This window comes from Mauremys mutica, chromosome 1 (assembly GCF_020497125.1).
Source record: "Mauremys mutica isolate MM-2020 ecotype Southern chromosome 1, ASM2049712v1, whole genome shotgun sequence".
NCBI classification, from domain to species: domain Eukaryota; kingdom Metazoa; phylum Chordata; order Testudines; family Geoemydidae; genus Mauremys; species Mauremys mutica.
This window is the reverse complement of record NC_059072.1, coordinates 254217231-254621032: the sequence shown is the minus strand read 5'-3', so window position 1 is coordinate 254621032 and position 403802 is coordinate 254217231. Positions and strand designations below refer to the sequence as shown.

The 403802-nt window shown below is 42.7% G+C and overlaps 5 protein-coding genes and 2 long non-coding RNA genes across 8 annotated transcripts; 4 read left to right on the top strand and 3 right to left on the bottom strand.

Annotated features, from left to right (window-relative positions):
* Positions 1-25234: 25234 nt before the first annotated feature.
* Positions 25235-36850, bottom strand: LOC123361908. The gene is made up of 3 exons (XR_006576274.1): positions 36793-36850; positions 31572-31753; positions 25235-25543 (listed from the first exon to the last, which is right to left on the bottom strand). It is a non-coding gene; the product is annotated as an uncharacterized LOC123361908 (long non-coding RNA).
* A 2142-nt stretch (positions 36851-38992) lies between these two features.
* Positions 38993-290772, top strand: MCF2L (MCF.2 cell line derived transforming sequence like). Its single transcript, XM_045007516.1, has 35 exons — positions 38993-39130; positions 55129-55327; positions 183987-184070; positions 195935-196049; positions 236880-236970; positions 247983-248102; positions 249403-249519; positions 250044-250193; positions 251606-251730; positions 256959-257073; positions 257732-257851; positions 258606-258797; positions 259082-259273; positions 260772-260931; positions 261077-261153; positions 261914-261990; positions 264437-264503; positions 265329-265444; positions 267208-267277; positions 271047-271139; positions 271257-271349; positions 273022-273147; positions 274965-275186; positions 275948-276040; positions 277391-277469; positions 277635-277701; positions 278882-278997; positions 280080-280172; positions 281386-281445; positions 281803-281877; positions 285933-286013; positions 287259-287386; positions 288069-288181; positions 288327-288430; positions 288534-290772. Exons 2-35 carry the CDS (start codon positions 55150-55152, stop codon positions 288611-288613), a joined length of 3789 nt encoding a protein of 1262 aa, XP_044863451.1. The 5' UTR covers positions 38993-39130; positions 55129-55149; the 3' UTR covers positions 288614-290772.
* LOC123364963 lies at positions 178187-179182 on the bottom strand. Its single transcript, XR_006577377.1, has 3 exons — positions 178988-179182; positions 178580-178706; positions 178187-178334 (listed from the first exon to the last, which is right to left on the bottom strand). It is a non-coding gene; the product is annotated as an uncharacterized LOC123364963 (long non-coding RNA).
* Positions 290773-311068: 20296 nt separating the features above from the next.
* Positions 311069-324413, top strand: F7 (coagulation factor VII). Of its 2 annotated transcripts, XM_045007467.1 has the most exons (8): positions 311069-311223; positions 314886-315046; positions 315402-315426; positions 315518-315631; positions 317555-317695; positions 321279-321385; positions 322490-322610; positions 323693-324413. In XM_045007467.1, the coding sequence occupies exons 1-8, from the start codon at positions 311121-311123 to the stop codon at positions 324232-324234; spliced, it is 1314 nt and encodes a 437-aa protein (XP_044863402.1). In that variant the 5' UTR covers positions 311069-311120; the 3' UTR covers positions 324235-324413. The 2 variants fall into 2 exon arrangements, with proteins under 2 accessions (XP_044863402.1, XP_044863413.1); XM_045007478.1 differs by lacking the exon at positions 317555-317695.
* Positions 324414-327036: 2623 nt separating this feature from the next.
* F10 (coagulation factor X) lies at positions 327037-349753 on the top strand. The gene is made up of 8 exons (XM_045007459.1): positions 327037-327186; positions 330971-331131; positions 333470-333494; positions 337614-337727; positions 339028-339159; positions 340291-340586; positions 344810-344927; positions 348361-349753. Exons 1-8 carry the CDS (start codon positions 327108-327110, stop codon positions 348906-348908), a joined length of 1473 nt encoding a protein of 490 aa, XP_044863394.1. The 5' UTR covers positions 327037-327107; the 3' UTR covers positions 348909-349753.
* Positions 349754-355723: 5970 nt separating this feature from the next.
* PROZ (protein Z, vitamin K dependent plasma glycoprotein) lies at positions 355724-382494 on the top strand. The gene is made up of 9 exons (XM_045007492.1): positions 355724-355805; positions 364924-365127; positions 367029-367192; positions 368967-368991; positions 370202-370315; positions 374697-374828; positions 376927-377015; positions 380024-380147; positions 380605-382494. Exons 2-9 carry the CDS (start codon positions 365058-365060, stop codon positions 381120-381122), a joined length of 1236 nt encoding a protein of 411 aa, XP_044863427.1. The 5' UTR covers positions 355724-355805; positions 364924-365057; the 3' UTR covers positions 381123-382494.
* Positions 382495-383311: 817 nt separating this feature from the next.
* PCID2 (PCI domain containing 2) lies at positions 383312-403265 on the bottom strand. The gene is made up of 15 exons (XM_045007503.1): positions 403111-403265; positions 402782-402868; positions 400692-400781; positions 397550-397623; positions 396860-396925; positions 396267-396308; positions 395623-395677; positions 392019-392122; positions 389738-389813; positions 389483-389624; positions 387842-387942; positions 386001-386074; positions 385723-385848; positions 385377-385500; positions 383312-384246 (listed from the first exon to the last, which is right to left on the bottom strand). The coding sequence occupies exons 2-15, from the start codon at positions 402815-402817 to the stop codon at positions 384157-384159; spliced, it is 1200 nt and encodes a 399-aa protein (XP_044863438.1). The 5' UTR covers positions 402818-402868; positions 403111-403265; the 3' UTR covers positions 383312-384156.
* Between the last annotated feature and the right edge of the window lie 537 nt (positions 403266-403802).

Genomic DNA, 403802 nt, shown 5'->3' with positions numbered 1-403802 from the left:
AGTGCCATAAACCACTTTGAGAAGAGGATCCTCCCCTACCACGTGCAAAAGTCAGAGCATTCTTCCACTGGTACCAATGGCACCACTGGTAGAACAGGAACCTACCTTTTCATTGGACGTATCTGATGCTCCAGACTAGTCTTCCCCCAGGCCCTCTAGGGAAACAAGCCCCAACAGAACCTATGGGCAGTCTTGGACCATCCTCCTTCTCCAGGTTATGACTACTTAGGGGACTGTTGGTACTCTGTCTTGGGAGCCCCTCTGAATGCTTGATCCTTCCTACTGGCCTTCCTACTGGTCCCTACTGGGACCCAGGGAATGTATATCACAGACAACCCAGATCCGTGCAAGAATTGCACCAACCATCTTCTCCCAGCTGAAACCAGCTATCAGAGTTTGCAGAGAAAAAAGTCAAAGGGGTTCTAAAGAGTGTCATTCTCCTGACTTGATGAGGCAATTGCTCCATCATCTCCTTCCCCCTCTGATGACCATAGGCAATACCAAGAATCATTACAGAAGGTGGCAACCGAGCTCCAGGTAACTCTTGAGGAGGTCCAAGACACACAGCATGGTCTACTGAACATTCAGCAACCCTCTGGCGCTAGTAGGGTGGCCCTCCCAGTCAATGAGGCCATTATGGAACCCATCAGGTCTGTGTCATACCCCTGCCTCCTGTGCCCCTACTGTGAAAAAGGCTGACAAATGTTTTCATGCTGACTAAAGGGCAGAGGTTTTTAGTTACACAAACTGTGCCCAAATCCTTAATGGTGCAATAGCTACAGATGGGTCCAGGATGCAGCACCCCAAGACTGCTCCAACTGACAAGGGAGCTAAATGCCTTGATCTCTTGTGGAGGAAGGCATTGTTATCAGCTAGTCTCCAGTTCACTTTCCTAAATTATTCTAAATATTTGGAATTCAAAGACAAACTTTCCCAGGGAGACATGGCTCAGTTCCAAGCCCTCATTGATGAAGTCAGGTTGATGTCTAAAACATCATTCCAAGCAGCAGTGGACACAGCGGACACTACATCTAGAGCCATTGCCATAGTTGTAGTCACGAGGTGCGAATCATGGCTTCACTCCTCAGGCTCCCTATGTTGGGCTAGATTAGGCCCAGAGGCCCCTTCTGGAGGCCTCAGGATCCTACCATACCCCATCCCAGAAAAGAGGAGTAGAGATGTCCTCCAAGTGGCCTAGAGTGGCTGGGGGGAAGCAGCCACTCAAGCTGCAGGGAGTAGCCAACCAGGGCCCAGGAAGGCCATATAAAAGTAACAGCAGAGCTGGAGACAGTGAGTTGCTGCCTGGAGCTGGAGGACTGTGTTCCTGGCTGGCTGGCTGACTGACTGAAGGAGCAGCAGGACCACGGACAGCTTAGTGAGGGCAGGGACCAGGGCAGTGAAAAATTGCTCCTGGCTGGCTGCTGGGCCTGAACACAGAAGAGCCCTGAGTGAAGGGTGAAGCATCAGTGAAGGCTGGGACCAGTCCGGGCAACTGAAGGCAGTTTTGTTAAAGGGACACAATGATGCATGGCTGCTATTGTTAGGGTCCCTAGGCTAGGATCTGGAGTAATGGACAGACCTGGGTTACCCCCATAGGCCACTGGGAAAGTGCCCTGCAATTGGACAGTGATAAACCCCCAGAAGGGGATCTGAACTACTTAGTGACCCAGCTGGAGAGCTGGGCCCAGAGAGGGCAAAACTGTTGCCTGCAGAAGAAACCCTGATACAGCCTGACACCAGGGCCAGAACTGTTTAAAGATTGCAGGCACACCCAACCCAAAGGAGTGCTTGCAATAAGTGCTTGCCATGCTGTTACAGTTCCCCCCCCCGGGGGGGGTCCAGAATACCATCGAGGAGTTGCCCTTTGATAAATTTAATTTCTTGAGTGAGAAAACCAACAAGTCCCTAGATTCTCTTAAGGATGCTAAGACAACTCTCCACTCAGGCATTTGCACCTTGTCCCAAAGAGAAATCACCACAAGGAAACCTACAGATCCAGCTGTACCCACCAGGCATTTTATCACCAGTGCCCTTATAAAACACCACACAAACAACAAAGGGTTCAAAGACCCACTTTTGCAGCTTCCTCTGCTTCCATGACTGCTGCCAATCCCCACCCGCTGTCCAATGGTTTCTTTGAGGGATGCTCTAGGACCGCATACTGATATTGATGCCATGCCATACTGCCCCCCAAACCTTTGGCTACCTAACCCACTTTGCACACAACTGGAGGGCAATAACTGACAAATGGGTACTAGAGATCATCCACTCTGGTTACACAATCGAGTTTATCTCATCTCCCCACCACAAGCTCCCCTCCCGGCCTCTTCTCAAGGATCACTCTCATAAGGAGATCCTTCATCAGAAGGTGAATTCTCTCTCCTCCAGTGAAGGTCTATTGAGCTAGTTCCATTCCAGCATTAAAGGAAGGGGTTCTACTCCTGCTATTTCACAGCTCCCAAGAAAAATGGAAGATGGAGACCAATTCTTGATCTACACCAACTAAAGATCTTTATTTGCAAATCAAAATTTCTCATCGTAACACTGGCATCAATAATTCCCTCCCTGGAGGAGAGCACATGGTTTGCAGCCCTGGATATGAAAGATACTTGCTTTTATGTGGCTATTCACCACTCTCACAGAAGGTTTTTCAGATTCATGATAGGACAACAGCACTACCAGTTTGGAGTACTCCCATTCAGGATGGCAACAGACCCGGGTTCTTCATGAAAGTGTTCTCTGTATTGGCAGCCCAAATAAGAGGCAATGGCTAAACCATCTTCCTATATCCGGACGACTGGCTACCAATGAGCAAATAAAGCTAATAGGTCCAGTCAGCAGCCCTATTCTTACTCTACCTCTGACATCATTGGGGATTTGTATAAACAGAATTCCACTTTGACTCCCATAAAGACTATAGATTTCATAGGAACAATCTTAGACTCATCCTCAGGAAAGGGCCTACTTCTCTACAGGTAGATTTCAGACTGTGGACATATAGATAAATCAAGTCACCCTCAAACCACAATAAACATCTGTCTTTTCCTCCTAGGCCATATGGCTGCATGTCATACATAACGCTGTTTGCCATGCTCCATCTCCATTGCCTGTAGGCCTAGGTTTGGTCTGTTTACTCATTAGACAAGGAAAACATGAAGCCCACAGAAGGTCAGAGCCTTTCTCATATGGTGGACAAAAATGGACTAGGTGTGAGTGGGAGTTCCCCTTCTTTCAACCATACCCAACACCAACCGTAATTACAGATGAATCCCTCATAGGATGTAAAGCCCATATCAACAGTCATACTGCATATGGTCTCCCTGGGAAGCCAGAATGCATATCAATCTGCTGGAGATGAAGGCAATTCACCTATCCTGTAACACATTCCTCCCCCTCATATGGTTCCAGCACATCCAAATGGTGTCAGACAACATGGCAACAGCTTTTTATATAAACAGGAGGGATCAAGATCTAAGGTAAATTAAGTTTGAGACCCCTGCGATAGCATCTAGGAACCCTAGTCCCAGACCAGGACCCCACTGTGCTACACACTATACTAACACAGAACAAAAAAAAACAGTCTATTAGATGTCTTCACTCACCAGGGGGTTGTGTTGGATACTGTGTAGCCGCTCCAACTCCACACATATAAACACTAACACGCACATATTCTCTCTCTCTCTTTCTTTCTTTAATTCTTATGTGTCCCTCAAGAAGAGACACTGCCTCCTGTAATGCTGCAAAGAATTTATTGAGTGGGGGAATGGAAAGGGAAGAGTAGCCCTCCATGCTGCCTTCACTCACTCACTCTCGCACACACAGCAGCAGGTGCTGGGAAAAGTCCTCAGGAAACTTTCAGGGACAGATCTCTTCCTTACCACCCACAACTCCCTACAGCATAGTTGTAAGTATCAATCCTAGCATATATTTGCTGGGAAGCTCAGGGGTGGAGAAGCCTTTTGTGATGGTAGGGGCTACCTGCCCCAGCTTGGTTCCTCAGTGATTGCAGTCGGACTAGCTTCACACACGTGTGTGTGTGCTGCCACAGAATTTGGGGTGCAATTCAGACCAGTAAGGGGTTGTCACCTCTTATCCTGTAACCTTGAATGCCTCACAGTGCTTTGCTACTGTAGCACCTGCCCTGGGACACTAACAGTCAGCAACAAACATGCAGGTCACACCGAGTGTCTGTATATGACTGCAGCCCTGGTCCAGCAACTATGACCCCAGCAGTCTGCCAGCAACACACCCATCACTCTACTAGCCTTAGTTTTACTACTTGCAGGGTATCCCCAACTCATTCCCAGTCCCAAATTTTCCCAAATGTGCTCTAATGTCTAGTCCTCTCCTGGACAGTTTGTTCCTCAATAGGCACATAAGAACATAAGAAAGGCCGTACCGGGTCAGACCAAAGGTCCATCTAGCCCAGTAACTGTCTACCGACAGTGGCCAATGCCAGGTGCCCCTGAGGGAGTGAACCTAACAGGCAATGATCAAGTGATCTCTTTCCTGCCATCCATCTCCATCCTCTGACGAACAGAGGCTAGGGACACCATTCTTACCCATCCTGACTAATAGCCATTTATGGACTTAGCCACCATGAATTTATCCAGTCCCCTTTTAAACATTGTTATAGTCCTAGCCTTCACAACCTCCTCAGGTAAGGAGTTCCACAAGTTGACTGTGCGCTGCGTGAAGAAGAACTTCCTTTTATTTGTTTTAAACCTGCTGCCTATTAATTTCATTTGGTGACCCCTAGTTCTTGTATTATGGGAATAAGTAAATAACTTTTCCTTATCCACTTTCTCAACATCACTCATGATTTTATATACCTCTATCATGTCCCCCCTTAGTCTTCTCTTTTCCAAACTGAAGAGTCCTAGCCTCTTTAATCTTTCCTCATATGGGACCCTCTCTAAACCCCTAATCATTTTAGTTGCTCTTTTCTGAATCTTTTCTAGTGCTAGAATATCTTTTTTGAGGTGAGGAGACCACATCTGTACACAGTATTCGAGATGTGGGCGTACCATGGATTTATATAAGGGCAATAATATATTCTCAGTCTTATTCTCTATCCCCTTTTTAATGATTCCTAACATCCTGTTTGCTTTTTTGACCGCCTCTGCACACTGCGTGGACATCTTCAGAGAACTATCCACGATAACTCCAAGATCTTTTTCCTGACTCGTTGTAGCTAAATTAGCCCCCATCATGTTGTATGTATAGTTGGGGTTATTTTTTCCAATGTGCATTACTTTACATTTATCCACATTAAATTTCATTTGCCATTTTGTTGCCCAATCACTTAGTTTTGTGAGATTTTTTGAAGTTCTTCACAATCTGCTTTGGTCTTAACTATCTTGAGTAGTTTAGTATCATCTGCAAACTTTGCCACCTCACTGTTTACCCCTTTCTCCAGATCATTTATGAATAAATTGAATAGGATTGGTCCTAGGACTGACCCTTGGGGAACACCACTAGTTACCCCTCTCCATTCTGAGAATTTACCATTAATTCCTACCCTTTGTTCCCTGTCCTTTAACCAGTTCTCAATCCATGAAAGGACCTTTCCTTTTATCCCATGACAGCTTAATTTACGTAAGAGCCTTTGGTGAGGGACCTTGTCAAAGGCTTTCTGGAAATCTAAGTACACTATGTCCACCGGATCCCCCTTGTCCACATGTTTGTTGACCCCTTCAAAGAACTCTAATAGATTAGTAAGACACGATTTCCCTTTACAGAAACCATGTTGACTATTGCTCAAGAGTTTATGTTTTTCTATGTGTCTGACAATTTTATTCTTTACTATTGTTTCAACTAATTTGCCCGGTACCGACGTTAGACTTACCGGTCTGTAATTGCTGGGATCACCCCTAGAGCCCTTTTTAAATATTGGCGTTACATTAGCTAACTTCCAGTCACTGGGTACCGAAGCCGATTTAAAGGACAGGTTACAAACCTTAGTTAATAGTTCCGCAACTTCACATTTGAGTTCTTTCAGAACTCTTGGGTGAATGCCATCTGGTCCCGGTGACTTGTTAATGTTGAGTTTATCAATTAATTCCAAAACCTCCTCTAGTGACACTTCAATCTGTGACAGTTCCTCAGATTTGTCACCTACAAAAGCCAGCTCAGGTTTGGGAATCTCCCTAACATCCTCAGCCGTGAAGACTGAAGCAAAGAATCCATTTAGTTTCTCCGCAATGACTTTATCATCTTTAAGCGCTCCTTTTGAATTTTGATCATCAAGGGGCCCCACTGGTTGTTTAGCAGGCTTCCTGCTTCTGATGTACTTAAAAAACATTTTGTTATTACCTTTGGAGTTTTTGGCTAGCCGTTCTTCAAACTCCTCTTTGGCTTTTCTTATTACACTCTTGCACTTAAGTTGGCAGTGTTTGTGCTCCTTTCTATTTGCCTCACTAGGATTTGACTTCCACTTTTTAAAGGAAGTCTTTTTATCTCTCACTGCTTCTTTTACATGGTTGTTAAGCCACGGTGGCTCTTTTTTAGTTCTTTTACTGTTTTTCTTAATTTGGGGTATACATTGAAGTTGGGCCTCTATTATGGTGTCTTTAAAAAGGGCCCACGCAACTTGCAGGGATTTCACTTTAGTCACTGTACCTTTTAACTTTTGTCTAACTAACCCCCTCATTTTTGTATAGTTCCCCCTTTTGAAATTAAAGGCCACAGTGTTGGGCAGTTGAGATGTTCTTCCCACCACAGGGATGTTGAATGCTATTGTATTATGGTCACTATTTCCAAGCGGTCCTGCTATAGTTACCTCTTGGACCAGCTCCTGCGCTCCACTCAGGATTAAATCTAGAGTCGCCTCTCCCCTTGTGGGTTCCCGTACCAGCTGCTCCATGAAGCAGTCATTTAAAGTATCGAGAAATTTTATCTCTGCATTTCGTCCTGAAGTGAAATGTTCCCAGTCAATATGGGGATAATTGAAATCCCCCACTATTATTGGGTTCTTAATTTTGATAGCCTCTCTAATTTCCCTTAGCATTTCATCATCACTATTACTGTCCTGGTCAGGTGGTCGATAATAGATCCCTACTGTTATATTTTTACTAGAGCATGAAATTTCTATCCATAGAGACTCTATGGAACCTGTGGATTCGCTTAAGATTTTTACTTCATTTGAATCTACACTTTCTTTAACATATAGTGCCCCTCCTCCCCCTGCACGGCCTGTTCTGACCTTCCGATATATTTTGTACCCCGGAATGATTGTGTACATTGATTGCACACAAGTACATCAAAGCTTATTAACGTCACTTGGTTAAATACACCCTTCCATTTAAACAAAGCACTGAGTTAATTTCTAGTAAAAATAAATGTATTAACAATAGGACAATAGGTTAAGTGATGCCAGATAAAAGGAATAAAGTCAGAAAGGGTTGCAACCAAAATGCATCTAATAGTCTAAAACTTAATCTAGCAAGATATAGCCTTTATCCAAGATGATTTATCTCACCAGTCATTCTTCTTCCCAGCCATGACTGACTTTGCATCAGTCTGGACCTTCCACAGAAGTACAAAATGCTGGTTTCCCCTCTCGTTCTAGGTGAAAAATCTTTCCCTAAGCAGGGTTCTGACCTATTTTCAGTTTCCAAAGACTTCAATCCCTCCTTGGTTGAAGGGGACCATCTTTCTCAGCTTGTCTGATGCCAAAGATGGCTTCTGTCTTTGCTCATACCTTCTTAAGTTCAATTACTTTATTCCAAGAGGCAGGATGATCTCATGCTGTTCTTACCTTCCTGTGGACTTCTCATCCCTTTGCTGATTTCTATGTAAATGAGGCTTCCATTGTTTTAGTTTACACCTTGCTTAATCTGACAGGAGGGAACCTGTTTGGCCATAGACTTTAAAACATAATATGATTAAGTATCCATAGTTCATCATATAGTGTTCATACGAACATTTCACAATGATATTAACCACCAGTATGGCATTAACATTCAGAAAACACCACACTCTATACACTTTTATAACACAATAATATTGTATACAATCAGTTGGTTCTATTGCTTATCACTTGAGGTTCAGCCTCCTTGTCTTTTATAGAGCAATAAACCTTTGCAATATATTCTTTGAAAAGTAAAACCTAGACCAAGCTCTTCTCTCCTGCTGGGGCATAGACGCCACGTTGTCTCCTCCCTCACTTGTTGGCTTGATAACTTTGTTTACCTAATATGTAAAAATGGACCTTCATTGTCTTTGCCTGGAGACTGGGCTAGTCAGAGAAAGAAATACACATTCTTTTTTGAGTGCTTGCTCATGTCGAATCCATTCCAGGTGTGCACACGCCCACATGTGTGGTTGTCAGAGCTTTTTACTTAGCAGTATCTGTAGGGCTGGCAGTGGCACCCCCTTGAGTACCGCACTCTTGCACCAGTACATCAGGCACTACTGACCTTACACCCTCGTGGTTCCTTCTTACCATCTGTGGTAGTTAGTTGGAGCACCTTCCCTTGCATTGCAAAGGCTAGCATTTTTTGTCTATTTTCTTTGAGCCTTAGGGCCTTGTAAATAGTTTTGCTCATAGTTGTTAGTGTTAAGTAGTTAAGTGTAGTTAGTAGTTAGCAGTTAGGGTCCCAGCAGGGACTTCTCCCCAGGTGAGGCATGCCCCGCTCTCCTGGGTTTAAGTCTTGCGCAGACTGCAACAGGGCAATGCCTGTACATGACTCCCATAGCAGCTGCTTCAAGTGCTTGGGGGATTGCACATTACAGACAAGTGCCGAATTTGCAAAAACTTCTGGTCCCGCATGCAAAAGGAGCGGGATATTCGGCTTTGGGGTTCTCTTCATGGAGTCTGCCCTGAGCCCGGCCTCCATGCAGCCCCACCAGGACTTACCGAGTGCCTCGGCCTCACTGCGCAGTGTGCCCCGTCACCGGGCTCCGTGTGACACTGTTCCCAGTTGCCAGTGCCCAAAACGACAAAAAACCTGGCACCAAGCAAAAAGGGCCATAAGCCATAGGGCAAAGGACCCACTTTGGGCCGCCCAGCTGCTCCAGAGCCGTGCACTCGCATCCCTCCAGCCAGGGCCACCCAGAGGATTCAGGGGGCCTGGGGCAAAGCAATTTTGGGGGCCCCTTCCATAAAAAAAATTGCAATACTATAGAATACTATATTCTCGTGGGGGCCCGGGGCAAATTGCCCCACTTCCTCCTCCCCCCCCCCCACGGGCGGCTCTGGGAAAAATAAACCTTCTGCATCTTGGCACAAACCCAGTTTTGAGAAAACTTCTTTACAAGGTATCACTGGTTCTCAGCATCAGCTAGTGCTAAAAGGCACTAAAGCTCATTAAAAGGGTTGGACAAATATTTTCCGTCAAAACTTTTTCTGGATTGAAAACTAGGGGTTTTTAAAAAGCAGAAAAAAATCACGGACAATGTCTGCTTTCCTTCAAAATTTGTTGTGGTTTTTTTAATTGAAAAGCTGAAATTAGTCTGCCAAAACCTGAATATGATTTGGGGTTTCAGAAATGTGTGGCCAAATATTTGGTGCTTGCTGTGTGTGTTGGTTTAAAGAAACAATTAAAAAAAACTGCTTAAAAAAAATTCAAAACTTTTGAACCACCTCAGCTTGTGACCAAACACCTAAGCCCATCTAGTCAGAGATTTTTCCAGGTTTCTGATACTCTGCTGGCTTCCTTGACTCATATCTGTCTCCATAACTTTGGGTTCATTTAGCTTAGAACATAAGAACAGCCATACTGGGTCAAACCAAAGGTCCATCCAGCCCAGTATCCTGTCTACCGACAACGGCCAATGCCAAGTGCCCCAGAGGGAGTGAACCTAACAGGTAATGATCAAGTGATCTCTCTCCTGCCATCCATCTCCACCCTCTAACAAACAGAGGCTAGGGACACCATTCCTTACTCATCCTGGCTAATAGCCATTAATGGACTTAACCTCCATGCATTTATCTGTTTCCTAGAGACTGGCTCCATGGATCCCTCACAAACTGGAGACGATTCCTGTGGGTTTGTCTTTAGTATAGCTTATGCACATACTCCACGAACTGAGCATTTGAGCTTGTTCCAGAATCTGTTGTGAAAACTGAAATGCTCAAAATAGCACATGCATGTGAATGGACACAGGGTGCTAAAATTAAATTAAGCCAGGGGTTCTCAAACAGGGGGGTCAGGACCTCTCAGGGAGTCACGAGATTATTACTGGGGGTTGCGAGCTGTCAGCCTCCACCTCAAACCCCGCTTTGCCTCCAGCATTTATAATAGTGTTAAATATATAAAAAAGTGTTTTTAATTTATGGGGGGGGTCATACGCAGAGGTTTGCTACGTGAAAGGGGTCACCAGTATAAAAGTTTGAGAACTGCTGAATTAACCCCTCTGGAGCCTCAGGGAATGTAGGGGAGGGGGGTCTCCTTTGGTAGGGTTGGGAAGGATATTGCTCTTCTCATGTGATCCCTCCCCCAGTGGCTAATTTTAAATGAAGCTACCCTCCCCTGACATGAATCTCCCTATGGCACTGAAATTAAATATAGACTATAATTTGGCATTTGAGAAGTGAAAGGGATGGTAGCCCTAATGGAAAAGTTAACAGCTTGGCTCTTCTGCAAGCCTCAAACTGCTGAATGAGCTTTAGGGTAGGGAAAGCTGTGCCTCCCAAACAGCCTGGCCCTGCCCCCTACCCGACCACCACCCACTTCCTGACCCCTGACTGCCTGCCCCCCTCAGAATCCCCGACCCATCCTGCTCCTTGTCCCCTCACTGTCCCCCAGAAACGTCACCCCCAACCACCACCCTGGGACCCCACCCCTGTCCCCTGACTGCCCCGACCCCTATCCACCCCCACCCCCGCTGAGTCCTGACAGACCCCCCGAACGCCCACGATCCAACCCCCCATTCCCTGTCCCCTGACGGCCCTCCTCACCTCTGCCCCCTCCCTGTGCCCTGAGTGTCCCCGGGACTTCCTGCCCCTTAGCCAATGCCCCCAGCCCTGGCCCCTTACCCCCGGCTCCTCCCTCACCCAGAGCCTCAGCGCATCCAGGAGCATCCCTGAACAGCGGCAGCGTGGCTCCAGCAGGACCCCTGAGCTCCTCCCCGCTCAGAGCCGGGTGGTAAGGGGGTGGGGCTGCGAGTTCCAGGCTGAGCAGAGGAAACTCAGGCCCCGCTGGAGCTCGCAGCCCCGCCCCATTACCACGCGGCTCTGAGCGGGGTGGAGCTCAGGGGCCCCACCGGAGCCACGCTGCAGCTGTTCAGGGACGCTGCTGGATGCACTGAGGCTCCAGGTGAGGGGCGGACACGGGGTCGGGTGGAGCCAGGGAGGGAGACTCAGCCATTCTCGTGGGGGCCCCTGTGGAGCCTGGGGTCTGGAGCAAATTGCCCCACTTGCCCCCCCCCTCTGGGCGGCCCTGCCTCCAGCCAGGGCTCTTAGTCCCATGAAAGGTCCACCACTGACTTCCAGGAGCAGCAGAGGGCCAAAAACCCTGGTGGCACTGACCCCTTCACAGGCTCCTGCAGCACCAAGAGCACAGGCCACCCATGCCACCGACACAGCATGTACCCCAGGAACTGGCAAAGGCTCTCCACGAGGACAAGCCAGCCACTAAGACTCTTCAGGGGACAGTGGAGCACCGCTGATCCTCCAAGACGAAACAGTACTCTCCACCTCTGCGCTGCAAGTCACCGGAGCCGCAGCCCAGATGCTCTGGGGCTCATCCTCAGTCACTGGCACCACATTCCCAGTCACCGCTGTCTCAACGTGGAACTTGTAGAACAAGACACCGGTCTATGTACTACCCATGCCACTTACCCTCCCGTAGATTGTCTTCTAGACGCAGGTCCTGGTCACCCGTATCATGGGAACACTCCCCATCACATCTGTGGTTCCCCCGATACCAGCACCCATCACCTTGCTCCTGGCACCGCTTCCTGATGGCAATGGGCAGCAAGCAGACCCAGGCATCAAAAGCCCCACCGTGGTCATCAGAAGGGGAGTCCTCCAGCATGGAAGCCCAGTTCAGCCCCTAGCCTAATCTGCAACAGTGAGAATGGGCACCCGAGGCTGCATTGACATCAGCACTGACTTGGCAGCACGGCCAGTGGCTGCCACGGTAGCCTTATTGGGGTGCACGGGGAATGCCACTTGTGGCAATGCCCCCTTCTCACCATTCATTGGCTGCCGCCTCAGAGCAGCAACTGACGGCATTGGGCTCCATGCACAAGCCATTGCCCAGTGGTCAAAGCAGAGGGAATGGTGGCCACCCCTAAGCCTCCCCATCCTCATGGGGGAAGATGCCCCGGAACCTCTGCCGGAGGTATAATCATCATCCTCTTCCCCGGATAAGGCGGTTGCAAGACCCTCAAGGGCAAGCCCATGGGACAATTTCAAAGAACATCAGGCTCTGCTGAGTCGGGCAGCTGAGAACTTGGGTCTGGAGGCAGAGGAAATGGATGAACAGACAGACACCTGGTTTAACATCCTGTTAGCCTCCACCCTGACCCGTGTCACACTACCAGCGTCCTTAAGATTGCCAAGCATCTCTGGCAAAACTCCATCCCTCCCACCTCAAAGAGGGCTGAAAAGAAATACTTTGTTCCAGCCAAGGGGTTTGAGTACCTCTATATTCCCCTCCCCCGGGCTCACTGGTGGTCTCTGCAGCAAAGGAAAGAGACAAACGGGCATACCAGTTCGACTCCCAAAAATAAAGGCCAAATGGTTGGATCTGTTTGGGAGAAAAATTTATTCGCCGTGCAGTTCCGGGCGGCGAACCATCAGGCCGTGGTTGAGCTGTTACAACTTTAACTTATGGGACTCCCTCCATAAGTTCAAGGAGTCCCTTCCACAGGGGTTGGCCCAAGAATTTGGCATCTGATGGAGGAGGGCACTGCAGCTGCCAGGTGCTCCCTCCAGACGGTGTGGGACATGGCGGGCTTGGCATCCAGGATGGTCGCAGTGGTGATGAGGCACAGCCCCTGGCTTCAGACTGCAGGTCTCTCCCAGGAAATGCAGATCTCCATCCAAGACCTCCCATTAGATGAGAATGGTCTCTTTTCAGACCAGACTAATGCAATGCTGCATGGGCTGAAAGACAGCAGGGCCACCCTTCGCTTGCTGGGAATGCATTCACCACAGCCTGCGAGGAAGCAGTTCCGGCTGCCCCCGCTGCCTAAGCCTTGTCAGTCTCACCAGGGACCTGCAAAAAGAAGGGACAGAGACCCTAATTTCAGCTGCCATTGCCCTTCTTCCTCCTGCTCACCCAAGCAACCCAGCCCAGAAAAACATTCTGGGACCCAGAAACGCTCATTTTGAGGACTTGGTTGAGAATGACACCCCAGTCACCATCCAGGATCCATCCCCCTCTTTCTTCATCCATCTGCATCCCTTTCATTCAGCCTGGTCCCAATTCACTTTGGACCATTGGATGCTGGACATAGTGTCTCACGGTTACACTCTGCAATTTTGGGCCGCCCCTCCCTCCCGTCCCTCTTCAGGGACCCTTCTCATGAGCAACTCTTGGTTCAGGAGATCAAGAACCTCCTGCAGATGAGGGCAGTGGAAGAAGTCCCATAGGACATATGGGGAAAAGGGTTCTACTCCTGCTATTTCCTAATCTCAAAGGCAAAAGGGGGCCTCAGACCCATTCTGGTCCTCCAACGCCTCAACAAGTCTCTCAAAAAGTTGAAGTTTTGCATGGTCTCCCTGGCCTCCATCATCCCTCCCTGAATTTGGGAGACTCGTATGACACCCTCGATTTGAAGGATGCCTATTTCCACATCGCCACATTCCAAAGTTACAGGCATTTCCTCCAGTTTACAGTGGGCGAATGCAATTTCTAATTCACAGCACTCCCCTTTGGCCTTTCATCAGCTCCAAGGGTTTTTACCAAATGTATGGTCCAGGTGGCCATTTACCTCAGACATTGAGGGGTCCAGGTATTCCAATATCTCGACAACTGGCTCATCTAGGGTAGGTCCTGGAACCAAATTCAGAGAAGCCTTGATCTGGTGCCATGCCATGACCTGCCATGACCTGGGCCTGTTGATAAATGAGAGAAATCCTCCTTAAGGCAGGTCCAGTGCATTGAGTTCATAGGAGTGGTTCTTGACTCCACATGAGCCAGAGCCTTCCTCCTGGAGGCTCATTTTCAGGCCATGTCAGATCTAATCTCCCATGTGAGGAGCTGCCCGCTCACCACGGCTCACATCTGCCTGCAATTGTTCGGCCACGTACGTGGTCAGTGATGCCCGGCTCCACCTCCAGCCTCTGCAAGCGTGGCTGGCATCGGTTTACACCCCCCAACAGACATGATCTAAACTGGGTGATCAGGGTGCCAGATCACATCCTGTCATCCCTGGATTGGTGGTTGGACACTGAGGGTCAGTATTGCAGGGAGTCCCCTTCATGACCTCCCCAGGGGCCCTGATGTACGCCTTCCCGCCAGTGCCACAGAGTCCTAGTGAAAATCAAGCGGGCAGGGTGAGGGTTATCCTGATAACTCCCGAATGGCTTGCCAGCACTGGTTTGGCATGTTGCTCGACCTTCTTCCTGCAAAGTGTCTGAGCTCAGGGCACTTATGTCAGAACCATCTTATACAGTGTTCTACAAGGACAAGCTCTAGTTGCGGCTGCAGTCGGCATTCCTGCCCAAGTTGGTTCCCAGTTTCATGCCAGCCAGGACATTTTCTTCCCTATCTTCTTTCCGAAGCCACATAATTCCGATCAGGAGCGCAGGTTACACGCTCTGGATGTCTGGAGAGTGCTGGCCTTCTATATCAACAGGACACAGCTGTTCCGTAAGTCAACACAACTGTTCATTGCTGTGGCAGACAGGATGAAAGGTCACCCAGTGTCTGTTAAAAGGATTTCATCCTGGATCACAACCTGCATCCGATACGGCTAGGAGCTTGTGCATGTGCCTCCGCCAGGGATAATCAGAGCACACTCGCCTAGAGCGCAAGCATCATCAGTGGCTGCCTTGGCTCAGGTCCAATCCAAGAGATCTGTAGAGCTGCTACCTGGTCGTCTGTCCACACAATTACATCATATTACGCATCAACCCAGCAGGCCTCTGACAATGCTGGCTTTGGCAACGCAGTGCTGCAAGCTGCAGAACTGTGAGCTCCGAGCCCATCTCCATTGGCACTGCCTGTGAGTCAGCTAGAATGGAATCGACACGAGCAAGCACTCAAAGAAGAAAAAGCCTACCTTTTGTAACTGTTGTTCTTTGAGGTGTGTTGCTCATGTCCATTACCTTCCCTCCTGCCACTCTGTCGGAGTTGCCAGCAAGAAGGAACTGAGAGGGCATAGGGTCAGCGGCACTTGATATCCCGTGCTCATGAGCACGGCACTCAAGGGGGCACCACTGCTGACCCTACGGCTACTGCTAAGGCAAAAATATCTGACGACAGCGCACGTGGGTGCACGCACACGAAGAATGAAATGGAATGGAGCTGAGCAACACATTTCAAAGAATAACAGTTACGAAAAGGTAGGTAACTGTTTTTTCCTTTGTCTAAGGCAGACTGTTTGCTTGCCAAACGCATTTTAAGAATATAATTCTAGCACATATTCATAACTTTTTGTACACACCCTGTGCATACATCATATAAGAATATTAATCTGTTAGTTACTAGTTTTCCAATCAGATTTTACATGACACCTTTTAGATGCCGTTTATAACCATAGTGAGTTGGGGTACAATGTGTTGGTCGGGCCAGCTGAAACTCTTTACTTGATAAAAGTGAGCCCCTTACCCTCTAGCTCTGGGATGCTCTTAGGCCTTGTCTACACTACAAGACTATTTCGAATCAACTTAGTTCGAATTTGTGGATTCGACCTTATGAAGTCGAATTTGTGTATCCATACTAAATACACTAATTCGAATTTCTGAGTCCACATTCACGGGGCCAGCGTCGACTTTGGAAGCGGTGCACTGTGGGAAGCTATCCCACAGTTCCCACACTCCCCGCTGCCCATTGGAATGCTGGGTAGAGCCCCCAATGCCTGCTGGGGGGAGAAATGTGTCGAGGGTGGTTTTGGGTAAGTGTCATCATTGAACCGTCAATCACAACCTCCCTCCCTCCCTCCGTGAAAGCGCCTGCGGGCAATCTGTTCGTGCACTTTTCTGGTCAGTGACAGCGCGGACGCCACAGCACTGCAAGCATGGAGCCCGCTGCGATCATCGCCGTTTTCTCCTCCTCGCACTTTATCGTCCACGTCTTCCACAGTCAGCTGCTGAGAAATTGGGCTACTTTTCAATGGTGCTGCAAGCACTGGGGGACCATAGGGGACGTTTTACAAACATCAACGTCGGGTGGCCGGGCAAGGTTCATGATGCGTGTGTTTTCAGGAACTGTGGGCTGCTCAGACGCCTGCAGGAAGGTAGTTTCTTCCCAGACCACGAAATAACTGTTGTGGATGTGCAGATGCCTATAGTCATCCTCGGGGACCCAGCCTGCCCGCTAATGCACTTGCTCATGAAGCCCTATACAGGCGCCTGGGACAGCGACAAGGAACTCTTCAAATACCAGCGAGCAGCGAGCAGCGTGACCTGTGACTGTTCAGTTTCTTTACAGAGAAGCTGAACCTGCCCCTGTTTCTTTACCCACTGACTGTTGACTCTCCTCTTCGGTTACATACCCCATTCACCCCGTTACCCCCACTTCCAGCACACGTGTAAAAATAAAATACATGTCCCATTATTACTTAACAAAGGTTTCTTTATTCATGACTTTTCGTGAAAGCGTTGAAACTGGGACGCAGGCTGTGCTGGGTAGGGTGTGCGGTGATGTAAAGACCGCCTCTAAACTCAAGGAATGACAGGCTCCTGCTCCTAGAGCGGTCCGCAGTGCCGGAAGGCTTCTTTCAACGGAGCCTGCCATCCCTCTTTATGGAATTCTGTGTGCGGGCGGATATGTGACCTTGTGGTGGAGGAGGACGGATACAGATTCCTCAGCTGCGTGACTCAGCGGTCCAGGACAAGGACCGCTGTATAAGATCTGTAACCGCCCTCCCCCGCTGCAAAGTCACATCTCCCCCGCCCACACAGATCCTGGAAACCACCTCCAAAAACCGACCAGGGTGCCTACTGACTGCACCGTGTGTGTGACCCACTGCTGATCCTGCCCCCGTGTCTGTACCCTGGGAAAGGTGACTGTCCTATGCAATTAACCACCCCCTTCCCCACGCCCCCCATTCAAACACAGTCTTCTTTGAAAAAACATAACGGAAACAGTAATTAACAGCAAATCATTTTTATTAATTAAGTAGACAGTTAGGGGATGGGACTGGGATTGGGACTACTATGAGTCTGGAAGTGAAGGACTTCGGCAACTGTAGGGTATGAGAGCTTTTGGGTACTTGAGCACTGTGCTGTGGTGCAGTGACAGTATTCACGTCCCCGGCCGCCCCTCCTCCTGATTATTTTCGGTGAGGGAGGTATGGGACTTTGTGGCGGGGGAGGGCGGTTGCAGATACACTGCAGGGGGGCTCTGTCCTCCTGCGGTCCTGCAGAACATCCACAAAGCGCCTGAGCGTGTCCGTTTGCTCCCTCACTAGTCCAAGCATTGTTTCAGTCGCCTGGTTGTCTTCCTCACGCCACCTCTCCTCCCGTTCGCTGTGTGAGCGCTGGCACAGAGAGACGGTCTCCCTCCACTGGCTCTGCTGGTCCGCCTCTGCTAGGTAGCAGCCCATACGTTCCTCGAACATCTTGTCCCTTGTCTTTTTCTTTCGCCGCCTAATCTTCGCCAGCCTCTGCGAGGGGGATGCTGTGGCAGGTCTGGAGACAGTGGAAGCTGTGAGATGGGAAACAGGGAGTGAATTCCTTGCAAAGATACATTTTTGCGAACAATTAACTGAGTCCAGGCTGTCTCTGTGAATTCTGGGTTGAGACCCCTGTGCCTGCTGGGGCAGAAATCATTTTCGCGGTGGATTCTGGGTAAATGTCGCCAGTCATTCCTTCCTCCGGGAAAGCAACGGCAGACAATCATTTCAAGCCCGTTTTCCCAGAATTGCCCTGGCATACGCCATAGCGTGGCAACCATGGACACTGTTTTGCCTTTTGTGTATGTCACCGTATGTGTACTAGATGCTGCTGACAGAGGCGGGCCAGCAGCGCTACACAGCAGCATGCTTTTGCTTTTGCATGACAGCAGAGATGGTTACCAGCCATATTGTACCATCTACCATACCATAAATTGGTAATAAGATGGTAATAAGATGGGCATGGTTACCTGTCCTTTTGCACTGCCCCATTTGGGGCTGTCATAAGTGCCCCTGGCCGAGCAGCCAGGGGCGCAAAAGCAAAAATTGGGAATGACTCCCTGAGTCAATCCCTCCTTTTTGGTATCTAAAAATAGAATCAGTCCTGCCTAGATTATGGGCAAGTGTACTAGAGAACCACTGTATCATAGAACCAGAGAGCACAGCTGCTCTGTGTCTGATCCTGCATAAATTATGAGCTGTATGCTATTCACAGGGGGTGCTCCTGCAACAACACCACCTGTTCATTCCGTTCTTACCCCAGCCTTCCTGGGCTACCATACCATTGTCCCCCCACTTGTGTGATGAAGTAATAAAGAATGCAGGAATAAGACACAGTGACTTGTTTGTGAGAAATGACTGGAAGGAAGCCTCCAGCTGCAATGATAGTCCAGGCAGGACATTAAGGAGTGTGGATGAAGGAGCCCATCATCCCTCTGCTAGTCCATGGGCAATTGAATCTTTTATTTACAATGAAGGGTGGGGGCTGATGGAGCTCAGCCCCCTGTTGCAATGATGAGGACGGTTACCAGCCATATTGTACCATCAGCCATCAAAAATTAGGGACAGGCGCCCTTGATTGACCTTACTGATACTAGTCGGCATGGTTACCAGCCCTTTTGCACTGCCCTATGTGCCAATAGGCTGATGATGAGGATGGATTTCCATCTTATTGTACCATCAGCCATCCATAGCGTGGGGGGAGCAAGGATGTTGGTGTTGAGTGCTGCACCATCGCGTCTATCTGCAGCATTCAGTAAAGATAGGGTGACATGTAAAAGAGTCAACAGAGGATTGTTTTCACTTCTGGTGGTGGGTGGGGTGTGTGCGCAAATTGCCGAACTATGCCCTGACCCACCGCAGACACTGTGTTTGGCCCTAGAAGCATTTGGAGCTCATCCAAGAATGCAAATACTTTTCGGAGACAGCAGGAACTGTGGGATACCTTGCGTCCTCATTCCCCCCTCCCTCCATGAGCGTCCATTATATTCTTTGGCTTTCCGTTACACTCGTCATGCAGCTGCGTGCTGAGTCTGTGCTATGCCGTCTGTCCGTAGATTTCTTAAAAATACTTTGGACCAGGCGTAAAATTACAGTAATTACCCTAATTAGATGCAGGAGTCTCCGAGCGAGATCACCCTGAGGAGGGTCACTGAAGGAGATAGAGAGCGCATGCTGCGTGAAAGCTAGCACGAACCAGGGCCCGATGCAGCCGTGCTCGGGGAGGCAGTGCTCCCTGAGTTCCTCATGAAAGCCTCGCGCGGAAAACTGTACTACCACGGAGCACCCAATAAGGCAGCTCTCCCCAGGAACCTCCTGCTGATGCTTTTCGATTAACGCAAGGAGAGCTTCGTGGAGATCTCCAAGGATGATTTCTGTTCTATCCCCATATCTAGAGAGCCCTCCTTTTCACAGAGTTAAGATTCCTGTTATATTAAGAATAAAAGTTAACATGGTTACAGCACTTACCGACTGCTCCTTCCCCTGATTCAGGGTCCGGGTTAATGGCCGGGGAGGGTTGTTGGGGGATCTCCGTGACGGTGATGAATAGATCCTGGCTGTCGGGGAAACCAGCGTTGTAAGCGCTCTCACCTGCCTCGTCCTCCACAAACCCTTCCTCATCTTCCCCGTCCGCGAACATCACCGAGGAACTGTCCGTCGACACTGTCCCATCGTCAGAGTCCACGGTCACTGGTGGGGCAGTGGTGGCAGGCTCCGTAGCGTCCGTTTGCCGCTTTGATATTTTGGTAGCCTTGTCTGGGGTCCTTGATTTTCACACGGCGCTGCGTTGCATCCCGCCTGTATCCTCTGTCTCTCATGGCTTTGGAGACCTTCTCGTAGGTCTTTGCATTCCGTGTTTTGGAGCGCAGCTCCGAAAGCAGAGACTCCTCGCCCCTCACTCCGATCAGATCCAAGAGTTCCCGGTCAGTCTATGCTGGGTCCCTCTTTCTATTCACAGATAACATGAACTCCTCTGCTGGAGAGCTCTGCATCGTTGCAGGTGCTGCGGAGCTCGCCCCGATGTCCAGCCAGGACGTCAGATTCAAAGTGCACAGACAGGAAAATGAATTCAAATTTTCCCGGGTCATTTCCTGTGTGGCTGGTCAGAGAATCCAAGCTCGGACTGCTGTCCAGAGCGTCAACAGAGTGGTGCACTGTGGGATAGCTCCCGGAGCTACTAAGTTCGATTAGCATCCACACCTAGCCTAATTCGAGCTAGCCATGTCGAATTTAGCGCTACTCCACCTGTCGAGGTGGAGTACCAAATTCGAACTAAAGAGCCCTCTAGTTCGAATTAAATGGCTTCCTGGTGTGGACGGTTGAGCGGTTAGTTCGAATTAACGCTGCTAAATTCGAATTAAAGTCCTAGTGTAGACCAGGCCTTAGTCACAAAAACCCCTGTTGACAACAGGGGGCACTACTACCCCTGAAATGGATCTTTACTGGCTCCCGGTGGATTACTGTCATACCAGTGAAGAAGGTCCACAGTAATTATCTGCAATACACAGCAGTTTATTGAGGAGGAATTACACAAGCAGTAAACGATTTTGGCTACTCAGTTTAGCAGCATTGCTTCTTCAAGCGTCATTTAAGGAATCCCAACCACGGTAATTTACTTTGCTTGATTCTTATACTCTTTTTTCCTCAAAGGAGTCACATGTCTTAAAAGCATGCCTAGTGGGCGTGTGGTTACTAATTTTTACCTAATTAGTATTTTAGAAGGGGACCTTGGGGTCGTGGTACCGAACGAAGATCACCCCACGTTTACTCACTCAGCAATCATTCACTCTGGCTCTCTGCCTGGTGTCCTTGCTGTAAGGTTGCTAAAACCAAGTTAACCTGTGCTTCATGCTGGAACTTTATACATGTGATATTTACTTTTGCATGGGCCCATATTTGCCGACCAATTGGTTCAATATCGATCCTACACGCAGACTTTGCCAGTTCTTTATCAAATTTGCTTCTGCTTAAAGGGAGCCTGTAGTGCAATCTCTATTCTGAAAAATGTAACTTACAAATGAGAGTTTTTTTGTTACGTAATATGAATAATTTTATCAAGAGTATTGTCAAGCTTATTCAATGTTAGGCCTAAAACTTCCAGAAGCCTCAAAGATCAAGCATAGCAACCAGAGCGAGTGAAGCAAGTTCAAACTAGGAAACATTATAGACTTGTGGTCAGCTTCAAAAAGCAAGCTTTACAGAATTAGATACGGACTTGTGGTCAAGGTGTAAAGCAACCAAGCACTTCTTTAGACTGATTCAAATGTTTTGAGTCTGACACATTAACCACAATTAGGACAATTGGCTGTATTTGGTTAATATAAGCTGTGCACCTGTGCATAGATCATAATTTCAAAGTAAACACAACTACCACAGTGAACATTTGACCTAACCTGATTGGTTGACCTGCTTCAAAATACAGCGGGCAGATGAGAAAAAATGTGTAGAGCCTCAGATGAGTTTGTGTGTGTGTGTCTTGGTCTAAGAGGTCATTCTCTTTGATCGGTCTGACCCACACCCCCTGAACTGAGGAAACTTGAACTACACCAACTATCTGTACCTGACCAGTGCAAAGAATGGTCAACTAAAGAGTAACATATTCTCAGCAGGGTAAGGTTTTGAAGTAAAAAAAAGTCTGGTTACATGCAGTATAAGGTAATGGAGTAAAGAAGTCTGGGTTGCTCGAGCTGATTGGATCTCAAGTTGTATCGGTGCTATTGTGTTAAAAATAGTAGCGTCGAGCCAATTTGATCTCAGGTTATATCAATGCTGCAGTATTAAAAGTAATATTAGAAGCTTAATAATAGTATCAAACTGCTTAGGAATAGTAGTAAGTTGTTAATATATAAGGTCTCTATTTGTGCTTGTGCTTACTGAGGGCAGGGACAGTACATGTTAAGTTAGTAGTCAATAAGTAATAGTAGCTTTGTATGTACTCATGCCTATCATCAGTATAAACTGCCAATGTCAAAGACATGATTTTATAGTAGTAAGTAGCTAATGCATAATATTACCTGGACTTGTGCTTGTTTGCAATATAATTTGTCATTTATATAAATCCTTATTCAATGCTGGTATCTATTTCTCCTTTTCCTATTGTCTGTATTGCATTTATAGCTGTAAGCCATTAAACTCCTTTTTTAAGGAATAATCAGTAGTCTTAGTTTTCTCTTATATGGACACTGCTCAGCCTCATTACAACTGTGTTGGGTGGTGGGAAGGAGCGATCAGCCGGGGCCCCACCGGGGTCTTGACGTATGCCTCCTCCTTCCTTTATCTCTGCACATAACTGTGCTCAAAAACAAAACCATGTAAAACTTCAGAGCCTACAAATCCACTCAGTCCTACTTCTTGTTCAGCCAATCGCTAAAACAAGTTTGTTTACATTTACAAGAAATAATGTTGCCTGCTTCTTATTTACAATGTCACCTGAAAATGAGAACAGGCATTCGCTTGGCACTTTCGTTGCTGACATTGCAAAGTATTTACGTGACAGATATACTAAACATTTGTATGCCCCTTCATGCGTCAGCCACCATTCCAGAGGACATGCTTCCATGTTGGTGGTGGTGATTAAAAAAAATAGTGGGTTAATTAATTTTGTGACTGAACTCCTTGCGGGAGAATTGCATGTCCTCTGCTCTATTTTAACCACATTCTGCCATATGTTTCATGTTATAGTAGTCTCTGATAATGATCCAGCACATGTTGTTCATTTTAAGAACACTTTCACTGCAGATTTGACAAAACACAAAGAAGGTACCAGTGCGAGATTTCTAGAGATAGCTACAGCCTCGACCCAAGGTTTAAGAATCTAAAGTGCCTTCCAAAATCTGATGAGTACGAAATGAATTCAAATTTATTTTATTCAAATTTCCTGAATCGAGTTCATACATTTGATGTTGTGTCCCCACTAAAGCACGTGAATTCAGCGGAGTGCATTCACAGTACCGAGTCTAGTATTAAATGGCGGAGCATTGCACTGTGGTAGCTATCCCACAGTTCCCACAGTCTCTACACCCATTGGAATTGTGGGTTAAGCTCAAAAACATGGGCAAAAACATTCTCATGGGTTTTTCCTCGGTGTGTGCCATCACTTGCTCCTCCCTCCGTGAAAGCTACGGCAGATGCCATGCTGCCAGCAGATGGTGCAGCACAGTGCACTGCCTGTCTGCTGGTATGTTGAATCCACTTTGAATGTTCTCTCCTCTTTCTATCTACTCTTTCCCCACCGTTTCTTGGCCATCGTGAACAGAGCTGCACAGCTTCCGCTGCTTTTTCCATGTTGTCTGTCCTGGGCTTCCATGGAAGCTACAGAAGACAACTCTTTACTGTCTTTTATCAGCCATCTTGAACCGAACAGCTCATTTCGTGCCCTTTTTCAAGGATTACCTGTGTAGATGCCATTGCGTGGCAAACATGGAGCCCGCTCAGATCTCTGCTGCAGTTTTGACCATTGTAAAGACCTCGCACATTATCCAGCAGTATGTGCAGTACCTGCAAAACCGGGTGAGGAAGCGACAACAGTGCAATTACTATACTGATGAGGACATGGACACAGACATTCCTAGATGCATGGCATGTGGCGATTGGGAGATCATGGTGGTATTGGGCCAGGTTCATGCCATGGAACGCTGATTCTGGGTCCAGGAAACAAGCACAGACTGGTGGTTTCGCATAGTGTTGCAGGTCTGGGATGATTCCCAGTGGCTGCGAAACTTTCATATACATAGGGCCACTTTCATGGAATTTTGTGACTTGCTGTCCCCTGCCCTGAAGCGAAAAGACACCAAAATGAGAGAAGCCCTCACCATTGAGAAGTGAGCGGTGATAGCCCTGTGGAAGCTTGCAACGCCCGACAGCTACCGGTCAGTCAGGAATCAGTTTGGAGTGGGCAAATATACTGTAGGGGCTGCTGTGCTGCAAGTAGCCAACACAATCATGGAGCAGCTGCTATCAAGGGTAGTGACTTTGGGAAATGTGCAGACCATTGTGGATGGCTTTAATGCGCTGGGGTTCCCTAACTCCGGCAGGGCGATAGATGGAACATATCCCCACCTTGGCCCCAGCACACTGTGGTGGCCAGTACATAAACTGCAAGGGGTACTTTTCCATGGTGCTGCAAGCACTGGTGGATCACAAGGGACGTTTCACCGACATCAACGTGGGATGGCCGGGAAAGGTGCATGACACTCACATCTCAGGAACTCTGGTCTGTTTGAACAGCTGCAGGAAGGGACTTACTTCCCAGACCAGAAAATTACTGTTGGGGATGTTGAAATGCCTATAGTTATCCTCACGGACCCAGCCTACTCCTTAATGCCATGGCTCATGAAGCCATACACAGGCACCCTGGACAGTAGTAAGGAGCAGTTCAACTATAGGCTGAGCAAGTGCAGAATGGTGGTAGAATGTGCTTTTGGATGTTTGACAGCACCCTGGCGCAGTTTACTGACTCAGTTGTGCTGAGATCTAACTAATACTCCAATTGTAATTGCTGCTTGTTGTGTGCTCCACAATATCTGTGAGAGTAAGGGGGAGACTTTTATGGTGGGGTGGGAGGTTGAGGCAACTCGCCTGGCTGCCAATTTCTCACAGCCAGACAACAGGGTGATTAGAAGAGCGCAGCAGGCTGCACTGTGCATCAGAGAAGCTTCGAAAGCCAGTTTCATGAGCAGCCAAGGTATGGTAGTTGTGTTTGTTTCTCTTGAAGTTACCCACACAAAATTGTTTAAAAAAACCTGTTCTTTATTATTTTATGCACAATGCATTGAGAGAAATTATAAGGTATACTGGGGGGGGGGGGGTTAGGAGGAGGGAAGGACAAGTCCAGAAACCAAATCAAAAGTTCGCATGCCAGCTTTCTCGTGCTTGGGCAATCCTCTGGGGTTGAGTGTGTGGGTCCCCGTAGCCTCCCCCCTTGTCTTCTTGGGCGTCTGGGTGAGGAGGCTATGGAACTTGGAGGAGGGAGGGCGGTTATACAGGGGCTGCAGCGGAAGTCTGTGGTCTTGCTGCCTTTCCCGCATTAGATCCACCATATAGTGGAGCATGTCAATTTGCTCCCCCATGAGCTTGACTATAGCGTCCTGCCTGCTCTCATTGCGCGCCTCCCTCCTCACTTCGTGTTTCTGTAATGCTTTACAGGACTCCACAATTGTTTGCCTCCATGCATTCAGCTGGGCCCTATCAGTGCGGGAGGACTGCATGAGCTCGGCAAACATGTCATCCCGAGTTAGTTTTTTCCACCTTCTAATCTGGACCAGCCTCTTGGATGGAGTAGATAAGGGCCATGTTGAAACATTTGCACCTGTGGGAGGAGAAAAAAGGGAGGGTAGTATTTTAAAAAAAAAAAAAAGATACATTGCAGAGAACAAAGGGGGCACTTTGGTATGAATAAGTCATCACACAGGGCCGAGCAACAGAATTCATCTTGCAGGCAACCCCTAGGGGCATGTGGGGTTCTGCTTCTTCTACATTAATTTCTATGCTTTCAAACTGCTGGGCCCCCTTTCCCACAGCAAGCAATGCCTGGTGGGTTTGCCATATAAAAGGAGGGCCTGAGGGCCCTCTGGGATGATCACTGCACACAAACAATCACAGGTCTGGTCAGGCTCAGAGCAAGGATGAGCCATTTACTCTAAACACAAACAACCCAGTGTGGCTGGGTTCCACTCCTCTTCCCCCCACCGCATGGCTCCGATCAGGCTCTCACCAGAAGTACCTTCTCCAGGATCATGGAACAGGAGCCCGCCTTGGGAGTGAGGGGAGGCTATTGGATCCAGCATTAAGATTAGTTTCTGGCTAGGGGGGGAAAAAAACAGATTCCCCACTTGCCGCCTGTGCACTGTCCTCTTCCTCCAATGTCTCTTCCTCCTCACTCTGTGCAACTCCCCCTTTGCAGGTGTCCATGGACAGTGGTAGGGTAGTGGTGGTGTAACCCCCCATAATTGCATGCAGCTCATGGTAAAAGCTGAATGTATGAGGCTGTGACCCAGAGTGCCTGTTTGCCTCCGTGGCTTTTTGGTACGCTTGCCTGAGCTCCTTGATTTTTGTACGACACTGCTCTGTGTCCCTGGAGTAGCCTCTTTCCGTCATGGTCCTGGAGACTTTAGCATTCGTATTTGCATTCCTTTTTTTGGAATGTAGTTCTGCCATAACACACTCAATCTCCCCAGCATGTGATGAGAGCCAGTACCTCCCGTTCGGACCATGCTGGGGCTTGTCTGCGAATCTGGGACTGCGTGATCTCCTGTGCTGGGGAACTCTGCTGATGATCACCTGTGCTGCTGGTGACCAAACAGGAAATGAAATCCAAAGTTCCCAGGGCTTTTCTTGCCCACCTGGCTAGTGCACTGAAGTTGAGAGTGTTGACCAGAATGGTCACAAGGGAACCTCCTGGGATAGCTCCCGGAGGCCAAATAACATCAAATTGCATCCACAATACCTTTAACCTGGGATTGTGATTGCGATTTAAGCACTACTCCACTTGCCGAGGTGGAGTACAGAAATCGAATTAAAGAGCCCTTTAAATCGAAAAAAGCCATTTGGTCATGTGGACAGGATAATTTTTTTTCCCGAAAAAACTTGGCTAATTCTGAAATAACAGGCTAACGTAGACCAGGCCTGAGAGGGACGAGGTATGGAGAATGCTTTCAGAAGTCTTAAAGCAACACAATGATGCAGAAACTACAGAACCTGAACCACCAAAAGAGGAAATCATGCTTCTGCTGGTGGCATCTGACTCAGATGATAAAAATGAACATGCATTGGTCCACTCTGTTTTGGATCTTTATGGAGTAGAACCCATCATCAGCATGGATGTCTGTCCTCTGGAATGGTGGTTGAAGCATGAAGGGACATAGGAATCTTTAGCGCATCTGGCACGTAAATATCTTATGACACCAGTTACAACAGTGCAATGCGAATGCCTGTTCTCACTTTAAGGTGACATTGTAAACTAGAAGCGGGCAGCATTATCTCCTGCAAATGTAACCGAACTTGTTTGTCTGCGTGATTGGCTGAAGTAGGACCAAGTGGACTTGTAGGTGCTAAAGTAGGGCTGTCGATTAATCACAGTTAATTCATGCGATTAACTAAAAAAAAATAATTGTTATTAAATGCAGTTAACACTGTGAAATAATAGAATACCAATTGAAATGTATTAAATATTTTGGATGTTTTTCTACATTTTCATATATATTGTATTCTGTCTTGTAATTGAAATCAAAGTGTATATTACAAATATTTGCACTGTAAAAAATATTTTTCAATTCACGTCGTTCAAGTACTATAGTGCAATCTCTATCCTGAAACTGCAACTTACAAATGTAGTTTATTACATAACTGCACTCAAAAACAAAACAATGTGAAACTTCAGAACCTACAAATTCACTCAGTCCTACTTCTTGTTCAGCCAATTGCCAAGACACAAAATTTGTTTACATTTACAGGAGATAATACTGCCCTTACCAGAAAGCAAGAACGGGCATTTCAATGGAACTTTTGTAACCAGCATTGCAAGGTATTTATGTTCCAGATATGCTAAACATTCATATGCCCCTTCAAGCTTCAGCCACCATTCCAGAGGACATGCTTTCATGCTGATGACTCTCGCTTAAAAAGAAAAATTGCATTAAATTTGTGACTGAACTCCTTGGAAGATAATTGTATGTCCTCTGCTCTGTTTTACCCACTTTCTGCCATATATTTTATGTTATAGCAGTATCTAATAATGATCCAGCACATCTTGTTCATTTTAAGAACACTTTCACTGCAGATTTGACAAAACACAAAGAAGGTACTAGTGCGAGATTTCTAGAGATAGCTACAGCATTCGACGCAAGGTTTAAGAATCTGAAGTGTCTTCCAAAATCTGAGAGGGATGAGGTGTGAAGCATGCTTTCAGAAGTCTTAAAAGAGCAACACGCCAATGCGGAAACTACAGAACCCAAACTACCAAAAAGGAAAATCAGCCTTCTGCTGATGGCATCTGACTTGGACAATGAAAATGAACATGCGTCTGTCTGCACTGTTTTGTATTGTTATCGAACAGAACCCATCATCAGCATGGACGCGTGTTCTCGGGAATGGTGGTTGAAAAGTGAAGGGACATAGGAATCTTTAGTGTATCTGGCACGTAAATATCTTGCAATGCCAGCTACAACAGTGCCATGAGAACATCTGTTCTCACTTTCAGGTGACATAGTAAATGAGAAGCGGGCAGCATTATCGTCTGCAAATATAAACAACCATATTTGTCTGAGCGATTGGCTGAACAAGAAGTAGGACTGAGTGGACTTGTAGTCTCTAAAGTTTTACATCGTTTTATTTTTGAATGCAGTTTTTGTTGTACATAATTCTACATTTGTAAGTTCAACTTTCATGATAAAGAGATTGCACTACAGTACTTGTATTAGGTGAATTGAAATACACTTTTTTGCTTTTTACAGTGCAAATATTTGTAATCAAATATAAAGTGAGCACTGTACACTTTGCATTCTGTGTTGTAATTGAAATCAATATATTTGAAAATGTAGAAAACATCCAAAAATATTTAAATAAATGGTACTCTATTATTGCTTAACAGTGCAATGAATCACGATTAATTTAATTGCTTGACAGCCCTGAAATATATATGTGCCTATGCACGGGTGTGTATAATATATGCAACACAGAATCATAGAAGATTAGGGTTGGAAGAGACCTCAGGAAGGTCATTTAGTCCAATCCCCTGCTCAAAGCAGGACCAACACCAACTAAATCAACAGTGCATATGCATAGATGTAGTAGTAGCAGGCTGGTTGCAGCTTTCCATCTCCCAGAATAAAGCAAATAACCTCTCAGCATTCAGTTTCTGAAAGTGACAATCCAAACTTAAAGACTTGGAATGAAGTGAGAGCTCTTGGGCCATGCAACTAAACTGATGTTTTACTGCATATCTATTCTGTTTTTTAAATTCATGCCTGTATATTGCTTTTTGTTTGTGAAATGGGTCAGGAAAGGCATTTAATGGTAGTTTTGTTCTTGCAACTAATCAGTTTATTGTAACCCACTGATACATTTGAGTGAATTGTCCATTTGATTCTTCCACTCACCAGTGCACTTTAATACAATCCGATTTGCTATGGTAACGTCTCTTGTTTCATTAGGGACTTGCATGGGCACCAGAGCAGTCTGGTGAAACACCAGGGTCGTCCATCTATAACAAGTTAAATCTTCAACAGCACCCTCTTGATGGAAACTAAATTTACTATAGGCTATTATAGTTTCTCTGATTCATTCAGTCTTGAATTACTCAGCTTTAGAGTAACCCTGAAATCAAGAGCCTCCATTATTAATAGAGAAACTGCAGTTATTTCCAGTGAATTCTTGGGATTCATATTCTGTTTCTTTGTAGCACCCTGTACAGAAGCTCAAAGGCTAATGTTTTCATACCACAGAAAGAAGGATTTCTAGAGTTACTTTGACCCATCAGAGAGCAGTGCATTTATTGTATGGTGCCTTCTAACCCTGTGAGTCATGTTTGTGCAGCATTCTAGTACATTGTTTAATAAAAAGGCAGACTAGTATCATGATGAAATTAAATTTTGTGCACATCTTGCTTAAACATAGAACATTCTAGCCTGAAATCCTTATGAGCAGGATTGTCTGTGAGGTCACTTGTTTTTCCTCTTATTTTGCTGCCTTGTAGTGATTGTAGCTGCTAATGCATCTTTCATCTAGTGCTGCATTATCCAGCTCTCTTTTGCTTGTATTTTGTTATTTTTGATTAAACAATAAAAAGCTGAAAGTAATTTTATGCCACTTTCTAGTAATCATTTTTCTTATAAAATGATATCACTACTCGAAATCAATTCACAACTTCATGAAAAAGAAATTGACAATATTTTAAACTATAACATAGAATCATAGGCATGGGAGAGACCTTGAGAGGTCTTCTGGTCCAGTCTCCTGCACTCAAAGCAGGACAAAGTATTATCTAGACCATTCCTGACAAGTGTTTATCCAACTTGCTCTTAAAAATCTCCAATGACAGAGTCCACAACATCCCTAGGCAATTTATTCCAGTGCTTAACAACCTTGATAGAAAGTTTTTCTTAATGTCTAACCCAAACTTCCCTTGCTGCTACTTAAGCCCCTTGCTTCTTGTCCTATCCTCAGAGGTTAAAGAGAACAATTTTTCTCCCTCTTCCTTGTAACAACTGTTTTCAAAAACTGTTATGTCTTCTCTTCTCCAGACTAAACAAACCAGTTTTTTCAATCTTCCCTCATAGGTCATGTTTTCTAGACCTTTCATCATGTTTGTAGCTCTTCTCTGAGCTTTCTCCAATTGTCCACATCTTTCCTGAAATGTGGCACCCAGAACCGGACACAATACTCCACTTGAGACCTAATCAGTGTGGAGTAGAGCCAAAGAATTACTTTTTCTGTCTTGCTTACAATACTCCTGCCAATACATCACTGTGGACAGTCATTAACATTGACCCTCTCATCCTCAAGTGTTTCAACAAAACAAAAATCTCCTGCACACACCTTGGTGCTTGTTTCATGGAAAAAAAAAAAAAACAAAAACCACACACTTTGATTGTTGCCTTTGTTGCTTAATTTTCCTGTTATTCTTTTCTCCTGTGTACTATGAATTCTCTCTGGTATATTGGCTCTTCACTGGATAATAATTACAAGTTCCAGTAGTGTGATAATGCTCTACAGTTATGGTTGTATGGCAGATGGGCAGTTTCTGGTTTTGGACAGGATGTAAAATAATAAAAATTAGTTCTGCAGAGTTCAGACAAACATATTTCCTATAATTTCACTTGAAAACAAACTTAATATCACAAATTGTAACACCAGTGATGAGAGAATCTGCTTTTTATTCCTATCTTTGTTTTATAGCCTATATGCTATCCATTCATGGCATGTTGGGCTAGCCCTACTGATTTCAGCAAGCATTATTTACATCAGGCTTACCTTTCAACTAGTCAAGTTTCACATGGAATGCAATGACCTAAAACAAGACTTAACAGACACAGATCACACTAACAGAACTTCTTTCCTAGACATCTTAATTGTATAAGCACCTTACTAATATTAACAATTCCAGCATGCTTTACAATGTATGCTTTTGGAATTGTACCACCTGGACAGCTAAAAATACAAATATACTCTTAAAATGTATTATAACATTGTAGACTACACCTCTAGAATATTTTTTTCTTGCTCCTTATCTGTGTAACTGAGCCTTATTTTTTTCAGATGAAGGAATTCTCCAAACTTCTAATATTTAATTGCTCGTTTCCATTTTTGCAGTGTCCTTTTTGTGGACATGTAATACATACCTTGTTTTGGCCCTTTTAAAGTCTACAGAATTGTTGCCATGGACTTCAGTGTTGTCTGGTTTTCTCCATCCTCTTCTTATTGCAGCTTAACAGCATGGTGAGATTTTGACTTCTGTTTCACATGCTGCAGACACGTGCATCGAGATATCGGGCACATCTACGGTGACTTCTATGTCTGTTTACTTGAGAGATCACAGTTAATGCAGAAACCTCCTTGTACAGTTATTTGAAATTGCTTCTTCCAACATGATTTATCTTGCACTTCTCTGTCAAATTTCATCTGCTGTCTTGTTGCCTAATTACATATTTCTTTATTTATAAAGAGATTTATGTTGCACCATTGTCACAGTCTCTGGATACATTTATAATATAAAACAATACTTTCTCCCAAAGGCAGCTATAATCATCAGCCACCGGCTGATTAGCCACCCTCCAGGCTTGAAAACACAGCACTCTAATCCAAATTCCTGAAAATGCGTGGGTAAAGAGGCCAGCATTGCATCAGGCTCTGGTGGCTCAGAGGAAGTTAGTGCTAGAGCTGAGGCCTCCCCACTGGAAATACTGCTGCCTGTCCTCTACCTCAAAGAGAAGGCCTAGCAGCAAGAGTACATCAGCTGCTTTCGAACAGTTGGATGGCAGAATGCATGTAAAGTCTGTACAATAGGTGGGCAAGTCCATCATGGTGTGTTTTTTAGCTTTGTCTGAAGGTTCTCACCCTTATCCTAACTCTTGGTTGCGCTAAATAATTCTGTCTTCTGCAAAAGTCTGACGTCTTGTTCACCAAATTTTCTGTTAATTAATACAGATATTGAACAACTCCTGTCTTAGTAATAGTGCACATCCCAATATTAACCTCTTTCCACATGGAGAATTAGCTATGTGTGACCACACTGTGTTCCTTACCTCTGTTTAGGCTAGTGTTTGAAAGGACTTTACCTCTCACCATGTAGTAATGATATTTAATAATACTGAGTACTTACAATATTTATGTTTAAGAGTAAACAGCTATCAGTTATGATTTTCATAACACTGCACTGAAGTCAATAGGTAAGTATCCTGTTCATGGCCCTATATATTCCATGGCACAATGGGATCAAATTCCATGGCAGCAACCCCTAAAATTTGTGGCAATGTACAATTATGCTACGGCCATGAAATAACCTCCAGTTCTAATCCCAAAGCTCCACACAAACACACACAGCTAGGGCAAATACTCAAAAATACTCAACATAAATGTTGATTGTTTCAGAATGAGTTTGTTACACTCCCTATGCAGCCTGGCTCCATGCCCTGAGTCTCAACTCTCACAATGTAACCAGTTGACCCAATTCAGAATCATCTTCCTCATGCTTTTCAGGCATGAGGAGCTTGTAGCTGGCCAGGGCAGCTCATCTCTCTAACTCCCTTGACCTAGATGGCTCTGCTGGTCCCCAGACTAAAACCAGCATTTATTTCTGGCTCCCCCAGTTTCCTGTTTGCATGTTAGATTATTCCAGTTCAGGCTCCTCAACCACTTGCTGCCTATGTCCAAGGAATGGTGCAGAGAGCATGGATTGTGATCAAATTAACTCCCGGTTGTGGGGAAAATGGGAGAGCAAGAAGCAGCTGTAAACAGGTCTTGGCAAGACAAGGGAAGAGCAAATAAAATGGTGACTGCATGGCTGAAGCAAAATGGTGAATTTAGCAGGTGTAAATTTATATTCTGATTCCTGATGCATAGTGACTCAATTGCTCACTCCTATCCCAGCTCAGGTTCAAGAGCAGCTGCTTTTGTCTTCCAGAACAAGCTTTTTCAAGAAGAAATAATTTGATAGTGAGAGATTGTTTCTGTAAACTATTCCCTGACAGAACATTGAGTCATTTCAGAGTAGGAGAGTGTATGGATAGTCAGGGCCGGCTCCAGAGCCCAGCGGGGCAAGCACCCGTGTGGGGCGGCCCTTTCCCGGGGGGGGCGGCAGGCTGGGCCGGCGGACCTGCCGCAGTCATGCCTGCGGGAGGTCCACCGGAGCCCCGGGACGAGCGGACCTGCCGCAGGCACGACTGCGGAGGGGGCGCTCGTCCCGCGGCTCCAGTGGACCTCCCGCAGGCATGACTGCGGACGGTTCGCTGGTCCCGCGGCTCGGCTGGACCTCCCGCAGGCATGCCTGCGACAGCTCAACCAGAGCCGCCGGACCAGCGGACCCTCCGCAGTCATGCCCGCCGGAGGTCCGCTGCTCCCGCGGCTCGGGGGCGCCTCCTGGGCATGACTGCTTGGGGCAGCCAAATTTGTAGAGCCGCCCCTGTGGATAGTTGTTATGAAAACATCCTGTGCCATTCAAATACTAACACTGGTTCCTGGTGCCCCCTCCAACTAAGGAGTGGAGGGTGCAAAGAATGCCTGTGTAGCTGCTTACTAGCCAGAGAAGCAGCTTGAGTGAACTCATGCTGCCCAGTCATAGATGTTATAATTTTTAGGCTCTGGAGACTTTAGTACATTCTGGAATGCTATTATCAAGAGGTTGGAAATTTTCAACATGAACATGTGATCCAGTAATCAGACATTTAAAACACTATTGGGAAGTGAGTAGGGAATAATAAATCTGGAAGCAGGGCTGGATTAGTGATTTTGCCGCCCCTAGGCCCTGAAATAATCGTCATCCCGCCCACCCCTGACTCCACACTTTCCCCACCCCCATTCCAACCCCTTCCCCAAAGTCCCACCCCAACTCCACCCTCTCCCTGCCCCTATTGGATCCATTCCCCAAATCCTCACCCCAGCCCCACCATTTCCTCCAGCACGCCGTGTTCCCCCTCCTCCCCGAAACAGCTGTTTCACGGTGCAAGCGCTGGGAGGGAGGGGAGAGAAATAGGAGGTAGCAGCACGCTGGCAGAGGAGGCGAGCTGGAGCAGGGGAGCTTCTCCATAGGTGCTCAAATTTGCTGCCCTTGGCCTAGGCAATAATACGCCGCTGTCTGGAAGGCTGCTGGGCAGGAAGACTGATTTTTGATAAGTATGTACTTTCTGAGCTACCCAGACATGGTCGGGGCCCCTCTCCTGACATATTTAGTATGTAGTTTTCAAATATTCGTAAACCAATATGTTCAAGCTTATGAAAGCATATACTTTACTGCAGACTTTCATTTACATTCAGCAGGGTTTGGATCTTTAGAGCTACAGCATCGGCCTCCACCATTTGAACTAACAGAGTAGCTGGTAGTAGTAGAAGGCTATCTTCTCTGTGAACCTGCCACTAGGAGGAATGTAGTCACATTTTCCAGCAGGTTTCATGGATATTTGTGAGACAGCAAATGAATGATGAGACTCCAATGTCTTAACGATTCCCTCCAGAATCTGAAATTTATCTAGTGGTTACAGATTCTGCTGTGCCTGTCCCCCTAGCCTCTCCCGCTCCTATCCCCAGCTCTTGCCCTGCCCCCCACCACCTTCTGCTACCCACCCTTGGCTCCTGCCTGTTCCCTTCTCCAACACCTGTCCAATCCTTTGCCCTGCTCCTATTCCCCACCATTACCTGGCTCCTGCTCCTATTCCCCTCCTGTGCAGCTATCACCACCAATCCCTAGCTCCTACCCCAATCTTGTTTCTTCCCCCCTCTGCTCCTAATCTCTCATCCCCTCAGAATTCCATTTGTCATGTCCTGCATCTCTTCCCTCTCTCAATCTGATTTCTTAATCTCTGCATGTCTGTCACTCGTCAGTGCCTGGGCACTAGCAGGAGGCACTGAGAGCAAAAGATGAAAATCTCCCTGTTCTCAGTTCTGGTGCCTAGTGACATAGCAGCCTCAGTTGCCAGGTGAAGTAATTTCAAGGAAGTTCAGCTGTATGTCCAGGATTGGGCCATGGTCAGTAGCATGAGGATGGTACATGCGCCTTCTGGTTGCATGTAGGAGCTATGAGGGGGGCGGAGCATGCTCAGTGCAGATGGAATCTTCAGAGAACTTAGTTGGCAAACTCCAAGAAGCCTCTGCTGAGCTTGTGCAAACAAATATTTTGGAGGCTTGTAACTTTCCCAAATGTAGTGAATTTTCATGTGGATGGCAAAAGGCTAACACTTGGATAAATACCAAATTTCAAGTCCTTGCTCCAAAGCTGGGAGGCACTAGAACGTCAACAAAAGATGTAGGTAGTAACATGGATAAAAGGTATCTTTCCCTCATCTCACAATACCTAGGGCTAAACTATTTTAGCTGAAAGGCTGAATATTTTAAGGACCTAAGGCAAACATCTGGCATGGAAAATATCAACCTGCACAATTTAAGTTTGGCAAAGTTACAAGCAACTTTAAGAAAGATGGGTATAATAAACCTCAGTTACACAGATTACTCATACCACCTTTCTTAAGGTTCTTTGGATACCAATTGCTTACCCAAATTAAAAGGACACGTGATTTGATTGTATAGAGTTTTATCATCTGCCCCTAACAACAGCAATCAATAGTATAGGATAAAAAAAGGCAAAACAACATTGGATTATGATTGGACTAATATATACTAGAAAAAAAAACTGGTAAACATGATAACCATTCAGCCTTTAAGAATCTCATAACACAACCAAGAAAGAATACACCATTACTATTCAACAATTATCCTGAGAAAAAGTGACCTTGTTTGGAATTTTAACTGAGCCCCTCAGAACAGATCCTCACTTGTGCCAATTAGTTATAAATGCCAGTTATTTAACACAGCAGAGGAAAACACCCAAAGCTAAAGCATAAGGCAGTGTGGTCAATTACTCACGTACCACTTCACCAAAATTGCCTTCTCAATGGATTTATAGTAGTCAACCCTTTTAACATATACACAAATCATATTAGCCCCAGGATATGGTTAACACTCTTAAATATCTAACATGAACTTCTATATTTTATTCACAGATTCTATAGACAGTGCAGTTAATGAGGTTGTCACACTTAATCTTAGTTTATGTCCTTATATACTGTGACAAAATTCCTCCTCTACCTTGATTGGTCCTGCGCTTATCGGCAGATTTGCTCACCTCAGTGATCTTTCCCTCTGGTAGAACCCACAGTCTGGGTCAACTCCTCCTGTGTTGAATCAGGAGTTGGGAGATTTGGGGGAATCCGGGCCCACCCTCTACTCTGGGTTCCAGCCCAGAGCCCTGTGGATCACAACTGTCTATAGTACCTCCTGTAGCTATCATACAGCTGTTACAACTCTCTGGGCTACTTCCCCATGGCCTCCTCCAAACACCTTCTTTATCCTCACCACAGGACCTTCCTCCTGGTGTCTGATAATGCTTGTACGCCTCTGTTCTCTGGTAATACACTCTCAGCTCCTCACATGTGAATCTCACTGACTAACTGGGAGGCATTTAACTAGTTCCAGCCAGCCCTTGATTGGCTTCAGGTGTCCCAATCAATGTAGCTATCCCCACTGCCTTCTAGAAGGATCTTAATTGGCCCCAGGTGTCTTGATTAACCTGGAGCAACTGCCATTTGGTTACCATGGTACTAGGGATTTGTTTAGCCTGGGGCTAACATACCTGTTCCTCACTACTTTACTGTAGCCATCTGGCCTTGCCCCATCACAATACCTAGAACTCAAAATGCAGTATCTAACCCTTAATTTATAATAGACACATGGACAGTTTGTTACAAACCTAGTTAACAATAGTAACTGATTCGGTTTTAAACTTTCTCCATAACAGTCTTGATTGGAACCTGTTACCAAACAACAACACTGACAATCCTTAAAGCACCTACACAAGCATGTACATTTCCTTACTAATTAGGCACCTGATTTCAGGCACTATTCAATTGACTGATCTAGGTTGCCACCCAAGAGAAAGTCTGCATCACCAGAACTTTGATCAGCCATTCAGATGAGTTAATCCTGCAAACACACATTTGCAAGCTATCTAAACTGCTGGAAAAAAAGACAAAGTTACCTATTCACGATAGAATGCGTCTGACAAAGTGAGTATTCACCCACGAAAGCTCATGCTCTAATACATCTGTTAGTCTATAAGCTGCCACAGGACTCTTTGTTGCTTTATTCAAGATAGGTACTTGGTAACACCAACAGCACTTCCAGATTGTCAGCCCAGGACCTCAGTCTTCTCCCTTTGCTTTCTGAAAGTAGAGGACCCAGTGTGCTGAATGAAACAGGTCATTTTATCCCATTCTGCTGAGCAACATAACTTCTTCCTGGAGAAGCTGGTGTATCTAAGACTGACCCATACGCTATTGTAGACTTGAAATGTCCAACCCAAATGATTGTTGTGTCATCTCCCACCATCCAGCCAGAGAATGTGGCATCATTTTTGAATTCTTACAACTGCCTTTTGAAAATTCTAGTCTTTTTGTGTAAAAGACTTGTCTTATACCAGTTTGTGGAAGAGGAGGAACAGGACTGGCAACAGCTCTGATCATGGTATTAGGCAATCTCAGCTATAGGTGGTGCTATCTATAATAAGTAATAGTAACAGAAAACGTCAGCCCCAAGCACACTCTTCAGAAAAGTTATGAGTGATTGAGTTTGGGTTAGAATGGAAAACAAAAACTTATCACCATCCACCTGTCCATTTATTCAGCTATGTAGAGCTAAATCTAAACAAAAATCCAGAAGCCTTTCAACAATTTTAAGTTTTGGCCAGACTTTGAGACAAAAAAACCCAGGAGATTATCTTCTCCCACTGATCATGCCAGGTGAGTCCTGATGGTTCCGTGGTTTCCCTGGAGCATTAGAGTGTTATAACACAGCAGGTGCGGTCACAGGCCCAGCAGCAAAGCAAGGGGAAAGGAAGTTTGCACTGACTTAAGATCTTTTGTGTAAGGAAGGAGAAGCTGCGGCGATTGTCAGCGCAGCGCAGCGTGGGTGGCTGAAGTGGACAGACTACGCTTGCAACCAGGGCGCAGGCTGGGGAGGGGGTGTCCAGGGCTGCGAACAGGAGCCTGGGACCTATTCCCCGCGAGCTCGGTCCGGGCTGGCTGCGTGACCAAAAGCAAGCGGGAGACCTCTCCCCGCCTCAGTCCCCCTCCCCAGGGGTCCGCCCCTCGGCAGTGCTGAGCCTTGGCGGGCAGACGGCAGCTGATGTTCCTTTGTACTGTTCTTATGCCTGTCACCAAGGGAGCCCACCCCCGCGACTGGAGGCGGCTGCGTTACCGGGCTGGCCCAGGTGCGCCAGCTGCTACCCACGGCAAGTGCCTGAGCCACGGGCCGGCTGGAGCGCGCCCACGGCGGGGCGGGCGCGGCAGCTGCGGCGGGGCTCCCGCTCCGGGCTGCTCCCACCCCGGGAACAAAGGAGCGCGGCCGCCGCCGCCGCCACCCCCGCGGCGAGGGGCGGTAGGGGGCGGAGTTGCTGCTCTCGGCAGGGGCCTCCCGGTGCTGCCCCCGCCCACCACGCCCCGCCTGGGCGGGGAGGGGGCGGCCGAGAGCGGCGCTCATTTCCCCTCCCTCCCGCGCCGGGGGCGCCTGCCCGCTGCCGCCTGCGAAGCGCTGACACCAGCCGCGGGCGCAGGGGGACGCGGAGCCGGGCGAGCGGGCGGGGTTGTGCTCGGCGCTCAGCCCCCGGCGGCAGCAGCAGCACTAGCCGCGCTCCTAGGTGAGTGTGCTCGGGGCGCGCCCCCTCCTCGTGCGCCGGACTTGGGGCTGGTCCCTGGGGGGGCAAACAGCGGAGCCCACCCCCCTCTTCCCCCCCTTGTGGCCGCGCAGACCAGCCCGGGGGGTTAAAGCCCCGCCCCTGGCTCCCCTGCGTGGGGCAGGAGCCGCCGCTGCAGGGATGTGCCGGCTCCGGGAGGGCGCACGGGGTGAGAGGCGCGGGCGAGGAGCCGCACCGCACGCCGAGGTCCGGCCCGTTCATTCCCCTGGGAACACGGGAGAAGCCTGCAAGTGCCCAGCCCGGCCCGCGCTGCCCCTTTCGGGGCTAAGGGCGCTCCGCCTGCCCCTGGATGGAGCTGCCCGGTCTGAGCTGTAGCTTGGGGTCAGGGCTGGGACCAGCGCTTCATCTCCGGTCGTGGTGTGGGTTAAAGCAGAAGTGTGGGGATGGTTCCGGGCTGCTAGGAAAAATCTGCTACCCGATTGTCCAACCCCGGGTAAATCTGATCGATATTGCAGGGTGTCCTCTTTTCAGGCTGCATTAGAAATGAGTAAGAGTGCGAGTGCTGGGAAAAAACAAGCCTTGTATTGCTTTTTCCGTAGTTGAAAAGAACAAAGAATTTTTCACACCAAGGGACATTTAGATTAACATATTCAAAAAATCTCCTTCGTGGTGTTGCTAATAATACCTGATATTATTAAATGTGAAATAGATATCTGTTTAGATATAGAGATAGATATGTCACTTTTTTTTTTACTGCTTGTGCTAGCTGTTTGCATTTTATTTTTCACTCAGTTTCAGTTTGGACTTTCAAAATAGATTAGCCAGGCTTCCTTTTGTTTGTAGCCCTTTTCTAATGAGTGTTTCATTCTGGTTTCCATTTAGGAAAAGGGTTATTTACAACCCAAAGACTACAGGGAAAGATGTGTTTAAAAACACCTTTTACTGACATGTTTTTTAAAAAATAGAAACATTTCATCTGTTAGGTGTTGCAAAAGATTTGCAAGTTCTAAACTTTGGGCCTATATAGATCTAACAGTGTCTCTTTTAAGGCCCCAATCCTGTAAGTAATATGTACCTGAATGAAAGTACTGCATTGCTAGTGGGTTCAGTGGAATCAGCATTGCCAACTCTTGCAACATTTGGTTTCTGTCTTAAAGCCCCAGTCCCTGGATTCATTAGGTTCATATGGTTATGTGATGATCTCAGTTTTTATTTATTGTTTAAGTAAATTTCTAGCCCTTATTATTGCAGAGGAAAGGTTGAAAATGTGAACCATTAAGGTAAATAGAACCCAACATTTATTATTTAAACACAATCTCATGGTTTTTAAGTAAATCTCATGAATCTTTTGAATGGTTGGGGCTGACTACTGGGAAGTATTTGAATAGGTAAGATTAATCACATGGCTGTTTGCAGGATCAGGGTATGTATAAAGAATAACTCATGACAGACAAAATACATTGCTAATGTCAAATACTGTAGTAAAAGACAAAACCAGCTACTATTGATTTAATTCACAATTCAGGAACATACTTGAGCACTGGCTTAAATCTTGTTTATTTCAATGGGATTTAACCTCATGTATAACTTTAAGAATATGCTTGTGTTCTTCCTGAATTGGCATGCTTTACTGACTCAAGAATCTACTGTACAAGAACAACTGAGCATCCATAGAACCTTTTTTTATTGACTTCTGTATTTTTGGTGGAAGAAGAAGGGCCCACCTATGCAACACTGAAGGAAGTTGCGTATGTGAGTAGCTGGGGGAGGAGGGGGACCCACAGGAGATACTAGGCTAGGCACAGCCAAACTGTGGCTTGTGAGCTGCATGCATCTTTTACAGTTAAAGTGCAGTTTGTGGAGCCACCTCCCACCTCCTTTCTCCTCCTACTGGGCGGGGGAGAAGAGGGAGGTGGCAGGGCTTGTGGCTTCTGCCCTGTGGGGAGTGTGGTTTCGGGGCTTTAGCCTTGCAGGGGGGCATTAGGGCAGAAGCTCTGTGCCCCAGCAGGTGCCACCCAGCAGCTCTCAAACTTCTGAAGATTGTGTGCAGCTCAGAGGGTCAGTAAGTTTGGCCACCCCATACTATGCTGCAATATTGTAAGCTTATTAATTTGAAATGTTAATTTTCCTAAATGCTTTTAAGTAACTTCTGTAGTTCTATTTTAATGCTGAAAAAATGTTGTCAATTACCATCTGTTACAAGGTAATAGAACCTGCCTATTAAATCTACACAAGTTTCCTAAACAAAGTGTTCAATATCCAGTTACTTAATTGAATTGAAAAAAACAAGCAGATCAGAAATCAGCTAACTGATTTCTTCCTAAAGGAGCAGAGTGCATGTTTTCCTCTGATCCTGCTACAGCAGTTGGATGCTGTTGAATGAACTTTATGCAAGGGAGGTTTCCTGACATTCAAACTTAATTTTTCAAGATAAATAATTCTGATATCTCCACAATAAGTAAAATACCAGTAATAAATCATGCGATATATACATTAACATTAAGGAAAGCAGAATACATTTTACATCAGGGTATTCAATAGGCAGACCACAGGCAAATCCAGACTGCCAGATGGTTTTGAATGGATCACAAAATCTTTTATTTACTTCTTATTATCGTTGTTGTTGTTGTTGTTCTGTTATTTTCTTGGGATTCCACCTCAACCTAGAAATTTGGACTTTGGTGAAAAATAATTGGTTACCCTTGCTCTATGTTCTAAACTGAAGGCAATCTAGTCTGGTTTTTAGGATTCACGTACTTAGCCATTGGTGAGCCTGGGTTAAACAAATCTGTGTATAGAATATTGGCAGCATCCTATTTTGGGTATTATGTTTGTCATATCTTTTACATAAGAATAATGCGCTATTGGTAGAGGTGTTCTTATGACAAATTATAACTCCTATCTGGAGACTTATCAGTGTTTCAGACAAGAGTGTCAACCAACCAACCCACTTGATTTACTTAATTGATCTGCATAGCAAATTCAAATTCTGCAGTATTAACGTTTACTATTTAAAATAAGAAGTAAATTTCTAAGCCTCCTGGTTGTCAAGATAATGTCCAAAATGTGAACCAAGTGTAATCTGATAGTGTTTATCTTCCTGAGTCTACAGACAGTTTTAAAGAGAGACTTGGAGAGGTTTAAACCAATGGTGGGCAACCTGTGGCCTGCCTTCCGCATGTGGCCTGTCAGGGTAATCCACTGACAGGCTGCAAGACAGTTTGTTTACATTGACTGTCTGCAGGCACTGCTGCCCGCAGCTTCCACTGGCCAGAAACGGCAAACCATGGTCACTGGGAGCTGTGGGCGGTCAATGTAAACAAACTGTCTCGTGGTCTGCCAGTGGATTACCCCGAGGGGCCACGTGAGGCCCGCAGGTTGCCCACCACTGGTTTAAACTGTCTTCCTCTTTCATCTCATTGGGGTGTAGACTCTGAAACTTAATGCTATGTAAATATCAGTGCAAACTATTTCATTGCTAATAGATTTTTGTGGGTGAAAGGAGGTAGGAGTGAAGTCTGTGAGGTGGGAATTGGACAGAGTTGCAGAGAATAAAATAGAGGAAGAAAGGAGACCAAGATGGGAAGGGATCAAAAAGGAGGATGGAGAATAAAGAGGAAACAATGGGCCAAAAAAAGCAGCACTCCTAAAGGGGGAAAACTCATTTTCCCAATGAGTGAGGAGGATGTGATGCTTTGGGGGTTCACCCAGATCAGTAAGGGATTATGTCACTACCTACCATGTAACCCTGGCTACTTCTGTGCTGTGCAGCTTTGGCTCAGAACACAATGGCCTCATCTTGATTTTCACAGCCTGGTTACTCCTTGCCGGGTGGCCCCAAAAGCCCTTCCAGACCCAAGTTTCCCCCAGACGGTTTCCCCTGAAGTGTTCAGTCCCTCTCACTGGACTCTCACAGAAGTTATTCAATTTGCTGTCTCCAAAGAGAGACAGAGGCAGGAAGGCGTCAGAGGGAATGGACTGAACAGAGCATTGAGTGATCCATCCCATCATCCACTCCCAGCTGCTGGCAGTCAGTTTTGGAGACTCCTGACACAGAGCATGCATTTGCATCCCTGATCATCTTGGCTAATAGTTGATGGACCTATCCTCCATGAACTTATCTAGTTCTTTTTTTAACCCCGTTATACGTTTGACCTTCACAACATGGCTGGCTAGGAGTTCCATAAGTTGACTGTGCGTTGTATGAAGAAGTACTTCCTTATGTTTGTTTTAAAGCTGCTGATTATTAATTTCATTGGGTGACCCCTGGTTCACGTGTTTATGTGAAAGGGTAAATCGTACTTCCTTATTCACTTTCTCCACATCATTCAAGATTTTTATAGACCTCTATCATATACCCCCTTAGTTGTCTCTTTTCTAAACTGAACAGTCCTGGTCTTTTTACTCTCTCCTCATATGGAAACTGTTCCACACCCTTAACCATTTTTGTTGCTCTTCTCTGTACTTTTTCCAATTCTAATATCTTTTTTTCAGATGGGATAAATAGAATTGTATGCAGTATTCAAGATGTGGGCATACCATGAGTTTATATAGTGGCATTATGAAATTTTCTCTTATCTATCTCTTTCCTAATGGTTCCTAACACCTTGTTTTATTTACATTGGAGATACAGTCAAGCCTGAAAAAAATAAATTCCTTTGTCTAGGACCAGTTGGGCTTATGCACAGTCTGACAAACTCATTTGAGGATCATATTTCCAGCAAATATCTATAATTATTTATACATGGCCCATAGATACATCACATTATAGTATTAATTACCAGTCTGTTACCAGTTTTCCAATGAAATATTATAAGACAACAGTAAGCTAGTCAGGTCAGCTGAGACTCACTGCTACATACCAGGGAGCCCTTGCCCTCTGGCATTGGGGTGCTCTTAGGGTCACAGATGTGTGTGACAATACTGAGGAAATCGTTACTAACTTTAGTTATTATGTAACTAGGTCTTTCTGCAAATCTCCCATTGGCATCAGTGGAAGTTCTGTTTATGGGTTGTGGTTAGCAGGTAGTCCGTAATGTATACCAAAACCCTGAACCATAGTTAAAGATGGAATTTGGCCTTCTCCAAGAAATTAATTTGGTGCCCCTTCTCTAATGTTTTAGGGTGGGTACAAGCAGCATATTCCACTCAGTGTATGCAGGTAACCTTTGTTAATGTTAGGAAATTGCACAGTAAATTCACAACTTAGCACACAACTTTCCTGTGAGGACAAGCCCTAAGTTTTTAAACCAATATATTTATACTGGTATAAACCCCATTTAGGCATATCTATTCCAGTGCAACATCAGGTTTTGTCAATTTAGCTTATGTCTTTTGGGAATGGGTTTAAGTTAAGCTAAAATAAAGTACTCTTATACTGGACTAAGTGTCTTCATGGGCTGGGTGGGGAAATTATACTGGTATAATTGATAAACTTTCCCATAGTTTCTTAAATTTTTAGAATAGTTCTGCATGGCAGGATGCAACATGGTGGAATTCTAGTGTCTGTCAAGGTTTTTCAACATTTCTTAAAGATCTATGCAAGCTAGGTCCATGGAAAGTGAATTTTTTTTGATAGGAGACGGAGGGCATTGAGCAGTGGGGGCACAGCACATTAGGTTTGTTAATAATGCTCTAAAGGTAAGTACAAATATTTGGCATACCCAACAGTTTAATTGGTATATGCCAGTCCAAGTCCAAGCTGCTTCTGTGGCGCACTTGTGTGAGTGCCACAAGACCCACACAGGTTCTACAAGAATGAAAATTAACACAGATCTTGAGGGCAAGCTCTCTCCTTGAGCAGCCACCTCTCATTTACACATTGGTCAAATCTCCTTTTTAACTTAGGGGTCCTGATTTTTTTCCCCTCTGTTGGAGCCATGAAGAAAATATTTCCAAATCTAGGGATCAAGCTTGTGAGGGAGTTAGGGTCAAATTAATGTAAGGCTGCTTGTGAAGTGGGCAACTCATTTACATAAATTCACTGTCACCTGAGCAGTTTTGCATCTCCTACCTGCATGACAATGTTGATCCCTTTTGTGTTTCCCTTGCCTTGTGCTCTAAGCGGACTGTACTTAGTCACATTGTGTGTAGTCAGTTTGTGACTGCGTAAAATGGGTGCATGATTTGACCTCATATTTTCAGTTGTTCACAAGCAAATTATTTTCCTAGCATACGCACTATACAAATGGGTTTCCCTGAGTTCAGAGTGTGCATGTCCATGCTCCTGTGTTGTGGATGTTGCATTAAAAAAAAATTCTTCTCCAGAATTTTGTAATAGTTTGTCAAGTGTCTTAAACTGTCATATTTTGGATTAATTTGCAAAACATGTAATTCACTTGTGGGGCTGTCCTCACTAGGTAGGAGTAGAGACTGAGAGAAATCATTTTAATGTATAAATATTGTCAGTTTTCATACTAAAAAGAGGCAAGGCTACCTGAAAGATGAGAAGATTAGCATGAGAGAAGCTTTTTATTACACACAATTACACTTGATTATCTCAGTTTTACTCGCACTGTAGCTGCGACTGCTCTGAGATTAACTTTCCCTTCTTAAAATCATAATGGGAGGTTGATAATCCTCTACAGGGGATTTTTTTAATAGAAAGTAGAAGTTTATCTTGGAGGACTAGAAATCTCTGTTAGTTAGATTAAAGTGATGATCACAGTAAGCTTCTGAAGGAGAAAAAGCTCTTCAATCTTAAAGTATCCTACACCTTTTAAAATCATTTTAAATATACCTTGGAGATAAAATATGCTCTTGCCCCCCCCCTCCTTAGAGCAAAAAGTAAAATGAATATCCTGAGGAAGAAGGTTGAACTTAAGAAATAAAGCTTGCCAGTAGTTTAATTGGCCTTGTTTTGCTAATAGTTCTAAAGTGCATTACATTCCTTATTGGAATTACATGAAAAAGTCAGTCGTCTATCTGTAGTATGTCATCTGCCTAAATGCAGTATAGTTTCTATATTGTTTTGTGTACAATGCAACCTTCCTAATTGAGAATCATGATTTGTAGACCCATTGTAAGGAAGCAAACAAATATGAATGTGAAGAATATTGCATCATGTGTTCATTAACTTATTTTGACAAGTGTACTTCAGTTTTATTTATAATGCTTCATAGTTTTAAATTACAGTGAATGTACTGGAATATATATATATTGGAATGTTAGTACTGTTAAACCATGTTCCAGCAATGTACTATTAAATCTTTGCTGAAGATTGGGTACAAACTCAAAATTATTTGTGAGAATTACTGGGTTTGTAGGCTCAGAGGGGAATTAGACACATTAATACTTTAAGTGTAAAATGTTGCACTTACTTAGAAATAATGCACAAAATAAATGTTGTCAGTGAAATAGCTCATGCAATATAGATCAGTTCAACATGAAACTGAAGAAATCCAATAGAATGTTGGCTTGTAATAGGAGGGATATTATGGAATAACATAAGTCATCCATCCCCTGTCGCTCATTCCCAGCTTCTGGCAAACAGAGGCTAGGGACACCATTCCTGCCCATCTTGGGTAATAGCCATTGGTGGACCTCTCCTCCATTAATTTATCTAGTTCTTTTTTGAACCTTTTGTAAGCACTATATCCAGATGTACACATACCCTTTTCTTAACCTGTGTACTATATAATTTTTTTAACATTTGCTTTAATAAAGTCACAGCCAATGAAGGTTGATGACAATAGAACATTGAGTTATGTTAACACACTGAAAGACCATTCAGATTTCATGTACCGTCTGGGTAAAACAGACTGGACCAGCTTTGGGTGAGGATTATAATCCTCTTTGGGTGAGGATTATGAACTCTCATGTGTCCTATCCACAGTGTGCAAGTCTTTGAGCACAATCTTCATTAACCCAAGGTGCACATACTCACATTTTCTCTCCTCAAAGCATACTGCATATAACTTTCATATATCATATACCTCCTGCAATAAACACATGTTACATATACCCCCAAAATACTTGCATTCATTGCACTCCTTGCTGCACATCCATTATAAATGCTGCAGGCTGGCTTTCTAGACAATGGGCTTGATTCACACATTTCTTGACACGGAGATGGAGGTGCAATTTGCAGCTATGCCTTCGGGGATGGATTCATCCCCTCAGGTTTGCACTGGGTGGAATGGTTAACCAGACCTCACTGCTAACCCCTGCTGGCTGCAGGGACCCCAGCCCTAGGTTGGGGCTGGTCTAGGCGGGACCCTAGCCAGAGCCATCCCGGTTAAACAATATAATTTTAATCATTTAACCGGTTAACTTTTTTAACCGGTATTTGCATCCCTAGTTTGTACCCTTCTCCTGGGGTTCTGCCAGGGAAAAGCAGCCTTAACTTATGGTTAGGGCTCTACAGGAGCTCTACGAGCAGTAGTGGTGCACTGACTCATTGCGTCTTCTGGAAGCCCTGGCTATGTCTCTTTCCCAGCCAACAGAATCCACTTACAATCTCTAGGTAACCTTGTCAGAAGACATTTATATTCTGATTGACTGATCCGAGAACCAAACTTTTATTGTGTTGCTTCATTGACACATTGACAGATGGTTCCAAATTCTGCCCAGACTTCTCCCATTTGCAACAACATTGAAGTCAATGGGGTTGTTTGCAACAGTAGGCAGTCAGGGCAGCATTTGTATGTAGGAACTCAGAGGGCAGGCAGAACTTTGAGAAGTGGAAACGTTTTCATTCTATTACATTGAGTCACGAAACAAAAATCACATCACAGCTGGCGAGTACTGAGCTGAAAATTAGTTTTTTTCCAAAATGGTAATCTAGTTTTGTGCCACTTTTCTGGGTTTGATTAAATCCCAAGACTGTTATGAACACTACGTGACTGGGGATACTTCAGTATCTTTGGAATGATCCTCATATCTGCCAATGGCACAGTGAATGATGCAGGCACATGATAATGGCTGTAATGTCCCAAAGAAATTGCATGTCCTTTTTCCTCCCTTCTGCCCTTTCTAGTCCACCCCAAATCTCTCTCCAGTGTACACATGACTCTCCATGAACTACGTCCACCTAAACTGTTGAAGCCCACACTTCCATCTCCTTTAGTCCCAGTGTTTATGCTTCCTTCCAATACAACTTCTCTGCCGCCTGAGTCACTGAGCCCATAATCCCCAAATTAAGTTTACATTACTTATTTTATGTTGTTTAAAATAAAATAAATGAACTGGGCAAACAACTTCATTAAGGTGACGTTAAGGTTGTAAATGTGTCTCTCTTTAGAAGTTCCTTTTTTTAAAAAAAGGAAAGGCAAGAAATCCAAAGTGAAGGTTAAACTAATATTTATGAAGTAATTTCTGATCACTGAGGTGTAACCGTGACACTCTGTATCTCGGGGGAACACCCTACACCGCCATGTTGATCCTTATATGATTGTGTGATATCTAATGCAAAGTTTGTCATGTTGTGTGTCTTCAGAAGGCTCATGGTGTACTGAGCATTGTTATAGTAATGTTATAGGTTGTAATTTCATGTATATAGTTATGAGGGTGAAAATGCATCCTTGTAGCTTAAAGCAAGTCCAGGCAAAAACTCTCTAAGAGCAGAAGGGCAATTCACACCTTATCAGGGCATGTATGGGACAAACCCAGCCCAGCCTCACAGGAACAAAGGACATTGGCCTAGGCAGCAACAAACGATCTGTTGGACTCTCCCCCGCACCTTCCTTTGGTCAGTTTGGGATTCATAGTCATAGTCTCTAGGACTGGAAGGGACCTCGAGAGGTCATCGAGTCCAGTCCCCTGCCCTCATGGCAGGACCAAATAGTGTCTAGACCATCCCTGATAGACATTTATCTAACCTACTCTTAAATACCTCCAGAGATGGAGATTCTACAACCTCCCTAGGCAATTTATTCCAGTGTTTAACCACCCTGACAGTTAGGAACTTTTTCCTGATGTCCGACCTAAACCTCCCTTACTGCTGTTTAAGCCCATTGCTTCTTGTTCTATCCTTAGAGGCTAAGATGAACAAGTTTTCTCCCTCCTCCTTATGACACCCTTTTAGATACCTGAAAACTGCTATCATGTCCCCTCTCAGTCTTCTCTTTTGCAAACTAAACAAACCCAGTTCTTTCAGGCTTCCTTCATAGGTCATGTTCTCTAGACCTTTAATCATTCTTGTTGCTCTTCTCTGGACCCTCTCCAATTTCTCCACATCTTTCTTGAAATGCGGTGCCCAGAACTGGACACAATACTCCAGCTGAGGCCTGACGAGCGCAGAGTAGAGCGGAAGAATGACTTCTCGTGTCTTGCTCACAACACACCTGTTAATGCATCCCAGAATCACGTTTGCTTTTTTTCGCAACAGCATCACACTGTTGACTCATATTTAGCTTGTGGTCCACTATAACCCCTAGATCCCTTTCTGCCGTACTCCTTCCTAGATAGTCTCTTCCCATTTTGTATGTGTGAAACTGATTGTTCCTTCCTAAGTGGAGCACTTCGCATTTGTCTTTATTAAACTTCATCCTGTTCACCTCAGACAATTTCTTCAATTTGTCCAGATCATTTTGAATTTTCAATGAGGTAATGCTCACCTGACTCTGAAGGTGGGGGCAAAGCCAAGAGGGAAGAAAGAACATGATAAAAGGGAGAGATGTTTGCCATGCTCTTCCTCTCTCTTCTGCCTAGGGTGACCAAATGTCTTGATTTTATAGGGACAGTCCCGATTTTTGGTCCTTTTTCCTATATAGGCTCCTATTACCCCCCACCCCCATCCTGATTTTTCAAACTTGCTGTCTGGTCACCCTCCATCTGCCTGCATCTGCAGACATCACCACCAAGCAACTGAAGCACTGACCAAAGGGGAGAGCCTGGCTGAAGGGCAACCAGACGCCTGTGGTGAGAAGAATCTAAGTTTGTAAGGACACTGGAAGTGTCAAGATCAGCTTAGAATGTGTTTTGCTTTTGTTTCATTTGACCATATCCGACTTGTTGTGCTTTGACTTATAATCACTTAAAATCTATCTTTGTAGTTAATAAATTCATTCTACCTCAGTGGTTCTCAGACTTTTGTAGTGGTGACCCCTTTTGCACAGCATGCCTCTGAGTGTGACCCCCCCACTTATACATTAAAAACACTTGTTTATATATTTAACACCATTATAAATGTTGGAGGCAAAGTGGGGTTTGGCGTGGACGCTGACAGCTTGTGACCCCCCATGTCAGGGGTCGGCAACCTCTGGCACGCTTCTCGCCAGGGTAAGTGCCCTGGCAGGCTGGGCCAGTTTGTTTACCTGCCGGCAGGTAGGTTTATCGGCAGGTTCGACCAATTGCGGCTCCCACTGGCCACGGTTCGCTGTCCCAGGCCAATGTGAGGGATGTGCTGGCCGCGGCTTCCCGCCGCCCCCATTGGCCTGGGACGGCGAACCGCGGCCAGTGGGAGCTGCGATCGGCCGAACCTGCCGATGCGGCAGGTAAACAAACTGGCCCGGCCCACCCCGCCCGGGTGCTTACATTGGCGAGCCGCATGCCAGAGGTTGCCGACCCCTGCCCCATGTAATAACCTTGCGACTCCCTGAGGGGTCCCAACCCCCAGTTTGAGAACCCCAGTGCCTTTGGTTTGAAGCCTGTCACAGAGTCCCCTTGGGATAACAAGCCTGGTACATATCAATTTTAGTTAAATTGACAAACTCATATAAGCTTGCAGTGTCCATCAGGCATAACTGGATACTGCAAGACGGAGGTTCCTAGGGTTGTGTCTGGGACTGGACATATTGGCTAGTGTCATTCGGTTACACAATCCAACGAGCAGTTTACTTGCCAGAGGCTGCAAGTGAACAGCCCAGGAGTGGGGGGGTTCTCACAACAGAGCAGGGTAAGGCTGGCTCCCAGAGTCTAGGATTGGAGTGACCTAGCAGATCACCGGTCTGGATAACACCAGAGGGGAACATCACAGTAACCCTACTGCATTTCACTTCACTTTTGAGAAGGAAAAACTCTGCTCTGTGATGGTGTCCTCCTCAAAGGATTTTTTTTTAAATTCCTCTTGATTATAAAATTCCAAATATTAGCCAAGAAATGAGGGAGAAATATTTCCTTAAATATACCCTGTGAGATCATCAAGAGAAACAATGAATAGTACCGTATCAACAAATAAAGTACAAAATGCTGTTACACTTTGTAGTATTTATCTTTTGCTAAACTTCCAGCATTATGTTACATAGTTATCTCTGCATGTGTAGTCTCTTGTTTTCATTGTTGCCTGTGATGGTTTGAACACCTGCAGAGTTAAATACAAATTAATTTATCATAATATTCATTTTTGTGTATCTCGCTCTTGTAATGCTGCACACGCTCCAATAGAGGTCTCCTAGAGAGGAACCATTTACTTGTATTCTTTTACCGGTGGGAATGGCTTATTGCTTTTTAAAAATGTATTTATTTCTTGCTCTCGGAGTACAAAGCATATGCAGCTTCCATTAAAGTCAGTGGGTGCTATGGATGCTCAGCACCTTAGAAAATCAGGCACTCTGCTTTTTATTTTAAAAGTAGACTTAAAAATACAACAAAGCCTATAATATTTAGAAAGGAGGCAGGGGTGGGAGAAGGAGAGTTGTCATGTTGGCTGGAAATAAAACTGAGAAAATACAGTTTATAACGGTGTTTAGAGCAGAAAGGCTTCGGTAGGAATGGGAGGGGTGTGGGGGTGTGTGTGTGAGTGAAGTATAGTAATTAACTCTAATTAGATAATACTTAATCCTTCTCAGACTGTTCCTGAAGGATTCATGGTTAAAACATTGCTAGTTTCATTCTTTATTTACAAACAATCCTTTTTATTCCAAGCTACACTTGCTGAGTCAGTTTTCTTTAAATCAGTAAGATTGTCACTTTCACATATAATGCAGATAATCCCTAAGTATACCAGTACTACCATCTATACTCTTGGATAATAATTTTATTCTGAGGCAGTCAAAGTCAGCATTTGGAAATATGGAGAAAGTTAAAGGAAAAGAATCAATGAATATTTTCTTGCTGTAAGTGGAGAGTAGAATATATGGCAATATACCTATCTCATAGAGCTGGAAGGGTCCCCAAAAGGTCATCAAGTCCAGCCCCCTGCCTTCACTAGCAGGACCAAGTACTGATTTTGCCCCAGATCCGTAAGTGGCCCCCTCAAGGATTGAATTCACAACCCTGGGTTTAGCAGGCCAATGCTCAAACCACTGAGCTATCCCTCCCCAGTAATCATCATAGGTCACATCCTTGTCCAGTGCATACTAAATGTGAGTGGAGATGTCATCACATGTCCCTTCTTCCCTCTTGTTCACTTGCCCAGAGTTACTTAGCAAAGCTATTTGGGTCTCCAGCAGCTTTGTTCCCTGTATTTTCTTTGGCCCTATATTGACTTAAATCTGCAAAGGTGTTTATTAGACTGATAGGAAAAGTCTGTCTCAGGTTGCTTCGCTGGTGTAATGTGATGGATGTTGACAACAGGGGGCTTTACTACCCCTGAAATGGATCTTTACTTGCTCCCGGTGGATTACTGTCATACCAGTGGAAAAGGTCCACAGTAATTATCTGCAATACACAGCAGTTTATTGAAAAGGAATTACACAAGTGGTAAAGGGTTATCTTAAGCATATAACTCCTGTGTTAGACATTAAGAGCTATACATTCCTCTTTTCCCCATGCTTATTCCCCTCCACGGTTCCTCACATCTCCTTGTCAATTGCTGGAAATGGGCCATTTTCATTACCACTACAATTTTTTCTCTCCTGCTGATAATAGCTCACCTTAACTGATCACTCTCCTTATAGTGTGCATGGTAACACCCATTGTCTCATGTTCTCTGTGTGTGTGAGAGAGATAATATATATATAAAATACACACACAATCTTCCTACTGTATTTTCCACTGCATGCATCCGATGAAGTGGGCTGTAACCCACGAAAGCTTATGCTCAAATAAATTTGTTAGTCTCTAAGGTGCCACAAGTACTCCTGTTCTTTCACAAACATACACGATCAGGACCTGTGCTAGCCTCCCACACTTCCTGCTTGGCAAACAGAGAAGGTGGTTACCAATTTTATAGACTGCTTCTTTCCTCCTGGTCTGTTTTTCTTAGCCCTCTGGTCTTTCTTGGATTCCCTTCGAATCAAGCCTTGATTGCCTTGAGACCCCTCTGTTCACAGTCTACTCGAGCTCACAGAGCAGAATTTTGGCTACTCTGTCAAGCAGTGTTGCTTCTTCAAGCATCAATTAAGGAATCCCAACTACAGTAATTTACTTTGCTTTATTCTTATACTCTTTTTTTTCCCCTCAAAGGAGTCACATGACTTACAAGTATGCCCAGTGGGGGTGTGGCTACTAATTTTTACCTAATTAGTGTTTTAGAAGGGGGATGGTTCCGAATGCAGATCATCTCACATTTACTCAATCAGTCATTCACTCTGGCTCTCTGCGTGGTGTTCTTGCCGTAAGGTCACTACAACCAGGTCGACCTGTGCTCCATGCTGGAACTTTATGCATGTTATATTTACTTTTGCATGGGCCCATATTTGCTGACCAGTAGGTTCAATATCAATCGTACATGCAGATGTTGCCAGTTCTTTATCAACATTTCTTCTGCTGAAAGAGAACCTGCTCCCAGCATCCTCTGCAGCCATTCAGCCATGTTTAAGTCATGTCAAGTTAAGCTCACACCATTCATTCAGTATGGCCACACCAATCTGGCACCATCCCAACAATGGAGGGGAAACTTCCTCTTGCTAGAGCCTTGTTTCTTTCTAGACTTTCTCAATGAAGAGCTCTGTGGAGGTTGAGTACTTGTCTTTTTTCACTAACGGAATTTGGTCCAATAAAAGGTATTAACTCACCTACCTTGTGTCTCAGATCCTGGGATCAACTCTGCTACAACACTGCGAACAAATAACTTGGCAGTTATAAGTCTGAGGAACTAAGAGATGTCTCCCGCAAAGTTAAAAATCCTATATGAAAGAATATAGCTTTATTCCCCAGTTAATGATGATTTATCTTTGATTTCAAGAACAAGTGACTTTGAGGTCAATACACATTATTTCCACCCATCTATTTCTGTAAATGCACAAACCTGTGTGTCTCTCTCCCATCCATAAACACACAGTTAAAGCTCTCACCTTTTGTATAGAGAATTAACTTTTACATCTCTCCCTGCCCCCCCAGTTCTTCCCTTCCAGGAGTAGGGCAGCCTCAAGAGGCCCATACCCTTTGTTAGAAGCCAAAACAAGTTACTTATATAGCATTTCTTCTTCCCTGCCTTGGTCCTCCTCCCACCACCAAAATGCCCTCAGAGTTAATTTGTTTCCTAACACGTACTTTTCAAATCTGTAACAGTCATTTTACCTTTCCATGTTGCAGGAAATATTTAAATATTTTTATATTGTTTTGCTTTTTGCAAATCTTGTATTCCTGGGCCATTTTCTTTTTATCTAAGCTACCTTGTTCGAGAGATTTTTATATAAGCATTGGTCTCTCACATTGAAAGTACCCCTCTACCCGGATATAACACGAATTTGGATACAACGCGGTAAAGCAGTGCTCGGGGGGGCGGGGGGGCTGCACACTCCAGTGGATCAAAGCAAGTTCAGTATAACGTGGTTTCACCTATAATGCGGTAAGATTTTTTGGCTCCCGAGGACAGTGTTATATCAGGGTAGAAGTGTATATAGAAGTATCTTTGGCTTTCATGCACTTGTTTATAAGGTTGTATATTGTTTTCCATTAGGATGTTACAGTTTGTAGTTAAATTGACTTAATCTGTCTCAAGGCCTCTGGTTCAAGACTCAGTGAAGGGCCTTTTCATACAAGGAAACCTGATGTTACTTTTGGATGAGAGCTAGTTTCACTCATCTGATATCCTGGATACGCACCTGTCCTCTTAAGTATAAAGTAGCTTTGTTCTCTTCCAAAAATCAAAGGTGCTGGTAATGTGTGTAACTATCACTGTTTTTAAACTTACCTTGAATAATGCTAAATGTTTTAATTTGTCTCACTTTTGGCAGAAGTCAACATAAGGCATTTTAATGTCTGTCTATTGGCACTGGAGGGTGATCCTATGTAAGGAAACTGGCAGCTGCAATTGTTTCGTAACAGACAGCCAGTCGAATGAGGGGAAAGAAGAAGATATTGAGCCACAAATTGTGGTATCGGACATCATCCAGCTTGTGCGAGAGAAGCAGCAGGTGCCAGCAATGCACGCAGGTGAGAAAATCTACCAAATGTTGCAAATGTTTCTTGCTGGTGCCAAGCTGTTGAAAGCCTTCATAACATACTATCCAAGTGTTGGCTGGTAGGATGGCATAGCTTAAAAAATTGGCCGCGTTCAGCAAGGATTCTTCTTCAAGGGTTAGTATTTATTTAAAAAAAAAAGTTAATTCTGGAAAGTAGACTGGAAAAAATATCTAGTCTGGGGTTCAGCTTGACTGTCCTATGAGCTGCCACTTTGTTCTCCAAGCAGTCAGTCTGAAAGCTCTTCCTCTCAGCAACTGCTCACAGCATTTCCTTGTCGAGGTCCACAGTAAGCAGGAACCAGTCGATTTGGTTAACTGGTTGCAGCTTTGATTTCCCCCCAAAGGGTAATCACAGGGAACATGCTGAGAACATAGGTGCATTGTACCCCAGTGTGTGATGATGGTCAAACTCTGCCCACACTCGAGTAGTAGACACTCATCTTAATCATACCATGAGAAATATCCCAGGCACTTGCCAATATTCCTCCACTTAACATCCAGTGTTAGAATGCAGCCAACAAATGGCTCACCAAAGCACAGCAAATGCCACACGTACCACTGTTCAGGGATATACCCCACTATTGACTGCATAGCAGAAATCCTATCTGGGCAGAGCTGCCCTCTTTCCATCCAACTAATAACATCATCAGTTCTCAGTGATGGACAGAACAGGAGAGAGCCTCTGCCACTCCAACATCACCACCAGGCTGCATGAATGGCTACCTGGTACTGGGCTCCCACGCCACCTCTGGAGCCAGCTTAACAGGTTCAGGTTGGTGTGGTTCACTGTGCCAAGATCAACCACCATGTCCGGGGCATCCAGAACAGCCCCCTGTGGTTCTGTGGAAGATGTTACATGCATGCTGTCTGGTGGTTCTTTGTGTTGGGCTTCCTGGAGGTCTTCCCAAGCTGAACACTGCTGACTCAGAGGCCATTGACTGGTTCAAGACCACTTAGCTGTTTTGTTTTTGTTTGCCTTGCTTGTCTTTTCCGCACGCAATTGAATTATATGCTGCTCAAGGCAAGTGAGAGACTGAAGTGATATTGACTGTTCACCAGGTAGAGTCCCTGCATCCCTCATCCCACTTCAATTACAGTACTCTGTGTCCACTCTGTAGGGAATGTTGTAGCTAATATCAACCTCTAACAGAGTGAGACTAGGAAAAGACTTTCTCTGACAGGTTATTTTATAATTAGTTTCTTGTACCTTGTTCTGAAGCGTGTGATATATTAAGTTAATTTTAACTTTAAAAGCAACATTTTTTCTTAAAGAAGAGCCTACTATTTTACTTAGAAACCTAGCTTATATGTGCTGCTTGGCTGTAAGGCCTAAAGGATTGTAAACAAACGTTAAGTGTGGGGTGATCAGGCTGGGGCAGGAAAAGAGAAGAGGCAATTAAACTTTTTCTCTACCCACTGTTTTTTGTATTTGTTACTTTTACTAGTCTAGAAGTTTTTATAAATTACTATTAATTTAAAATGTTTAAACGTCAATTTCTAGTAATTTTAAGCAAGAATCTTATGCTAGGTTTGCACAGAATACTTTTGCTTTAAATATCTTGTTAATGTCCTAAATTGAAACACTTCATTGGCTTCAGGCCTGGTGGGTCGGTTTTTGGTTTTTAAACGAGGCTTCAGAGATTTCTAATAGTTCCTGATCCTTTGGACACTGTGGATATCCACAATTGCATATACCTATGTCTGGATATCTCTGCTTGGTGTACTTAAGCCAGTAAGGAAAACTATGTACTGTGCATTCAAGACTATAGTAATTTCAGTTGTTAACTTTGGTTCCAGTGCTGCTCTCAGTGACGTTTAATGCAAAATTCCTACAGACTTCAGTGACAGCAGGACTGGGCCCTTCTTCATCAATATTGTCAGTTCAGTACATTGCAGATTCTTCACTGAGGACTATAGCTATCCCAAGTTTGACATGTGTGTTCCAAACTATTAATCACAGTGCAAAAAAAGCACCTTAAAATTCATAGTTGCAACAAAAATTGTTTTCATTCTAAAAAGTCAAAAGATGTAGGAACGTATTTTCTTGAAACTAGATGGCAGGCACAGCCATTAACTTGATTTTTTTTGGAGGGCGGAAGTTATAAGATTATAAAACTAAGAGCTCAGCATGGAAGTTCCTTCTCCATCATAACTAACAATGTTGCTGGCAACACTAATCAGACCAAAAGAAATTGGATCATTTGTGTTTGTGGCCATTTTTAGTGAGTTTTTATTTTAATAAATTAGCCTCATTGATAATAGAGTTCTATGACTGTTGTCAAGGGATTGCTTAAAGATCAGTTCTAGAAAGAATGACAATTGCATAATACTTTACATATTTAAAACTAACCGTTTTTATATAGTGAGTGGGTTGCGTAGGAGGTGGATGATGGATTAGCAGTTTCAATGCTTGTTCAAATGATTTCTTCAAGACAAATTAACCTCATCCCTTTGAGTTCTGCTTTTAAGAAAAGCAGTGTGAGCATAGCCCATTGAAACTGAACACTCTTTGGTTGGGGACTGGGGGAATAGTGCTATAAAATATTGCTGTGGAGAATAAATTACAGAACTTGTGATGCAGTATTCGCTTTTCTGTGGCCATTTTTTGGTTCTCATAACACATCAGGTTTTTAAATCTCTCATGCAGCCTAGTAATCTGTGATAGATCTCATTAGAGAGCATTCTCACTGCCTTTATTTGTTTAACCATCTGAGGTTAGTGTTTTAACCTCCTGCCTCTCTTTCAAAAGTCAACATCCCTATTGTATTAGGTATTATTTATATTGGAATACCTCCCAGGAGACCCAGTCAGGATTGGGGCCCCATTGCGCTAGGCACTGCACAAATGTAGAGCGAGGGACAACTTCCGCCTCAAAGGGTTTAGAGTCTAGATTAAGATGTGACGTGGGGAAACAGTGGAAAGAATAGAGGGCCAGGGTAACAAGGACAGAAGTGCCACAGGATTCTTTGCTGCAAGGACAGAAGTGTGACGTCACACAGACAAGTTGTGTGTACAACTACTTTGAAGTAGCATCTGTAATACTCCCTCTTTCCTCTGTTGCCTGTAGAGCTGGTTCTGGGGAAAAAAATCATGATTATTTGTCCCTGTTCTTTTTTAGAAGAATTTCAAAGCTTTCAACCGATACTAGTCAACCTGCCTCCTTTCCCTTAGGGCACAATGTCTTTTTAAAATGGCACTGTCTCCTCCCACTGCAGCTCAGCTTGAGTCAAGCTCCTGAGTGCTGTGCTTACAGGTGAGTGTCAACTGCCGCCACCTCCTGCAAATTATGTTCCAGTGTATGCTCATGTAGCAATGGTGTCTTTTGAGCAATGGGCTGATCCAGCTCGCTTCTGTGCCCGCAGGCTTTCTGGAGCCTGGTCTTCCTGCAGTTTTTTTTGTCCCAGTCTCCTCCTATGACTTAGTGAGGTTAAGGTGGCTCTAGAACTTGCAGAAAGGTAAATGTGCTACTATGGCATACTGGTGATAACCATCGTGAAAACAGCAAGTAGGAATGCTGTGGCAAGCAGCATCCAAATGAGGGTGCTACAGACAAAGCTTTTACCAAAGTTAGGACCTAAGGACAGCTCTGCTCGGGGGCTTAAAGAATCAAAACAAGCAAAGATCTGGAACAGAAAATAAAGCTTGAGAAATCCCTCTGGTGCAAAAGTATGCAATAAGATATACTTACCAAACAGAAAATATTTTTAAAATGTAAAACTGAATAAATGGGTTTATTTTCTGTTAGTTTTTATGTGGAAAAATTACAAGAGAACTGCAAGCAGCTGAATGTACGTGTGTATCAGCAATTCCTATAGAAGCACAAAAACTTGTTACAAGAGTAATTAAAAACCAATTTAACCATTGTTGTAAAGCTGTAATTCAGACTCTTGAAATGCTCAGCTGTTACATTCATAAACTCTTTGAAGAATGTTTCTTGGCCTCAACTAAAAATGTTAAATTGCATAGCTTTCTGTGTACAGCAACCAATAGTTTTTCAGCCTTAGATTGCTGAGATTGCTTGCTTTGAGATGTTCTAGCAGGTGTAATTTAATAAATCTGAAACAGATTTTCAGCTAACGTTATATTACCAAACCACTGGTATGTACTCATCTTAATAATAGCCTAATGGAAGTACAAGCCCCCCAAAAAAACATATACCAGTTCTACTAAGCATTTATAAATTCTGCTAAATCCACTTATGCATTGCACTCAAATCATTCACCAGCAGCAGCAGCAAAATCAGGATAAATGTGAGACGTGGTAATGTTTGTTGTTGCTTACTAAATAGTGATCTACAACTGTTTTACCTTATATTATCCAGAATTGACTTCCCTCTCAAAAAGGGATGGGAAGTAATGCATTTGGATTAAATCCATTCTACTTTTGAATGTCCTGAATGTAACAAATTTCCCCCACCACTTAAAAAAAATATATATAGAATTGGAATGCTGAGTGTGCAGGAAAGATAAGTTAGCCAGTCTAGCTAATCCTTTATTTGTTCTTGCACTTTACTGGAGAACATCTCTCAAGAAACTTTCGTGGAACAGGTGCTATTCCCCAAGAAGCTTTACCATACTCGATATTTCATTGGCATTAACCTTGGTTTTATTTGGAAGGCTGCAGGGGACAATCTGAAAGTTTTTTTCAAAGGGCTTATTGCAACAAATACAACTGGCATGTTTACAGAGAAAATATTGATTAAAAACAGTAACCAAAATGGATGACCAAGTTCCTCGTATATAGAAAGAAATGTAAAATTTGTATGTATGTCTCAAAACTGTTGACATTTGTGGCTTGGTTTTATATTAGAAATCACTATGTGATATGGCATAGCAGCAAAAGGATTGTTTTTACCCTGATGAGTAGAAAACTAAGAGTACCATTATATCGGCCTTTAATTTGGCCTTTCACACTCGTTTTAAAAATGTTGGCATATCTTTTATATAACAAAACAGGTTTGTGTGTGGAGCTGTGCAGATAAGCGCTTATAAACCTAGGTACTGTAGATGGAAAATATCCCATTTATATTTATATAAATTTTAAGACTAGAGGCGTGTGCAAATATCTGTGGGTGAAAATATCTCTTCTCCCCCACTCCACTCCATCTGTGTGCCAATGATCTGTCCTTCATCTAGGAGTGGTCGAATTTCATTGGTGAGACTGTATGTATGTACATTGAAAAGTTTGCTAATTTGCATTAATGACTAGAAGACCTACTGTGGATAACTGAATCTGGTAAGTGAACAAGTTTGTAGATTTTGGGCAATGGTGATTGACTAATCTGGCCACTGGCATAACACAGGGCAGAGGGCCTAGCAACTGAGCCCGGTGCAGGGTAGGAGCCACCAGGTAAAGCTGGGGAGAGCCAGGTGCAGAGTTGTGAGGCTCAGGGGAGGGGGGGAGCGCTCTGGATATGGATGCATGGAAGTTGGATCTGACCCAGCATGCTGAGGCATCCCCAGCCCTGCCCCCCGCCCCCAGGTAGTGATTTACCTGTTTGCCAGCTGCTCTGGCTGTCTGCAACAATGCGCCTGTGGTGCTGGGGAGAGGGGCATGGCCTTGTTTGCAGTTTCCCTTTGTTTTCCTGTCAGTCTTTTTTTGTTTTTTCTACGGGGAAGCAAAGAAATCTGTAGTGGTCATGAATTCTGTGCGCATGCATTGATGCAGAATTCCCCCAGGAGTAAGCCATTGGATCTTATTACACCTTTCTGTGTTTAGATTATCAAATTTCAGTTTCCTGTGTAGGTGTTTCTAGACCGTAATCCACTCATCCCTGAACCTTCTCTTTGATAATCTAAATGGATAGGCTCCAGGAGCACAGTTTTTGCTATAAGGCATGTTTTCCAATCCTTTAATCGTTCTCGTGGCTCTTCTCTGAATCCTCTTCAGATTATAACTATACTTCTTGGGTATCAGAACTGCACACCATTTCCCACTAGAAGTTGCACCATTGGGGGTGAAAAAGAGGCAAATAGAACTGTAATGGGGAGCACAAACCCCACACAGGCTGGGAAAAGGTAATTGAACTGCTATGGACTCATTAAGCCCTGTCTTGCTACACCTGCAGTAGGTGTCAGGCTTGGAGGGAGGAGTTTAAGGGGGGATCCCAGCTCAGTTGGGGGCTGGCTGGGAGGGAGAGTAGACTTCCACCTCTCACTCTGTAAGAGGAGCCTGGCAGGAGTCAGGAACTAACTACAGACTGCTGCCTGCCAGAGCATCCATGAAGAAAGGTAGGCTTGACATGGGGCTATTGTTTTGAATTTGCTACCAGCAACTTGTCTTGTGTTGCTGACTGAGTGCTGCAGGTGTTGCCCTGCCTGAAGGGGGTGGCACTTGAATAAACAACTTGTCTTTTTGCACCTGACTGGGGATGCAGCAGTGGTTTGTTGCAAACTCAGGACCAACCCTGTGACAATAACATCTCTCTTTCTACTCCATATTTCCCTGTTTATGCATCCAAGGATCACATTAGCTCTTTTGGCCACAGTGTTGCATTCAGAGCTCATTTTCAGCTGATTATCTACCATGGACCTAAAATCTTTTTCAGTGTCACTGCTTCTCAGGATAGTGTCTCCTACCCTGTAAGCATGGCCTAAATTTTTTGGTCCTAAATTTATGACTTTCTGTATGGCAGGCAGTTCTTGACTTTACGACACTCGACCTACGATGCTTCTGAATTGACACCCTGATTTGACTTATGACAATTGGTTTAGACTTTACGATGCTCGGTCCTGCAGTGGAGTGGATTGCCGTTCCAAGTTGCAACGTTTCGACTTAAGACGCAATTTTCAGGAACCAATTGTGTCGGCAGTCCTCGGACTTCCGTGTATTGAAATGCATGGTAAACTGGGCACAAGCAAACAGTGATCTAGATACTCTGGATCACTATCCTATCCTCTTCATTATTTACTAGTGTCCCAATCTTTGTGTCATCTGCAAACTTCTTCTAGTAGTAATTTCCTCCCTCCCCACTAAGTCATTGATAAAATTGCTAAACAGTGGTAGGGGCAAGAACCGACCCGGATGAATCCCACTAGAAACACAGCTGCTCAACAGTGATTCACTGTTAAATTATCTCAATGTAATTATAATTTTGCTAGTTTTAATCCATTTAATGTTAGCCATATTGATTTTGTATCCTTCTCATTTATTAATCAGGATTTCTTGCAGTACCAAGTGAAATGCGTTACAGAAATCTGTTGCATCAAAACTATTACCTTTATCAACCAAACTTAACGTATTAAAGAAGTTACTTTGGCAAGACCTATTTTCCGTAAACACATGCTGATTGACATTACTTATATTATCCTCCTTTAATTCTGTATTAATTGGGTACCATATCAGCTGTGCTTTGTGTGGCATGTGTGCATGCAAGATCCTATATATGATATATACATACACATTCATCATACACACAATGTACAGGTGGAGTTGGTGGCTTTCTAGAATATTATGAAATGTTACATAGAGTGGTGTGATATATTTATAGTAAATATATAAGTCCTAGTAATATGAAATTCATTCTTGTCCTCTGCTAAATCTTTACTGTGAAGCTGGGTGATAACATTGGGTTTTTCTTGAATTTTAGCAGGTTTGCAGACTAGTGAAATGACAACTAGCAGGTCACATCTGAGTATTTTAGCATCCTTTGGGCATATGAGATGCAGTTTTTAACTTATATTACACTCGTATAGCAAATAGTTATAATTTATGTCCTGAATAATTCATAAAAAATTAAGTTTAAAGGAAAGAATATCCTATTTCCTTAATAGGATGCAGGTTTTTTTCTTTACTAAGATATTCTCATGAAGACGGTGAAGAGAAGTGCCAGTTGGCTGACTGTTAGTGGACTAGATTGTCTTTTGATATGTCTATGAAAGCTCTTTTCAAGTTGGATTGGAAGCATTCTTATTTGTCACTATTTATCTTGAGGAAGGTGGCAACACTTTTATTGAAAGGAGATCACATGACACAATGACGAATTCTAAACTCTGCCACTAAGAGTGGTTTTGTACTGATATGTTTGCAGCGAAGTCTGGTAGCAAAGTAGCCACTTTTAAATCTTAAAGACATAATAAAGAATTGAATCTGGAAATTGGTTACTATTTAAAAAGCTGTTTGTTAAAGTAGGACTACAAATGTCGTTTGTGCATCAGACAGTGATGTGTTGTTACCGACAAAACCCTGTCTTCACAAGATTAAAAATACATTACTTTATTGAACTGTGCAATTTGACAAATGATAAACTTTTATCTGGTAAAAGCTTTGTTCTGCCAAATAGATGTATAGTAGAAGCTTATATCTTCAGTTAGAGATATTGTTAGATTACATTAATAATGCATTTTTAAACCATTGGTTGATTGTGGCTGAGATCTAAGAATTATACATCACTTCTGAACGTATTTTTGTCACACGGCTCAACATTATTCACATTTTTTTTCTCTCTCTCTCATATCTACAGAGCTTGTTTTGTTTGTTTGGTCCCTCCTGCATGGGTATCTCCATCACAGAGGTGCTAAGGCCTTTTTAAAAAAAAACAAAAAACAAAAAAAGAACTTACTATACTTGCTTAAGTCTTGCTGAATAAAAATAGCCTCTTAACTAGCCTGTTCCTTTTTTGGTATCAATTTAGGATGAAATTCACCCTGGTGAAGAGGGCCTCTTCACCAAGATCTTCCACAGTTCATACCACTCAGTCCCTCAGTGTGTGTGTTTTTTTTGCAGATGGATCAGCTATGCATGTATCTGGCTTAAATGTAGGTAAAGTGAATTTCACCCTTAGGAAGGTGCACATATCACCTTTTGTAGTGGAGTATGTGTGATGCTAACTCAGCTTCTAATGAACTTCACATTACCTGTTGGTATACTGAAAGTTAAAGGAAGACATATTGTGTTTTTAAAATCTCCATGCCCAGCTATCAGTTTTAAGGCAATTGCACCTGTATACCTCTTCCATGGTCCACCCAGGGTACCCACTTCTAGATTTCTGGCTCCTTAGCTGTCACTCTCTTGGGCAGAGACTCGCATCTCTCTCCCTCCTGACTGGGTTGTTAAGGCTGCTTAATGTTTTGATTCATGATGCTGTGATATTTCTAGCAAGCCTGTCTGTCTAAACAGGCCAGCGTCTGCACTTTGCTTTCTCTCCAGAGGTTATGAATAGGATAATTGCAGGCAGTTAGGAGTTTCCACACAGGTCTTTCTAAGCAAGCACATTTATTCTTAAGGTGAAAACATTACAGGTCTGTCACATCTTAGGTGCATTTAACTTGCATGATTTCAGCTTTATGCGGTCAGCAAAAACAAGAAGAACAAAAAAAGAACAATTTAAATACTGTTTCCGTAGTGCAGGTGATTCCGCCCGCCATTACACTCAATGTAATTTTGACTATACATGATTTTTGCTTTATGTGCTGACTGTGGAACGTAACTCCAGCGTAAGATGAGACAGACCTGTACAGAGAGAACCACTGAAAACAATAAAAGAATCTACATATGTTAAAAAGCTTCCCAAAGGTCACTCCAGCTCCAACCTTGGGGTCTTGTAGGTGTCAGTCCTTCAAATCTACAACTGGGTTTTTCGCATGGTTACAAGTTCATGACTGTCTTCAGATTCAGAACCAGAACCCAGACTGAGCAGATTGGCAGGTTTCTTCATGTAGCTTGGGCCTTTGAACTCTAACCTCCAGGAACAGGTAATTGGCAGACAGTCCCCCTCATCTCAGCACTTAGCTTCAAAAGGCTTTTTTTGTGTATCTGGAGAGGGGAAGTACCTCCACCTAGGTATTCCCCAGGAAATACACTTTATTCTTATTATCCCAAAAGTCCATTCTTGTCTGGCACAATGTCAGTGTAGTCCTTTGAACTCCCTGGCCTAACATTACATGACCCCCTAGAGAGGTTACATACAATCACAGCCCGCAATAATACATAAACTTTGTATTTAACTGTTACATGCCAGGGTGCTATCCAGACCAGTGGGAGGCTGTGTCACCCCTGCCTCGCAGCCTTGGGTGCATTACAATGCCTTGCTGAAATAGCTTGCACCTGGGATGCTCACAAACAGCCTTCTGGCATGCAAGCTACACCCTGTGTGTTTGTGGGTAACTGCAACCTGCCAGCCACATTTGGGTTACACTTTGGATTTTACCAGCCTGGGTTATACTGCAGGGTGATGCCAATGCATTCAGAGTCCCAGGTTTTCCCTCCCAGAAATGTAAGTCCTATGCTGCACAGCCCTCTCCTGGATGGTCCAAATATACTAAGTCCCATTATTCCTGTAAGTGAATAATACACAATAGTTTGTTCCTCCAAGTGGAGGTACCCAAACACTTCAACTTGAACACACTGGATTAGATAAAACAAGTTTATTAATTACAAAGCGAAATTGAGTACAAGTAATGATCCATAAAAGTCAAAAGTGGTTACAAGAAAAATAAAGATGAAAACATTCTCTAGTGCTTCACTTTTAACAAACTATGTTAAATTAAAGCAGTTTCTCAACCCATGCTTCGAGTAGCATTACTAGCCAAACTCTTCAGGTCAAGACCCTTCCCCCAGAGTCCAATGGCTGTTTCCTTTGTCTTCTCAGGTACAGAGAATGAGATGGGCAGGGAGAGAGAAGGGGTTGTCTTGGGGTGTTTACTCCTCTTTAAAAAAACAAACAAACAAAAACCAAACCTATTTTTTAAAAAAAGTCCCTCTTTGCAAAGCATTTCCAGCTGAGAATCAGGAGACAGGCAGTCTGCTGGAAGGAGGAGACTCCATGCTGTTTCTTTGCCAAGATGCAGCTCTCTTTGCCCTGCCCTCCTTCTTTGCCAAAGAATGGCCACTTTGTAGGCAATGGCCCGTTAGCTTTGTTGACACTTAGCTGGTTATCAGCTTGTCTTTTGTCTTTGGGAAACTGGTTGAACCACTCCCCAGACTTACCTGGAAAACATGCTTCAGTCATGATTTCAGCTTGTGTTTATAACATTACATCTGATGTTGCTATATGTATTTTACCCTGATATTACTGATCAAGTTGTGAGTTTTCAAATGGTATTACTCACATGGTGCACTTTGTACAAAGATTATTACAATAGCGTGTAGGGTGTGAATATGGATGTATTCTGTCACATTAATACAATAAAGTTTTTCAAGGATATTGCGGGAAATTTCCGTATCACACTAGGTACCCCTCGGAAGGATCAGGGCTCCATTGTACTTGGCATTATACAAAGAAGAAAGTCCTGAATTACAGAGCTTGTAATAAGTATGTGTTTTTGCACAGACTCTGTGTGCGCATCAGGCATGCTCTCTTCTATATTCATCATAATATGCTGACAGTCCTTTATTATAGGTACTACTGACACTATTATAAAAAGATTCTACAGTCAGTAGTAAAGTGACAGACTTTATAGATTTTTACAAGTCTGTTCCTTTACTGACTATAGAACTTTTCTGTAATGGTGTCAGTAGTGCCTATAGTTTAAGGAGTTTGTCAGCATGTCCATTATGAGCCAATATTTTCAGAAGTTTATCAGCTAATGTTTTTCTGCTGTTTAGTATAAAATAGTTTAAAATTTTGGAACATTCTTAAAACTCTAGATCCTCAGGGTGAGACATGCTTACTGGCTAATTGGAGCTATGTATTTAATCATATGGAAATAGACCCACCATATGGTTAGTCTGTGTATTGTCTCATTGCTTCAAATAATAAAAAAGGTTGAAATCCTGGTTCCACTGAAGTCAGTGGAACATTTTTTTGACAGGACTTCACCCAGGATGTTTAAACTGTGCAGGTTAAATCACACCTTAAAACAATGGTTTTCGAACTTTTTTTTTCTTCTGGTGACCCATTTGAAGAAAATTGATGCCCATGACCCAATGACACTGGGGATGAAGGGTTTGGGGTGTGCGAGGGGATCAGGGCTGTGGAGTGGGGCTGGGAATGAGGGGTTCAGGGTGCGGGAGGAGGCTCTGGGTAGGGGGTTGGGATGCGGGGGAGGCTCTGGGGTGAGGCCAGGGCTGAGGAGTTTGGGGTTTGGGGGTGGGGCAGGGGATTGGGGCATGGGGTTGGGTGCAGGCTTACGGTGGGTGGCTCCCAGTCAGTGGTGCAGTGGGGGTGCTAAGGCAGGCTTCCTGTGCTGCACCCTGTAAGTGGCCAGCAGCAGGTCTGGCTCCTAGGTGGAGGCAAGTGGCTCTTGCCTGCCACAGGGCTCCGCACACTGCCCCGGCCCCAATAAAACTAATAAATAAAAAATGAAGGTTTCTGGTGCATCAGATGCTCTTAAATGTCATCTGTGCAATTTCTTGTCACTTTTTTTCCCTGAGTGGTAGATCAGCACTTATAAGGGTATGTCTTCACTACCCAGGTAGTGGTCGATCCAGTGGGGATCGATTTTTAAATCAATCCCTGAGCGCACTCCCGTCGACTCCTGTACTCCAGCGCCATGAGAGGCGCAAGCAGAATCAATGGGGGAGTGGCAGCAGTCAACTCACCGCGGTGAAGACACCACAGTAAGGCCATGGCTACACTTGCAAATTTGCAGCGCTGCAGCAGGGTGTGAAAACACACCCTCTCCAGCGCTGCAAATTGCGGCGCTGCAAAGCGCCAGTGTGGTCAAAGCCCCAGCTGTACGTTATTCCCCACAGGGAGGTGGAGTACGGACAGCTCTGGGAGAGCTCTCTCCCAGCGCTGGCGCTTTGACTACACTTAGCACTTCAAAGCGCTGCCGCGGCAGCGCTTTGAAGTGCAAGTGTAGCCATAGCCTAAGTTAATTGAAGTACGTTGACTTCAGCTACGTGAATAACATAGCTGAAGTTGTGTAACTTAGATCTATTCTCCTCTCCCACCCCCCCAGTGTAGACCAGGGCTAAAAGAGGCTAATGAAGGGGAAGGTCCCCCACTATATCTACCTTCTCATTTCAAAGGCAATAGTTTAAAATGCTCTGTCATCACTGATTCAGAAAGGGGGTTAAACATTTCTGGTTTGCTTCAAAGTTGGCCTAGGACAGAATTGATTGAAGGTTATCTGATTACTGTTTGAAATGAGTTCGTTGTCTCGAACTACTTCCTCATCACATAAAAACCATCAGGACAATTGGAGTCCTTGTTAGAAGCATCAGTAGAAAGACAAATACTGAATTGTCTCACTCCTACAGGCAAATTGGGAAGGTCACTGCCTTGGGTGTGGCCAGAGACCTCTGAGCTGTGGGAGCTATTAATCCAGCCACTGTCGCATGTGCTAAAATGTTAAGAAATGCCAGTTTATTTTTTAAAAAATCCTGTTTTATGCCAATTTGTTTAGGCATAAAATTCTCCTTTTTAATCAACTTTAGGTATAGCTTTCCTTAAATTTCTTCATGTTAGAGAAGTAGGTGGTTCTTTTGTTATGTACTGTATAAAATATATATTTTTAAATGTGGAAGGAAAAAAGCAAGTCATTTTCTTGTGTAAACTGGTGTAGCTTTCATGGCAGCAAAAGCTACTATAATTAAGATTGCAGTGCAATTTCTGTTATAACCCTTCACTTTAATTCACTTATCAGTTTCTCAGATATTCACCTTGTGTTCTGAAACTTTTGATGCTTGTTCAGAGCTGAAATAGGAATATTTCTGGAAGCTTTACCAAATCCATGTAGCCACTTGGCCAGATTTTCAAAGGCATTTAGGCACCTAAAGGTGCCTAGTGGGATTGATAAAAGTGTCTAAGCAGGTTGTGCCTGACTCCCATTGATTTTCAAATCTGTAAATCTGGCCCACTGTCTACTTTTAGAAGGCAGAGGAACCCATTCTTACTTGTTCTAAATTTTTATTTTTGTGAATGGATAACGTATAGAACTTTAAAACTTTATACCTCAGATGTGACTCGTCTATAATGACAAATAAGTACATGGTAAGTTTAGGATTTTTGATGTAGTTTATTATAATTAAGTGATTAAAAGTGGTTTATTTGTGTAGATTTTGAGTTTTATTATTGCTTAGGAGTTGAAAGTGTGGTTTTTTTGTAATTTTTTTTAAAACTCATTGAAATACACTTATATAAAATTTGTAATACTAAGGTGACAAACTTGGGCCCTAGTCCTGTATCTATTTGTTGGAGTGTTCCTGTGCAGCATTCCACTAAGTGACATGAGTCAAACTCTCACCACCTAAAGGGAGAGAGAACTATATTATATAAAATGCTATTTTTGTTATGAAAATAGGAAAGAGTTGTGTGGAAAAACTATTTTTATAGTTGAAGATTGATAGTTCCTTTTTTTTCATCCTGTTGGACAAACTCCAGACAAAATGCATCATTACTGAGTTTTGTCTCTTAAAAATATATACTATAGGTTTTTTAGAATTACTTGTAGTTTAAAAAATGGTCATATGTCAAATGTACTTTTTGCTAGAGGAAAATGTTTTTTGTTTTAATTGTTAGAGGTTAAAAGTAGGATATTTAATCTGCAGAGTCATTTAGTGAATTGCATTATTTTTTCAGATCAGTTTCAGATTGGTTTGAACCTATTTGATTATTAGAAAAATTGTGATTCTTTGAAATTAGTTTAAATTGTTCATAATTAAATTACTGTTTTCTTAAAATGCAAGCTAAGCTAATCAGTGAACAGGTTATTCTTCAAAACAGATAAGTTTAGCAATTGCACATGGAAATATATTTCTTATGTGGAGGAGATCCTGCTCATATTACATCTGTTCTTTTGTTGATTAAGTTTAATCCTGTCAAAAGTGTATGACCTGTTTTTGAAGAAGCTCAAATGGTAAGAAGTACTTTCATAAATTACTAAATGCATTGGAAGAAAAAATAATCATTGTAACAACCCTCTTTATGTGTGTGACTTTTAGTCAGGAAGCACCTCAAGGTAGAGTTGTTCCTAGCTATTGCCATGGAGATGGTGATTCATTTCTGCTTTCTCTTGGGACCCTGCACTAATAAAAGATTGGTCCATGCTGAACTGCTGCTGGATGATCCCTAACTCCAGCAATCCAGAGAGTATTGTTGGTGATGTAGGGTGGTGAAGGCACTTCTTTGGTGCTGCCAATGAAGTCTGTGGGAGGTGGAGTGCTGGTCCCTAAAAGACTGAGCAGTTGTGCTGGTAGAGGTTTCCCCAGTCATGCCTCAACAACTGATGTATGATTGGGCTGTGTGTGGAGGTGGTTTGGCCACCTTTGACAGATCTCAGTTTTTACATCTGAAGGATCCAGAGGCAGACTGACCCATCTAATATAAGAAAAGCCATACTAGGTGAGACCAATGGCCTGTCCAGCCCACTGTCCTGTCTTCTGACAGTGACCAATGGCAGGTGCTTCGGAGGGAATGAACAAGTAGTAATCAAGTGATCCATCCTGTTGTCCTTCTGGCAGTCAGAGGCTAGGGACACTCAGAGCATGGGGTTGCATCCCTGACCTCGCTAATACCCATTGATGGACTTAACCTCTGTGAATTTATTTCATTCTTCTTTGAACTCCATGATAGTTTTGGCCTTCACAACACCCCCTGCCAGTGAGTTGCACAGGTTGTGTGAAGAAACACTTTTTTGTTTTAAATCTATTGTCTATTAATTTCATTGGGTGGCCTGGCTCTTGTTTTATGCAACAGAATAAATAACATGTCCTGATTCACTTTCTTCACACCATTCATGATTTTATAGACCTCTGTCATATCCCCTCTTAGTCATCTCTTTTCCAAGCTGAAAAGTCAGACTTTTTTTAATCTCTTTATATGAAAGTTGTTCAACACCCCTAATAATTTTTGTTGCTCTTCTCTGTACCTGTTCCAATTCTAATATATCTTTTGAGATTGGGCCTGGATGTACCATGGATTTATATAGTGGCAATAAGACAGAAAATATCATCTATCCCTTTCCCAATGATTCCTAACATTGTTAGCTTTTTTGACTGCTGCTTCACATTGAACAAATGTTTTTAGAGAACTATTCACAATCACTCCAAGATCTTTCTTAAGTGGTAACCGCCAATTTAGAGTACATCATTTTGAAAGTTTGTCTTTAGTCATCCTTTATAAAGGGCCAGGGGTGACAGATTCTTCCTAAAAGTGGGGGGCCATGAGGCCCTGCCCCCTCTATGGCCCCACCCAGGGGCGGCTCTACATATTCGGCCGCCCTAAGCAGTCAGGCGCGGGAGACGCCCGGGAGCAGCGGACCTCCCGCGGGCATGACTGCGGAGGGTCCGCTGGTCGCGCGGCTGGGCTGGACCTCCCGCAGCTGCGGATGGTTGGCTGGTCCGGCGGCTCCGCTTGAGCTGCCGCAGTCATGCCTGCGGGAGGTCCAGCCGAGCCGCGGGACCAGCGAACCGTCCGCAGTCATGCCCGCGGGAGGTCCACTGGAGCCACGGGAGGAGCGCCCCCTCCGCAGTCATGCCTGCGGCAGGTCCGGTCGTCCCGGGGCTCCGGTGGACCTCCCGCAGGCATGACTGCGGCAGGTCCACCGGCCCAGCCTGCCGCCCCTGCTGGCAAATGCTGCCCCACGCGCGTGCTTGCCGCGCTGGGGTCTAGAGCCGGCCCTGGCCCCACCCCTGCCTTTCCTCCCCTCCCCTCGTTCTCCCTTCCCCCCCCCCCCAGGTCCTGGCCAAGCAGGAAGCTGGAGTCACGCCGGGGAGCTCAGACCTGTTGATCTGAATTTGATGGGTTAGTTCAGGGTTTCTCAAACAGGTGTCGCCGCTTGTGTAGGGAAAGCCCCTGGCAGGCCAGGCCAGTGTGTTTACCTGCCCCGTCTGCAGGTCCGGCCAATTGTGGCTCCCACTGGCTGCGGATTGCTGCTCCGGGCCGCTGGAAGTGGCAGCCAGTAAGTCTCTTGGCCTGCGCCACTTCCAGCAGCTCCCATTGGCCTGGAGCAGTGAGCCGCAGCCAGTAGGAGCTGCGATCGGCCAGTCTTGCATTCAGGGCAGGTAAACACACTGGCCCGGCCCGCATGGGGCTTTCCCTACACAAGTGGCGAACCCTGTTTGAGAACCCCTGGGTTAGTTGTTATGGCTCGCCACTGATCACATCTGACCAGAAGATTTACAGGTTCTTGTCCAATTCAGTCTACAGAGTTCAATAACTCAGAGAGCTCTATATCGGGAGAGGACTCTCAGGGTGCTTGGCAAGAATACATACACTGAGGACAATACCAAATTCATAAAACCTTGATTGAAATGAACATAAAAACAAGGAATGCAATGAAACTTATAACTGCAAAACAGTAAAAATTCCAAAACTGCTGGTGGTAACATTTCTATTAGAAGTACCTTAACCTAACATACTCACACCCTTCCTTGAGGACCCAGTAATAGGAGGTGAAGGACCAGCCTCACTCCTGGCATGCCCGATTACGCGATGGTGCTGGCTTCCCCAGTGGTTAGGAATGTTGAGTAGTTATACTATACTGCACAAGCTGAGCTGATAGAGGATAGAATAGCCTATAGAGTATAGGAGAACTAGAAAACACTCAAAGAAACTGAAGCTTCAGGAGTTAGAAGAGCCTAGAACAGCCCTCTTACATGGTATTTTATAGGATCCTGACCTAAGTAGGTTGGGCCTGAATTACAATATCCAAATTTTATTTCCGTACCCTAAGAAACTTGTGGGTACCCTTCTCCTATAGGTTAGTGGATTATGACACTTACTTTCTAAATATACTAATAAGGATGATCTCACTTCAAAACTGCCAACCTAGGCTCTCTTGGTGCCCTCCAAGTTGTGGTGTATCCTGCGGTTACCAACTGGTTGTAGATGCCAGATAAACCTGTGATGTGATGTGGATAGTTCCTCCCTTTGGTTCCCCAAAGTTCAGGGATTATTCTTATCTGTGCCAAAGGTTGCCAGCTTTTATGCTGACATTCATAACTGATTATACTTTTTGCTATATAGCAGATCTTACAGGCTGGTAGGCATCTTGCATTTCAGCAAATCTTATTAGGAAACATATGCCTCAACCCATCCTAAATTCCAAGGAATTAATACTAATGAAATATAAGAATAAAATGGATTAATTTCAGAAAAAGAAACATTAATTAATTAATACTGCTGGCTGAATTAGTAGGATATAATAGCTAGCAAAATAATCTTATCGGACACACACGCACACACACACACACACACACACAGCAGGTGGAGGGTCTGCAGCTCCGCACAGCTGCCTGCACGGCCCTGGCCTGGGGGTGGGATCTCATGGGTTAGAGATGCAGCCTGGCTCCAGACCACTCTTACCTGGGCCAGGCTCTAGCCTCTGGTCTGGCCAAGGGGTTGGGCCTCAGGGAAGAGGAGGAGTAGGGGGCGGGGCCTATGGTAAGAAGTGGACAGGCTAGGCCCATCCACTTTCAAAAGTGGGAGGGCCATGGTCCCTTGCTTCTCTGCTCTCTTCTCTCCCCCCCCCCCTTTGGTTCCAGCATGCCTCTGAAAAGAATGTAAAGAGCAAGCCTCCAAAAATAATGCCTTTTTTTTTTATGAGAGCTTGTTCATTTTGCACATAGGGAAAGAAACACTCATCTCAGGCATTCTGCTGGCATTGCAAGGGATGTTAAGAGGTATGCTGATAAAGCGGCCTCCTTTGTGTGATCTCATTTTGAACAACATTCCTTGTATTTCATACCAATTTGCTGTTCCTTCTCTTCTATTGTTGAAAAGTATTTTAGAAATAAGGAATTGTGAAAGTGAGGTTATAGAAAGCAGCATTTACACTAAATGAATGCATCCCACCGCTTTTAAATTTCATACTTAAATATTTTCTCTGTCCCTTATTTTGAGGCTTTTTTCATACATTATAGCCCATATTTGAGCTTTGGCACGTGACTCGTTTGTCAGTTCACTTTCTACCCCCTTTAAGCAGTTAGCCCTTAATGGACCTGCACATAGTGGACTTGCTCTCTGAGATGTTTGAGAACCTTTACTTGATATGATGGCCTGTAGTTGAGGCTGTACTTTTTGTATCACTGTCATAAATATAAAGGGAAGGGTAACAACCTTTATGTAGGCAGTAACATAAATCCCTCCTGGCCAGGGGTAGAGACCCCTTTTACCTTTAAGGGGTTAATCAGTTCAATTAACCTAGTTGGCACCTGACCAGAAGATACTTTCAAATCTGGGGGTGGGGGTGGGGGGGAAGGTTTTATTTGTGCTCTCTTTGTTGTTCCTTCTGGATAGAGGGAGAGACCAAGCAGGTAATCCATCTCTTGAAAAGATACCTTGAAATGATCTGTCTAAAATTACAGAAATTGTAAATAAAGGCAAGGAAATGTTAGATTCTTTTGTTTTAGCTTGTGAATTTTCCCTATGCTAAGAAGGTTTATTCCTGTTTTTGTAACTTTGAAGTTGAGCCGAGAGGGGAATCCTCTGTTTTTAAATCTTTAAATCACTGTGTAAAATTACCTTCCATCTCGATTTTACAGAGGTGCTTCTTTTACTTTTTTTCTTTATTATAAAGTTCTTCTTTTAGGAACCTGATTGATTTTAGTGTCCTAAAAATAAAGGGTCTGGTCTGTACTTTTATTAAAGGCAGTTGGTTGGTATATTATTCTTAAACATCCCCAGGGAAAGGGGTGAAGGAGCTTGGAGTTCTTATTTCCCCAAAATATCCCCAAGTGGTCCTTTTCCTGAATCTTTGTCTAAATCACGTGGTGGTGGCAGCAATCCCATCTAAGGACAAGGAAGAGATTTGTGCCTTGGGGAAGTTTTAACCTAAGCTGGTAGAAATAAGCTTAGGGAGTCTTTCATGCGGGTCCCCACATCTGTACCCCAGAGTTCTGAGTGGGGAGGGAATCCTGAGAATCACCCATTTAATTAGCCTAGCTATGGGGAAGTTGAACTGAATAGCTAAAAGGAACAATAGTAAAGCTTTTCATTGCCTACAATGGAGACTGTTCAAATTTTTCTTTTTGTGCAAAGTTTGCAGGTTCTGCTTAAGGACAATATTAAGGACCAATGGGGATAATTCATTGCACTCTTTGCATCTGGATATGAAGGGTCTGGGTGCTTAACCATAATTCCTTCTCATTACTCTGAATGCAAATCTCATAGACCAGCAAATCTATCTTCCTAAAATCTGCACTGAGTTTTTTTTCAGAAATTGAATCCTACTTCTGCTCAGCCAGTAGGTGCTGCTGTTGAATCAATAGGACTGAGGCAGTGTAAGGGTGATAGGTTTTGAAATATTCTGGGAACTTGGATTTAACATAAGGGGGGAGAGAGAGTGAGAGAAGGCATTACTGTAAAACAGCAAATACAGTGTACATAATGTTTCCAGTAAGGTATGAAAACATAGCAGATTGGGGATCTGTTTAAGACATCTGCAAGTATATTTATGGAAATTGAGTTATGAGCTGAATGCCCCAACGGTAAGATTGAGTGGTTGTAGGGGGGAGAGAAAAAATAACTTTAAATTTGCCTTCTTACTGTATGATAGTTTTGCCAAAATTTTAAAATTATATTTACTTGCATCCTAAGAAATTCAAATGTTTCCTCTCTGATGATGACTAACCTATGTAACAACACAACTTTGCAAAAACAGTCCAGGGAGATGACCGATGAATCTAGGAAGCTGAGTAGCACATACTGCCTCCTCAGCTGCCCCAGAACCCGCGTGGCATAAAACAATAAGCAAAAACTTTTCCGTGCAAACCCTGCAACTGGCATCTGGCGTCGGCAGCTCTGCTGGAGCGGGGGCTTAGCTTGCCGGGGGGGAATTATACTTGCTGCCCATAGAGCTGAAGTTTTCAGAGAGCTATCCACACATGTACTTCAAGATCTTTACTGAGTGGTAACAGCTAATTTAGAAGCCATCATTATTTATGTGCAGTTGGGATTATTTTTCCAATGCACATTACTTTGCACTTATCAATGTTGAATTTCATCTGCCATTTTTCATCTCGTCACCCAGTTTTATGATATCCTTTTGTAACTCTTCACAGTCAGCTTCGGATGTAACTATCCTGAATAATTTTGTATCATCTGCAATCTTTGCCACTTCACTGTTTGCTTTCTTTTCCAAATCATTAATGAATATTGAACAGCACAGGTCCCACCACAGATCCTTGAGGGCAGGGCCGGCTTTATGAACTGCAGGGCCTGATTCGAATACCCGGTGGCGGTCCAGGGCTTCGGTGGGGAGTCAGCTCCGGGGCTACTGTGGCACTGAAGGACCCCCTGCTGCCAAAATGCCGCCCAAGACCTGGAGCGGACCTCCCCTCCCCCTGCCGAAATGCTGCTGAAGACCCGCCCCAGGGGCAGGTGGAGGTAAAAATAAAATTAAATAAAAAAAATTAAAAAGGCGCCTAAGGTGCGGGGCCCAATTCCGGGGAATTGGCCTAAAGCTGGCCCTGCTTGGGGGGATCCCACCGTTCACATCTCTCCATTGTGCAGACTGACTCTTTTTATTCCTACCCTTTGCTTCCTATTCCTTAGCCAGTTACTGATCCATGGGAGGACCTTCTCTCTTAACCCATAAGAGCACAGGAGCCACTTCTGTAGCTAGCGATGAAAAGACACCAGTGTCTGTAAATATTATTTACAAATTCTTGTAGACCCTGAATGAAGAATTGTGATAGAACATGCATGTTGATTAATTCAGGTAAGATTTTAATTTTTAATTCCTCCAAAAAATTCCCTTCGATCAACTTTTACCTAAAATAAGAGAATACGTTTTCTAAAAATACCATCCATCACACTGCAAATCACCAAGTTGACATTCTGTATCATAGCCTTTCTTTTTCTTGGCACAATTCACGTCAAAAGAAACAAACTATGCTGCTCCTAATTATAAGGTGTAAAAGTGAAGTGATGAATTTGGTGCTCACGACAATGAAAGGCATGCCTGCCATGTTCTGTTTGCATGATGAGATTCCGTGCTGTGCCTTTAAGGGAGCTTAGCTCAGGGAGAAGGGGAGCTAAGGTGGCTTTATGGCTGGACAGGTCCTGGCACAATTTTGACCGGCCTGGTGGATGTAAGGGTATGTTTATGCTGCAATAATAAACCTGCAGCATGAAGCCTCAGAGCCTGGGCCAGTTGATTTTGGACTCAGGAAGCTCAGGCTGCCTGGCTAAAAATAGCTCTGTAGATGTTTGGGTTCAGGCTGGAGCCCAAGATCTGAGACCCCTCCCCTCCTTGTGGGGTCTCACAGCCTGGGCTCCGGCCTGAGTCTGATGTCTACATTACAGTTTTATAGTCCCATGAGCCTGAATGAGCTGACCTTGGCCAGCAGCCAGGGCGGTGCTGCAGGTCTTTTGTTACAATGTAGCTGTACTCTAAAGTACATCAGTGTCTTTGTGCTGTTCTGTGTCTGCAGCGCTGTCTGGAATCTGCAGAATGCTGCAGCTCTGCCTCTTTCAGGACCCCTACTTCACGATTTGTTAGGGGATCCTTCCAATGCCAGATGGAGTGGCATAAAGGGGCCCTAAAAACACTGCATGCCTTTTACCCAGAGTAATGAAGTCGGAGCGAGGATGAAGATCTCTCCCTCAGTGATTAGGGTAAATGGTGTTTGCAAAAAAAAGTTGCAGAATTCTGTTTTGCAAGAAAGCAAGGATCACACTGCAGAAATGTCTTTCCCTATTGAATGGTAAAGCATCTGCAGCCATTGGTTTCTGTGGAAACCAGTTTTTCTGGGAACGTACTGCACTAAATTGAATTTGTCAGTTTTACTGAACTTGAGATTTGTGTTCTCTGGAGTTTAACATTCCTGCATGGAGCTTCTTACTTCATTTGGCGCTCAAACGCTGTGTATTGTGCTTTTTTTTTTTAAACTTACGAAGTAAATGGTCAAAGGAAGAGATTAGCTAAATGCTTGGCATTTGTGACAAAAAAACAAGACAGGTTGGTAATTATGAAGCTAAAAGTAAGGGGTGTCTTGTTTTTGACTGACTGTTGCAGAAATATATTTTTGACTTAACCGCTAAGTCAAAAGTTGTTTCTGTGTTACAACATAAGTTAATTTTTTCTTTTTAGCAATATTAGTTTAATGTTGCTATTTGTACATAGCTATAGCTGCTTTGCAGAGTTTGGTATTGGAGAGTTGGTGGAAGAGTTATTAATGTGTTTTGTTTCCTAATAAGATTTTGGCAGGAAGTTGGTCTGATTTGTAGTTTGTTCAGATTCATTCAGCATGAACTGCATGCACATGTGCTCTGACAGAATGGTATTTTGGTGTTGGTTGTAATGTAAGTTTGATTTCGCATTTCAAATAATGCTTGTTGCAAAGACTTATTTTGGCTTGGAAATTTGAGATGGGTAATAATTTATAAACACTAAAATATGCTAACTGAGTTAGTGCGGTGTATTTTGCTTGACACTAAAAATATCTCTTGCAGAAGCTAACAAAATGAATAAAAATTGTTTTGAGAAGAGCTTGAAGAGTGAGTAATTGTATTTATGTTTGTATATTCATGTTTTGACTAGAATATTTAATGTAGCTTCATGTGAATTACTGAGTCAGGGATATATGAGGTAAAAGTCAGTTTTGCTAACAGGAAGACAGACACAAATCTGTTTCTCATATGTAATTGGAAAATACTGCACAGTACTGAGAAAAGTATCCTCTCTATAGAAACACTTTCATAGATATGTTGATAAAACATTGGTTACAGCTTGGCAAATATGATGGAGGCAGCTGGTCATAATTTCATAGCAGGGGTTGCATTTTAAAGTAGGCTTAAATGGGGCATGCATTTCTATTCTCTTAAAGGGGGCGATCAGTCAGTGTGAAATGTCACAGACGGTTAGTTTTTGTGCGCTTTGAACTTTTTTTTGTTTTTTCTTTGTAAACTTTTAATAGGAAGCCTTTGAACTTTGGGCTCAGGCCAAAAATTTTCCTTGACCATTCCCCCTTCAATTGTTGACGATAGCTATCTCTCTCGAAGTATTGTCTGTCTACAAAGGACTTGATAGAGTAGTTGAACTGTTGCAATGGGGATGTATGGGGTTTTTTGTTTTGTTTTTTAAATGTTTGGATTTAGGATTTTGGCAGTTAGTCATGTTACAGCTGAAAGGTTGTGTGCTTTGTGGTTGTGTGGGTGAGGGTAGAGGGGAGGGTACACATGAAATCTTTTCCATAAGGAGCTAAACTTTTCTGTCACCTTATCCTATGACAGGGAAGGATTCATGGACAGCTGCTGAGACACTTAAAAAATATATATTCTCCCATTACACTTCTACCCCCAGGACTAGTCTGTCCCCACCTCATCCAATGCCCACTATCAATTAAACATTTTTTAAAAAATCAAATGTAATCGTGAAGCAAATAGTGTTGCTACACACACACATAGCTTACACAAATCCACAAATGTATTGAAAGGCCAGATTAGCAGCACATATCTCTTCCATCCACAAGCGCACACCTTACAGTTACCACAGCTATCATATACTATAGACCCTAGGCCTCAACCGTAACTGTCCCCCAGGAGTGCCAGCCTTCCATCGCCCCCTTTAGCTGCCCTTCTGCAGCCAACCATTTTCCAATCTGCTTTGTCCCAGCACAGCTAACTGCTATACTACTAATGTAGGTGAGGGCAAATGTTCTGGTGTACAGAAGGGTGAAAACTGGGTGGAGTTCCTATGAGGAACAAACTGTTGGAATGGATATCAAAGTATCTGATCTCAGCTTTTAAAACTTTAGTTTAAGATCTTCCTTTCTAGGTTATTTACCTCTTTCCTTTCTAAAGTTTCTCTTTATGCCAGATTTAGAAACAGGTAAGTGGTTTCTGAAGCAGATGCTAATGTACATCTGTACCTAGAGACCAAGCAGGTGACTGTCCTCTTAAATGATTTTATTACCTCAGTACAAATTCTGTGCATTTGGGATCCTGAGTTGTGCTTCCCAGTGCATTAATCCAGCATCATCAAGCCCATCTCTGAATGTTTTGCCTTGATAATCACAACTTTTTTAATGGATTTCACATGTTTGGAATCTCTTGAAAATATCTGCCCATGTTGTATTGTACACATTAACAATATCCAATTCTGAAAATGCTCTAACTCTTCCAAACCTGCAGCAAATTCACAGAGGAGCATGCCCTGTGTCTTGTGTTCTGGTGCAGTAGACAGAAAGCACCCAAGAGAGAATGCATTACCAGATAGAAGCGGACACGTGTCAAGTTTATCATAGCTGTACAATAGTGGCACTTATTATGGATGAGGATGTGCAAAAAGGAGTCTGGGGGCATGCCCTCTGTTTGCCTCCTCCCAATAGTTCTTTTCTCTTTCCCCACACACGGTGGCCCACAATTGGTACAATCACCTGACCTTCATTTTAAAGGATAGCCTTTATTTCATGTATAAGGTAAAGTCAATATAAGAGACATTTTTGCATGACTATTGCCATAAGTCATATGCTGAGATACAAATACATGGTTTGTACCATGAAACATCATGATATATTTTATTTTGTCCTGTATTTTTCATACGGTTCTCTTTCATTTCATTGGCATGTAGATGGTCTTCTGCATATTCTGGTAAATAGTACTTGCAGGGCCGGCTCCAGCTTTTTTGCTGCCCCAAGCGGTGAAGCGGAGGAGGAAAAAAAAATAAAGCTGCGATCAGTGGCACTTCGGTGGCAGCTCTACTGCGCTGCTTCATTCTTCGGCAATTCGGCAGCGGGTCCTTTGCTCCCAGAGGGACTGAGGGACCTGCCGCCGAAGACCTGGATGTGCCGCCCCTTTCCATTGACTGCCCCAAGCATCTGCTTCCTTTGCTGGTGCCTGAAGCCGGCCCTGTGTATTTGATAAGAAAAGGAGCAAAACGAGCACTAGAAATATGCCATTTGGACATGACATAAATCCAGTGTTGTGTTGGAAGAAAATCTTGGTCTAGCGATAAAGTATGAATTGCACCAGAAGAAATGACATGACTATGAACTGTACTCAAAACTCTGGGGTAAATAGTTTAAAAACTAACAAAAATAAATGTCATTTCAACCTATTTAAAACTAGACACCTTGAGAGAAAAAACTCTGTGCTCGCAAACCTTACAAAAAGAACAGAGACAGAGTTTAAATATCTGTTCAAATGGAAAAAGAAGCTCCAGGATTGTGCCCTGGAAATGAAAACTTCAGTGACTTCCATAGATGGATTAAGTCTTGGTGGAAACACACACTGGCAAACTTTGATTACAATTGGACAACTAAGTTCAAAGGAGATTCCTCCACAGATATAGATATTGTTATGCTGTTTACAACAATATGATCTGAGACTGGAATATAGCCCAGGCAACATGTTGTTCATGGCAGCTAGCCTATCACAGACATTGCTCTCTAAGACAGGATCAAGGCAAAGAAAGGGAAAATAAAACAGCAGTGCAGTTAAGTCTTAGTGACAGAGCAATGTTTGTTATGTGATGAAAGAAAATTTGCACCACAAGGTGAATTTGTTGGTGAAAGGAATTAAACCATAATTCCATCTTTCTTAAGATAATAGGTTTTGCGACATGGACAAGGACATAACAGTATAGGGAAAACTATACATGATTCTCAATCAATCATAGTCTTAGCTTAAACAAGAAGATATAGTAATACTACAAGAATAATTCAAAAATTCAGGGGAAGAAAAAGCAAAAAAGCGAAATTCTCTGTTCTTCCAACAGAGTTGTGGCAGCATGGGTAATTTAGAGACCTGCATGCTTATTAATTATGGGGTTGTTTTCAAATTTTCTTGAAGTAGCAACATTACCAGATACCAGCACAAAAACTCTCATTTTATAACCCACGTTTGCAAGACATGGTGTACCATAGTAATTGTTGATAATGGATCACTATTCGAAGATCCATAAGGAATAGCCGACAAATGAGAACTCCAACAGCTCATTTCAAGTTAAGGCTGTCAGCAATCAAATGGATTGACAGTGTGTGGAATTAAAATAGTGAAACATCTCAAAGTCTCTAGGTAGGTGGGGGAAGATCCATACCTATGTTAAAGATTCAAAGCAACACTTTTTTTCAAAAACAGCAAACCTTCAGACTGCTATTTTGAAAGAACTCTGTAACCGTGAAGCCTGTTAAAACTCCCTGGGAGCAACAATCTGATTTTCTACTAAAAATACAAGGCATAAAGTAGTGGTTGAGTATGCCTTATACTAGGGGTAGTCAATTTCCCCCCCCCACCCCACCCCCCGGTCCAAATTTCTTGGTCAAGGTATTGTCAAGGTCCAGACTCCAGAGAAAAAATTTTCACACCACAATAATCAAAAGTTTTCATGGTCCATTCAAAAAGCATCTGGTACAGAATTGGATATTGACTACCGCTGCCTTATACTGCAAAAGAGGAATAAAGACATTTTTTCTTGAAAATCTACAATTATAAAAATAGAGAGAAACTGTAATGTGATGAGCAGTTTCTGTCAGGGGCATTTAGTATACACTAATTTGTAGGAAAGGTCTAGTGGGTTTTTTTTGTTTGTTTGTTTTTTGGCTAGTTGAAAAATGGCTGTTTTCTCCACAAAAAATATCTGTCGAAACAAATTTCATTTCATATGAAAACTTTTACAGATTCTTTGATTTTTTTTAAATTCAGTTAAAATGAATTTTAATTCTGAATTGAACACCTTAATTTTGTTTTGACAAAAAATGGAAAAATTTGAATTTTCTGCAAAAACCATCATTCCCTTAAAGTGATTTTTTTAACCCAAAAGCAAACAAACAAAAAAAACCCCAAACCTTCTCCCTACCTTCCCACTCTGACCACCATACCTATTTGGACCGCATGACCTGGCCACCGGTCCGGGGGGCTCTGCATTTTAATTTAATTTTAAATGAAGCTTCTTAAACATTTTTAAAACCTTATTTACTTTACATACAACAATAGTTTAGTTCTATATTTTAGACTTACAGAAAGAGACCTTCTAAAAATGTTAAAATGTATTACTGACACTCGAAACCTTAAATTAGAGTGAATAAATGAAGACTTGGCACAGCACTTCTGAAAGGTTGCCAACCCCTGATCTAGTCTGTGGATCCAGGGACACATTTGTCCTTGTAAACAGCCGAGGTACTGCCAAAACTAGAATATTGCCATCGCTGTTTATGAATCCGTTTGAAAATAACATCCCAGTTTCTTTTCATAATAAAGCCAAACAGGGCTCAGTGCCAAGAGAATTCAGTTATTCAGAAAAATCAAGGGGGAAAAACCAGTTCCATGAAGGAAGAGCTGGTGGCTAAAGGAGGCTAAAATGGTTAGAAATGTACCAAACCATATTATACCACAAATGTAGTTTAAAATATCTGAAAGCTTATATCTTTCACGTTGTGATCTTTTCCCACCCTAGAGTTAGGAACAAATATTGATGTTGACTAAGATGTGTTTTGGAGCTTGTGTTGTAAAACATGCCACAGGAAGAACAAGGACGGTCCAGTGGTTTAGGCTTTAACGTGGGACACGTGAGATCCAGGTGCCATGTGACCAAAGGCAAGTCAGTTGGTCAATTTATGCCTCAGTTTCCCATCAGTAAAATAGGGATGGCAGTACTTCTTTGTCCTCATGTGGATGTTTTGAGGATAAATATGTTAAAGATCGTGAGACACTCAGATACCATGTTAATGAGAACCATGCAAGTACCTATGATAGGGCTGCTCAAAGTAAATTTCAATCTAGGCTTGAGCCTTTTATGTCTGTGAAAGCGGCTTATGTCTTATGTTTCTTATATAATTTCATAGATTTTTTTTTTAAGGCCAGGTTGAACCACTATGATCATCTACTCTTGACCTCCCGCATAACAAAGAACTTTGCCCAGTAATTTCTGCATCAAACCTATAATTTGTTTAATCTAGAATATATGTTTTAAAAGGAGATTGTCTTGATTTAAAGACTTCAAGTGATGGAGAATCCACTAAGTCCCTAGATAGGTTATTCCATTGGATAATTGTCACTGTTTACAAAGTTGTGCCTTATTTTAATTTATTTGCGTTAAGACAAATGTAAAAAATATCTTATTAATCATAGCTTCGTCCATTGCTGCTGCTACTACTAACAGCAAATATAGGTTTGCCATTACATATTGCAGCTTGATAAGTAGAACTGTTGTTTTTAGATCTGCGGGTCTCTTGTTCATTTTGCAGCAGGATGAATTCCTATCACTTGGCAGTTTATTACGTGTGTGTACAGTGCCTATTGTCACAGTTCAGGCCATTCACTCTCAGGATTCTGGCTCTCCAGCTATCACCTCTCTTGGCGGATGCATGTGTTTCTCCTCCTCCTGAGCAGGGTATTTCCAGGCTTCATAGTTGTCTGTGTTGTGGATTTCCCAGCAAATCAGACTGCCTCAGCAGGCCTGGTTTGCCTTTTTTCAAAGGCTATAAACAATCTAATTGTCTAAAGTTATAAGCTGCTGCACAGCTCTTTCTAAGCAGGCACATTTATTCTTAAGGTAAAAGTATTAGAGAAAACATACTTAAAAGAACCTATACACGTACTAATAAGCTTACCAGAGATTGTCCCAACTCCAACAAGGACTCTAGCAGGTGTCGGTTCTTCAAACACCACCAAGGTTTTTTTCTGTGGTCACAAATTTGTAGCTCAGAACAAGCACCCCATGAGTCTCATGTTCTCCTTCATACCGTTTGGGTCCTTGATTCTTAGAGACCGTCGGTTTCTCTTCAAGGCATAGCTTCAAAATCTTGTGTTCAAGGTGGGGCATCTGTGCATTCCCTTCTCCAGGTATTTTCTAGGAAATCCATTTTACTTGAAAAATTGGTAGTGTTTCAAAGAGTTCCTTGAGGCTCATAACACTTCCCAAGGTTTATATTAGTCAGGTCTCCTCCCTGGAGAATTTACGTACAATCTCTCAAGAATACATCAACATTTGCATTTCAATACAGTGAATTCCTAAAATACTTTAATCTTAATTCAGTAAGTTTTGTCCAAGATATTACAGGAAAATGCCATATCTGTCATCTATCAGTGGGGCCATCAACTCTGATAGTGGTCTTTAGGTGCTGCCACAATATATATATTGAATAATAATGATAATACCTAAACCCTAATTTCTGATTTGAATCCTTTTCATTAAGTCTGATGCAACTTGGTAGTTACTGCAGAAAACATTATCACTTCTAAAGATGGACATAAACTGGAGCACTTGAGTCCAGGCTCCCTTGAACTCTGGGGAAATTAGGTTCTGAATTTGGAGACTTGGACTCTAGTTAGAACATCTCTGTTGTTGTTGTGATTTTTGAAGCTGAATACTTGGTTTAAGTGTGGGAAATACCTGACGTTCTCTCTTGGAAGTAGATAGGTCCTCTTTACAGGCTTCTAAGTGCTGCTACTGCTGACAGATAATGGAGGTGGTTCCTCAGTTCAAGTGGTAGCAGTGCAACTGTTGAGCTTACATTTGAGGATCAGCAAATGTAGGTCCTGCAGGGCTATAACCCATACTTGATCAGTGGCTTTTAAATAAATATTCATTTCTATATGCCAGCATTTCTATCTTTGCATATTTGAAGTTCCTGTAATGTAGGTGCCATACAAAGATCATATATAAAAATAAAATCGATGAGATCTGTCCTTTTGATTTAATTTCTTTTGCACTGGTTCTCTGGGGAATGCTGTGATGAAACAATGTATCTTACAGCATGATATGAAGATAGTGAAGGACTCTTTCTGATTTCCTGGGGGAAAGCATTCCAGAACTTTGGGCCTGTTGTTGATGGCTTTCTGGAGTCTACACCTGAGCTCTTTCAAACAGTGTGCTGGGTAATTGCAGATACCATGGTGGCCCTGGAACAAGAGGTTGTTACTGAGAGAGCATGGGGATATCAAGTGAAGGGCTTGGCAAATCCATATGGGAACTTTGAAGTGGATCTGGTAATACACTGGCTCTCCATACAAGTTGTGACATGCCAGTGAAATATACTCTTCAGCTTGCTCCGTTTAGAGGATGGGCTGCTGTGTTGTGTACCAGCTGCAGTGTCCTTGTGTAGGTTGAGGAAGAGTCAGTTAGACAGTCCAGCCTGGATGAGATTGAAGTGTGAATTACTATGGGTAGGCCATGATACAAGTGGAAGAGGTGGAATTGTCTTGCTAACCAGAGATGAAATCAGAGCCTTATGATGCAGGATCACCGAGTCCAGCAAAACCTGTGGAGAGCAGATGCCCCAAGTTGAGGGTAAGGTGTTGGTGCTTGTTGATTCCTCAAGTTAGAGTGAAGAGAGAAGCAAAACCCTGTATAAAACCACAGAACTTGTCCGTCCCATTGCTTATCTGCTAGTGCTGTAGGGCATGCAACTGTCGCTGTTCTTTCTTCTCTAGCTTTTTGTCAGAGAAATCTTGGTGCTCTGAATGAAGAGCAAGAAATATTGATATTTCCTACATGTTTGCTCAGACAATCCAAATATAAGGATGGGAACATGGGATTGTAGCTACAAATCTTAGATTATGATCTAGGAAATTTGGTTTCTGTTCCCTGCTCTGCCATATTCTTCCCAGGTGATCCGGGGCAAGCCCCCTATGCACTGTACCTCTATTCACTATCTGCAAAAGGAGATGACAGTACTTCCCTACCTCACAGGGATTTTGCTGCCTAAATAAACGAATACTTGTGAGGAATCAAAATACTATGGTGATAGGGGGTCATCTAAGAACCTAGATAAGGTCAGGTATGAGAGAGCTTACCTACAGAGCAGATGGAGGGTGAAATCCTGTCCTTACTAAAGTCAGGGCAAAACTCCCATTGACTTCATTGGGGCCAGGATTTTACCTAAGTTTTTAGATATATTGTGGTTATGATTTTATCCCTATTCACAACTCTTTATTCATGAACAGCTGGGTTCATAATCATAGTACCTTGCGTGACACAAGGTGCCTAGGGTAGCTCACGCTGAAAATGTCAAGGTCAGGGAAGGCTGCAAAAAGGAGAGCCAATTTCCCCCAAAATTGGTGGTTAACACTGAACTAGATTCACCAACCAGCATAAACTGTGCTCCTGATCCCTCACACTCGTTATTTAGAAGCTAAATAAAAAAAAGAAAGGAATCGCACAGCCCCGTTACTGCATTCCAGTCTCAGGCTCCCAATCAGCAAATAGGTCCAATAAAATGAGGAGTTATTTAAAGCTTTATTCACTGATCAAAATGTTCTTCTGAACCTTAGGACCAGCCACATTACCAGATCAATACTAGTTTGGATTTTACCCAAAATACGATGCTGCCAGCCAATCCTTTAGCATCTAAAACCAAAGGTTTATAAGAAAAGAAAAGAATGAGAAGAGAATTGTTACATGGTCAAAACAATCTGGTACATGGATTCTGAAGTCATATGTATCTATCAGGTTATTAATCGTATTGTTGAGTTTGCTGGCTTGTAAAAATCACTCTGGAACACATCCACAGCTTGGATGGGTCATTCAGCCCTTTGTTCAAAGCTTCAGTTTGTAGAGAAATTGCTCCAGAGGTCAGAAGCAGGATCGAAGACAAAATGGAGGTGATACAGCTGCCTTTTTGTATTCTTGGCCATGTGGCTTGTACATCCTTTGTCCCAAACACAAGCTCACAGCACATGGGCATGGAAAATTATTTGGAGTCCCCTGACCATAGGCATGTTGCTACATTATCCTGCTGATTCATAGGCGTAGGCCCTGTCTTCTCTCAAGGGGTTAATTATACAGCTGATTGTGTTTGATGGGCCATCAAGCAGGCTGGATAGTGCTGATGCCAATCTGTGGGGGGGGAGGGGGTGTCACTGAGATGCACAGCACAAGTTTGAGATCTCAGTATAACATACATATGTATAACTCATCATACAAAGATGATACATACATATATACAAGCTTGTCATATTTAGCAAATCATATTTTTTCCACTGATACCTTACATGGCATCTTGTATAAGATTCAATATAATTTTGTAATATTGGTATTGATAATATAAATGGTTACTCATATTCTATACCAGTGGTCCCCAACCTTTTCATCTGGCGGGTGCCAGACGAAGGACCGTGACGCCTCTCACCGCCAAAATGCCCCAGAAATTCGGTGGCATTTTGGTGGATGCTCGACCACTGGCCAGGATGCAGGCACATTTAGATGCCCCTGCGGGCGCCATGGCACCCGCGGGCACCGCGTTTGGGACCTTTGTTCTATACACTGTCGCACCTTACCTCCCACCAAGGAAGAATGGATGTACAATCCCTCTGGGACTGATGCCATGCTGTGAATTACTTGGTAGGGACTGCTAAAAGATCAGTGTCTCGCACCATCAACGTGGATTTCAAGGGCATCTCTGCCACAGTGTATTCTAGGTTCATTAGCTGAAAGTGCTGGAATAGATTGTTTGTTTATTCTTCAGTGGTCTCCCGAAAAAAACCAGTATCTGCCAAGTGACCAAGATGATGTGCTTTTTAAATAAAGGTTGAAGTGTAAAACCTTGGAGGGATCCATATAATACAGCTATAGATGTTCTGATGTACATAATGGTTGCCAAACGTTTTACAGGTTTTCCATGATCTCCCTGAATTCAGGTGAAGGCTTCTTACTAGTAGAAAACTTCAGGGATTCCTGGTTGCACAAGAGTCTGATTTGAAACAGATGTAACTTCTCAAAGGACAAGATATCACTCATTGCCTGGAACCATGTGAAAATTAGGAGGTGGTAACACACCTGCATTTGCGCATGATCTACAGATGTATAAGCAAAGCTATAATTACAAATTGAATTAAATAGTGTCAGAGTGTAACAGGAAAGAACGGTACTAAAGAAAAGTTGATAACACTAATCTATGGCTGACAGGGCTCTTCAAAAAGTACCAATACTACTCAATCTCTATAAACTATGCAAGCTATTGTGCTGCTTCTTGAGTAAGCCAGTGCAGAGCCAGACGGCAAACTAGTTAACTGAACTAAATTGTTTTTTTTTTCCCCTCAGCCCATTTTCAGCTCTAAGGAATAAAACTGCATTATAACGGATGCCGAATCTGTGTTTGTAAACAAAAGTGAACCAAAATACAAAGTAAGTGTAGAAAAAAGCATTGATAGGAAAAACTAATTCTCTTGCTGCTTTGAAACTCCACATAGCTTTAAGAAAAGTCTGTAAACCTGCAGAAATTGGGTCAGATGTAGCCCTCTGATGGCGGATCTCATTAAGATCAGCAATATTTTTTTTATTCCTTGCTTATTAATTTTGTTTTCCCTGAGAGTGTAGGAAATGGGAATGTAGACTAGATAACAATGTTTTCTGTCCACACTTACCAGCTAACAGAGAATGAAGGGCATATACTGCAGCGTACTTCACGTAACTGGCATTTTCTTGTGTAGCACAGCAGTTGGAGATGAATCCCCTTACTCTAATAGTCTTGCGCAGGAGTTGTTGAACCTTTCTTACTAGTGATGATGCATAGATTGGAAAGGATCCAGCTAAGCTCTCATAACCTGGGCTGAGTTTGCAAGGCAGTCTGTTTTTTTAAATAATTTTAAACTTGAAAACAATACATTTGATCTGAAATAATTGAGAATGTGGAATCCCACAATACCACTTTTCAGATTAAGATTTCCTTCAGACCCCAAATTTTGATATACGAGACCCGCTGAAGAATGAGTAAAAATACTACTAAATCAATGTTCTCTACTTGTTTTGCACAAATGGAAACAATTTCACAAGATGCATGGCAGCAGTGGAGAATCAAGCCCATTATGTTTACTGACTCTGCCGAGAGCTAAAAAGTAACTTGTAAGCTGAGGGCAGACAACATAAGAGAGAGCCACTGCTGAAACAGCATGCTCTGCTCCTGTAAATGATTGTGAAATTGTGTACATGTATCTTGCATTTCTTGCTACCCAGGAAATGGCGTAATCTCTAGATGGCCTTCGCTGTTCAGTACAAACTATGATTTCTTATTCCTTTGTATTTTACTAGAAGGAGTCAACAAGTCCATCTGATCTCCTGAAATCTGGAAATCCTCATAGAGAATTTCTTGGACATGGTGTTCCATGGCACATCCTGTTTCAAAACAAAATTCAGATGTTAGCAGACAAGCTGTGTGTATGTTGTGTGCTCTAACTCATGATCTAATAAACTCAGAAACAGAACTGTTACAGAATCATACTATTACTATGGATCTTTTTCCCCTTGCCAGGGTACATTCTTAAATGGATGTCAGATATATGAAATATCTATCGTACAGCAAGCTTTATACACACAGTATTTATAATATAAAAACTTGATAAAGGAAATATAGTTAATCTGTTTAAATAAATAAACCCAAAGCATACATAACAAATTGAGATGTTGTAGGCCTATTGAACTTGGAATTTCTATATGCTGTTAAACTTTGAATAAATTTAATATCTAAATAAGGAAAAAAAATCCATGAGACTGCTGAGAAAGACCTGATACATTGAGGGATATCTCTTCTCAATTCATTTTATTACTCCATGCCCTACTTACCTTTGTTGTATTAACTGATTTGTCAACACAGGGATCTGTGTATTTTCCTGGAAAGGCCAATTTTCTTCTTGCCAGCTACATGGTATTATAGAAATTAAATTTAGCACTTTGCTTGTGCTAAATAAATAAAATAAGCCACTTTACAAAAATGAATGTTTATTCTTTACTTATTATTTTTGAAGCAGAAATTTGAGAACCATTTTTTTAAAAAGTAGTTAAAATAACATGAACATTTTTGAGATACAGCAAAAAAGCTGGACATTCTCACTCTTATGAGAATGATCAGGTCACTGTTCTACATTTTACTGTTTATAGAGGATCACATGAATGGCAATATCTAGGCAGTCGAGTTCAAGGAGGATGCAGTAACAGCTTTAATTCTGGGGTGTTCTTGCTCTATGTATAGTTAAGCCAGATCTTTACCACTTTAATTATTAAAGATCTTATATTTAATATTTCATGGTTTTACATGTGCAAATATTAGAATCTAATAATATTTTGCTCTTGCATAGCACTTTTGATCCATAGATCTCAGACTTTATAAAAAGAAGGTATCATTATTTCCCTTTCCTAGATGGGTAAACTAAGGCATAGGGAGGTGAAGTAACTACCCCCAAGGTGTTGTGTGTCAAAGTATGTCTAGAAACTAGACTAGTACAATGGGGCTGATCCTGGCCCAATGAAAAGCAAAAACTCCCACTGATGTCAATAAAAGCAGGATTGATTTCAGTGGAAAAAATATGGAAATTATTATATTTTTATTTGATTTTTATATACATCCATCCTAAAAAGTTGATACCCAGCTGAGAGGAATGCATTAAGCATGATGTATTAGTTAAAAAATGTGGTATGACAGTCACCTGCTTTTTCTTCAGGAACCAATACACCTATACAGATTTTCTTTAAACTGCAGGCATATGTGTGAATGCGATAAAAAGCAACATAGGTCTGGTAAAGCACATCCTATTATTACAAAGCAAACTTCAATTGAAATGTATCAGAAAAACTGGGAGAAAGTGCTAGTAGGTAATCTAGCATTTCTCATTACCAATGCAGAATTGCTCCCTTCAGTATATTCTCCAGCACTTTTGCCCCAGTTTTAAAAATGTCAGGTGATCAGGCATCTATCGTTTCCCTTGGGAGACCATTTCAGTCGAGTAGATTTCACCGTAAGGACACCTAAAATAGGTGTTCGTAGCCTGAAAAACTTGTTGTGCAATATAAATTGTAATGTTGACTTGACACATGCTAAGGGCCTTATTTTGCATTCCTTGTGCAACCCAAACTCCTATTAGTTTAAGAGAAAAGCTGCCAGAAGCTGGGAGCAGACAACCGGTGATGGGTCTCTTGCCTGTTCAGAAAGAATGAACCTGGCACCTGGCATTGTACACTGTAGAAAGACAGGATACTGGGCTGGATGGACCATTGGTCTGACCCAGTATGGCCATTCTTGTGTTAGGAGTTGTTGCTCTAAGAATGTGAAAAGAGAGAGCTCATGCTAAAATAAATTTGTTAGTCTTTAAGGTGCCACAAGTACTCCTGTTCTTTTTGCAGATACAGACTAACACGGCTGCTACTCTGAAATCTAAGAATGTGCTGTCTCATCCTTATATTTTATAAAGTAAAGTAGTAGCTGCATATGCTCGATATTTTTTTAATAGTAGATTGAATCCCATTATGCACAATCTAGTCTTTTCATAGTTAAGGTTGAAACCATGTTATATTATAAGCGTTAGTTTTAGCTGTTCCGTCCCCAGCCCAATTGCTTTGGTTAGCAACATTGTTTTTGACTGAAAAATGCCAGATTTGCTCCAACTGCTAAAGAGAAATTCTCTGCAAAAATTAAAATAAATAAATAAATGAAAATTGTGGTTTAGAAGACAACAGGCTAATCTCATAATGATCAGAATTGGGGACAATTTCTTACTGATCTAGCTATCATTTCTAAAATAGATCAAAGATAAGACGGACCCAGGGTAATACAGAAGTTTTATTATAAAACCAGTACAGTATACTGTAACTTGAAATGAAATACATTTTTTTCTCTGTCAGGAAAATATAAGTATATAAACAAAATTTTGAGATGTCATTATTGTCTTCTTGTCTGTAGCTCAAAAGTTGCTTATTACTATTCCTTCAAATTTTCCACATAGCTACATCTCCTTTTATAATTATTGTATCTGCTTGTAGTTAATCTTTGAAAATAAGACTTTTTAAAAAAGTATCTAAAGTTTTAGGTCCCTCTACCCTTTAAAGAAATAAGCTTGATTGTAAAACTTCAAACTTTACATATTTTCAATAACATTAAAATCTAGGACATACGTTAATTGTTGTTTCTAAAATACTTATTACGAAATTTGGTTATAATTTGGCACACTGACAGGTATCTTAAGTATCCTTAGGGCTTTATATGCAAAGCAAAGAGAAGTGGAGAAAAAATGTATCTACTGCAGCCTTTATGCAAGTTGATCTTTGTCCAGCTAGCTGGGAGAAAAGAGGCATTGTCCCTTTAAGGGCTCCCTGACAGCAGGTGGGGAGAAAATGCAAAGTGTATGGGGATGGACAGGGTCACTGCATTGCCCTTCCTGTTGACCAGAAGAGTGGAGAGGTATTTATACCCCAGGCAGCCACAAAGAGGCCCTCTTGAGCAGGAGCAGGATTTGGCACACTGACAGGTATCTTACAAAACCCCAGGTCTTTCTAATGCTTATGCAGGGCAAGGAGAAATGAGCCTTGCAAACAATTCCAATGCGTCACAGAGCAGTGAAAAGGCAATAGGAGCTGAAGGAGAGAGGACTGGAAAGAGAGATCAAGCCAGGAACTCCATGAAGATTTTAAGTTCTACACTGGGCCAGTAGTTTTAATAATAATGTATAAAAGTCAATAGACTGAAAAATATGAGTAAAAGTTAAGGTTGCTACTGTGTGTGTGCATATACTGAAGAATGTACAGTTGGGGAGTGGAAAAAGCAGTTGGTTGGAAATGAACAGTTAAGAAAAGGCTAGTAAATATTCAAATACACCATTAGGTCAGCAATCTCTTAAATGTACATATGTGAAATACTGTGCTGCACATTCCAAAAACCACCTAACTCTAGCCCCTTATAGCTACCCATTATCCATTTATTAGGGTTCAGTTACATCATAACTGAATACAGGTTGACTCCTTTCGTCTTCCTGTGGTAAATAAGTAACTTGATTAGACAGGCACTAAAGAAAAGCATCAAATACTTGTGATGGCACAAAGCAGTATAATTGCAATTAATAGGATGAAAGTAAGGAGCGAATTTAGCTGAATATCAGCAAAAGCAAGCATTCTGACAGTGAGATTTATTAGACTGTGGAATAGTCTCCCAAGGGAAGTAGTGGAAGTCATTGCTTGTGACCTTAAAAAGAAGATTGGATACATGCACCAAAAATGAATTTCAGGGAACAACCATATGGAGGTAGTGTAATGGACTAGGTGACTTAGATCTTGTCCATCTCTAATGTCTATGAATCCAGTGCCATAAAGTCAGACATTTTGGATTCCTGAAAATAGAGATGTAGAGGATAAATGGGCTGTTACAAACAGGATTTTAAGAGCTAAGCTCATCCAAACTATCTTGAAAATGGTTCTAATATCATTGGGGATTTTTTAAGCAAACAGAGGACGTCAGGCACAAATGCAAAATAATATTTTTAACTATAGAAGAATGTAAATATATTGTGGAGGCTAGTAAAATTTTATTGCCCTTTTATCTGCAATGAGTGAATTTTCCTATGTAGCAGTTGAATTGGCAAGAGGGTAAAATGAAGACTAATGCTCACTTAAGAAAGAGGATACTGCTTTGTTCAGGTTTGCTGAATTGCTTGTTTAAGCTCATAAGGCTTGCTGTTTCCAAAATGTGCTGTTGCTTCACTGAAGCTCTCCCCAGTGCTTGCTTCAGTCTGTTGTAGAGATGTGTGCTACTGTCTCATCAGTGCTTCACATTAATTTTGACATTTAATAGTGATGCTGCTGACAAACCAGTGCACAGAAGAGAGAAGTTTTAAGTGTTCCTGAGGTAATTAACATTCATGGCTCTGGTTTTGAGCAGCATCCGCCAAGCCTATGCGTTGCAAGGGGGTGGGGGAGTGTGCACTCACACCTCCTTTTGTGCTGATACGGGATCTGTGTGGAGTAATTGAAATGCAGGGCTGTGAAGCACTGCTGTAGTGCAGGGTTTTTTTTCTTTTCTTTTTTTTTTTTAAATTTCTGGAGCAGGGGGAAACATGTTTGCTGTGGATCTCTTTTGTTTTACCAGAGAATATGTTTGAGAACTGAAGAAATGGCCCTAGAAGAATTGGTGCAGAGATTAAATGCGGTTTCCCGGTGCACTGGTAGGAGGAGCTGCTGGTCTGAAATAATGTTTTGTTGATGCTGTCAATGAATTTATAGGTTTTTTTAGTAAATCCCTGTGACTTGAATAGCTTTATGTTCAGCTGTGTTAATGAGAGAGAAAATGTTTGAGTTATTCATATAAGACTAACTTGTGTTTACATTGACACTCATTATTTTTAGTAACATTTCATTGTGTTTAGAAAGGTTTTAGTTATTGGAAATTAATGAAGCCAGGTTTAGAAAGATCTGTTGAATAGGTTCCTATTCTTAGATAACTGCTAGCACAGTCAAATAGTATAAACCAGTCTTGAGTCTTTTGCAGTTCAGACCAAGCTGCAGCCACAGAGTGGGGGGAGCTGTAAAGCAGGCTTTAGAAAGCTGATATGTGAAACGAAAATCTAAGGCACGGCAACCTCTATTTTAGGTAGTTCTAAATTGCACTTCCAGGAGGATGAAGCCATGACTCCATTAGTTATAGCAAATTCAGTGGTGCATCTGAATAGGAATAAAACCTGCAGCAAATATCTGTACGTGGTTTTTAGGGTTATAAAAAGATTAGTATGATTTCTGACAACTGCTTAGTTTTTAAAGGTATCTGAAAATTTAAATATTTAGAGCTGAGTAGCAGCATATAATATTTTGATCTGTGGTTGGCTTGAGGTCCAGGAGAACTTTCATGGGCAATTGTTTATGCAGAAATGTGAACACATTATAGAATCTACAGCATACACCTCTCCATAACAGATGTAATGGTTATTTTGAAAGTGCAGGGAAATATTTTTTACATTCTATGAAAATACTTTTTTTGCTAGGCAGTTGACAGATGTTGCAAGTTTTGCATCTCCTTGTCATCCAAAGTATACTGGTGGGTTCTTGATACAGAAATTTCAAAGTATCATTCCTTGCAAATATTGAAATTTGGAGGATTTATTTTCTTGGGATAAACAACACTCTCTCATTTCCCAAGGAATGAATATAGTATTTTTCATTATTGCATATTGTCCTTTTCACTTTTAATCTGATAGTAGGAGATAATTTTCAAGATGGCTGACACTGTTTTCCAATGAAGAGATTAAATACCAAATTTGAAATATATAGATGAGCTGCATCAATTGTATTGACTAGAGGGAGTGCTAGTTTAAGAGAGAGATAGTTTAATAAGATGAGCACAAAACATTACATTATAAGGAAATGTCACTATACCCATTGTTTTCTACTTGGATTGCTTTTCACATGCCTGTTTCCACCACATATCTTTATCATTTCTCTGTTTGGAAAAACTGGGTTCTCTCTCAAATTCACAGGTATTTCTTTTTTATTGCCTCTCTTGATTTAGTGTGGGGGAGGGGGGGTTGATAAAAACAAAAAGCCTGTGACTTATTTTTGTGTACTAGTCATCTAATAGCATAAGATGCTATGCAGTAACAAAACTGTTAGCTTGAATAATTCCTATACTAAAAATGTTTCTTTCCCTCTCAGCTATGGCTGTACTGTTGTCTAGGGTATGACCAGCTATAAAGCATACCTTACATCAGTGATGCCCAATGTTTACCAATATAGGTAACAGACTTGTGACTTGTATGGGAGGTTTTCCTTCCTGAACTTCTTTGAGTCTGCAGGCTGGGCGTGGGCAGCCTGCACACACTGACAGGCACATCTCCCAACCCTCCAGCTGTGTTCACCCTAACCCACAAGACTACAAGCCCTAGTTTCTCTCACTGGGGCAGGCACTGACTTGTGTTGCTAATAATTATTTATGCAAATATATATATATATATAATCTCAAAATGGGGTGATACATTAATAGAATGACACCTTAATTGTTATATGATTTAGCTGTACTTGTGTGTGCGCACGGGTGCTCTCTTCCCCCTCCCCCACTTCCATTTCTAAAGTGCCAACCATGGTAGTATCTAGGAACAGTCTTAGCAAAAAATACCCCTGCATCCTCTTTTCTGTCTGCCATGAGATTGCATTTGTAGTTAACTTTACTTCAGCTGTAGTACTATTTAAACCAAGTTTTGATTTATTTTTTTCATCCCCTTTTTTATTTTTTCCTTAAGACTGATTTATTGTAGCCTTCTCGAAGGGCTCTGTTGGCCACCTCCTATTTTTTGCATTGTGCTGCTTGAGTAAAGTCAACCACTCACATGACTTCCACTACCACCCTCTATTCACTGACAAACTTCATTACTGCAGAGTTAAGGTTGCACAGTGGTGGCTCATGCCCTTTCAGGAAGTCAACTTCAGTAAAACTCAAACTTCTGTAAACCCGGAAATCTCAAGTTATGGTGCATACCCACGTAACTGTAACTCTGCCCCCTAGAGCTGGAAGTAGTCACCGGAAATTTATCTGCATCCACTGTAGCTACATTCACCATAGTAAGTGCAAGTGTATGGAATGGTGGAGGGATTAGCTGGAGCAGCTTGGAAGAGCTGTAACTGTGATATGAAGCAGTCTGGGGGATGGGGAATGTGAGGCCCTCTGTCTGACCCTTCTGTGTGTGTGATCAAAGGAAAGAGGTGGAAGTGTATCTTGAGAGATCTAGTATACCTTATTTCAGCACTGTTGTGTAGGTTGTGTCAGTAGCAGGGCACAGAGGTCTTCTTTCCCTGGGGATTGTCAGCAGTGATGTTGGTTTAATGAAGGGTAAGTGAAAGTATAGTGTTAGATGGCATCATGTCCCAAAGGGTGAGGGAGTTGTAAAATTTTGCAGATTTGGTGGTCTTTTTGTGGAGTAAGCTAAGGGAACGTCTACACTTCGAGCTGGAGGTGTAATTTCGAGCAAAGGTAGACATATATGCATGCTAGCTTTGGTTGAGGTAACATGGTAAAATTACCAGCGTAGCTGCAGCAGTGCAGGTGGCAGGATTGGTTAGCCACCCCAAGTACAGTCCCACCCAGGACCCTAGGTACTCACTGAGGCGGCTATCCCATCCAGCTGCGTGCACTGCAACAGCTATGCTTCTGTTTTTAGCAAGTTAACTCTGTCAAACCCAACGTGTGCACATTTATCCAAGCTGAAATTTAGACCTTCAGCTCACAGTGTTACATACAATAAGAGTTGCTTGCACCTGTGGGGGTGCCCTGCCAGGCATCCTGACCCTGGAGGCTTCCATGGAGGCCTGGTCTTGACTTGCTGGGAATGCGGCCTGCATATCCCTGTCAATGAAAGTCAAGCAGGGGGAACCACCAGGTGTGAGAAGTGTGTCTGTTGGTGGAAGCAGGCAAGAGAGCTGCAGGAAGAGGTGGTTCGTCTGTGTGGCATGTGGGAGTGCCAGGACTTCATCAACAGGACACACATGGAGACATGCGGGATGGAGGATACTAGCTGACTATAGATAACTACAGCAGCATCAGAAAAGGAAGGAGAACTGTCTGCTTTGCAAGGAGGAAATCAGCTGCTGGTCACCTCAAACAGTAGACAATTCTCCACTCCACACTCAGGTCCCCTGTCCATCAAGGCGAAGAACTGTATGCCGCACTGGCAACAGGTGGTGAGGAGCAGACCCATTAGCTGAGGAGGAGGAGCTATTTGCCCCCATGACTGGGAGTCTGATGGCTGCTGCACCCAAGGGGAGGAGACAGGGTGCTGGTGGTCGGTGACTCCTACTGAGGAGAATGGAGGCATCCATCTGCTAACCTGATGTGATGTCCCAGGTAGTGCACTGCATGCCTGGAGCCTGCATCCAAGATATTACAGAAAGGTTGCCATGGCTCATCCATCCCTATGATCACTACCCCATGCTGCTCACCCCCATGGGCACTAATGGTACTGCTAGGTCTGACCCTGAGCAGATTGGCAGTGACTACGGCCTCTGAGCTCAAGGGTGAAGGGGTCGGGGTGAAAGTTGTGTTCTCATCCAGGCCCCCAGCTGAGGGTCAGGGCCCAGGTAGGGATGTGCTCATCCTGGAGGTGAATGCATGGCTGCACAGAGGGTGTCTATGGGAGTGATTCAGCTTCCTCAACCATGAGATGCTATTCCAGGAAGAATGTCTGCTGGGAAGAAAAGGGGCCCACGAGACCAAGAGGGAAAAGAGCATCTTCATGTACAGACTCGCCAACCTAGTGAAGACAGCTTTAAACTAGGTTCAAATTGGGCAGGTAAATATAAAAAAGGTTACCTTAAGAGAGTGTTCTGGTGATAAAGAGAATATGCATATCAGATAACAGAGAATCAGTAGGAAAGCATAATCTTCAAGCCCTGGGCAAAATGTATAACTTACACTGGCAGCACTCTCTTAAAGGCATCATTTATCTTAAGCTGACAAGCCAAAGGGAGCTAAAAGTAGGAAGAGTTCAGAAGGGACATGCGACATAGTGAGATGGAATAGAGACATACAATTTTGTTGCTGCTGAGTCAGACTGAAGACTTTTCTGTACAAGATTTTCAGGTATCTGAAACAATACATTTAAATGGGAGATTTGAACCTGCTTCATAGAATCTGTCTGACAAGTGTGTGTGTTTCATTTTTAGTTCATGATTTCTTTTCTCTCATCCTACTGTGCCAATAAAATCCGCTTTTAGGACAACTTGGATACTGTTAAGTGGATCAGTCATTGGTGGGTCTTGTGGAGAGTGACTGAACTTAGACTTTGGGAAAGACAGAATCAGCAATGAGTTTTGGCCTGAGTACAAAGTCAGGAGCCAAAGGGTTTTGTGATGTCCAACCCCAAACCGTGTTACCGTATATGGAGGCTGGCACTAGCCAGTGAGAGTATGGAGAGATCCAAATAATCTGAATAATCCAAATCTAGGCCAGAGTGTAATATTTCTAAGGTGCAGGCAGATATTGATAGACCACTTCCTTGCAGAATGTCTTCCTCAAATAATGACAACATTTAATGTAAGAGTAACCACTTTTGAGGATCACCGTTTAACTCTTTTTCTGTCAGTAGCCTGATTTCTTATTTAAATGTTGTACCTGGAGTAAAATAAGATTTGGAGAGTAAAACATGCTAAAATGATTGGTGTCACTGAAGAGCATGTTACCATAGAGCACCTAAACTCAATCACCTTTTAGTCTTTGGGCTTTCAGTGTGCTCCATTTTTGTTGCAGTCACTGTATCTAAAGCACTTCTTGTAGTGAGCCCTGCTTCCACATTTATGACTGACAGTGCAAGTTGGTGCCTTTTTATTCCTCTCCCACCTCTCATCAGCAATTTTTCTCACCCCCCCCCCCCCCAACAACTGTTCATATCCGGATTAATTTAAAGGGAGGATTATTTACAATAGAAATTAGAGAGAGAATCAAACTAAACTGAAATGAAGCAGAGTAATAAACTTGTCTGATTCTAGAAATAACACTCACCAGTTAAATTCTTTGCATTTAAAAACATTACTTACAGCATGTCTATAAACAGCCCTGTCTGACTTCCAGAGTGAGCAAAGTCCCTTATTTTGATTAGTATCTTATCCCAGCCGGTCTCATGTCTATCTGTGTATTACAATCCTTTAACCTATGCCACACCTCTCTTTCACAGGCTGCTTTTCAAATCCAGTTTCAAACCATATTTTGGGTAGTGTAATGCTCTTGCAAAACCTGTTCAGTAGATAACTCCTATCTCTCTTCTTTCTTGGTATTTCTACTGTACTCAGCACTATGGTGCCTGAGCACCCTGCTGCTATGGTGGGAAAGCTATGCCAAAAATAAGGGTCTTGTATCTTGTCAGGAAGACAGCAAGTTTTAGTGATCATTCTTAGCATTCACATGAGGGAGTTCCATAGCCAAGCAGAGGCTCACTCTGCTTCCATTAATCTTGTTGTCATAGTCCTTTTTTCTCTCCTAACTCTCAATGCTTGTGCACCAGGAACCTGGCCAACCATCTTCTGTTAATGTCAGTGCTGAGATTAGCAACCTTGCTAATTCTATCTTGCTACTTAAAATCCACTGACAATTTTTTTCATTTTTCTTTGCAAGAATTATGGGTTTCCATTATTTGTCTGCTCAATCACAGGTTTTAAATTTAAAAAATGTAAACCAACACATAATGATTCCTAAGAGCTTAATATCTGGGCCCATTGAATTGAATGTTCAGTGTTAAGCTTCTTCTCTAGAATCTCCCCATCCTTCCCCCAAATTTATACAGTGCTTGATTTTCACTTTGATTTAGAAGATAATCCTGTCTCTTTCTCTGCCTCAGTAACATTATTTTCTCAATCAGTTTCTTTGAAAACTGTAGACTCTGAGCTGCTCTGAGAACAGACAAGACAGGAAGCAAGGTGGTTATTTTTAAGAACAGCTCCTGTCCTGTGCTGCTGTGGAGGGGAGGGAAGGAAGAGTTGTCTCAATATGATGGGTGAAGGTATCTTTAAATATAGACGGATTTTTTTATTTTATTTTATTTTTTTAAATTGAGCGGTATGTCAGGAAATTAAGAAGGTTGTGTAAGGAATACAGCTCAAAGAAGAACACCATTATTTTCACATCAGGGGAGTGGAAACATTTACCAATTTCTATGTTGTTAATTTTGCACAGTGTGCTTCGCTGATTTACAATTAATTGTATCAGTGAGAGATCCCTTCCTGTTCTTAAGAACTGACGGGACAGGGAACAAACCTTTCCACATCCTCCTCCGATCTAGTATTTGGACACAAGAATGATTATTTTAGGGCTAGACTGATGTATTTAACTTCCTTCTTTATTTTTCTTTTAGTTAGCCATTATAAGGTGCTGATCTAGTGCTGAATTAAATAAACACTCCAGCTGGCATCTGTGACTTTTTTTTTTTTTTTTACGGCCCTGGAAAAATTGTTGCTGGGGGCTTATGTGAGCCCTATGTTGTAGAGCAGAATTCATTTAATCATCATAACTGCAAAGTTTTATGTAGCTCCACGTGCCACGTATTATGCAAGTTACTTAATTAGCTAATTTGCACATTTTGTTAAATGTGACTATGACCACAAACATCAGTATTGAAAACACTGTGGGTTTAGTGGTGGTGAGAGGGTGTTTGAGGCTACATTTCCCGTACAGGGTTTCTCCCAAGAGATAGAAGCTGGTGTGGGGAGGCAGGACCTTTATCCTTGCCCCGCTAAGTTTGGACAAGGATTTGAGGAGAGCCAGAAGCAGCTTGCGGGAGAAATAGCAATAACTAGGGCAGTTTGATGCAGGGGAAGCACAGGTGGCTGCTGAACTACTTCCACAAGTAGTCCCTCATCTCCCCTCTCCCTTCACCCTGCGTTGGGTCATTGATGCTGCCACTATGCCACCACCTTCTCTTGGCTGCTCCATGTGGACAGGAAAGTCAGGGGGAGCGGAGAGCACCGGAGGGGAGGCAGAGAAGGTCTCTGGACTCGTCTGATGCCATATCAACCCCTGCTGGTGATCAGGCAGGACTGCAGCCCAAAACTGACTGCTAGCTGAGTATGTGACATCCATCGTGTGCTGCAGGAATGATATTGGGGCAGCCTGCATGTCATTCTCTCACCAGATGCATGACACTTGGCAGGTCTGTTAAATTAGCCCTATGACCTTTATTAGGGACAAACCCAGAACCTAGAACTCTGAGGGGGAAAAAAAAATGCACGTGGAGTGGGAGGGAGGGAAAAAGACACTCCCTACTGAAGGCAACAGAGCAGCCATGGAGGAATTCCATAGAGACTGCTTCAAGTCAATAGCTGAAGTAGCCTGTGTGGGGCCTTTAAAGTATGTTTGCACCACAACTTGAGCCCAAGGTTTGAACTCAGGCTCAAGCCTAACCCTCCCTTCCCTCTACACACAAATTGCACCAACCCAGGGCTCAAACCCATGGTCCCATGACCCCATGGGGATGGAGAGGCCAAGCCTGAGTCAAGCCAGGTCCCAGGATTCAAGTCCTATTGCTTTTCAGTGTAGACACAGCTCCATTGGACTCATGCTCTGGAAGTCCGCCCAAAGTATCTCTCAATCGTATGGGCCAACTTTTGGACAGTCAAGTTTTGTGGACAGTCAGATTTTCCCCCACTGCACCATCACTTTGCATAAAGAACCCAAAGCTCGCTGTGCTACTGATTTATATTGGAGTATGAGTTAGTAAGGAAAAAGTTGTTAAAAGTGTCAAGGTTTGTTCTGACACCATTACTGCTGAAACAGAAGGCTGTGAACATGATCATTAAATGTATGACTTCCTAATTGAAACAGCTTAGTTTAATCACTACCTTTTTTATTGCTACATAGGGTTAAAAGGATGTTCTCAGGATAAAATCCTATTTTAAAAAATATGAATGTGTCACAAATAACACATTAAATGAATTTTTTAAAAAAATCTTAATTTGCTTTTCACTCTTTGCTTGCTATTAGTTTGCATTTTGTATTTTGTGCAGACTGTAAACTAGGCTGACCTGTTTCTAATTATTTTTGCTTTGATTCTGTCAACGCTAGAGAATATGGGCATTGCCAGCATGGTTGCAATTGCCTAGCATGCTGTTAATGCACCATGTGTCCACATGCTGGTGTTTGCATTTGACTGAAGTGGAAGGAAGTGGTAGGGAGCAAATGACTGAATTCATGGAAGTACTAATAATAAAAGATAATTGTTCTAAAATTAAATGTGCATATGGTACGTGAGAGTGCCGGGACTAGAATTTCCTGAGGCACTAGCTCTTTCTCTATCCCTCTCCCTTCAAAGGGGGTACACAGGAGATGGGGGGTGATAGCTCTCCATCCTCACACCAGCCAGTGGAGTTAATTACCATAGAGAGGACCGCTCACTGCATCCTTTTTTAAGGTTGCACAGCAGGCATGAACTATGTGCTGGGGAGATTTGCAAGGCATTTTAACTAGAGCTGGTCAAAAAATGGAAAAACTTCACATGAAAATGTTTTCCTTTTTATTTTTATTGTCAAAAGAAATTCCAAATTAACATTTTTATTTTTTTATTTTGGACCTGCTGTAATTGTGACCTGAATGCAGATCAGAGCATATGTGGCACAATCCAGCTCATAAATAAATTTTTAGTATAGCAAATGCTTGACTGACTTTACGTATGATATACTACCTGTCTTCCTCAATTTGTTACCTTTCCCCTGCTATGACTGTCCACTATGACCCGGGCACCTCAAGATAGATGTCCCTATTAGGTTAAAAATTTAAATAACCAGGATTTTCAGGCAAAATGAGAAACAAATAAAAAATAATGGTATCATTCCATAAGGGGTAGGACTTTCATAATCACTCACTTGAGACACAATTCTGATCCCACAAAAGTTACTGAGAGTTTCATCATTGATCTCATTGAGAGCAGAGTTACACAAAACTGGAGCACTTGAAAATCCCATGCATTGTGTAATAGTGTGTTGTACATGTCATATTTACTCAGACAACTTATCACTGCTGAGTGCAGTCATCCACAGCATTATGAATATAGGGACTGTGTTTTTATACATAATATATAAAATACACACACAGTGCCAGAATTATGCATGGTACTTTCAAGATGAGCCATACTTGACAGGAAGGAAATTGAAATCTAAATTAGACACAACAAAAGGTGAAAACATCAGACAAGTATGTATGGTCTGGAAATGTAGCATAGTCGTCACATAAAATAAGGTCACGAGCATTTGATTTTACATAATATGCATTGTGATTTTGGTTTTAGGGCTTTATTTTTGTGAGGGTTGGAGATGGAAGGCTTCCTGAGTGAAGTGGGTTTCAAACAGGTATTTGAAAGATAAAAGAGAAATTAAGTGACACGTGGGATTAGGGAGGACTAGGAATTGCAGTGGGCTACAGGGGATTAAATTATAGCAGTACCTGAGTAAGGAGGAGCCAAAGGAACCATAAAAGAAAGGAGGCACGGTGAATGTGTATGTCAAAAGATGAGAGGGGAAGGAGTTTAGGTAGCCCCACTCCACATCTTGGAAGTGGGAAATATGAGGGACATCTGTCTAGAAGCACAGGATGGAGGGTTGGGAGAAGGATAGGGAAAAAAAGAATTTATGATGGTAGGGGAACAAACTGACAAAGGCCAGGTCTAGACTACTGTGGTAAATTGATCTAAGCTATACTACTGCATTATGTGAATAACGCAACTGAAGTTGACGTAGGTAGATCCATTTACCACGGTGTCTACACCGCGCTATGTCGACGGGAGATGCTCTCCCACCGACTTCCCTTATGCTTCTCAGGGAGGTGGAGTACAGAAATAGATGGGAGAGCGCTCTGCCATCGACTTAGTGGGTCTTCACCAGATCTGCTAAATTGATGCCGCTGCATCAATTGCAGTAGCGCTGATTTAGCTCCATAGTGAAGACATGCCCAAAGAAACTGATAAGCTCTTATCCTGTCATCTGCTACCACTGAGAACAGTCTAGATCCATCCTCTTTGGAACCACCTTTCAGGTAGTTGAAAGCAGCTATCAAATCCCCCTCATTCTTCTCTTCTGCAGACTAAACAATCCCAGTTCCCTCAGCCTCTCCTCATAAGTCATGTGCTCCAGCCCCCTAATCATTTTTGTTGCCCTCCGCTGGACTCTCTCCAATTTATCCACATCCTTCTTGTAGTGTGGGGCCCAAAACTGGACACAGTACTCCAAATGAGGCCTCACCAGTGCTGAGTAGAGGGGGATGATCACATCCCTTGATCTGCTGGAAATGCCCCTACTTATACAACCCAAAATGCCATTAGCCTTCTTGGCAACAAGGGCACACTGTTGACTCATATTCAGCTTTTCGTCCACCGTAACCCCTAGGTCCTTTTCTGCAGAACTGCTACCCAGCCATTCGGTCCCTAGTCTGTAGCAGTGCATGGGATTCTTCCGTCCTAAGTGCAGGACTCTGCACTTGTCCTTGTTGAACCTCATCATATTTCTTTTGGCCCAATCCTCTAATTTGTCTAGGTCCCTCTGTATCCTATCTCTACCCTCCAGCGTATCAACCACTCCTCCCAGTTTAGTGTCATCTGCAAACTTGCTAAGGGTGCAGTCCACACCATCCTCCAGATCGTTAATGAAGATATTGAACAAAACCGGCCCCAGCACCGACCCTTGGGGCACTCCACTTGATACCGGCTGCCATCTAGACATGGAACCATTGATCACTACCCGTTGAGCCCGACCATCTAGCCAGTTTTCTATCCACCTTACCGTCCATTCATCCAGCCCAGACTTCTTTAACTTGCTGGCAAGAATACTGTGGGAGACTGTATCAAAAGCTTTGCTAAAATCCAGAAATAGTACATCCACTGCTTTCCCCTCATCCACAGAGCCGGTTATCTCATCATAGAAGGCAATTAGGTTAGTCAGGCATGACTTGCCCTTGGTGAATCCATGCTGACTGTTCCTGATCACTTTCCCCTCCTTTAAGTGGTTCCAAAGATAATGGCCAATGGCTCTGCAATCTCATCCCAACTCACCCTCGGATGCAGCGCATCTGGCCCCATGGACTTGTGCTCGTCTAGCTTTCCTCCTCCCCATACCGTGCTGCAGAGTGCAGCTGTCTGGGAGCTGACCTTGTCTGTGAAGACAGAGGCAAAAAAAGCATTGAGTACACTAGCTTTCTCCACATCCTCTGTCACTAGGTTCCCTCCCTCATTCAGCAAGGGGCCCACACTTTCCTTGACTTTCTTCCTGTTGCTAACATACCTAAAGAAACCCTTCTTGTTACTCCTAACATCTCCGGCTAGCTGCAACTCCAAGTGTGATTTGGCCTTCCTGATTTCACACCTGCATGCCTGAACAATACTTTTATACTCCTCCCTGGTTATTTGTCCAATCTTCCACTTCTTGTAAGCGGTTCTTTTGTGTTTAAGACGAGCAAGGATTTCACTGTTAAGCCAAGCTGGTCGCCTGCCATATTTACTTCTCTTCCTACACATCGGGATGGTTTGTTCCTGCAACCTCAATAAGGTTTCTTTGAAATACAGCCAGCTTCCCTCGACTCCTTTCCCCGTCATGTTATTCTCCCAAGGGACCTTGCCCATCAGTTCCCTGAGGGAGTCAAAGTCTGCTTTTCTGAAGTCCAGGGTCTCTGTTCTACTGTTTTCCCTTTTTCCTTGTGTCAGGATCCTGAACTCGACCATCTCATGGTCACTGCCCCCCAGGTTCCCATCCACTATTGCTTCCTCTACTATTTCTTCCCTGTTTGTGAGCAGCAGGTCAAGAAGAGCTTTTCCCCTAGTTGGTTCCTCCAGCACTTGCACCAGGAGGTTCCTCCAGCACTTGCACCTTATCCTAAGGTGGGGAGGGTACAAGTGGATAAATAGCTTCAGCATTTCATGCTCTTTGTGGTAGTTCCTTTTGGCTCTGTATAAAGCTGAATAAAATAAAGAGTTTGTTGATATTGTCACTGTTGTGTCATGCCCCTTTAGGTTCCTCTTTATGTCCTCATTAGTCTTTCCATGACACCAGTTTGATGAAGATCACGTGGCCTAAAGTGTTCTCTGCCTTGCTCAGGGTTCGAGTTTGGTCTTTCTTTGTCATCTTTAATAAGTCATGAAATAGAATTTTTGTTCCAATATTGCTATGCTATTCATCTTTGTGACACTTTTTTATAAAACTGAATGGAAAATGGCATAAAATAGCACCTTTTTGAAATTGCTCAGTGTGATTTTTTTAGTACAACGTAGAATGGCTGGGTACAATGTGCTTCTGAAAATTTGGCCACTTCATTTAGGTTTGTAAATATGAACTGTGCTTTTTTTGAAAATCTGGGTCTTGCAATCTACTTGTGATAATGTGCTAATGTGATCTACTGAATTTTCTTTAGCTAGCAATTAGTAAATCTAGAGAACTTTGAGGGTGGTGAGGAAGAAACTTGTATTGCATTCAGTCTCCATGGTCTATAATGTTGCCTCTATAATCATAGAATCATAAAAATGTAGTCCAGCCTCCTGCTCTGAGACGAGGCCAAATGAACCTAGACTGCCCCTGACAAGTGTTTTGTCCAATGTGTTCTTAATAACCTCCAATCACGGGGATTTTCCAGCCTCTCTTGGAAGCCTGTTCTAGTACTTAACTATCCTTATAGTTAGTTTTTTCTAATATCTAACCTAAATCTCTTTTGCTGCAGATTAAGCCCATTCCTTCTTGTTCTACCTTTAGTGGACATGGATAACAATTGATCACAGTCCTCTTTATAACAGCATTTAACATACTTGGAGACTGTTATCAGGTCCACCCTCAGTCGTCTTTTCTCAAGACTAATGTTTGCTTTTTTAACTTCTCCTCATATGGCAGGTTTCCTAAACCTTAAATCACTTTTGTTGCTCTCTCCAATTTGTCCACCTCTTTCCTAAAGTGTGGAGCCCAAAACTGGACACAGTATCCAACAGAGGCCTCACTAGTGTCAGGTAGAGTGGGACAGTTACCTCCTATATCTTATTTACAACAGTCCTGTTAATACACCCTAGAATTATATTACCCTTATTTAGCAACTGCATTGCACTGTTGACATATTCAATTTGTAATCCACTACAATGCCTCCCACCCCCATCCTTTTCTGGAGTACTGCTAGTTGTCTAGTTGTTCACCATTTCGTAGCTGGGCATTTGATTTTATTTTTCTTCCAACGTGTAGTACTTTAAATTCAGTAAAGACAAGTTCAGTCTTGAGTCTAACTGGAACTGAGATTGCATGAAAGACTACTATGTCAAAAGATGTACAATTAAAGGAAAGAACAATGTAGATGGTTTGTTTTCTTAAGCACTTGGAGGAGAGGAAGGTGATCAGTAACAGTCAACATGGATTAACCAAGGGAAAGTCGTGCCTGACCAACCTGATTGGCTCTGTGGCTATGGGGAAAGTGGTGGACATGATATATCTCGACTTCAGCAAAGCTTTTGATAGTCTCCCACAGTATTCTTGCCAGCAAGTTAAAAAAGTATGGGCTGGATGAATGGACTATAAGGTGGATAGAAAGCTGGCTAGATTGTTGGGCTCCACGGCTTGATGTCTAGTTGGCAGCCAGTATCAAGCAAAGTACCCCAGGGATCGGATCTGGAGCCAGTTTTGTTCAACATCTTTATTAATGATCTGGATGATGGGATGGATTGCATCCTCAGCAAGTTTGCAAATGACAAGCTGTGGGGAGAGGTAGATACGCTGGAGGGTAGGGATAAGATACAGAGGGACCTAGACAAATTAGAGGACTGGGCCAAAAGAAATCTGATGAGGTTCAACAAGTACAAGTGCAGAGTCCTGTATTTAGGACAGAAGAATCCCATGCGCTGCTACAGACTAGGGACCGACTGGCTAATCGGCAGTTCTGCAGAAAATGACCTGGGGATTACAGTGGACGAGAAGCTGGATATGAGTCAACAATGTGCCCTTGTTGCCAAGAAGGCTAATGGCATATTGGGCTGCATTAGCAGGAGCATTGCCAGCAGATCGAAGGAAGTGATTATTCCCCTGTATGTGGTGAGGCCACATCTGGAGTATTGCGTCCAGTTTTTGGACTCACTACAGAAAGGATGTGGACAAATTGGAGAGAGTTCAGCGGAGGACAACAAAAATGATCAGGGGGCTGGGGCACATGACTTATGAGGTGAGGCTCAGGGAACTGAGCTTGTTTAGTCTACAGAAGAGAAGAGAGGGGGGATTTGATAGCAGCCTTCAACTACCTGAAGGGGGGTTCCAAAGAGGATGGATCTAGACTGTTCTCAGTGGTGATAGATGACAGAACAAGGAGCAATTGTCTCAAATTGCAGTGGGGGAGGTGTAGGTTGGATATTAGGAAAAACTATTTCACTAGGAGGGTGGTGAAGCACTGGAATGGGTTACCTAGGGAAGTGGTGGAATCTCCATACTTAGAGGTTTTTAAGGCCCGTCTTGACAAAGCCCTGCCTGGGATGATTTAGTTGGTTTTGGTCCTGCTGTGAGCAGAGGGTTGGACTAGATGACCTTCTGAGGTCTCTTCCAACCTTGATATTCTAGGATTCTATGAATCCTTCCCATATTTAATTGGCAGGCTGAGTTGTTTGTGTGGTTAACTGGATTTTTTTATGGCTTGTAATGTAGTTTTTATTCTCTATGGAAGCTGTTTAACTCTGTTTCAGAAGAGGCTTTTTATTTTCTTGGTTTACATTAAAACCTATACATTAGTGTTGTGTTGTGTTTTTTGGCTTTTAGAGCCGATCTCATTTTCTTATTGCATTTAATATAGTGATTTTAGACCCAAATATTGCAACAGGCTCCGTGCAAATGGACTTCTGTGCCCACATGAAGCCAGTTGTGAGATCAGGGCCTTAGGCTTCTTTACAGTGCCAATCACTGGAAGGGTCCAATTCAACTCCCATTGAGGTCATTGAGAGTCTGATGATCAACTTTGTGGGGAGTTGGATCAGGTCCTAAGTGCTTCCCTGGTAAAATAAATTTGCAACATGTGGACTTTGAGTTGTCTTGTTTTCTGCCCAACCTTTACGATTGAAGGAGACTCTAATTTTATAAGATAAAAGATGTCACTTTATAAGATATAAAATCCCAATGCAAATTATTTTAAACAAGATTTAACTTTAGTGTTACTGTATAAATTAATAATAGCTTGTGTTTTGTATAGCACCATTTGTCCAGAATCTTCCCAAAGTTCTTTACGTACCTTACACAAATACATAAGGGCAGTGCACTGTTTAACATCTCTGGCAACACTCTAAAGCTGGCAGTGAAGGTGAGTAACTTGATTCATTGAAATTACAGGGAGAATTTAAATGGACAGAATGTGGTTACCTAATTTTGGAATTTGCTAATTTACAGATTTGTACTCAGTGTGTGAGTAAATAGTGGGTCGGTGTAACGAGTAAGCTGCCTACTTTGGGTATTGTGCTTCAGCATCAGTATTCTTATCTGACAATCCTGGAGAATCTTAAATGACCTTGGATAAGGCACATTTGAAATCTTGTCTGAAGGAATACATCTGTGACAAGATGGTGATCCATGAAGACATGGCTGAAAGCTTTTGTACAGTGTTAGTAAATGCTTTATTTTTAGTAAGCACAATTTATTTATTTTTTGTTCTGAGCCAGTAAGTTTCGCCCTCTTCTCACGCAGTGGTGCTATTGTTTACGTCAACAGAGTTTGTACACATTGATACATTATTCCAAACCACAGAGATTTAATGGGAGAGAGAAACCTTGAAAGCATTAACGCCTAAAAAAAAAAAAGGGTATAATTAAGAGTGGACATTAAAGCGTCTAATTTATTAAGTTAGATATAACTTTGAAATTCATTTCAGCAAAAATGATCATTGTGGTTTGAGATAACATGAAGAGGTACCTTGTTATAGAGCATGGTGGTAGTTGTTTCTATGTAACTCTGGTGCAGTCACACCTGCCATAACAATGCCAAAATGCACTGCTGTTCTGTCTGTCTTCTATGTGGGTGCAGGGAAAAGGCTGTCTTTAAACAGTATTCAGAGTACAGTATCCTTCCCACATGTCATTCAGCTATACCAGGTGACAAGTTTCTGAAAGCTTCGGTACATCAGCAGTAAATTAATATTCTTTAAAAGTCTGAATTTGTGAGAGAAATCACAGCAGGGGATCCCAAGCACGATAAAATCTCTTAATGAGAGAGGGATGAACTAATTGTTACTTTTTCCCAGGGTCTTGAGAGAGGCAAGATATTTTCTGTCAAGGTGGTTTATTTACAAGGGGGGCAGATACCTACTCATAGAGCTGGTTAAGAAACTTCAGTTTACCCATATTGTGACAGAATATACAGTTCTTTTAAAAAGAAAAAAAATATGCAATTGGGTCAATTTCACCAGAATTTCATTTTTTTTGAAGAAAACGGGAGTGAAAAGTTGTGACAACACTGAAACATTCCGGAATGAAACATTTTGATTCATTTTGAAACTACTGTACATACTTGTTCATAAGCCGATTTTTTTTAGTAAAAAAAAAAAAGCGAAGCACCAGAGAAGGGGGTCGACTTATGAACGGGTATAGAGAGGGAGAGGTGGGACACAGCCCCTCCCCCCCAACAGAGGGAGCAAGGAGAGGTAACACAGCCAGAAGGGAAGAGTTGGGGCCAGAGTCTCGCCGCTTCTGGCCACTCTGCTCTTCCCCCAGCCTCTGAAGCAGCAGCAGCTCTGGGGCTAGCAGGCTGCAGCTGTGCCGTTCGGCCCCACCTCCCAGAGCAGGCTGTGCCCATGCCACTGGAACACGCTGCAGCGGTGCCACCCGGCCCAGCCTGCTGGAACATGCTGTGGTTGTGCCGCCCAGTCTGGCCCACTGGAGCAGGCTGCAGCTGCGCTGCCCAGCCTGCTGGAGCAGCTCCAGCCAGGTCAGAGACATCCTCCCTTAGCCCTCCCCAGATAAGGTGGGAAGGGATGGGATGGGGAGAGTGCGTGGGTCCCGGGCTAGGCATGGGGTCATGTGGGGGGTGGTCACAGAGGTTACTCCCCTGACTCCCAGCTTCCCCCCACCAGTTGCTGTCCCGGCCTGTCAGGGTAAGCAGCTGGTGCGCCAGGACACTTTGTTTACTTAGGTTTGCCTCCATGCCTATGGATGCTCGAGGTAAACAAACCATCTCGGCCCACCAGCAGCTTATCCTGATGGCCTGGGAGCCAAAGTTTGCTGACCCCTGAATTATAGGGTCGGCTTATGAATGGGTTATAAAAAATTTTCCATTTTTACATATCTATCTTGAGGGGTGGGGGGTTGGCTTATAAACGAATCGGCTTATGATCGAGTATATATGGGTACTTATTTATTTGAATTTATTAAAAATGTGTATTACAATACAAAATAAATAAAAAATCAAAACATTTTAGTTTTGTCACAATTAAATGTATTGATCAAACTAAAACTTTTTTCCCAGAATTTTCTTTCATGGAGAACTTTAAATTTTTTTTTGTTTCTTTAAGTGCTTGCTTGTGTCAATTCCACGTTAGGTGTGTGCATGCTGCGTGCACTGTTTCCAGAGATTTTTCCCTCAATGGTACCTGTCAGGCTGGCTGTAGCGCCCTTTGGTGCTGCATGCATATGCATTGGTATAAGGGGTGCCACTCGCCGCACACTCTGTCAGTTCCTTCTTACCACCCGTGACCGTAGCTGGAACTACTACTCTTCAGCAAGCCTTCTTCTCAGTGGTTTTTGGACTCTGTTTTCATAGTTTAAATATAGTTTAGTGTGTGTGTGTGTGTGTGTGTGTGTGTATAATGTATGTATGTGTGTATATATATAAATAATATTCATATGGAGAGGGATCTCTAACTATTTACATTAACACTATCATTGAGGGGCTCTTTGCCCCCAGGGCCAGGCATGCCCTGGGCCTCAAACCTTGTCTCTCCTGTGGCAAGCCTAAGCCCATGAGTGATCCACACTCCAGTTGTCTGAAGTGTTGGGGAGAAACTCACGTGAGAGACCGGTGCCCGATATTTGTCAGGGCTTTCAACCCCACAGAGAAAAGGACAGCTATAAGACTGAAGGCTGTCCTAATGGAAGCCTCTCTCAGAGCCAAGCTGCTCTGATTCTGCACCGAGCACTTCAGCCTCGGTACAAAGTGCTCCTCCAGCACAGTGCATTTTCCAGCACCGTTCCCCATCTCTAGCGTTGAGGAAGAAGTACAAAAAGCAGCGCACTGACGGAGGGCAGAAGAAGGAGAAACATGGGGAAGGCAGTGGAGTGCAACCCATGCTGGGCCACTCCTCCACCCCCGGTCCCACGGTGGTATTGTCAACTCTGCCCAGAGTGTCAAGTCCAGTACAGAAGACTCTGCCAATGCCTGGAAGAACGATGACACCAGTGGATTGCTGGTACCATCAATCCCAGAGGCCTTTGTAGCAGCCAGGGGCTTATTGACACTTCCACTCCCACCGATTCTGATGGAACAGCCACTGGCTTCAACCACCGTGAGCGGAAGAGTGTGGGGCTCTGAGCACCGGCACTGGGCCTTCTAGGAGCAAGCTGACCATGATGCTATCTTCGATACCGTCTTTGATCCACTGCCTGCACCAAATGGAGGTAGAGAGGGGTACCACTCTACTGTGGTCACCCTGGGAGGACTCTTCATCTGAGTCTGAGGTGGCATCCTACAGCCAGCCTAAGGGCCACCACCGGTACCTGTCCTATGTATGGCTGTACCTCAGTATGGGTCCTCCTTGCACCTGTCCAAGTGGGCAGTGGCCATACTGGAACCTTTGGGGGTTTTCCCCCGGTACCGGGTCCTTCCTCCCTCTGGTCTTGCTCAGTGCCTTCTGAGAGGCGGGCTGCTGCTCCTCCCCACTTGGCACCAGACCCCGACTCTAGTACCAACACCGGTACCAATGTTCAAGATGTGGCGCTCTCGACATTGAGGCTAAGGAAGAGGAAGAAGTCCCTCCTCTGGTACAAGCCTCTTTCTTTTCCTCCCTGTACAAGGACATTTCGGGGCTGAGTAGCTCACTTCCACAGGACGACTTCAGGGTCCATCAGGACCTTCTGAAGCAGCTAGCAGCTAACCTGGGGTTAGAGACTGAGATCCTTAAGGAATCATCCCACCGAGTTGTTAACATTCTGGCTGCAGCAACTCCTTAAGTGGCCTTACCCATTAATGAGGCTGCAGTGGGTTTGGTCAAGGCCCTGTGGCAAACTCCTTCTCTGCCACCCCCACCTCAAAGAGGGTGGAAAAGAAATATGTGCCAGCCAGCAGGTCTAGTCTTCCACCCGCCTCCAGGGTCCCTCATTGTGTCAGTAGCCAACAAGCGGCCCAAACGGATGCTACCCTCCAAACAAAAAGACATGTAAAAACTGGATCTGTCTGGGAGGAAGGTTTATTCAACAGGTAGTCTGAAGCTGCATATCTCAAACCAGCAAGCCCTACTGGGGAGATACAACTACTATCTGTGGGTCTCCTTGTCCAAGTTCAGACTCTCTCTGCCTCAGAACTCGAGACAAGAATTCTCTGCCCTCTTGGTGGAGGGCAAGAACGTGGTTACTAACCTTCTCTATCTGTTGTTGTTTGAGATGTCATGTCCATTACATGACCCACTCTCCAACCCCTCTATTGGAGTTGGCGGGCAAGGAGGAACTGAGAGGGTGTGTGGCTTGCAGGGGCGGCTCCAGACCCCAGCATGCCAAGTGCGTGCTTGGGGCGGCATGCTGCGGGGGGCGCTCTGCCGGTTGCCAGGAAGGCGGCAGGCAGCTCCGGTGGACCTCCCGCAGTCATGCCTATGGAGGGGCCGCTGGTCCCGCGGGTTCGGTGGAGCATCCACAGGCATGTCTGCGGGAGGTCCACCGAACCCGCGGGACCGGCGACCGGCAGAGTGTCCCCCGCGGCATGCCGCCGTGCTTGGGGCAGCGAAATCACTAGAGCCGCCCCTGGTGGCTTGCACTGCCCCTGATACCGGTGCATAAATGCTTTGCACCTGAGAGTGCTAGAGCTGGCCCGACAGATGCTACTGATAGAAAAATTTCCAGCAACGACGCAAGTGGTGCACGCACACCGAACATGGAATGGACATGAGTAACGCTTGAAGAAAAACAGTTACGAAAGGTTAGTAACAGTGGGTTTTTTTTTATTGCTTAGATATGAAATGAAGCCACGTTTTGAAATCCTTCACAAAACAGAACTTCCATCCTCTAGTCATCTCTACACATACCCCTTTATAGTAGTTCCTGAAATGGGGCTTTCTTATGATATAAAAAGAGTAACATGCAATTATTTCAATTTAAAATTTCTACATCACATTATACCATGATTGTTCTACTATTGAAAATATCAAAATCTTTAAGAGCCAATAATATCTTTTGTATTTACTTCACAAATAACTTATTGTACAGTCATTGATATGCACAATTAATTTGCTTTTATTTTAGGTGTTTAAATAACTATTTTATGCTGCTCACCTGCAGAATCTCTGTTGGGTCCAAAATACTACATTCTATCCTAAGAATACAACTTCATCAAGAAGTATTTTAAAGGGATGCTGTCATGTATGTTAAATATAACGTGATTTGTGTTAGTTTACAGTTTGTTAGAAACCATTTTGGATTATCATCCTCATTCTATCTCCCCCACCGCCTTGTTTACAAAAATAAATCAATACATTTCCAAGAGATTGAGGAGAAAAAGCTCAGACCTTGCTCTCGCTGCAAGGTTTTGAATCTGGATTCCAAAAGAAACTACTTCAACAATTTGGGATGTTCAGGTCCAGAGTTCTAGTTTGGGTCAGCCTTTTTAATTTTTTTTTAAATCTTCAAAAAGAACATAAATACTTTGAATTTGCATAGCATCTTCCATCTGATTTACTTTATAGTACTTCTAACCATTAATGAATTAATGCCGCAGTAATTCACACCTTATGTATGTTGATTCTTGGTTGGACATTAGCACAGTTGTGGAATATTTTGGAGCTGTGCTGTTGAGTAATATATCAGTTATCTTTATTAAAATATTAATAATCTGAAAACCAGTTTTATGCCATTTCTGACAGCGCCATTGTTTGTGTTTTAGTCAGATAGAAATTGCATGGATCTGAATTGTGCCCTTAAATTTTTATTGAATTGTGCCCTTAAATTTTTTTTATAAAGGTAAGACAGCACTGTTGCGGGTAAAACTCTGTCAGAACTGTACTAAAATATATGCTTTAGTTCAACCAGAAGTTATGGGCTCAATATAGGAATTACTGGGTGAAATTCTATGACCGGTGTTATGCAGGAGGTCAGACTAGATGATCATAATGGCCCCTTCTGGCCTTAGCATTTATGAAAAGCTTCGATTGTTTATGAAGGCCAGGGAATTGCTAAGAGCTAACATCATGTACATCAGACATGTGGATGTTTAACAGCAAGACATGTAAATTAAAGGGGTTTTGTATCTGGAAAGGTTTAATAGATTTTTGCCATGGAGTTTCTAAAAATAAATGCTACTCTGATGCACTCTACTATAGAGGAGCTCACTTCAGAAGAGAAAGGGGAGCTTGTTCAGATGATCCTTTAATGGAAGTAGGGGTGAAGGCGCTAGATAGCCAACTGATTGTTCATCTTTCAGAATATATACTGTTGCAAATTCCACACAAAGGCCCTTCTGTGAACAGACACTTAGGAGGAAATATTTTTTTAAAGCAAATTTCAAGTTACAAACCAGCGAACTTATATGAAGCAGTATTTTGTTCTATCCCAGAGTTATTTTGTATTTTCAAATAAGAATTCTTAAGTTTCAGATCTGTTTTCTGGTTCTTACAATTAAACCAAAAATAAAGTTATGAGAGAAAAAGCTTGTTGAACTGCATGAATTAAAAAAAAAGACTAGCTTCATAAAGCATTATAAGGGTGTTTGTAAGGTGCTGGATATTGAGTAAGTCTGTTCCCAGCATTTGTCTGCATCATTTGTAGAGGTTCTTTGACTTTGTATGGAAGTTCAACAATTGCCTATTTCCTAAACCTTTGTTTCCAGAAAACTGAAAGAAGAATACGTAATCCTGATGTTTAAGCAAGCTGAATGAAGTTGGTAAATTGGAGAGTGAGAGAGCAGACTTTGCATCTGCTCAGTATTTTATAGCGTTATCCATCCATTACAAATGAACTTTGAATTTACTCCTTTTATCTTTGATAACCTAATCAGCTGCTTGTGCTTGTTAGTACTGAGCACCAGTGACTTGTTCAGCTATGTTTCACTGAGATACTGAATAGAATCTTAATTGACTATAGTAGAAAATTCTTCCAATAGAATTGTAAAATCCCATTACTTTACTTCCAGACAGAATTGTGTTTATAGACTAGTAGTGTTGAAGTTGGCTGTATATCTGCACTATCATAAATGCATTTTTCCGGCTCTTGCTAGTGTATAAGCTAATACACATCTGAAGACCATTTTTGTGTCTTTTGAAGGAGTTTGGCTGCCATGCTTAGAAATTGCTCTGTTTGTGACCAAATTGGTAAATATTTCATGATATTTCTACAGTGTGTATGCAAATAATTTAAATTTTATTTTTCTACTCTTTCCTGTTATATCACTCTAAAGTAAACATGATATAATTTTATTAAATTATTCAGGGAGAAACTGAAACAGCCAAATAGCTAAGGGCCAAAAGTTTCTCTCATCCTTCTCTGTGGATGCACAAAACCCTGAATTCAGCTGGACCATAGTGGTACTGGTACACATGTGAGGCAGACTGCCTCTTCCCACCCCTTCCACTCTACATCTTCTGTCAGCTTAGGGCAGGGGACTCAAACACGCGGCCCGCGAGGTTATTTTCTGCGGCCCGCGAGCTCCTCGTGGCCCCCCCTGTCCTCCCCCTGCATTTACCTAGAGTGGCTCTGGCCTGACGCGCCTGCCTGCCCTGCCCCCGCATTGCTCTGGGAAGCGGCTGGAACCTGGGGGAGGAGGGGCACAAGGGGTGTGTGTGTTGATGTTGCTTCAGGCACTGCCCCCAGCAGCTCCCATTGGCCGCGGTTCCCCATTCCTGACCAATGGGAGATGCTGGAGGCGGTGCCTGAAGCAACAGCAACACCACCACCCCCGTGCCCCATCTCCCCCAGGTTCCATCCGCTTCCCAAAGCGGCGCAGGGGCAGGGCAGGCAGGGAGCCTGCCCTGTCCCCGGTGCACACAGGGCCAGAGCCCACCCCCAAGCCCCTCCTGCAGTCGAACCCCCTGCCCTGAGCCCCTTGCCACACCCTGCACCCCAACCCCCTGCCACACCTCTCCAGCACCCCGACCCACTGCCCTGAGCCCCTTGCCGCACCCTGTACCCTGACCCCCTGCCACACCTCTCCTGCACCCCAACCCACTGCCCTCAACACCCTGCCACACCCCGACCCCCTGCTGTACCCAGCACCCCTTCTGCACCCCGACCCCTGCCCTGAGCCCCCTGCTGTACCCCTCATGCTCCCCCTGGGGGCAGGGAGGGGCAGAGTTGGGGTGGGGATTTTGGGGAAGGGGTTGGAATGGGGGCAGGGAAGGGGTGGGAAGAGGCGGGGCAGGGGTGGGGCCTCATGGAAAGGGAGGAGTGGGGGTGGGGCTGAGGGAGTAGGAGGGAGGTGTTAGTAATGCGGCCCTTGAGCCAATGTACTAGTCCTCATGTGGCCCTCATGGTCATTTGAGTTTGAGACCCCTGTCCTAGTTCAAATGTTTGAAGAGGGGGAAAGACATAATTTGATTGTGGTAGAGGATGCTACTGTAAATCTTTAGAAATGTCCAGTACAGCAGCAGTGTCTGTGTAAACTGATAGTTAAAGAGCTAAAATGGGCCTGAACCAAACCCCCATTTCTTTGTACCTGGATTTTGGAAAAGTTTTTATCTAGATCTGCATTATGCAGACAAATTATCAATAAATCAGCAGTCTTTGATTTTTTTCTGATTGTGTATTAGCCACAAAACTTTTCCCAGCATGATGTTTGTTTGATTGATTGATTGGGATTCACTGTACTGTATGTTGAAAACATACAGTCTGTGTGTGGGCGCAAGCACGCTTATAATTACTGGGTATCTGTCATGGGAATTGCAACTTCGGTGACTTTCCCATTTCCCTTCCCTGCTTGGATACATCTCTCTGGATGGATGAGGAGATCCAGTCTGATTTTGTAACGGGGGCAGGTCAATAGGTGTAGTGCTCTCCAGTTCTATTTTCTGTCTCTAGGGGTATAGAGCAGAGGCATTCAATGCAGTAATGCTCAGAGCTAACGGAGGATCCCCATGGTCACTGTCTCCATTTGTTACAAATGGGAGCAGAGACAGCTGATATGGCCAAGTCTGACTTGGGCTTTCTGATTGCACAATGCGGGGGAGGACTGTATTGCCCATCCCTGCTTCTCACATGATGCTTACGGCACAGCAGGGATGGCTGACACGGCAGTAACTTTGACTCGCAAATGGGAAGCACCACTTATAATATTGGAAAGACAGTCTGGACACAGCAAATGTGGCAACTCCCCTATAAGGCCTGATTTTTGCGGGGAGGGAGATATTTATTGGGATGGACCCTTAGTTTATGAAGATCTTGGGCATGGAGGTTCCCAATTTCATACCATTTGTTTGTAGGCATTACTCATGTGAAGGATCTTACAGTAAAGTGTTCTCTTAGGATGTAGGATAAGATTTTTTTTGTAGGGATTCATATGTTGTGTCCTTCCTTTATTGTTGCTCTCATCTTGCCTGCAAGGCTTCTTGCATAGTGAGGTCATTGTCATTTAATCATCTCCTATGTGCATTCAGTGTGTGTAGTTTATTGGTGTCCTTCAACATCCTTTGACTGGCCATTGTGTATGGACTGAGTAGTACAGCAAATCACTTAAGTGCACTGAACATCTGGGTTCTGAAAATGCCCCGGCACAGTCATAGACAGTGCTTAAACCTGATCTAGTGAATCTCTGAAGAAGCCTCTCTCTAAAAAGTCAAAAATCCAAAGCCAAGAATTAGTGAAAGCACCACTGAATGCAAGAAAAAATTATATAATGTATTCAACTCTGGGAAATCAGTAGTCTCTTTATGTATCCAAAAGCTTGGCACATGACATCGAAGCTGGTTGAAATGTGTTATGTTTGCTTACTGAATTAAAAAAAACAAACCCAAAAAACAGCACATGCAGGCAAATAATCCACTAAGAATAGAATGAGCTGCTCACTTTCTCGAAGAATTGTAACCATGGTAACAGCATCATCATCACTTTTGTGCCAGGCTTTGAGAGATAGAAAGATGGCTATTGATTCCCAACTGTCAGAGCTTTTCATTTTTACACCTTGACTTAATGACAATTCCAGATGATATAAAAAGGCCTAGTCTCTTACTCTGTTCAAATCTGTTTGTGTGAATACCTTTCATTACCTATGTTTTTAAGTGACTATGATAGTTCTCTAACTGATAAGCAGGCTGGAAAAAAAATTCTGATCATGCAGTTTAGAACTAAAGTTTGCTTGTCTGACTAGGAAACTGGTAGACCTCACACTGCAACTCCCTCCTTTAATGTTTCTCACAATTTTGTTTAATTATATATGTTAATTTGCATAAAGACCCTGTTGGAGGCCCACTTGAGTGGTGATTAAAATGAGCAGTTCAGAATGAATTCTGTGTTCATTATATTATGAAAATCTCATCCTTTATTCAAAGTTTTACATAGCCCTTTGTCATTTGTCAATCTTGCATCCCTATAGACATTGTCCAGTGGAAGGAAAACACACAGTGCTGCATTATAACAATGAACTAAGAAATTCTTTTGTCTTCTGACAATTCAGAGATTTTCTTAGGATTTTTTAAAGATCTCTAAGATATTATTTATAACATGACATCTTTATAAGATATTACAAGTAATACTACTTCTGTGAAAATGAAATATAGCTAATATTATACATTTGCAATCAATGTAATACTTGAAAAATATGAAGAATTTCTAAACATATACTTTAATCTAAAACAGTTGTACCTAACAATATGCCAGATAAAACAAGGGGGGAAAAAGAGGATGATTATTAAATGCAGGGAAAGGATTAGGACAGACAGTGGAAGAGGTGTGAATGGAATTCAGGCTCACTTGACTCCTAGGTCAGTGTATATTGTCCTGCCGGTAACCAGAGGGAACATTTTTCTGAAGAAAGCAATGGTAGCAGCAGAAGCATCACTTTTAATACTCCCTGCATTTAGCAGCGAGTCCTGACCTGATTGGAGTAATTCAGCTGACTGAGAGGGAGAAACTAACTCAACTATGTACATAGCCACAAAGCAGCCATCCTCCACTGCATACTTTATTTGTGTAGATTTATACAAACAAAACCTATCCCAGATAAGGTTGCCAGGCATTCACTGCTGACTGGGCCGTTAAAAGTCCAGTTGGCAGTCTGGTGGGGCTAAGGCAGGCTCCCTGCGGCTCCCGTAAGCAGCGGCATGTCCCCAGGGGGACATGCTGCTGCTTTCGGGAGCCACCTGAGGTAAGCACCACCTGGAGCCTGCCCCCGTCCTACACTCCAGCCCCTGTCCCAGCCTTGATCCCCCTCCCACTCTTGAACCCCTTGGTCCCAGCACCCTCCTAATCCCCAGCCCCATCCCAGAGTCTGTACCCCCAGCCGGAGCCCTCAGATCCCCACACCCCAACCCCCCCACCTCAACCTGGAGCCCCCTCCCGTACTCCGAACCCCTCATTTCTGGCCCCACCTTGGAGCCCCCTCCTGCACCCCAACCCCCTGCCTCATCCCGGAGCCCCCACCCACACTCTGAACCCCTCATTTCTGGCCCCACCCCGGAACCCGCACCCCCAGCCCAGAGGCTGTATCCCCTCCCACACCCCTGCCTCAGCCCAGAGCCCCTTCCCATACTCCAAACTCCTCAGCTCCACCCCCAGCTCAGAGCCGCCGCCTGCACCCCCCTTGGACCCCAACCTGCTGAATCATCTTGGTGAAAATGAGGGAGTGAGTGAGGGTGGGGAAGAGTGAGCAACGGGGGAAGGGCAGATGGAGCGAGTCAGGGCAGGGCCTTGGAGGAGGGGCGGGGCAAGGGTGTTCAGTTTTGTGAGAGTAGAAAGTTGGCAACCCTAATCCCAGGCTCTAGGTGCCCCTGCCAACTATTTAAAAGTACAGATCCAACAGCAATCTACAGTATATACACCAATAACTAACTAAATCTTACAGCAAAATAATTCTCTCCCTTCATAGTTATTACCCTCAAGCAGTATCTCTCTCCTGAAACCCCCTCAGATAATGATGGGCTTTGCAGTGACCCTGACGCCCAACAAGTTTAGGCTTTTCAGAATAACTGGGAAATGTGTTCCAAAGTTGCCCTCATGGAGAATGCTTCGCCTCTTTTTAAATGAAGAAAGTGTCAGCTTGAGTTCCCTCACTAATCTCAGTTGTGACAGAACAGTGTGAGGAGAGAGGCAGTATCTTATCAGGTTTTACAAGCTTAGCAACAAAACTTGTGAAAGATGTACTGTGCACCTGTTAAAAGCTTATAACTGGAACCTATTTACTTCAGAACACTCAAAGCCCCTTCTCTCCTGCTGTTTGTGTGTCAAAATTTGGCGTTTTGCACCCATCTTGTCCTGCATAGTGCTGTTTTGGGAGGGTCAGAGAGAGTTGTTAAACAGCCTTATCTAGAGTGGCTTGTGACCAGTGCATCCATTAGCTTGTGTAATAAATAATCTCCTTCAGCCCATCTCATTACCTGTGTGACCAGTACGAACTGCTACCCATGTGCCATCTCCAATCATAGCATTAGCACACAGGTCATAACTTTCTTTTTTTAATCCAATACAATGCTAGAACTGAGAAATTCAGACCTACGATATGAGACAACTTTCAAAAAAGTTTGACAGCCTTTACCTTTAGGTATTATTTTAAGAAACATAAATATTGCCTGGTCTCTCTAGGATACTGTAATCTTTTTATGGCTAGAAGGGAAGATATATGATGGAATTGCATAACTTGTGAAATATTTTGCTTCTGTTTTAAAATGAAATCATTAAACTGATCTTTAGTGATTTTTAGGGCATGGCTAAACAGTAATGTGATTTAAAAAATAAAGTGAAGTGTTTTGAGAGCGGTAACTATTTAAATTCCTGAGAGTGAGGGATTGGCTGCTGGGCTATAGTGCATGTATAAATAGACATGTCAATTTACCTCAGTCCTGAAGGGCTTGTATTCATCTGCTATAACAGTCATGGTCCACCTTCAGGGATAGGCTGTCAGTTAGGACTAAGATTGGACAACTAACCTAATTTTCACATGCAACCTAATTCAGGGTTTGTCTGGTTTTCTAATGAAGTCAGGTGGTGCTTTAATAATATACTTTCTAACCTCCAATATTTACTGGCAATGTATTGGGGATTTGTGATAAATGAAGGGGTGGGGGGTAGCTCCCTTTTACGGACCCACCCAGCCAGTTAGCTATAAAATCCCTCTTAGTAGCTGTTCTCCACTTCCTTTACCTGTAAAGGGTTAAAAAGTCTCCCTGCATAGGTAAAAGGAAGGGAGTGGGCACCTGACCAAAAGAGCCAATGGGAAGGCTAGAACTTTTTAAAATTGGGGAAAAAACTTCCTCATTGTCTGTCTGTGGTGTTCTCTCGGAAAGAAGGGTCAGAACAGTTATGCTGTAAGAGCTTGGGCCAGGTATGAAAAATCATCAAATCATACCTAGAAACTACTCATTAAAAATCCCAGACATGTAAGTAGATCAGGAAATGTCTAGGAAGATGCGATTTGGTTTATCTCTGTTTGTTTATTTAGGGCTCATGGACTCCTCTGTGCTAACCCCAAATGCTTTTCTTTTCTTATAACCCTTAAGCTGGGCCTCAAGAAGGTTATTCTTGATGCTGAATTTTTGTCAGTGGGTTTTTTAAATCTAGCAATAGCCTAAGTTTTTTTTTTTTCAAATATTTTCTTTTTGTTTTTAATAAAATTTACCTTTTAAGAACAGGATTGGATTTTGTGTCTTAAGATTTGTGCACGTTGTTTAATTAGCTGGTGGCAACAGCTGATTTCCTTTGTCTTCTTTCTCAGCTCTTCCCTGGAGGGGGTGGGGGGTGAAAGGGCTTGACGGTACCCCCACAGGAACGAATTCCCAAGTGTGCCTTCCTGGGTTCTCAAAGGGGTTTTTGCACTTGGGTGGTGGCAGCATCTACCCATCCAAGGTCAGAGAAAAGCTGTAACCTTAGGAGTTTAATACAAGCCTGGAGGGCCTCTCTCAACCAATCTTTTTGCCTATGGTATGTGTTCATCTTGTGAGTTTATTTAAAAAAATATATAATATATATATACACACACACAATCACATCATCCTTTGAAAGAGCTATCACACGTATTTATAAAACAAATACAGCATAATGCAAGATAATTTACAGGTTCTATAGATAGCTAGCATACCTCTATTCAGACACCTGAAACAAGTAAAAATACGTAATAGGAATCACTTTACGCTAAATTTCATACATACATGCGATGGAACCAACTTATAATAATAATAATAATAATTCCAGCTGAGATGTTTTTATTTGTATGTTGGTTTTTCAGCAAGATCAATGATCATTTGTGTGCTGTGAGCTAATTAACAGCTTGAGCTTTTTTTAATAAACATCTGCCCTTGTGTTGTACTTTCTCCTCCAGTTCATTGGTTCCTGATCTCATTGATCATGTGCTGCTGTTGAGGGACACACATGGCACCTTAACATTTTTTTTTCAAATATACATGTAAACTGGCGTACACCCTTTAATTTAGAGTGATTGCAAAGCTGTGCTTGCAGCTCTGTCTGCAGAAGCACCTAAGGTGTCCCCCCTGCAGGAGGAGTGGGAAAGGAGATGGACTCATCCATAGAGCAGCAGATCCTTAAGCCCAGCCCACCACCTGTGTGCTGGGAGCTGGAGGGCATATAGGGTATGTATGCCTCCTGTGTGCCTTGCATCCTCTTGTGCACCAGAACTGCACTGATGCTGATACCAGAACTTTCTGCACTCATGGAGGAGGATCATTTTGTGCTACATGTGAACTTTTCAGAGCTACGTAGTTAATACAAGGTTGTAGGAAATAACTTACTCATCAGTGTTGGGAAAATGACATCAGGGATTTCAAGATGTTCAGCAAGATAAGACACCTGTATGCACACAAAGGTGAAGGAAATAATGAGTGTGTCAAACAGCAAATTAATTTCATGAGCTCAAAGGAAAACCGAACTTATTTTACTGGGGGGGTAGAGGAATGCTTGGACAGTCATAAATTCTCAAAGGAAGATTCAATGACAACTTATAAAATGCAAATTAATGGAATGGTAACATTCTTGTGTGCAACCGAAAGTAGAAATTTATTCAAATAAGTGGAAAAATTAAACTTGCTCCATTTCATGATTTTTTTTTTGATTCCACCACTCTGTGCATAGCCATTAAATGTAGTCACAGTGGTGTTCCCCTGTGCATATTACTGTTTACAAAGTAGAAAGAGAGGATCAGGTGCCGTCTAGTTAGTATTGCCAATTAATGTTCAAAGAATATTGCAATCTTTTCAAACTGCTAATTAGCTTGTTGTTGCAGTACGGAGCACAGAAGAAATCCTGTCTGTGTACTTTTTTGTTATAGTAACCCAACAGTAAGGAAAATACTCAGATTTATTTTTTCTGGTGATATGAGGATGGCTGCTGTTTGGGAAATGCTGCATCACACCATCTGTTTCCTTCTGATTGTGAATTGCCATGGACATTGTTGTGATTAATTTCTTTGCTGCTAAGAACAAATTTGAATGCATGAAAGAAAATGAAAAGCTGCTTGTAGCAATGTGATTGTGACTTAATGCTCTGATTTCATTGGGATTGTGGGTCCTTGGTACTTTTGCAGTTTGAGTTATAAAGCTTCATCAAGAAAGGGTACAATCCATCCTTTGTGGCACAGGGTACATAGGAGGTAGGTGGAGAGAACACAAAAGTTTTGCTCCTGCTTAAGTGTAATGATTCCCCACATGGGTCATCAGCAGAATTTGAACCATGAGCCTTCAGCAGCACAGCACAATCCAGCACCATTTGAACTAAGAGTAACTTAATTAGTTGGTAGCAGTAGACAGCTGTTGGTCTCCAGGGAGTCAGATGCTATGGGGGAACATTGACACAGATGGTTTGTCAATGTTCTGCATAAGCATCAGGTGGCTCAGAAGAGTGCTCGGCTAGCACGCACTGGCTAGCATGCACCAGCTAGCACAGAGCCCGAAGACCAGCAGTGGACTGACAGCTATGGGGAATGTCCAGTTGGCTGGCATATACTGTCTGCAGTAAGTGCTAGCTGATCATGCACAGTGCTTCTGCTCAGAAGCTGAGTAGCAAGCTGGAGGTGAACTTGCTCTCCCTAAGTCACCCTGCTGTGTAATTGCATATGACCAGCAGCATCTTACTGCCCCTTCTAAGGGCTAGTCTACACTTACCTGCCGGGTCAACGCGGTGAGTTCGACTTCTCAGAGTTTGAACTATCGCGTCTAATCTGGACGCGATAGTTCGAATTCCCCGCGCGCTCCGGACGACTCCGGTACTCCACCACTGCAAACGGCGGTGGCAGTGGCGGAGTCGACCTTGGAGCTGCGGACTTCGATCCCGCGGCGTCTGGACGGGTAAGTAGTTCGAACTAGGGTACTTCGAGTTCAGCTACGCTATTCACGTAGCTGAACTTGCGTACCCTAGTTCGACCCCCGCCCTTAGTGTAGACCTGCCCTAAGTCATTTACACAAGAAAAGGTGGACCTTTGCCCAAAGTTTAGTTTTTGTATCTGTCACAAAAATTAAATTCCATTCTCACTCGTTTTGCTATTGCTTAGGCATTGAACATCTAATGCAATGCAAATGTCCAAAACAATTGTTTTGTACATATTTAAGCTGATTTTCCCCCACCCCATTTTCTGTTTTTGTGTGTAATGAGTCTTTGGTTGAGAGTAATCAAGCTAGCCCACCAGTTTTGTAATGGCCAAGTATTTTTTGTAGCAAATTTAATAATGAACATGGAAAGGGAATGAAATTTGCATAAAGTATATCAGTGTGTGTGTTTGTTTCTCTTCTTAGTTGTCAGATTTTGCAACTGTCATGTTTATCGGTGTTTTGTTGAAAGTTTAGCATTCCACAGGCCACAACTGTAACAGTTAATCTTTCTCAGCGAGGCAGATTCAGCCTGTCCTTTCTTTTGTGCAGCAAAGATGCAATAGGAACTTTATGCACAGCACTTCACCTGTGGGGCTCCTGATTTCCCTATGCAAGTGGGGGTTTGTCAGCACAAGTAATTTGATATGAATCCTTGCTCTTCTTCTTGACACCCAGCCTCCAGCAGCTCTCAGGGCTCAAACTGTGACTACAGGTGAAAAGTATGTAACCATTAAGAATGCCCTTTTCAACCACCCCTAAGAGTTCCATTGTGTCATAAATTTCACTTAAAATAAAAAACCCTCTGCAATCCTTATCACGAGTGAACAAAATTTTACTGGTCTATTAGTATATATGATAGAATTATAATAACCCCCACCAAGAGCAGAAACAGGTTTGCTGATAGGCTGCCGTTGGAGTGGAATACATGCTAGCTAGGTCCCTTCCACCAACAGAAATTGGTTTTAAAAAATATATATACCTCACCTGCCTTGTATCTCTACAGATATTCTAGGAAGTTAATGATATTCAGCATAATGGGACTTAAAACAAGGATTCTATCTTTAGTTCACTTTAAAAATTTCATAGAGGGATTCCTTTTAAAAAGAGAGCTAGTTGATATGCTGTATCTCAGAATATTTTTTCTAATATATGTATGTGTATAATGGGACTTGAAAAACATACCACAGATTTACCACAATCCCATTTTTCTGTGTGTGTGTATAAAAATAATAAATGGGATTGTGGTAAATCTGTTACCACAATAAGATATAGTTAAACATAAGTCAGTGGAAAGAATTGACTGCCAAGTAAAGCAGTGTTATAAATTTCCTTTCTCCCACATTGAAAGAGATGCGGGAGCGGACAGTGCAGAATTTCCTGGTATGTTTTAAGAAAGCAGGGATCCGTTTCCTTCCTTCCTTCCTTTCCATTGTTAGCTGTTCATTAAAGTCCCAGGAAGTTTCAAGTTTTTCTTTAAGACCTTTCGGCTTGCTTAGTATGAAAACTCACTTTGACTTTGAAAGGCTCAGGTCTGTTCTATGCAGGTTTTCTGTGTGTTGGGGGGATGGAAAGCTCAATCAGACTAGATTGGTGAAAAAGTACACCCTTTCTAGTGTACAGCATTGTATTGGCATCAATATTTTCTTCTGATTTGCTGATATCCTGGCCTCAGGGGGATACAGGCTGGTGCAGATGCGGGCACAGGAAATGTAGTGAGTGTCAGCATTAGATTTCTGCCTGGCTGAGTGCTGATTTGTGAATGCATGAAAAGGACCTCCAAGTGCCCTTCACTGAAAACCTAAGATGTCACTTTGCGACAGTGGAACATTCCTGCACTTCAGCGAAAAGGATGCGAACATAGAGACAGTGTTACTTGGAAATGGAAAAACAACTCTTTGATACTGTGGGACAGTGCATGCTGCGGTAAAGAATTATCTAACTGGATGTGTCTTCTCGACTTCATCAAAAACAGCATGAAGTTGTTTTAAAAAGTTGCAGCTCAATGCAATGCCATGTTGAAAAATAGGTATTTTTGAACACTTTTGCTGTTGGTTTTTCTGCTAGCCTCACCTGCATAAGTGAGAAGAAAAAAATGTATCTGCTGCCACTGAAGATGAGAAAGGTGTGAATGTATTCTGTATAAAGATGTCATATGTTCAGTATTAAGGTGCTAAACGCACTTGAAATTGAAAGAATTTTGTAGCTTCATCTAGAAATTATCTTGGCATTTTCTGTTGGTGAGATACAACTGCAGTAGTTTATTATATCCTATTTGCTTTGGTTTCTGAGGAACAGCATGAACAGTACAAATTATTGACCTGCACCTATTTCTAGTTCTTAAAACCTCTGTCTTTTTCACACCCTCTCCCTTTTATAGCATTTGAATGCCCCCCTCTTCCCCCCCAACTGGGATTACTGGAGGAGAAAAAAGTATTGTGGTGCCATTGGCATAAAAAAAAACTTCTTTTGGACGTGTCATCAGAACACAGGTCTGAAGAATTAACTTTTTCCCTTTGTTGAATAACTTTGAAAATACAAGAATACATCCATGTCTCTACACGGGTTTTTAAGGGACAGACGAGAAGGTCATTACAGGTTAACAACAAGAGTCAGCCAAACCCTTCGCAATGTCTCATCCACAGTACTTCGTTCCCTTCCAAAGAGACACTCGCAAAATAACACACGTCGAGCATGGTCTGGTGAGATGTCTTCATGTTTGGGGTTTTTTCCAGTTAAATATTGTATCTCTTATTGAATAATTGATTTCTAAGCTCCTGGTCCTAAATTATAGTGACATTTTACTAGGTTTTGCATTTTTCTTAAATACTTTAAAAAATGCATTAAAAGTTGGAAGTCAGAGTGAAGAAAAACTTTGTTTTGATAGTCCTTCCAGACTGAACAGAAACAAGTTGAATTGAGACGTGGCAAGTAATCCACTTGTTTAATTGTATTGCTAATACTAGAACCTACTTGTGAAAGAAAATAGGAAAATTTATCCTATGTTTTTATATTCTGCCTATGCCAGTTAAGGAGTATGAAGTGACAAAAGCAGCTGGATGTCTGGTGGTTTTTTTTTTGCTTTTTGTATTGTTTTTAAGAGCTGTAAGTGGTATTTAGGTAACGGTTTTCATAGCTACAGTGATAATTCCTCCATTACTGATGATTTTTCTTAAATATCAGAATACTGAATAGGCATTTTCTAAATTCAGATTATATACATCTGTTAGAATCCAACAGCTGTTCAGAAATTTTGGATTTCTGGTGTATTATATACTATTTATTGAACAGTGTTTAGCCACTTCTCCCCCTCCCCCTTTTTTTCTTACTTTTTAGTATTTACTGGGATTAGTCCATCTCTTAGGAGACGTACAGGAACAAACATATTGGAACATATGTGATTTTGTTTTTTCTTACAGTCCTGAGTGTATTATACAATTGATATCCAGATAACACAGCTTCTTAGTAGGGCTGTTGATTAATTGCAGTTAACTCACGTGATTAACTCAAAAAAAAATTAATCGTGATTAAAAAATTAACAATTAATTGCAATTTTAATTGCATTGTTAGAGAATAGAATACCAATTTAAATTGATTAAATATTTTGGATGTTTTTCTACATTTTCAAATATATTGATTTCAATTACAACACAGAATACAAGGTGTACACTGCTCACTTTATCATTTTTACAGTGCAAATATTTGTAATAAATAGTATAAACAAAAGCAACCATATTTTTCAGTTCACCTCCTGCAAGTACTGTAGTGCAATCTCTTTACCGTGAAAGTGCAACTTACAAATGTAGATTTTTTTTTGGTTACATAACTGCACTCAAAAACAAAACAATGCAAAATTTTAGAGCCTACAAGTCCACTCAGTCCTACTTCTTATTCAGCCAATCACTAAGACAAACAAGTTTGTTTACATTTATGGGAGATAATGCTGCCCACTTCTTATTTACAATGTCATCAGAAAGTGAAAACAGGTGTTCACATGGGAATCTTGTAGCCTGCATTGCAAGATATGTACGTGCCAGATATGCTGAACATTCGTATGCCTACTCATGGTTCAGCCACCATTCCAGAGGACATGCCTCCATGCTGATGATGATCATTACAAAAATAATGCGTTAATTAAATTTGTGACTGAACTCCTTGGGGGAGAATTGTCTTCAGCTCTATTTTACCTGCATTCTGCCATATATTTCATGTTATAGCAGTCTCGGCACATGTTCATTTTAAGAACATTTCACAGCAGATTTAACGGAACATAAAGAAAGTACCAACCTGAGATTTCTAAACCTAGCTACAGCACTTGATCCAAGGCTTAAGAATCTGAAGTGCCTTCCAAAATCTGAGAGGGATGAGTGTGGAGCATGCTTTCAAAAGTCTTAAAAGAGCAACACTTAGATGTGAAAACTACAGAACCCGCACCACCAAAAAAGAATGTGCTGGTTGCATCTCACGCAGATGAAGAAAATGAACTTGTGCCAGTCTGCACTGCTTTGGTTTGCCATCAGCATGGACGCATGTCCTCTGGAATGGTGGTTGCAGCATGAAGGTGTTATACAGACAAAACTACACAGGATCTTTTCAAGGGGCAAGACAAAAATGCCACATTTATTATAACACAATTTGATTTATGACCAATAACCAATACCTACACACACCCATCAGATGTCTGCAGCTGCTGTATAGTTACCAGTCCTGATCATAGCTTCAGTCCGTGGCTTGATTTTACAGCTTGGGTTCGTAGCTTGTGGCGGCTAACTGGCCAGTAAAGCTGGGCACAAGGAAGGGCTGGGTCTGCCCTCCCATGTTGGCAGCAGAACGTTACCCTCCCAAAGTCTTCCATTTCACCCATCCTTTTTGTAGGCTTTAGTTTGAATCCAGAGTCTCTAGGTCTTGCTGTGTCACGCTACTTCTGGGTTCGGTGTGATTGATCACCCGTCAATTGCAGACGTGACTTTCAGCCTCGTACTTGGCTTTGATCTTCCCTCTATTGTACCTTTCGTTCTTTTCTTTTAGGGTGGACTCTTCTTACTTTGTTAGGGCTGTTGTCTGCATCTTCAGCCATTAGTGTTTGAACTCTATTTCATCAGGACAGGCTAGCGCTGGAGCTTGATTCCATCATCCATACGTAGCTCATTCACACATCTAAGCCTCTAATAAAATTACAGCAGAGTTTTGCAAAAATAAAGGTTGCAGCAAGCTTTTACAAAATGGAGTAAGCATTGTAAAATGGAGTTTTGAATTACAATATGGCAAACAGTGAACAGAAGTAGACAAGTGTAATGAATGGCAAACAATGAACAGAAGTTACAATACTGAAATGGTGCCAGTCTCAGGGATTTAAGCAGGAATTGGATTGATGGTGAAACTTACAAGGGCAACTGGCTGAACAGCTATGGCTCTTAACAAGCATTTTAATTGTCAATTAGCCAGTTATTGGGGTAACCGGTTTTATGAATGAATGTTTCATTCATAAAATTTTACGTATGAAGTTACATTAATAAAGTGAACAATTAAACAATTTCATTCATCAGTTCTACAAAAGGACATATTAATCTTTAGCGCATCTGGCATGTAAATATCTTGTGATGCCGGCTACAAAAGTGCCATGAGAACACCTGTTCTCACTTTCAGGTGACGTGAACAAGAAGCGAGCAGTATTATCTCCTGCAGATGTAAACAAACTTATTTGTCTGAGAGATTGGCTGAACAAGAAGTAGAACTAAGTGGACTTGTCGGCTCTGAAGTTTTACATATTTTTGGTACATAATTCTACATTTGTAAGTTCAACTTTCATGATAGAGATTGCACTACAGTACTTGTATTAGGTGATTTGAAAAATACTGTTTCTTTTGTTTTTTACAGTGCAAATATTTGTAATATAAAGCGAGCACTGTACACTTTGTATTCTGTTATAATTGAAATCAATATATTTGAAAATGTAGAAAACATTCAAAAATATTAACAGCGCAATTAATCGCAATTACTTTTTTTTAATCGCTTGATGAAGCCTAAGAAGTAGGGCTATGCCTGATTTGCCTTTAGTACTCATTTTCTTAAAGACCTTCATTGATTGCTTCAGTCATAAAAATACAACTAAAGCCACTAAGAAAAGTTTGTATAGAAGAATAATCTGAATAAGAGAACATATGTTTATTATTCAACCAAATGAAGGGTGGGTTTTTTTTGTTTTTTTTAGTATATGGAACATGCTGAATTTACAAGCTAGCCAGTAAATGACCAAGATTTAACTGTCAAACAGCCCAATTTAGTTCAGATTAAACAAGAGTTGTGTTTACTTGCAATTTACAGCAATATAAGGAAAAGTCTAAAATCTCATTGAACTACATTTTAAACATGTAAGATTGGACAGTTTGGATTAAAAAAACAACCACCTTTCCTCAAATTTAGGTCTTGTCTGTACTTGGGATTCAGCAATCAGTGGTGACAACTAGCATAGCTGCATTGGGACAACCTGAAGCATAGACAGAGAAGCAGCCATTTGCACTGGTCGACCTTCTTCCAGTTTCAAGTAGTTGTAAGCTCTGCTAGTCTAGAAAGCTACACGTTCTAGGATAGTAAAATTGTCTCTTGATTTTAGCTTGTCTGAATCTCAAAGATATTCCTACTATCCCTGAGAGAGATGTTGTAATGTTATATAATCCTCTCTTAGTTACAGAATTCTTTTGTTATATTATGTGCAGGTGTTGTAGTTACAAAACTTGTCAATTTCCCTAATGGAGTGTCCCTCTTCTATCCCACCCAAATTTTGTTGTTGTTCCAAAATGCTTTAGATTTTGTTAGAGCAGTCTTTCTTTTTAAAGTCTTCCATTATTTCCTTTTCTTTTCCTCAATTTACGCTGAGTGTGGAGCAACAATAACTTCTTTGTTAATGGTAGCCGTGTTTGTCTGTATCAGCAAAAACAACGTGGGGTCCTTGTGGCACCTTAGAGACGAACAAATGTATTTGGGCATAAGCTTTAATGGGTTAAAACCCACTTCATCAGATGCATGGAGTGAAAATCAATTTATAGCATATGAAAAGATGGGAGTTGCCTTACCAAAGGGGGGTGGGTGGGTCAGTGCTAACGATTCAATTAAGGTGGAATTGGCCTATTCTCAATAGCTGACAAGAAGGGGTAGAGTCTGTTTTTTAAATCAGGCCCAAATAGTTCCAGTTTGCAAAATAATTCCAGTTCTGCAGTTTCTCATTGGAGTCTGTTTCGCTTATAGACAGCCCCCCAACCTGAAGCAAATACTCACCAGCAACTACACACCACACAACAAAAACACAAACCTAGGAACCAATCCCTGCAACAAACCCTGTTGGCAACTCTGTCCGCATATCTATTCAAGGGACACCATCATAGGACCTAGCCACACCAACAGGGATTCGTTTACCTGCACATCTACCAATGTGATATATGCCATCATTTACCAGCAGTGCCCCTCTGCCATGTACATTGGCCAAACCGGACAGTCTCTATGCAAAAGAATAAATGGACACATTCTTGCAGACATCAAGAATTGTGATGTTCAGAAACCAATAGAGCACAATTCAATCTCGTTGGACACTCCGTAACAGACTGAAGTGGCAATTCTTCAGCAAAAAAACTTCAGAAACAGACTCCACCCCCAGGGGCGGCTCCAGGCATCGGCGCAGCAAGCACGTACCAGGGGTGGCCTGCTGGTAGCTGTGAGGGCGGCAGGCAGGCGGCTTTCGGCAGCACGCCTGTGGGAGGTCTGCCGGTCCCATGGCTTCAGTGGCAATTCGGCGGCGGGGACGCTGATGGCGCAGCACCAGTGGACCTCCCGCAGGCATGCCACTGAATCTGCGTGACCAGCGAACTGCCCGCAGGTGTGCCGCTGAAAGCCGACTGCCTGCTGTGCTTCGGTCAGCAAAAAACATAGAACCGCCCCGTCCATCCCTTTTGTGTCAGCTGTTGAGAATAGGCCACTTCCACCTTAACTGAATTAGCCTTGTTAGCACTGACCCCCCCATTTGGTAAGGCAACTCCCATCTTTTCATGTGCTGTAATATTTATACTGCTTTCTGTGTTTTTTCACTCCATGCATCTGATGAAGTGGGTTTTAGCCCACGAAAGCTTATGCCCAAATACATTTGTTAGTCTCTAAAGTGCCACAAAGACTCCTCGTTGTTTTTCCTTTTTTAATGTTATCTCTATGTATTTTATAAGGTTTTATACCATTGCTCTTTAGTCAAACAAGCCACGTGTATTGTTAAAGGTTCCCATAGCTTTCTAGTAACAGACGTGAATTAGCGTGTTAGCTGCAATTCCAAAGGAAGACATCAGCCATGTATTGTAAAAGGAAAGTCTTGGTTTATGGATTGAGAGAATATCAGTCAAATCATATATATCTTGTAACTATGTCAGGTAACATTCATATTGAACAAATGGGCGCTTGTCAGAGTCATAGTAACAGACTTAACGTGGTTTCAATGAAAACACCATGCCACTGTTTGTGAAATGCAGATGTCTGACAAAGCCTCAGTTGTGTCTTAACAGTAATTGATATCAACTTTTACTTTTCTATCTTGTGGGCCCTAAGTTTTAGAAGTTGGTTAGTTGCTTTCAACCTTTTCTTTGTCACAAAATTAAACCACTCTTTCCATCCCAGAATCCTTTGAGAATTGGGCAGGTATCCACTCACTTTCACTCCCATGTTGGCTACTGGGAATGGGGGAGCTCCACTCTTACTCCATACCCATCGAGGCAAACAGTCCAGAAATCTGGAGACTTTATGCAAGTGATTTATGCCCTAGTTTGTATATTTGACTCCGCATTAGGTTGTTCACATAAATGACAGCAACGGTTCAGCCTCACAGCATCTGAATGTCTCAAACAATCTTCAATTCATTTTCTATTCACATTAATGAAGAAGCAGCTCTTCTGGTCTCCCCCACCCCCTCCCCCGGAAGGGTGGGTCTCTCCCCTAAGCCAAGGTCCTAGCTACTCCCTCCCCTCTGTCAATGGTGGATTGGAAGAGTCATTCCCCTGACCTTGACCATTTTTCCTTCTCCCTCTTGCCTTGGGGGGGTCGCACTACTACTAGGTCGGTCCCCTGGAATGCAGAGACCCAGCCTTGAGTGCCACTCAGCCCTACACACGGCTCTTTTCCAACTGTAGAGCTAGGGCCTAGATCACTGTCCCCAGCCATTGTCTCGGATATACAGAGGTAACAAGTGTTGCCTTGCATAGTACTTCTCTATCTGTAATTCTGATTATGGGTGGGTGATGGCAGCCATCAAAGTGAGGGTTCTGGAGGACTCCAGCCATGGAGATGTGTGGCCTGAAGCAACTCCCCACAGGTCTGTGGCTCTCCCATCTCTGTGGCAAGCATCCCTGGCACACTGACCTGCCTCAACCCCAATATGGGTGACTTCCTCAAGTGGTGCCAGGGGTAGATCAGTCTCCATGGCCCATGCAGTGTTTTCTGAGTCTGGCAATAATGGAAAGCATGGTAGCAAGTTTGTGATGGGGAGCTGGAATGGAGAACCTCAAAACCGCTCTCATATAGGGGCCCCCAAACATCCACTGGATGGGAACAACCATCAGTCTCTAATAAACTTTGCATATATTCAAGCTGACCTACTGGTGAAAGACCATAGCTCAGTAGCAAGGCCTCCAAGCCACTTATTTATTAGTTTATTGATGACGATTGATACAGCAGTGGTGCTTGGAGGCTTCAACCCTATTGTGCTATGCACTGTATAAACACGCAATGAAGGCAGCCTGTGCCCTGACAAGCTTACAGTGAAAGTAAATAAGTGCTAACTTAAGGTATAAATAAGCACTATTGTAATACAAATATTTATTAACAATAGTAATATATTACCTATATTAAAATAACACTACGTTTGCAAGGACAACCACTTAAAAATTAGGAAAGGCCAGAATTTAAGATTGCCCTTTCTGTCTGTGCATATTCATTATACTAGTATTTAATTACATGATTCCTTTTTCTTTCCATCCCTTTGTGGATTGTAAACAGAATTTGGATCCAGGACCTTCAGGCCCACAATACAGACCTCTGCCACTTGAGCTCAAGGAGTATAACCTGTTGATAGCAACAGAAAGCTGTTATAGCCTCTACTTAAACAGGCCACTAGATGGAGATGTGACACATGCATTACACAGGTATTTGCTAGACAGCAATAGAACGTTGGAAATGGACTGTGGCCTAATGTTTGGAAACGGAATAGCCAAATACTTAGATTTGGCAGATTATTTCGGAAAGGCAGCATGCTTCAGATTTGGGTCTGCCAGATCAGAAATCTGGGTTCTATTACCAGCTCTGCTAGAAGTGCCAGAACCGTGCTGCCTTACATGTAAAATAGTGGGACAGTATAGATAACCTTGCTCGATAAGGGTTGGGAAGTGTACAAGAAACATTGACAGCTGTCAATGTATAAAATGAGACCTGAAGAAGAGCTCTGTGTTGCTTACAATCTTGTCTCTTTCACAAACAAGTTAGTCTAACAAAAGATATTACCTCACCCACCTTGTCACTTGAACTCATGGTCACCTGACTTCAGTGCATCTTCTGCAAGAGTACAGGGTATTTTGTGGGTCTCGCTTGCAGACTACCAGCATATGCTCATTCCTGTCAATGCTTAAAATAGTAAACAAAACCCAAACCCAAAATATTTTCCTGAAACAAGTACTAAGACTTCAAGGCTTAAGTCTACTGCCAAATGTCAGATGTTGAGTATATCTACAGTAGGTAAATATCCGGGGTGGAGGTAGAGAATATTATGATTAAAGAGAGAATTGCAAGAAGCAGTGGAATCACTGGAGGAAAATGTTTGAGTAAAGTCATCTTGTCCCTCCTCTTGCATTTACGGAACAAAGTCCAATCAATAATAAAACTTTGTGCATAGCAGGATAGTGTGATCTGAGCATAAGAAGGGAAAAGTGGAGGTTTTTTCCCTTTATGATTTTGCATCATAGAGATGAATGATGTAAGAATTTCTATAGCTGAAATGAAGAGCTATTATTTTTTCTCCGAGTGGTGTTCTTGGTTGGATTCTCTGGCTCAGGGTAAGTCATCTTAACTTTAAAATAAGTCCCTGCTCTTGTAACAGTAAATGTACAGGTTTCAGAGTGGTACAATCTGTTTAGTAGAGCTGTTTGATGTATGTGTCCTGTGTGTGTTGCAGGAAGAATTTTGAGGTAAACAGCATGGTTTATAGAAGCCATAAAAATACATGTTTCAAACAGTCCTTCCTATAGATTTTTCTAGTTCATTCTTTGAATCTTGAAAACACATCTATTTATAGAATGCATTGTTTGAGGAATCTAGACAGCTTATGGTACTGATCAGAGCTTTAAAAATCCGCTCTTCTAGGAAGAGTAGGGACCCTTCCTGGGCAAGTACCATCAAATTCTGCAGGATCTAAACTTTTTCGTTTAAAAAAAAAAAACCCCCACACACAACAGTTTCTAACACTTGTATTTGGAAAAGTCTGGTTAGGTTTCACTGTTGCTATTTAGATTCATGTGGGCAGCAGTAACCCTAACAAGAATCGCAGCTTGAGAAAGCTGAGCAACTGCAGAGGTAGGAGGAATTGGAACTAATCTCTGACGGGGCGGGACCAAAAATAAAGGCTGCAGGAGAGGTAGACCCCTGGCCCCAACCACCCACCCATCTCTGTGGTAGGAGTGGGGGACACTCCTACAGCCCCGTCTCCTGGTGATTGAGTGTGCAGGTCTTCACGTTTATCAGACTTATTAGCCAAAGGCTTCTGCAAAATATGGACACCCCCCTCCCACCCTGAGCAAGGTCCAGGGTCAGCACCCTGATAGAATCCCTCCCTTTCTCAACAGCTGTGAGAAGAGCTGGTGATTTCTTAACTGAGCATTGCTCTTGGACAGTGGAAGATATCTGGACTGGAGGATGTCTTCCCTGTCAATATGAGATTATTAGTGTTTGCTAATGTCCAAGCTGTGAATGGATGCGTGGATTGGTGAGAGGGTAAGCATGTGATGGGAAGGGAGATACTGATGGGGTAAATTTTATTAAAGAGAAGCATAGCGAGAGATGTGAGGACACCAATTTTCTATTTAGTTATACATAACATTCTTTTAATGTAGATTGTAATTCTTAAAGTCAAACACTTTGAAGTCAGGAAATGGTAGAATTTTGATCAATAATATGCTTCAGTTGGACACAATGTATAGTTAACTATTTTACTCATTTTAGTTGATGAGGCATGACTTTGGGGAGGCATGGGGTCGTAGACTTTGTCCTCGGGCTGATGCGTGTCAAGCCCTGGGGCTGCTTTCCTCATCTCCAGGTCACCAGTAGCGAGAAAAAAAAGTTGTTGCCATTTGGGAACTGAGTGTTTACGTAAAATGATGCATCGATCTCAGTCAAGTTCTTAGGAAGTGGATACATAAAACCAGCACCACAACTGGCATCCTTCTGGCAGCTTGGAGGGCTGCCCAGGGTACTGAAAAATTAGGGGCTGGAATCTGAGTGTTTATCTCTAGTTACTCAAATTTTGTCTTGCCAAGGCACTTCTTGACAAATAACCAGCCTTGATTGGAATTTTTTTCCCACTGCTGACGATTCTGTTAAAATTATATGATTCATATACTCCTGTAATCTCCTTTCCTTAATCGGCGAGTAAATTCCAGTTTGAATGGAGAGTTTATAAACTATTTCAGAAAAGTTAAAAGATCTCTAGGTGAACTATGCAAAAGAGATGTCGTAGAATATATGGTAAGTGACTGGGATTGATTTAACACATTATCAGTAGAAACAAGGACTGACCCCTACTTATTTGGAACTGAAGACATTTAAGAGGTTTGTTATATATAAACAGTTACTACGTGAAACTTAATTTCAACTCACAATTAAAATGTTCTTTTACTATAATAGTTATGGTGTTTCATTAATTATTCACAGTGTTGTTTAACTATTCCAAGAGTTTGTAAAATGGTTTGATATTGTCTTTTAAATAATAGAAATCCAGCTTTTAGTGCTGTAGCATTATGTGTGATGTCTAAGTCATGTAACTGTTTTGCAAAGCGTGTATGGCATTTTTTTGTAATTAAGTTGTAACCATTGAAATACTAACCTATGAGGCTGCTATTTCGATCCAGTCTGATGATGATCCATCCAAGAAAACAGATGGATTCAGTGGAGTGCTAGGTCTGATGTTGCTTGTTCACTGAAACTTCTTTACAGTGATGGCTTAATATAATAAGCTGTCATCTAAATGTTTTACTATAGGAAAGTGAAATCAGTTGCCATTTCCAGTGAGAGTTTTCTCTATAGTATAACGTTGAAATGAGGAAGCAGAAATTCATTGTGACCTGTATCTGCATTCGATGTATCAGGCCTTTCTTTATTTTTTAAAAAAAGCCCACAACTAAACACTTTTTAAAACACATTATTTAAAATTAACATTTAACTTAAAATATTTGCTTTTACTACAAACATTTTGAAAATGTTTTGTTGTTCACTTTTCAAATGCAAAATCACACTATATTTATATCTGGGTTTGTCCTGAAATTCTTGAAATTGAAGATAGACACATCCTGTTTGATGAATCTGGATTACTGCACTTTTAAATTCTCATCCTAATGAATGGCAATAATGTACAGTGTCTAAGCTGATATAAGTAATAGGAAATTAGCTTCTTGTACGTTAAGTTACTGAAAAAAATTAGCCTGTATTAGGAAGGGAAATGGAATTGCAGAAAATGACACTTCAGTATCACTCTTATTCAATTACAAGAGAGATGTTTAATTTCTTTAGAATTTAGAGCAAAAGTCACTTGCCAGTAATCTTAGAACAGGGTTTTTTTTTTCCTGTGTCACCAATAAGCGAAATCACTATTTACATTGTGGGCAGGGCTATTCCCAGACCTGGAGTATAATTTTACTGGTACTCTTTATCTCTTTCGTTGTTTTTACATGTTTGCAATCTTTTGTGCTTGTTGCAAGCTGTTTAAGTTATTCTCCCTATCTTAAAGCAGTGTTTGTGTGGTGGCTGTACCTACTTCCTCCTACTATATATACTTGTTATGCATAACAAAACCCCATGTGTTCATGAAATATGTTGTACAGATCTCAAAAGGTTCTCAGGTTCACTATACCCACTGGGCTGGAAACAGCAGTCTTTTTGGTGAGGTTTCTAAAATTTAAACTGGGCCAAATTACCACAAGAACAGCCTGTCTTCTATTTTAGTATTTCTACCTCTGTTCCAAGCCAAAATCAGGAAGTACAGAGCCACAAAACTTTCATCAATTTGTTTGGTTTTTATTAAACGGCATTTTTTTAAGTCCCTAAAAATATTATGCCTTGGACAGTTGTGTATATATTATACACAACTTAAATTTCTTGCTATCTGGTTTTTGGATTGGCTATGGCATGGAGGCTCCATTAGTCTTCTAGGCTGGTTAATTTTTTCTAAAAACAATAGGCAAAGGTCTGTTGTACATAGAGGTGTGTGTGTGTGTGTGTGTGTGTGTAGGAGCGGGGTTGTTTTGAGTTTGTTTTTTAACATCTGTTACCAATAGGGTTGCCAACTTTCTAATGGCACAAAACCAAACACCCCTGCCCCGCCCCTTCTCCGAGGCCCCACGCCCCACTCACTCTGTCACTCACTCTACTCCAACCTACTCATTTGCTCATTTTCAGGGGGCTGGGCCAGGGGGGTTGGAATGCGGGAGGGGGTGAGGGCTCCAGCTGGGGGTGTGGGCTCTGGGGTGAGATCAGGGATGAGCTGTGGTTCCCGCCAGTGGGAACTGGTGTGCGGAGTGGGGGCGGTACGCGGGGTGGAGGCAGCACGCGGAGAATTCCTGGCCGCTCTTATGTCTAGGAGACAAGGGACATGTCGCCGCTTCCGGGGAGCCACGTGGAGCCAGGTAGCGAGCCTGCCAGCCACACGCCAACCACACTTTAAACAGCCTGGTCAGCAGTGCTGACTGGTGCTGCTAGGGTCCCTTTTCAACCGAATGTTCCAGTTGAAAACCAGATGTGACAGGTTGGACCCCCTATCTGGGATGCCATCTGATATATTGTGGTCCCACTGAGCCCACCAGTTCCACCAGCCTGGACTGCCTCACCCTGTCCTTGCTGTGCCAGGCCCTCAAGCCTCCTCTAGCACAAACACACAGGTAAACCATACCCCAGTTACAGACAGACTGAAATCAGCTCTGTGAGGAAGGATTCATCTTGGGGATTTACCCAGCACTCACGTGCACACCTCCTTTGGGGTGTAAACCCAAAATTATAGTGTCTTGCGCAGCGCAAGCTCATAAAAATTGCCCCCCCCTCAATTTGGAGGGAGATACAGCTTTGTGCCCCCCCATATAAATTGTATAAACTGGATTATAGAAAAAGACAAGTTTATTAAGTATAAAAGACAAATCCTAAGTGATTATAAGGGATAGCAAACAGATCAAAGCAGATTACTGAGTAAATAAAAGAAAATATGCAAACTAGGCTTAATACATTAAAGAAACGGGCTACAAATAGTAATTTCTCACCCTAAATGTTTTATGCAGGTTGCAGAGTTTCTTGAAAGTAAACTGCACTGCTTGCAGCTTAAATCTCCTGATGTATACCATTCACAGGCTGACCTTTCTCAGCCTGGGTCCCAGTCCTTCTCCCCAGAGGTGTTTCCAGCAGTTGGTCTGGGCAGGGATTCAGTGAAGAACCTGTGATGTGATTAACACATTCTCCAGCCTTAAATAGAATTTACATGTGGTGGGAATCTTTTGTTTCCCAGTCTGACTTCCCACCCCCCACCCCTTAATGGAAAAACACTGGAAGCCCAAGATGGGGGTCTCGTTCCAGGTGGCATGATCACTTGACCCTGTAGTGTCAAAGCAGCAACCCAAGAAGCTTCTCAGGAAGATGGGAGATTAGTATCTTCAAAGTCTAATTGTTCTTCCTAATGGCTAATTAAGGCTAATTGCCTACTGTTTGGGCATTTCCTAGATGCGAACACTTTTGCAATTGATACAGAGCTTATATTCCTAACTTCAGATACAGCAATGATACATGCATACAAATAGGATAATCGTATTTGGTAAATCATAACCTTTTCAGTGATGTCTCACAAGACCCATCTTGCATCAAATACAACTTAGTTATGCCATATTCATATCATAAACATATTTCCATGAAGAATATGGGTGTGATGTGACATCGGACACTTGGCAACCCTAGTTATCAACCTTTGGTCCCATTGACCACATGGTTTTATTAACTTGTCTGCAGTCCTTAACTGGATGAATGCTGTTGTTGCTTTTGTGCATTTCAGCTCTTTCCTTCTAGAGGGTAATTTTAGGCCAGTGATTATCTGCCTCCAGGAATCTTATAAGTTTTTATTCTCCTCCTCCTCCTTTACAAGTGACTGTGAGATTGTTTTCTTTGATCTGAGGTGTCATCAGCATGCAGTGACATTCATCTCAGTCTAACTTTTTTAATCAGATGTGCATTTGTCTTTTATTTCCTAGTGTTCGGCTGAGATTAGGAGTTGAAGGAAGGTAAAATGACTGAACCTGAGTGCAGAGAAGATGGAAGTGATGGTAGGAAGGCAGTGTCTACACGGCACACTTTACAATGGCATGGCTGTGTGCCGCCAAAGCCATACCATTGTAAGATGTGCTGTGTGTCCACTCTTTATCCCTGGGAGAGCACTCTCCTGGCGACAAAATAAAACCTCCTGCAATGAGGGGCAGTAGCTTCATCGCTGGGAAAGCCTCTCCCACCAACAAAGCGCTATCAACACTGGTGCTTTTGATCACTAAAACTTTTGTCATTCAGGGGGTGTTATTTCACACCCTTGAGCGACAAAAGTGCCAGTGCAGACATAGCCTAAGTTAGTAAAGGAGTCTGGGAAAGACTCTGGTTATGGCTGCCTGAGAAATCACCCCCTGAAGTCTCCACAACAGTTGAGAGACAGACAGACCATGGAAATAAATATCAGAGGACTGGTTGTTGGGCTTGTGCTCTGAAATGGGCATCAGATATTGGTCCAATACAGTCTGTTGACTGTTGCCCCTTTTTGACCCAAGCAGCTAGTCAAACTTCAGGGCCCAAAAGATGTTCCAGATGGAAGCAGAAATTAATGGAGTCTGGTATTTAATTTGATGCAATATTGTTTATTTACAAGGAATGTACAAAATCCTGCCCCTCCGAACACAGGAGGGACCAAGAACAAAAGAAGCAATTTCTCAGCTTACAGCCCAAGTCTCTTTAGCCAACACCAGACCCAAAAGCTCTTTCTAGCTTTCTAGCTTTTCCTGTGGTCACACCGTATTCACAAGCTGCTTCTTGGCTTTTTTGCCCCCACCTCCCTTTGTTCTTCTCTGTTCTTGGTTTCTGTGTGTTCAGTGTATGCACACACACACACACTTTCTGTATGTTCCGTGTGTATGCACACACCTCCACAAAAGCCTCTGTCCATTCAGTCCAAAACTCCTGGGTGCATTCACATAACCCTTTTGTCTTAGGTAGGGTCTTGTGATTAATTTATCCTTACCATTATGTTAATTGAAGGGTGAGTTCACACCTGTCAATCTCTGCAGGTTTTGACTTATCCCATAATAAGGTTTCACCCAACTCATAACTCCTCTTTGAGCACAATGCATGATCCGTCACCTTTATTGATGTTGCCCTTTGTACTTTTAGATGAAAGTTGTAAATATTTTATTTTTATTAAAAATTGTCAGGGTCTTGTGTTCTGTGATTCTACAGCTGCAGAATTAGTCTGCAGATTCTTAGATTTCATGATAAAATAAATACATTTTCTCCTACGATTCCCCATTTTAGCAGAAAATCCAGCTAATGTGCTTACCTATCTTTGTTGGATCCAGGGGTGGATAATGGGAGGTGAGCAGCCAGCAGTGAGGCATCTGTCTTGCTGATGAGGATTTCTAGGGTATATAACTAAGAATTTGAGACTTCCCCAAATATTTCATCCTACAAGGAAGATGCATTTCTTACCCAGTGCAGAAGTGTTAACCACCTCCTTTGTGCCAGAAACTCCAGGAAGACCAAAGCCCCAACTGTCTCCAACCAGCTGCCAAAATCTGCAGGTCCCTCTGCCCCAAACCCCAACAACTTCTATACTGTGCTATTTATGCTTTAGGTCATAGCTAGACTATAAATTCTGTGGGTGCAGAGAATGTTTTTCTATACGTTTTTACAGCACCTAGCACACTAGGGCTCTGACTTTGAGGCCTTTGGGTTTTACCACAGTACAAAAAATATCCACCACATCCCTTAGTAAACTTATCTAATATTCATTGTTAAACATTTACACTTTCTTTTTATTTTTGAATTTGTCACTTCCACTTCCAGTGGTTGGAACTTGTTACGTTTTTTGTCTGCTAGATTAAAGAGCCCTTTAGTATTGGATACCTACTCCATTTGTAGGTATTTATAGGTACATGAGTGATGGAGTATAACAAGAACATTATTCAAGTACTTCCAAGCAACTGGTAATAAATGTTAATATATTAACATTCCCAGTATCACATTTTATTTATACCACATTGGTATTATCTAATAATTCTTCTTTGCCCTTTTTGGTCCCCTACATTTTTTTCTTCTTCAAAGTACATTCATTATTTTGGAAACAATGACATTTGTATTTTAGCTTCCCCTCAGAAGGGAATTCACATACAGTAATATGGGGTTTTAGGAGAAGGCCTAGCTTTTTTGCAATTCCAGCAATTCATAAGCACACTTGGTACAGGAATAGGTACGTTGAACAAGCATCTGATGTTAAAATAAAATTGTAAACATAATATGTTTTGGAGACTCTTCTATATGAATTTAGCTTTAAATATTCTTTTAAATATACTTTGAAAATCTTTTTCACATGATAAAAACCACACTGCAAAGCTTTTTAATGCTTTCTGTATGTTTTAGAATAGATGGTTATTTCAAGATTGGAAAGTAAAATCCTTTAACATTATGTAAGCAAAATCTTAACCTGTTTTCCCTTCAGAAATATAAAGTGATTTCTTACCCGAATCAGACTGGACATAAGAAGCACTTCAAATGCATGGGCTGACTAATGATAAAGGACATTGATCTATTTCATGCAAATATAGTCAGTTCAACTAGATGAAATGTTTGTGTCTTGCTATGAAATCTTGTCATGCTTCACATTAGACAGTTTGTAGGCATAACAGAATGCCTTGTGGCAGAAAACCCGTCAGTTGGAAGAGAATTTAGATCTAGTCATCTTTGTTTAACTCAAGCAGTGAGACAGCACATTTTAGCTTACAAATAACCTAAGGGGTTGCCTTTTTTTTCTGATTTGAATTATAAGGGTGACATTGTCATGCTGAAAACAATTGCTTGTTGCCATCAGAAAGGAGCTGGGCTGTTTGGTCAACTTACACAATGCCTTAATACAGTACTGTAAGTCACTAATTTACTACCTGAACTACTGGAATTTGTCTAAGATATTGGGGTTAAAACTCCATCTCCTGTGAATAGAGCTATGGAATCTTTAATACTCACAAGAGGTCAGAATCTTGGTTTTAAATCTTCTCCATCAGAAGCACCTCTGATAACACAGTACCTATTCATGGCATTCTGGACAAGTGTGATGTAGAACTGACTCATAAAACAAGAACATTATCTGAATCACCAGCACTACTTTCACAGCATCTGGTGATATGTTTGGACGTTTAGGATTTTTTTTTTTAAGAAAGCAGTGGGGTCATGGAGGTGGCATTCAGAAACCCTTTGTTAAAATTCTGCTACCAAATGGAAGGCAGGGTTTAGTGATTTTCTTGCCTAAAGTTCATCTGGTCTTTCTGGATAATACTAAAACATCTGTGCTGAAAATTACTTACCTTGGGGACATAAAAATGATTCTGAAAAGCAATGGATGTTGCTTTCTGGAATTGCAGAATGCATTAACTGGCAGATAACTTTGAAAATATTTCCCTGAGGAGGATACTCCTGAAATCCCCAACATGGCTTTCTGTTGTCTGCCCTCAGTTTCCAATTTCACAGGTTGAACGCTGTAATTTACTATTAATATACTCAGCATATTTTTCAGGAGGCAAGAGCTATAAACATTTCCACTAAAGTGAATGCAATATAAACTTATGTTGCATTGCCTCCCTCCTTGGTTATGAGTGTGTGCATTTTTCCCTATTTAAACAATCAGATTCCCCAATCCATCCCCCTCCCCATGTGAGCATACTCAGATTTTATGCACAGTATTTATCACAAGCTAAGAGAGTGAAGTTTGTGGGAGACCCTTGTTTAAATATTGATGGTACCCTACTGCTTTGAAGTGTCCCATACAAAAAGTGGCCATGGCCAGTCCTGGTTAGTTTGAGGTTTTTTTGGCACAATTCCCCTCCACGCTCCCAAAAACTGTATATTTGTTACTTTTTTATTTATTTTATTTACTTACTAGATTCAAATTATTTGTACTTAGGCTCCCTAGAACAAGAACTTCAAATACAGGCAGACATACTTTATAACATTTTGGTATTGCCACCAGCTAAGCAATTGGGGTAGACTTGTGATTTAAGGCAAATGAAGTAAAATGCATAAAACAAGAACAAAGCACACATGATTTACAGTTTGCCAGATTTTGGCGTACCTCAGGAGTACATTGACTAGGTTGTCTTCTTGGTTACTGGTGTAAATTTAGGATAATTCCATTGAAGGCTGTGACTTCAGTGGGGTTGTCCTAGATTTGAACTTGTTTAACTTAGATCAAAATCTCTGTTGCTTGGCGTTTTAAGGTTCCAGTAGAAGTCTCAGCAGTTGGTTTTACATCCTCTCTTTTGGGGATCTGCCTGAAGATCAGGGTTCTGTAGTAGAATTGAATGCTGATATCCCTCATTACCTGCTAAATGATTATTCCTCCGCTTGTGACTCTTTTTAAATTAGTCACAGCTGGGCTTTCTGAAGCCTAAAGATAGTTGTCGGGAAGTAGATGACAGATTCACACTTCTCTCTGGATAAGCTGAAGAGGGAACAACTACTATTTTTTTTCCACTGCCTTCCCCTCAGGGACAGTAAGAGCTTCTACCTTCTTGAGCTGAGGAAGCACAAGAGACACAAGCTAAATTAATGAAGGCTTTCTCCACAGGAGGAGGAGTTCAGCGTGGACACAGGGCTACAGGAGAATATCTTCAGAATCTTAGAGGGGAAAGAATGGAATGCTCTTGGCCCCTCCCACATCCTCTTCCCCCAGTGCATGTTAAGAGCTCTGTTCTAGGGACTTCTTCATCAGAAACCCTGCAACTTGCCATACAGTTCCTTGGGAAATCACCTTCCCTGAGCTCCAAATAAGTCAAAAGCAGAAAAAACACTCTTGAAGAGACTACTCTGCCACCTTTTTCCTTTCCCAATGTTTCTCTGCTCTACGCTCTCAATGTCACACATTTTGGATCCTGGTTATGCTTTACAAATTAGATACATGCAGGAACAAGGAAATAAAGTGAGCTCAAGAGTGATGGTGGTAGTCAGGTGAACCAGACACTACTGAACATTTTCGAGGGTGGATTTTAGCCAATGACACTATACACCTTCTCTTGGATTTTCACTGTCTGTGAAGGAGAAGACAGGACTTTAGTTATCAAGGTCATGTCTGAGGGATCCAGGCACAGAACTGGAAAGAGTTCAGTTTTACTTATCTTTCTTGAATTAAGAGCTTCCATATTGGAAGGCTGTATGCTAGTGCGAACACTGCCGTGTTTTGAACCCGTGGTTTCAGGGTTTCTTCCATAGATGGCAAAGCCATCCCTTTTGACTTCAATATAAACGTATTCAACCAAAGTAAACAAGCTTCAGCACCATGATGACCATCACCACTGATAGATAGAAAACAAGTCATCTATTCAACTAGGTTCTTTCTTTGGTATGCATCATCAAAGTAAAGGACAACCTTAATATTTTTTTTCAGTTCTAGAGCAAGACTATAACTATACCACTACTCCAGTACCTCATCCCTGATTGGCTTACACAGTCTTTGTCTTACCGCAGATGCAGTAGAAGAAAGTGATTTAAATACATTGTAACTGATCAATGATGCACCCTATAAGTAAGTTTACATCTCTGTGAGCAGAGTTGTAGAAAACAGATTTTGCTGGTGCTGGGTGGAGTCCATGGAACTGAAAAACTTCTGTAAATGACTGGTTTCAGAGTGGTAGCCATGTTAGTTTGTATCAGCAAAAAGAACAGGAGTACTTGTGACACCTTAGAGACTAACAAATGTATTTGGGCATAAGCTTTCGTGGGCTACAGCCCACTTCATCGGATGCATGCAGTGGAAAATACAGTAGGAAGATAGACGCACACACGCACGCGCACACACACAAAATTCTAGACCTAAAAGTTGCAATTCTCCAACAAAAAACTTCAAAAACAGACTCCAATGAGAAACTGCAGAATTGGAAATAATTTGCAAACTGGACACCATTAAATTAGGCTTGAATAAAGACTTGGAGTGGATGGGTCATTACACAAAGTAAAAACTATTTCCCTATGCTAATTTCCCCCCTACTGTTACTCACACCTTCTTGTCAACTGTTGGAAATGGGCCATCCTGATTATCACTACAAAAGTTTTTTCTCTCCTGCTGATAATAGCCCACCTTAATTGGATTAGTCTTGTTATAGTTGGTAGTGGCAACACCCATTTTTTTCATGTTCTGTCTGTGTGTGTGTGTGCGTGTAATCTTCCTACTGTATTTTCCACTGCATGCATCCGATGAAGTGAGTTTTAGCCCATGAAAGCTTATGCCTAAATAAATTGGTTAGTCTCTAAGGTGCCACAAGTACTTCTCATTCTTTTTGTAAATGACTGGTGGTTCAGATGCAAATTCTGGTATAGGCAAGAAGATGCAGTATCTATTAGCGGATTATTTCTTTTACTTTTCTGCTAGCACACTCTAAAGAAATAAAATAAATAGCAAAATAACTCTTCATAGAATTTAATTTTCCCTTTTAATTTTCATTTGAACCTGGGGGGGGAAAAAAAGTAAGCACATTTGTCTTATCTTTCTGAGAGTCTGAAGCCCTGTGATAATGATCATGACACACATAAAATGGAAGAAAAATGTGGTAGTGGTGGGAAACAGAGGATAGAAATAAAATATCCCCCTTTTACTAGCACCAACAAAGCATGTTAGGTTTCTTTCAGTTTGTTTGGGGGTGGGGGGAAACAGTGGGTGGGGAGCCAGAGGCAGGAAAAGATGAGTGCAAATGCTAAAATCTTTGCAGAGTAAACAGGAAGAAAAGAGGCAGAGGGGGCATTTGACGGCTGTCCCGCACTCATATTAGTCACATGCTTATTGTCTCAAATGATGAGCATGTGTCAGAGCACATAGAATTCATTTTGTGACCTTCAACTCATCCTGATTGTGGCAGTCAAAAGTTTTTTGCTTTGCATTATGGAGAAACACAGCAACACAAAACCAATTCATAGAATATCAGGGTTGGAAGGTACCTCAGGTCGTCATCTAATCCAACTCCCTGCTCAAAGCAGGACCAATCCCCAGACAGATTTATGATTCAGTGGACTTTTTGTTGGTGCGGAGGGAGTATTCAATGTCTGAAAAAAGGCAAATTGCCAGTTTTGCTTTATGTACAAAAAGTTTATTACAAATCTATGATCATGAGGTTAGGGGATTTTATGGTGGTTTGCCAAATCTTATTTCCTTCCTCCACCAACCCAACAGATTTGCGTTATATTTCCCCATTGGTAGTAAGTTTACACTAATTACTGCTTAGCTGGACAAGTTGAACTATAAGGATTTTGATGCATATGTGGGAATGTTGTGAAATTAAAGCTTTTGACTAACTAGACTGCTCTTCAGCTGACGTTGTTCTGCTGTCTGAATCACAGCAAGAGTCCCGCCCACTCTGTCACACACAGTGTAAAAGTAAACAGTGTAACAGTGCAAATAGCAGTTCTTAAAGTGGTAAATGTTAGCTTGTGCTTCTGTGAAAAAGCTTTGTCTCCACACTTCTACCTTGGACTGGCCAGGAAATACCACAAGAAAACAAAGAAAAATGTCCTTTGTTTTAGGGTAATTACACGGACTGGCTGCTTTTTCAATCAGGTAAAGGTATATGCTTCCTGTTTGCCTCACGGAGAATAGGCGTGGGACACAGTGACAGCTGCTGTGTATCTTTTGTTATAATGTCCATAAACAATCCAAACGCTTTGCAGGTTTTTTGTATTTTAAATTGTATGCAGCGATCTATATTTGCGGGATTTTATAGCTTATTCAAGTGGTTCTTTACAAAGACGGTGTCTATAAAGAAGAAGAGAGGTAAGTATTGTAGGTGATCTTGTTTTTATTTCTATAGTATAGCTGCCATGAGCAGCATCAGTTTGGTTTCTCCTTATACTAAAGAAATATAGTAACTGAGATGCAAATTGTTTTCCAAAAGCAGAAGAAAGGATTTTAATTAGTTTGTTATACTGGGATTTTCCTTCCAGGGAAGAAACCTGAGCTTTGGCCTCAGAATCTGAAGAGTCCTCCTAAAATCTTCTGGAGGACAGAATTATCCGTGCTCATTTGCCGCTGCTTCCCCGCCCTGCGCTCCCTGGCAATACTGCTCCAAATGAGCCCTCTGCTGGCCTTTTGCTGATTCTGGGCTCCCTCTCCCTCATGTGGGGACTGTGGAACCTACTGAAGCCCTGGAGAGGGAGGGTAGGGCAGGGCAATGGGAGGAATTCAGACATGGCTTTTGAAAACGTTAGCTGGTGCATGGCGAGTTTTGGGGGACCATGTGGGGCTTGTGCTTCCCTTTTCACCCTTGTTTACTGCTGGACTGGTTAGGTGTGTGGTTCTGCCAGCCTCTAGGATTCCAAATCATGAGTCAGGCCCTAAAATTGTTGTTTGGCTTAGGAGAATTGTGGGTTTTTTTTATTTGCCTGCTGGTTTTTGAGCCTTTACTGCTCACGTTTTCAAGCTTTTCTATGCAACTATGAGAGCTAGGAAACATAATCTTTTTTTTATTTTTCTTCTGAGATTCAGCAGGAGATGGGCATTTAAGAAAAACTCCAGATATCATGAGTTTTGTGATTAATGTTGACAACACAGCAGTGACAGTGGTGGGGAATCTTGGACTCTGGGTGCAGGGTTGAGTGGCCTCAGAGCAGGTCCACAGTTGAAAGGAAGCTCCCTGTTCTGGATGCGACTAGCATACCATGGGCAAGGAGCCTAATAAGGCTGGAGAGCTCTGGCGGGGTCCACTACCCACTAAGCGCCAGACTCAGAATTTGGCCCATGATCCCCATCTTACAGATGGCCAGGTAACCGAGGCAGGGAAGTTAATAGGCTGATTTTTCAGGTCCTTTTACCTCCTGACTACATAGTTATTATGTAAACGCTGTGAAGGGTGTAATTTTGCATCCCAAGGAAGGCTCCGTTAGTGAAAGGCTTGTTTCTGATTGATTTGGTTCATTAAAGTGCGGGGGAGGGTGGGTGGAGAGAGGGGAGCTGCAGTTCCTCTGTTTTAACAGATCTCTGTTTTTTACTATTGTTCATGTCAAATAATATGTACATATTTTTGAAATCAACACGTCTTTATTAACCCTCTTACAAAAACAAAACAGGTCAACTGTACTTTCTATGTTAGGTTCCCTCCTGTTACCGTTCTGACCTAAGACCTTTCTCTCTCCCATTTCAGTTTCCATTCAACTTTCTTTCCACTGCAGATCCATATCAAAGCCAAATCTTTTTCTGGTCCCTTTCAATGGCTCCCAACCTGTTGCCACTGTAATAAAGGATACCATCTGTCTCCATTTCATTTGAACTTCTGGCTCCCACTTAAGACATTTGGTGAACCTGCTTCCATTCAGACCTGCCTCCCTCTCATGAAAGTATCCAGTTCCTGCTATCACTTCTTCTCCTGCTCCTTCATGTTAAATGATCTATAGAATCCCACAAGTCTGGCATCCTCTATACTTGGGTGAGAGATGCATGACAGAAGGATGTTGAGCGTAGTAGTGGAGGAAGAATATTTGCTTGATGATGATCTCAAAGGAGTTTGGGCTTGAATCAAAATATTCAAAGTGAAGTAAAGATTTGGATAACCAACTCAGCTTTTGTATGCTTAATCATACTGAACCTGTGAACCTATTAAGCTTCACACATCACTGCTGATAATTTCAGCACAGCCCTAGGAGTCTTCTCATGTGATTTCTTCCACTGGAGTTTCAATGGCCACCTTTGGTAGTAAACATTTCCTTATGCTATTGCTCATAACCATGAAACATCACCCCTCATAGTACAATATATGGACCAAATTAAGTTAGGCGTGTTAAAGGTAGTAGGTTATCAATTTTGCTGCTGGGATGAAATAACTGTGACCAAATGTCACTTGATAACATAACATATACAACCAAATGTTGCATGATAAATTTGGCATGAAGAAATGTTCCATTCTGTGAACTCTATGCAGCCTCACCTCTTAAGTGGAAAATCCCACCGTGAAAATCCTGCAGCAAATAGAGGTAGATCTAGGCCTAATTGTGTATTTTCCTAGGCGTAAATACTTAATAACCTGTTCAGTGGGGGACATAAATAGGATCCTTTGATTCTCTTGATTTAAATTTTAAGCATTTTTTCCTATCTGAAAATTAGAAATGGATTTGGAAATGTACTTAATGAATCTTGAACCAACTATATCTTTTATATCATAAAAGCTAGAGACTGCTTGTGCTTTATTTTGTAGGGGAGGGCCTAGTGGTGTGCAGCATAATCCCTGAAGGTGGCTTTCTTCTTCTGTGAACCTGGAACAGGGAAGTACAGTCTCTAAAATAGTGTCTTGCCTCATTCTTTAGTTATCTGTTAGCAATGATAGAGTTTATGCCTTCTCTTGAGAAACACCGTTTTTACTGCTCTAATCATTTGCAAGGACTTTTTGTTTTTATTCAGAAAAGTATCAATTAACAGTCAAAATATGATGCTTCGTAGCTTCCCCTGCAATGGTAGTATGTCTCATTAGTGGGGTCTAGATTATTGCAGGATTCACCCTACTATTTTAACAGCAATCTTTATATTGTGAAGTGTTGAAATAAGTATTGATAATATCAGCACCATCATTCTCAAAGGCGTAGTGTTATCACTCAAAGATTTATCAAAATTTCTGACTGAATTAAACCTAGGTACAACAAGCAACACTTTCAAACTTCGATGCAGTGAAGGACTTTATTTAGATGTTTAGCTTTAAGCAACCAAGTTTGAAAATTGTTATTGCGGTGTCAAGGTGTGGCAAACAGCTCTCACGGGTTAGCAGATAATTATTTCGACATTGGACTTGTATGTAAAAACTGATTTTCTTAAAGTGCTTTGGGATCCCTTGTAAACCATATAAAATAAATGCAAATTATTATTTAGTGGTATGAAAAAGAATAAATACTTTTTTTTAGTTTTCATTCTTTTAAATACCATCACAGAATATTTAAAATGTTTTAAAACCCCTATTAATTTTGTCCTTTTAAATCAACCATTGCATTCAATTACAGTTTGCAAGAGGTGGCACACTAAATCTTTTCATCACTTTAAGAATCAACCCTATTATATCTCCTCCTGAGACATTCATTGTCAGGAAGGTGTGCCAGAATGTATTTTGCTCATTTTTATACAATCTGACAAGTTTACAATATACTTCCTCAGTGTATTCTATAAATGACTCTGTGGACATATGATGTGTCATGTCAAATCAGGCAATTTAACTAGTCATTATTTTTTTTAACAGGCGCCTTCTTCTGTGTACCCATTGTGGGAGGAAATACATCTTTAACTGTAACATTTTAATATTCAAGTTTCATTAATATTAAGGCCCACATTCTGCAAACAAACACGCTTAACTTTACTCACATAAATAGTCTCGTTGACTTCAATGAGACCACTCACCTGAATGATGTTAAGCAAGTAATTTTTTTGTAGAATTTGGGCAGAAATTAGTATTTTCATGGCTGACCTTGACCCCTGGGGTTGGCTACCTCTGTCAAGCGCTTCTTCAGTGGCTCAAGAACATGAGTACTGACCTCAGCACACACAATTATGAAGCAGGGCACAAACCCGAAATTGGCTGGGAGTTCTATACTTAAATTTCACCAACCAAGTATCGAGAATAAACTCCTCAGACACTGTAGCAGCCTAACCATGGAGTCACAGACAATCCCCTTGGGCACTCTTATCTGTCTTGTCACCTAGGCAAGCTTACCTTTGTGATTGATGGTCCCTTATACCAAAAAACAATGATATTCAGGTTACTCCTAGTCTTCCCCCCCCCAAATTACTTACCCCACATCAATTGCATCTCAGATCTCACACCAAAGACAACGCTTGCAGCCAATCCTATAATAATCTACAGATTTATTAACTAAGATAAGGAACTAAAAGTTATTTACATGGTTAAATCAGGTAAACGTACATACACTTGTATGAGTTAGTATCAAGTTTTAAAAGGTAATAGAAGCTTCTATAATAAGCAAGCTTTATACGTCCTTTAGGGTTAACCCAGGGCAAGCACTGGGGATCTTTTGCTTATGCTTAGTAATCCTTGTCCCTCAGAGCCCAAGCAGCAAAAAAAGATGCAGTTCCTCCTTGTTAGGGCTTTTTATTCCTTTCTCCTTCCTGTTTCCAGTTGCAAAGTCAGCTGTTGGGAGGAATTCAGTTATAAGTTTCCTCTTCGTGGCAGGAGGGGGGAAAAACGGGGGAGGGAAGCAATCCACAAAGCCTTTTGTCTTCTGACGTTCCACAGTGGTTCGTCTGGTATTGATGGGCATCCTTTTGTTAGGCAAGAGATAACATCTCCTGTTGGAAACTTGTATTTAATGCTTCTCTCCTGTCTGGTGATTTACAGCTACAGAGCAAACATTCACATATTTCCTTACAACATGGGACAGAGGTAATATAAGTGAGGTTAATGCATGCAGCAACTTACAAATATTTCATAAAGTCTAAACATGAAACTCATTTTTGTAACTCTAATACCTATTCTAACAACGTTAATACTACAGGTGAGCCTGACTGGTTCCAGCTATGTGTTTGTCAGTATTCAGTTGAGACCTAGGGGCCTTGGCATGAGCTAGCACCTGGTCTGCAAGCATGACAACTTGTTTGGGCTTCTTGTTGGACTACTTTAAAAATAACACAACTTTCTCTCTCCCTTGACAGTCCACACATCTTTATTAAGCCCTTTTTCCCCTTTCTTCAATAGTGTGACTGATGAATTTTGAACCCTTCTCTTTCAGGACATGCTGAGGTGTCGGGGGAGCTTGATTTGGGTTTTGTATCAATCTGATCCTTTTTTTCCTCTGAAGCACACAATCTATGATCCTATGAATAGGAAGCTGAGTCAAAAATAACATTTTAAAAGGCAACTTCTTCTTAGTGCACCCTTACCTCTTGCTCTTGGTTGTCTCCCTCCCACAATAGGATACATATTTCTGTTTTTGTGACAGTGGTTTAGCCCCATCTTTCACTTTACTTCTGCTGTTTTTCCACAGATGTCATTAAAGGCAGTCTGTGTCTTTCCTTCACATAATCTAAAAGGAATGTCATCACTTCTGTATAGTTAAATACATGGTATACGAGGACTCAATTTTCAGCATGCTGTGCAGCAGGTTAGACAGTGGTCCCCAAACTTTTCACATGACCCCCCCCAACCTCTGTCTACACCCACCCGCAGGAGATGGGGCCAGGAGCAGGGTCGTGGCTGTGGTCGGGGGGGTGTGTGTGTGGACAGGAGTAAAGAAGCCAAGGCTGGGGCTGCAGCTGGGTGGGAGTAGTTCTGGGACCAGGAGTGGAGCAGCCACTGGGGGCCAAGGCTGGGGGCAGGGCCTGGAACGGAGCTGAGGTTGGCGGCAGGGCTGGAGCAGAGTGGGGCTGGGTGGTGCTCCCTCCTCACCCCTTGTGAGGGCTGGCCCAGGCCCAGCAATGCCCTCCTGAAGGTTCCTCCATGCCTGCTTGGGGGAGGGGGGTGCCCCACAGTTTGGGGACCACTGGGTTAGATTCTTGACTCCCATAGCTGTTGTTAGTTGTCTAATCAGCCAGATACAGTGCTGAGTTCACTCTAGCTGTTGCATCTGAGTGACTGTGTTGCTAAATAAGAAAAAAATGGCAGCATGTGCCCATGCATATATTTTAAGATTAATAGAATTTCTGATTTCCAAAACACTGTTTTGATATCCTAATAGGGAAGAGGCGTAGCCCTGCCTGGGAACATTTTATACTGCAAAAACTGTAAATAAGGTAATTTTAATTACAATTGCTGTCTGAGGATTGGAATTCAAGGTCTTGATCCAATGTATAAACTAATCTCTACATGCCATTCAGGTGGTATCGGGTGATAATCTGTGGCAATCTGTTAAACTTCAAGAGGGAGTGGGTATGGGCAGCATATGAACTGTTGGCTGGGGGAGACTAGTCCTCGACCCCCGCCCCTTCTGTGCCCCCCTGCTGGATCCCAGAGCCCCCCCACTGCGGCCACGGGCCCCCACCCCAGGCTAGAACCTGGAGCGCTGGAAGGGAGGGCGGCGTGGCCCCAGTCCTCTCAGTCCCAGAGCGCTGGGAGGGAGGGAGGGTGGGCAGGCAATGTGGCCTCAGCCTGAGCCGGGGCCGCAGCACGGGGAGATGCAGAGCAGGAAGCTGGGAGGGCCTGGGGGCGGAGAGTGGGCGGGACCACACCTGTCTGTTTGGGACGGAACAGCCTCCCCAGCCTATGATACCTGCCGCCCATGGCAGTAGGGTCTTATGCTTGAGGCAGAGTACAGAGAGTCAAGAGATCTGGGTTCTGTTTCTGACTTTGCCAAAGATGTATTGTGTGACATAGAACAACTCACTTGAATTTCATTGGTTCAGCTTCCACATTTGTAAAATTGAGATAGTATTTCACAGGTGTGATGTGAAAATTAATTCACTAATGTTTGTAAGATGCTTTGAGCTTTTCAGATGAAAGGCACTATGGAAGTCCAAAGAGTGTTATGTAAGATCTAGAGCAGTTAAAATATTTTCTATGAGGTGGCTGGTTTTTTAGTCTAACTGTAACTTTTTAAAAAAAACTCTTTAGGCTCCAGCCACATTTAGGTTTTTATAGATCCAGGAAGCATAATAGTGAATGCTAAGAATGAAATAGCTGCATTTCTTTAGTTGTTGTTTAGTTACACTCTCAAGCTGTATTTTAATGCAGTGTACTATACCAGCTTGTTTGATATTTATATTTAAGGTATATGTATTGTAATAAATGTTAAGTGGGTTTGAGATTATAAGCATTTCTGCCTTGCTAAAAATGGATGTGTGAAAGGCAGACGAGTAAAACTTTTGCAAGTACACAGTTAAAATATTCCGTGCAATCCATTGGTCACTTGTTTTCTGCTGGTTCTGTATGTATAGAATTGGTTGATAGCCTGCTGAATATATAACTGAACTTTTCCCCATGTGAATGGATTGTTGTGGACAGATATAAGCATCAATCCAATTTGTTTATCCCTGCTGTTCTATTTTCTTGACCTCTCTTGTTGGAAAAGAGCTCTTATAAAAACAAATCGGGGAGGGAACCCAGGAATTTTCATATAGGACATCTAATTACTTCTGCTGCCACTCTCATTTATCTTCTTGCTCTTCATATTAGTGAGTCTGGATTGCGGCTAAATAATCTTGAGACCATTAATTAACAGATAATCTATCCTTCACCAATTACTTTAAAGGCTCAAGTAAAGCAAAACTGCTAATATTAGTGTGTGAAAGGTCATTCAAAAATAATTGGTTATAATTGATTTTCAAAAGATTGCCTTTTGTTTTTAAGGCCTGATGTACGTTTTCACCAGTGTGACTTTGTAAGTAAAATAGGGTTCTTTTTGGAGAAGGGAGCTGTTTGTAGCACATTTGGTGGATTTATACATCTTCATAAGGAACAGATGCTTTATGGATTTACTACAAGGCAAAATATTCTGATCTATTTCAGTCAAAGATGCAAGGGTGAGATTTCCCTACTAAATATGAAATGCCCAGTTAAATTCCAAAGGATTTGCTAATCAGAATGGTCTTTGGGGAAGACAGCTGTCTGTTGGACAATCTATTTCCTTGTGTTGGGAGGAAAAAAAGATCGTTTTACTTGAGAGGTTACCATTTGTTAAATGTAGGGCTCGTAAAGGGAGGTTTTTGACATGCAACATTGAGAGCTTTAATTTTTTTAACACATTCTTGTTCTGACAGTATTTGAACAGGGAATGTGTTCATACTCTTAGTAAATAAACGGAGTGTAATACATGCCAGTTCTTTATACAATAAGACTGAAACTGATAAATAGCCAGTAAACAGCTAACCCTTTGCCAGACCTCTGATCATGTTGAAAGGCACACTTGCTTTGCATGTAATTTGAAGAAAGGTATTGTATCCCGTGGAGCTTGGCTTTGACTGAAAGATGGAATTTTGTGCTTGCTTTGTGTTCTGAAGGCAGGCTTACAGATAAATAGGTCACTGTCTGTGGAACTGCTTTGCACTACATTGATTTGTGGCAATATGACCTTAAGTCTGATCTCTTTGCTGTACAAGGATGTTGCAGAATTGTGGCTCCTTCTGAAGAAAAGCACAGGTGTGTCTAGCTTTATATTTGTTTTCCATTTTTTCCTAGTGACTTAATTGCATTGAAATTATGTCTTACTCAGTAACTTTGGCAAATAACACTATCCTATTGAGGAACATGTCATGGGGTGGAGTGTAAGGGCACAAGAAATTGAACTCTTATGTTTTCAGCATGCATAATATTGTATAAATATACTGTCGGGGGTGGGAAGAGATTATGTATATGTAAATTTGCAATGTATCCTATTTTTATACGTATTACATAGTATATCACACTTATCAACTACATTGCTTTGCAGTTGTTGCAAAAAACCAGTTTTGCTAGAGATACATTTAGTAATTTTTTATAACAATTAGAACCACTGTTATAGCTAGTGGGAAGAGGGTGCTATCTTGGAAAGCTATTCTGCTCTCCTTAGACTACACTGCTTGAGCTGTAATTTTCACTCTGACAAATATATTTATTTTTTTGTACTGATCTCTATGAGAAGCCCTGTGCAATAAGGAGGCGGGGGAGGGAAGACGGTTGCTTTTTCAGGGGGCATTTGTCATTCTAAAACTGTTAGCGTTGGAGGCGCAAACAAAAATAAATTATGTTTTAAATTCCTTAATTAAAGATTTCAACAGAAATCTTGTTTCACTTGGGAGGTAAATAAAACATGGAGATATTATTTGCTATAAATAGTACAGCTGCAGTCCACTGGAAAACTGAAAAGCATGTTTTGTGGAAATAGTGACATCCAAAAATTGCTTCCTTATTCTCCTTCTTCAATTCACGTTTCCAGTTCCGTTTTGTATTATTTGGTGTGCATGATTGTTGTTGAGGAATACCAGAGGAAGGATTGTAACTTGCTGGGATGGCATTTTACATTCCAATGTTGCTGCTTTTCAAACGACATATTTAAATAAAACTGGTATGCGTAAGGGGTGGCTTTTCTGTTTAGAATAACTAATTAAATTATCTGTGTGTGAGCATTCGCTGCACTCTGTGTTCATCAGTAGCCATTCCTATTACTGCACTTGGTATGGAGGAACATACTACAAGGCATGCTGCATGTGAATGAATATAAGGAATAATCAAAGGTAAGGCTAGAAAGATTAGAAGGCTGGGAGGATTAATCATTAGATAAAACTTTTTCAGTATTTGTGTGTTGTGGGGAGGTGTCTATATTTAAGAACATGATGTATATTTAGAATATATTTTATCTTGTAAGATCAGTGAATATTCTAGGTAGAATAAGATCATTTTATGAACCATAGCTATCCAGCCTAGCCATGACAGTGGTGTACGAATTTAAATGCATAGGTCTGAGTTAAGTGCTAAATAATGGTGAGAGTTTCTGCATATCACATCACTGAGCTCCCTCTTTCAGTAAGGTTTTATTAAAGTTGGACAAAATGTAAACACGTTAGCAGGCAGCTTTGACTGGCAACTTCCAGGGCTCAGTTCTGATCTCAAATATGTAGCTACATATTGTGAGCCTGCTCATTATGGGCCAGATCATCCCTCCCTGGGATCCATGTATGATAGGGGCCATTCCAGAGACAGGTGGAAGGAAGGGTCAGCTGTCTTCATGGCACTGTTACCGCCCTCCTCCAGGCCCCATGGGAGGAGTTATAGGGTCCAGGGTCCATGAAGGGGAGGGAATGAAGACGAGGCAAGCTGGGGCAGAAGGAGGAGAGAGTAAAGTAAGTGTGTGTGTGGTGTTTTCCCCTGCTGAGCTTCCCTGGTGGGGGCAGCCTTGGTAGCAAGGCTCCAGTGGAGGGGGCAGAAGGACAAGGGCAAACAGAGCAGAAGGATTGTCTGGAGGATAGGACACTATTTCTGGGCCTCAGGAAAGCTGGGTGTAATTCCCTGCTTTGCCTGCAGCTTTCTTGTGTGGCTTTGGGTAAGTATCTGTCCCTCAGTTTCCTCTCTGTAAAATAGAGCAGTCATAGTTCAGTACTTCAAAGGGGTGTTGAGGACAACAGTAAAGATTGTGAAGTGTTCAGACACTACAATAATGGGGGCCATGATCAGCCCCTTTGATAGGACCACGGGGCAGACTGTCTGGGATTAGAGTTGGTGCCTCCTGCATCTCCCAGGGGAGCCAGGCAGATAATTGGCTATGGGGGAGGGCCCCCTAATGGGACAGTGATCCTTCTGCAGGTTTTCTCCCCAGTGGCAGGGATCTAGGCCACGAGAGCGGCTACATTCCTATGTATTTGAAATCAGTATAAAGCTCTACAAGCTGTAGGTAAGGGCAATGGCAATGGCAAGGGCTAATTTGGAATAAAAATAGGTATGTTCCAGTTACTGATACAGGCTACAGAAAACAAGGAAGGTCACATGTTGGGGAGCAGCGTGCAGGCTGAATCATCCATTTCTGCTGTAGCTCAGCATTTTGAGTGAACTAAGGCCCTTCTCGTAAAGGAAGAAAACAAAACGGAGCCATTTCTCTGTCTTTGAGCGAGAGATTCAGTGGAGTGTGGGGTGGCCTGGTCATGGACAGAGCCCTCCTACTGTAGCTATGTGGGAGGGGCTGCATCCTGCTAAGCCATGAGCTCTTAATGTGAGGACACAACCCCAGACAGTCATGAACAGGCTTCTGAAAGCAATCTATTTATAAGCTTTCTTTAAGAAATATTTTCTGAAGTTACCTGATTGTGGCATTTGAATATTTTCTCTTTCCTTGTTTTTTGGCAATATCAGCTCTTCATTTGTTTTTTTTAATCCTAGGTCTATACCAGACACTTGAGTTGTTTTTGTTGCAGTTGTCATATGAATTTTGTTAATCTTTAAGGCAATTTAAGGCACATGGACCTAGATAACTGAATTTTCTGTATCCTATTATGGATGGATTTTTATATTATTTTTACAGTTTTGCAGGCCAAACACCTATAGTTTAGGTTGCACATGTTTCATATCAGTTGCTTGTATTTATCATAACACTGCTTTTGCATGTTTTTTCTCAACCCAAGAGCATGAGTGGTTTGGTTTCTTTTTTTTGTTTTAATTAGAGTTTAAATGGTTTAGCCATTTTCAGTAAGGAAAGAGAACAGAAAACAAATACATGTTTGCTGTCATAAATGTTTACTTACTTTTTTGAATCTCTAGCACCTGAGCTGGGAGATCGTTGGAATTTGAAATTTGGCAGGGAACTGGTCCCTAGGGAGCAAATGTGTCTTTCGATGATCCAGTGAGTCTAATGATCATATTTAATTACAAATATAGCTCAGACAAAATCCCAAATCTGAACACCCCTTACAACTGAGGAAGTTCAAATCTAAAGTTTGCTGTTACACCTCTTAACTACATTTGATCTATGAAAGGTTCTGCCTGTCATCCATGTAATGTTATCTGGAAAGAAGGGGACTCCTGGAGAAATGAGTTTTTAAATGAGTTTTTCAGGCAGCTCTGAGATGGGCCTTTGGGAGGTTGATGTTGTCATCTTTTGCTCTCTGACACTTTTAAAACTATTTGAGCTGGCTTGCGCAACCTACATGATCTTCTGGGAGCATTTCCTCTTCAAAGTGCGATCCCAATGCAGTGTCTTGGGTGCTCTTTTCTGTGCAGACAGCCAGGAGCCTTTGAAACTTAGGGAATGTCTACACAGCACTTAGACACCCACAGCTGGCATAATATATAATAATAAACTGCTATTGGTTTGTTTTCAAGCTTTGCTCTGTAGGTTTCACACACACACGCTTGGAATACTCAATGAACTTTCTTCCTGTTACATATGGAAGGAAAACTTTGCGTGTTTCCAATTGTGGGTAAAAAGGAGAGTCAGAGAGAACTGAGAAAATCTCTCCCCATTAATTTGCTTTTCACAGTCAGCCCTCAACAAAAATAACTTGGAATCCTTGCTCAGAAGTGTGGAGTTTATGGCTGAAATCCATACAATACAGTGTACCTTCCATACATCATCTTTTTTGTTTTAAGTTTTATAAAAGGTCATATGCCAGATCAGATCAGACACTGAGCAGGTGCTCATTTTGGAACCCTAGAGAGGGGGGAGAAAAGAGAAATCCTTCCATGCCCAACGTGCCAATCCATCTCCAACATGCCCTTTGTGCTGAAGAATAGGGAAAACTTGGAGTGTGTGGGATAGAGCCAGTGTGGTTGGCTACTTCAGCCCCTGGGAATTCTCATACATCAGGGGAATGCTTAGGTGCTCCATTAGAGAAGCTAGACTAGGGATCCTGTATCTGCCCCTCTTTCTTTAACCTATAACAGTTAAAGATGGGCAGTACTTCACAAATGCATTCAGATGGGTCAGGGAGAGCTCATGTATTTAATTGGATTTTCACAGGCTCAGAAACAGGGCTGGCTCTAACTTTTTTGCTGCTCCAAGCGCCAAAAAAAAAAAAGCACCACTCCGCCGAAACAACCCCCTCGAGCGCCACCCTGCCCCGCCAAAACAACCCCCCCGAGCACTGCGCCGCCAAAACAACACCCTGCCCCGAGCACCGCACTGCCCCGCTGAAACAAACAACCCCTGAGCACCGCTTGGCCGAAACAAACAAAACCAAACCTCGAGCGCCGCCCCGCCAAACCAAAAAAAAAAAAAAGCTCCGAGCGCCGCCCCGCCACCCGAAGATTGGCTGCCCCTTACAAAGTGCCGCCCCAAGCATGTGCTTGGTCAGCTGGTGCCTAGAGCTGGCCCTGCTCAGAAATGCCAGAAAAGCTTGCTGTACTAACTATAGCAAAGAAATATTAAGGAATGACTAAAGTTACTTAGTAACTGCTTATCTCTTCTTTCACACATCCAAGCTGCTCTTTATAAATTAATTGGCTATTCAGCTAGACAATTTTTTTTTAAATAATTGGAGATAGGTATATATCTCCTAGAACTGGAAGGGACCTCGAAAGGTCATTGAGTCCAGCCCCCTGCCTTTACTAGCAGGACCAAGTACTGATTTTTTGCCCCAGATCCCTAAGTGGCCCCCTGAAGGATTGAACTCACAACCCTGGGTTTAAGCAGGCCAGTGCTCAAACCACTGAGCTATCCCTCCCCCCATTTATAGTGGTGTTCTTGTAGATAGATGCGTGAAGCACAAGTACCACAAAATATATTGATCAGCAGTGTTGTTTTCATCCATTGATTGAAATTGTCATGCTTGTGAGTGTACAGGGACATATCCTGTGATCAACTTTCACTGAGGTAAATACCCCACATCTGCCTCCCCAAGTAGAATGCAGCAAAAGTTCACACCGGAGCAGTATGTGGTGGTAACCTGAAAATTACCTCAAATTGTAGAGGGGGGGAGAATATTGCATTTTTGCAATTTTGCACTTTGGCTCAATGTATTTTTCTAACCACGTAAGATTCAAAGTTTAAGGCAGACTGCCAGGTGGAGAACCACATGGCTGTGGTGCCAGGGCTTCCAGGCTGCAAGGGAGCCTGAAAGTTCTGGGAGCCCCCAGCTCTGAGACAGGCCTCCTGGTGGACTGTCCGGGAACCAGCGAGCCTGGAAGCATGGGCTCCCCAGCAGCCTGTCAGATGACCTGCCAAAGAGAAGGGGATCCCCAGAGCTGGGAATGATTTTTCCAAATAAACAAACCATCACAATTTTCAAGTAAAACTGAAATTTTCCTGCAGAAAGTGCATTTTCTATTAGAAAATCATTCCAACAGAAAATTGACTTGTTCCAATTATCTGCTGTCACTGATGTACCACGTGTACCTTCTGAGGCCACCTTGATGGTACCTAGGGTGACCAGATGTTCCAATTTTACAGGGACCGTCCCGATATTTGGGTTTTTTAAATATGGGCTCCTATTACCCCCCCAATCGCTATCCCAATATTTCGCACTTGCTATCTGATCACACTAATGGTACCTGATACCATGATACATTGCAGCTGAGATCCTCCTAAGCACCTAACCCAGCCGTTTCCTGGAGGAAGCCAGAGAAGGAATTTTCAGAAATTTTGGAACTTGCTCCCCTAGCTGGTCCTGCAAAGCCTGAGGCTGCCTCTCAGGGCATGCTGCAAGGAATGTGCGTTCCCATTGTTTTTCTTCGGAGGAGCACTGTTGATGGAGGGTGGAAATAATGTTGGGGTGTTAGCTGGACAAGACCATTTTGAACATATTTTTAAACATAATTGTGTAATTCCCTCAAGTTTTAAAGGGAGATGTATTTTTTTAAATCTTGGTAAAAACAACACCCTATCATTTTGATAAGGCTCTTATCCAATTTTCTTAATACAGTAGGTCTCTCCAAATTCAGTAGCTGAGGTACTAAGAATTTTCTTTCCTCTTAATTCTCATTTTAGACTTTAATATTCAGAAAGCAGAAAACTGTATTAACTTTGTTTGAGTCTTAAATCCGACTACAGCCAGTCAGTTAGAAAAGTGTAATATTCCATTCAATCCACAGAGGCCTGTTTGATAAAGTACTAAATCAGACACATTTGGGTCAAGTTCCATTTTTCTCATTTAAGAACTTGCTAATGGAACAATCTTATGTTCAGTCTATCACGCTTTTTCTATGAACATGTTGTTTCTCTTGCTTCTTCAGAAATGTCATATGTGATTGTCATATGCAATTATGAAGACACTCATGTACTTAGAATAATAAGCTGAAATTGCTAAAATTAAAAATGAACATTTCAGAAATGATTTTAATATTCTACACTGTGTGCACATATACCCAATAGTAATTGTTTAAAATATTGTCTATTTCAGAAATGTTCCAGCTTTTATTAACTTTAACTTTAATTTTGTGGTGGCGGTCCTGAGGAATCTGAAGTTATAGTACTGATGTAGATAACCAACTTTGAGATGCACACAATCAGTGCTCCCTCTCCTCCAAACGCTCAAAGAGAATGAATGAATGATTTCTAATCTCTTGATATGCAATTTCTTTTTGCTTCAAACCTGGGTCTTCCATGCATCAGTCTCACTATGCTGGGTCATCGTGAAGGTCTTGAGCACAGGTCTGTCTGCTGCTGACATACTGCAGCTACCGTACACAATAATGTATATGTGATTTAGTTCATGATAGTCTATGAAGTAATCAAAAATCCCTGCTGTCACGTCACATTGGCGATAACGAGCATTACTTGGAACAGCATAGGGAGCATCTGAAGGTGTCATCAAGACAGTGTTGGGATACTTGAGAGCAGAATAAAAACCAGAGTATTGAAGCACGTTATGACCCAAACTGTGATTACTAGACTCTGTATATATGAAAGAACTGGAAATCTTCTGTAAAAAGAAATTCCCTTTTTTCCTCATTTTCTATTTTTTTCTTTCTTTTTTGTTTTGTGTTAAGAAAAAAAAATCTTAAGTGTTTGGGATAGTAGAAGCCATCTTGGATTTCCTCAGTACAGGAAAAAACAATAATTAAAGGAGTTTTGTTTCTGATCTCTAAACTGATGTGTCCTTGTTTCTTAGAGACTTTCCTTAAACTAGACATTGATTAGTGTTTGGACATGTCCACTTGAATGACCTCGTTTTACGTTTGTTCTGAATTACTCAAGAACTTCAGCATGTTCTGCTGGGTGGACATGGGTGAAGTAGTAGAACTGACATGGTTTCTTCTGCCAGGATATTTGGTGTGCTGTTACACTCACTGTATCTTGCAAGTACAGTTAAGTTAAACTGTAGATCCTAAGGAAAAGAGCAACCCTGAATCAAAAAGTGCCTCAAAGGTGCAACGCCCACATGTGCCTGGAGATGAAAGTAGTTAGACAAGGTGAAGCTAATGCTACAGTATCTGGGGCTCAGTATCGCAAAGAAAAATAGTAAAACATAGACAAGCATTTCAAAAATAGTTTTAACACTCATTAAGTGTTTGGATTAGAGGCCCTTAGAGAAGCATTTGGAAGAATCCAAAACCTGAGTTGGCTACTGACACTGTCAAGACATACATGTGAGTGACTGTGTTGCCGGCACAAAGGCCTGAGGCGACAGCAACAGTGGTTCGCTGCCCGGTGTGCTTCGCTTCCAATAAACACACCAAGGTGGAGAAGCAAACAAAGGTTTATTTGAGATCTCAAAGCCCGGTGCTCGGAGGCAGATAAGTCTCAAATCGAGCACACTCCATACAAGCAGCTCTCTCTCTTTATACATGATTTCAGCTAAGCATCTCTATTACCCCCACTGCCCAGTCCCCCCTTCCCCCCCTCTTCTTCCCTCCCTTCTAGTTCCCATATAGCAGATACATTATAAAGTAGCAATTACTCTAAACAAGTTAAATCATACTTGGCAGAAAATACATCATCTCGTTAGTAACTTTTTCCCGACCGGTTATTTTGTTTAACTCCCTCTGTGCTATCCAGGTGCAAGCAGGAATTGCCTTCTGGTATCAGTGCTGCACTGATAACACATTCCATTCTCGCTTACTGACTTGTAAGGTCGATCCGAGTTTAAACATGGGCGCACTGTGGGCAAGCGTAAGGCAACTTTGGTTTATTTAGGCCTAATACAGGGAGGCGTTATTGGCACTGTTGTTTTCCACCCTTCTGTTAATACTGGGCCATGCCTGGTGCCACCAACAACTGGAAATATCAGAACAGTGAGCATCTCACGTGCTGCATTGGGTGCTGCTGTACTGGCACACCGCCATCAACATGCACTTCAGCAAATTGTTTGCAAGAATGATCAGTGCGTAATCGCCATGTACGAAAGATGACCGTCGTCATGCTGTGAACGATTCCTTGCCAAAGCCTCAATTTATGATTTTAATGAAGAACCAGATGGAGATGTTAAAAGGAAAAAAAAATGCCTTGTGCTCATGGTAACAGGAAGCCGTAGTTGGTGTGAGCAGAGCAGGTGGCATAATCTGTATCTGTGCAGTGTCCTTCTATTTTTTTTCCCCTCATTACATGCTTTGCAAGTGCCTGCCCTGGAATGTATTTTTATTGCTGGTACAGTTGTTTCCAGGAATTAAGCCATGTGGTTAACATATAGTGAGAACAAATTAACACAAATTTAAAATGCGCATTTGGTGGGAATTGTTTAAATGATAGCACTGAAACTTAGTGTATCCACACTGACTGCTGAGTCTGTAATGGAAGGGTAACTGTTTGGTTCATTTTAGTTTGTATTCACTTACAGCATTAACCATTTATCTTTAATCTTCATATCTTCCTTGCTTGCGTGGTGTGCTGAAGTTACTGCTGGTGCTGCTCAGCATAACTGCTGGCAGTGCTTTCACTTGAGATGTAGATGAGCCTTCAGAAGGTGTTCCATGATCAGACTCCTCAGTTAACAAAAATATCCCTCTTGTTATAATTGAGCCTACTAGAAGGTTCTGCACCATGCCTGCCATTAATCTCTTTCCACTGCTTAATCACACCAAAACCACTCTATTTTTAATAGAACACTGGTGTCAAGCAATGCAAGATACATTTTGACTGTGTGGTTGTGCATATCTGTGCTTTGAACATGAAAAGTGCTGTGTAAGTGCTAAGTGTGAGGGAGGAAAAAAGTAATGGGGCTCTACTCATGACACCACGTGCTTTCCCCACTCCCTGGATGACTGTTCCCTTTTCCCTTCTTGGGTCAGCTGTGCTCTTTCACAGATGGTTGCTATTTACTTCCCCTTTCACTATTAGCTGTTGACTCTTCTCTCCCCCCCCCCCCACACCCTGAGCCTGCAGCCTACCTTCTTCTCTTTCCTAAGGACTCTCTTCCCGCCCCCTGCCATCAAACACTGGGGACCTCCATAGCTAAAAGCATGAACTGCTACATCTTTAGCTAAAGAGCTGGACTCCTATTTTTTAAAAAACCTAGAAGTATGTGTAAGGGAAGAGCATCTTACAGGTGCATCCTCTGTGCGGATCTGCAGAGGATATGATCCTGTTGAAGCCCCATTTATAAACAATATCCAAACAAATGTGAATAAATTCTAACTGAATTAATATTGATCTTATATGGGTTCAAAATGATCTTGATACATGTATGTTATTTATGGTATTCATTTTAAAAATCTAATTTATCCTTTCACCACCCTCATTGAAATGCAGACATTTCTAAAGGGAAGACTGAATGACTGCACATAGCAATAGCAACAGTATGTCGCAGTTTAAGAAATGAAGTTAATGAGAATTCCATATCCTATTGACAATGGGAACTTAGGTGGCCAGAAGGTAGTTGCTCAAATTAGAACTCATCCAAGATGCAAGGACTAGCACCTGTCGTCTTGAGAAGTGTCATGGAACATTTTAATGACTAAAAGTGGTCATATAAAAGCTGTTCAAGCAATAAAGTGCCTCATATCACAGTGCTCGGGCTTATAAGGGAAGGAATGCCACTTACTGAATTCCCAGTACCGCTTCCTCTAGCAACCTGTTCACTTTCTTTCTGAGTATTGATAGGGCAAGACCTTGATTAGCTTGTACAATTTTACATTACTGCTCCCGGTAGCATGGCAGCGGGCTATTTCAGTCCTTTATAAAGGACATCCTTCCCTCCTGTGATGATGCCCTTAATTGTATACTTCTCAACACTTCAACTGACTAAAGCAGGGATAGGCCCTGCTGCTGGGGGTTGGGAGGTCTGTGAGCTCACCCTGCAGTGGCAGCTCCTGTCCCAGAAGGCTGGCTGGACTTGGCTTCCTGCTCTGGGTGTCGCCACCTGGCCTCTGGCACACAGTTACAGCCCTGCTCAAGTTTGAATGAGTAGTGCCGTGACCCTGTGCATCAGGTTGCAATGCCACTCACTTGTAGTTGGCTCAGCCTCCCTGCATCAGGAGCCAAGTCGCAACGCCCAGAGCAGGGAGCCGAGCCCAGCCAGCCAGCCCTATGGGACATGACCTACTTCAACCACAATGGGATTTGGGGGGTCAAAGCAGGACAGTCCTGTGAACCCTAGACTGTTGGGAGGTATGAAATCGTGATGTTTCTTAATGTGAAGTTAATTAGAAGCTATGTATCAAATAGGCTGATATTCAGGGTAGGTTTAATACCATGGAAGTGGAGTTTCTGTAAAAACATGATTCTATTTAAAAAACTCAGAATGTGAAGATCTGTTTTATTCATCATGGTTCTAAAGAGGAACCTGTTTCTCCTGAATGGGTGGAGAAACATGAGCTGTCTCCTAACAGTAAGCCTCAATCAATTGTCTAGTTTCAAAAATAAGACTTTAAATATTTAAATGATTCAGCTACGTGTCAGATACCTAAAGCTGAATTTGAACTGACAAGGCTATTTATGTTTTCCTTAGTAGCTGGCGTTTAAAGATACTTTTCAGGTATATAACCTGGCTAATTTGATGGAATGTTGAGGAAGATGAAGCATTAGTGTTTTTAAGTTTACATGCCACAGCCTGACTTCAGTGTACTAGAAACAAGCTATTTCTGATGGAGCTGTTTTATATAACTTACAGCTTTCCTTCTCATGGCACTTCATAAATTACTTTCAATGGAAAGAGTCCCATTGTGGGTAAAAATCTTGGGGGATTGGTCACTTACAGTTTCTGATCCAATAACAGAAATGTAGGTTGCAATGGAGCTAGAATTGGGTGAATAATTGATTTGTTGGTTGGATGGCAGTTATGAAAAATGGGGCGGGGAGTGGTTTGTGTTGAACCCAATCCAAAATATTTAGCAGTTTTTGCTGAATAAAAAAAGTTCATTGCAGGTCTCTTCCAGAGCAGGGATTTGAACCTGGGTCTCCCACATCCTCAATGTGTGCTCTAACCACAGGGCTAAATGTTATATTATAAGGGGTTTTGGAGCTGGCAGCATCACCACTCCTCTGGCCATTTGGGAGTGACCAAAACTATTTATGTCAAATGCAAAATTAGCTTTGGGTCAACCAAAACAGCTGTTTGGGTCATCAGATGAAATATTCATCCTAAAAGTTTTGTCCAGCTCTAAACGTATCTTAACATTAATTCTAGAAAAGTTCATTTCTATTGGCCTAGTCAGGCTAGTACTTTAATAGTGAAACAATTCAACATGGTTACAAACAGCACACAAATCAACCAGGATAATGCACTACACGGTCAGGGATTGGAGAGAGAAACTCCTGTTGAATACTGGTTTAATGGTTCAAAACAACTTCTTAACTTGCTTTATTTGTGGAGCTAGCAAATATCAAGACCGCTACAAACAGCATTTCTAAAAAGAGCTACAGTCCATTTCAGTAAACAAGAGCTTTTAGGAGAGAGTTCCCTCGGTGTCTTAACTGGTTAATTGGACCCAGTCCCCCACTTTCGGGGCTACACAAAGAAATTGACTGTTGGTGCTGGGGGAGGCAGAAATGACGACAGAATGGGAAATGAAAGCTTTTCCCACCTTGGGGAGTTAAAGGGAATGCTCTGCAAGTCATTATGTTGAATCAGCAAAGAATCCTGTGGCACCTTATAGACTAACAGACGTTTTACAGCATGAGCTTTTGTGGGTGAATACCCACTTCGTCGGATGCAAGGGTATTCACCCACGAAAGCTCATGCTCTAAAACATCTGTTAGTCTATAAGGTGCCACAGGATTCTTTGCTGCTTTTACAGATCCAGACTAATACGGCTACCCCTCTGATACTTGACATTATGTTGAATGTATAATTACTAGACTGGATGGTGCTTTAATGAAGATTTTCTGTTGAAGACTTTCTTAGTACAATACTGTTTATGTAACTTGGTCCAGAGGGGACACAACAAAATCAAAAGTGGGCTAAGCAACAAAGTTTGTTTGTTTGTTCATTTTTTTTTAAAAGAGGAGAAAAAAAATCAACCCAAAACTATTTACAGTTTCAAGTATCAGCGGGGTAGCCGTGTTAGTCTGGATCTGTAAAAAGCAACAAAGAGTCCTGTGGCACTTTATAGACTAACAGATTATATTATGGAGATAATGTTAGTCTATAAGGTGCCACAGGACTCTGTCGCTATTTACAGTTTGTTTTCAATCATGTTGGACTTGGTTCAGAAGGACCGTAATAGTTTCCAAGAGTTGTACAAAAGAACTTGTCTTTAAATAAAAATAAAGGGAGAAACAGGTTGGCTTTCAACTTCGTATAAAGTAGAATACCACAGCATATTGCAATTGATTCTAAAGAGTCTGATCCCATTCCCATTGATTAAATGGGAATGGGATCTGACCCTAAACAAGGGAAAACAGATTGTGATAGGATTATCTACAGATCCACCTAAATATTATTTTCAGCCTCTCCTCCTTGTTCAGTTGTGTTGTAAGAAGATTTTGCTTTCTCATATTAGAAAGATGAATTCTCTTATCTGCAAAGAATCTGAGCTCGATATGAAAAAGCACAGAGGCCTTTGTACCAATAGATATAAATTCTAATGCAAGCACCATCATTCCTTTCTTCAAATCTTTGTTGTTCTAGCTACTGGTTTTGGCCTTCACAGCATCCCCAGGCAATGAGTTCCACAGGTTGATTGTGCATCGTTGAAGAACTTCCTTTTTGTCTGTGTTTTGTCACAACGATGCCACTCAGGGGTGTGGATTTCTCACACTCTGAGCAATGTCATTAAGCCAACTTTTGATTTTCTAGTGTACACCTGGCCTTAGGCTCCAATTCCCAGATCCTACAGACTTCTGCATAGGGCCTCTGTTCTGGTGCAAGGATCTGCACTGTTGCATGTTCTGTCAGGATTGGTGCTCAAGGCACTCTGTACATATATGCAGCATGGTTTATTTCACCTGAAATATTACTTCTGATTTTAAGAAGAGTTCACTCTGTTTATATGAGAGGACTTTTGGCACTGTTAGGTAATTTGATTCGCCCTCTAAGATGACCTCAGATAAAGATGAAGAGTTTTCCAGACGGAAAGCAGCTGTAAATTGCTAGCCATTAATGGGACCCATGGTCAGGACAAACTGAACAAAAGAGGCATGCTGATGGAGTTGGGAAAAAAAAATGTGAGGAGAGAAACCTTCCCTTGGCAGAGCTTTATCTCCCCAGTCTTTTTCAGTGTACTCGGCCTCTCCAGAGAGGGTTTTGCTTCTTTTCTTTTCTCCCTTATACTGTGGCATGAGAAACAAAATAAAAAGAAAACAGAAATTGATTAGTGGGTGGTCCCTTATCTCCTGGAGACGTACCTTGACCTTTCCAGGTCTCTAACTGATCTGAGGGAAGGGAATTATTTATATATGCAGCTACATTCCCAGAAGACCCTGCCAGAAACCCAGATTACAGTCCTGGCTTCCCTGGAGACAACTCCTGGCCTGCCTTGCTGTGCTGGTCCTCTGTGTGAGGGGGTCAGCTTGAAGAGACACTTTGATCCTCCCCCACAATGGGGTGGGAGTCTTCAACTCCCCCACCTCCCCCCACCGCCTTTGGAATGTTGGTCCCCAGCCCTAGACCAGAGTCAGCAGTATAGACGTTCACACACTGTAAACTGAGACTACATCATCCTTCCCACCCGTGACTGCATCCTCTGTCCCAAAGGCATTGTTAGAATGGCTTGAGAGGGAGTGGCTAGGAGTCCCCCCTCAAACCTTCAAAGGCCAACACACCCCATTATAGGACTTCTGTCAGTGACTGTAGCCCCCTTACTTGTAATAACCAAATGAGGCTTCCCAGACTCTAAGAGAGACACCTGTTTCTAGAATTTCTGGAGTAAAGCCTCTAGTAAAGGGGGGGGAGGGGTAATAGCATTAAGTTCCCTCTCCAGCGTGCACAGTCTAACTAGGTGACCTGTGACAAATAAATGCTTGTTTCTCAGTTGGCTCCAGATTTTTTTTTCCTCTGTAGACATACCCTAAGTTTCATTGAAAGTCAATAGAATTTAGATTCCTAAGTCTCTTGGGTACTTTTGAGAAGTTTTTAAAACATCTTTTAACTTTCTTGGTTTACTTAAAGTCAAAACTTGAATATATTGATCACAGATGGTTTTAATGTCCTCTTTTTAATGATAGGCCTAAACACCTAGGGTCAGATTTCCAAAAGTGCTTAGCACCTGAAGTTGGGGCTCGATTTTCCAAGAGGTCAGATGTTATTTAGGCATCTACTTGAAGTAGTCAGATTTTCAAATGAGCTCAGCATGCAACAGGTCCCATTGTACTCAACATCGGAGTGCAATGGGATCTGTTGGTTGCTTAGCTCATTTGGAACTCTGGTCTCTCCCTCATTAACCCTATCTAGCTTTTTATCAGTATAGGAAAGACAGAGTGGCCAGAAATCCCTCCTGTGATGTAATTCTCCACTTCCTGCTCCCTTTGATAAATTTATCTAAAATTAAGCTTTGCGGGGCATATGTTTTTGAAAAATCAGTGGCCCCTATAAGAAAGGGCTGTGCTATGACAGAAGAGTGCATCCAGCACTTTAATTATATTCAGTCACGTAGTCCGTTTTGTATTTACAGTATTACATTTAGTACCTTTTCAAGTATAGGCTTAGCAGATAAATATCTAGAAATGGGAATCTGATCTTCAGCCCAAGGCTACTCTAAAGCTGATGTTTTTGACGATCTCTATCAACACTTTTTTGTTTTTAGAATTTAAATTTTTTCTAGCTACAATAAATGCATCATGGAAAATCCTCCCTTATTGCTATAAAAATCTGTTAGCTGAACCACAGGTTTTTTGTTTTGTTTTTTTAACATCCCATACCGTTTTAATTGATGTAAAAATAAGACAAAAGATCTGGGACTCCCTTTCAAGGCTAGGGTTGATGCTGTATTTGTGGGGGAAAGTACCTGACCATTTTCCTGTCCTAAGGTGAAATCCTGAACCCATTGATATCTATGGGAGTTTCCAATGACTTCAGTAGATCCAGGTTTTTACCCCAAGCGTTTTGTCATTTTTACTGTGTTTGGTCTCCTGCTGGAATACATTATGGAGCTGAGATTTTGTACTGCTGGGTGAAAACATGGATGTTAATTAATAGCAGCATAATCTGATTCCTACTCTAATATAGCACAGGCTTGATCGTGTTGCCGTACTGAAAACCCGAGGCAGCTTGTGGAGGTAGGATTCTGGCATGTGGCGATATTATTTATTATTTTTTATTATTATTTTGCACTGCTGAATGGCCTCACTTTTGTTACCATGTTAATGCAGCCAGAGGAGCTTCTGATTTTATGGGAACAAAGTGCTGCAACATAGTTTATTTGGAGTGCTTCTGTTGTAAACTGAGCCAATTAGACTGAGCTTTTCAGGTTGTTTTGTCCTAGGGTACTTTTTAAAAGTAATTTTACCACTGTTTGATCCCGACTCTGGGCTGAAGAACTGTGGGACAGGACTATGCTTTCGGATGGCAAGTAGAAATCACACCTCTTTCTATATTTAATATAATAGGTATATCTCCATATATTATATATCTCCTAGAACTGGAAGAGACCCTGAAAAGTCATTGAGTCCAGCCCCCTGCCTTCACTAGCAGGACCAAATACTGATTTTGCCCCAGATCCCTAAGCGGCCCTCTCGAGGATTGAACTCTCAACCCTGGGTTTAGCAGGCCAGTGCTCAAACCACTGAGCTAACCCTTTTCTTTTGCAATGTCACAAATGACATTTTCTATTTTTTATTCTCATAAAATAATTATTCTATAATATCTTCTCTGGTGGTCCTCTGATCTATAAGATACTTTGAACCATTCAGCATAGGTTTCTATTGAGCTTTGCCTTTGCTTTTTACTGCATTTTGGCCTTTGTTCTGGTGGTTCATTGCAGCATTTTCGTGGGAGGGTATGGATGCATCAGGAAGATCTGATATAACAAAACATTTAAAATAACTTCTGTTTACCCATTCAAACAATTGTCTAAACCAGTGGCTCTCAGCCTTTTCCATATTAGGATACCCCTTACATCCATCAATATGGAATGGACAGAGTGGTCATAACCCCACATGTCAAACTTAAAAAAAAAATCATAATTTAGTTTTAGAAATTTTCTGTCTTTTTGACAACTAGTTAGGCTTCTGTTGGTAATTCAGAGAACTGTACTCTAGCACATTTGTACAACATTTGATCGGTTTTTTCTTTATAATTCATTCCACCTGAAGATCTCAATGTGCTTTACAAACATTAATTCTTCTGTACTACTTATGGGTGTTAAGCAGTAGGCAAGTATTACCATCATTTAACAGATGAGGATGCTGCAATATAAAGAGGATGTGTGACCTTGGGAAATTCACAGCACTTATGTAGCAGAGGCAGGAATAGAAACCGAACATGCTGATGCAGTCCTATGATTTAACCGCAAGACCATCCTTCCTCATATGTCATGGTGGTTCTTGATTTCTAAACTGATCGTTTATGATGTTCACTGTTCCTCTTTATTCTGTATTTGGGCACCTGTATTTGTCTGTCTTACCTTTCTTTCTTAAGATGTTGGCCTTCTATTTTAAAGGAACTTTTTTCTTCTTGCTTAATTCGTCACTGAGAATGGCTTCAATATCCACTGTGAGGCTTCTAAATATTGACTTTGAGTTACTAAAAATAACTTTTTATGCCATTTCATCCTTGCCTTACAAATACTGGTCCCAATCCAGCAACTTCTATTCCTGATTATAGTCCTATTGATGTCAATAGGGCTAGTGGCATGAGGATGAACAGAGGTGAAGGATTATGCCTAGAGTAGCTATTCTATCTACAGTTGATAGTTTATGGGCATTTTTCCTTATATCAGACCATCTATTGTAAATTTAAGTTTGACCCTAAATTTAGGCTTCTTTAAATTTAAAGAGAGAAGTTACAATTTTTACTAAGCTTAATATGAATGGAATTTAAAATTTCCTGTGTGCTATGTAACTTGACAGCATCTTTCTAGTGCAAGAGAACCAGAAAAGGAAACTGACTAGATGCAAAATTGAACTTGATTAAAATAAAAATGATAGTATTTTATCTTACTGTCTGACTTCAATTAAATGCAAAGCGTAGCATATATTAAATTTAAAAAAAATTCTTTCTAATAGTCTTAGGTTCGGATTCTGCAAGGCACTTTGTGCAGCTGGGCCTCTATACCCTCACTGACAACCTTGCCAGATTGGGGTCAAAGATGTTTAGTTACTCTCTAAACATGTTTTTAAATTAATTAATCTTGATAGTGTCCCTGTCACTTAGCAGTTTGTCCCATCATTTTAAGCCATATATTCACCACTGTCAGTCTTTGATCTGCTTTCTTCCTTTGTCAACTCTTTCATTCTCATTTACTAACTGCCGTCCACATGTCATCTTTTGAAGTATTGGAGCATTCATTCAATCACATCTTAAGCACTCCAGAAGTGAGAACTCCCTCGTGTTTCCCTCGTATACAAGACAAAGATGAAGGCCAGTTAGGCAGCCTATGCATCATTAGAAGCGTAAACCTCACATAATCTGGAGATGACTTGAGCTAAGATGTACTTCTCCCTCCACCAGCATTTCTGATTTAATTATTCTGCAAACAGAATTTTTCCTCACACCTGTTCTGAAGTATTGAATAATTTACATTCAATGTCATAAATCTATAATGTGATGTAATGAGTTTTGTTGTTACTTCAGATAAAATTAGTCTGAGGCAATTTTGATTACCAGTTATTTGCCTTTGCAGTTTTGATGTTCCCTTTCTTGTTTTCTCCTAGCAACCTTTGCTTTTATAAAGGCCTGGTCTACCATGGGGGGGGGGGGGGGGGAGAATCAATCTAAGTTACGCAACTTCAGCTATGTGAATAACGTAACTGAAGTCAATGTACTTAGATCGACTTACTGTGATGTCTTCACCATGGTGAGTCGACTGCTGCCGCTCCCTCGTCGACTCCGCCTGCGCCTCTTGCGGAGGAGTACAGGAGTCAACTGGAGAGCGCTCGGGGGTCGATTTATCGCATCTAGTCTAGACATGATAAATCGACCCCCGCTGGATCGATCACTGCCTGCTGATCTGGCGGGTATTGTAGACCTATCCAAAGAGTGATATTTTATTACATTCTGAAGTATATTAACACGATAAAGTGCATGCAGGAAATAATTTTGTAAACTAGGTAGTTATACAAATTATGCATTATTGAAAATATGCTATTGTGCATTGAGTATGTTACTTTAGACAATACTTTTTGAAATTTAGGAACAATAGTAAGAAAAAAAGAGAGAGATAGGAAGAAGAGGAGGCGGGAGAAAGAACTACCAGAGTCCAAAGTAACATACCTGAGGTTGTTAACCAGATAACATATTGTGACAAAGTTCTGTCCTTGACTCCGTCGGTCCTGCGTTTCCTGGCGGATTTTGCTAGCCTCAGAGGCTCACTACGACCCTCCACGTAGCCCTTCTCTCTCTAGAGGCAAGGGTCACAGCTTACTGAGCCATTTTCATCATAAGCCAACAAGGGAGGTGAGGAGAAGCAATCCTCCCTCTCCCAGTCTCTGTTGTCTCCCAGTCTCAGTGATTAATCATGGAGGGGAGGGGGGAGCCCGGGCCTGTCCTCTACTCCGGGCTCCAGCCCAGGGACCCTAATATTAGCAGCTGTGGTAGCTGACTTTTTGGAAACAGGATGTGTACAATTCCCTGGGCCACTTCCCGACAGCAGCCCCCACTCAATATCTCCTTCACCGTTACCTCAGGGCCTCCTTCCTTACACCTGATATGGATTTGTACCGCTTCATTCCTCCAACAGCACAGCTCCCTCCTATAGCTCCTGACATCTACACCTCACTGACCAACGGGGAGGCTTTTAACTAGTTCCAGCCAGCCCTTGATTGGCTTCAGATGTCCCAATCAATCTAGCTATCTCCACTGCGTTCTAGAAGAACCTTAATTGGCCCCAGGTGTCTTGATTAACCTGGGGCAACTGCCATTTGGTTACCATGGTACCAGGGATTTGTTTAGCCTGGGGCTAACATACCTGTTCCTCACTACTTTACTGTAGCCATCTGGCCTTGCCCCATCACAGTATATACAGATCAGAATGGAACTAGCTCTACTTATGATGTTCTGTGGAAAATGCCAATATTTCACAGCAGTTTTTTGTTCTGATTTGGAATGAGAACTTGAAATTTTGAAATTTCCGACAGAAAAAAGCATTTCAGAATTTTTGAATTTGGAAAAATCTGATGGTTTTGGTTTGTATTTCCCTCCCACCCGCAAAAAAGGAAATGGAACAGCTGGCTGCCCCAAGTCCAAGGACATCCTCAAGCTGCCCCATAGTCAGCGGGAGTCAGAAGAGTGCCCTGCCATGGAGCAGAAAGTCTAGAAGCCCTGAAAGCCCCATCTTGAGCTTGTGCTTCCAGGGTTGCCAGGCTCCTGGCTGTGAGAGTCCTACTTTGAGCCTCTGCCTTTATGGTATGGCGCCTGGAAGCCTTGGGGTCCCCAATCCTGGAGCATTCAGCATGGTGGGTCTGCTCCAGAGCCATGGACCATGCATATGTTTCCATAAAATGTTTTGGATTGGTTGAATCTGCATTTTCTGACAAAAAAAAATTCCCAACCAGCTTCAATTATGTCTTATTGTGGTATGCATGATTTAAATGATTAATGTATCAATTTGGTGATGAAACTGACCAATTTAATGGTTGTATGCAGTGTTGTTATAGCCGTGTCAGTCCTGGGATATTAGAGAGACAAGTTGGGTGATGTAATGTCTTTTATTGGATCACACCTGAGAGAGAGTTCTGTGTAGCTCAAAAGCTTGTCTCTCTCACCAACAGAAGCTGGTCCAGTAAAAAGATATTTCCTCCTGCACCTTCTTTCTCCAATTTAATGATGTAATCTGTTGATTTATCTGTCTGTTGTCTCTAGGCATGTGTGTTTGCATATATACATATACGTGCACACAAAACAGGTGACATGACAAAGCAGAGAATGAGATTTGTCTCTCTAAATATTTACCTGGACACCAGGATTTACAGTGCTGATGGTCAGAAGAGCAGGCAATAGGAGAAAGCCATGGAGTGATCTATTTCCACAATGTTCCTGTGGAAAGACTTTTTCGAAAAGATATGCAAAATATTTTTAGAAGACCCTCATATATCCTCATCCTCACCCTGTGTGTTCGGAGCGAGGAGGGGGAGGCGGAACAAGCAAGAAACAAGGGATTCATCTGCTGGTTAAGTAGGGTGCAATGGGAAACTGTTTTGAATGTTTTCAGAGTATGTAATTTGGTATAGGTTTAACCAACTAAGGCTCTGATTCACTGATGGGACTCAACATAGGCACTAACGTTTTGGTTGTGGCATCAGTGAAATTAGGCTGTCTTCGATTTTTTCTTAGGCTTCAAAGGCTGTTTGGATACAATGAAGAACGAGCAATCAAACTCCTTTATATAAGGCAAACAAGGGCACTAATAGGATTGTTCACATGTGGGGGCATAAAAATGTTTCCTTGGATTTTATGAAAAATGATACCTTGGATGCTCAATTGCGTGCTGGACTCCTCAATTTGTCAAAAATTGGGCATGCAGAAACTTTTTTATTTTCAATTTTACTAGGAGCTTAAATTTCTGTTTGTTCCTGCACATGTGGGAGACCTTACTGTGTCTGTATATATTTTTGGAAAATGTAGGCTTTGAACCTGTAATTAGATGGGCAAATTGGTTCACCTGTGCCCATCTGTTTGCAGGGCCAGAACCCTAGGTTTTAAAGTATGTGTGACACTGCAGACGGAATCTTCATTATATTTCTGTTGGCCAACAGTAAAAGTTGGACTGGATTTTTCTTCTCTGTGGGAGGGCTGATCATCCAAGACAGATCTTTCAAAAGAAATTAAAGAACGTAATTCAGTTATCTCCTGTACATATCAGACACTTGCATAACAGGAGGCCCCAGAGTTAAATCCTAGTTAACTGTTAAACACATCTTGTGGATTTGAAAGTAAAGTATGCAGAGGTCTTTTAGCTAACTAGAGGTTCGCCTGTTACAGAAAGATCGGTTAAATCGCTGTGACGTTGAAAGAAGTTGTCAGTGCTTCTTCTGTCAAGCTGCCAGAAAGAACAGTAAAGTTCTGTTTCAGAAAATAAGTTGCTACTTATCAGGAAGAAATGAAAATGATAATTCTTTGGCTAGTCTTAAAAATAGCACTTCTCAGAATTCTGCTTGGATGAGATTCATTCAATTAAAAAATATTTCTCTCTCTCTCTCATTTTTAGTCTTCCACAGATTTCAATCAACCTATTGTTGCTGTTTGCCACTTTACTAGTCTTTAGGTTCACTTCTTAAACATTTTTCTTTGGTGGCTGAGATACTTATAATTTTCTACTCCACACAGTGCACTTTTGATCTATTGCCAAGCATGATCCAATTGTAAGAAGTAAATTCCAATGATCTACACAGGGTTTACTTTTCTGAAGAGAAATGACAAAAAATACCTCAAATGCTTAAAAATTTAACCAAATGAAAATGCCAAGTTAGGATTGAAACTCCATCCTTACTTTGATTAATTAATCTAAGTATCAGATATAATTAGAAACATGTGCTTGAATAAGGCAGAAAAGTGCATTTTCGATTAAGTTCTTTAACTTTTCATTATTGCTGTAGGTTTCAAATCTGCAAAAGCATAGAAATTAATTGAAGGTTTTGTTTTTGATCCCTTAGAATATTTTTAAATGTTCTCTTATGTTGCCATCAGTGCTATTTGAGCGCCAGAAACATCCAGGTGGTTAGCACTGAGAATTATAAACAGACAGATGAAGATGAGCCATAGCTGTCAAATTTTAATCCAAAATCCCAAGTGTGTTTGAACTGGGATTTTGGTTTGAACCATTTATGTAGTGATAAAGGTTAGCTGTTAATTTTGATGTAGCTTTACAGTTGATAAAGGTTGAGGATCCTTCAGATCCTTACAAGCCCATTTCTCGTTTCTGCTCATAAATCAAAAGAACGTTTAGAAAATCAGATCACTAAATTACATCAGCGGTTGTCTCTAAAGTTGCACTTAAATACCATCCAATCCACAACAGATGACAGAATAGATGCATACTCAACATGGCTTTTAATTACCAGGCTACCTGCAGGATATATTGCTCTTGTGAAAAATATTTCTCATTGTCCTATAGTGTTGCAGTGGCAGACTACATGCTTTCCTCCATTATTGTTAGCTAAATAGGCCCAAATGTTGTTTACGTGGCAAAAGCATACTCCAGGACTGGAAGCAGAAACATCTGGACAGTCTGAGTATAACTGTTTTTATCCCCGTTCAACTATTCTCTGCTGGCTTAGGGATATCAGGAACCAAACATATGTGTGGACCCTGTCACAGTGAGCATTCAATAACCGCAGGTAGTACTAGACTGGCACTATTCTATTTGATCAGATCTACATTTTAGAATGGATATTGGCTATAATATTCTTCAGGTATTTTAATTGAAAACTCACGGTCTCACATTCTCAGTTCCGTCTGTCAGACTGTCATGTGCTGGCAGTGGTATTTCAATGCATGTTAATGTGAGGGCAAAATGAAATATAAAAGACCAAGTGAGAGTCAGACGCATTAAAAACAAGTGGATGAAACATGGTGGCACGGTGGTCCACAACAAAACAAGAACAATGCAGAGAAATACTTTCATACAATCACAGGAGCAACAATATTTAAATTTTAGATTACCTGAGAGAATGAGACCACAGCTGGAATAAAGAAACCACAAATCTAAAACTGGGACAGTCACACTTCCTTCTCCAACAACCAAATTTTGAAGTTTTAGCTGTCCCAGGTCAAATACTGTGGCGGGAAATTAAATAATTGGTAAAGTTTGGTTATATTTGTCATTAATACCTGCTATCTTAGCTTGATTAAAATCCTGTGCTTCCAGGAATAATTTGATCACTGAAGGTATCAGGAAATATATTCTTCTACGTTTCTTATAGCTCAGTTAACCCAGGTGCATTACCTGTGTGGGAGACTCCTTCCTCTGAAGTATGTCTTACCCATCTGATATGATGTGCCAATAATCGTCCTGCTATTTAGACACCAGACTAGATGGACCAATGGTCTGATTTGGAATAGTAAACCTTATGTTCCTATCATAAAGAATATTCATTGTAAAAACTTTTATTATTCTTAAAAGTATTCGTTCAACTACATTTGGATTTAATAGCTAGTGTAGTGAGTGCAATTCTGAATGTACATGTTGCTTCTTTATGAAAACCTTTAGACATATTGACAAGTCTGGAGATGCCTGCATAATTTTATACAACATTCTGAAAAGGTTACTCTGTGTACATTACAGGAGGGTTTCAGGAAGAGTTGACTGCATATGAATAGCACCATTTTCTGCTTTTTAAAAAAATGATCAGAGCAGGCTGTAATGAAATTTGAGTTTGACCTTCAAGTGCAAATTTACCTCTATCCCATAGTATAATCACATCAAAAAATATTGGACTCAACAGCCATCCTATCCTCCTTACTCTCGGCAGAGCTATGTTACTTGTAATCATTTGTGAATATATTAGTCCTGCTGCATATGGAAAACCAAAGGATTGCTCTTGCCAGAAGACTGAATGACTTTTCCAAACTTGTGACAGGTGTTTCAAAATTTGAATAGCTCTGTATGTCGCTGCCTTGGAACTGAGAGTTTGTATGGACCGTGATTCTCTGTAAAATGACATAGCATTATTTTTTGTTTCAGAAGAAATCATGCATCAGGATATCATTCCCCTCTGTGCTGCAGATATTGAAGACCAGTTAAAGAAGCAATTTGCCTATCTGTCAGGTAAAAATTGGAACGTTCCTACTGAATCTGTTATTCAAATGTGTGGTTTCAGCTGTTTCGATCCACGCTTTCATATAGTCACTGAACACTATTATCAGGGCAGCCATCATTTTGCGATCTGTATTTAGAATGATCATAAAGATGCTATTCTGGAATTTACCAAAAAATGTGTTAAATATGATTGAAACTTGAATTATTTATATAATCTCTAGTAGTGCCAGCTGGGTGGCTTAGTGGGCAGCATCACAGTGCTCTATAGATCTATAGATAAGGAGACCCAGGTCTGAGGCTAACCTCAGATAATCACACATGGGTCAGTAGGAGATAACGTAAAAAACTGAAGGAGAACTTCAGGATTTGGCCTACTGTATAGAGGACTTTGTGAATTGAGACTTGAAAAACTCTGTATTTGATTACTCGAAACCCAGTTACAGAAAGAGCTTTTTAAAAAAAAACCCTAAATATGCATTAGATCAGGGGTCGGCTACCTTTCAGAAGTGCTGTGCTGAATCTTCATTTATTCACTCTAATTTAAGGTTTCACGTGCCAGTAATACATTTAAACATTTTTAGAAGGTCTCTTTCTATAAGTCTATAATACATAACTAAACTATTGTTGTATGTAAAGTAAATAAGGCTTTTATAATGTTTAAGAAGCTTCATTTAAAATTAATTTAAAATGCAGAGCCCCCCCGGACCAGTGGCCAGGACTGGGCAGTGTGCGTGCCACTGAAAATCAGCTTGCATGCCGCCTTCGGCACCCGTGCCATAGGTTGCTTACCCCTGCATTAGATTATGTTGCAAACTTACTCACCTAGGGTGGGTCAAGAAAAAGGAAAAATATGGTTTTTTACCCTTTGACGTGCAGAGAATGTAATGGTAGGTATAAATGTCCCTAAGGGATTACACTGAAAAAAACACCCCATTATTTTCTCTTTACCCCACCCAGCTGTTCCCCGAACAGAGCTAGACTTCTTTTGCTTTCTACCCATTTCTCAAACCACCCACACAAGATTGAAAACTAGCCATTCCTTTCCCTCAAAAAAGGCCAATTCATTCCTAATCCCATCCTGTCCCCAAATCTCCCACTTTGTTATTAGCCAACCATCATGATATTGCTTTCTCAGTGTCCATGAGGGTTCATTCCTAGACATAGCCTTCCTATCCTCCAACTATAAGAACAGACATACTCGATGTTGGAGGGGAAAGTTGGAAGTGAAGGACCCTCTGGTATTTAATGTAAAATTCTCTTGTCATGCGTGAGGTCTGTGATGCTCTAAGGGCTTGTCCTATGCTTAAAACAAAATTACAGTGTCACAGCTATGCCACTGCAGTGGTGCCGCTGTAGCACTTCAGCATAGACAATACCTACGCCGATGGGAGGGGTTCTCCCATTGCTGTAGTTGGTCCATTTCCCCGAGAGGCAGTGGCTAGGATGATGGAAGAATTCTTCCGTCAACTTAGTGCTATCTGTGTTGGGGACTTAGGTCTTCTTAATAACGCCACTCCGGGTGTGGATTTTTCACACCCCTTAGCAACATAGTTAGGGCCCTACCAAATTCACGGTCCATTTTGGTCAATTTCACGGACATAGGATTTTAAAAGTCAATAATTTCATGATTTCAGCTATTTATATCTGAAATTTCATGGTGTTGCAGTTGTAGGTGTCATGACCCAAAAAAGGAGTGGGGGGGGGGTGTCACAAGGGTATCGTAGGGGGAGTTGTGGTACTGCTACCCATACTTCTGTGCTGCTGCTGGCAGCAGTGCTGCCATCAGAGCTTGGATCTTAGCTCTGAAGGCAGCAGCACAGAAGTAAGGGTGGCATGGTATGGTATTGCCCCCACTGCTGATGGTGGGGCACTGCCTTCAAAACTGGGTGCCCGGCCAACAACCGCCGCTCTCTGGCCGCCCAGCTCTGAAGGCAGCACAGAGGTAAGAGTGACAATACTGCGACTCCCCTAAAATAACCTTGCGACCCCCCCTCCCTGCAATTCCCTTTTGGGTCAGGACCCCCAATTTGAGAATCATAGACTATCAGGGTTGGAAGGAACCTAGTCCAACCCCCTTCTCAAAGCAGGACCAATCCCCAGACAGATTTTTGCCCCAATCCCTAAATGGCCCCCTCAAGGATTGAACTCACAACCCTGGGTTTAGCAGACCAATGCTCAAACCACTGAGCTATCCCTCACCCCATGAAATCTGTATAGTATAGGGTAAAAGCACACAAGACCAGATTTCACAGTCCGTGACACGTTTTTCATGGCCATGAATTTGTTAGGGCCGTAAACATATTCATGCTGACCTAATTTTCTAGTGTAGACCAGGCCTAAGTTTCTGTTTTCTAACTAGGGGCAAAAAAGTGCTCATGATCATGTTATATAAGAAAGTCTTACTAGATAACTGCAAGAAGAATTTACTACTTTTCCCCCACTGTGAGTTAAACCCTATTATGAATAGAATAGATGCAAACCAGTTGAATGCAATTTAAGCTTCCTTAGCCCCCCAAGAATCTTTTTCACACAGCCACAAGCATATTCAGCACTCATTATGTCAACAGTGCAGTGGAGCTCAACAAGAGCAGCCATTTCTCATTCCAGTTTATTGAATTCGTACTTAACCCCTCAATCTATTATGAGAAGACATTTTTGTTTTAAAAGCTAGCGCAGCTGTTTAATGAGGGGTTTGTTATCATTATTTACCCTTTTTTGCAGTTTACCATTATAGTGCAATTTGACTTTTTATGCATTTTGTCTATTTTTGCACTCCATATTTATCCTAGTGTTCATATTAAAGTATGTTAATAGTTAACTTTCAGTGCTGTACTATACAGTGTTGCTCTGGGTTCTGGGAACACAAGAGCAGTGTTACATAACTTCAGTGACAGAATATTAAACAGCTTACTCACACTTGCATTGTGACTTTGCTGCTCAGCTGTTTAGGATATTTATTTTTGTCCATGAGAGTGTTGGGGTTTTTTAATACTTGTTTGACCTTGTAATATAAAATAAATTACAATTAATGGAAGTGTATAGATTAAGAATATTTTTATTAAATAATTTCCCTTTAAGAGTTTTTAGGCATGGTGCATTATTTATTGCCTTAGGTAGATACACTTAAAATGTAGCAAAAATAGCAGTGCTGCATATAGTTGAATATGCAGTATTTTCTCTAACAAAAGACATTATTTATTTAGCTTTGTGAAATAGTTGTCTGCATGTAGGACCACAGCAGGTACATGTCAATGAACCTCAGCACAAAGCCCTATCCACTTTGGGCACCCAGGGCCGCCCAGAGGGGGGTGCAAGTGGGGCAATTTGCCCCAGGCCCCGCAGGAGCCCCACGAGCACTGGCCCAGTAGCAGTCCAGGTCTTCGGCAGCATTTCGGCGGCGGGGGGCCTTTCAGTGCTGCTGAAGAGGTGGAGCAACTGAAGGGCCCCCCACCGCCGAAATGCCGCCGTGGACCCTGGCCGCCGCCAGCTGAGTACAAGCACCGCAGCTCCCCTGCTTTGCCCCAGACCCCCAGAATCCTCTGGGTGGCCCTGTGGGCACCTCTTATGGGTAGGAGACCATGGCCTTTTCCAAACCTCTTTTTTTTTTTTTTGTGATCGTGGGTACCTCTGGATCAGTTAACTGTTGTCTTTTTTTCCCTTAAGGGTAACGATTCTTTCATTTCCTGTGGTGGGCAGACAGCATTTCTCTCCCTATGTCAATAGCCCCATCCAAGTTATACTTGAAATTAAACAAAATACTTCATATTTAAGAAATAGAAAAATGAAATAGTAAAACTAAGAAAAGCTTTTAAACGTAACCCTATTTAGTCAGAAGCTATGGAAAATCATGCTAGTACAGACTGAGTTTAAAGACTGTAGCTGTTGCTCTTGGATATGTAGACATTTGTTCCACCTAATCTATGGGTAGCAGTCCGGCCATATACCAGTTTAGCTCCAGACGGGTCCAAGTGATCCGTTTGTGTAGCAAGTTCATGCCCATCCCCACAATTAAAATGATGTTCCTTGGCATGTCCCTTTAGTCATTGTTCTCTCTACAGACCAACTTTTCTTGTTTTGGAAAGCATGTAACATTTTCATTAGAATGTTCAGACATTAGGTCAGCTGTTCTTCTCAGACATCAGTTTGAATAACTCACTCCCTACAGTGGTATTTTTCTTTTACTTTACTATCTTTTCTATTTTACTTGGTATTTTACTCTATTTTTATCTTTGTTACTCTTTGATATACAATCTTCTAATTTCCTTCTGTGCTTCAAAGAGTTCTCTCGAGCCTTTGTTACCTTTTCCAAGGACATTCTCTCCCTCTGTGGGTGATCAACACCTTGCTTAGGGCTTTGTTCCTTAGCACTTCATGTTATTTTCTCCACTTGCTCAGATTTTTTTTTTCTCCCTTGAGTGAGAAGTTGCCATATTTTTTTTATATTCAGACTTAAACTCCCTGCAATTGTTTATGCACAGGTACGTTATAATAGAATATAGATGAGTAAGAACAGACAGACAAATGTATCTTATCAAAATGTTATCTGCCCAAGTTAATTGTCACAAGCACCTCGAATGTCATAAAACATGATAAAATACAAATGACTTCTGGCCATCACGAATACTGAACCACTCATTCCAGCCCCCTTTTCTATGTACTGTTCTCTGGTAAAACATGTACTGTCAAACAAACTGTAGATTAGATAATCATGGTAAGAGATTCACTATCTCCTTTAATGTAACTTTTATAATACACATTTACGCCTTTGTTTGTAATTCCCATGTTACCTGCCTTTTCTGATAATTATGCATACTTTTTGCAATTGCAGCTTGAAAATTAGGTTGAAGTACTAGTTTCTGAAGTACTTGATGCTCTTGGTCCTTGAGATTTGTATGGCAAACCCATGTATTATGTTCCTACTTTGCACCTTTGTTTTATATTTGACTTTAATATTAGCAATACTCTTCCTTTATACAGTATGCAAATAACCGCATTGCAAGCTTTGCACACTAACTGTGGAACTCTTTTCCACAGTAGCCACAGGAATGACACTGCTTTTAAAGATTTGTTCAAAACTTTTGGCCAGATCCTTTCTCATGTTCCAGGCCCTTTTTACTGCCCATAAACTGTGCAGAGAGCCCTATAACTGTGTGGGTGAAATGAACTCACATAGGGAAAATAAGACGAAAAAAAACCCTGGCACCTTTGGGTGAATTTTTTCACAAAACAGTCACTCCATATCTGACCTCTCAGACCTCATCCTCAAAGGAAACCTGCACAACACCTTTAAAAGACAAACCTGGGAGCTTAAATTCATAACTTTTGCTAGATACTACAAATCATGGGTTGAATAGACCCACTGGATTTATGTCAAGGGGTAGCCATGTTAGTCTGGATCTGTAAAAGCAGCAAAGAGTCCTGTGGCACCTTATAGACTAAGACGTATTGGAGCATGAGCTTTCGTGGGTGAATATCCACTTCGTTGGACGTCCGACGAAGTGGGTATTCACCCACGAAAGCTCATGCTCCAATACGTCTTAGTCTATAAGGTGCCACAGGACTCTTTGCTGCTTTTACTGGATTTATGGTTTATTACATCAATCTGTAATCCATTAACCCTACCCCACTTTTTTTTTTTTTGGTCCTATGACTGAAGAGGGGTTAGAGGTCTCTTGCAATATGTTAATTCCTTATGTTGAACAATCTGTTCCAATTTGTATTTAGCTATGATGCTGAGTACATATCCCAGACCTGAACAAGAGCGCTGTGTAGCTCAAAAGCTTGTCTCTTTCACCAATAGAAGTTGGTCCAATAAAATATATTACTTCACCCACCTTGTCCCGCTAGTATCCTGGGACCAGCACAGCTACAACAACACTAAACAGATCTCACCAGTTGAGGATTCCCTTACCATGACGGATTCCCGAGCAGATGTACAGCTACGCCAATCCCATTGCAGCCCCAGGATAAGGAGGGGGTGTAAAGCTCTGCTGTACTCTGGCAGTTCTTGGCTGGTGGACAGTCCCTTGTGGGGCCATATCCAGCCAGCATAAATTAGTCGTCATAGAACTAGCCACCAGATCAGCAGCTGGCTCCTTTGCCCCAACTAGCTGCGGACAGAGGGTGCACTGTAGAATCTGTGCCCTTATTTTCATGTTCTTTGTATTCTCTTGTGACTCTCCTGAACAGAAGGAAAAGGTGCTTTACAAATTAAAAGAAGTGACTCAAAACTATTTATTAAGCCTCTAACTGGTAGGAAGCATAACTGATTTATAGCTGTACGATTCTCTACATTTGATTGTTTGATGTTATTCTTTTGTCTGTTAAAGTAGACAAAAGGCCTGGTCTTGCAAAACTCCCATTGAACGTGTAGCCATGTTGAACCTGTTTTATAGTATATGCTTTCAACAAAATAAAAAATATAGTATGTTAACCCCTTGGCAAAAGAAAGAAGACTAGAAACTACATGTGTTCAGACTAACCAGAGCAACCTTAAATTTTGGAATTTTGTGCTTTGATTTAACAGTTTTAATATTGTATTAATCCTGTTTTCAATGGGAGGAGGGGGGGAATATAATTAATCTAAAATTTGGAGGTCATCTTGGATATCTTACAGCTTCTGCTGGTTTTCAGAAACCAGATAGGTGGTATAACTTAATAAGCTGAAATTTTGCTGATAAAAACCAGGAATTAAACAAATCTATCTATAGAGATAGATATAGTGTACCAGATTCTCAGGTAGTATAAATTGGCATAATTCCTTTGACCAAAATGGAGCTGAAATGCCCAAACTGAGGCTCTTAATCAATATTTTGTGGGGCAGGAGGAGGGGGAGGTTAAATCCACATTGCCAGTGGGACAGCTGTTACCACTTCCCTTGCATTGTTCCAGCTGCAGACCAGAGTTTTAAAATTTTAAAATAAAAACTTACAGTACTAAACTCATTTTTGGTGCCATATACAATTTTTTTAAAATGTATTGTTTGTCCACAAAGTATTAGATCTCAAATACATTCTCAAATTTGGCTAAATTGTAATCCAGTATAGTTTGTAATTACAGATATTTTTGAATCCCTCTGGATTAAATACAACCCGAAGAAGAAACACAATATGTGTAAAACTTTTCTTGTTCCAAAACACGTTTCAACACGTTTTTTGTGTCTGATCTTTTTGCTCTATAAGGAATGCAATATAATGAATAAGAATAATGAAGATTTTAATCAACCCCATACAGTTAAAATTGTTCACGAGTATGTTGAGTACTTCTGTTAATAAGTCAATTTTTTCTTTATAGAAAATGGAAATTCCAAATCAGGAGGAGGGTTATTTCCAAACACTGTCTCTTCAGGCTTGCATTGACTTAGAAGTTAGTTACATTAGTCCCAAGCACTTGATTCTTGGCATCGTTCAGTACAAAGAAATGGAATGAAGCCAAATTAGGGCTTTTAAACTACTGGTGTCGATCTGGGCCACTTAATCATGCTAATACTTTTGGGTTTTGTTTGCTTATATCAATCAATGGAGAGACACCATCCATTTTTGGAAAATATGAATATCAGTTACAACTTCCCACCATGGATTTAGGCCTGACGATCTCTGTCCTTACTCCTTTTAACTAATACCATTTGCCTTCTAATTACCCCTTGCCATATCGTGTCCATTACTCTTTCTGACCAAAAGGACTGGAAAAAGTGCTTTTGAGAATCCATCAGTACCATCCCTTACTCAAGTGGAATGGTCACTACTGAATGTTGAACAGCTGCCCTCCATCTTTCTCCTGTCACTTCACCAAAAAAAATTGAGAAACCTTCTTCACTATTCCCAAACCCTTCTAGCCCTAAGAAGAAGAATCTGTGTGCAGCTTATCTGTTTGGGGGCTTTTTTCTTTCTGTAAAATTATTCTAGACACTAGCCTATGCTGTTTTGCTGTGACTGAATCAACAAGTGTATTAATCAATGAGCCAAGCAGAGAATTCTTCTTTACTTTGAGTCTTTTATTCATTTTACTATAGTACAAGTAATTCAGTCACCTTGTGATTTCACATTAGCACCATACTGAGATGTAAATGTTGTTAATCATATCTTGTTTGAGATTGTACATCAGATAATTGATGGCAACATGCTCAGATACCATTGTATAAGAACCTGAATAGAGCAGAATGTCATGAAGCACTCGTTTGCCATGTCTGTATCCACCCCTACAAGTCCTTCTGTAATCACACTTCTTCTATGACATTTGCAAACCCTCCTCCGCCTTTCATAAAGTGCTACATTAGAGAAAATAAAATAGTTACAGTATGCGTAGAGAAAACCACCACTTTGTCACCCATATGTTGTCTGTTTGGATTGTAAGTTTTTCAAGGAAAGAAGCTTGTCTTTACACTTACCTGAAAGGTGCTTAGCATGGTTTTTGGTAGTATATCAACAATGAGAGAGTCTGGGATTTTCAAATGAGTCCAAGGGAATTAGGCACCAAAGTACCATTGGATTTGAGTGTCTAGCTCTTATAGCCTCTGTTGAAATCCCCAGCCCTGGCGTACCATAGTTCTCAAGTGAAAACAGTTATCTATCTATCTATCTATTTTGATTTAAATAATTAAATCAGTCCCAGACTCCTCTCAGAGAACATTCTGGTGGCAGACCCCTCTCTTTTAAAACAAGAGAGATCCGGCTCGAGCACCACAGCTGGCTACAGCTGGGCCAGTGTGTCACAAAGAGGGAGTGTCCCTCAGATAGGCAGGTCCAGGCAGGCTCAATTAGTAATTGAGGAATTGTTTCCCATTCAAAACTGTTAATAGTTGAGAAATCTAGGACTCTCAGGCTTATAAATGGAAGAGGAACAAATGTATTCTTATCTTTTTGACTTTTTGCTTTTATTCCTTATACACATCAGAAATAAAAAAAATCTCGCAAGTCAACTGCTTGAAAATGTGAGGCTAGTTCTACAGAATATTCCTCCACTGTTTTTTCCCTTGATCTAAGGGCTTGTCCTATGTTTAAAACAAAATTAGTGTCACAGCTGTGCCACTGTAGCACTTCAGCACAGACAATACCTACACCAATGGGAGGGGTTCTCCCATTGCTGTTGTCAGGGGCGGCTCTAGACATTTCGCCGCCCCAAGCACGGTGGCATGCCAGGAGGGGCGCTATGCCGGCTGCCGGGAGGGCGGCAGGCGGCTCTGGTGGACCCTCCGCTTTGGTGGACCTTCCACAGGCACGCCTGCGGGAGGTCCATCGGAACCGCCTGCCGCCCCTCCCTGCGGCCGGCATAGCGCCCCCCGCGGCATGCCGCCCCAAACACGCGCTTGGCGTGCTGGGGCCTGGAGCCGCCCCTGGCTGTAGTTGTTCCATTTCCCTGAGAGGCAGTGGCTAGGACGATGGAAGAACTTATAGATTTTAGGGAGTTATGCAGCAGTGAATTAGGGCCCAAAGATCTAAATTGCAGATAGCTTCAATAGAATGGGCTGCTTATATGAATCAATCTTATTCATGTGAGTAATGTGTCTTGCACATACAAATCCCAGTTTTGGGAGTTACCTATAGGTAAATTGAAAAGGTCAGGGAAATGTTATCTGCCTTTCCTTCATATACCTAGGATCATGATGTTCTGTACTCACCTAACCTAAATAGGAGTCAGTTCACGAGGATGCTTTCAGGCACGTGCAAGTAACAAAATAATCATAACACAAGTTAAGACTTATTAAAAGGTAGATGAATTTATGCCTCATTCATAAGCAGCTTCACTCAAAGAAGCAAGATCTATGGAACATCAAAATTTAAAAAAAGACCAGATTACCCCAGAAAAATATATGGCATACAAATAATAATTAGTACTTCAGGTCAAATGACTCCAAAATTGTTTTCTACATTATGGCTCTGAAGCAGAAAATCATTTAATCACATGCCTAGCTTTAAGCATGTGGTGATGTGTTGCTAGATAAATATTAGTGTTACAGAAGACTGTGATAGTTTTAAACTTTAAATGTATATTACAACCACATTACTCTTTTTTGGTTTATTTGCTTGCTTGTGTCTTTGTTTGCTTATGTTCTAGGTTTCTGGCTTTCTGATTTGTAGAAATTAATTGGGGCAAAGCAAGCAGCCAAGAGGAATGCCACAGATTATTTATAGTGGATGTCTGTTTAAAACTGCTACATTTCAGACTTTGGAAAGAAGACCCTCCTATATTGAAAAAGTATATTCTAGAGAAACCCGAACACTCAGAGTTTGGTATCGGGGGGTAGCCGTGTTAGTCTGGATCTGTAAAAGCAGCAGAGAGTCCTGTGGCACCTTATAGACAGCCTATAAGGTGCCACAGGACTCTTTGCTGCTACTCAGAGTTTAGGATTCTCTGAGGTGTAGATATAAACATTATTTTGAATAGGAAGAATATTTTTAATAAAACTAATAGAGGAAAATGTTTGCTCTCTTTTTTGGGAGGGGGAAAAAGGAAGAGAGATTAAGATAATCAAAATTGACCTTGACTTACATTTGTTTTGAATATTTATATGGCTAAACTTTCATATTCTAATGCTTGGCTGTGTCATAAAGGGTGTGCTGCTAAGCCATGCTGTTTGCACAGTAGTTATAATTTTTACTCTTGGAATGCATCCAGGATGATTCATTTTTAGTACAATTTACATTCAGGAGTTTTACAGAGATATCCCCATGTTGCATGAAAGTAAGCAGAGCATAGTAACACAAAGTAACCATAGTAAAACACACAGTGGTGATATATATGCTTTTCTGATTATGGATGGTTTGGAGCGAAAAGTTTTTTTTATCAAAATAACTCTATGAATGTAGATATTTCTGAGTTAATGTCAGGTGCACATATATTGTTTCTTGTATTATCCTAAATTTTACAGCAGCATTCTAATTCTTAATATTGTTGATAATATTGTTAGAAATAATATTATAGCTAATTTATTCACATTGTCAGCTGTGATACTAGGAAAGAATTTCCCCATGGTATTGGCAGGGACCTTATTGATTATTTTGGTCTCTCCTCCTTTTGTAGCACTGAGCAGGGATAATCTTTTAGGACTGGGTGGGTCTATCTGACACTATTAACTTTGTGCAGCTGCAGGGGGGTTAGAGAACCTTGGCTCTTTTTATATATTAATCAATCATATTTTTAACTGCAATGGTGATGTATGTAAAAATACTTATATCTACAAAACCTGTGGGAAATACATTTTAAACTATTTCACTTCCCCTTTTCTTAATTTAGATTCTTTGTAGTTCTGGACAAGTCACAAAAGGTTCAAATAAACACTCTGAAGCCCAGATGTTTAATTATACTTTATCTCTTCCACTTCTGTCTGCAGAATTGGACAGGAAATCTCACCAGAAACAGACTCTTGTTATTCTGCCACTTCTTCCAGACAAGAGTGGAAACTGAAAGTGTAGAGCCTTGCAAAAAATAACACAGCAGGGGATTACATGAGCATTTTCAACCCTGTGAAAGGTTTGGCTCAGCTCTGGGTGAAGGTTCCAACTGATACTAATTTGAGTGATTTGGTTTTGAATTGACAGATTTTATTTTAAATAGTTTGTCCATTTCTCATTTTGTGGCGTATCTTTGCATTCAGGTAAAGTAAATTGTATGCAAGGCACAGAGCCATCAACACGGTGTTAAAACCAGTTCACAATGGGAACAAAGACGCTTTACCCTTTTATTTATTTAAAGTTGGAAGTACTGGATATGGTGGATTATATTTCCTAAATGGTACTTGAAAACTAGATTACTCAGAGTAAATATCCCCATTTCTGAGGACTACATACAAATTATTACAATAATTGGTTTGCCAGGAAATATTAACTACATAAGGTGATTAATTACATATCGATACTTTTGCTTGTGCTTTTTAGGTGGCAGAGGAGAAGATGGTTGCCCTGTTATCACATTCCCAGACTACCCAGCTTTCAGCGAGATCCCAGAGAAAGAGTTTCAGAATGTCCTGACATATCTAACTAGCATTCCAAGGTAGGTGCTTGTTGTGCCAGAGAAAACAGCAATGGTTATCAAATATGTTTACATTCAAACACCTGTGTCCCACAGGTTGCAAAGTTCAGACTCTGTGACCAAGTAAATGGAGAAAAGGAATAGTACAATTTGTCTTATGATGGATTATAGTCATTAAGAGTTTTTATTGGTAAGATAGCTCAAAACGAGAATTAAGAGATAAAAGCAGCAAAGAATCCTGTGGCACCTTATAGATTAACTGATGTTTTGCAGCATGAGCTTTCGTGGGTGAATACCCACTTCTTCGGATGTATTCACCCACGAAAGCTCATGCTGTAAAACGTCAGTTAGTCTATAAGGTGCCACAGGATTCTTTGCTGCTTTTACAGATCCAGACTAACACGGCTACCCCTCTGATAATTAAGAGGTAGTATTTATACTTCATCAGCACAGTCAGAGAAAATAATTCTCTGCTGCAAGCAAATGCAGTTTTTGAGCTATGCCCCTCTATTCTGTGAAAAGAATTGGCTAGGTCCTGTTGTTTCACTGCATTCACTATTTAATTTAAAATGTACACATGCTTGGGGGCGACATCTCATTCTTGTTAACAAAACCAAACTTGGAAAAGCCTGAATTATTCTGTGGGATCATGTCTCCTGTCTGGACTTTTGAGGATTCCCTGTTTCACCAGTCACTATTTTACACCCTGTTACCTTGTTGAGGCCGCAGAATGGAACAGTAGCCTTCCGGCAAAGGAAATGCTGGGTAGGACACCACACAGAGTGTGAGAATACTACTTAGTTATTCACAACTTCTTCTACTGATCAATATGTGTATTCTCTTTTTCCCCCCAGCAGCTGAGCACACTTTTGCTGCAGCACTTTCATCTCCTTCTGGTTGTGGTGCGCCAAAACTGGCCTAGCAATTTACCATGGTTCTCTTACATAGCCGTGTGGCTCATTTCATTAAGCCAATGGGCCAGCACACAGAAACCATATTTTATTGTAAGCTTATTGTGGAATCAAGATGATTCCAATTTTTCTGACCTCCAGAATGAGAGGAACACATCTTGTTTTGTTTTATTTCTTATTTTAAATTTTAAAATCTTCTTTGTTGCAAGGGTCAGATGTAGGATTTGACTTTTTACTTGATCAACCTAAGGTATCTTAATAATGGCTAGGTTCTTTGTGTGCAGAGACTGCCTATCATGTTGACCAACATTGTCGTCTTGTTGACTTGTATTCCCCCATACATCTATGTCCATCTGTCGTCTTTTGTCTTATACTTCGATTGTAAGCCTCTTTGAGCAGGGACCATCTTTTTGTTCTGTTTGCAAAGCACATAACACAATGGGGTCATGGTCTATGACAAACGTCCCTAGGCACTACAATAATCCAAATTATAAATAACAATAAATAATAGGGTAGAATAGGGCACTACAAATATTTGGTCAACATACTGCACTACCCCAAGGTGTGTTGTTTTGTTGCATTATTACAACAATGTAGGAGAAGTGTAATTATACTATACGTAGCTCTCTGAGTTAGAAACAGCTCACTTATAAAAGCATGATTACCTAGTATTGTCCCTTAAGCAGTGTTCTTTCCCCTTTGCATCACAATAATAGCAATATGTGAGCAGGGGAGACCAAAGTAAATTGTGTAGGTGCAGCTACTAGACTGTATTTGAAATAACTGTTGGTGGTAGGTGGCCTCTGTATAAACTGTTATTTATCCTGTACTCTTTTTACAGACACATTTGTTTTCTCTTTTGCATATTATTGTTTAACTTTAGTCTCACCTTTTTTCATACCTTGTTTGCTACTCTGTAAAGAAACACCATGACAGTGGTGGTCTGTTATACACACCACAGTGCTACTGGCAGTGATCTGAGCTGTACTTGATGACTCTGCTGTATACCAAACCATGGGTAGGCTATAAGTAGGTTTCAGTGGTTTGAGCACTGGCCTGCTAAACCCAGGGTTGTGAGTTCAATCCTTGAGGGGGCCATTTAGGGATCTGGGGCAAAAATCTGCCTGGGGACTGGTCCTGCTTTGAGCAGGGAGTTGGACTAGATGACCTCCTGAGGTCCCTTCCAACCCTGATATTCTATGATTCTACTCCTGTTATTTTTGCGGATACAGACTAACACGGCTGCTACTCTGAAACCTGTCTAAAGCCAGTGTGTCCACACAACTGGAGTTTTGAAAGAGTGTGTAATTAAGCTACAGAAGTCTAATGGTGTGGAGAGAAGCACTACTCCCAGGGGCCAGACTGTTGGACCATGGGTCCCAGCTCTTAGGGAAGGGGGTGCTAGACAGAGGGTCTGCACCCCGAGAATGTGCCTAGAGACTCCAAGCTTGGGGCAGTGCCTGAACTCTGAGACTCTGGAGGTTTAAAGCCCAGTGGATTTGGACAGTGCCCAGCTAGAAGGAGCTTTACTAGGGCTGTGTGCATGACAGTCCTCTCCATCACAACCCACAAGTCCTGCCTGCCCAAATAGTGGACACAAACCTGAGCCTCCAAGGGAAGGGAATGGTGCAGATGAGTGAACCAGCATGATGCCGTGTGTGTATAGGTTTATATGTATAGACATTGCAAGCTAACAAAGGAAATGGGTTGGGGGGAGGTCCTCAATCCCTTAGCAGTTTGAAATATTCTCTTAATTTTTTTAAACTAAACAAGCTATATTAAGTATTTTATTTAATGCAATGCAACTCCCTCAAGTGGATATGGTTGGAATTACAAAGTGTATTCATATTTTATAGATACAAGGATGTAATACAGTGAACAATATCCTCTTGAGAGCATCATCTAACGTGCTTTGTAATCTTTGTAAATGTTAAATACAAAGCTCTTTTGTGATCAGTTTTATCAACCATATACATTTAATTCTTCCTACTCTAGCAGTGCAACTCATGAATTAAGGATGAGTGCGGTAGAGCAGTGGTTTTCAACCAGCGGTATGTTACCCCTGGGGGTACACTAAGATCTTCCAGGAGGCACATCAATTCATCCTGATATTTGCCTAGGTTTATAACAGGTTACATAAAAAGCATTAGCGAAGTCGGTACAAACTAAAATTTCATACACACAAAATGAGAACGTAAGCAATTTGTCAGTAGTAGTGTGGCTATGACACTGTTGTATTTTTGTCTGATTTTTGTAAGCAAATAGTTTAAGTGAGGTGAAACTTGGGAGTATGCAAGACAAATAAGACTCTTGAAATGAGTACAGCAGTGTCTGGAAAGGTTGAGAACCACAGCTGCATAGTGTAGACTATGAATGATTGGTAGCTAATCCCTTTACTGCTTCTGTTTTGATTAGATGCAGGGTGTGAATCTGTGTTTTAAGTCTGTCTCTTTAAAGAAGACCAATAAAACCATTGTCTCCATAGCAGCTACTAATGTTTTTGACAGATGATACTGAATAAAGTAGGGTTTTATCTTATGTAAAGGGTGGAATTTCATGTTTTTGTTTTGCTTTGCTTTGCTTGTAAAGAAAACTAAAGTTTAATCAAGCCACATCACTTTTCTTTTTAAAAGTTTTTATAGTATTTGTAATCCCCCAGGAACAACAATTCAAGCAACAATGCAGGGATAGCAACCTAAACTACAATGCATGGCAGTATGTAATTTACTAGGGAGATGCAGCCTAACAAAAATATTTAAACTAAGGGCTTGGTACTGCAAATACTTATACAGATTAATAACTTTAGTCACAGGAGTTAGTTCCATTTGAAATCAATGGCACTGTCATTTTAGTAAAGTTATGCACACGCTTAAGTGTTTGCAGGAGTTAAGCTTAATGTTAATAATGTTACATTACTGAGATGTTAAAGTACCTTGAACAAACTGGGAATCAGTACAGATCAGTGACCCTCCGGGCTTGTCTTCACATACAGCACGACAGCGACGCAGATGCACTGATACAGTTGTGTCACTGTAGCGCTTTAGTGAAGACACTCCTACTGATGGAAGAGCTTCTGCCATCAGCATGGTGAATCCACCTCCCCGAGAGGCGGTAGCTATGTTGATAGGAGAATCCCTCCCATCAGCACAGCGCTGTCAACAAAGTGGGTTAGGTCAGTATAACTATATAGTTCAGGAGTGTGGATTTTTCACACCCCCTGAATGACATGGTTATACAGACGTAAGACTGTAGTGTAAACCTGACCTTAATCTTATACCAGTTAGAAATATTCATGGGGCTTAAAAATAATTCCCTCCAGGGCTACTCTCCTGGTCTGGTGGAGAAAGCAGAGAAGACTGTTTCTTGCTGTTCCACCTCTTTACAGGGTGGGTGCTGTAATCATAGCTGCTGCTGAGCTATCCAGAGGAAGACGAGGTAGTACAGGACAGTGATAGTTCATAATTAATAAGTGGGTGAATGCCAGAGGACCCCAATTTGCATTGTCCAATGTCAAGCATCAATATCTTAAAGTGGTACAGGCACCCTTGGGTACTCTTAGGATATGTCTACACAGTAATTAAAAACCCCACAGCTAGGGTGACCAGATGTCCTGATTTTATAGGGACAGTCCCAGTTGGGGGTGGGGGGAGGGTTCTTATGTAGTCTCCTATTACCCTCCACCCCTGTCCCAATTTTTTACACTTGCTATCTGGTCACTCTACCCACAGCTGGCCTGTGCCAGCTGACTTGGGCTCACGGGGCTGGGCTAAGGAGCTGTTCCATTGCAGTGTAGACATTTGGGTTTGAGCTGCAGTCTGAGCTCTGGGACTGTCCTACCTTGCAGGGTCCTACAGCACGAGCCCAAACATCTACACCGCAATTAACTGCCCCTTAGCCCGACTCCCAGGAGCACAAGTCAGCTGGCACAGGCCGGCCCTAGGTTTTTAATTGCAGTGTAGACAGACCCTTTGTAAGTTTCATCAAGCGGGTCACAGTAGAAAGAAAGAGGCTTCAAAACACTCGAAGTAATTTCAGAAGGACATAAATTGTTCTCTCCTCTTTTTCACTCTTTTGAAAGCATTTTTTTCTTTACTGTAAAATATGCTCTTTTTATCTCAGTAAGTTGACTTTTAAGATGTAGGATACACCCATAGGCAAATGCTATGTGTATTTATTCTGATCCAACACAGCTGTCATTTAAACATATGTTTTGTTAAATTAATAATGTGGACACATTCTCAGAATATAAATTTTAAAAAGATACTGTGCAACACAAGTCCTTAGTCCAAAGAAATGAGTAAATTACCCATTGTATAGAATTGACAGGATGTCTCAAACATATCGCTTTGTTTCTGGGTCCTTAGCAGTTTCTACTGCAGCCAGACTATTAACGATGGGCAGTATGTTCTCTGCGAGAGAAAAAAAAGGTATGCTTTATTGATGCTGTATTATGGTCACCTTTTAAAAAAAATAAAATAAATAAAGCTACAATTTCTGTTGACCCAAGAAACTTGAAGATTAAAACCCTGCATACCTAACATGGATCCTCCTGCAAATTGGACATTTCAAAGTTTGTATCATTCAAGAGAAATGGAAAAACTACAATACAAAAATCTACCAAATACGGGAGCCCATCCTGATCTCCAAACTAAATACAATACACAAGATTTTTACCTGCACACAGAAGAAATGATATTGCACAGCAGCTTACTTTTCATAATTCACTTGCTTAGCCACGTACAGGGGTCTGTCCCATTTTTTCCCTTTCTGACCTTTTAATTTTTATTTCATTGAGCTAAATAACAAACTAATAAGCAATTAATAAGTTTCTGTTGACCCTACCTTTTCATATGTGATAGCTATGGCACAGAGAGAGTCACTGACTTTTCTGGGGGACCCTGTAGCCTAGGGGAATAAGCATCAGATTTAACACTAGAAGCCAATGTCTATCTTAGCCCTGGTCTACACACAGCCCCTGGTTCGAACTAGGGTACGCGAATTCAGCTACGTGAATAACGTAGCTGAATTCGAACTACCCTAGTTCGAATGACTTACCGTCCAGACGCCGCGGAAGCGAACTCCGCGGCTCCAAGGTCGACTCCGGCAACTCCTCCTGCCGCGGTGGAGTACCGGAGTCGACCGCGGCGCTTCCGGAGTTCGAACTATCGCGTCTAGATCAGACGCGATAGTTCGAACTCCAAGAAGTCGAACTCGCCGCGTCGACCCAGCGGGTAAGTATAGACGTGGCCTAAATATCTTCTCTTCTTTGAGTGCTTGCTCATGCCCATTCTACTGAAGTTCAGCATTATCGGAGATTTTTTCCCGCGGTGGTATCCTGAGGGCTGGGTCCAGTGCCTCTGAAGCCACGCACTTATGCACTGGCCTTGCACCCTCTCAGTTCCTTCTTACTGCCCATGACGGTTGCTGGAAGGACCCTTCTTGCTATGGGCTTGGGTACACTTACAAATTTGCAGCGCTGCAGCAGGGTGTGAAAACACACCCTCTCCAGCGCTGCAAATTGCGGCGCTGCAAAGCGCCAGTGTAGTCAAAGCCCCAGCGCTGGGAGCGCGGCTCCCAGCGCTGTCCGTTATTCCCCACAGGGAGGTGGAGTACGGACAGCGCTGGGAGAGCTTTCTCCCAGCGCTGGCGCTTTGACTACACTTAGCGCTTCAAAGCGCTGCCGCGGCAGCGCTTTGAAGTGTAAGTGTAGCCAAAGCCTATGTCAAGACTTCTTCCCAGGGGGTTTTGGACTCCTCCTTCATTCATAGTTATAGTTTAGCATATATAGTTTTTACAAGTAGTTTTAGTGTATATAGTTAGTGTAAATACATAGCTCGTATCGTCAAGGGACTTCTTCACCCCAGGGGCCGGGCATGCCCTGATCCCTAGGCTTCAAGCCTTGTGCCTCCTGTGGCAAAGCTGTATGTGACCCGAGCTCCAGCTGCTTAAAGTGCTTGGGGAAAACCCAGGTGAACAAGAAGTGCCAGGGGAGGGATAGCTCAGCGGTTTGAGCATTGGCCTGCTAAACCCAGGGCTGAGAGTTCAATCCATGAGGGGGCCATTTAGGGAACTGTGTGGGGTGTTTTTTTTTTTAAACTGTCTGGGGATTTGCCCTGCTTTGAGCAGGGGGTTGGACTAGATGATCTCCTGATGTCTCTTCCAACCCTGATATTCTGTGATTCTATGGTCTGTCGGGACTTCAGACCCCACTCATGGAAGCTGCCTTTGGACCAATTTCAGAACTGAGGTGCTCCACTTGGTGCCAAATACTTCAGCGTCGGTGCTAAGTGCTCCCCTGGCACCAAGCTCTTCCTGGCACTGTTCACCATTCCCTGTGTTGAGGAAGAAGCACAAGAAGCAGCGCACCAAGAGAGGGCGCTCATCAGTGCAGAAGAGAGACAAGTGGGGTGAAGGCAGCACAGTGAGACCCCCGTGGGTCATTCTTCTCTTCCTGGGCCCGTGTCGGCACCGTCGATGACAGGGTTAAATCTGGTGTTGGACCCTCTGCATCGGTGCTGGGTGAACCCCTTCTTCGGGGATGCTAGCCCACCAGCCCCCGCCCCTTCTGCTCAAGACCCCCCTTCCCCCTGGCCAAAGGAGCCCTGGCCTTCAGGCGCCAGGCTAGCTCATCCCCAGTGCCACCCTTGTCTGCCGGTGAGCCCGAGCTCCAGGCTGCTGGCTGAATCTGAGCCCCCTTGGCTTCAGGGTAGAGAGGGAGGGAGAGCGGGCGATGCCTGGGGCCAGAATATGGGTGGTGGTGGTGGGGGTACAGTCTGAATCAGGGGAGGCTTAGCCTGCCCTGGCCTTTGATTCACACCGCCCATGGCCCTCCACTGACACCAGGAAGCCACTGCAGTGCTAGCAGTCTGATGGTGCCATCAATCCCAGAAGCTTTCCAGGTGGCTAGGGACATTTTCTTGGCCGGTCCCACCAACCCCAGTGGGACACCTGTTAGAGCCAGCGTACAGAAGCAAGAGGGAACAGAGTGTTGCCCCTCCATCCCCCCAGCATCTTCTAGAGGTAAATCTTCCCTTATCCCAGCGTCCCGATCTCCGGTGCATTGCTGGTCTCCAGAAACCCACTGAATGGAGGCAGAAGTGGCTACCACTCCACCGTGGTTGCTGACAAAATACTTCTCTTTGGAGTCTGAAGGGGAACCTTATGTGCCACTGAAAACCCAGCACCTGTACACAGCGTATGCACCACTGGGCTTTGGTGCCAGTCCCCCGACTGGCACCTGGTCAACGGGTCACTGGTGGATGCAGTGGCCTTTACTGGAACTCCTGGGGTTTTCCCACAGTACAGGGTCCTCCCTCTCACCGCTCCAACTCGCTGGTTCAGAGAGATGGGCTACCGCTCCTTCCTGCTTGGGACCTGACCCTGACTCTGGTACCAACCCCAGTACCAATGTCCACCGGAGCCATCTCCAGGATGTAGTTGAGGACGAGAAAGGATCCCTCCTCTGGAAGCCTCCTCTTCCTCCCTAGACGAGGCCATCATGGGTCCCAGTAGCTTGCTTCCACAGGGTGATTTCAGGGCCTATCAGGACCTTCTGAAGTGGGTTGCTACGAACCTGAGCCTGGAAATTCAGGAGCTCAAAGAGACATTGCACAGCTGTCATAGGTCTCACCCCCACTTGGAGCTGTTGGGTTCCAATATGGGGACCTGCATGGACTTTCCTAAACTAAAATCCTAGTTTAGATCTGGTAAAAGCTGCCACCACCCAATAAGGTACGTGTATTGGGACACAGTCCTTCCCCAAAATCCTTGGGGATCCCAAGAGCCCCAAATCCATGGAGTTCTTACACCCAGGAGAAATAAACCATTCCCCCCTGCTTCCTCCCCCCTCCCTTTTCCTAGGAGAGATACCGGGATCCAACTACAGAGGGATGCCCCTCTCCTCCCCTTTCCCTGAGAATCCACCCAAGGAAAGATCAACCAAGTCCTTTACAGAAAAGATTTATTAAAGACTAAAAAGAAAGTAACTGTCTCTGTAGCCAAGATGGAACAATACACAGGGTCTAAACTTATCAATCTCTGGAGAGAATTCCCGCTCCTTTCTTTCTCAGTAAAAGCAAAGTAACAGCAAACAGAAATAAAGAATTTCCTTCAGCAACCACACAATTGCAAATGTAGAAATCAAATTATAAGACTAATCCACCTTTCTAATTAATACTCACTATTAGATAGTAGGAACTACTCCAGGAGAACTTGGAGACATGTCTGGCCTCTCTTAGATCCAAAAAGAGCACAGAGCCAACAAGGAACACAGACAAAGGCTTCCCTCCACAGAGATTTGAAATTATCTTGTCTCTGATTGGTCCTCTGGTCAGGTGGTCATCAGGTACAGGTAAAAGAGACCGTAACCCTTAACTATCTGTTTATAACAGCCTTGTTGATATCCTGGCTGCAGTAGCTCCATCCAAGATGGCCCTGCCCATCAATAAGGTGGTGATGGGACTAGTCAAGGGTCTGTGGCAAACTCTTTTTCTACCCCCCATCTCAAATGGGGCAGAGAAGTAGTAGTATGTGCTGGCAAGTGAGTTCAGACACCTGTACTCTCACCCCCTCTGGTCTCTGGTGGTATCTGCAGCTAATGAAAGGGACAGGCAGAGCCAGTCGAGCACTACCCCAAAACAAAAAGATGCAAAGAGATTAGACCTTTTCAGAAGAGAGGTTTATCTGATGGGTAGGCTTCAACTACATATGTCCAATCAGCAAGCTTTGCTGGGAACATAGGATTTTAATTTATGGGACTCCTTGACTGAGTTCCGAGACTCCCTGCCCTCAAGAGCATGGATCACTCAGTTACCTGTTCCGTTCATTCCCTCTGGGGCACCTGGCATTGGCCACTGTTGAAAGACAGGATACGGGGATAGATGGACCTTTGGGCTGACCCAGTATGGCTGTTCTTATATTCTTAGGCGTTTGCGACCCTCTTGGAAGAGGATAAGAACGTAGCCAGGGCCTCTTTCCCATTGGTTCTGGATACTACCAACTTGGCAGCCAGGACTGTGTCCTCTGCGGTTACCATGAGGTGCAGTTCTTGGATCCAGTCTCCTCCAGATGTGGGCTAGTATCAGTTTAGTCCCTGAGCAGACACCACTTGGACGCAGTGCTCACATTTCCTTCTCTGGTCCTCGCCTCCTTGGGCTGGTGGAAGGGCCTGAGATTGGTGATGAGGGTGTACCCTTTGTAACCTCTCAGCCATTGGCAACCTTAATCTCAGACATGTTGGACCTAGGGTAGAATGCCCACCTCAACAATCTCTGTACTCGAGGCCTCTGGTCCCAAGAACTTTCCCTCCACATAAAGGTCAGGGAGCTCAGGGTGGTATGCTTAGCATGCCAAGTGTTCCTCCCCCAGATCTCAGGCGAGGTGGTGCAAGTCCTGACAGACGAAACTGTGGCCATGTTTTACATCAATAAGTAGGGAGGGGCTTGTGTCAGGAGACCATCCGTCTGTGGGACTTCTGCACGAAGAACTCCGTTCATCTTGAGGCATCACATCTCCTGGGAGCCTGGAACGTGCTGGCTGATCACCTCAGCAGATCCTTCTCGTCTTACCATGAGTGGTCCCTTCATCCAGAGGTCACTAAATTCATCCTCCAAAGATGGGGGCCTCCACAGGTGGACCTGTTCGCCACCAGGAAAATAGAAAATGCCATTAGTTTTGTTCTCTGCCTGGACACAGCCTCGGCTCCCTTTCTGACATCATCTTACTCTCATAGACAGGCCACCTACTTTATGCCTTCCCCCAATCCCCTTGGTTCACAAGATCCTCCTAAAAATCAAATGGGGCAAAGCAAGAGTTATTTTGACAGCACCAGTGTGGCCATGCCAGCATTGGTTCAGCACACTCCTGGATTTCTCGGAGTCAGCTCCCACTCTGCCTCCCTCTTCACTCATAGACTCAGACTTTAAGGTCAGAAGGGACCATTATGATCATCTAGTCTGATCTCCTGCACAATGCAGGCCACAGAATCTCACCCACCCACTCCTGTAACAAACCCCTAACCTATGTCTGCGTTATTTAAGTCTTCAAATTGTGATTTGAAAACCTCAAGCTGCAGAGAATCCTCCAGCAAGTGACCCGTGCCCCATGCTTCAGAGGAGGGCGAAAAACCTCCAGGGCCTCTGCCAATATGCCCTGGAGGAAAATTCAGACCTGATTTCACAAGGCCATGGCCGATTACTTCACCCAAACCTTGCCTCCCTGAACCTAACTACAGGGATGCGGCATGGCTGAACCCTGAAGAACAGGCCTGCTCAGAACAGGTTCAGCAGATCTTGCTAGGCAGTAGACAGCCTTCCTCCAGGGCTATCTACTTGGCCAAGTGGAAGTTTCTCTCTTGTTGGGCTTCTGAATGTGCTCTTTCTATCTTAGACTATTTGCTCCACCTAAAATAGCAGTGCCTGGTCCTCTCATCCATTAAAGTGCATTTGGCAGCCATCTCAGCCTTCAACCTTCCAGTTAACAGCAGGTCAGTGTTCTCCCACAAGATGATGACTTGGTTTCTCAAAGGATTGGAAAAACGCTACCCTCAGAAACACAAACTGACCCCTCCATAGGATTTCAGCCTAGTTCTGTTGAAGCTTACAGGCCCCCTTTTAGAGCTGTTAGCATCATGCTCCCTGACACTTTCTCCTGGAAGGTCACCTTCCTGGTGGCAATCACCTCGTCCAGAAGGGTCTCTGAGATCAAGGCCCTTACGTCAGAGACATCCTACATAGTGTTCTTCCAGGATTCGGTCCCACAGTGCCCCCATCCGGCCTTCCTGCCAAAGGTGGTGTCACAATTCCATAACAACCACGTCATTTTATTACCAGTCTTCTTCCGGAAACCTCACAAAAACTCTGAAGAACAATGGCTTTGCTTGTTAGATGGGCTCTTGCCTTTTATATTGATCGGATTAAACGCTTGCGCAAATCCACAGTGTTCTTCATAGCAATAGCAGAAAGGATGAGAGGGCTACTTGTGTCAACCCGAAAGATCTTGTCCTAGATAACTGCCCTGTATTTGAGCTTGCTGCAAGCAGGTGTATGTCCCTCTTCCACCCATCTTAACCTCTCCATTACAAGAACCCAGGCTTCGTCAGCAGCGTTTCCTTGTGCAGGTCCCAATCCAGGACCTCTGCAGAGCTGCGACCTGTTCATCGATGCATACCTTCGCACCCCACTATGCCGTCACCCAACAGGCCTGAGGTGACACCAGTTTTTGGGAGAGCAGTGTTGCAGTCAGCATGACCATGAACTCTAAGCCCACCTACTGGGGTACTGCTTGTGAGTCACCTAATGTAGAATGGACGTGAGCAAGCACTCGAAGGAAAAAATGGTTAAAATCTAGCTATGAATCTACTTATGTGGGTCTCATCCCCATAATTTGAGCACCTAATGTCTAAATACATCTATCTTAATTTACCTATGCATGGAAACGATAGCTGTTTAAAATAAAATAAAAATTCCAGCTACCAAACTTAGTTTCGAAAGCTAGTTAAGGTTGTTAAGTAACAACTTGCTCTTCATTTCTGCCTCACTTTTATGTTAACTTGGTATGATCTGCTCTTTCCCTTCTTGTAGACCATCTCTTTTTGGTCTCTAATTTGGGAGAATGCCATTGCCCCTGGGTCCCTATTGCTTTATCTCGAGAACTCCACTCTTTATTCCCAGAAGCTCTCTTGAGTTCCAGGAACCTCCATTGTTTGACATTTTTAAACCAGACATTGGGGAATAACCCTGCACTAGATCTTTTGCATCTCATAGGTTCTGTTACTGCAGTTCTCCCAAACTTCAGGGAATCCCTGCTTTATTATTTATTATCATTTTATATAGCACCACAGATGTACATTGCTGTACAGTGAGTCAAAGGCGCCAAAAAGCACACAGACTAACAGTTCAAGTTGATGCAAAATTGTTGCATATTACAGCTTCAGTGTCCGCTTCCTTCTGCTATGTTTTGGCTGCACTCACTCACTCTCCATCGGTTTACAACTCAAGGTAAAGATGCAGAACCTACATCGTTCTGTTACACTCACAATCCCTTTCCCAGAGTCTCTGGCTAGAATGTCCCAAGGCTTCCAGTTAAATCTATTGTGCTTTGTATACTATTCCTTTCACATGGCACAGCTGCTGAGCTGTTGGAAATACCGTAAGTTCCTATGAAAGAGAAAATAATCAAATTTGAAATTTGTTTCAAATGATTGCATTCAATCATAAAGCCGAATAGAATTCAAAAGTTTTTGTACCATCCGTGTGCCACTGGTTCAGATGTGATGATATTTTGGCAAACATTACTTAGAGCAGTAGCTCTCAACCTTTCCAGAGTACTGTTCCCCTTTCAGGAGTCTGATTTGTCTTGTGTACCCTCAAGTTTCACCTCACTTAAAAACTACTTGCTTACAAAATCAGACATTAAAAAATACAGAAATGTCACAGCAACACTATTACTGAAAAAATTGCGTACTCTCTCATTTTTACCATATAATTATAAAATAAATCAATTGGAATATTAACATTGTACTTACATTTCAGTGTATAGTATATAGAGCAGTATAAACAAGTCGTATATATGAAATTTTAGTTTGTACTGACTTCGCTAGTGCTTTTTATGTAGCCTGTTATGAAACTAGGCAAATATCTAGATGAGTTGATGTACACCCAGAAGACCTCTGTGTACTCCCAAAGGTACATGTATCCCTAGTTTAGAATCACTGACTTAGAGCAGGGCCGCCCGGGGGGGAGGGGGGGGGGAAAGAGGGGCAATTTGCCCCAAGCCCCACGGGGGCCCCTGGAGCGGGGTCCCTCACTCGTTCCGGGGTGCCCGGCAAACTCTTGTGCGGCCGGGCGCAGGAGCTTCTGCCGCTCCCGGTCTTCGCCGGTGGGGGGTCCTTCCGCTCCGGGGAGGAAGGACCCCCCGCTGGCGAATTACCGCCGAAGATGGAGCGGGACCCGCCGCCGAAGTTCAGCCTGGTCTTCGGCGGTAATTCGGCGGCGGGGGGCCCTTCCGTTCCGGGACCCGCCGCCGAAGTGCCCCGAAGACCCGCGGCGGGGCCCCCCTCCGCCGAATTACCGCCGAAGACCGGGCTGCGCATTGGCGGCGGATCCCGCTTCGGCGGTAATTCGGCGGCGTGGGGGCCCCCGCCGTGGGTCTTCGGGGCACTTCAGCGGCGGGTCCAGGAACGGAAGGGCCCCCCGCCGCCGAAGACCCCGGGCCCCCGGAATCCTCTGGGCGGCCCTGACTTAGAGAATGTCTCAGTTTTAACTAGGTTTGGAATTGTTTTGAGCTTGGTTTGAGTGGGTGAAATTCAGTTCTGTGCAGACAAAACCTATGTATCAATTAAATCCCACTTTTATAACCTCAGGTTTTAAGAGGGATTTAAGCAGTGCATGGCTCTTGTAAAGGCCCACTGCCCACAGGTAAATTTTTTCACCCATTGAAAACAAAGGGTAAAGTGAGCATTGTAAAATGATGAAAGTTAATTATTAAAAATATCAGACATGGTACAGGAACTCTGACAACCACATTGTTACTCTTGTTTGAATCACTCAAGAATGTAACAAATGTTTTTCCCTTCTTATTCTTGTCCTTTACCATTTGACACATGTTTGGCTATTTTTCCTCCTCTGTTTCTAATGAAACTTTAACATAACTTTTGTCTTTTGGATTCACTGGCAACACTGATTATTGGATAGATGTAATTATTTCTGGTTTTTTTGTTTGTTTCATTTGTTTGATGTGGGTGCCACACAAGTCACATTCCAAGATTTTTTTTTGAATTACAAAACTAGGAATTTAAAATCTGAATGCAAAATAGGGATTTAGAATCTGGTTGATATTACTTGCTTATGACTTTTTTTAATTGTCATATTTTCAATCTAAATTATTAGTTTCTCCATAAACAGGAACTTTTTTGTTCATGTAAAAGATTCAAATAAGATGGAATTTGGTTTTAATTCTCTTTGGTTTCTAGACTTTTTTTAAGCAAAGATGAGTATAGAAATTCTCCCTAAAACTCCTGGCTGTACACTTCAGTAGGAACAGTACTTGATCCCTGAAGAGTTGCTGTTATGATTGTTTATTTTGCCACACCTAGGAGTAATCTCAAAGAATTCCCTAACATATCTTGTATGTTCAGCTTGAAGATCCTGTGCTTCCCCTTTATTGTTTGATATACTCTTTGCTGTGTAAAGACAGCTGGATGTCAAAGCCAACTCCTTGCCTTTAGTAAACATTCTGTATTGTAAATCAGACTTTGTAAGGAGTGTGGTGCACCAATGAAGCAGCCCCATGCTGAGCCTAACCCCATAAATGCAGGCATTTCTTAAAATCCAGAAGCATAAGAGAAACAAGCATAAGTGAGTTCCTCACGGCTCTGGAACTATAGTAAATGCTACAACCTGAGCAGCTCCAGCATAAGATGAAGAGAAGCAGAATAGGACTACTCATTACTAATGTAAGGGGACTGTTGGCCCCTTACTATAACTCAGTGGGAGCTTTTTGGTTGGCTATCTCCCAGTACCAGAAAGAAAGGGGAAGGGTTGATGGGAAATCAGGACCCTAAGACTGACAGTCCCCAGGAGTAATGGGGAGATGCCAGTGCTCCAGGTCAGCCTGACTGTCAGGGCAGGCAAGCTAATGAGGGAGTCAGGAGGCTGGGGGGCGGGGTGTCCCATCCTATATGTGAGCTGGAATTGCCTGGAATGGACATTCCAGAGACAGCTGATTGTGATATCCCTGTGCCACGGAGCGGGGTTACATATTTTCCTTTTACCTTGCCCATTTTTCCTTATTTTTTTAAAATTGGTTGATGTTTATTAAAGTGTATTTACCTGAAATATATGCAATGATCAGTGGGTCAGGGAAGTTTCCTGTGCAGAGAGAGCACCCCAGAGTGGGGACACCCTAGCCCCTGTCCTAAGTGACCACAACAAGGTTGGGGGTTGATCCCCTCAGGAATCCTGGTCCCAGCCTTGTTGGGGTTACGAGGACTCTGCCACACAGGAGAGTAGAAGGGGAGCTCTTGAGGTCAGGCAGGCCTCTGGGTAAAGGAAGTGGGAGCGAGGACTCAGATCCTTTTGCTAGCTCATTTCACCGGGGTCATTTATAAGCCAGAGAAGTTTCCCACAATAGCAGGACCATTCCCCCGCTGACACTAAGAAGCTTCACTGCTCCCTCTGACAGGGTTAACAAGGGTTGTTTTTTTTCCCCTCTCCGCATTTATTTTCACGGTATGCCAATCTTAATCCTAAACAGGTTAGTCCCAGAAAATCCCATAACTTTCCAGCTGAATTAGAGCCCTTTAATGTACAGGGTGTACTCCATTTAGGGGCAGGAAAAATATTGCTAAAGAACGTTATAGTATCATTGTTTTTATGGATATACTTTTTAAGACTATCAGACTCATTTTTACAGTAGCATTTAAGGGGTGTGACAGATTTGGAGCTGCTCTCTAATTCATGAATTCTGTTTGCTGGCCTACTTATTGGGATGTTTTCTTGTTCTCTTTTATCTCCACAGAACAGTTAATAATTTGGTACAGGAGAGTAATACCAGTTGGTGTAGGGTAAGAAAATTAACAAGGGTCAAATAGCATGAAGTTTGGGGGGAGGGGCTACAAAACCCACAACAGTCACCACAACCACCAAAGTGTTACCTGTGAAAGTGCTGCAAAGCACTACAACCCATAAGGCGTAGAAGGTTTTTTTCCCCTCAAATACTGTTGCAAGACAAGGCAAGGTCTGGAAAGCCCCAGACGTGTACTGCTGTTTGTACCTGGGGAACACTTATGTGTGCAGCTGTAACGTCTTACAGGCAGAGTCGCCAGCACTTGGGTTCACTGTGGGGGGAACAGTCTCTAAATTGCACAGTTGAGTTGTGATGCTGGGACACTGATAAAATAAAAACTGCCTGTGGTGGTGATAAGTATGGTGTGCTAGCTGAAGAGGACCACTCCGGGCATGAACCCAAGGAGTGTTATTTTACTTGGTCTGTGTTCTGTTAATCTAAATTTCCCGTAGTAATAAATAAATACTTCATATTTTCTATCAGTTTTTTAAATAATGTAATTAAAATAAAAGGCAAGTTAAAATCAGAGAAGGATGCTTTAAAGGGAGAGCCATCTTATACTGTAGAATTATACCCTGGTAGACTGTACCACAGAGGGTGAGCTTGCACCCCCATTTCATACTTTAAGCTTAGTATTAATGGTGGTTCAAATAATTACAACTACTGAAGTCTTGGAAATGTGTTGCTGTGTAATGAACTTAAAAGAACACAAGAAGACAGAAATATAATACAAATAAACACATGCTAATGTAGAAAAGAAAAACAAAAGCAGTGCCATGTAGGCCTAGCTTGGCGTGAGTAATTGGACATGGGTGAGGCCTCATTTCTTGGGAGACAGAATTGAGACAGAAAATGGATCTGCAGGCTCGAGACAGAATGTCTGTACTAGCTAAGATAAGCGGAAACACCCAGGGCACCATATGCAATGGACAAGATAACAGTTGATAAGATAAGTTGGGAACATAAAGATGAGGTAAAGAGTAAGTCGTGTGTGGGCAGAGCATGCTGTACAGGGATTGGTTCCTACAGAAACACCAAGCCAATCCCAAAATGCATAATCCAATATATAGTAAGTGCAATGTAACTAAGAAATGCATATAAAGGAAGAGGTTTGTTTTGTAACTTTTGATACATCCTATTCCCACTCCCTACACTGAGTTTGATCAACTCAATGTAGCTTTGCAGTATGTCAAATAAAGTAACCTAAGTGGTGAGACGAGTTGAACTGAGTTCTTGGGGAACCAAGCGGAAGAGGTCTCAGCGTGGGACCCAAACACTGTATTGATTTGACATAAGAGTTTGTCTGGGTAAACAAGCAGAAAGGAAAAAAATGACTCTAGATCAGTGGTCCCCAACCTTTTTGTGGCCAGTAGCACATTCATGTTCTCAGAAGAGCATGGCGGGCGCCAACAATTTTTCAAGGCTTATTTTGTATTTATACATTAACTAATACAAAAAACATCATATTTAATATTACATAATATATGAATCCATAAGATAAAAAGGGTAATTTTACATGTAAAAGGTATTAATTAAATTATTCGGCAATGACTCTTTCACCTTACCATGTGAATTTGTTCTTTTTTATCTACCTGTAAGAAAAATTAAGGAGTTTTTACAAAATAAATATCATAAACCGTTTTCATCTTATTTATTTTAAAAAAGTAAAACATTGTTGAACTGCTGGTCCAAATATATTTATTATTCTTACTTTAAGACAGAATGAAGCCCGCAGCCCCGGAGTTCTGTCTCTCTGGCTTAAGTCGCGGCCCCGCACCTACTGGGGACAGAGAGCACCGGTGCCTGCAGCTGCGGAGAAGCCGGAGAGAAGCCGCTTCTCTCCCATGCTGGGCACTAGGCGGGCCCCGCACCTGCCGGGTACAGAAAACACCAGCACCCGCAGCCTGCAGCCCCGGAGTTCTCTGTTCCCGGCAGGGGCAGGGCCATGGTTTCTCTCCGTCTTTGAAGCCGTGGCCCTGCCCCTGCCAGGGACAGAGAACTGTGCCCGCAGCCTGCAGCCCTGGAGAAGCCGGAGAGAAGCCACAGCCCCATGCCTGCCAGGGACAGAGAACACAGCCGCCTGCAGCCCTGGAGTTCTCTGTCCCCGGCAGGCGTGGGGCCACGGCTTCTCTCCCCTGCTGGGCACTAGGCGGGTGCACATAAATGTCCCGGCGGGCGCCATGGTGCCTGCGGGCACCGCGTTGGGGACCACTGCTCTAGATAGCAACCCCTTGCAAATACTGAGCGTTGTTAAGGGACAATGCCAGAACCATTGGTGCTGAGGACTCGGCTCAGAAGGGTCAAAGCCTGGGAACAGTAAAGAACAAAACTGTAGCAGTGTTTGAAAGGGGCAGCAGCTGTTTGTGGGAACCAGACTGAGGGCTTGGCTACACTTACGGTTTGCAGCGCTGGTAGTTTGCAGCGCTGGTCATCCAGCTGTGTAGGAGCAGCGCTGGTGTGTGGCCACACTCACAGCTACCAGCGCTGGTGTGTGGCCACATTTGCAGCATTTCCAGCGCTGTTGGGAGTGATGCATTATGGGCAGCTATCCCAGCATTCAAGTGGCCGCAACGTGCTTTTCAAAAGAGGGGGGTGGAGTGGGGTCTAGTGTGACAGGGAGCGGGGGGAGAGAGAGTGGATTTTTGGAGCCAACACTGTGTGTTAGCTTCCTGACTTGAAAAATCAGAACATTTTTCCGACCCCTTAGTCTTAACTCTTAATTGCAAACAGCCTGCAGGCAACAGGACTCCCCACTGTTTCCCTGCCTGCCTCTATTTGATTGTTTACAGCCAGGTACAGATGATCACAGCAAACAGGAGCTTTGTTTGTTTTTTAGATAGCAGCAGCGGCAACGGAGGAGCTCCACAGAGCTCGTTCACAACAGGGAGGAGGATCTCATTTGATTGTTCACAGATTGATCACAGCAAACAGGAGCTGATAAACAGCTCCGGTAGAAACGGAGCTCCGGAGGTTCACAACAAAACAAAGAGAGGCTGCATAACAAAACAAAGGGAGTAATTTAGTTAAAAGCATTCTGGGATATCTCCTTATTCCCTGGAGGCCAATAAAAGCGCTGGTGTGTGTCCACACTTGATGAGCAGCGCTGGATCACCAGCGCTGCAATTGCTACACCCCAACCCGGCCAGGTGTACAGCCAGCGCTGCAGCCAGGGAGTTGCAGCGCTGGATGTGCCTTGCAGGTGTGGACGGTTACTAATTGCAGCGCTGGAAAGCCTCTACCAGCGCTGCAACTTGCAAGTGTAGCCAAGCCCTGAGACAGGACCCCCTGGGCGGATTGAAGAAGTTAGGTCTGCCTAAGTTACCATTAGGGGATGGTAAAAGTTTAGGTACGATAGATGTGGGTAGACTGTTTTTAAAAATCCTTTTTCTCTAATGCTTATTACAACTGATAAAATAAACTTTGGTGATAAGAAGGCTGTCTGATCACTGTATACTGCTGGTCATGCACTCCTGAAGAAAAGAACTGTTGGTTCTGGAACTCAAGCTGAATCTGCAGCTTAGGAATAGTTGATACACAGGGTACAGTAGCCCTAGGCCCAGTCTAAGAGCGGGAGAATTGCTATATTCCACCCCAGAATAGGTAAAGGCACCAGGCCTGACATCTTAGGACAAAAGCACAGCTAGCTCTGGAACCATGACATGGTGTGTCAACTTAAAGGATCACCCTCACATCTGAAAATTGTGTACCTATTGTTGTTATAACTAACACCTAAGATCATTATAATTGATAAATGAGAAAAGAAACATAGATATATTTTCAGTTGGCTTGCTCTTTCCTTTTTGACAGTAGTTTGTGCACAATCAATTTCACTGTTTCCGTGTATTTGTCAGTAATCCCTTATTTTATGTGAGTTTTTTACATATCTACAAGGGACATATCTCTCCTATCTGTTGGGATCTCTCTCCTATCTGTTGCTGGAAAAGTCTTTGCTCATGTCCTCCTGAACTGACTGATTTCATCTGTCTGTGAAGCTAATCTACTGAGACTCAGTGCAGACATAATTTTCGATATCAGGCAAATACAAGAAAAATATATCAAACCAAACCTGAATCTGTTCAGTGTTTTCATTGATCTCACAAAAGCATTTGATACAGTCAGTAGAGAAGGATTATGGATGATCCTCAGCAAACTTGGTTGCCCAACAAAACTGGTAAAGATCATTTGTTTATTTCATGAGGGGATGCAAGGTCAGGTACTTTTTAATGGAGATATCACTGACTCCTTTCCCATTTCAAATGGAGTCAAACAAGGCTGTGTCCTTGCCCCTGTACCGTTCAACCTCTTCACTCGAGTTCTCAACCATGCTACAAACTGGTTCAACAGAGGTATATACATCAGATACAGACACGACGGCTCAGTCTTCAATCTTACGAGGTTTAAAGCAAAAACAAACATAAAAAAACTACTACTAAGTGAAGTACTCTTTGTGGATGATTGTGCCCTCCTAGCATGCACAGAGGATCGTAGATTGTGCTGCTGAAGCATCAAAATTGTTTGGCCTCACAATCAGCCTGGAAAAAACTGTGGTGTTGCACCAATCATGTTCACCACTCTGGCCATATCCCCAAGCGTATCCATTAGTGGAATCCAAGTAAAGCAAGTTGGCAGTTTTACCTACCTCAGCAGCAACATCACCAATGATGGATCTCTTGACAAAGATCACAAACAGGATGCAGAAAGCTTCTCAGGCATTAGGAAAGCTGCATAGCAAAGTCCTGAAATCCCACAACACAACCCTCTCAACAAAAATAAAACTTTACAATGCTTTTGTGCTCATATCTCTCCTCTACAGCTGGACACCATACAAATGGCATATCAAACAGCTAGAGGCCTTCCATATGCGGTCTCTGCATGCCATTATGGGGCTCTGCTCGCAGGACAAAATTACCAACCTGGAGATTCTCCAAAAGTCAAATGCCACAAGCATTGAGGCCATGCTGATAAAAGCCCAACTACGGTGGGTTGGACGACACATTAAGATGCCTGAATATCAACTCCCCAGAAAAATGTTCTGTGGAGAATTGACACAAGGACACTGGAATCAAGGCCGCCCCAGAAAGCACTACAAGGACAGCATCAAGAACAGCATATGCTCCGGTGCAATAAAACCAGATGATCTTGAGATGGCTGCATTAAATAGATCAGCGTGGCAGCACACAACACTCAGCTTTCCAAGTCTTTGAAGAGGACAGAAATAATTGATTGTTAGCTGCAAGGGAAAGGCGTCATACTACTGCTATAGCTACCAAGATGCTCACCAATGACTTTGTCTGCCGATCTGCTCACAAGCATGTGCGTCACGCTTTGGAGTTCAGAGTCACTCCAGAATCGACAAAAATAGCATGAAAATGTCATGTAGAACCGATGGACTAAACAAAGAATGAGAGAGAGGGTTTTTTTGTTTTTTTTTAAAGATAATGTTATTGTAAAAGCACAAAAATGGCCAGGGAACTAAAGGACATTTGTAGTACTTGAAACAACTTGTAATTTTTTTTAATTGATTAAATTTCAGACTGATCGTGACTAACAAATGTGGTAAACATTTCAAGTTTGACATCTTTCAGTAATTACAAAAATGAAGTCTGAGTTAACAGCTCTAAATGTAGTGTTGCTTCAGCTCTCTGCAGCTCCTGTTTACATAAGTTTAACCAACATGAAGCACTTTTGGTATAGTGACCTATATATTTTTAGTTCTCCAGAAAATAGCCCCTCAAGGATAGTATGTCCTGCTTCAACCATCTGTACTTAAAGTAAGTCTGTGTCTACGCTTCAAAAACACTGCAGTTCTTGGAATAGTTCTGACAAAGACAGAAGTTTAATTTATGATCTGAAGAATTTATCTATTTTGCATGTACAATATGGAAACATTTTCAATTCTGTTCTTTTAAAGGATTCAGTCCACCACAAAACAGCCACAGTTTAAGTATGTAATTTTTTTAAAAGATGGAAGGTCTGTTAAGCAGGAACTCTTTTAATAGCTATTATTTGTTTGTGCAAACACTTGCTTAAATTTGCGCATGTAAGAAGTCCTGTTGAAAACAATGAGACTATTCACTTGTGTACATGTTTACAAGCTTGCGGTCTCAAAGGACAGAACCAGACAGTGTGGAAAGAGAATCAATATGCACAATACAAGCAGAGTGATCAGGGGAATGCCTGGTCATGTTAGTTCTTTTATTTGTAATGTTAGCTTTGTATCCTCCACTTCATGGCACCAGTGTAAGCTTTTGAAAATGGAAACCATCCCTACAGATATGATGAGAAAGCATCTAGTGCTACTGTATTATAATTAATGGATAATAACATGAATATTTAGGAGGGATTTGAAAGTGGTTTGGCAAACAAGTTGATAAAGGGTGGTCCAAGAATAAAGAGCAACATGGAAGATGTCAGAGAGACCAGTGAAAGAAAGACGTGCAGGATACTGATGCTATTAGTGGAGCAGAGGGAGTGAGGGGAACAAGCAAAAGAGGTGGTCAGGTCAGAGGTGTAGGCAGGGGCTGTTCACTGTTGTTGTGTGTTGCTGATGAATGATATAAGGGATTTATCAGTTAGATTGAGATACTGGAAGGCAGTATGTGGTGTGGAATAAGGTTCAGGTCTGAGGGCAGGGGGAGGGGATGATGATGATTAAGGTTCTTGTTCAAACTCATCCCTAAGACAAAAATCTTTCTTTTTAAATGATGTAAGTACCTGGCATTGAATGCAAAATTACCTGTCAAACCTAAATTAAATGCAATGTTAAGTAGTAACAGGCATTTAGAAATAAAGTTTCAAAGCAGCCTGCTAGAATATTAACCATGTGATACCTAGTACAATCCATGGAAACCATATGCCTAAAATGCTGCCCAGCTATTTTGAAAATGTATCCCTTAAATGTTGTTGCCATCAATATGAGTACATTGCTTTATTCAGTTGGATAATATTTAATCAATGAGAAACTTTTTCTCGATCTAGACCAATTAATTAGACCTTTGGCTAATTAAGCCAGGTGGTTGGGTGGAAGTATCACACAGTGATATTGTCAAAATCAATAGATACCAATTTGTGTTGTGGAGCAGTCCAGAAGTGCCTATTGCCCAGCTTAAGAAAGAATTTGATCTCTCCATAGGGATTAAGAATAGCCATCCTCCTCCTTAGTGTCCTTGCCTTCTGATCTGCAAAACATTGATAATAGCCTGTCCTAGTTGTATGTTGTTGCTGGGGTGGCAAATATAGTAAGCTGCTTTTGCTATTGTGGCGGGTACAATAATTAGATGGGGTTCAGAAGGCAAAAAAAGTGGAGACTAATGAACTAACCTTGGGCATGTCCAGGGATTGAATACTGATGGACAAATTTCAAGAGTCTGAAAGATCTGGATCAGTCTCTGCAAAGTTTTGCTTTCCTTTTTCTTTGCCTCTGCCATATCTGACCTCTAAATAGTCCTGCCACAACACAACCCCAGACTTAGCTGGCCTATCTATGTCTGTCCCATGATCACCTTCCCAAGAACAGTTTTGTCACATTGTTCTTCCTTTCTTCCCATGTAATCACAGCTGTATGACCTCCCTATTCCCACTTCCCACTGAGGCAAATTACAGCCTGATCCTTATTTATGCTACGCACAATGCAATATTGATGAAAAATTCCTCTGTTCCTGTATGCTGCTCACACCTATGTTTTGAACTCTTGAACTATACCCATACACATCATAGGATATCCCTAATTCAATGAGATCCTGGAATACTGAATACTGTGTGATTCTGAAAAGTACCCATGGGACATGAGCTCACAGTGCAGGACACCAATAACAAGCACAACAGCAAAGGGAGCAAATGACAGTTTTCATCAATGGTGCAATCAGGATAGAATTTAGGAACAGGAGAAGCATCAGGGGCAGGGAGGAGGAGGAAGGAAATAGTATTTTTAAATGTATATGTAACTTCTTACCTGAACCAATGAGAACATTAAAACAAGTTCCCTTTCCTTTCGATAAACAGGAAGGCCAAGGTTAGGGCTGGTTCAGATTTTTTTCTGTGCTGCTTCATCCATGACTAGTAAGGGAAGGGCGTAGCTACCAAAAACAAAAGAAAGATAAGGCCCCCAAGGCATATGTTTTTAATTCACATTTCTAAAAAATACAGATACTTACATGTACAGGATTCTAGTATAGCATGAAAACAGGAAAGTATAACATGCACACTGTGCTGTCATAATACTATTCACTCAGACTGATTTTCTCCAATAGACTACTTTTATAACTTTGATTTTTAATATGACTGGCTCTGAGTTATGTGGATATTATGCTTTCCCTGTTGGCTGCTAGTTCATTAGTTATGGATGAAGTTTAGCATTTATTGCCAGGAGTAGTCACAGCAGTTTTTTTACTCAGTATTCTGTTTTTAGCATAAACCATTAGAGGCCACTATTGGACATACAGTGCCCTGAATGATCTGGTTTTAAATTTCTTTAACAAACTGGAATCTCTTCTCCCCTTTTTCTCTCACTCCTGTATATTTATTCTAATGTGAGTTCCTCCAGTACTTAAGGGGAGCAGATCCCCAGAACTGTTGACATTCATAAATATGCTTTTACCACAAGTTCATTGTAGATCATTTTTAGGTGGAACATTGCATGCACATCAATTGGCAACTTTAGGCTTGAATATGGATGCTTCCCGACGTACGCAAGCATTCCATTTCAGAACGCCTTGCATAACTTGAATTTTGCCTAAGTCGGGAATGTGTTAACATTACACGTGCCAAAAAAACCCAAAACCTTATGGAACTTTTTCCATAAGTGCAGATTTGCATAAGTCGGGTTTGCATAACCCAGGGAGTGTCTGTAATGCTCTAGCTGTGGTTGTAGGTACGTCTACACTTGGAGTTGGGCCTATAATTCCTAGCTTGAGGAGACTTTAGGAGACTATAATTCCTAGCTTTAGCTCTGACTGAGCGCGCGTGCTAGAAAGAGTATAGCAGAGGCAACAGCAGCTTTAGCTGCCCTGAGTATGGCCCCATCTGAGATGCTGTGCATGTAGGAGGGGTAGCTGGACCCTCACACCATTTTGCTGCTGTGGCTACACACTACAGAGCTGGTGGGGATATGTCTTTTCAAGCTGGGAATCACACACCCAGCTCATTGTAGATATACTCTGTGTGAGCTAAATTTTTTTTCTTCCCCTTTCCTTTGTTGATGTTCTAGAAGTGCTGCAGAAAGTTCTGAGCTGACAATGAGAGAGAATTGAAATGACCCAATAAGTGATTAATTATCATCATCTACTCACATTTGTATAGTGGTCTACTTGTTCAGAACACTTTATAGGCACTAACTAGTTAAAACTTACAACATACCTATGAGAGAGGTGGATAAGTATGTGTCACAGACCATAGGTGTCGACTTCTATGGCGCCAGTGAGAGCGTGACTCCCCTCTGCCCTGCCCCAACTCCACCCCTGCCCCTCCCACCCCCATTCCAACCCCTTCCCCAAAGTCCCTGCCCCTATTCCAACTCCTTCCCCGCCCCAGCCCCACCTCTTCCCCTGAGCACGCCACATTCCTGCTCCTCCCCCCTCCCTCCTGGAGCTTGCTACAGCTGTTTGGCGGTGGCAAGCGCTGGGAGGTAGGCAGAGGAGCAGGGACACCGCATGCTCAAAGGAGGGAGGAGTTGCAGTGGGGTGGGGAGCTTGGCTGCCAGTGAGTGCAGAGCACCCACTAATTTTTCCCCGTGGGTGCTCCAGCCCGGAGCACCCACGGAGTCGGCTCCTATGTCACAGACTGTCACAGTTCAGGGGTGCAAATCTAGACCATTAAGGGGTTTTCACCTTAATTCCTGCAATCCTAGGTGCCTCACAATGCTTTGCTGCTGTAGCTCCCAACCTGGGCTGCTCACAGGCAGCCTACCAGCATGCGGGTCACATCCTGAGTGTCTGTGTGCTAGACAGCTCTGGGTCAGCTGCCCTGACCCCAGCAGCCTGGCTGCAGCCCCACTACCTCATTCTGGCTTCCGCCAGCCTTGGTTACAACCAGCAGGGTGATCCCAACACACACCACAGTTCCAAATTTCCCCAAAACTATGTGCCCTGAAGTGTCAAGCTCTCTCCTGTACAGCTCAGAGATATAATAAGGTTTGTTTGTTCTAAAGATGCAAAAAATACATCACATCTTATTAACCTGACTGGGGTGAATCCATCCTTTCCTTTAAATGCAGCACTGAGTTGAATTATAGTAAAATAAAAGAAATGTATTAACAACAGGACCTCGGTTAAGTGATGCCAAGTAAAAGGAATAAAGTTAGAAGGGTTTACAAACAAATAAAAGTGAAAACAAACATCTAAAAGTCTAAACCTTAATTTAGCAAGCTCTACAGCCTTTGTTCAAGATTGTTTCTCTCATCAGTCGTCATTCTTCCCAGCCGTGGCTGGCTTTTCCTGTGTCAGGACCTTCCACAAAAGTACAAGGCATTGGCTTCCCTTGTCCTCTTAGGTGAAGGTCTTTACCTAAGTAGGATTCTCACCTATATTCAGTTCCAGGAACTTCAACCCCCCTGCCCTGGATTGAGGATCCATCTTTCTCAGCTTGCAAAAACTGTGGCCTCTCATGTCTGTCTAGTAATGGATGTCAAAGGTGGCGTCTGTCCTTGTTTATATCTCCCAGAGTTCAATTACTTTGTTTCAAGAGGTAGGATGATTTTATGCTGTTCTTCCCTTCCTGTGGGCTTTGCATCCCCTGCATGATTTCTGTGTAAATGAGGCTTGCATTGTTTCTCATTCCACCATGCTTAATTTACATAGACAGGTAGATAGCTGTGGCATTCCCTCCTGCCTGGGCAGACTGTAAAGCCTAATATCAGTGAGTATCCATAATTCCTCATGTTGTGTTTAATAATACATTTCACAATTATATTAATCACAAGCGCATCATTAGCTTTCAGAAAAGACCTCACTCCATACACTTTTATAATACAGTAATGTAGCATATAGTAGTCAGTCGATTCAGCTGCTGAACACTTAAGGTTCTTCCCCTCCCCCTACCCCATCTTTATAGACCAATAAACCTTTGAAATGGATTCTTCTGGAAAGTAAAACCCAGACTAAGCTTCTCTTTTGTGCTGGCTGTAGACTCCATGCTGTCTTCTCCCCCACTTGTTAGTGTGATGGGTCTTTGCTTAGGATAGACCCACCTGTTTAACATCTCCCCCGACACACCTGGTTTGAACACATTTTAGTTCTCATTCCAGCATATCTCTATAACTCTTAATACCCATCATGACATGTAAATATATGATGCAAGAATATTAATGATCTGTAAGTTAATAATTTTCAAATGATACCTCGTAAGCACGGCCCTACCAAATTCACAGCCCATTTTTGTAAATTTCAGTCATAACAATTTTTAAAAACTTGAATTTCACTGTTTCAGATATTTCAACCTTAAATTTCATAGTATTGTAACAAATCATGAATATGTGTTTTAATATGGCAAAATATCAACATGTAAAGCCCTCAAGTTAACAAAAGCAGAGGGTGGGGGAGTGCTGGTTTCAAATATCACTAACTGAATGTGAGCATGGAGCATTCTGAAACTGTCTGTCTTCATTCCCTGTCTCCGCTCTGAAAACACCTGTCCATGTTTAGACGTAGCTCTCTCTGCATCCATGAGTTTGTTGGAACTGTCAGACAGCGTCGAGCTAGTCTTGAGAGATGGGAGATTCTGCTTCCACTGAGTTCCAAAACTGCAGCACAGGCAAAGTATGGTCCACTTCTTTCTTGATATTTTTGTAAGCAGGAATCTCCAGCCTACAAGTCTCATCAAAGCCAGGAATTGCATTAAGCAAGGTTAAATCCATCAGTGGATTTTGGGGAGGAGGGAGAGACATTGAGGATAGGGGGAGGGATAGCTCAGTGGTTTGAGCATTGGCCTGCTAAACCAAGGTTGTGAGTTTAACCCTTGAGGGGGCCGTTGGGGGATTGGTCCTGCGTTGAGCAGGGGGGTTGAACTAGGTGACCTCCTGAGGTCCCTTCCAACCCTGACAGTCTGATTTTTTTTTTCTTTTTAAAAAAACAAAACCAAAAAAAACCTGCCAGCCTCAAGCAGGCAGCCTTGATGTGCAATAGAGGAGACAGACTGCTCCCAGCTTGCGCCCCTGAGGCAGGGAGTCAGAATTTTGTTTGCATGTTAGTCTGTATCAGCAAAAAGAACACGAGTACTTGTGGCACCTTAGAGACTAAGGGCTTGGCTACACTTGAGAGTTACAGCGCTGGTGTGTGGCCACATTTGCAGCATTTGCAGCGCTGTTGGGAGTGATGCATTATGGGCAGCTATCCCAGCGTTCAAGTGGCAGCAACGTGCTTTTCAAAAGAGGGGGGTGGGGTGTAGCGTGTGTAGTGTGACAGGGAGCGGGGGAGAGAGAGAGAGAGAGTGGATTTTTGGAGCCGACACTGTGTATTAGCTCCCTGCCTTGAAAATCAGAAAATTATCCAAACCCCTTACTCTTAATTGCAAACAGCCTGCAGACCAGATAAGCAGCACGGACTCCCTTTCTCCCCCACCCCACCCCCCGTTTCTCTCATCAAACAAACACTCAACCCCTGTGAATGAGGTAGGCAGGGGGTTATCTCATTTGATTGTTCACAGTCACTTACAGATTGATCACAGCAAACAGGAGCTGTGTTTGTTTAGATAAGCAGCTCCGGGAGCTCCGAGTTCACAACAAAACAAAGAGAGGCTGCATAACAAAACAAAAGAGAGTAATTTACTTAAAAGCATTCTGGGATATCTCCTAATACCCTGGAGGCCAATAACAGCGCTGGTGTGTGTCCACACTTGACGAGCAGCGCTGGATCACCAGCGCTGCACTCGCTACACCCCAAGCAGACCAGGTGTTCAGCCAGCGCTGCAGCCAGGGAGTTGCAGCGCTGGATGTGCCTTGCAGGTGTGGACAGTTACTAATTGCAGTGCTGGAAAGCCTCCACCAGCGCTGCAACTCTCAAGTGTAGCCAAGCCCTCTCACATTTATTTGGGCATAAGCTTTCATGGGCTGATGAAGTGGATTTTAGCCCACGAAAGCTTATGCCCAAATTTATTAGTCTCTAAGGTGCCACAAGTACTCATAGAATTTTGTTTATAAACCGAGTGATTAACAGCTGATTAAGATAAGAAAGGTCTGTTAGGATGTTTCCTAAAGTTAAATGATCTGTTCCAAGCTTGGTGAACTGCAAAAAGTAAGTAGCTGAAATGATTGAAAGTAATTGTAGATTTTTCTACAATTGTTTCAATTGTTATATTCAAGAGGTAGTAACAAAGTTACTAATATCTTTCTTTGAGAAGATAACTGATTTTTTTTTTAGACACAAGAAATGCAGTAGATCTTATCTACCGGGATGTCAGTAAAGCATTTGTTACAGTTCCACATGAGAAATTATTAAACTGGAGAAGGTGGGGATTAATATGAGAACTGAAAGGTGGATAAGGAGTTTATTAAAGGGGAGACTATAACAGGTCATACTGAAAGGTGAACTGTCAGGCTGGAAGGAAGTTACTAGTGGAGTTCCTCAGGGATCAGTCTTGGGACCAATCTTATTTAACATTTTTATTTCTGATCTTGGCACAAAAAGTGGGTGTGTGCTAATAAAATTTGCAGATGACCCAAAGTTGGGAGGTATTCCCAATAGAGAGAAGAACTGGAATACCATACAAGAAGATCTGGATGACCTTGTAAACTGGAGTAATAGAAATGGAATGAAATTTAATAGTGCAAAGTGCAAGGTCATGCATTTAGGAACTAACAAGAATTTTTGCTATAAGCGAGGGACTTATCAGTTGGAAGTGACAGAGGAGGAGAGAGACCTGGGTGTATTGGTTGGTCACAGGATGATTGAGCCCTCAACATGATGCGGACATGAAAAAGGCTAACAGGGTCCTGGAATGCATCAGGTGAAGTATTTGCATTAGAGACAGGGAAGTGTTAGTACCATTATACAAGGCACTGATAATACCTTATCTGCAGTACTGTGTGCAATTCTGGTCTCCCACATTTAAGAAAGATGAATTCAAACTGGAACAGGTGCAGAGAAGGGCTACTAGGATGATCTGAGGAATGGAAAACCTACTTTATGAGAGGAGACTCTAAGAAGTTGGCCTGTTTAGTCTAACCAAAAGAAGGCTGAGGGGAGATACGATTGCTCTCTATAAATACATCAGAGGGATAAATAGAAGAGGGAGAGGAGATATTAAAGTTAAGCACCAATGTGGACCCAGAACAAATGGCTATAAACTGGCCATCAACAAGTTTAGGTTTGAAATTAGGCAAAGGTTTCTAACCATCAGAGGAGTGACGTTCTGGAGCAGCCTCCCAAGAGGAGCAGTGGGGGCAAAACACCTAACTGGCTTCAGAACTCCGCTTGATAAGTTTATAGAGGGGATGGTAGGTGTGGGCCACAGGGATGTGCTGGCCACTGCTTTCTGCAGCTCCCATTGGCCAGGAATGGCGAACCGCAGCCACTGGGAGCTCCAGACGGCCGTGCCTGAGGATGGTCAATGTAAACAAAATGTCTCATGGCCCGCAAGCTGAAAGAATTAACACAAAACTTTTAAAGAAATATTTCTATTTTCAGGCTTCTCACATTCTCCATAAATTTGCCATATGAAATTATGATGGATTATATACAGTTAAATTCATGACGATTCACCAAAAGATTAAATTTCTGTTCAAAGATCAGGATGATGCTATACATCTTTTGGATTGTAGAGTTTGAGGTGACCAGTCACCAACATGAATCAGATTTGAAATATGAGGGTATAGTTTGCTTAAGGAGACAGCTATGCACATAGCTCTGTGGACCTGCCAGATATTTAAAGAGTTTATCTGGATCTTTTAATTTTATGCTGCAGTGACTCATTATTATTACTTATTAGAAACAATTTTGCCCTCAGATGTGTGACCTCGCTGAGAGTCTCATACCACACATCCATGGAAAGAATTTGGCCCTAAGTTATTTTCTGTCTAACCAGTTAAGTGTCATGATATCATACAGTTGTATTTATAGTTAGCACTGGGGAAATGGTTTCATTATATTTGCTTTCTACCTATATTATTTTTTTGCCACCAATATAATGAGATGTATACAAACCTAAAATTCTTTGTGTGCCATAAAAACAGTAATATTTGGGCAGAAAAAAATTAAAAAGAGAAGTAAATGCTTAAAATGGGTTCAGTAGTATGTCAAAATTACAGACCTTTGGAGGCTAGCAGCAAAATTAGCTGTCCAAAAGGATGGATACCTTTCTGCTTTTGTTCTGAGGGTTAAGATACTGTACCACTCTTAATATATAACACCCCCCCCAAGGAGTGCTAGAAAATATAAAAGGGCCTATATTGATAGAAAATGTCCAGAGGCTGAAGATGCTAGCCAAAGAAGTGATCTTATAACCTTGTACAAGACAATCAAATAGCTCACGGGAAACTTTAGCAGTACTAGAGGCCCTATTAAAGATGCAAATGGAAAGACTCTTAGTACAGAAGAATAGCAAAGGAAAAGCTGGGCAGAACGTTTTCTGACTATTTTAAATAAACTAAGCCCAAGCAAACTATTAGAAATATGTGATGCAGATCTACCACTCTAGAGCTTGATACAGATTTAGGAGATATTACTATGGAAGAAGTTAGAAAAGCCATCAGTAAGCTCAAAAATGGGGAAGCAGCTAGAGAGCAGGTCTGTCCTTACTCATACACAAAGTATGCAGCTGCGTAGGGCACTAGGAAATATGGGACACCAAATTTCCTGGTGCCCTGCGCATCTGCCTGCTGCTCCAGCCCCTATCCAGCTTTTCCCCAGGGCCCCCGCCTCTTCCCTGCCCCCGCCCCACCTCCTGCTCCTTGCCTGCCCCCCCCCGCTCCTCCCTGCAGAGGCCTGGGGCCCCACATACACACCCTGTGGGGGATGGGGGTGGGGCTGCGTAGGGCCCCAGAATAGCTAGGGAGGGCCCTGCTGGAGATAACATTACTGCAGAGATTTTCAACAAGTGATGAAACAGCCCTCCTGTCAATTGGGTAGAATATGGAATGAAGAAAAGAACCCCACCCAGTGGAAGAGATGCCTTATAGTAAAATTTCCAAAGAAGGGTGACCTTACCAACTGCAGTCACTGGAGAAGTTGCACAAAATTTTTCAAGGCACTAACAGTAATGTGATTCATCATCCTGGAATGTATCAAGAAACAAACTGTCCTCCTTAGAGAAGAACAAGTAGGTTTTAGACTACTGAGCTCATGTGAGACCATATTATTGTTAAAGCAGCAAAGAATCCTGTGGCACCTTATAGACTAACAGACATTTTGCAGCATGAGCTTTCGTGGGTGAATACCCACTTCGTCGAATTGTTCTCAGACATATGATAGAACAAAGTGAGCATAGTAAGCACCTCTTGTGATAAATTTTATAGATTTCCATAAGGCTTGTGACAGTATACACAGAGACAGTCTTTGGAAAATTAAGGCATACTATGGAATACCAGCAACAATAATTAGAATAATCAAGGATCTATATGATGATGGCAAATGTGCAGTCAGAGATGGTGACCATATCAGCCAATGGTTTGCAGAGACATCTGGAGTATGGTAAGGGTGTATTATGTCCCCATTATTATTTGCAATGGTCGTTGGCTATTCATGAGGAAAGTAACCACGGAAAGCAACCAAGGAATTGTATGGACAAATGATGATGAACAATTGGATGACCTCTTTTTTTTTTTTTGCTGATGGCATTGTCTTGCTTAGTTCAACACACCACTTTATGGAAGAAAAGACCCACCCTCTGGCAGATACAGCAGAACAAGTTGGTGTATTCATCAACAACAGGAAGACAAGATATATTGCTATCAGTGTTCCAAAAGTAACCATTCAAGTGGATGAAGAAACACTAGAAGATGTATGTCATTTTACCTGTCTAGGGAGGGAGATATGCAATGATGTCAGCAGGGATAGTCAATAGGCAGACTGTGGGCCTAATCTGGACCGCCAGACGCTTTTGAACGGACCCCAAAATCTTTTTATTTACTTAGTATTTTCATTATTGTTTGTTGTTTTTTCTGGGGTCTGGACCTTGACTATACCTCAACCAAGAAATTTGGACCTTGGAAAAAAAATGGACTACCTCTGATGGTGACTCTATGCTAGATGTCAAGCAAAGAATATCAAAACCAGCAAACAACTTCCATAAACTTGAAAAGATTTGGAAAAGTAGTATGATTAGCACTGACACAAAATTACGAATTTTTAACATCAGTATTGTCTGTCCTCCTTTACAGAGCAGAGTCATGAAAATCTATTAACAAATGTTGATAAGAAGGTAAACTCATTTCAAAGAAAATGCTTGTGGAAGATCTTGAGTCCATTAGAAAAAAGTTTCTTTTAACATCAGAAATTCTAAGGCAGACCAAACCAATCTAAAGCATCAAATATGGTAAGAAGACAACAGATGTACTTAGGACCTGATTTAAGGATGCCACCAATATAACTTCCATGGAAAGTGAAAAGGTGGACACTACCTGGAAAGTGAAAAGGAGGGACTGAATGTGTGGGAGGATAAAAAGAAAAAATTGAAGGGAGCCACTTCATCAGAAGATTTCAAGGCCAGTCCTACACTTTCTCCTGTTCATGGTAAATGACAGAGAAAGAATACTGTATTTTGCTTTTAAATTATTTCATCATTTAGATATTTAAAAAATTTTAAGGTAGTTTTGAAACTATTCTAATATTTTGTGTCTCAGCCTATCCCTTAAGAAAACTGCTTAAAAAGCTTTTAATTAATACAGTTTTTACATGGTAAAGTGTCTAAAACGTCTACAGCATTACAAAGTTCAGTGTTCAATTTAGACTTCATATTTTAAAACATGCATAACATATCATCTTAGTAACTGTTGACTCTAGAAAGTTTGCCTTAGCCAAGTGAAGGACCAAAACAACATACATCTTCACCTAATAACATTACTTCTTAGTGCTTATTATTTCTAAAGTGAACCTAACTAGATGGTTTCTACAGTGAAGCCAGAACTAGTATTATGAGTTATAGAACCATTTCCAAGGTCCAAGTCCTGAAGCATTCAAAGTAGAGCTTTATGGAGAATGCAGAACCTCATTATTCCATCATTTACAGAAGAAGGTGCAAGACAATTTCACTCTTTTGAAGCAATAATTTCCCAAGTTAACTGCCCTTGACTTTTGCCTGTTTTAGATGGTTATCAGTCCTACTTCACTGGATCAAAACATAAACTCCCAACAGAATGGAGAGGTAGAGAGCTAGATACAAGACAACTTACGGAGTTCACGTCAAGAAATTTGTTAGATACTCAAATACCACAGTGGTGGATGCGGTATAAGAACCTAAACAGGTTTTTTAAAAATTAAAAAAAAGCCAATTCTGAAGTGGTGGTGATCTTTGATGGAGAACAAATTAATAAAGTGAGACCTCTTCAGATGCAGTTGTTCAGTGTCTAGCTAGTGGTCTTGATCTTGCAGTTTGGGTTCTATAGTGTATTACCTTAAGGTATGAATTTCTTCTAATATTTTTAGTATGCTGCATAGCACCCTAGTATTTTCAATTAAATTACATAACACCCTAATGTTTTGCATCTGACCTATTTTCTTTAAGCTGAAGTTGCTGTAGAGGAGAGTTCTATTTTACCTAATTTATACCATAGTCATCCCCACGTTTTCGAGTGTTTTACAAAGCTTACATAAAGTGGATGAGTAGATTCTTGCTTCTCTTCTAGTTACTAGTACATATAAAAGGATTTATTTTAGTTGCTGTGGGCCCACGAAAGCTTATGCTCAAATAAATTTGTTAGTCTCTGAGGTGTCATAAGTACTCCTGTTCTTTTTCCAGAGCCACAAGCTGACTGGTGAGAGAAGGTTTTGTCCACTGCTCCCAAGAGTCTCATGCTTGTAGCCAATGCTTTCATTGTCTGAGGAATGCAGACATTTTAGCAGATCTTTGAGGTAGTTCAGGTCCTGCCCATTGAAACTTTTAAAGATCAGGACTCTTTATTCCCCCTGGAAACAAATCTTGCCAGTTACCTGGTTTCTAATCACCTATTCCTAAACAAGGCAAATGAGAGTAGTGATGCTGATTACCATTCCTAGTCTTCTCATAAGAAGCAAATGAAGAATGATCTCTGACTTCAGATAGCCACATGTGCTGGAAATGCCTTCTACCATCAAAGGTGCCAGGAGACTCTGGTATCTCTTGACTCATGAAGATCTGCCTTGGCAATCAGTTTGTCCGTTACCTCCAGGCATTGCAAGGCATTGTATCTGAGAATGAAATCGGGGGTCCTGAGAGAGCTCCAGCTTGCTCAGTATATAACAACTCACCTGCTTAGGAACACAGATTACTGTAAACATGTCACCCTGGTGTTCTGGTCACAGTACTGGTTCCTCATTGAATACCGCTATTATTATTTGTATAACTGTTGCCACTAGGCACCTATTCAATAACTAGGACCCCATTGTGCTAGGTGCTGGTGAAACACAGAACAAAAGGATGGTCCTTGCTCACCGAAGTGTCACTGACAAAATGTTTGTTCATCTGTGGAAAGTTTAAATACCTAGCACATTAGTATAACCAGGCAGATATGGTAAGGGCAGAGAATAACTGACATGCATTGTCAATTAACTTCCATTTGTTTTTAATTAAAAAAAAAGCAACTTGTCGATACTGAAATACACTTCATTAAATCCACATCATTTAGTTATGTAGGTCAAAAATGATGTAATCCTGTCCTCCGTTTGAAATGTCTGATCTCTGCTTTAGTGAGTTACTGTAGCAAGGCGATCTCTGTTGTTGTCAGTGTGAAGAGCAATATATGTAAGCAATACTCATGCAACAGTATAAAAGCAGCAGAAACTTTTGACATCTTAGATATGTACCAGTTATCACCACCCATACCTTGGAGAAATGTAAGGATCTTTCAAATGATGAATACATGATTGCTTCCACACGCCATAGGGGACAGTTGCTTTGTGAAACAGCATGTGCTATAAGCTCTCCCACCCTTTCCCCTGGTACATGAGATCATAAATCTTACAACAGAAGACAAAGGCGGGAGATGTCCCCATAGCATAAAGCAGAACATTCACTGAATGAAAACTTCATCCATTACTGTACACTGTCTGAGATATGTGCTTGCAGGGAAGGGAGTAAGGGGTTATTTCAGTACCCCTCAGCCATCTGGCACTGCATTATGGGATACTGGCCTTAGAAAGGTGAGACCCAGCCTAGGGTATAATTTTTGTCCAATTTACTTTCTTCTCCCTCCCTTCACTCTTCCTTCCACCCCTTCCTACCTGTAGTCTGGGAGCACTACTAATATAGTTGATTCAGTGCCTTTTTAGCTACTCTTTTTTTCTAAGTCCTGTTCTGTTCTGTCTGCTTATAATTATGCAGAGTATAGAGAATGATGCAGACTTCCTGGTGTATTTTTATTTATTTTTGGGAAGGATGGGAGATGGAGGGAGCGAATTGTCTGCTTGGTGATTTTTTGAGTTTTATACATTTATAAATTGCCTTTCAGAATACAAATAAAGTACATAAAAGAAATATGTATAAACTAATATCAGGTTATATGTATATTCAGTGAAAACAGGGTCTAATCTGCTCTGCCTATTATTAAGATTGCCCATAACTTCCTATTCTAATACCAGGTTCCAGTTGCTTATAATTTTCACAAATGTTAGTTTTTTTGGCTGAAATTTTCCATGCTTTCTGTTGAGTCTGTTTGGAAAATTTCAACCCAAATGGTTCTGCAGTTGGAGACCTAGATTAGGGGGAAATCAGTTGTTCTGTCAATGTTTAAAAAATATTCTATCAGCCTTTTATTTGAAAAACTCTAGCACCACCAAGGTTTGGAGCAGTGACTTGGAATTTGGCAAATGGGTGGCCTATGCTATCCCTGTGAAAATCCATTCAAATTTGGCTACTTTATTAGCCTATAAAAATTGCAGTTCATATATGCTCAGCGTAGATTTGCTACAGCTTCTCAAACTTGTGTTTGTCATGTACTTTTGACCATCTTACATGCCCTCTGCCTATTGATCCATCTTTCACTGGACTTAGTCTAAATTCCAAACCTCTGAGCCATTTCAAACAGCTGCCATTTTTTAAATAAAATTGCTTAAGAAATGTATGTATTTTTCCAGATTATGTGGAATTTCCTCCTCAAAATCACACTGTTAGTATTGAGTCTTGGACCAGTGGCATGTGTAAGGTCTGATATCTTGCAAATCTTCAGAGCCATTAGGAGGAACATTGTTATGATTATTAGTATTTCCAGTTGTTGTTTGTTTTGTTTTTGTGCCCACACATGATTTCCAAGAAGAAATGGTAAATTTTACACAGCCCCAGCTACTGCAGTAATAGACAGTTAATGAAAATTCTCTTGTAGTTCAAGTATTAAACCCTGCTACAGTGTTTTGTATCTGAAAGTCTGCGGGTGAATATTCAGCAAAAAATAGATGCCCTGCATGGTGTATTGTCTGTAGAATTTTAAGACAAGAAGTTTGATTTGAATATTATGTTCTTATGTTCTTAATAGAAATGTTATTGCTTTGAAAAACAGGGAAAGTGGGTTTCCTCCAAAATAGAAAAAGAAACAAACTCCAACTGTTACAATACAAAATTGTAAACTGATAGTGGCCATACTTTTGAGATGTCCAATCTGAAAGCTATGTATGAGTGGTCCCTGTGGCTCCATGCAGGATTTGCATGTGCAGAACAGCTTGCAGGATCAGGGCCTTAGAGTGGATGCAGGAGCAACCCTGAGGTTCCTTGACTCTGATCTACTGGCATGTGTTGTGGAGATGACTCACTTGATCCTCAGCATCCTGGAGTGCGTCCTGTTGTTAGAACCCTCAGGTGTTTAGTGAGAGAGTTAGCCATGTGTGGTATAGTGAACCACATGGCCTCAGGCATTAACAGAATTTTCTTATCCATTTAATAATTAAATGAATTAACATTCCGAATCTGACCTAATGGGATATCAGCATTCCCTAGGTGGAGCATATAGGTTAAAAAAGTAAGAATACTAATCAAAAATGTAAAGCATCATGAACCCCAAAATAAGCTACAGCTGATTATTTGAATGTTTGCATATTTTGTGAGAGTTCATGTACTGGTAAATTTACAGGGCTAGAATCCACCTCAGATAGAGTGGATTGGTCAAGCTTATGAGTTAAATGCTCAAAAGCTGTATGTACCAGTGATACAGTTATCCTAAACCAGAAATATGAGTTAAAGGCTGCTTGTCTTGGTTCTGGGAAGCTCAGGGGCAGCGGAAGCCTTTCTGTGGTTAAAAAAAAAAATCTGTTTTGGTTGATACATATGTTGTAAGGTTTTCCTTTGTTAGTTATTGTTTCTTTCCTTTCTCATTACTTTTGGAAGCCTAGTTCCACTTTTTGGCTCTGATAAATATGTAGCTCGCACTTTTGGCCAACTTGCAGTGAGGAAAAGGAGGATGGGATACTAAAACCTATAATAGAATCATAGAATATCAGGGTTGGAAGGGACCTCAGGAGATGATCTAGTGCAACCCCCTGCTCAAAGCAGGACCAATCCCCAACTAAATCATCCCAGCCAGGGCTTTGTCAAGCCTGACCTTAAAAAGCCTCTAAGGAAGGAGATTCCACCACCTCCCTAGGTAACCCATTCCAGTGATTCATCACCCTCCTAGTGAAAAAGTTTTTCCTAATATTCAACCTAAACCACCTCCACTGCAACTTGAGACCATTTCTCTTTGTTCTGTCATCTGCTACCACTGAGAACAGTCTAGCTCCATCCTCTTTGGAACCCCCTTTCAGGTAGTTGAAAGCAGCTATCAAATCCCCCCTCATTCTTCTCTTCTGCAGACTAAATAATCCCAGTTCCCTCAGCCTCTCAAGTCATGTGCTCCGGCCCCCTAATCATTTTTGTTGCCCTCTGCTGGACTCTTTTTCCAATTTTACCACATCCTTCTTGTAGTATGGGGCCCAAAACTGGACACATTATTCCAGATGAGGCCTAATCAATGTCGAATAGAGGAGAATGATCACGTCCCTCGTCATGCTGGCAATGCCCCTACTTATACAGCCCAAAATTCTGTTAGTAAATTAATAGTAAATATTAATTCAGGAGACCACAGTTAATGACTGAAATTTTCATCCACCATAACACACAATATTTATCTGTATTGAATGTAGCTAACAATATGTAACTCATTTATGATAAACCATCAGTGCTAAATAAGCAAGAAATATTTCCATATCATTTTACAAACCTAGAATAAAAAAGCACCATCATTGCAATATGACAATAAACAAACCACGATCATATGTAATTTTTACAAGCACAGCATGCAGAGCTTCCTACAAACTATATAATTCTGCATCAATTTATATTTGTTTTCTTTAAATTAATTATTGCTGTGTTCTGCTACAGTATATATTATAGCATATACAAGTTGCTAAATATACCAAAAAAATAGCAATTCAAGTCAGTCTATCTTGTACTTGCCTGTCATTTTCATTCTGTTGTGATTGGCTGGCAGTCAAGTGCTGGCATCACACAATTGGTTTTGATAGGAAATCACCAGAGCAGATCTCTTTATTTGTACTCCGTGACTGTCGCACAGGAAGCTAAACAGAGCAGAAAAACAAAGCTCATCTTTACACAAGGATTCAAGTGTGATCTTTCTCACAGATGTTTCCATTTCAAAGAAGTGCATCTTATCTTACCTTTGTAGTGTATGAGTTTGAGCTCTTAGATGCCTTAAGGATTTTTTGCCTTGGTGAATATAACAATTGCCCTAAGAGAAGATTTCTAACATGGACGACTATGAGAATTTCAGATGGAAGGACTAATGTAATGCATGGATCATAAAAGATTGAGTTTTTGAAGAGATTAAGACACAAGTAAAATAAGAAGCCAGTCCAGAAAAGGAATAAGAAAACGGATGCAAAAGGAAAATGTTTTTGTTTTTATCCAGGAATAGTGATACTGAAAACTATATGAAAGATGGATTATATTGGCAACAAATCCTGAAAAATCAAAGGGGTTTATATTCCACTGAAATAATAATTGTTCAGGGTATGTGAAACCTTGCCTCTTGTGGATAAGCACAATTTACGGCTTAACTGACTGACAAGCTGCATGGAATCCTTTTGGGAGTGCTGCATCCTCCTAATGGTATATCAGATATATTCATGTGTATATTTTAAATAAACAACTTAAGGCTCAGCACAAGAAAGGTTAACCTACTATTTTTTTTAACTGTGAAATATTACTAGAGAATATCAGACAGTTTCATCTGTATGTTTAACTACAGGTTTTTTTGCTCCCCCAAACTTAGTTTACAAGATGCTGGAATTGGATTTATCCTTGTCATAGATCGAAGGCAAGACAAATGGACCTCTGTGAAAGCCTCCATACTGCGAATAGCGGTGAGTTCTTTTTTCAGTTAAGGCCTTTATAGTGGTCCTTCCTGGTTGAACCTATCTAATATATAAAATGCTGTAAACATTTTTTTTTCTTTTACCAGCGTTACAGTATAACTTTTCGTTAAGGAAATACATTCTAACTGTTCTTACTTCTGTTTCTGATTTAACCCACCAAGACCTAGTGGTATGGTGTACAGCAGGGGTCGGCAACCAGGGCTGGCTCCAGGCACCAGCGTGCCAAGCGCGTGCTTGGGGCGGCACGCCGCGGGGGGCGCTCTGCCAGTTGCCGGGAGGGTGGCAGGCGGCTCCAGTGGACCTCCCGCAAGGACGCCTGTGGGAGGTCCACCGGAGCCGCGGGACCGGCGAGCGGCAGAGCGCCCCCCGCGGTGTGCCGCCGTGCTTGGGGTGGCGAAATTGCTAGAGCCGGCCCTGTCGGCAACCTTGCAGAAGTGGTGTGCTGAGTCTTCATTTGTTCACTCTAATTTAAGGTTTCATGTGCCAGTAATACATTTTAATGTTTTTAGAAGGTCTCTTTCTATAAGTCTATACTATATAACTAAACTATTGTTGTATGTAAAGTAAATAAGCTTTTAAAAATGTTTAAGAAGCTTCATTTAAAATTAAAATAAAATGCAGAGCCTCCTTCCCTCCCCCCCCACCGGTGGCCAAGACCCAGGCAGTGTGAGTGCCACTGAAAATCAGCTCACGTGCCGCAGGTTGCCTACCCCTGGTGTACAGTATGCTTATAATGTGGTCTGCAAAGTAGCTTCATCCCTACCTAGGTTCAAATGGAAAATAGCTTTTGCACTGGTAACCCAAAGCTAATAGATCTGAGCCATGATCATTTCACTGATCAAACAAGCTTTGTTTTTTTTATGAGGATGATGATTTTTAAAAAATGCCAGTTTTGGTTTAAATTGAAATTTTAAATTGAAATCGTCTCAGTATTTGTTTAAATATATGAAACTCCATTAACAAAAGTACATTTATAGGAGGAAGTTTTGTGGTTTAATATTTCAGAAGATAGATACTACATACATTTAAAATCTGCTAATTCTGCTAACATAGTTTTAAAACAGGTTTCAAAGAAAATTCAAGAGCAGGTGTTTTAAGTTGTTTCAGCATGCATTTCATAACTTTTTTTTAAAAAAATTACCAGAACTTAACTAACATACCTTAGTTATTAATTTTTAAAAATTAAATATAAACAGAATTGTTAAACAATACAAGTTATTTTATTACATAAGCTGCAAAAGAGAGGCACGTCTAATAATAAAAAATGAATATTAACTTGTATACTGATCGGGTACTAATCATAACCCTTTCTTATATTTTTTGCCTCTTTCGATCTTGTCATGCTGGCATTAATTACCATTATTTCAGAGTGTTTACCAGTAAGTGCAAAACCATAGAGCTGTAAACAGTTTCTGTGTAAGCGGTTCTCCTCCTGGGAGGTAAAAGCAAGTCAGAATCAAAGCTGCAAATTATTTGCCATCTTGGCATTGCTTCTTTGTTCTTGTGGCATTGCCACAAGGCTTCTTGTCCATTGTAGCATAGCAATTTGTTTAAATAGGTTTGACAATATCATATTCCCATAATAGGACTTGGAATTTCTGGATGTTAAAATATGTTTAATAAATCATCAAAAAATGCTGCAAAAATGAATCCTGATAGTACTTCATAAAAATTTGAGATCCAGCATTGAGAAGATTCCACTACTGAGACCTGAAAAGAGCTGAGTTTGGAGTGGTTGGAGGTGATTAAAGAAATGGGATTCACTCTCCGGTAGTTTATGAACTGTTCCCAAAAATCCAGCTTTTCTGCTTGATGTTATAAAATCACAATTGGTTGCAAAATTGTCTTTGATGTTGGGTTCTTTAGCAGCCATGATAAAGTTTATAGCTTACAGTAAGCTCTAATGTTGTGGTTTTAAGCACCAGGTACATATGAACTGCTCCATCTGTTGAAGAAATGGAAGATTTTTGTCTTTTACAGAACATAGAACCTGAATACCTACTCACTACGATACATATGAGACCTGTAATAGCAACGACTGCAATGGTAGCTGGTGTCTAAAGCTTAACTTCCTTCTTCAAGCAAAGAGGCAGAACCTGGCAAATATGCATAGGCTGTTGCAATGGAATCATAAATGTTTCCTTCTCTCGTTATTTACTGTTCTGCATACTATTTTAAAAAATAATTTAAAAAATCAACAGTTCCTTAGCTGGAGTTGCACACATGCTCAGCTTTGGCCTAATGCTGTTTCCATTGATGTCAGTGACAAAACTCCCATTGTCTTCAGTGCTGAACACATTTGAAAATTCCATTCTACCATCCCAAATAAAAATGTTGTGGCTAAATAGAGGTGACATTATGACTAGACTGGATGTGTATCATGGGAGACATTTATGAACGTTTTAGCAACTGCTAACTAGAAATTCACTTTGCTAACAAGAAATGTACTCACTTATATTTGTTTGTTGGGACTGCTCCTGTACACAAGTTTTGTTTGCATTGCATAGATTCATTTAATCACGAAACAAAATTAACTTAATGACACAATGAAATTTTGTTTCAGGTGCAGAGACTCTGCATTAGTGGCAGTAAGTGGCAAACAAAGAGCTAATGCAAGGGTTCCCAATGCGGTGCCTGCAGGTGCCATGGCGCCCGCCGGGGCGTCTAAGTGTGCCTGCATACTGGCTGGCGGACGAGCATCCGCCGAAATGCCACTGACAAGCAGCGTCATCCAGAGGCGTTTACATTGTGAATTTAACAGCATTTTGTGTAGAGACATTTTCACTATTTCCCTGATATAGTCAGTCAATTTTCTCTTTTATTACATGGGTTTTTAACACAAAAAAGGAGGAGAGAAAAATACTTTTTAAATGGGGTTGTAAAGCTACAAGCATTATCAGGGAAACTTGAGGACAGACCTAGTGCCTAGAACTACTTTTAATTATGTTTTTTAAACTGACTAGAATTTCAAATTAAAGATATTCCTCTAAGCTCATCTAACTCAAACTTCCCAACAATAAGCCCATATAAGAGAGCTCATCTTGTGCAGGAATCTGCCATTAAACCATGTTGGATGATTCTGGCAATTTACACTGTTAATGTAGTTTCAACAGAAGTATCTGCTTGCTGCTTTATATACAGGAATTCTGGCATATGTCTTCTGACTTGCTACATACAAGTGAATGTAGAAGGACTGAAATTGAATAACATTTTGGGTTATTACAGGGAAATGTAGATATATTGAGGTACTGTAGATAAAATGAGATTTCACGACTTCTCATTCTAGTCCAAATATTTTAAATAACTAAAATATGGATCTGACCTTGTCATGTGAAATGCGTGATGCTAGTCAGTTTCTAGCCTCTCTCATGTTGATGGTTCACATACTTGTCAGATGTCATCTCTGAATGCAGTTATTTATTCAGTTGAAAAGTGGGAAGTCTTAAAACCTGTCTTTTGGATTAGCCAATTGTCAGTCAGAGTAGACCAAAGAAAAGCAGTGGCAGCCTGAGGCTTTCTGAGCTCTTGGGCAGCAGATCAAGTTGTACTGTAGTTCCTTGGGGAAAACATGGATTGATGAACTGTGAACCTGTCAGCTATAGAAAGTGGAAATTCTGCTCTTCCCGGGTGATGTGTTTACTGTACCCATTCTACAGTAGCTCATCATCTTAGTATCCAGCATAGTAATGAAGCATAGAATGCTTCTTTATCAACCCTCCACAAGAGTTTCTTAATCCTAGGCTGAGTTTTGGTGCCATAGGAAGCTTGCATTTCAATAACTTTCCAAGCTATCATTAAGATTATATATAAATTTATCCACTTTAAATTCTGCTTTAAACATAGCTGGATTTGATTTTTGTTTGTAGGTACTTTAGCTTTCCACAAACTGGAGCATAGTGGGAAGCTTCCCGTCACTTAAGAGGAAGGGAGCAGCTCAAAGGTGGCTTCTGCAAGTCTGGCCAGCTAGAGAGGAGCAGCCTACTTCCCAGCACTTAACAGAAGCCTTGGGGAAGCCAGTAAGTGGGCTGCTCCTCTTTCATTCAGCCAGCTGGCAGCTCTTCAGTGCTCCAGGTCTGGGACACTCAGACGACAATAGAAAGCACGGTACAGTTCCTGGGAACATAACTTATCTTCATTTACTGGAAAGCTCTGATTTAGTGGGTGTACTGTATGTTAAAAAAAATCCCCAAATCAGAAAGGCCTTGCTGTTCTCCATTGGACTGGACATGGATGGTGTCAAAGCCAGGAATCTATAGATACACAATAAGGTAGGGAGATGGAGGGGTGTGTGTGTGTTTAAATGAACAAATGGAATAGATTATCCAGTGGGACTAAAAGTAGTATCAGGGGCTGTGTTGACCACTGAATCCCTCAGCCAGTTTGTGTGGTTTTGCAATATTTTTTATATTTATTTTTTCTCTACTTTGCTATATGAAAAGCTCATACACACACAAGCTGAAACTAACTAAGTCTCCAATGCTCCATGTGGATGACCCCCACCATTGAAGCCAGTGGACTCCATAAGGGCCCACCCCAGCCACCTGCATGGAATCTGCTTGCAAGATTGGGACCCACCTAACTATACAAGGCTAACAGTTAATCTGTCTCTGTACAAAATGCTGTCAAACAACCGCAGAGTATTTTTTTTCTCTGCTCTCTTTCAGTTCTAGTCATGTTAGGGGTTATTTCTGACCATCAGAGATGATGAACGTTTCAGCCAGAAGTATGATTTTTTTTTAAAGGATTTTGCATAATCTGAAAAACTGATGACCATCAAGGTTATCCAAAGGTGGCGTGTGGGCCTCATGAGACCTCTGTATAATTGAGCTTTAACACGTGTGTGTACACATTCTGCGAGTGTATCTAATTTGTTTGTATTGATTCAGTGTTACAAATTGCCACTTTTTTTTTAACAGCTTCATAACTGTGGCAGGATCTAGCAACACTGACTCAGACATACAAGAGGAGATTTCCCTTCATCTTTTACTTATCAAGAAAGTTGGCATCTTTTTCAGTATGATTTTCCTTCAAAACCTTCTTTTTGGCTTCACTGTGCATATAAATACTACAGGGAGTGGGCTGGTCCAGTGATGTAGCAGCTGTTTACTGTGGTAATAGGAGAGAATGTAAATCATGGAATGGATTCTGGATTCTTCTAGGCCAGTATAAGCTGTTTTATTGTAGCCTCTAGGGGTACATCAATATTGCAGCTGGGAGCGAGCCTTCCTGCTCTGTTAGACAGACCCACGCTAGCGAGGCTCGAGCTAGCATGCTAATAATAGCAGTATGGACATTGCAGCTTGGGCTGGAGCCCATCTGACCCCCTAAGCTTGAAAGCACAAGCCACAATGTCTACACTGCTATTTTTAGCATGCTAGCTCAAGCTCTGCTAGCACGAGTGTGTCCACCTCTGCTGGGAGCTATGGTTCTAGCTGCTGTGTAAGCAGACATACCACAAAATAAGAGCCACTCAGAAACGTCTTTGTTAGCCTACACAATGTAGAGCACAAACATGGATTTTGGAGAAGGAGTCTTGCACAGCGTTGCCATCCTAGTCAGAAGTGAGGAGGCACTGTGAGAATGTTAAACGTAAGAGATTAAAGAGATTGTCATGATTTAGTCATAGAGTAAGGTAATATCTTTTATTGGACCAGCTTCTGTTGGCGAGAGAGACAAGCGTTCAAACTACACACAGAGCTCTTCCTCATAGGTATTTTATAATAACTTTATACAGAACAGATTATTAAAAAGAAATAATGTAAAATAGGTATCCTTCTTTTCATCGTGTTATGCTATTTGTTTACTTTGGGAATTTCACTCTGCTTGGACAATAAAATTAGGCTGGTCCATTACTATTTATGTTTGTAGGTACTTTCAACTTTTGGTTCTTCTATACCAGCATAATGGTTCACAACAGTGCAGGGAATATTTTAACATTTTAAAAACAATAACTGTTCTCACTCTGAATTATTTTTAATTTAATGAAATAAAATCAATTCAGAAATTACAAACCCTGAATTTTGATCCTAAACTAAATTGTGTCCCTCTAAAAGGGCTGCAGAGTATACTTCCTGAAATAACGTTTTAAGGGAAAATGTTAAACAGGTTAATTAAAGATTTTAGACTTCGAAGATACTATTTGTGGAAATTATTCCTGGTTATTTAGGGTTTCTTTTTCTTTTTCCTTATTGATAGCTGTAGGTAATAGGTGTGAGAATACCTTGCAAGAAATTGCAGATTCCCTTGTACACTGAAACCGGTAACTCCTCACTTAACATTGTAGTTATGTTCCTGAAAAATGTGACTTTAAGCAAAACAATGTTAAGCAAATCCAATTTCCCCGTAAGAATTAATGTAAATGGGGGGGTCAGGTTCTGGGGAAATGTTTTTCACCAGACAAAAGACTATATTATATAAATACAATATAAGTTTTAAACAAACAATTTAATACCATACACAGCAATGATGATTGTGGAGCTTGGTTGAAGTGGTGAGGTCAGAGGGTGGGATATTTCCCAGGGAATTCCTTACTGCTAAACGATTAACTAGAACAGCTGAGCCCTCAAGGGTTAACACGTTGTTGTTAATGTAGCCTCACACTCTACAAGGCAGCACAAATGGAGGGAGGGGAGACAGCATGGCAGACAGAGACTCGTGTGTGTGTGTGTGTGTGTGTGTGAGAGAGAGAGATGCGCATTACTCCTTTAAGTATGCTGACCCCGCTCTAAATACACTGCCTTTTTAAGTAAATCAGCAAGTTGAGAGAGCCCCTGCTGCCAGCTAGCTCCTTCTGTCCTGAGCCCTGTCATGTCTCCTCCCTGTTCTATGGAGATGAGGTAGGCAGGAGCGGGGGGAAGGGGACACCCTGACATTAGTCCTCCTCTTCCCTTCCCCCTTGTACAGCAAGCAGGAGGCTCCTGGGAGCATTTCCAAGGCCGAGGGCAGGAGCAGCACATGGCAGTCAGGGGAGGGACAGCTGAACTGCCCGGCAATTGATAGCCTGCTGGGCGGCTGCCACACAGGGATCTTAGGAGAGCTGACGGGGGGCTGCTGGTCCACCCTGGTTCCAAGCCCCCACCAGCTAGCTCCAATGGGCTGCTCTTTCTGCAAGCAGTGGACAAAGCAGGCAGCTGCCAAACAACGTTATAAGAGAGCATTGCGCAACTTTAAACTATCATGTTCTCTAATTGATCAGCAATGTAACAATGTTAACTGGGACGACTTTAAGTGAGGAGTTACCGTCCTACCTTCAAGAAACATCACTTGGATCAATAAAACCATCTAATAAAAAAAAAACAACCCTGTTTCTATGAGAAGGCCACTGTAGTGTGGGTTAAGTAAAGAGACTATTAGTAACAATGTACATTAGTTACAGAACATTAAGTACCTAATTCAACTGTTTGAAATACTATTCAGTGCAACCTCATTTCATGGTTTGTAGCATTCTGCTTGAGCACCACAAAAATGGATATCATACAGTCAGAATACCGCATTGCCTTCTGTGATGTTGAGAAGCACATATAGTAAATTCTTGGACATTCTGTGTATTAACTTGTTTTACTCCTGCTGAGGTTTCGTTAGTGGTTAGGCATCAGGAGCCAATACTGCTTCTACTGAAGTCAGTAGTAAAACTCCAGTTGACTTTGGGTCTGATTCTGCTCCCACTGAACTCAAAGGGAGCTTTGCCATTGACCTGAATGGAAGCACAATGGGATGGGGTCAGGCCCTAGGTTTGGGAAACCTACACTCCCTGGAATTGCTAGCTAAATTCTTAGCAGGTTGAGTCAGCTTTCAGACATACAAGACAGATAAACTGAGTACCATGCATTTTATTGTACTTCAAATGAGACCTTGAAAACAGAGTTCCTGTCCATTTTGTGCAGGCGCTAAATGTTCTATGGCACTTTTTGTAAGAGTTGTCACATGCCAGAATATCCTCTCCTATCATCAATGTGCAAAGTTTTATGCCCTGAACAAATCTGTAAGGTCACTACGCTCTCTTCATTCAAATCCCTCCATCAGACCCACTTATGTTGTAATATCCACAACATATCAGTGATGACTAGGTTGTTCAGCAGGTAATAGCTAATTTTATTTTTATTTATAACTATGGGTAGAAGATAGGTTAGCTGTTGCTCAGCTAGAACTCTGTTTAGCCACATAATCTTATGTTCATTGCCCTTGTCCTCCTTCCTTCCTGTAGTTTATAAGACTTTTGTTTCATCTTATTTCATATTAGATTGTACGTTTTCAGGGCAGGAACTGTCTTCCTATGTATTTGTACAGCACCCCACATAATGGGCCAGCAATTCTGATTGGGGCCTTTGAGCCATAATTTAAATAATAAGAATAGCTGGCTGCTGTCTTCCACTCCACAGGTGGCTACATTTCAGTGGTGGTAGATGTAGTATATAGTTTGGGAAGCATTGTAGGAGAGGCACTATATAAATGATTATTACTATTACACAAATATTTCTTAACACCATTGTAAATAGTATGTACACATACAAGATGGTTTCAGTCACCTGCACACCGAAGGGGTTCTGGTCATGGAATATACTGTATGTGGAGGAAGTGTTACGTCAGTTGCACATGGATGTGAATATTTAGATCCTCTGAGGTCAAACGTTTATATATTGTGAATGCTGACTTTTTTTGGCAATGTTTACCTTCCATTAGTGCTCTGATAGTGACAGCACATCTTGGCTGCAGTAATTTCACTGCATCAATTGCCAGAAAGAGACGTGGTTCCAGGAAAATTTATCTTCTTAAATGACAGAACTGATGGAAATGTTGAACTGAAAAAGTTTCAGGAACCTTCTTCTGACACTTAATGATGGACAGCAGAGGAAGATATGAGGTCTTTCTTTCACATGCCTGGCTATCCTACAAATATCCAACCTATCTATGGGAGGGTAACATTATTCCTGGAATGACTCACTTCATGGATTAATACTGCCTGTAAGGATGTTAATATGTGATGCTGCTGTTTACTGGTATTGCAGTGAATTGATTGATATGTCTGTGTACCATTGCCATCTACTGGGTGGCATTCAAACTGTTCCACTGTGTCAGTTCCTTTACTGCTAATAGCTAATGGCAATTCAGTCGGTAGAGGGGTGTGCTTTTAGTCCCTTGCTCCAAGGTCTGTCCATGGTGCTGGTGTGATGTTCCAAATGGCCACAGCGGGCACCATAGTGATAACAGTGAAGTCCTAAGTTGTGAGCTGTTTGGGACAGAGACTCTGTCTTAATGTGTGTGTGGAGAAGACATACTATGTTGTGGGTACCATCACAGCATGAATAATAGCAGCCTGGATGGCCAAGGATTTGGTAGTGTCGTATGAAAAAGAATGTACAGTAATTTTTTTCCTGCGTATTGTAGGACTCTTTCTACCAATTTTCTCATTTCCTGACCTGGAAATCCATAGCTGTGTCCTGAGTATAAAATGTTAACTTTTTAAGTAAAATTGTTCTATATTTTTCCTCCTCTCTCTCTTACTTTGTGAAAAATTTGACGTACAATAAATGAACATTAACCCATAGTAACCACACATTAAATGAATCCATGGTTTAACTTCTTAATAAGTTGGCATGGAGCACTATTAAGAAAGCACTGTGTGGTTTGTTATGTCTGCTTACTATACAGTGGGCTTCATAACAAATATGCTGCTGGACTGGAGTGATGTGGGTTTTTTCTGTCCTTTTGTCTTTGCTCGTTCTAAAGTTGGCTAGTTCGTGAAGTTAAAATGTGTTTTAGGAATGTCTTATGTCGTCCTTGTCTCTGCAAGTCACCAGGACTTTCTGAAAAAGGCATAAAAAGAGTGCAGTTACCTAGCTAGTGATGATATGAGCTCAGATAAAGAGGAACAGCAGGCACCCATCCAGCATGTTTACAGTAGCAGTTCTCTAATGTTACCACTTCACATAGAAAGATTTACATATTCCTTCAACTACTACCTCCCGACTGATGCCTTCCCTGCTATGCGGAGTGCCATTTACAACTGGGAAAGGGAGTGTACAGATAGGAGAAATGGAGGCAAGTGGAGATGAGAGCAAATATGTAGGCAAAAGTAGAGTTGTACAAAGCTTACACTTAATGCAGAAGGAGAGGGGAAACTACTGGGCAGTTTTGAGTGTGGAGTGACTCAGTCTAAGCAGTAGGGGACAAAACTTATCTTGATAGCATTGTTTCAGATAGACTGGCTGTGGTGGTCTCTTTTAAGCTAATTCCTGACAGAGTCAATTATGGTAGTAATGGTTCACATGGCTAGCAATAGGCAAGGTATACAAACAGACCAGAAAAGATAATCATAATGCATTCAAATGGCAATGGAAAAAGAGAACTGTAAAAGAACTACACCTGTAAGTTTTAATAAGCCTCCTTTTTGTCAATCTACTGTTCTTGAACTATAACATTAATTTCAACTACATAGCTGTAATAATTGCTCTGGACAGTATAATTCATCATCCAAACACTTCACAGTCCAAGGTGAAAAATAGATGAGCGGGTTTTAAAATGTTCTGATTACAGGCCTTGATGAGTTTTTATTCAGTGAAGCATTTATGTAGGCCTTCGGTACAGTCAGGACATGGTTTAGCATGGGTTTCATATAGTCTAAAGCAGGGGTAGGCAACCTATGGCACGCGTGCCAAAGGCAGCACGCGAACTGATTTTCAGTGGCACTCACACTGCCCGGGTCCTGGCCACCGGTCCGGGGGACTCGGCATTTTAATTTAATTTTAAATGAAGATTCTTAAACATTTTAAAAATCTTATTTACTTTACATACAACAATGGTTTAGTTATATATTATAGACTTATAGAAAGAGATCTTCTAAAAACGTTAAAATGTATTACGTGAAACCTTAAATTAGAGTGAATAAATGAAGACTCGGCACACCACTTCTGAAAGGTTGCTGACCCCTGGTCTAAAGATACATTTATAGAACCCAGGAATACAGAAATTAATGGGACACACCTGTTTAATTATACTTACAGGCATCTTTCCCAGGAAACCTGCAGCTGGTCCTTGTTCTGCGCCCAACAGGATTTATCCACCGAACTCTCTCAGACCTCGCTTTCAAATTCAACAGAGATGAATTTAAAATGAAGGTACCTGTAAGTATTTCTGTGCCTCAACTATACTAGCAGTGATTAAGAAGGTACTTAAACTGGACAATGTGCACATTAGCAAATGGAAAAGAAATGCTTACATGTTACTTTAACAATTTATCTATGCTGTTCCATGTTGGTATTTTGTTCCCAGGGAGTCTTTAGACAAATAAGAGTATTTTAACATGTGAGTAAACATAAAATGAGTAATCTAATATCAAGCACTTAGCTAAACCCTAGAGTTAATATTAACATTTATAAATGTACAGCTTTGTTATGTAAAATATAGTGTATGTACTTTTAAAAAACTATTTTGTTCATTTATATCTATTGTGTAGTGGCAGATCTTGTATGTTTACATCATTGAGCAGCAGGAGGATGATTTCATTCTCAGCTGTTTTCAAATTCATATTGCTGAATATCATTTGTTTGCTAACACTGTTCCTCCTAACTAAAACACCATATATGTAATTTAATTTTTAATGATACACAGCTACAGGGTCTGATTTTTCAACCCAGCCTCCATTGTTTTCTTGCCCATGATTATTTGTGGGAACAATTAATGTTACTTAAATGTCCAAATACCTGAATGCAATCATAAAGTAGATATCAAAGCTGTCTAAGCTACATCAGTTTATAGCCATTGAAATTGTGGGTGAAAATTTGCACTCACAATAATATTTTCCTGAAAAGTGGAGCCTGGATTTTTTACGTCTGGCCCGTAATATAGTATCACTGGACGATTTGTCATATGACTGTGATGACTTTCTTAAACACCTCTTTCTTTTGTATAGATAATGACTCTTTTTACCCTAACTAGGGGGACATCTTCCTCAAAGTCAAAAACTGGATTATAATTGGGAACTAAAGCAAACATTCAAAACTCCAGTTGCATGTTGTAATTTTTCTCTCTCCCTTTCCACTCAAGTTAAGCCACATGCCTATGATGTCCTTGGTGTGACGTGAATTAACCAAATACCATAGCTTTCAGAAAATAGCCATATGTAGTGTGCCAAAAGCAAAGATTGTATGTTGTACAGTACATATGCCTTACTTAACGCATACTGTTCAACCTGAATAAAATGCTGGTGGTTATGTCTGCAGTCATTACATTTTGTAACATTTTCCAGCATAAACTACTATTGAGTTGGTGTGCTGTTGTATACACAAAGGGAACAAATCCACCCTATGCTTCTTCCCTTGATTTCAATGGCCTGAGTAAAGACTGCAGGATTTGCCCAGAAATTCCTAATATGAGTCTTGTCATTTATTTGGTTATATTAATTCTACTCCTTTATGGTTGTAGATCATAATGCTGGGCTCAGTAACAGAATTGCATGGTTATATTGACAAAACACAGCTAACAGAAGACCTTGGTGGCACTCTGGATTATTGTCATAACAGATGGCTCTCTCACCGCACTGTAAGCCTTAGTTGTTTTTATTTTTTGCAGTTTAGTGGGCCCTTCTGAGTTGTACTGTCAGTTATAAAACACATTATAATTAATGCAAGCTGACATCAACTGAGTGAGGAGATGATCTCAGTGGAACTTAATTATCTTAAAGAAATAACACAAGTAATAACTTTGGGAGTGGTTTTCTTAGGGTTTTGGAGCAAAGGAATATTGTTGTTTGGAGGCTGGGGGGGCAGGGGCTGGGTATTGTTGTTACAAGAGAGGGGAAAAGCTCAAGTTTAAAAAATGACTCCGGGTTATAAAAATGTGTGGAGAATGCATCTGATGTAATGCATTTTCTGCATAGAGAAAATATGCAGTTAAGACGGTAATGGTGAAGGTGTTTTATTTACAACTCTTGCTAGCAAAATATTATTTAAAACAAACTTTTTTTAAGCCAAACTTTTTGTTGTAGTCTAAAGTTTGCATTTAATATTTTTTGGGGGGGAGTTCAGAGGATGAAATGTCTTTAATGGTTTTATATATTCCAAAAGGCCATAGAAAGTTTTGCCCTAATGGTTAAGCAAACAGCTCAAATGCTTCAGTCCTTTGGGACCGAATTGGCTGAAACAGAACTACCAAATGATGTACAATCAACCAGCTCCCTTCTTGCAGCACATAGTGAAAAGAAGGACAAAATGAAGGTAGGTGTGTCGTATGAAAGTACCCCTGCTTTTAGTTAGCATGTTATTTTCATTATAACTAGCAATAAAAATACAATAGAAAAATTGGAGAGCTTTTGAAAATATTTAGATAATATTAAGAATGTGAGACCTTTGAAATCTTCTTAAAGCTGTCTGGCTATATTTGAAGTTTAATAAGGATCTTTATTCCTTGCAAAAATAATCCTGGAGGCTAAGAAGATATAGCACATACAAATGATGATATGTTTCTGTAATGGAAATTGCTGTACAACCGAAGATGTAGTAATGGGAATGTTTAGATTTTCATTTTTTTATTTGTCTTAATGTGTGCACATATATATGAAATTCTGATTATGAATGGACAAACCCGATAACATTTTTTTAAACATCAATAACTTGAACCAAAACTAGTTTGCCAGCAGTTTCAGAATACAGCAGCAAAAAATCTCCAGGTAATTGTGCACAACCAGATGCACTTGAAATCTTGAGAAAGTGTCCGTTATCATGAAACTTCCAACACAGGTTTGAGAGGTTGGAACAAGCGTGGAAAATGTTGAGGTTTAACTTTCAGGACCTTTAATTCATTACTTTTAATCATAGAATCATAGAAGATCAGGGTTGGAAGAGACCTCAGGAGGTCATCTAGTCCAACCCCCTGCTCAAAGCAGGACCAACCCCAACTAAATCATCCCAGCCAGGGCTTTGTCAAGCTGGGCCTTAAAAACTTCTAAGGATGGAGATTCCACCACCTCCCTAGGTAACCTGTTCCAGTGCTTCACCACCTTCCTAGTGAAATAGTTTTTTCCTAATATCCAACCTATACCTCCCCCACTGCAACTTGAGACCATTGCTCCTTGTTCTGTCATCTGCCACCACTGCAAACAGCCTAGCTCCATCCTCTTTGGAACCCCCCTTCAGGTAATTGAAGGCTGCTATCAAATCCCGCCTCACTCTTCTTTTCTGCAGAATAAATAAACCCAGTTCCCTCAGCCTCTCCTTGTAAATCATGTGCCCCAGCCCCCTAATCATTTTTGTTGCCCTCCACTGGACTCTCTCCAATTTGTCCACATCTTTTCTGTAGTGGGGGGCCCAAAACTGGACACAGTACTCCAGATGTGGCTTCACCAGTGCAGAATAGAGGGGAATAATCACTTCCCTCGATCTGCTGACAATGCTCCTACTAATGCAGCCCAATATGCCGTTAGCCTTCTTGGAAACAAGTGCACACTGCTGACTCATATCCAGCTTCTCATCCACTATAATCCCCAGGTCCTTTTCTGCAGAACTGCTGCTTAGCCAGATTACTTTATTAAATTGTTCTCGCTATTCTTCCTATAAAGAACACTTTATCTATGGTACTTGGCAAGATTTCTTTAGAAAGACCTCTAAAATATGTTTTTTGTTTTCTGCAGGAGGATTTGAGGTTAGCTTTAAAACAGGGACATGATATCCTTGAAAGTAATAGAAAGCCAGTTGCTGAGAACCCTGACTACAAACTCAACCAAGATCAACTTGACAATCAAACCACTGTGGAAAGGTGAGGTGAATGAAATATGGAGTGTGCATTAGTTTTTATTTTACACAGTTCTTTTATGTCCTAGTATTTAATTTTTATACATGTAGTTAGCAAACTGGCAAAGTGATTCAAGGTGGTAAATACTTAGAAGGTGTTAGTGGGCAGTAGCTCGTCTGCTCCAAATCCTCCATTGAGCAAAGTGCTGCAGGGTTCTATTTTGTCTCCTTTGTTGCTCAGTCTGCATGCGAGGGAGATAAGGATTCAGTTTGGGTTTCAGTGCCATCAATATACTGATGACACTCTGCTCTGTATCTCCATTTCATCTGGTTCAGATGATGCAGTTGATCAGCTGTCCCACTGTCTGAAGAAGATGGCTACTTGTTTGAGAGATGGCTGGCTGAAACTCAGTCCAGCTAAGATGGGGGATATTGTTTTGGGGGAAGCAGTAAGAGGGAGATCTTCTTTTGGGTTTATCCACCTTTTATGACCAAGAACTTAGGAGTCGTGTTAGGTCAACAGCTGTTTCTGCATGGCCATGTAGCAACTAGCAGAGAGTGCTTTTCTTCCTTCATCAGATAAAAGGTTGTAGTCTTTCAGATACAGACTTCATCAGAAACATTCATGTCCTTGGTACCTCTAAATCAGTGGTTCTCAACCAAGGGTACGTGTACCCCAGGGGTTCGCATAAGTCTTCCAGGGGATACATCAACTAATCTAGATATTTCCCTAGTTATGCAACAGGCTACATAAAAAGCAGTAGAGAAGTCAGTACAAACTAAAATTTCATCCTGATAATGACTTGTTTATACTGCTCTATATACTATACACTGAAATGTAAGTACCGTATTTTTATTCCAATTGGTTTATTTTATAATTATATACACCTCTACCCGGATATAACGCGACCCGATATAACACGAATTCGGATATAACGTGGTAATGCAGTGCCCTGGGGGGGCGGGGCTGCACACTCCGGCGGATCAAAGCAAGTTCGATATAACGCGGTTTCACCTATAACGCGGTATGATTTTTTGGCTCTTGAGGACAGCGTTATATTGAGGTAGAGGTGCAGTAAAAATGAGAAAGTCAGCAATTTTTCAGTAATAGTGTGGCTGTGATACTTTTTTTGTATTTTTATGTCTGATTTTGTAAGCAAGTACTTTTTGAGTGAGGTGAAACCTGGGGGTACGCAAGACAAATCAGACTCCTGAAAGGAGTACAGTAGACTGGAAAGTTTTGAGAGCCATTGCTCTAGATTGAGTGGTGCAATGTGGTCTGCTTGGGATAAATTAAAAGGCCACCCAGAAACTTCAGCTAATGCAGAACAGAATGTGGCGGTTCCTCGCTGCTTAATGTGTGATGCATGGCACAGAATATTGTTCTGTAATCTACTGTGACTGGCAATTCAGTGTGTGTAGGTTTTGACCATTAAGAACTTTATTTGATTCCTGGTTAGTTTAGACTTCCTGTCTCCTCACACTCATACCTGACAGTTGAGATTGGCTGGGACTATCCAGCTGACAACTGGCTTGGAGGCAAGATGGTCTCAATGGAGGGCTCATGACTCTGGAACTCTCACCCTTTGGGCTTAAGAGACCAACTTAGCTGACCTTGGGGTACATAGAGTGCGCTATGTATTTACTCAGATCTTGTCTGAGAAGGTGATTGAAATGGAGAGAGTTCTTTTCCCTTAATTACCTCTGGGGGAATTCTGTGCTACCGCACAATGCAGAATTTAATGTTGCGTGCGCAGAATTTCCTTTCTCCCACAGAAATGGGCTGCAGTGCTTCTGGGGGCCACTGGATCCAGCAGAGCCCAGCGTGCACATAGAAGACACTGCCAGGGGGAGAGGGAGCTAGAGGGTTCCCATCAGCTGCAGTTCCCAGCACACCCTGAGGAACAGAGACTGAAGTGTGCAGAAAACTCCATAAAGTCTGGGTCCCAGCATCAGGCTGTTTCTCCCTGGGCTCTGAGGAGTAGAGGGTGTCTAGGTGGGGTGGGGCCCAGCTGGGCTCTGGGGAGTGGGAGGGCAGATGTGTGGGCTGGGCCATGGCTGGGCTTTGGTGGGGAGTGGGTGTGGGTATCTGGGAAAAGGGGGGCCCTGGCTGGGCTCTGGGGGGAGGGTGGGTATCTGGGCTGGGGGGGGAGCCACATCTGGGCTCTGGGGGGTGCAATCTGGGTTCTAGGGTGGGAGGAGTCCTGGTGTCTGACGTTCTGGCTGGGCTTTGGGAGGGGGATGGGGAGGGGGCAGAGAAACAGGAACAGGGTTTTCATAGGGGGTTTCTTTAGCTCTCTACTTCTGGGGGAATCTTTTGTGTGTGTGTATTGTTACAGACATACCTGCTGACAGGTATTTTGAAAAAAATTACTAAAATAATTAGGGCTGTTGATTAATAAAAAAAATTAATTGCGATTAAAAAAAACGTAATCTCGATTAATGGCAGGTTTAATCGCACTGTTAAACAATAGAATGCCAGTTGAAATGTATTCATATTTTGGATGTTTTTCTACATTTTCATATATATTATATTCTATGTTGTAATTGAAATCAAAGTGTAGTTATTTTTATTACAAATATTTGCACTGTAAAAATGATAAACAAAAGAAATAGTATTTTTCAGTTCATCTCATATCAGTACTGTAGTGCAATCTCTTTGTCATGAGAGTGCAACTTACAAATGCAGATTTTTTTTTTTTTGGTTTCATAATTGCATTCAAAAACAAAATCACGAAGACATACAAGTTTGTTTACATTTACAGTAGATAATGCTGCCCTCTTCTTATTTACAATATCACCAGAAAGTGAGAACAGGTATTTGCATGACACTTGTGTACCCGGAATTGCAAGGTATTTACGTGCCAGATATGCTAAACATTCGTATGCGCCTTCATGCTTCGACCACCATTCCAGAGGACATGCTTCCATGCTGATAATGCTCATTAAAAAAGCAATGCGTTAATTAAATTTGTGGCTGAACTCGGAGGAGAAATGTATGTCCCCTGCTCTGTTTTACCTACATTCTGCCATATATTTCATGTTATAGCAGTCTCGGATGATGACCCAGCACATGCTGTTCATTTTAAGAACACTTTCACTGCAGATTTGACAAAACGCAAACAAGGTACCCATGTGAGATTTCTAAAGATAGCTACAGCACTCAACCCAAGCTTTATGAATCTGAAGTGCCTTCCAAAATCAGGAGGAGTGAAGCATGCTTTCAGATGTCTTAAAAAAGCAACACTCCAATGCAGAAACTACAGAATCCGAACTACCAAAAAAGAGAATCAACCTTCTGCAGGTGGCATCTGACTCAGAAAATGAAAATGAACATGCATTGGTCCTCACTGCTTTGGATGGTTATTGAACAGAATCTGTCATCAGCATGGATGCACATCCCCTGGAATGGTGGCTGAAGCATGAAGGGACATATGAATCTTTAGCGCATCTGACACACAAATATCTTGTGACGCTGGCTACAACAGTGCCATGAGAATAATTCTTCTCACTTTCAGGTGACATTGTAAACAAGAAGCGGGCAGCATTATCTCCTGCAAATGTAAACAAATTTGTTTGTCTGAGCAATTGGCTTAACGAGAAGTAGGACTGGGTGGACTTGCAGGCTCTAAAATTTTACATTGTTTTATTTTTAACGCAGTTTTTTGTACATAATTCTACTTTTGTAAGTTTAACTTTCATGATAAAGAGAATGCACTACAGGACATTTATTAGGTGAATTGAAATACTATTTTTTTTGTTTTTTTACGGTGCAAATACTTGTAATCAAAAATAAATATAAAGTGAGCACTATACACTTCATATTCTGTGTTGTAATTGAAATAAATATATTTGAAAGTGTAGTAAACATCCAAAAATATTTAAATAAATGTATTCTATTTAACAGGGCAATTAATTATGATTAATTTTTTAATCGCTTGACAGCCCTAAAAGTAATTGAAACTGGCATGATCATGTAGTGTTTTGACAAATAAAATTTTCAGAATTTTGCAGAATTTTAAAATATTGTGCACAGAATTTTTAATTTTTTGATTCAGAATTCTACCAGGAGTACCTTTATGCATGGGTGAGGGCAGAGCTTTTGGTGTATCGCTGGCCTTTTTACATGGGCTTAAACATTTTTTAAGCAATTGCTAGGTGCCTGATATAAAAAATAGAATCAAACTGGTAGAGTTAAGTATGAGATATTAAGGCTTTTCCTCTGTGTTTTGTCTTAATTTACTGCCAAATTGTAAGCCCTTATACGACCACAACACAGAGATACAAATTTGAACAGTATTATAAAAACAGAGATAATTTCCCCAGGATGATATTTTAAGTTGTTTCTGTGTGTCATTTTGTGTTCCTATATATTTGCTTTAGTTCCAACATTTTCCATTTTCATTTTGAAGAGCTTGGCATTCCAACTAACAGAGTTTGGCAGAAGCAACTTCATTTCTCCCATCACCTACAAGCCATCTGTTCATTGTTTTGAGTAGTTTATCCAAAATGTCCCACGTAGCTGTGATATCAGAGGAAACCTGGAGTGAACTACAGAGTCCATATAAACTCCTCTTCTGAATTAATTTTAATTTTTTAATTCATCCAACTCCTAAATGCTTTAAAATCTTTTTTTTCAAAATTCTGGTGAATTTTTGTGATGCTGTAAGTGAGGCAAAATACACCTCAGTCCTGACCTGATGCTATATTGTTATACCCTAATTACAGAAATGTACATTGTGAGGATAAGTACTCAGATACCGTAGTGCTAAGTGCAATATTCACGTCTATATACATAGATAGGTTGAACAGTAAAATAGGCATAAAACATTTGGGTTCAAACCTGTCTTAAATTACAAGTGGAACAAGTTCTTATTTATCACACTTGTAAACTGCAGATTGATCGTCTCTGCACAGGAGAGAGAAGTATAAAGGGTATCACAAACCAGAACTTAGATGTGGGTATGTGCCGCATCTAGATCTAGCCATTGCTGTCAGTTTTCCATAAATGCTAACATTCATGGTGGATTTCTGTTTTACATCAATATTATTCAAGAAACCACTTACATGCAATATCAGAAATGAGGAAAAGCTACCTAGTAGTATAGGAACACTGGCTACTGTACTGCTAACAATAGTCCATCTGATTGCTTAGAAAAAGATTTACTTAAAGGGAAGCTTTGAGTTGTCCACTAAAATATGCTATTGTCTCTTAAACTGTAGCCATCACTTTAATCCTGAACTTTCTTTTAGGCTTCTGGCTCAATTAGATGAAACAGAGATTGCCTTTGATGAATTTTGGGCTAAACATCAACAAAAGCTTGAGCAGTGTGTACAGCTTCGGAATTTTGAACAAACTTTTAGAGAGGTGAGAGTTTCTTGATGGTGTTTTAATATTTTACATTTATGTCACCTCCTTCATTCCCAAAGGATCCAAAAACACTTCCCAGATTATTTACATTCAGCACCCTCTAATCCTTAAGGCAATGTATTTTTTCCCTTACCTATTTATGTATCTTTCACGTGCAATTGAAAGTTTTCTTCCAAACTTTTTTCTTGTACTTGCCTTGGTCTTACATTCCACTATCACAGTATGTACCCTCTGGGCAGTCAATTACTGTCAGTGATACTTCAGGGATTACCATTAGGGTGTGATGTTTGCAGTGTTGTTACAGCCATGTTGGTCCCAGGGTTTGAGAGAGGCAAGGTGGGTGTAATAGTATCTTTTATTGGACCAATGTCTGTTGGTGAAAGAAACAAGCTTTTGAGATACACAGAGCTCTTCTTCAGGTCACTAGGGAATGATAAAAGTAGGAGCCTCGTTGGTTTGAATGCTTCTCTCTAAAGACACAGTGTATTCTCCTTGCAATGTTCTGATCTCCACTGACCAATGGGCACAGCTGTTCAGTGGTTCCTTCCAAACCAGTTCTCATGTAGCAGCATATTATGCTGGCCGTATAGCACTAGTCTTATTACTGAGGCAGTTGAAATCACCCTCTTGGATATACAGTTGTCTCTCATTTCAGGTCAAAGCAGCTTTGAGTATTGCGTCCGAGAGGTTATCTGCTTTCACAGATGTGGGAAACAGCGTTTCACATGTGGAGCACATTCTGAAGGATCTTGCCAACTTTGAAGAAAAATCACATGTATGTTCTTGTAATTTCTCCGTATTTCTTAGTCTACAGTATATTTTTGCTTTTTGGGGAAAAAAAAGTGCAGAATTAGTTGGTGAATATATATTTTATGACCCAGAGCCAAAACTCAGAACTGGATAGAATGAGTGTCTTTTCCTCCCAATGATTAAAACAACCAATGTCATTAAAATTTAGAGCTGATAAGACTATCAAAAACATTAAAAATGTGACTGGCAAACATTTCTAGTGTGGACACACAAATGGAGAACATTTTTTTTCAGTTTCCTTATGTATATTTTGTAGTGGAATAGTTATATCCATATAGATAACCATTGTAAAGCCTTGTGGTTAAGGCACTGGTCTGGGATTCAGGAGATGTGGTTTTGATTCCTGGCTCTGTCACAGCTTTCATATGTGACTTTGAACAAGTCATTTAATCTGTCAGCTCGCCATCTGTAAAATAATGATAGTACTTCTGACTGCACAGGTGTTGAGATTAAATCCATTCATGTTTGTGAAGCACACAAGTACCATATTGAAGAGGAGCACCGAAGTATTTAGACAACTGGAAAGACAGGAAAACACCTTTATTTATTAGACAATGCAACAGTTAACAATTTAATAAATGAAATTATTTGCATAGCAAATAAATGCACTTTTCCATAGCAGAATACATGTTTGAGTTTTATTTTGGGAGCTTTTTAAAGAATGTTAACCCTAACATTCGAACTAAATCTAGTATTTTAAAATTTTTTTGCTTTCTTAGGAATCCTTAGGAAAAGCTAGGGTGCTAGCTTCTCAAGGTGACCAGCTTGTTCAAAACAACCACTATGCTGTGGACTCCATTCTTCCAAAGTGCAATGAGCTCCATCATCTCTGTGATGCATTTGCTACAGAGACAGAAAAGAGGAGAGGTCTTCTTAACAAATCTCTGGAACTGCATAGTCTATTGGAGAAGGTAAATTTTATATGAAATAGTTCTGCTTCCCATCTCACTTGCTAATAATATTGCAAACATGTGATGACCCCATATGTTTGAGAAGTAAATAATGACCAGTAGAGGAAGAATGTTTCCAGTGTAAAACAGGCATTTGCTAATAGGGAGAAAAAAAATCAGAAATCTGACTTTCCCCCCTCACATAGCTGAACATTTTGTAAATGTGTGAAATGTATTCTGCTAACCATTCACTTAAGTGTTTCCACTGATGTGTGTTCTTTCCTGTTTTCGTTGTGTGTTTCCAGTCCATGAGGTGGTGTGATGAAGGCATTTACCTGCTAGCGTCACAGCCTGTAGACAAATGCCAGTCCCAGGACGGCGCAGAATCAGCTTTGCAGGAGATTGAGAAATTCCTGGACACAGGGGCAGACAATAAAATCAAGGAACCGAATAAAGTTTACCAACTATATGAACCCATTCTCAACCAGGACCTAATGGTACCCATAGGATTTATGCATGTGCACATATGTTTACAGTCACTGTTAATTTTAGATTTGGTTTCTTGCAGGGCTGATGTTAATGGTAAACTGCATAGCTGGCCTCCTAGGGCACTGAATTGTTGTTGGCACTTTGATCCTGATTGCTCATTCTACTCACCAACTCCACCTGCAGTAGCAGGTAGCAGCACTGGGGGGCTGCTGGGAACTGCAGCACCAGTATTACTCTAGCCCAGCCCTACTTTTATGTGGACCCAGGACTGCTTTTATTTATTGGGGTATGGAGGAGGAAGGGATGGTCTTCCCCTTTAAAGACTTCCCCTGCAGCAGCCAAGGCCACCCGCTATGACAGCTTTAATATAGGATAGTTAGCAGTTCTACCTCTTCTAGGGCACCGTGCACCAGTGGATGTGACTGGGAGTCACAAGGCAAACATGCCTCTAGCTTGATTGTGTTCCCCCGGCCCCCAACTCCTGCCTCTGGTTTGCTGCCAAATACATCAGGGATATGTAGCAGTGGCCCTAGTTTCTTGGATAGTAGTGTTCAAAAGATATTCTATCAAATGAGTTCTTGTGGTGTGTTACATGTTAGCAAATACTGATTCTGTGACGTGTGTATGCTCTTTAGAAAAATGAATTGTTCTAAATGCAATGTCACTCTCGTGTGTCTCTTACCATTCTTAGCTATTCTATTATGTGATGTAATTAAGTTGTCCTAAATCCTTAAGTGACATAGGAGTATAGGTCCCATTTTCAAAAGTGACTCTGGCACTTAAGAGTCTAAGGCTAGGTCTACGCTTGGGGGTACGGGGGTCGACATAAGATACGCAACTTCAGCTATGCGAATAGTGTACCTGAAGTCAACGTATCTTAGGTCGATTTACCTGGCCGTGAGGACGGCGGTGAGTCGACCGCTGCCACTCCCCCATCGACTCCGTTTCCGCCTCTCGCCGCGGTGGAGTTCCGGAGTCGACGGCAGAGCGATCAGGGATCACTACACTACACTACACTAGACGCGATAAATCGATCCCCGATAGATGGATCACTACCCGCTGATCCAACAGGTAGTGTAGATGTACCCAAAGCTCCACTTACTTTCAATGATGATAAGCTCCTAAGTGCTGAAGTCAGTTTTAAAAATAGGAACTTAGACTCATATGCCACTTACGTACTTTTGAAACATTTACCCTAAATGTGGAAGTTTGAATCAATCATAATTTATTTGATTTCCCTAAATTTACAACCTGGTCAGCAGTGAAATGTTTTGATGGTGATGTACACTAATGTAATTGGAACTAAATATCTCAGTCTGGCATTCTAAATTATATTTTAGTTAGAATGAGGGAAGAATTTCTCTTTAAAGTTTAGAACATTATTTCTACATGTTCCTTTTTATATGCTGTATAAAAGCTGGACATATTGGAGGTTATTGTACCATAAATGACAGCATGTCTTGTAAGTTTATTCAGAATAGTGCTAATTTTATGCTATTTCTACAGGAACATGTGCAAAAAGTTTTTCAAAAGCAGGAAAGCATGGAAGAAATGTTTCAAAAGAGACAAGTGAGCCTTAAAAAACTGGCAGCTAAGCAGACCCGTCCAGTTCAGCCAGTGGCACCAAGACCTGAAGTCTTTGTAAAATCTCCTTGTGTCTCTCCAGGTAAATTGCTGCAAAAAGCTATTAAATCAGGTTCCTGCACTACACCAATGAACTTGAAGAGAATTTAAGTTATTGTCTGTGGTTATACAAAAGACCTCTGTCAAACCTGCTCCAGTTTAACAGCTGCTGTTTGATTCTGTACCAGGTCTTCGAAGAGGCTCTGACTATGTGTCCAACACAGAAGATAACATGCTCCGGAGAATGAACTACAGAAGACTAAAAGTAATTCTGAATTTGTTTTATCTTGATCATTCTCTCCAGTGTGCAAGCGCACACACAGAGGGCTTGGCTACACTTACAAATTTGCAGTGCTGCAGCAGGGTGTGAAAACACACCCTCTCCAACGCTGCAAATTGCGGCGCTGCAAAGCGCCAGTGTGGTCAAAGCCCCAGCGCTGGGAGCGCGGCTTCCAGCGCTGTCCGTTATTCCCCACAGGGAGGTGGAGTACGGACAGCGCTGGGAGAGCTTTCTCCCAGCGCTGGTGCTTTGACTACACTTAGCGCTTCAAAGCGCTACTGCGGCAGCGCTTTGAAGTGCTAAGTGTAGCCACAGCCAGAGAACTAGAGAAAGTCAGTGCTTTGTGAAGTCACAGAACTCAAAGAAACACAGTGAGCCCCAGACGAGAGCTCTGGTAAATCGTGGTGAAAACAGAGTTTCATTTTGTCCTCTAGGTTGGTACCATTTGCCCTGAGATCATTTTTGCTTGGAAGAAAAGCAAAAGCAGAACCTTTCTAAGCTGGTGGGCTGGCTTCCTCTTTTGTGGGACACTCCATTTATCCAAATGTTCTGATGTTCCCCAAGACCATCTGATAAACTTTCATTCTTTTGCCCTTGAATTTGCCTCATAGTTTCCTTCATTGTTAATAGTTGCAGCCTCTGTTATAAATAAAATAATAGTTCCATATGTCAATGGTATAGCAAATAGATTGGAAGTACATTTTCCTATTTTCCCTCTGACATACTTTTTCACGTTGTGTTCCAGAATGAAATGAGTGAAATCCGTCAAAGCAGAGGTGGATCTGTGATGGATGATGAAGAAAACCTAGCTGTGTTACGAAGGTGGGTACAGCTTGGTAGACAACAGCCAGCATGTTATTCTGATTGGACTGATCAAGGTCTACCATTACCATTTGGTTCAGCAGATTCACATGACTATGATGTAGCCATGGAAGTGCGTAAAATGGACTTCCATCTTGCATGGTCCCTTACAAGTTGTCTTCCTTCAGCAAGAGTGATATGGGAGGATTTAGATTTCTTAAACTCCTCAAAATTGCATATTCCAGCCTCATTCGTGATTGGTTTTGTGCTCTGCTTTCTTCAACCAGCTGTATAAACCTTCTGTAAAAGCATACCTTCGACTGCACATTGAGCATGACACCCCCAGCATTGCAGTTGTCATCTTCTCCCCTGGCGCAAGACTGCAACTTGCTGAGATTGTTTAAGTATCACCTTATTTATGACAAGATTAAATCAACAGATATTAAGACGATGCTGTAACTTTTGAAAAGTGAACCTTAAGAAAACTGTTTAGTTTTACGTTTGGTTACGATTCAGAAGAGCATCTGAGCTTTCATGGGTTTCTCTGAATCAAGCCTCCAGACCAGGGATTAGCAAGCTTTGGCACATGGCCTGCCAGGGTAAGCACCCTGGCATGCCGGGCCGGTTAGTTTACCCTCTGCATCCGCAGGTTCGGCCGATTACGGCTCCCATTGGCCGCGGTTCACCGTCCCAGGTCAATGGGGGCTGCGGGAAGCGGCGCGGGCTGAGGGATGTGCTGGCCGTGTCTTCCCGCAGCCTCCATTGATTGCTTACCCTGGCGAGCCACATGCCAAAGATTGCCGATCCCTGCTCCAGACTTGTGGAAGGTAATCTAAGCTAGTGAAAGTGAATCAGTTGTGCTCTGTGGGCTACATTGGACGATATTTTCCCATTTTTAGTCTGCAGATTGTATTTTGGTTGTACCATGTACCTAATGTTACTTCCTCCAGGCCAACTTTCCATGATAAATGCATTAGTGAAAGGGGATTTTAAAGTTTCAGTTCAGATAGGAGTTAGAGGTTTGAATAGTTATCAAGCCTTAAATAAACTACCAAAGGTTTTGGTCACCATACTTCGCAATTTTCAGATGATTTTTCCTGAAATTTGTGTGGCTGGTTGATGTGTGTTTAAACTGAAGAACAAATGTGTAAAAACTGGCCATCAATACATTTAGGCTGGAAATTAGAAGAAGGTTTCTAAGCATGAGGAGTGAGTTTCTGAACAGCCTCCTGGTAGGAGTTGTGGGCAGCAAGCAACTTAATCAGTTTTAGGAGTGAGATTGACAAATTTGAGTGGGACTGTATGATGGGTTTGCTTGTGGTAGTAGGGCTCAGCAGACCTGGGGGTCACTTCCAGTTCATGTTGTTTGTTCCTAAAATCTGATTCTTCAGGACTTCAGCTAGTCCCCTGCAGGGGTCAGGAAAGGTTCCCCTTGCCCCAGTGTATTCTGGTGGGTGTTTTTCTCCTTCCTGTGAAGCATTAGAGATGGCCACTGCTGGAGATGGGGCACTGGATTGGGTGAGCCAGTGCTCTGAGGTGGTGCTGAGAATTCTCTCAGGTGCTTGGCTGGCTAGTTCTTGCTCACATGCTCAGGCTCACGTGCTGAGCATATGTGGGATCACGAAAGAATTTCTCCCAATTTTCTGCCTGACCTAATGGTCTGGTCTCCTATGGACTGTGGTGCTTTGTTCTAATTTTGGCTCTTGGGTGTGATGTTAGTGGCCTGTGATATACAAAGGTCAGACTATATGAGCTGTCAGTCCCTTCTGGCCTTAAACCCTATCTTGGGGAAATCTCAAGGAAGTCCCTCGTATTCCTTTGTCCACATCACAGAACCACCATATGAATTCCAAAATTAGTAATCTTGGTCCGGTACAGATCTGGGGTTGGCGTAGCAGGGTTTGCAGACTGAACTGTATTGGCTCACCGATCTGAAAAACCCTTCATTATAGCCGACTCTAGCCATCACAGTTCCATGTGTTCACGAGCATGTGACACTTCACTCACCCAAAACCATAGGGAGGAAAAGAAATCCATGTTAACTGTGGGAAACAAATGTGACAGAGACATGGCATGATATTTCTTCATCATATGCCATAAATACTGATGCATAAAATGGCTTGAATATCAAATGACCAACTGAATTTAAAATGTAAAAATCTATCTTCAGTAGCACATTGCAGCTCTGACTCCAGCTCCTGCAGCACTTGAAAATGAAGCAGAACTCAGGCTTAGCACATTTGATGTCACAATCTGCTGCCTCAGTATATAATCTTCTGATTTAAACAGCATCCACCACCCCTCCCATTTTTGGGAAAGACATCTTGACATAAAATATGGATATGCAAATATATATGATATTTATATTCAGCATTAATTGTGTCTGTAAAATAGGCTAATGAATCTCCTTATAAAATTCCTTAGTCTGTGAAATTAACAGTCCTTTCTTAATTATCTCTGTTAACAGCCATGTAATTAATGAACTTATTGAAACTGAACGAGCATATGTGGAAGAACTTCTTTGTGTTCTTGAGGTAAGTCTATTTATCCATATATCTGTTGGTGGAGCTACTCATCTGAGGAGCCGACACCTTCAGTAGTTTATCCTTTAATTAATAAATTCTAGCAAATGTACAATACAAAAAAAACCTTGTTTGCCCTATGTATTATCTGTCTGGAAATCATTTTGGGTGGACTGCCCCAGTGTCCCCAGGGCTTAGGGAATAGCAGTGATGGTCTAAAGCCACCTTTGCATTCTCCCCTCCTGAACTATGCTCGGTGATTAGACCAGAGAATCTGGCTCATAGTGCCCAGTGGATAATGTCTACATTTGAAAGTCAGACTTAAAACAACTTTGCATGCATTTTTGTATGTGTTAAAATGCTAAAGGACAGGATCTGCAATGATTTTTATTACCTGCAGTAGCGTTATAAATGTGGGTGAGCAAGAACAGTCGTCTGAAATATCGGTGTTTAAGGTTGCATAGACACTATAGCTAGCTTTATACATTTCAACTGATAGTTTCAAAGAGTTACGAAAAAATTGCAAATTACATACGAATAAATGATGTGGAAATATGCTAGTTTTGCCTTGAATGCGGTGATTGTGTAAACTTAGTTGCATTCTTATTTAACAAGAACATTCAGTAATTCTTCAAATTAACTCTTTAGAGATTATGAATGTTTGTGTACAATCCTTCTGAGCATTTGTTTTGATAGCAGTCAAAAAGAGCAATGTTGGAAGTGTTAACATTACATAATTGATGCAGAAATCTTCTGTGTTATTGGCTGCTAGCAGACTGATTTGTGGAAGGGAGACAGGTGTTGGAACTAATTAATCTGCCTCTCTCCATGTCACAGGGGTATGCGTCAGAGATGGACAACCCTTTAATGATGCATCTCATTTCACCAGGGCTCCTAAATAAGAAGGATATTTTGTTTGGGAATATGGAAGAAATTTATCACTTTCACAACAGGTTAGTGTTTGTGTTCAATCAAAAAAGCTGAGAGTGAATGGGTGGGTGAGGGTAAGAGAACGAATGTTTTCAGTTATGTTATACCATTTTATGTAGTACTGCTTGGGTGAGGGAGGGGTCTCAGATTTTTTTAATCATATTAAAGGATGCTGACTTAGTCCATCCTCAGTATCTGATACATTTAAATCCATATTGCATAGGAAAAAGAAGGCAAAGTACCTAAGGGAGACAAGGAACCTTGCATAGAGCTGTGTGAAGCTATCTAATATCTGCAAAAAGCATAAAACAACCAGTGTTTTGCTGTGTGCAGTCTGTCCTTTCACTCACCCAATTAATGGAGGAAGTTAAACAGTTTCAAATATAATACAAACTGTCTTGCAACCATTACAAAGTTGCTGTCGTTACTCCATAATAACATGACCGATCCCTGGATATGGGTCTTTTCTTCCTGCCACTAAGTATTAACTTCTTGCCTCAGCCACTAACCATTTTATCCCAACCTTGATATTCTTCTGTATGGTGATGGCTGCTGAATTTACACTCTATTAGGGAAATTGACCTTTCACAGGAGTTTGAATTAATGGCTACTGTTTAGCAGATCTTCCCCCACAGGGCAGAATTGGAACTGGTATCGGAAAGATAAAAATATAATTTAATAAGTTAAGTATGAAGGACAATTGTTACATTCCTTATACAGTCATGTAGGATTTGGCCAACAATTTTGATTAGAAAATTGCCAACATGTGATCAAGTTAGGTTTTTTTTTTAAAGTAGTTTCACATACGATACTTGCCCTTGGGCCAATGTATGTGGTTTTACAATCACAGTTTTCTATTTCTTTAAATGTTTTTCTCACTCTTTTTGGGTGAAAAGTCCAACACAATGTGAAACTATCTAGAGGAAATAGCACAAAATGCTGCCAGATGCACAAAGTAAACAAACGGAAAACATTTTTCTCCAATCCCATTCAGTTATAGTAATCTTCTGTACCATTTCTAACAGTAGGTTAAACAAAAATTTCAGAAATGTAGTTTTTAAATTGGTGTCCCTTTCAAATAATGAGATGGGTGAGCATGTTTAGTTTTGTAGTACAGGTTGAACCTCTCTAGTCCAGCACCCTCAGGAATTTGCCGAACCATGGGAGGTCAATGCAGAGTGCCAGCGGGTCTCCATAGGCATGGGAAGTAGGGTGCGGTGGGGTGATACAACACCCCCAGGCTTTGCGCCCAGCATTGCCCCCCCACCTGGGGGACCCGCTGCCACCCAGCGTCCTGGCTGCTGGCCCCAGGTCCCAGCCACTGGCCCCATGTCTTCCAGGGTCCCAGCTGCCAGCCCCAGGTCCTCCCCCTCCCTCCTGGAGCTTGAACGCTCTGAATCTGCTGTTTGTGGCGCTCTGAAAGCACTGGGAGGGAGGAGGAAGAGTTGGTAAGCGCGGAGCCACTGGCATGCAAGAGGCGCAGACGGAGGGGGGCAGAAGGGGGAGCTTGGTGCCGGTGGATGCTCTGCACCCACTAATTTTTCCCCGTGAGTGCTCCAGCCCCAGAGCACCCACAGAATCGGCACCTATGCCGGACCATGAATTTTGCCAGACCAGAGAGTGCCAGAATAGAGAGGTTCAACCTATACAATATTACAGCTCTGATGTTTCCTAAAGTTTAGAAAATGAATTCTATGGAGAAAGCCTAAGGAAGTCTACGTTATTACAACTGTTTTTTATTTAGGGTATTTTGTCATGTGACCTAACAAAGTTATCTTCTTTGTAGAATATTCTTGAAAGAACTAGAAAATTACATAGAATACCCAGAGCTGGTGGGAAGGTGTTTTCTGGAAAGGGTATGTATCATGTATACAGTGCGTTTTACTAGACCGGGGTGGGCAAACTTTTTGTCCCGAGGGCCACATCTGGGCATGGAAGTTTTATGGTGGGCCATGAATGCCCACAAAATTTGGGATTAGGGAGTGAGGGCTCCAGCTGGGGGTGTGGGCTCTTGGGTGGGGGCAGAAATGAGGAGTTCAGGGTAAGGGAGGGGGCTTGGGCAAGGGGTGAGGGGGAGGATGGTTAGGGCTCCGGGGTGGAGCTGGGGATGAGCGGTTGAGGGTGCAGGAGCATGCTCCTGGGACTGAGGGGTTTGGAGGGCAGGAGGGAGATCAGAGCTGGGTCGGGAGGTTGGGGGACAGGAGGGGGTCGGGGTGGTCCTTGTGGTCATTTAATGCCATTTATCATTCTGGAACTGAGACTGTGATGATACTCCCTCGTAGGGAAGTCATAGTGCCAAATTCAGGCCTTGTAAATGTAACCCAGCTCTGAGGTCTGGCTGCAGCCTTCTCCATTTTCTCCTCAGGGTTCTTGGTTCACCTACAAGGCCACCACCCAAGGAAACCCATCATAGTGAAGAGAACATAAATGGGCTTTAGATGCTGTAGTGAATGAGCCAGTCCACTAGAGGCCCATTGTGGTATTTCAGGAGCACTCCCCTCTAAAGGGGTTACATAAAAATAGGCGCAATGCCATTGTAATTTACTGAGTGCCCAGACTAAAATTGGGCCATTGTTTGCTGCAGCCATTAATACTTTATAATGCATTTGTGAGGGTTTTTTACAATAGTATTTTTCTTTGTAAATGAGGACAAATATCCATTTTTAAAATCGATGCAAATTCTTCAACTCAGAGGTCAGAATTGAATGACCCATTAACTGTTCCACTGAATGAGCCAACATGCCTTTTAAAGCAGAGGTGGGCAAACAATGGCCTGCGGGCCACATGCGGCCTGCAGGACCATTCTGCCCAGCCCTTGAGCTCCTGGCCGGGGCAGGAGTTCTGGGGGGCAGTCAGGGGACAGGGAGCAGGGGCAGTTGGATGGGGCAGAGGTTCTGGGGGTGGTCAGGGGACGGGGGGGGTTGGATAGGTGTGGGGTCCTTGAGGGGCCTATCAGTGGGCGGGGGTGTGGATAGGGGTCAGGGCAGTCAGGGGACTGGGAGCAGGGGAGTTGGATAGGGGGTGGGGTCCTGGGGGCGGTTAGGGATGTGGGGTCCCAGGAGGGGGCAGTTAGGGGACAAGAAGCAGGGGGGTTTGGATGGGGGGGGCAGTCAGGGAGTGGGAAGTGGGAGGGGTTGGATAGGGGGTGGGGGCCAGGCTATTTGGGGAGGCACAACCTTTCCTATCCAGCCCTCCATACAGTTTTGCAACCCAAATGTGGCCCTCAGGCCAAAAAGTTTGCCCACCCCTGTTTTAAAGCATTGAAATGTTAGCTAACATAGTGATCCATGTGGGTGAATGTTTTCAATGCTATTATAGTTACACATGTGACTTAAAGCAGTTGTTTAACACCAGCGTTTGCTCCCAGAATAGTGGGCTAGACTCCATAAGTCCATAAGTGTTGCTTTTAAATATATGAATAGGTTTGCTTGATTTAAAGACTAGCTTCTTCCCCAAGTTAAACCCAAACATGATATTCAGGATGCTTGCCACAAAGAAACTGGGCTATCTCCACAGGGGAAATAGAAAACAAGAGAGTAGAGCTGGTAAATACTACAATAAAAAAACTAATAGCAAATATTCATTAAAATAAAAACTTGCATTTGCTTTCATAATATTCACAACCTGTAGCACTTTTGGTCAGAAAATGAAACTCACTACTCTGCAGAGGGCCAATATAAAGCCTATGTAACATGTAAGCCCCATTTAAACTATTTAGAGGGCTAAAGTAGAACTTAGGCTTTGTCTTGGCCCTCTCTACAGGGGCAAATTTGACCCAGAAGATGATAGGTTCATAAATGCCTATGTGAATATAACACAAACTTTTCTCTACTTTAAAAAGTTTCAATCGTACAGTCAGGGAGCAGAAATAATACCACATGGCTTATGTGATCAGACATACCCTTGAATAACAAATAGTAAAACCCAATGAAGACATTGACTAATGCACAACCAGTTGGGTGATTTAATGTACAAATTCATCAAATTCAGATCTGTACGCAGATAACTCCCAAACAGAAAAACTGCAAAAGTATTTGAATAAATTATGTGCTACAAAGACTTTGCCCCACTCCACAGGAGTATACCACATGAGTCTATTGATGGCAGTAGCACTGATTATTTCTGGATGGATAGCAAAGGTTTGTGATGGATTAGCCATCAGCAGCATTTACCACCTGGATGCAGCTGGTGACATAGCAACCTACCTCTAAAGAGCACCTCTCTATTTTATTACTGTTTGCTTATACTTATGGTTACTATTATAATACTATAGAGACTTATTTCTTTTTAATATATTAGTTTAAGTAAGGGATTTATATATATATGGCTTGTACACGAAGTCAGCTTTACAATGAAACACAGGGTGCCCTGGCACGGCCCCCCACAACAACAGGGGGCCCCAGGGCCGGGCATCTGCAGGGGCAGAAGCTTGGTTCTGCTGGTCCTGGGGTTCTGCACCGACCGGCAGCCAAGCTCTCCCCTCCCCCGCCTCTTCCCCTGAGCATGCTGTGTTCCCACCCCTTCCCCTCCCAGCGCTTCCCCCACCGTCGAAGAGCTGTTTGCTGGGAGCACCCCCATGATCCCAGCCCCCTGCCCTGACATCTGCACCCCCTCAGACCTCTCCCAGCCCCATGCCCACCCTGACTCCTGCACTCCCCACATCCCCACCCTGAGCACCAAATGGGAGCTCCTGCACACTCCCCACACATTCCCACCTGCACCCCTCACACCAAATGGGAGCTTCCCCAGGTAAGCGCTCCACGCCCCAACCCTGAGCCCCCTCCTGCACCCTAACTCCCTTCCAGACCCTGAACCCCCAGTCCTGACCCCTGGACTCCTGCACCCCCTCGCACACCTCCAGCCCCCTGCCCTCCCTGACTCCTGCACATCCCCACCTGCACTCCCCACACCAAACGGGAGCTGTCCCAGGTAAGTGCTCCACACCCCAACCTCCTTCCCCAGCCCTGAGCCTCCTCTCACACCCTAAATCCTGGCCAGACCCCGCATCCCAATGTTTTTTACCTTTAATAAAGTGCTCTTATCCAAAGCGCTTTACAATAGTTAGCTAATGGTACAAACAATATTTGGAAAAATCATTGTGGTCCGCCAAGACTCCCAGCGATTTTCAAGTGGTCTGTGGAAAAATAAGTTAGACTACAAAAACAATCAAGGTACCTCACTTTATTTTCATTTATTTCCTATTACATGTAGGAGGAGGAAGAATTTAAAAAATGAAAAAGTGGGGCGGGGGGGAGATAAGAGAGAAGATCCTTTTTCTTGGCTGGGTCCCAAGGAAGGGCCCCAAAAATGAAACTGAGCACAGGGCCCCACTAACTCTAAGTCCGCCACTGCTTGTCCATATTTAACAGACATTTAAACTGAAGCAAGAATTAACAAGAAAATGTTGTTTTGAAATTCTGCAATACAATGTGCAAATTCATAATATCCTTTAAAATGATAGTGAATATTTTAACAATATTTTTTGTCAATAAAGTTCCAGGGAATTTTACTGTTGTTTGTCTTGGTTTTTCTTAGTCTCATAAGCAGGCATTCCTAAGAATTGTAAGTACTTTTTAGTAAAAGCTCAGCACTTGAATTCACAACAACCTTTTCCCCCAAATTCAGATGGAAGATTTCCAGATTTATGAAAAATACTGTCAAAATAAGCCCCGATCTGAAAGCTTATGGAGGCAGTTTTCAGACTCTGCATTTTTTCAGGTATATTTATTTATTTCTTCAAAATATTTGTATTTGTAAATTGATATATTTTCTCAATGTTTCTAAGGCTGAAAGAAGAAAGATTTATATATTAATGAAGTGCTAAATTCATTTTAGGAATGTCAGAGGAAACTTGATCACAAGCTGAGTTTGGATTCCTACTTACTGAAACCTGTTCAGAGAATAACCAAATACCAGTTACTGCTGAAGGTAAGGGAGACAGAGTGGTATTCATGCTTATGCTTTTGAAGGTTGCACACTTTTAAAAATTACATTTTGTAATTGTGTGTCACTACTTGTCTCATCCTACCCAGAGAAAAGCCCGAAAGACAGCAGAAATAAGAACATACGTGTACTTTCAAGTCATGAAGGCTGATGGACAGATCCCAGTCTGCCATCTTCTTGTTCCCTTCTCTTGTTTCTCTGATTCTAAAAGCAGGAAATGGGCAAACTAGTGTTTCTGTATATAGTCTTTGCTTAACAGTTGCTTTTGCCTTTATTCTCCCTCTGGGTAGACAGAAGGAGGACTAGGACAAATAGACGTGCAAGGAATACTTCCCATTTGCTTAAAACTTGTGACCATTGGAGGAATTTGCACTATGGGCTCCAAAATGTGCTCAGAAAAATATCTCTGTAGTTAAATAGAAACTCTCCAAGACAATGCAGAGGGATACATTTCAGGTATCAAGTACTTCTTAATTGACACCCACGGTATTTTTTAGAAAATATATGATAATGTTGAATTTTATAGTTTTATATTAGAAGCCTGAAATTTTTGAAAATGCTACACCAAATTTCCAAACATTTAAGACATGTCTGGTTTTTTTCATCATAAATTATTTAATGGACATTCAAGACCTAACCTTTTCCATGCATGTAGATTACTTGTTTTAACAAATGCTTCACACACAAGCAAGTTAAGATTCCAAAACTAGTTTTTAAAATTATAGTACACTAATTATTTAAAAATAACATTTGGATCAAATTTGCCCTGGGCACAAATCCATTGAAGTTTATCAAGCTATAACAGGGATGAATTTTGCTGACTGTTTAAATATGAAGAGTGGAATAATCAAATGATTTCAGAAGTCTCTCTTAAAATATCCTTAATTCCTGCAATCTGACCTGCCTGAGTGAACCCTAATTCCTATGTGATCTCCCCCTGAAGTTAGTGGAGCACCACATGGGCTACATGGATCAAACTGCAGGACTGGTGCCATAGAAAAGAAAAGAGCATCTTCACTTACATTGTAAAGTCTTTGGTGAAGAACTTCCTCCTTGTTACGTTTTTGGGCAGTGCCTAGCACAATGGAGCTTCAATCTGTGACCAGGGCTCCAGTCCGCAATATAAATAATAACAGCTTAAAATGAGCATGACCTATACTTCAGTTTTAGAGCTAGGTAACAATAGAAAGATTTTCCACAAAAATTCATGCCAATTTTCCACCGTTTTAATAGTAACGGTTTGCAAGATTGGGCTGCATAAGCCGCATTTACAGAGATTTACCTACTTTATCATTTACTAATGTTTGTAAAGTGCTCTAAGTGTGAATTGTTAAGTCCTGTCAGTGGTAGAGGTTAGAAGTAGAATTTAGACCCTTCCGACTCCCAGCCTTATATTTAATCCACTGCCATGTGGCTTTTAGAGATTCCCATCTTCTCTTCCTTCTCTGGCCTTTTTCAGATGTGGCAAGTGGGGAATTTTTGATTGAAAATGTCACAAAGGACCGGATTTTTGGTTTGGGGTTTTTTGCACAAAATTTCATCAGCTAACTTTGAAAATTTGCCTCAGATTCAGTGTTGAAAGTACACTCATCTTGAGTATTAATAGTTATCTGTTTACAAAACTGAATGAGCATTGCATCATTGTTTTTTTCCACAGGAAATGCTGAAATACAGCAAAAACTGTGAAGGAGCTGAAGATCTGCAGGAGGCATTAACCTCTATACTAGGTATTCTCAAAGCAGTCAATGATTCCATGCACCAGATTGCCATTACTGGCTATGATGTAAGTGACAGCACTTCTTAATTATTTTTATTCAGATACACACTCCTCATTTCGTTTTGTATAATAATGCAAATGGGATTGCACAACTGTTTCCTTTTAACTAATATCTGAACTGTGTTGTCAAAAATAATGGGAAAATGGATTTCTTACATATTTCTCACCAATCTCATTACTAATACAAACTTTTAATAGATTTTATTACAAGTCCCAATCCCACTTTGCAGATCCCAATTTTCCTCTTCAGATACAAAGTTTTATTCAGCAGTGTACCTCAGAAAGAAGAAAATAAGAATTGTCATGTCAGTTGTCCATTTCTAGTGTTGTACACTGCCTGACAGTAGAAAGTGCCACATGTTTCAGAAGAAAGCATTGTTAACCCATGCCAAATACTTTATCCTTGGAGGGAAATTTCCTCTAGAGATGAACTGATGGGGGAATTGTGTTGTAAAACCAGCCCCAGGAATTATAGCATCCTTTATCCTGGAAAGCAGTGACTTGGAAAAAAATTTGAGGGTCACGGTGGATAATCACGAACATGAGCTCCCCGCATGACTCTGTGGCCAAAACAGCAAATGCACTCCTGGGGTGCATAAACAGGGGAATCTTGAGTAGGAGTAGAGAGGTTATTTCACCTCTGTACTTGGCACTGGTGTGACCACTCTGGAATACTGTGTCCAGTTCTGGTGTCCATTATTCAAGGAGGATGTTGATAAATTGGAGACAATTCAGAGAAGAGCCAAGAGGATGATTAAAGGATTAGAAGACATGCCTTAGAGAGAGAGACTCAAAGAGCTCAATCTATTTATCTTAATAAAGAGAAGGTTAAGGGGTGAACTGATTACAGTCCATAAGTACCTATTTGGGGAACATTATATTTAATAATGGGCTCTTCAGTCTGCCAGAGAAAGGTATAACAATCCAACAATTGGTAGTTGAAGGTAGGCAAATTAAGACTGGAAATAGGTGGAAATTTTTAACAGTGAGGGTAATGAAACATTGGAACAATTTACCAAGTGTCATGGTGGGTTCTCCATTACGGACAAGTTTTAAATCAAGATTGATGTTTTTCTGAAAGATCTGCTCTAGGAATTATTTGGGGGAAGTTCTGTGGCCTGTGTTATACAAGAGGTCAGACTAGATGATTGCAATGGTTCCTCCTTGCCTTAGAATCTTATTCTGTAGGGTTCCCATTGATTTCAACAGGGCCAGGATTTCACCTCCAAGTTCCATTTTATCTGGACCATCAAAGTAAAGAGGTTCAGATAAGACTTATTTTTGTCTTTGGCTAATCTCACATCATTCTATATCATATTTCTCTTCAGTATTTGATGTGCTGTTGGGTATGTATAATGTTACATATGATTTGTTGATGTGAATTTGCATGTAATGGTGGATTCCTCATCCTTTCTTTGTTGAGGATGGTTAAACTCTAAATAAGAAACCACATTGCTGCTTCTGTTCTCTTTAGGCTAATTTGGACCACCTTGCATCACATAACTTGGTGTAAATTCTTCCCAGTTCAAGATTAATAAACCAAACAAATTATGTATAAAGGAACAATGTCAACTGTTTTTTTATTTAAAAAAAAACATTTTGATAGAGCACCTTTTTTACAAACACACTCACTCACTCTACAGGGGTTTTCTGTTCGCCTATCTAATGCTATCAAACATTCTTGGGTCCACCTTCCCTTACTGATTGTGGGAGTTTCGGGCAACAACAACAGTATTGCCAGAACAACATTTTCAGATGGAAATGTGTTTTTAAGTTGATAGTGTCTTTTCAAAATGTAAACAACTTCACTGTTCTTGTTTCAGGGAAACCTGAATGAACTAGGCAAGCTTTTAATGCAAGGATCCTTCAGTGTATGGACTGATCATAAAAAAGGTCACTCAAAAGTGAAGGATTTGGCACGTTTCAAGCCAATGCAAAGGCACCTGTTCCTCCATGAGAAGGCAGTGTTGTTCTGTAAAAAGAGAGAAGAAAATGGAGAGGGATATGAAAAAGCACCTTCCTACAGTTATAAGCATTCCTTAAACGTAAGCTATTTAGTAATCATAATAAGAATAAGATAAGTCGTACCTAAGCCTTTGAGCTGCTTTAATACAGTATATTACGTTCACACACTGAAGACATTTTATACCTATAACTTTATTTGTAAACACATTAAGGGCCCAAACACATTATGGGTTTGCTATCTTAAACCCTCTAAGAATTTTTTGCAGCATGGAATTTGCACTTTGAAGCAAGTCTGGCCAATATTGCTATAATCTCTGCCTTTTATGCTATTTACTGTGTCCTTTCTGTCATCCCCATCTCTCCATAGCCTCCCTTTTTTAACTCCAGTATCTTCTGTTTTGAGATTACAAAACCATATTAGGCTAATGTAGTCCAGATTGCGATCCCCTTATCCATGTTACATTGGCAATTGGGACTACTGGGGGAACAAGGTCATCCAAAATGTAAAGGAGTCCAAATCTGGCCCTTAAATAAGAGATAATTTATGGGTCTTCCTTGATTAATTTACAGAATCTCCCCTTTCATCCTGACACATTGGTGACAGCTGAGAGTAAAGCCCTAAAACTCTCCTGCTTCAACTGCGTAATGCACAGATTGTACATGATCAATATATTCTTTTGTCTTGAGTGCAAAACCTCAGATCAGTGATGAAAAGATTACTCTGCTGAATAGGTTTAAACAGTTCAATGTACTGGGATAAAAGAAGATGACTAATGGGCTTCGGTTACCATTATTTTAATTGATATTAAGCATGTCAACATCAGTTTGTTGTGTTTGGCAGATGACAGCTGTTGGAATAACAGAGAATGCTAAAGGTGACTCAAAGAAATTTGAAATCTGGTATAATGCGAGAGAAGAAGTTTACATCATTCAGGTAATGGTGCTTCACTTCAGTTTAAATGAACTCATTGGCTTATATTTCTGTTTTACGTACTGATCATTTTTTATTTCTGAGCCATGCACTTTCACAGAATAAATGGTGAGGTGCTTTCCACACCTACTCTGTTTGGAAGTGTTGCTCCTACTTACAGAAATTGTTTGTCTTAGCAATGTCACTTGGACAATGAGCCTAAGTAGAGACATGTGCAGCAAGTCTTGTGTAGCCTGAAGAGGGTTAAAAGTTGTGAGACTCTTTTCTGGTTTGGGTATGAGCCAGTAATGCTTTCTGACTTCCAGTAAGGGAAGTAAATGGAGCCTATATACATCGCTATACAATCCAGATTCATAAAAAAAGTGCCTGGTGAAGCATTTTTCATGTTTGTGCATAAAGGTCTTTGAATATGTATAAGATTCATTTAACCAGATCCTCAATATGTGCAAATCGCTACTGCTCAGTCGAAGTCAATGGAGCTACAATAGTTTACACCAGTTGAGGATGTGACCCATTGGCTGTAATAGAAGCCATTCAGCAGAAAGACAGGAAAGAGGAAAAATATAACTCTTAATTTCCCTCCTCTTCTGATAAATTAAGAAGGTAAAAAGTGAAGTAGTATTCAACAATATAAAGCTTTTTGGGACACAATATGTAAGATGTTACAAGGTGTAATGGGTTTTTTACTGTATTACTGTGTACTGGTATAATGAGAGGAAAATAGAACCCACACACAGAGGTGAATGCAGAAGGACTTTAAACAGAAGAGGTGCTCTTTTTAAAAAAAAAAAAAACCACACACAAAAAAGAGAGAAAGTGTTGTCTCATTTTATAACCTACTAATCTACAGCTTGCAGCCCAGTAGTTTTGTGACACAGTTCCGATATCATTGACCGAAAAGTGGAGTAAAACTGTGTGAACTTATCCCCTGATCCTGCAAGAACTTACAAATGTACTTAACTTTACTCACCTGAGCTACCCATTGACTTCAGTGACACTGCTCAGGTGTGTAAAAGTCAGTATGTGTGTGTTTGCAGGATCCAGGCCTTTCTGATGAAAAATGTAAGATTCCCAACATTTCACAAAAAACAATTTGCATAAAAAAAGTCTTGTTAATTTTCTCATTAGAGAAATGAAGTCTCTGACCGTGACACAACTCCAGTCTCCCTCCCCTTCCCCCCCAGACCAGCTAAAAGCTTAAAATAATTCCCCTTCCCCCCAGGCCCTGGGGGAGAGTTTTGTTTATCTTTTCTTTAGGGCTCTTCCTAGGTGTTTTTTTTTTTTTTTTTTTGCAGGCACTGTTTAGTGCAACTAGCTTTCAATATTTGATCACTGGTTTCTTTTTTGTGATAGGCACCAACTCCTGAAATTAAAGCTACCTGGGTAAATGAAATTAGAAAAGTGTTAACTAGCCAACTGCAGGCATGCAGAGGTAAAACATTATCTTTATCTCTTTCCTTCTCCCTTCTACATAGTGCAGTTTTGTACTGGAAACCCCATTCTATACATCCGATTGGTGTTTTAAAAAAAAAAAATTCTGAATACAAAGGCTCCGAGTACAAATAAATTATTTGATAGGTATTTTTCTTTCTCACAGAAGCTAGTCAGCACAGAACACTAGAACAGACACACAGTTTACCTGTACCTGCACCAACTTGTACAAGGTAAGTAAATATGTCATCAAATCAGTTTGGTGGGCTAAGACATAGCAGATGGTTACAAAATACATTAGGCTCAGCAATGATGTTCATCTGTAGTTCTTTTGTCCACTTGCCTCCTATTATACATTTTACTACTTAATTTCTCTTTGGTGCTGCTGCTTTTCTACACAGTAGAATTACAGACCTGGGGTTTAAATAGCTTTTGAACTTTTATGTATTGTTTTAAATGAAGAGCTAATAGCAGTGGTATGAACTAGAAAATAGCTCGGTCTAGCACACCTATACGTGTCAAAAACATACCAGATTGTGTGCATACAGAATATAGCATTATTTATGTGTTTTATTGTAAAAATGTGTATATTAAACTCCAAGAAATAAAGAAAAATGTACTATACATCTTTGATTTGAATACAGGAGTGAAATGACAACTAACACGTGGATTTTAAACAGCAGGCCACAACTTCTATTACACTGACACAGAGGAGGGGCACTACCCACCCATCACCCACACTATACTTCACCAGGCATTTAATTGGTTCCAGTGCAGGGTTTAGAGGGCTCCTACCATATAACCCATAACTCAGTGATGGGCTCTCTTCAGCCTACTCCCTAGGACTCAGCTCGCTCTGAGTCCTAACACCTTCCCCTCCGCAAGTGGAATAGAGGGTGCAGAGAGATGGGGACCTTAGCCCACAAGGAAAATGTGCCAGCTGTACAGAGTTCTAGAGACAGCCCTCTCCTCCCCAGCCTGGAATCTAACATTGAGATGGGAACCCCTTATGGTTCCACAACTCCATTTGTGTTTCCTCCTTCACCACTTGTCTGTCTGCCCAGTGGTAACAGCTAGCAAGCCGACTTCATTCCATCATTCTTAGCAGAAGGGATGTTCAGGGCTCTGCTAAGGCAGAGATCACCAGACTTGGGGCGTGGGGGGAGGAGTCCTGAATCCTTTCTCAGCCACAGCAGCAACCATAACACACATGGCTGCAATCACTGGGTGACCGTCCCCATCCTACCTTTCCAGGGAGTGGATGCTGTGGTCCATGCACACTCTTCAGTATGCATGTCTGCAGGAAGGAGCAATAGCAGCCTTGTGGCCTGCAGAAGGGGCAGATATCTGCCATCCCTGTTCAGACTTAGAACTACAGGAGGTTTATTGTCTTAATTTTCTTCTGATAAACAGTCCTTCAAGGAATCAGGGAAGAACTGTCAAAAAAGTAGAAGAGAGAAAAACTGATCCCACAAGTCCAGAAGGTTGTGTCACCTCAGTAGCACCAAAGTACCCCGAGAAAGGCAAAGGTGAGTCTTAGTTACAGTTAAATTATCCATGGGCACAGAGTATCTTACCAAGGGGGAATGGAGAGTGTCCAATGTAAAGTGAGAGCTAGGAGTATGCTCTTGGGCAGGGGTGGGCAAACTACGGCCCGCAGGCCGGATCCGGCCCCTCAGGGCTTTGGATCCGGTCCGCAGGACTGTCCCCCTTGGCGCCACTCTCCAGAAGCGGCTGGCACCATGCCCCTGCAGCCCCCGGGCGGGGGGGCAGAGGGCTCGCGTTGCTCTTGCCTCCAGGCACCACCCCCCGCAGCTCCCATTGGCCAGGAACGGGGAACCACTACCAGTGGGACCTTTGGGGGAGGTACTTGGAGGAACAGCAAGGGCAACACACAGGGAGCCCTCCGCTCCCCTTCCCCCAGAGGCCGCAGCGCTTCCTGGAGTGATGTGGGGACAGGGCAGGCAGGCAGGGACCCTGCTCTGGCCCCGGTGTGGTGCCGCTGCCACCCCGGAGCCCGAAGCCCTCCTGCACCCCACCCCCCAATTCCCTGCCCTAAGCCCCCTGCCTGCACCTCACACCCCTCCTGCACCCCAACCCCTCTTGCCCTGACCCCTTTCCTGCACACTGCACCCCCTCCCACACCCCAACCCCCTGCCCTGGCCTTGCATACAATTTCCCCACCCAGATGTGGCCCTCGGCCCAAAAAGTTTGCCCACCCCTGCTCTTGGGGTTTTTTGTTACAAGGCCAACATTGTAGCTAGACCCTGCAGATTTGATTGTTTCCCAGATTTCTCTTTTACTGGACAAATGTCTTGACACTACCTCAAAACTCTCTTAAAACCCTGCCGAGAGTATTCTGATGAAGAGCCCTTTATTCCTCTGTGATTTGGTTCCCATCACTGAGTTCAGCCGCTAGACCACTTCTAAATGTAAAGGTCTGCACAGTGGTGATAAACTGTTGCTTGGATTCTTCTGCAGTGCGTGAACTTTCTGTCTTTTATTTCTCCCTCAAAATGCTAGTTCCCTGGCATAGTGTTGGATGATTTTGCCTTGACCTTTTCATGTGTATCTCCCCTTTCTCTTTTTCCATCTCTCTCTTCATTTGTAGATGATACAGTAATTAGTTCTACCTCAGAATGCTCTGCACTGTCAAAAAAGCGCTTTACACTTCAGGGCTTTACTAACCTCAAAAGTCAGAAAGGTAAATTTTTAACAAGCTAGATTCTGTTTTCCAAGCAAGGATGCAGTCGGTCTGTCGAGTGTGTGTTTGTGTGAATATATACATGCATATAGTGAGATATAGCTCAGCTCCTCTACTAAGTTTGTTAGTTTTTGCTATCATAGACCCTCGCAAAGGCCCTACCTGAGGTTGAAAGTCCACTGGGGCGGGGGCGGGGGCGGGGGGTGGACAGTACCAAGTGCCTATAATCTCCCTTACACTTGGTGATAGGGTGTTGTAGGGCCTGGTGCTAGCCAGGACAGTGGAGTGGTCAGAGTGACATGGGGGGAGTGCTGAATCCAGTTTATGTACATATCAGTTCCCTCCATGGACTCCCCAGAAGGTATTTAAGCTGCTCATCTCCAGTTAGGGTGACCAGATGTCCCGATTTTATAGGGACAGTCCCAATTTTTGGGTTTTTTCTTATATATATATATATATAGGCTCCTTTTACGCCCCACCCCCATCCCGATTTTTCACATTTGCTGTCTGGTCACCCTATCTCCTGTGGAAACACTGAAGGAGGGTAGCAGTGGAAAGCTCATTTGCCTACCTCAGAGTGAAAGAGCAGCAACATGCTCCATCTTCAGTGAATCTGCTCTGGGTTATCATCTGTATTAAAACCAGTAGGGAACCAATATTTTGTTAGAAGTCTTTTCTTATTGACTTCTTATTAATCAAATCTGCAGTACTTAATGCAAGGCTGTGCAAGGGGTGCTGCTATCTTCAAGGATATAAGGAAATAAGAATTCAGTTCTTTTTAGGGTGACCAGATATCCCAATTTTATAGAGACAGTCCCAATATTTGGGGCTTTTTCTTATATAGGCTCCTATTATCCCCCACCCCCATCCCGATTTTTCATACGTGCTGTCTGGTCACCCTACTTCTTTTCAAAAGAGGTCTTCAGTTTTGCTCTGAAACAGGAGCTGGTCTGAGTCAGAGATACTTTCTTGCTTCCTGTTGCCAAATAAATGCATTTGTAGAGTTGTAGAGTCCTTCTTGCTTTGGATGACTCCCTTTAAATAATCTGCATTGCACTAGTATGACAACACGTGACGTTCAAGCATCCTTTTAACATGTCTTTTTAAACCCTGATTACCTTTGAGTTCTTTCTGGAGAGATTGTATCAGCATAGTGTATAATACTCAAAGCACATATGAGGTAAGCACTAATATTCCATGCTTGCCTTGACAGAAACTCCATCTCCTACTGCTAAAAACCAGACATTGCCAATGATCCTTCTGACAGGACCAGGTATTGCTGTAGAATTAATTTTGCCAAAATAAAATGATCATGTTCATATGATGTTTGCACCTAAAATGCAAATTAACTGTATTCTGTTGATTTACAGTTTTTAGAAAAAAATCATATATTCATATCTGTAATTGTAAAAATAATCCTTGCCAGTTTAGCACATAACGGATGTAATACCCAAAAAATTAATTCCTTTTGTTATAATCAATCAATGGCAACTAAAATAAATTAATCAGAAACCATTTACTGTATTCCAGTTTAAACTCAAAGGTATTTAGTATGCTGTCTACCTATTCTGTTTTTTCCAGTTCTTCAATATCTCTCTTCTGTGTTTTTTGCCTATTCATCCTACTGCAGCTTCTCCTACCAGCCCTGACAAAAAAGCTAAACGACATGAAGTAAAGAGTGATCCAACTCCTTTTGGTTTAAGAGGTAGAGTGATAACACCTTTTCTACTCCACAATAAGCCATAGATCTCTAATGTAATATTCATATCAAATAAGTGTAGGTGCACATACGATAGTGTGTACACGACAGTATTGTCATCGGCTGTTTTTTTCCATGACACTGGTTCCACACCCTTCTTGTACACTCTCAGGCAATATTTCCCCTACAGAACAGTCTCTTCTTCCAAACCCCACTTTCCAAGGCTTCTTCAACCGTATCTTTAACCATGTGAAAGCCTAGCTGGTATTGCAGGTTTTGGGGTGTGGCATTATCCAACAGCATTGGGGAAGCAAAAGTGGATGGGAGGCAGTGACCATGAGATGGTCGAGTTCAGGATCCTGACACAAGGAAAAAAGGAGAGCAGCAGAATACGGACTCTGGACTTCAGAAAAGCAGACTTTGACTCCCTCAGGGAACTGATGGGCAGGTTCCCCTGGGAGAATAACGTGAGGGGAAAAGGAGTCCAGGAGAGCTGGCTGTATTTCAAAGAATCCTTATTGAGGGCGCAGGAACAAACCATCCCGATGTGTAGGAAGAATAGTAAATATGGCAGGCGACCAGCTTGGCTTAATAGTGAAATCCTTGCTGATCTTAAACACAAAAAAGAAGCTTACAAGAAGTGGAAGATTGGATGAATAACCAGGGAGGAGTATAAAAATATTGCTCAGGCATGCAGGAGTGAAATCAGGAAGGCCAAATCACACTTGGAGTTGCAGCTAGCAAGAGATATTAAGAGTAACAAGAAGGGTTTCTTCAAGTATGTTAGCAACAAGAAGGTGGTCAAGGAAAGTGTGGGCCCCTTACTGAATGAGAGAGGCACCCTAGTGACAGAGGATGTGGAAAAAGCTAATGTACTCAATGCTTTTTTTTGCCTCTGTCTTCACAAACAAGGTCAGCTCCCAGACTACTGCACTAGGCAGCACAGAATGGGGAGGAGGTGACCAGCCCTCTGTGGAGAAAGAAGTGGTTCAGGACTATTTAGAAAAGGTAGACGAGCACAAGTCCGTGGGGCCGGATGCACTGCATCTGAGGGTGCTAAAGGAGTTGGTGGATGTGATTGCAGAGCCATTGGCCATTATCTTTGAAAACTCATGGCAATCGAGGGAAGTCCTAGATGACTGGGAAAATGCTAAGGTAGTGCCCATCTTTAAAAAAGGGAAGAAGGAATATTTGGGGAACTATAGCCTCATCTCAGTCCCTGGAAAAATCATGGAGCAGGTTCTCAAGGAATCAATTCTGAAACACTTAGAGGAGAGGAAAGTGATCAGGAACAGTCAGCATGGATTCACCAAAGGCAAATCATGCCTGACTAACCTAATTGCCTTCTATGATGAGATAACTGGCTCTGTAGATGAGGGGAAAGCAGTGGGCGTGTTATTCCTTGACTTTAGCGAGCTTTTGATACAATCTCCCACAGTATTCTTGCCAGCAAGTTAAAGTAGTATGGGCTGGATGAATAGACTATAAGGTGGATAGAAAGCTGGCTAGATCATCGGGCAGTGATCAATGGCTCCATGTCTAGTTGGCAGCCGCTTTCAAGCAGAGTGCCCCAAGTATTGGTCCTGAGGCCGGTTTTGTTCAATATCTTCATTAATGATCTGGAGGATGGCATGGACTGCACCCTCAGCAAGTTTGCAGATGACACTAAACTGGGAGAAGCTGGTAGATATGCTGGAGGGTACAGACGGACCTAGACAAATTAGAGGATTGGGCCAAAAGAAATCTGATGAGGTTCAAAAAGGACAAGTGCAGAGTCCTGCACTTAGGACAGAAGAATCCCAGGGACTGCTACAGACTAGGGACCGAATGACTAGGCAGCAGTTCTGCAGAAAAGGACCTAGGGGTTACAATGGACGAGAAGCTGGATATGAGTCAACAGTGTGCCCTTGTTTCCAAGAAGGCTTAATGGAATATTGGGCTGTATAAGTAGGGGGCATTGCCTGCAGATTGAGGGATGTGATCATTCCCCTCTATTCGACATTGGTGAGACCTCATGTGGAATAGTGTGTCCAGTTTGGGGCCCCTCACTACAAGAAGGATGTGGAAAAATTGGAGAGAGTCCAGCGGAGGGCAACAAAAATGATTAGGGGGCTAAAGCACATGACTTATTAGGAGAGGCTGAGGGAACTGGGATTGTTTAGTCTGCAGAAGAGAAGAATGAGGGGGGATTTGATAGCTGCTTTCAACTACCTGAAAGGGGGTTCCAAAGAGGATGGACCTAGACTGTTCTCAGTGGTAGCAGATGACAGAACTAGGAGTAATGGTCTCAAGTTGCAGTGGGGAGGTTTAGGTTGGATATTAGGAAAAGCTTTTTCACTAGGAGGGTGGTGAAGCAGTGGAATGGGTTACGTAGGGATGTGATGGAATCTCCTTCCTTAGAGGTTTTTAAGGTCAGGCTTGACAAAGCCCTGCCTGGGATGATTTAGTTGGGTTTGGTCCTGCTTTGAGCAGAGGGTTGGACTAGATGACCTCCTGAGGTCCCTTCCAACCCTGATATTCTATTATTCACTTTGCCTATGCTGCAGGGTGTTCAATGCACTCTAAGTGTGTGTGCAGCCTCTACACATGTGGAATCTGAAGGTTTGTGACATCTGAGCTCTGTAGGAAACCAGCCAAACCTGCTAGACTTCCCAGCTAGTATGAAAGGTCTGGACTTGGAGGATATTACAAGGAAGAAAAATTTTGCTCAGGAGTCTTTGCAAGGGTCTGGGAACTCTAAGAGGGGGATTCCCTGAGAAGATGCAGGGAAAGGTGAAGACTGTCCTATGGGAGTCTGTTGCAGAGTCAGAATGGAAATTGGATGTCCAGTCCAGTACCTTATCCTCTGTAGAACTCTATATGGATTTGGAGAGAAAATGATTTTGTCCTGGTGGCTCAGATAATCCAAATCCAATTCACGTGACAGCTTCTGTTTTTTGATGAAAAAGCTATTTTTAATTCATATATTTGGGTGTGAGTTAGATCCTACAGCCATGTTTTTAGAAAGCACATACCTTAGAAAACACTCAGACGATGATACTGTTATATCATTGAGGTTCTCTGTCCTATGAAGTTTGTTCGTTTCCATTTGTACCATTACAATACAAGCTGCTTATCCTGAGCTCCCAGCAAAGATTTCAAATACAATCCTTGAATAGACTATTGATTTGAGAAAGCAAATAACCAAGAAACTAAATTTAAAATGTCATGACTTTCGCCCTGTCATGCACCTCTATCCCCATTTTTTCCTTTCCACCACTCTGCCTTCCCTCTGCCCACCAAAGCCTTGGGAGGATAGATGGGCTGTGCCACTCAGTTGAAATGACTGGTGTAAAACTGGTGCAAGTTTAGTCAAAATCAGGCCCTGTAACTGAATTATACCCTCCTCCTGATTTCTTTTCTAGCAATCTCTTTTCTCATAGGTTCTCTGCCTTTTTCTTTTGCTTCCTTTCTAATGTTCCTCAGGTAGACAGTTATTTGGGGGAAAAGGGCATTTTTTTGTAGTTTGGTGTTTTGTCAGCGTTGGGCTAGTCCTGCTTGAAAGTAATAAGAAATCACTCTTGGAAATTCTGTGGGCTTTTGTGTTTTTTCCCCAATGTGGATGTAGAATCACTTTTGACTGTTTTTTTTATTTTTAATTCAAATGCTACCCTTCATGAATAGTAACACTACTGTTATCTGAATTCCGGTAGTGTCTAGCATCCCAACCAAGCTTTGGGGCCCAGTAGCACTGGGCACTGTATGAACACATGGTAAGAGGTGGTCAATACCCCCAAAGAGTGGGAGAAACAGGATGCAACATATGAGCAGAATGATAATTGGCAAACACCAAGTTTAGTCCCCTGTTTTTGTTCTGTTTTTGTAAACGATAGCCTGGAAGAATTGAGCACCAGGAACAGACCGCAAAATTACTTTCCTCTATTATATTGGTTTTTTTAATTTAAAACTAATGAAAAGGGTTCTAGTTGCATCTCACAAGCCCAGCAATAAAGGTAACTTTTAAGCTAAAAATGAAATTTGAGTGGAATGAAGCTGGAACTTATTACTCAGTTCTTTCACAGATGCAAGTTCAGTATTAACATTGGACAGGGCCAAATGGCTCAGTACTTCTAATCTTCTACCAGCAGCCCAGCGCAGGCAAGGTAAAGTATCAGTCCTGGGCCACATGAACCTATGTTTTTGGTGTGCTGTGGATTAGAGATTGTTTTGGCTTTACTCTGCCAGTACTGGAACACTTTTTGTAACATGTATTGTCCGGGCACATGGTGCAGGAAATAGAAAGTGCCTCGTAGATTCCATGGAAAGCAAAAATGCGGGGTCCCCCACCACCACCACCAACATAACTGATTATTATCGTGTTTTTATATTTAGAGCTGGCTTTGAGAATGTTCCTCCTGTCATTCTTTTCACTGGGTATTAATGGTGTAACCATTTGTCCTGAACAGAAATTTATCATAAAAAATTAATTCTGAAACTTTCCTAATCTGTTATATCATGATTTGCTTTTATGGTTAAGAACCACATGCATATGTTTGTGGTTACTTTGTTCTTTTAAGGACCTGTTGACCTCAGTGAAAAGCAACCTTAATTTGATTTTATTTGGAACAGCGAGTTGTGCACCCTGGATGTGATTCAGCATCGTAAATAAGTTAAATGGGTTAGCCTGCATTACTTGTCATGAGAAAAATAATAACGCTTTACATTGTGATACATACCTCTTTGTTCCTGGGGTGATTACTGCAACAGTTTTAATCAGGATGAATTCTCGTAGTATTACTGTGCAGTTTGTCGTCCCAGTTTGGCTTTGAACAATAACAACCTGATCTACCGAGGAGCTGAAGTCAGTGACTTCAGTGGGAACTGCAGGTACTCAGCAATTTGGAAAATCAGGCCACTATTGACACCATCTGATTATCCAGTTAAGCTTCTTTGATTGTCACACCTACCCACCAGCCCCTCAGCAACAGCAACACACAAATTGGAAGCAATTTCCATTTCTACTGCCTCCCAAGAAAAACAGCTGTACTCTGTGTGTGTGTGTGTGTGTGTGTGTGTGTGTGTGTGTGTGTGTGTGTGTGTGTGTGTGTGTGTGTGTAAAAAAGAGGGACTTTTTCTTTTCTGCTTATTTTCTTTTTAAAAACATTAAGGCCCAAATTCACCACTGCCATAAAATAGCACAACTTCATAGGAATTGTGCCAGCAGTGAATTTGGCCCCAAGGGTATAAATATTTTGCAACCTAACATTTTCCTCCCATTTCTACTTGATATGTAAGTAACTATTACAGACTTTGGGTGCAATCCTGGTCTCATTGAAGTCAGTGGGAGTTTTTCTTGTTTCTGAGACATTTTCACAAAGTTAATAACTATAGGCTATTTGTTTACCAAGGTTGGGCTAAAACATCTCATTCACTTGATGCCTCTGAAGAAAATGATGGTTGGTCTAGTGCTGAGGATCCACTTAATTCATCAGATGCAGAGGAAGAAGAAGGAGAAGATGGAGGAGAGATTAAGCTGGTAACCAGAAATATTTTCTTACAAATTTAGTGAAATTTATATCGCTAATTAATATAGTAAATGTATCTAGTACATGGGAATTTTGTTTGAACTTGCAGCCAAAAAAAAACCCCCAAAAAACCCACTTCACAGTGATTTCAATTTAAGGTTGGGTTTGCATAAGTGCCTTGTGAAAGTTTTTTTTGTCATTTGGACTGATAGCATCTGCAGTTGTTTATATTACGTACAAAAGAACTGTGAAAAGTAACACAGGTGTCTATTGTTTACTGCCTCAGTAATGAATAATAGTGAGTTAGAAAACCATGCTATCCAATGAAATAGCATATATAAATCTCTGGTTCATCTAAGCTTTTTCTGGACTTTAAATTTAATCTCCTGTTTAGAACCTGAATGAGGGTGGTGGTTGTTTGTTTTTTAAATTAATTGATATAATGGAGAGATGGACAGATGTTTCTCAGGAAGTCATTCAGGATGTTTGTGAGAATACATATACTGACTTCACATTTTGGGTGAATAGCAACATTTATTGTCCCTCAAGTAAATATTCACCTCAACTTCACTGTGGTTTAAAAACAAAAAACAAATTACCCCTGCGGTACAAAAGTCAATATCTGCTTAATATCTTTTATTTTTACAGTACAGTTTAATTTGTTTGTTTTTGTTTTTCCTTCTGTGCATTTAGACTCCTGGTAAATACACTGTTGTGACTGATTATGACAAAAACGGTTCTGAAGATCTTGCAGTGAAAAGTGGAGACCTCGTTCAGCTGATCCGTGAAGGGGAGGACAGAATTTGGTATGGAAAATTGTGTGTAGCTGCTTGAAAATGCACACAAGTACCTCATCAATTGTGATGTCATATACTTGGAAGAATTTGTGTGTGTGTATAAAGAATATATTTTTAAAAATTAAACAGTTTGACAGTAAAATTCTTTTCTTAGGTATGTGAAGAATCTGAGCACGGGGAAAGAAGGTTTGGTGCCAGCGAACAATTTATTGATGCTCATAGGCAACTCAAAATCAGCTCAGTCTTTAAGCAGCTCTGGTAAGAGATTAATTGTAAATGTGCTAAACATTTATATAGTACACATTTTGAAAGAACAAAAGACATAGCATGTTTCTTGTGATTGTTTTCCCTCCTACTCCAGAATCAGGCACTGGATGCAGTACTTTGAGTTCATCATCAAGTTATAATGAAAGTTGCAATGCTGGCAGCACCAGCTTCTGAGACATCAAGGGCTAATGCTAACATTTCCCCAAGTCGCCTGTGAACTTCCAGCATCTTATGCAGACTTCTGAACGTTGGACTGAAATGGAGATCCAGCATGTATGTGTTGCCTGTCTCATGTTTTAAATGGTGATTTACGGAGCCATCCCTAGGAAGAGCTCAGTGAAAAGTATGTGGAATCTGAGATTCTAAAGAAAAGTAAATGATCTGAAATGGGATCTTCTAGCAGCTTCTGATCTGAAGTCTGAATCTCAACATACATTTTCCCATGGATATTGCCATCAGATTTCTACAGACACACCATTTTACCACAACCAGAAGAAGAACAGGACGAGACAGGAATGTGTTCCTCTGTGGTAAATCCTATTGTAAAATAATGAAATAAAAATAATTGTATAATATAGAAATAAGGATAAGAAATCCGAGTTTACAGTTCACTCTCCCAAAAACCTTTCTGTAAGGATACTTCTGGGTTAATGCAGTATATGGAGTGTCTTTTACAATAACCGGGAATTAAATGTAGGTCCAGCCATTCTCTTGTCTTGAATTTTTAGCACTCTGCTTTCTGCAGTAAAATGCATCTTCACAGTCTATGGTGCAAAAGAAATAGACAATTCACTGACCACAACAACATCAAAAGAAAAGACTATTTTATCTTTTCCAGCATTTTTTACTGTGTCCAATGGCCATTTTTGCGGTATTTTGGCCTCTGAACCGAGTTCTTTACCAAGGATCACTGTGTTTACATAACATTGGCAATTTAATAGCATGTTTGATACAAAATTATTTTTCATTACTAAGGTACACATTGAAACACAAAATGTTTGTATTACTTAAGTGATTTCTTAATGATTTGTAATACAATGTGGTTATCTTCAGTTCTAACAGTTAGAAGATGGTTGCAGGCAAATGAAACTATGCTAGCTACACTGTAATGCTGAAGATTTATTATGAGAATTAGAAACCTGAACCTTTAAGCTAAGGATGTATGTTTGTAGATTTACTCAAAAGGATTAAAAAATTTAAACAATTGTGTATTTTTTTCTATAAAATGGGAGGGTGGGGGGCAATAACTTTATTTAAAAAAAATCTGGACTGTGTTGTGGACAAATATTTTAAATCCTTTTTTTAAAGGGAGGGAAATCATAAACATACAGTTTTTCAGGGTATAATGTAAATAATGTAAATTATCACCTCAGATATTCTTTGCAGTTCAGCCTTACAAATGCAAACAGTGTATCAATTTTAAAAATGTTTTGCTTATGCTGGAATATCATTTTTTTTCCTGGTCTCTGTACTGTATTACTTAAAATAATCTGGAGTGTTGAGGGCTTGATTTTCAGAAGCACTGAGCGCAGGGAGCTTCTATTGCAATCAATGGGAGCTGCTGGTGCTCAGCACCTAGAAGTCTATCTTAATATAAGAAATCTAGATTTTACACTTAATGATGTGAACAGCTAAAAGAGAAATGCCTCAAAAGAATGATCTTACTTTTCTAGTTTCCTGAAGCGGTTCCTGTCCCAGTTACAATCAAAATGCAGCTGGCTGTGGCCAGTGCATAAATGTGTGTATAAATGCATATATATGTACGTGTGTGTGTGTGTGTGTATGTGTGTGTATATATATATATATATCTCAATGTAAAAGATGTATTTATAGTCTTCATGCTGCTGAAAATGTCACTTTACAATTCATAAATACTTAGTTTTCTTGCAATACTGCAGTATGAAGGCTGGTCAGGGTTTTTACTTTATGCATCATTTCCAAAAAAGGATTAATCTGTTCCTTCTTAAATTATCTTAAACTGTGCTAGCCAGGACTGTTTAGCCTGATATGTGATAATGAAATAACAATGTGCAGAGATATTGGTTTGCCTTCTTGTTTGTAAGTTATTTTGTAAATGATCTGTAACATAATTTACTTAAATATATTGCTCTCAAGCAGTCCTATAATGAAACTGTGTCCTTTCAGCTGTCTCATTGCAGCATCCTTTCCATTATTTTTGTGATCTTATACACACCATTGCACTTTAATACAGCACATTTCACCGTTTCCTTTTCTACAGCTGTTTTAAATTATAAGTACAAAATCAGAGGTCTTTATTGGATGTATGAAAGTTTGATGAATAAATTTCAGCATTTCTTGCTGGATATCCTCAATATGGAGGTGCTGTTTGCTTTATTGTCTCAAGGTGCTCAGACACTGTTGTGATGTGCGTCATATAAGACCATAAATACCTCAGTAGAACTCAATAGGGCTGTAATGGCTGGCTCCAAAAGCCAGGTTAACACCTTCTGAGTAGACCTCACAATTCTACCAGAATGAGCCTTTTGAAAGATAACCTTTGTGTCTCCAAACCGTTTGCTCTCTTCATTTAATCCACCTCTCAGAATTCCATTCCTACTTCTCCCCTGGTTTGCTCTTCCAACTCTGTCACTTCCACAGGGCTGGGGAGATGGGACCAGCCTGCTGATTGGATAATAAATTTAAGATGCTGCCAGGTTGGTTTGACAGTAGCCAGATTTCTTGGCTGCTTGTTGCAAATGTTTGTTTTGGTTTAATTTTGGGGCGTGGAAGGGGTGTCTTTCACAGATCTGGTTGAGCTCCCCCTGCTGGACACTCACCAGACTGGTATGAGAGGATCCAAATGCTGACTCCCACATGCCCTTAGCTTGCTGGGGCTGGGCAGAGTTGAGATACTGTCCCTGGCTTTGGGCCTGTAGGCATGCACTCCAGGTGCAGGCCTTGTGTTTGATGCTCTCGTGGCAGGGGGGTACCATGAAGCCCGATTGCCTAGTTCCTGGAATTAGTGTCATCTTCCCCTAGCTTCCCCCGCATCTAGTGCGTATTCCCCAGGATCCCACCAAAGGTGTGAGCTTTTGGGTTTACAGTTTGCCTCTTCAGGGATACACAGTAGTGAAAACCTACAGACAGACTCTGCACAGGTTTGTAAAACTCTATTACTCTTTACTTAGTAGAATGGGAAATACACAGAGCTATACAAAATAACAAATATCCCTAAATGCATTTCCCTGGCTCAGGTTTCTCACCACTCTGCGGAGTTCTTTGGACTTGGGCAGAGTCCTCTTCTCCATGTGGGCAGAGCCAGATTCCATCTCCTGCACGTGGCTTCTCTTCATAATCTTGGTGCCCCCTCTCTCCTGTAACTAGCTCTTTCTGATCTTGGCTCATCCTGCACTTAGATCAGACCACCCCGTTGCTATGAAAGCCTGCTTATCTCTTTCCCGAATGCTTCCTGTGTCTCCAAAACCCTTTTCCCTTTCTTCTTCCTGAGAGTCCTTTTTAAAGCCCTGCTTTGTCATCTTTGTACTGTTTGGGAATTTTCCACTCTGTCCACTTCACCCTCCCTGCAGACTAATTGCAAAAGCTAGCTTCAGCCAATCTCCTTAGCATACCCATTGTTTGGTTAGTTCACGGTCATTAATGATTCTCCATTGTCCCTGGTCTGGAAGGTACTGTACTGCAGCCCATGTCAGTAAATGGCGGATTCCACATCCACACACAGGCATTCCCAGATACAGCAATTTCATAACAACCAGAATTCGTAAGTTGTATATAGACAAATCACCTAAATCGTCATGGGGGGGCACCATTGGGAAGTCTACCTTGAGGAAGGTGGAGGTCACATGCTACCTCCTCCTTATGCCTGTCATGATAGCAGCCAAGGTAGGAGAGATTGGTTACTAAACTCTAATTTACAGCATCTGAAGAAGAATATACTTTAGTGCTCTAAGAGTTAATGATATCTTCAGGGCACCCCACTGTGTCTAGGTATTGGAAGGCAGGAGGTGATTTCACACTAAATTGAGATATTCTAGGCTAGACCTGTGGCCAACCACTGCCATGTGTCAAAGCCAGGTTTAATTTCATGCCCTCTCTTCCCCATCCCCACTGGATATGCTGCTGAGACAGCACTTCAATCCATTGGGTCAAAGAATGTATCTTGTGTACTCAATAGTGGCCTCTGTGTAGCCAGTTAGAGAGCCCCAGTAATTAGCCCAGTGCTCCTGAGCTACAGACTGGCAGCCACAACATGGGTTCTGCAGCATTAAAGAAACATGTTCCTAGGCCAGTTTTAGTCCAGTGGAATGTGAAAAAAATCATGTTTTTATACAGAACTTTGAATAATGACAGAGACAGCTATTTAACTCGTTTCCCACTGTAACACCATAGTTTCTTTTCATGTTTCCTGTATTCTAGATAACTGGCTCAAAGTAGAAGCACTCTCCTCTAGTGGGTACCAAGCTGGGTTTCCAGGGAAGACTTGAGGATGAGTTCATTGTACTATGTAGAACTATATTCACTGAACTAAACTAACTTTTCAGATAATCAATCTCCAATTCTTCAAAGACTACACTGGCTTCCAACCTTCTTCCAGGTGCTATCTAAGGGGTTTATTTTGAAATATGATATAAAGTTCTATCTGGTACGCATCCTGGCTACCTGAGAACACTACCTCCCTCCATAAGCGTAGACACAAAAATTAAGATTAGATTTGTGAAGATCTGGAATTTGCTTCTCCCACTCACTGTAACAAAGCAGAGTTTGACCTTCAAGACTTGGTGTCAATCCCATCTAGATACTGTACTACCTCAATGCAATCAATAGGGTGCAATAGAAATACCTAAGATGTTGAAATAGCTCCATTTGTTCAGGCTTTCATCTGTGGGAGACAAGTGGGAGGTTGGCTCAAACTAAAATGGGAATCCATTTATGTTGACGATAGTCCAGGGATAGGCAACCTATGGCACGGGTGCCGAGGGTGGCACGCAACCTGATTTTCAGTGGCACTCACGCTGCCTGGGTCCTGGCCACCGGTCTGGGGGGCTCTGCATTTTAATTTAATTTTAAATGAAGCTTCTTAAACTTTTTAAAAACCTTATTTACTTTACATACAACAATAGTTTAGTTATATATTATAGACTTAGAGAGAGAGACCATATAAAAACGTTAAAATGTATTACTGGCACGTGAAACCTTAAATTAGAGTGAATAAATGAAGACTCGGCACAGCACTTTTGAAAGGTTGCCGACCTCTGTGATAGTCAATATGTGTTTATTATTTAGCGTGTGACAGTTGTCAATATTGTGGTTTTAAAAAAAAAAAGGCCTTTTCCAGCAGGATAAGAGGACCAAGATGCTCTCTTGGGGATCCATAAACAAAGAATAGAAAGGCCATGTTATGGCTTCCAATGAAGAAGCAATTTTCAGAGCTGTTGTAGCAGAGTGCTTGGTAAGTGATCTCTGTCCTTCACAAACAGCTTGAAAGGATAAGGGCCAGCTGCTGCATGAGACTAACCTCAGGCCTTTTGCCAGAGATATTAACTTCGCTCTATTTGTTTTTGTTCTAGGGAACTTCCAGAAACCCCCTTTTTAATTCAATTTTTATCTAATTATTTTTAGAATTTATCACTGACCAGTCAATTTCAGAAAAAAAGTTAGGACCTTTCAGACCTTTTAAAATCTTATTGCAATGTTGCGTGTGAAATTACATTTGGTTAGAAACAAGGACCAAGATATGCTGTTCACTTTATTCAGAAGGGTTGTGTTTGACCTTTTTAAATGGCATCAAAATCTTTCAATCACTTTTCACATGACTTTGATTGGCAGTAGTTGAAAATCTGGTCAAATAAATTGTTCTCTTAAGATTTCCACCATCCTAAGATTTTGGCCTGATCCAAGCCAGAACTAAATGCATACCTATGCCTAGATGTCTAGGGTCTTCTCCAGAAAAAAACTAACAAGCTGGATTCAGAACAGAGCTTTGAATATGTGAAATTGGAATTCAAGGTTTGGCCAAAATTTTTATTCAATGTGTAGATCACCTCTGAGATGGGCTCAAACAAAATCCCAGATTTGAATGTCCCCTCCCCCAATTTTGGAGTGTTCAGCATCCAGATCTCTATTTTGCAGCTTGAGCCCACTTCTTATACAAATACTAGACCAGTTAAGTACTAACAGTAAAAGGACGGGAGGATAGAAGGGAGAGACCCAATACATGTAAGAAGGTCAGGTACTACCCACTAATACCCCTTTCATCAGGAGAGTCCTAATGTTATCTGTAAAAATCTCTGAAAGGGCTGCCATTGAGTTAATTTAGCAACAAAGCATCTGCAGTGAGAGAAGCTAAAGGATTAACGACAGGACAGCTGCAAGGGAAAGTAGATTGTGTTTCAAAACAATTTAACAGCAAATGTTTTCTGGCCCAAAAAAAAAAAAAGCTGTAATAAGATCAAGTTTTGTGGAGTTGTGACATTCTCCAGGACAATGGTGTCTTGCAGAAGGCAGCAGTGCTCCGGTGATACAGCTCAGCCCACTGTTAGTATAAATTTGAATGTCTGCCCTAAAGTCTCTATACATGCAGTGTCTGTTTCCAAAATTAATCTAACATTTGATGTTTACATATATTGGCTCTCTGCTCTATTTGGTTCTTTAAAAACAAGTAGCTAGCAGCCAGGGGCGGCTCTACGAATTCTGCCGCCACAAGCAGGGTGGCGCGCTGCGCCGCTCGCGCTGCCGGGCGCCGGTCCCGCGCCTCCGCGGGACCTTCCGCAGACGTGCCGCTGGTCCCGCGCCTAGGGTGGAGCTTCCGCAGTCATGCCTGCGGGAGGTCCACACAAGCTGCGGGACCAGCGCACCCGCCGCAGTCATGCCTGCGGGAGGTCCGGTCGTCCCGCGGCTCCGTTGGACCTCCCGCAGGCATGACTGGGGAAGGTCCGCTGGACCCGCCTGCCGCCCTCCCGTTAAAATGCCGCCCCACGCGCACGCTTGGCGTGCTGGGGTCTGGAGCCAGCCCTGCTAGCAGCTCCTTTGTCCTCCTAACAAGATGGTGAGCATACACATGAGAGGGAAAAACTAAACCCAAAATAACAAATTTCAGTTCCAAGAAGCCAGAGTAAGTCTGTTTTACTAAAAAAAAAGTCATTTTAATAGAACTGGAGCTAGATGCCAGAATCGTTAGGCCACACTCCAGACTAACAAAAATCCAGTGGCACAGTGAGCCAAGACCTGTTTTTGACTCCTGGCCAGTCCCTACAGTCCAGTACAGGTGAGGGTGATACAGGGGAAGGAACCTCTGGTAAGTTTGCGCTTTGCTGTGATGTTGTAGGGACGTATCTGTTCATTTACTCTTTTATAATCATGCTAGAAGAGGTAGTGAAATAACCAATAGAGGAAGAGTTACTATCTGCTTCTCACTCCCCCCTACACTTAGGCAGAGGGGACCCTACAGAATAGTTTATGTGCACTGGGATGTCCAGTGAAACCTCCATAGAGATCGCAAGGAAACTTTCCTGGAGGTAGTCTGCCATCTTCTGCCAAAGGTTGCCGGGGAGGGCTGCCCTATTTCTTCTGCCATGGTAGGACACTTTTCCCACACCAGTCAGCAATTACTTCAGCAGGCACTGATGCACACAGGCTAACAGCATACGGACCCGATCTGCAGCTGAATGCATGCACTAGCAGTTCCCTTTCAGCCTCTGTTACCCTCAGGAGTGAGATATCAGCTAAAATCACCACCACCTGTGGAAAACAGTGCCAGTATTCAGTTCAGTTGCCCTATCCACATATACTCATGCCTGTGAGGTATCACCCCACTGTATTGTCCCCACTCACCTCCTTACTCACCATAGCTGGGACTGCCACCATGCTCTATGAATCCCAAGAAGAAATGTGAATTCAGTGCTTTGAACTTGTGTGCATCAAGGGGAGTGAGTTCAGTACAGCAAGTTTCCATTTACCTTATGAATACACTCACAATAGAACCTCGTTTCCAGCTGCAAAGATGCACAGTGTCCTTCAGGGTCTCTCCATCTACACCAGTGGTGCAGCTCAGTCAGATGAGGAGGAGAAGGAAGAGGAGGCAGGATGACATGTTCCAAGAGATCCTGCAAGCTTCTGGTGCTTCAGATACCAAACACAGAGCTTGGAGGATCAGCCTCACAAACAGCATGAATGGGGATCGAGCAGAGAGGAGAAAGACACAGGAAAAGGAGAGAGACGTGTAGCAGGAGATGCTAGCACCTCTCAAGCGGCAGCTAGAAATGCTGGAGCCTCTTGTCGATCTTGTTGCCTCCCTCTGCAGCCCATTGAGAACTGCATTCTGGGACCTCCCTATACACCCCCGCCAGACATTCTACCTGCCATCTGGGGCCGCTGCACTATCCCTATCACTCCATCCCAGGAGAGAGTACAGGCAATCACAGGCGCACATACACTGACCTGTGAGCGAGAAGGCTGATCTGTGTGTTTGTGAAATGGAAATGTATTTTTTCCCCTTCAAAGGTTCTTTTTCCTGTATTTATAAAGTTTCATTCAGTTATAAATGTCTGTCTGGGTTTGGAATAAAAGTCTATTTATGGAAAGTTAAGTCATCTATATTAGGTCACAACATCTGGCTTGGGCTGAAATCATTCACAGATAATAGCAATGGGTGCATTTGCAATGTTATTACTACACGAAGCACTCATTACAAAATTCATACTGGGGTGCAAGGTGGTCTGGTGCCAAAATAGGGATATGCGTGCCATCTATTGCCCCACTGCAGCTCGGGAACCTCATAGCTGCAAAATCACAAAACTCATATGACTGGAGTACTGTCATGGATAGATATAAACTGTTCAGGAAGGACAGATAGGGGAGAAAAGGTGGAGGAGTTGCACTGTATGTAAGAGCAGTATGAAACTGGAGAAAAGCCTGTTGAGTCTTTGGGTTAAGTTTCTTTAGGTATGTTAGCAACAGGAAGAAAGTCAAGGAAAGTGTGGGCCCCTTGCTGAATGAGGGAGGGAACCTAGTGACAGAGGATGTGGAGAAAGCTAGTGTACTCAATGCTTTTTTTGCCTCTGTCTTCACAGACAAGGTCAGCTCCCAGACAGCTGCACTCTGCAGCACAGTATGGGGAGGAGGTGACCAGATCTCTGTGGAGAAAGAAGTAGTTCGGGGCTATTTAGGAAAGCTGGACGAGCACAAGTCCATGGGGCCGGATGCGCTGCATCCAAGGGTGCTAAAGGAGTTGGCCGATGAGATTGCAGAGCCATTGGCCATTATCTTTGAAAAATCATGGCGATCGGGGGAGGTCCTGGATGACTGGAAAAAAGCTAATGTAGTGCCCATCTTTAAAAAAGGGAAGAAGGAAGATCCAGGGAACTACAAGCCAGTCAGTCTCACCTCAGTCCCTGGAAAAATCATGGAACAGGTCCTCAAGGAATCAATCCTGAACCACTTAAAGGAGGGAAAAGTGATCAGGAACAGTCAGCATGGATTCACCAAGGGCAAGTCATGCCTGACTAACCTAATTGCCTTCTATGACGAGATAACCGGCTCTGTGGATGAGGGGAAAGCAGTGGATGTACTATTTCTGGACTTTAGCAAAGCTTTTGATACAGTCTCCCACAGTATTCTTGCCAGCAAGTTAAAGAAGTATGGGCTGGATGAATGGACGGTAAGGTGGATAGAAAACTGGCTAGATGGTCGGGCTCAACGGGTAGTTATCAATGGTTCCATGTCTAGTTGGTAGCCGGTATCAAGTGGAGTGCCCCAAGGGTCGGTGCTGGGGCCGGTTTTATTCAATATCTTCATTAACGATCTGGAGGATGGTGTGGACTGCACCCTTAGCAAGTTTGCAGATGACACTAAACTGGGAGGAGTGGTTGATACGCTGGAGGGTAGGGATAGGATACAGAGGGACCTAGACAAATTGGGCCTAGAGGATTGGACCAAAAGAAATATGATGAGGTTCAACAAGGACAAGTGCAGAGTCCTGCACTTAGGACGGAAGAATCCCATGCACTGCTACAGACTAGGGACCGAATGGCTGGGCAGCAGTTCTGCAGAAAAGGACCCTAGGGGTTACGGTGGACGAAAAGCTGAATATGAGTCAACAGTGTGCCCTTGTTGCCAAGAAGGCTAATGGCATTTTGGGTTGTATAAGTAGGGGCATTTCCAGCAGATCAAGGGATGTGATCATTCCCCTCTACTCAGCACTGGTGAGGCCTCATTTGGAGTACTGTGTCCAGTTTTGGGCCACACACTACAAGAAGGATGTGGATAAATTGGAGAGAGTCCAGCGGAGGGCAACAAAAATGATTAGGGGGCTGGAGCACATGACTTATGAGGAGAGGCTGAGGGAACTGGGATTGTTTAGTCTGCAGAAGAGAAGAATGAGGGGGGATTTGATAGCTGCTTTCAACTACCTGAAAGGGGGTTCCAAAGAGGATGGATCTAGACTGTTCTCAGTGGTAGAAGATGACAGAACAAGGAGTAATGGTCTCAAGTTGCAGAGGGGGAGGTTTAGGTTGGATATTAGGAAAAACTTTTTCACTAGTAGGGTGGTGAAGAACTGGAATGGGTTACCTAGGGAGGTAGTGGAATCTCCTTCCTTAGAGGTTTTTAAGGTCAGGCTTGACAAAGCCCTGGCTGGGATAATTTAGTTGGGTTTGGTCCTGCTTTGAGCAGGGGGTTGGACTAGATGACCTCCTGAGGTCCCTTCCAACCCTGAGATTCTATGATTCTATGAGCTATGATTCTAAGTTTAGAGGCAAGAGCAACAAGATGTGGTGAGCATCTGCTATAGACCATCAGACCAGGAGGATGAGGTAGACAAGGCTTTCTTTGGACAACTAACAGAAGTTCCTAGATTACAGGCCCTGGTTTTTAATGGGGGACTTCAATCATGCTGACATCTGCTGGGAGAGCAATATAGCAATGCACAGACAATCCAGGAAGTTTTTGGAGAGTGTTTGGGACAGCTTTCTGGTGCAATTGCTGGCAAAACTAACTAGGGGCTATGGTCCTCTTGACCTGCTGCTTATAAACAGGAAAGAATTGGTTGGGGAAATAGAAGTGAGTGGCAACCTGGGCAGCAGTGACCATGAGATAGTCAAGTTCAGGATCCTGACAAAAGGAAGAAAGGAGAGCAGCAGAATATGGACCCTGGACTTTAGAAAAGCAGACTTTGACTCCCTCAGGGAACTGATGGGCAGGATCCCCTGGGAGGCTAATATGAGGGGGAAAGGAGTCCAGTAGAGCTGGCTGTATTTTAAAGAAGCCTTATTGAGGGCGCAGGAATAAAGCATCCCGATGTGCAGAAAGAATAGCAAATATGGCAGGCGACCAGCTTGGCTTAACAGAAATTTGCAATGAGCTTAAACAAAAAAAGGAAGCTTACAAGAAGTGGAAACTTGGACAGATGACTAGGGAGGAGTATAAAAATACTGCTTGAGCATGCAGGGGTGTAATCAGAAAGGCCAAAGCACAATTGGAGTTGCAGATAGCAAGGAATGTGAAGGGCACCAAGAAGGGTTTCTACAGGTACTTTAGCAACAAGAAGAAGGTCAAGGAAAGTGTGGGACCCTTACTGAATGCGGGAGGCAACCTAGTGATAGATGATGTGGAAAAAGCTGAAGTACTCAATGCTTCTTTTGCCTCAGTCTTCACAGACAAAGTCAGCTCCCAGACTGCTGCACTAGGCAGCACAGAATGGGGAAGAGGTGAGCAGCCCTCAGTGGTGAAAGAACAGGTTAAGGACTATTTAGAAAAGCTGGACATGCACAAGTCCATGGGGCCGGATGCACTGCATCCGAGGGTGCTGAGGGAGTTGGCTGTTGAGATTTCAGAGCCATTGGCCATTATCTTTGAAAATTCGTGCCTTCAGGGAAGGTCCCGGATGATAGGAAAGAGGCAAATATAGTGCCCATCTTTAAAAAAGGGAAGGAGGAGAATCCAGGGAACTTCAGACCGGTCAGCCTCACCTCAGTGCCTGGAAAAATCATGGAGCAGGTCCTCAAGGAATCCATTTTGAAGCACTTGGAGGAGAGGAAGGTGATCAGTTGGCCAAGGGACAGGGAGTCCCGGGGATAGGGAGGGGGCAGTCAGGGGACAGGGAATGGGGAGGTTGGATTGTGAGCGTTCCGGGGGTCTGTCAGGACTCAGCGGGGGGAGGTGGATAGGGGTTGGGACAGGGAACAGGGGTGGGGTCCCGGGGTGGTGGTTGGGGGTGACGTTTCTGGGGGACAGTGAGGGGACAAGGAGCAGGATGGGTCGGGGATTCGAGGGGGCGGGTAGTCGGGGGCAGGAAGTGGGTGGGGGTCGGATAGGGGGCAGGGCCAGGCTGTTTGGGAGGCACAACCTTCCCTACCCTAAAGCTCATTCAGCAGTTTGAGGCTTGCAGAAGAGCCAAGCTGTTAACTTTTCCATTAGGGCTACCATCCCTTTCACTTCTCAGATGCCAAATTATAGCCTACGTTTAATTTCAGCGCCATAGGGAGATTCATGTCAGGGGAGGGTAGCTTCATTTAAAATTAGCCATTGGGGGAGGGATCACATGAGAAGAGCAATCTCCTTCCCAACCCTACCAATAGAGACCACCCCCTCCTCTGCATTCTGTGAGGCTCCAGAGGGGTTAATTCAGTGGTTCTCAAACTTTTGTACTGATGACCCCTTTCACATAGCCAACCTCTGCGACACCACCACCCCCCTTATATATAAAAAAGTGTTTTTAATTTATTTAACACTATTATAAATGCTGGAGGCAAAGTGGGGTTTGAGGTGGAGGCTGACAGCTCATGACTCCCACTAATAACCTCGTGACCCCCTGAGGGGCCCTGACCCCCAGTTTGAGAACCCCTGGGTTAATTTAATTTTAGCACCCTGTGTCCATTCACATGCATGTGCTATTTTGAGCATTTCCGTTTTCACAACATAGGCTTATCCCAGATTCTGGAACAAGCTTAAATGCTCAGTTCGTGGACCCCATGGAGCCAGTCTCTAGGAAACAGATAAATGCATGGAGGTTAAGTCCATTAATGGCTATTAGCCAGGATGAGTAAGGAATGGTGTCCCTAGCCTCTGTTTGTCAGAGGGTAGAGATGGATGGCAGGAGAGAGCTCATTTGATCATTGCCTGTTAGGTTTACTCCCTCTGGGGCACTTGGCATTGGCCGTTGTCGGTAGACAGGATACTGGGCTGGATGGACCTTTGGGTTGACCCAGTATGGCTGTTTTTATGTTCTAAGCTAAATGAACCCAAAGTTATGGAGACAGATATGAGTCAAGGAAGCCAGCAGAGTATCAGAAACCTGGAAAAATCTCTGACTGGATGGGCTCAGGCGTTTGGTCACAACCTGAGGTGGGTCAAAAATTTTGGATTTTTTTTAAGCAGAACTTTTTTGTTTCTTTAAACAATCAAACACAGCAAGCAGTAGATATTTGGCCACACACTTCTGAAACCCCAAACCATATTCAGGTTTTGGCAGACTAACTTCAGCTTTTCAATTAAAAAAAAAACACAACAAATTTTGAAGGCAATCAGACATAGTCCATGATTTTTTTCTGCTTTTTAAAAACCCCTAGTTTTCAATCCAGAAAAAGTTTTGATGGAAAATATTTTTCCAACCCTTTTAATGAGCTTTAGTGCCTTCTAGCACTAGCTGATACTGAGAACCAGTGATACCTTGTAAAGAAGTTTTTTCAAAACTGGGTTTGTGCCGTGATGCACAAGGTTTATTTTTCCCACGGCCGCCTGTGGCGGGGGATCAAGTGGGGAAAATTGCGCCAGGCCCCACAGGGGCCCCCACAAGAATATAGTATTGTATAGTATTGCAATTTTTTTTATGGAAGGGGCCCCCAAAATTGCCCCAGGCCCCCTGAAGCCTCTGGGCGGCCCTGGATCAGGAGCAGTCAAATGGATTCACCAAGGGAAAATCATTCCTGACCAACCTGATTGCCTTCTATAATGAGATAAATGGCTCTGTGGATATGGGGAAAGTGGTGGACATAATATACCTTGACTTTAGCAAAGCTTTTGATACAGTCTCCCACAATATTCTTGCCAGCAAGTTAAAGTAGTATGGATTGGATGAATGGACTATAACGTGGATAGAAAGCTGGCTAGATTATTGGGCTCAATGGGTAGTGATCAATGGCATGATGTCTAGTTTGCAGCAGTGTGCCCCAAGTGGAGTGTCCTAATGGTTGGTCCTGGGGTCGGCTTTGTTCAACATCTTCGTTAATGATCTGGGTGATGGTATGGATTGCACCCTCAGCCAGTTTGCAGATGACACTAAGATGGGGGAGAGGTAGATATGCTGGAGGGTAGGGATAGGGTCCAGAGTGACCTAGACAAATTGGAGGATTGGGCCAAAAGAAATCTGACTAGGTTCAACAAGGACAAGTGCAGAGTCCTGTACTTAGGATGGAAGAATCCCATGCACTGCTACAGGCTGGGGACCGACTGGCTAAGCGGCAGTTCTGCAGAAAAGGACCTGGGGATTAAAGTGGACGTGAAGCTGGATATGAGTCAACAGTGTGCCCTTGTTGCCAAGAAGGCTAACAGCATATTGGGATGTATTAGTAGCAGCATTGCCAGCAAATCGAGGGAAGTGATTATTCCCCTCTATTTGGCACTGGTGAGGCCACATCTGGAGAATTGCATCCAGTTTTCGGCCCCCCCACTACAGAAAGGTGGCAACTGCTGTCAGTGCCCTAACCTCTGTCTTATCTAGTTAAATGGTCACAGGTCACCTGCATACCACAGTGACCTACGAGGATGGCTGGGAGATCTCAGTGGTCATGGAAAAGAAATGCTCATGATAAGCCACTGGGCAGTCAATGGAATGGTCCATTGGTCTGTGCAGTGGGACTAGTGTAACAAGTGTTTATGTGAAAAGCTATGTGCTACCTGGCTTTAACTGTACTGAGCCATAGAATAGCCTGCCTGTCTCAGTCCCCATGGCATTCTCAGACTTTGGTCCATAGATATGTCCCTAGGCTGGGCGCTGGCTAGCCATGATATTAGCTCACCCTACCTAATTCTGTCTATTGAACTGCAATATCCCCCTGTAGCTCCCCATCAGGTAAATCAAAAGCTATTCACTCTCCTCAGATCCACTCTGGCTCAAGCGCTGACTTATCTTGCAGCACTAATTCCTCCCTATCTGACTTGGGCTGCCATCTGGATCATTCATCTGCTGTTTCCAAACCTGATAATGGGCTCTGCCAATGGTTGCCCTTCCTCAAGGGCTTTGCAAAAGTCACGGGGGGCTTTCGGTTTCAAAGCTGGCACAGCTCAGAATGGGTTTCATAAATACCGTTTTGCTGAGCTGTCTTAAAGCAGAATTGAAGGTGAAACCATGTATTTAATAGGAATGCTGAAAGTAAGAAAACACCTACCCCTCAGTATCTTGGGGCAGCAGTCCTATGCCTCAGTTTTCCACCTTGCTCTGTGAAAGTCTAAAGGGACTAGTGTCCCTTTAACATACCACACTCCTTTGCCCTCTGCTGCACCCCTCTCAGAGTTGGTTGTTTGAGGTCAGTGAAGTCCCAGAATCCAGTGGAGTGTTCAAGTGGGATCATCTTCTGCCTCGGGGTGGTAGTCAAGTGATGTCTCCACAGCTGCTTGCTTCTGCTACCTCCTGCCACTGCCCACCCGTGTCACTTCCACCGGTTCTTCGTGAGTTCAGCTCTTTGTGATGTCACTGGCTAGTGAGGAACCTCACAGCTGCTGCATCCTCTTCATTGCCTTTCTCTGTAACGCCATCCCCTGCAGTCATTCCACCAGCCTCCAGGTGTTGCTGGAGCATCAGGAATATCCATTTACATTGATAATTTGAAGGTTTTAACGAAAGAGGCAGTAGCTAGTTTGACATTGATTATATATTTGAACCAAATGACTGCTTGTCAGCTGTCCATGTGTGTCCTTCATGGTCACCTTATCGTTCCTTTTTATGCAGAATGTGATTGGACAGCAGGGACCCCACAAGAGTTTAAAAGAACACTTCTTTACTTTTTTAAATCTGTGTTTGCTGTTTTTCCCACACTGCTTATTTCCTATATGAACGGTGTACCTCACAGGTTTAAGGGATACCAACATAAAAATGGCCATGCTGGGTCAGACCAAAGATCCATCTAGCCCAGTAGCCTGTCTTCTGAAGTGGTCAATGCCAGGTACCCCACAGGGAATGAACAGAACAGATTATCATCAAGTGATCCATTCCCTGTCACCCATTCCCAGCTTCTGGCAAACAGAGATTAGGGACACCATCCTTGCCCATCCAGGCTAATAGCCATTGATAGATCTATTCTCCATGAACTTTTCTAGTTCTTCTTTTAACCCTGTTATAATCTTGACCTTCACAACATCCTCTGGCAAGGAGTTCCACAGGTTGACTGTGTGTTGTATGAAAAAATACTTCCTTTTGTTTTAAACCTGCTGCATATTAATTTTGTTTGGTGACCCCTAGTTCTTGTGTTATGAGAAGGAGTAAATAACACTTCCTGGTTTACTTTCTCCACATAATTCATGATTTTATAGATCTCTATCATATCCCCGCCCCCTTAGTTGTCTCTTTTCCAAGCTGAAAAGTCCCAGTCTTATTAATCATTCCTCATATGGAAGCCGTTCTGTACCCCAATCATTTTTGTTGCCTTTTCTGAACCTTTTCCAATTCTAATATATCTTTTTTGAGATGCACATCCGCACACAGTATTCAAGATGTGAATATTTTCTGTCTTATTATCTATTCCTTTCTTAATTATTTCCAACATTCCGTTGGCTTTTTTACTGCTGCTGCACGTTGAGTGGATGTTTTCAGAGAACTATCCACAATGACTCCAAGATCTTTCTTGAGTGGAAAAAGTCAAATTAGACCCCATCATTTTATATGTTTTGTTGGGATTATGTTTTCCAATGTGCATTACTTTGCATTTATCAACATTAAATTTCATCTGCCATTTTGTTGCCCAGTCACCTAGTTATGTGAAATCTTTTTGTAGCTTTCACAGTCTGCTTGGGACTTAACTATCTTGAGTAGATTTGTATTATCTGCAAATTTTGCCACCTCACTGTTTACCTCTTTTTTTCCAGATCATTTATGAATACGTTGAATAGGACTGGTCCCAGTATAGACCCCTGGAGGACACCACTATTTACCTCTCTCCATTCTGAAAACTGACCTTTTATTCCTACTCTTTGTTTCCTATCTTTTAACCAGTTGCCAGCCCATGAGAGGACCTTCCCTCTTATCCCATGACAGCTTACTTTGCTTAAGAACCTTTGGTGAGGGACCTTGCCAAAGGCTTTTTGAAAATCTAAGTACATTATATCCACTGGATCCCCCTTGTGCACATGCTTGCTGATCCCCTCAGAGAATTCTAAGTAGATTGGTGAGGCATGATTTCTCTTTTCAAAAACCATGTTAACTCTTCCTCAACAAATTGTGTCCATCTGTGTGTCTGACAATTTTGTTCTTTACTATAGTTTCAACCAGTTTGCCCAGTACTGAAGTCAGACTTACCGGCCTGTAATTGCCAGGATCACCTCTGGAGCCCTTTTTAAAAATTAGCATCACATTAGCTATCCTCCTGTCATTTGGTACAGAAGCTGATTTAAATGATAGGTTACAAACTACAGTTAGAAGTTCTGCAATTTCACATTTGAGTTCCTTCAGAACTCTTGGGTGAATACCATCTGATCCTGGTGACTTATTATTATTCCAAAACCACCTCTAATGACACTTCAGTCTGGGACAGTTCCTCAGATTTGTCATATAAAAAGAATGGCTCAGGTTTGGGAATTTCCCTCACATCCTCAGCCGTGAAGACTTATGCAAAGAATTCATTTAGTTTCTTCGCAATAGCCTTATAATCCTTGAATGCTCCTTTCTCTTCTCAATCATCCAGTGGTTGTTTAGCAGGCTTTCTGCTTCTAATGTACTTTAAAAAAAATTGCTATTACTTTTTGAGTCTTTGGCTAACTGTTCTTCAAATTCTTTTTTGGCCTTCCTAATTATATTTTTACACTTCATTTGCCAGAGTTTATGCTCCTTTCTATTTTCCTCACTAGGATTTAACTTCTACTTTTTAAAGCAAGGGTGGGCAAACTGGATCTGGCCCCCGGGATTACCCCCCTCCCGGTGCCAAGGGCCCCGCGTCACTTTCAGCAGTAGCCGGCCCAATGTCCCTGCAGCCCCCGGACCTTGCCTCTAGGCACCACACCGTGCAGCTACCATTGGCCAGGAACGGGGAACTGTGGCCAATGGGAGGTACCTGCGCATTTTACAGTCACTATCAACATCCTGGTCAGGTGGTCGGTAATACAGCCCTTGTGCTGTCACATCCCTATTGCTATAAACTTATTATTAGAGCATGGAATTACTATCCATAGAGATTCTATGGTACAGTTTGGTTCATTTAAGATTTTTACTTCATTTGATTCTATGCTTTCTTTCACGTATAGTGCCACTCCCCCAACATCATGACCTGTCCTGTCCTCCTGATATATTTTGTACCCTGGTATTACTGTGTCATTCCACCACATTTCTGTGATGCCTCTTATATCAATATCCTCATTTAATACAAGGCACTCTAGTTCACTCACCTTATTATTTAGACTTCTGGCATTTGTATAAAGGCACTTTAAAAACTTGTCACTTTTTAGCTGTTTGCCATTACATGATGTAATTGAATGGGCCTGTCTTTCATTTGTCTTGCATCCGACGAAGTGGGTATTCACCCCCGAAAGCTCATGCTCCAAAACGTCTGTTAGTCTGTAAGGTGCCACAGGATTCTTTGCTGCTTTTACAGATCCAGACTAACAGGGCTACCCCTCTGATACTTTCATTTGACTGTTTCTTATCAGATCCTGCCTGTATTTTATCTTCCATTCACAGGAGTGGCACCACGGTTTCTGGTGCCCTAGGCAGAATTCAGAGGGTGACATTTTGTGCGCTCCCCCTGGGGCATGTGGGAGCTTCCAGTTCCACTCCCGTTGCGCCACCGAAGAAAGACCCTCTGCCGAAATGCTGCAGGTGACAGCAGCAGTCATTGAGCTGCTCAATTGCTGTTTTCTGCGGCACGTTGGCAGAAGGTCCTTCTTCAGTGGCGCGACGGGAGCGGAACCAGAAGCTCTTGTGCGCCCCATGGGGCGCGCACAAAATGCCGCCCCCCCCCCCCGATTCCTGGCGCCCTAGGCAACCGCCTAGGGTCGCCTAATGGAAGCACTGGCCCTGTCCATTCTCTCCTCTTTACTAGGACATAAAGAATCTCTATTAATAGATCATCCCCTAAGGGATGTGTCTGTCCGAACCATGTACTCCTTCGCACCTGTCAGCTTGACCCCAGCCCTTAGTTTAAAAACTGCTCTATGACCTTTTTAATTTTAAGTGCCACCAATCTGGTTCCACTTTGGTTTAGGTGGAGCCCATCCTTCCTGTATAGGCTCCGCCTTTCCCAAAAGTTTCCCCAGTTCCTAATAAATCTAAACCTCTCCTCCCTACATCCACACATTGGGACCCTGCAGTTCTGCCTGTCTAACTGGCCCTGCATGTGGAACTGGAAGCATTTCAGAGAATGCTACCATGGAGGTCCTGGACTTCAAATTTAGGCAGCTAGGTAAGCGATGGGGTCCAGGACTGCTGTCCTATCCTTCCCTTTGTCATCAGTACCTACATCTACCACGACCACTGGCTCTTCCCCAGCACTACACGCAAGTCTGTCTAGATGTCTCAAGAGATCTGAAACCTTCGCACCAGGCAGGCAAGTCACCATGCAGTGCTCCCGGTCATCGCAAACCCAGTGATCTATATTTCTAATGATCAAATCCCCCATAACTATTGCCTATCTCTTCCCGATAACTGGAGTTCCCTCCCCTGGAGAGGTATCCTCAGTGCGAGAGGACACCACAACATCATCTGGAAGGAGAGTCCCAACTAGGGGATCGTTTCCCTCTGCTCCAGTTGGATGTTCTCCTTTCCTGAGACTTCATCCTCCTCAACAGCACAGAGAATGTCAGACTGGTGGTGGGACCGTTCTACTGTGTCCCGGAAAGTCTCATCTATGTACCTCTCTGTCTCCCTTAGCTCCTCTAGTTCAGCCACACTGGTCTCCAAAGCCCATACATGGTCTCTGAGGGCCAGGAGCTCCTTGCACCGAATGCACACATACACCACCTGCCCATAGGGCAGGTAATCATACATGCTGCATTGGGTAAAATAAACTGGATAGCCCCCACTCTGTTGCTGAAAATGAGAAAGCAAATACTGTAAATGTCACATCAATCACACAGAATGTACAAAAGCCATGACATACCATTATATGATGTTATAGATTTTTTTAACAAAATCTAATTTAGAAGTAAGTCAAATAAAGTAGATGGGAATCCATATAGTCTTAGTACACAGAAGTATATAGAAATGCTGGTTTGTGAAGCCAGCTTCTTTTTTTAATTAAAAGTGTTGAGGGAGCTATATACCTAAATATCTATATTTTCTTCCAACTGGCCCATTACGGAGGGTTAGCAACAAGACTAAATGTGGCATGAAGCAAATACTCCAGCTAATATATGGTAATTAATTCCTACCCTAGGGCTTTTTTATGTAAGTCCCATCATTTTTACAGGGTGAGTCAAAGCAGTCAAAAAAAAATGCCATTGCATGTGGTGCTAAATATAGAGATGTCCGATACATGGCCCTATGCTCTCACTTGCATGACAGGAGGAGACTCACTCAGACAGGACAAATGGCTTTTCTGCTATAAGAAGATAAGATGAAAAAAATTGCAAAGTGGCTCTGACAAACTTATTCTTATCTTAACCCTTGGAAAACTGAGGCTAAGAATATGGTCTTGCTACTCTACACTGAGAGCTGCAAACAAGTAAACACAGCTTCAGTCTCTACTCCTATCCCCTGACCCACCCTCAGTGGAGACAGATTTCCTTCCCAGTTTGTTCTCCCTCCTCTGTCCCCTCATCTCTTTCCCTGAATACAAGGCCTCCCCACTAAGTAGCAGACCCCTCCACAGGCTCACCTCATCTCCTACTCCTCACCTGCCTTGCTTCTGCCAGCAGCCCCAATTCCCTGCTGATCAGCACTTCTCCAGGTGGTTTTTCCTCTGAATGCCTACCATGCTTTTCTTCCCCTTGATCTCCCCAGCTAGTTCCAGGCCAAAGGAGACGTTGGGAACTGGAAGGACAGGGAAGGGATTATATTAGGGGAGGGAATGGGGCATGAAGGGGACTTCCAATAGTGGAGAGGTGGAGTATTTTGGGACTCATTCTATGTTATAACTTCTCATGTCTTCCAGCAGTCAAACTCCCTCCTTCTTCCCTGGCACACCACCCATGATTAGCTCCCGAAAATCCCAGGAAATGAGCTTTCCAGGAATTAGCCAGATTCCAATAAACAAAAGATGCCCTAAAAGGGCAGTTTTTTCTGTAATGTAAACCAGATGGCCAAAAAGACTGTACAGCACTGTACATAAAGGCTAAGTTACAGGAACAGTGTAAATAATATGCAAATAGATGAGCTGGCATCTTAGACGTCTCAGATGAGAGAGATTTCTTCTTTGCTAATCATTCATGACTTCTGCGGGGACATGATGATGAGAGCTGGCAATAGTATAAAAACTGCTCTTCCCTTCATTGCTGTGACGTGCTCGGAAGAGCCGCTTTCCTTTATCCTAAATAAAGTGAAGAATCGACTGGAAAATACACCGGGCCCTGTGAAATGCTCCAATCCCCACTGACAAACATGCTCCTAATCTTGCTGATATTTTAGTCAAATCTTTACTCAAGAATTTTGTAAACTGTGTGTTCTGATACCACTAGCCCTTGATATACGTGAATTCATAGGAATGCTTATTTTCCGATACAACTTTATCTGTCGATTCAGTCAAACCACTACAATTATTAATGAAATGGAATTTTGCTCCACTCCTCTTCTTTTCTTTCTAATATAACTTAAGTCCTTTGTGTGGTAGTACATGGCGATAAGGTACACAGCTCCTTTACTGCAACAAAAAGAGAGCAAAGCACAACCTGGTATTTCTTGCTAGTTAATGTGTCGCAATATAAAGTCAAGTATCAGAGGGGTAGCCGTGTTAGTCTGGATCTGTAAAAGCAGCAAAGAGTCTTGTGGCACCTTATAGACTAACAGACGTTTGAGAGCATGAGCTTTCGTGGGTGAATACCCACTTCGTCGGATGCATATAAAGTCAGTCAGCGGTTCAGGGTTTCCACTGGGGACCAAGAAGAAAAAGAACCTGGTACATTTTAAAGCATCAACAATGTGCCCACATTCAAAGATACTGCAAATCTTTACCTTGACCCCAATCAGCCTAATCTTGGCTTTCTGATTCGTGTGCAAACTTCTCAGATGGCTCCGTACAAAAAGCAATGTTGTGCTATTCAGGCTGAGGCTTGTAATTTGGCACTTAGGTTTCACATTTAATAGCCTTCTGGATTGTTAGTAAGAACACACTGCAACATTCACAATAATCAGCATGGCCTTTTCACACTATGAATGGGAATTCCTCTCAATCAAGCTCTTTGCCTATTTTTAAGAGCATGTATTGAGGGATTTGTTTGTACGTTTCTTCATGAATAGAATTATTTGCATGAGTTTCAGCTCACTCTGTTTAATGACTACCCAACCCCTCCGCTGGGTCAAAGCCTTTGAAACAGAGATCTTTCGCCATGCAGTTCTTGCTGAAATGTCAACATGATATTGGGACACTGGCTTTTCAGTGTCATCATGGTTTCCAGACACTACTTGGTTTTGCTTCTCTGCTTTTTGCTGCTGCTTCCTCTTTTGCCAGCTACAGGTATGTCCCGGAAACTGCTGTAATGGTGATTATTATATTGTTAGTCAAATGATTTTCTTGTGAAGAGTGCTGGATTGTCCACAGCAATGGCTGTACATAAAGATTACTAATGAATGTATTCAAGTCTGCACCGTGTTGTAATGTGCTCATTGTTTTGACTGGCGATTGTGTTCACGCGTTTATTGTGTCAATTGGGAAAAATTGTTTCTAGGCTCATATGTGTAAGTTATCTCACCATACAGAAAGCTACAGTCCATCAACTGCCTGCCTACTAGATGAAGCCAGCAGGAATTCAAGCCTATATGTGGTATTTTAAAAGCAGAGAATCATTCAAGCCACAAGAATTTATAAAGGAGATATTACAAACAATGTAGTGTAATATGAGGGTGAACCAAGACAACTGAAAATCAGGTGCCTGGTCTTTAATATGTGCCTCAAAATCAGCTCCTAGGGAACCAAAGGGCACTAGTGATCATAGAGCTCAGACAATCCACAGACTGACACTCTTCAGCAACGGCGGTCAAACATTTTAGAAAAAATACAAAAAAGAAAATTCTCAGATGATTCCACTACATCTCCATAGTATAGAGGTATGGGTGTGTGTGTGTGTGTGCCCTTAGATAGATAGGTATTCCTTTACTTTAATAAATTAACAAGGACAAATGCAGTAAGAAATGCAAAGAATGAAAAATAACAATACTCAACATACTGAAAGGCTAAAACCTGACATGAACATAAGCAAAAGACATTGTGCTGCGTGTAATGCAGCAAATACTATATAGAAAGTAATTATCGTGGTAGGGGATCTATTGCAGGGGTTCTCAAACTGGGGGTTGGGACCCCTCATGGGGGGTCACAAGGTTATTACATAGGGGGGGGTCGCGAGCTGTCAGTCTCCACCCCAAGCCCCGCTTTGCCTCCAGCATTTATAATGGTGTTAAATATATTTTAAAGTGTTTTTCATTTATGGGGGGGTGGGGTCGCACTCAGAGGCTTGGGTATGTGAAAGGGTCACCATTACAAACGTTTGAGAACCACTGATCTATAGTAATCCCTTCTGTGTTTTTAAATGAATATGAAGTTTAATAAAGACAAATGCAAAGTGCTCCACTTAGGAAGGAACAATCAGTTTCACACATACAGAATGGGAAGAGACTCTCTAGGAAGGAGTACGGCAGAAAGGGATCTAGGGGTTATAGTGGACCACAAGCTAAATATGAGTCAACAGTGTGATGCTGTTGCAAAAAAAGCAAACATGATTCTGGGATGCATTAACAGGTGTGTTGTGAGCAAGACACGAGAAGTCATTCTTCTGCTCTACTCTGTGCTGGTGAGACCTCAACTGGAGTATTGTGTCCAGTTCTGGGCACCGCATTTCGAGAAAGATGAGGAGAAATTGGAGAGGGTCCAGAGAAGAGCAACAAGAATGATTAAAGGTCTAGAGAACATGACCTATGAAGGAAGGCTGAAAGAATTGGGTTTGTTTAGTTTGGAAAAGAGAAGACTGAGAGGGGACATGATAGCAGTTTTCAGGTATCTAAAAGGGTGTCATCAGGAGGAGGGAGAAAACTTGTTCACCTTAACCTCTAATGATAGAACAAGAAGCAATGGGCTTAAACTGCAGCAAGGGAGATTTAGGTTGGACATTAGGGAAAAGTTCCTAACTGTCAGGGTGGTTAAACACTGGAATAAATTGCCTAGGGAGGTTGTGGAATCTCCATCTCTGGAGATATTTAAGAGTAGGTTAGATAAATGTCTATCAGGGATGGTCTAGACAGTATTTGGTCCTGCCATGAGGGCAGGGGACTGGTCTCGATGACTTCTCGAGGTCCCTTCCAGTCCTAGAGTCTATGAATCTATGAATCTATATTTTAATGAGGTTAATGCTGATGCGGAGGCTGGTAGAGCAGGAGACTGAAGTCCTCTATTATAAGTATCATGATCAGCGCAAACTTCCCCACCCCTATCCCATCCGTGTGGCTCGGCACTGCCCTGCAGCGATATCTCCAAGTGCAAGACAGTTCATTCTCCATTAGGAAGTATCTTGGCGAGGGAATGGATTGGAAGTACTCTGCTCAAGCTCCAGCCTCTATCCCCAACTTTGCCCACCATCCCAGAGTAGGTGCATGTTTTTGCCAAAATGCTCAGAAGTGGAATAGTGAGCAATATTGTCATTTAAATTGTCATCACAAGGCTTCAGAATTGTTTGTTTAATATATGGTAGAATATTGTACACCTCACAGACTGATTGTTTTTACAGTCTACTGTGTAGATATTCAGAAATACACTGACCTGCATTATTTATTATCAGTTATCGTTATATATCAATTTAGGATTTGTTTAACAATAGTGCCTAAAGGCACCAGTCAGGACTGGGTCTCCACTACACCACAACCATAACTCTATTTTAAAAGAAAGTTCACATTATTCACAAACTGGTGTAGATAAGAGATGTGCTGTCTTGCGTACCACTCCAGTCCAACTTCTGCTCTCCTTGCCCATTAACCCTGGCTGAGACTGCCAGGAAGAGTGCCACATGGTACTGGTTTGCCACATACAAGCACCTCTAGCTGGTGCAAAGGCATGGCAATGATTGGCTCAGAATGGAAACTCACCCTGCTCTCCTTTGCCGGCAAAGGTATTGCCATGGCCCAGAGTCTTTTCAGAAGAAAAGTAAGTGGGAATAAATTAGCACTTGTTCTCAAGCTATGCTTTATGGACCATTAGTGGCCCGTGGACTCCGTCCAGCTGGTCCAAAGAAGGTAAGAGTAGATGAAAGCAGTGGGGGTAGTGGTGGAGGGGATTGGGAGTCTGGAAAAGTTGTGATCCATCCAAAGATCTTTATCTTACTAAGTGAGTTTATATGGAAAACATAGTAAAACACAAGGGTAGGCAGATAAATTGGGTAAATATGAGAGGCTGCGTGCCACTTGTCTAATTCTCAGCAGTGTTGTTTGGCTGCCAGAACTAAAGGAAATCCTGTTCTACTTTTGTTTAAACCTACCATGTGGTCCATGGTAAGTCTTTGTGAATTATTTGAATACAGAACTGCTATAATTCTAGAATCACTACCATTTTCTCAAAAGCTTTGGCCTACATAAAAAATCTAGGGTCTGTCACTTTACTTCATGTGCAGCAGGGTAGGTAAATAATGTCTCTACAAAATTGTGCAATGTTGCACAATGGGAATGTGCTTGGCCTGGCCTGGCCTGCTCTAAACATTGTTGCAAATAATTTAAAAAGTAAAGGAAGCTGAAATCTCATTGGCTTACCCTAGAACTTCAGCGTTGCAAACACCTCAGGAATGGAGGTTGTTCGTAACTCCGAAAAAAAAGTTATTGTGGTTCTTTCAAAAGTTTACAACTGAACATTGACTTAATACAGCTTTGAAACTTTACCATGCAGAAGAAAAATACTTTTTTCCCTTTATTTTTGTAGCAGCTTACATTTAACACAGTACTGTATGGTATTTACTGGGGGGTGGGGTGGGGGTTGTTGTTGTTCGCTGCTGCTGCCTGATTGTGTACTTCCAGTTCCAAACAAGGTGTGTGGTTGACTGGTCAGCTCGTAATTCTGGTGTTCATAACTCTGAAGTTCTACAGTACTTTATTTCTGGAGAGAGAAAATGTGTATGCAGAGTTCCAATTATTTCAATTTTTCAGTCTTCTTAAAGCAGGAGCAGGCAAACAGCTTGCTGAAAAGACAAAGAAGAGCAAATAGCTTCCTTGAAGAGTTAAAAATAGGATCACTGCAACGGGAGTGCTTTGAAGAAAAGTGTTCGTATGAGGAAGCCAGAGAAATCTTCCAAGATGATAAAAGGACAGTAAGTAACGGGTAGCACTGGCTCAGGGGGGTCTTCTGTTGGCCTGATTTTTATCTTGCATCTTCCCATCTTATTAGTAGAAACATAAATGGATTTTGATCCTTAAGCCCTTAGAGCTGAGAAGTGTCTAATATAGTATTTTTGTCTTACAGAGAGCGGCAAATTAATATTGTGTTAAATTTTAGGCATGTTTCCTAAGTAGCCACAACTTTATTCACCCTTCAACTATCCGTGTGCTAGACCCTCTATCATTTGTTTGTTACGGTATTAGACAATGTATTTATCCTTTGTACATAAAATGATGCATAATATTGTCTGGATAATTCCTTATGCCCTTTTTGCCTCTTTCTTCCAGATGGAATTCTGGCAGAATTATGTTGGTATGAGAATTTCGTGTGTTCTAATAATTACTGAAATTGCACCATTGCAATCCTTCCTGTGAGCCTTACTGATACTGTGTGTTTTTTCCAGATGCCAACCAGTGTGACTCTGACCCCTGTCAGAATGGTGGGACATGTGTTGACCAATTTCAGGCCTATGTTTGCCTTTGCCCTGAGGAGTATAAGGGCAAAAACTGTGAAAAAGGTCAGGTATTAAATCTTTAAAAAACAAACCACTATGCAAATGCAAGCTGCTCTGATAAATACATTGCTACCCATCCTTTTTAAAATTAACAAACATTATTACTGGGCATCGTTCTAGCAAAGAAGAGGTTGCTGCCACAGTTAAAACTGCTATGTTTGATAAAGCATTCAGCAAACAGGTATTGCAGTCACTCTACACAGTAGACACATAATTATTAGAATAGATCTTCTAAGAAGTTCACTTTTTCAACCACCTGAGAGAAAAGGGGCATGTTTCTAACTGAATTATGGTAACCTTTTGGCTTAGAAATATGGTGTCATATTTGCAAATGACCATCTGCTCAGGATTAAACAAAGACTGTGAAGGGCTAGCCAACTAGCAGTTTCTACTCCCTTGTTGTTCACACCTCAACTGCTAGAAGAGGGCCTCATCCTCCCTGATTGAACTAACCTTGTTATCTCTAGATTGACTCTTGCCTGCATACTTATACCTCCTTTGAAAATTTCCACCACATGCATCTGACGAAGTGGGTATTCACCCGCGAAAGCTTATGCTCCAATACGTCTGATAGTCTATAAGGTGCCGCAGGACTCTTTGTCGCTTTTTACAGATCCAGACTAACACAGCTACCCCTCTGATACTTAAAAACTAAACACACATTCTAAATCCTAAATTTTATCAGGCTGTGCAAGATTTGAATCAGTTTTTCTTGTCCTGCTGGACTTTGAAAGCAGTTTTCAGTTCACAGTTCATTCTAACTAGTTAAAAACATCCCTTCCTCCCACTTCAAGGAGACTTCTCTTTGTCTTCCAAATGATTTTGCTTCCAGGTGTTGAGATGGGGAGGAGAGAGAGGCCTTGTGGTGATGCCACTGTCCCTCATTTATACTTTTCTCCAGGTGCTGGAAAAAATCCATGCTGTGTCATGGGATTTAGGTAGCCTTCATGGTGTAAGTGCGCTACTGACCATCCTTCATTATGAATTGCAAATTTTTGCTTGCACCTTTTGTCTACCTAAGGTTTGGCATGTAAGGCCTCTGTGTTTGCAGTTTCTTTGTCCTCTCTGAGGGGCTAGTCTGTGAACATTTCCCAGACTCTCAACATGTTTCAGTAGCAAACATGTAGCAAAATCTCATAACAATATCAACATGTAGCAAAATCTCATAAGATCATATACAATGATGATGCATACAGTTCAACAGGACAGTAATGGTCAGCAGATTATGATTTTCCAGTGATACTCACAAGGCATACTTTTACAATTATGATAAATCTTGAGCAAAGGGGTGACCATGATATTATAGATAGTCACAGTGTGTAAATACATGCACATGAAAACAGACCTTGCCTACACCTTCATTAAAAGAACAATGGGCCATATCCAGTGCCTGGTGACATCAGTGGGAGTCTTTCCATTGATGCATCTGACGAAGTGGGTATTCACCCATGAAAGCTCATGCTCCAATATGTCTATTAGTCTATAAGGTGCCACAGGACACTCTGCTGCTTTTACAGATCCAGACTAACACAGCTACCCCTCTGATAATTTTTAAATAGACATATTTGACAACAGTTACCAGATGGTTACTGCAGTGATATCCTATTCTAATTATTGTGAGTATTGCTCTATCTCAGATACCATATTGTGGTAACTGTTGACAAATGCTAATTATTTTGAATGGCAGACACTGTATGATTTTTGGTGCATTTTTTGATCTCGTTAATTTGTGCTGGAGTATTTAGTTCCCGGTTCTGTACAGCTCTGTCATTAATATTTGCCTACCAGAAGCAGCTTTCTCTATCAATATATCAACACTACTGAGTTGCAGGTCACTCTCTTGGTCAAAATGTACGAGCATAATTGACTGGAGTTAAACACAAGACACCACATTCAGGAACTAATGTGGTCTTTTCCCGTATTTAGGTCTGAATGACAAACCGACATGCATTAATGAAAATGGTCACTGTGAACATTATTGCATTGACAGTCCAACCATGATACGACAATGCTTTTGTGCAGAGGGTTACATACTAGCAAGTGATGAAGTGTCCTGTACTCCCCAAGGTAAGGTTATGCAAACCAAGTCACTACAGCAACATATTTGATGGGTCACTTCTTTTTACAGTTGTCTCCAGGAGATGTCAATTCTTATCCGATGAACAGATGCTTTATTTCAACATATGAGTCAAGACAGGCATAACCCTAATAAAACCAGTGAGAAATCTGTGCTCTTTTTTACTACTGAATAAGACCAACAAACCTGGGTACTCTTCTCTAGGGAATAGCACTCATCTGAAGAGATAACAAACTACAGCTGGGTTTTTAAAGTCTGGGGGGAAATTAATGGGTGCCAAACTCCCTTGGAAAATCCCTACCTAAATTATTTCATTAGTGGAGCAAGGGATTAAATGCATCAAATTGCCTCTTCGAGCACAGGCCTGGGTACCATGAGATTGTGGCCTCGTGAATAACTGTATCTATGCTCTTTTTTTCAAGTTGCTATATAATTATGCTCCAAAACATCAGCTTTTATTTTCAAAATATTAAGGGAGAGATTTTCAAAGCTGAAATGGGAGCCAGGCACCTAACTCCCATTTACTTTCACAAGGAGTTGGGTGTCTAGCTGCCCTTTATGCGTTGGTAAATGTCCCCCTGTAGCTCTTATGACCACCATGGAAACCTTTAGAGTGTGAACTGAGCATAAACTGCTGCAGTGGTGCGTGCTTGAGTCTACAGAATGCCTGGACCAGTAGTTCTGAGAGGAGTGACTTGCTCCCATTCATCTCACCGGGGTATTGACACTGAAGACTAATGGTAACAATTGAACAATTGGGGTGTCAACATTGGAAATGATTTCACTAAGAAACATCAGTCCAATAATACGCTTCTCCATTCTTGGCGGTTGCAGCAGGTATCGGAGTGGGGCAGTTGGTTTCTGTTTAGGGTTGTCAGGATGAGGACCAAGGAATTCCAGACTCACCACAAACCTCTGACCCAGCCAAAATGGGGAAGAAAATAAGATGTTTCCCTGCCTCAGTGCCCAAATCATCAGTTGTCTCCTTGATTCCAAAAAATCAAGACCGCCTTCCTTGCCTTCCCATGTAGCAAAAGTCCCTACCCAGCTGACAGACCCTCCAGCTCCCTCTGACAACTTCTACAATGCCATTATGCATTTTCAATACCAAAATCCGCATCACATTTTATTGTTTATAAACTTCATATGCCCCTCAGTATATCTGAGAGTATGTCTAGATTGCAATTAAACAACTGTGGCTGGCCTGGATCAGCTGACTCAGGGGCGGCTCTGGCTATATGGTGTAGCCATTCAGGCTAGGGCTGGAGTCCCAGAGCCTCGGCTGCAGCCCAAGCCCCAAACAACTCCACAGCAATTTTATAGCACAGCAGCCTGATCCACAGTGAGTCTGAGTCAGCTGACCCGGACCAGCCCCAGGTGTTTAATTGCTGTGTAAGTGAGCCCTTGGTGACATTACCCCTCCTGAATGATTAGAGTTGGATGAAAAGGGGTTGTTAAAGGAAGTAGGCAGGAAAGGTAAAAGGTAAAACAATGGCCTGGAAGATGCACCCCAGAAAACACTCAAATACAGGAGCCAGGTTTATGGCCTATCCTGGCTACAGAGATGTTTTACAAAGGCTGAGAATCTGGAGATCAAAAGACACCAATCTGTTAACAGAGCTACCCTACAGAAAGGGAGGGGGAGAAAGGGCTGTCAGGTGCTGCAGGAAGACACAGGCAGACTGAGAGTCAGGGATCTGCAGCAGGCATGCTGTAACACAGTCCTCAAATACAATGGGGAGCACCATGGCTGACTCATGTCTACTTACGGCCTTGAGGGGAAGGCCGAGTATAGGTGAGGCAGTTGGGGTGTAGGCCTCCGTTCTTGTAAATCCACTTTTCTGAGTACTGTGCACCTATGGGCAAAATAAATCCTACTTCTTTTGGGGAAGCTGCTTCTGTGGCCCTACTTACAGGTGCCCAAGGGGAACTCGTGCAGATGCCAAGCCCATAGGATGTGCTAGATGTCAGGGTTGGCAACCAGAGGGGTGCCACCTGGAGACCCAGTCAGGGAGTGATTGGATCGTGGAGCGTTACGATCCAAGAGAAGAGGAGGTACAGGCCTGTCACTTAAAAGGGGAAGTGATGAAGCTACTAGTTGGAGGACAGGGGGACATCTCTCTCCCCTCCTCCCCCCCGGCTGCCTTTAGGAGTGTGTAAGTGTGATGCCTTTTCAAGCATATTATGCACTTGACAAGAAGTGTATGACCCAAATTTCCATATGCGGCTGGAGAACGAGCCCACCTCACACTCACCTGTCAGTGGCAGCTCCTGTGCGGCAAGGCTGGGCATGGCTCCCTGCTCTGGGCATTGCAACATGGCACAAAGGGTTACATAGTGTGGTGACCCCACATACCATGTCACAACGCCACTCTCTCAAATTTATCCTGGCTGCCCCTCAATCATGACGGAGGGGTGGCTGGGCCAGACCCGAATGGCACTGTGACCCTGTATGCCAGGTTGCAACTCCTGTAGTGAGGAACTGGGCCCCACCCCATGGGCCAGGACCATCACTGCACAGTGAGTGCAGTGCAGCCGTGCTCTCCAGCCACCTCCCCACACTGTCCCCTGTGGCTTCCCTTCTGCTCCGAGCCAGGTTAAGGTTTGCAGTGCAGGAGCAGAGAGTGCAGCAGGCATGATAATGTGTGAAATGAGCAAGCCACCGGGTATAGCTGAAGGTGGCAACACCAATGATCCATCACGTACGCCTCACCCTAGCTGCAAAAGCTGGCTGTGCCAGTGGAAAGGGGTACACTAGGGGGACTGGAAGGTCTCAGCTGGGTCAGCCTACCCAGGGACTGTGACAACACTGAACACTGATCATCTGGGGGCAGCACAAATTATATTGAATTTAATGCTCAAATAAATCAATGAGATACTAATTGTGTTATTTATATTCCTATTTAATTCACTAACAACCTAATTTACCTGAGTCTGTCATGGAATTTCCTGTCTGCTGCTTCAGGGACCAGAACTGACTTCAGTAGGATCAAGATTTCATCCTCAGGGTGCTTCAGAATCCTGCAGGTTTTAGATGCCGCTTGTCATAGAGGACATGGGGCCTTGCTTCCTAAGTGGGTAGGAGATGGGACCTCTCCATGTGTACCTCAGGAGGTCAGCAGTTTTGGATGGGGGGAGGGACAGAAAGTTTAGTAGCAGCAGATCAGGTGTCATGGAGGATTCAAAGAGCGCCCCTTGTCCTGCCCGCTTTAAAAGATCATCATGAAAACCCTGGAGGAATTGAAGGGGCACTAAACTCACTCTATCAATGCCTTTTTCAGAGCCTCCTGTGGTACCTGAGTGCAACTTCTTAACCAACTGGTCTATGTTGTACGGTAACACCACTTCTGGGCAGTGTCCGGTCAGAAAAAAAACATTTACTCACTGGGCGATTTAAAATACGCTGTGATTAGCAACACCACTAGACTATTGGCCGAATTCTCTGCTGACGTGTCTCATGGAGGGAGTTTTCTGGAGTAACCCTAGCAGAGAATTTGGCCCTGTGTGTTTTCCAGTGAATTCACTGTATTTATTCACACTTATTACTGTGATTTATTTATTATTTTTTCACAGTGGATTACCCATGTGGGAAAATACCTGTTTTGGCAGAGCAAAGCAAAAGTCCACGGGGGAGAATTGTAGGTGGTTATGTCTGTCCTCCAGGTGAATGTCCGTGGCAGGTGAGTTCTCTATTTCATTTTTTTGTCATCAACTGAGTCCCTGGGAAATGTGCTGGATGGACAGTGCTGGATAACAAACCCCTCTGTTCAGCCACAGAACAGCTAAGGCACAGCAAAAGGTAATGCAAGCTCCCCACCCACTGCCACCCTCTGCTGGAGTGACTGCATTTCCAGGCATGAAATGGCAATTCAGCCTCCTCCATGCCCTGCCCATCCAGTCCTTGGCCTTATTGCTGAGATTGCCCACAAGCCTGTCGGCCGTAGTTACTGTGATGTGAACTCTTGGGCAAAATAGGCAGAATCAATAACATATGCTAGCACAATTGTCCCATGGAAGATTTTTTTCCCCTCACGCTTGCCATGCAATTGGTGAGAATGGTGTGTTCAAGCATGAGGGAATAAAATAAAGAGAGAGAGAGAGAGTAGCAATGCAAAACTCTCCCTAAATTCTGTGTATAGAGTAGCCAAGTTGTCAACTGTCTACTTTGGCACCAGGCACGAAGTTTCTGTTTCAGCAAATAGGACAATAAAACCCTTCATTTCAGGACTAATAATTTTAGTAATTTAGAGGCAAACACATTCCTGTGAAAGATTTAAATTCTGAAGAGTCACAGCACAAGACATACAAACATTGCCAAGATCTCAGATGCTGATATGGTTACTCTCGCAGTGTACCTTCTTCCATGAGTAGTCCTGATGTGATACTTTTGCTTGTAGATTAAGGAGCTACTCAGAATGAGCATTTACAGCCTACTTATAAATGTGTTTGCATCTGAGGCTGGGATTTTCAAAGAGCTCTAAGGGAGTTATGTGCTCAACTCCTGTTGACATTCAACAGAAGTTGGATGCCTAGTTCCGGTACCCCCCCAAATTACTTTAAGCCCGAGTTACTAAAATGATTAGTCTAAAAACCTAGATCCCCCTGGGCTATGCACATTAGTCCCTGCCTTGAAGATCAAATGGTAACTTCACCAATCAGCAGTTAGGAAAATGATGACTACACATGGTCCTTTCAGGCTAAGTAAGATGAATGTTCTCTGTAAATTCTATAGAATTTCAGGTCAAACAAATTGGTGTAATGTAAGTTTCTTTTGCATATTTCAGGCTCTGCTAATAGAGAATGAGAAAGCAAAGTGTGGGGGTTCCCTGCTGGGACCGAGCTGGGTGGTTACTGCCGCTCACTGCTTAGAGAACACACATCCCAAACAGCTCAGAGTAAAACTGGGTACGTCTTTCGCTTGCCTCACTTTTTCAAACTTTGTGCCCCAAAATTTGTTGTCAGCTTCGCTTGGGTAAATTCAGAGTGATTCCTCCCAAGTCAGTGGAATTATGCCACATTTACATGGTGTGACTCTGCAAACATTTGGAAGGGTTAAATACAACCAATATCTGTCAAAAACTGATTACAAATACAATGGCCAGAAGCAGGTAGCGATTCCTAAATGTCCTCTCGGCCATAAAGTAAATCTCAAAAACCAGAAGTCTTACAAAATGACAGTTCCACGGTTGGGATCAAAGTTGATGAATTACCCCCATTGTAATGGGGATGGGCGAACAGATTAATTACAGAGCAGAGTGCAAAGGTGTGAATGGCCTCTGCCTCTGCACCCTGGAACCCAGCCTTGAGAAGGGTTTGGGGGCAGTGGCAGTCAGGGCCAGTTAGCAGCATGGCTCCAGGAGTGGTAGAGGAAAGGTTTTCTCCATGGACAATCAGCATCAACCCCTCAGTCCCTCCTGTTCTTGACCCACTCCCTCATTGGCCCATGGATCCTTCAGGGTGTGGGGGAAAGTGGGGTACATGCTGTGGAGGCGGCACTCTGATTTCTTCTCTCCCACTGCTGGGAAATGCAGATGCCAGTGGAGTTACACTCAGGAAGAATTTGGCTCCCAGTGTCTGGTACTTAGGTTTTATATATATATAAAACCTTGTCATGGAACCTAATCTAGTCTTTTCTGTGCTAGGATTTAGTCCTGGAACAGCCAAGCTGGGTAATTCTAATGCAGTAATAGGCCCTCTTGAAGCTGCACCCTTACTCTGCTTGCTTCTAATGCAATTCTGTCACTGAACCCTATTCCACGTCTTCTGTCAAGGGAGAAAACTGGAATGAAGGAAGAGGCTCTAGGAGAAACAAGTACTGTCTCGACTGAACCACAGAAAAGCATTAACAATGCAGGTTTCAGTCGTGGCCGTGGAAATGTAGTAAGAAGAGAAGAAATGTCAGCTTAGTGATCTCCTTCCATAAGAGCAGTGTGGAGTTAAGGAGCTTACTATTTATGTGAACCTGACGGGTTTAATTCCTTTTCTAGGTGAATACAGAATAGATCATGAGGATGAAGGGGAGCAAGAAAGGAAGGTTTCTGAAATCATAATGCATGAAAAATATATTCCACAAACAACTGACCATGACATTGCCCTTCTGCGCCTAGAGGCGCCTGTTAATTTCAGTGATTACGTGGTACCAATATGTTTGCCTGAGAAACAGTTTGCAACATCTGAGCTGTCCTCTATTAGGTTCTCCACAGTGAGTGGATGGGGGCGTCTAATAGAAGGAGGTGCTACTGCTGCTGTTCTTATGAGAGTTGATCTGCCACGTGTAAAGACACAAGAGTGTATACAGACGGCCAACTTAAGTATTACAGAGAACATGTTCTGTGCAGGAGACCTCAGTGGGACTAAAGACTCCTGCAAGGGGGACAGCGGTGGACCTCACGCCACAAACTACAAAAACACCTGGTTTCTGACAGGGATTGTCAGCTGGGGGAAGGGGTGTGCTACCAAAGGCACTTATGGGGTTTACACAAGGGTGTCTAAATATCTCGAATGGTTAAACAATCACATGGATTCATAAGCTGCCAGGCTTCCTCTAATCAGAATGTTTCCAAATTGCAGAGTTGTCTTTGCGTCTCACCTGGGACACTTCCCTGTTTAGCATTCTTTCTGGATCTTAAATAAATTACCCACACGCTTATGTAATGATTTGAAACCAATCTCTTTCCTGTTCAGTCACATTAAACTCATTCACCTGGCTGCATTGTTTTGTACATTATTTTAAAAGAGGAATTACTCTGCAGTCTGCAGCAACCTTTTCGAAGGTTGTAACATTTACAAATTATATTTCAATAACCTCACCTTACATCACAGTTGCAAATGCAAAAGTCAAATCTTCATACGAGTGATCTGTCCTAAGACTCCAGAACCAAAGAAATGGGGAAAGATTCTTTCCAGGTTTTTAAGTCTTTACTGAGGGCTTAGTTTCATTTTTCTTACATCAAATAATAAAGTAATATTGCTAACAATTATAATATTGACTGACTGGTACATCTGACTTTAAGGTAACTTTGCTCTGGTATAACATTATTACATTATGAGAACAAGGGGAATTGGAATAATTATTATGCTGCCCCATACAGCAACAGTGTTCAATCTGTGGCTTTTGTCATTTGTGTGTGTAGAATGATACATTTTAAGGCCAGAACCATTATGTTCTGACCTCCTGCATAGCACAGGCTATTGCTGGTTGCATGTGCCAATATTTGTTTTCAGCAAATTCCAGTAAGGACAAAGAGATAATGTAAAGGGACTTAGAGAGATTTTTAAAAATGGAAGAAAATAATGAAGGAAGAGCCAGCTTGGAAAAATGAAAACTAATACCGGTACATCTGAGGGAAAAGATAATCCAGATCACAGATATTTAGTGGTGGGTGAGAAATCTGGAAAGTAATAATACAGAACAGGCCTATAGTGACCAGCAAAGAAAGCACAACTTTTAGGCAATTAATAAAAACAACAATCCAGTTCATTTTGAGATTCTAGAGACAGAGCAGAGCATTAATAGCTCCTCTATGTAGGGCTCCATTGTGAATGTGATGTTAACTTCTGGCCCGCTCATTTACAGAAAGATACTGACAAACTGGAGGGTATTCAGAAAACAATAAGCAGAATGACAAGGGGGCTAGATGGACGGCTTTACAAAGGACGTTTTAACTACAATTTTAATAGGTGTATCTTGGCTAAATAAATGATTGAGGCAGAGTGTGAAAGTGGGCTCCTAAGGTATCAAAGGTGTGAACTCAAAGGAAGCGAATGTTTAATGGGATGCTACCTAGGTGCAATGGGGTGAAACTATCAAAAGGAAGATTGAGGCAAAATATCCTGACAAATTTCCTGACAGTGAGATTTGTTCCGTTGAGATATAGTCCCCAAAGCATGTAGTGGAAACCCCATCCCTTGTGATATTTAAAGCTTGACTGGACAGAAGGCTAGAAAATAAGTGAGGAAGTATAAGAAACAATCCTGCACAGCCAAGAGTAGAGATTTCCTTGAGGACCAACAAACTCTGGGGGATCGATAGCACTTCCGCTGCTGATGCTGGAGAACAGAAGGAAGGGCTCAGCTTTAAAAGATCCTTTCCTGGACTGGGGGATGGGGCAACAGGTCTACCTGCTACTCCCCTGGCCCCAAATACTGAAGTTGTTGAAAACAGATCAGCTGGGTCCAGTCCTTCACCCTGAAGATGTTGGAAGAGAAGGGTGCAGAAAGCAACTGAAAACTACTAAAGGTAACTGGGTGGACACCTCAGGGTCTGATTCAGGAGGGGGTCAATTTCTAGACTCCACAGGAGTCAGGGAATTACTGAGCTCTTCAACCTTCCTCCCCACTGGACCAAGAGAAGGGAGGGGGCACTCTTATCTCCTGCCAAATGGGAGTGTTGGACCCAGTGTAGGCAAACCTAGCTCTGCACACCTCTTGCAGCTAGCACGGATGACAACAGTGGCCTATTAAACAAAACCATCCAATCATGAATATTAGCTGTAAATATTCAGCCTTATTCAGATAGCCAAATATGGCCTATACTGTTGCCATCCCAGTCATTTTTATTCAGTTTGCTTACTAATAGATCCTTTCCATCTCTAGGCTATAAATAGCCTAGCTATAAAAGCTTTGTCGTCTTATACTGAAAAATTACAAAGCACCCGATGAGATTTATTTAAAAAATATTTAGCTTTTATTACACACAGAAAAGGTTTCCAAGAAGTTTTCCGATTAAAATAGCCAGCTTCTAAAAACTCATCTACTCCAGCATCCCCAGCTCTTCTTCTGCATAACTCTCTCCAGAGCATATAATTAAGCAGACGTGCAGATTAGAGAATCAGTTGCAACAGCGTTTCCTCTTCAGTTTGTACTCAGACCCCAGCTAACCAATAGAAATGCAACAGCTCACATGGATCCTAGGCTTTTGTGCACGTACTTTGGAATAATTAACATGTTAATTAATTAGTGAATGAGCAGCCTGCAACGCACACTGTTAAGACCCTGCAGGACATGTTTTCAATTTAGATTCAAAATGCAACATTTGCTAGAAAAGTGCTTCAGGGGAGGACTTCCTTCCCTTTGGTGTTCCTTGCATGGAAATCTATAGGTGAGCTTCCTGCTTCCTGTATGTCAGGGCCAGAGGAAAGCAGAACAACATTTTATTTTTCCTGGGGTTAGGGCTCCAGATTTCTCTAATTCAGTTCTGTCTCTGACATTGCCAAGAAAGGCCCAATCATCCAATCAGCACGTTGAGTTGGACAATCAACGTCCAAAGATGCATAAACACTATTTGTTGTGATAAGAAGTACAGCACAGTAAAGCACATAACAGGAAGTCTGGTACTGATTAACCCTTGGTCAGTGACAGCCCTGCAGTGTGGGGGGAGAGAGAGAAAATTGTTTTCTACAGATGAGTGTCATGGCTGGCCAGTTGCTCCTCATACTGCTTTCCACTTCCCTAGCAGGTCTCCTGCAAGCTGAAGGAAATGGTAAGAGAATCTTGACTTTTTGCCTGTGAGACTGGTTTGGGGTTTTACGTAAGGAATGAGCTCTTATGTGGCAGGATAGGAGCAGAGTAAGCCAAGGGGAGTCCCCGCTATGCTTGAGTGTCTCAGACATCTTACTTTTTCAGGTATCTAAAAGGGTGTCATAAGGAGGAGGGAGTAAACTTGTTCACCTTGGCCTCTAAGGATAGACCAAGAAGCAATGGGCTTAAACTGCAGCAAGGGAGGTTTAGGTAGGACATTAGGAAAAAGTTCCTAACCGTCAGGGTGGTTAAACACTGGAATAAATTGCCTAGGGAGGTTGTGGAATCTCCATCTCTAGAGATATTTAAGAGTGGGTTAGATAAATGTCTATCAGGGATGGTCTAGACAGTATTTGGTCCTGCCATGAGGGCAGGGGACTGGACTCGATGACGTCTCAAGGTCCCCTCCAGTCCTCGAATCTATGAATCTATGTTGGCGTTTCATACATGCAGTGTGTGTGTGCTCGGTTTCAGCACCATGTACTGTCGCTGTGAACTGATTTCCCTAGAGTTTTAAAGTCATGTCCATACTTTCAGTTTTCCCAGTCAAGGTGTGGGGCAGATAAGGGTGGGGCAGAGGCAGGACCTGGAAATACAGCCCTGTCTGTGGTGAAGAGGAAAAAAGAGAGGAAATATCTTTTCCCACAGAGATGAGGGAGGCAGAAAACAACCCCTCCCATCTTGGAGAAAAACTACCCATCAACCCAGAAGCTAGTGGGGTGGGAGGGTAGCCTCCTACCACCCAGCAGCCTTGAGGAAGGGGGATGGAAACATAAAAGGGAAGGGGAAAATTCCCTCAAGTCCAGGAGAGGGGGAGATGTATCGGGGAATGGAGAAAGGAAACCAACAAGAAATGAAGAATGCAGCTCCAGTCAGTAGAAAGAGAAGTCTCTACCCCCACCCCTCCACCTCCCCTACTTCTTCAAAGCCTGTGAAAAGCAGTCTGAAGAGAGGCAGATACACTTGTGAGAGAACACTACGGGGAAAAGAGAGACAAAAACCAAAATGGAGTTGGGGTGGGGAGGAAAAGGAATAAAGATCTGTATAAGATGGGGGAGTGGAAGAAGAGACAGACATTTTAGGGTTTAGCGTTTACTGTTATTGATATTTTAATTTTAAAAGGGCTAGTGTCAAACTGCTTATGCCCCCAAAGCTACAGTACCATCTTGTGCGGAATGTACATCCTCTGCACTTCCTGGGAACGAGATGCCAGATAGGTGGATAGTTTCCTGAATCAAATGAGGCCAGAGGGAGCTAGTGTGGGACTCCAGAAGCCGGGGCTTCAATTCCCTGCTCTGTCACAGGCTCCCTGTGTGACCTTGTGTAAGTCATTCTATGCCATAGTTCCCCATCTGTAAAATAGCACTGCCCTCCCGCACAGGGCTCTTGTGAGGATAAATACATTAAAGACTTGAAGTGTTCAGATCCTATAGAAAGGGGGCCATCCTGGGGACCTTAAATAGACCAGAAGGTTTGCTTTTCCTTTATCCATTCTTTAAGTCCTCAGTGCTATTGTGTTTGGCTTGTTTGCGACTGCAGTACTGCTTAAAACAAACTGCCACCCAGTAGTTCCTAAGTACAAAATCATCCTCCAAGGATTCTGCCCTGGAACGATTTCTTTGCCAGCCTGTTTAGATTCCCAAAAAACCCTCTTTGCGTGTTTCCCAACTGTTCTGCTTGACCAGGCAAACATCCTACCGCTTGCTATGTTCTGAGGCAGGAATATTTAGGGAAGCAAGAGACCAGCCTCACAGACAGAACACTCCATTCCTAGCTGTAATAATCGGCGCGGCAGCATTTAGAGATTAAAACCACACTATTACATTGCTGCCTCCTGTCACTTCCTCAGAACTACAGAGCAGGAAAACGAATTTAAGGATAAGCAAGATAATGAGTGAACTGTGAGCTGTAAATCATTTAGCCAGACACTCGCAGCTACATTTACAAAGAGTTAGACGAGACCTCATCCTGGCTGTAGGTCTATTGAAATCAATGGGAATCCATGCAGCAGTAAGGTACTACCCAATGTGAGTAACACTGGCAGAATCTGGCCCCCTGAAAACAAAACACCAACTGTCTCAAATCTAATTAATAGAATCTTAGGCCTGGAAGGGCCTTAGATAATTCATCTAGTCCAGCCCCCTGCACCCATGGCAGGTCTAAGTACTATCTAAATCATCCCTAACAGGTGTTTGTCTAACCTGCTCTTAAAAATCTCCAATGACAGAGAGTCTACAACCTCCCTGGACAATTTATTCCAGTGATTAACCACCCTGGAAGTTTTTCCTAATGTCCAACCTAAATGGCCATTGCTGCAATGTGAGCCCATTGCTTCTTGTCCTATCCTGAGACGTTAAGGAGAACAATTTTTCTTTCTCCTTGTAACAACTTTTTATTTCCCTTAGTGATCATTAAAGTGCATAGTTAATAAAAATCATCAATTAATTAATAGTAATCATGTGCACAACAAAACAGACCAGGAACTGCATGATCTGTGCCAAGGGAGGCCGCATGGTCCACTGGATAGGACATGAGGCTGTAAGACTTGGGTTCTAGCCCCAACTCTGCCACTGACCTGCGGTATGAAAAAAACACTTTGAGTTCAGTATGTTTAGCAAAACCCACCAGCATGTCAGCATTTACAGCACAGTAACTGATGACGATTAGAATACTCAATATTTATCCCTGTATGGTGGGATTTTTGACTCTGGTATTAATATAATGATTTATGTGTATGTATCGCTGCCCTCTGCTGGAAGTAACAGCACTGTTCACGCATGCAAGTGGTTGAGATGGCCCTGCTAGAACTGCTTCTCCAATTTAATTCAATAGCAGCTGCCCTTTTAACCTATGGGGCAGCAGTTCTCAAATTTTTACCATCATGCCCTACTCTTATTAAAAGAAATGAGCTCAGGCCCCCACCTGCACTAGACACAATATTCATGTGTAGACAGTGTTAGCTAAATACCAGAATGCAATTATAATCACCTTACCCTGACATGTTTAAATTAGATGGGGATATTATTGAGGGCAACCTGGGTTGTTATTGGGTTTGAAAGGAGAGTCTGGGGCAGCACAGGGGAATTTAGGAAGCTGGGGGGTGGGAGCCTGGAGTCTTGTGGATTGTGTTGGCTGGGGGGGGACGGGGAGGAGGGCGGCTCCTGGAACAGTCTCACCCTGACTTACCATTTCGTCCCTCCTGGAGTCCCTGTCCCGTCCACCTTCTGGCCAGCTTCTGCTGCTCACCAGCTTTCAGAACAAAGCAGATGGACATGGTCTTCCTGCCTGTCAGTGCCACATCAGCCCCCAGCGGCCAGGAGGACTTGCTGTGTAAGGAAACCTGGCTGGGGCCGTGAAGCCCTGGTGGGTGTGGGAGAAACTTTATTTGGTGCTAGAGCAGGGTATCAAAAAGCAAAGCGTAAGCAGCAATTTGCATTTTCTTATTTACAAGATTAAGTGAAGTAAGACAGAATTCCAGGGTCCATCCACACCCTGTCAAGGGGAAACTGTTTGAACAGGCTTTTTGGAGGGATACCGGGATGTACCTTGCCGGCACAAGAAGTTGATAAATATGGGCCAGAATCTTTTATTCTGCTTGGGTTAATGGTGCCTAAAAATAGATTAGGGTTTGTTATGTGGGGGGGGGGTTGTTTTTTGTTTTTGGGTTTTTTTGACTGAACTTATTGAATCCTTTCTAACGGAGTTCTTTGGCATCCGTTTTAAATTGTCGCTTCCTTTCCATTTAGTGTTTTTACAGGAAGAAAATGCAAACAAGTTTTTGGGAAGAACAAAGCGTGCTAATTCCTTTTTGGAGGAGCTGAAGCAAGGGAATATTGAAAGAGAATGTTATGAGGAACGCTGCTCAAAAGAAGAAGCCAGAGAAGCCTTCGAAGACACAGAGAAAACAGTAAGGCCAAATCAACATGAAACAACTAGGCCTTCATCATCCAAAGTGAAAGGCCCCTATGATCAGTAGTTACTTTTGAGCATTAAACCCACAGAGTGATTTCAAGCTCTTTCTGTTTTAAATATTAGAAGTAGGCAGACTGGCAAAGTTTGGTTTTAGAACACCAGAGGAGCAGAGCGAAACGTACAACATCTGAGAAGGCATCCAGTCCTAGTTCAGGTCTTGCCAGATCAGATCATGTTAAAGCCGCCTGTTCACTTTTACCTGGTTCTGATCTGTTTAGTTTAGACCTACTTAGAGCATCTCTAACACTGTTAGTATAAAATACTTAAAGGACGGATTCTCAACCCCTCCTGAGCTCAGTGTGTGTTCAGTGGAGCCCCTTTCTGCATTAAGAAGTACAGGCCAGGCAGAACAGATGTTTTCACATGAGATTTGAAATGAGATGGAGAGAGTACAAGAAGGCTGATTGAGATGACAACCACTGCCGAGGAGAAAGTTCTCGTAAGATATTAACCAAACTTATCTCAAGGTGCCTGGTACGTCTCAGATATTTAAGGGCTGGATTCGTTATTCCACATGGAACTTGTGTCTGCGGTGTAAGCTAAAGCTGCTGATGTGCAGCTCTAACTTAGATTGAGGCTTGTCAGCTGAGGATCAGGGCCCTTGTAGCAGGCTGGACTGGATGATCTGATGTCTTTTCACGAGCTCAAATTGAGGTAGTCGGTGCTAATGGCAGTTCTTGTCAGCCTGGCTTACTGACTATCCTGGATGATGACCTCCTTTCAGTGTCCTTATGTGATATTCTGATTCTCCTGCTGGCTTTCTGCCTGTGCAAAAACAAAGCATCCCCTTAGGTCCTGGAGAGGGAGAGTGGGTGGGAAAGAGGCAGGTCTGCCAGCTTTGAAGAGGTATGTTCTGGCTGCAGAAGCATCCTTCAGCATTGATAGCAGTAATAGTATGAAGGAGGGCCTTGAAGAATATACTTCTTTGGGCAGCAGGAAGGTTACCAACCAGGCTGGCCTTGAAGAGTCCATGTCCATGTCCCCTTCTCACCAGAGAGGAAGCTTATCCCAGCGCTAGTTTTAGAGCCTATGTTCCGAGTCCCAGCCTTGCCGTGACTCTTGGTAGCAGGAAGAAGGCTGAGTCAGCCAGAGAAGAAATAGGAGGCCAGAAGTGGGGAAACCAGGAGTGAGAAAGGCAAAGGAGCAGGAAAGAGATGTGGGAGTTAAGGGGAGGGTTGGAGAGATGGGGATCAGAGAGACTTCAGTGGATTGGGGTGACTAGAGAAGGGAACACAAAATGTTTGGAAGGCAAAGAGTGAAATTTGGTGGGGAGATGTATTTCAAAAGGTGGGTGAGGAATTGGGGGAGGAGCACAAAGAAACTAGAGGGAGGGAAGAGGCAAGATGGAATGGAAAGTGAGATAAAAATCAAGACAGCAGAACCACACGGCCTGAAGGTTAGTAACTTGGATGTAACATTTATATTCCCACATTTTATACTGTATCCCTGGGAAAAAATAGGGAGTCTGCTCTAAGCTATAGGGCATGGGGGGATTTTAAGGGAAGATTGTGGTTTGGGGTATGGATTGTAAATAGAGTGTAGGGGATAATCTTCAAGCTGACTGTGACCTAAACGTAGGTGGTTGTCACTTTTTTCCTTATAGTTTGAGCATTAGGGCCTTATTCTTCCACCGCAGGATTCAATTAACTTCCATGAAGTCAAACAAGTTCATTTCTTATAACTATTCTTCTCCTAAGGCAACAAGGTCTGTTAAAGCATTGTTAGGGTTGCACAAAATATTAGGAAGTGGACTAATTAAGAAATGTTAGCTCAGCTGTGGTGAACATCTACAAGAAGCAATATATGATGATAAGCTATATATCTAACCAGGAAAACTGAAAGAAAAGAGGCCACAAGAGAGAAAGAGGGGGAAAAAAGCACTTTGCCTTCTTTCAGTGTTAACTTCATATAGGATCATAGCTGATTGAGATACAAAACATCACCAGGGTCCTATTCTCCCACCATAGATTGCAGAGTTGCCAATTCTCCCTATAGATGGTCAGTTTTTTTTCTTAAAACCCCCTCTGGGATCAGGTTATTAGCTAAGTAGCTCAACTTTCACTGATACGAAAATGGCTAGACTTCATGGTTTTGTTTAAAGACGCAATTAAAGTAGAACATTGCACTGCAAGGGCCTGTATTTACATCCAACTTAAGAAGTTCCACTTTAACTGTATCTTTAAACAAAACTATCTTTAGTATATTTGTATGAAAGCTTCTGTGTTAGAGTTTGATTCACTAATCTCTGCCTATCCGTTGTTTTTCCCCATTAGGACGAGTTCTGGAATAAATATATAGGTAAGGAGTACTTTAAATTGTACTTTGTTCTTAAACCTCAGAGAAAATATATTATAACATAATGGACACTGAGGCCTTGTCTACACTACAGGGAAAAGTCAATCTAAGCTACACAATTTGAGTTACGTGAATAGCGTAACTCAAGTCAATGTAGCTTAGATCTACTTACTGCGAGGTCCACACTATGCAACGTCGAGGGGAGATGCTCTCCCATTGACTCCCCCAACTCTTCTCAATCAGGTGGAGTACAGGAGTTGACGGGCAAGTGATCTGCGGTCGATTTAGTGGGTCTTCACTAGACCCACTAAATCGACTGCCGACGCATCAATCACCGCAGCATCGATCCTTCGGTAAGTGTAGACAAGCCCTGAGAGAAATACAGATATAAAAAAAAAATTGTTGGCTGATAAGTAAACAACACTGCTGTATGACCCCTAGAAGCTTCAGTTTGCAATGGTATTTGCATGGTGACCATTACTGACTTAGTAATGTATTAAACCGGGACTGTGGAGTCCAGTACCCAGGGATTTCACAGCAAATTGGCCCTTTTGCTTAGGTCTGGACTTTCAAGTTCCCCAGATTCAGACCTAAAGGACACATCTCACACGCACACCACTCCCAAGCCCTCGGACACCACTACTTTCCTGATTTTAAAAGGAGCCCATTGGCTTCCTCCATCTGCTGCCACCTGCACCCTATCACTCCTCTCCTTTGTTCACTGAGTCAAACCTTCCCCTAACCAATTCCGAGGGTCTTTTTTCCTGAGGTCAAAGAAGCACCTGGCCTTCCTCATCACTCCTAACCAGTATTAGACCAGCCTGGCCAGGTTTTTTTAATGGATTTGCCAGTTGCCAGAAAAATAATTTAATCTGCCAGGTTTCTTTTACGTGGGTCTAAAGATTTACATTATTATCACAATACACTGGGATATCTAATGTTAAAGGTTTCTGTGTCCAGCTAAAGATGCTGCAGTGTTCTCACTTGCACAGTTTAAGCAATAACAGATCAAAACTGTTGAAAATATGGCAGCAGTCTGGCCACCAACACAGAAGCGCACTGCGCATGTATGAGAGAGAGGGTTTGAGTCATGTGAGAGCATGGAGACGTGTAATGTGATCAGTCTTATCTATGTGTGTGCTCTCTAGATATTGTAAGTGACTGTAGAAGGGGGGGATTGTGGAGTTGCCTTGTGGTTGGGGTTGAGGTGGACTTCCATGGAGGGGGGTTGCCTTTCTTTTGCATTTCAAAGGTGGTAACCCTAGCCCCAACACACACACGATAGCAGGTATGTCTTCAAGCAGAGTTAGCCCAATCTAGCCTAGCCCAGCCCAGCCCGGGTAGAGCATCCCCGGTGCAAAGCACCAACTGTGCCAGACCCGTGTGCTGGGATGGGTTTCTGGTGGGATATTCCATGGTTCTTAACGTGCATTAAATGAGCTGCTCTATGAATTCATTCACAGGGTGAGCATGCTCTTTCTCTCTGCCCCTCGCATGGAGCTGCTGTCTGGCAGTGACATGAGAACAGTACTGTATGCAAATAACTTTCAAGCGGAGCTATTCATTAATACAGACAGTTCTGAAAGGGAAAGCAAACAGCATGTGGCAGCAGGCACTTTTAACAAGAATGTCATTATGGAATTCACTCTGCAAACTACAATGTGATTCGTAGTGCACCAGGCTGACTTCTCTGTTCCTCTGGTTCTTTCCTGTCTGCTAGACATAAAAGTGTCATTTGGGGTACATTTCCCCAAACGATGGGTCTTACTGTTATCACATCTTTACCAGAAAGCCAGTGTCAGCTTCTGGCCAACTGGCAGTGCAGGAGGAGGATTTCTTGAACTGCATCTCAGTTCAAACACAGTGGAAATGCAGCAGAAATAGAGCAGACTAATGTAGGGTTAATACGCTGAGCCAGTGTAGGTGATTTACAGTGCAGAAAGAGGGTGGGAGGTAGAAGAGAAAGTACAGCCCAGGTAGAATTGTGGATAAGCTTGGAGGTCCAACAGCACCTGGGTTTGATTAGCCTGCATTCTCACTGCAAAGTAGGTGGGTTGCCAACCCAGGCTGAAGCAAAACCCAAGCTCAAGCCTATATATTCAGTCATGCCTGCTAGCGCAGGCCTAAAACACCTTCAGGACCAAGTTAGAGGTTTTTCTGTGTAGACAGAACGGGGGTTGGGGCAACACTCAAGCTATAGCCCAGTTAACTCTTCAGTGAAAATGTACCCTAAGAATGGGAAACAAGTTAGCTGTGGTTATGACCCTGTGGCAGATAAGCCGGAGAGTCAGCTGGTTTCCTGGTTATCCTGTAAGGAGGCAGCCCAAAGAGAGGAAGACAGGGAATAATGGTGGCAGCCCAAGTTCAAAGAGGCACAGAGGGGAGGTAATTTAGTACCTGACCTTAGCTAAAGCACTGTAGCTATACCACACTACTCCCATGTTCTTGGTTGTCCTCGCCTCCCTGCTGCAGAGGTGTCCACTGTCATAATGTTTGGTGTTTTTCTTAAAAACCCAGCTCCTGGAGTCATGTGATTAGGCAAGAATCTCAGTTATCATTTAAAAAAAAACATTGTGGCTGTGGAGAAGAGTTTGAAAATGTGACTCCTAAAGGCTCAATGGCTGGAAGGCAAATAATAGGAACACCAAATTTATTATTTTTTTTAAATCTCATGAATTTTAAGCCAATCACATGATTTTGTAGTGGCCTGACTCACGATTTTGATTGCTTGGGGACTGCAATACCACTGCAAGGTAAATACAAGGAAAAATACCAGCAGAATAGAGGACACTCCTGAGACATCTCTCCTGTTATCTGAAGATTTTGGGTGTCCCCTAAGATCTTTCAGGTTATCTGGCCTTCACAACCCTCAGCACAAATGTTGCACGCTCTGACAATGCCGTAATACTGAAGCCTTCTCTATAGTAGGCTGAGTTATGCTCCGCTATATGTGAGTAGAGCTGGTCAGGAGTTTCTAGCAGCCTTTTGTCAGAAAATACCAGTTCTTGGAACCCAAAATGTTTTGCGGAAACTTATTGGGTTTGATGAACTTTCAGTGAACCACATGTTTGAACCACAGCTCACCTGGTGGACTGCTGGGGAGCCCAGGGCTTTCAGGCTCCTTGCCATGGAGTGCAAGCCTCGGAGCACCTGCTGCAACCTGGATCAGCTCTGCATCAGGAAGCCTGGAAGCTCTAAGAGGCTTGGCTTGAGCCAGGGTTCTCAGAGACTCCAGGCTTTCTGCTGGGGAGTCTGTAAACCCTAGAAGTCCAGGCTCCTCCAGACAGGGGATCTCAATCTAGGTTCCTGAGTCTAAGTAGGGATTGTGGAAGGCCTGGGAGCCCCATTTCACTTTGGGGTTCTCCAGGCTTCCGGACTCCATGCTGCAGAACTAAAAGCCTGAAAATCCTGGGACATGTTTCAGGAGCTGCAGTTCTGGGGCAGCCCTGGCATGTGGTTTATCCCTGGGCTGGGGGCCCCAGGGCTTCCACACTTCTAGGCCAACTGACTGCCTGGACTGCCCAACTCCTACAACCCAGTGATCCAGCTGTCCTGACAGCTGGGCTGCCCAGGAAGCCAGCTGGCCTGAGACCCTGGGCGCCCAGCCTGGGGCAATCTGTGTGGTGGGGTTGCATGGGAATTCTGTCAGTTTCACAATAGCTGTTCAGTGCTGGGCATCTGTGACACTGGCAATAATCATGTAAATTTCAGTCAGCAGCAGCCAGGGTCCACAGGGAGCATATTTCATTTTGATACACCGTGTGGTGGTGTTTCCAAAATGAACATTTTAAGGAATTTCCATTTTGTGGGAAGTTTTGAACATTTTGGTTTTGTTCAGAACATGATCCATTACATACTAATGTCAAAGCAGCACAAAATGTATGTGTATGATGATAAGTCTAGTGCATGATATTAAACTGTATGTATACATGTCATTGTTTACTGTTGGTCTAGGACCCTTTTGGAAATGCAGTATTAAATCTCACAGGGTTATCTTGAGATAACATTTTAAATACAAATAACAAAAAGGACAGTAACAAAATTCACCATCCAAGAAAACTTCAAATCTAAATGAAAATGTTTATACTGTATCTTAAAAGCTGCTGTGGCCTCTTTTTGCAGACGGGGACCAGTGCAAACCCAATCCTTGTCAATATGGTGGAACATGTAAAGATGGAATTGGCACATACACTTGTACATGCTTGGATGGATATCAGGGCAAAAACTGTGAATCTGGTAGGTCTCTGTTTTTACTGTAGGATGGTGATGAAATATTCAAAGAGCCAGTGAGTAGACAATATTTCTCATTTCCTTAGAGTGAAGGAATAAATGACAAATATAGGGTTGGAAAGTTTTGACATGTCTGAAACCAACAATACTTGGCTTAGGAGGCCAGTGCAATAAGGCATTAAACTACCATGTCTCCGCAAATAGATAAGGTTAATAAATGCTCAAAAACTTCTGTTAATGTTACAAAGCAGGTGCCCAGTCCTACAACCCTTATTGATGTGGGTAATACTTACCTCACAATCAGCCTGAACTCAGTAAGAATGCTCAGATGAGTAAGGGTTGCAGGACCTAACTAATATAAATGCACCTTATTTGAGCTCCCAGATATAATTCTTCTGGTATTACACCACTTATTGTCTAGAAAGAGGAGGAAGAGGCAAATCAGGGGAGAATGATTTACAGTAGATAATGCAGTGACTTTCTACCCTCCCGGGCACCCCATTCTCCTTGGGGTTCCCTCTCTTCATCTAAATCCTTGAATACCCACTTCTACTGGGACAGCTACAAGAAACTAATGATATCTCTGTACATACAAAGCTTCAGCAGCGCAGCTGTACCCATACAGCTGAACTGCTGCAGCATATCTGGCAAAGACGCTCTTCCGTTGGCATAAAAAATAAGTGGTATAAGCTATGTCAGCAGGAGAATTTCTCCCACCAACATAGCGCTGTGCACACAAATGCTTATGTCAGGGTAACTTCTGTCACTCAATGGGGTGGAATACTCACACCCCTGAGTGACATAAGTTTTGCCAACATAGGCTGTAGTGTAGAAAAAGTCATCCACTTATTTATTTATCTTGTGAGCGAATGGGTAATGTTTATCAAATGCTGGGAGAGAAGGGTGAAGGCATTGGAACTGAGGCCGGGAATTGGGTTGGGGAGAACAATGAGGGATATGAATTATACAAGGAGGGAGGAACGGAGGAATAACGTGCCTACCAGCACCCTGATCTCTTTGCTTGTATGTTATACTCCTTTCCCCCACCACTTGTTTGCCTTTTCCTTTTTAAACTATCCATTCTTTGGGGCAGAGACTATGTCTTCATCTGTGGTTTGAAAGTGCCTAGCACATTTTGGGCACTATCGCAACATGAGGAATAATGCATCTGCCAAAGGCAGGCTTGAAACATTGCAAACAAAAAGACAAAGGCTCTGGTCCAAGTTTACAAGCATTATCAGCTGCATGCGCCTTTATAAAGTCACCATTTCTTTGTCATTTTCACACAAATGTGTCTTTGATGTAGTTATACCAAAATACTGCAAGCTGAACAATGGCGAATGTGACCACTTCTGCAGACCCATAAGAAACGGTGTTGAATGCTTCTGTGCCACTGGATATGTTCTGGGAACAGATGAAAAATCTTGTACTCCGACAGGTATGAAGCAATGCACTGATAAGGATGGATTCTCCCATTGCTTTGATGGTGACAGAAAACTAGACTTGCAATCGTTTCTCATTTAAACAGTTTTCCTCAAGTACAGCTTGCTCTATTTAAAAAAAAAAAGTGTACACAAAATACTACATTTATAAACTGTTTTTGTCATACTAATATAGATTAACCTTATATATTAATATACGGACATTATTTATAAAACAACCAAGCTCTGCTTACATACAATGATGGTATTCGGTTCCTCATGTATTATTAATCTTTATATTAAAAAAGAATGTATTTAATAAGTATAAATGATTGCACTTGTTATGACATCCTTTATAAGTAAAAAACAAAAAAATCCTATGTTTAAAGAGTCATATGAATCATAAATATAGCACTTTGCCCAGATACTCATTTTTTGTAAGAGTGGATGCATAATCATATCAATTTAAATAATTGAAAACATTTCATTTTAAAGATTTTGAAGGCATACTTTCAGTGAAATTGTTTGCTCAACATTGTCTCTATAAAAATCAAGTACTGTGCATCAAACTTAGCACTGTGGACAAGCCTTAGGACAACAGAAATGCAGTTGGTTTTGGTCCAATCTAGTCTTAGGCTCTGTGGTGTCTGCCAAGCCCCTGCTGGTGTCTTGAAAAATTTCATGGAATCTGCTATTGTAAAGATAACTGGGTAAATGATTCAGCTGTAAAAGGACATTGTTACACTATTATTATTATTTTTGTCATTTCTAGAGTATGTTTTCTCTTCTCTCTATTATTTATACAAACATTTGAAACACTGAATGTGACATCTATTTACTTATAAATCATTTTCCTCCCTCCTAGGCACGTTTGTTTACTTTAGGGCTTCTTATAAATGATGGGGTTCTAGAAGTTTAAAAAACGTGCACTGAAATTGTTTGTTCAGGATAAAAAACAAACATCAGTAAATGTACTTGGACATTGCAAATGAATAGAAGCACAAGAAATGTCACATAATGAGCTTTCTAACCATGAAACTCTCCACTCAACTTAGCTGTCCTGAAGGGACTCTAGTGTACGTTTATATGTCTAAAGTTACCATATTGTTAGGACATCAAATATTAACTCTTTGTCGTTGTCCTTACAGAGCCTTTCCCATGTGGGAAAGTTTACGTGAAAAGAAAAAAGAGGTCAGTGGGTTCATTTGGTAACAGTAGCAGTGTTACCAGTGAACAAGATGGCAAACTCAATGAACTGTATAACAACAATGGGACAAGCCACAAGAACATCACCCGTATCACAGACAGCCCAGACCTTCATCTTCAGAATGAAACAAAAGCTCCCGATAGAAAAGAGACTGATCCTAAAACTAATGTGTCTCCAAATCCTCATACGAGGATAGTAGGTGGTGATGACTGCTTGCCTGGTGAATGTCCGTGGCAGGTAAATATGTATGTTTTATATCTTACATATAAAAAGATGATGTAGCCGTGTTGGTCCCAGGATATTAGAAAGATAAGGTGGGTGAGGTAAAATCTTTTATTACATCAATTTCTGTTGGTGAAAGACAAGCTTTCAAACTTACACAGAGCTCTTCCTCAGATCTGAGAAACATACTCCGAGTGTCACAGCTAAACACAAGGTGGAACAAATTGTTTAGCATAAGTAGTTAACACATATTGCGAGGGACCATTCAAAGTGAGATGGCCTGTTAACAGCTCTCCAGCCAGAGGGGGGAAAGGAACAAAAAATGCTGGGCTGAAGGTGGTGGCGCGGGGAGAGATCAGGGGTTAGTGGGTTACAGATTGTTATAGCGAGCCATAAATCTAGTGTCTCTGTTCAGTCCATGATTTTTAGTCTCTAGGAAAGTTATGAATTTAAGTCCTCAGGCTCATCTTTTGAAGGTGTTGTCTAAGTTTCCATTGAGCATGAGGACTGATAAGTCAGATATAGAGTGAGCCCTTTGTGGAAAGCATTCACCCACAGCTGATGTGGTATTTTTCCCCATAATTATTTTTTTGTGTGTTCATTCAAGAGAGTAGTGATAGTCTTATTTCACCCACATAGTTGCTATTGGGGCATTTAGTGCACTGGATGAGGGACACCGCATGTTGTGATAGGCATGTGTAGGACCCGTGGATCTTGAAAGGTGTGTTGTGGGAGATATTGATCATTGTAGCAGTGGGGATGCATCTGCAGGTTTGCATCTGTTGTTCTGGCAGGGTCTGGTGCCAGTTTGAGTTGGTGTGTCCTGGTCTGTAGGGAGCTTGCTTCTGATGATGGCTGGAGAAGTTGGGGGGTTGTTTGAAGCATAGAAGGGGTGTATATATACTGTTGCTGGGCAGATACAAATACAGGCAATCCTCGACTTTATGACCTTTGAGTTACGATGGAACAGTACTTACGACGTTTGTAAATTGACATCCTGTTCCGACTGTACAATGTCGGTTCTGACTTTATGATGCTCAATCCCAGAGTGTTCCTATAGGATTTGAGTTATGACATTTTCAACTTACAATGTGATTCTCAGGAACCAATTTGTCATAAGTCCAAGGACTGCCTATATGTACTGTAGTTGTATGTATGTACAAGCAACAAAGAATCCTGTGGCACCTTATAGACTAACAGACGTTTTGCAGCATGAGCTTTCGTGGGTGAATACCCACTTCTTCAGATGCAAGTGGTGGAAATTTCCAGGGGCAGGTTTATATATGCAAGCAAGAAGCAAGCTAGAGATAACGAGGTTAGATCAATCAGGGAGGATGGGGCCCTGTTCTAGCAGTTGAGGTGTGAAAACCAAGGGAGGAGAAACTGGTTCTGTAATTGGCAAGCCATTCACAGTCTTTGTTTAATCCTGAGCTGATGGTGTCAAATTTGCAGATGAACTGGAGCTCAGCAGTTTCTCTTTGAAGTCTGGTCCTGAAGTTTTTTTGCTGCAGGATGGCCACCTTAAGATCTGCTATTGTGTGGCCAGGGAGGTTGAAGTGTTCTCCTACAGGTTTTTGTATATTGCCATTCCTAATATCTGATTTGTGTCCATTTATCCTTTTCCTTAGAGACTGTCCAGTTTGGCCGATGTACATAGCAGAGGGGCACTGCTGGCATATGATGGCATATATTACATTGGTGGACGTGCAGGTGAATGAACCAGTGATGGTGTGGCTGATCTGGTTAGGTCCTGTGATGGTGTTGCTGGTGTAGATATGTGGGCAGAGTTGGCATCGAGGTTTGTTGCATGGGTTGGTTCCTGAGCTAGAGTTACTATGGTGCGGTGTGCAGTTACTGGTGAGAATATGCTTCAGGTTGGCAGGTTGTCTGTGGGCGAGGACTGGCCTGCCACCCAAGGCCTGTGAAAGTGTGGGATCATTCTCCAGGATGGGTTGTAGATCCCTGATGATGCGCTGGAGGGGTTTGAGCTGGGGACTGTATGTGATGGCCAGTGGAGTCCTGTTGGTTTCTTTCTTGGGTTTGTCTTGCAGTAGGAGGCTTCTGGGTACACGTCTGGCTCTGTTGATCTGTCTCCTTATTTCCTCGTGCGGGTACTGTAGTTTTGAGAATGCTTGGTGGAGATTTTGTAGGTGTTGGTCTCTGTCTGTGGGGTTAGAGCAGATGCGGTTGTACCTCAGTGCTTGGCTGTAGACAATGGATCTTGTGGTGTGCCCGGGATGGAAGCTGGAGGCATGAAGGTAGGCATAGCGGTCGGTAGGTTTTCGGTATAGGGTGGTGTTAATGTGACCATCAATTATTTGCACCGTAGTGTCTAGGAAGTGGACCTCCCGTGTAGATTGGTCCAGGCTGAGGTTGATGGTGGGGTGGAAGCTGTTGAAATCGTGGTGGAATTTTTCCAGAGTCTCCTTCCCATGGGTCCAGATGATGAAGATGTCATCAATGTAGCGTAGGTAGAGAAGGGGCGTGTGTGGACGGGAGCTGAGGAAGCGTTGTTCCAGGTCAGCCATAAAAATATTGGCATATTGTGGGGCCATGCGGGTGCCCATAGCGGTGCCACTGATCTGGAGATATATATTGTCATCAAATTTGAAATAGTTGTGTCTGAGGATAAAGGCACAGAGCTCAGCAACCAGTTGTGCTGTGGCATCATCAGGGATACTGTTCCTGACAGCTTGTATTCCATCAGCGTGTGGGATGTTGGTGTAGAGAGCCTCTACATCCATGGTGGCCAGGATGGTGTTTTCTGGAAGTTCACCAATGCATTGTAGTTTCCTCAGGAAATCAGTGGTGTCACGGAGATAGCTGGGCGTGCTGGTGGCATAGGGTCTGAGTAGAGAGTCCACATATCCAGACAGTCCTTCAGTGAGAGTTCCAATGCCCGAGATGATGGGGCGTCCAGGATTTCCAGGTTTGTGGATTTTGGGCAGTAGATAGAATAGCCCTGGTCGGGGCTCTAAGGGTATGTTGACTTGTTCCGGTGTTAGTGTAGGGAGTGTCTTGAGTAGATGGTTCAGTTCCTTAGTGTATTCCTCAGTGGGATCTGAGGGAAGTGGCCTGTAGAATTTGGTGTTGGAGAGTTGTCTGGCGGCCTCCTTTTGGTAGTCAGACCTGTTCATGATGACAACAGCACCTCCTTTATCAGCCTCTTTGATTATAATGTCAGGATGGTTTCTGAGGCTGTGGATGGCATTGCGTTCTGCACGACTTAGGTTATGAGGCAAGCGATGTTGTTTTTCCACAATTTCTGCCTGTGCACGTCGGCGGAAGCATTCAATGTATAGGTCCAGACTGTCATTTCGACCCTCAGGAGGAGTCCATGTGGAGTTCTTCTTTTTGTGCTGTTGGTGGGAGGGTAACTGTGTATCAGTGCGCTGTTCAGTGTTGTCCTGAAAGTATTCCTTGAGTCGGAGACGGCGAAAGTAGGCTTCCAGATCGCCGCAGAACTGTATCATGTTGTACCATCACAGGACCTAACCAGATCAGCCACACCATCACTGGTTCATTCACCTGCACGTCCACCAATGTAATATATGCCATCATATGCCAGCAGTGCCCCTCTGCTATGTACATCGGCCAAACTGGACAGTCTCTAAGGAAAAGGATAAATGGACACAAATCAGATATTAGGAATGGCAATATACAAAAACCTGTAGGAGAACACTTCAACCTCCCTGGCCACACAATAGCAGATCTTAAGGTGGCCATCCTGCAGCAAAAAAACTTCAGGACCAGACTTCAAAGAGAAACTGCTGAGCTCCAGTTCATCTGCAAATTTGACACCATCAGCTCAGGATTAAACAAAGACTGTGAATGGCTTGCCAATTACAGAACCAGTTTCTCCTCCCTTGGTTTTCACACCTCAACTGCTAGAACAGGGCCCCATCCTCCCTGATTGATCTAACCTCGTTATCTCTAGCTTGCTTCTTGCTTGCATATATAAACCTGCCCCTGGAAATTTCCACCACTTGCATCTGAAGAAGTGGGTATTCACCCACGAAAGCTCATGCTGCAAAACGTCTGTTAGTCTATAAGGTGCCACAGGATTCTTTGTTGCTTTTACAGATCCAGACTAACACGGCTACCCCTCTGATACTATGTATGTACAGTACGTAAAAAGCTATTACCTATGAAGGAAAGGTTCCTTTAATTTTAATCAGTTATTTATTAATTCTTATGTTTTTGTATCCTCTGGAGTCACCCATTTTCTCTCCTTGCAGGCTCTTCTAATAAATGAAAACAAGGAAGGGTTTTGTGGAGGGACAATTTTGAGCCAGTTTTATATACTTACTGCAGCTCACTGCATAAACCAATCTAAAATCATTAAAGTTGTTGTCGGTAAGTGACTGTTATTATTTTATTCCTTTAGTATAAGAACAGATATTAATGACAAACCATACGTACTCTAATCTCTATATGCAAGATGCCTTCTGTCTCTTTCCCCATAGCTTTTCATTTGGTCTTGTCAGCTATCATGATTGCCTCAATTTTTCCCTGGACTGGTATGGAAATGAGTGATTCACTTTGTAGCTGGCATCAGTGGAAATTCTTTTTCCTGTTGGTGAACTATGGGAACATGATAAAGAACAATAGTTTTAGCATTCTTACCCCTTCTTTTTCTCCCCAAGATACTAAGAATATTGCCTCTTCCAAAATCTCACTCTCTTTACCAGCCAGAAACTCTGAAATCTCAGGCTTTAGCTACATTGGGACATTCGGGAAAGTTAAGATGAATTAACTGAAAGAGGTTTAAGCTAAAGGAAACGTAAGCCATGGCTACACTAGAGAGCTTACAAAGGCACAGCTGGACTGATGCAGCTGTGCCGCTGTACAGTCTCTCATATAGCCGCTCTAAGCCGACAGGAGAGTTCTGAAACTGCATTGGTGAGACTGACAGGTGATCTCCTCGTGGTGATGGAAAGAGGTCAAATTACTATGATGATAGAATAGTATCTGCCATTTTTGGCACCATGAACCATTGGGCACTGCTGCTCTGACTGTGAATCCTGGCAGAAATAATGCAATCACACTGGAGATGCACTCGACAGAGTACCACTTTAGGAGCTATCCTTGTGTATTTCAAAAAACCAGCACAGCAGTATCTAATCTCCAGTTCACACACAAAATCACCTCCAAGACCTTGGAACACTCTCCAAAAGAAAGCAAGAAAGAGCACTCACCTCACCATATTTAGATCACACTCTAAAACCTTGTATTGATTCTTCAATATGAAAGTCTTCAAAGAAACAAAGAAAAAGAAGCAGCCCATTCCAAAACAGTAGCTACAAATTAAACCAAAGCCAGACTGGAGGAATTGTCTGTCCCATCTGAACAGACCCATTTTTCCTGCAAGCCATATATAGTACATAGGTGACAACGATAAGCCAGTGCTCTGCTCCAACCCAGCTCTTTCAGAGATTACATCATCCCAATGAACTTCTGCAGCAGCTGCAGTCAGTGGAGGTGTGCTGACTCAAAGCTCCCTGGTGTTGGAGGATATGTCTACATAGCCACTGAGAAGTGTGACTCCCAGCTCAGGTAGACATATATGCACTAGCTCTGCTCAACCTAAGGCGACCAGACATCCCAATATTAGGGGCTTTGTCTTATATAGGCAACTATCACTCACCCCCCACCCCCTCCAAAAAAAAAAGTGTCCTGATTTTTTACACTTGCTGTCTGGTCACCCTAAAGCTAGCACAGTAAAAATAGCAGTGTAGCTGTGGCAGCACGAGCAGTGGCTTGAGTACATACCCAAGGAGTTAGGAAGGATTGTACTCAGACAGCTAATTCATGCTGCCGCAGCCACGATACAACTTCTAATACACTAGTTCAAACAAAGCTAGTATGTCTATCTCTGTCCAAGCTGGGAATCACACCTCCCTCCCAGCTGCTGTGTAGACATGCTCTGAGAGTGATAGGGGCTAGGCAGTCTCCATAGAGACCTCAGTATGAAATTCACCCCCGACAGAGATAAACCAGGGTCTAGGTCCCATCATCTTCAGGTTGTGATGCAGGACACACAATGCTCTTTTTGAAAGCTTGCTCCAGCCTCTAAGTATTGGTTACCCTCTGGTGACTGACTCCTGTTTGGTCGACCATACCCTCCCCCCATTACCTGAGAGATGGGCCCTGCACAGTTAGTAGATTTGGAGGAAGCTGGGGAGAAGAGGATTATTCCAAAATTTGAGAAATGTTGATTTCTGTTAAATAAACTATAAAAAGAGCCCCCAAATACTATGGCAAAAGGTTCTTTAGAAATACACACAAAAACGTGAAAAGTACAAAGGTGGTCAGTTCGGAATTAGGTTATTTGCATTGTTATCCATCTTTCTTTGTTTTTATGGGGGCTTTTCTCAGTTTGAGTCTTTATATATAATAAAGACCCTGTGAACAAAATTAAACAACGGATATCTTTATTTATCTAGAAATGATTAAAATCATATTTCAGGTTCCCATGGCATTACATAAATATCAACTCTCCATCCGCTTCTGCCCCAAAGTCAGAATCCTAATGCCAATCTACAAAGACATCAACAGAGTAGGAGCTGATTATCTTGGAGAATTTTTGCAGCCAGTTAAGACAGTCATATTTCCCAGGAATGCTGCAGCTGGGGAAGCCCAGACCAGACTTACAGACAGTGGGCCAGAGGATCTTGGCAGAAAGACCAAAAGCTGTAGAACCCCTTTCTAGAGGACTTCATATGGAGTCCAGGTCTGACAGACATACCTTCTTAGATGAAGAAGAACTGGCTTGACTGTGGATGAACCCCTCTCTCTTGGGAGTTGTCTACGTACAAAGGTACACCAAAAGGTGTGATTTTAAACCAGTTTGGCTAAACTAATACAACTTTGCGTGTGGACAGTATTACATTTGTTTAGACTTAACTTGAACTTGTTTAGTTTGCCTCCTATATAAATTAGGTTTAAACCTGAGCGTACATACAGTAAGATGCACCGCTTTAGCTAAATCAGTTTAATTTCTCACCTTTACTTCTACTGGTGTAACTTTGTGCATAGACCAGACCTCGGAGAGTTAATGAAATAGCATCAAGGCGGTGGTAATATCTATATTTGACAACATTTAGCTATTGGTCTGAAATATGTTGCAAATTTGGAAAGGCCTAAAAATGACCAGTTCAGTAGTTGCTTTAATTTTTCAAAAAGAAAACATGGCAAGCTTTAGGCACCCAAAAATACAGTTTGTAGTTCTACAACAAAAGCAAATCCTACCCTTTGTACAACAGCAAGCCAGAAAATTTACAAATATTATCAAACCCAAAGTCCCAACCCACCCAGTTCCCAAAGAAACCCCAGGCAACAACACTGAAATATGTGGGACACTGTTCTTTTTTGCTGTTAGCGAGAATGTTAAAGAATTTTGAAGCACAAAGAAGCTGTGTTTCCAAATTATTGTGTGTGTTACCAAATAAAGGGCCAAATTCCATTCACACTTGTGAGCATGCCTATCCTATATGGCCCAAGTGGTAGGCAATGGAGAACAAAACATTCCTACATGAAATCACCATTTTAACAGTAAGGTCCTAACTCGATACTTGTTTAGCACTTTCTGTAGTCATCTATACCTGTGCAAAGTGCAAGGAAAATGCTTCCAAATCAGGATGGTAGGATTGTCCATCTGATTTGCACAGTAGAGAAGACTACACAAGGTGCAAAGCCAGGGAGTGTTGGTCCCTTAGTTTTTCTAGGAACTGTTTATATTTGTTGTATTGTGTCTCATGATAATTATATTTTTAATGATTTTACACAGGGGAAGTGGACAGAGATAAGGAAGAAAACACTGAAATGATGTACTCTGTGGAAAAAGTGTTTGTACATGGTAAATTTGTTTCGGCAACTTATGATTATGACATAGCCCTTATAAAATTAAGGGAACCTATAAAGTTTTCTAGATATGTTATCCCGGCATGCCTTCCTGATGTGGAATTTGCTAACGAAATTCTGATGAATCAAAAATCTGGAACTGTTAGTGGTTTTGGACGTCTTTATGAACAAGGACGGGTATCCAACAAACTCAAAGTGCTTGAAGTCCCCTATATTGATAGAAATTCATGCAAGCAAACCACTAACTTTGCGATCACAGAAAACATGTTCTGTGCTGGCTATGACAATATAACAAAAGATGCATGTCAGGGAGACAGTGGGGGTCCACATGTAACTAAGTACAAGGACACCTATTTTGTTACTGGTATAGTCAGCTGGGGAGAAGGATGTGCAAGGAAAGGCAAATATGGAGTGTATACAAAAGTGTCAAAGTTCCAAGGCTGGCTAAAAAGGACATTTAGACAAAACTCTTAATTTTATGAAATTAATTTAGCATTATGTTTCGTACACTCAGCAGATTCATAAATAAAGAGTTCAGTCTCTTTTAGCACTTCTGCTGAAATTCTTTCCTGACAGCTTACTATTTCCTTTGGGAGTTACAGTACTCTTTCTTCATGAGTTAACACATGGTTTTCAGCATGCGTACTTGCACTTAAAATAATGCTCTGTTTGATCTAAGGATTTTCATGAAACAAGATGTTTTTTTAGATTCCACTTTGGGTTCCTGATTTACAGTTTTCCAAATTGGTCTGTAGGAAACTTAGGATTGTTGTGGGGTTGTTGTTTTTTTTTGATGAACACTCTCCAGTACTTGAGTTGGAGAGACAAGACAAATGTACAAATAGCATTTATATCGAAATAGGCATGGGATATTACTGAAATTAAACAGAGCATCTACAAAGCCTTATGGCCTCAGGACAAACTGTCTAATCTTCCAAATGACTCTTACACACATACATACACACACATTAAAAAGCTAAAGAAGGCCGAGAGGTTCCTCACTGCTAAAACTGTGCAGCAAATAAATCCTTTGACATTTGATACTAAATAACTGGGTATTTCATAGAAACAAAATGTCTGGTTGGTTTTAGAAAATTAATTTAGAAAAAAACTTGATTCTTATCAAGAAATCATATATTCATCATATATCTGTTTGTTTTTCTTTTTAAAATACTTTATCACTCTCGTTTCTTTTGTGGACAATAATTAATGAATTTAGTATTAATGTGGATGTTTTAGATACTTCTATAGAAATGCAATATTGTTGTACATCTGCATTTACCAACAAAATAAAGTGTTATCTATATTTATTTAGTAAATAAGTGTTTGCAAATATATATGAACAAAATCTCTTTGAAGACTAGAAAAAGCCTGTGTCCTCCCAAACAGCTGAGTCTGACACACTGCATCTGCTTTATGCCAAGTTGGAGAATAAATATGGGCCTTTTCCCTCAGCTTAAAAATAAGTCATTACATAACAAGATGATGAGCTCCTTATAAAGAAGTGAAACTCTGTTATGGCCTTTGATTTATTTGTTTGTTTAATTTGTAAAATCCATAGTTATGGGAGTTCAATACTTTTTTCATTTCCTCTCTTCAAAATATCGAATTTTCTAGTATTTTGTTCAGCAAACATTTTGAGCTGTAAGTTGCTCCATTTGAGATAAAACCTGCAGCAGAGGCCTTCATGGAGTTCCCATCAAATTGTTCCACCTGAGGTAGGATTTGACCCACACACATAATGATTCATGGGAGCATTAGGGTCTCTGCACCAGCTCCTTCCCTCCTATTGGCCTGCCCTCTGCTTCCTGGCAGTATGGCTCTAAAGGATGCTCCCTAGTTGGCTGCCCTGAGGATCTCACTTAAAAGGACCTACATAGGGGCCTTCGTGGGAAAGGTAATACTCTAGGTAAAGCCCTAAACTGTATAAACTTATTGCTGTAACTTCAGTGGGAGTGGTGTGCAGGAATGCTGTTCCCACCCAGCCATGTCCCCACTCAATGTGGAGTGCTGGTCATACAGTCCCCACCACAGACGCTGACTCCATGGATGCTCCGGGGCTCAAGTACCCACTGAAAAAAATAAGGGGTGCTCAGCACCTGCAGGGCTGAATTAATCTTTTGTGGCCCTCGACGCCTGGACCAAGGCCCCGCCCACTGCTCTGCCCCGAGGTCCTGCTTCTCAGCCTTCTCACCACCACCACCCCCCTGCCCGAGGCCTTGCCCACCACTTCACCAGGAGGCCCTGCCCCGGTCTGCCTCCCCCCCAACACACAATGCCCTGCCCGATGCTCACGTGTGAGGGGAGGGGGCGGAGAAGAGCACCCACCAGCAAAAACGAAAGTCAGTGCCTGTGGTCCCCACCACTTCCGCATAGATTCCAACCCTTCAGAGAGCCCTCTCTGCTGGGTCCAGAGAAGGTGGTGGAGTGGGAACAGTTCTGCAGAGTGCTGATCCCTAGTCTCCAGGAAGGAAGGGTGAGACTCAGTAGCATCTAGCTCTGAGTCATGGAGCTCATTGGCAAATGAATTCAAACCTAGTCCATGTTAAGAGGGTTTTATTTTCTATATAGAAATGGATTGCTTCATAGCGATGGCGTTCAAATTAGACTTTTGAACGATTTGCCCAGCTGCAATACCAACAATAACCAAACTGAATGTGGACCATGGAAACTGGGATGATCATTAGAAATTAATTCTAATACGCACAACACCTTGTCCTCTCTCCCATCTGCAGACTTTGTTAAAAAGTCTGGACCAAAACCTCTTTTTCCCTGTTAGGCCCATGCTGAGTTTGTGCAGAGCTAGATTCAAAAAATAAAAACCCTCCTTCTGAAGCCATGAGACTCTTTGTGGCGGGGTCAGTGAGAAAATAAAATGAGCACAGTTCTTTGTAGAAGACATGGTCATAGAAGGGTCTCAAGCTATCAGAAAATGGGAGATTATGTGAGAGTTGCAGGTGAGAGGGGGATGGGAGAGAGTTCAGATAACTAGGGGAAAGATAATAAAATGGATCCATTGTAGTGACAGTCACGGGGATGCAAAGAGAGAATATTAATCAAAAAGAAATCATCTAACAATCTGCTTGCTGGGCCTGTTAGGTGCTACAATAATACAGATAATAATAATAGAATTACTGGTGGAGGCGAGGAACTTCTAAAATCATTTTCTAAAGACTTATATATGGAGTTTGAACAGGTGTGAACAAGAGAGGGGCAGTTTTGTCACAGAGGAGAGCCCTCTTGCAGAAAAGATGGCACTGGCAATATTGTATTGGTTGGCTCTTATGCCCTCATCTTACTGACATAATAAGTTGTGAGCAGGCAGAATGCCATTTCAACAGATGAGCATGCAAGCAGAGAACCAAAAGAACATGTATGTGCATGAAATTAATGTGCTTGGAACAGCAATGTCAGCCTTCTATGGATGTGTGTAAGTGAATGTAGCTCTTGTGTTCAGAGCTAGATTATCTTTAAAAATCCAAACATAGTTCTGAGGGTCAGCTTTCATCCTGCTCAACGGAGTCAAAATAGTTTCTTGTCTCAAGCATTTACCCCACCCTGCAGCAGCTACACACTGCAGCTGTCCAGCCCCACCACTGCAAAAGTACTAAATTACTTGTACAAGTCCACCTCCCAACCATCTTCATTCATATAATATCCTGCAAAACCTACAATGAGCTCTAGTGCCACAAGAATAAAACAGAAATGAGGAAAGTGCTACAGTAAAAACACGTTTACCTAAGTTAATGTTTTGTACAATCTCATTTAGCAAAGTTTAAGCAGTTCAAGACCAAAGCCAATCAATACAGCACACACTAGCTATGTAAATTGGCAGATTTTAAAATACTGACAATGATCAAGGTGAACAAATGAACTAACATTAAGCAAACACTGGATGGACTTAAAGCTCAATCCTTAGATGGATTTAGAACCCACAGAAAGCTAAGAAAACTACTCCTCTGACTTTAATGGGTACAGGATTTTTTTTTAACATTTTTAAAACATAGACACCAGAACTGGATGCAGTATTTCAGTATCTGTCTCACCAATACCATATACAGAGGTATAATCACTATCTTACTTACTATTCTACTGTTTATACATCCAAGAATCACACTAATCTTTTTTCCACTACCACCCCTATATCCTTTTCAGTGACTGCTTTTCAGGATATGATTCCCCCCATTCTGTCAGTAGGGCCTGAATTCTTTGGTCCTAGATGTATAATTTTGCATTTGGCTGTTTGAATGGGCCCAGTTTACCAAGACATCCAGGTCACTCTGTTTGACTGCCCTGTCTTCATCATTTTTAGCACTCTGACAATCTTTGCGTCAGCAATCAATGTACATTTACGTCCAGATCATTGATGAAAAGATTGAATAGCATCAGGCCTAGTACTAATCCCTGCAGAATCCCACTGGAAACACCCGCATTCAGTGATGATTCCACACTGACAACTTTTTTTTAAAGATCTGTCAGCGAGTCAGTTTTTACTCCACTTAAAATGCCCTCAATTGATACTGTGTAGTGCTAATTTTTAACAAAATGTTGTGTGGTACTAAGTCAAACACCTTACGACAGCCTAGATATATTACATCTACGCAGTTACCTTTATCTCATTATTTTTAAAATGTGAGGCGTTTTAATTTTTAATGGCAAATCCTACACTAGGGCATAGTCAAAGGTGGATCCTGGGCCAAATCTGGACTTCCAGATGCTTTTGAATGGATTCTGAAATCTTTTTATTTACTACTTATTATCATTACTGTGATTTTTTTATTATTTTCTCTGGAGTCCGGACCTTGACTATACCTTGACCAATGTGGACCTCGACAAAAAGTAATTGATGACCCTGTCCTACACCTACCCCACCCTGCCACTTTTATGGCCACAGTGTGGTTTCACTGTATAGGAGGGGGCAAGATTTGGGGAACTTGTGCACAGCATTTGCAATGAGCCAGAGAGCCCAGCTTTCGTGGAAAACCAAGTTTTGGATGGGTTGAGCTGCGAGATGAACTGGCTTTGGGGTAAGTAAATCTACTGCTCTAGAGCTCTGCTGACCGTTTCCCCCTGCAAAGCACAGCTGCTGGAGTGGCAGGGTCTATTACATTCACAAGGCTTCACTGCTGCTCAGTTTTCTGTGGTGGATTCCTTCCATCCAAGCCTGGTGCCAAGGCTTGTTGATCAGTTCTTGGTGCCCAGGGGAGGGGAAACTGTTCCAGGTGTATGGACTAGCATGGGAAAATACACTGTCAAGAGTGCAAGGATCCAAAGAGAATGGAAAGGTGAGAGAAGTGGACAGAGCAAAGGGGACAAGATGGGGAATAGGTGGATCGAGAGCTGAGATGTAAACAAGACAGAACTCTGAAGAACCTTGAGGCTGATGGCAATCAGTTTAAACTCCATTGTAAACTATTGCTTCATGTTGCAAACATTGTTGACGGAACTTCAAAACTTTATGATAAATATTTTTAGAACGTTTAAGTGGCTTTGGTAAAATAATAATCAGACCATCAAAATAAAACCCCACTGGTATCCAATATTTGGGTTTTAGATGGGGGCAATCTTTTGAGGGTCTGATCACCAGCAGACTTTTAAATGCAGACTTTTAACATTTTATTAAAGGTAAAGACCTAACAGCTGACTACTTCCAGCACCACTAGCAGTCTACCCCAAATTCACTAAATGGCCAGCATCAACTGCTTCTCATGAAAAACCTGGGATAGGTTATTTGAGAGTGTCTCTACATAATTTGTTCCAAAGTTCAGGCCGGGAACACAGAGGAGACCTTTTCCAGGGCATTGCATAACCATAGATCGAACAGACTTAGCCAGCGAGCAGAATTTTTTGGGCTTGAAGCAATGACCTTTGCTTATGCACACAGGCAGATGTGCACCTGTGTTGAAATTTACCACTGTGCACAAGGCCTGCACAAGACCTTATGCACCACTTAAGCCTCATGTTAACAGTTTCAAAGGTACATAATTCCTTGTGTAGGCATGATGTAATCAGGTCAATATTGCCCATAAGGCCCAATGCACTGAAGTTGTTTGGAAGTTGAAGTTGCTCAGCAACTCAGACCAGACCCAGCAAAAAGGATTAGATACAAATGTTCTTAAGTAAGGATAAGCTTATTCAGTGGAATTACAGATCTATGTGCTTTTCCAAACTTTTCTGAAAGTTTTTCAGACCTACCCAACACATTTGAGTTTTGTGAATCCTTTTGTCCCCGTAAAGGAACTTCATGTTGTTGTCAACAGCGAATCAATTAAAAAAAACATTTTTTTATTAAGGGACGGTGGTAAGTAAAACATGTATATAATCATGAAAGATAATTGTATGCTGCTGTATTTCTCTACAGGCCTGACTAGCCACCAGGTGTTCTACAGATGAGATAATGTAATGGTTTACAGTGGAAATCAATTTGCCACACAAAGAATGTGAAAATAAATAAATAAAATAAAAGGCTGGCAACAGAGCTATTATCTTGTTGCCTGCACCAGTCATTGCCTTGCTGGTCTATGACACTTAAAGAATATTTCTGCCCCAAAGATTCTCTGTGTGCTATATGATTTTATATATACGCACCTTCTGATAGGCACCAAGAAATTTCCATTGCGCCTAAGAAGTAGTCTGTAAATGATATTTTCTTCCCTGATGTGGAAAAACTAGAATCCTTTCCTTTGTTTCTGACGCTCCTTCTTCCATTTTCACTTCATCTGCACAAACAATGGCAGGCGACTACACAACAAAATGGTTCTATATAGTCACTGACAAAAAACTTCATTAATGCAGAGTTAAGGTTGCCCTGTGTTATCTCATGCCCTTCCAGAACACTGAGTTCAGCAAAACTCAAAGCACTGACAACCAGGCTGTAAGGAATGAAGGTAAGTAAATTTAAACTTCTAAAAAACAGAAAATACAGAGTTGAGGTACACACCCACACAACCTTAACTCTGCCCCAGGGAGCAGGCAATAGCCACTGGGAATTAGCTGTATGCATTCCAACTGCATGCACTGTGTTGTGTGTAGCTGTACTGTGACAGGGCAAGGCCTGATGGCTATAGTAAAGTAGTGAGGAACAGGTACATTAGCCCCATGCTAAACAAATCACTGGTGCCATGGTAACCAAATGGCAGTTGCTCCAGGTTAATCAAGACACCTGGGGCCAATTAAGATCCTTCTAGACAGCAGTGGAGAGAGCTAGACTGATTGGGACACCTGAAGCCAATCAAGGGCTGGCTGGAAGTAGTTAAAAGCATCCCAGTTAGTCAATGAGGCATGGGTGTCAGGAGCTATAGGAGGGAGTTGTGCTGTTGGAGGAATAAAGCACTTTGAAGCCATATCAGGTGCAAGGAGGGAGGCTCTGAGGTAATGGTGAAGGAGATATTGAGTGGGGGCTGCTGTGGGGAAGTGGCTCAGGGAATTGTAGACATCCTATTTCCAAAAAGTCAGCTACCATAGCTGCTAATTTTAAGGTCCCTGGGCTGGAGCCTGGAGTAGAGGGTGGGCCTGGGCTCCCCGCTCCCCTCCCTGATTAATCACTGAGACTGGGAGACAACAGAGACTGGGAGAGGGAGGGTTGCTTCTCCTCACCTCCCTTGTTGGCTTATGATGAAAATGGCTTAGTAAGCTGTGACCCTTGCCTCTAGAGAGAGAGGGGCTATATGGAGGGTCACAGCAAGCCTCTGTGGCTAGCAAAATCTGCCAGGACATGTGGGACCCACGGAGTCAAGGACAGAACAGAATAGTGGAGGGATTTAGTTGGAGTGGTTTGAAAAAGCTGTGATTGTGATATTAAGTGATCTGGGAGGCCCTATCTTTCCGATCCTGTTCCTGTCTCTTCTCTCCTTCCCTTTCCCCTCCACAATATGTGTGATAAAAGGAAAGAGGTTCATGTTTACCTTGAGGGATCCAGTGTGTCACCCAACACAGCAATGTGAATGTAGGTTGTCAGTAGCAACACACAAGGATCTTCTTGCCATGGGGATTGTCAGCAGTGAGGTGGGAGATAAGAGGGGTGTCTGTATTGAATGAGGGGGAAGTGACAGTAGACAATTAGATGAAACTGTGTGCAAGGGTGAGGGGGCTGTGAAATTTAGCAGGTGTGAGGTTATTGCTGTGGAGTAGGCTAAAAGTTTGATTGTAGGGCAGATGTAGGTATCCCCTATTCAGTCCAGCTCCCCTAAACACAGGTTTTGTCTGAGCAATGATAAGGCATTAGCATCTGTCCTACAGCAGTCACATCACCTATCCCATGAGTGTTCTGGCCTATCTGTAAAGGGAGTATGTGTGCTATGGGCATATTGGCTCATTGCTGAAAGAGGGCAGAGTGGTCAGTGAATTTCCTTGTTTTCTGAACAGAAAGAAATGTTTTTTGTAGGCATTAGTGGTCATTTAGGCAGTTGTAGCTATCACATAAATTTGTAGCTGAGACTGTACTGAGGCCAGCTAAATACAAAGGATACCATGTGATTGCTAAGTGCTCCTCCCACCTCCTGTACAGTTTCTAATAATAGAATGGGGATAATGTTTGTGCCCAATAGAGGGTGGAACTGCCCAGTACTAGGTTTACCATGGCACCAGAGTCAGAAGGGGCCCCAGCCAGCCCTATGCCCTGGCCAGCTGAGCCAGCCAGGAAAGCTGCCCCTGCCCTTGCTCCACCCCCACTCTGCCCCAGTCCCACCCCTTCCCCTGAGGACTGCAGCAGGGGTAGAGCCTGTCTTGCACTCACCAGGCAGCAGTAAGTGGAGCAACCTGGCCGCAGCCTGCTCTGCTCCTCTGGCTCCCAGCTGTGCCACCAGTGAGTGCTGGGGGGTGGGTCCCCTGTGTCCCCCCAAGGCTGGGAGCCAGGGCAGTGGAGTGGAACGGGCTGAGGCCAGGTCACTCCACTTCCTGCTGCCCTGTGAGTGCAGGGTGGGCCTGACCCTGCACTCACTGGGTGGCAGGAAGTGGAGTCACCTGGCCCCAACCCCTCCACTGGCTTGTGTATGTGTGGGGGGTTCCCCCTACCCCCCAAGCTTAGGGAGAAGATGGAGTGGTGAGGAATGGGGAAGAGAAGGAGATGGGAGAAGGAAGAGCATGGGATGGGGAAGAGAGGGGAATGAGGGAAGCTGGAGCCCAGCATGCAGCTTCCCCTTGGCAGAAGCTGAGGCTCCCCTGTTAAGCAGCCCCATCAAACCCTCACCCCTGATGATCTGTACCACCCCGATGAGCTCACCTAGACACCTTCCCCACTGAGCCCCAACCACCTGGACCCCCACCCAAATGAACCTTACCCTCCCACTGAGCCCCAAACATCTTCACCTGGCTCCCCTGCAGATTCCCATTGTCCCTGCACCTGGAACCCCTCAATGAGCTTCTGTGCATCCAGATGTCACACTGAGCCACCTGCATCCAGATTTCCCCACAGAGAACTTACCTCCACCTGGATCCCCCCATACTAAGTATCTCTGCACTTGGATCCTGCTGCCAGGCTGAGCCTTCTGACCCACACCTGGTAAACCTGGCACGGGGGCCAGGGCCCCATGGTGTTTCTGGGGCAGGCCTGGCCCTTGCACTGTGTCAGGGTTGGGTGCAGCCACACTAATGAGTTCCAGTCGTGGGGTGGGGGAAGGCTGCACCTCCATGCAACCAGTGGCCTGTGCTCCCCACTGCCATGTTGGAGCTTTCACATTTATTTATTAACAAATAGCATTTGCAGAATTTTAAAATATTGTGTGCAGAATTTTTGTTGTTTGGTGCATAATCCCCTCAGGAATATGGGGTGCTGTGCAGCTATGATGGTGGGACTGTGAGGAAGGTGGTGAGTAGTGGGGAGGTCATGGGGCACTGGGCAAGTGGTGTGGTGTTCAGGGTGCTATGCAGTTGTGGTTGGAGGCCAGCAGGGGAGGTCTCTGGGCAAGGAGGCTCTGGGTATAAGGGTGGGGCACTGGCCGGGGGGCGGTGTGGTGCAGGCCCACCCTCAAGGGGAAGGGGCATGCTGACAGCACAGGGCTGGGCAGGCCAGTGTGCATATGGCAGCTGCAGGTTCGTAAACAGTGCCCTCCTGCTGGGCTGAGCAGGGCTGCTTCCACCGCACTCTGCCTCATTGCCCAGCCTGCCCTTCACTCTGAAGACTGATCATCCCGCCCCCCTCCACCTTGCCCCATGTGGGCCCACAAATATGTTTGGTGCTGGGCCCACAAAGTTAATCCAGCCCTGGAACTGCTAATGGAGCAGGGAGAGACATTGCAGACACGGTCGATATCCCAAAATGTTGACAGTTTTATTCTGTGTTGGTTACAGTGACTTTAAGCATATGACAGAAAACTGGTATGTGTATTTCCTCCACCCTTATCCCTCACCATCCCCTGCAACATATACTGTCCTCACCAACATTTCCAGTTAACTGTCCCATTCCTGTTTCATTAAGCCCTTAGGACCTTAGAAGTCATTAGCACATACAACACAGCTTTTTCCTCTCTGGTGGCCTCTGCTGCAGCTTACTAGGAGGTTGCACACTTCCTTGGTTAAGGAGGCTGAGCTGTATACCAAGGTTGGAACTGGCTGGGCACAGAGCACAACAGTCCCTGCCCCCACCCTGATCAGGCCTCTCTAGCCATAATCTGGCCCACCCAATCCATCTCCTCTCCAAGATGGCCCTCTTCTCCTGCAACCATTCTGGCCAGCCCTGCCCACCTCACATGGGGGTGCCACATATTTTAACTTTATTTCCTGCTTTTCAGAGGTTTCAGTTTAGCCACTCTCCACATTCTGGAATGGCAGTAGGCACCACTGGGCAAATGTAACAGCATTAATGAAGTTTGAGGGTATTAAATTTCTTTGGTTTAAAAAAAATAATCTCAGCATCCCCATTTACTACAGCCTAGCTCCGCCTCAACTGCATTTGGACTGCCTTTGGCTCCTAGGCAATGAGTTCCTCAGCACACAAATGGACTGGCTACGTGTTAGTCCCTTCACTGACTCTGAAGCTGCTCCTGGATGCCCTGCTCTCCGCTTGCCCAACTCAGCCTGCTTCTCCCTCCCCACAGACCCTAGCATAGGACTCACTGCTTAAGGAGCTGGGAAGTTGATGCAAGAACAGTGCAGAGACTAGCATGGAGTCAGTGGGGACATATTTTTAAGGGGAGCGGGAGAGATGGCGGAGCAGGGGGCATGAAAGGAAAGCTGGTTAGGACTTGGAACATGAGAGGCATAAGCTGAATTTAATTCCCTGCTCCATGGCAGACCTCCTGTGTGACCTCAGTATCTCTGTGCCTTAGTTCCCCATCTGTAAAACCAGGATAATAGCACCGCCTTGTCACACGGGAGAATAAAATACATTAAAGACTGGGGGGTTCAGATACTACAGTGATTGCATCCCTATACATGTAGCAGCAGGATTTTATAATTGTACTATGAGAATTAATGTATGATTTGATTTTATCCTGTCAGCCACCCTTTTTGAATAGCAGAAAGGAATGTCAGATCAGAACAATCCTTATGACTGATTATGGTCACCCTTTTGTTTTAGGATGTTAATGTCTACTATGGTTTCCTATATGTATTACAAATTAGGCACTCTAGTTAAATATACACTTTTGTTTTAAGGTTTTAGTAAATAAGAGACTGTATCTATGTTGAGGAGATTAGAGGAATGTTGAGGGCCTGAAGCCCCAATGTGAATTGTTATAAGACTTTAGTGTGTGTGTGTGTGTGTGTGTGTTCCATTGTATCCAGTGCTAAGCATGTTAGCAGAATTGACAGCCTCAGAGGTGAGGCAGGCACCCCCGAATGTGAGACAACAAGTAGGAGATAACGATGGGAAGCCTGACAATAACCATCAAATAACTCCACTTAAGGACTAATGATTACAGGATGACATTGCAATATGCATGGACTCAAATGGGAATTTACAACTATAAAGTTGGAGTGTTTTGCCATGGAACTCTAGGTTCAGTCCTGTAAAGCATCGGATTGCGACTGACAAGAGCCCAGCTCCTCACTTGTGATCAATCTAACTGGCCATTAGATTGACTAGAGCTACAACAGACTGGTAACTATATAAACATCAACTGGCAGGGGGTGTGTGTGTGTGGTATTTTCAATAAATGCAGTATTTTTGCCTTCTCTATAAAGATCCCTTGTGCTTCTTATAAGTACCTATAATTGATGGGGGTGGAGGGGAACCAGAGCTGAAGCTTCCCCCAACATTCCTCACTGCACAACCCTGACCCCTCCTTTCCACCTCATTCTTCCCTGCACCAACACTCCTCTCACTGCTGACCCCCATGTTCACTCACAACTGCACAGACTCTCATACCACTGCTCCATCTTCTCCAAAATTCCCTCAATTGTGCTCATTGCTCCAAGGTTCCCCCACCCATCTCCAACACCCCCCCACACACACACCAGCTCCCCCCTGCCACTTCATGCCCTTGGTAAGCTCAGAGGGCCATTGGGAAGTGGGAACATACTGGGACTGTGAGGACTCCACATACTAGCAGAAAGGAGCAGGAAAGTAGAGGTGCAAAATCCTAACCCCAGATCTGGGCCTTATTTGTGAGGAGGGGGCATTATACATCCATCTATAGCACATGGGGCTCAGACAGCTGTGCAGTGGTTCAGCCATCTCAATGCAATGTTCTCAACTGAATGAGAACAACTCATGGATGTGAATACAGCCTGAAATAATAGCTATGAATGGAGCAGTTCAGGTCAGTGGGTTGTCCCTTCCCCAATGGAGTACTTGTGAGCCTGTGACAGGCACCAAGCATGCTTGTTCTCACCACCTCACCATAGTCACAGCAACCTGTTTGTGGTGCCTGCTCCAAGTGTGTCTGTACCCAGCTTCCCCAGATGTGGGTTCACATGGAGGGATGGGGGTACAGGAAGAGGGGCTCAGGGATCCAGAGAAGCAGGCCCTCCCAGACCCTGGCTTATGTGGATGTCCTCCAGAAGGGCAAGAAGCCCCATGATCCACGCTTACATTGAGGGAGAGAGGCAGGGAGCCCAGACATCAGCTCCCACATGGCAGGAGAGAAGGTGGGACTGACAGTTGCTCAGACCCTAATCCCCCTGCTACCCATCACCATGTTCCTCCTCCCAGTGTCCTGTCCCACTCTCCTCTAGTCCCATCCACATTTACCCCCTCTCCTTCCCAAAATTCCGCCTTCCTCTCAGTCCCAACCCCCTTTCCTCCAGTTGATTTTACACTCCTCTGTCCCCCTTCTCCCCCACCCATCCCTGCTTTCTCCCATCCCTCTCAAACACACCCACATCCCTCCCCACCCCTCACTGCTCTGCCCTCTACTCCTATAGCTTTAGTGCTATGTCTACACGAGCACTTTTGTTCGTAAAACTCTTGTTGATCGGGGGGGGCGGGGAACCACATATTCTGACCAACATAAGTTACACCAACAGAAGCACCAATGTAGACAGCACTATGTTGTCAGGAGATGCTCTCCTGCCAACATAGCTACCACCACTTGTTGGGAGTGGTTTAATTATGCCAGCAGGAGAGCTGTCTCTCCCATCAACAGAGCAGCTACAGGGGAGACCTTGCAGAGGCGCAACTGCATTGGTACAGCTGTACCACTGTAAGATCTCTAGTGTAAACATGTCCTAAACATTTAAACCATTTTTGAGCACATCATGTTAATGGGCTAGTTAGGATAAACCCCTGGACCTTAAGCACACTAAGGTCTGTTATTGAGCAAACATGATTACATTAGCCATACTGTCTTTCATCTTCCTTCTAGTTAATCAGTGCTAATTGATTATAGCCGATTTCCACCTGAGGAATTGGTAAGGCTGGCAAAGTAGCACCATGCCCAGCAATCCTTCTCACATATCTGCATAAAATGTGTGTAATACATTTTCATTCAGAAAACAGTTAGTGCCACTTCTAAATTAGCTGTGCAAATAGGCAGGGCCCATTTCCCAAAAGGAAACAAAAACCCTTGAGAGAGGCAGATGGTAGCAACATGCCTACAGATCATTTCTGTCAATGGTAGGCTTTGAATTTACAGTGCATGGGTCTTGCTCAAGTTCAATGACCATAGCATGTTCCTTGGAGCCATCCAGCTACTGTGACAATGGACTGTCTGCAAACCCTCTGGCTTTGGCTTGCTGCACATTCACATTTCAATCTCTTTGACTTGTGAATGTTTGGCACATACCATACTAGCAAACCAAACCTTTAAAGGGACAGTGAGTGCCATGCACTAGCTGAGCTAAATGTCAAGTGACTGAGATCAGTAGGAGAATGGGGGGGGGGAAAGAGGGAGCATTTATTTATTTTTGGGGATTGGATTGGGAGAGGGGTTTTATCTTGAGCTATTCCTTGCCCAAATGACCCCAAATTTGGACCAGCATCCCCATAAGGCACGACAGATTTGAAAATGATCTGAGAGATCCTGTGGATTTTAGAGCACATTGAAGAGTTCTTCTAAAGAGAAAGCACTTCTCAACCTTCACTACAGCAGAGCTGGTGCTCTGCCCTAATTGAAAAGGGAAATACCCTTCGGAAGGGGGGTTATAGATAATGGGGTCTCTAGGTCCACATTAATGTGCCACCTCTCTAAGTGCTCACAATGTTATTTATGAAAAAGAAATCCAAGTGAACAAGAATAAAGAAGTGCCATATTTGGAGACACTAGAAGAGTGACTCTTTTAAAAGCTTTGTTGAATTTTCTATAATATGAAAATACAAAGTACAGATTGCTGCCTTTTGTAGCTGGATATTATTGCAAAGGCAGTGCTATATGTGAGTGGATCCATTTTGATTGATGTTCAGGGAAATAAAGGCATAGGACAACTACTCAGTAGGTTGAGTTTTCTTTAAAAAAAAAACCCAAACAATAACATAAGGAAAGCCTAACATGCAACCTAAACTGCAAATAATGTTGCTTCTGACTCACTGTTTTGTTAACTTGATTGGAATAATTATCTTTGTATCCAGAGTAGATTCTTCATTGACCTTAATGTGCAGAAAGAATCAGCTTGTAAAAAACATATATTTACAATTTCTCTTTAGTTTCACAGGTGAGTCCTGTGAATATGGTGACATCAGGTGGTGACATGTTTTTAAGCTAACTCCATTAAGCAAGCCAAACTTTCTGTACTGCATTACTAATTATACACACAATGCCCAGTATTGTGAGAGAGCAAAGAGGAACGAACCAAACCCTGAATACTCTTTGCGTTGTTGTTATAAAGTCAAATATTGTGTGGGGTTTTAACAGTGAAAATTTACACCAGTTTAGCTCAATTTAGATGAATCAGAAAAAGTCTGTCAAACTATAGCAATTGGGAATGCAGTACACCAAAGAACTACGAAAGGACTCTAACCAGACAAAAGCATGATGTTTTCCCCTTTTTATGCTGAAATGCACATGCTTTTTTATTTGACTACTAAGGTGTCTGTCTAATCTGGGAGCCAACCTTTCTCAGACTATCGGCCAATCCTCAGATGAACTGAGCTCAATGGGTGCAGCTGGGTGGGAGCCAAAGGCCCTAAACCACCTTTATGCTTCCCTTGATCCTTGACCAGGTGGGGGCCAGACTTGTTCCTGGTACATGTAAGAATAGCCACAGTGTTTGTACAGATGTGTTTGTGTATGTCTGAGAGCAGTTGGAGAAGCTGCTGTAGATTATACAAAGAGATCCCATGTCCCAGTTCCCACTCTGCATAAAACAAAGTGGAGAGCTGCTAAAGTTGGTTCTTCCTCCCATCTCTTCTGAGGGTGTAGTACTGCCATTGGCAGCTGACAGTGAGAATGGAGATGTCATGAAAATACAGCTCTACGGAACAAATTCTGCCCCTGGTTATTCAATACAACCCCAATAGTCAATGGAGTTTGATTGGTACAATGGAGCTGAGAACATTTTCAGAGATTCTGAAAGGCAATGTAAGGAATTTTCTTAACCTGTTATTGCCCTGGTAAATAGTTTATGGGAACAGTCTTTTTACTAAATCCTAAACCAGTCTTAACTGGTAGGAGGAGTACACAGTATCTTCCAACTTCTACCTGTACTGCACTTATGTATGGTACTAGATCAGGGGTTCTCAAACTGGGGGTCAGGACCCCTCAGGGGGTTGCGAGGTTATTACATGGGGGTGCCGCAAGCTATCAGCCTCCACCCCAAACCTCGCTTTGCATCCAGCATTTGTAATGGTGTTAAATATATAAAAAAGTGATTTTGATGTATAAGGGGGGGGGGTCGCATTCAGAGGTTTTCTATGTGAAAGGCATCACCAGTACAAAAGCCTGAGAACCCCTGTACTAGATGTCAGCTTTTTAGCAGCTCTCCCCTTTTTGTGTCATGCACAGGGGGGCCTGGGAGATGGGATGGATGTTCAGAATGTGGTGCTGCCCAGCAGTTTTCAGGATAGCTGGCAAACCTGCTCCACCCCATCTGTCCAAAGGATAAGGGGTTGCCTCTTTCCTCGAATGGGAGCATTGTTGTGCCACTACATTTTTCAATTTTTTTATTTTATTTATAGGTTGTCATTTGTTGACGTTGAGCCCAGGCATTGACCTTAGAGTTACTGAACTTTAAACGTGAACATTTCTCAACTTCCCTGAAAGCTCTGCAGGAATGCAGGCAAGCTACAGTTAACTATTACAGTGGATCAAAATGGCAACTCACTTTTGGACAATATGCTTTCTTCTTTTTGTCCTCCTTTTCCTTCAGACAGAACAGACAGGTATGGCATTTGCTGCTTTGTTGTTTTAATTTGGTTTTGTGGTGATCTTCCTAAAACACAAGAATATTATTTGCCTGGAATTGTTTTAACTTTGTAGTACAGGCTATCATTGAAGCTAGCAGTTCCTCATTTTCACCCACATTTCTCTTGTGCACTTTAGCAAAAACTACAATTCAGTTACTGATGCAAAAACCTTGCTTTATTTCACAGTATGTTATCCTATTAACATCAGTACAATGCTTTCTCTGTACTCCGTACTTATCATCCATAAAGAGTGCCCATATGTGCGGTAAAGTGCCTTGTCACTTGGCCTTTCTAATCATCGTTCTGATGAAAATTGAGTTATGGTAGAAGGCCAAAAGACATTGCTTTTACGTGATTTGCATAGATGCACTTTTCTGCATTAATGCTCTAGAGTATCTCAGGTGGCTGGGGAAAGGATGGGAGAAGGAGAAAGAAGCTCTGCATTTATGCATTACGCTCACAGTAATAATAGTAATGATTTTCACTGAAGTTCATCAATCATGTACCACAATATGATTTAAAAAAGATATTTTAAATGCACCAGAAATCAAACTAATGGCAAAAATACACTATCAATCATGCAAGAAAAATGAGACACATTTTTTTTAAATATTATTATTGTGGGACTAGATAGCTTTTTAAAAAAAATCATGGAATTCATTTTTTAAAACAGTGTAAACGGTGAGTTCAGTCCTTGAGAGGGCATTTAGGGATCTGGGGCAAAAAATCTGTCTGGGATTGGTCCTGCTTTGAGTAGGGGGTTAGACTCGATGACCTCTTGAGATCCCTTCCTAATCGATGATGAAGACTCTCAGTAGAGTCAGTCTGAATAAGGAGTGGAGGACTGGGCCCTTAAATAACAATTGAGGCACAAATCATTCCCTCCACCTCTGCAGAAGAATTAAAAAAAACCCCATGGATCGTCTCCCAAGGGCTCTAAAGTGAGGAGTATTGCCTTTATGGTAACATTTCTCCTCCCTTCCCTGTAGTGTAGAAGCCCCTTCCACAGGTTTGTGAATTTGCATTGGAGAGGTGGCATGAAGCCAGGGTGAGAGAGGAGGTTGCTAGAGGGTCATGCCTAATTCTCCCTCCAAGAAGAATTCTGCTGGCAATTAAATACGGAGTTGGCACTAACTTTACCATGCACCCTGTCTGTACTGCAGATCTCCAGTTGAAGAAGAGGGTTCTGGATGAACCAGATTGTCATGGAGTCCAGGACAAAGCAAGGGGCAATGGAGGCAGGGTACGGATACAGGACTGCCATGTGGATGGCCCTGCCTCTGGTGGACTCCCTGAGATCTGGGGATTGGGAAGGCTGAACTAACTTCCTATTCGACAGGGTTCAAATCTTGCACTTCCCAATGGAAAATAAAGACAAAAACAGTGCTTAATTTGTACCAGGTCTTTCCAAGGCTGAGCCCTGGCTCCTCTAGGCTTGGCAGTTCAGAGGCCTGGCACCTCTGGGCTTGCTGCATCAGTTATGAAAGTAAAAAAAAATTGCACCTCTTTCATTACAAATTAAGTACTGGACAAAATTCCGTGATTTCCCAGTTCAATCTGGGCTAAGAAAGAAGTGCTGGTGCAGTATATGCACTCGTACAACTTTGACATTGATGCAATTCCTTAATATTTCTCTTCATATTAAAAACTGCCTGCTTCTTGACCTGTTTTAAGAAGAGACAGAAGTAGATAACGAAAACCATCTATATATTTACATTAGTGCTAGGGCAACCAGATGTCCCATTTTTAAAGGGACAGTCCCATTTTTTTGGACTTTTTCTTATATAGACACCTATTACCTCCCACCCCCTGTCCCGTTTTTTCACAGTTGCTATCTGGTAACCCTAATTAGTGCATCTTGTTATACAACTTTTCAGTCTTTCTATCGGCCAACAATGCGAATCAAGTTATCTCAAGACATAAGCGTGGGTCTTTCCTAATTATTGAGGAGTTCTTTCAAGGCAACTTGGAAAGAGAGTGCCTAGAAGAAAGATGCACATATGAAGAGGCAAGAGAAGTATTTGAAGACAATGAAGACACTGTAAGTATTTTTTTATTGTTTGTTTTTCTAAGAATTGCAAAACTTGCTGCTTCTTAACTGGTCAAACTGTCTACACTGTGGCAGAGTTCGATGCTTTGCAATCTAACTGCATTGCCTAGATTTCTCTGCAATGTGAAATCATCTTGCATTGCACCGCTTTGCACACTTTTTTTTGCTACAGTGTTCCAATAAGGGATTGATGATGGGAGAGGGGGCCAAGAAAGAGGCGGTGACTCCCTGGCAGGGACAATCAGCAGCAGCTACGAGGGGAGCTTCCTCCTCCTCTCCTGAGCAGCAGGCAGGTGCCTCCAATACAGCATTGTGTAGCGCACTACCCCCCTGCAGAGCATGGGGTGCATTTTAGGGGAACCTTGCCAGGGGCCCTATCTGCAGGGAGAGTGAGGGAAGCAGCTGGGGGAGGGGGTGCCAAGGCCAGCAATATGGGTAGTGGGGCTTCAGGGGGAGTTTGGGAGGGATTGGTGATGTTGAGAGGCTGGTGCAGCTGGGGTGTGTGTTGGGGGGTGAATCCAAGAGCAGTGTTACACATATACACACACACACACACATGTCTCTGCTCCCAACTGCATCTTTCCTGGCTGGGATCCAGCAGGGGAAGCAGCAGATAGGAGGCAGAAAGGAGGCTTGCTCGGCAGGCACCACAGCACACACCAGTGGCCAGGAAGAACAACAGCATGGAGAAGTTCACTGCCTGCCATGAGATTCCAGTGGGCCTGAGTGACTGGCTGGAGGCCTGAGTGCCATGTGAGACATGTGACCAGGGGGCAGGAACAATGCATGTAGTGGGGTGCTGAGAGCCACTGAACCAAACTGTAAACCCTGTATAGAATGGAAGCCACTTCAAGCCATGGGGTGCATCAGCACCCCCAGAGCCTCTAGTTCCAACACCTATGGGTGTGATACTTGGCAGCCCTGTATTTTAATGCTGGCTCCAACTCCATTAATGTCAAGGGGAGTGGTCCAAAGCCTGAGTCCTATTCGACTCTCCAATTAACTAGCAGAATCAAAAGTCAGTATTGCCAATTCTGCGAGAGCAAACATGAGAGGGACCAAATAAATCAATCGTGAAATTGGCATAAATATCATAAGATGTTTTTCAAATTATATTTTTTTCATTTGTTCTGATGTTTGAAATGTTAGGATGTTTTATGCCTGCACTTCAGGAAACTCAGCCTGAATGTACAAAAATGCACACACACACTGGGGGAACGCCACTCTTTCACACATCCTTTAAAATGGATTTTATATTTAAAAAAAAATTAACATCTGTGACTGATGGTGCAATATACAACAAATCACACACATCCAAACTTTCTGCCATTTGGGGCTCCAGTGACAGAGCTTGGGGCTCCCTTCCCAGGCTGATGGTGTTGGGGGGGATTTCAAGTGGTGATCACTGCCAGACTTGGGGACAATGGGGTTAAGTATTGTAATTTAGACATTGTCACATCATTGTCCAGATGTTTCTTACACGCCACACTATTTCTTGTTCCCTCCCTAATATTTTTTCATAAGAAATATTTATTTTGGAATAAAGCAATAGGTTCTGATCCTGTACTCCTGACTCAAGGAAAAGTCTCATTGCATTCAGTGGGAAGTTTGCCTGAGTAAGGACCAAAGTTTGTGTGACTATTTAACTTTTAAGTATAGACTATAAGATTTTGTTCTCTTGCACATTTTATGTTGTGACAAAGTATTTGTGGGAACAGGTATTAACCAAGAGTTGTAACAAAAGATTTCTTTTTAATTTTTTCAGAAGAAGTTTTGGGCTGGCTATTTCAGTAAGTTGACTGTTCAATCTCTTTTTTTCTAGAATGATTTTATGAATGGATCATTACACTTAAGATTATGGAATTTAAAAAAACTCTCAAGTAGTTTATTCAACTTGCACATTATTTTAAGTATCTTACTACTGTTTAGCAAGCATCTGGTGAAGTGGGAGGAGAAGATGTACACAAAAAAAGAGCAGAAGTGGAGTCATTAAAGCAAGCCATCTGAGAAATAATTAACAGTCAAGACTGTAAATTAAAAAAACAGTGTTGGAATACTTGGCTAGACGCAATGATATTAAATAGGCTATTTCTTTTGTTTTCCCTATGCAAGACTGGGCTAAGTTAATCTGGGACTCTGGGCACTCCACAACATGGAGCCTTGTGTGACTCCACTCACCTAGCACCAGGGGTGGCTCTAGGATTTGCGCTGCCCCAACCACGGCGGAACACCGCGGGGGGCACTCTGGCAGTCGCCGGTCCCACGGCTCCGATGGACCTCCTGCAGATGTGCCTGCGGAGGGTCCGCTGGTCCCGCGGCTCCGGTGGACCTCCCGCAGGCGTGCCTGTGGATGCTCCACTGGAGCCGTGGGACCAGCGGACCCTCCGCAGGCACGTCTGTGGGAGGTCCACCGGAGCCTCCTGCCGCCCTCCCGCGGGATGCCGCCCCAAGCGCGCGCTTGGCGCGCTGGGGTCTGGAGCAGGCCCTGCCTAGCACCATCCTATACCGTTGTCTTGTTCCCTACCTTTGAATCGCAGTGGTAAGGGGCCTCTTCTTTCCCCCAGGAGCAACAGCAAGAGCCCTTATTCTGTCAAGAGGAGCCAGAGTTGTAGTAGGGGTCCACCTCCCCCACCCCAGAGATGTAGGGATGGCAGCAAGGGGATGCAGGCAGTACTCGGCACAGCACCCAGGATGTATCTGCATGAGTGGGTAGTTGGGCCAGCCTTGCGTGCACCCTCCCCGCCTGCTTCAGACACATACACAATCCTATACCGGGGTGGTGTTGGCAGGGCATTCCCAGAGCATGGGTCTTAGACCAGATCTACACTACAAACTTTTGCGAGCATACCCGGGTCAGTCAGAGGTGTGATGGAGTGTGATTTGTGACCAACACAGCTGTGCTGGTAAAAGATTCCATGCTGGGAAGAAAGCTCTGTCATTAATAGGCATTTGTCCCTGTTGATGACTCCTATAACTCTTACTGATGCAACATTCATTCAGGTGGCAGACAGTGCTCCTCAAACCCATGCCAGCATAATGGTGTGTGTCAGGACAGCATTCGCGGCTACACCTGCACCTGCACCGATGCCTATGAAGGGCCGAACTGTAATTTCGGTAAGGCAACATTTCCTCTAGAGCTACAGTGGAAACTATATGGACCTCATGCAGTCTATATTGTTTGTTTTATGTTATAACATGTGATTCCTAATGGAGGATGCATGACAGTGACACATGAGAAGAGAGGTTATGAATTGTTCATCTCAACAACCTGGGGTAAATCCACTACAATGTTAATGCAGTGTGTGGCTGCATTAACTTTACTGTGCCCTGTCACCTTCCTTCTATCCTGGAGAGACTGAGGAGGCAGCAAAGGGCATGAGAAACCCTGGCAGCATGGCACCAGTGAAACCACAACGGAGGCAGGATTGAGAGCCTGGAGCAAGGGCAGAGGGCCTCTGTGTGGATGGCCCTCTGCTCATCATCCAAAGGTTCTCAAAGTGTGGTTAGCTGGTCACATGGTGCTCTCTCTACTCCTTGTTTATTCAATGCAATAGCATCTGGAATCTAAAACTATCTTAAATATGTTCCTAATATTACTTCTCCAGGTAAGCAATCGCTGTAGTTGTCAGAGGGAAACTGTATGATTGCAAATAGCAGGGAAAATTTCCCCCACCATCATGAATGAGAGGTCAGCAGGTGCCCCCACAGGACAATCCATTAAGAAATGGTCCAACTTCTGAAAATGTTTGGCAACCCTGCTGTAGTGGATCCCTCTCAAGGGACCCATGGAGTGAGTATGGGAGCTAAACTACTGCCCATCTGATCAAATGATCTGGGGGAAACTCGATGAGGGAACTTTGTGGAGGTTTCTTCCATGGGTCCCAGGATGCTTTTTCTTTGGGTTTTTCTGTTAGAGGGGGCAATACAGCTCAGTTTTACTCCGTTCTGACTCAGGCAAACATCCACTGACTTCAGAGGGAGTTTGCCACAGTAAGAACTGAATAAGGACCTCAGGTACTAGTCCCTGGGACGAAGGAAGTCTATCCTAAAAAGTGAATTTCTCCATGTTATCCTTAAGAAAAAACTGAAAGATTCAAAGTTGAAATATTCTGGGTGTCAAGGCCTCTTCCAGTGTGAACAGGCTAATTAGTTACGAAGATCTAACTCTTTAGAAAGTATTTTGTTGGGATTCAAACTCAGACCCTCATTTTCCACATCAGATACACAGCTTTTTGATGTATGAAGATAACGTAAATAATACTTGTGCTCTTCTTAGGTCTACTCTGCATATTACAAGCGCTTTTGAGCAAATTGCTCAGAACTTGAGCACATACTTTATAATTAGTCAATTGTTACTATTGACTGTTTTATTTACATAACAAATTGGAGGACACAGGCAGTCTCATTCACATGGAGCTGACTACTTTTTTTAGAATTCCCTGTTATAGAAAGTCCTTTACACCAACAAACTGACTGATAACAAAGCTTAAATGTTTTTCTGGTCTACTTTAGAATGTGAATGGATATCAATTCAACTAGACAAGGATAGAAAAAGTCATAGTACTTACAAACACATTGGGCCGGGTCCTTGAATCTGCTGCTTAGTGCTACTTCACCAGCCTTAAAGCCAGTGCAGCTGGTTATTTGAACATTTGCCCTGGTATGGAGGAATCCCTGGGTGCTGCGGGCCAATTTAGCCCCTCTGGCATAGGTGGTGTAGCTGGGAAAAGGGGCAATGGGTACCATAGGCTAGGGGAGGTTGTGCCTCCCCAAACAGCCTGGTGTGGCTCTGCCATGCTCTGCCCCTAGGAGGCCCCTCCTGCTGTGCCTGATGTTCTGCCTTGGCCCAGGCTGACTGGGGCTGGGCAGCCTATCGTGGGGACTAAGCGCGGCTGTGCTGCCCGCCTGGTGCTTGGACCATGCTGCCTGGCACTCCAGGGCTGAGGGTGCTGCTGCCATGCCACCCAGCCTGGGGGCAGGGGCCATGGTGGGGGTGCTCTGGGTTCTGGGGGGGGCACAAGGGGAGGGGAAAGGGGTAGGGCATCAGGCAGAAGGGGAGGGGCCAGGGGCTGGCTAGCCTCCCCCAATGGCTAGGTGACCAGTCACTAATGAGCAATGGCCACAGTCATCTTTAGCTCTGGCAGTCCCCAACCATGGAACGCCTCCTTGGGGACCATTGCCACTGGCACCAGGGCCGGCGCAAGGATACTTTGCGCCCTAGGCAAAACTTCCACCTTGCGCCCCCCACCCTGCCCCCACCCCCCAGAGCATCGATTATAAACTTTAAAAAATGACTACTGCATAATATGGCATTGTTCATTAGAATTAATACACGTTTGGCTTGAAAATTTATTAATTTCATTATTTAGTCTACATATTTAATGAAAATAAATGAATAACCTGACAGGGTGTGGGGCTGGCTGGCTTTGGGCACGGGGGTGCGGCAGGGGTTGGCTGGAGACAAGGGGGTGCGGGGCTGGCTGGAGGCAGGGGAGGGGGTGCGGCAGGGGTTGGCTGGAGACAGTGGGTGCAGGGCTGGCTTCGGACAGGAGATGCAGGGCAGGGGGTGCAGGGGTGGCTGCAGGCAGGGCAGGGGGTGCAGCAGGGGTTGGCTGGAGACAGGGTGCGGGGCTGGCTGCGGGCACAGCAGGGGGTGCGGCAGGGGTTGGCTGGAGACGGGGTGTGGGGCTGGCTAGGGGTAGGGCAGGGGGGTGCGGCAGGGGCTGGCTGGAGACCGGGGGTGCGGGGCGGGCTGAGGGCAGGGCAGGGGTCTGCAGCAGGGGCTGGCTGGAGACAGGGGGTGCGGGGCTGGCTGCATGCACGGCAGGGGTCTGCAGCAGGGGCTGGCTGGTGACGGGGTGTGGGACTGGCTGCGGGCACGGCAGGGGGGTGCGGCAGGTGTTGGCTTGAGACAGGGTGTGGGGCTGGCTGCGGGCAGGGCAGGGGGTGTGGGGTTGGCTGGAGATAGAAGGTGTGGGGTTGGCTGGAGGTAGGGCAGGGGGTGCAGCAGGGGTTGGCTGGAGACAGGTGCGGGGCTGGCTGGCTGCGGGCACGGCAGGGTTGTGCGGGAGGGGCTGGCTGGAGACGGGGTGTGGGGCTGGCTGGCTGGGGGCAGGGCAGGGGGGTGCGGCAGGGGCTGGCGGGAGACAGGGCAGGGGGGTGCAGCAGGGGCTGGCTGGTGATAGGGTGTGGGGGCTGGCTGCAGGCATGGCAGGGGTGTGTGGCAGGGATTGGCTGGAGATGGGGTGCGGGGCTGTCTGCGGGCAGGGCAAGGGGGTGCAGCAGGGGCTGGTTGGAGACAGGGGTGCAGGGCTGGCTGCGGGAAGGACAGAGGGTGCGGGGCTGGAGGCAGGGCAGGGGGTGCGGGGCTGGAGGCAGGGCAGGACTGGGGTGCAGCAAGGGCTGCCTGTGGACAGAGTGGTGGGTACCCGGGCTGTCCCTAGATATTCTGGGGCCCTACGCTGCACCTCGTGGGGGAAGGGTCCTGGGGGGGGCAGGGGTGCCCTAGGCTTCCATAGGTGGGGGCAGGCAGCTGGGGGGGGCTGGCTTTGAGGGCAGGGGAACCACCCCCCAGCACTCCCCGGTGGCGTGGCTGGGGCCGGGTCGGATGGACGGATGGAGCTGATCAAAGCCGCGGCGCCGGGTGAGCATCCCAGACATTTTGGGCACTGCTTTTTGGCGCCCTCAAATCTTGGCGCCCTAGGCAGCTGCCTAGTTTGCCTAATGGTTGCACCAGCCCTGACTGGCACAATTTAGCTCATCCCTTGCCACTGGACCTGCACAGCCCCAAGCCTCTCAGAGCCGCAAAAACGGCTTAAAGACAGTTTTGGTGCCTCCTCATCCCTGAGCTGTGCCAGGTACCAAATGTCCAGTCCTGGGGATCTGTCTATTATTTTTAATATTGTTTAGTGCCCAAGCAAATCTCAAGTGTTTGCCCAGCTATGGGAACTGAAGAGCATGGCACTGTTTCCGAGGCAAGAAGTGCTTCTTTTTTATTTTCTGTTCTTTTACAGTGGTTGCTATTAAGTTTAAATTTTCTTGGCATGAGCATAAAAAAAGCCAAAAAAGAACAGATTAAGTCCTTTATTTTTTAAGCAACTCCTGCCTCCATAAAAAGTACAATCATTCTCTTCTTTCAAAGATACCGAGCACTCAGTGCAAATACATGCAAATATGTGTCATGGCATTTTCCATGCGGAGAAGAGCTAATGTTACTTTAGCTAGTACGACCTACAAACACAATCCTGAAATACATCCTGCCTGATCCAGTGGGGTAGGGAGCAATTCACTTTACAATGACTTAATGGGAGTTGCTGCAGCTCAGTACCTCTCCAACAAGTTAAAAAGAGGGAGTAGCAAGAATTGCTTAAATGATGAGCTCAGAAGAGCATGGAAAAGTGAGCAAATGTTATTGCTTAGCAAAACAGGACCCAGGGTGTGCAAGAAAATCCCAGTTTATTGTTTCTTAGTGCTTTGCTTTTGTTATTCTCTTTAGCTAAAAATGAGTGTCAACACAAAACTAGAGAGGGATGTCAACACTTCTGCTATCCAGGGTCTGAGTCCTACCACTGCGCATGTGCAAAAGGCTATGAACTTGGGGAAGATAAAAAATCATGCATTCCAAGAGGTATGTATAAAAAGAAGTCAGAGAGCATGCTTAGTCCCAGGGTAGGCAGGCTGGGGGAATGGTATCAGTAGGAGCTATTATGACTGCACTGAGACCATTAGAATGAACCAAAAGGAGGTGTCCTGTGGGCTCCAGTAATGATGAATTTCCAGAGAAAAAATAAATAAAAGGTTGCTCAAACACAGCTTCAGAGCAAAGCAAATCCTAAAATTCATTCAGTGGCCCAGATTTTCCAAACGCTTCCAGTGTAAAGAGTATCTCCTCTGAAGTCAGTTGAGCTATGTCTTTAAAAAAGGTGTGAGAGGAGAATCAGGCCCATTGTTTTTATTTTGGCTGTGTCTTTTTTTGTGGTTGCTACCATGAGATCAACACTCCCTGCTGCAGTGAGGGTAGCACATGCCGATGCAGTGAGAGCAGCCCTGATCTTCCTACATCAGTGGGCCAGATGCGGGAAAGGACAGTGCCTCAAAGGCAGCTGAGCTCCCTTCCATGTGTGGAGGCCCCTCTATACATGAATCAATGGGGTTATGGTCTGGCACCAAGATTTTAGGAGGCACTGCTCCTTGGCAGGTAGGGCACTTTTTTCTCCCTTCCAGTTGGGGCACACACACTGCTCAGTATCAAATAGCCCTCTGATCCCTCTTATTTAGGGTGACCATATGCCCTGTTTTGGCCGGGACAATCCCCTTTTAAAGCCCTGTCTCAGATATTTTGTTTTGATGAAACTGGGCATTTGTCCCATTTGCTCTTGCCAACTGATCGTCACATGGCAAAAGGAAATGGGACAAATGCCCAATTTTGCAAAAAAAAAAGTGGGGCATGCCCCCCCCCCACCCGAGGTGCTGAGGAATTTTGGTGTGTGTGTGGGGGCAAATGGCAACACCAGCTGTGCACGACCGCAGTGATGCCAGGCGTCTTCAGCCAGCCCCACATAGGAGGGTGGGGGAGGGGGGAGAGATGGCTTGGGCAAGCCCCATGCGGTGTCCCATTTTCCCTTTGGGATATATGGTCACTCTAGTCCTACTTCCATCCCTCTCCTCTCCCCAATGGTAACACGTCACACCCACACCCAATCTAGACCTCTCTGTCTGAGGGCTGGTGAATCACAGATTTGATGTTGCCCTCAGCATAGCTCCTAACTGTACCTCAGAAACAACACACTTTAGCACAACTGGCAAATTTCATAGGCAGACAAGCACTGGGAAAGCAAGAGGCAAGGTAAGACAGTTCTGTGGTGATTATAGCAGCGGTACTTTGTGAGGCTGGAGGGACTGGGGGGATGGGGCCTGCACAGCACCTGCTTGCTCTTTGGAAGCCATGAATAATTTGACTCTGGTTGGAAAGGATGGGGGTCTTTTTAGGGCACATCGTCATTTTTCCAACTGGAGAAGGTCTCATGTTGGGCCTCCCTATGTAGGCTAGAAGAGCAGGGGCACACTGCTTATGAAAGGGACTTATGCTCCCCCAATCCAGAAGATGGCTAGAGTCCATTTGGGAGCAAGGTTGATTTTTCACTGGCTTCCCAATTCAGTATATATAAGCCCAATCCCTGCCTCTTATTAGGCACTTAAATATTTGACAGGGTAGGGGAAGCGCCTGGTGCAACGTATTGCAAATGTTCACTAGTTGGCAGCGGTGTTACTGCTTTAAATCTTGTAGTAGAGGAACAACCTTTTCTCCAAAACTGTACCTGCCAGCAGGAGATGGTAGTATATTCATAATTACTGTTTTGAATTGCTTTGACCATAGCAATAAGAGAGTATTATTTTGTCCAGCCAAATAGTGAAACAGGGTCCCCTACCCCCAAGAGCTCCAAGTTTCAAAGGGTTGAATTTTGTTTGATATAAATATCAAGCACTTATTGCAATGGAAAATTATAAAAGAAGCAAACAATAAACAAACCATTGATCTTCCAAAGTCATTAGCAAGCTACTAGAAACTGAGGATCTGGCCCTCCATTTTGCGGGGTTGGCAGGGGAGGGGAAGAACCAGTGATCTTAAAGCATTAATATGGAACCACCACAATATGTTCAGGAGAGTGGTTATCTTCAAACATTGCCACAAAAATTTTGCACATTTTTCTTTTAACCATTACTAGATCAGTGTGCATGTGGCAGACTTGATGACGTTAAAATAAAGAAACTGAAGGAATTTAAGACGACTTGCCACAGAGGATTCCCTTGGCAGGTATTTATAGAGATCTTTGGAAATACTGTTGTTGTAGAAAAGTCTATAGTAAAGCTGTGTACTCAGATGCAACATACTTCTTATCTTTGAGTACTTAAAACATTTTTTTGAAGGTTTAACTAAACAAGAGGCAGGGGCGGCTCTAGGCACCAGCAAAACAAGCTGGTGCCTAGGGCGGCAAAATGTAGGGGGCGTCCCCTGCCACCGGGGAGGGCGGGAGGCTGGGCTGGCGCACCTGCCGCAGTCATGCCTGCGGGAGGTCCACCGGAGCCCCGGGACGCGTGGACCTGCCGCAGGCATGACTGCGGAGGGGGCGCTCGTCCCGCGGCTCGGCTGGACCTCCCGCAGGCTTGACTGCGGCAGGTCCACCGGAGCCCGGGACGAGCGGACCTGCCGCAGGCATGACTGCGGCAGGTCAACCGGAGCCGCGGGACCATGGCTCGTCCCGGGCTCCGGTTGACCTGCCGCAGTCATGCCTGCGGGAGCTTAACCGGAGCCGCGGGAAGAGGGGACCCGCCGCAGGACCGGGGAAGGGCGGCGCAGCGCACCGCGCTGCTTGGGGCAGCCTGATTTCTAGAGCCCTCCCTGACAAGAGGTCAGATAAGTAGAAACAAAGAGGTGATAGACAGTAGAAGACAGCAAGACCCATTATTACAAACTGTTGTGGTCAACCTCCTTGAAAAATAAAAACAACTTACTGTATTTAAATGTCACAATTTATAAATTATGCTTGGAGCATCTCATTCCTTGCACTTACCTTTGCCCTATTAGAAAACTTACTAGTGCATCAAGTATCAATATATCAGGATTCTACCATTTTTTTCAATATAATTTGAAAGTCCTATGACTCAGTGCTTATTTAAGGGGAGCCCCTTCTGAACTGTCAGTTTCATAATACATAGTATATTATTAGATATTTAGTGCTACCTTCTTCTCCCTTCACTACTACAACCCTATTTGATTTCTTTGCAACTGCAGCTGTTGATAGGCCCTATCCAACTCTCATTTAAATCAGTGGGAGGTTTTCTGCATGCATATTATCCCCGGGGCTAACAGGGCAGAATGTGGACATTTCATTTGAAAGATAATTAAATTACAAATCTTAGCTGCTTACAACAATTCAATATTTTGCCCTTATTCCATCATACTACAAATCCAGGGCCGTCCTTAGGCATATGCAGCATACACAGCTGCATAGGGCACCTGAAAATTTGGGGCACCACTGGGTCTTACTGTCCACCCTTCCAACTCTTCCTATCCCTGCAGCCTGGTGACTCTGACTCCTGAGGTGATCTAGTAACTTTAAAAGTGAGAAGCCAGACCTATTAGCACAACACTGAAACTGTTACAGAACCATTGAGGTGGTAATGAAGCCATTTAACAGGCATTTGCCAATCCCCAGGTATATACTGTGGCCTTGGCTACACTGGCGCTTTACAGCGCTGCAACTTTCTCGCTCAGAGGTGTGAAAAAACACCCCCCTGAGCACAGCAAGTTACAGCGCTGTAAAGCGCCAGTGTAGACAGTGCCCCAGCGCTGGGAGCTAATCCCATCGGGGAGGTGGAGTACCTGCAGCACTGGGAGAGCTCTGTCCCAGCGCCACGACCACAGTCGCACTCCAAAGCGCTGCCGCGGGAGCGCTCCCACGGCAGTGCTTTAGAGTTTCCAGTGTAGCCAAGCCCTGTCAGTTTCTGCATTTAGTGACAAACAGTTGTGCATTACTGTAATATTTACTCAGAACATGTTAGTCTACAGGACCTTAGTTTAAAATTTGCCTTAAAAATATTTCATTAGTGAGCTGGTGAAGATTATAAAAATCACATCTCTAAAAAATCCTTGCACAGATTTTTAGATGCATAATCATCTTTAGCCTTAAATGCTTGGATCTTCAGACATATAGTTTTTTTAATACATCCTTCAAAAGACCACCCTTATCTAAAATACATTTTTTAATTTCTATAGTTAAAAAAAACTTCCAAAATCTTCTTGTCCTGTCTATCCCTTTCTCCCTTCACTGCACCCCCCACCCCGAGAGCCCTTAAAGGGACAATACCCCTTTCCTTCCAGATAGGGACACTCTTTGTCAAGCTTTCTTTACTTCTGACTATCCGACGAACTAGTTTTAAGAGAACCCTCCAGCAAAATCAGTACCTCGTAAGATATAAAATCCTTTCTTATGCCTAAAATCTTTAGAAACTATTTTTTAAAGTTGGTGAAATTTCATAAACATGTCTATTGTTATGGAGATCACACAAAGTAAATTAGTGTTCCTTTTTTCTAAAAGCAATTAACATTGTTGTGAACACACTAAACCTCTGTGACTACTTTAAAATGTCTTTGTTTCAGTGAGTTAAGTATATAGTAATCTGAAATTATTATTTTATGAAGGCATAAGCATACATTTAAAATATAAAATCAGCTTAGAAATGCTGATAAAAAATGTAAAATAGAGAAGAGTTGCAAATAAATCTGACAAACTTCTGAGCATAGCAAAGAAAAAAAACCTGTGACTGACACTTTTTAGTCCCAAGTTTAATTTAAGGGAAGGGCCTGGGCAGAATTGGGCAGGGCTTGGGGCAGAGCAGGAGTGGGATATGGGTGGGGCCACAGGCAGAAGAGCTGGGCTGGGGAGCTAGCCTCCCCAAGTGGCAGCTTCAACCAACTGCCCATGACCGCAGGTAAGAGCGGGTTGGCTCCCGCACACCCAGCACGCACTGCAGTCTCCTTAGGCAGGGGCCGTATTCACAGAGCCGAATGTGTCAGCGCTGCGCATTCTGCGTGAGGGAAAGGGTACGGGTGTCTCTGTGGGGAAATGTGACTCTCTGCCACCATGAGGCGGGCTGGGCATCTCAGTATCCTTTGCTGCCTTGTTCCCCCCCCCCGCCCCCCGGTCTCCCTAGCTGCTGTCGGGTATAGGGGCACCACTTTAATAATATGGTGCAGGGCCCCACCAATCCTAAGTTAAAAGTTAAAGACAACAGCAGAATTTACTGGTTTTTGTTTTATAGGTCCTGTTGCTAAATTCGGAAGGAAAGGGATTCTGTGGAGGGGTTCTTTTGAAGAGCAACTTTGTGTTGACTACAGCTGAGTGCGGCCTTCTGCACAATCATTCTGGTATCAGGGTTAGGACTGGTAAGTGATCAAGCTTCCCCAGACCCCTTATGGTCAATCTACATTTTTGTGTTGTCAAAGTGTACTTTCAAGAGTTCACACCTAAAAATTGCCATTTCAGGACATTCTACAAAATGTCTGCATTGGCAATGTTTGTTCACCATCATTCACTCCATTTTTCTTGTATGTTTTACATTGTCATCCTGAAATTAGTTTCTTCCTATTTACTCACACCTATATGCTCCTGAAGAGTTAAAAAGCATCTTCAAAATTTGTATAACCAGGATCTGATATGCTTAATTGCTATAAAATCAACACCTACTACTGGTTTCTGTCTTTCAACATACCCTCATTTCACAGTAATGGTGGTAGCTATGTTGGCAGAATAGCTCCCATAACTATTAGCAATTTGTGTTCACCTTTGGTGACAGATGCTAAAACTATTTCTAAGAGCAGTGAACATGTCATAACTTCACAGGGAATAACAGGATGCATGGAGCTGGACAGGTAGTAGATGTGAATGAGAAACACATACATATGCGGTACGATGAAGCTACTGGTGTGAATAACCTTGCATTGCTACAACTCGGAGAGCACATTGAGTGCAACAACTACCACCATCCTATATGTCTTCCTGACAAAGACTTTGCAGAACATGTTTTGATTCCACAGTTGGCAGGTACTGTCAGTGGCTGGAAACTGGAAGAAAGCGAGGTAAGAGGTTCACTAGTTGAGTTGCAGGTCTCCTACCTTCCCGAAAGGGAATGTGAACAAATACTCAATACAAGTCTTACGAACAGACAGTATTGCGGACATCACCCAGAGCCTGTGGATGGGCAGCTGGCAGGAGGAAACTTTATCGCCCACGACTACAAAGGGACTTGGTTTCTGACAGGTATTTTTGGAGCTTGGCCCACTAATGTAAGTAACTGGGAACCATTTATTTTCGCAAAGACTTCAAGATATATAATGTGGTTCAAACAAAAAACTGAATAAAAAAGTCCCTACAGCACCAAATCCATAACAGCAATTACAAAGACCACTTGGATGCAGCAATTGGACTGGTTTCAGCAAGGTCAGCCTGTATTGTGTTGTAATGCTAATACTGTAAATATTTATCTGTAGTTCATCCCTCAAAAACAAAATCCATTATTGTCCAATCTCTTTCCAAAGACAGGATTGAGGATTATTGTAGTAGACGTGGCTACTTCACTTTGAAAATAATGAGTTTGAATTTGTACAGCACTGTTCCTCTAAGCTGATCTTAAGAGACCATAACATTTTTACTGATTATTAAAAATAAATGAATCACTTTCCCTACTCACTGAAATGTCCCTATTGCTAGGGAGAAATGCAGCTACTGTTTCAGGGAGCAGTGACAATTACTGTGGTATATGACCACATCCTGCACAACTTTAATCATGTAAGTATTTGCAAAGCATCCCCCTGCCCATTCCCTTGACTTTGCTAGGATTACTTGAGTAAAGATTTGCTGAATCAGCCCCTAGAACAGGAATAGTCTAAATCAGACATAAGTGAAGTGATTCCTCAAGTCACAATCACCCAGGTAGTCTGTCCCAGGGGCAGCAACAGTCTGGCCCTTGCTTTGGCCCAGATTGCCAATTGATGACCTTGCCCCATTTGAGCAAAATCAAAATAAAAAGTTAATGCATCACTACCACGTTCTTTGTTCACCTGACAAGTATAAATTTAGCTTTTAATTATCGCTGATGTTTCGTTGTATGTTTTGTAAAAGTAATGAAATCGCTGCAAAAGAGCAGCTCCCTGCAGTGCTCTGCTTCTACTTCCACATTCTTGCTATTGAGTGGGAACAGTCACGTCAGAACAAGACAGCTGAAACAAAGTACTCCATTTTGATTCAAATCCTTCTGAAACTGTGCTATCAAATGTCACTAGATGTACCCTTGTGAAATGTAATGATTTTGATGAAACAGCATTTTTCTGACAGGAAACTGTTCCACCTAAGCTTTTTGACCATCTTTATTTACATTGTAGTAGGGCCTAGAGCTATCCAGTGAGGTTGAAGCCCTGCTGTGCTAGGCGCTGTACAAACAGATGGTAAATGATGATCCCTGCCCCAGAGAACTTATATGCTAAAGACAAGAAACAGGTAAATGAGACAAGTGGGCTGAGGTGGAGGCCAGGGGAGATGGAGTTACAGAAAGAATACGCAGTATGCTACTCTTAGCCAAATCAGGAGCAGTGATCACAACCCAGTCCCTGCCTCAGTTTTCTCTGTCCTACAGGAAGAGGAGCATTTTGAATAGCACACATCTATTTTCCTCACTGATGCTGCAGCACTGTAGTCAATGGGATGAGATTCAAAAATAAAGAGGCTTGGATCCTTTTCCCAGTAATGCATGTTTTAATTATCCACACTCAAACAATCATTAACTATACACTGTTCATACTGGGTACAACCTGCTTGGGACACTTTCAAAAGGTGGATCTATGAACTCACACTCCTATAAGAACGACTTAAGGCAGGTCTCTACTTAGAGCGACATGTAGAGTACAGCAACTCCACAGCCAGCTCTCCCTGGTATAAATAGCAGTGTAGCTGGTGAGGCATAGCTTAGGCAAATAGAGAAGCAAGCCAGAACCCTACATGCCTCTCTACACACCCAAGCAGTGTCTCCCTGTTGACACTGCTACTTTTAGCAGTGTATGATCCCCCCCTTCTGGAGCCTCTCTCCGCCAAAGACTCTAGCAGCAGGGAAAGGCTCTGGTAGCAGGAAAAGTGACTTCATATTTGAACTATGCAAAATCATTTTCAGCAGAAACAAAATAAAGTGAATGACCGTTTCACATGTTAACACTAAATCACTTGAACACCATTAGAAGCAAATTGCTCAGAAATCAGAAGTACACTTCTATTTTTCAAGTGCTACTGAAGTATGTTGTATGCAGGTGGCAAAACAACCTAGGTTTGTAACTTTCAGTTCTCCTATGGTACAGAATAAGTCAGAACTTAATAGAACAATGAAAGCAGTCTGAATATCCTATTAAAATAATAGGAAACTACTTACCTCATAGGTGCTTTAGTATTTTTTTAATAAACCTATAATAATTTGATTGAAACTTTCATTATAAAGACCGTTAAATGTCTTAGTGTGTGCTGGTGCTAAAACAGTCTGGAATAAAATTGTCACTCTGTCACCACCAAGAGAAAAATATCACATTTGGTTTATTATTTTACAAAACAACCAGCATGAACAACAGGTATGCTGTGCAAAAATAAAGAACACTTAAAAGACTGGACCCACAAAATCAGAATTAAAAGGGAGTAGGACTAGGTTACCTCAATAAATTCTTATGCCTCAAGGGGAAACTCTAACAAGTGTTAAGTACAGTTACCAAAGGCCCAATTCTGAGCAGCAATAGGTAACCACACCTCACACCCTGCTGTACACTCAAACACTATTGAAATTGAAGTGAGGTTCCAGGGGTGCAGCACCTATCAGCCATCAGTCCTTAATTTTTAGAGAGGGTTTGAAGAGCGTCGTATCCAACCAAGCTCACTAAAAAAACCCAAAGTTTCACATAACTAGGCCTTAGGTCAAGAACAGGTGAAATAAAACCATTCTTTCTGCCCATGAAAAATGATTAAGTGCCACCGCTGGACACTTGCTTTTGACAGACGAGGACAGAAATAGTTATGGGAACATAAATGGGGGTCAGTACACAGTACATTTGAGACAGGTGAGGCAGGCTTTTTAAAGATTGTAGCTGAAAATGTCCCAACATGAATTGGGAACATTCTTGTTTCTTTTCCAGCCACTATACTTCAGAGTTTGTAGAAACTAACTTTAAAAAGGGAGCGTTTTGTTTTCTGTGCTTGGTCAAGCTGGCAGGCCCTCTCCCACTGGGAAAGGAGTCATGAACAGTTTTTTTGTATTCCAGTACTGAACATAACCAGGTCAACAACAGTTTCCACTGAGCGACTTGAGAAACAGGTCCAGTGACAAGTAGAGTCTTTTATAAATACTCCATCTAAGGTGCAATAAACTCAACACACTGTAGAAAGTGGAGGGAATGGGTTCTGCTTACTGACCACAAGCTTCTGATGTTGATGAGATATATATCCTTTAATATGACCCTGACAGAGTTAAAAAAAAAGACGTTTTAGTATTGGAAATTGGCAATACATTTTTGCTACCTTCAGTCTCGATCAAGCAAAACATGTGTGCGTGTGCACGTGCCCTTAACTTTCAATTCATGAATAGTCCCACTGACTTCAAATAATAAAAATATATCTTCTATTTATATTAAGTCAATCACACACTTAAGTTTGGGGGGAGGAATAGCTCAGTGGTTTGAGCACTGGCCTACTAAACCCAGGGTTCAGAGTTCAATCTTTGAGAGGGCCACTTAGGGATCTGGGGCAAAAATCAGTACTTGGTCCTGGTAGTGAAGGCAGGGGGCTGGACTCAATGACCTTTCAGGGTCCCATCCAGTTCTACAAGATATATATAATATAAAAAGAGAGAGAGAGAGATACCTCTCTCTCACACACACACATAAATAAGTACTCTGCTACATAGGAACCTTAAACATGCCCATGAACTTTGAATTTGCTGTTACTGACAAGCCTTCCTAGTAGTTGCCAATTTACATTTTGAGCTCTGTCTCTACAAGAAAAAGGACTATAAATTTCCAATCTATTCTGGATTACCCAATTTTAAGACCAAAGTTTTAATAACCTTTAAACAGAGCTTAATTAACTCATCTTTGTTCATGTGCACTAGACCCTTACAAGAGTCCAGTAAACTAATTTGTCTCTCTCCTGTTTTAACATCTTTTCCCGATTGTTCAGCTTGTGAACTTTTATGAGTACCTCTAGTTTTAGCATGTCAAATCAGGAATCCCATGGCCAAGTGAACTCAAATTTAGTATAAATTCAGCCCTAGTCATAATTTACCAATTTTGTACCTGTGTTCATAGATTTTAGCAAAAGGGCAAAGACTGGCTTTATAATGGAAACTCAATTGCAGTCCTTACTGTTTTGCAAATAAAAGGCAAGAATCAGAGCATAAGAATCTTCACTGTAGTTAGATACATGAGAGGAACAAATGAATGCAAGTATAACACACAAGCAGCCCCCCAAAAACATAATGCAGTACTGTACACCTCCTATTATTACCCTTCTGTAATTAACCTTCCTGTTGTGTGTAGTCATTTCTACCAACTACAGTTGCCAAGGCAAGCTAATGAATGGTGAACACATACCATGTATATAAGATTAGCCAAAATACACTGGACTTCATCAATATCAACATCTTCCACTTGCATGAATTTCAAGGCAACCAGAAAGGCATCTAGAGATAGCTGATGGGTTTTAAGTAGCAAATATCTGAAAGATCCAAACAAATACATTTCAGTTATTTCAGCACAATTACCTCAAAATTCTGCTTCTCTGAGCAAAAAGGCCCTTCTACCATAATTTACTTTGCTTAAGCTCTAGCCTCTAAGGGACAAATAGGGAACTAGGGACCCTGGATGTTTTAAATTCAATTCTGTGGTGAAACCAAATGAAGATCTCCCTTCCACAAAATAGGATTTCTACTTCGCTTACACTTTCTTAAACAGGTTCCTGTAGGTGATGATTTTTAGCTTCTCGAGGATCAGGAAGATACCACAACGAATGAAGAAGGTCTCATGTTTTGTCAGAGCATCATTCAATAGCAGAAGATTTCCTTCACTAAAATGACAGTGAATATGGAAGTATCATGAGATGGTATGACTCTGAGAAGACGAAATATCTAACTCAATAGGTTTTTATAGTATGTGAAAAATACCTTTCACTTAATACTATTTTGAACAAAAATACATGATCCAATAAATACACTGTACCTCACAGCCTTTGTTACTTCAGCAAACTGCATAAGCTCATATTTTTTCAAAAGCTGAATTGTTGGCATATGGCCCTGAAAAGCAAGCATAGTTAAAAATTTTCAGGATAAGTTTAAATATATTTCCAAATCAATCATCTATAAAAACAAAAATACAAATACAAAAAAAAAAAAAGGAGCTGAATTAAGGTATTTTTAGGCCCCCAATACACAACATCACTTATCATGCCAACAAACATTTGTCTGGCATAGTTACAGGAGTGTGGGTTTTAAAAACTTTAAAAATATGGTAGTGTGATCAATTATAAAACTTGTATTACAGAGTAGGTCATGCTTCACATAATCTAGACTGTTACAAATTTTATACTTGTGTTGCACTCCACTCTGCAAACAGAAAACTGTTTTAGAACACACCACTAATCATGACAGGTGTGTGTCAGAACAGTTAAGATTACTGATTGTCTAACCAGACGTACTTTCCTTAATTTCTCCTGCTGGATTTTTAATGTCCTTTCTTTAATAATAATAATAATAAAGTTAGTCTGAAGAGATAACTCATTCTCATTGTATCCGGTCTGAGGAGACTTTGAACCACGTACAGTACCAGGAAGGAATTTGTGTTTTTTTAATTTACACAGCAGAGATTAGATTGCACATCAACCCAGTCAGCACTGAAACATAGCTACCTGGCTGCTATGCCAGTGGTAGCCCCTTTACTGGTTGGAGAATCAGATGAGATGCGAAGCAGAACTCTGCATTCTATGTTTCTAGCTAACTCTCAGAGAACAAACAGCCACTTGTGCTATTTTAGTACATTTTAAAATAAATTTGGAAGCTTATAATCTTGCTAAGTTGGGCTTTCTATATGGCAAAACGCTCTAGAAGAGAGAAGACAGTAATTTAAGGTACTAAATGATTTGGTATAATTAGTCATGACTGCTCCAAAGAGCTCCAAGACTGGGGGGGGCGGGGGAGGAGGAGAGTAAATTCATCAAACATCAGGATTGAAGTGCTCTACCTGGCAATTCCTCTAGCACCCAGCTTCAGTGGGTATAGACACACCAGGTAAGGGAGGGACATGAAGGAAAGACTCCTTCCTCTTCAGGCTGTGGACCTGCTCAAGTAGACTATGGAGGCCTTTACATACACTCTTCCTCTCGTGGGGTGAGAGGATAGAAGGATCTGCCCTGACGGACCTGTACCCACTCTTCGGGGGGAGGGATAGCTCAGTGGTTTGAGCATTGGCCTGCTAAACCCAGGGTTGTGAGTTCAATCCTTGAGGGGGCCATTTTGTCTGGGGATTGGTCCTGCTTTGAGCAGGGGGTTGGACTAGATGACCTCCTGAGGTCCCGTCCAACCCTAATATTCTATGATTCTCTTCCCGCCCCCCACACACACTTACACAGGGGACTGTTATGGAGCTACAATACTACATTCCTCTTATACACTGAAATGGCACCATTTAAAATGCTATGGGTGCCTTTGTTGCTATGAAGCTAAGAGCAAAATTTGGAATTAGGAGGTGTGTGGGGAATAATGCTTATTATTATTATTTATGGAGGTAATTTACAAGTTCAAAAAAAAATTTTAGGGTTGTAATTCTCCCCCCCGACCTTTTTCTGCAGTTACAAAAATTACAATTCACCAGTTTCAAGTAAGTGCTTGACAAACCATACTCCTTGGCCTTGACCATACAAGGGCTGCATGAGCTGATGCCTGTGTCTGGATAGGGCTCCAGAGAGCTCCTAAATAAAAATCAGGAGCTGTCATGCCGTAGTGTGTGTCAGCTTGGTCATTTGTCCCACAGAGACTGATTTGGAAGTAGAGAGCTAAACCACTCACCAATAACATTTTTACTGGCAAAAGGTAAATCAAAATCATCCTTTTGTTTTTCTGACTTGAACGGTGACAGTGCTCAAAGGCGAATGACAGATACTCTTCAGCTGTAGACACAGAAAGAGGATCAGCACTGCTGTTGGTAACAGAGACCAACAGAAAAAATGAGTTAAACATACAAATAGTCAAACAATAACGTGTTTAACTGAGCCTGTCAAAACATTTTCTCCCATATTTACAATAACCTAGAAGTATTCACACAGGAACTAAGTCAATCTAAACTGCACACTAACTAAAAGGGTAATATAAACATTAATGCCTTAAGAATTGCTGTATTCACTGAAGATGGGGCATTAGCATAAAAACTGTTTCCTTTTTAAAAGAGATGCTGACACTACATTTCAGATGGAGCAGTTGCACAGTCAAACTACATTATGAAAAGAATTCCAACTCAATATAGCAAGGTTATTGTGTTCCTGTTATAGGAGAGGGAAAATTTCAAGATGTTTACGTTTCTACATGCTATGACATTTTCCAAAATTATGTGTTAGGGCTCTTCTTCAGGGGAGTCAGATGGCATATAATGTGTAAACATACGCCCAAGTTGTGCAGTGACTATGAAAGACTGACAAGCAGAGGACTGGAAATGTCCTGACTTGCAAAGGGCTACATTGTGCAACCTTACTCATGGGGCACTCAAGCAAGTAGCCCCCGCACTCACCAACGTGAGTGAAGGCTGCACAGTCTAGCCCTAAAGCAGTGGTTCTCAACCAGGGGTATGTCCCCGCCATGGTCTTCCAAGAGGTACATCAACTCATCTACATATTTACCTAGTTTTACAACACGCTACATAAAAAGCACGAGCAAAGTCAGTACAAACTAAAATTTTATACAATGACTTGTTTATACTGCTCTATATACTATATGCTAAAATGCAAGTACAATATTTATATTCAAATTGATTTATTTTATATGGTAAAAATAAGAAAGCAAGCATTTTTTTCCAGTAATAGTGTGCGGAGACATTTTTATGTCTGATTTTGTAAGCAAGTAGTTTTTAAGTGAGGTGAAACTTGGGAGTACGCAAGACAAATCAGACTCCTGAAAGGGGGACAGTAGTCTGGAACGGTTGAGAACCACTACCCTGAAGTATCATATAATATTATTACTGAGAAAGGTTAAATAAAGCTACAATGTATCTTCAAAATCAATACACCAAGAAGCTAAATTGTATGGTAGTTTGTTGAAAATCTGCTGCACAAGCAACATCCAGAAGGGCAAGAAAGCTGTAAACATCTCTCATATACATATATCACAAAGTATCTTGCTGGACACTCACCCAGAAAACACATTTTAGTAACATGTGCACCAAATGTATAAAGTGTATGCTAAAGAAGAGTTCGGAGATGTAAATAGTTCAAGACTGACTACATGTTGCAATTAGAATTGTAATGTAATCCATACTCTAATCTGGTTCAGCCTGCAGCAAATTCCTCTGGATCTTGTCTTTGCACTGACCGAACGAAAGTCACGCTTCACAACAACTGTACTTTCCACAACAGGTTTTGAGTCACACACATAAAACACGTCAGCTGGTGTTCACTCCCAGCAGGGAGAATATAAATCTGTTCTACTGGCATATAGTACCTTGCTTAAAATCACTGTCAAACATCGCCTTGCGTCCAACGTAGTATTTGAATGTAACTCTCTGTGCCATGCTGTAGTCATCTTTCAGATTTGAGCTGTCAATAGCTCTAATTAATGGTTTACACAGATGAAGTTTGTTAATCTGAGAAGAAAGTCACATGATTGAAAGGTATATCAATGTGGCACGTTGTGAAACGGGACTTGAGTTAGAACATGAAATACAAAGAAAACAAACTTAGTAGGCTTGGATCATACCTTAAAATAGATTTTAAACAGCTGATTCACCAGAAACAACATGCCCCACTTTTTGGAGTCATCAATGCCAGCTCGACTGTTACAAAAGATAAAACATTAGAAATGAATGTGTTAGGAAAATACATATTTTGCTTTTAGAATGAATTCCCTTCACATGCCTTTTATCCATATTTTTAAAACAAATGGTCTTACATTAATATCAAACAAAAACAAGCCAAAAATTCCTTGTAAATTTTAGACCATACAATCTTCATCAAAACAAAGCGTTCAATCCCATTTCCATTCTATAATCCTTGTTAATTTTAAGATTGCTCAACTGTGTTCCCCCATCAATGCAATCACTTCAAATCAAGAAAGTTGCTTGGTAAGACAACAAGGGTATCCACCCCAATTTCACGTCACCTGTCTTACCATTCACACACTTCCAATATATATAGCCACCATCAATGTACACGTCCACCTCCTCAGAATTTCACTCAATGCACAACCTTAACTCCAATCACAGCAAGATGAAAGATATCTTAGAGACAGACATGATTTTACTCTGCAATTCTACATAGTGTTTATTTATTTTTAAAATACTCATACTGGAGTTAAGTTTGTATATTTAGATGAGATTTTGAAGAACATGATGTGTGCATCTGAGTGGTTGCACACTGGAACTGAAAGGGAACTTGTTGTACAGGAGAGAAATCTAAGTGTGCTTTGGTATTATGATATCTGGGAGGTCTGAAGAGTAATTTTAGAGACTTTTGTGTATGCTAATGCTACTTAGCTGGAGACTTCCTTGTTTTCTAGTGATTTTGTTGATAGGAAATATTTGAGTGATCTTAAGTTTTGAATTTAGGAGTTTCCCTGGATTTTAAGCTAATGACAGAAGTTTAAATAACTTTAGTGTGTAAAGTCTGGAGGAGGACAGCCTTGTTATGATAGAGGCTACAAGACATACTGTAATAGAGATAGACTGAGTTCACTACAGTGGAATTCCCCTCCTGTGGCCTTCTGCACACCTGTATGCGCCTGAGAGAGTGAAGAAGCCTTTTCTCCATGCTGAGAACATTAAAAATCTTAAGAATGGAAGACTGAAGTAAAATTCCCTCTCTCCCAGTCCCACTGTGACGGCATGTACAAACGCCACACTGGAATAGGACAAAAAGAGTTAATTGTTTGCCTTGGGAGACCAGGATGTAAATTAGTCTCTTCTGCAACACCTGTTAAGAATATCAAGCCTAAAGAGAAGCCTCTCCAGCTGTAGTTGATATTCAGGAGAGAACACAGCACAAAGGGAAGGAGGCAGACAATAAAAGTGACTGCCTTGACCCAGATATGGTCTTGGTTAGTGGAGAGAATTACCGTATACACTCGTTCATAAGCCGAATTTTTTTAGTTAAAAAGGGAAGCATCAGAGAAGGAGGTTGGCTTATGAACGGGTATAGAGAGGGAGAGGTGGGACACAGTCCCTCCCCGCAACAGAGGGAGCAAGGAGAGGCAGCACAGCCAGAAGGGAAGAGGCAGGACCAGAGTCTCTCTGCTTCTAGCCACACTGCTCTCTCCCCAGCCTCTGAAGCAGCTGCAGCTTCAGGGCTGGCAGGCTGCAGCCGTGCCACTCGGCCCCACCCCCCCAGAGCAGGCTGTAGCCACACCACCAAAGCACGCTGCGGCTGTGCCACCCAGCCCAGCCCATTGGAACACGCTGCGGCTGCGCAGCCCGGTCTGGCCTGCCAAAGAAGGCTGCGCTGCCCAGCCTGCCGGAGCAGCTCCAGCCAGATCAAAGACATCCTCCCTTGGCCCCCCCCACATAACGTGGGAAGGGATGGGATGGGGAGAGTGTGGAGGTCCCAGGCTAGGGGAGGGGTCACGTGGGGTTGGTCAAGGGGATACTCCCCTGACTCCTATCTTCTCCCCCCCACCAAATTTCCCCACCAGTTGCTGCCCCGGCCCGTCAGGGTAAGCAGCTGGCGCGCCGTGACACTTTGTTTACTTAGGTTTACCTTCATGCCTGCGGACGCTCGAGGTAAACAAACCATCTCGGCCCACCAGAGACTTATTCTGATGACCTGGGAACCAAAGTTTGCTGACCCCTGAATTATAGGGTCGGCTTATGAATGGGTTATAAAAAATTTCCATTTTTACTTATCCCGCTTGGGGGGGGGGGGTCGGCTTATAAACAAACCGGCTTATGATCGAGTATATACAGTAATTCTTATGCTTTGCAAATGGGTAAAGTTATTTAAATTTCTTAATGATTCAACACAAGATTGAGAAAGGATCTTTCACTCACGTGTCACTGGCACAAACACGAAAACAGCTCATCAGCAATTCTGCTGCTTTTTCCAACATGTCACCAACTTTGCTTTTCCCTTTTTTCACCAGCTGTTGATCGGCCTAGCATGCAAGGTGAGAGAGACATCATGTAGTCCTACATCCAGGCTCATTTTTTAAAAGCAGCAAGTAGACTAGTTCTTTAAACACAGTATCTTGTAAAGTAAAGAGGTAAGTTCCTTACACCTGTCACCCCAACATACTGTACGTATTAAAATATCTCCTGGGAGGTTCTGAACACCCCGCGCTCATTAACCTCAGGCTGGCACTGCATGGACAGGAGGCAGGGAGGACTCAGATCAGCCCAAGTGCGGGGAGGCGAGGGGTGGCCTCCAGCAGCCCTGTGCACAGGGAGGCTGGGGGACCTCAGGGAGGGCTTGGGCCGTCCCACAGGTGTGCCGTTTTCCTGCTGGGAAAATATGGTCACCCTAAGTATTGCCAACCACAAGCCTTCAAAAAATCATGACTCAAGCTACCCCCACTCCCCAAAAATAAAAGTTAGTTAAAAAATAAATTTGGGTTCTTTTAATTTGCATTCTGCTGTATGAGCCTTCAGGGTTCACTTTTTCAAGCTCTCTCTGCAACTATGAAGGCCAGCAATTTTTCTTGTAAATGAAAGCTGAATTTTCAGGCATTCACAGGACTCCAGGTGTTGGGACTTAAAGAAAAACACCAAATATTGCTAAGCTCACAATAAAATCATGAGTTGGCAACATAACACGCAAGACTGGAGAGATCTGAAAGGTAGATTAGCTAATGTACAACTTTATCTCCGGGTACGGATAAAGACAGACAAACCAATGGCCTTAATATGAACTGCAATTTGCCTTGTGAATTAAGTGTTGTTTTAATTTTGACTTTTGTTTACATTCTCCCCACTTTTAACTACCCTAAAAAAATGCAAACAGGCCAAAAAAGAAATGGAGATATATCTATTCAAATGCCCAGTCAGCTCTCATATAACACCAATCCAATCAGTGTACAAACTTCTCCAATCCGATAAACCAAAAACTCCCATACAGACCTTCCAATTCAGGTGGGCCCAAATACATAAACGGCCTTATCAAGATTGGATCTTGAACAAGGAGTAATGGTTTCAAGTTGCAGTGGGGGAGGTTTAGGTTAGATATTAGGAAAAACTTTTTCATTGGGAAGGTGGTGAAGCACTGGAATGGGTTACCTAGGGTGGTGGTGGAATCTCCTTCCTTAGAGGTTTTTAAGGTCAGGCTTGACAAAGCCCTGGCTGGGATGATTTAGTTGGGGATTGGTCCTGCTTTGAGCAGGGGAGTGGACTAAATGACCTCCTGAGGTCCTTTCCAACCCTGATATTCAATGATCCTCACGCTGGATGTGATCATAAGTGTAGGGTCTACTTACTATCCTGTTCAGACCATTTCCTACTCCAGGCAGAAATAAAGTTTTTCCCCATTGCAACATAAACTATCACCATGGTCCACCACGGAGAGTTTTTAAATCCAATCTATTTCAAAAAAAGTTTCTTCGAGAAAATTCTATCCAATCATGAAGCCAGGGAGTAAAAGCATTACTGAGGCAATTAAGGCATGTCCCACAGAGCTTTTCTGAACCATAAAACCCAGACTGACATCAGAGAGACTTGTATGTTTTCAGCACCTCCCAGGATTTGGGCCAAAAATAAGAGGTAGTTAGAATAAGCAACTTATATTATTGCAAGTGTAAGATTAACTTAGTAATGGGTGAAACTGAGTATATATAATTTTTAGGTCTGTTGATTAACTGCAATTAACTCATGCTATTAACTCAAAAAATTAATCGTGATTAATCACAGTTTTAAATCCCACTGTTAAACAATAGAATACCAATTGAAATTAAATATTTTTAAATGTTTTCCTACATTTTCAAACATATTGATTTCAATTACAACACAGAATACAAAGTGTACAGTGCTCACTATCATTTTTACAGTGACAATATTTGTAATAAAAAATATAAACTATTTTTCAATTCATCTCATACAAGTACTGTAGTGCAATCTGTATGGTGACAGTGCAACTTACAAATGTAGATTTTTTTTTTTGTTATGCAACTGCACTCAAAAACAAAACAATGTAAAAGACTTTAGAGCCTACAAGTTCACTCAGGCCTATTACTTGTTCAGCCAATCGCTAAGACAAACATCCTCTGGAAAATGGTTGAAGCATGAAAGGGACATATGATTCTTTAGCACATCTGGCACAAATATCTTGAGATGCCAGCTACAACAGTGCCATGTGAACACCTGTTCTCACTTTCAGGTGACATTGTAAAGAAGAAGCGGGAAGCATTATCTCCTGCAAATGTAAACAAACTTGTTTGTCTGAGCGATTGGCTGAACAAGTAATAGGACTGAGTGGACGTGTAGGCTCTAAAGTTTTATATCGTTTTATTTTTGAATGCAGGTTTTTTTGGTACATAATTCTACATTTTACTCCTGGTGGAGTTCTGCGCCACTGCATAATGCAGAATTTTGCAGAAATTAGTGTTGTGCATGCAGAATTTCCTTCTCCCATCCCCACAAATGGGCTGCAGAAATGTTGGTTGCCACTAGGTGTGGCTGTACCCAGCAGAGCCCAGCTTGCAAGCAGAACACATTGCCAGGGGAAGGAACTGGAGGGTTCCCAGCAGTTGCAGTTCCCAGCATATCCTGAAGGCGGCAGCGGTGCACAGGAAACTCCGTGCAAGCCCAGGACCCAGCATCACACTATTTCTGCTTCTGTATCCCTGGACTCTAGGAGGACAGGGGATGTGAGTGTCTGGGCCAGAGAAGGCCCTGCAGCTGGGCTCTGGGGGGAAGGGAGTGCAAGTGTCTGGGCTGGGGGACAATGGCTGGGCTCTGGGAGGAGGAGTGGGTGTGAGTGTCTGGCCCCCCAGCTGGGCTACTGGAGGAGGGGGCAGAGAAACAGGAACTGGGTTGTCATAGGGGTTTCTTTAACTCTCTACTCCTGGAGGAATTTTTTGTGTGTTTGTATTGTTAGACATACTTGCTAACAGGTATTCTGAAATAAATTATCAAAATAATTAAAAACTGGCATGATTATATAGTGTTATTTTGACAAATAAAAATTGCAGATTTTTAAAATATTATGCCCAGAATTTTTTCGAGTAGAATTTCCCCCCGGAGTAACATCTGTAAGTTCAATTTTATGATAAAGAGATTACACTACAGTACTTGTATTAAGTGAATTGAAAAATACTATCTCTTTTCTTTTTTACAGTGCAAATATTTGTAATAAAAAATAAAGTAAGCACTGTACACTTTGTATTCTGTGTTGTAATTGAAATCAATATATTTGAAAATATAGAAAACATCCAAAAATATTCAAATAAATGGTATTCTATTATTGTTTAACAGTGAGATTAATCGAGATTAATTTTTTTAATCACTTGACAACCCTAATTATTTTGTAACACCTCCTTACATAAAAGGTAGAACACAGATAAGATTAAACAAAGGCTGAGTTAAAGACACTTCACAGTCAAATAAATTCCTTATTGACAGATAGAGTATATGAAATTGTTAAACTGCAAGTTTCCTGTCTACTTACATTGTTAGCAAAAATTCGAAGGTCAAGTGCTACAGCATACATAATAGGCAAAGCCCTACAAAAGCAAAAAAAATCAATACATTTATTATGCATGAGCAACTAAATCCATACTGCAGGTTAAGCCATACAAGTTATTTTTTAGTCCACATGGAGGTAAGTGTTCCTGGTGGGTATACAATTTCCTACATATCCAGTTTTCCTTTCCTTAAATCTTACAAAAATCACACTTTATAGGAAAATGTCTTTAAAGGTCAGTGTTTCACACATCATTACTTGCAGTAAATGAATAATGCATTTAATTAACCTCCAGGTGACAAACTGTCAAGCAGAACATCATCCTGCAATCAATGCTTTACTTAAAGGGAAACGAAGTAAGTTTGCTAAACAATTTGAATAGATAAATGAACAGATTTTGGGCTTGAATCCCTTATACAAACTCAAAAGGAAAGAGTGACATAACAGTTTTAATTAGTAAATAACTGGTGTACATAACTGAAACAAATCATTATAGATAAATGAAAGTTATTTTTATAGTGGTATCTTAACTGAACTATGGTTGCATTTTGGGATGAAAGGTAGCATTAACAATCATCTAGATCTATTCACCTGCCTAGTTACTAACATTATATTTATAAAGTACTTACCAGTTTTCTTCTTTATGTGCTTGAAATGCTCGCAGGAATGATGTGTTATATTTAGGAGAACACAACACACAATTTACAAAGTGACACGTGAAGTAAAATGGGATAGGTGTAAGAGGTTATATGGTATGTCCTATTTCTGAGTGTAGAAGACTGCAAAAAAGGCAACAGATCAGGAATTGGAGTGTAGGGGGAAAAAGGGATGAGTCCAGCTCTATTGCATGCTACCTCCTTTACCCTGACTGAGGAAGCCATGGGAGTGGGAGAGACCCAAGGAAGGGAACAGGATAGTGGCGCTTTGCAATATCATCCTCCCCTCTACATTATGTGGAGGACTCCGGGAGACTAATTCTCTGGCTTGGGGGCAACTGGTACTTTTTCTTTTACCCCTGTGAAGAGGAGAAGGGGGGGGATTTTATTTGGGTTTCATGCGTTACAAGTCTAACGAGCTTTTATTTACACACACACACACCCCCCAAACCACATTTATATTTTGTAATTCCATCACATTTGAAAGAATTTTCCCCTCCTCAAACATGAAGTTATCCCAGACAGTTTATTTAAGAGCTCTCAAATGAGCTGATGGAAAAGGATATTGTACTATAACTGTTTGGCATTTGTAAGCTTCAATAAAGTCATGGTTTCCAACAGCGTAAGTACATCTGTCAAAAGAAAAAGCATTAAGGAGGACGCTGAAAAGTGTTTTATATTTAAAGGGTAGCTTAATATATTAGTCTCCTTCTCTATAGCTAAATTAAAGCTTTGCAGTTTTTTTTAGTCACAGGCTTATTAGAAGTATTCTTAAACAGCCATAAATATTGAAATTGAATATTGAGTGACATTATACAGCAATAGATCTGAACACATCCGTTTTAAATGACCTCTCTACAACTGTCATTCAATATAACCTAGATAGATAAATTTGCAAGATTCTTGAAATGAGAGAAAATTAAAAAGACAAAGTCAACTTGACCTCTATTTAATTTTAAAAAAGCAGTAAAGAAATACTTTGGATACTAAAGATGCATGAGAGAGCTCTGCCAGTTTTCACAGGTTTACAATCACTTTTTCCTATTTAAGAAATTTCTCTTTCCCCTGTTGTTGTTTGTTCACTTGTGTGTCTGCTATTGCTGTTAAAAGCAAACACACTTTTGCAGTGCCTGGAAAAGGGCATGCATTATCAATAAGATGGTGACATGGACTATACATGAAGTACTATCAAAATCCCTTCCTCTTTCTACCTGGATAGAACAAAATTCAAACTCTCATTCTGAATCCATCTTTACCTTAAGTGAGCAGCAAACATTTCATCGTATGGTGGCTCCAGAACTTGTTGACATTTGTCTTCTGGAGATGGAAGCTAATTATAGAACAAATCAATGGAACATTAAATGTATAAAATTCCATAAAAATATGCATTTTTTATCAAGCATACAAGCCTTAGCTATATATTAGAACATTAACAGTCATACTCATTGTAGAGGAAAAGTGGAAAATTAAGGAGAACCAATGTTAAGGAAATGGGAGGGAATGGAAAGAACATGCTGTGGAGCAAGATAAAAGGATAAACAAAGGAAAGAGAGAGTAACCAAACCAGAAAGGTGTGCTGCTCTGGCTTGTTAAACAACAATTTTTTCAATAAAAGGAGACAGATGACAGAGTAAAAAGATACAGTACAGACAAAAAGGGAAGGGGAAAGAACAAGAGACATTTAGATTAGTGACAATGATAGAGGTCACTTCTCAGATACTACAGTGAAGTATAAAAACCTGAACAGAATACAGTTTCCATGTTTCATTGTATTTCTCTGGACAGCATCCTACAATTGTGTTGTGTTGTGGCAGGAAAGAGGAGAGATGCATGCTAATAGCAATAGTCACTAATGGGATTCATGTCATATTGCTGCTTCAGCTGACCTTGGGTTAAGTGCACAGTTTTTAAAAATTGCATATAACACCACTAAGTCTTATAGAATTTTAAAAGACATTTTAAACCAACCGAAGGAATTGTATATGTCATTCTCTGTTGAAGTCTATATCTTATTTAAACATTCTATAGATAAATTATAACTTGATTAAACTCTGTAATCTTTTGAAGAGATATTTTCTACAGAACTGTTGCTCGCTTTTACATTTTGTAGGATTTTTTTCCCCCCTCTATAAGAGTAGTGGCAGAAAATTGTTTTTAACCCTAACTAGGCTCTCCTTTCTGGAGCAAGAGAGTTTGGGTTTTTGTTTTGTGGGGGATTTTTTGCCTACATACTTGTTATGCACACTATTCTTCTCTGTGTTTTCTTCAGAACTACCTGAATATTTCCATCTAAACCCACAGAAATTTCATGCAAATAAGCAAATTCCTGGACCCTTTCAGAGCCTCTCTGAAGCTAATAGAGGTCTGCCTGTGCACCTCACCTTTCAGCATAGGTTCTGACTTTTGGTTTTGCTGGTGGGTGCCCCATCCTGGCCCCACCCCCACTCCACCTCTTCCTGCCCCTGCTCTGCCTCCTTCCAGTAGATCCCCTCCCCTGAGCGCCTCCCACTCACTCCTTTCTGCCCCCACCTTCCTTAAGGGCGAGGCATGCGTGTTGGGAGGAGGAGGGGGGGGGCTCAGCCTCCCTCCCCAAACTGGCAATTTTCAGCATATTTATACACTTCTTTCATATTCTAGTTACTGACTCTTAGTCTATCATTGATATCTTAATGTAATCATTTTTAAAATAGTAATGAACTACATAATTACATTATCATGAATTACAGTATATTAAAATCATTACACTCAGCGACAAGCTGTCTTCACTAACATCCCAGTTTACAGACACTACGTTCGCTCTGTGCTTCACACCTACTTAAGGCCAGTTTGGGAGCTGAGGGCCACTGACGGCTGCGGGAAGAAGGCATATTGGAGGGATAAGCTGTGGGGAGTCTTTCCCCTCTCCCTTCCTCTTTCTGCTCTCCTTTCCTAATCACTCTCCCTGCACTTCTCCCTCTCTCGTTTCTTCTCTAAATCCTTGCTCCCCTTCCTGGTGTTCCCCCTTCTTGCTTCCCACCCATGTCCCTTTTCCTATCTCTCTCTCTCTCTCTGCTCCCCACCTCCTGGTGGCTCTGCCCTACCCACGCACTGAAAGCAGCAGAGGAGGTTCCCCCTCCTTGGGGTAGGAAGGTTGCCTAGTGGTTAAAGCACAGGCCTGGGACTCAGGTGTTCTGGGTTTGGTTCTCTTCTCTGCCACAGACTCCCTGCTTAGCCTTGGGAAAGCCACTTCACCTCTGTGTCAAGTATCAGAGGGGTAGCCGTGTTAGTCTGGTTCTGTAGAAGCAGCAAAGAATCCTGTGGCACCTTATAGACTAACAGACGTTTTGCAGCATGAGCTTTGAAGAAGTGGGTATTCACCCACGAAAGCTCATGCTGCAAAACGTCTGTTAGTCTATAAGGTGCCACAGGATTCTTTGCTGCTTCACCTCTGTGTGCCCTAATCCCACCTGCCAAATGGGGCTAATATTGATCCTGCCTCCTAGAGTAAATCCAGTCACGGCTGTGTGATGATGGGGGAAAATGGAGATACCAAGGTGAGTAGATTTTCTTCACAACCTGACAGCGAGAGCCAGCTCCACACAGGGCAATTGGGAGAGAGGGGCTCAGGGCAACTCCACACCTCAGCCCTGCAGCTTCTGTCACTAGGGTAGCTGGGGCTCCTGAGCTGGGGGCTTCAGCACTGCATCTTCTGCTGGGGTCCAGGGCTTCTCCGCCCTCCCCTCCCTCACCCAGCACAGCTCCTGCCATGGTTGGGGGGGAGGGAGGTTTCTGCCCCTTCTCTTACCCAGTGTGGCTCCTGCCAAGGTCAGGGGGGCTTTTTCCCCCTCCCCCACCCAGCATGGCTCCTGCCAGGGTCCAGGGCTTTTCTCCCCTTAATCTGCCACTGCACCCATCAGCCCTAGCCTAGCGGGGCTCCCTTGGGTCACCTAATGCCTGCTGTGGCCAGAGTCGAGTCTGACGGGACGGGAGAAACCATACAGGTGGATACCATGGCCACCAGCCAAAGAGGTGTGTGCAGGGTGACCTCAGGTGAGCAGAGCCTGGCTGCACTGCTGCTGATAGTCTGGCCACCCACCCCAACCCTAAGGCTTTTTTGGGGGGGGGGGGAGGGGGGGGAGGGGGAGGCTCACTCAGCCCCTGCTGAGTGCGAAACAGCTGATCTGAGCCTGCCTGCCAAACAGCTGATTGCAGCTGCACCCAGGCAGCCCATAACAAACAGCTCATCTGCAGCGGCACCCCCACAACAGCTGATACCTGGCCACCAACAAGTGGTCATCCCAGTGGGTAGTGAGCACCCCCTATTTTTTTCCATGCTCCAGCACTGGAGCTCCCATAGAGTTGGCACCTGTGCCTTGCAGAATTGGGGCCTTGGTTTGTTAGTGCAACTAATTCTTGTACCTGAAGCCTGGGGTTTGCAACATGAGGATGCTTAAATGACACCAATTCTGCACAAAACAGTCCATCTCTGGAATCAATGGCTTCTAGAACCTACACAAAAAAATTAAAGAAAAAATTACACACAATTAAGGAACAAGATATAGCCGTAGCTATGTAACACATATTGCCAGCTAATAAAAATCATCCTCTTGTGATGACATTTGCATTCTTGTCAATGACTCTGCAACTATTAATTTCTCATATGTTATTCCCAAGAAGTTTTAGTTTGGAAGACGCACATTAAAATTCAACAGGAAAAAGCCAGACACCTTTATTTTTTCTTAGTTGTACAACGTGTCTCAGATCAGTGACCTCACAAGGCAATTATATGGGTCCACTGTCTTTCATTGGCAGTAGTTACACAGAATTTAGAAACTTTGTATAATAACTAAAGACAGACTTCAATGAAGAAAAAGTACACTTGCAGTCATAAATCAAGTTTTGAATATTTTACACTGGAGTTGCCGAAAGGAAGGATAGTTTGGATTTCATTAATAAGGATTCTTAATTGTATTTCACATACATATTAGTATTTAACAACACAGCCTAATCATAAAAAGACTAATCCTGCCTTCCCTAATCAGAAAATCTTCCCCTTTAATTCAGGGGGAAGTTTTTCTGAAGTAGGCACTACAGTACTGGACCCAGAGCATCTTCATGAACTCACTTAAGTCAGAGTTTTGGGTATGGATCGGATACAGGATTGGGCCCATGGCATTATTCTTGTCTACACTATTCAGTGAAATGTATTCCCACTTCTAAATCAGAAGCAGAAACCAAATTAGTACTAAGATCAGCTAAGAATTTCAGTAAAGAAATAAAGCATTACTAAACAGTTAAGTATAGTCCGCATACAATCAATGAGTTTAGTTCCATGTTGACTTTATCTTCAGAGCATGCTTTAAAAAAAAAAAAAAAAAAAAAAGACATTTGATGCAGAATTCTCAATAAATAGAAAAATCTAAAAATATCAATAGAATTTGGAGAAGATAGCATAACTTTGTTATTGCAGTCAAGAAGCCTTATGACAGAGCTAGAGATTTAAGGTTCAAGAATGTCCTATCATGATCAAATATACTGCAATGCAAGGATTATTTAAAGGGACACGATCAAGTTAAAAATCACACAATGTTTTGCCTCATATTTCTATGAATGACATTTTAAATAACAGATTACAACATTTTGTCAAATGCATGAAGTAATACTGTAAAAAGAAAGTATTTAAACAGTCATTTCACTGATTATTATATTAAATTTCCTATGGTTTCGTGGGTCTGTCACTCAACAACAGATAGGGGAGAAATCTTTTCTAAAGATATAAAAACAACTGTTAAGCCACAGAAATTGGGAAAGGGGTCTGTGCAGCCAATATAGAACTTTTGCGGCACTGACCAAGTGTGACATGTCTCATTAAGGTGCTTAAATAAGAGTGTGTATTACATTTGACAAGGAAAGAATCTTTATAGCAAGTATATTTGGGCCTTGATCCTACAATTGCATCCATTAATGCAGGCCCCTGCATCTGTGCAAAGCCTCACTGGGTATGTTTACACTGCAGCTGGGAGCAAATCTCCCAGTCAGGGTAGCCAGCCTCAAGCAAGCAGAGCTTGAGGTATCATACTAAAAATAGCAATACAGAAGTTGTGGGTCCAGCAGAGAATTGGGCTAGCCTCCCCATCTCAGACGCAGGTGGGCTTGAGAGCCTGGACTACCCTCTGTGCTGTGTTGGTGTTTTTAACGTGCTAGCTTGAACTGTGCTAGTGCGTGTGTCTACTTGGGCTGGGAGGCTCACTCTCAGCTGCAGTATAAACATGCCCACTTCCTAAAGATGCCAGAGCCCACACTAACAGATCCTATCGCACGACTGGGGGCTACATATTTATATAGGCCCTGCATTTTTAAGCGCCAGATGACCGTTACTTTGTTTTCATAACAGCCTTAGGAGAAGCTTCCCGGATTATCACCCTCGGTTGCCTTTTCTTGAGCACGGTAACTTATCTGTAGTATGGAGAAAAACCTGGCAATGGTGATGGCAAATAGAACCCACTTACCTGCTGCAAATACTGGTTGATGGTGATGTGCGCCATGGACAGACCAGCGGGCCAAGCAAGAGCTGGAGATCAAGCGCGGGGCGTGTCCTGTGCGGCCAAGGAAGCAGAACCGTCACCGCGAAACCAAGTTATCCACGACAGTTTTAAACCCACCCGCGTCCCCACCTCCCCGCGGGGCCAGCGAGGGGCTTCCAGCCACTCAGCCCGGGGCAGCCCCCGCAGACCGACCCCCCAGGAGCGGCACCAGGCGCGGGAACAACCAGGAGGCGGGGGAGGGGTCCCAGGACGCGCGTCACTCTCCTCCCCGGGGCTCCCGCGCGCCCACTCACCAGGCTCGCAGCGCCGCCGCCGCCACCTCACTCCATCACAACCCGTGGGCGGGGCAAACGCCCGGCACTTCCGTCTCGCGCACGGCGCGCCAGCCCTGCGTGCGTCACGTGACGCGAGCCGGGCCAGCCGCTCACGTGATGACCCCCCGCCCCGCCCCTGGGGTAAAAGCGGCGTTGTTGTTACTGTTCGTCCCGCGCAGTGGGGCCCGATTCTGCTCTCGCGGAGAGGGCGGGACTGTGAGAGGAGCGTCACGCGCCCCAGCTGAGCGTAGCGTTCCGCCTGCTGCGCGCGGGGTAGCCCGGCCGGGCTGAGAGCGCCCTTCGGCCGCAGGGACGGCTGTGCGTGCCTCGGTGCCTGGGCTTGTGTCCGGCGCTGCTCCCGCACGCTGCCGGGAGGGCACGTCTCTGCAGCGAGCTGGCTGCAGGTGCTGGCTATCTTCCCCCTCTGTTATATGGCATTTGTGAGTGTGGGCCCAAAGCTTTCCCTCGTCGTGAGCCAGTGACACTTAGCAGAATGCACAGTTTTGTGTTGTCAGACCAGCGCACTGTGCATGCGTGGCAAACAAGCATTGTGATAAATTTTAAGCCTACGTGACATGTTCTTAAAGGTTGTATGCTGTCGGGGGTGCTGGAACGGGGGGTGCAGGAGCACCGTGGCGTGTAGTCGTAATAACCAAATACATGGTTCACAG

Excerpts from the sequence above, each read along its gene's own strand:
- F7 (XM_045007467.1), top strand. The coding sequence starts at position 311,121 with ATGATATTGGGACACTGGCTTTTCAGTGTCATCATGGTTTCCAGACAC. Across the intron at positions 315,047-315,401 it reads TCCAAGATGATAAAAGGACA|ATGGAATTCTGGCAGAATTA; the intron begins GTAAGTAACGGG and ends TCTTTCTTCCAG. Across the intron at positions 315,427-315,517 it reads ATTCTGGCAGAATTATGTTG|ATGCCAACCAGTGTGACTCT; the intron begins GTATGAGAATTT and ends TGTTTTTTCCAG.
- PCID2 (XM_045007503.1), bottom strand. The coding sequence starts at position 402,817 with ATGGCGCACATCACCATCAACCAGTATTTGCAGCAG. Across the intron at positions 400,782-402,781 it reads TCAACCAGTATTTGCAGCAG|GTTCTAGAAGCCATTGATTC; the intron begins GTAAGTGGGTTC and ends TTTTTTGTGTAG. Across the intron at positions 392,123-395,622 it reads TTCGAATTTTTGCTAACAAT|GCCGATCAACAGCTGGTGAA; the intron begins GTAAGTAGACAG and ends CTTGCATGCTAG.
- PROZ (XM_045007492.1), top strand. The coding sequence starts at position 365,058 with ATGGCAACTCACTTTTGGACAATATGCTTTCTTCTTTTTGTCCTCCTT. Across the intron at positions 365,128-367,028 it reads CCTTCAGACAGAACAGACAG|TCTTTCTATCGGCCAACAAT; the intron begins GTATGGCATTTG and ends ACAACTTTTCAG. Across the intron at positions 368,992-370,201 it reads GTTTTGGGCTGGCTATTTCA|GTGGCAGACAGTGCTCCTCA; the intron begins GTAAGTTGACTG and ends ACATTCATTCAG.
- MCF2L (XM_045007516.1), top strand. The coding sequence starts at position 55,150 with ATGTCTGTCTATTGGCACTGGAGGGTGATCCTATGTAAGGAAACTGGC. Across the intron at positions 261,991-264,436 it reads AACCTAGCTGTGTTACGAAG|CCATGTAATTAATGAACTTA; the intron begins GTGGGTACAGCT and ends CTCTGTTAACAG. Across the intron at positions 286,014-287,258 it reads AGCAGCCCAGCGCAGGCAAG|GTTGGGCTAAAACATCTCAT; the intron begins GTAAAGTATCAG and ends TTGTTTACCAAG.
- F10 (XM_045007459.1), top strand. The coding sequence starts at position 327,108 with ATGAGTGTCATGGCTGGCCAGTTGCTCCTCATACTGCTTTCCACTTCC. Across the intron at positions 327,187-330,970 it reads CCTGCAAGCTGAAGGAAATG|TGTTTTTACAGGAAGAAAAT; the intron begins GTAAGAGAATCT and ends CTTTCCATTTAG. Across the intron at positions 339,160-340,290 it reads AAAATCTTGTACTCCGACAG|AGCCTTTCCCATGTGGGAAA; the intron begins GTATGAAGCAAT and ends TTGTCCTTACAG.